General features: G+C 42.0%; 2 protein-coding genes and 1 non-coding gene across 9 annotated transcripts; 1 reads left to right on the top strand and 2 right to left on the bottom strand.

Moving 5' to 3' along the window:
- The first annotated feature begins 7,125 nt into the window (after positions 1 to 7,125).
- Positions 7,126 to 8,802, top strand: INSM1 (INSM transcriptional repressor 1). Its single transcript, XM_027620638.2, has one exon. The coding sequence runs from the start codon at positions 7,252 to 7,254 to the stop codon at positions 8,800 to 8,802; it is 1,551 nt and encodes a 516-aa protein (XP_027476439.2). The 5' UTR covers positions 7,126 to 7,251.
- Positions 8,803 to 25,326: 16,524 nt separating this feature from the next.
- RALGAPA2 (Ral GTPase activating protein catalytic subunit alpha 2) lies at positions 25,327 to 366,999 on the bottom strand. 7 transcript variants are annotated; one of them, XM_027624203.2, is made up of 40 exons: positions 366,754 to 366,999; positions 332,545 to 332,655; positions 327,372 to 327,421; positions 307,346 to 307,403; positions 289,205 to 289,248; positions 280,429 to 280,606; positions 279,551 to 279,666; positions 277,202 to 277,340; positions 275,232 to 275,431; positions 259,339 to 259,569; positions 249,752 to 249,919; positions 247,971 to 248,108; positions 244,881 to 245,029; positions 240,200 to 240,311; positions 226,425 to 226,662; positions 223,567 to 223,731; positions 213,646 to 213,780; positions 212,051 to 212,148; positions 206,934 to 207,024; positions 205,362 to 205,538; positions 192,279 to 192,472; positions 191,447 to 191,545; positions 191,057 to 191,212; positions 167,649 to 167,777; positions 162,065 to 162,193; positions 161,127 to 161,185; positions 155,677 to 155,785; positions 149,535 to 149,645; positions 147,455 to 147,523; positions 147,030 to 147,167; positions 144,652 to 144,835; positions 139,536 to 140,307; positions 138,635 to 138,706; positions 133,965 to 134,088; positions 132,063 to 132,218; positions 125,850 to 126,008; positions 108,048 to 108,175; positions 48,505 to 48,626; positions 31,861 to 31,900; positions 25,327 to 28,761 (listed from the first exon to the last, which is right to left on the bottom strand). In XM_027624203.2, the coding sequence occupies exons 1-39, from the start codon at positions 366,857 to 366,859 to the stop codon at positions 31,896 to 31,898; spliced, it is 5,619 nt and encodes a 1,872-aa protein (XP_027480004.1). In that variant the 5' UTR covers positions 366,860 to 366,999; the 3' UTR covers positions 25,327 to 28,761; positions 31,861 to 31,895. The 7 variants fall into 7 exon arrangements, with proteins under 7 accessions (XP_027480004.1, XP_027480005.1, XP_027480008.1 ...); XM_027624200.2 differs by lacking the exons at positions 25,327 to 28,761; positions 31,861 to 31,900; positions 48,505 to 48,626 and adding an exon at positions 73,648 to 75,803; XM_027624201.2 differs by lacking the exons at positions 25,327 to 28,761; positions 31,861 to 31,900; positions 48,505 to 48,626 and adding an exon at positions 73,648 to 75,803 and having other exon boundaries at positions 206,952 to 207,024.
- Positions 223,663 to 223,855, bottom strand: LOC113938849. Its single transcript, XR_003525043.1, has one exon. It is a non-coding gene; the product is annotated as a U2 spliceosomal RNA (small nuclear RNA).
- Positions 367,000 to 430,459: the final 63,460 nt, after the last annotated feature.

Here is a 430,459-nt window from a genome sequence, read left to right as displayed (position 1 = left end):
AAAACTCGAAGATCACACAGGCTCACATGCAGGTTATAGATGAGAAAATAGTAGTGGGAAATCAATGTAGTTCTTTCCTTTGACCCTTCACACTGTTGCTTTGCAGCATGAAGAGATGGGGGAGAGGAGAGCCGGGGAGAAGCCGGGGCCTCTGGTACATGTCACCTGTAATGTGGCTCAGAAACCCTCTTTCTTATAAATAAGCAAATTTAGTGCTCACTAGAAAACATATGGATGCAGGAACAACAATAGTTTTCGTTTATTTGGATCTCTTTTAATAGATAGAGTGACAATTCACAACTGAATTTTTGATCAGCATGGCTTAAAATTGTTTTCATGGATGCAATTCCAGTTTTTCAATTCCAGGTTTGTTTGTTTTTTGTTGTTGTTGTTGTTTTTGCATTTATGTTAACATTCAGCCAAAGTCGGCACAATGACAAGGGTCACCCAGCTATAAGGATGGAAAATCATAGTTGGTGTTACAGAATTATATGCCCCTTATCAAAAAGAAAATTGTTCCAGAACACTAGGTTTGGTTTTTCTGAGGCAGGCAAAAGCAAGCAATACAGTCCACTAATTCCTTCACATGTATGTTTTACACAAATGTGCATGGGTCATTTAGAGGGAGGCCCAGCTTAGGCCACATGCTACAAACTGTGTAACTTGGAGAACAATCCCTACTGGTTGGCTCTTCAAACTGCAAACCAACACACGTGGAACCATATTTCAGGGCTGGTGAATAAGGCAGCTTGAGGATCTATCCCCCAACCCCTTAGCCCCTTTCCCCTGAGAGGTCCTGGGTCAAATTCATCAGCAAAAGCAGCGAGTTTCTGTGTCAGGCCCTGGGACCCTTGGGTGGAGATTAACAGAACCACCTCAAAGGATCAACAGTTAGGATTTCTGCGATCAAGTATTACCATTAAAAGCCTTCTAGTCACATAAATGTGACCCCACATGACAATGCCGACCTTAAAACTGAATCATGCATTCATGTGATAGTAAGTTTTTCTTTGCTGCTTTTTAAAAGTAGGCTGGGATTTGAAAAATGTGCAGAATGGGTTTTAGTCTACAACATGTCTGATGGGGTCATTCTCATTGTCATCCCATATTCACTAAGTGAGTAATTTCCCGGGTCTGGACAGGAACTTCAGCATCTCTGTGTGGACTTCAGCATTTTACCACCCAGGGACAATTTTTCTAAGAGTAAGAGAAGAACCCAAGGGTCATTGATTTGGGCTTGACATTGGCTGTGTTAAGGGCTTCGAGAGAATATTTACTCCTCGCTGATGATAAAGCCTGGCCAAAGAAAGGGCTTCAGAGAGAACAATATTTGGACTTCTCTGTGCGTGCTCAGGCATAGATTCTGTAGAGACAGATGAATGCATGAAGTCCCTGCATATTTCAGCATTTGCTGTTGAGCTGGGGACATCTTGGGCTCGAAGGCTGATCTTGGAATTCTATAGTTTTGAACAAGGCACAGTGACAAGAAACCACCAAAGTTAATTTCCCCAAGTTTTGTTCCCGCCAATTCCATGCACCTGACTATATGCTTCACAGAGGCCTCTAATGCTGGTATGTGGGTGTGCGGTAAGAGTATACCCACCCCCTTTCCCAAAATGGCTCTTGTGTGACACCCAAATATCACAGGAAGGCCAAAGAAAAATAAAAGATGAGCTGACAGAGGAAAGGGAGCCCTGCATGGAGGAGAAACTGTAAAGCCAGCCAGTCAATATTTACCCTTAGAAGAAGTGTGTGTGTGTGTGTGTGTGTGTGTGTGTGTGAGAGAGAGAGAGAGAGAGAGAGAGAGAGGAGAGAGAGAGGGAGGGAGAGAGAGAGTGCACCCCACACCGGGTGAGGGAGCGCTAGCCAAGAAGCAGGGAGAGGGGCTTGAAAGTGGCCGCTTGTGAGGAGCTGTTGATTGTTTTCTGGTTGAGAGAAGAGGTGATGATAAGGCTGGGATGCGGCGAGCGCCGGCCGGGGCAGCGAGCCGGCAGCTGTATGCTAATGCTCACAGAAACCAAGCCTCCGCATTCCCCATTAAAGCCGGCGGCCAGGAGGCCACACATCACTGAACAAATAGGCTCTCTCTAGACAAATAAAATAACACACGTTGGCCTGCGGGGAGGGGGGAGAGCCAGAGGGGGAGAAGGGTGGGGGGAGAGGGAGGGAGGGGGGAGAGGGGAAGGGAAAAGAGATGGGGAGAGGAGAGCTGGGGAGGAGAGGGAGGACCGGCCGTCGGAGGGGAGAGGAGAGAGAGGGCGAGAGAGAAGTGGGGGAGCCGCAGGGAGAGAACCAGAGAGAAAAAAGGAGAGTCTAAGGGAGAGAGAGTTGAGGGTGGCGAGACAGAGAGCGGGACCTGGGGTGTTGGGGGCGAGAGTCAGGATGTGAGAGACAGGAGGGAGGCGTGGGGAAAGAGGCAAGGGGAGTAGGAGGAGGAAAGGAGGGACGGGAGTGGGACAGAGGAGGAGGGAGGCCAGAGCTAGGAGTCGCAGGGAGCGAGAGGCGGGTAGGAGAGGGATAGCGGGCGCGGGGAATGAACACTTACACCCAAACCCCAAACCAGCCACAGGAAAGGGGACGCTGAGGCCAAGGCGAAGTGCGCGCCCCTTCTGGCCCGCAGGGGCCTGGCCACCTCTTGGTTCCCCCTGGGGCAGGCGACGAGGAGGAGCATCGCAGTCCCGTGGCCTTTCCCGTCAGTTTTTGCCGGGGGTGGTGTCGCTGCCTTTTCTGAGACGGCGGCGCGCGGGCAGTGGGGCCGCCGCTTCACAGGTGCAAGCAGTTCCCTCGTGCGCCCCCACGTTCAATGCCATCCCGGTCCGCTCAGTGCCGTTCCAGCTCTAACTGGCATATTTCTCTGCTTACGGCTTTTCCACATTTTCTGGCTTGGCCAATACCACCCTTCCCGTCGCGGGGCCCGGGAGCCTCTGGCCCCCCTCCCCTCCCACAGGGTCCCACCCGAGGCAAAAACAAACAGCCCCGAGGGCACTTCACGGAGGGTGCGGTGGCCCCGACGGCACACTCGGGAGGATAAAAGAGGCGGCCAACCACCCCGTCGGCCCCCGGCCGAATAATGGGTGCGCAGCAGATTGCCGGGGGCACTCGAAACTCGAGGGGAGGGAAATACTTGAGCGCGGTCCCTCCCCGCGCCCTGCGGAAGGCGCAGCCTCGCGGATTCTCCCTTGTTCGCTCTCTTTCATGCACTCTTCTTTTGTGTGGAATTATTTAAACGAGAGATCCATGGCAGCTTTATGCTAATGTGCCGAACAAAGGCAACGGCCCGCGGGCGGGGGCCCGGAAGGTGCCTGGAGGCCGGACCGGGCCGGGCGGGGCGGCGGGCGGGCGGGCTGCGCGTGTCTCTCGCGTGCCCCTGGGACTGACACAACAACCCCTCATTCCTGCAAACACAAAGCCTCTCCCCGGCTCGGGCCCCGCGCTCGCCCCGCGCGCTGGGGCGCGGGCCCCTCCGGGACCTGACGGCGGGTTCGGCGGCGGTAACGCCTGGCTCAGGCCGGGTCGAGGCTGGTGAGCAGGGAGGGCCTGGGGTGGGGCTTCTGTGAGTCCCGGAGAGGGGTCCCCAGCAGAATGGGACTCGGGGTGTTGGCGGGGGAGCGCTGTCAACCCCCTCTCGCCCCTCCCAGTGTCTCTAAACGCGCAATGCGGTAGGATTGCGGACCCTCCAGTCTCCGCCTCTCGGGAGCTCAGTGGCCGCCTGGACAACTCGACACCCCACCAGGCAATTCCTAGGCCGAAATCCCCCGCTTTGGCGCCTATACCCAAGCTTCGCGCTTTCAAGAAACTCCCCGGGGCTAGACTCTTGAGCTGGGGCTCACAGTGAACCCCGGCGCGCTCCCCGACGGCTACCTGAGACACCAGTATCCAAAAAAAAAAAAAAAAAAAAAAATTTTTTTTTTTTTTTAAGCGCCTGCGGCGGTCAAAGGAAGAAGCCGCAGCGGGGTCTGCAAGGACCAGAAGCAATGAGACTGCCGAATGTTTCCAAAGCGCTGCCACAGGAAGGGGAGGAGTCGCCCGAGGCCTGGGAAGGACACTTCGGGGACCTGCCTTGGATCCCTATGCTCGCCGACTCCGGTGAAGCTCCTCTGGAGGGAGGCAAAGCATGCTCAGGGTTTCCCCGACCCAACTCCACGCGGAGCCCACTCGGAATCTCAGTGCGTAAAGGCCGGCCGCCGGGGCACAGCGTGATGGCGCTTTGCCCTTCCCAGAAGAAGACAAATGTTTCGACCCGAAGTCCCCATAGGAATGGGGGACTGCAGGCGCGCAGATTTTGAGAAATGAGATCACTCAGAAGACAACGGAAACTTACGAGCAGGTGCAAGGCTGTACCTACTTGGAGATTGCTGGTGTGTGCGTGCGCCCTCAAGTCTAATTCTTCCCCAGTCCTGAGACATGGAATTAGTTTCTAATACTAGCACCTTTCAAGGTTCTATTTATTTTGACCGTACTCGTCTGAAAACAGATTTCGCTTTCCCTGACAAGACTAAAAACCACAAACTAAGCCAAAGGTCCACTGAATCTCAGTATCTCAATAGTGTTCAATAGATTCTCTGGGCTTAATACAGAACCCGTTTGAATTCGCTGCATTCAGGAAGGATTTTGCTTTGTTTTTTTTGTTTTTTTTTTTTTGCCCCCCTTTTACAATTATGGGTGTTGTTATTTTTAAAGGATTCACAAGGTGACTAACTCGCTGTTATCTGTTGAATGAAAGCAGTGTTACACATGCAAGACCAAATACCCGGCAGTCAGTTGAGGACGGCGGGCCTCGCCCCCGCCCTATTATTCCACAATCCAGATGGGATTCGTGATTAGAAAATAAAATTGGCCAAAGCTGTCCCGGAATCCCTCTCCTACTTCTAATTTCATCAGCAGTATTAATCAGCGTTCAAAAGAGCAAAGGAAATAACATCAGTTACTTTTAGATTGAAACATATTTATGAATATTAGATAAACTCATTTTAGAATTTCTAACTTTTTTGAGGACTAGCATTCACCGCAGTTAGCATTTTTAAAACGAGGGTGGGAGCTTTCAAAATATATTCCATTATATGTATTCTTCTCTTTCTAGTCTGAGTTAAAAAAAAATCACAAACATAAAATCATCAAACATCTTTCCTTTTGATTAACCAACTTGATTAACCCTTTGATTAACTAAGCCTAACAATTGTCCCCATTACAACTTATCACTCATGTGCATTCTAAAAAAAAAAAAAAAAAGTCTGCTTAATTTCCCCGCCAGGGTATTTTCAGAGGGAAAATCCAAAAAACAATTAAATACCTTTAGTGGTATTAAGCATAAGCAAAACTCAGCATGATCTATATAGGAGCACAGAGCTTTCCAGAAAAAATGTCCGTTTCCTTCTCGCTCAATAAAGTGAGTGACATTTTCCTCACAACATAATGACATTTTCTGCAGCTTTGATTTGTTCCCTAGTGATGGGTGATCAGGCCCACTATGCACTCTTGGGGTTCTGCCCCGGTGCCCCGGAGATTCTGCCTTTTGTGTTTCCTTGGGGTTGGGCTGGTTAGAGGATGAAGGCAAAGGGCCCGATCTGGGTCCAAACGGGTCTGCCGGGGTGGTGGGTACAGGGTTGTGAGTGTGTGGATCTTCGCTGTTGTCTTTTCCTGGTGGCAAAGGGGGAGGCAGCTTGTCCTCTCCGAGGCCGCAGCCTGCCTCTGAGGACAGATTGCCCCCACCTCCCCCCGGCCGGCAGCACGCGTCTCTTTTGCGTCCAGATTGGCCGCGACCGGCGCTCAATAGCGGGAGGTTAATTTCCTTCACAAAGGTGAAGGGGGCACGGCTCCGGGGGGGCCCCCGCGCCCAGACAGGCGGCCCCTTTATTCCGCTGCGCCTTGATTGGAGCCCTTGATTTAGCATCTGATGTCAGCCGGCAGACAAAATGCCCGCTCCGAATGAAAATGCATGAGGCGGCGCAAGGAGAGCGGAAACCAACTTCAGCCAGGCGCACGCGGCCGACCGCGCGTTTCGGCCTTTGGCCAACTCCTTCCGAATGAGCCCAGCCCCGCGCCTCGCGGAGGCTGAGTGGCCTGGGCCGGGCTCCTCTAAGGATGCCAATCCTTGAGCCTCGGAGAACTTTAAAAAAAAAAGGAAGAAAGAAAAGAAAAAAGAAAGTTCAGAAATTCATGTTCCTTTTGGAACCCAGCCTAACTTGCCCCCCCCGCGCCCCGCCCCTGGGCTGCGTCTGCTAGCGATTAAAGAAGTGCGGTGCCAACTGTTTCTTAAAACTCGAGATAAAATCTTCCAGACGCACGCGGGCGCACGAAGGCCGCGAACGCAAACATCGCCCCCGGCTGCAGCCAGAAGGCCAGATCCTCTACCCAAGTTTGGAACCCCAGGGTCCCATTTTCGCTTGGGTCCTGGGTCCCGTGGCCCACCCGGCCGAGGCTCTCGGCCGCTCGGGCTTTGCCGCTATTTTCGATTTTTGATTATTTCCCAAACACCAGGCGGAGTCCCTGCGCCTCCCCCGACCCCTCTCCCGCCCCAGCAGCCGCACTCAGATCTCCCCGGCGCCTGCTGCTGCCCACCGCCGCCCCTACCCAATCAGCGCGCACAACTTCCCCCTCCGCTCCGGCTCGCGGATTGAACCCTCCTGACATATTTGGGACCATTCTTCTCCTTTGTTGCTATTTTGCTCGCGACCCGCGGGTAATCCCCGCGCGGGAGGGGGGCGTGCATTGTCGTGCTGATGGACGGGCCCATTTGGCGGCTCCGCGCCCCCCGGAGGAGAGACACAAAGCCCAGGCACGTGCGCCTCCCCATAGAGGAGCAGCAGACCGTGAAGGGAGGCGGGGCCGGGCGTGTGCCTGGGCCGGGCGGGGCGGCGGCGCCGGGCGGGGCGGCAGCGGGGCGCGCGCGGGGGCCCTGCGCCCTCAGGTACATCTGCCGCACCTACCGGGCGACCCCCGAGTCCCGGCCCCCTTTTTGCCGCCCCGTCGCCCTCCCACCCGACCAGGCGGAGGAGCTGCGGGCGCGCTGATTGGCTCCGGGGGAAGCGGGAGGCGAGAACAATGGCCCCCTCCCCCAGTTAAAAGGGAGCGGCTCCCGGGCCCGGGGACAGGGACGCGCGTGCAGGGCGCAGAGCCGGGCCGAGCCGCCGCCGGCGCCACGCGAGTCCCGCAGCCGCCGCGCCCGGGCCATGGGCCGGGGGCACTGAGGGCCGCCAGGGCCGAGCGCGGAGGTGGGACCGAGCCAGTGCCTTGCCCTCGCGCCGCGCCAACATGCCCCGCGGCTTCCTGGTGAAGCGCAGCAAGAAGTCCACGCCCGTGTCCTACCGGGTCCGCGGCGGCGAGGACGGCGACCGCGCGCTGCTGCTCTCGCCTGGCTGCGGGGGCGCCCGCGCCTCGCCCCCGGCGCCGAGCTCCGGGCCGGGACCGCTGCCGCCGCCCGCCGAGCGCGCCCATGCGGCGCTCGCTGCCGCGCTCGCCTGCGCGCCCGGACCGCCGCCACCCCCGCCGGGCCCGCGGGCCGCGCACTTCGGCAACCCCGAGGCCGCGCACCCGGCGCCGCTCTACAGCCCCACGCGGCCCGTGAGCCGCGAGCACGAGAAGCACAAGTACTTCGAGCGCAGCTTCAACCTCGGGTCGCCGGTCTCGGCCGAGTCCTTCCCCACGCCCGCCGCTCTGCTCGGAGGCGGCGGCGGCGGCGGCGGCGGCGGCGGCGCGAACGGCACCGGCGGCGGCGGCACCTGCGGCGGCGACCCAATGCTCTTCGCGCCCGCGGAGCTCAAGATGGGCACGGCGTTCTCCGCGGGCGCCGAGGCGGCCCGCGGCCCAGGGCCCGGCCCCCCGCTGCCCCCCGCCGCCTCCCTGCGGCCCCCGGGCAAGCGGCCCGCGCCCCCCGCCGCCGCCGCCGCCGCCGCCGAGCCGCCCGCCAAGGTAGCCAAGGCCCCGGGCGCCAAGAAGCCCAAAGCCATCCGCAAGCTGCACTTCGAGGACGAGGTGACCACGTCGCCTGTGCTGGGGCTCAAGATCAAGGAGGGCCCGGTGGAGGCGCCGCGGGGCCGGGCGGGGGGCGCGGCGCGGCCGCTGGGCGAGTTCATCTGCCAGCTCTGCAAGGAGGAGTACGCCGACCCGTTCGCGCTGGCGCAGCACAAGTGCTCGCGCATTGTGCGCGTGGAGTACCGCTGCCCCGAGTGCGCCAAGGTCTTCAGCTGCCCCGCCAACCTGGCCTCGCACCGCCGCTGGCACAAACCGCGGCCTGCGCCTGCCGCCGCCCGCGCGTCCGAGCCTGAAACCGCTGCCAGGGCTGAGGCGCGGGAGGCGACAGGCGGCGGCAGCGACCGCGACACGCCGAGCCCCGGCGGCGTGTCCGAGTCGGGCTCCGAGGACGGGCTCTACGAGTGCCACCACTGCGCCAAGAAGTTCCGCCGCCAGGCCTATCTGCGCAAGCACCTGCTGGCGCACCACCAGGCGCTGCAGGCCAAGGGCGCGCCGCCCGCGCCTCCGGCTGAGGACCTACTGGCCTTGTACCCTGGGCCCGACGAGAAGGCGCCCCAGGAGGCGGCCGGCGACGGCGAGGCGGCCGGCGTGCTGGGCCTGAGCGCGTCCGCCGAGTGCCACCTGTGCCCGGTGTGCGGGGAGACGTTCCCCAGCAAGGGCGCCCAGGAGCGCCACCTGCGCCTGCTGCACGCCGCCCAGGTGTTCCCCTGCAAGTACTGCCCAGCCACCTTCTACAGCTCGCCTGGTCTCACGCGGCACATCAACAAGTGCCACCCGTCCGAGAACAGACAGGTGATCCTCCTGCAGGTGCCCGTGCGTCCGGCCTGCTAGAGCGCGCCCTCCGCCCCGCCCCGAACTGTGCCTTCACTTGGAGACCCACGAGGAGAGCGCGCCCTGCGCGCCCTGAACCCGCGTCCGCGCCGGGGGCGCCCGCCCCCGGTGAAAGTGTTGTCTCCGCTTCTCTCGGTGTGGCGTGACGGTAACCCCGATCCTCTCGTTGTGACTCCTTTTGGACCCCCCCACCCCCTTTTGCGTTGTGTCCCCTTTCCCTCCTTGGCGCAACAGGAGCCAATCTCTTTCTGTACAAGAGAGAAAAGCTGTACGCGTTTGTCTCGTGGTTGGAAGCTTCCCCCTTGGAGCGGAGAGCTGTTTTTCTTGCTAGTATTCGCTGTGTTCATGGTCTAGAAATGCGGTTTGCTCTCGCCTACCAATCTCTGCTCTCCATGTATGTAGCGTACGGGTTGTTTTGGGTGAATCTTGAGGAATAAATGCCTTTATATTTCACAGGCTGTAAATTGAACTTCCCACACGATTAGCTTTATTATGGCTTGTGAACTGCTGGAGTCTGGCTTTACCTTTTTGTATGTGAACAAATCAAATTGCTTAAAAAAGAGTTTTCTTTAGTATAGCCACAAATGCCTTGAACTGTTGTCTGTTTGGGATTGTTTTTGGGGGGAGGGAAGGGAATTTTCAGAAAATGCTGTAGAAACTGCCTCAATACTTCACGTAAGACTCTTTGGTTTTATCATCTTCGTTGAGGTAGGACTATATGAGTTTTCTTTAAATGTATATGTTGATTTATGAGTAATTGTTATTTATTCTTTATTTATTTATATTAATTATGAAGATTATGATATTATTTGATTGCAGATCTTTTTTTTTTTTTGGTACACTTCCTCCCCCACCCCTTGCCACTCTTGACATTTCACTGTGCATTTTAGAAGAGAGCCTTTTTCTAAAGGAATCTGTTAAAAGTTTTAACTTTTATACCTGAATGAATTACAGACAACCTACCATTTTATTCTGCTTGGAGGGCCCCTGGAGCCCTCGTACAACCGACAGCTCTTACTTTTAAATGCAATCTCTTTTCTACATACATTATTTTCTTAATTGTTAGCTATTTATAGAAAGCTTCAATAGAACTGTTTCAACTGTATAACTATTTACTATTCAAATAAAAATATTTTCAAAGTCAAAGTAAGATGGATTTATTTCTGCATCATGCGGCTTCCATAAGGATTTAAAATGATTTCTTAAATGTCTGGTTTTTATTAAAGAAAAAAAAAATCCCACCACCCTCACTAGGATCATGGGTTTTCTAGCCGAGCCTGAACCTCTGGGGTCTGCCCTTCTGACCCTTCAAGGGTGTCACCTCAAAAAAAGTCAACAGGAGGGAGGAGAGGGCAAGTCAGGGACCCTCAGAAATGCACTGGAAGGTGGGGTTAGAATGAAAGCTGTGGAGACTTTTTCAGGGAAATCTACGTAAGTGCCCACAAGAATCTATCCTTTTGACCAAGGGATGTAGAGATACCATTTTAACTTAGCAGATCCTTCATGTCCCGACAATTTGGGACTCAGTGTAATAGTAATTCCTCACATAAATAAGGTGGGTAGTTTTGGGCTCTTAAGTACCAACTAGAAAAAAAGGAGAAATGATGTCATGGTCAGATTTCCAAAGTAAAGAAAACAAACCAGATCACATGTGGATACAACAGAAGTTAAACAACTGGGTTTGGGGTAAGGGCTCAAAAACAATTTTTCAATCAGGTGAGCAATCTGCTTTTGGGGGGAAAAAATGGAACACCATCTGTTTGGGGGTATTAAATTTAATAACAGGTCATTACAATGTTTTCCATTATGTGTCAGCTCTTTGAAGAACAATTCTGACGCTCACCAGTTAATATTTCAAGTTGTTTTCCTCTCTTTGAAACACTCCATTTCGGAGCTGTGCTCAACATCACAAGTGTGCATTTCCTTTTGTGGTGTGTTTTGCTACTTTTTTCCTGAGGCCCTCAGAAATCGAAGGCTTGTCCATCAAAACGATTTCAGAAATCTGCCCAGGAAAGGGTAGCCTGTTTGAAGGGTGTAGACAGGATGAGGGTGGGAAGGGCAGTCCATGAGAAACTTGGAAGGAAGAATTGGGAGAGATCATTTCTCAGATTCTGAGCCTAAAGTGTGGTGCGGGGAGAGGGTTTAATAAAAGGCTCAGCTGTCAGGAACACTGAATATTCCTCTCTTTGAGGGCCTGGCAACAGACTCAGAATGATAATGGAGAAGCCACCACAGGTGAGTTGGTTCAGGGACAGATTGCATGTTGCCCTTTATTGCTGCTGACTGACTGTGTATATTAGCAGTTGGGAGAAACACTGGAGGACAAAATCTCAGTGCCTGCACAATTTGAAAGCACAGGGACAAAACAGTATTTATAACATCCCGGGAACTTTGAATGAAACAAAATAAAACTCAAATTTGCAGGTTGTTGGCTGTCCTGTCTGAGCAACACTCACAGGAGAGTTTTTAAATGTCCTCTCTGAATCACACCGTACATTAAACGATCCCTCATACTGAGGGATGTTCAGTGTATGTTCTATGCCAATAGAAAGTTTCCTGGGAGGCCCAATGGTTGGCCGCACACGACAAGTGAGGCCTGTCTGCAGTAATGGTAGCTTGTCATCTGTGTTTGGCTCCACTGATTTTCTTGTCCATAATCATAAAGCATAAATTCTAACATCCACCTTCATGAGGGCAAAGAAAATTTGGTTGTTCACCAATGTGCTCTTTCATCCCCCTCGGGAATATATTTCTGTGGACCAAATGTGTCTTTTCTAAAATAGAAAGTAGAATTTCATTTGTGTGAGATGTTCAGTGAAATTGTATAGAAAATTGAACCCATTGAAGTTGACTAAATGGTGTCCAAGAAAGAGACAAGGTTTGTGTATTTCAAAGCTATGTACTAAGAGGGGTCAACAGAAAGGAAATCAGATTCTCTCTCTCTCTCTCTCTTTTTCATCCCTCCCTGGATAATAAGTTCACAAGCGTCCCTGATATAGAATACAAAGTGGAAATGTGCTCACCTTCTTTATAAATATGCAAAGGATGCCGAGGACATCCTATGTGTCTGAGGTTGCTCCATGCTTGGACAAGCTTCCCTGGAACCCACAAACAGCCATGCCCACTGCAGCAAGGGATTGGTGTGTGTGTGGGGGGGAGGTGGTGGTTAGGAAAAGGGACAAGACCAAAGAGGGAGGAGCTCAAAGAGGGGGCCAAATAAAGGAAAGGATTTTATTTTTGCCGGTGGTCTACACACGTTTTCTATTCCCACACAAAGCTGGTGTCATAAAAGCAAAAGGCTGCTCCGGGTTCCCTGGTTCTGAAGTGAGCCTGCAGCTTTGCCCCTTTCTCCAGAGTTGATAACGTCCTCTGGATTCACGTTTCCCTGGAAACCTGGAGAAGTCAGGGCTCCTCCAGGCCTCAGAGCAGGAACCCTGGATGAACCCGCCCACCTGGGCCACCTACTCAAAGGCCTCCACTGTGGAGACCTGGTGCTCCTTCTGTGTAGCACCTCTGACCAGGCGCTCCCCCTGCCTTCAGAGGGTCCCAGGGCCTGCTGCTGGGTTCAGTCAGGGAGTCCCCAGGTTGCACGGGGGCTCCAGGGTAACTTGGGAGCCCCAGAAGCCAGGCCAGAGGCTCCACAGCTGCCCATGATGACCCATCAGAGAGCAGAGTCGAAGCCTGGAGCCAGGCAGGACCACAGCTGGGCGCTGGCACACATGTGGTGCCCCGTAGGGACCAGGGCGCACAAGTTTGGGCACGGCAATGCTAGTCTACGGGTGGGTGCTGCCAGATGCTGTTGACCGTGAGGGCGCCCTGTCTCCCCTTGGCCTCCAGAGCTCTGCTGTAGGATCCTGGGTGGAACAGCCGCCTCCCCCCAGCAGCTACCCCCCTGTCTCCATCCCCTGGACTTTATTCCACAGCCATCCACAAAGTCTTCGAACAAAACAAAGCAGAAGCGTCTTTCCACAGTCCAAGTGAACAGGTAAGGTAACATCATAGTGTTCTTCACCCACCAAATGTCTTGTGAACAGAGAAAGGGTCTAAAATGTGGCTCAGGCAAGCGCCTTGACTCTGCTGGTCCCTCGGCTTTCTGCCGGCCTCTGGCTCCTCATCTGTAAACCAGAGAGACTGGGGCTCTGCGAGGTCCACTGAGACATTTCAGGAGGGTTCCCGAGGCTGTGAGATGGAAGGCAGCAAAGACCCAAAAGGGAGAGGGCGTCCTCGGTACAGGCAGGAGAAAACCTTTTTCCCGAGCGTGTTTGCTGGTGTTTAGGATTAGTTATGAACCCGCTGGTGTGTGGCAGGCAGGCTTTGAGCAAGACTTGCTATCCTCTTGAGGAAGGGACATTTTGGTCTCATGGAGAAAGTTTCTAACTGATCCCCTAGTGTGTGGGGTCAGTTAAAATGACATATATACACACAGTAATGTGTCACCCAGTTAGCTTATCACAGTGCCAGGTTAAGCTAGAGAGACCTGTACAGTTTGGTGGTTGAAGGTACAAGCTGTGAAGTTTGGAAAAGGTCAAGGGGGAAACTGAGTTGTAGAGAGACCCCCCCCCCACCACCACATGGTGGCCAAGCACACCAGTGTGGGAGAGTGAACTGAAAGAGCATGTGAGGGCCTCCATCCCCTCTGATTGCCGAAGTGGTACCAAAGCTCGGACCCTTAGGATTCTAACCCTAAATTATAGAAACATTTGATTAATGTTTTGGCAATATAACTTAAAGGTAATCCCCTGAAAACCCCACTCTGCTGAGAAAACCTCCAAATGCATCTTCACGTTATATATATCTTATATATCGAAAGAAACATATTGTTTCTTTGTTATCAATCTGCAGCATTAGGTGGTGGACACTCACAGGGAAAGTGTGACTCCTGGGCTGTGATACAGAGATCATCCCTAACAAGCACATACATCAGCATCACAAGAAAAGTTCAGAAGCGAGATCTGGTCATGCAGCTCACAATTGTCCCCACCCAGTGGCCCTAGGGGAAAGAACAATTGCCAAACACCCAGAGTAGGAAGAACGTTTTCTGAGGGATTGTTCAAGGTCCTGGGTCTTCCTCCTGCCTCCGTGGCACATTAGTCGGTCAAGTGAGACCAGGTATGTTAAGAAGGGGTGAGAGAGGGCAGCACCTACCCTCCCAGTGATTTCCATGAATAGGGAAATCCCCCCCCCCCCCCCACCGGGAGAACTAGGAAACTCCTGCTTCCTTCTGAGGTTGCTAAGGAAACATAAATAATTTTCAACCGATTCATCAACATCTTGTCTTGTGCAAAAAACCAGCTATAGGTTTGGGTGTCACCAAGGCAATTTCCCAGTCAGGATTTTCTACAGACAAATGAATCCTGTGTCTTTGGACATTCCTTATGAGGAACCGCAGGGGGGAAAGTACTACATGCCAGATTGGACCTGGAAAGCGACAGAGACCAATGAGAGGTGTCACCAGCAAGGGCATCTCAGATGGACCTTCGTGATGAAGAGAATTGATTTCTTACATCCGGTGAGAGAAACAACTTGGCTCATGAATTTACCATCCACAACCTTTTTTTTTTTTTTGGTTGTCCTTAAGGCCTGATACGCTTTTTGGAATCATAGAACATATTTGAGCATATGATTTGAAGTCAGTTAACATATTTTCACTAACCCAAACACACACCCCTTCATCTCTTAAGCCCCAACTGTCATCATTTGTGTTCCATATACTTTTATTGTGGGCTTGGGCTGTTGCATCCAGAAAGTGAGATGTTCAAGACGCCATGATCCCTCCAGCGGGATGTATGGCAGGCAGATGGGTTGCGGGGTAAACGTGTTCGTGTTTGTCTTATTTGAAGATTTCTATACTGTGTGGATCTCTTGGTGGCATTTCCACACAAAGCGTCCATACTGATGTGTTTGCCTTAGCTCATGGCATGAGCCCGCACTACTGGGACGAACTGTTCTTAAGACGTTTACTGTATTGCAACAAAGCCTATAGAATGTTTACTGCCGGTGAGAGCACATTCAGGGTCACGAGTATCGGAAGCTCGTGTTTTGAGCAGGTCAGATTCACACCATGCAGCGTCCCCACCATTTGTGGGAAGCTCGTCCACACGGTTTGCGTTCCTAGTTTACCGTGTTGCTTCCCTTCACCACAACCCAGGCATTCACCGTTCCTTCCACTTGGTTTGGACCAGTAGACTAAGCGTCACACAGCAGGAAACAATAATGGCAGAAACTTCAACCTGAATCCATTATTCTCCTTTTTCACTCATCAAAAAAGGCCCTTTTATTCGAATGCAACATCTGCTTCATCTCTGTTGTTCAGGACCAGGGCCCGCCCCTCCTCAAACGCCACAGCCAGGTGTCACACCTGACAGTGACAGGCAGGACAGACTGAGCCAAGAGGCTATTGTCTGCCGAATCTGATAGGAAGCAGAGGAGGTGTCAGTGCGTAGAGGGGTTTCGGAGAAGGCTTTTTTTACAGGAGGAAAAAAAAAAATTAGGCTACAATTTCCTGCCAGCATAAAGAACAGAAAAGGATGGGGAACTCGGGCTGAAACCCACGTGTCCAATATTGCCATTTCAAAGCTGGTCGCACCGGTGCATTGCAGTTCTTTTCTCCTGCTGTGGGTTCTACCGTCTTATGTAAAACGAGCCTCAATCATTCCACGGTGCGGCTACGAAGAGGGCAGAAGATAGGCAGAAGCTGACGGGAACAATGTCCATAAAAATGAACTGTCAGGGACACAAGGCAACAAACCAAATTGCAGTCTCTGGGTGTCCAGATCCAAACAGAATCATGTTAGGTCTCATCAAATACATTACACACTCTTCTTTCACTCAATAAAAGACCATTATTGCTTCTTTAGAGCAGTGTTATTATCCTTGCTATCTTCTTGAGGGTTTTCACATGAATATCTTGATAATTCACCAAACACCAGTTATAGTTTTAAATCCTTTTTAGAGCAACACTTACCTATTAAAGATTTCAGATTTGTATCAGGAAACTTTTTGCTTTACTAACCACAGAGAAAATCATGATTTCCCCCCTTCTATTTTCAAAATATGGTGATTCAGCTTAAAGAGAACTCAAAAAAAATAAACACATATTATATAGCTGTCTTGACTCATTCGTTGCAGCAACTGTGATCTTATACCTTCTAAGGTTGTACTGAGATTCCAGAATTATTGCCACTCTTGTGGTACTTCACCAGTTCTACCATTATAACAGTAGAGGCTAACCCAGGGGTCAGCTGGCCAAATCTGGCCATGAGCCTGTTTTGTAAATAAAGTTTTATTGGAACATGACCACACCCATTTGCTTACTATTGTCTATGGCTCTGTTCATACCTTAATGGCAGAGTTTCGTCATCTCAATAGAGACTCTATGGTATGCAAAACCTAAAATACTTACTAGAAAAGGTTTGCCCTCTCCTGGGCTAGACAACAGAATTGTGCAGTAATGTTTTATAGATCTCCGACATGCCTGCCCTTGATTAGATGGAAACGTGGTCGTTGTGAGAACTGGGCTTGGCTCAGTTGTGCCTTGACTACCACAAACCCAACCACTCAGCATACATAGTCTTAAAAATTGCAAAGTTGAGGTGTCACTGCCTATTTTTACAGGTGGCACTGCCTCAGGTACCACTTCTGTTTTTTTATTTTTATTTTTTCAAAGATTTTATTTTTAAGTAAACTCTACACCCACCGTGGGGCTCAACGAACTCACAACCCTGAGACCAAGAGTCCCACGCTCCAGCAACTGAGCCAGCCAGATGCCCATAGGCACCACTTTTAAAACCCCAAGTGTTTAAATGAGGAATTTAAGTGGGAAGCTGCCTCCAAGATAGTTTTCTTAATACTTTCATTCATGTTTGTCACGTCAACTGGAGTGGCTCTTGGGCAATACATAAAACTTCTCATCTGTTAACGTCATCCACAAAAACCTAAACAGAAGAGGAATGGTGTTTCCTGGTTCAAAGGTCTTTTCCTCACTGCAATACTGGCTGGTTTTGTCAAGTGAAGTGGCAACTGTTAGATTGAGTCTCAATAAATTACAGTTTTGATTAGTAAAAATAAAAAGTTTAATATCAACAATTTTGTATGGTTCAACCTAACATTTCAAGGATTTGGGGAGTCGTCGGTTTGACAATTTGAGTTTACTTTAATTCAGCATTGATCCGTTTTAAAATAATACTAATTGAAAAACAGCAAGCATCTTCATGACAATGGCTGACCTCACTTAATTTGGCAAATATTTGAGCATTTGGGGCATTTAGATCCATGTCCAACAGTGGGAAGTCAGCTCTGATGAGCAGTTCCCAACTTCTACCTGAAATGTTTTCTAAAGCAGTTTTCTGACCCAGCCTTACAGGTGTATCAACTATGGCAGCAACAGTGGAGAACATTTTTCGGAGTCTGGTGACTCAGAGTGCAGACCGTGAGCCTATAGCATTGTTGCCACTGGGAGCTGGTTAGAAGTGCAGAATTGCAGACTGCACCTCAGCCCTACCAAATCAGTATCTGCATTTCCATAAGATCCCCAGTGGATCTGTGTGCACACGGGTGTTTAATGTGTGTGGCAGAGAGTGTGAGGTCTTGGTGGTACATGGAGTGTTCCCAGTTGTTGGCCACTAGTGGTAAGTTTGGCCCGGGAAGTGCTGATGGCTTGAAGTCTTCACCAGAGACCAAGAACCTCAACTAATGGTGGATTTGTAACAGTAATACCAGCTAAAATTCTTTGAGCTCTTCTTACTCCCATGCTCTAAGGCCTTAATCTGAATTACTCATTGACTTCTCACAATTACTCTATGAGGTTGTATGGATTACCCCCACATAACAGATGGGGAAATGGAAGGCCCTAGGAGGTAACATGACCAGTAAGTGGAGACATTTAGTTGAGAGCAAGAAGGAAACTGGCTCACAGAGATAAACCTTGAAGAGGATGCAGGTGTCATGGCGGGAGAATTCAAATCATAGCAAAATACAAGAGTCATGACTCCCTCTTCTTGTCAAGGGGCTACCAAAGCATGGAGGGTGATCTGGTGGCATAAGAACACATACGGTTCTAATCCCTAAAGCACGGAAACACCTGATCTGTGTTTTGGCAATTTGACTCCAAAGGAATAGCCTAGAATTTCCACCTCAGTGAGAGGAGGCATGTAGGTCACCATTTTGAGCGACCTCTTTCTTGTACGTTGGAGAAATTTCTTATTTCTGTGTGACCCAACCTGTAAACACAACTCACCAGGACTCATGGGAAATGGGGTTAATTCTGCACTCCGTGATTATAACTAAGGCCCTCACACTGGCATGTCTGCAGTACCAAATTCATGGATTCCGAACCAGTTCGGCTTTGCTTTCACAGGCTGAAGATGCGAACCACGAGAGGGAGAGACGTTTGAATTCATGGCAAACAATGGAGTTTTAGGCAGCACCGCAGTGAACACATTGCTTGGGGCTAGCACACCCATGTGCCTTCTGTCCATTCTCTACCTTCCACTTTGGTTCCAAAAGCACTTGGTTGTGGAAATCACAGCTCTACACCTGCCAGCAAGTTAACAGGCCATCCCAGAGCCATGGCAACTGGCAAGAGTGAGAGAAGGAAAAATCCCTGAGCACACATTGTGAAGCACTCCCTGCTCGGCCTCAACCAAGGGCCGCCGATGCTGAGGAGAAGAGGGGCCAGTCCCAAACCCCCAACCTGAGCCTCAAAGTCGAGTCACTCTGAAGAAAAGTTTTCAATAAAAAATTTAATTTTGTGCCTCAGTAAAAAAATGTAATTCCCAAGTAATGGATTCTGATAAGACCAGCAGGCACTCCTTTTATCCTCCCGCCAGGGTGGGATTTCATAAGCTCACGAGCAATGGGCCCTTGTTTCTTCTCCAGCATGCCATGGCTGTCAGATGCCGGGGCTCAGAGCACAATGCCTGCTTTCACCCTCTTGTCTCCACCATTTAAGAGCTATGTGGCCTTGGGTGAGTTAATCTCATTGACTTTCTCACTGATAAAATGAGGAAAGGGTAGTACCCACCTGAACTGGACACTGATTATGCTTTCTGCAAACCCTGCACCTTTTGAACACTCTTCCTATGTTCGGATAATTTCCCATCCCATGAGTCTTGCCTCCCCAAAGCAGGCCCCAGAAATTACTTTCTCCAGCCTCCCTTGCAGCTAGGCTCCACTGGAAGAAAATGGAAATGATCAGTGTCCTCCAGTAAGGTCCCCCTCACAGTGTGGGGTAGAGGTGCTCAACCCTGAGTTGTTCCCACGAGACAAGGATGCAGACGAGAGACCGGAAGGCATGGAGAGCATCTGTGTGAGCTGCAATTGGACTTGTCTGGCAAGGTGATTTGGGCTCCTGGCTCTTTTTGCCCCAAAGCCTTCTGTGTGGCCCTTCTGGACCACCCGTGAGGTAGCCAAGAGCATTTAATAAGTTATTTATGTACTTCAGCTGGCTAAAGTGCATTTAGCTGTCTGCCACGAAGTACCACCCAAGGCAGTTGTGGAGACCGAGTTATTTAGGTCAAGTGCTCATGAGAACTCATTCTCGTTATTTTGAGTTCTTTGATGTCTATCAGATCCCTCCACAGGATGTGAGAGAATACTGATTCTGAATTTCCTATAATGTTAATGCCATGTGGTGCAGGTTTTAAAACATTTCTGCAAACTCTCTGACATGCCTTCCATTGAGCGGTGGCGTCTGTGTCCCTCCCTTGAAACCGAATGACTTTTGTGACCACTCTTTGAATAGAGTGCGGTGGAAGGGACACTGTGTGACTTCTGAGACCAGGTTAGTAAAGGCCATGCGGCTTCTGCCTGGGTCTTTCTTGGGGATCTCATCTCCATGCTGTGGGGAAGCCCAAGCTACACACAGAGGCCACATGTAGGTGTTCTGCTGACGGCCCCAGGTACGATCTCAGCTGACAGCCGGGACTGACTCCAGACACACGAGGAAGCAGGTGAGCCCCTGAGGTGATGCCTGCCCCCTCCAACCTCAGAACATCTGTGTGCGAACCCAGGGGAGTGCAGGGGAGAGTGTGTAGTTAACAGAAGGTGTTACATTAGTTTCAGGCGTACAATAGAGTGATGTAAAGTGATGTGGTCAGGGTCCAGAGGAAAAGAGTCTACACCCATCTTCACCATCACGCCACCGAAAGTACCATTAGAATGTGCCATTGTTAGCAGGTGCCTTCTGCATGTTGTCCTCACCTCATCTTCAGACAGCCATTAGGTCAGTGATCATGACCGTGTAGTGACAAATCACCCCCGAAATTGGTGGCTTAGAAGGCCGGTAATCATTTACCACATTAGGTTGTTTCTGTGGGTCAAGAATTCCAAAGCAGCCTGGCTGGGGGCTCTGACTTGGGCTCCCTCATGAAGGGATGGTTACAGTCAGCTAGAGCTGCAGTCCCATGCAGACTTGACCAGGGCTGGAGGCCCCACTTTCAGGATGGCTCCCTCCCATGGGCTGTCCGTGTCCACAGCACTGCCTGAGTGTCATCACTGCCTGGTGCCTGACTTTCTGCAGAGCCAGCAATCCAAGATGCCATGGTGGGAGCTGCATTAGCTTTATGACCTAATATCAGAAGACACACCCCATCACTTCTGCTGTATGCTCTATGGGGCCACATAGATCATCTGAATCAGTGTGGCAGGGACTGCACAATGGTGTGGATGCCAGGAGATCATGATCGCTGGTGGCATCTTTGAGGCTGGCCACCATGATCAGTCTTACTACCCTAATACACAGGTGGGAAAGCAAGAGTCAGAATGGTTAGCACTCAGGGGCTCCAGGCCACGCTGAGAGTGTGCAGCTGGGATCTGAAGCCACCACTCTGACTCTTGAGCCTATACTCCTCTCCATCAATGATGAAAGGTGAACTTATAGTGTATTTTGATGCATTTATATTAGTTTTTTCAGAAATGTCTCCAAAATCAGGGACTTCTTCTGAATGCTATCATGGAAACACGTGGGACATGTGGGTTAGGCAAGCTGAACAGGAGGCCTCACTGTCTCCCACCAAAAAATGCCTCATTTTAGTGTGGCTGAAATTCTACCTTTCACCTGGGTGCCACTCTTTAAAAATATTTTTTTCTTTTCTTAAGCTGATGGGTAATTCAATGAGTTCCCAAACATGAGAAGACATGGATCCTAGCTTCGTGTTTGTTTTTAAGATTTTATTTATTTATTTGAGAGACAGAAACAGACAGAGCATGAGCAGGGGGGAGGGGCCGAGGGAGAGGGAGAAGCAGGCTCCTTTCTGAGCAGGGAGCCTGACGCAGGGCTCGATCCCAGGACCCTGAGATTATGACCTGAGCCAAAGGCAGATGCTTAACCCACTGAGCCATCCAGGCGCCCCCTGCCTTTTGAAATGCAACTCCAAAACCAGCTTTATAGAATTCTAGAATCATCAAATAGCCTATGAGTGCTAAAATTACATAAACTCTCTGACTCAGTATTTTCACTTTTGGGAATTTATGTTACAGAGTTAAAAGCAATGGTATGCCAGGCTATAGGTGTGATGGTGTCTACTGTAAGCACATTTGTTGTAACAAACATTGGAAACCACCCAAAAGCCCACAGATGGGTTAAGAAAGGTACATCTCTTCTGAGGAACAATATGCAACTATTAAAAAAGGATAAATGAGGAGGACAGGTGCCCACGACATATTGCAAAGTTTAAAAAAGAAGTTGTAATGATGTGTATTATATGATGCTACTTCTGTACATAAGAAAGCCCTGTATCCCCGTGTGTGTTTGCATTAATCTGGAGAGAATCTGCTTATTGACTGGATGCGGTACGGGGTTAGAATGAGGACAGATCATTAGTTTTAGAAGGAAAAAAATATAGACTACATGGTGTAAAGTACAAATCCATACATTGGCTGTTTTATGAAAATCTCATGGGTGGTTAGTAAATACATCTTCCCTGATCTGACTTTTCTTACTGGCATTCTGCCTTCTTTCCTCAGGTTGAAACAGTTCCAAGGTACCTTTCCCTGGTGCCTTAAAATGAAGATGCCAAGATTTCCCTGAAGGCAGGCCATAGAAATAACTGTTTCTAGTGGACCCATAATCAGCCATCAACATAGAAAAAAAATGGGGTGACATTTTTTAAAGGGAGGAGAAGATGATGCCATTAATGGGCAGCCCTCGCTGGTTCAAACTGTTCATAGCAGATTTGTGGCAAATGCTCTGTAGGCTTGGCGGGAGGGAGATCTGTTATTGAGGCCCTCTGCCTGCACTTAGTCCAGCGGCCATTTCTTAGGGAATATTGATCCAAAGTACTCACCTCCGCCATCTCAGGAGCATAATGCAGTCCCTGAGTATTCATGGGAAAAAAAGCTTTTCTTCGCCAGGCTATTTTCTGAAGTCAAAAAGATCCTTTCAGGAGCTATAATAGTAAGCCCCTTCCCACTTCACACCCTCGGTGAGAGGCACACTCTAATTTTCAGACCCCCAGGACCCCACGTCAAGGTGGAAGCTGACAAGTGTGACCTCTTTATGTAGAATATTCTCTGTCAAGCTCAACATTTTGCTAGAGGGACAGGTGGTACATAGAAGTGGAAGATTAAAAATTATACCTGGACACATAGGGAAGGGAACTCTTGTCCCAGAGAGAATTTAGTCATTTAATCTTTATTTCCCCAAATAATGTTTTAAATAGAAATTTTGATTACAGACACAATGTCCTCTGATATATGAGGTGTGAGTATCTTGGGAATATCTTGGTGTGAATGTAAAAAAAAATCCAGTTGGTGTTTTTCTTGTCAGACATGGTACAAAAGGGAGGGTGCTAACTGGGACTCCCTGATTTCTCATTTGTTCTGTAAGAGGCAGAATCTTCCAGACAAATATTTCTAAACATGAGAGCCTGTTATAAATTCTCACCCCCTTCATCTTATCTAATTTCATTTAGGATGGCAGAGACTTGGGTATTCAAAGCACTTTTAATTTAAAATGATAACAATAAAAAGAAGCAATCTCCAATTCTAGAAAATTCTTTTATATTACCCAGAAAGAGCATCATTTCAGAGTTCCTGCTGTTTTGGTTGCTGTCATCTGCTAGTTTTGGAGGGCACATCTGAGAGCCTATTTGGGACAGAGAGGATGGTGCTCTTGTTTAAAATGCCCCTGATTCCTGGCGCTGTCAACTGGGCTTGTTAGGTTGTCTGGGGGTGAGGTTGTGGTTTAAGCTACAGTAGGAAACAGGCAAAGAGACTCTGGCCTCAGTTTTAGGAGCCAGTCTCTTTTTGTTCCACTCAAGGGTGGTCTTTGGGGCATGCAAGGACACTGATGTGTCTTCACCGTCTTAACTCTTGAAACATAAACCTTTTCTCAGGAAACAACAAACAGAATATTGTGGCCAAACTGTGGCAAGAGCTCCATCATGCTTAGGATCTGTGTGTGCAGAGTGCAGGGGGCCTTCTACAGTGTGGCATGTATCACCCTGTATGACCTGTTCTTGCTCCTGGTTCTTTGCCATAGTCTGTTTTTCAGATCTGAAGACACGAGCCATTTTTCTTTCCAGCAATGTATTATCCAAAGTTTTCCAGAGTAATAGAGGAAGGTCAATAACAGTATTATCTTCTTTGCCCTTTGGGAGAGTATCCCAGTAAAACAAATTCCCTGATGCTAGAAAACGCTGGTCCCTGTTGTGCCTGGTCCAAGTGAGAGAAAGGTCAGGGTGGCTTCTGACTTGGCCCCAGGGAAACCTTCACAGGGGCCAGAAGGAACATGGAAACTACTAACAGTCTGTGCACTGATGAACATCTGTGACTGCTGCTGGTCGGAGTTGCGGTCAAAAAACGGGGCCAGGAAACCTAGCTCCTTCTTGGAGCTCCACTTTCTAGCTGTGTGAGCCCCAGGTAGCCATCTTTGGGCCTCGATTTCAGCAGCTGCTGGAGGTGGTGGGAGTGTGGACAGTATAGCCGATAGTCCTGGGTAGACCAGATACATGGGGATGATGTTTGCAGTGTGTTCCATCTCCCTGACCTTAGCTTTATGATTTGAAAAATGAAATGCAATTAAAACCATTTCCATTTACAGAAGAGTAAATTGATAATAGTTCCTCTTGACATAAACTGTTTAATAAATCAAAGGGGCCTCAATTTAGTTTATACACATACACAAGACTGTAACGCTAGCTCAAATGCGTACAGATGTGAACAAATATAAACGTCTGAGTCTTATTGCTGAGAGATGCTCTGTACTGCAGCAAACGTAAAACACTCTGGTATTTTTCCAGTAACAAGAGTATTTTATTATGGCCAGGGTGTACCTTAAAGGTGTTCTTTCTTTAAAACCTGGCACCTGGCAAAAGCCAAGAAATTTCGAGAACACAACTTGTAGCAATGGTCCTTTTGGAACCAGTGGAAGTTGGATTCTTTTTGGAATTCTGCTGAAAGTCTTGCATGATTTGGCCTAAGATTTGATGAGCATTTTTTGAGAATGACTGGAAGTCTGATGACTAGGACACCCTCCCCCATCTTTTTGTTATAAATAAGACAATAAACTGCTTTGTGAGACTTCCATAACAATATCCTGTGAAATTCAAATAACTATTTCCAGATCTGAAGAGAATCCATAAATTATCCTGGAGGGAGCGGGGCCATCTACAAAGTGGAATCATTAGGATGGGCAGGACACTATACCGAGCAGTTAGTGCCTCAGGGATTCTTCGCTCTTGTTCCCTGCACCCCAGGGTACCTGTGCCGCATGAGGAGTGAGGGCTGCCCAGAGCATCACAATGGGGTCGGTTCCAGCAGCGACTCAATCCAAATCTGTCTGCAGGTCGGGATCCTCGAGGGGGCAGAGGGGGACTTTAAAAATTAGGTGCTGAGGTTCTATCCAGACATGGTGGGTCCGATGGAAGCACCTCTGAAGCTTCCTGAATGATTCTGAGGCACAACAAGGCTGGGAACCACTGCTTCTAGGAAACAAAGCTCTTTAGAGCATCAAGCTATGTTCTGTGAGGAACCAAGTGGTAAAAGTACTTGCTACCAGTCCAAAGCTTTAAAAACCACAACGGTTCAGGTTCTTCCTGGCTCCCGGAAAGGCACCTGGACTCTTTGTGAGTTCACCGAAATGTCTTGTAAGTAATAGGGACTCAACAGCTATTTGTGAAATGGACCAATGGATGATTTTTAGACAGCTCGACTGTCCAACATGTCGAAAGTTCCCCGGCATCCAGAGCATGGGACTAGCCCAGGACGCTGGTGGAGACCACCTGGCCAGGCCTTCGGAATGTGATGGTTGGAGCCCTGAGGCAGGGCCATCAACGGGGCCTCGACCACACCAGCAGGAGGCTGGCATTACATTTTATCTACCACTTACTCAAAAAGACAAACCCTCAAAGTCAGCCTCTTGACCATCAGAACCAGGGACTCCTGACTGACTTTACATAAATACATTTGTAAACTTCCCTGGACTGGTACTGGCTACCATTTTGGGATACATAATTAGGCTTTGGTTAAAAAAAAAAAAAAAAGAGGCTCTTGAGTAACTGAAAAAAAAAAGCAAGCCATCTTTTGTGAGATGCCAGGATAAACTTTATTTTCCTAGAAACTATAAAGAAAACAAAAGAAACATACGGCCCTTAAGTGCCGTGTTTCTACCTTATTAAATTCATCACAGCAAATCAGAATTAAAGAGAAAAAGAGGGTAAACTGGAGAGTCGAGCGGCGGTCATCAGCGGAGCTGTGTGCTTTTCCAGGTGTGGCACGCACGCGCCTGCAAAGGTGGACTCTACCCCGAGTAGGCATAAACCCAGATGTGGGGCATTAGGCAAATTAAATAAGAGAGAGCAAAACAAAAATCAAATGACATCCTATAACTTAATTTCCCATATTTATCAGTTTCTTTTTCTTATTTACATGAACTAAATGTTGTCGACCTGAAACCATAAGAAAACATTCTCTTCGTGTGTGTATCATACACAGGTACTGAGTGCAGCTAAAACAGTGGTTGTTTCATGTTGAATTTCTTTCCAGTAGCTACAGACGCGACACACAGTTACATGTGACGTCACAGTACGTTGTAAAGGATCCCTCAAGCCTCCAGATGATACAGATGAACCAGGAAGGGAAGCGCAGACGGCCACACGGGGAGGAAGGTCAGGAAGACGTGATTTGCATGGTCTGCGGATCTGCATGATCTCGTTTGTAAGGCTGAGGATCCCGTCGGTCAGTCCCTTTTGTGAAGGCCAGGCTTGACTCCCCTCCCTTCCTGTGGCTCGTAGCAAACTGCAGCCTTCATGGCATGAAGACACTGTGACAGTCACCCAAGCAAAATTTCCTCACTGCTGTCTACTTCAGATTTTACCATTTTTAAGAAGTCATCATTTTGTTGTTTTTTAAAGTACAAAAAACACCTTCTCAGTGAGACTATGGAACATCAGCTTTGCTTCGGACGGAAATCAGTGTGCAAAGATCAGTGTGCAGAGAAGTGGGGGGATGGGCCTGGCCCTGCCTGGGAGCTGGCGAATCTTACCCATTTTGGGCCAATTAGGGCCACTTTCGAGTACAGATGGCTGACCTACTAATGCGACGAGTCAGCACTGTGACTCAGGTGGGTCCCTGCCGGATGAGTGAACCTCCATAATTTTGCTGGGAAGGCATTTATTTCAAAAAGCACAATATTTGCTTTTCTAAGTGAAAAAAAAAAAAAGAATTTGATCATTTCAATTTTCCACCCCAAATAACAAAAGTGATTCAGGTCCATGTGATCGTAAGCAAACCTGGTTGCTAGATTCCCTGCTCCCTATTCCACCCCGATGCTGCCGCTGACAACAGTGGGCTCAGGAGCAGCTCCAGTCCCCAAACCGCTGGCTGGAGTCTGGGGTCATAGGGAAGTTAAAATCAGTGAGGGATGACAGGAAAGGTCTAGGTATATGCTGCCTACAACTGAGTTTCCCACTTGTAGGTTAGGAGGACTGGTTCGTGGAGCACAAGTCCAGGGGAGTTCAATGTGACTTCCAAGTCCTGACACTTCAGCTCAATCCAAGAATTCTGCCACAGGGGATTTCTAGAGCCTGGAAATGAAATGTCCTCCCCGAAGCTACTGGCTGTCAGAGTCTGTCTGGACTCTGGAGCCCAGGGACAGGTGACGCTCTCCCCTGCAGGAATGAGGTCTGGGCACTTTGTAAATATCCAGTGGAGCCGCTCAACACGAGTCTGCAGTCTGAGCGATAGTGGACAAACCGTGCCTACCAGAAAGTCCAAATTATTAAAAAGGTGGGGGTGGGCGGCTGGAGCAGGGGTGGGGAAGATAAGAATTGTGGCATTTGCCGACACAACAGAAAATGCTGTGACTTCCAGTCACCCGTTAATGCCATTAAGCCCCCAGTGAGCAAACCAACTGGGCCCATTTACAGAACAGCCCAAAGTGACTAAGGCTTACTTCTATTTCTCTCAGGTTCGGGTAACCCCCAAGTTGCTCTGTCTGTGAGCCTGGGCCTCATGCCCTACCTGCAGTCCTCTCTAAAGCCGAAAAACAAATTCTCTCTAGACTGAGAAGGTCTATCCTTCCCATAGGAATTTCTTGATCCTTTGTCACTTGTCCCAGAAGCAAGCCTGGCTCCTGGGTCTGCTTGTTTCTCCTGCAAGGGTCAGGTACTAGCCAAACCAATGCAACAGCGGATGGAAAGAACTGACTGGTCAGTGAAAACGGCCACTCTGATGGACTGAAGGGGTTCAGGAGACTCGCCAGGAAGGGGACCAAAGCCGCCGCTGGGGTGGGGGTGGGGAACACCCAAGTGGGCACAGAGCAGAGAGGCAGAGAGTCACGGGAGGCGGGGAAGCACCCCTGCAGGGGTCGATCTTTCTCGGGTCCTTAGCGGCTGTGTTCTATGTGCTGCCCACCCCACCCCTTCTGAGTCACGGGCTTACTCTGGAGACAGGCTGCAGGCCTAGGTGAGAGGCAGAGGGCCAGACAGGTCTTCCTAACTGATTTTTCTGTCGCTGACACCCTCAGACCCCCAGCAAGGATGCTGGCCAAGCACAGATGGAAGGTAGGGATTTTCATTTCTTCTTCTTCTTTTTTTTTAAACAGGCTCAACATGCCTTCCTTAGAGCCAAATGGGTAGAAAGCCCCCATTTGTGCCGGGGCCCTCCCCCAGCAGCAGGCAGGAGAGCACAACTGCAGGGCGAAGCTTCTGGAGGCAGATGGACATCAAGGGGGGCCTGTCTCAGTCTAGCACCTGCGCTGGTGTGCGCCTTGCGTGTTGACATGGCGCTGTGCTGAGCTGGGCCCTGGAAGCCTCCTGACCTACAGGAGCTTTCACAGGGACAGGACCCTGTTTCTAGAGTCATCTGAGGGCCTCCAGGATGGTCAGGAAAACCTCTCCCCTGTTAGTGGGCATCAGGCACCAGGAGGAAAACACTCAGCAACTCAGATAAAATTTCTCCTGGGCAAAAGACCCTAGGGAAAGCCAGTTTTCATGATGATGAAATTTTGGAGTAAACCATAAAATCTAACATAAGAACTAGGGAAATCAATGTAGAGAAAATTCCTCAGTTTAGCAGCTGTTTTGCCGGCCATTCTGTGAATCTTGCTTGGGTTTATAAACAACTCAGAGTACAGAAACCAGTTGCCCTCCACCCCTTCCCGAAAGCCCAGAATCTTCTCCTGCCATCCCTGCGGAGAGCAGCCCTGTCAATGCCCATGAGAGTGCGTCTGTCTCTGGGTGGTGGTGACCCTCCCCTCTTCTTCTTTGGAAGCTCACGTTTCGTGAGGTTCTAGGGCAAGACGACACGGCCCAGTGAGAAAGTCCAACCAGCGACATTTTGGTGGGGTTCACCTTGAACTTCGGAAGTCTGTTAATGGGGAGATGTGTTGAGGGCCAGCAGAGCAGTCATCACTGAAGTCTCTGTGTTTGAGGGTTCGGGGTGGGGGAAGGGGGAGTCTCATTCATCTCCTCCTTGTCAAGAGGTGCCATGAGGTAGGCACTCAGGTTGGCGGCCAGGGCCCTGCAAAGGAAGCAGAGAAAGGCCAAGTCAGGGCACCAGGGAAGGCCCCCGTGGGCACAGATCCAAGAAGGACTTGCGGCCCTCAGGAGACATGGCACCACCACATCCCCAGAAAGGCTTTGACGACCTCCCTTTGTCACCGGGGCAGAGATGTTTGCCGAATGAATCAACACGTGAATGTCTTTCCTCCGGGTCTTTGCTCTGGACTGTCCTGCAGCAGAAACAAGCTATGAATCTTTTTGAAATTCAGCTGGCCTCACCGTCCATTCCACAAGTAAAGAATGAAGAGAAAAGGCCTCTGATTGCAGCAAAGGGAAGAAAAGCCAGGAAAACTTGATGGACAGCTTTGGGGATCCCTGTCAGTGTTATTATTTACACTTATTTACATATAATATTTCACCGAATGAGTTACAACTGGATTATTCCCCAAAGGTCTGAGAGAGAGGTCAGGACTAAATTGCTTGCCCGAATGAGTCCAGATGAGCATAGCACCATTCAGTGCTGGAGGGAAAAGGAGTAAAATCAAAGCGTGCGTGTCTGCCCCTCTCCCCCTCCCCAGGGCCCTTGCGAGGGTGCTCAGAGGAATCCAGGAATGCCTGCTGCAATACCCAGCCCCTATTGCTGCTAGAGTCTGGTCTCCCCCGGGGGCCCTGCTGCGAGGGAGAGGCTTGTTTCATCACCCCTCTTCCCCCATAAGCTATTTTTAAGCCGGCTGTGTTATACCCCAAGCTTCCGGACCAGATCCGATCAAACCTCAGAAGCAGGCTTTCTATCCTCCTCCCAGAATGCTTCACGGAACTTCCAGGGGTTTGGCCTTTGAAATTTTTATTATTATTGGCATTTGAAATTAATTTATGTAAGTTGTCTTATTCACTGACAACATCTTTTCTCATTTTCTGATCTTACCTTATTGTTTCTAGGAAGAGCCTCTGAAATCAATACTCACAAACATGCTTGGACCTGAGGAGACAGCCTTCCCCAGTGCATTCCCAATTCCAGCACCTTAAGGTGCCCACCGCGGGGGCTCTACCGTCTCCTGCCTGCTGGTGCCCGTAGGCCGGGCAGAGAGAGGAAATGTCCCGGGGCTCTCTCCTGCAGTTCTCATCTTTAAAAACAGGCTGCTTTTGACAAAGGCAGCACAATCATACTGACCTCTGTGACAGAGACGGCATTGGCAAAAGGTCTCTCTCTGTCCCCTCGGAGCTGGACATGGGGGTGAATAAACCTGATTCAATCCTAGATAAGGTTCCATTTTGAAATACCTTCGCTTCAAACTAAGATTTCATATTCCTCACTAGGAACCACTCTACCCAGTATTGTAATCAGCCTGATTGGGAGAGAGGGAAGGAAAAAATAAAAAATAAAAAGCACGTGAATAAAAGAGAAAAAATGATGTTCAAAGATATGATATTAAGTGCAAGAGTAATTCTGGATTAGAAGGAAATATTAAATGCCCCCAGCCGGGGAGGGCAAGGAGGGGGAGGAGGGGTGCATGCTGCATTCCAGCAGCGGGACAGGATGGCAGGCGGACGGAGGGACGGCAGGCGGCCAGGTGGCCGACCTTGAGGAGCTGCAGGAAGCTCTGCAGCAAAGCGGCCCCTGTGCATCGAAAGACGTGGCCCCAACTGCTCGGGGCAAAGGGAAGGCTGCCCCTCCCCAGCCAGAGCCTGCACAGCCGTGCCCCCTGCATTCCTCCAGTCCCCCACTTCCCGCTGGCATAGCCCCAGCCTGTGGGGCTCCTGCCATGCCCGCTGCACCCCGTGATTGATGGGGAGGCAGCAGCTGGGGAATGAGCCGGTGGGCCACAAAGGAGAGAAATCCACTCGCAAGCTGCCCCGCAGCCGCTCCACTCATTCAGGCTTTTCCTCCTGCTGGAAGCTGGGGGTCTATTCAAAGGGCACTCGAGCCCCACTTGGCTGCTCTGTAGCGGGAGCGGGAAGGGACGCCTGGATACAGGGTCCTGGCCAATGAAGACTTCTGCAGGAGGCCCCCGCTCTGGAGAGGACTGTACAGCCCCGCTCCACTCCATCCACCACGAGCACCCGGGCTGGTGGGGCTTGTTGCCTCCGGGGGCTCAAGGGAGTGGGCCCAGTGTGGAACAGTTCTGGGACTGGGCCAGAGCCGTGGCCGAGGGAAGAGAGGGTAGCTGGGCCGCCGGGTCAGCTTGCTGTGGCAGTGGCTGCTCGTCTGCCCTGCAGGTGGAGGAGGTGACGTGGTGGATGAACCCGAAAGTCTAGATGCCAACATTCCACCCTATGCACAGTTCCTGAGACCGTGACGGGCATCTGTACCACGCCTTCCTCTGTGGTGACACGGTTAATAAATGACAGCTCGCTGGTGTCCTCCCACATTATGACTGTGAACATCATCACCATCTGGTCTTCCTTCCACCTGTGAGCCCATGAGTCGGTGCAGCCAGGGCCACCCCCAGCCCACACGGCCACAAGGCGGCTCGGGGACGGGTCTGGACTTCAGAGCCATGGCGGAAAGGGGAGGCCCATGGAGGTCACACCTGCTGCAGCCAGCCTGCCCTCTGGGTCCTAAACTGCAGCTCATCCCCGGGTTCTTCACCCTCTGTGCTCCCCCAGCTTTTGTCTGCTCTTCCTCCCCCAGCTGTTCCATTCAGCAGCCCCCCAGACAACCTGCTCTCGCTGCACGGAGGCCTTGGAGCAGGCGCCCATTAAGGCGAGCGGTCAAAGGCCGGCCCAGCACGTGCCACATCTTATCAGCCCATCTCAAGATCCTGCTCCTCCTGGCTTGGGCAACAAAAAAGGGGGCGGCCCCGGGTCCACTGGCTCCCCATGGCCCTGCACACAAAAGGGCGGGCGACAAAGACATTTTCCGGGATGGCAGGTGTTGGTGTCGGATTCCGCCCGGAGTGCACGGGCAGAAGAAAGGCGAGGCTGGGTTTCCCCGGGCAGCACAGACATGCAGGGGCAGGAGTGTGGGCAGGGCCCCTCGGGAGGGAAGGTTGGAGTCTGCAGGCACTTGAGGGGACATTTCAGCACGGTGTTAGCCCTGGATGGAGGTGGGTTAGTGAATTCACGGACCCCTCCCCAAGAGCAGGGTGGCTGGGCAAACCCCAAGCATCAGTCTTACCTTGCTCAAACATCGCAATGAGACCTTTACATATTTTAATCTGAAAGGAAAGAACATGAAATTAAATGAATACAAGCCCAGCACACCCACAGCCCAACCTGATAATGAACACAGTGCTAATAATACATTTATTCCTCCACTGCCTGGGTGTTGTCACAGCTTTAGAGATCATTACGAACTGAAAATTCACTTAAAATTCTACTTGGCAGGACAGAATTCTAGCTGCCATCACATTTACAGACGTGAAATGAGAGAGACAATAGTGTTTCTAGGATGTGTTGTGTAGAAGCTGCTGGGAGCTCTACAGGCACAGGGCGGCACCGACCACCAGACCCCTCTCCTGTTGCCCCATATTTGCTGACTGATTTGGTCTAAAATACATCAAAGATTAAGAATGTTCAAGATGAGCATTCAGAATTCAATGGGTGACCTGAAAAAATACTTGCCAGGCTCTAAGTGTGCAAGTTTGCGCGCTTCTTCATTTCATTTCACAGGTTTCTGAGGTGTACACACTGTGTTAATTTAGTACTAGTGTCACCTGTGGTGTGACAGTCCCCAGGGAGGAGGCACGCAGCCTGTGGTGTAGAGGGCGGCCAGGAGGGGGACCCTGCAGTGGTGAAATCAGACGGCAAGCTCACCCTCCCTCCTAGAGCAGGAGGATCTCCGCAGACACGCTGACCCCGAGAGGGGATCTGAGTTTTACGGACTTGGTGACAGGTTTTCTTGATTCCCCCCACCCCTCCCACAGACAGTCTATTTCCTAGGTGCGTTTCCCTTAGCAAGTCCTCAGCCTCATTCTGCACCAGGCGTCGTAGCTCCTCACCCCAATCCCCACAGCGCTCCTGAATTCAGTGTCACTAGACCACCATCAAATCTGGACAAAGGACATTCATCAGTGACACGGACTGTTGTCTGCACGGCCACAGTTGTAAACTTGGATTGTCTGCTGACCCTGCCTGCCAAGGTTGGCATAGTGAGCAGGGCCAGTTTCTGAGATGGTGGTTCAGAAGGCTGTCAGAAGGACCGCTGACATAGTCTCAAGTGGGGCTCTCCAGAAGAAATGTGCACTTCCATGATCTAGTGAAAATTCATTCCCCCGCAGAATTACTTGGGGTTAGGAATTTCAGGATAAATAACTGATCGTGGATGATCAGTCTTACTTGATTTCCAACCACTGTCACCTGCTCCTTCTCTATACGTGGATAGTGCTCCAGACCACAGGAAGTTCTTGCGACTGTGTTGATTGCTGGTAACAGACTAGGATGTTTTCCATGGATCCTGGATAATGCGATGATCTAGATTTCCTGTTTTCTTCCAATGCACTGTGCTATAGCACCCCATTTCTTCTCATGGAAAATGGCAGACATACAGCATCTCTCCGCGGGTCTGTCTTCCTTGAGTTGGGGAGGCCCAGTTTTTCAGGGCACCATGCTGCCTACCCTCTCCAGTGTGAGCAAAGGGTCTCTTCATGAAGGGGCTCCTTGGCCTCCCTCCCCTGCAGCCCCTTCAGCGCTGGTTATGCTGGGCGTACCAAGAAAGCAGATGGCGCAGCTAACAATGGAGGACTTGTTTGTAATTGCTGATGAGGACTGGTTTGCTCCTCTCCCCAGTGCAACCCCAGATGCAGCCTGGTGTGGTGTGCTGGACCAAACAGAATGCCTCAGTAACTGCCAGTCCATGGGTGAGTTAAGGAGATGCAAAGACAGAGACAGTTGGGGGCTGCCTTAATTATTCCATGGGGCTCAAATGTCACTTGCCCTTGACACACAGGCAGTGCTTACCAAAGGGCGGGGGCCCACACTTGGAACAGAGGAGTAGGCTGTCAGCTTCCTGATACATCCCTGGGGGTGAGCGTGAGGTACCAACTAGCCTGGGCAGTGTTGGAAGGCACCAGAAGAGAGCACACGGGGCTTGGAGATGAGGGACAGGAAGAGAACAGGAGGCGCATGATGCTTAGGGGGGTGGGGGAGAGACACAGAGCATAATTATTTCATCTTTTCATCAACTGGGCACCTGAGGTGCGCCAGGTTCTGTTCCAGGCTCTTGGTTATAGCCGTGAATAAAGCAGATGAAGCTCTTGCCCGTGGGCCCTTTGGTGGAGGAGTAGCGGCATGCATTCTACAGAGTGATATCACCCCTTGGGGGCAAAAATATCTTATTTTTTACACATCGAAAGCCCCAATGTAGGTATGGTAAATAAAGAGACACACAGGATTTCTGGAGTGTTTCGGGGGGAGGAGACAAATGAGGAAATTGGTCGGAGGTCTTGGGGACCTCCGTGGTGGGGTGATTGTGAAAAAGAGCTCGAGCCACACTGGGTGGGAAAGTTAATATGTGCATTACATTCAAAGTTTTTCTTACATGTGAGTGGTGCTGGGACTTGGGGATAGGCTCCGCTCACGTCTAAGAGCAGCGGAGTGGGGCCCCTCTGGAGAGAACCCTCCCCGTGTTGGGTGACACCAAGGGGCTAAACTGCAGCCACTCAGGGGCTCTGAGTGGAAAATCCAGAAGCCACTCTTAGAGAAAGATGTCCTACTTCGTGGGCCTTGTGCAGCTTCTGGGCTACTCCGGATATCAACGAGGATTTGCTAAAACACAGGAAACAATAGTCTTGATCGGAGATGTGCTGTGTTCCACACAGCTCTGCCTCGGGGAGGCTTTTCAAGAACTGGTCGGTCTTTCTGTGGCATGTGTTCTGTGGCATGTGTTCTGTGGCAGGCCTCACTGGGAGAGTGGAAGAGCAAGGATTTGAACGGAGCTTCTTATCTCCGAAGAAAGGCTGCCATCCCGGTGGCGGGGATGACACTGGGCAGGGTCAGACAGGAAAAGTGGTTACTTCTCCCTGGGTCCTTGTTGCTTAACAGTCAGTGTGGAAAATGATTAACTTGTCCAAGATAATTAGGGAAGGGAATGATTTTGTGAGCTGGCATGGCTGAGGGAGAGAAACAGTGGATGGTGGTTCCAGCTTTAGGCGCACGCTAAGCATCCTCCCAGCAGGAAGGCGGACAGAGCGGGAGATCAGAGAGCTGTCTGGGCTATTCAGACCCCTTGGAATGGCTCTGAGGAAGGGAACAGGTGCAGCCGTGGACGGGGTAAGCCTACATGCTCAACTCAACACTGGCAACTCAAGACCAGTGGGAATTAGCCAGCTTAATTAACATTTCCAAATGGCCTAAGGATGGCTTCCAGTATTTCCAACCCAGCAGCAGTGGCTGTGTCCTGGCCCTGGCCCTGGCTCTGGACTTCCTCTTTTTGGTCATTGGTCTTGCCCATCAACTTTGGTTCTGAATCAGAAAGCTGGGACAGCTGGACCAACAGGCGGGCAGGCAGGCAGAGAGTGCTCGGGTCTTGTGCGCCCGCACGTGCATACACATCTGTACGGGGGCTAAGCAAGCAGGTGGAATGCTCATGAAGTCTTCTGGCATTCTTTTCTTTCCCTTCTACAACTATAATGTACTTGTATGGCTCTATGGCGAAACTGAACTAAACTATACCTTTAAGATTAATATCTTGGTTTCAACTTTTCTTGTCAGGCCCTCATGGAGACAGGTTTCTAGACCGTCTTGCTATCTCACAGAGCATGAATACAAAGATCTTAGTTTACATCTTAGCCGTGACAGGGCTGTTCGCTGTACCAGACTGAATTCACAGCTCAAAAAATGGCAAAACAGTACAGACATGTTTATAGCAGCAATATTCCTAATAGCCAAAAAGTAGGAATACCCTAAATGTCCATCAACTGATGAAGGGACAACCAGAATGTGGCCTACCCTTACACTGGAATATTTATTTGGCAATATAAGCTACCACACAGATGAACCCGAGGACATGCTGAGTGAAAGAAGCCAGTCACCAAAGACCACATACTGTGTGATGCCATTTATACAAAATGTCCAGAATAGGCAGATCTGGAGAAACAGAAAGTAGACTAGTGGTTGCCTGGGGCTGGGGGCGGGCAGTTAGGGGGGAGCGGGGATTGACTGCTAGCAGGTTTATGTTTTTCGTTTGTTTTAGGATGAATTAAAAAGTTCTAAAATTAGACTGTGATGATGGTTGCACCATCTTGTGACTATACTAAAGACGTCAAATTATATACTTTAAACGGATGAACTATATGGTAGGTGAATTATATCTCAATAATGCGTTTTGGAGAAAATGTCAAAAAAGAACAGAAGGTGATCTGGGCAGCACCACTGTTACTTCGATTCCAAAAGGGACACAACAGAAGTGGCTACAAGTTTTGGAAAAATCAGATCCCCCCGTGGGCGCCCAGGGAGGCAGGGGGACAGGGGCTCCTAGCGGAGGCCAGCAACAGCTCTCCTTCTGTGTCACCCCACACACTCTCAACCGTCCTCAGAGCAAAGAAAATGGGGCTGCCCCTTGGACCACACACTACTCTTCCCTTCAAGGTTCTCTCAGGTTTATCCTAACTTGAGTTCATCCGTGCTATAAACACCCGGAAGTGGCCTGGGGTGGCGAGGTGGGATTACAGTGTAATTCTCTGCAGGACACACTAGGATTCTGTGCGCCGCTTGGGACGACTTTTTATGTTCTCTAATAATCAACTGCGCAGGAAAACGTAGCAGTGACGTCTGTGGTGACTTGAGGGAAGACAGCGAGTTCCAGGTATCTGTCTGAGGTGTCTGAGAAAACATCAGAGAAGCAATGGGACTGTCTGGTTGTTTCACAGATGAAAGCTGCCCTGTTGCCTTCAGACACGAAAGAAGCAGTTTCCTTCCACAGTTAAGATGTTTTCTATATGTGAATTCTTTCTGTGGTGCTTCATTTGCCTTCTAAGGTAGACAAGACTTTGGTTAACTTTCAGTTACATTTCTCAGTTATCTGTGCCAAAGTGGGTGTGCATTTGCCACTGGACACACTGTAGAGGTCAGAAGTCCTATAAAATAGTCCTTTTTGCCTTTAGGGAGGAGCACTTTGCCTTTGCCTCAAAAGAAGGGCTCCCCCCACCACAAGCAGGCACCAAGAAGCAGGGGGTCTCTCCAGGCGGGCGACGAGTCTCATCTGGCTAAGCACCTGAGCCCTGGTCTCAACATGACCAGCCGCCTGATAATGAAAAAACCAACCCTCCTCAGTTCCCAAACTGCCAAAGAGATGAATCTTGCTCTGTGGAGGGCAGACTGTGGGGAAAGTGTGCAGTAATGTGATTTCTACACATAGGTAAAGAGCCTTTACTACTCGTCGATTGTTCTAGAGACTATTTTTCTCAGAGCAAAACAATGCCAAGGGACCTTAACTCTAGTATCCTAGCTCTTGTGGATCATTGCGAGTCCTTTTATGTGTCTTCAAACAATGTTCTGTGAACCCGGGATGGTGATCAACCATGATTCTTCATGCCAGGCCATGGGAACGGTTCCTGACCACTGGATTCTGGTGTGAGTCCAGGGGTTGGGGGAGGGGGAGTCTTAAGCAGGTGAGGGATGTACAACTGCAGGCCAAAGTTCTGCCCCATCTCTTTTTCACCTTCTTCCTCTGACCACACAAACCTTCCCCAACAAGAGGTGGGTGTCACCATGCTCCCCTCACCTGTACAGTCCCAGTTAGGGGCTGCATTCTGTGGCACTGGGGGCCCTCTAGCAGCCCCATGGAGAATGTTCAGGGGGAACATCTCTTGGATCACAGCATGCATTCATTAGTCAACATGTATTCTGTGCCTGCTCTGTAGTAGGGGATGGGAATACATGGGGAACAAAATCTTATCTAACTGGTCTTCCTCCCGTCCCTCCCCTGGAATATCCTCCCCGCAGGAGTCAGAGTGATCTTCTTAATCAAGAATCATATCATGTGACCCCACTGCTTAACACCCTCCAGGAGCTGCCCAGCTCATGATCTTTCCCTAGGCCTGTGAGGCTGTTCTGACCTTCCTCCTCCTCCTCGCCCCCTTGCTTGCTCTACCCTAATCACGCTGGGCACCTCACTGTTCCTCAGATGTGTCAGAAAAGCACCAGCCTCAGGGCCTTTGCATTTGCTCTTCCCTCTGCCTGGAGTGCTTTCCCCCAAGATTTAAATGGCTCACTCCCTCACTTCCTTCAAGCCTCTCTTCAAATGTCACCTTCTCAGTGAGGACTTCCCTAACCCCCATTTTATTTACTTTTTTTCCAAAGATTTTATTAGAGAGAGAGTGTGTGTGTGAGCGCATGAGTGGGGGTAGGGGCAGAGGGAGAGGGAGAAGCAGACTCCTCACTGGGCAGGGAGCCCGATGCAGGGCTAGGTCCCAGGACCCTAAGATCATGACCTGAGCTGAAGGCAGACGCTTAACCCACTGACCCACCCAGCCGCTCTCCAGGCGCTCTCTGTCCCCCATTTTAAAGGGCACCCCACAGCTCCTGACAGGAGACCAGCGTCTTTCTCACCCATCTGAAAGACAAGCCTCAGGGAGGGTAGAACTGCTGTTTTGCCCATTTCTATACCTTCCCTATTAGTGTGTGGTAAATATTTATGGAATGAATGCCTGAAGGCCCCAGCCTTTGTGGGGCTTATGTGATGATGTTCCAACGAGTGAAGCCACAGTTCCCATCTACTTAGGCTGTACCAAAGGTACGTGTGTGTCCCCAGGACTTGAGTTGGACTGAGTTTTAATATCTAAATATGGCCTCTGGCAAGTCACCAGCTTTAGGTAATTGGAATAAAGAGCAGAGTCAGCATAGTGGCCAGAGGAGTCCCATTTCTGGCTTCTTCCTTTCTTCTCTGTGGTCATCCCTTCTCTCTGGGACTGTCGCCCTGACTGTCACCCTGACTGTTGCCCTGATGTCGCCAACATCCGCTGGTCAGGAGAGCCTGGACTCAGAATGCTGCATGCCCAGATGTTACAGAGGACTCCGCTGTTAACCAGAGTTGGGCTGTTTCTCTAGCTGCTTCTCTGAGCCCTGGGGACAGAGCTAGCGAGCAGGGTTTCCCTAACTACCACGAACGGGCTCTGGGACGTGAACCAGCTGCAGGGTCTGCCCGGACGTATCTCAGCAGCCGTGGCAGGAGAACCTGCACTCCGTGGTTTTGCCTGAGATCAGGGAGGGGGAACAGGACCCTGCAATGCAAGTCCTGGAAGGCCTGTAGCAGATTCCTCACCCTCAGGCAATCTCAAGGTCAGACGACCTTGCAGGAGAGAAGAGACAGGCTGGGTGACTGTGTAGGCCGAGGACGCTGCCACAGGTAACGGCTGAGCACTGGGGGGTCGGGGGTAGGGGGAGGAACGCCAGAGGGGTCTGGTGTGGGGACACAGGCAGGGGGATGTGTCCTCTATGCATCTGGGATTTTATTGTCTCATATTCCTAAAGTGGCCAAAAAATAGGGTTTTGCCTTTTCTTTCTTTCTTTACACTCTTTAGAGATGCTGTGAGGTTTCTTCTGTGCTGAGAAATGAATTTTGGCCATGTCAATGCTGTAAATCTGTTATTTTATTTTTAAACAAAGTTGACTGGCATGTTTCCTATTTTTTAGGGATTTTTTTCTCCCTGGCCTTTTGAGGGCCTTTGAAGGTTAATTGGAGAAAAGTAACTAGCTTTTCTCTTTATTATTCTATGCAGAGGTTTACTTCCTGGTCATCATTACATAGCCTTCCGGAAAAGGATAGTATAAAATATTCTTTCTTTTTTCCATCAGTAGACTTAAATGCTTAATAAGAGAGCTTCCATTTGGCCTCTGCTTTGGTTTAGTTGTTGCTAAATAGAAATTCAAGCAAAACCATGGAGTTTTCCAGGAGCCTACCCTACCGGCTTGTGTTTGCACCTGTTCCACCTGTTAGAACCAGGAGAACACGATGGTCACAGCCAGAGTTCACAAGGAACGTGAACATGGGGTGTTGGAAAGCTCCAGGTTCTTCTGAATCAAATCCTCAAGGTTATTTGAAATAAGCATTAATTAAGAGTCATTTCCAAAAATTGTCTCTGAGAAAAATTCTCGGTACCTGCCAGCCATCTCTTGGCAACTGCGAAAGTGTCACGGGAACTGTAATTAGCAGTTAGGCAGGGAGGAAGATGCCACTTGCATTTAAAACCATTAGGACTGAGAAATCAGAACTAAACTGAAGACGGCATTTCACAGAAAAAGCAGCATCTTCAAGTTCTTCCGAAGGAACAATTTAAATGTGATGTCAATACTTTAGAATGAATAATCTTGGGTCCCTTCCTTTTCTGGGAATCTGTGAACACCCCCAACCTCTGTACCAGCCCCAGGGGCAGGAGGGTCCCCACATGGCCTCTGAAAGGAGTCATTTCTTCCTCTGTGCTCTTCCCACATTGACTGTCCCTTATATTCTTCTTCTTGTCCACGGCCTTCCAGTTCTCAGACATCTCAATTCTTAGCCAATGTGCGAAAGTTGAAAATTGACTGGCAGGAGACTTAGCAGTGTATCTAATACATATTAGGTAAGTTTCCCGTCTCTTCCAGGCTCACAAGGCAGATGGCACAGCCTCATATCAGGGAAATCCCAACCCAACTGACCCAAACCATTGGCTCACTGTATCTTTCTTTCTTTCTTTGAACTGTATCTTTTTAATATGTGGTGATGGTTTGGAGGTAACTCATCTGGGCTTACTCATAAGTAGCCATGTTTTAGTGATTCATGAATATCTGCTCTTCCCTAACAAGACTGCAAGCTCCAGAAGGGTAGGGGAGACATTGAAAGTGAAGCTTTCGGAGCCTTCGTGTTCCCTTAAGGTGCCCAGCACAGTGCCAAGGTCGGGGGAGGGCAGGGCCAACTCAGAGATGGCCCCATGGGACAGGGAGTACCATCTTTTCCTATTGGAACAAATGTCTGTCTCCTCTCTTTCTTCCCCCTCCCTGAGTGGACACTGAGGGGAATAAAAGCATTTTAAGAGGGAAAAAGGGACGAAGAAGCATGAAGCAACATCTGGTGCTAAACAGGGCAATGAAGAATTCTCTTTAAAACCCACAATTCTGTTTGTGGAAGTATCCCGCATCACATTTCAGTTATTCAAACTGCATTATGCGGTCTGTGGAGTACCCAGGCCCTGGCTTCCCCTGCCTTTCTCACACCAGACTTTGGTCATATTCCTTATCTCCGGTCCACTTTCACTAGGAAACTGGGAAGGAAGGGGGCCTCTGAACACAATCACAGGAGTTCGTGCTGCCTCTGCCTCAGGCCCAATACACATCTGTGGCCTGGCTACAAGCAACAGCCTGGATCTTTCTATTCACATTTCTATTGTATTCCTATTGCATATGTTTTAAGAAAGAAGTTACATGTGTTATTCTCTAAAGAATTTACTGCCCATTATAGATAGAACACACACGTGTGTGCACGTGTACACACACACACACACACACACGATTTACATAGGCTAAGAAAAACCAAGATAGAAGTAATGACAAGTTAAATGGCACTAAAATGAGGACTTAAGCATTACAGAGATGACTTGACAGTGGTTCTCAGTCCTGCCTGCATAATAGAATGCCCTCAGGAGTTTTTTAAAAGAAAGTCCTCATGCCCAGGTCACACCCCAGACCAATATATGCACCTCTCTGGTGGAGGGTCATGCAGGGATTTGCAGGTGGTCCAGTGTGCAGCTGGAGCCAGCACCACTGGGCTTGGCTGATGGGATTATGGGTGGTTTAAAGAAATCCTATGGATGCCTTATCCCCTTTTCAAGAAGAATACATTTTTAGTTTTAAAAAATATGTCATTAGGGGGGCCTGGGTGGCTCAGTCGGTTGATCGTCCGACTCAGTCAGTTAAGCATCCAACTCTTGATTTTGGCTCAGGTCATGATCTCAAGGTTGTGAGACCGAGCCCCATGTTGGGCTCCACGCCCAGCAGGGAGTCTGCTTGAGATTCTCTTTCCCTCTCCCTCTGCCCCCTCCTCTAAAATAAATAGTTAAATCTTAAAAAAATATGTCATATGCAAAGGGGGTCAGAATTGAGCTGGTTATGTGGATAGGAAGATTTGGATTGGCTCTTCGAGGGACTAACTGGGATGGAAGAACTGAGTGTTCTCAGTTTGCAGGCCACGTGGCAACACTCATTTGGCTACAGCCAAGTGTTCCGAGGGTGTCGAGTGGAGGTGGCCCTGAGGTCTTGAATAGACAGTGAAATAAGAGAATGTGTATTTAAGGGAAACTGCTAGATGATCTAAATGGAGTTCTGAGCTTTCATCCAGGTCTTTAACATCAATAAAAAGTCAGCAGCCACGGCTCTGATGAAGGGGGTTGTCCCCACAGGGTGAGCGCTGGAATGGCATTTCCACAGCAGGGGTCCCTGGCCTGCTCTCCCCTTCTAGGAGACAGGCCAATGGGCAGACAGCAGTGTATTCCAGGATGAGAAAGGAAGAATCGGGAGGCACATGTTCTAAGAGGAAGGTCGAAGGAAGATGGGCTGGAAGAGGCAGAGGGTTGCATGGGATGGAGTGAGGAGAAACACGGGCATGACAGCCCCACAAACACCAGCTGAGGGGGCCCTATGTGCCAGGCACTGTGCTCATCTCTTTACACATATTAACTTGCTGAATCTTTATGAACACCCTTTAAGGAAAGTTCTTATTAGACCCATTTTACAGAATCAGACTGAGCCACAGAGTGACAGGTAACTTGGCTGAGGCCACATGCTGGAACACAGAAGACTCCAGCTAACTGGCTGCAGAACCCAGCCTTCTCAGGGGAATCCCACCTCCTTGCATGGAGCCTCCAAGGCAGCTGGGGAGGCTTGTGCCAGGTAGAAGTTTCTGGCCGGCGTTGAGCAAGGAGGACAGGAAGACAGTAGAATCTGAGAGACTGAGGTGGCTGTATGTGAGGACGAAAAGCAAAAGAAGGCAAGCCTGGGCTGCATTAATGAGGAAGGAAAATTTGCAAACCCTGGCAATGGCGTATAAAGGATTAAAGATTTGCTGATGGCTACTGGCATCTGCCTTTATTCCAGGGTTTGGAAGCAGTGTGTGGGTGCATGGGCTCTGGGCCCAGGTCCTGGCTGTGTTCCTAGCACCCCCAGAATATCAGAAGCCCCTCTAGGTCTTGGGATGGTCTGCCTGAACCTTTGGGGCCTGACGTAGCCAGGGCATGTGGAAGCCTCTGATGCATGCGTTCATTACATGAAGTCAGAGTATATTCTGGGCTTCCCTTCCCTCATCCGTTCCATGTGGTTGGTTAGCAATGGGAATGAGAGGACTTCTGGAAGGGTTTTGCAGCCACAACTACGACGCCGCCCCACAGACTGGCACAACGACATGGGTATGCTGGCCAGTGAAGTTATAAACAGTTACCCGAGTAACCAATAACCACAGCATCGTATACTAATAGTTCCGGTAATCTGAGTTTCTGCTGTTTACATTTCCAGGACTATCACTTTCCCAGACTTCATTCTTATCTTATGAAGACTTTTTGAAGAACAACAATGAGGAAGGCAAAGCTTTCCTGAACAGGCTATGTAGGAAAAACACTGATATAGTATTGCTTCTCTCCTCTCAGAGAGGCGACAGGGGTGTCGGACATTGAAAAACTCTTATAAGTGGCTGGCTAGGAACTCTGTGACCAATGTAACTGACAGCCAATGTCTGGTGGCAGCTTACCAAGTAGGGGATGGTGGTAACCATCTGAGTCTTGGATGATGTCACTCACACCTGACTCCACTTTGGGAAGAAAAGAGAGTGTGGCACAAGGGGTGAGGGCCCCACTGCCAACTTGCCCCTGGTCTTCAGTTGTCCCTTCATGGCCTGGTCTTCAGCCCACTCAAAATCCATGTCAAGGGGTGAGGCTTGATATCTCCTGAAGCTTCCTCGAACATTCTACGATGTTCTTTGCTGGTTTCAGCAAATTTATGAGGAGGGTGAATATATAAGTGCTATCAATTAAAACCTTATGAAGAACACTTTAACATGGAGGGAGGAATGGAGGAAGGAGAGCAGAGAGAGATGGAATGAATCTGTAACATGACCACCCTCAATGAATGGGGAAAATCTGTCATCTTTGGGGGGTTATAGTTAGAGGCCACCTCGTGCAGTGTCTGGGGATCAACCTGATTGCTATCTGCCAGCAAACTGGCCACGTTGGGATCAGCGTGCAGAAGGGCAAGCCTACAACATCCCGGCACACGTGAGCACTGTGCATGGTTCAGGGCTCCAGCAAATTAAAGTGGGGTGTAGCTTTACTCCTCTTGTAAAAGGCTGGTGGGTTATAAAAGGGCTTTGTGTAGCATCGAGCTGCCAGATTCACTTTGCGACCAGTACACCTGCAGTCTTATGAGGGTCACCAGAATGACCCAGTGATACCAGGCAGTCTTCTGATAGTTTCAATGAACTTAATTTGATTTTGTTGTAGGGGAAAATTACAGGAGTCTTTTTTATCAGGTAGGTAAGCATGATAATCCTTTCCAAGAGGACACCCGTGCACATCGTGAGCGTGATCGATGAAAGCTTACGGTTTTGTGCAAGAGTCTCGGTGGCAGAAGCATCCTAAGACCGACTCAGACTAATCTGGGTTAAGCTCCAAATATGACCTACATTAAAAGTGGCAGAATCTGGTGGAGCCTAGTGAGGAATTTCCTCCCACTTGTTCTAAATCCTGGAAACTTTACCATCTAGCCTATCATGAAGGAGAAGTATTTCTGACCATATCTTGGAGAAATCAAATGTGTTTATGTAGGGCTCACAAATAAACAAAGATTTGTGCTCCCTCTGCTGGTTCTCCACAGCAATATTAAAGTAGAAGGGAACCAAAAACAGTGTTGGCATGTTCAGCAAACAGTTGATTTGCGTATACTGAGAACAACTCGTTTAATTTGGTTTGGGACATTCTTTGGGGAAAAAAATCAATCTTTATGAGGGTCTGACCAAGGCACTTGGAAATTCTTAAAATTAGATATTAAATTAGACATACCTGTGGTCCTCCACTACCAAATTGCTAGCTGTGACTGTAGCAGTGATTTGGGGATTCATTTATCAGCAGACACAAGTGGATTCCTCCAAGGTTTTAAGGTCCAGACACAACCTTTAAAGTAGTTCGGGGTGGGGGGAATCTCGAGTTCAAGCTCAAATTTCTTTTTTTCTCCTCTTGTTTATAAGACCAGCTTCCGAAAAGTAAAGATTTATACTATTTATATCCTTTCCGATAATGTCAAACATTAGACTTGATTTTCCAAATCATTAGCATGCCGAAGAATGACCTCATGGTGAACAGATGCACTTGGCTGTGAGCTGCAGTGATTACATCAGCCCCGCCCAGCAGTCGAGGGCGCCCATTCCAGTTAACCCTTTGAAGGCCTCTCTGTCAGCCCCCCTTCCTTGGAAACATGCATGAAAACACAAGCTGAGTCCCTCACCCCAGCATGCGTGTGTGTTAAATGTATGTATATACATGCATAAACATATACATGTATGTAAACACACACACACACACACACGTGTGTGTGTGTGTTAATTGCAGCCAATATTTTCACTACTGGCTATCTTTTAGAAATTGCTGGCCAAAAGGGAAGGAATCAAAAGGAACACAAACTACAGGGCTAAGAAAAAGGCAACTCAAACACCTATTATACACTGGGTATTATTACCAGTACAGGTAGTGGACGGGATAGGTATGAGGTAGGTGGTATTTTAAAATAACATTTTCTGACTGGGAAAAAAAAATTTTTTTAAATCTCCTTTTAAAAAGCTGAGTACCCACATATAAGCCTAACAATCAAAGATGCTATATCCTCATCGGTGGCTGACAGTGAATCATGAGGAGAAGTTCATGTATGTGGCCGGTGTGCCCCTCTATGGCTTCCTTGGGTGGCAAGTAACAGCACTGGGGCGGGGGGAGGGGGGCGCCTGCGGAGAAGGCATTTTCCAACATCAGCATCTTTGGGCACGAGCCCCTTCCAATGAGCACATTTCTTACTTATGCATAGGACTCCGAGGCTGATATTATAGGTCCTCCCTCTAGAAATGGGGGCTGCTTGCTGCTACAAATACAGTGTGGAAGGAATACCAGGTTCAGGTTATTCTCCCTCTGCATTACCAACAAAGCCCCTTGCAGCGAGGATACAAAGAAAACCTGGGAGCCCCTAATTCCTTGGATTGTGCATATGCATGTGAGCAGGAGCCCAAGGCCCCGCTTTGATGGCACTGCTGGCCGAGATGGTCTGATTGGGTCCTAAGTGCACTGTGGGGGCTTAAGCCGCTCAGGGTCAATTTTTCCAGTTGGCTTGCTGCTTGGAAGAGCAGAGTCCACCTCTGTTTCTTAGTTTAAGCTAGCTGGCTCATCTGGGTTTGACTGTGCTTGTCCCAAGAAAATAGGACTAACACTGAAGAAATGAAAAAATGTTTTCCTTTGTAAAGGTGGTAACAGGCCGGGATAGGGATTCCTTAAAAGCAAAACTGGCAGAGAAAGGAGGGGAGGATGTGCTTCTGAAAATGTGCCCACTTATGGTCTGGAAATGCTCTGCCCTCACTGCATGGCTCCCCAATTTCAGTCCACATCAAGTTCCTTTCTAGTTCCTTCCTAATCTTTGTTGTGGGCATATATGCAAAGTGGTGATAGAGAACACGATGCTCAGACTTAAAATCGCATTCATGCACTGGCGCGATATGTGTACCAAAAATTTTATCACTTGACATTGAACGCCCTAAACCCTGAACATTGTGAAATGTCATCCGGATAAGAATTTGGAAAGAGGAAGACCAGCATTTGTCTTGATACCTCATCTTCGGTTTCACATTCCCTTTGCATCGGTTCCAGTGCCCCCTCATGAGCTATCAGACCCTTATCTGCTAAGTGACTTCGGCAGATGTGATGCTCCTGAAGAAGCCAGTTGGTCACTGCCTCCAAATAGCAGGTCTTGGAAAACCCAAATCACTTTTGGAGACTCACTTAAGATGTTACCAACACACTAGCTCATTTGAGTTGATTTAAGTAATTGTGAACTTGTGGGAAAGATCAAATTAATTTATACAGATGCTAAAGTATGCACAGGAAACAAAGTTCATCAATATTTGTTTCAGGAACATCTTAATCCGGAACCTTAAGAATGTGACAGCTAAGGAATGTCAATATCTAGTTATTATTTAATTTCTTCTAATTTTAAGAAACAAAAAGCTTTCTCATGAGTTAAAAAAAAAACAAACACAAAACCCTCGCACAGAAAAATTAAGCCCCAGTACCTCATGAGGATGAGAAAGAGGTGAATGAGATCTTTAAAAAAATTAGCTTTGCTACGGATCCTTCATGTTCTTTCATGTACACACTAGAAATGATTTTAGACCTCTAAGCCAGAGTGGTGTGAAATCTTCATTTCCCTTGAAACCGATTTTTTTTTTTTTTTTTGGTTTTAGATAGAATGTTGGCAGAGTGTATAAAAGAATTCAATTCACAGCTGTTCTACTTTTTTTTTTTAATGTAAGAAACATTAATCAAAGCTTTAAGTTATAAGCTTTCTCATGTTGTTTAGTATTCCAGTTCAACAAAGATCAATAGAGGCCATCCCCGTGTTTCTTGACGCCTCCCCAGGAAGCAGAGGCGTGATTATGTAAATCACACAGTTCCTGCACCCCGGCCAGCTTGCTTATCTCTCAGGCCTTCTGCCTGCAGCTCCTGGCTCCCTGAGCAAGTGCAAGCCTCCCCCTCTTATCTCCCAACAAAGCTCGGAGAGGCAAGGATCGAAGCCAGCGATGTTAAACAATGATGCATGGCTGATTGTATTTGTGAGTGATTCATTTCACTGAATTTAATTTTTTTCACTTTGTGTGTAAGATATTTGTTAACAAGTCAGAATCGGAGAAGTAAGGCGGTGTTCAGAGACAACTGACACAGGTTAGAAATCTATTAAGCATGCTAACAGTTGTGTCTACACCGGTGGAAGAAGAGGGAAGCCCTTCATTGAGAATTTCAACATGCATTGACTAAATATCCCATTTACTCTCTGAAAGGCAATTAATCTGTAATTACATGCAGAAATTCACAAGTAATTCTATTCTTTGGGAAAAAAAACCCACAGTAATCATATAATCAGTTTAAGTGGTAGTACCCATTTTTTTTTTCAAATTGGAAATATAAAAAGAGTAAAACCTAAAAACAAGGACATTCATGGAAATTTCTGAAATTTTCCATTGGCGTAATAAGTGAAAATGATTGAAAGCCAGTTACTAAACAGGTTCCACGCCAGGTGCTGCTCTGGTCGGCAGCTTGTCCATGTGACACAGACCACTCCAGAAAGAAAGCGTGCCCGCCGCTCTGCTGTAATGATGGACCAGGGGACACTGTCCTTCCATTTCTCCTGCATTAATCCCTGACCCGAGTATCTCAGCAGCATAATCCCCATTTAGCATTAGTAGCAACGGCTTCGACTGTGAGGAAGACTTTTTTGATAAGTAAGCACTGATTCGGGCATTGCTTTTAAGCAACATATTCCCAGCTCAGCAAGAAACCCACACTCCTGAATGAACCGGAGCACATTACTGAGAAAAAGTTCATTAACCTTGCTAGTTTCGGGGGTTAACAGGATAGCTGAAGAAAAGCACTGAGTGAACAGCTCGGATACAAAACAAATTAAAATGAATGTCATCATTCCTTTTGATATTCATTAGTTGATTCAGAGGGAGAATGCTCTTCTTAAATTTGCAAGCATTTATCTGTGAAAAACAGGTGTACATCTGCTGCTCGAGTGCGTCCTAAGCGCGGGAGGGCAGAATAATGCAGACACTCACCCGTTCCGCCGAGGGAGGGGCTGGGCGAGGGAGAAAATACTTGGGCGGCGAAATCCTCAAACGTCATGACTTCTCGGTGGTTCTGAATTATTGCTTCGAGGTACAGAGCTCGCTCTTCGTAGCTGTGGTCACCGGTCAAGGAAGCAAGTGCACGTGTGGAATGACATGCATAACAATGACACAGTTCACTGTGGTTTGAATACAGTTATGCAACTTTTACGTGTGTTGGTGGTGGGCGGGATGGTACCTTACAAGTCTGTTACCCATCCTCCCAGGGAATTAAATATGAGTTATAATTAATGGTAAGATTCTGATATTGAGACCTAAGTTTCTCTTAGACTTCGGTTACATCCAACACCAGTATTCCTGAAAAATATGTACATCAATGGTTACAGAATCACAGCAAACGATCCTTAAGCTTGATCCAAACAAACGAAAACAGAGGCACTGGTTGTGGTGGCATCTCTTTCCACTGTGGGACAGTGTCAGACCTTTCCTTCCCAGGTCAGCAGATAGAACGTTCTTCTCAGTCTCCTAGAGAATGAATTGACACTTGGAGCAGGAATTGGTGGTACATTAAAAAAAAAAAAAAAAAAAAAAAGTGAGACAATGCACGTCCCAGGGAAGAGGGAAGGCCAGGAAGATATGCTCTGAAGGGGCCCCAGTGCCTCCAGCCAGGATAGGCGAGAGCATGAGAAAATAGGAGCTAATAAGTGAGAGACTCTAGCAGAGAATGCACAATGCAATTTAAAAAAGAAAAGACTATTGCCTTTTAATTAAAACTGCAGTCTGGAACACACACATTCAAATGTGTAATCAAAAACCAGTCACCAATAAAACTTACAAGCGTAACACGCTGAAGCAACTTTCCAGCTGTCTTAATAGGACCCCTGCGTGTGGCAGCCTTTCACAGGGCAGAAAGCAAATCTTCCCCTTTTGTGTATGGCTTCTGTTTCCTCAGAAGGTGAATCATGCACTTCCAATAACAGGATAACATCAGAACAATTCGACAGCGGATGGAGGCACTGCACGTATGACTTTATGAATTAACACTTGGGGAAGTCGGTGTGACGTCCCATTTTCCCCTTCCTAGTTATCAATGCCAAAGTTAAAAGACGTGTTTTAGTCATTTTGACAATCATGCTAATTCTCCAGGAACACAGGGAACGCGATCACCATCAATCAGTTTATTATTTGCTGCTCTGGAAGAGCAAAAGTAATTTCTAGCATTTCTCACTGGATTTTAAAACTATCTTTCCAAAATGACCTCTTCACAAATAAAAGTTGGTAAAAACTATGCTTTTCCAATTAGCTGTTGGTAGTAAGCATGTGACTGAAGATCGGAAAATATTTTTCTCTTTTCTTTTGTCAAAGGATGCACACAGATTTCCCCATGCAGGCCCTTCCTCTTCCTCCTCCTTTAATTATAGTCAGAGAAGGAGTTTTTACACCATGAGACCAGAGGCATCCTGGGGCTGTGCTGGCCAACGCCGTAGCTGTGAGCCGCATGTGGTTATCTAAATCTAAATTTAAATTAATTAAGCCGAAAAAATAGCAATTCCGTTCCTGGGTCCCACTAGCTGTATTTCAAGCATGAGCTGGGGTTACTGTGCTGGATAGCATGGACGGAGAGCACGCCCTTTGTCGTAGAAAGAGCTACTAGGCAGCTGGCTTCCCAAACTTCTCTTTAGGCTTGCTCTAGGCAACTTTAAAAAAGCAAAATGCCTTTGAGGGTGTCAAAAGCAGCCCCGCTGATGGATTCACAGTGCATTATGTTACATAGACGGTCACCACAGCCGAAGGCCTGGGCGGTGGGGCCCTGAACTGGCTTCTCGAATGCAGGCTGAACTCCTGGTGACTCACCCCGATGAACAAACAGGCTGCCAAACTTCCACAGTGAGAGGCGTCCTCTCAGGCCCAATTCTAGAGGGACCCACTAATGCCATTCACGTCTCATTATGAACACGCTTATTCTGCACAGCACTTGGCTGTCGCGCGGCTCGGCCCTCCGTGCACAGCCCCAGCAAGCCGCTGGTCCAGGGAACAGCAGGACGTTAGGCCTGAGTGGCCGTCTGGCGAACAGGCACTCTGACACTAAGCTGGCACGTGCTGGCCCAGCAGGGGCCGAGCGAGGCGTGACAAATTACTCAAAGAGCTGAGCTAAACTTATGGCTGACAACCACCTGAGCCTTAGGACAGCCGTGGCCCGCTGTCAACGCACAATTCATAGCTCCCCCTTTCAGACCGCAGTCTGCTTGAGGGCCCGGGTTAGAGCCGGCGCGGCCCTCTAAAGACCTGTCATGCTCTGCCTAGAATGGTCCTGCTGTTTGCTGAAAGGCCCCATTGCGCCCAACACATCCACATACAGGGCTCGGGACAATGGTGAACAAAATAGAAGTGCGGATGCATTTTGCTAAATATGCTCTGGAAGCCACATATCTGGAAGAGTGGCTGCTATGTTAATCGAGCTCACAGGCAACCCTACAAAGAGATGCCATGTATAATACCACGTAAACGGACCTCAGACAGCAGCCCATCATCCTCATCCGGGAGGACACTAGCCAATTCGTAAGCTTGTCCTTGTCAAGCCTGAGAAATCTGGGCCCCTAAGAGCAAGTCCAGCACTAGAGTTACAGGGGGGTGATAATCAAGTTTTGAGATTCTCTGGCTCAATGAATATTTATGGTCTGACTCCTAAAACAAGGCACTATGGGAGACAGCACAAAAAGATGCTTCCAGAACCAGATACTAGAGGAGGAAGTGTTTACCTCATAGAAGATTCCCCATCTTGCATTCACGCCCCCAACTGTCACACGTAGCACACTCTCCCCCACCCCCAGGCTGGTCCTATGCTGTCACAGGAGCGTTAACAGCGCTAAACTGGGTGTTGTCATTTAGACAAACATCCATTAGGGACTGCAGGGAGACCAGGAGATCACCAAATGCATTTTACCTCGCGACCCACGCCAGGGCATGTAAACACCATGACAAAAAGAAAACAAACACCACCCCGATCCTGGCAGTGTTTAGAAACAGAGAAGGAGCTCAGGGTGCCAAAAATCATTTCTTTTAGTAGCTTTAAAACACGTAGCTCTGGGATTTAACGGAATGTATTAGAACTACTAGCTAGGGCAATTAGGAGCGGTATCACCTGACATTTTCTTACCTAACTTCTTTAGGGCTTCAGTGCTGATTGTTTTATATATTAAAAAAAGGCATTTATAAGTTAGACATTAAAATGCTTCTAAGGTTCTTCTCATGCATAAGACATGTTAAGACATGAACCAAATGCTGTAATAATGCCAGGCAGTGGATGGTCAGTGCCTCTGGCTGAAGGCAGGTGGCTGAAGGGGCACCTGGTCACAAATTCAATACCTGTTTTGATACTGGCCATTGCCCTGCTGTTCTCTTAAAAAGTCCATTAACAAATGTAAAACTTAAATTTTGTTCTGAATTACTATCTCATTCAAAACCACACACAGTAAAGTACTTTCTTAAAGAGAAAATTTTCCCTTTGATTACTCAATTCAGAGAGCATTCAAATTACTACTAGAAACCCTTCTTGGTTTCTAGATATTTTGAACTTCTTCAGTGACCTGCTGTGTTTATGTTTTCACATAAGAATTTTAGCATTTACCAACGTTTCTCTACTTGAATAAAGAGGCTATATATCTTTGCTACTTACATTTTATCAAAAACTTCCAAGAGAATTTTCTGAGACCCTCAAGACACATTCAGGGGGTTGCAAAAGCCCAAGAATCCAAATCCAACTCCCCAACTTTATTCTGATGAGTATTTGTTTTTATTTTTCGAAACGGTAGCAGCAGCATGAAAGGAAGTAGCTTGCCTTTTGGAGAAGACAGGCCTAGGTTTGAATTCCACTCCTCTCCCCCCCCCGCCAGGGCAAGCTGCTCCAAAGCCCCCAGCCCCGGGTGCCTTATGTGTAAAGCAGGGTCACTGAGATCTGCTCTTGGGGCTGCCCCGAGGATCAGATGGAATCATATAATGACCCAGGTTCTAGTGCACAAGAGAAGCACCATAGATGTGGACTGCCTGCTCCCCTTCCTCCCTTAATGTGGGTTTCTGGGTTCGTCTTCCAGAAAGAACATAGTGGATAAAGTAGGGGGAACCTCCGTGTCAGGCTTTAGGACAAGCAAGCCTCCTTTACGCTAGACCCCTGTGAACGGGGGGAGTACCATGGCCCTTACAGTACTGATCAGCAAGTGGAAGTGCAAAAGATTCAAGTGATTTTCCAGAGTCACAGTTACTTGCTGGTGCAATTGGGACCAGAACCCAGGTCTTCCAACCTTTACTGCTTCCGGCTAATTTATCTAGATTTCTAGGGTACATGGGATTAAGTTCAGGATTTTGTGCAAGGTTGGGAGCTAAACTAGTGGTGAGGATAAATCAACCGACTTAACTATACAGGGGTATGAAAATCAACTTGAGTCCATAGGTTTGAGCTGCATTGACACCCATAGACCATGCTGACTTTATAAATTCAGAAAAATAACAGTTACTTCATTTCAATTTCTTTCTACTTATTCGGGCTATGGTGTTTGTTGACTGCTGTTTAGGACTTTCAACTTCTTCTCTTGGAATAACTCCTTCTGTTTGTTTGTTTGTTTTTAAGGAAAAGGGAGAACTGTTTGCAAGAGTCTCTATTGCAGGCTGTATCTTTCTTCAACCCTTGAAACTCTTCTTGCCGGGGCCTTCTCTAAGTGTCCAAGGAGTGGGCTACCAGACCCAGCCCAACAAAGCAGCCCTGGAGGAGGCTGCCTCCTGAGGTCAGTATGTGTGTGTTCTGCAGCGGTTTCCGTACCTGTCCCTGGTTTTCTTTCTTAACTCATTGCAGCCCCTCATCGCTGACAGAAGCCTGCCCGGAGCTGGTGGCTCTTGTGACTCTGCACACTCTCCTTCCCACAGCAGCGGGAGAGAAGCCAAGTGTCGTCACCGCCTGGGAGGGAGGCTTTGGCCAACCCCGGGCCCCTCGGATAAATTGTGGCACTCATAAATTTTGCCACCATTGCTTGTTTGATCCCTTGAGGATGTGACGGGGGAGAAAAGAGAACCCCCTGCTATAGTTACTGCACAGGACCGTCTCATCCTAAGCATCCTTGTATTAGCTTCCCGTGGCTGCCGAAAGTGACCACTAGCTGTGGGGCCTTAAAACAACAGAAGTTTATTCGCTCACAGTTCTGGGAGGCCAGAAGTTCAAAATCAAGGTGTCAGCAGGGCCTCATTCCCTGCAGAGGCTCTAGTGACTGCATCACTCCTGTCCCTGCCTCTTTGGTTACACTGCCTCCTCCTTTTCTCCGTGTGTCTCTTATCAGGACACTTGTCATTGGATTTAGGGCCCACCTGGATAATCCAGAATGATCTTCTCATCTCAAGATCCTTAACTTACTTACAGTTGCAAAGACCCTTATTGAAATAAGTTAATGTTCACAGGTTCTGGGATTAGACATACCTTTCTGGGGGCCATCACATAGCCCTCCATACTCCTTGAGTATGAGTCGGGTCCATCCTTACATTACTTGCTACCTAGCTTATATGTGCTTTATACAATATTATTGAATGGATAAATGATTGCCTAGGATTTGTGCCCACTGTTCTGAGCTATGACAGTGCTAGATATATTCTAAGCAAAGGCAGTTTATTTATTTATTTTTAAAGATTTTATTTATTCATTTGAGGGAGAGTGAGTGAGAAAGAGAGAGAGAGAGAGAGCATGAGAGGGGGGGAGGGCCAGGGGGAGAAGAAGATACCCCACTGAGCAGGGAACCTGGTGCAGGGCTCTATCCCAGGATCCTGGGATCATGACCCGAGCTGAAGGCAGACACTTAACTGACTAAGCCACCCAGGGGCCCTGCAAAGGCAGTTTATAAGGAGAAATTAGAGAGTTGTCCATTTGAAGTACAATTCTGCATAGATTAAAAAAAAATAAGCTATACAGAACTTCTAGAAGAAATTATGGGGCAAACTCTTTATGACCTTGGGATATGGAATAATTTATTAAACAAGAAACAAAAACATGAACCATAAGGGGGAAAGACTGGTATACATCTGGACATATTCAAATTAAGAACTACTGTTTACCAGAATACCATAAAGAAGGTAAAGCTCTAAGGCACAAAGTGGGAGAAGTCATCTGCAACACCTAACTGACAAAGGGTAAGTGTCCAGCATATATAAAGAACTCCTACAAATCAATAAAAGAACCAAATAATCTATTAGAAAAGTGGGCAAAAGACATAAACATTTCTAGAACATAAACTATGAATGGATGTTAAGGTGTTTAACATCACTAATAATCAGGGATTATTAGTGCCACAATGAGATACCATTTTATATACACCAGCCTGGCCAAAAAAAAAAAAAAAAAAAAAAAATCTAATGTTGCCAAATGTCAGAGAGGATGTGGGGCAGAGAACTCTCAGAGCCTACTGGTAGGAGATAATTGGCCTAACTTCTCGGGAAGGCAATTTGACATTATCCAGAAAAGGGCAGCAACTCCACATGTAAGAATATCATATTCTGTAGACAACAGCAAAGTCAAAAGAGAGAGAGAAACGACTATTCTACTGATAGGTGTAGTCACACAATAGAATACTATACAGCAGTGAAAATAAACTATAGGTATGTGTATTAGAAAGGATGAGACTTAAAACAATGCTAATGAAAAAAGTAATTCACTGAAGATCATGTATGGCACAGTTCTAACTACATACATTTTAAAAAAAGAGGCAAAGTGAAACATACTGCTTTAGGAATACACACATATGCAGGGACACTATAACCTAGATTATCTCTGGGGTGGTAGAAGAGGTAGCACATGGGACGGTCACAAATATATTGGTCAGTACACACGGGGGGCCAGGATGGGGGCATGTTTTGTTGTTCTTTAGGACTTCTGTAAATGTTCGAGGTTTTCTAGTCTGTATAAAATATTTCAAAATGAAAATAAGCCTTCTGGTGAGAATGGAATAGAGTGCTAATTAAAGGGTTCTTTTCTCACCTATTCAAAGGACAGAATGAGCTTCTTTAAGCCAAAGGCAGATTTGAAAGGTATAAGTTTAGTTGTTAGAGATAACAATGATAGACAGGTCCGTCTGACTCAGACATAGAAAAAGCAGAAAAGAGGCAGTGCTATTTTTAAGGCCTTCGTTCCAGAAGCAGACCAAAATATGAGAGCTCAACATTTTCAGAAAGTTGTGGAAAACTTCGGATACAAATGCCATTCATGGGGAGGAGGGTATGGCTTCAGAAAAAATGTTTTCCTACAAAGATACTTTTGCTAGAATGATCACACACTAAGAATGACAAAATGGGCTGAACTAGAGAAAGGTCAACATACTATATGTATACATGGGCCTGTGTGCATGGTTTCTATACAGCATCCTACTCTGCTTAGTACACTTAATCTCAAGTGAATCTGCCAATTTCAGAAAGCAAGTCCATTTTCACTCAAGCATTCATCCATTCAAGAAATATGTGCTGAGGGCCCACCAGTGCTTGGCAATGAGCACGCAACTGGGAAACAGGACAAACTCTGCCCCTACCCTGATCAAGCCCCCATTCTAGCAGGGACAAATGCACAGAATAAGGGGAACTGTTCTTTCATCAGTGCCAGGCAGGAGAGCAGGGACCAAAAGGGTATGGAAGTCTCAGAAGGGGTGGCCAGGAAAGGGGCTAGCCAAGAAGGGCCGGGGGCAGGCAGTGGTAAGAGCATTTCAGGTGCGGAGAGGCATGAGCTGGAAGAAACCCTGGGGAGGTTCAGGAAGTGAAAGGAGACTGGAACCTCAGCGTAGCAAGAGAAGGGAGGGGGTGCAGTTGAAAGACTGGCTGGGGCTAGGTCATGGGAGGTCTGAATGGTCCAAGGCAAGGGAGCAATATGGCCTCACTTAGGTTTCCAGATCACCCTGAGAAGATCTGCTACCATTAAGGAGAGTCTAGAGTGCCCTTGAGTTTGAAGAGATCAACGCTGACTTGGTCTATGTGATCAATCCATGGGCTTGTACAAATGTCTCAATACTTTGTACTTGTTCTTCGCCTATTTTCAGGACATATATATTTTGAGCAAGTAGAAATGTTAAGAAGGCTACCTGCAGATTTGAAATGACCATAACCTCTGAGAATGGTCTTGACAGAGAAGGGGTCTGGCTGGGGGATGTGCCTGACTTGGAGGGAAGAGGAAATGGAGCAAGGCCGAGTTGGAAGCAGCCCTCCCAGGTGAAGCAGAGAACAAAGTGTTATAGACAAGATGGTGGGCACATTCCTCACACAAGGACAGATGCTGTGCTCACAGAAATCTGGTAAAAAGGAGATTATTTAGGACAGCTGTGGATTGAGGAATGCTACCCTGACTCGAAGGCTTCAAATATATCTATATACTTTACATCTAGTAAAAAGATGCATTAGCAGTTGCAGAGTGTCTGAGCTCAGAGAAGGGACAACTATGAATAACTTACAAAACAAGGAAATTAATGAGCCAATTTCCTCTGTTGATCCCACCACCAGTAGTTTTTGGAAGAGAGGATGCAGAGGATGATGATAACACATTTTCCATTTCTTGGGCAGTGTTCTGAACAGTGATCAAAGGATAAAGCTTTAAAGTGCTCACTGGTCTCGGATATGACACCAAAAGCACAAGCAACCAAAGGAAAAAATAGGAAAATTTATCAAGAAAGTGAAGGGACCCCTCCAAAAAAGTGAAGGGACAACCCACAAGTCATTCTGTGGGAAATATTTGCAAATCATTTATCTGATAAGGGTCTCATATCCAGATTATATAAAGAACTCATAAGTCAATAATAAAATGACAACCCAATGAAAAAATGGGCAAATGATTTGAATAGACATTTCTCCAATTCAGAATATAGACACATGACCAACGAACATATAAAAAGATGCTCAACATCATTAGCCAATTGGGAAGTGGAAATTAAAACCACACTGAGATACCACTTTAAACCCACTAAGATGGTTATAATCAAAAGGACAAGAATGAACAACAGAAAGTGTTCGTGAGGATGTGGAGAAACTGGAATTCTCATACCTTGCTGATGGAAATGTGAAATGGTGTGGGTGCTGAGGAAAATAGCTTGGCAGTTCCTCAAGAGAACTGGAAATGTCTGTTCACACAGAAACCTGTCCACAAATGTTCACAGCAGCGTTATTCATATTCATAACATAACATATTAATAACAAAGGTGAAAACAACGCAAAATGTCCATAAACTGACGGATAAACAAAATGTGGTCTATCCACACAATGGAGAGCCATAAAAAGGAATGAAATACTGAATGTACTACAACATGGATGACCCTTGCAAACACTGCTAAGTGGGAGGTGGCAGACGTGAAAGGCCACATATTGTATAACTCCCTTTATATAAATGTCCAGAATAAGAAAATCCACAGAGTCAGAAAAGAAATTAGTGATTGCCAGAGGCTGTGAGGAGAAGGGGAATGAGGAATGACTACCAGTGGATAAAGGGTTTCTTTTGGGGGTGATGAAAACATTGTGGAATTGGTGGGGGGGGGGCGGGCAGAAGTACATTCGCAGGAAAGGAAGACTGAGGAGGGGCTGGGGAGGGAGCCATGTCACAGAACTCTGGGAAGGGCACTTCTGGAAGGGGGAGCCTCCGCTCGGATGCACTTCTCTGTCCTTAACATCTTCCCTGGTATCTGCCACCCAGGGGAATACTCCATAGGTAGGCTGGGCTGGCATTCAATAATCCTAAATAAATGGACGAAATTCCATAATCATCAAGACAGGAACAGATGCCAGTTACAGCGTAAAGCCATACATCATTTTTTACAGAGATTCTGTTTGTCTTTCAATATAATGCAAATTTAAATTCTAGGACTGTTTAAGACCCCAAATAAATGAATCATTCAAAGTAAATGTCACAGCCTGGTAATGGATGAAGAGGATGACTTTACTGAACAACGTAACCAAATAAAATGGATGTTTGGGAAAAGGAAATTAAACACACAGAGGTATAAGATATTAGATTAGGTTTCAAACATTAATGATACACTCCTGGAAAGGGAAGCAGTCTACTTCTGCTAAGAAAGAAGAAAATACTCCTATAACCAGGTTTAAGAATAATTCTGAGGAAATGACAAGAGTAAGTGGAAATGGGACAGAGATGGGTTTGCTTCAGGCGATTAGATTACAGACTTTTGGAGGTCTGCTCCCACATTCCCGCATCCTTCCGGCACAGGGAATGGAAGGTCTCCCTCTCAGGATCTGAGATGCTCCAAGGGTGCAACGGATTGGATCTCTATTCACGTCAGCTCTGTTCAGGGGACTGACTTGTGAAGGAGCACTCCTGTTTGTCTCCTCCAGTGCTGTGAGTACGTCTCACCTTTGGTAAATCACCAAGAGAGAAAGGACCCCACAACACTGCCACTCCAAGTCTCCCTGCAGTAAAGACATGAGCGATGAGGAAATCAGTCCTTGGGCCTATTTAACCTCTGGAGAATGTGCTGTCAAGTGAGCAAGCAAGGATTGTACAGGTTGCTTGGCTGATGAAAACGACCAAGTGCTGAATCAATATGGACAGTAGAGAAGCCCACGGCTCTGCTGCGCTTAGGCCAAGAGTGTGGCTTCTGGGAGGAAGGCAGCCAATGTCACCTGCACTGTTTCTCTTCCACAGATTCCCATTCACCCTAAAGACACGGCATGCGAAGGGCTAAAAAAGGTACTTAGCTGGAGCCATTTGGTTACCTCTGACACTCTGTGGGCATTCCACATCCATGTAAAAGTCACAGCTAAATGTAAAACAATCAGAAATGCAGAACTGGCTTGGGAAGTCCGGAATGTCCTTTGTCATGAGGTATAGAAAGGGCAGACAATTGAAATAGCAGTAAACATGGATTTTTCAGCTCTAACTTCATCGTCACTGACCATAAGAGGAAAGTTATTATGAATACATTACAAGTATTATTTAGTGCAATGTAATTTTAACTGAATCATCCAATATTTATGCTTCAAGCACTCTCACTTTGGAGATGAAAGTGCATCCCATGTGACCTAACAGATTAGTTTATATCTAGGTTGATTCTAAAAATAAAACAGATTCATGATGATATATGATAGATAATAAGAGAACAAAGTCAACAAGGATAAAAAAATCTTCTGTGGCAGATATTCTGGTTATCCTTCTCTTGAAATATCCTCTACAGTGGCTCATCAACAACCCACTGGGCCCAGATGAAGTAGGAAAGGGCTCAGGCATGGGAGAATTAAATTTCCTGGCCCAAAGTATGTGCACCAAGCTCTATACGGACTTTCTTGACTTTTCATTTCTGCAAACACTTCGGGTGAAATACTCCTTTTTATGATGTTTGTAAGTTTGAGCTGTATTTGTTTTTTTTTTCTTTTGAACATTTAAAAACAAACAGAAATACATCTGAAAACAAAAGAATATTTCTATAAGTTCTATAAAAATAATTACGATGGTTTAACGGCATCTGAGTTTTCCAGGAAGATACCCATCTTAACACCAATTATCAGATGTCAAGGAGAAACTCCAAGAAAAGTTAGGGGGTTACCAAATGCAAGCGACCTAGAAACCGAAAATGAGCTCATATGAAGGGTGCCAAGTGGTCTCCTCTGGCCTATGGAGACTCTGCTTTACTGGGTAAAATAGGGCATCATCACAGCACACCTGAGTGATAACTGTCACTGCCGACCCGGCACTTGAAACTCAATACACCCACAGACTTATCAGTTAGAGCAAGAAAATGATCGAAACCTAACTGGAAAGTTGGGGAAATTCTAATGATACGAAGCTCCTCCACGATCAGAACTAGCAAAACTATGTTTGCAACTCAATATTAAAGCAACTGATTTCTGGCAATTGAAGACAGCGTGTGATGCAAATGGTTCCTTTCGGCAGAAGCTACACCAAGGGGACACAAGAGTAGAGCTATCCCACTGAGCGGTCCCAGGCAGGACATGCATAGATGCAGGGAACCGCAGAAGCGCCCTAACCCTAGGTATGGCCAGGCCCATCAACAGACATGGGCCCCGTGCAAACCCCAAGTGGTCAGATGAGCATAGAGAATGCTAGTTCCATGAAAGCGGAAGGGGTTTTGTGTAGCTGGACGGCCAAAAGCACCTTTTACTCCTCTTACATCTGTTCCAGCAACGGGGTCAGTGTTAGGTAAAAGCCATAAACGTATATGGAAGTTAAATAAAGTAGTGGGAAATTTTTGTTTTGCTTTCAAGGTTGGTCACAGAAATTCCCAGGGGCTGATGGAACGACTCTGATTTCATGTCTGTTAAAAATTGTTTGTCCGGATGCCGATCTAGCTGCTTTGCATGGACCAGGGGATGTCTTTGCATGGGTGTAGAAGAAAGTAGTGTAGACAGACCACCTGTTTCCACTGGGCCCCGGAGCCTGCAAGGTGGTTGCTGTGCATTCCTGTGCTACTCCTACTTCCTGGGGAGAAAGGGAAACTGCCCACAAGGAAATTGGCAGAGATCTCAGGGAAAAGTAAGGTGTGACATTCAGGCACGGTGGCTGCATGGCCTCAGACACAATCGGCAACATGCCGTGCACAGGATGCCCTTTTACAAAAGCACTCTTGGTCCTGACAGCCCTCTGGGTGAGGCGTTTGTCTGTGGCATATGAATCAAACTGCATCCTGAGTGTAAGTTAGCCCCAGGCCCAAGGCACCTCTGCTAAGGTGATGCCAACTAAAATGATCGTGTGCCTTCCGCAGGCCGAGCACTGTGCTGGGTGTTTTATAGGTTGAATCCCATCCCATTCTTGCAACCACCTGTATGGTTTTTTTATTACTCTTTTCATTAGGGAAGGAAGCCGAAGTGCAGACAGCAAAATATGCTCTGGGCCCCTCAGATGGTAAATGCCAGGGCCTGGACTCAAACCCCAGCAGCCTGACTTTGGAGCCCCCACTCTCAGCCATGGCCCTGCCTCTTGAGGTCAGAATTCTCCCTTGAAGAGAAAAGCCTGGGGTAGCCACAACTAACAGAAGGCCCAGCACCATCCCCTTCCTGGTATTTTTATGGAAGCCTGAAGGAAGAAATGGAAGCTTTTTTCCTGCCCCCTCCAATTCAGACACTATTCTCCAACAATGTCAGGAGAAATAAAACTTGGAAGATTTTTCCTCCTGCCAATTAAATAAATCTCAATGCTTAGGTCTCAAGTAAATATTTTCAGCTATAACATGTCAGTGAGAGAAACGCTTGTGGGTTAGGGCAGGGACAGGGTGACTTTTTCACTTAAACCCCGCTGGTGTTCGAATCCTCTGTCTGCGGGGTGGGACTTCCGCAGCACGGGCACCCCAGGTCAGGACATCCTCACACTTGGCGATGCAGATGCCTCCTTCTGTCTGTCGCTCATTCCTTAATTAAAACTACCTCCCACCCCTGGCAGGCTCACCCATATGCTGGTGTCCTCATCCCCCCAGGGCCTGGCACCTTGTATCTGATGGTGGACAGTGTGGGGTGACCACTGCATTCTTTGTGCTTCTGCTGATATTCCCATTCACCTGCTGTGGTATTTTCCATGTCTTTCACCTGACACTGGATAGTGTCATGCCAACGACCCCACAGGTTGTCAGTTACAGGAAAGCAATTTTCTCCATGAGCTACGGCTAAATCTGGCTCAGGGTAAACTGTGGGAGGGAAGATTTTGTGTGTGTGTTTTCTTGTGTACTTGGAGAATATATGTCATCAGGTGCAGAGTGAATATTCAATCCCAGTTGAGTGTGACATTTGGATAACAGATTCAACATCTATACTACAATTCAGTAGGTACCTCTGAGTATCTAGAAATTCTCCATTTTTCAGAGTAATGCAGAAGGAAATAAAGAAACAAGGCTGACCCAGTGGGAACAAAGATCAGAATCAGAAATTCTCTCATAGTAACACATGCTTTAAAAAAGAAAACATACAGATAAAAAATGATGGATGTCTACATCTTGATTTTATATGTCATATTCTGTGATTATTCTACTCCACACTTTAAACGAAAACTGCCTGCCTTTATATTTTATATTCAAAATTCCCTATCAGAAATCCTGTTCATTCTGACTAAAATATATTTGTCACATTACAAACAGAAACAGCCCTGAATGCTGTTAAGTATCAAATTCCCAACTCACACAATTCTCTGGGACTTTCCACATTCAGATCTCATAAAGTCACTCAATATCATCTTCATGACTAAAAATATAACTGCAGTATTACTTAAAATTATAATCAAATCATTCTCCTGCAAATTAAGACACTTACTCTTGGAAAAATAACTAAATTGAATTAGGTGTGTCTTTTCTTGATAGATCAAAAGCAGCTCCATTAAATCACCAGCTTTATATTATTAATGGCATGAGACATGGTCCAGATGAGGAAAATGTCCTTTGGAGCCACTTTGTATTTTATTTAAAGAGAGCTGGAGATGTTCTTCACAATTCAAATGTGAAGTAGAATTGAATCACATGTCCCCAGACCAGGAAGGCAGATATGATCCCCATGAAGTAGAATATCCATACCAGAAAGCCCAGGTTCCTCTTCCCTCAATTCCTTATTACTTTGAATTATTATGCCTGCCACTCACCCATCCATCCATCCATCCATCCATCCATCCATCCATCCATCCATCCGTCCGCTCTTCCAACCATCCATCCATTTACCCACCCTTCTAACATTCATTCCTTCCTTTCATCCGCCCACTCTTCCAAACATCCATCCATCCATCCATCTAGCTGATATTTACTTCATGCTCCCTATGATAAATCCATTGTTCTTCCTTCAGATGTAAAAAAAACCAAAAACAAAACTTCCTTGTTCCTCAGTTCTCTTCAAAGTCTTGGCTTCTATAATATATATAACACCCAACCATCACAGTATATAGTATTTTGTGGGGGATTCTAAAACACATTATGGCTCTGAGTTTACATTGTAATTAGCCTGAGTTCTAGTGGGGCAAACCTCACTTAGAATAAAAGACAATCCTTATGAAATAAACAAGAACAACTTGCCTGGTGTTGGCACACTGCTCTTAAAAACAGGGCTTATTAGAAATAGGACTCAGAGAAGTCTAGATGTGACTGTCACTTTAGAAATTCCCTTTTGTAGCCATGAACCCATGGGGTCTTCTTGGAAATCTCAAACCATAGATGATGAAGCAGTTACAGGGAGCAGAAATGATCCTTCTGAGACTACCCAGCTAGTACTGAGCAGGGCTTAAACTCAAGCCCAGGCTGATTTGTTTCAAATCCTGGCCCCTTCTACTCTCTTATACTGTCTCAGTTTAATTGGAATATTATTTTAGTTAAGAATTTGCACTAGTCATGCACAGTTAATTCACAGATACTGCTATTTGCTGACAGGGAAGGTGAAAATAGAGAAATTAGATCCTTCCCTCTCCCTCCAGAACCAAGAATAGTACACAATAAATTGGCAATTTTTATAGCTCAGCTGAAATAAATGGTGACTACCAAGCTGAATTATTATCTGTATTACTGGTGTAAGAGGCCAGAATTTAGAGTAATAAACTGTATTAATTTAATTCTTTCATTTATGCATCAGGGAGGGACTGGGAAATTTAAATGAGTCCATTTAAAGCAAAACTGATCTTACTCTGCTTATTTCTGGTCACTTCCTTAGGACAATCAGTATATAATTCTAAAGTTTTATTAATTAATTAGTTCAAATGGACATTTTCAATGAGAAAATAATGTAGCTTCATCAAATATGTACTTTGAAGTTGCAACATGCTTCAACACCGGAGAACAATGCAGCTTTTCACTGCAAGATCCATTTGGCTTTTGCTTCACAATCCAAACCCTGAGAGGCAATAAGAAGGGATTATTCTTCAACTGTTATCTTTCAAAGGTAATAAAGCTTCTGGCAAATCCTTATTTTTTAATTATGTGCTACTCGGTGTCATTAAAAATCACTGAAGAGGGTACACTCGTCTTTGCAATGACTCTGAGCAAAAGAGGGACTAGAGACACATGTGTTGTGGAAGATAGCATGGTCTAAGCCAACCCTATGTTCAGGACACATGGCCCTAGGCAAGTAGCTTGCCTCTCAGAACCCCAGTTCTTCATCTGGGAAAGGGGGTTCAGGGCTTACCTGTAGGGCCATGTTCCAGGGAGGGGGAATGATGCCATATGGGTGCGGAGTCCAGGGGCCAGGTCGAGTGCTGTTCATGACCACAGCAGCACCCGTTGGTGGAACTGAAGGGCAGTTGGAAAGGGATAACTGTGGGGTGGGGAGCCCTGGCATCACAGAGCAGAGGAGGGAAGGCAGGATGGCACTGGGGCTGAGGATTGGTCGGCAGCCTCCATGGTGGCCAGACATCTGGCCCAGAATCATGGGCCTTGATGAAGGCTAAGGCATCTCCTTGTCCCATGGCCTGAAACTGCTTCCTCCAACAATGGAGAAACATCTCAGGGGAAATGTTCTTCTCAACTAAAAACTGAAACAGGAAGACCAGGGACGAGGACAGTCATGGTTTTAAATCATGGAAACTCGAGGGCCGCCTACGGTAGATTCTGAATCTCATCAAGTACCTGGGTGATTCACTTGTGAACTGATGTTTCTGACTATTCCTTAGAAATGTCACTTTAGAAATTCCCTTGGTACTTTCTGTACTGCTCTTGCCTTCCAGGCTTCCCCATACCCACACGCTGATCATCAGATGGGGTCCCACCGCTTTCATGGGACATCACGTAAGCACACCCTGGGGATCCCCTGTCCCGGTATGTATTCGACTTGGCCTCTGAGGGTCAAGGAGAGTGCATGAATGAGATAATGTTAAAAAAAAAAAAAAAAGTCTACACTTCCTCAGTCAGGAGTAATTATTTTTTGAGTTCATGGAGACCATAAAAGACGTCTACCTCATGGTCCCTGTCTTCTCCCCAGCTTACCACTGGTGCAGCACGACTGACCTGCAGGACACGCTTCCCAGGGCTTCTAGGTAGTGCCTATAAATGCTCCAGGTATTGAGTGCAGGGACCAGGCCGGGCCCTTTGTAATGGTTGGGATGCTTTGTGGGGTGGGTCCTCCCTGCAGCATGGCTCTGAGACTTGGGTAGAGTCTGTATAGGCAGGGGAAGCATGATGGAGGAGGAGATGGTGAGGAGCAGCGGGGGCAGTTCCCAAGAAGACAGTCTATAGACGTACGGAAAACAGGGCTTCTTAGAAATAGGACTGAGAGAAGTCTAGATGTGACTGGCAGGAGGGGTGGTGGCCCCCAAAGAGGGAAGCTTGACTGATGAGGCGGGGAGGTGGGTCTGGCAGCCAGGCACAAAGGCTGAGGGAAAGGAGAGATGACATAGCATGGGGGTCTGGCACAGAAAGCCCCTGACACAGCCCTGGGGATGCCTCTGGGTGAGAAAAACAGTATGGCACAGGGTGAGAAACCAGACAGGGTAGAGGACATTCAAAGAGCAGACAGGTCTTGAGGGGTGCCTGGCTGGCTCAGTCGGTAGAGATTCTGACTCTTGATCTCAAGGTCATGAGTTCAAGCCCCATGCTGGGCGTGGTGCCTACTTAAAAAAATAAAATAAAATGTTTGGGGGGCCTGGGTGGCTCAGTCGGTTAAGCGTCTGACTCTTGATTTCGGCTCAGGTCATGATCTCAAGGTTGTGAGAGGCTCAGAGCTCAGTGGGGTGTCTATTTCTCTCTCTCTCTCTCTCTCTCTTTCCTTCTGCTCTTCCCTCTGCTTGAGCTCTCTCTCTTTCTAAAATAAATAAGTCTTAAAAAAAAAAAAACAAAAACAACCAAAGAGCAGACAGGTCTAATGAATGGTGCAGAGAAAACTTAATCATGCACCACATTTTATAATTTTTAAGTGTTTTATTGAATTCGCAAGAATTTTTGCAAACTGGCAATAGATTCCTCCAAAAATATTCTTGAGATGGGGGATGGAAACATGCAAAACAATTTTAAGCATCTTTGTTTCTGCGATTCTCAAAAGGAGTGTGTCACCAGGTCATAATGCCACCTACAGAGCACACGTGCCCTTCTGGGTGCAGCCGAAGTTCCTGGAATGTGCAGCTCCAGCGGAGGCTATCTTTAATGCAGAGAATCTACTAACGTTGCTTGTACAGATTTAGTGAGAGAGATAAATGGTTTAACTTGTGACCAGTAACAGATGATATGTAGGTCACTGAAATCATATATCTTTTGGAAAAAGCACTTGGTGAGAGGAATTCTAAGGGCCGGGAGAAAGGAGCCCTTGTGGCACAAGGGCCAGGATCACTGGTCACTGTCAGAAGCCACCATGAGAGCAAGCCATTTTCCCCCCTTGATGATCTGACCACTACAGAAGGAGATGCCTACATCATTTTCTACAGGGACGGTCCAAGAATGTGACTTTTTTTTTTTTAAGATTTTATTTATTTATTTGACAGAGAGAGACACAGCAAGAGAGGGAACACAAGCAGGGGGAGTGGGAGAGGGATAAGCAGGCTTCCCACCAAGCAGGGAGCCCGATGAGGGGCTCGATCCCAGGACCCTGGGATCATGACCTGAGCTGAAGGCAGACGCTTAATGACTGAGCCAGCCAGCCACTCCAGAATGTGACCATCTTATTGAATCTATCCGTGAGTGAGTGCCAGGGCCCTCCGTGGGTGATTATCATTAGCTGCCTGGTGTCACAAGCCAGGAGATACCATGGGACAAAAACTGGGGGGAGGTCAAAAGTTACCGAGCAGTGGTTCCCCACGAGTTTTGTGACAATGCTAATCTTATTATTAAAGGTAAGCAATCAGCCACCTAAAGGGCTTTTACCTTTGAATTTTTTGAAGGACACATTAAAGGCACCTACTTGAACTTTTTATCACTCAGTAATGCTATAAAATTCCCTTGGTTAGGAGAGAATTAAAAATAAAGGCCACTGCATATCATTAGAAAACAGTTATGTAGAGTTAATGATTTAAAGGAGATGAAACAGCAGATTAATTCACCATGGTGAAAATCGACTCTGCCACGTTACATGTACATGGTAAACCAAAGAATTCTTTATTTACTGAGAATGGTTTATTTTGAAAGAACAAACTCTGATCGCTCTCCAAATAGCCTTGTCCCTGGGTGTTTTGTTTTGTGTTTTGTTGTTGTGGTTGTTAGCTGGCCTCCTGCTTCTGCCAGGGAGGATCATTATCATTGTTAAATGCACGAATTCCACAAATTGCCCATCCTGGAGTTGCCATATGCAAAGCAGCTGCTCTCTGCCAGGGCTTCTCCGGCAGGCCATGGCCACGACCTCTGCTCCAGCTGCCTGGTGACCCACATCTGGCTTGCTGCTGTGCCCCCAGCATCTGCTAAGTGAATTCTGCTAGTGCTAAAGAGCCGGTATTTTAAGAAAACACCATGCACATTTAGTGACAATACATTTGGCCATTTTCACTTCATGCCAAGAAGAAAGACATTCCTATCCATCCATCCATCCGTCCATCCATCCATCCGCCCGTCCATCCGTCTACCCATCTACCTGTCCATTCACAAACATAATTATTACTCCTATTCTGTGCCAATCTTGTGCCAAGATTATTTGGAAAAATTCTCAGGAAATTCTATGGAGACGGTATTGGCTATTTTCATTTTAAAGCTGAAGAAAGCAAGGCTCTGAGAAGTTAAAGATTAGGCCAACATTGGCAACTTCAGGTTCAACCTAATAATGTGTCCTGAGCCAGAGGAAGGGGAGAGAAAGAGAGTGAGAGCGCACAAGCAAGGGAGAACGAGCCTGCATTCTTTCCAGAGAAAAATTTGAAACAGGTGGAAGGAACGAGGAGAGACACCTAAACCCAGCTGGAGGGTGCGGGGTTGGGGGGCTGGGAGAAGATGGGGCTGGGCATGGGAGACCACCTCCAGAGGCTGTTAGTCTGTGAAATCAGGAATAAGCCCTTTGATATAAGCAATAAGTACAAATTCAATTTTAACACGTCATACATTTCTGGACAAGCTGCACCACCTGCAGTTTGACCTATCTTACAGGGCCGAACTATTTCTGACATGAGGTCTGGCAACTGTAAATATTCATGGACAAACGCCCTCAGCCCATTTAAAGCAAGCTCTTACTAATTACTAATTAATGTATTCTCACGTAAATCTAGTTGGCATCATGCACTCAAAGGACTACAGAGACGAGGTCACCTGAGAAGTTACAGGGTCTGGATGTTTGCTTGAGAACAAAGACAGTGTTCTTAAAAAAAGAGGACTGGGACCTCTATGTCAAAGTCTAACAGGTAAGTGCCAAAACAGCGACAAAAGTCCCTCCTATCCCTGTACACAGGCCTCTCATTGAGGACTCACGAGAAGGGCCGGCAGGTCCTCTCACTGAGGGTTTGCATGGTCAGCAACAAGGCCCGGCTTTTAAATGAAAAAGTTCAAAGCCAGAGTAGATGGGCAAGAGTAAAAGCATATACACACAAGTGGAGATGCTTTCAGCCCCTCTGAGCTCTGCGGGGCTGTTTCAGCTGTACCTGAAGTTGCGGAGAGCGAGTCGCAGACATCCCCACACAAGACACAGAGGTGTTTTAGGCTCAATGCTCTGAAGTGAGGACGAGGCAGGGGAAGGCCATCTCCTTGATGGGGTGCACTCGTTTTGAAGCAGCGTGTCATCTTTTATCTTATACCATCTTATGAGGTGAGAGTACTATATTTACATTCCTCCTAGGGAGAGCCATTCCAAGTGAACTCACAAGAAATAATTCCACAAGTTATTCTTCTGCTGTTCTTATCCTGTGTCCAGAAATTAGATAAAACATCACAGAGAGATGGCTCTGAGGTGGCATCTGTTCTTCATCTACACTTCCAGAATTCCACCTGTCCCAACACTTGAGGTGCAAGGGGACCCACCCGATACCCGGGAGCACTGGACGCTGTGGCCCCATTTCTTTGCAAGAGGCTCCTGCAAAGCAGCCTGAGCGCTGATGCCAGGGTGCTGTGCATTGATGACAGATGCTCTTACTGCTGTTGGAGGCTGCATCTGGGGCGCTCAGCTCAGCCCTGGATGCAGGAGATAGCCCTGGGAGAGGGTGGAGGGAGAGATGAGATGTGCAAAAATACAAAACTGAGTTCCAAGACGGAGAGGCAGAGGTAAGCCTCCAAGTGTCAGGTGTTCAGCCATGCCTGAGCAGGCACCACTGGGAGGGATGACAAAGGGGGCTGGACAACAGCCCCCGCTTTCAATGGCTCCATCTTTCAGGGAGGAAAATATACACCAGTGCAGCTAATGCAGAACCAAAGGGAAGGGACGGTAATGCATAAACTTTTTTTTAATATAAAATGGTTTATTTTCAGCAATCTGATTATGAGGTGCTTTTTTTTTTTTCAACTGGAGAACCCTTTGTTCTTTTTTTAAATTTTTTATTGTTATGTTAATCACCATACATTACATCATTAGTTTTTGATGTAGTGTTCCATGATTCATTGTGCATAACACCCAGTGCTCCACGCATGCATAAACTTTTTAATCAAATGTAAGCTCACTAAATGATATCTGAGGGAGAGTAGGGAATTGGGGTCACCTGCTCTAGAGGCCGTTGAGGCAGAGGGCCAAGCATGCTCTCCTTTGCCAAGGCAGAGAGGGAGGCAGAACTCCGCGGGAGAAAAGATGTGTCATGGCACTGTTTTTAGCACAGAAGGAAATGGGCTGATGGTGGAGCTGTTGAGGGGCTGTCAGAGCCCCAGTGCGGTGAAATTCTGTGGCTCTGTTCTCTTGCTCAGGGGAACAAGGGACCCTGAAGCTAAGGACGAGTCTCCAGTCCTCTCAGTGGGCAGGGGCTGCATGGCATTCTCTTTCCTGGGACCGCTTTGGATTGAACTCACACAGACAAGAATCAAGCTGAAGTCTGTGGGCAGGATTAGTATAAGTTTTTGGAGATGTCTTGCTCTGAATTCTGTGTAAGTGAACAGCCCCAGAAATACTGTATTGTAGCTGCTGAAGTCTGAAAATGGGGTGATTTATGTATTAGGCTGAATCATACAAAATTGCTGGTTCTTGACCTACAAAAGTGGAAATTTCATGTGGTCACTGATCACTCTGGAAGGCCCACAGGCCGCATAAGTTCCTCGAGTCGGCCTGGGCCACAGCCCCGCTTGTGGGTACTTCTTCCCTCTCAGGCCACACGTCATGGGCTCGCCAGGGAGCTGGATGGCCTCCAGCATGCAGGGCTTTCCGAACCCTTGAAACCACCCCACAAAGTCACCTCAGGGCTACTAAAATCCCCAATGCCTCCATGTCCTACTGAACCGATTCCAGACCTTCATGGGTGGGTTTGCATGAATTTTCTGAAGAGATCTCAGTCTGTTTGTAAATACCACCCGACTATGCCAAACGACTTAATAAGATAGATCTTTCCTAGCCCCGAGGTGATATTTACCTATTCCCTCTTCCAACACTGTTCCTAACATGAAGGCAAAATGAACTGGTGGCTGACAGAGAAGGTATACTCAAGTGTTGCAACAATAAAGGAGTCATGGGGAAAAGCATCCCTGCCCAGGGCACAGAGGTACAGACAGAACAGCATGGCGGCCGAGGGCATGGCCGATCTCCCCAAGGAGGCAAACACGGGGACGGCCTGCAAAGACTACAACCCATTGACCCTGTTGACTCTGCCATTATAAAACTGGAGGTAGGAGAGTCATCCAAGTAGAAGGATTAAAGCCCTGGCCTTGTTAGGGTTGTCAGGTCAAGGGAAGGAGGTGAGTCTGTGCCCCAGACCCCTGGAAGGGTGGGAGCAGTTACCCACCCATGTCTTGACAGCCGTGCCAGACCCAGCCTGCAAGTCTGTGCAGGAGCGAGGAGCCAGGCAGCGCCCTGCCACAGGCTAGAGAGGTCCTGGGCAGCTTATGGGAGGCTCAGGGTTCTGAATGCTGCCTGCAGGACTTTGGCAAGGTCTCCACCCTCCCTGAAACCCCAGTTGCCTCCGTAAAGTGGGCATATTATAGAATCCAGTTGTTAATTTACGTGTAATATATAATTTGTACAGTGTAACGTTAGATAAATGCCAGTTATTGTTATTAAATAGATGCTTACCCTCTGCAAATGGGGAGATTAAGTCAGACTAGCGAGCACCAACAGCCCTGAATGTCCCAAAGACCTGGTGACTTAGGACACCCATGACTCCATTCCCTCTCACACGCCACATCCCATCTGGTAGCAAATCCCAATCTGTCTAGAACCTGGCCACTTGTCACCACTGCATGCCACCCCTGAGCCAAGTCATTGTCTCTTTGTCCCTGGATTATGGCTGTAGCCCCCTCTTTGCTCTGCTAGCCTCTCTGTACCCAGCAGCAGGGGTCATGATGGGATGGTGTCCCTCCAATGGCCCCATCTCACAGAAAAAGCTAAGTCCTTATGGCAGTTGGTGAGGCCCTACTGGGCCCTTGCCATCAATCACCTCTGACCTCTCTGTGTCTTCTGCCTGGAATGTTTTCCCCAGAACCCTCCTCACTTTCTTGGGAGGCACCCTGATCCAATCCCTTCCCTCTCCTCCACATTCCTCACACATTAATGTGCTCTGCATCTTCATGATTTGTTCTGCTTGCTATATGCCTCCCCCCACTAGAATGGAAGCTCCAGAAGGGCAGGCATTGTGGTCTGTCTTGGTCTGTAGGTTTTGTCCCAGGCCTGCAACCTACAGCCACAGTACCTTAGGTGGCTGGCTGGCTGAAGGAACATGGCAGTGACTGACTCTGGCTTTTTGCCCCAGTTCAGAGCATCCAAATGAGGCCAGGGTGAGGAGGAGTCTGCTTCCATTGTTCTTGTGAATCCTCAAAGGAGGGTGTTCTTAATCTAGGTCTATGGACAGATCCCAGGGGTCTCTTTCAGGTGATGATCAGAATTCAAGGAGACCTTGGATTTCTATGGTACAGACTGCATCCTTATTTTCACTTTCCTCTAACTGAAATTAAGCAATTCTTTGCATTATGAATATGGACAATGAACCACAGTGGTACTACCTGTGACTTTGTCACCAGTGGAAATTACAGACATTTTTATATCACATCATGGTGCTGCCAATGTCTCAGAATATTGGTTTTGTTCATCACTGCTTCAAAATTACAGTAGTTACAATGCCCACTGCTAGAGCTTAGTTTTTAATGCATGCATAACAATGGCCATATATTACTACATATGTGATTGATTTGGAAAAGTATTTCACTATACCTGATTTACTTTGTAATCCTATGTTTTTTTATTTTCTGCATTTATATACACTCTGAGAAGGACAGGAGGTCCACGGCACAAAGGGAGTGACCCTGCTGATGGGACAGCCTTTAGTTAAGTTCTAGGGTAAATGCTCAAGGTTGAGTCCTCAGAGGGAGTGAGAAGGGTGACAGCCCCTACCACTAACAGTATGGTTCAGTGCTGTCGCATCTGTCCAACCTCCCTATCTATGACTGACATCAGCTCATCTTACAGATGTGGAAACAGCCATGGAGAGGGGGTACTGCTGAGGTCCAAATGGGAGCAGGATTCAGATCTAGGTTTCTAGCTCTAGAATCCTGAGCCAGTGTCAAGAGGGGCTGCCCGTAAAACTCTGCAGTTTGAGCAAAACAAAATGGACTTCCAAGCTAGAGTGGAATACACACACACATACATATACATATGCTTTTTGTCTAACAACTAAATTCAATATATTTACTTTGTCCTTGCAGAATACTTATGTAAAATGGAGCCTGACAAATAAATCGTTTAGGAAAAAAGGGCATGACCTGGCTCATTTTCCACTGAAAAAGACCTGATGTGTGGGAAGGAGGAAGGAGAGTACACTTATGAAACAGACCCTGCTGCGCTGACAGCTTTTCACGTACCATTGTATTTGCCATCCCTTTTTCACAGATGTGAAAGCTGAGGCTAGGAGTAATGGCCTAACTTGGCTCAGGTCGCTCTCCCATTTTACAACTGAGTGGCTTGACTGCCATCTGATAATAAAGATACTGAGAAACACCTGACATTGTCCTTTTTTTTTTTTTAAGATTTTATTTATTTCTTTATTTGAGAGAGAGAGCGCGCACAGGCAGGGGGAAGAGAAGGCTCTCCACTGAGCAGGGAGCCCTACACACGATGTGGGGCTTGATCCCAGGACCCTGGGATCATGACCTGAGCCCAAGGCAGATGTTTAGCCGACTGCACCACCCAGGTGCCCCCTAACATTCATCCTTGTAAGCAATCCTAGTAAATCTTCACAGTTAGTTACCACCGGTCAGACCCAGTACCAGGCCGGAAACGTTTTTCTCATTTCAGTTTCCTAATGGTAGCTCCTGCCCTGGGGGCAGGGGTGGGATTCCCCACTAGAAAAGCTCCAGGCAACAGTCACAGCCCCTCTGAATCAACAGCCACATGCACAGCTTCAGAGCAATACAAAACAGGTAATTTAATTTCATAAAAGGATCTTTCTACAGTTTGTTTTTTTCCTCCCAGCCTATTGAAATGTACACACCACGAGGACAAAGTACAAGGTGCTGTTCGGCTGTAATTTTACTTCTGCACATATTTAATGTGCTGCTGGGGATGAAACATTTCATGGTTCCTGTGCTCAGTAAATGAAATAAATCAATGTGTTTAAGAGAGAGCGATTTTTTTCCCTTGCTGTTTGGGGGGAAGAGCTCTTTACTTTTCTATTAACATGAACTTAATGAACCATTTCACATTCAAAACCCCTTAGAAAGGTCGTAATGCCTATTTCCTAATTAAATTTTTTTAAAGTCAAATAATGCTAATTTTCTTTTATATTTCCACATGGGGAGCAGCGCTTTATAAAAAAAAAATTACTGGAACAAACAACAGCATTGAGTGAAGGACTATTTCAGTGAGTTAAAGATCGATGCTTGTAGGGCTTTATAAAGGAAGACAGAGAGAGCAAAGACATGGCCCAGTGTTTTATTAAATATAGCCAAAGAACCACAGAATTTGGGTTGCCATGGAATCCAGGCCTCAGTGAAGTTTATCGTTGGGTGTCAAGTTGGTGTTATGCTTCAAAAGGAGCAGCCATAAAGCCAACACGCTTTAAGCAACAGTGGTCATTCCGCATTTAGGTGCCTTTGCTCGGATTTCCTTTACATCCTGTATTAAAAACACCGAGGCTTCGTGTGATGCAGAAACAGGTACTTGAGGCTCACTGCTGCTTCGTTCTCAGGCCGGTCTGATTTTTTTCCCCTAATTGCAGCAGACAGCATCGGAGCTTTGTCAGCGTTACCTGCTCTGAATAGAAGCACTCTTGGGCCGCCTCGTCAAAGACCAGGGAAGAAAGCAGGCTCTCTGGCTGGCAGCGGTCTTGGATTCTCGCCCCCGGCCATACTGTGCAATCACGCTGTTTATTCCACTGTAACAATCAGACGGCGTGAGCGGAGCACCTGGTCCTCCCGGCCGGGCCTTCCTTGGCAGCTGACGGGCAACCTCGCTGCCAGGTGGTCACGCTTCAATTACATTAGCTAGCCATTCTAGGGTTAACGAGGACCCACTTTCTTCAGAATGCCTAGGGAAAATCAGTTCTTCATAAAGGACAGTATGCCTTTTGTTGATCACTGAACAATGTTGCTGAAAATCCATTAAATTAAATTCTCTTTATTGGACTGCATAATGCAGTCGCGATAGCCTCAGCGAGAAGTTTGCACGTTTATTTACCAAATTTCTGAATAATTTATACATGGATCCTGGCTCTTCTTTCATTTAGTGGTCAAATGCTTCTTCGGAATGGAACAGTGTGGTTTTGCCTTCATTTTAATAGGGGTTAATGCTCGCTTGCAAAAAAAAAAACAAAACAAAAAAAACAAAAGCAGACTGAATTGAAAACCGGCCAGAAGAGTCAGTCTCACTTTAACTCAGAATTCATATTCCAATTTTCTTTTGCAGGGGGACTTTCAAATATATTGGCATGAATTTATGTAATATGCTTTTTCTTCTTCATATGATCACCATTTTTATAGAGAGATGGAAACAAGAATGGGGGGTAGGACGGCTGCTGAGCTGCCGGTCCGGGGACAGTGGCCGAGGCTCAGGTGGAGGTGAGCCTTGGTGGAAGAGCACAGAGTGGCTGAGTTAGATGCGCGGCCGGGGCGCCCTCGCACCCACCACAGCTGCTCCCTGCAGGCCTCATGCGACAGGTGGGCAGGACAGCAGCAGACGGGAGCCCCCTTGCCCTCTTCTTCCTTTGCTCTTTCCCCCCCAGTAGCGACAGGGGGCCCCTGGAGGAGCCCTCCTTTCTTGTTCCGGCGGGTGCTTTAGGTTCCCGACGGTTAGACACCTCAGCCAGCAGCCTCGGACACACGGCCAAACAGTTTGAATGTGTTGGAAGAGCTCTGAGTGGAAGATGTGTAAGGAAAACAAACGTATAGAGATATCAACAGTAGTTTAGATAATATTTTCCTAGGAATTTAGCCTTAGCTGTTTGGGAGATAATTTAAAATAGGATTTTTTTTTTTTAATTCAGAGGAAGCATTAATAAAAACATCAACAACAAAAAAGTTAGATATTAGGTACATACTAGGTACCAAAAGAACATAAGCCAAACAAAGAAAAATTTTCTCTTGAATTTCACTTTCAATTATGGGAGGGGGGGAAAAAACTCTACCTTTTTTCAGAGATGAGGAAGAGCGTCCGAACAAATTTAGGGAGAAAGGTAAATTTTAGTTGATATGCAAATTACAAGTACTGTGTGAGAATATTTGTAGCAATTAGTGATGGCGCAGTCGGAGGTGGAAGGCAGGAGAGAACAAGCGCTCATGGGGAGAGCACTGGCCTAGTGTGAGGGCCTCTCCACTCACTGGCCGAGGTGCTTGGGCAAATCCCTGCACTTCTTTCTTTTCTTTTCTTTTCTTTTTTTTTAAGATTTTCTTTATTTATTTGAGAGAGAGAGAGAGAGAACGAGTTGGGGAGGAATAGGGGGAGAGGGAGAAGCAGGCTCCCGGCTCAGCAAGAAGCCTGGTGCGGGGCTCGATCCCAGGACTCCGGGATCATGACCTGAGCTGAAGGCAGACGCTTAACTGACTGAGCCACCCGGGTGCCCCACCTGCACTTCTTTCTGAGCCTCAGTTTCCTCTCATGTAGAATGGGACAACAAGCCCACTCCCTAGTTACAACTAAATGCACATAAAGCCGTGTTGCTGTGTTACACACACCCCAGGAGCTCATGTAAGGATGATTGGCTAGTAGACATTTTACAAGAACGTCATCAACTTCCAGTTCGCTGAGGCGCCTTCCCCTCGGCCCTCCATCAGCCTAGCCTGATTCAAGCTAGGAGCACGTACTCAGGCACTCTCAGCCCTGTAACGTAACCACTTCATTGATTTCCTTTGCAGTCAAACCTCCAAAGCAAAAGCAAATTAGAACCCAGTGCCAGAACAAAGCAAACATCAAAGAATAACTTTCTGTTATATTGCTGATGGAATATCAAGAGCACAGATTACAATCGGACATTCGGAAGTAAATGTTTTAGTTTTGCTTCCTGATCATTTTCGATAAACGCTTTGCCTTTGCCTTGGCATTTATCTTCCTGAGGCAGGCTGGTGTCTGGTCACAATGTACGGTTCTAGTAACATTATCTCTGAATTATAAGATCCACCTTGAACAAGGCTCCAGCACAAGGGTATTAGAATGTGCTGGTGACAAGCAGAAGCTCTTTTGCAGCTCAAAAACAATGGCTGAAGCTTCCGTATGAATAGGCAGAAAGCACATCAAAGGCAGGCTTTTATGGAGAAAAATTGTGTGATGTCCACTTTAATCTCTCTCAAAATCTATGCACAAACTGAACCCAATTTCATTTTTCACATAAATGCTAAGGCTTGATAACAAGGACATCTTTTTCTTTACAGTTAAAAGACGAGGAGACAAAGATACGCTAGCATAGCCTTTGAACTTTTTAAAGCTATATCAATGAGCCATGATACTTAACCACTGATACAAGGGCAGAGATTTTACAATAGCTGCATTTAAAGCATTCTGACTAAAACCATTCATTATTATAGATTAAAGAATAGCACTGATATCTACACTTTCTTTAAAGCTTCATAGTTTTTATACTTTTAACCCTTTGATCAATCTCACAAAGGTCTAAAAAGGTAAGATGGTAATATCACAAGGGTTTATAAAAAGACACTGGTATAGGGATGTCATTTGAAGGGGGTCACATTCATTTCTTGGATGAGGAAGGATGCAGAAGCAGCACGTTTTGGGGTAGAAATGGGGGGACTGTTCTCTGGTGAACAAAAGATGTCTTGGAATGGAGATAATCCAAGCAGTGGCTCTTCTGACACTGAGTTGTTTGTGGGGGGTGGTGGTGAGGGCTATGAAATGGTGTCTTCAGAATGCCTCCCGATCTCCACTTTCCTCTTCTTGTACCTCTGGGTTCCTCTTGAGCCTTGGGTGTCCCATAACAGGTGCCCCCATTGTGAAGTTGGTGCTGTTTGTCTTTCACAGTTTCCAGCCAGCATCCCAGAGTCCCTTACCTGCTCCCGCCTGCCCGGCTGCTCCTCCTCTCACGTGACATTCTTGCGGGTGGAATCCAGGCTCTGCGGTCACACTGCTGGTGCTCCAATCTCCCCATCCTCACTCATCCAGCTGTGTGCTCATGAGGAAGTCAGTCCACCTCTTTGAGCCTCAGACTCCTCGCAGGTTAAGGGTGAAAACAGTGATCCTACACAAATTGCTTAGTACGGTGCCCAGCACAAGCTAAGCCCTAGACAGATGTTTGCCATTACCTACCACTCTAGGCTCGGAGAGAAACCATGGAAGTTCCTGACCCCATCTCCCACAAAGCAGCAGCAAGCCTTTCCTCCTAGGCCGTGGGCATCCAGAATCCCTGCTAAGGGGGCTGCTAATGCTTCATGGCAACAGTGCTCATTCCTGGCTGCACGTGAGAATAATCCAGTGATTAATCCGCACTGATGAAGCCCGACTCCAAACCAAGTCACCAGAATCTGTGGAGAAGATCCTGGGCATCAGTCTGTACTGCACTTCCCCATGGGATGCTAGGGTTGAGAACCAGGGCTGAAGACAGTGCGACACAAACATTTCCCCTGGAGTCCTCCCCCTCTGCACAGGGCCACAGAATGGGAAGGGAGGACCTTCAGGGGTCTGGAAGCCAGGCTGGAGGGACCTGCAAGCAAGAAATGTGTTCGATTTCTTATCTTAATGCAAATTCCTGGTGTGTGTTTACGTTAATAAAAAATGTTGTAAATGATTAAACACCCAGTACTGCTGCTGATCTGCAAAGATGAGTTCTGCTTCTCATGGGACCCAACTGGCTTATCGCCTGGTTTCCCAATGTGAGAAGCTCTAATGTAATGTCTGGCTGTCCCAGGGGTGTTTGAGTTTCGAGAGGAGGTTCATGAAGACAGAGAAGCTTGTTATCCAAAGGGCTGAAGTCAGGATGGCGGAAAGGCAGATGACAGGACAAACACACTGTTCAGAGGTTGGTTCCGGGTAGGAGGGCCACTGCCTGACATTTGCTCTGCCACTAGAATCAGAAGTTCAGGGGAGCCTTTAACCTAATCCTGGCTTTAGTTCAGCTCGTGGCCTTGACTAGTCCACATCTCCCAGAAAAGGCTGCTCCTGAAAAAAGCTTGTTTTAAAAACCAAAAGCAAAAAAGACCAACCACCAACCTCTCTTGCCTAGCAGGGCTACGTGGTGGGGATGTGTGCGAAGAACCTCTCAACGGAGCCTCCCCTGCACAGCACCGAAACACTTCCGTCACCTTGACCTATCAAACAGGTGTTTAAGACTCACATTTCAGTGGGATTTTAATCATAAACAGATTTTATCAGTTTGTCCAATGCCTTTACCATTCTTAGAACCAGCCCGTAAGAAGTATACTCTTGAAAAGAAAAACTGGCAAAATCCAGCAATGGCTTTGAAAGACGCTACAAGAAGGTCTGAATTTGTAGGCATTTTCTGAAAAGTTGAAATGACACAGCTGAAACTAATGGATCCTACTAGCCCTGAACAATTTACATCTGTTTTGGAAAAAAAAAAGATTTTTAATGAGTGGATTTATGAGCAGAGTCTATTTTCTTCTTAGAGCCAAAAGTATTTCTCCTGCTGAAGGACCTTTCCCTCCCTTCAACAAGAGCCGTGGTCAGTAAAATTTTACATTCTTATTTAACTACATGTTCATAACAAATCAAACCCGTGAGCTCCTCTGACTTGCATGGATGTGTAGGTTTCTAGTTAGCAGGAGTACACAGGTAAAAATAGAGAGCTACAAAACAACAAAATTTGAGATTTTTGTTTCTTTACAATTTCTCCATTTTGAGGAGAAACAAGTGAGAACCATTTAGAGAAATAAAAAACAATTCTAAACTAATTTTACATTAAACACATATGGTGGCAGGTTATAAACCTTTTTCTGGAATTGATTTTTAAAGCCCTTATCACAAAACAGGGTTGGAGACACTGCATATAATAACAATAATAAAATAACACCCGTTGGGCACAATGCCCAGAGAAACCAGCTACGCAAATATAAGGCGAAAGGAAAAGGATGGTCTCAGAGAGAGACCAAAATGGTTCAAGAAACGGCAATGTCGACACTCGGGCCTTCCATGGAATGAGCGGCCTCCCAGATGCAGCCCTGGGCTCTGGCAGATGTCCTGTTTGGCAGTTAAACCCTTCTCACAGCCTGCACCCCCCGCCCGTCCAAAACCGCCATGCACGCAGATTTCTTTGCACAGTTAATGGAGTTCATATTCATATATAATACACATTTTGAGAATCCAAAAAATTAGGTTGAACTACATGAAAAGGCATTTTTGGTTAGGCACCAAATAGTCAAATATCAGCAATTTCATCTACTACAAGCCAACTTAAAGCAAGGAGTGGGGAGCTCATCCCACAATTGTCTCTCATTTTTCATCAACATAAAGCTTTTTTCAGGGGCGCCTGGGTGGCTCAGTTGGTTAAGTGTCTGCCTTCAGCTCAGGTCACGATCCCAGGGTCCTGGGATTGAGCCCCATGTCGGGCTCCCTGCTCAGTAGGGAACCTGCTTCTCCCTCTCCTACCTGCCACTCCCCCTGCTTGTGCTCTCTCTCTCTTTGTCAAACAGATAAATAAAATCTTAAAAAAAGAAAAAAAAAGCTGTTTTCAGAAAACCTCTAGAGGGGATGGGGTGGGACAGTTCCTGATCAGGCCACATCAACAGAGCCAGAGGATCCCTGCCCCTTATCAATGGTGTCTCCAAGGAGGGTGCCCGGTCCCCGACTACAGACAACATTCTGCTCAACAGAGGTTCAGGGAAGGAGAGTAAAGGGTGGTGCTCTTCTAAAGGTCCCAATCCCATGCGTCCACACATGAGTGAGCACCCTGTGGCAGCATTCTAGCTGCCTTTTGCACAACTATTCTTCTAACTCTTAATCTGTTTTGTTTCTATGCTTACCGTGCATGGGGTACTTAGTTTGGAATAACTGTAATATTGATTTTCAAATCTATTAACTTTATAATTGTTAAATGGGAACACAAATACAGTTTCTCTCCAATTCTGATGGGGTAGGTAAAAATAGTTTTTGAAGAAATGAATATTCAGACATATATATATTTTACCATTATAGGTAAATATATATAAAAATATATATTTTACCATTATAGGAATAAGAGTTAATATTATGATGAAGAAATATAAGCTGAATGTGGGACTCTATTCTGTCTTAGGGTAGAAAGAAATTCTATGACTTGAGAGCACCCGACTGGGTAGAGTGGAGTTTAACCTCCAATATTAAATAGTCTTTAAGAAAAGGCATGAACCATAGGTATTATTTTTTAAAATCAGCGTTAAACAGCTGATCTTAGTTTGTAATAGATTTTTTGAATGAACATGGCTAGTTTTACACCATGTGTCATAAAATATCAAATTTGTCAGGTCTTTGAATAGATAATAACAAACCACCTCTATGTCCAGACAGAATTTTACAACACACTAAAAATTAAACAAATAGTGGAAGTTTTAAAAATATTTTTCTTGAGTGTTACCATTTTCCCAGAAGAAACAAACTCAATTGCTATTCCATTATTTTTAATAAAATCTATGCTATAAAATTTCTTGGGCAATTCCATAAAGGAGATACTGGAAAATGGTAATGACATTTTATTTCTGACATTCAAGCATTTCTAGAATTTTAATTTCAGAAAGGAAAAGCTCAAACTAATAGGTATATTTTCACTGCATTGAAAGGAAGTGTAACTTTTTTAAATTTGAATTTTTTTCATCTCATTTTATTTAAATTCCTGTACAGTTAACATACAGTGTTACATTAGTTTCAAGTGTACAATATAGTGATTCAACAATTTGAATCTTGATTCTCACCTAAGAGAAAATTATAAAAACTGATTAATAATTCACTTGCTTAGGAAGGGATCTGACTTTGGGTTTGTGAATATATAATGAAGGAAAAAGTAAATTTGCTTTCAAGTTAAGACTTAACAGAAGTTTGTTGAGTCCATAATTAGCACCTACCCGGGCGGGCTTTCTAGAATCTCAACAAGGAAAACCTGGAATGCAAGTCCCATTCAACAACCTGAGAAGACCAAGCGCTTTTCACAGGCAAAGAACACATTACGAAGTTCATTAATTAAACAGTGCGGGTGGAGCAGATGGATGCTACCTACGCTCGAATGACGCTAAATTGGGACAGAGGTTTGCAGTCCTTAATGAGGCTCCATAAAATGAATGATTACATAGTGATCACAAGTAAACAAGCCTGCGAGTAGAGCTGGATTATCAGGGCAACAAGTCCTGCAACATGGTAACAAGAAGACCAACGTGAGTGGAAGTATCCAATACACAAAAACGCCTCTGAGGTCATTCAATCCCAGGACCCTTCCAGAGGCCGAGGAAAGTGGTATGGGGCTACAAAGGGTTAAGCATGAAATGACAGTGGGGCAAGAATATGAAAATGCCTGGCCATGGAAATGAATGGGACAGAAACCTTTTTGTCACATATTAAGTGCATTATTGAGAATGAGACTCTCAAGATTCCTTTTATCTTCGCAGAAAAACAGAGATGCAAAATGTCAGGTACTTGGGCTTTTTAAACTAAAAGGCTTAGCAGAAGCAGCTATCCAGAAAACGTGGGTATTAAGATGATTTTTTTAATGATTTTTTTTCTCTTATTACTAAATTTTTACTTTTTCAGCTATGTCAAATCCTTAAATTTTGGGGGGGCAGGGGCTCCTAATTAGCCTTTGTGCACATGGACTTGTATAAGAAATTATTCAAAGAATTTCTTTGAATTTTTTAATTCTCAAAAGAAATTTTTTAGACTCACAGGTAAAATAGAAACTTATTGTGATATTAAAAATTTGCTATGAATATTTGTTGTTCTCTGGAACTTAAAATTTTGAAATGAAGATTATACCTCTTTAGAATGATCTGTTATATTTTCCAGTTTAGGCATAATATAAGCTCATTAACAGTAATTGAGAACTTTGGAACAAGGGTATCCAGAGAACACAGGGTAGCTATGTATTATAGTGTAGCTCAGAGGTCGGCAGTAGTTAATAGGGACCCCCTGCTTCTGTCCTGTGGCCCCCATTGGGATGCCCCATGTCGTTATGCCTGATCTGTATTTCCTTGGCTTTGATTTTCTCAGTACACATCCTTTACCATAAATTTCTTCAAATCCATTTTTGAAAGAGGTAGAATATAAATAGATTCAACATATACAAATCAGTGTTTTGCTTGCAAGATCAGAAACATCACCATGATGGAACTGTGCTCTCAAATATTCATCAAGGCAAAAGCACAAGGAGTCACACCCATCAGGTCCTTGTTTTGCATTAGACTCTGTTGTGAGATAGGATATTGAGAATATTTATACTGAATGTTTTCAGTGTTGTTTAATTTGGAAGCCACGTGTATTAGGTACAAGTGACGGACATGTGGTGTCAAAATGGAATCCTTTCCATTGCAGTTTATAACACTTTTGCTTTCATCTTTATTTCATAAAATTGAGGTTTAAGGGCTAAGATCCTCTTGGTAAGAATAATGATAGGATAGGCTAAAATGTAATGGAATCGCTTCACTTTCTCAAAGCTGTGTAATTTTGATGGCTTCCTGTTCTCAGGTCAAAAGTGTGGACCCCTGAGAAACAGTGGGGTGGGGGGACTCAGAGTCAGGGTTGGCCGGGGCTCCCATCCTGGCCCTGCCCTGGCTGTGGGGCTGTGGCTAAGCCCCGTGCTTCCTGGAGCTTCATTCTCTCCATCTGTGATATTCTGCAGAGCTGTCACCAAGCGCGGCAATGGACCAATGGCCCTCCTCTTCTGTATGCCTTTGACCATCCTGTGCTTCTCTGCACGTTATCCACTGCTGTCCCAGACTGCCCTTTGGGTGCCAAGTGCCGCCTCCAATCCATCAGCTAATGAGAGAGCATTTTATGGGTCACGTGCAGACACTACTGACTGAGAGTTCAATCTCAGTGGTGTCCCCATTTCTATCCTTGTGAAATTATTTGGATATTCCCCTGCATTTCACCCACATTTCATAAAAATGAGTGGGAATAGGGTAAAATGAAAGTACTGACACTAGTAACGCACATAGCTCTCAACCTCATGGCAGCGGCAGAATTGGAAACCCTTTACCCGGTAAACTCAAGTCAAGTATTTTGAAAACTTCAGTATCTGTTTAATTTAATTTTAATTTAACCGTCATGGTGAATGTTAAAAGTGTCTAATGGATTTTTAGGCTCACTGGGTATACACTAGGTGACTTCTGGTGGCAAAGGGCAAGAGCATTTGAGAACACACTGGAAAAACAGCATCAAACACGAGGATCTGGGAAGTGAGGCAGATTTAGGAATCTTACATACTTTGTTTCATTATCTGAAAACAGAACGCCCTTCATAAGAGATTAGATGTATATTTGAATTCATATCTGTTGATAAGAAAGCAAAAATTCTGGATTTGAAAATGTAACCAAAATGAAATATCAATATTGAGAATATGAGTCTCCAGTCCCTTCCCCCAAGGAAATCTTTTGGGGGCACACAAAGTAATCTGCTAAAAAAAAAACTGTATTATCCTCCTAGGTTGAAGTTCCTTTAAAAATTTATGTATTCGCCAAAATCTGATTGCAAAAGCTCTCATGTGCCAGACTGACTACAAAACACTTAGTGATTAGGTCCATAATTAGAAACTGTCTAATCATTTTCTGTTGGCAATTCTTGACTCTGAAATGCTTAAATAAAATGTTCAATAAAGGATTATTTATAAAAGAACCAATATTTTGATCACGAATTCAAAGGGAGTCCTGATTGTACAAATGCAGATAACTGCCTTATTTTAGTACATAAAATCTCAGATTGAATTTAGACATCTATTAGTACAACTGATCCTAAATAATTTAGTAGGGACATTTTTTTAGAGGATTCCCCTGTATTTATTTCGCAGTTTGAAAAAATGTTCATTCGAATGTAAATTTATAATCTAGATTTGTTTGGGTACAATTTGATTATTTAAATGAGCCATGCATTCAGTATACTAGGAGAGTCTATGCAGTATCATATTCCACAAAAGAATCAACATTCTTTTATAGCTTTAAAATATTCTAATGTGAAGAGCTTTGAACTGCTCTGCAATTGAGTTGATATACTGTCAGGCAGTAGTTTCTATGGAACTTTTAAAAGAGAAAGCTAGCATTAAACTCTCCCATTGTGAGAAAGGGACAAAGTATAAGCTTAAAAATTCCCCTTCCCTGAAGGGGAAAAAAAAAAATGGTCCAGAAATTTAAAATAACTTCAACCCAAAGCAAAGCAAGACATTTCATATGCTTTCAATAAATGTAACACATTTTATATAACGATCCAGAAGCCACCTTTCTAGATACTTGCAACTGAAGACTTTTTAGCTGGAGGGGTTAAAAGTGTGGGTGTGGAAGTCAGCTTTTGTTTGAAAAATTAGCAATGCTATGAGTCATCATGCATTAGCAGCAGAGGAGTTTTGCATCTTGTACGAATCCAGACACCATATGCCATGCGAAGGCCTATTACTTTATTCGGTGCCACCGCTGACAGGCAGCCACGTGGGTATCCCCAGTGGAAGGGCTGTCTCCTCCCGGCGGCGAGGACAGGAACCCAGTGAGCTGAACACATCCGACATTGTACGGAGCAGCAGGAACAGCTGGTAAGCTAGCAAGCAGCAACGGCCGAGCAGAGCGCGGATGCTAATGAGCCTGGCGACAATGCTGGCCTTCAGAGGGACGATGGCAACGTCCGCGTGTCCCAACAGCCTCAAGAGTAGAATCTGCTCGTTCATGCCTTCAGTCTCATTAAAACACAATACTGGTATTTGTGGTTTATCAAAACCAGTTGTAAGTCACAACTTCTAAATCTACCCAACAGATCCAACATGCTTTAAAAAGTTGCGGTGAAATGTACGTACAATTTCCCCAGGCATCTTTACGTACTGCGGGGAGTTGGGGGCAGTGGGGTGACACGACTGGGTCTAGGTCCTGGCTCACCCCTAATATTGACTGTGTGGCCTCAGGCAGGTTAGTTAACCTTTCTGGGGCTCTGTACCCGCAACTATATTTTTCAAATATAATAAAATACATAATAGATTATTTTATATAAGACACTGTGTTTGCCTAACATCCTGAAATAGTACAATCACTGTGTCTCCCTCAGAGGGTTGCAGCAAGGATCAGATGACTGACTGTGTGGGAGGTTCACAGTGCCTGGGATGGAGCAAGTGCTGCTCAAGCTAAGCAAACCACTGGCTCTCCAGGTAAGCAGAGAGTTAAGCTCTGTTACTCGTCCTGGAACCGAGGCGGTGGGCAAGTTCCTTAACTTCCTAGCTTTGTTTCTCTCACTACGTAAGATGCAGCACATTTCCTTAGGAGTGAAGGGCCTGGTATGTGGGGGTGGGGCAGAGGACTGGCAGATACGGTAAGACCAGACAGTGGTGACGAGGGAAGTGGGGGTAGGGAGGCCTTTGGAAGCCAGGTGTGATACCTGTCCCCAGACCAGAGATCCTTGAAGGTTCCAGGTTTACTGAGGGTTCTGTTCTGCTGCAAGGAGCATTCAGAGACCTGTGCTCCTTTCATGTCTCTGAATGCTCCTTGCTTTGATCAAGTCCCTGTGACTCCTGCTAACTCTCCAAATGCCAGGTGGAAGGCCCCTGCTCAGGATGCCTTCTTCTGGGCTCTGGGCTAAGCTCTCCAACATGGCCATTACGAAACTGCGTGGACCTCTCTTTTCCTTATGTTTTCCATACTCAACAAAGGGCCCTTTGAGGATGGGGACTGTGCCCTCCCTCCATTTGTGTGCCCTCAGCAACGGCATGGTTCCTGGTGTACAGGAAATGGCCAAGATATTTGGTTGAATGAGTAAACTAATGGAAAAAATGGCTTTTAGATTTGCCAATTTCAGAACTGGTGTCTGGCAGTGTGAATGAGATGATCAGAATCTGTTGATCACTTTTTTTTCCCAAGATTTTCTTAAAAGCTCTGAGAAAAGACACTTTATTGAAAGAGCACTCCAGCAGTGAATGAACTTTCCATTTCTACTCCTGGGGTTGGGTGTGTGTAAATACAGTGGGAGAACTGTCTCCTTGAAGTCTTCCTGCAAGCTAAGCTCAACTTAGGGGAAGTCAACCCGAAGGTGATGTCGGTACTTTCTGAAAAACACAAAGTGTGCAGTTGCCTGCAGAGCGCAGAGCAGTGAGATCACTGCTCAAAGTGGTCTCTGCCTCAGAGTGTAAAAGGCTATAAAGATTGACATAAAGACTACATACCAGGAGAGATAAACTTGAATTTAAAGAAGTACAATGACAAACATCCTAAGGAACTTTGTGAAAATACAGCGTGGAATTCATGACGAATTCAAGCATGTTTTAATTTGGAAAACTGTGTTCATGGAGGAAATCTTAGTTCTCTGGCCGGCAGCTGCTGAGGCTCTCACATGGAGCAGGCATTAGACCCTCGGCTCTGCTGCCCCTGGCAGGGTGACCTTACACAGTGGTCAGTCCTGACCCTGATTTGAATTTGTTGTTTCCTGTATATTTGCTTTCTTTATAATCAGCTCTCAATTTTCTGTTGCATCCAAAATTCCACAGACAAAATCAGGATTACTCAACATGTTAAAAGACGACTGGAAAGCGAGGTGAAGAACTGGAAGGGGCTTTTTCTGACTCCCACCCTGCTTACAGATGATGCACAGGAGCAGTTTGAGAGCAGACCCTCCAGCAGAGGCCCCCCGCCCCATCCCCGTGGGCCTCAGTGGTCCTGGAAGAGCCAGGTACTCAGCCCCGAGTCTCTCAGAGGTCAAAGCCATCCAAAGGGGAGAGTGATACACAATGTTTAGTATCTTCTACTGATCTTTTGTGGGGAAGTAGTTGCTAGAATAAGAATGCTCTTTAGTCACTGGGATTTCAAAGATTTTTTTTTTTTTAATCTTTAATGTTTAAAAAATGTCCAGAATAGAAATACTTGCAGCACAAGGCTCAAGAGTAGACGAAACCGCCCAGGATGCAGTTATGATCAGGATCAGCACAGAACGGAGTTGGTAGAGTTTGGGAAGGGAGCAAAATATGTGCCTGAAATTTACACACACACACACACACAGATACGTGTCCCAAGTAGTCCATTTCCCTGAATCAAGTTTCAGAGGAATGGTGATCCATGCAAGAGATGAGAAGATGCACACACTGCAAATGGAATGTGCCCCTAGCAAGGGTGCTATGAATCTGAGCCATAAAGCTGCCGCCTCCATGGTCCCGTGTAATGTCACCTAAGCGCTCTGCCTTGCATGACTTGCAGCAGGCTGCCGCAGATTAGAGCTATTGATCGCTCCCTGCAGAAGGGTCTCGCTGTGAGAAAGGAAGGTAAGCGGCAGAGACAGACAGCTTCAGTATTGATTGGCTCCAGCGGGGGGCTGCACTTCCAAATGAGGGTCAGCACTCCTTCACACCACCTAGGAGAGTTACTGTGATGTGCATCCGGGCACACAGGGATAGGGGAACCAGGCCAAATGCCAGAGTCTCAAGGCCACCTCCTCTCATGTTAGCCAGTCACAATACCTCTCAGAGAAGCCAAAGATGCCATGTCAAATCTCAGGCTTTAAAAAAACATCATGGCAACAGAAGCCTAGGATGGGCACTGGTGCACTCTTCCAAGGCAGACGGACCACTGTCACAGAGAGCTGCCAGAGGCCATGTCAAAAAACTGTCAAAGCAATGTGTATGCAGCTTCCAGAATGTCCCTCTAATGTCTGAGAGGTTCATCAAAGCCAGAAGGACAGCTCTTGTTACAAAAGACAAAAACCTTTCCCCACTAAAAGTTGACCACTCCCCCCACTTATGGCTGAATATTAAAAAAAAAAAAAATGCGTCCAAGCAGACATTCTATGTAGAGAAATTTCAATGATAGAAGTGATTCTCAAAAGATGTTCGTGGAGACAAACTTCCACAGGCACAAAAACATAAACTCATCTCAAAAGTCAAGTAAAATTATGAGGTACATCACAGTTCATGATTCTCAAAGGCAATGTAAAATTAAATAAAGGATTAATGAGGGCACATTAAAATGAAAACAAGAAACCCAAAGAAATCGGGCGCCTGGGTGGCTCAGTTGGTTAAGCGACTGCCTTCGGCTCAGGTCATGATCCCGGAGTCCTGGCATCGAGTCCCACATCAGGCTCCCGGCTCAGCGGGGAGCCTGCTTCTCCCTCTGACCTTCTCCCCTCTCATGCTGTTTCTCTCTCTCTCTCTCTCTCTCAAATAAATAAATAAATAAAATCTTTAAAAAAAAAAGTTTAAAAAAAAAAAAGGAAACCCAAAGAAATCAAGCTAAGAACAAAATGCACCCTTTAAATGTGTGTGCCTGTGGACATGGAAGCACAGTGAACTCAACTTTACTGCTTTTGTGATTAAATTCTTTGGCCTAAGAAGTCATTATTTAAATCATTTCTCTCTTTTTGGTATCCATTATAAGTCATTTCCTCTCATGCAGGCATAAAGACATCTTATGGTGTAACTAAATAAATGGTGCTAGAGTCTATTTTCCCTTAATTAGAAATTCCTTAAAACGTTTGCATTTCAGATTTTAATTTAAGTAACCCCTACTGAGTTCTTATTATGTTGGATGCAGGAGACTGAAAGGCAAGTAAGACTGGTCTTTGCCTTCAAGGAGCTCGCCCTCCAGCTGAGAGAGCAGGTGCATCAGAATGAGCCCTGTCCTGTGTGGTCAGGACCATACCCACTGTGGAAGGCAGCAGAGAGGTCCATTGGCCTCCTCCCTTCCCTGCACAGATAGGCCGCTGCTGCCCTCAGCAGGTGGATTCTCCTCCCTTGAATCTAGACTGGTCTTGGGACCTGCCTTGGCCAACAGTTCTGGAACTTCCAAGGTTGAACTGTGAAACCTGGTGCCTTCCACCTGGGTCTTTTGGAGCCCAGAGCAGCCATGTATGAAGTACAACTGTGGTGGGGTTACTTTGCCCTGAAAAGACCCAAGGTAGCTAGGTGGGGAGGCTGCAGAAGAGTGAGAGATGCCTGGGAGCCTGCAGCTGCTCTCTAGCTATGCAAATGCAGGTGCCACACATATGGGAGACCCAAGTGAGAGTCACCCAGCTGAGCCCAGTCAACCCACAGCACCATGGGAGGTCCTCTCTCTACCATCTCTTCTCTAAAAACCTCTGCACATGGGGCACCTGGGTGGCTCAGTCGGTCTGAGCGTCCAACTCTTGGTTTTGGCCGGGTCATGATCTCCTGGGTCATGGGATGGATCCCTGGGTGGGCTCCTCACTCAGCAGGGAGTCTGCTTGGGAGTCTCTGCCTCTGCCCCTCCCCCCACTTGTGTGTGCTTGTGCGCTCTCTCTCTTAAATAAATAAATAAAACTCTGCACAAGTCTTTAGACTTTATCCTGCAGGTTTCCAAAGTGGGAAGTGACAAGACAATGCTCGGATATCTATTCATACGTATCTTTTATATCTAAAATTAAGAAGAAACTTCAGGTTTACTGAGATTTAACACCTGGCACCCTTCTTGTTCTTGCTCGGTCATCTATCAGACTGTCCTGGGTCAGGATCAGTCCCGAGGGTGAGAAAGGGGTCGGGGGGGGGCTCCCTCATTCACTCTTACCATCCTGTGATGTATCATGGTTTACAAGACCCTTCATACTGAAGCTCTGAATTTTATTATCTTATAAATGGGATCTTCTTTCAAATACATTGTACTGAAGCAGGTCATGACCATGAAAATCTTTCGCACCACACAAACATTTGCTCTTGATCTCACAGGAAAGTTCTTATTAAAGCTCTTCAACATAAAGATGAATTACTCATCTTTCTTTTTCATAGAAAGACAAATGTTCTAAATTTGGTGACCGCTTCTGTAATGACAAGGAGCTGAATTTATTCATTCATTTAACAAATACTTACTGAACAAATGTTTACTCTGGGGCAGGTGCTGAGGCTGCATCCAGGGTTGGTATTCACCTGGAAAACACCAGCATGGGCAGCATCCTGGCCAGGGTCTGCTGCTGCCCTTGTGGTGCTCACAGTTAAATATTTCAACTATCACCCTTGGAGCCATCAGGGAACAAAACAGACAAAAAAATCCCTGCCTTTACGCAGGGGGCACAACGTGAGTACAATTACTAAGTGACTTAGTGGATGATAAGGGCTGTGGAGAAAATAAGGGTGCAGGTGTGCTGCGGGAGGCGGTGGGCAGGTGTGTGCAAGTGTGGGGCTGCTATGTCCCAGGGAGGCTGGAGGCATTAGGGAGGAGATGAGGGAACAAGCCCAGTGGACATCTGGGGAACAGTGTTTTAGGCAGAGGGCACAGAACATTTGGGCCTCCCCTGCAGGACTCTGGCCCTGACTCTGAGTAAAGTGGGGGCCACTGGAGGCTATGGACAGGGCAGCGATGTGGCCTGGCCCACGTTTTAGTAGGCTGGCTCTGGTTGGTGGGCTGACTGTTCTCCTGGGCAGAGGCAGGGCAGAAGCAGGAGACAAAGACAGGAGGCTATGGTTGGTCAACAGTACGTCCTTAGCCATTATCCTAGGAAAAATGACCCTACCGTTCCCTCAAAGTGACATCCTGACATTGAAAGAGTCACTGCTTATAAAGGAAACATGTCATGGAGAGAAGATTTTGAAAAGAAATGCTGGAAAATGCTGCCTTCAGCCTGGGAGTTTACTGTCGAAGATGGTCTACGTTTCCAGAAAGCTCTCTGATCTGTACCACCAAAAGCCTCACAATTTTGTAAGCTGTTTCTAACTTTCCCAATGAAGATTTGACTACATTTTCAATCTCTTTGTTGAAAAATATAATCAACAACTAATATGACCTCAGGGAAGATGGAAATCTCCTATCAAATGCCAATAAGAACCTTCACAGAATCGGCGGCTAAGAATGAGGCATGAGCGTGAGTAGGCCAAGACAACGACTCTTTGCTCCCCAAGGCTTATGTATCTTTGCAAGGTTTTGTTTTCAGCTATAAAATGAAGTATTAAAATAAACTGAGTTTAGAGGCACTCCTTAGAATCACTGAATCACAGAACTATTATAAAATCAAGGTTATAAAAATAACATTTAATCCCATTGCTCTCACTGAAATACTATTTATATCTTAATAAAAGCCAAACAATTTAATACTATTAAATATAAAATACTTCAAATTATTATTCATTTCATCTTGAGCACATCCTTTCAAATTCTCACTGAGTAAAAGTTTTAAAAGTTTTTTCTTTTTTTGTCTTTTGATGGGGTATGTAGTAAGAAAAAGACTGGAGATGACTCAGAAGTAGGTTCAAGGTGAGTGTCCTCAGCCACTGAAGGGATGACCGTTCGGGTGGACCTCCGCCCTTTTCCTCCGGGAGGGACTGAGTAGTAGCTGCGTATGTTGACAATGAAAGGCTGCTCACCATGAGCCTCACATACTGAAAAACTGCCTCAGCACCTTGGAATGAGGCTACACGCATTTATGTAATCAATTCTAATTAGCTTATGGCATCCTTCCGTAAAACAAGCAAAATGAACAAAATTGTTGTGCAATTTCCAGCCTCGAGTTGTAGATGGCATACACACGAAGAGATACGCAAAAATATGTGAACAATTTGAAGACACAACCAGAAATAAGCTTTTCCCTCAGAGCTCCCATGACCTTCTGATTTTCTCTTTTGTGTTTCAGTGACTCCCCAAATGCCCACTGGGCACCAACTGCAGGTCTTTCCTAGAGCAAGGGTCACATTCCAGCCTCTGTCACAGTTACACAGCCGTACTGGCTGGCAAGCGTCTTAAGGGCAAGGCCACTCATCTCTGTGTCCCACAGCGCTTGCCACACCTACACCAGCAGTGTGGGCGGCGGGAGGCACACGGAGTTACCAGGTGCGTGGGGCAGTCTGGGACCTGACATGCTCTCCCGTGCTGGGGGCGTGGTGTGGCTGCTTCTGGATATAAAGAATGTGCAGGGTGCGGGCCCTCCTCTCCAAACTGACAGTGCATCTGTCAGTTTGCTCATGCAATGTGGATGCCCTTCTCCTGCCAGGTCTCACAAAACAAAGTTCCTGCTCTTGTGTCCTTTACATACTAGTGGGAGAAAGGGACATTAAGTAAACAGTAAGTGCTAAGGAGGACATGGGTGAGAATCCATGGACGGCTTGCTCTCAGAAACCTTTCTGATGAGCGACTGCTGAGCAGGGACCTAAGGGAAGGGAAGGGGTGAGCTGTGCAGATGCTGGGGGGAGGAGTGGTAATTCCTCCCACAGCCTGCAGTTCCTAAGGCCAGAATATGTTCGTGGATCCTTGTAAGGATTCTGGGTTTTTCTGTGGGTGAAGTAACTGGAGAGTTCTGAGTTCTGGCATGCTCTGATTTCTATTTCAGGAGGAAAGCTCTGGCTGCTGGAGAGTATTCAGGAGAGCAGGGAGAAGCAGGGAGACTGGGAGGAGGCTGCCACACTGGCCCAGGAAGGGGGTGCCCGGACCAGGGCAGAGTGATGGGGAGGTAAGAGGCAGCTGCATTTCTGTTATGTTGTGTGGATTATACACACACACACACACACACACACACACACACACACTCATTCCATAAATCCTAATATTATAATCTGTCTTTGAGGTATTACCGTCCTCATTTTAGAGATAAGGAAACTGCTAGAGGTAAAGATACTTGTTCAAAGCCAAAGAACCAGTTATTATTTAAAATAAAATTGAAACCACCCAAGGTCTGTCTGAAGCTGGCTACTATGCATCACCTGCTAATCTGAGCACTACAACTGCAAGACACACCTTATAATTCATTGGGCACTCGTAGGAAAATTGCTGCTGAGGACAGAAGAAAATGTCCTTGGATGCTTCTCAGTGAGAACGGAAGCTTCACCAGGAGGCTCCACTGCCACTGTGTCACTGGTAACTGATCTCCTGATCTCCTGATCTAGGAAGAGGGTTTAAGGTGCTTTCAAGCGGCTTCTCAAAAAAAAAGGAAGTTTGCTCTCCTTTATCATCAGTAGAAGTTTAGTTAAACGACTGGTCAATATGACAAACCACTGAGTAAATTGGGGCCCCCTAGTGCATGTCACTTGAGCAGCTCTGGGACGCCAAAAACACAGATGATCTGCTCCCTTATCTAATCTTTACGGCCTAACATGTGATAACTGGGGCTAATGAATCCAGAGAAAGGAGAAAAGGAGCAATGAAAAGATTAAGAAAATTTATCTCAGAGGAAGCCAATATATTAAAAGGCAAGGATGTCTCATCTTGATCTGATGTGAGCTAAAAACACTTGAGAGAAGCCTGAAATTCTACAGAGAGTGGAGCTTATGTGAAGTGTTTCTGCACAACTATACAGACATTTGCTTGACAAAATTATAGTGCATAAATACAGAAATACTCTTCATGCAGATAACTTAATGCTGGTTTCTGATGCAGATATCTGATGTGCATATATGCTGTTATATGCAGAGAATGTTTAGTATTTCTAAGACATTCTAAAGAGGCTTTCCTTTATTTAAAGGAGTCAAAAATCCTATGAAAATAACCCTTAAAGTTAAAACTAATTTACATTGCTTATCATATTCATATTAAAATTGGTTTCTAGGTAGTATAAATTTCATTTCAATTCGTTTAATTCTGAATATATGAAGAAAACACACATCCTATTTGTTTATCACAGTGAAACTGAACTCTCACCAGGAAAATATAACGTGAGGACAATTTTCATCTTCTTCTGGGAGAATGTTATGGTTCTGGGATGTTAAAGACAGAACATAATGATAAGTAGCAGCAGCTCCCCCATCAAGTCCACGCCTTCTTTAAATTCCACTGAGGATGGCAGTTTGGATGGAGACCCCAAAATCTATTCTGTCCATCTGTTTTATTATTCTTAGAACAACTGTCAAAAGTTGCTCAGGGATCAAGTTGCAAACATACTAATTTGCCTTTGAAAAGTAGGCCCTGGGGGAATTCTGGAACTCTGCTTATAAATTCAGAATCCCATCAGCTAGCAAGCCTGCCTACCCTTTGTGGAGGTATGAGACTTTGCACTTCCAGGCACACATCTGCCTCAAAGCCAGGATGCACTGATATACTTACATCCCACTTCATAGGCAAATGAAGGGAAAACCAAAGGGGCTTGGCATCTTAAGGGCTGGCTTGTCCCATGACAAGCAGACCCTGAGTTTTTAGAAGGCAGCCCCTTCATTGATCACTCATGGATTAAGACCAAAGCTTTGTACTGGAGAGTTTAAATGAGTGGGCAGGCAAGGGACACAAATTCTGTACTCTTGTATGTCCTAGGACCAAATTAGCAAGACAGAAGACTGAAGTGTTAGAAGAAATCAGCTGAAGATAAACATCATAAGCCTCTAAGTATTGTATTTGTTTCATTTTTGTGATTCTGATGAAAGTGACAAGATCATCTGGACATACATAATATCGATGTGGGTTTGTAAGCAATAACAGCAGTGCCCAAGGAGGTGTCTGTTCAAAATATTGTGGCATTTTGGAAACATGCTGCTCTGTTGGAAACTAAAGCAGCTGTGTACTTCTCAAGTTGGCTATGTTAAAGGCATGTGCAAAATACAACGTAAACATTAAAATGAATCTTCACTCCCTAGTGGCTTGCACACTGGACACCTGATCACAGGGGTGGGAGGGGAAGCGGAAGAGAAAAGGGGTGGGCATTAGCACTGATCCTTGGAGCTCCCATCCTTCCCTTACCCGGGCCCCAGTGGTCAAATGCTTTCAAAGCACAGGACCCAGTAACATATTTAAAGCACAACATTCAAAGTACCAATTTTAAAGTTTGGTAAAATTCCACAGTAGTAAACTAGAAAAAACACCCTTTCAAGGCTAACAATGATGGCATTTGGCTTGTACTCACCCACAGGTTACCAAAAAAGTATTCTGCTTTGATTAAAAAATTTACTTGAGTGTGTTGCAAATTACTCTAGCTCAGAAACCTGCAGGGAGCTTGCTGCATACACTAAGGCAGACGGGCACAGAAGGGATCACCATTTGGACTTGCCTGCTTTGTCCTTCTTTGGCTTTGCACAATCTCTTATTATAATAAGGCATGTATTATCCTTTTTGGAGATTTGAATAACAGAAAGTCTCACTTTCAAATATATTGCTTATAATCCCAGAGTCTACTAAATGTTCTGCGGATGCTGTTTATGGCATTATGCTCCTTTCAAAATGGGACTGATAATTAGTAAACTGAAATTTGATTAATGTTGGATTAAGAGGTTCTGATGTCTCGCTGCAATGTGTTACTTCAGTCTGTGGGCACTGGAAGAGACTGTCCTTAGGAAACTTGTTTCTTTCCCCTTTCCAGAATGGGAAGATTAATTTAAAACCCTGATTTTTTTTTTTAAAGAATTCAGTTTCATTCAACAGTTTGTAATGTAGTATTCAGTTTTTTCTCACTCTTTTTTGTTTTCTCACTTTGAAGCTGGAGCCAATGAATTAACTATTTGAGAGAGAACAAAATAAACTAAAAATAAAATTCTTCCTCCAAAAATGCCAAGGGTGAGCCCTTTCTGGTTATGGCAGAGTAACTTGGCATGAATAAATGGTTCAGTCAGTCTCAGCTCTCACTAGGTTCAAGTACAGAATTTTGAAAATATGATGAGCTTCTTTGAAAACAAAGGACCTGTTTGGTGTAAACATCGAAGCCTGTGAAAATGACCGCTAGATAATATTTGAGGGAAAATTTTTAAATTAATACTGCGATGTGCTCTTTAAAAAAGTTCAGGTTAGGGATACCTCTTTTCACAGTTTTGCCAGGATTATAAAAAGGGCTGTTAATTTTCAGAAGTTTTTCTGGGCCCCGTGGCCCAAAGACTCCATGTTTCTTTCTCGCCTGTGGTTTTAAATTCATAATCTTGTTTGCCTACTACTGAAGAGTGTGGGAGAATCAGGAATAATGGGCTCCCTTTGAAGCTGTGCCATCCCCAAAGTAGCCATCTGAATGCTAAAGAAATATTGTCATTTATGGAATGACCTTTCCCTCTTTGAATATTCAGACATGAACAAATGTTAAATGCCTAGAAATCGCAGCAGCACTATGAAAAAAGGTACGTAGGGTCAGCAAATACCCTCTCACATGCATTTGACATGATGACCATTTCCACTTTTCTAACAGCTTTCTAATAGCAAAATGTATTTGGGAACAACAGTGGAATTTGTGTCATCATGACCAAATGATTACGGTGCAAACCCGAGATTCTTCTGGGGCCCAGCAGGCTTCTGGTCCCTATGGAAACGCAACCTCAGATATTGTCCTCCACTCAGCTGGAGGACAGAGCGAGGGAGGCTTTTGTGCTTGGTGAGATTTCTTCCACAACCTTCCAGCACCAGACCTTAGTGCTTCCTCCCGACTCTTTTCTAATTGAGATGCAAATTAATCTCTCTGGCTGATTACACTTCCCTTAAAGCTACTGACAAATGCAGCTGTAATCGGAGTTTGCGGACTTTCCAACAAGTGACTTCAGCTGTCACTATTTGCATGTGCAGCCAGGGCCCAGCCTGCTCCAGGTCTCAGACATGCGGAGAGCTTCCCTTAGGCATTGCAGGCGTTTTATTTACGCGTATAAAATTTACATACAATTAAGAATGTAAAAAAAAAAAACCACAACCAAAACCCAACAACTACATCCCTAGGATTTGGAAATTGACTCTGACACCAACATTATTTAAGGCCTTTCCAGACGCTTCTTTCTTCCTGGGACTGGAGGAGCACGCCTCTCCTGGGAGCCCATGGCTTTCCTGTCAACATTGTTTCCTTCTCACTTCCTTCTTGTCTGTAAATTTTCTGACTTCAACACTCTTTGAATTCAATCTCTCTCTCAAAAACTAAATAAATTTATCACTCTAGGAAAACAGGATAATTGAATAGACTTTACTTTTCATGGCTCCGGAAGATTCCATTAATTTCAAGACCAATTAAAAAGTCACCATTCTAATTGTCAGGATTTCCACACGAATGTCCTTCAATAGCTTTTTGGGGTGGTGATGATTCGATTATTATTTTGAATGCAATGGAATAGAAAATATGCACAAAACACTATCATTCAATATAAGGAAAAATACACACGGAATCCAATTTTTCAGTAAAAATTCTAACACTTCTTTTCTCTTGAATACTATCATGTACGTATTTTTGCCAATATAGTTCACTCAAAAACTAGTTACTGAGTACCCGCTATGTGCCGGGTGTTCTTCTGAACGTTAGGGATCCGGGTATAAACTTAAACATACAGAAGTGGAATAAAAGGGATTTTGAGAATATATCTATATATACCTACATAGACACATACTCTCTTTCTAGAGCCATATTTCTTGGATAAATGAGGTTTTCAATTTTGAAAAAATTCAGTTTTGTAAAATAATGATTTGCTTTTGTCTCCAAGTCTGTTTACCAAAAAAAAAATTTTTTTTAAGCAAATCAATCCCCCCTCCCCAACACACTTATATTCATAATGGACTAGGAGGTATACGAGACAGGGATATCAACCAAATGGAGACAAGGCCCCTGTTGGGCAGCTCGTAGTACAATCAGGAGACAGAAGAGGATACAGGGAGGCCCCGTCTGGCAGAGACAGTGTCAGAGGGCTAGATGGCTGTGGGGGTGTGAGTGATCTGTGTCACAGGAGAGATGCAACGGGAGTGTCCAGGATCAGCAGAGCTCACCATACCCAAAGGTCCCACCTTGGGAAGGAGCATAGGCCTGTGAAGAACTGGCTCTGAGACACAGTGACCCCACAGCCATGGACCTGAGAGGGGCAGAGCAGAACGCCGCCTTGCTATTTCCCTAAGCACGCCACCACCAGCCCAGTTTCCACACAGATTGTGAGATTTATACTAACTTTTCTGGAAGGGATGGTCTTTTGTCTCATAGTGATAATTCACTTTACATCAAAGAAGGGCAAAATGGTTTCTTGGTCCCACTTCTTGAAGACTTTCCCCACACCATGTGCTTCTCGCAGGCCCCATCAGGCACCAAGGGTGGAGGGCAGCCCCAACCCCAGGGAGCCATGCCTTCACAAGAGGAGGGCCTGTCACATGTCACTGAGGGAAGACAGTCTCCAGCCTTTAACACCTGTGATGGCAAAAAGGAAGTATTTCCAGAGACCTAAGTCCACAGCTGGGTGGTTCCAGTTCTGACAATAGAGGTTTAAAACTCCAAGCTGGTGATATGATAAAAACCACGAGGGTGACACAGATTCCTCACCAAAGACCAGGCACCATGTTACCTGCTTGGCCCATTAACCTTCTCACCATCCCAAAGAGGGAGGCCAGCTGGGGTGGGGCGGGGGGGCGGTGCTGTGCCGGTGCTGCCTGGCACAAGGCCTCAGCACTGGGCAGCCTGTGGACTGGGCGAGCTGTGGTGATGCGGGAGCACACAGCCTGTAAGGAGGCTGATTGCTGCCAGCCACAACCAGGACCCAGTGGGGTCAGAATCTGATTCTTGAAGAAAAGTCAGAAATCTAAATTTCTGAAACAATGCAAAATCTCCCGATTTTTCAATGAGGCTGACAAACTCAATCTTTATCAGTAATACTGGAGGCCAACTGCAGTTGAAACAAAACCCATCTGGGAGCTGGATTCAGCCTGCAGGCAGCTGGTTTGTCGGCTCTGTTTTTGAACAGTGGCTTTGACTTTAAGCTAAAAGCTGCTTCCTGGTTGCCTCTGTTTACTGGTCCCAGTTCTGTAGCCTCATCTCCTTTTTAAGAAACCCCCAGGCTCCTAAAACAACTCCTTCTTGGTTTTAATGGCTTCCTAAGACCTCTAGGTGCAGTGGTCACTATGTGGACATGCTCCAGGTTGGTCAAGGTCTCTCCTCACAGTGTGGGCCCCAGTGGTGGAGCAGCACCACGCCATGGTCACAGTGCAATCTGAGGCAGCAGGAGCAGAGACACCATGCCTTTCTTTCTGTGACCCAGACCTCAGGCGTCTCAGGCTGTGGTCTGAGAGAACACTGGTAGGCCGCTGCATCACCTCTGGTCTCTCATCTGAAGTCTGTGCTTAACCAGAATGCTCAGACATTTCCCAGGGACTGCTGTCACGCTCCATCATCCCCATCCTGTACACACACAGCTGATCCTCTAACCCAGGCGCATGGCATTAGTCTACCCTGCTAATCTCACCTTGTTGGTTTGGGTCTAAAAGTCTCATCTGTTGACGTAATCCTATTTTCTGATTTTGCCTTGTGTCAATTGAGTTAACCCTCTTAGCTTCCTGACAAATGGTATTTTGATAAACGTGTTCTAGACCTTTGTGAGAGTCGCTGATAAAAAAAGTTGTTGCATGGCAGAGGGGTTGGGCAAAGCTGTGGTGCACATACAGTACCAGAGACACAGAGGCCCCAGGTGACTGGTGGCCCATGAATTAATGTATTGTATGTTTGGCCAGAGTAAAGTCACCCAACTCCCCTGGACCCATATTTCTCTCTCTTATTTGCCAGATGACTGTGATACTTTATCTTGTGTTTTACCAAAATTAATATTTTATATTTAAAAGCTTTCTCTAGGGGCACCTGGGTGGCTCAGTTGGTTAAGTGTCTGCCTTTGGCTCAGGTCATGATCCCAGAGTCCTGGGATCAAGCCCCCTGTCAGGCTCCCCGCTCAGTGGGGAGTCTGCTTCTCCCTCTCCTCCTGGCTTGTGCTCTCTCTCACTATCTCTGTCTCTCTCTCAAATAAATAAAAATCTTTTTAAAAAAAAAAAAAAGCTTTCTCTAATCTCTGAAAATAGTAATTTTATCAAACACAATGAGTGTGTTTGGGATATTTTGTTCTTTGTACACTCATTCTTTTTTGAAGGCTCACAAGCTATTTAATAATCTAGTCTAACAATTTTACAAGGGGTCTATGCAATATTTCAGAATTCATCCTTAAAATTCTATTTGAAAATAAGGAAAATATTTTCCTGTTTTCAGTTCTGGGTGCATCCTTTATTTTACCTGATTTCTAAAAAACAAAAACAAAAACAAAAATAGTTCTCATGGATCTAATAAGACCACTGTTGGAAATTTGTTCTACAACTAGATATATACTGGCCTTGAAGGCTGGACCTTACTTTCAGGGCCCAGTTCTTTTTCCTTTTTTTCCCCTTCTTATTGTGTTCTCAGTGATCTGAGTTTTCATTCACACACTTTTCAGACACTTTTCTGTCCCTTCCCATATGAAGAAGATGGAGGACAGGTGGGGTAAAGGTTAACATGGCAGCCTTCTGCCAGGGCGGTGTGGAGCTCCTCTCTCAGTCTTGATGCAGCCATGTTAAATACGCACTCATTTGAACCCACACAGGGCAGCTACACTGACTACTCTTCTAGGCCTCCCCTTCTCCTTCAGAGACAGTTTGAATTTTATAATAAAAAAATCTCCCACTTCTTATTCCCTTTTATAGTCTTGACCCACCCACGGGAATGTGCCATTCCTTGATCTGAACTCTGCTTTTTGAAACGTGCTTCCCAAGTGTCAAGGTACAGGTCTACTTGCTCTCCTCCTGTTCTTACATAAGCTCTAGTACAATGTCATTACCTTTTGCTACATTCGAAGTCACAAATCCCATCTTTCAAATTGCTAAGGAATACATCCAAAATAATAATTCCCCTCGTTTGCTTCCACCGTCTTCTGAGAAGAGGATATTGTTTGCCTGCCAAAAATTTATCAAACGCTTGTTCCCTTCAGTAGAATGTACGGTGGAGCTGATATTGGGTGGTGCAAATCCCTGTCACAATGACATTTTGCCTTTGGGCCTGTTTAGAAGTGTGGATTCGGAAAGCAGTATTCATGCCCTCCCACCTGGAGCATGAGTCCATTCTGGTGGCCGCTCTTAAATCTGGCTGCCTTGCATGCTCTTCCTGTTCTCAAGCACTTCCCTCCCACCCAGAGTGTCTTCCTTCTTTTCGGTGCGCTTTATCTGATATGTTTGCTTCTTTCCTTGAAGTTATTCCGTTCTAGGTCCTATCACACCCAATGCTCCGGGTGAAGACATGAGACTGCTAGAATCAGCTATGGATAAGACCCCTCAGGAGGGTGTGTCCTGCTTGGCTGCTCTGAAGGTAACCCTTCTTTCTCTGCTCCTCGATTTTCTGTGACACTATTCTCTCCTTTTCCTCTGCCTCCCTCTCTACCTCCACCTCCTCCTCTCAAGCCTCCTCCTCAAATGTGATGCCTCGTTAAGGTCTGTCCTTGACTGTGACGGTCTTCTCTTTACCCTCCACACCCCAGCAAATCTAGCAGGCCCCATGCTGAATTAGTTTACCTGTTTTACATAGGGATCCAATCTATTCTCTTGCCAGGCCCTCACCTTCTCTCAGAACTCCTCCCACTGCCCCTTAAATGCCCCCATCACCTCCATCCTCACTGTGTGTGCATGTGTATGCTTCCACTCTGCCGTGTGGAAGCTTCTGGGGTTCTCAAATGTGATGTGCATTTTTAGAGCTCGGTCCATGAGCAAACACTCTCCCATCACTTGGAATATTTTATTCATATTTCTACTCCCAGGGGCTACGACAGTGCCTAGCACAAGGCAGGGACACAGTCAATGTTGATAAATGCATACTGGTTCTGCATGGCAAAATATACTAGATGGTACTATCTGACTCCTTTTCATATACTTTTCTTTAGCGTATAGAAACAAATGGAGGAAATTAAAGATCTTCCCAGGAAAACAAAACGAAACAAAGATCCTAATGGAAAAGTTAGTAACAGAATTGTTACAGCTTTAGGGAGAGAAGCCACTTTTGAAGGTGTATAAACTGAGACCAAAACTTAGCAATATTAGGAAGTCATGAGTCTAAGAGAGAAGCTAGAGTATTATCAACTATATCCTTTAATTGAAAATGAAACTAAATTTCACTTAAGAAGGAGGTACAAAATTACTTTTTCTTAGGAAGCCAAGTTCTCTCCATCAAATGCTGATAGTTCCAGAGAGGAGAGACGGCAAATGCCACTGTGGCTATTGTTCTATTGAAGTGGACGTTGATTTTAAAAAGCCACCATCTGTTTGATTCAGGGTGAGCTCCTCCTAACGGATGCGCTGCACATCATGTGGCAACCTTTTCCCTGAAACAAGTTAGCTGAGGAGAACGAGAGAGCCCTGGCTCCGACGATCTGGGGAACTTCCACCAGCCGAGCATGGTTTGATTTTGGAATCTTTAGTTGGCTTGGGAACTGTAAACATAACATGTGGCAAGCTTCCCATTTACAACACTCTAGGCACGGGAAGAGGAGCCCTGACTGCCCACGAGGGACAGAAAAAGCAGATGGCGGGTGAGTTGGCCCTCATCACTCAGAAGAGCAGTGGCCACGGAACAAGCGCTCCACTTGACAGATTTGATTTAGCCTGCTGAGGAAGTTACCAGAAAACCCAGGAACGACAAAGGGGCTGGGCTGAACTGTTACTGAGGGTGCTTTCCAAACACATCCCTACTGTGTTCACTTTTTTTGGATCATGTACGACAATGGTATATTCTTCAGTCTTCTGTGAGGCTTCACCACACAGTTCCAACTGTTTGATCACTTAGCCAAGGGTACCCCAAACAAGAACTCCTTTGATATTGATTCTAAGCTGGATTTACTGCTCAAAAAGATCCCAGGGAGGCAAATCCATTCTAACAATGTGCCCACTCCTCTGTTTCATAAGAAATGTATTTTCTTGAACATTACCGGACAAACTTGATACATTTACTGTTCACATTTCTACTCCTAGTTAAATACTGAATTGCAACTGACACTATTTTAGGGCACTGAAGTGTCAGTCATTAGGTGGGGAGGGCACAAGAGATGCAAAGTAACTCCTTTGGCTCTTTTCTTCATTTGTCATCAGGCTCAATGTTTGGCTATCTATGGTCAATACAAAAAAACAAGTACTCCCTCTCTAAAGGATTGAAAGAAGGTCTGAACTAAACAACGTGTCCTTTGTTCGTACAACAGTCATTCTGATACCTGAGTGACATTTGGATGCCATGAACAGTTTGGCAACGTTCTACTTAACAACTGTAACCTTAATATTAAGAAAAAAAATAGGGACACAGGTTGCCCATATAAAATGGCTGGTGTTGACAAAGAAATTTCCCATTCTTTGTCAGCACTCATTACTATACCTAATATCTCGGGGCAACAGGTAGTAGCAATGCTTTCTCAGAAATGTGGTCTCTTATATGAATTGTGTCTTCTAGGGCCATGCATGCAAGCTGCTTCATTCCTTATTGGGTCTTCTTTCATATGCCAATAAAATGTTGCCAGGGGATATACTGTCAGGCTTTAGGAAGGGAATGAAATCTAATAAATACCCAGGAAGAGAATTTCCCAGCTCATACTGGGGGTAGGGGAAGGGTTTGGAATGGGTTCCATGGAGGGCTTCATGGGCATGTGACCTGAGCAGCTGCACAGTGCTTACAACGGGCTCTGCTTGGTTTGATACTCTGCTGTTGCTCTCTTGAAGTTCTTAATAATTTTATCTTTGATCCTGTGTTTTGCACTTGAAGTCTGATGAGACAATGGAACATGCATGTGGGCAGAGGAAATGCACATAACATGTGCTCTGCTGGTTCCTTGCATATAAGCCTTAGCAGTGCCCCAGGAGCAGGACTATGGTGGAGCCACAACTCCTGGAAGGTCAGAGATACTCAGAGAGAGCACACGGGGAAACATGTTAGCACAAGACTGAGTAGGCGGGCAAGTGGACTATCCTTAAGAGGCCATACTCTCCACCTGAACCAGAACTTGCTTTGAGCACAGAAAAAAAGCAGTGCTGTCCTAAGAAACAAGAATAACCAAGAAATCCTACATAACACAACAATCCTTAGTTGTGTTACTTCCCTGTGTTAGCCAACAATTTACTCTGAAAATGATGACAGAGAAGGAGAGGGAAAAACAGGGGGACTCAAAGTTCCTTTTCCTGTCAGTCCTTCCTTACTCATCAGTGAACTGAAGGAAGAGTGCTGGTACAATATGTGCGTATGAAGAATGAGCTAAAAATAGGTAAGTTAGTTTTGTGCAGTGTTTTCACTGTTAAGAACAGAATATATCCACATACGAGTTACAAAATATGAGCTGTGTCATCGTGGTGATTCCATATGAGTTAAATGCTTTATATTTGCCTATTAAACAATATAAAGACAATATAAAACTAATGCTAATAATCTAAATTTTTAATATTTCTTGATTTAAAGTGACATTAAATAGCAAATAAAAAACACCATGGCAAGTCAAGAGAAAAAGCACAAAAGAATGGAAAAAGTTTCATATTATAGCATGTTTGAAGACACTTTCCTTGCTTTTTGAATGAGGGGCCCACATTTTCATTCTCTTCTGGGACCCTTTGGTCCCAGCCCTGGTTTTAGATGTGTCCAAAGTATTACTGATCTTCTCAGCCCTTGGGGGGACTTACAGGGGCCTGGGGTGGTTGCCCCTGGCATCAGGCAGCCTTGATGCTGTGCTAATTTTAGAACTCTCAAGGTGGGCCATGAGGTGACAGGGTTGAGGAGGCTCAGGTGCCTCAGGCATCACCCAGAAAACCACCTCTGCTGGAAGCTTGGCCTTGTGTCTGTCTATACTCTGAGGGGCCTGACCATGCATTAAATGCTAAAAAGCCCAACTCTACCACCTGAGAACACTCGGACTCCTGTGCTTGCTATGGTGCCCTCTGCCTGGAATGCCAACCTTCCTCCTGGGGACAGCTTCCCTGTCATCCCTCCAACCTCAGCCTACATGCTTTCTCTGCAGATAGCCTTTTCCCTGGCCCTGTTTTACCCACACCCTCTATTTAGTTGCTTTATACAATGGTATTAGTTTGTGTGTCTTCTCTGTGAAGTACGGGGCAAAAACCCCGTTTGCCTTGCTCCCTGTATATCCCAAGCTCCTGGTGCTGGGCTTGGCAGTTCGCGAGTCCACACTGTTTGCTAAATGAGAATGCAAGGAGACACCTGTGATTAGGATGTGTAGGTTATTCAATGTTTTTCAAAATTCAGACCTAAGACTTATCTCAACTAAGCAGCAAATTCCAGACATCAGCTGCTACACAATTATTTGAAAAGTGTAAAAATTAGTAATTAGTAATGTTTTAAAGAACAAAAGTACCAAAAAACTCCCTTTTTTTTCTACTTTTCTAAACTTTTCTTATTATTTTTGGTTTCTGGCCTATATTAGCACTTTTGTAGGCAGAAATTAAATAATAGAGTAGTTCAATGATTGCAAAGTTTTCCCTATTGATTACATCTTTATAAAAATTATAGATAGTATTTTATTTCTTGTTTTAAGAAATTTATTTGGACAGCATAAATTGAATCTTCTCAAGGTATAAGATAAAAGAAAAATACTTAAAATTTTTATAATATTGACATGATAGGTTTCATTATTTTCCCTTTCTTAATTTCTATACCAAGTTGTCCTCTGAGATGTCAACCTGGCTATTTTATGAGTCATAAGAATACAGCATTTACTCACCCACATTAGCATCAGTAGCCCTGGCTGGCATCTACATTAGTGTAATGTGGTTTGTCGAAAAGTTTTCAAGTGACACTGAATCTTATCCTTTGAACTTGTAACAATATTGTTTTCCCTAAACCTGATTATTCTGATGCTATATTCATTCTTATTTGAGAAAGCAGTGTTGAACAAAATAACAAAGCATGTACTTTATAATGAGAAGTTTGATAAGTGGGGAAGGTGACGTGACAAAAATCACAATGGACTTATAGAAGGCAGAATTTTCTTGTTTGCATATGATTTTCCCTTGCCTTGGTCCAACATACTTGACTGATGAGTGTCCAGCTCATCCTAGTTGACATGCAAACTGACAAGCCAATCGCTGAATAGGTCTTTCTCATTTCTGCCAAGAACCTCTTTCAAGCATTTGTGAAATAAAAACCCGCATGCTGAAGGATGAATTGACACCAGCTCTAAGAGTAAGTCTAGAGTGCTGTGGATATCACTTCGAAGAATGCCATCTCCCAAACATGCGCTACCAGCCTGGACAAAGCGCGAGGGAGCACGCAGAAGGGAATAATGCTGCCCTGGCCCCCAGGGAGGGACCAGATGGGACCTAATAGCTCTTTTCTATGACTAATTTCTATGATAATTCCAAGTTGCCACATGGCATATGTATTTTTTTTTTTAATCTAAAGACAGAATATCAGTCAATGCAGTGACCAGGATTTTAATGAAAGGTATTTTTCATGAACTGTATCTATTCACACATGATATTTCTCACCCACCCTCACCCCCACCCTTCAGCAACACATTACTTACGGTTGGAGTGGGAGAAAGATAGAGAGAGGTCAAACACAACATGTTTATGCTCATTATCAGTACCAGTTAGAAACAAAGAGATTCTAAGTTTTACTAGGAGGTCAGATGCCTTTTGCAGCAATTCTACGAAGTCACCTTAATTTCTTTTTGTTATAATTAGACATTATGCCTAGACTTAAAGATTAAAGCATGCCAACTGATGTCTGAGAAAAAAATTACAAAAGTGAAATTTCTTCTGGTTTTAGAGAGAAGATCAAGGGTCGGTGAAGATTTGGGAAAAGTTACAAAAGGACATTTAGCCATTCTCACTGACAAGTTCCAATGCACCTTCACTGAGGGTGCCTTTCCTTGTCCCCCCAGGCAGATGCAATCGCCCCCTCCTCTGACTTCCTAGGAGGCCATTCAAATTTCCCCGAGGCATTTGCCCCATTCTTTGATTGATTAGAGTCATTGCATTTGCTGTTGGTTTTGGGTAGGCCCTCTGGGTGACCCAGCTATAGTTTCCTCAGCATCCCACCTTCTATGCACAACAGACTGCAACCCACAGGGATGGGCGGAGGGGAACCCGACCTCAGGCAAAACACCGAGAAGGGACAAGCCGCTCTTGACAGTCACAGCTTCTTAGCACAGACATAGGTGACTACATTACGAAAATAAACTCTTCTGGAGTTTGGTGAAGTGCAACATTATTATATTTAATTTAAATAACAGATGGTATGAAGATCACACGATGTTATTTTCAACATGCACTGAAAAATGTTCTCTTCCCTCTTCAACCCAGTCAGTACTCACCTCTCATGACAAACTGCCAGGAATCAGGATTCTGGGACGGCTAATAGGTTACACACTCAAAGCAAAAAGATACAAGCTCTGGTAGAGCGGGATGAGGCACTTCACGGCCCTACTGGCATTGATGCATGTGGCACATATAAGGCTTGGCAGTAGCTTTCCACTCACTATGGCTCCATCAAACAGAGGCCCAAAAAATGGAACCTGTTGATTCAAAACAGAAAAACACTTACTTTTCCAAAACCAGTAAAAGTCAAACCAAAGACATGAGAACAGCTGGTTGATGTCTCAGGCCTGTCATGACCACGCACGCAGACTGTCACCCACAGAAGTGATGCTAACCTTAGCAGGATATGGGTTGAGGGCTTTCAAATCAAGCAACACAGGTCTGCTCCACAATACTCCTCTACTGTGAACGCTTCAGCAAAACTTGTCATGACAAATTATCACCAGGTCATTCTTTTTTAACTTGTGTTGCCATTTACAGAAATAGCATTATTCTTTCTAGGTGCATACATTGTGTGGATTATGCACAATACATAGCCGTGTCTCACTGCATACCTCCTAGCCTTGCATCCTTGAAACCAGTTTGGAATTGGCAATGTTTCTGCATGGATCCTGATGTGTACTGACTCTTAAAGGAGATGATGACCATCACTGTTAACAGCTACAAGGTCCTACTTACAGTTCTCATTCTTGAACCTTCTTTCTTCTGCTTCTAAGATCATTGCATTATCCTCATTTCTTTCTACTTCCTTATTAGAGGCTTGGCTTTCCTTCACTGGACCCGCTTTTACTACTGGGGCAACCCACAAAGTTTTGGTGCCTGTCTTTTCTCACTCTCACTCTTTTTTTCCTCCATTAGAATTCATCTACTCCATTTATTAATATGGAGATTATCAGCTTCATGAGGTCAAGGACTGGGTCTGTCTTGTAACTCTTGTTATTTATTCACTCTCTCACTTGTTTATTCATTTATTCAAAAATATTTATTATGTGACAGACACTGTTCTATTCACTGGGGACACAGCAGTGAATAATGAAATTCCTTATTTCATCGAGCTTACAATTTGTTGGAGGTTTGAGAGAATACACAGTATAAATACATAAAATATATATGAGGCAGTAAAAGCACTAAGGTAAAAAATAAAGCAAGGAAGAGCAATAGTACTCTTTCTGAGGGGGGACATCCTCCAATTTTAGATCACATGGCCAGGGAGGGCTTCAAGGAAAAGACAACATTTCAGTAAAAGCTTGACAGGAGTGAGGGATGAACCTCATATTATGAGGACATCTGATGGAAGAGCATTCCAGGCCAAGGAACAGCAAATACCCAGCCCTGTAGTGGGAGTGGAATGGTTAAGAATCAGCAGACAAGCCACAGAGGCTGGAATGGAGTGAGCAAGAAAAAGCACAGAAGGCAATAACATAGGACAGGTCGTAAGAAGGGCCTTAAAGGATTCTGGATTTCGTCTCTGAGCAAGATAAAAGCCTGGAGGGTTTAGGGAAGTGGGAGATCTGATCTCACCTACATTTTAAAAGTATGTTCTGGCTGTTGTGTTGGGAAAATTGCAACAAGTAAGCATTATGGAAACCAGTTAGCGAATTGGTGAATGATCCAGGCAAGAGATGATGATGGCTTGATAAAGGCAGACAGGATTTGCTGAGGATTACTAATGAAGTGAGAGAGAAAAAGAGGCATCACGGATAATGCCATGGTTTATACCTGGCAATTGGAAGGTTGGAAAAGGAACCTTTTCCTGAAGTGGAGAAGACCAAACAGGAGGGTCACTAGTTCAATTTTAAACATGCTAAGTTTGAGATGCCTATTAGATATTGGTGTGATGTATGGGGATGGCAGCGGACAGATCAGGCTGGAAGTCAAGGGAGAAGCTCTGGTTGGAGATTCATAAGAGTTATTTATAGATGGTGTTTACTCTTATTCATAAGAGTTATTTATAGACTGGATGATCAGATGAGCAAGAAAAGAGGTTCAAGGACTAATCCTGTGGCCCTCCAATGCTTAGAGGTTGGCAACATGAGGAAGAATTAGTAAAGAATACTGAGGAGGAGTTGCTGGAAATGGTGGAGAGAAACCTCCAATGAAATGGTGGAGAGAAACCTCCACTGTACCTGGCACATGGCTGGAATGCAAATACTGGCTGAATGGGTGAAATTGTTATTTTAAATATTTTAAATTATTTAATAAATGCAGTTCTCCAGCATAGGCCGTTTAACTAATGTCAAAGACTATTTATTTGTGGAATACCTTTTCTGTGGTTGGCATTGGGAGAGGGGCTGGGTAAACAGAAGACTATCTCTGCCCAAAGGAGTAGACATGAGGAGCTGACATAAGGAATCTATGAACTAACATCCCTCAACAAAGATGTAAAAATCCCTTACAAATTTTTGGCAAATTAAATATAGCAATATATATATAAAAGACACTGTATCTTGATAGTGGTATTTTGCATAAAAATAAGGTTGGTTTAACAATCATAAATCCATTAATGCCATTTACTACAATAAAATAAAGAAGAAAAACCTGTATGACCTTCTTGATAGATACAGAAAAAGCATACATAAAATTCCACTCTCATTCATGATTTAAAAAAATTCCCAGCAAACTGGGAATAGAAGAGAACTTCCTCAATCTGATGAAATCTTAGAGGAAAAAAATTTTTAACATAATTAACGGTGAAATATTAAATGTTTTCCACCTAAGATCTGAAAAGGCAAGGATGTCTATGTCACCTTTTCTATTCAACATTTTTAAACTTTTCCTAGTCATTACAATAAAGAAAATAAAAGAAAGGAAGAAAAAAGAAAGGAACATAAAGATTAGAAAGAAGTAAAGTTATTTTTATTTACAGACAACATGATTATGTACATGAGAAATCCAAAGGAATTTAACTAGAACTAACCAGATTTTGTAAGGTCACAGGATACAATTACCCTCCAAATCAATTATACTTCTGAATGTTAGCCACCAACAATTGGAAAATGACCTTTACAAACACTGTTCATAATAGCATCAAAAACATCAAGTACCTAGTAATAAATTTGACAAAAGACACACACACACACACACACACACACACACACACACTACCAAACATTACTGAGGTAAATTAGAGACAACCTAAAAAATGGAAAGATGTACAATGTTCATGGATTGGAAGTTTCCATACTGTTAAGATAACAAGTCTGCTGAAATGGAGCAAGAGATTCAGCACAAACCAAATTAAAATTCTACCAAGTTGTTTTTACAGATATAGATAAGCTCATTCTAAATTTATATTAAAATGAAAAAACAAGTTAGCCAAGACAATAAGATTTATATTACCTAATTTCAAGGCATACCATAAAACTATAATAATATATCATGTGTTGGTACCAGGATACACAAATATATCAGCAGAACAGAATACAGGGTCCAAGAATAGATCCAGGTGATTTGCAATAAAGCAGCATATCAATTTTATAGGGAAAGGAAAGTCTGTTTCAAAAAAGGCACTGAAACAAGCAGATAGCCATTTTTAAAATTGAACCTTGGCCTCTACTTCATACCACACACAAAAATTTAGATGGCTTATAGATCAAAATAGTAAATCTAAGGGGCACCTGTGTGGCTCAGTTAAGAGTCTGCCTTTGGCTCAGGTCATGATCCCAGGGTCCTGGAATCAAGTCCCGCATTGGGCTCCCTGCTGCTTCTCCCTCTCCCTCTCCTTCTCTCTCTGCCTGCTGCTCCCCCTTCTTGTGTTCTCTGTCAAATAAATAAATAAAATCTTAAAAAAAAATAGTAAATCTAAAACCACAAGGTTTAGAAGAAAACATATGAGAAAATCTTCACAATTTGGGGTTAGGCAAGGGTTTGATATAAAAGGCACCAATCATAAAAGAAAAAAAATTAATTGACTTAATAAAAATATAAAATATTCTGTTCATAATGAAAGTGAAAAGGCAAGTCACATATATTCACCAAACTGGACATATCCTCAATGTCCATCAATAGGAGAATGAATGAAAAATTTGTGGTATATTCAACCAACAGAAAGTTCCACAGTAATGAACAAACCACAACTACATGTAACATCATGGGAATGACCCAAATATTATGCTGAATGAAAGAAACAAACACAAAGAAGTTCACACTATGTAGTTCCACTCACAGAAAGTTCAAAAGCAGGTAAAACTAATCAACAGTGACAGACGTCAGAACAGTGGCTACCTTTTCAGGGGATTAGTGATTGGGAGGGAGTGTAGGGAGATTTCTGGCATCTGGCAATATCCTATGTTTACATCTGGGAAGCATTAAATCATTTGCTTTGAAAACATCATCAAGCTGTACACTTAAATTTGTGCCCTTTTCCTGATTGTTATATTAAAAATATTTTAAAAAAATAAGAATATAAAAGATTTAAACAACACAACAAACTCATCCTGATGGATGCATACAAAATATTTCACCCAACGATTGTAGAAGACACATTCTTTTCAAGCACGCATAGAATATATATATATATTTTTTTTTAATTTAATTTTATTATGTTATGTTAGTCACCATACATCATTAGTTTTTGATGTAGTGTTCCATGATTCATTGTTTTCATATAACACCCAGTGCTCCATGCAGTACGTGCTCTCCTTAATACCCACCACCGTGCCAACCGATTCCCATAGAATATTTTTAAAAAATTGACCATATTTTAGGCCAAGGATATAGAGCCTATGGGGTCTGATTCCAAGCCTGGTGCCTTTTCTGTATGGCTTGTAAGTTGAGAATGATTTTTACTTTTTTAAATGGTTGGAAAAAAAATTTTGTGACATGTAATAATTATATGAAATTCAAAATCAGTCAAAAACTATAAAGTATTACTGGAACAGAGCCACAATCCTTCACTTACATATTGCTTATACCTGTTTTCACACAGAAAAGAGCTGAGTAGCTGTGACAGATACTGTGTGGGCCACAAAGCCTAAAAGATTTACTACCTGGTCCTTTACAGAAAAAGTTTGCTAAGCCCTATTCATAAAGCAAGTCTCTGGAAATTTCAAGGGGCTGAAATCATACAATCCTCATTCTGTGCCCAAAGAGCTATTAAGTTAAAAATTCACAATAAAAGGATAACTAGCACAAATCTCTAGGTTTAGAAATTAAGAAACATACTTCTAAATAACTCAGGGGTCAACAAAAATACTTATTTAAAAATATGTTAAGCTAAATAGTCATGAAAAGAGTAGATATTAGATGTTGAAGCAGTACTGAGAGGGAATATGTGGGATTAAATGCTCTTATTAGCAAGGAATAAAAGCCACAACTTAATGAGACAGATATCCATCTCAAGAGATATTTAAAATCCAAAAGAATAAACTCAAAAGAAACTAGAAGGGAAGAAATAGTAAAGACAAAAGTAGGCTTTAATGAAATAGAAACAAATACACAATAGAGACAACCAAGATCAAAAGTTTGTTCTTTGGAGAAAGGCTAATATAATTAATAATCAGAAACTTAACTCAGCATTTCATCCCTGCTGAGCATGTGTGTTCACAACAAACTAAAGTTTCTGGACAACTCATAACTTCCCTCCCCTAGCATGATGACCAGAGTCTGAGATTAGTAAGATTTCCTCACCAGTTGCAAGTTAGGAGGTGCACATGGAGCCCCTATCACTAAAGGAAACACATCTGAGAGAGGAAGCACAAACCCAGAAAATGCAGCCCAAATGGTTTTCTCCTTATCAGGCCCGGGTGCAGGCCAGGACACTGTCACACCCAGGCTCTCTTGGCCAGATAGCATGAAAGCAGAGAAAGTTGTTTTTTTTTTTAAAGATTTTATTTATTTGGCAGAGAGAGACGCAGCAAGAGAAGGAACACAAGCAGGGGGAGTGGGAGAGGGAGAAGCAAGCTTCCTGCTGAGCAGGGAGCCCAATGCGTGGCTCGATCCCAGGACCCTGGGATCATGACCTGAGCCGAAGGCAGACGCTTAAAAACTGAGCCACCCAGGCATCAGATATAATGTTCTGGAGCTGCAGAGAGTCCTCTGCTAGTGGAGAGAAGCCACAGAAGTCTTTGTGTTGGAGGTGGGCATGACTGTGGATATCAGCAGAGACCTGTGGGAAGAGAGGAGCACTCTGGGCAGACGGTATAAAACAATGAAACAGTGAGGTGGCACTGGTTCTCTTTGCTAAGGCAGTGTTCCCACAATGTATTCAGTGAGGTGCCAATCTAGCTGAGCATTAGTTGGTGTTATATGCATTACAGGTAAATAAAGAAAAAGACTGTGGCTGGAACAAGGCAAAGGGCTGCATCCAGATGCTGAGGGACTTGCTATATCATCACATTGGAAAGTCAGAGACGGGGCTACTAAAGGGAGTAAGGCAGGAGAGGAGGCTGGACTGCATCCTTGGGAGGACTGGAAAGCTCTGCAACAGGTATCTAGGGAAATGTGTGCAGCATCATTATCATTCAGAGGTAAATGAAAAGACTAAATAACAGCCATGGGGACTGAGGTGACCAGAGCTGGCTTTCCATGTAATAGCCTATCCTGGCCAAGACATTTCTCTGGAGAGGCTTGACTCTAGTTACTCCAAAGCCAGAATTGCCTTCACAAGGGATTCTCCATCAATAATTGATCCATACAAGACCTATGGAACCACAGGGCCCATGAGAGTGCTTAGAATTTAACACATTTTATTTTTATAAAATTTTCATAAAATTTTCAGCCTATGGACTCCTCAGTCTTTCTGGCAAATAATATAACTGCTATTGTTTTTTTTCCAGTGGGAAATTTATTGTACTTCAATGCAATTTTTTAACCGATTTATCTGTCACTTATTTTGACATCTCAAGCATAACCTTATGGGTCCAAATATACTCTTTCAGTTGGTAAGTTCACACTACAGGACTGTGAACTTCTGAGAGGGAAAAACCGTAGCTGGTCCTGGAATCCTCGATGGCAGGGATAGAAGGGCCCTTAAAGATCATCTGTTCTGACCTTCCTTATGCACAGATGTGGAAAGGAGAAGGCATGGCAGTATCCTCTGGGAATGCACAACTGCACAAGGTCACCAGCGGGGCAATGCTTTCTGAGGGACCAGCTGGAAAATGGCTCATTGGACTTGGGCTAGTTTCTTGAAAGGTAAGTGGAAACACACTTAAACTCTATTTTGCAGAGCCTGGGGTAGACACAGAAAAAGAATTTCCAAATAGGGAAAAAGTCCCCTTAGGGAACAATCATGGCATCTGTATGAATATCTTTTTAAAGTAGGCTGATGGATTAACTGGGCCTATAAGGGAATCTCCTTTGACGCCTTTGGAGTCTATAATTCTTAGTAACTGAAGTGAGAGTAATATACATAATTAATTGATCTATTTTGGAATTAATTAAGAGGCTATATTAAGACAGAATAACAAATGAATCATAGAACAAGGGATTAAAGAGCCTAGGAATATTGGATTTTTGCTGATGAGCCCAATGGCTGTGGTTACTGTTACTAAGCTCCCTCTGCTGGGCCAGGTTCCGAGCTCAGCGCTCACAGGCCAGTAGGTAATTCCCACAATTCCATGAGGCTGACACTTGATCTCTATTTTACAGAGAAAACTGTGGTTAGACTGCCTGCCTTTCTAAGCTTAACAAGGTCAGAGTCCTCACCTGGGGCCATGGAAGCTCTAAGCTCCCCTAGCCTTCCTCTTTGCCCGCCCCGCCCCTCCTCTGGCCACAGTAGGCATCTTTCCTCATTCTTAAGAAGCTCATGCCCTCTGTAAGGACTTTGCTCTTGTTGTTCTCTTTGCTTGGTATTCCTTGAGGAATGCCTCTCCTGCTCCATTCGGGGTCACCTCCCGGGGAGTGTAAACATCACTCCCTTGGGGAGCTTTCTCTACCCACCTATAATGTCCCTTTTCATCCCTGATCATTTTCCTTGCTCTGAAGTCAGCTTTCCTGGTATTGATACAATTAGTCCGGCTTTCTACTTATCTTTGTTAGTGTGGGACATCTTTCTCGATTCCTTTACTTTTAACCTGTACCTTTATAATTTAAAGTAGGTTTCTTGTAGACAACATACAGTTGGTTTTTTTGTTTGTTTTTAATCCACTGACAGTCTTTTTTCTTTTAATTGGTGTATTTAGACTGTTGACATGTAAAGTGATGATTGATATATGTTAGGTTACCATCCACCAGGCCTGTTAGTGTATTTCACTTGTTCCTCTTGTTGTTTCTTATTCTTTTTCTGCCTTCTTTCCCTCTCTCTCTCTCTCTTTTTTTTTTTTTTTTTTTTTTTTTTGAGGGAGTATGTACCTGAGCGGGAGAGGTGGGGAGAGAGGGAGAGAGAGAGAGAATCTTAAGCAGGCTCTGCACCCAGCACAGAGCCCAACGTGGGGCTCAATCTCACAACCCTGAGATCATGACCTGAGCCGAAACCAAGAGTCGGACACTTAACTGACCGAGCTACCCAGGCTCCCCGTGCTTTCTATGATTTTAACTGAGCATTTTATATAATTCCAGTTTTTCTCTTTTCTTAGCATATCCATGATAACTGTTCATCTTTTTTTTTTTTTTTTACTTTTTTTGGTGATTTTTCTTGAGTTTGACATATACATTTGTAACTAATCCAAGTCCTCTTTCAAATAGCACTATTCTGCTCCACAGGTAGTACAAGTACCTTGTAACAGAGTATTGCCAATTCTTTCCTTCCATCCTTATAACATTGCTGTCATTCATTACTTATCCAATCATTGAATACTTGGTTGCTATTATTATTGGGAACAAACTGTTATCTGCTAGATCAATTAGGAATAAGAAAAATAAAAGATTTTATTTACCTACATTTATTTCTTCTCTAAAGCTCTTCCTTTTAAGAGTAGATCTGTATTTCTGATCTATATCATTTTCCTTCTCTTTGATGAATTTAACATTTCTTGCAAGGCAGGGCTACTGGCCACAAACTTATAAAGTTTTGTTTGTCTGAGAAAATCTTTATTTTTTCTTTCACTTTTGAAGGATACAGAATACTATGTTGGTGGGTCTCTTTCTCTCAACACTTTATTTTCATCTACTTGCTTCTTGCTTTTATGATTTCTGAAGAGAAGTCTACTGCAATACTTACCCTTACTCCTCTATCATTATTTTTAAACTCTGGTTTCTTTCAAGATTTTCCCTTTGTTTTTGATTTTTGGTATGTCTTCTTAGTCTATTTGGGCTGCTATAACAACATGTCATACACTGGGTAGCTTATAACAATAGAAATTTATTTCTCACAGTTCTGGAGGCTGTAAAGTCCAAGATTAAGATGTCAGGAGACCTGGTGTCTGGTGAGAGCCTGCTTCTTGGTTCATAGATGGCTGTCTCTGTGTCCTCACATGGAGGAAGTGGTAAGGGAATGCTCTGGGGTCTCTTTTCTAACTAATTCCATTCCTAAGGGCTTTACCCTGATGACCTAATAACCTCCCAAAGGCCCTGTCTCCAAATTCCATCACACTGGGGGTTAGGTTTCAAAAAATGAATTCTGGGGGAAGGGGCACAAACATTCAGTTTCTAACACACAGCTTGAATATGATATATCTAGGTATAAATATTTTAGTATTTATCCTACTTGGTATTTTCTATGCTTCCTGGAATTGTGGTTTGGTATCTGTCATTAATTTGAAAAATTCTCATGTATATTAAAATTATATATTAAAATATATAATTATAATTTCAAATATTTTTTCTGGTCCTTTCTTTTCCTCTTGGTATTCCCATTAGGTGTATATTATACATTTTACCATTGTCTCACAGGTCTTAAATGTTTTGTTCAGGCATTTTTTTTTTAATGAAGATTTTATTTCTTTGAGAGAGAGAGAGAGAGGGAGATAGTGAGAGAGAGCACAAGTGGAAGGGTGGGGAAAGGGAGAAGCAGGCTCCCGGTGGAGCAGGGATCCTGATGTGGGGCTCAATCCCAGGACCCTGGGATCATGACCTGAGCAAAGGCAGACACTTAACTGACTGAGCCACCCAGGCGCCCCTGTTTAGTTTTTTTTGTCCTTTTTCCCTTTTGCATTTCAGTTTCAAGGTTTCTACTGACTTATCTTCAAGCTCACAGTTCCTTTCCTCAGTTGTCCAGTTGATTAATGAGCCCATCACAGACATTCTTCATTTGTTAGTGTTTTTTATTTTTAGCATTTACTTTTAATTCTTTCTTAGAGTTTGCATCTCTCTGCTACATTAGTTATCTCTTCTTGCATGCTGTCCACTTTTTCTATTATAACCCTTAACATATTAATCATAGTTATTTAAATTCCTGGTCTGATAATTTCAAAATCTCTGACAAATCTGAGTCTGATTCTGATGTTTGTTTTGTCTCTTCAAACTGTTTTTTTTTTTTTTTTACTTTTAGTATGCCTTGTAGTTTTTTGTTGAAAGCTGAACATCATATACCATGTAAAAGGAAGTGAAGTAAATAGGCCTTTATAGTGTGAGGCTTTATGTTTGTCTCTCTTGGAGTTAAGCTGTGCTTATTGTCTGCTGAAGCTGTCGATGATCATGTCAAAGGCTAAAATCTCCTTGGATGCCCGTGTTTTGGTCTCCCCTGTTGTCTCTCTTAAATAAGGTCTTAGTTCCTTCACTTGTTACTATACAAAAGTCCTTGTGATGTTGTGAAAAGGTGTGGGGGAGAAGTGTTCCACAGACCTATGATCAGATCTCAGTCTTTCAGTGAGCCTGGGTTTCTGGGCTATGACCTTCACAAGTGCTTCTCAGTTTTGTTTTTTTGTGTCCCCCCAACTTCCCCCTTAGGTGAGACAGCAAAGCTAGAGGGAACTTGAGTTGGGTGCTTCCTTTCCCCTAGGTGGGCTAGGTTCTGGTAAAACCCCAGTAGGTAAGGGCTCTGGTAAAACACTTCCTCTTGAGGACAGGCCTGGTTAAGAAGAACAGAATGCTCCAGGTATATTTCAAAATGGGTCCTTTCCCCTCCCTCTGCTGAAGCATGAGGTTTTTTTTCCCCCCTCCAATCCTCACTGTGAGGAAGTGGTAGGGCTCCTAGAGGGAAAACACAGAGAAGTGTGGGGGTCTCCCAAAGACCAGCCCCTCTTGACTCTAATTCTCAAATTTGTGTACACGGAGCCTCCAGCAATTGGTCAACTACCATTGACATTTTCCTACCCTGTTATTCATTCCCCAGGGGTTTCTCTTCTTGGGCTTCTGCTATGGCAAGTTATGATTCTGCCTGTCTCTCTGATTTGGGGGGCAGTGATTTTCCTTGTGACTTTAATTCTCTCATGGCTCAAAGAAGAGCTGTTGATTTTCAGTTTGTTCAGCTTTTTTCATATTGCTAAGAGGGGGGTGATGACTTCCAAGCTCCCTACATGCTGGACTGGAAACCATAATTCCCCCTACCGAATTAAAGCAGCTCCCTTCTTCCCCATCCTATCACTGTTTTATTTTCTTTATAACACCAAAGCTCCTATCTGTAAGTCTCTAGTTCAACCACTTACTTACTTATTTATTGGCTGTCTCCCTGACTAAAACTGGGATTCCGGGAGCACGAGACCACCAGCCTTTACCAGTATCTGGCAGGAAGGAGCCTCAACAGATACATTGCCTGAATGAGTGAGAAAAGGCCTCCAGCTCCCGAGGCTCTGACCACTAGACATTAACCAAATCTGTTGAGCCCCTGCACATTTCTAGAATGAGATCTGTTGGGACTGTCTTTTTGCTTCATGGAGATGCCCGAAAATCCACGATGAAAGACTGACAGTGTGGTCCTAGGCTCCTGAGCAGGCTTCTGGTGCTATACCTCTTCTTCTATTTGGTAGGTTTGAGAAAAGGCTCCACCATCAAAACGTAGAGATGTAAAAACTGCAAAGATTGACTAAACCTATTTTGAGATCAGCACCTAGAGCACAGAGGAAAAGTCACACTTGAGGAGACTCAGACAAGAGCAAAGAAGGATAAAACTGTTAGTTTTACTAATTATGAAAAATAATGAGTGTCTCCCCCTTATGACAGTACTCTTGGGGTGAGGGGGGAATGGGCATCTTAATTCTAAAGAAGAAAATCAAGGAGCTATTCAGTCTAAAATTACTCAAGAGTTGTCTAGTCCAGGTAACGGTTGTCATTATAACCAACAAATAAGAAAATAAGAAAGAATAGCCCTTTCCTCCCATTTTTTTGGCAACACCACACTTAAGACAATTTAAAATACATTCCTTAAAATAGTAAGTATACTTCTTCCTATGACTTACGCTAGAAGCAGTCCATAATCAGTGAGATGCAGCTGTGATGGAAGTATGCACGAAGAAAACCAGACAACAAAACCCCCACAACAACAAACAACAAACTAATGGATTTCAAGGATGGTACAGAAAATATACCTTTCAGGAGAAATTCTCAAATTCTGGGGGCACACAGAGGAGTTCTGTGTGCTTCTGACACCCTGACAGAACAACCAGGAGAACACACCTAGTCTCTTGGCCAGGAGGCCCTTCCTACTGAGGCAGCTCAGAGGTAGAGGATGAGAACAGTCTTGGTTTCTGACACAAAGCGGGCTCTACCGTTTGCCACTCAGTGTACATTTACACAGGCTGGTTCTGGCTGCCGAGGGATGGAGGATAAGGCAAAGGAGAGAAAGTTGTATATATCAAAGGCCAACTGAAAAAAAGGGAAAACAATGTAAATCAATAGAGAAAGAATTCTCAATAGCCAAATTGTTGTAAAGGATAAAACAGGACCTAGGAATTAATAATAGGCTATAGATTTTTTCCATCTGTATTGGGGCTTATCTTATAAATAAACGTTCTTTATTATTCTTTGGCAACTGCTTGTGGGTGACTCAGATAGTCTTTCAAAAACCAGACAAAAGAAATAATATAAACCCCTTGTATCCTGGGAATTCCTCTAATTAGGAGTGGCAATGAATTAAAGAAATTTGGTTTTGATACAACATCTGCAAATGACAGCTGCCTTTCACAAAGTTCTCAATGTCATTCCTTTACTAAAAAAACTCCAATAACAATAATAATAAATTCCCAAAAGAACATATCACGATAATAGATTTAATGACATATTTTTGGGGTGCCTGGCTGGCTCAGTCAGTAGAGTATGTGATGCTTGATCTTGGGGTTGTAAGTTCAAGCCCCACGTGAGGTGTAGAGATTACTTAAAAAAATAAAATCTTTAAAAAAATAATGTCTTTTAGTCAATTCTGGTTATTCAGCATTTTCAATAATCTTTTAGAATAAATGATTCTTCACATATTCAAAAGTTAACAATTTACTTTCCCTGAGAATTTCCCAGAATGTTTTAAAGGATATGCTTTAATCTCAAGGTTATTTGGTTGGGGTTGAGATAAATATTAAAGACAATTGCATAGATGAAATAAAAAGAAATTTCCATAACCATGTTGCAGTCAAACATACTCCATATATAACGAAGCCACATTAGTAAAAGATTTCCTTTCAAACAGAGATGCCAATACTGACTACTTTTCACCTTACATGTGCAAAAATGCTTTTGTGATTTCTGGTGCATCAGCCTTAACTGGCATTTCTGGTCACTGGCTCCAGGTGAAGGTTCTGGGCTAGCTGTCTTCCTGAAGAGGGATGAGAACACACACACACACAGGCATATGCTCACACACTGACACACTCACAGTAGTTGCTGAGCCTGCAAGGGAGACAGATACCACCTTGAAGGCAACCTGGTGAGTTGGGGCAGCTTAGGGAAAGGACGGGAATCTAGGAACAGGAGGATCAAACAGGGCCCATCATCTTAAAGGGGCACTTAGAATCCTTGAAAAGGACTGCAGAGAGAACTTGGTCCCCAACCTGAATGCTACAGCTGAGGAAATAAAAGTCCAAAGATAAGAGACCTGCCCAAGACCCCCACCCACTTGTGGCAGCACAGGAACTGGAACTCTGGGGTCCCGTCCTCTATCCTGGCATTCTTTCCTGCATGTACTTCTCAGAAATGGCTGAATCATCCATTTTTCTCCTCTGCCCATATCTACCAGGGCCAAGTAAGGAGAGTCTGGAGGACATTAACGTGTCTTTCACTTAGAAAACTGACATTCTCGTTGAGGTGATAAGGAGGACCCTCAGCTTCCCCGAAGCTTTCTCTTGTCCTAACTGTGCCCGGTCAAGGCTGCTCCAGCATGTCCACCCTCTGACCGGGCCATCACTAGCCAGTTGCTAATGTGCCTGGAGATAAACATGATAGGAACACTAAAACCTACCTTTACAAATTCATACAAGCAAATATTTTGAACACCAAAATTATTTTTAGTTACTGAAAAAAGAAAAGCAACACGGGTTCTCACTGTGATATGGAAGCTTTATGAACCCCTTTTTTGCAGAATAAATTGGGCATTTAAACAAACCCTTTCAAGCACTCGTGTTCTGCTCTATATGCAAGTCTTCCCTGACTACTGACTTAGTAATAAAAATAGAAATAAAAAACCCCCGGCAATCTGACAACAGCACATTTATTTTCGTGACCAAAGACTACCATGTCAATATTTGCAGAGATGAACTTACTTTGAAAATAATTTCACAATGAAATCATGTTACTGAACACACTGATATTTATTTATTTATTTTTTTAAAAAGTTCAATAAAAAGCTCAAGAAGTGAGCAGACCCTCTCAGACGTGAGGGTTTTCTATGCTCATACAGCACACCCACACTTCAACATACCATTTCGCAAGTGCTGTGTATTATTAAGAGGAGGCGGATTCTGCCAGGCACATAATTTGTATATTTAAGGGAGGAGTATGGAATGAAAAAGCGAAATATGTTAAATTTCAAAGGACTTGGAAGCAATGCTGCCTGTGAGCTTGTATTACAAATAGCCCTACATTATTACATACGCTATTAATGAGGCCGAGTGAATGAAAGTACATTTTGAATATGCATGACTCTATCCAATGAGCAGGACTTTTGTGTACTGATGAGGTTTTTTTTCTCCCCCTCCTAAAAAAGGATTAAAATCATTCTTAGAGAAGTATGGCTGCCCAGAGACCAGTAAAATAAATGTACTTAGACCAGAGTCATACTATATACAGATGAAATATACAGGTGCTAAAAGAATGCCTTTGACTCCACCTATAATTCATGAAACTTGTGCATAATCCTGTCCTCCTCCAAAGAAATATTCCTCAGTTTCAAGCAGCTGCGTCAATACAATTTCTAAGCAAAAAAAAAAAAAAAAAAAAAAAAAAAGGTTTTGGTGGAGATCCCTAAAAGTAGGCAAGGTTAAATAAACCTTTTGAGTACAAAGCCCTTACTTCCACAGTGAGGAGCACTAGTTAAAAGACTGGGGAATGGGTAAATTATTGCACCAAATGGCTGAGAATTAATCTCTGCTGACTAGCTGTAATCTAACGAGGCGTCTGTGTCCCAGGGAGCCCGCAGCATGTCCCTGGCGGTATGTGCAGTGTGTCGAGTCTGCGTGGCACCCTTTGTCCTCGCTCACAGGCGGCCTTTCCCCTCATTGTCCATAATATCCTCATGCATCTGGGACGCGTGGAATGCATTCATACTAACAGACTTACCATTGTTTTCTCTCAGAAGCTTTGTTGAGCAAAGACTGCATCACGGTTACTGATAATTATATTGCTTAATTAATCAAGACAAAAAAAATTTGCAAATCATTGCCTGGTTGCCAAGCAGGGAGATAAAAAATGACAACAATACAAGCTGAAGCAATATAACAAAAGTAACAGCTATCTGATCAGAAATTCTTATATAATGAAGCTATTAATGCTAAATCGGTTAATGTTAACATTGCTCCAGGTGTCTCTACTTAGATGCAAACAAAAAGGCTAACATTATGGATATAAAAGGCCAAATGTTGCCATGGATTCTGTAACCTGATAGAGAGGACAGCCTTTTCATTTGATTAGGGAATGCAATTTAAATACCAGGGACTGAAGCCAAACAAACAGACTTTCCCTCCACAAGCCTCTTGCATTCACCCTGGGGTCAGTGGTTGGTGAACAAAAGGTCAGCCACACTTGCCCTGGAAATGTCTGGATTAATTTTATTACATTGTAATGGTTTGTACTTTAAATGTGGGGATAACACTAAATTTCCAGTTGGCCATTATTCTCTTCTTCCCTTTAGGCTTTTTGAATTGAAATATTAAGACACCGATTTGCTCAAGTCATCTTGTCAAAATTTATGACCAAATTTATAAAACTTACATACATTTTCTAAAGAAATTTTGAAAAGTTATGTTAATATGTGCTTTCACGTGTTAAAAGTGTAATACCTATTAAAAAATCACTTTTTAAGAAAGTTAAAAGTGTCACTTTTAACACTGTGAACTGAATTGAAATACCTTTTATGTTATTTACTACAAAAAATAAAGGCGACATTTTTAGGATGGTAAGTGACATTTTAGAGGGCCATGTTGAAAATGAACTAATAAAACCAGTTAATCCATACTAAATAATAAAGAACCACATTTTGCAGATTTGGAAGCTATAGGACACTAAATCTGTTGGTTGTCTAATATAAACATTTTTAGTTTAATTCTTAAAATTAGTGTTCTTCCTGGACAAACACAAATGCCACTAGCACTCAGAGACATTTTCTTATACAAGAGTGAAAATTTTACACACACACAAAGACATGAATCAGAAATAACACAAATATTTAGTATGAAGAACTTGTGGCATCTTCACTCCCTGAATAGAAAAGAGGGTTCCCTTTATGTCAGGCTTCTCACCAGCCAGAGTGGGGCTTTTCTGAATTCAGGAGGTGACCCACACTGTGTCTAGTCTGAGAAATGATTCATTATTTATTCTATTTTCATGTAGTGACTGTAACTGAAAAATTACTAGCAATGGTAATAATAACAGCAACAACTAACACTTAAATGGCTTTTATTCTGAGCCAGCCAGTGTTTGAAGCACCTTTCACTTCTTAGTTCATTTAATCTGCATGATTTTAACACTTTTGATTATGCTATAAATCCCAGGAAATCTCAGTTACCTATTATTTTAAAGCTCAAAAGTAGAGAGTATTTAGAATGGTAACTTTTAGCTCCTTCAAGAGAACAATTTGGAATGAAAATGAAGATTACACTTAATACCAACCTAGAGCACAAAGTCATTTTCTTGAGGAGTGACTTAACTATGCTAAACGTTTAATTAAAAACTTAAAAGCAAACCCTTCTATTAATAATTCCAACACAAAAACAAGTCACTATACAAAGCACCACTAAAATACCACTAAAGGCATGGCAAGGATCGAAACCGCAGCCAATTTAGTACACGGCACATAACCATTGGATTGTTCCAGCCATTCCCATGATCAATACCAATTGACGTGGCTGCATTGATTCTGTGGCAAGGTGCTTCAGCTGCTAAAAATCATCACATAGGCGGGCTGTGCTACAGAGGCCTAGTCTTCTTCACGGCCATGCTCGCAATCCTTCAGGATTGACCCCCATTAGCAGCAGTCAGAGGCTCGATGAGCAGTGCCTGTTTGTCACGCAAGGTCGAATTCTATACCCACAGCCATCCACAAAATGCTAGATGTGACGGGGGTTCATTCAACTCTAATTATTATTAATGTGTTCCAAATTTAAAATTATCGTTTTTTAAAATTAAAAAAATTTTAAATTCAAAACATTTAAAATACCATTCATGTCTTCACACAATAATTTCCAAAGAGTCTAGACATAAAAATACAGAATTCTGTGCTCCTGAGGAAAGATACTCTGAAAAATCCCAATTCATACTGAATTTCCCTATAGCATGTGTAATTCAGATATATGTGAGACATTAGCCAGTTGGAAAAAAGTCCTCCTTAACATATTTATACCACTGTTTTTCAAAAACAGTGAATCATGTGGCAAATGCTATATCAGTCAGACTGATAACGTGGTGAAAACGTACCTCGGGTTTCTTCGTGATCGCGATAAAGAACATGTGATTCTTCACTGGGTAAATAATGATTGAAACGTCTCCGAAGGCGGTCGGGATAATGCCCCTGCGGTAGTCCCTGGAGTGTTCAGACCAGACGATGTGGACCTCGTCATTCCCCAAGTGACGGAGCTGCAATGGCCAATTGGCTCTTTATTAATCAGAGTGATAACAGCAGTTTATGAGGGGTCGTGGCTTACAAATTGAATTATAATACTCAGAGGCAAAAATATTTCACTACTCAAAAAAGGTATGACACCACTGTCTTCTATGAAGATTTAAAAAACACAAACACATGAAAACACTGCTTATTTTCTATGAAATAAGTGGCACTGAGATGATGCATATAAGCATGGCAGGTACATTATTGCTGGAAGGGGATGAGACCTTTTCAAGGATTTTTTTAAATTGAATTTTACTCCTGGTATTAAATCCTTATGCTTTATATTGCTGAGCATGTCTCCAAACAATTAATGACATGAGCCTTTTATTCCATATTACAATAGAGCTTCATAAGACTCTTAATTCAATGGTTAAGAAAAAATATGAATAAAAGAGACCAAATACTACTATAACACAATTGTTACCAAATGTATAAAAACTAGATTTGTGATAAAGCTTTAAGAAAAAGTTCATATAAAATTACCTTCATTTAAGAAATTAATAAGTATTACTTAAATTTAATAAAAACACTAGTAACTAGCATTCAGAGATTGCCTTATTATCCAGAAAGTATGTTCAGATGTATTGTTTTGCTTAATCTTTCCACTAACTCTCTGAGGCAGATGACATCATCTTTGTGCTATCTGACAGGGAGGAGATGGGGCTCAGGAAGACAAAGGCACCACCTGACCAAGGTGTGCAAACAGCAAGGAGCAGAGCGGGCCTGGAAACCTGGGCTGGGGCCTCTAACTTAGTGCCATTTCTACTGTTCACGGCCATTGAAGTCGACACCAAAAGCCATTTGTGCTGTCACAGCTCAAATAGTGTAGCCCACTGTTTTTGTCATTTTATAGACAAAGACGCCATAAAATCCAAAAACAAGCCAGAGATCCCTGGCATCTCTGAGGAGGGCTTAGCATGCCTCCAAGGAAGGGACTCTTTGAGACTTCCTGGGCCGAGCTCTTCAGCCACAAGAACACCCTTGATGAAGGTCCTGCATACCGACTGCACATCCCAGGCAGAGAAAGCCCCGCATGAAATTGTCTGATAAGCCTGAGGCTGTGACTAAAAGAAACTAGATTTTAAAGATTAAAGTGTTGGCCAAAATTGAAGTCCTACAACCATAAAGGCTGACTGGTGAAGGCGCTTTGACACCTACTGAAAGTCTGAGGTTTGGTTCTCTCACATGCTGCATAAGAAGAATGCTATCTACCACCAAAAAAAAGTATTTCTTGTTCCCTAGCTTACAGATGAACCCTAAAAATGACTAAATTCAGAGGCACTGTTAATAAAATAGCAATGTTACGTCAAAGGTAATGTAGTTTTGTATTAAAATACACACACAAAAAAGGATGCTCTGGAGTACCATGTATTTAAAACACGTTAGCATAAATAAAATTTTCTTTACAGACTATTTGACCACAAAAGAAAACTCTGAGGTGACCCCAAAATGGCCTCTTTTCCATTTACAAGGTTACAAAGGAAGTTGGCTTGTGGCAATGCTTTCCTATTCTTTACTCTTTCATGCTTCTGGGAATGACTGTGTAAGTCAATTTTTTAAAAAGACTTACACCAGTATCTTTGTACTACTGTGAGGTACAGGTGCGATTGCAGGTAACCCCTATGGTGAGGGGCGCACGATTCAACTGTGTCTGAGCTTGGGTGCTGTGATAAATGCAACTGTGGGTGTTGAGCACAAGTCATGATGATCCAGAACAATTTAATGGCGTCTACAACTTTCTAAGTGTAAAATTACCCAGTACATCTTTCTTCTTCTTCTTCCCCTCCCACATATAAAGGCTAAAAGGGTAGCAGGCAAAAGGTGTAGCCAAACCATTACCACCATAAATAGTTAAAAGAAAAAGAAAGACACCAAGTTCTCATAGCAACACTGAACGTCTCCCTCTATTCCTCTATTTCCACCTCTCTTTCTTTTCTCTTTCCTTTCTAATAAAACATGCTAAGCTCTCACAACACACTCCTGAAATTCAATCTTTTTGGAGAGAAAACATGGTAGTCAGCATTACCAGCAACAAACACAATAAAGGCAGGTTTTCAAGGGATCTGTACCTCTGAAACAAATAATACAATATATGTTTAAAAAAAAAAAGAAGAAGATAGCAGGAGGGGAAGAATGAAGGGGGGTAAATCGGAGGGGGAGACGAACCATGAGAGAATATGGACTCTGAGAAACAAACTGAGGGTTCTAGAGGGAAGAGGTGGGGGGATGGGTTAGTCTGGTGATGGGTATTAAAGAGGGCATGTTCTGCGTGGAGCACTGGGTGTTATGCGCAAACAATGAATCATGGAACACTACATCAAAAACTAATGATGTAATGTATGGTGATTAACATAACAATAAAAATTTAAAAAAAAGGGAAATAGAAATTGTATCAAATTGAGACTTGGTGGTGGGGGGGGGATTTAGCCGAGCAGAAGAGAATTGTGACAGTGGGACTGCCCTCACCCTGTCAAGAGAGGCAAACTGCCGGGTGGTCATGCTGTGCCCCTTGACATAATGCTGGCACAAAAGTCGCAATGGGAACAACACACCTACTACACACCTTCCAAATGTGGGGCTATCACCTAACGCCAGCACCCTAAAACCTGTGATGGCTCCTTTCAATCCAGAAGCATAAGTTGCTCAAGGCATTAACTCTGAGGTAATACAGTGATTACTGAAATTTTGCAGTTACTCTCCCTTTTCTCAATTAGGTTCCTCAATTATATAATCCACGTAAGTCTCTCCTAATTCTGTTTGGACTGTTCTCAGAACCATAGCAAGGGAGAATAGTATCACACAGACAGACACGTCCTCCCAGTGTGGCATTTCTATAATTAAGGAAAAGCTATTTCTGTGTGGTAATGATACAATATTCATCATCTCAAAGCTGCTTTCAATGTCATGTGCTCCAGATCTCTGGACAAGTCACAGTTTAATTGGCTAACTCACAAAACTAAGGGCTAAGGCCACAGGACCCACTGACTGGTAGATCTGGAGCAGAGAGCAAAAACATGCCCTCTTCCGCCTCAGACCAGAACATAAGCAGGTGAAACAAGTAAAACTAACCCAGCCAAAATGTCCACCATGTCAGAAGAGGAAGGAATACTCTGGAAGCTTCAACGTGTTGCTCAATTTAAAGGGGATTTCATTACAGAGATGTCATTTTGTGAGTTCTGGAGAATTCTGAGTAGAGGCCCCCCCATCTGAAATCCACCAGTGAGTTTGTTGCATACATGCAAGTCAAGCTGGTATGACTCATGTATGATCTGCGAAAGACCGATGAGTCTTGTCCTGGGATGGAGCTGTTATTCACACCAGCTACAGTTTCAATTGCACAACAGGCTCCAGAATGCACGGATGCTTAACAGGCTCAGAACAAATGCTTGCTTCTTCAGTCTTAAGAAATCAACCCCATGTCCTGCCACTTCTCGTCCTGACAGAGTTTCAAAGTCCCTCGCCTGAGCCATTCTGCCTGCTGCTGCCAGGCGGCACGCACTGGTGACACTGGTCATGGTACACACCTAATAGGCTGACCTCCTTTCCCGACTAATTGCATTACATCGCCAGCTGGCTCCAGAAGGAGTCGTCTGTTTGATTGAAGAATTCCTGCTCCTCAGTAGGCCCGGCTGCTACTTTTACTAAGTAACAGTCAGGCCTGACATCCCCATTGTTCAGCTGACAGTGTGCCCATCCTAAAATCTAAGTTTTATTTGTAAATTAACCAAGAAACTTCCTGCCAGAACAGTGCTGCCTGGAGACTGATAATGTGGGCCTTTCATCCCTTTTCACTTGTACTGTATCACTGCCAATTTGTTTTTTATGTGGCTGGCCAGCCTGAGGCTATAAAAGCCTTGTAAGACATAAGTGCAATTATAGTCCTGGAGTCAAATGAATTGGACAAATCCAATAGCACAGCTCTGTCCCCACTCTGCAAACCCCTACAGCAGTTAGATTAGCTGTGAAAAATCTAATCTAGCTAGAGCTAACAAATTTCTGCAGTGAAGGATCAAGAGTTCAATATGGGGTTGCAACCGGATTGCGGAATTGAAAAAGTGCCCCCATGACAGGGGCAGAAGAGAGCATGAATCACTTTAGAATTTTGCAGCTCATTTTTAAGCTGTTAGGGACAATTTAGTTAGAATAAGACAAGGAACTGTGGGCTGCTGTTACTGTGACTGATTTTTAGTCTGGCTGTGAGACATCCTGATAAAGAGAGTTTGTCACTAATGATGCTAAATCTCAGAGCTGCAAAAGGTATCAGCTGAATTTTGATTATTACAGTAGGGAATCTTTCAACCAGGCCAAGCCTTGCAACATTATTTATAGCAAGGCGTTTTATCAAGAAAACATGACGTCTTTTCACAAAAGAAAAAAAAAGAAAGAAAGAAAAAGGAAGAGGGAAAAAAAATAAAAGAATCCTACCTAGGAAATAATTTTTAAAGATATTTTAAAAATAAACATATTAACAAAATAGTTCTCAGTCATAAAAAAGTCATAGAATATGGCAACATATTTGCAGATTAGCAGCAATTTACAAGGTACTGCAAATAAAAAGAATGTGGAAGGCTTGCCTAAGGTCTTGGTAATCTGAAACAGAGCCAGGTCTTCCCTTCAATAAGAATGTCGCCACCGGGATGGCCATCAAAACCTAAGACGGGGAGGCAGCTCCTCTGTGGCTGAGAGAGGCAGCACACAGCCATCGTGCTCTCTGCACATCCCAGGCACTTAGTCACCGTGAAAGTTGTCTGTGATTGTGCCGTGACCCAAGTTCTAAGGTCTTACGAACACCACTGCCCACGATATAGGTGGTCTAGATGTCTGGGGCTACAGTGATGAAAAGGCAAAACTGCAGAGAAAAGAGAGGAGGTGGTAACAGTGGGGCCCACTGGCCAATATCAGTCACCTCTTAATGGGGTAGGAGAAATAAGATTCAATTAGACCAGTGGGCAATGACGAGGGCTGATATTAGAGATCTTACACCAGGCACCATGCTAAGCAGTTTCATGGGCATTATCCATTTACTTCACAACAACCCTGGGACATAGGCTGATTTTAATTTCGTTTAGTAGATGGGAAACTGAAGCATGGGCTAGTAACAGTTGAACCCAGGTCTGCCTGTCTCCAGACCCTGGCTATAACCACCACACTAGATCCTCCAATGGCAACCTTAGCTTTTGAATGAGCTGTTTTCCCACCCACTCAGGTCTGCAGTTTTTCTTGCATCCTTGTAGGAAGAGAGTGGGTGTGAGGTAGGGATTCCAGGCTTGCTCGGCCACCCACTAGCAGGCTAGCTGCAGTCGTTCCTTTCATCTGGAAACTCAGAGAAGTGGGTCAGATTTCCAGGCTTCCTTCCCAGACTAAGATTCCTCTTCTGTTAAGGTGCTCCTCACCTCTAATAGAGGGTCGCCTGAGGTGAACATCTTGCAGGTTAGAAAGTTCAGGGCCATGTTCCCCTGGGGAGTTCCTCAGAAGTGAAGGAGGTTCCCTTTGAATTCTAGAGAAAACTGCCTCCAGGGCCCAAGTTGGAAGAGAAACAAGGTCAGTGCCAAAGGTGGGACCCTAGGCAGGAGCACTTGCGCTTGTCATTTTCACAGATATTGCCCACTTGCCCCCAGCAAGCCTGGGAGGTGCCTGCTTTCTCAGCAATCCATCAGTACAGGGTCCTTGCATCTTATGACCTTTGCTAACCCTGAGAGGTCAACAATGTTATTTTCTGTCAGTTAACAGTCAGGTGAGGGAAGATCCAAAATTAACATTTAAGACCCTTCCTTTTCCTAAATCTTAATCTTAGGATCTAAGACTCAAATGACTGATTGCTTTTCATTTATTTCTTTGTCTAGTTTGTGCCAAGCTAGATATTTCAGATTAATTACAACTGTAGCTTGAGAAGATAAACACTGAAATTGCATCCAGAGGAAATCAGTCTTGGTGCATGTTATGCCAAGGCCTTTGATTTGGACTAGGAGAGCCTCACCTACAAACCACGGTGGCTAAGAATGGTCCTCAAAGAGGCTTCTTACCTTTTTGGTGAGTGAATCATCTGAGTCTGATGGCATCCGAGTAGAAACATGGAAAATCACTTCCACAGTCGAGGTAGCATAGTAAGGAGCAGTCTGCCCTGTGCTGCCATTGCGTTGAAGTCCGCCCATGAACCCACAGTGGGTTGAGAGATCCACCTGATGCAGGTAACAAAGAGGAAAGAGTGAGGGTCAACCCTAAATTGTCCTCATTCACCAAGCAAGAATGTCCTTTGTTTTAAAGAAATCTAATTATTTTCATTTTTATAGCTTTCTGATAACAAACAAATGTAATACTAAATTAGACAAAATCAAAACATGAAAGAAACACTCACAATGAAAGAGCTCCAAAATCCTATCAATCTAAGAAAGGCACCATCACAAATTTGGTGCATATTTCTCTAGCTTTTTTCCATCCTATACACACGAACATATGTATACATGTGTGTGTATGTATATTTATATGTATTTATGTACACACACACACACACACACACACACACACACACACACACAGTCTCCCTATTGATGGATTTATGGGATTTTCTGCTTCCTCAAACAGTGCTGGTGTGCTCAAATCACAAGGAACATTCAAAGGAATGTTTTGGTAGGATGTTGTATCAAAGGGTACCGATGTTTTAAAATTTAACAGCCACTGCTAACCTATCTTTCAAAGGGGTTGTTCTGATTTACACCACTACAAGTCTGGGAGTTATCATTCTTTTTTTTTTTTTAATCACTCTTTTTCAAGCTATGATGTAAATGCTCACTTCTTAGTCAATGCCTAGGACCCCCCCCCCCCACTTTTTTCTTAATTTAACTTTTCATGAATTGGTATTCTTTCAGTAAAGCACCTATTGTAACACAATTGAAAAAAAAGCAAAAGAAGAATCTCTTCTGTGCCAAATACAATCAATATGTACACTAATGTTCTAGTCTTTTCTTAAAATTCCAGTTAAGAATGTGTGGTTTAAAAAGTACATCAGTTAAAATGATTAAGTATATTCTACAGTAAATAAGAAGTCACTTTATTAGTAAGAAGGACAATTTATTGGAGTACAGTAACACTTTTAGACTAAAATCTACTTGCCATTTTATAAAGTACATGGTCTTGACCTTGATGTAGGCTTCTCCTGTCCCCATCTTCATATTATTTTCCTTGCTAACATTTATGCACCCAGAGAGTTTCTCACAGCACAGATAACCAAGAAACCAAAACAAAAGTAAGGAAAAGTAAGAAAACTATTTCAGATATGCTGATTTCCATTATGACTACTCTGAGTTCTTTTAGATTCTGGAAATATATTCTCCTTTAGATTTATGTTCCAAGAGACAGATGGGTGTGTGTGTGCGGGCACGCTTGTGTATAAATGTATAAGTCTGTCTGTCAGAGTATCATTTAGCAGAGAAAAAGCAAATTCTTTCAATATCAGTCATCCTGGGATCTCTCTTAGGGAAAGAGATTGGCTGCTAAACCTTCATGGCTACTCTATTCTATTTTCATGCCAATTTTTGACTTCATCCAGCTCTTTCTTCATATTTTTCACCCACCAAGTCACTGATTTCTTCTCCAATCTCCATACTGTAGCTGAAGCCAATGCTTCTCTGCCTATACTTATCTTCTCTTCCCACAAACTGTCTATGGCTGGGTGAGCCGATTTGACTATTCAGTTTGGATAAAAAGCAGATGAAATAACATTAAAGGAAAAGCTAAGGGAAATAAAAGTTCATGTATGAAGTACATGAAAAGCAACTAACAGAAGATGTCAAATTCAATACATTCATCAACTCCATAACACTACCTGTACTAGATTTGAATGTAAAACCTTGTATAATCGATGTCCAGTTTACACACATCCTTAAATAGTGCTGGTCAATAAACAGCTCCCAAATGAAATGAATTACCTCCCATCCAAGTCCGGCAACAAAGTCTTCATATGCTTGGCTTCCTCTTTCATTGGAGAGGATTGAACATTTGTCTTCTTGACCTTCAGCAATGTAAAACACTGCAATTTTGTGCGTTTCACGGCTATAAATTTTTAAATTTAAAGGAGTTAGAATTCTCACATTTAAAATTTTATTTCACTACAGCCACCAGCATGACTCCTAATATAGAGCTTATATTTATGGGGAATTTACTAGGGGTCAGTCACTGTTCTGAGAAGGTTTGACACACATTCTCATTCACTCTTTGCAAACACTACAAAGAGACAAGTAATTATCATCACTTCCCTTGTAGAGGTGGTTGAAAGGAAGCACAGAGAATTAAACAAAAAGCACATAGAGCAAGTGGGAGACCAGGAATTGAAGCAGGGCAGTCTGGTTCTTGAGATCACTCTCAGAACATGTGATATATTTAATAGCATGTTAGAACATACTGTGTGAAAAATTCTCTACATTTTTGGCACAAAAAAATGTATGTGAAAGCATTTCACATAGATATCAGTTGAGACTAGGTCTATGTGACTGCCTACATTTTACTTAACACACTTTGAGAGAAGGATATTGGATAGCTCCCTGACTGGAACTGTGCAATGTGCTAACACTTTATGAGAAACAGAAGCTTCCTCCAAGCAGAACACACTTAGGTACTTTATTTGTGAGGAGATGCACCCACTCTGTGTTCTGACTAATCTGAGGGAACCAGGTAGAGTGGACAGATGTCCAGAGGAACCTCTTAGGCCATAGAAACCCTTCACCCACTACCTCCACGATGGATTTCGGGTGCTTTGCTGTTAAATCAAGTAAACATGATCTGTACTTTGAGGACAGGAGTCCATTTTGCCTTTTGTACATCTACCCTGGTCCTTGGCATATAGTAGCTGCTCAGCTAAATCTCTGCTGACCAGAGACCCAATGCTATATTTAAATATATTAATAACCAACTTCTACAAATTATACCCTATAGTAAAGTGTCAAAATAACTAGACTTTTACCTGGCAATTTGGTGATAGTTTACACATGAAGACACTGTGCTAATTCAGGGCTTTCATCAAGAACCACTCATTCCATGGCCCCATCATCCAAGAGCTTTACTCCGGTCTCTATTTTCTAAAAGTTTGGATTATCACCTGCAGAGCAGTTCCACCTTCCTTATTATTTTTGCATTGCATTCTGAAAAATCTCATAGGGAAAACTATCAAGTGTTAAACAATATGGATATGTTTCTATTGTCTTAATTGTTCAACACCTTAGCACTGTAAGCTGATTAGACATCTATACTGGTGGAATTTGGGCTCTATATTTTAACATATTTGCAAATATTTCCTTCTGCAGGAGTTACGTTTCTACTTAATAAGCAGAATGAAATGAAACTCAACTAAAAAGTCATAAAAAGGAATCAAGGAGGAGAGTACTCTCCTTCTATTTATCTAGGCAGCTTATTCATTCCCCCCACAGTTTATGTAAAAGAAATGTACTTAAGAGAAAAATTAGAAAATATAGAAAGGAAAGAGAAGAATAAAAAATTCACTTATGTTCTTTGCTTCTATGTTGAAATCGCAACTGTTACCATTTTAGGATGCATTTTCACATACAAAAGTGAGAAGCTACTATACCCTGTTTTGCAACTGATAATTTTCACTTAAAATATTTGTGAACACTTTTTTTGTGTAAAAGATGCATAGCATAAAAGTCACCATTTAATGGTTGTGTAACATTCCATACATGAATACACTTTATCCCAAATCCTTGTCATTGGACCTTTAAGTTGCTTCCAGTTTTAAAGACACTGTAACATTATCTTTGATATGTCCTTCGAATACATTCATAGAAAAAGAATCTTGGTCATTGCCCACTTTTAAGGCTTTTGATGAGTGCTGTTCTGCTGCCCCTGGACAAGGTGGACATCCTGAATGCTCTGCCTGGTGTGGTACAAGTACACAGTTGGGGGCACCTCTCTTAACAGGAACTGTTGCTACGAGAAGAGGGAAGTTTTGTGGTGACAGACCCAGGGGACTGATGCTCTAGAGTAGAGACCTTGTGCTCTCAGACTGTCAGAAAGCTTGTCCTCATGCAGTATGGAGCCCTGAAACTGCCACACCATTTATTCCCTCAGTGACAAGCAGGACACTCCCGCAGTCTAGAATCTGACTAGCTTATTCTCAGAGCTGTAATAACTTGGGGGCTTGGATGATGACAGAGATCATGACCTATGACCCAAAGACTGTCTCTTTCAACAAAAGGAGAAAAAGTAGTCACTCAATTCCTTTCTGCAGCTCTCTCTGTATATTCAAAAGTCCTCAGCATGTGATCGTTCGCTATTCTATACATATATCAAGACCATCTCAGGTTTATCTGAAACATTTTTGTTGACTCTCCTCAAAGTCCAAGCTTTTTATCTTGTAGCTGCTCGCAGGTCCTTGAGTCCTCATTAACTCAACATGGGAGCATAAGAGCTAAGCCCCAGTGACTGCCTGACTGATGTAGGTGTGAGGAAAGGTGACCTTTAGCTGTAAACATTCATCAAATTTCACATCCTCCAAAATGTTAGCACCACAGAGAGCCTGCGAGGATCAGACACTGTGTCTGGTCTTATTAGAGCCAGGCTTTTGAAATGATAATTAGCAACAGCTCTTCATATCCATAAGCTGCACCACCAATGCATGAAGGAGCAGGTAATTCAGGAATGCACGCACATAAAATCAACAATTTCCTCTTCCTCATTAGAATGCATTTTTCTTTCTTATTAGGAATAGACTAGAATAGCTCAGTGTCCTTGTGCTGTCACATTAAAAAGCCAAACAAAGAAAAAAACATGATCTTAACTTTCACCTTACCATGTGGTGACAAGAGGTATTAATATTTAAAAGAGGAGCCCACTGTGATTTGCATGTGCGTTCATCACACTTTTTACATCTTCGCTATCTTCACGATATATAGATGATAGTTGCAAGACAGTCTCTACTTTTCCTAAGAACATGCTAAGCAGGAACCATGCCTTGACAGCAGGGAGATAAATTGGTATCAGAAATAAACAGAGCCACACTAACTAAAAGTTGAGGGACAAGGTATGTTCTTACCTACTAACTGACCAATACATGGGACTGTCTAGATTTCCCATATGTAGAGTCCCCAACTCCACTTTTTTTTTCCCAAAAAGAACCTTGAAAACACCCTGTACAATACCTTTTTTGGATATCAAGAAGACACTAAATCCAGGAGTTGGGGTTTTAAGTGAAGGTTAATCAAGGGACAGAGGATTTGCTGATCAGCTCTCCAAAGTCATGTTTTACTGCAACAGCACCCTAGAGAGCTCACTGAATTGTATCTCATGCAACTAAAGTGCATTAACACTCAACAAATTGGCCACAATTACAAGATACCAATGTATTCACTTAATACTAAGAAGCATGGAGTAATTCAGCATATGCTTGAAAAGCTGAGTTTTGGGGCACCTGGGTGGCTCAGACGGTTAAGCGTCTGCCTACAGCTCAGATCATGATCCCAGGGTCCTGAGACTGAGTCCTGCATCAGGCTCCCTGCTAGGCAGGGAGCCTGCTTCTCCCTCTGCCTCTGCCTCTCTCTCTCTCTGACTCTCATGAATAAATAAATAAAACATTAAAAAAAAAAAAAAGCTGAGTTTGGAGCCCAGGTGACTGCTTGTTTAATACTGGAGGGCAAGGGGGAAGAGAGAAGTGAACCCCTGAGTCCTTCACAAGAAACCCCTCGCAGAGTTTCCACAGAGAATTTGGTCCCTATTCCTCTAGAGAAAAAGAAGCATAACAACAATTGGGAAACTGAATATGATGAAGGGCAATGTGAGGAATAATGGCTTCAGGTTTTTCATCTGTAATGAGATACCTAATGATATTCCTCCAGGGAATAAAACAGGAACAAAAGCTATTTTTTAGAAAATGAGGTGTTTTTTTAAAAAAAAAAAACTAAGATTAAACAAGCAGTTTATTCAAGACTTTTAAGTACCTGTTATGTACCAAGCACAAAACTTACTGTTGCCTGAGATGTGTTTGGAAGCACACATTTCTCCAAATCAAAAACTGGTCCTGAGTTCATCTGGAGAATTGCTTCTAAGATTGTACAGATAAGGGGCGGACCTGAGATTTGACCAGCTCTGAGAAGAAGAATCACTACTAGGGAGTTACTAATTGGAAACGCACTGGTTTTAAGCTTGCCCACGTTGTAGCGCAGAGACTACAGCCAGTGCATTGGCACACAAGCACGGGTTAAGAAGTCAGACTCACTTGGTTTAAACAAAATGGTTACATGTGAGCACAGGTAGGCTGTTTGGGTCTGGTAAGCCTCTGTTCCTCATTGGAGAAAGAGGTGGCTACAGAGATTAAATGAGAATGAATGTCCACTGGCTGCCACATGAAAAGGTCCTCAACCAAAGACACAGATTAGATGGGAGCAATGACCTCTTCTTAGCATAGCAAGCATGTTAAGCTTATTCCTCAAGGGGAAAAACACCAAAGGTATGGCATGTGCAGATGTCACCAGATTCTAGTTACAGAATAACCTTTGGGTGTCTCTGTAGGTGTATTCATTCCCGCAGCTCTGTCATCCAAACACACACAATGAGAGATAGGAAGGAAGTGGTCTGATATACTTTCACATACCACTGACGGGAGTCCAGATTTTTTAGCTCTCTCAACAGTTTTGAATTTTTCTTCAACAGATGGAAATTTTTTCTATTAAAAAAAAGAGATGGAAGAAAAGTTGTGTAATCACAGACCAATTCTGCCATTTCCAATCAATCAATTAACAAACCTATCACTCATCCATCCACGTACCCATCCATAACCTTCCTCAGTCATAAAAGATTTGTGATCTGAGCCCACAGAATGAACTCCATTCTCCTTAAGACATTCAAAGGCATCAAAATTCCATGGCATCCCATCCCTACCCATTGACACAGGATGGCTCTGAGGTGAAAGAGTGCTTCACTGATGTGTGTGCGCCTGTGCCTCTTTTCACTATCAGCTCTGCTGTGAATCCCTTCTCCCTACCTCTGCCCTTAGAAACCCCACTCCACTGTCAGGGCCCAGCTCAAACCCACCCCTTCCACAGATCACTGTCCCACACTTCGTATTGGATTAACTGTTCCTCTCAGACTCCTGTGTCATGCTATCTTTCATCAGAGTCGTGCCAAGTCTACCTCCTTCACCAGACCTAAGGTGAGATGGTGGCTTATTGATCTTTGTAGTCCATTTGCATCTTTTGTGCCAACACAAGCAATGATGGACAGAGCAGTAATTAAAACACACACGCGCATGCGCGCATGCACAGAAAATGTCTGGTACCCTTGAAAATACACGAGATGCCTGAAATTCAATCTGTGCATCAGTACAGCACAATTAGTTTCACTTGTAGCTCTAATTTAGCAGTAGAAAATAAGCTGTAAATGCAGAAAGAAAAATCTCCATTTCTATTCTCTGCTTCTCAAATCCCAAACTGAGAACAAGAACACACACACAAACATAATGATAAAGTAGGTGAAGGTCTAGAGAGGACTGTTACCTTCTGTCCCAAGAATTCATCCCCAAGTCATCGAGCAACAACCTGCAGAAATAAAAGGGTCCTTGTGGCTCTACTGGTGAGGGCTGCTCCTGGCTGGTGACTTTCATGGCTGAGTCAGAGTTACACCTCTGGATGTAGTCGTCTTCTTGGGCATTCTGGCGCAAAATGACCTCGATGATTTCCTTCTCCTGGTCACGGTTCATTCCCCGCGGGGGTGGGGAGGGCTCATTTAGATTTAGCTGTGATGGTAAAAGGCATTCAGGACTTGTGTGGCCAATGTTTTCAAGTAATTTGTCGAGGACGTCATCTCCCTCCTCACTTTGAGAAAAATCTTTCTGAGCTCCCAAAGCTTGAGGTTGCCAGCCCGAAATCAGAAATGCAGGATTTCTGCCACTGGGTGCTAAGCAGCCTTCCAATGGTCCATACAAAACCTTCCCGTCCCAAGAGTACTTCCCTGAGATATCCCGCACAATGACTCTGACGTCTGACAGGGTGCCCCCCCGCAAGTCGCCTGCTGGCCCTTCAGAGGGTGTCTGAAGATAGGAGATGAGGGTGCTGTCATTCAGCACAAAGAGCTGCAGGTTTGGGCTCCGGAACACCTCGGAGGACAGCTCAGGGGCCTCGGCGTGCGCGTTGTCATGGTTCTCGCTGACCAGGCTGTGCAGCACGGCAGGGCCCCCACGCAGCGGGAAGTGTCCCAGGTGGTTCACCAGGTGGGCCATCACCATGCGGGCGGTCAGAGGGATCAGCTCCAAACTCCTCCTCTTCCGCTCTGTGAGCCGGGGTAAGGCAACATAGCAGACAGTGGGGAAGGAAGCTTAAAATCTGTACTCGGAATGTTGGATTTGGTTTAGTCTGGCCATTTTTTTCACCTATTTTCTTTTTCGACACTAATTCTATTTGAATTAAAAGTACAATTTAAATAGATTGCTAGAAATAAGTCAACCAGAGAAAGACAATTATCATATGATCTGATATGTGGAATTTAAGAAACAAGGCAAAGGATTATAGGGAAAGAGAGGAAAAAGTGAAACAAGAGAGGGAGACAAACCATAAGAGACTCTTAATCTCAGGAAACAAACTGAGGGTTGCTGGGGGGGTGGGGAGATGGGGTGGCTGGGTGATGGACATTGGGGAGGGTATGTGTTGTGGGGAGCACTGGGTGTAAGACTGATGAATCACAGACCTGTACCCCTGAAACAAATAATACATTATATGTTAAATAAATAAATAAATAATTAATAAATAAATAACTTGATTAAATAGATTGCTAAAAGAACCAACTTCCATGAAGATCTCATTCTGAAAGGGACACTTAAAAATCTGTAGATACAGCAGTAAATGAGAGAAGTTCCCGGTCCTGAAAGAGCTGATGGTTCAGGGAGTTCTGGGAGGCGGAACCTGCAGCTGGAGAGCATCTGGTGGGAAAGGTGGTGGGCTGTGGGTTCAGGCCACAGAGGTTACCCCACTTCCCTCACCGGCGTAAAGGCAGACACTGATGAGGAAATGTATCAAGCCTATGACGTCACAGATGGATTTGAAGCAATCTTAAGATCGTTGCAAAAATTTATGTTTTGTTGTTTGGGCATTTTAAATATTTAACAGAATCTGGTATATTAATTAACTCATGGAAATAGGTTTTAACTGAATTTGCAGTTGATGATGAAATGCCTAAGAGCAACTGACTTACAAAATTTTTAAGGCTTCAAATGTGTAGAAAGACTGACACTAGCAGGTGAAGGTGGGCTCTGTGACATGCTGGCAGGGTAAGGGAGAAGCAGAGAAACAATCTGTAAGCACGGAGGGAGACAACCACTTAAGCTTCAGAGTGGTCAGGGAAATTGTAATCTGCCAAATTTAGAAAAGAACTGTGTGTTAATCCAAGAACAAGTGAAAATGAATTTTTAATTTCAATAAAAAATATCACTAGATAAATAAGGTAAGACTTATACTTTGGGCTTACAGGTTTAGGAAATACTTGGTTTCTAAATTCACAACGGAAAACTCAAATATTAATTAAACACAAATAACTCTAAATTATGTTTTCTGATGCTAAACACCTTCCCTCTCAGACATTAAAAATTCAGTGAACTTATCTATGAAACATCAATTGTATGATGTATAAATCCTAGCAGGAAACAATCAACTCCTAGAGTATATAGGAACCTCGGTGATGACTAATGAACAAGATCGTCCTGACTTTTCATTGAATTTCTTCTTAATTTTTGCTATTCAGTGAACAAGAAATCGCTGTATTCAACAACGTAAAATAAAATCTCACATGAAAACTTGAGTTTTCATAAGCAAAGTTCATCTACATCCATCTCTGACATTCAACTGTCCTTCTTGACCCTTGTAGAAGAGTGTATGATTTCCATACAGCTGAGAAATTTAAACACCTCAACTAATTCCCCTGTAATCACAGTTATGAATGCCTTTGCTTTTGTGTCCATATTAACTTTTTCAAAAGTTACAGATGCTTTTTATTCATGCTTATCATTCCATATGAATATGCGCTCTGTCAGAAATGTTAATGCCCCAAACAACAAAGGCATGGCCAGCTGGGGGTTCAGGAGTCTATGGTGTAAGACAGCACGTGGTGATGACTCGATGGAGCAGGCTGTGGAACGAATGACAAAGGTCCAATTTGGTAAAGCCCAACACAGACAATTACAATTGGAAAAGCAACTTTCCTCTGCTTTAACTTACATAGGTTGTGCTTTCAATTTGAGATACATACAAATTTGTATTTTAAGGAATGTGTTTGAATTCTACAATGGGAGATGAACTAGAGTCACACTAATCAAGTCATAAACCGTGACACACCCAATAAAAACTCCAAATATCTTTGGTATTGAAAAGTGGGAAAAGGAATATTTGTGAAGTAAAAACTGTTTTTTTCCTGGCAGACTTCAGCTGCATCAACTGCCTGTGGTTCCCTGAAAAATAAAGAGAAAATCTAGACTCCATTCACAAGAAAACAATCTCATAACTTCCACAAACTATGAAAAAATATAATCCAAATATTTGTCTTATTTTACTACATTTAGAGATGAAATAGAAAAGCAGTGATTTTAGTTTGTCTTCTAACTTTCAGTTTTTAAAGCTCCCCTCTTCCTTTCTTTTTAAAGCAATTAGTTATTAATGATGAGAAATTTGCTTTTCCTTGAGCTGGACCAGCAGCCACCTCAGCTGTTGGTAACTGAATGTGTCTCTTGCTTGTAACTATTTCAAAGTAGTATTTACATCAAATAGTACGTAATACTGAATGAAAGAGTCACTTGAAAATAATAGATAAATATACAATATTGCTTCCCAGAAACATGTGAGAAAAAAGTTTGGTTACGAATGATGAATTATGACACTGAATGAGAAAAAAACCTCTCAAATACAAGCACATTTTGTTTAACCTAAAATACTTCAGCTATCATCTTTAATTTTCCTCTCATTCTTAAGAGGGTGTACCCACTTAGCAAGAGTGTCTGTGCATGCCAATATGTTTTTAAACTGCTTTGCTTTTTTTATTTAAAGTGTTAGTGAATTTTAAAACTCCTTTGCCTCTGAAGTACAAGCAATTATTTTTAGTACCACAGAACTATGTTAGGACAAGCTTGCATAAGGTCTGAGGTTTTCTATAAAACTTTCCTGGACTGGACGATTCCAGAGCCTTTGCCAATGACTGGTGCTCCCACTCCCATCCTCTTCATCGTCACCTCACCTGTCGTCTTCCTCTCGGCCTAACCCATACTCCAGACTCTGTAGTCTTGCAAGCATAGCCCTGGACTCCATGCCCTCAACTGGTTACTGTCCCTCCTTTGTCCACCAAAGGACCTACAAGAAGAATGTCTTGGGGGTCTGAACAGTCATCCCCAAATCACCTGCTCAGGCTTTTTGGCTACAGACTAACCTCCATGCCCAAAGTACTCAGCAAAACTCACCACCAAATGCTTAGCTGGGAAACAAAACAAAACAGCTCCCACTCTCCGTGATGTTTTTGAAGCACCTAGGACTGCTGACTTTTCTTGGCTCCTTATTCCCTTTCTTCCCTCGACTTCTCAGAACTGACTCTTTCTGGGTTCTTTTTCCAATTCCCTGACTTTGTTTTCCTGGTGATATTCCCTCATTCCTTTTTCTTTAACGTGTTTTTACTCCCAAGGTTCCACCCTTGGGCCTAGGTTTTAACTTGCCAAGTCTGTAACATTTTCATGGATGATCCAACACTCCACACCCACATTTTTTTTTTAACTTTTAACTTTGAGACAATAGAAGATTCACATGCACTTGTAAGAAATAATACAGAGAGATCCCAAATATCCTTCATCCCCCTGGTAATATCTTACATAGCATAGCTTTAGTACAGTATCACAATCAGGAAATTTTGATTGGTATCTTGATATGATATGGTACATTTGATATGATTCATCAATATTCAGAGTTTACTCGTTTCACATGTACTATGTATGTGTGTGTTTGGTTCTATGCAATTATTTCATATGTACAGGTGATATACCTACCTTTGGACTCACATTTCAAGGCCCAGAGATAGGCTCTTTGCCTTTTAGGAAGAAGGGAGGTTGAGGAAGACATACAGCAGTTCCTAATCCTGACGATACCCATATATTCTAAAATGGACCCTCTGCCATCAGCAGAGTGATCCTCAAACTGTGGCATGTAAATCCCCACCTCTCTACAATGCTCTCCTAGTCTGCAACCCTCCACGAGATCCTTTCAAAGTCTGCCCATCCTTCTAAGTCTGGCTTAGGTCCTTCCCCACGGGAAGCCCCCATGGTGCTACCGGTCCACAAATAAGTCCTCCTGCATTAATCCTGTCTCTCCAGTTACACGTAAAGTTCCTGTAGGATAGAAATGAGCCTTTTTCTGTGGGTCTCATAGGTCTGAAAAATACAGGCCCTCAATACAAAATTCAGCTAAGATAGGAAAAAGGAGAGGAAGTGAAGAAACGAGAAAAAAAGAAACAAGGAAGGCAGAATTTGCTATCACAGAAGAGTTTAGAAACCAAAAACTAGATTGTTAAAAATAATATAGCAAGCATGGGCAAAAGGCTACAATCTTTCCTTTTCCTGCCCATGAGAATTAATATTCTGAAGAATCTCACCCTCTTCAACTGTGAGCAGGTTGCCCAAATCTGCTGATGAATGATACTGGACTGGCTCCGAATTCTTCACATTTGCCAGTGGCAGGAAAGGATCGTAATCCGGGGAGGACAGGTCGGCCAGGGTCAGTGTGTAGTGACTCTGCTGGGTGTATGTGCTTGAGCCACAAACACAGCAGTGCAGAACCTGTGAAAAACAGAAGGGAATGTGTGCTGTGGATGCGACGAACCTCCTGTCCCGACAATCTGCCACCCCACAAGAGCACTTAGGGGGTAGGTAATACTTGAAGACATAGAATCCCTTCCATTCTAAAACATCTTCGTGCTATTTGCAAGTTTATTTTGTTCCTTTTACATCAATGCCAATAAATATATTCTCAGGACAAAAGGAAAGTGTAAGTTAAAAAGTGCTGATTTTGCCCTAAGTCCTGCTGTGGCCCACCAGAATGTTCACAGATCTTCTTTTTACGGTCCCAAACTCTACTACCCAAATGTCCATCAACAGTACAACAGATATAAATCATGGCATCCTCTCATTGTGTATTACCAAATAGCAACAAGTGAAAAATCTGCAACTATTCACAAGAGTATGAATGAATCCTTCAGAAATAATGCTGAGTGAAGGACGCCAAGCACAGAAGCACATATTGCATAATTCCAGCTATACAAAGTACAAAAAAAATCTACACTGTTAGACAGGCTAGCGGTTACCCCAGGTGTGTGCATGAAGATAGTGACTAGTAGGGAGGCATGATGGGGGCTTCTGGGATACCAAGGCTATTCAGTTTCTGCAGCTGGGATCTGGTTTCACAGGTGTGATCACTTTGTGAAAATTCATCAAGCTCTCACTTATACTGAAGCACTTGTCTGGATGCATATTATACTTAATAAAAAGTTTCCTTTAAAGATACAATAATGTTATTCAATAAATTTGTGAATCATGTTAACTAGGAGGTGACTCTTTTATTGGTAAAACAATTTTAAGAGAAATCTTTTAAGAAAAGAAATATCAGAAAAGAGATAAATTTAAATGACTGTGGCTACTGTACTTGGTCAAGTCAGGCCTCAAATAGGTTTTATAAGCCACAAAGATGACAGAAGTATCTAATGAATCCTAACAGTTATTAAAATTTTTGACCACTAAAGAAACCATTTAAAGATACAAAATACTTTTTAGTAGAATTTCAACCATGTTAAGTGTCTTTTTCCTTTGTATCAGATACATTTTAAAACAAGGCAACACAGTAATAAGTTAATGACTTGGAATTTTTTTTTTAAAGGTTATTAGTAGGGGCCCCTGGGTGGCTCAGTTGGTCAAGCGCCTGCCTTCGGCTCAGGTCATGATCTTAGGGTCCTGGGATCGAGCCCCGCGTCAGGCTCCCTACTCAGTGGGGAGCCTGCTTCTCCCTCTGCCTCTGCTGTTCCCCCTGCTTGTGTTCTCTTGCTCACTCTCTCTCTCAAATAAATGAAATCTTTAAAAAAAAATAAAGGTTATTAGTAAAGGTTTGTTACTAAAAAAATTAACAGAACTGTCTCTACTTAGTAGTAATTATTCAATGGATACACAAGTGCTAAATTCATAAATGAAGCTTTCACAGGAGGGACTGTGAAGCCAATATAGAAGGATAATACAGAGTCCAGAGCAAACACCATACCTACGTATCAGTAGGGGGTGAAATTCAAATATCTTGAGTATGATAAAAGTGATGAGACTAAATACTTTGATGTTATATATTTCCTTAATTTATTTCTTAAGATCTCGGGGTGCCTAGATGGCTCAGTCGGTTAAACATCGGCTCAGGTCATGAGCTCAGCGTCTTGGGATGGAACCCTGAGTCGGGCTCCCTGCTCAGTGGAGAGTCTGCTTCTTCCTCGCCTCCCTGCTTGCGCTCTATCTTGCTATCTCTATCTCTTTCTCTCAAATAAATAAATAAAATCTTAAAAAAATTTATTTCTTAAGATCTTTTAAACAAAGAGACCATTGAGACCTTTATATTTTTTCTTCCATTGATAAGCAGATTTTTGTCAAACTATGGCTATAAATATTCCTACAATATAAACAGTTCTTTTTAAAGTTAAGTAGAGATAGACCATGTTACATGAAAATTTGGGGGGGTGGTTTCTGGTCAAATTGCAGTTGTTGAAAGATGGAAGTCATGTGAAAATGCAGGCTTCTTTCACTTGGTAACCATTGCTTCTCTACAATAATATCTGTTCTGTTTTCACTACTTAAATTATTCATTTCTTTTAAAATGCTTCAGCCCCCGTATATGCTTTTCAAAAGAGCACAAATAAATAAGTAAATGTATAAAACATATTTTGGTAATTCTCTGATGCTTACGTCTATACTCTATGCCCCTGAGGCCCAAATGGAGACTCACCCTATAGATATAGTCCAGCAAAGGGCCTCTGGACGAGTGCTGCCCTTCCAGGGCCGCCGCAGACACCGGGCGGAGAAGGGTGCTCACCGGCAATGCCATACACCAGTCCAAGAGGCAGAGTAGCAAGGACACAATAAACTGGAAGAGGAGACATGCCCCGTAACATACACTGCAATCTTTCAAGCTTCACTACATGTAACAGCAAACAACAGAACTGTCCCTGTATAATAATATTCAGTGGACACACAAATGCAAAAGAAATAACTGAATAAATAAAAGTTCTCACAGGGGAGACTGTTAGGACCAATATATCGGAAGAATACTATAAAGGATATCCCTATATAGAACATTATTTATCATTTGGTCTTACATTAAAAAAACAAACAAACAAACTCTGGAAAAAACTTAGCTGATGTGCCACCTACCTTTTTATCTGTTTCCGCTGAGGAGTACTCTGCACTTGGTAAAAGAAAAGCAATTGTGGCCACAAGGATCTGCATAAAAGACAAATCCCCAATGAAACAGACCATAGCAATAGTTTGGGAAACCATATGTTAAGAGTCCCAAGATGGCCTTGCACTAAACCCAGCTTGGTGCCAACTCGCTAGAGAAAGGTGACAAAAAGCAGAGAGCCAGTTTAGAGCTCCCTGCAGTCCTGAAAATCAGGAGAAAGTGATAGAGCCATGCCCAGTCTCCACTCCACTCTACTGGTGATGAAACTGGGGGCCCCAGAGGAAGGAACATTTCTCTCTGTGGTCACACAATTCCCATCATCATCCTCTACACTTTACACAATGAAAGTAAAAAATATTTTCAAAAATAACTATGAAAATGCTCCCATTTGATTTTCTTACAAACCATTCAGGTCTCCATCTGTTGTCCTGGTGTAAAAGCACCCCTTGCATTCTCAAAGGTATTCCCCTTTTGATGATAAACTATAACTCATCTTTGAACAACCCAGGGATTAGGGGTGCTGACTCCCCTGACTTCCCTCAAATTTAAATACTAAGGACAGAAGGAACAGGAAGAATCATCCCAGTGTTGATATCCTGGAGGTCAGTCACATCTGAGGGTGCTTGCCTGTATAGAGGCAGGTGCCTTCACCTCTGTAGGTGCCTGCATATAAGGCACATCCATCCCTGCCAGTTTTGAAAGCTACACTTTTTGAAACATGCCCTGTTCTTTACACATCCAGTGGTAACTCTTCAAGGAAATTTGATTTATCTCTGTGTGATATTACAGGGAGAGAAGAAGTGATACTGATTTATTTTCTCTCAGCCCTAGACAGATTTCACCAGTGAGATCACTTAGTTCTCTAGGTGGCCTAGAGTGGAACAGAGCTCTGGACACAGGAATAGCAGATGCTGCTACTCCTACTACTGGCTGGAAGCCTCATCAATAACATAAACAGTTGATCAATACATATTTTATATGTTATATATATACTATGCTGTATTCTTACAATAAAGTAAGCTAGAGAAAAGAAAATGTTAAGAAAATCGCAAGGAAGAGAAAATACATTTACAGTCCTCTACTGTATTTATACAAAAAATCCACATACAAATGGACTTATGCAGTTCAAATCCATGTTGTTCAAGGGTCAACTGTACACAGTTGCCCTAAAACACAACTTTACAACTTGCAGCATCTGCTATTCCTGTGTCCAGAGCTCTGTTCCACTCTAGGCCACCTAGAGAACTAAGTGATCTCACTGGTGAAATCTGTCTAGGGCTGAGAGAAAATAAATCAGTATCACTTCTTCTCTCCCTGTAATATCACACAGAGATAAATCAAATTTCCTTGAAGAGTTACCACTGGATGTGTAAAGAACAGGGCATGTTTCAAAAAGTGTAGCTTTCAAAACTGGCAGGGATGGATGTGCCTTATATGCAGGCACCTACAGAGGTGAAGGCACCTGCCTCTATACAGGCAAGCACCCTCAGATGTGACTGACCTCCAGGATATCATCACTGGGATGATTCTTCCTGTTCCTTCTGTCCTTCTCTCCCACCAACTACCCTCACCATCCCCCTCCCCCCAAGCATATTACAGTAGTAATCACATTACAGCTGGGTAATCACGCTATGGCAGAAAGCGTGGTCCGGGGCTTTAGTCTGGGAGAGACTCCTGTTTCATACAACAGTCCCCCCAACTCCCCGCCCCTGCATAGAGGGCATCATAACCAGCTGCCTACTCCTTGTTGGCACCATCCAAATTACTCTCGATGAATGAAGCCCAATCTACAAAAGGTCTCTTTGTTGTGGTCGTGTCTGCCTTTCAAACTCTCCAAGTGTGAGACTCTGCCCCGAACACTGGTGGCTTCTTTACGTAGTGCCTGAAATCACAGCTGAGAAGGGCCAGTGCGATTTACTCTTAAAATGAATGACTCGTATGGCAATGTAACAGACAGTTCTCTAACAATTATTTGAGTATCTGTAATTCATTAAATATCGCATAGAGTAAGAGGGAAACGCTTATGTTTTAGCATTACAGGAAAAGACTTACTTCTGCAATTTTCCGAGGGAGAGAGGTTTCAAACATCTGAAGCTTTTCCCAGTAGGAAACCAGCAACTGAAGAACATCACAGGCCACCTGAGCCACGATTTTGTTAGAAAACTATAAAGGGAAACAAAACCCCAAACGAAAGGACTAAACTTAACACGTACATTTGTCCTGAGGAAGAAAAGAACAGGCATTTCTTTCCAGCGATATTTAGGGATACATTTTCTTGTTTGGCATTCAATTTTTGAAAAATGTGTCCTGGTACCAGATAGGTTGTATATGATCACCATCCTGTAACTGCCTCTTGTCCAGACTAGCTGTATTACTTTACGTAATGTTCTACAGAAACAAGTAGCTGTTGTTCAGTCATAGAAAAATTAAAACCATAATTTCAGACGCCTCATGCAGATCGCACAAATCATAGTTTTGACAATTACAGGAAATTAAAATGTAGTCCATTACTGAGTATTCCCTATGTGCTGGACATTTTACAAGAATTTTCCTCATTTTCACATTGATAAATCTTCATTAGCAGCTCTGCAAGGTAGACGTGATCTTCACTTTACACCTGGAGAAATGGGGACTGAACCTGCATGTGTAATGTACTAAGAAATGTGAAACTTTGGTGACTGCAAGAACCTAATTCATATGTTCTCGTGTACCCAATTACTTTGAGTATGTTTTTGGAGTCTGGTGTGTGTCCAAGGTCCTCTGGATGCTCCCATTTCTTGTGAGATGGCATATTAATGGGGAGGGATGGTGCCTACAAGGTCCACGGGCTGGGGTGGATGAAACAGGTGAAGGTACCCTGTACCTCTCTCCCTGGCCAGAACCTGGGACTACTCTGCTCTCCACACCTCATTATCTACAGAAGAAAGATTTGTCACTGATTTTGGGTCCTTGTCCAGGGAAACCTCTGGCTATGTAGTTTAGTTATTTCCATGCCAGGAGCTCCAAGTCCCATGAAGCAGATCCCAATTGACCTCAGCACCACATAGACACAGAAAAGTCAACATTTAGCATCTGTGTAAACTCACAGGACAAAGAAGTTAAGGCAAAAGGGATTCTTTTGAATTCTATAGGATAAACACTTCCTGACTGCCCCTTCCTGATAGGCACAAAGTACACCCAGGGCAAGAGCATCTGTGCTCAAGAAGCTCTTCAGAGCCTGGCCTCTAGGCCTCAGATGACCTGATGCTCATAGGCTTCTTTCAATCCCTCAAATACTAGCTTGCTTCTGCCCCAGGGCCTTTGCACTTGTTCCGTGCTTTGCCTGGGACACTCATTCCCCAGGTCTGCATGTTGCTGGCACTGCCACATCTTTCAGATCATGGCACTAAATGTCTCCTCCATGAGGCCACCATGCCCATTCAAAGGAGTGGCAGCCCACTTGCTCCAGCTCTTCAGCTTCATCCTGTTTCCATCTTATAGTTCCCTTATGGCATTAAGGGCTATCAAGCTGATCTTCTATGTTTGTCTGCCTATTCTTTGGTGTGTTTAATTTTTCCACATCTTGTTCACCATTATATTCTTAATGCCTTGCATAGCCCCCCGAGGAGAAGCACATGGTGAGTCTGAGGTGAAGATGGAACTGAGGGACTGAAGAACATGAGTGTGTTTCTGCTGCATCACAGTGGTCAAGTCATGGGGTGGAAACAGAAGGCTGGCATGGCTCTTACATCTAGAATCTGGAAGCACACAAGAGGACGACAAGAAATGAGAACTCTGGTAGACCAGACAACAAGCCTCTGGGCAGAGAGGGGTAAGGTGTGAGAGAGGGGGCAGACAGCAGAGAGGACGTGTTGTAGGGAGAAGGAGAGCTGAGCTTAGCCTGGAAGAATGCAGAGGGAGAGTGTCTCCGTGCAGCAGGGCCCTGTGGCAGGCCAGGCTGGGCTGGAGGGCTGCAAGTGGGGTGGTATTAGTCACACGTGAATGCTGTGGTGGTGGGGGGGGGACAAATCACTCACTCACTCACTCACTCACTCAGCACATACTCATGGAATGAAGACAATGTGCCAGCACTGATGGTGACACAGCTACACTTGTGGTAGGCATGGCAGAAGGGATAGGTTGTTGAATCACTGTGTTGTACACCTGAAACTAACATCACATTGTGTGTCAGCTATACTCAAATAATAATAAAAAAAGTAATCAACCCCACTCCCCCAAAAAACCATATGGGGAAAAGAATTCTGGGAAATGCTGTCCAGGCTCAGCTAAACTGACAAGTACTAAGGCCCCAGCTCCCCTGCTGCCCCGACACCACACTCTGCCCCATAGATCAACATCTTGCTCTTCAAATGTATACCAATTCATGGGCACCTCAGGACCTTGGTCCTTGGTGCTCCTTCTGCCTGGAGTGCCCCTTTCCCAGACACTGCCCAGCTCCTTCTCACTATTCATTTCTGCACTCACATGCCACCTTCTTCCCACTAGAGAGGATCTCTTGCTCCTGGATGCTCTCTAAAATGTGTAGTTGCTTGGCCAGTGTCAATGCCCCCCTCTCTCCTTAACTAATAGTAGATCTTTTTCCAGGTGCAAGTCCCCTCTCACTGGCTGCAATAAATGAGAAGATTTTATTCCCAGCCTCAGTCACTGGCACAGGGATGAGGGAGAAACCTCAGCTAATGCATCTCAGTAGCCCTTACTAGAATGCTGTAAAGGAAGTCCTGCTGAACCCAAACAAAGACAGGCAGGACGCTGACTCCTACTGGCAGACATCCTCCAACCCTGTGGGCATCCCACCCTAAGATGAAGCCACCTCTGTGGACTACAGAGCAGAAGAGTCAAACAATTAGGTCAGTGTTGACGCTGTTAATCTCCTGGATCAACCAACCTCAAACTCTTCCATACCCATGTATTTTCCAGCTATACGAACCAATATTCTCCCATGTTGTTTAAGCCAAAAAAGAAAAGCAAAGCATAGGGCACAAGATGAACAGGGCAGATACAGTCCCTACTTTGAAAGACTGACAATCTTAGGAACAGGCAGGGACCTGTTTGTGTAGGTCCCTGAATGCCATGCTTAGTATTCTAGTCTGTGGGTGGCTTGGTCAGGCCTTGTGCAGACAGATGCCTCTGGTGGCAGTCTGGAGGACAGATCTGTGGGGGCCAGACTAGGGCCATGGAGTTGGAGGGCACCACCTGGAGGCTCAGGTATTGGCAGAGGGAGACAGCCTTGGTGAGGGATGGCCCTAGGGCAGCAGGACTCTATGACTGAAGATGGTGGTGGGGTAAGGAGGAGGAGACAATTAATGATGGGGTAAGAAAAGGAGGAACAAGTGAGGCTGAGGGTAGGGGTTCAGGCTGGGCTGCCTGGGATGCAAGGTTGGCAGCTCACCTGAGCCAGAGCCAAAGGTGACACTCTAGTGCCCTTGGCCCACATCCTGGATGGGACACCTAAGTAATTACAGCTCAGGCTTAGAACACTCCCCTGCCACCCTTGCTGCCCACAACACTACCCCACCAGACACAACTAGCTGGGTGGAAATCTCCACAGGTGCTTATGAGTGCACTGCTCTCATTTACTGCTGAGGCTGCAGGCTGGTTTTCATTGATGCCCCCTGGGGAGCATTTCCAAGCCTTATCTGACCATGCCCTTCCCACATCAGAGGGAACACCCAAGTCAACCTTGTCAAGTGTTCCTGAAGGGCAGGGTCCCACAGCAGAGCGGTGCGCAGAGCCACGTGGAATCCATAAGGCGGGAAGCCCTTCCAGGGCTCATGCTCCCTGTGTTGCTGGGGCTGGGCCTCCTCCCAGCAGAGCCCCGAACCTCCCTGAGGCCCCTCTTCTTAGAGTTGTTCCCTGTGGCAACGCTCTCCCTGCTAGGCCCTCAGTTCTTTGAGATTTATGTGCCACCTCCTTCAGTAAAAGTACCAACTGGCACAGGAACACAGACATCAGAGGGAGTCAGGCAGGGAGCTGTCCCAGGAATTACACCCATGAGTTTTCCTCTGCTATTCCTAATGGTTAAAGGGAGGCTGATTTGGCCGATCTTGGCCCTCTGATTTCTTTGCAATTCAAGCTGGAATGAGTTCCTTGGCCTTCTTCAGTTGCCTTCTCTCTTATTTCTAAAATGGGGGGGAGCCAGAGCACCTACACGTGTGGGGGGGCTTCCATGGGACAGTCCCTGCACTGTGTTGGGATGCCCCTGACAGAGGCTGGGCTCCATGCATTCTTCTTCTGGTGCCTTATGTTTTTCCTCATCATTATAGAAAAAGTAAAGAAATTTTTGAAAATGTGGAAACTACAATGACAAAATGTAAGCCCTTATATCCTTCTACTTTTGTTATCAATTTCCATCCCTCTTCTGTACTACATAGAACCACACAGGGTACAAGGATAGCTATATAGCTATTTCTACACATCTCCTTCATTCTCAGACACCACGGAATTATTAACAGCTTTTCCAGGAAAGGGGTAGAGGTGGGGAAGCCACGCTACACTCAACATTTGAAAAACAGATCTTAGAATTGAGAAAATAGGATATTAAAAAAATTAGACTCTGCATAGATATACAATTGCTATCCAACTTTTTTTTCAGTATAGTTACATGTGAATATTTCACCATGGCTTTTGCAGTTGTGCAAAAGCCCAGACAAGGGGTCAGGGTGTCCTGGGTTTGACCCTAGCCAACTCTTTACTTACCAATCAGCTCATTTTCCACATTTGTGAAGCGGAGGTGGCAGTAACCCTTCACCTCATAGGGTGGTTCTAAGGATTAAAGGCAACCACAAAGGTCACCGCCCTGCTCAGGCCAGAGGGAGCACTCCTAATTGATCCTGGTTGGATCAATTTTCCATTCCTCACCACAGGGATCAGCAGGAAGTGTTTCTCCAGCTCTCATGATAGAACCGGCATGCCCAGGTGTGGAGGAGGAGAGAACAGCAGGATAGGGTGACAGAGGCGGGTGGTCAGAGGGCTTATCAAGCTTGGCCAGGAAGGGGAGTGGGTGAGGAGGCTGCCATGAAATCAGGCTGAAAAGCAGGCAGGGGCTAGACCAGAGGGCTGGATGCCAAGCCATGGGCAGGGGATGCCCCCGGCTGGTTATCCTGTGGGCTGAAGCACAAAGGGTGACACAGGGGCTGTCAATGGCCTGGTGATGACTGTTCCAGTGTCAGCGACAGTGGCGGTTACTACTGTAGCAGCACATGACAGGCAGTAAAGAAGGGCAGGCCTGAGCCTGGATGCTGGTATCAAACAGTTCAGGGTCTGAACTTTGGCTTGGCCAGGCTCTAGAGCCTGGAATGAGCTCCTTAGCTCTCCTGCACCCCAGTTCCTCCCTGTAAAATGGGACAACTGTCTCACAGCTGAGAACTTCCACAAACTCCCAGCACAGTGGCTGGCAGGGACTGGGCACTCACTGGTTCTGGGGGTATAATGACAGCAATGCTAATTATTACCACCATTTGTAAGCAGGAGCCAGAAAAGGACCTGGCAGGATTTGAGCTCTGGTTTAGAAAGTGGCCTAAGAGTATGTACAAAGGTTTTGTTTGCTCTTGGTACCATCACTTATACCCGCATGGCTATGGGCTCATGCCCTGATTCCTCTGTGCCTTGCTTTCCTCTGGTGTGACATAGGGATGGTACTATCTACCTTGCAGAGCTGCTGTTGTGAAGGTTATAGAGACTCTACCATGAATCCAGCCCAGCATGACTGCCCAGTGAATGGCAGCTCTTCTTTTCATTAACAAAGCAAAGGAAGAAAGCCATCCTAAAAGTGCCAAGACCCAGTCAGACAGTGAGCACTTAGGACCGCTAACTGGGAGCTTTCAGGTCTCTCCCAGTCCCACTGAAGAGGCCAGGGCATGAAATCCCAGCTGCCTGTCACTATTACCAGCAGATGACAGTTGTGCTGCTTGCCACAGGGAGTGCCCAGCTACCAGAGGAACCCTGCTCAGCCGCAGGGCTTGGTCCAGGAGCACTCAGGCTATGGATGGCCAGGCTGCAGCCACCAGTGGGGAAGCAGCTGATGGTGGCCTCTCTTGGGAGCCTCACAGAATGTTCAACATGGCTCACAGAAAAACAATTTTTGATTCAAAATCTCTCACGTATGGGAAAATAGCGATGGGCTAATTCAAACTAGAACTGGTTGACTATCTGGGATCCAGCTTACTGTCAAATACACATCACGGATCGGTAATACCTTCAAAGTGACACCTATCACATTGACGGCCTCTTTCAGCTGAGGATGGCTTGTACACTGTGCCAGCTCTTCGCATATCCAGACCCCAAGGGAGCAAATGGCAATGCATCTTTTGAAAAAGAAGGAAAAGGAAGGAAACTCTCAAAAAATTTAATATAATTTCTTGGTATTTTCAAGTGACAAAGTATTTTAAATCTTTTTTACAAAGTGGCCAAAATTACAGATATGTTAAGAGTGTCTTCCTGAGGAAAAAGATAAAGTACCCTCAATAGTTCAGTTTTCAGGACAAAGAGAAATACTGATATTGGTTAGCAATTAAATATTTAATGAAATAAATGGTCTATATCCTGTTCATAGTCACAGAGCACATATCAGCTATTTTTGCTGACACTTTAAATTACGTTGTATTGCTTCAAGAGAGTTTTGAGGAAGAATCAAAAACATGAATCTTAGAAAATGGTTGGACATCGAGTTTGTAATTGTTTTTCTTACAATAAGATATACAACACCTACTACAAACAGAAGACAAACCCCACATTTCATTGTAAAAAATATTGGAATACAACTTTCAGAATCAGCTGCACTGTTACTGCTTTTAAACAATGTTAGGACAAAGCCTTCTTCAAGTTGCACAGTCCTTTAAAAATTACCTTTTTCAATTATAAATCAACTTTAAGTGATGATTATCTTTGAAATTGACATATTCTAATCTTTTGCAATGATCAAAAAGTCATATTCCTGTTAATCTTTTCTGAATGCGCACATATAAAATTAAAATACTTGCTCCCAAACCTGCTCACTTTCAGAACAAAAGGAGTTTTCAAGCCACTATTCGGAACCAGACACTAGTTGTGTATGTATATGTTGTTCTTTGTAAGAAGAGGTCACATTGCCAGTGCCAATTAAACTGAATGTACTGCTCAGCTCTCCACAGTGCAAGTTCTTTGTATTCAGTATAATCTAGCTATTAAAATAAATATATTTTGAGGTTTTAAAACCACCATGTTTCACTGGATTTTCACCTCTTTAAATTAGGATGGATAAAGGGCTTCAGAACACGTTTATTAAAAGCTCTTTGGAGACTATGTCACCTTCTACCAAAACGCACTCAGGATAAGCATGCAGCCCAGTTTATAAGGTGTGCCTGGTCTTCCTGGATTCTCCAACGCCAGCATTATACAGGAGTTCCACACAGTTCAAACCCTCAGCTTTCCTTACTGTATAGAACTGTCTCCTCTTGCCTGATTTCTATACTGATTCTCAGTCCAGAAACTGCACTCTCTGTCATGTATTCTATTTGCCTCTTTATCTTCCCCCAGCTTAACTCAGACTCTGATTGTTCAACCCACTAAAATCTATCTAACTTGGAATTATACCCCAAATCATATTTTTACCACTTTAAGAGCCTCTCTTCCTTTGCAGGCTTGCATGTCTCTCTCTCTCTCTCTCTCTCTCTCTGTGTGTGTGTGTGTGTATTAATACATACACGTTTTTGTTTTTTTTTTTACAACCCATTAACCTATCTGTTAAATGTAATTCATTAAGAGCAAAGATCTCTCATTTCTAAGGAACACCTGCATTACTCTGTAACTATTAGCCTTGCACAACAGAGAACATTTGTGACCCATAAAATGGTTTCATAATGTGAACTACTCTCACCTGCCTTGAGTTTTAAAGCCACACTAGCTTATAGTAGCTCTTCAATGCTATTTTCTCTCTTTGAGATTTATGATTTAGCATTCCCATTTAGCATCTCCCTATTCTGGTACTCTCAGGTATTCCTTTTGGCTTTGAGTTTCTGTCAGTTAAGTTCCCTGTATCCCAAATGTGTCCTTTGTAATCCCAAATGGGTTCTCTCTCTCAAGACTTTTTTTTTAAGCTAATGGCAGGACCACCTTCACTCTCCTTTGTATGGCAACCCACTCTCTGGAGACTGTTTGCTACTCTGCCATCTCACACCACTCCAGTTTATGAACAGAAACTTACTATTTTTTCTTAACTTTTCTACATTATCACTCATAATTTTAACTATCTTCTCTCATAATTATCCTCCATTTATTTGAAATCTTGGTCATATTTCTGCTTATCTGCACTTGCATGACCTCAATTTCATTGTCTAACTCCATGTTTTATACACAGCCGATAAAGACAGAGCATACCATACACATTTCTATTCCATTTTTCAACTCCACAGAAATTTGGCTTTCTACAGTAAAGAAAAAGAGGAGGGGAAGGTATTGCCAAGACATGTTAAGGGTTTGAATGTGACAGGTAAGTGAAAAGGAGAAATCAAGGATTTTTCCCAAGTTTCTGGATTAAAAATCTGGGTAGATGATGGTGGTGCCCTTTACTGAGATGGAGTCTGAGGTATGGTCAGGAGATAAGGGTTCAGCTATGGTTGTGTTAATTTTGTATGTGTTAAGATATCCAAGCTGAGATATCAAGTAGAAAGCTTAATACATAAGCCTGAATATTTAGGGGGTTCACAGAAGAGGCCAGGCAAATAAATTCAGTATCATCAGTATCAGAAATTCAGTGGTATTTAAAGTCTGGTTAGCATGAATAAGAGCACCTAGGACAGTCAGAGAGAGAGAAGAGGACCAGCCCTAAACCTCGAGTGACTCTAACACTCAGAGGTTATGTGGGGGAACAGGAGCAGCTGCGGTGACAAAGGAATAAAATCAGAAGATTATATTCGAAGGAACTGGCATTGTTCAGGAAAAGGGTAAAGGCAGACTAATTTCAGAATTAGTAAGACAAGTATGCACATTAAAATTTCTAAGGCAAATTCTAAAAAATCTGAGAGTCTATGACTTCTGCAAAAATAGAGGTAATAAATGGAATGTGGAAAAAATCATCTGAATCAAAGGAAGGAAGGAAGAAAAGGAGAGGGGAAAAATGAAGGCAAGAATAGGGACAAAATGAGAGAATATTGATAAGGACAAATAACAAAATATAAAGGCAAATGAAAGAAATACATCCAAATATGTCAGTAACTACAGTAAATGTAAGTGAACTAAAGATTCAGTTAAAAGATCAAGGTCAGACAGGATAAATATATAAAATCAAGAATGTACAATTTTTGCAAAGACATTTAAAGAGAAGTATATAGAAAGGTTAAATTTAAAAGGATGGAAAATATTTACAAATATCTGAATCAATATGAGACAAGTGGTTTTTAAGAGAAAAAAATAATCATCCTTAGAGGTAAATAGGGTCACTACATAAATTAAGAGATATGATTCTCTACAGAGATTTGATAATTCTATAGTTCTATATAGCTAATAATATAGCTTCCAAATATATAAACAAAGATTGACAGATATACAAGGAAAAATAGATAAATGCACCATAATAGTGGGAGATTTTAACCTATTTTTCTCAGTAAATGATTAAGATGGTAAATAAATTAGAAAGGATGTAAAATATTTGAAACACATGATTAAAAAAATTAATCAAACGTACACATCTAGAGCAGTACACCCAACTACTGAAGAAATGGTATATACATGCTTTTCAAGCCTACCCAGGGCATTTGCAAAAACTGACTATCTACTGGGCCATAGAGCAAATCTCAACAATTTCAAAGACTGTTACTTGACGGACAACATATTGGATCTGTGATGCCTTTAAGATATCAGTAGCAAAAAGATAAATAAAATATATTATTTAATATAAATTAAATATATTTCTAAATAAATCATGACCCAGTGAAGGAATCATAATGGAAACAGGAAAAAATCTGTAGTGGAAAAATATTACATATCAAAATGTACAGAACTCAGATGACGTAGCATCTAGAAATAAATATATGAACTTAAACGTTGACATTTGTAAAGGAGAAAAGCTGAATTAGTATGCTGAGTTAGTATACTGTTATATTAATATATCAGAATAAATATGCTGATAAAAAGAAAAGGAATGACAGAATATGAAGAAAGAAAGAAAAAGGAGCAGAAAGTAGAAAATAAAAACAAATTAGAATAAAGAGGCTGAACAAAGACAAAAGTATGTTCTTTGAAAAGACTAACAAAAGTTGACAAGTCTTTGGCAAGACTAGTGACAAAAATCAGAGAATATATAATAGGGCCAGGGATTAAGAAGTGCATATAACTCTTAGAGTGAAAGAGACACAAGATAGCCAGTGTATTTCAAAACTTAGATGGAATGGACAAATTTCTACACAAGTTTAGTTTATCTAAGCTGTAAACAAAACAAAAAAAAGAAAAGAAAACCTTAATATTCCTAAAATCATGGAAGAAAATAAGTCAATGGTTAACCTTCTCATAAATAAATGACTAGACCTAGATAGTTTTACCATTGAGGTCCAAATACTAAATAACACAGGAGCATGAACTCTAATTTTATAAAAATTCTTGCTGACTACAGAGAATGAAACAATACTTCAGTCATTCTGTGATAGTATCTAACCCTGGAATCAAGCCTGATAAGAACAGGATGGGGAAAGAAAATTACAGGCCATAAATATAAATGCAACTTTCCTGAACAAAATGTTACTCAAATCAGACATGGTACTGTATAAACCAAGGTGAGTTTATCCCAAAATTCAAGGTTACTCTAATATGAACAAATTGATAACGAATTTATAGCTTCTGGTAATGGGAAACTAGAAAAGGTAGACTAAGCCATTCACTGAAGACCACTGAAGAAGTTAGTCAAAATACCAATCCCCCCTCCAAAAAAAACAAAAAACAAAAAACAAAAAAACCCCAAAAAAACCCAAAGAACCCCCACAACCCAGAAACCCTTAAAAATCATCAAAGAGCTAACAAGGCAGTGATGGCTGGTAGGCTGCTAGAGAGAGAACAGGGCAGGAGCTGATTCCTTGGAGGCAGCCAGGAGGCTGAGCTGGGCTTATTAGTTTGGAGGCAGAGGATGAGAAACTGTTGTTCCCCTCCACCACTGCTCCCAGCTTTGGGCTTTACCTTGCAAGGACAGGTTGCAACTTTTCATTATACAGGTGGCTCAGAAAACCTCTATATTGGTAATAGACCGCTAGCAACCTCAGATGCCTAGCAGAAGCAACCAAAATATTTCCAGACATTGCTGTCTCCTAGGGTACAAAATCACTTCTGGCTGAGAATTACTAACCTATACATACACCATTTTTATAAGTTTTTGGTTTATCCTTCCATTTTCTTCTTCATTAAAAAAATAACAGGGAATACACGTATATATTCGTAATCTTGTTTATTGCCCTACAAAATGTAGCATGCCATAATCTTCTGTACCTTACTGTTTTCACTTAATAGTAATAGTAGCACACATTAAAAAAATTAAGTGAAGCATTTTCTTGACACAATTCTTACTATACGTTTTAGTATGTGTACGAGTAACGTGGAAGAGTGTTTTTTTTTTAACATTAACTGTTTACACATAAATTTGTATCTTAAAATCCTAAAATAGTTTACCTTTTAGTCAACATTTACCTTGCACATTCATTTGGTTCCTCTGTGGCATTCTTCAGTAAAATATTTATGAGGTAATGCTAAAAACACAAAATTAAGTAAAATAAAAACTTTGTTTAGTAGTTGGTTTCCCACATGGTCTGACTGTGTTCCAGGCAGTCAGGAGCTACTGAAGGACCAGGGAGCTCTGGAGAGGCTCCCAACAGAGAGAACCTGGGGGGAAGGGAACACAGGGCTTGGGGGAGCAGCCTGGTGGTGGTCTCAGCCAGGGACTCCCTGGGCAAGTAAGCCAGCCTAGAGAAGAGGGTTTCTGGGCATGCAGTAAAAACCTAGCAAAGCCATTGAGACTTCAGATAGGAAAAGCTGTTTTCTTTTACTTCAATTACATTATATATTGTATGTTAAATTATATATTATAATTATGTACCATAATTAGATAGATAGATTGATTCTGAGATTAGAAAAGCATTTTTTGTTTGCCCCAAAGTCAGTTAAGGGGAGAACAAATGCTTACTTTTATTCTCTAAGGAGTTAATAACTTGACATCTCAAATTATTAGTAGTATTAAATCAGGCTAACAATGGGACTGAATATTTGGCTAACTTCAATTATTTCTTACAAACTCATTTGATGCACTAATGTGACACAATTAAACCTAAAATTATTACAAAGGATGATTCATTACATAATTACAATCCATAGGCATGATAAACAGATCTAATAAAAAACACCCGAGGAGCCTATCAGTTATAACTGCCATATGCTCTGAATCTAATATGTTTAATCCCCCTAAAAGAGCTTTCTGGAAAAAACAACAACAACAATAACTACTGAAAGATTTAAACAATAAAGCAGAACTTTCAGGGATAAGTAGATCAATGTATGATAATGGAAGAGAGGACCACATAGCTAGAATTATAAAATGCTAAACTTGAGATTCAATCAAATGCATGCGGTACCTTGACATCTTCAGTTCCTGTGATGACTTTCTTGACTTCTGGCACAGACTGCAGTAAAGGGATGTCCCGGTAGGTATTTGGAAAGCAGACAAGAGAACCGAGAATGGTGAGAGCTTCTGAATGAGGCGTCTGCACATAAAAAAGTGAAAACACCTATTTTTCTTCTTCTAAGCCAGAAACTTTACATAAGCAACATGCTTTACTTTTTCATGATTTTGAGAGGGAATCTTCACAATTATTTTATCCTAGATAAGAAGTATCAAACTATGCCAGGTTATTTCCCTCCACGTGAATGAATATTTAAGCAAGAGAGGTTTGCGTAAATGAAAAAGCAAATTTCCAAGGAATGGAAATTATCACTATACTTGTATAAAAAGCATTGTGAAAACTGGTCTTCAGATGCATTCAGAGGTCAGAAGAGCAAATGACTCAATCGTGACTTTTACCTTTTATTTTTTATTTTTTTTAGTCTTAATGTTCTTAACAAAGAAGGGTGAGTGATATCAACTCAATATTATTTTTGCTCGAAGACAGTTAAAAAAATTCATAAGGAAGAGGGGTTGGGGTTGAATTTCAAAAGGCAGAGAAAGACAGCAGACACCATCTACCAAATTTCCTGTCTCATCAAGAACACTTTGCAAAATAACATGTAGTGTCTGATATCTAGTGGGATACAAAATCACTTATTTGTCCATTATTGGAATTAGGTATCTATTAAAGGAGACACTTCACTAGATTTCAATCTAGCCAACACTTACTAGCAGCTATGATTAGCCAAGAATGGGGCGGGCAACAGGATTACAAAGGTATGCCATTCGCCCACCTACCCACCTGTCCATCTACCCTTCTGTCTCTCTACTATTATCTAATAATTATAATAATAGCAGCTAACACTTACAGTGCTAGGCACTGTTCTAAATGCTGTACAAGCATTTCCTCATGGAATACCCTCAACAATCTAATTAAGTAGATACTATTACCATTTCCACATTACAAGTGAGGAAACTGAGGCTCAGAGAAATTAAGTGGCTTGTCAAGTGACACACTCTGATTTGCACCGAGGCCATCTAACTCCAGGGTCCACAGTGGGCCTATTTTGTTAAGCACTTGGGCGTACGAAATGAAAGCGAGTCTCCCTCCCCCAGAGAGATGGCGGTGTGGCATGCGGGGTGTGGGAGAAGAGGCAAATAGCACTGACACAGCTATGAGAACCAGATAGCAGGGATATCATGGGAGCCCAGAACATTCATGTTTTATCTCACCTTGTTCTCATCAGCACACAGGTCCAAAGGACAATATAAAACACACAGAATACTCTCTGGAACCCAAAATGTGGCAATGATTTGTTCTGCTCAGGACAGTTAGGGACACGAAGACACACTGTTGCTAGAAGTCACATAGTGCTGCAGGGAGCCAACCAGGCCGGCAGAGTGAGGGAGCGAGGTGAGGGGCAAGAGGCCAGTGCAGGCAGTGGGAATGGAAAAGGCAGAAGACCCGGGGCACCTGTGGGCCTGTAAAAGGCCCAGGTGCACAGAGCCCAGAGGCCATGTGGGTGTGCTGCAGGGATTGGAGGAGCTCCAGGGGGCAGAGTCTGAGAAAAGCACTGGGGTTCCCAGGTAGCGACCCCCAAGCCACGTGGCACAGTGCCCGTCTCATTGCACCCGAGGAGTGGTGCCATCAGAACGGAGCAGGAGTGTGGGGTGGACGCTCTCAGGGAGAGCAGAGCATCAGGTGCTCACTGAAGCCCAGGTCAGGTGAGAGTGACAGCAGCTCCGACTGTAACCATGGCCATGGCATCAGGCATGAAGTCGCTATATCCTTAATGGTTTATTTCATTTTTTTTAAATACAAAGACTTGAAACCACTGGGGCAAAATGAAAATGTTAAGACTTGCCAAAGTTGGTCAGTGAATACAGTTGTTATGTGACCTCTACCATACAAAGCCCTGTGGTCACCACCCAGGCCTTTCCTCACCTGACCCCTGGCCAGTGTAGGACGCAGGCTCCCTTGGGCCTGGGAACACTTTCACCATTTGGCCCTAAGGCGATCTGACAGTCTCATGGAATGGAATGCCTCATTTCCTTAGGATCCAAACTCTGTGACGCTGAGTGTGGTCCTGTGCCCTCTTCTCTCTCAGATCTATACTCACTCCCAAAGGATATCCAACCCATGATTTCAATGCCTCCTACATGTTGGATTCCCCAACATTTCTCTCTATACCAGACTGCCTCCCCTGAAGTCTCCCCTGAAGTCCAGGTTTGTATGTCGTGCCCCCTCGGGGGCCAAGAGGCATCTCACACTGACGGGCTCCACCTGACCAGAGCCCTGTCCTTCTACCCCATCTCCATCAGTCTGTCCCCTCATCTGCTGCCTTTCTTTTCCTTTATTTTTATGTTAAGAAGATCTTTAAATAAAAAGGGAGAGTGTTACGCCTAACTACCCAACATCTAGATTCAAGATTTTACCACTCTTGCATCATCTGTATCTGTTTCATTTTTTTCATTTCAATATTTAAAATTCACTAAGAAGTTTCCACTTTCAATATTTTAAAGTGAATTCAAGACATTGTCATTCCACCTCTGTGGTCCCCAACATCCCCGTTCAGGGTTTTTTCTTTGCATACATCACTTTCTGATGTGTTATATAGTCATTCTGTGTTTGTAACCCCAATGAAGACAGGGTTAGATGGTTTTCACTACTTCTCTACCCCAGTAGGTGCTCAAAAAGTATCTCAAGATAAGGGGTGGCTGCTGATGAACACCGATGCCCTTTCAGGTCTCTGCTTCAGCATCACTTCTCCCATGAAGACTTTTCTAATGTAGGTCTTCTTCCCCTCCACCTCTCACAAAGCAGAACGAACTATTCCTCTGTTGCCTTCCCTCTGGGGTCTGGATGTGATTCTACTGTGGCTGCTAGAAACTTATGCACAGATATTAACACTGAGTTTACCCAGCTGATTCCTTGAGGGTAGGGGCCCTGTCATACTCATCCAGGCCAGGTCCCAGCATGTAGTGGATCCACAGTAAATGTTTCTCAAACAGCCTTGCTTTGTCAGTCCTCTCTAATCGCTGCCCTTTATCTACCAGACAATCTTGGTTTAGACTTCATTGATTCCTTTCCCTGAGTGGCCCTTAATTACTGTGTCATGTGAGCCTGGCTTGAACTGTGGACTTTAATTTTTAAAGATGATTTTATTTATTTACGAGGGGGGAGGGGCACAGGCGGAGGGGCAGGGCCAAGCGGACTCCCGGCTGAGTGCGGAGCCCGATGTGGGGCTCAATCCCATGACCCTGAGATCATGACCTGAGCCAAAACCAAGACACTTAACCAACTGAGCTACCCAGGCGCCCCTGAGCTGTGGACTTTTAGATTGCATGCTAGACTATGTAATAATCAGATACAAAACATTAGAGCTTAAATAAAATAAGGAGTTGTTACACAGCTTTATTCAATGAATATGGTAAATCTAAATAATTTTTTGGCCTAAGCACTGAGCCTGGGGTGAGTCCCAATTTCCACACAGAAGAATGAGGCCTGTGTGCCTAAGCATATTCTCTAGGGTAGAGAATCAGTACAGTACAAGGCAACACTAGGATGGAACCCAGGTCTGACCCCACAGAGCTCCAGGGTCTAGCATGAGAAGGGGATTATAAGTAACACGCTATCTTATGTGCACACTATATCTGTTCCATTGGTGATGGACATCTGGATTAGTTGTAGTTTTCAGCTACTACAAAGGACGTTTATTGAGCACAAGCTCCTGCCTATCTCTTGGGGACCCGTGCATGTACATGTCTTTCCCCAGTTGCCTCAGCGGGGCAGATCTGCATAGCAGAGGTACTTCAAACTTGTAATTGACTCTTGTTAACCAAAAATTCTGAGTGAGTAGGTGTGCCCCATCCAAACACCTCTCACCTGTTCCCCTACAACTTTAAACCTCAAGTTTAAACTGAGAGAAATTCAAAGTAATTCAGATATAACTCTCACTTCCGCATGACCACATGTTCTCTTTCTTGAAAAAAAAAAACTGGGGAAGCTACTTTAACAGCTTATCTAGCCAAGAGATAAATTTTCACCGAGAATGACCACCATGCATGATATTATCTCTAGAAAGGGTGCCAGCATTTTTACAGGAAATTCTAATAGCAAGTAAGGAAATCGTCAATAAAGAAGTATGATTTTCCTTCCTGTGCCCTGTGAGTTTCCTCAATGTTGATCTAAATGCTTAAAAATAAATTTGAAGGTTCTTTTTTTTTATTAGATTTTATTTATTTCTTTGATAGAGAGAGACACAGCAAGAGAGGGAACATAAGCAGGGGGAGTAGGAGAGGGAGAAGCAGGCCTCCCGCCGAGCAGGGAGCCCAATGCGGGGCTCGATCCCAGGACCCTGGGATCATGACCTGGGCCGAAGGCAGACGCTGAACGACTGAGCCACCCAGGCGCCCCAGATTTGAAGGTTCTTTGAGAATGATTATCCTAAAATCTTTTTCAGATATAAAGAATCATAAAAATTTGTCATATTCCTCACAAAAAAAGTTGAACAAACCCAACATTTTTCTTCCTTTTTTTCTTCTACCTTTCTTTTCTTCTTTCATCCTTCCCTTTTGCTCCTCTTTTCCCTTCTCTTTGCTTTTTACTTTATCCTTATAAGAAGTTAGCACATGAAAATACCAGTGTGAAATACCAGCTACATAAAGTATTAAAAAACAACTTAATTTAAAATCCAGGGTTGGAGTTTGATTTACCCTGCACAGGAGAAATAAGTAGAGTGAAAAAGTAACAATATACCAAATAAAATTTACATAGCTAGATGCTCATATTGATTTCAATACAAGTCCCTGGCAAACAATAAAGCTAATTTCATTCACACCATCTGCAGAGGAAAACAATGAGTCTGAACAGGTAACAGTTGTATAGAGCACAAAAGTGAGAGGCCCTTTAAATTGAAATGTAGAAGAGTGTTCTCTCAAAAGGCATTATTAACACATTGCCCCAATAGTGGAGGTAAATGTGGAGACTGCAAATAATTTCTTTTTGCAGCCCTGAATGTTCACACTTAATCTACTTGATTCTAGTTTTTTAGTACAAGAATTTTGTCAGTTTTATTGCACATTAATAATATATATTCATTATCTGCTTAAAATTTAAGTGTTCTAACATTTCTAACTTTTTTAAAAAATATTTTCTATTAGACTTATTATAAGCAAGATAACAATTTAAGAAATTACTGATAATGTACACTTAAAATTCTCTCTTTACTACAGACATCTCCTCTGTGCCACCATTTACTGGAAAATGCTAATAGACTCTAAGAGATAAGTCCTGCTTCTGACTGTGTAAATGTGCTGAAATATTAGTGAGGATATGATTTTTCACACTCTGGCCTTTTGATGAAACGCCTTCCCAATACCAGTGTGTCATCTTATCCTACAATTTCACACATCAGCTGCCAGGGCATCTACCCGAGAGCCCAGTTTCACATTGCACTAATGAGTCAACACCTGTTAAGAGTGGAGAAATCTGAACCTTGTTAGCAATTGTGAAGCCTCCTGGGAGTTTGGATGCTGAGCATTGTCATACTCACCGCCGGCGTGTCTGTACTGAGGACCCTGGCAGCAGCCGTGATGAAGTCCCCCACCAGCATTGAGAAGCCAGGCAAACCCAGGGAGAAGAAGCGGGGTGGACAGTGCCTTATAATGGTGTTTAAGATATCCTAAAAGGGAAGATAAGAAAACACAACTGTAATTTTCAACAAAATTCCAAAGTTGTCAGCTCATTGGTACATATGGCCACTGTGTGATAAACTGAGAGAACACAGGTCACAGAAATTTTTCAGTAAAAGGGGTACTGGAAGATGAGCTGGCCCAGGGCCTATTGTACCCATTTTACAGGTAAGAGAATGGATACTCAGTTGTAAGATGACAAAACCTAAGTCATGGCATTGGGACTAGCCACTCCTTCTGTCTTCCACCTTAAGGTGAGCTCTTCGGACAAGCTACAGGAGTGTCGAGGTAGATATACAAATAAAACCTGCAAACATCTATCACTTCCAGAATTCTTCCATTTTCAGAAGTTAAAGCACACTATTACATTAAAAAGTCTTCAAGTAGGCAAAGACCTGGAAATTTTCACTCTTTGGATAACTCTCTGTGTTAAACAATGGGAATGAATGGAGTGTGGTCAGAGTCTAAGCTCAGGGAGTTGGCGTGGCTCTGGGTACAAGTGTGATCGTGAGGTCAAAGTGCAAATACAGCAGTTGCCTTTTACATGGGGTGCAGCACGAAGACCACCTACTGCCCAGACACCTGGTGTTGCTGTGTCTGGAACAGCCTGTCCTTGGTGGGGGGCAGGCCAGCCCCTGGCCGCCAGCTCTGCTGTGAGGCAGCCACCATGTCCCAGCCTGGGGCAAAGCAGGGCTCCACTACTGGACAGCGTTCGTGCCACCCACGGCCAGGACACATCTCCGTAGCCATCTGTGCAAGTGTGTGTGTGCATGGGGGATTAGTCAGAGCACCACAAACTTCTTCTATGCAGTTCTAGGCCATGCACATTAGTCAAACATACTGAAGTACTAGACTTCATGTGTCTTGTAGTTATTCAACCTATAGTTAGTCCCAAAATACAAGAAGCAAAATACAAAAAAAAAGTCTGGTTTCTTTTCTCAGATTTCAGTGCGGCTATTTAAGAAGCCCTTTAAAATAATCCGGGATTTAATTTCATTAAGTTAGAGCAAAGTAGTAGCAACCTGCTAAATTCTAACATAAGTCCTTTGTGACAAAAATAACCTCATTTCACAACCTGTAATCTTGAAAGAGAATTTTTATGTGTTCACAATACATTTTTTTTCCCAAGACTTATTTTTTTCCTTACACAGTGGATTCATTTAGTTTCTACAAATTGTGCTGTTTATATCCTTAAAATGACTGTACAATGCTTACTCTTTTAGAGTTCAGATATGGTCAATAGTTTCGCAAGTACTAATTTAAAGTTTTAGCATTTCAGCAGAATTTGTCCTATACCAAAAATAAATAGGTAAGTAGACAGACAGATAAAGGAAGGAAGGAAAGAAAAACCTGACCCACACTTCTCCCAAGTTAATGTTTAACCCCGCTTTAATCACATCCTTTGATACACTTTAGGGTCCATATCAGCCAAAGTAAACATTCTAAGGGGCTCAGCAGATGGATGCTGCAGTTTAGAAAGTGTGTAGTAAACTCAAGCTCCAAGAGTGGAACAAAAGATCCACCTTTTTCATAATTAAGCCTCTGATTAATGCCCTGGGCTCCTCACCACACACCTGTAATTACTCACAGAGGTACGCATTGTGCTGGGCCTTGTCTCAGAATATCAGGCATCAAGCTACCCAGCAGCAGATGGGAGCACATTTCTGTTGACATATCCCGCAGTGAAAGGATTCGTGCAAACCTGGCCAGCAAGGTAGCAGAATGCCATGCATCTGAAGATTAATAATGCAAACAACCATGTTGTTAACTTTGTTATGTGTGTGCTAATTCCATCTGTTGAGATGAGGAACTAAGCTTTGAACCCTGTCGATTTTTTTAAAAAATCTTTGGCGTATTACTTAAATAAGCCATTTTCACCACCGGAATTTAGAGTTTTAACTTTCAAAAAATGCTTTTCTGGGACAAGTTTGTGGGAATTATGAACTGAATCTTTTAATAAGCTAGGGCCAGAATCTGTACATGAAATCCATTTTGCCTCACAAGATTCACATGTGTAAAGGTAATGCCCTGTAAATGGGGCATTCACAAAAAATTACAAAGTTGCCATTGATGCTAAAGACAGCAGAAATGCATGGAGCGGAGATAAACTCACCCGGCTCCCCACCCCCTGGATGCGGGCCAGTCACTTCAACGGAACCGGTTTCTATGGGCAAGAAGATTGAGAAGAGAGGGCAAAATAACAGATGGCTAGCCTACCCTACCCTGCCACCCACGTAAGACAGAGCCCTGAGGAAAAGCGGGGCTGGGCTAGCTGTCTCCAGTTAAAGGCAGCACTGGGGTAGGGGTAATGTGGAAGTCAAAGGGGGAACTATACGGCCAGTCAGCCAAATTATGGCCATATGCCTGCTTATTGCTTATCCACGTTGGAATGGAACAACCCAAATGTTCTCTCTTTGTGATAACATGTGAAAATTAGGAATAACTGTGTGGTGTTCAAAAGAGAGCCACTGCATATTCCCAACAGAGGGATATCCACCAAGGGTTCCACTCATTGCTAGTAGAATCTTCCTTTCCCCTTCCCCTCCAGATGTAAGATCACAACTACTGCTGGAATCTCCAGAAAATAAAAATCTGGAGACTCTGAAACTTGCTACACGGTCTCCAGGGTTTCACCTATAGACGGAACAGGACGGTGCTTCCCAAATGTTAATTATTCAGGTAGGACCTCATGCCTTTTGCCATATCCATGTCCAAAGTGAGCATTATTTGTCTGTTTTTGAAAGCAAGTCATTTTTTTAACTTAAGTAAGATTATTCTGGAAAACTAGTATCCTATGTCACAAATAGAAAATAACCCTTCTGTCAAAACACTAACAGTAAACCAAGGCTACAGCATTTTTGTTAAATAGCACTGCCTGACAGAGGCGCCCCTTGTTTTTATTTGTTTGTTTATTTGTCAGAGAGAGAAGGAGCACAAGCAGGCAGAGCTGCAGGCAGAGGGAGAAGCAGGCTCCCTGCCAAGCAGGGAACCCGATGTGGGACTCGATCCCAGCACCTTGGGATCATGACCTGAGCCGAAGGCAGACGCCCAATCGACTGAGCCACCGAGGCGTCCCAAGTCTCTCCTTGTTATGAAGGGTGGCTTGATCCTGAGGGTGGTGTGAGAGTTCTGTGCCCACTCCAGCTGGCCTACCTGAGAGAGTCTCAGGGACCGGTGGAGGTGAGGAGGGGCCATTGTTCTTACTGGGTGACTAGATGCTGTTTAGTGAAACCTCCATGGTGACCACCGACGGGAAATGCCCCTGCACTCAAACCTTGGTGTGATGAAAAGAGCTCTGGGGCTGGGGCCTCGAGGCTTAGATTCAAGGCCTAGTGTATGTGACTGTGGGCAGATCTTACCATGCCTAGGGCTTCATGTTTCTCTTCCATTAAAGATGGATACAGAGTCATATCTAATGGTATAGTATGTGAACACATGCCTTTCTAAACTGAAAAGGGCCATACAAAAATAAACAGAGTAACAAATAAATTTTTTTTTTCAAAAAGGGAAGGACTCTGAAAGACTTTACTTTCTAGAATTTACTTTGTAGATTTACTTTGTAGAATTCAGTGGACTATTATTTTGCTGATATTCAAAAAGAGCAAAAGATTTCAAAGGTGGCACAAATAAGCCTCTCAGATTACATTATCCCAGATATTAAAAAACTCTAGAAATTAATGCTCTCAGATAACATTCTTAGCAAAGCATTCTAGCAATTAGCTATAATGTATATAATTTCCAAGGCAAATAATAAAATAAAAACAGGAAAATGGTATGTTTAGACTTTCTAGCTTTCATTCTTCTCAGTTCTAGAATGTACCTGAAACAAGTGAATCTGGTAGCAAAAATAGTTTCTTTTTCCATAATCTAAAGAGACTAAAATATAATAAGCCCAATGAAAAATGGACAGGAATCAGTTTATTCTTGAAAATTGACCAGTATGAGGCGCAGACAAAACTCTTTCACACGGTTTTGTTCAAAGGAAATAAAATTCATTCTGCAAAATGCTGCCATATAGTAAACAGACAACCAAAGTAGTATTTTTCTGTTTTTGGTTAAAAGTCCGCATGCATGCTACACATTGAGTGTGAAAGTGGATTGTACGATGATAATTGTGAATTTGCAGCTTATCAAAAGATTCTGGCTTATGAGAAAGTAACTGGTGAGAACATCTGTCTCTTATCACTGATCTCACAAAAAATCAGGTAATTCAAATAGAGGCGTGTTGTTTCCTCTCCTCCAAAGCACGGTTCTATAAACACAAACCGCATTCAGCCTGGTAAATGAATCGCTTTAATTGAATGCTATGTACACAGTAACTGGAAAAACCATAAGTGATAAGAAAAACATATGGTGATGGCAACAGAAATTGGTTTATTCATTTTGCATAGTGTTGTTTCTTTAGTTCTCTTATAATTGACCTTTAGAACGATGTGTAAAATAATTTTGTTTATTATGGCTCCAAACCTTCCAACAATTACACAAAATGAAAATTTAAAAGGAAGGATTCATTCTGGAAGCATTTCCATTGTTTACATAATTGCACAGCTATAATTTAGTGCTCGTGTTGTTATGGAAAATAAAAAAAGGGCCATTACAGGCCATTTCAATTCAAAATATTGCACAGTGGTGTCAGAAATGGGGGAAAATGTTCACCTTAAAGCAGTTTAAAATGGATTAACCCTGTAAACAAAAACATTTCAATATAGTATTCTATGAAACACAAATGTTCAAGAAGTAGCCATCGTTCAAAGGGAATTAGAAATGTTGCAACTGTACTTTCACACCAATTACATATATATTATTCACTTAATATTTGCTCACGGCCCAGCAGATGATGGTTGTAACACAATAGCCGACCATCTGTCTCCCTGCCTTTCCTTAGCGGACTCGCGCCTGCTCCTCAGGAGCAAACAGATCCGGTTATTCCACCTAAAGTCACTCAGACCTTCCAGGAGGCCAAACAGAATTGTTAAGAAATAAAATTTATGTGTACAAAATCACTGAACTCCTTCTCTAATTTTTTACTTTAAGAAAAATAAAATGCTACATAATGAATAACTTCATTATTTTTCAGAGAAGATACCTGCCTTTTATCTAGAAAATTCTAGAGGGAGGTCTTTTGTTTGGTAAAAGAGAGAATGTTCAGATCTGGTTATCTCATTAATCTGGTTAATGAAAAGGTTCAACCCATTCCACGCCCAAGTAGAATTACTAATTACCAAAATATCTGAATGCAAAAGGATACTTTTAACACTAACCCTGCATATAATTTAAACTTTAACAATTAAAAAGGTAGCTACAATCCTGCAGTACCTTGAGGACATATTTGTAAGTATCAATTAACTCCTTCTTAGGGAAGTTCAGAAATGCTGAGTGACAAAAAAAAAAAAAAAAATTTAGTTACCAGAAGAACAGATCCCTCAAAGTCCCAAAGCCTTGGCCTCTTGTTTCTGCTAGTAGGTCTTTGCTCCTCCACTCCGTGCAAGACACCCTTTATACACCACAAGCTGCTACCTGGCCTCTTCATACTCTAACTTGGTTCAGACAGGACTTTTTGTTGATAAAAATAAAGCCTTTAGGATTACGGCCTTTTAAAAAGAGCACAGCAGATCATGTCATGAGCACTGTGCTTCTGGAAGAGTCACTGAAAAAAAAAACAACAACACAGAAGAAAGCTAAAAATTCCTTTCAAGATCTGAGTCAAGGAATATGTGGTATACACTACACATTACCTGTTAAAAGGGCCATGAATGGTTATGATCTCTTTGGAGAAAAAGCAGAGATTTTTGTAAATGGGGGACAAATGTGACCTCTCTGGGTGTAACTATGTTACCAAGGCCAGAAGAAATATGACAGGACAGAGTAATTGGGTTCTGTAGCTGGAGAAACAAAGTCACCTAGTACTTCTCACCATGAAATATGCTATGGAGAAGACACTGAGTTTCCCTGACAGCAGCGTGCAAAGGAAAAAGGGAGTGAGAACCCTGAAATGAACTTTTGATGGCCACAGGAGCTGCTTTGACCATTTGCATGAAATCAGGATTTCAGGAGTGACAGAACATCAGGCAGATGGCAGAGACAGTCACTGCAACCCTCAGCTCTTAGGAGAGCCTTCACTGTTTTTTATGATTGCTTGCAATTAATCCTGCATCTGTGAGGAAGAACTCTGCTAGCCTTCAAACTGATGAAGACTGACTGCTTCAGGAAAAATGGGGGATTGGCTGACTGACTGATTTTAAGAAACACTATATGAATTTTATTTTATACTGAAGTTGATATGTTGCCAGATTGTCTTAATTACTTCTTTTTCTTTCTGTTATCTGTAAGAGCGTTATTGAGAGTGCTGAATACTCACCACCATATCACCAGGGAGAGCTTTATTGAGATATAATTTACATGTGATAAAATATACCCTTTAAAGTGTACAACTCAGGAATGCCTGGCTGGCTCAGTTGGTTAAGCATCTGTCTTCAGCTCAGGTCATGATCCCGGGGTCCTGGGATCAAGCCCCGAGTCAGGCTTCCTACTCCATGGGCAGTCTGCTTCTCCCCCTACTCGTGCCCCTCTTCAAATAAATAAAATTTTAATGCGTACAACTCAGTCATTTTCAGTATATTCATAAAATTGTGCGCTATCACCACTATCTAATTCGAGAACATCTTCATCACTCCAAGACGAAAACCCTCTACCCATGAGCAGTTATTCTCCATTCCTGCCCACCAGGCAACCACTCATCTACTTTTCTGTCTCTATGGATATGCCTGCCCTGGGTATTTCAGAATATGGACTCATATACTACGTGGTGGGTTTTTTACCGGGCTTCTCTCATTTGGCAGGTTTTCAAGGTTTATCCATATTACTGCATGTAGCAATATTTTATTCCTTTTCGCGGCCCAATAATATTCCACTGTGTTGATACACCACATTTTGTTTATCCTTTCATCAGCTGATGGACATTTGGGTTGTTTCTACCTTTTGGTGATTGTGAATAGTGCTACTATGCAAATCTGTGTACGAGTTTTCGTTTGAATACCTACTTTATTGTCAATACTTTTGGGCATATACCTAGCAATGGAATTGCTGGTTCATATGGTAATTCTATATTTTAACTTTTGAGGAAGTGACAAACTGTTTTCTATAGCAGCGTCACCATTTTACATTCTTACCAATAACATATGAGGGTTCCAATTTCTCCACTTCTCATCATTTATTTTTCATGTTTTTTAAAAATTATAGCTATTCTAGTGAATATGAAGTGGTATCTCACCATGGCTTCGATTTTTATTTCCCTGGTGACTAATGGTGTTGAACATCTTTTCACAAGATGTTCACATTAACATCATTCACTTGTTGAAGAGGCTATTCTTCTCCCACTTAACTGTCTTGACCCCCTTGTCGGAAATTAGTTGACCAGAGATATATGGGTTTATTTCTGGACTCTCAATTCTATTCCATTGATCTATATATCTAACCTTTTACCAGCACCAATACCGTTGTGATTGCTGTAGCTTTGTAGTGAGTTTTGAATAGGGAACTGTGAGTCCTCCAGCTTTGCTCTTTTTCAAGACTATATTAGCTATTTGAGGTTTATTGCAATTGCCTACAAATTTTAGGATCAGCTTTTCCATTTCTGCAAAAAAGGCCTTTGGAATTTTGATAAGGATCCTACTGAATTTGCAGATCAACTTGGGGAATATTGTCATCTTAACAATATTAAGTATTCCAATCCAGGGATATGGGACATTTTCCCACTTATTTTGGTCTTCTTTAATTTCTTATAGCAACGTTTTATAGTTTTCAGTGTATCTCTTTCATTTCCTAGGTTATATTTGTTACTAAATATTCTGTTCATTTTGATAAATGAAACTGTCTTCTTAATTTCATTTTCATATTGTCTATTGTGGTGTATAGAAACACAGTTAATTTTGTATATAGATCCTGTATCCTGCAACTTTGCTGAATTAATGTTTTCATTCTAATAGGAGTTTTTTGTGAGTGTGGGAATTCCTTAGGGTTTTTATATACAAGATCACGTTGTCTGTGATTATAGATAGCTTTCCAGTCTGGATGCCTTTTATCTCATTTTCTTACCTAACTGCCCTGGCTGTAATTTCCAGTACACCACTGAATAAAAGCTATGAGAATGAACATCCTTCTTCATCTTAGAGAGAATGTGGAAGTTTAAAATGGAAAGGCCATTGTTCCTGGGGTGGGAAGAAAGCCAGAGCCTGTGACGTGGCATTCAACCTTTTCTCAAAATATTTTTGGAGATTAGCAAATTAGTGCAAGGATGCTCAGGGTACTTGGAGACCAGATGCACTGAGAAAGAACTCACCCCTCCATCATATGAATTGAGTCATTCTCTCAGCCCTAAGTCCTTAGCAACATGAATGAAATATAAAGCCCCTTTTACTCTGACCAACAACACCCTGTTTGCAGCCCACAAATCAGGAGGAGCTGCTTCCATGTGGGCTTCCTATAAAGGGCATTTCACAGCTCACTGGGGAGACTAACAGAGAGATGGCAAACCCATCAGGAAATTCCGGCACATTTATGATTCCATAAGATGAAAAAAACTGTTTGGAGGGTTGTAGAGAGATGTGACTTACCAGCTGCACCAATCATGCCTTGAAGACATCACGGCCTATGTAATGACTGTCTTAGTCGTGACCCTGATGAGCCTCAAATCTACAACATTACAGTTTGTACAACAGGCTGGTTTAATGAGGTTGATGCAGATGCTCAGAGCAGTTATTAACTCCTGACAATGGGACTTCAGCAAGTGAGGGCTTCAATGAGTCCCTGCTGGTGAGTAATGAGAGTGAAAGTGTTGAGGCTGCAGCAGACTCCCATGAGCACAAAGTCCTCTCAGAGTGCTGGACATGGATGCGGCACTCTGAAATGGGACCAAACCTGGTGGCAAAAGCCAAGGGACAAGTAGACACAGAAAGGCATTTGTAATAAGGGCCAGGGAGCAGGGTGGATGAGGTGGGATAGTAGGATGTTCAAATCTGCTTTTTCTGAGGCAGCCAGTTAAAGTCTCTCCACTTCCACCCCACTCCTCCACAGCCTTCACAACATTCTGGAGCAGAAGCAAAGGCAAAGAGTCACTGCCACCACAGATTACAGGACAGTTAGAAATGTACTTATGGAGCAGAATCATGCAAGTAACATCATTAAGGTAGGAATTACCGCAATGGGAGAAACATTCACTCATATAATTAATATAGGTACTACAGCAACAGGCAGCCACATTGCTCCCAGGTATATTGTTCATCCTGTTCAGGAATGAATCAGCTAGAAATATATTCTTAGAATATTAAAAAGAAATTCTTGGATGAAACCATAGGCTTAATATAGTCAGGTGCTGCCTAACACCATGGCTGACAGGTGCAGTGAGGTTCAGTCAACGTTGCCTATGACGCCAAGCAGAATACTCATTCACTCTCATGCTGGAATCCAGGTTAGGATCTGACTGCACACTTGTATTACCTTAGAATGAAGTACAGAAATTTAGTAGGGGAAACATCTCTCTACTGAATTTGGGTAACAAGGATATTTAATGTGTTCCTTTGGAACCTTGCAAACCTAGAGAGGAAAGATCTAAGAGATCATCGTTCAATTTTTTCATTTATGCAGAAATTGTCCCAAGGTCTGGACACAAACTCAAGCATGCTCCTCTTCCTTTGGAAGATAAAGTGTTAACACAGGATCAATGAAGCACCATTTGACGTTGGTGAGTAACGGGCCTCATATGTAGAGCCAGAGCATCATTCTGAGGGCATTACTTAGCTCTGAAACACAAATTATTCTTTCATCCCATTCACTCTGCCTCATAATCACTTATAAATGCAAATAATACTTTTTTAGAGCTATACTTTCAGGTGAAGTCAATAAATGCTCTGGCTTAAAAATGTGCTTCCAAAATATATACATATCCCTCTCATAGAAATATTATCAAATGAGGGAACTAGGTCATAAAATGCTATCTTCAAAATAGAAATGAGCCTCCCACCAGAATATTCTTAGGAAACTGTTGGACAAAAATTGAGCATGCATGCGTGCACGGGTGTGCATGTGTGTGTGCGTGTGCGCACACATTCATGCACGTGCGTGAGAGGCATAGGCACTGTGTGTGTAGGGGTGGTAGTTAGAGAATTCTATGGAAAAACACCAAGATATCTCCCAGGATTCTGGCAAGAAATGAGGATTCCTACTTTTCTCTCAAATGAATACTAGAAAACCCACATCATTTGTGGCTTCTGTGTTCATTTAATACTGCCAAAAGATTTAGACATTCTGTTGTCAAAGATGAGTGTCCAGTGCATTTAAAAGTGTTTCCTTCTCCCTGCTGAAATTGGGAAGCCTCGTTCTCAGGTGTGGATGAAGGTCAGCCTGCTAGGTGGCATGGGGGTCTCTGGGCTCTTTGTTAGCCCATGACTAAGAACAGGTTAAAGAGGAAAGGCTCTTCCTATTGGAGCCTCCCATGTCCTCTGGTGTGTTCTCACACAGGAAAAGAAATACGCTTTGGAATATGATTATACATTCTTTTTATTCTAGGATAACATAAGATGCATGCTCTCTAGTTTGTTTCCTTGTATGTAAAATTACTCCACCGGTGCATGGGAGCAAAATCAAAGCTTTCCATATTTCGTGTTCTGTCAAAAAAAATAAATAAAAAAGGAAGAGAAAGAGGAGCAATGTGCTGGTCATTCAGTTCTGAGACTCTACAAACCCATCCCACCAACATGAGGTGGAGGTCTGGATGCGATATGTAGAGCAGTACCAACAGGGAACACTTTTAGTTTCATCTTGGGCAAGAGACTTACAAAGTCTTCTTTTTTATAATGTAATATGTGTTTGGACAATGAGCTCCCAAGAACGGCTTAAATCTGAGAGAAAATTCCCAAAGGGAGCTAGCTCTCTCAACCTACTTCTCAACCACTAAGAAAGCAGCAGTTTTGGCAAAGCCTGCCTGTTCCAATGATGGAGCGCCCAGTGGATGCAAATCCCACCACAGGAGGAAGGAAAGAGGTAAAGGTAAGGAATGAGACCATCTAGAATAATTAAATGACATTTAATGGGTCGACAAATGGCTTGCTGCTTCAAATTCTAGGAATAGATGTTTAACATTTTGGTTTCTGTTCTTTTTTTAATTTTTTTTAAGATTTTATTTATTTATTTGAGAGAGAGAGAATGAGAGATAGAGAGCACAAGAGGGAAGAGGGTCAGAGGGAGAAGCAGACTCCCTGCTGAGCAGGGAGCCCAATGTGGGACTCGATCCCAGGACTCCAGGATCATGACCTGAGCTGAAGGCAGTCGCTTAACCAACTGAGCCACCCAGGCACCCAACATTTTGGTTTCTGACTTACATATAATAAAATTCATTTGTGGGGCTTAAAAAGTACTTTCTTTAAACAAAGTTGCTTTCAGCAGATGTTGGAGAGGAGGAAGAAGGAAGAGGAGGGATTTGGATATAAGACTCCTAAAAGATAGCACTACTTTGATCTCCTGAGCATCAATTTCATCATCTGTAAAATGGAAATGAAAATGCAACCTACCCCACAGTGCTCTTAAAAAAGGGTGACAGAGACTGATTGGAAAGCATTTTGTAAATTCTAAAGCCTCATACATCATTGCTTGTATTAAATTATGACAGCATTTCTAATTATGATCTTATTAAAATATTAATTTTTCTAGGGCCAACTGAAAAAGAAGACTTGAAATAGATTTGATTTCAAATCCACTCATTAGGGCACCTGGGTGGCTCAGTCAGTTATTCTTTTTAGCTCAGTTCATGATCTCAAGGTTGTGAGATCGAGCTCTATGTCAGGCTCCATGCTGGATGTGGAGTCTGCTTAAGATTCTCTTTCTACCTCTCCTTCTGCCCCTCCCCTGCTCATGCTCTCTTTCTAAAGAAAAAAAAAATAAGTGCTTTTGTTAAAAAAAAAACCCACTCATTTAAAAGGAGTCCAAAATGAAAGCCACATCATTCTGATAGTCTCCTACAAAAACATTTCACAATAAGTTGACAAAGTTCTTGAACGCTAACTCAGTTGCAGGTACCATGTCAGCCCAGGCTGTGAGGGGAATGAAGCAGAATAAAGGTGGTCCCTGCATTCCAGCAATGACCCCTCCGTGGTAGGGGACAGCTCTACATAGTTGGGAGTGAGGGCAGGCCAAGAGCACCAGGGCTCCTGGAGGGGCACAGCCCAGCACTCTATGAGGACCCAGGGGAGTGAAGCAGACAGGTGACACAAAGGCCCTGAGTCTTGACAAAAAGACCATGCTGCACACATTCAATGCAAGACTCCAGTACAGGGTAAAAAAAAAAAAAAAGGTAGATGTTTTATTTTGTCTTACTTTTAAAAGATTCTCTTCTTCTAAAATTTATTTAGCCCACAAATACCTACCAAAGAATATTTTTTCCATGGAAGAACAAAAGAAAAACCGTTGTTTATTGTTTCTTCAGAAAACAATGTTCTCTCTAAAATGTGTTCCCGTAAATAGCATTAATAGCTGAACAGTCTGCAATTACCACACTCCCACTTATTGTTATGTATTAAAAAGGAATCAACAGACAAAAAGAGATTATTCCCCACAAGGAGAGCACTTTCTCACAGAAACAAAACTTGCAATTTAGAATGCTTTTCTTGATGTTATTTCCTTGTATCCAAACCTATCCTTTATGGATTATAAACCACAGTCTTGACTTAAAATCTCTTATATTCAAAAATCAGTCTTTTCCACACAGGAGTTAAGGCATCTCCCTCCCCAAGTACAATTCAGTATTTGCAATGCTTCTAGAAGCCACCTCTCGGTCTCTCAGTTCTTCTCTGCCTGAAGAAAAATGTAAATTTTCTTAAAATCTTTGTAGAATTCTAAATGGGAAAAGAAGCTCTTGCAGGTCAACAAGCGATTTTCCAAACAGGGGAATCCCTTCTGCAGCGACCCTACTAGCACCTACTGAAGGCCTAACTGTCCTCATTTTTCCAGGGCCCCAAAGAGAGCTGTTATAACCCCATTTCATAGAACAAGCAGCTCAGGCCAGAGGAGGCTATGAGGTCACTGACTCAAGCATACAGCGACTTCAGTGCAAGGCCAGGGCTCAAGCTCCGGAGTGGATGGCCCTTTTGCCCAGGCTGCCAGGGGGTGGCCAGACCAGCTGGCCATAGATGGACCTGACAGAGTTTGAGAGGCTTACAAACCCCCAATCAATCACGGGCCACGTCTGAACAGGACACCTGGCTAGAAAGTGCCTCTGGTGGTGAGCTGGAGTCTACCATCAGTCCCCACTCAGGAGGTAAGACAGCCTGATCTCTCTCTCTCTCCTCACAGGCAGGGCTCCAGACATTTGAAGGAAGCAATGATCTGTGCCCATGTGCCAGCTCCTCACCATGCAAGCTGTTCTCTCACCATCCTTCCTCGTCTCAGTCGCTCGGCAGCGTGCACTCAGTGTACAGGGGGGAGCACAGCCCCCCTGAGCCCCTCCCTGCCTCCACCAACACTTGCAGTGCCTCAGGCTCTGGCGCTGCAGGCCACACCACTCATTCAGATTCGGCTTCAGGACAAAATGCCCCTCAGTATTTGTCATGTTAACTCAGAATTCATGTAATCATTCAGTGCTTGAGTTCTTAAATTGTTTTTCTTTTTTAAAAATAAATTGGACCATTTGTAATTGAGTCTCTGCTTTTTGAAGAAGAGTCCCCTACTGGCAATTTTCATAATGCTCAACCTCAAACATTTGCCTCTCTTTAATCTCCCTGGTTAAATTTTTGTAGGGTTTAATTTCCTTGGTTAAGTTGAGAGAGCTAGCCTGTCATGCTTGTTTTGATTGCTGGGCTCTGTCATTTAATTTACATCGCCTGGCTCTTCTAGCCTGGTGTCACCTGCACAGGTACTACTATTTGAGGGCAGGGTCCCTCAATCATAGCACTATTGACAGTGGACCGTAAATTTTTTGTTGTCCTGTATGTTGTAGGATGTGTGATGACATCCCTGGCCTCTACCCACTACACCCCTCCTGTGACAACCAAATATCTCCAGACATTGCCCAGTGTCCCTAGAGGGGAGGGGGTGGCAAAGCCCCCTGCCATCCCAGGAATCACTATTCTAGGGTAATGAATGATGGCTGGATCACCACTATAGAAAGTAGAAAGTTCATGTCAGCTCTGAAACTGATCACTGGAGCTAAAGTCTCAACCAGAATGGTTTGGCTCAGCTGCTTTGGTCATCTGTTCTTCCCCATGATGCCACATGGATTTGAGGGGGCCTTTCTCTTTTTTTCCTCCGATTTTTGATCAATCAACATATTTATTGAGTGTGTATTCTGCCTGGGAAAAGATAAGATGCACTCCAGTGAGTCTACTAAGGAAGATTCTGGTGACGTGGGCCTTGTTAGAGGACACCGTAGGGTTTCCTTCCAAAGAGAGACCTTGGGGAACAAAAGAACATTTTTTTCTAATGAAAGATGTAGGTCAACTTATATACTTTACCATATGGTAACAGTTTAGTAAGGACAAAATCAATTTTCCACATATATTGAGTTATTATATTGCATTTTTAGGCTTTATTTCATGTAGCATATGTTTATTAAACATGTATGGCTAAATTCGTATTTAAATTCATAATTCATACTCTTCACTGATAGCATTTATTTGAAAGAAAGTCTTTATACCTTTAACTCCAAAAAGGGAAATCAAACAAAACTCAAGTTTCTGGCCTCAGGTAAACCTCTCCCTCTCCAGGTCAGCCTCCCCTGCTATCATCTTACACTTTCTAAAGCTGTGAAACAAGTTCACTGTACACGTGTTAAACCTCCTAACTGAAGTCTCTACCATCTGTTACCTTCTACATATTTCTACTTTCCTTATTTAGGTGTATGAGGGGTAAGTGGGCTTGGTCTTTAGCTTAATGAAAATAATTATTGGTTTCAGAGCTGTATAAGAAAAGAAAAAAAAAAACTCTCCAGGTTATGATTTTGGTGTAGTCATCTGTCTCAAGTCTCTATGGTCACTGATAGCTAAGCAAAGTTATAATAAAATTTTCTTTGGTAAAACTTGACTAATCTATGGTTTGTACATTCTCATGAAACATTATGGGAAACACTCAGAAACCACCGGATGTTACCTGGGTGACAGAACACGAACCATATGTGTTGGGGAAGAACAGATGACCAACCAACACAATAGATTCTACATTTCATCACTGAATTTGTACAGTAAGCACACAGTAAGAATTATTATTAGTTTATCAATATATGTTAGGACAGGGTTCACATATACCACCCATCCTTGTAAGCGTTATTCTTCCATCAAACCTAAGTCAAACTTGAAAGTTTTATTTATTGCTGTAGTAGACCTTTACATTCAACAAAATCCCACTATTTAAAAAAAAAGTAAATTCACACTCAAAATAATATTTTTAGAAAAATAAAGGAGTTTTTTTAAGTGTCAAAGTACTTTCAAAAACAAATAGTAACAAAACTGGCTAATAAAAATTAAGATAATAGAGACCTTTAGAAATTCTAGTTATTTTAATAACTGTAAATAAATTTACAGTTTGGACATCAACTGTTCAAATTCGAACAGGGTTAGACATTATGTTCTCTTAAGTGGAGAGGAAATGTGCCTGGAAACCTTTCTAACACATTTCTACTTCCTAACAGGTAAGAATTCTTTAGGGACATCTCTCAGTGTATCCTCCATACACCTGCTTTGCCTGCCCCTGTGCTACTGTGCCCATGATGAAGAGAGGTCCCAGCCTACCTTGCCCCCCACCTTTCCTCAATTCATCGTCTTGCCTTCCTGAATCAACGTTTGCTTTGAGAGATAATGGGAATAGTGCCAGCAGGCTCTATCTTCTCAGGCACTTCCCACCCAGCACTATACCCAACCTGTCCAAAATACTTCTCACACACACAAACACACAAAGTACACAAAACATATATATGTACAGAAATATACATATACATATATGTGCACATATAAATAAATGAATTTATGCATACAAACTGTGTTTTAGTCCTTGTTAGGCCCTCATTACCTTGCCCTTGGGCTGTTAAAATTCCCTCTCTGTGCTTGTTGTGCCCTCATTCCTTCCTGATTATAATCTACCCCATATAACTATGGTTTAAGCTTCTTAAAATGCTTTTTGGCAATGTTGAGTGTTGAGCTCCAAAACATTCAATGGCTCCCCATTAGTCATGAGATGAAAACAATGCTGAATCCAGGCTCCCTACAGTGCTGCCTAGATTCATGTCTGCACATTATTTCCAGGCACATATTTAGAACTAATACAAACCACTCCAGTCACTGTTCCTTGAACATGGCCTGAGAAGGTCTGTATCTCTGACATGCGAAATTCCATCCTGCTTCCTGTACTATTTAAATCCTATCCATCCTTGAAAGTTCTGCTCAAATCGATTCCACCTCCTCTGTGAGCTGTTTTCAGACCAACTCAGCTAGAAGGGTATTCAACCCAGTTCAATTCCTATAAGGTGTGTACCAGTTATTTGGCTCTTCACACAAGGTGATGGGTACCACAGATACTCATGTGTATCATAATGCTGTCTACACCCTCAGAACCTGACAAGGTCGTTACAGTGGTGAGGAAAAATATTCAACATGAAAAGATTATTGAACCTTTTGCTATATTTAGGAAAGAACAATGTGACCCTAATAATAAATGCCTAAAAATAGATCAGAGGATCCAAGAAGGTGCAATGAGAGAGGGCCATCGTGGTCCTCTGGTCCAACTTACTCATTGGGTCTCTTGTGCTCAGGCAAGGGCCCCATGGCCAGTGGGTGACAATGCTGAGTCTCACTCCCAGGTCTCTCATCTCCCAATATGTGGTTTGCCAACCATAAAAGTCAAATGTTGAAAATATTTTAAAACCATCTTATATCCTGATGTCTTGGAAGATACATTTCCCCATTCTTAAAAACCTCAGGAATAAGGCCTGGGATTAGTCCTGTTTTTACTCACTGTAAAACCCTATAGTTTTAAAAAACTATTTTCAAATGAAGCTTTCATGTTAGCCTTCTAGAGTTCCTCCACCGATACACATCAAGGCTATTACTTAATCCTCTAAACATCAGTTAGACCTTTAAATTTATAAATATGCATTTTATCCTGGTAGCACTGAATCAAAATCCCATGAATTTAAACCTTGGTAACAATCACTTGCTGTACAGAATAAGCACTTTAGAGATATATTAGAATTATTTCCTTGGATATGAGATAAAACAAGGTCCCTAATTTGCCATCTTAATTCTGCACTTTTCCTGAAACTGAATACTCATTTATGTTTAGCCTTAAATATATTTATAAATTTATGTGTATTTAACACACAGTTCTAGTTATAAGTCTAAACTTTCAGCAAAGAACAATTCTTTGTCTAAGAAAAGGTGATGCAATTATTACATATCACTGCATGATACAGACTGTCTGGGGTTATTTAAAAGAGTCAGGTATGGCCAAGTTACAAGTATCACCCCTGCACCTTGCTTTCATAGCTCACTGCTGAGTCTTATGCTCACTGAGGAACCCCTTGGGATCTTTTTACAAACGAATGTTTATTATTATATTATTCCATCATATACCTCATGAGAGGAGGTTGTAACTTCCGTTAGGAAAATCATGAGCTATTCTGACTTCGAAGAACATTACTCTATATATGATGTTTAAAATTATGTTTTCTTTAATGTTGGTGTGGTAAAGAGTTCACTAAAATATGAAGTTAAATGAAAGCAAAAGGTTCCTAAAACAAGTTAAATATTCTTGGCTACAAAACGAATGGCTAAAATTAAGGGGGAAAAAAAGAAATGCTACAAGTGCATTTAGTGACTGAAATATGAGCCATGTTGATCATGTATCACCAGCGCTCAGCGTGGTACCTCGCATAGTAGCCACTGTCTGAGCCAGGTTCTTACTTGCAGGCAACAGAATCCACCCTGCTGCGATGAGGAGAAAAGGGATTTATATCAGGGCATTAGATGGCTTATAGAGTTTCTACAAGTGTCGGGGAACCAAGCATGAACCCTCCACAGCCTGGAACAAGGTGGCAAGTAGGAACGTCCAGCTATATACCAGCGTGATTCCAGCAGAGATGCTCCTGCCTGCCCTGGTCACCATGATGCAGGTTCCGGAGCAGAACCTCCCCATGACCCAGCTGCCGCCTGCCACTCCCTACGCGTGCTTCCCAGCGCCACCACCTAGGTGCCTCTGCTGGATGGGACCTGGGTGCATGTCGACCCAGCTGCAAGGAGCTGGGACACATATAGTTCAGCTTTTTAGCTTCCATCACAGAGAAGGCACAGTGGGCAGGGTGAGGAACGGGTAGAAAGTGAGCCAGGGGCAAGAGACACACAAAAAATGTTTCTGAATCACAAGAGAGTTAAATAAACATTTTAGTTAAGTCTGACCCATAGCATGGGGAGTGGGTATTTCTCCACATGTTCTGAAATTCCACACAATGCCTAATTCTTTTAGTCAAACCTTACGTTCAAAAGTAAGAAAATATATGGGGAAACAAAAACATTAACATCCTAACATATTAGAAAAAAAAATACACTCAGTTACTAGAACTGCTGTTCTTTTCCTCATACTCTTCAGTATTATTACAAGGGCTCACCCAACTGAAGGCTGTTGTGTCCAGGCTCTGAGTTGAGTGCGTTACATATTTTACCTCCTCAAAGTCTTCAAACAACCCTTGGAGGTAAGCAACAATTTCCTGCATTTTACGTATAAGGGGAGCAAGGCATAGTAAGGTCAAATGACTTGGCTAATAAGAGGAACAGCCAAGACTAGAGCCCAGACAGGCTGTCTTGAAGCCCATGCTCTTTAACTATTACACTATATCACACCATATTACACTTAGTCGTGACTTTATACTGTTATGATTCAAATTTGTCACTTGACGGTTACCTCCAGGCTGAATAATACATATTTCTCCACCTGAGAGAGGCCTCATGCTTTTTTGGTGTGTTAAAAAATTACAGATGAAAATGACAAAGACCTACATTTCCCAAAGTTTCTAGATGCAAATTTGCAACAATAATTTTACATTAATGTAAGCTTTGCCCTTAAAAGAGACTTTAACTTTGATGTGTAACAAACTGCACTAAGACGTTAAATCTGTAAGTCATTGTTAAAAAATAGTTTACTTATTTTAAGCAAAGAGAATGTTCCAGTCTTTGATATATGTTCTTAGAAACATGAAAATAAAATTCCTTTCCTCAACTGTCCTTTTCCATTTCACACATATTGATCTTTCCATATGTTTTAAATAACGATGAAATTAATAGGAACTGTTTTTAATAAACCCAAATCATGGTGCTTTTCAAGTCCAAATATTTGGGGGAAGACTGAGGTGAAAAAGCTGCTTAAGCATTAGGAAAAACTAAGAACAACCAAGAACAGCTTTAGAAGGGCAGTTGAAACATGGTGAGGAGCTGGGAAGGCAGCTGTGGAAAGCTATCTGGGGCTGGAGGTGGGAGGGTGCTCCAGTCAGGAGAGGGGTCTGAGGAGGGGAGCCAAGGCCTGAGCCCAGGTCAAACAAGACGGAAGGAGAAACAGGACCAAGGACTGACCGACTGCTTGACCGGCCTGTTAGCTGTGGATCAAGGGGGAAGACATGCCCTGTTGGAATAAGCCAAGCCTTGCCTCTGAATTCTAAAAACATTTTTTAATGTGTGGCATTGGGCAAAAGTTCTTGATATTTTTTGAACCTTTGTTATTTAAACAATGGGTCATGATATTAATCTAACTGAAGAATTGGTGGGATAACGTCATGCAGGTCCCAGTATAGAATCTGGCACTGTGGGTGCTGGGGAACTGAAGTCCCTCTGCTCCAGTCCCACCAGCCCACCAGACACAAAGCAGCTGGGCAGAGGGAAACCAACTGGAAAACCCTTCATAGGTAGGCTGGGTAGTCAGTCCCACAAGTCACCCCAAATTTTATTCATAATGTAGAGTTATTTTGAAAGTCCTTATGATCCTACATATTTTTGAAACCAGTAACAGGATCAATTTTTAAAAGAAATTCAGAGTGGAGGAAAAGTTTACAGCTATTTCAAAACATTTTCTCAATCATAAACCATAAACTCAAACTCCACAAGTACTTGGGAAAATACGAGTTGATAAGGTCATTGTTTTAGCTATTAAATTATTAAGTTATTAGAATAGCTAAACCTGGTCCAAACAAAAACAGCTGGCTTGGAACGCACTACATTTTGGCTGTTCAGTCTATGTACCATTATTATTTTTTTAAATACAGAAAGGACTACAATTATTTATATAATGAATTGGCTACCATATTAAATGAAACCATGGTTTCATCTGATTGTATCATAGAACACGGTCTGTGAGACATCTATTTTACAAATAGGTTTAAAAATAATATATCTTCAATTACTATAAGCACCCTTACACCTAGAAAAAAGATTTACCATCTTAGAGCTTATCTCCAATTTAACACTTTATTAGTCACTACTGACATAGTTTTGATACCCTCATATTTAGGAAAGCATTTGTAAAATGACTGTGCCACACCATCACGCTCACAGGGCCCTGGGCCTTGCAGCAGTTTTAAAGGCCAGCCGTGGCCAGTGAGCCGTACAGTGAGAGTTGTGCAGACAAGTGTGCCACCTAGAGGTGAAAGAAGGAAATTCACCTTGGATTTTATTTGTAAGACAAAACTAATAAATGTTAGACCATCTTAAGTTATTTGCTATTACTTATCTAAGAAGTAAGGAAAATTTTTTATAAGGTTCTCTCTGCAAGAACAAAGGCTTTCAGTAGCAGGCTAGTGACTCTTTGAGAGCTTTCACAAGGAGGAAACAAACCTTGAGATGGTACTAGTCACAGGTGCACAGTTCACCAATTAAAAAACTAAATTTAACTGTATTCTCTACAGTGAGTGCTTCTTGTCTTTTTATAATTAATATAATATCTGTTTTTCAGAAGAACACATAAGTTCTGGAACAACCACCATGATCCATTTAGGCATGTGGACCAAAAGTTAAACTAATTATCAGAGACATTTCTTACTTAAATGAGAAAAGTTTCTTTCATTAGAAGGTTTTCTGTGTAATTTTCTTCTGGAAAGAATAAGGTTTATTTAGAGTAATTCTGTTTGGCAGACAGTCAGGGCTTCTAAAACATATACCAATAATTGTTAAAGTTACAGCAAAACAGCCAATTCTATTAAGCACACATAAAAATTCAAGTGTCTAATGGCTAGACAATAAGCTGATTATAAAACAGATTTATGGCATCCCTGTTTTGTCTTAGGATGCTGGATATTGGGATCACTGCTAGCAATGGGCCAACACTTAAGATTTACGTATTTTACAATGAACTACAAAAGTTCAAGCTTAACCAAAAACATGGCATATATTAAAATAATTTTAAAATGAAAATGACTTTAAGTCATTATGTTTTGGGTTCTCAGACTCTTATCTCACCTCATGTTATTTCTTTTCCACCCCAACAGCCTTTAAAATAGAAGATGATTCTAAATTCACATCCATTTATGTGACTTTCTAGAAAACTCATTCTAGGAATACTAAGTGTTTGCTGCTGACTTCTAACTTGTTTTCATTAAATGAGAAAATTCTACAGTTGATTATTATTTCCAAGTAAATTTTTTTCCCTGCAAAATCTAAGCAAAATACCTCTTTAAAGTACTGTGTTGTTAACTAAACCTTTGTCTTTTCTGTCACTGAGGGATTTCGTTATGATCTGTGAGAGTTCATTCTCTTCCTTATTTATATCCCTCAATCTTCCACACACCCTAAGTCGCATCATTCTGTGAAAGATGCTTCCACCTGCAATGATGGCTACAAATATCTGAGCACAGAGTACAAACATTTCTGCTTTCACATCTCTATTTCTGCATTTATTTAGGAAATAAATGAGACTGTGGGTCCAAGTCCAGCCTGTTATATAGAGATGTCCTCTACACACTGCTGGAATTGGAGCAAGTATGACAAAGACAGCTCAGTAGGACAGTATGGTTATTACTTCAGATAAAAGCTCCATGATGAAAACTCATTGTGTATCAGGGGGTGTATTGCAAGAGTTTTAAATAGAGCTGAAGGGTCGAGAAGCTTCAAGAAGCATGTTCTAAAGCAACAGAGAAAAACTGGCTAATCTGGAGAATGACCTCTTACATGTATCCTACGAGTACCAAAAAGGTCTGTGTGTCTCTATTATACATTCAAAGAATAAAAAAAATGTAGAAAGGATGACTACTTGGTAGTTCGTGAATGATTCAAGGTCACTGATAAGTAGCTACAATTTCAAGGGTAAATTCTGAAACATTCTCCATACCTCTAATTGGTCAAGAAGCCTAGTAATAACATGGAATGCTTTAAAAGTTCTTGAATCTTTCCTATTCCTTCTTCCCATTCCCAGTGCTATCATCTTAATTCTCATCATTTTTAAATTCTATGTTCATTTAACCACTTCCTAATTAATCTGTCTTCAGGCCCAACCTCCCACTCTATCTTACCACTGTCACATTTTCAAATCCGTCTTCCAAACTGAGTCCAGAATAATCTCTGTGAAGTACAAACCAATCCTATCACTTGCCTGTTTGACATTCATACAGCAAATCAGGACTCAGAGTTCCTGTTCCCACTGGCAGGGCTCTTCCCAAGGGAGATAGGCCAGGGACTGGCCACATCCTACTCTGCACACCCAGGATCTATAAGAATGGGATGTTTCTAGTGGCTCCTTTGACCTTTCTGTTTCCTTTTTAACCACCCTTTGGAAGAAATTAAGATAACTCCTCATCTAGAAATGTCAGGACACCTAATTTATGAGTGAGGTCTTATACAAAAACATCCTACTAAAACAATAGTTTTCAAACACTTTTAAATGACCAGAATAATTTTCTGCAAATAATATCTACTGCAGAACCCCACCAAAAGTGGCTGAAAGAGCATTTTTGAATTTGACAACATAGGCTGAGGCCAGCTCATCTAGCACTATGTAAGCCACAGAATAAAGTTCAAATTTGGTTGGTGCAATGCAAGGTCAGTGGAGAAAAGAAACAGGGATGTGATGAAATCTGATTTACATTTTTGAAAGACCAATGTGGTTGCTGTGTGTAGAAGAGTTGAAACTACTGAGAATTTTAATGTGTTTGATGTATTTTCATGAACCCTAATTTAACCTACAAAAAGTCATATGTACTTTCCACCTTGTGGGCTTGTGTTTCCGCCTTGTGGACTACCGTGATAACAGAGTCACAGAATACCTGATCCTCGCTGGTTAATCCCAGGTGCATCACAAGGTAAAAATGCACCAGGAAGTCTGAGTTTGGCAGAACGTCCTGGCGTCTGGTCATCATGGCACAGATGAGTCTGTAGGCTTGTAGTTTGCCTTCCTTATATTCATTTGGCAACGTTGTCGCCTGCCAAGGAGATGAGGTTTAAAGATTTAATCAACTCCAGATGCAGAGCATTTCGACATTTCATTTACTTCTCAGTATTCCATAAGAGTTGTTTATGGAGATGAGGGATACAGTGGCTTTAGTAAGATTCAGCTTGTCTTCAAAACGTGCAGTCTTGGGCAATTACATTTTTTAAACTCAATTTCAGAAAGGAAGAGGAAATTGCAATAAAGGAATAAACACATATCCACTTGCCTTAAATAGCCATGATGCAAACATTCTGAGTGGTGGGATCAGGACTGGTGGAGACGGAGAAGACTGGTTATCCAGGCTTATTGCCAGATTATCCCGTATCTAAGTCAGAGAGAGGAGATTTTTAGGAAAGGCCATGCTTGGCTTATCCCAACAATATTTCAATATTGTGTTCCATAGTCAAATAGCTGCTTCTCGTTAAATTTCTGTACGTTGAGTGACAACCTACAACATTTACAATTTTTTCTTTTACTGTGAGATCTACTGTCATTTTGAATTGTGTGTCTCGCTTACTGGACATGGTTTTAGATTTAATACAAAACTAGGGCATTGTTTTCCCTTGAGTGTTAATGCCTGGGGAGGCCCTGATTTCTACATGGTAAGGAATGGCTTAACAAGTTATACTGTATAAATATAAATCGTTTTTGAAAAACAAAAATAGAAAACAAAAAACTTAATAACCTAGGGAAATCATACATTATAAACAAAAACCTGAATGGAAACTATGTATTCTAAGATTCTACCTTTGTAAAAATGTATTTACCCACAGAAATAAAACTACATACTGGTTATCTCTGTGGGATGATGATGTTAATTTTCTTCTATTTTTCTATATTTTTCAAATTTTGTACAATAAAACCAGCATCACTTTTAACTCTTCTGCATTTATAAAATGACCAAATTGTAAGTTATTATTTATTCTTTGACAATCAAACATACTTTGTCTACACACCTAATCTGTGTTGGAGAATACATTAATTGCAACACAGTTTCTATGTTACATGATAAATCAATTTACCCCTTTTAGAATAAAAGGTAATGTAGCAAGACATACCTTTGCTAGTTTGTACCAGAGTTCATAGAGATAGCCAAACACTTTGGCGTGAATCTTGGGTGACTGGATATTATTCACATCCCCGAGGATTCCCAAGATTCTTCGCCATAACACAGCAGCAGAGTCTGGGTGCCAACCAGTGAGGTTCCCTCCAGCAATTATACTACAGTCATCGGCAAGGCACTCACTGCTATCTATGGAGAAAAACACGTCTGTAAACACAATCTTGATTTCATCAGTACAATCTTTTCTCTTTAATGCAAATTACCGATGCTTGACAATTTATGTATTCAGAGTAAAATAATGAAGATGAAAAGTGTGCAATGGCTGACGATCTGAAAGGATAGAAAAGCTGAATCAATGAAGAAAGGTCAAATGACTTTGATTCCTCGAACTAACAGGGCAACAACCTAGAGATGGTAAAACAGTGTCTGGAGATCCTGGGAAGGGTTTCATAAAACAGGGGAGGGAGGGAAAGGAGGAGAACCTTGGGCAGGATAGGTAGGGAACAGGGCCATGAAAAATAGGTGGCCAGGGAAGACCTCATTGCTGGGGTGACATTTGTGGAGGCTGTTATTAACTCAGGTTTACTGGGGTATAATTTGCTTACAATAAATTTTATCCTTTTTACACTCAAGGAGTTTTCAGAAGTGTATAAATTACGTAACTGTTACCACAAACCGCCATGAAAATTGGTACAAGGAATAACCTCATCACTCCAAAAGTGCTCCTTTATAGTGAGTCCCCTCCCTCCCTCTTCTTCGCCCCTTGCAACCACTGCTGTTTTCTGTCCCTATAGTTTTGGTTTTCCAGAATGTCATATAAATGGAATCCTACAGTATATATTCTTTTAGTCTGGGTGCTGTCACACAGCTTAATGCATCTGAGATCCATCCATGTGGTTGTTTCTTCTTATTGCAGATGAATATTCCATTTTATGGATGTATCCCACTTTATCCATTCACCTGTTGAAGGACATTTGGATAGTTTCCTGTTTTTAATGATTATAAATAAGGTTACCATAAACATTTGTTTACAGGTTTTTGTGTGAATGTATGTTTATAGTCCTCTTTTTAAAGACCAGAATCACAAAATGACAGACAGTATTTCTTTGATATTTCTTCCTTTCAGTGGGCCATATCTTCCAGGGGTGCCTGAGAACGGGGCATGCCCTTACATATCTCAAAGTGTTTGTTCCCTGACTTGTAGTCCACAGTTTGGTTGGGTAGAGAATTCTATGATGGAAATGCTTTGCTCCAATTTTTTTATAGTTTCCTTTGTGATTTTAGCAGCATTCTGATGCTTGAAATTATTTCATGAAAAATTATTAACTATGCAAAATTTTAGTATCCTCTTTCTGTACCTAGTGTTCAGAAGCCTCATGAAGTACCCTGGTATCTATTTCCAGCCACTGTATTTGCCAATTCACTGGTGCTTTCAACTATAATACTCATATGTTGTACCTACTTCCATTGACTTGATTTTATTTCTGCTGTTATTATTTTTATTATCCATTATCCATTATTTTTAATATCCAAAAGCTCTTTCTTGTCTTCTGTTCCTTTTTATACCCTTGATCCTTGTTTCATGGATGCAATATATTCTTATTTCTCTAAAGATATTAATAGCTTTTAAAAATTTTATTTCTTCCCAGACTTCTCCTTTTTTTTGCTTTTTCATTCTAAATTTTAAAACATTTTATATTAATTTCAGGGGTACAATTCCATAATTCTATACATTACTCAGTGCTCATCAAGATTAAGTGCATTCTTAATCCCTTTGGTGGGGGAATGGGTGAAGGACTCCCCCATTTTTTTCAAACTCCTTTTAAGATATGCTCCACCCTACTTCATCCCATATTCTTATATTTGTCTCAAATTTTTCGTATTAGACATCCTCTTCAAATGGCTGGGGATCCTTGGCTCTCTGTTCATATTTAAGAATGGTCCACAAAGAGCTGAAAGGAAGTGTAGTGCACAGGTATGATCTTTGTTGAGTTTCACCATGTTCTCAGAGAACCTCAGACATACATATCTTTAGGGTTTTAGGTTCTTTTTTTAGAACTCAAATTCTAGGAAAAAGATTCTCCACTGCTCAGAGTATGCAAAATCTTATTTAGTTCCTTTGTTTTCAAGATAGCACCTCTACACTCAGCTCAGTATTGGTGACTCCAGGCCAGAAACCTAATTTATTTGCTCTTCCTTCTGGGATTAAGTTCTAACAATCTTTTTTTTTTTTTTTTTTCCAAATTGAGGTTTTTTTTATGTTATGTTAATCATCATTAGTTTTTGATGTAGTGTTCCATGATTCATTGTTTGCATATAACACCCAGTGCTCCACGCAGAATGTGCCCTCTTTAACACCCATCACCAGGCTAACCCATCCCCCCACCCTCTCTTAAACAGACTTACAGTCTTCCTGGTTTTACCTCCTGCTTCTATAGCTACCTCTTACGGGCAATTTTCTAAGCCTTTTAGAGAACCTGCAGTAACTATAGTCAGGTTGCTTCTTGGCTTTCCCTTGTACTGACACAAGATTCGGTGTTCTCAGGTCTGCCGATGCCTTGGTCACGTCTGGTCACTACTGTCTTTTTTCCTGCCATCCTTGTCCTTGTGGATTTATGTCTAACTTAATATTAGACAAATGTCTAATTTAACATCCCCTATTGCTAACACCTTATGTAAGTATGGTACATCTACTATGATTAATGAACCAATGTTGAAACATTGTTATGTAAAGTCCATACTTCATTTAGATCTCTTTAGTTTTTAACCTATTATCTTTTTTTTTCCTGTTCCAGGAGTCCATCCAGGATACATTATATTTAATTTCATGTTTCCTTCACCTCCTCTTGGCTGTGTCCTTGTTTTTGATGACCTTAATTGTTTTGAGGAGAACTGATCAGGTATTTCATAGAATGTTGTTCAATTGGGATTTGTCCTCTGTCTTTCTCATGATAGGTTTTTTTTTCATATTATTCTTCTTTGCTTTCGCATTTCTGAAGTGAACTTCTCTTAGCTCTGATGTATGTATGATGTTTTCCCAATATTCTTGGACTTCATTTGCTAATACTTTAGTTTATTTGTTGATATGTTTTTTAAATTTAATTTATTATGTTAGTCACCACACATCATTAGTTTTTGATGTAGTGATCATGATTCATTGTTTACATATAACACCCAGTGCTCCATGCAGTATGTGCCCTCCTTAATACCCATCACTGGGCTAACCCATCCCCCCACCCCCCACCCCTCTAACACCCTGTTTGTTTCTCAGAGTCCATAGTCTCTCATGGTTCATCTCTCCCTCCGATTCCCCCCTTCACTTTCCCTTCCTTCTCCTAATGTCCTCCATGTTATTCCTTATGTTCCACAAATAAGTGAAACCATATGATAATTGACTTTCTCTGCTTGACTTATTCACTTAGCATAATCTCCTCCAGTCCCATCCATGTTGATATAAAGTTGGGTATTCATCCTTTCTGATGGCTGAGTCATATTCCATTGTATATATGGACCACATCTTCTTGATCCATTCATCTGTTAAAGGGCATCTCGGCTCTTTCCACAGTTTGGCTATTGCAGACACTGCTGCTATGAACATTGGGGTGCATATGGCCCTTCTTTTCACTACATCTGTGTCTTTGGGGTAAATACCCAGTAGTGGAATTGCTGGATCATAGGGTAGCTCTATTTTTAATTTTTTGAGGTACCTCCACACTGTTTTCCAAAGTGGCTGTACCAACTTACATTCCCACCAACAGTGTAAGAGGGTTCCCCTTTCTCCACATCCTCACCAACATTTGTTGTTTCTTGCCCTGTCAATTTTTGCCATTCTAACTGGTGTAAGGTGGTATCTCAATGTGGTTTTGATTTGAATTTCCCTGATGGCTAAGGATGATGAACATCTTTTTCATATGTCTGTTAGCCATTTGTGTGTCTTCTTTGGAGAAGTGTCTGTTCTTCTGCCCATTTTTTGACTTGATTATTTGTTTTTTGGGTGTTGAGTTTGAGAAGTTCTTTATAGATCTTGTATACCAGCCCTTTATCTGTAGTGTCATTTGCATATATCTTCTCCCATTCTGTGGGTTGCCTCTTTGTTTTGTTGACTGTTTCCTTTGCAGTGCGGAAGCCTTTTATCTTGATCAAGTCCCAAAAGTTCATTTTTGCTTTTGCTTCACTAGTCTTTGGAGATGTATCTTGAAAGAAGTTGCTGTGGCTGATGTCAAAGAGGTTACTGCCTATGTTCTCCTCTAGGATTTTGACGGATTCCTGTCTCACATTGAGGTCTTTAATCTATTTTATCTTTGTGTATGGTGTTAGAGAATGGTCGAGTTTCATTCTTCTGCATGTGGCTGTTCAATTTTCCCAGCACCATTTATTGAAGAGACTGTTTTTTTTCCATTGCATATTTGTTCCTGCTTTGTTGAAGATTATTTGACCATAGAGTTGAGGGTCCATATCTGGGCTGTCTATTCTGTTCCATTGGTCTATATGTCTGTTTTTGTGCCAGTACCATGCTGTCTTGGTGATCACTGCTTTGTAATATAGCTTGAAATCAGGCAACATGATGCCTCCAGCTTTGTTTTTCTTTTTCAACATTTCCTTGGCGATTCGGGGTCTTTTCTGATTTCATACAAATTTTAGGATTGTTTGTTCCAGTACTTTGAAAAATGTCATTGGAATTTTGATCGGGATGGCATTGAAGGTATAGATTGCTCTGGGTAGCATAGACATTTTAACAATGTTTATTCTTCCAATCCATGAGCATGGAATGTTTTTCCATCTTTTTGTGTCTTCTTCAATTTCTTTCATGAGTGTTCTGTAGTTCCTAGAGTATAGATCCTTCACCTCTTTTGTTAGGTTTATTCTGAGGTATCTTATGGTTTTTGGTGCTATTGTAAATGGAATTGTTTCTCTAATTTCTCTTTCTACAGTTGCATTGTTAGCGTATAAGAAAGCAACTGATTTCTGTGCACTGATTTTGTATCCTGCCACATTACTGAATTGCTGTATGAGTTCTAGTAATTTGGGGGTGGAGTCTTTTGGGTTTTCCACATAAAGTATCATGTCATCTGCGAAAAGAGAGAGTTTGACTTCTTCTTTGCCAATTTGAATACCTTTTATTTCTTTTTGTTGTCTGATTGCTGTTGCTAGGACTTCTAGTACTATGTTGAACAATAGTGGCAAGAGTGGGCATCCTTGATGTGTGAGATGGACTCTTTTTCCTTTTTCAATACTGACCTTGTCTGATTTTATTGTCAAGGTATCATAAGGTAAATAACAGAATTTAGGGAGCTTTCTTTCTAATCTCTGGAACAGGAGAAGATAGGTTCTCTTCTATTTGAAGCTTCAGTAAAACAGGGAATTGTCCTTTATTTTTATAAATCTATTCAAATTAACCTACTATATTGTTTTTTAAAACTTACATTGTTTATAGCTCTGTTCCCTTTTCACCCTCATTAATTTTTCCTTGATTAATTGTGCCTATTTGTCTATTTTATTCTTTTAAAGGGTGGTTTTTGATTGTCTTTGCTTTCTAATGTATATGTGCATGCTCTTAGCTTTATTAGTTCCTTTTTTATTAACTTCTATATGTTATTATGCTGCCATTCTTTTCCTAATTTTTTGAATAGGACACACAGATCAATAATTTTCTCTTCTCATATACACACCTAAGGCCATTTTTTTCCCCTCCATATAAGTCTTCAGCTACAATCTAGGGATTTTGATATGTAGCCTCCACTGTAGTTCAGTTTGAAATATTTTCTAATTCACAGTTTAATTTCTTTTTGGACTTAATTTATTTGAAGTGCAGTTTTTAGTTTCTTAATGCATTTTTCTTTTATCTTTTTGTTCTTAATTTATTTCATCATATTCAGAGGATGTGGTATAGTTTCAAAGCATGGACGTGTTGAGACTTAATGAACTAATTGGTCAATTTCTGTAAATGTTCCATGTGCTTTTAAAAATCACATGTATTTTTAATTTATTTCAAAGTTTTTTATATATATCCATTCAATCAGTATTAATTATATCATGTACTTCTTCTCTATTCCAATGTTTTTTCTGCTTAACTCATCAATTAATGAGAACTCATTAAAATTTCCTACTACGATTATGGTTTTATCAGTAGTTCCTTGTAATTCTGTCCAATTTTGCTTCATATATCTGGAGGCTATGAAGTTCATATAAATTCAGAATTACTGCTCTAATAAGTCATTTCTGCTTTAAAGTTTATGTGACTGACATACATATAGTTAGCAGTCTGTCTTTCTTCCTAGCTACCCATGTATTTATTTACTTACTTAGGATCTTCCTGTACATCATGTTAGGGTTACCTCTTGTAAACATCATATGGCTGGGTTTTATTTCTTCAGTCTAACCCAAGAGCTTCCGATTTTAACTGCAAGTTTACATGGTTTGTATTTATTATAGTTGCTGACTTATTTGATTTCATTTCTAACATCTTACTTTCAGCTTCCTATTTAAGTCACCTTGTTTTGCTTCTCTCTCTCTTTTTAAGTTTGTTTGTTTATTTAAACAATCTCTACCCAATATGGGGCTCGAACTCACAACCCCAAGATCAAGAGTCAGCATGTTCTTCCAACTGAGCCAGCTAGGCACCCTGCTTTGCTTCTCCTTTGAACCTTTGGAGGGAGTTTAAAGAGTTGTGTCTCACCTTCATCACTAATCCCCTTTCTCTACTGTCTTGCAATATACATTCTGAATGTAATCATTCCCAAAGTTCTGTTCCTCACCCCACACAAGTGGAGACAGACTGATTTCTAGGCAATTATCAACACCCATTTGAGTGTCATTTAAGTATATAAGTTGGTCAAAGAAATAGAAGCACAATTTATGGATGTGAGGAACTCAAGGAGCCAACAAGCAGCAAGGAGTTAACCTGACAAGGAGCCAGGGCAGATCCAAGAACAGTTCTGTATCCTTCAACACTGTACCCACAACAGTTGCTGATAGCTTATTATATTAGTTATGGAAAGATTCCAAGACACTGAACAAAGGATTTAATAAGGATGGCACATAGTGTCATGGAAAGGCCTTCCAGAACACAGAAGCACTGTTCCTTCTTAGAGGAAAACACATCTTTATTTCCCACAGTGGTATCATATAATCAGTTGAGGAGACACAATACAATGTGCAGATATAATCCAACTGGAATTCCTATATACTGTGCCTGAAAGACAGGAGGTAGAGACAGCAAAAGCCTAATTATGGGCCTTCTAGGTTCCTGACTTCTATAAAGCCTCAGAAAAGAGACCCCCTCCTAATGTTTAATCAGTAAAATAAGTGCATCTGTCAGTCTGAGAAGTTATGCTGAAGCCTTAATGAATGCTTATAAATCAACATAAGCCCCCAAGTGAACAAATAGCATAATATGGCATTTATTTTTCTCATAAACAATGTCATCATGTCTTTAATCTCGAGGGGTAAAAAAAAAAAAAAAAAAAGGTAAGGGGATTAGATGATTTACAGCTTTGTTTCATCCCTTAGTACCACCCAAAATGCAGCCATCCAAAGAGAGATCAGTCCCCAGCACTCCAATCACACTGAACTCTGGCTGAGTAACACTCCAAGTAAATGTAGGCCAGGTACCTCATCACCTGAATGTCCCTGCTACCTGCCAACTAATACTGTCTCAGTTATGAAAGAATCCCATGTAGAAAGTCTGTTTTAATACTGCTTTGCTCTCAGAAAAATTTATACCTCAATGATAAAATCCTAGGAAACATCCTTCACTACATTATCGAAATGTGTTGAGTCCTTTAGAAGTATTTGAAGTGACTGCATGCTCAATATTACTGTGAAATTTTTTAAAATGAATTGAAATGTTTTTGCCCAAAATTATTCCACTCATGGCATAAGTAACAGAACAGATGCTGACATTTTACATGTAGATGGTTCCTCAGTGAAGCAGCACTTAATTAAAAATGGGGATGAGAGATTTCAGAAAATTTCATGTTCACCCTAAAAATACCAAGTATTTATTTTCTTTTTTATGAACAAGCTAGCATGCTAGTCTAGTATTGTTCTGTTTCATTATTACTAAATGCTAAAGAGCCATTTAAAAATTTTATTAATGTGGAAATTCTCACAAACAAAATCATATCATCTTTCTCCAAACACACATGATTTTAGCAGAGAAATCTAAAGTATAGAACTTTGCAAATATGCAAAGGATTTTAGCTATGAAATATCCTGGTAATTGGTAAAACAGGCCCATGGAGATTTCACATGGCTGCAGTTTTATATAGTCTTGGTAGAATGTTGAAGAAACATAGCTGGCACTTTGCAGATGAATTTCCCTTTCAATTTGAAAACTAAACAAAAGGCACAAACCCAAAGGCTCGACTGAAACACCTTCATTCTGGGACCAGAAAAATCAGGCCTGGATTTTGATGATCAAAAGTGGTGAAGTAGCTGGTTGGTGTTCTGTTGACCACCATTACAGCCTGACTCTCCTCTTCTTCCTCATCTGCTTTCCAGACATTGTTCATTTAAAAGATTTTAGAAGGTGAGCAACCAGTCCCCTGGTAGTCTATCACTGTTATTTTTCTTTATAATATTTCATGACTTCAAAGTAGATCAAAGCCTAATGAAAATGCCAAAAGTGTGCACAATGGCAGAGAATGCTCACAAACCTTGTACCTGCAAAAACAGTTTTGGTGGCAGGTAACAGTGAATGCAATTCACATGCACAGCTATAATTAAAAGCATAAGTGGTAAAAAGATTTTTATAACATTTGGAGGCAGGACTGTGATAAATACATTAAATGAAAGAGATTTTGAAACTGAATCTTACATACTTTTTATTCTTAAAAAAGGTTAAAATTTAATTTCTGTTTTTAACTAAATAACACAGTAGCCTGCAACTTAAAGCTTATTCAGTTATTGATTCAAGTATTTATTGAATGTTCTCTCCTGCTATGCACCATTCTAGGAGTCAAGAATCTGCTGTGACCACAACTGACAACCCCTCACTCCTAAAGCTTATATTCCAGTGGGGTAATACCAAAGAGCCTCCTTCAAATAAACTGAATATGTTTGATACAATATCTTACTGAGTCTTATCTTAAAATGTATCACTGACCTGACAGGAACCTGGAAAGGAAAGAGCACCAAAGCTGGCTTGTACCCTTTGGAGTTCTGTAAACCTTTGGAATTCTTAAAGTTTTTCTGATAATGAAAAAATCTTAAGTATGCTAAAGTTGAATTAATGATTGATATTTTTCTCATTGATATTGATAATGATTGATGGCTTTTTTTTTTATCTTAAGAAAATCTTCCCTAACTCAAGGTCTTAGACATGTTTTTAGAAAATGTTTTCTTCTAAAAGTTTTAAAATCTTTTCACATTTCAGTATTCTATCCATCTGTGAGCATGGTGTGAGGTAGGGATTCTATTTCGTTTTTCTCCGTATGGCTAAATACTTGTCCACAGGTATTTGTTGAACAATATATTCTTTTCTTGTCAGATCTGGAATGCCAAGTCTTTCATATATCACAATTCCATGCCTGTGTGGATTCAATATGTATTTTATATTCCATTCCATTAGTCTTAGTTGTCTATCCCTGTGATTAAAGCTTTCTTTAAAAAACTCTATAACACTTATCTACTGCTTGTGGCTATCAGGATAAATGTCTTCTGTCTTCTTGGTAAGCTCTTAAGTCAGACATGGCTATTACTTATTCATCTTTTTATTTCTTATAGTATAAATATCAGTATTTCTAGGTTGTAAATTATTTGCTAAATAAGAGATGAGGTCAATAGCAATACTGCTTCCTAGCTATAAAGTCATAAATATTTCCCTCCAAAATCATTACCTCAACAGAACAAAATTTATGTATGTATAAGCTATATTTTATTATTTTCTGTATTCTTGATGCTCTGCCATCTAGGGTTTTCCTGACCAGGAAGAGACTGCCCCTCCCAGGGTTAGTTAACTCCTGGAGATAGCAAACAGTTCATGCGTCTTTCATACGTAAATCCACCAATCCAACACTCACACTTCCCAACTACCTCCTTTATCTAGCTCCTACACATCAAAGCCTAAGCACCCCAGGATCAGGAACCAGACAACCAGTCAATGTTCCCAAATCAGTTGAATTTATTCAAACTAGCCAATCCTAAATGTGCTTCGCCAGCCTTGCCTTGAAAAGACAATAAAGGCTGTTGTCCATGTTTCCTTCTCTCTCCCCTCTCCTGATCAATCCTGATGCTTCCCCATGTGTCTCCCCGACCTTGCCCCAGCATGGCATACCATGGCCCTGTTTCTACGGACCTATGAGTATAAACTTGTTCCTTCACAACAATCATTTCCATGTCTTCATGTCTTGCCATACTTGATTAAAATAAATCCCCATTTTGAAATGAAGAAAAATAAATTTAGCTGTTATTTTCAGGAAACATGTAATAATGTAAACAAGAAAACAAATATAAAACTATTAGCTTTGCCAGTGATGAAGGAATTCAAGATTTTAGAAGCAGTTTATTATCCTAAATATTTGATAACTGGTAGGATTATTTAATAAGAAAGAAGGATACACTCAAATTGTTTGATCATTCTCTTTGCATGTCCTAAAGATCAGGCTAACATGAGTTTTATTTTGTACATTTATGAAGAAATTGTTCTCTTAAGAACAGAAAGTTAAATTCAGAACTGTGATAATCCTTAAACCTTATCATATTACAGTTTGTCCTTTTCACAGATGACAAGATGAACTATTGAACTGAGTGTACTGAGTCTCTATATTAGTATTTCAAAGAAGAACAAAGTATTTGGAGGAGTTAATCACAACACAGAGTACATCATATAAAATTACCTCACACAAGTTTATTAAATTGACCTGTCCCATGCATACTCTGAAATGGGATCAAAACTAATCTTTCCAAAGGACATACAAAAGAAGTAGGTACCCAATTTTCTTTCTTTTCAATAAAAATAATTAAAACTAGTTCTTGTTTAAGTAAATTCAACTTACTGAAAATTCACTACTGCCTTTGACAGTACTATGATGATAATTTCCCTTGGATAATCTGTATACTGGACCCAAAGAAGCCATTTATTTCATAAATATATAAATAATTCTCAAATAGTTTAAGGGGGTTGCAGTTGTAATTTGAACAACAATGCAGTAGAAAGGAGTAGACATAGCGCTGCACTGGAGTCAAAACACTTTGGAAGCCAGTTCCAACTCTGGCAATTACTTTCTAGACAGACAATATGATTTCTCTGTGTCCCAGTTTCTCCATTTCTAAAGCAACATTTATAAGACTTGGCCTGCTTACCATCCAGAATCAGAGAGGATGCCTCAAAATTCTTTGTAAACTGTTAAATCCCTTACAAATTTACAGTATTATTATTTAAAATTATTACATATATCTATATATCATTATATGTAAAACATTTTAACTCGTTTTTAAAAGAATCAAAAATTCGAGAAGCACGAATTGCTATCCAGTAATTTATAAAACTAAGCACACAATTTTGCCAATCATTTTCTCATTGACTCTGCAAAGCTTCTACCATTGGCAGCTTTGAATGCATAAACCAAAGATTTTCACTGTCTTTTAAGGACAGCACTGAAATATTATAAGGCAATGCATTATTCACTTATGGCTAAATGGTTTGTTTTTCTTCGTTCATGAATCTATTCTATTATTAAAATACCACACATTAAATACACATTAAGATCATACTTCTTGATCTTATCTATCTCATAGATAAACGATTTTATTCAACATCATTTTTCTATGTAAATTTTATGAAGTTTTGATGTTAGTCCATCAGCAATTTCCAAGAACATTAGAGACTACTTAGTTAAATTTTATAAAATAATTATAATGAAAACAAAAGTTTCCTTGGTTAAAAAAAAACTAAGGCAAAATTTTAGCCTTTATTTATAATTTTAAAATGATTTTTAGCATTTTAATAACACTTTTTACTCAACTTGTGCTTTTTAGTTTGTTGTTGTTTTCCTAAAAGATATCTGCACATAAGTATGAATATGGTGGGCCAGGAAGGACTTGTGTGTGTATGTGTGTGTGTGTGCGTGTGTGCACACGCGCGCATGTGTATAGCTAAAACTGCAGAGTGCTTCCACATGCACTGTTCTGTGCACCTGGCTTATGTGTTTACATATTTATTCCTCCAACAACCTTATAATAGGGACTATTACTATCTACATTTTACAAAATTGACAGAGAGATTAACTTGCTCAAGGCCACCCAACAATTAGTTGGCAAAGCCTGGATGCAGATCTAGAAAGTTTGCCTCTGTAGTCCATTCATGAATCTTATAAAATATAATACTCAGGGGAGAAGAGTAGCAAAAAACACAGAATATGATATCATTTTTTAGAAGTCTAAAATCTAAATGACATGATACATGGTTTCAGGATGCAGATATATGTGGTTACACTACAAAGAAATCAAGGGAATTATTATTGAATAAATTGGGGCACCTAGGGCAACTGGATGAGGAAAGAAGGGAAGGGACTTGAGAAGGACCTACAGAGAACTTCACTGGTGTGGGAGCCATTCTATTTCTTAGGTTGGGTAGCAGGCTCACACATGATCATTTTATTACTATGGCCCATAACTTCCATATAGGTCACAACTTACCTTGTATGTGTCAAACGTTTTATTGTAAAAATTAAAGAAAATATTAATCAATAAGCTATTCAGACTCTTTGACTCATTCTGGATTTGTGATACATGTGAGTTGGATAAATCACTCTTCTCTGTTTCCAGAGTCAAGCAAATTTGGTCAGGGATGGCAAAGGCTTGGCATGAGTAGCATCACTCGCTCCCATGGTGGACAGTGGTCATCAGCATGGCCTGCTTCCTCCTGTGTCTGACCACTGTTTTAGGATCTTTTCCACACTGGACTTGGAGAATTCATGACTGATTATGTACATGTGGTGGGGGCTGCCACACCAATTTGGCTGGAAGTAGCACCCCATCATCATTGTGCTAAAGGATTCCTAGAATTCTTGCAACTGGGAAACTCTGGGATTCCCAACTGGTCACACTGGTGCCTCTTTTTCAAAGATGCAGTTACCTGTTAAGTTCGAAGCATCGGTGGGACTCAGTTGTAACCAATGGCGGGCATCGGAGTCAGTCACAGCATCTGTGGGAGTGTTCAGTTCTGGGTCTTCCTCACAGGTTAGCCATGGGCTCATGGACAGCTCTGCCTCATTGTTATAGCCCAGAGCTCTGTCACTGCTCATACCTTCACCTGGCACAATGGAAGAACCGAAGTCTGAGATAACAAATAGCTGCAAATCAGAATGTTCCCAATCACCAACACGTGAGTAACTCAACAGCTGATACAGCAGGAATCGTTCAGGGGCTGGGGGCTCAAAAGCTGATGTTGTGGCGATCTTGGTCAACAAAACAAAGCTCCTAGGTGCAGGGCATTAATGGTCATTATGAGCTCCCCTACATATCACCAAGTGACAATCTTTTCAAGGGAGTCTTCAATATCCCATATCCCCAAAAGATTACATCAAGTCGTTCAGCTTTCTACTGCAACCTACTCAACTACGAAAGGGCACAGGTGGAAGAAGAAGATGGGAATTCCTTTCACCACAAATGCAAGTTTATTCTGCCAGCTACAAGAGCCTAAGGATGCTTTTTACCTTGAGTTCGATGTTTAGACCTAAACCCAGTGTGAATCACCCAGGCTCATTGGGGGATGAGATGTCCAACTGCAAAAGATTTTCTCTAAAAGAAATTCTCCCCTTTAAACACTAAAAAGTTCTAATTTGTCATAATACAATGATGCTTTCAAAGGCTATTAAGCCTTATAGAGTTATTTAGTCTGACACAAAACAGACCTAGACAGTCTGGTCCTCCAAGTCTTCTGTCTACTTCCTAACAGTTTTATGTGTCTACCCTTCCTGTCTGCTCTTTGCATTCACTGTTGACAGTCCCTCAGCCTTGCTGCTTCTAATCTGCTGTCCTCTCTTCACGTGCCAAGAGCTGCAAGTTGTCCCAGCCACCAGATAAACTGAAAGTTGCCCCAGTAACCAACGTGTCAGGTCCCTACCTTCATCTGCCACAGAACTCCAAGCCAACAGGGTCTGAAGCCTAAGAGGAGCTCCTCTGCCTCTACCAGAAGCACCCTAGATCTGCAGGAGTTGTTTACTACGCTTCTGAGAAGGGGGCAGCCAAGCAGCTGACTTTAGGGAAGCAGATTATTAGGGCCAGTCCACATACAGTATATGATATGTCTAAGGATTTGAATCAAATTTCATTTTTTAAATACTTATACCATTGACTTCAATGCACTTCTGAAGCATTTTGCTCCTAGCCTGTGGGAACTTTCTGGGGAAGATCACTTTTCCTTCTGGGTCTGTTTGCTCACCCAGCCATTGGCCTTGCTTGTGCCTCTCACCTGGAGAAAGGCCCAGGGTGGAATGACAGGCCTCTATGGCACACATAATGGACTGGATCTGTTTTACTGTACGTGTACCATCCATCAATCCTGGGATTCCAGAAATAAAAATGTCCCAATTCACAACCATGTCTCTTCAAAGGATAAGGTATCATACAAATCAGAAAGTAGAAGAAAACAAAATAGATCGACTCTGAAGTTGGATGAACAGAGACTGCATTTCCTGGAACTTACTCTTCTGTGTTTCCTTACATTTTCCTTGTGTCTGCTGCAAATCATCTTTTAAATCCAATTCAGCAGGGCTGCTGCTTCTTCGAACTAAGATCTTCAGACAAAAAGAAATAATGCATTTGTGACAGGAAAGTTCTAATTTTTATAAGACTGTTAAGTTTCTAGTTCACATTTCTAAAGAAAAACAAACAATAATAGCAACAAAAAAATTGAATGATGTTTTCCATTTGAAGGATATGTGTTCACAAATTACTATAATTGAATTACAAATTACTCAAGATCTGAAATTTTTGGCTTCTCCTTTGTCAAGTGACATCCAATTAAACTGATCTACTGAGAAGGGACGCCAGCTTCTATGGAAATAATTTACTTTAAAGTTTTATTTGTACCTCTGCTTGAGCACACATACATAGTGAAACCAATTCTGCAGAAGGCTTGAGCTGCCCAGGAATGGTGAGGGTGCTGGCAGGGAAGGTGTAAACTCCACCCAGACATCTAAAGGTCGCTCAGTGCCTCCTTGTTAAATGTGCAACAGACTTTTCTGAGCACCACTCCACACTAAACCTTGTGCTAAATAGAGAGGACTAAAACATTTGGAGGCAATCTGTATTCTCTAAAATTTATAACTTGCTTGGAGAGACGAAACATACACATTACACAAAATGATTACAGGGTACATAAGCAAAATATGCAAGTAAACTCTCTCTAAAAGGTATGCAGAATAAAGTGTTACCTTAATTGGCTCACAGTTACAGGAGAGCTGTTCAAGAAGGCAACAGACATGAAGTGGTAGAGAGAAGGCAGGTGGGGATTCAAGGCAGGAAGCACTGAGTAGTAATCAGCAAGTTCTATGTGCAGGAAAAGAAGCTGATTATATAGCAGGCCATGCAAGGCAGTCAGGTGAAGAAGGAAAATGTTAAGAAGAAAATGCAGACCACCTTCTAAAAGAGGTAGCTGTCAACTGGCCTTCAACATCAGGCTTACAAATTTCAACCCAATATTGACAAAACGAGCAACTCTATGTTCCAGACAATAGTTTACTGTGATTAAAAATATAACTAGAAAGATAAGTCTAATAGTTATTTGTGGGATAGATTAATATTAAGAAGAAAATTGCTATGGAACTGTTATAGTGATTAAGGAATGAGAGGATAAGGCTTTTGACAGTGGAAAAGGAGAAGAAAAGACAAATAAGAAAATGCTGTAGAATGACAGACAAGAGCTTATATGAAAGCTGTATATGAAAGCGGAGGAAAATTAAATCACAAAAGGATATGAATCTAGGGGACCATGAGAACAATGGTAATGAAGGAAGGAAGGATGGGAAGAAGGAAAGAAGGAAGCATAAGAACAAAGGAACTTGAGAAGATTTCTGATATTTTAATTTTCGTCTTTGGGCTAAATATCCAAAACAATATAATGTAAGTGGGCACCATCACTCCAGGACTAATGAGATAGAGGAGAAAGTCAGGAATGAAGATGTAATATTTAAGGTCCTCCATGGAAAAGTGCATAAAAAACCTGGGATCCAATGAGCAAACTAAAGGGAAGACTACTAAACAAGCAAACAAATGAAAAGGAGGGGCTGAGATGTATAATTAAAAGACAGAATAATTATGAAGCTAAAACACAGAAGTAGGTCATGGATTAAATATTCAGAAGACTAACACCACATGAAAAAATATTACCCAGCCTTAAAGAAGGATGATATATACCTAATGTGATAATGGAAATATACCCAGGATCTTTTCTTAACTAAAAAGCAGAATGCGGGCACTTCTGCTTCTGACTACATGAGAGATGGAATTTCCTCCAGCTACAGAACTAGATTTTACATCAAAATTTTAAGCTCCCAGGAAGTAGAATAAACCTCCCTGTGATCCACAATCTCCGACCTCCCCACCCCCCAAAGTGAGCAGAAACCAAAGCAGTGAAACAGGGCTGCCATAAGGGTAAATCTAATATTACCACTGCCAGTGGCAAAAGGACCAAGAGTCCAGGATTAAAGAAGCACTCCTTGGTTCCTGGAAGAAACAAATGCACACGTTCTGGTGAAACTCCATCACTTCAGACATTCAGGTTTTCTGTAGATTAAGACCCATCAGCTAGGAACTCAAAATCAAAGATCACCCAACACCCAAGGAAATAAATCATCATGTACAAGAGTCTCAGAAACAGTAAATATCAGACTTAGACCCCATCCCCACCCCTAAGGATTTCAGATAATCAGAAAAAGAATTTAGAATTGTAATTTGTGGCTATTTTAAAGGAATAAAAGATGGGAATCACAAAAGTGAACAAGAAATTATTAGAAATTACAAGAAATGCTTGAAAAGAATTAACCAGAAGCAAAAGTCATAATTGTTGAACTAAAAAACTCAGTGGAAGTATTAAATAGCCAACTCCATATTCAGTAAAGACAGAACTATCGAAGTGAATGAAAGACAGATCTGATGAATTACCCAGAATATAGAAGATGGCCAAGAAGAGTGGAAAATAAGAAAGGAGACAAGAACATGGAAGATAAAAATGAGGAAGTCTAGATGTATTTCTACTAAAAATTCTAGAAAAAAAAGAGCTGAAGAACAAAAAAGAGGCAATATTTGAAGAAATTATTATCAAGAATTTTCCAAAAACAATGGAAGAGCAAGCATTCACAGATGCATGGCATATAGGATATACAAAAAGGACAAATGTATAAACCAAAAGAAAATGCACTTAAATATAATGCAGGAAGACCGAAGGACAAGGACAAAGAACAACAACTAGACAGAATGGACAGAAGAACTCTCAATAGCAACAATGAAAGACAAAAGATAGTAGAAAATTAGCTTTCAATAGAAAGTGGGAGGAAGGGAGAAAGAAACAGGGGAACTAGAGTAATTAAGATATTATACTACTGTCTGGAGAGACAAAGTAACCAATGAGTCAAGATAAGTATATATGAGAGAAAGGTGTCATTTCAGATCAATGAAGGAAAAATGAATTCAATAAATGGGACCCAGGACAAGTGGTGATCCATGTGGGGAAAAATAAAATAAAATTAGATCCTACCTCACTCCATAAACACGAATCAATTACAGATGGATGAAAGACCTAATGTGTAGAGCAAAACTGAAACACTTATATTCTTATGCTTGTAGAGTTGGCATTTTAAGAATTTCATAAAACCTAACCATAAAAATGATTAACAAAAATACCAAAATTAAGAACTTCTGTTCATCAACAGACACCCTTGAGAGAGTGAAAATATAAGCCACGTGCTGGAAAAAGATATTTGCCAGATATATAACCAAAATAGATCAGTCTTCAGACTGTATAAAGAATTAGTACAAATAAAAGAGAAAAAGACAAAAAAAAAATCAATAGGAGAATGGCAAAGACATCACATGAAACACACATGGTCAATCAACATGTGGAAAGATTTTAAACTTTATTAGTCTGAGAAATGCAAAATAAAATGAGATCCCATTTTCACCCATCTGACTCATCAAAATTTTTAAATCTGACAATAGCAAGTATTGATGTGGATGAATGGGGACTCTTAACACATTGCTGACAGAAATATAAGTGGTGTAATCACTTTGAAAAACACACATTCTCTCGTAAAGAACATTCTTCTACTTTAGGTCTCATTAATTCCACTCCTAGTCACCATAAAGAAAATCTTAAACATGTAGATCTTGAAACATATACAAGAATGTACATAGCTGCATTTTTCATTAAAGAAAAAGTTGCAACAACCTAAATGTCCATCAACAAGAGTATGGAAAAATAAACTATGGCTTATTCACAGTGGATTGTCATACAGCAGAGAAAAGAGGCTACATGCCACAATGTTGATAAATCTTAAAAATACATAACTGAGTAAACAAAGCAATAATATCCTTTAATAAAGTTTAAAAATAAGGAAAATTAAAGGATATAGTGTTTGGAAATACATACATATAGAGCAAAACTACAGAGCAAAGCAAGGACATGATAAACACAAAGCCAACATATTGCTGTTCTCTAAGGGGACAAGGAAAGAACCTATAGGTCAAAGCAACAGCACCGGAAAAATTCTAGTTCTGAAACTGGGCAGTGGGTGTGTAGGTGTTTATTTGATTGTTGAAATATACATACACATATATACAGAATATACATACATAAACTGGTATATGCCCTTTCAAAAAATAAAGACAGAAAAACTTAACACTGGTTATCTTCTAGGCAGGGAGGACTAGGGAGCGGCCTTCTCTGTTTATTTTGCACCTTTCTGTGATGTTTGAGTTTTCCATTAATATATACTACGTTACCTGCACACATGAGATATGGGTTACTTTTTAATGTTCTTCTTTATACTTTATATTTGGTCTAAAAAAAACCCAATAAATGCTATTTTACATTTTCTAAAAAAGAAATCATAACTGATCTTTGCAAAAACTTACTTATCTAGCAACTCACGTCAGGTGGAGCATACTACCTAAAGCAGTTATCAGGAACAGGGAATCTGAATATGTTTGACAGGCAAGGATACCTGTTTAAAAATATTGAGTGCTACGTACAGACCAGAAGGTAAATTCCATTTTCATGCTAATTTTTTTCTATTTTTGTAATGTGACTATAATTTTTTTAAATTTTTTTATTGTTATGTTAATCACCATACATCATTAGTTTTTGATGTAGTGTTCCATGATTCATTGTGCATAACACCCAGTGCTCCACGCAGAACGTGCCCTCTTTAATACCCATCACCAGGCTAACCCATCCCCCCAACCCCCTCCCCTCTAGAAACCTCAGTTTGTTTTTCAGAGTCCATCGTCTCTCATGGTTCGTCTCCCCCTCCGACTTACTCCCCTTCATTCTTCCCCTCCTGCTATCTTCTTCTTCTTTTTTTTTTCTTAACCTATATTGCATTATTTGTTTCAGAAGTACTGATCTGTGAATGTGACTATAATTTACACAGAAAGCAAGCAAGCCTTTAAGAGATCTCAATAACCAATCACCAACCGCCAATAACCCATCTAAAGGGAGAAACGTTTTAAAAGAAAGTATCGCTGCTACTAATAAATTTACATTGCCAATAATGTATATGCTTATTTTTAATAACAAACTGATACAGTTCAAAAATATCTTACTGTTATTCCTTCATGTTCTTTCTTCACATGTCCTTTATTTTCTTGAACAGGCTTGGACTCTGAAGAACTCAAAGTCTGTACATTTTCTACCTTTTGACCTAGAGATTTGGGGGAAAAATTTACAAAATAAAATTTCAGATGATAAAATTAGAAAAGGATTTTTATATATAAGTAATTAATCAAATTCAGATATTCTAAGATATGTAAAAACAGGAGTTATGGATCTGGCAAACTGGTAGCCTATGGGTCAAGTCTACTCTATAGAATTTTTGACCCACAGAGAGCTTTTAAGAGAGTGGATTGAATGCTATTCACTGTAGCCAACAGGTCCACTTAGCACATTAAGTTGGCACAAGGGAGGGCAACAAGAGCTCTCCTGGGGGCCTTCAGAAAGGGATCTCAGAGGAAAGCTACTTGAGTTGAACTGACAGGTGAACTGGTGAACTGACAGGAAAATAGAGTGGTACGGTGGCTCAGTATTACTCAAGAATAAAGATTGGGGAGAAAGCAAAAATAACCAGTATCAGTAATAAAAAAGGGAATATCACCACACAGCCTATAAAATTTCAAATGATCATAAGAGGCCAATAAATTTGAAAAAAAAATACATCAATGGAACAAACTCCTAGAAAAACACATCTTAATCTGAATCAAAATAGGAAAAGGGAAATCTTAATAGTCTTAAAATGATTTATAAATTTGAATGGTATTTTAAAATCTTCCTAGAAGAAAACTCCAGGCAACTGGTGGATTCTATCAAATATTTCAGGGGGGAAAACAATCACAACAGTCTTACACAAAACCTTTTGGAGAACAGAAAATCTTTCAGATAATACATCTCTCAAGTTATTTCTTAATTGTATTTTCTTATCTCAAGAAGATTTCTAAGAGGGAACACTTGCCTACTCTTTTGATGAGGCTATGAGATAACTTGTTGATAAAGAAGCTGGTTTATTTCTTACTTAACTGATGAAACTAGAACTAAATGATAAGCACGCTCACTGGCACCAGACACAACTAAAGCATGCGCTTTCCCTGAAAAACACGTCTTTCGCTGTTTACAGGTCTAGCCATCTGCCTCTGCTTTCCACGCCCTGTTGTTGCTGAAAGGTGTCGGAGACACCGTGTAGATGGATGTTATCACAAATTATTGTCTTCAACCTCAGCAGAGGCCACAAGTTGCTAATAAACTTTCTCACAAGTTTGGCCAGTTGTCCATGCTCACTGTCAACTTTTATGGCTCTCCTCACACAGCCCTTTCCCACATGCCCCTCCCCTGCCTCCCCTAACTTTGCTGCTCTCCCTGACCCTGTGGTGTAGCATTCTCTGCTTCCCACCTATTGCAGCCCCTCCCTCCAGACTTCTCTCCAGTCCTCAAACAGGCTGCTCTTAAAAGAGGTACACCTAACTATATATAATTTACATAAATGTAGTAAAATAAACTGAAAATATTTCATTGCCAGAAGTCACATCCTTGCAATCAACTTAGAAAGAAGGTTCCCTTTAGGGTGAGAATAAATGCAGAATGCAATCTGGTGTGCAGCTCCTTCCCACCAGGATCTGCAGTCGTGTTAGGAAGTGCAGCTACTCCATACCCTGTGGAGAATCTGAGCACGGCGGCTCCATGACGTCAGGCGTGCTGCTACTCCGCATGATGTGTGGCTGCTCCGCCACCAGGCAGCCAGATTCGGCGGCAGGTGCATTTTCTGACTGCTGACATTCTTCCACTTCTGGGGGCATGAACACAAAACATGCAGAGATGTATTTCAAGATTTTTAAAAATAATTTCACCACTTGAACCAACCGATTCTAAAACTGTAGTTTTAGATACTCCCCCCCACAAAAATTATACAGTAAGATAATCTGCATTTACATCATAAAGTTTTCTACACTTGTTAACAGTAATATTCCACTCCAAGAATACATTTTAAGTTCTGCAAAGCATTTTGTTTTTCAAAGTGAAGAAAAAAAAGAGAAAAAGCTGCAGAAATGGTTGAGAACTATAAAAGTCACTTGGAATTCTAGGGACAGGCATGCCAAGGAATGAGAGAATGAGGTGATACACAGAATAGGTAATTTACATTTGAGGAGAGTAGCAAGTCACACACACACTCCTCTCTAGGAAATGGGAATTTCAACTCTATTATTCCTTTTAACAGATAAATGCACAACTTTCCAAAATAAAATACTGTAATTATTTAATAGCTTATACCACCAAATGCTAAGCTGAATTAATCACTAAAGTACAAAAATGATCCACTGGTATTTTTAGAGAATCAATACATAAATGCCATAAAGTAGAAAACCACGGATGAGTACTGACCACTGGACAGTATCAGCTAGCATTATTACGAACTATATTCTCCTAGAGGATGAGTTCTCTATTCTCTATGTGGCTCCAGAGAGGTCTCTCTAAAATTAAGATCTGCCTGCAATACTTCTCTCCTGCTGTGGTCCTCCATCACGGTACAGTCAAGCCCATGCTCCTCACAGTGAATACAGTGCTACCCCTGATCTCACCCCACAGATGTGACCCCCCCGCAGGAGCTCTCACTCACTTTAGTCTCCAGCAATCCTAGCCCACCTGCACCAGCTGCTCTCTCCCTCCGGCTGCTCACTCCTCCATGCTAACCTCACACCTGCTCCTGCCTGCCTCCCTGCCTCCTGTGGGGATGCCCCTCCTATAGGACTTGCCATGTGGTCCTTCATAGGGACCCCATCAATGCAGCCCTCAGCAGACTCCACACTCATGCAGAGAGTCATGAAACTTTATGTCGATATAGCTAGAACATATTTTCCAAAAATTTTAATTAGCTGAAGTTTCACTCCTTCTAAAAAGAGACAGATCAAAATTCAGCTTGTATTATCTTACCTGGCAGTGTTACCCACTTCCTCACCTGAAATGAGGCTTACTGCCCATGTGCCGCCCTCAGTCTAACCCTTTGCTCCCAAGATGAGCCAAAGCGCTGGCTCTCCCTAATCAAGAAGCTGTACGTGGAAGATTTTAAATGTAATACACCAGACTTCAACAAAAGGTTGCTGCTTTATTTTTACTATCCAAATAAAAATTCCACTTTAAAGTACACGTACACAAGTTAAGAGACTTCAAAACTATGAAATTTGTGTAATGCTTCACTTATAATTCAGAGTACCGGGCCACGGTCTAAATTTAGACACTCATGGGAAGCTGAACTCAGGGCATGAGCAAAGGAAGGCCAAGGTAGCAAGAACACACAGACCCATTAAAGCACGTCTTTTCCAGGCTGTCTTTGCCCTTCTCTTCCCTTGAATAGCCAAGAACTGTTCATTTTCCCGCAGGGAGACACAAGACATGTGTACATATCTGTGATCTCCCCACATGTCCCCCAGCACAGACTAGGCCCTTTTCACAGGTCTGCTTCTAGGCTCTTTGGCTTTAGACAACAGAGGCCAGAAGATACCATGGGACCAGCCCCTTCAGGCTGTCTTTATTCATTGTTTATTCTAATTATGCAAGACACTGAAACCTTCTGGGTAGTGTTTGTATTTGTTAATGAACTTACTTGTGTTTTCTAGTATCAGTAGAGGGAGCCCAAGAGCTTCCTAATTCTCTAAAAAATAACTGGCAAGTGCCAATTTTTATGGACAGTGGGAAGAGAGGGTTTTATTCACTTAAAATGATGCCAAAAACTGGTAGATGTTGGTTTCTGGGCTAGGAGCAGAAACAAATAAGAGCAAGGCCAACACTGGCAGCATCTTTTTAAAGATAAAGAACATCGCCATCTGGTGGGATACAGGACAGCCACAGCACTATGGCTTCCAAATTTGAGTGTCCCCACCGGTCCTCAACACAACAGACGGGTGAAGAGCCTGCCATCACCAGCTGGTGTGCCTTCCCAACAGACTGGCCTAATGCAGCTTTAAGGCTTTGTTTTTGTAAAACTGTTGGTAGGGACTTCTCAGATGGAGCTAGTCCAAGCCCGCAGAAATCACCAGAAGTGGTAAGGATTGGGCGCATCCGTGATGAGGGTGGGAAGGAAGAGGAGAATCACAATGGCAAACGGACTGTTAGGGCTGCAGTTAGGTGCTCTGAGCGACTCCTACAGGCGACTAGTAAGTGATACTGTGTGGAAAAATAAATTCTTATCTCACAATTAAAGCTCAATTTCCTGATTTGCAAATGTACATTTCTTGGCTTTTTCTCACACTTTCTGCTAAGTATATACTCAATATATGTCCTGCATAATGAACAAATGAATACCAAAAACATTTTCTTGGTAGTTTGTTCTCTTTTTTTAAACAGTTCTTGAGCTCCCTCTGCTGGCTTTTTATTTGTTAAGAAAGCTCCTTGTTAAAGCTGCTCCCATTCCACAGTGTCGGCTGGAGCAGCTGCTTTTTCATAACAAATTATGGCCATTTTAACACTGATATACAAATATCAAGATACAGGATTATCTGATAATCAAAACAGAAATGAACAATCTAAGTTATATAAAAATTACAGTATACATTCTGGTAAATCTAATGAATTCCATTTTGAGTATCACACAATTTGTCTGAATCACTAGCTCAGGCTCACCAAATCATTCACTTTCTCTCAAGCATTGCTAACCCAATAACCCAAATTTTAAAAGTACTGACCTTCTAGCTTCTTGAGAGTGTAAGTTACACACAACACTACTACTAAATCATTGCTTTCTAACACCAGGAAAATGACCAAATTAGAATTACTTTTTTTTTTTTCCCACTGAGAGAAAAATCTACATGATTAAATTAAGTGCACCAAGTCTTTAGAAACTTCTATTTATTCCAGACGTCTGACTACTTTTCAAAGCAATTTCACTCACTCTTTAATCTAAGCCTTCCTTAATTAATCTTACTAAATGAAGTGAGACTCATTCTTCAATTACTAAAATTCTGGGTTCCACTTACCCCTCATACAGGGTTGCAAAGGCAAAATTAATAATTTCCTTTTAAAGCATGGTACGTGATACTGACTTGACCCTATAAAAAGCATAAGAGATGTAAGTCAACTCAACATCTTGAGGTTTCTTACGAGGTCCAACTGTAAGCCGGCCCAACCCCAGACAATAAGCACTTCCTCATACTCAGGTACTACCTGCAAGCCTGAGAACCAGAGGCAGAAGCAGCTAAACGAGGCTTTCACTTAGGTACCACTGAGTCTTTTTTAGAAAGAGGGAAGATCATTGATCCTCTAATTACAAGTATAACAATGGCCCTAAAACAAAAATAAAATCTATCGTCTGCATGGCCTATAAACACTGATTGATAAATGTGCCAACATAAAAGCAGTTAAAATTGCAAAACAGCTGGAAAGAACTGTTCCTACAAAGGAGAAAGAGGAAAATCGCCAAAACTGCCAGTTCTACCTCGCACATGTTTATGTAGCTATTCATATAAATGGAATACAGGTGGTTATTGCTTTCCCAAAAGTCTAATGCCACCAAAGAGAGTCCTAAAGGGACTAGAATAAATATAATAATGGCTGAAGGTAAGTAATTCTCTATTGTTTATATTATTTAAAGCAATTTTGGCATGTTGTATAGTCATACAGACTAGAAACAAAACAAGATATGTTAACAAATGAAAACAAAATTAGCAATCATTTTTATAGTAAAGAACTTGTGGCCAGAAAGTCAACATTAATAGTATCTGCATACTATGGATAAGTGGATATAAATCTACCTATATCTATACTTAACCACAGGTGAGCAAGATATGCCAACACACTAGGATTTAAATTGGAACACAAATTTAATACTCTAGTGTGCCAACCAGTGGAAATGTACCCTCTAAGACAGGATTGATATGCACTGCTCTTGGCCTAGTCTCTTGATAGGACAATCCCAAAGGAAAATGGCATCACCTTAACAGTAAAGAACAAATGGCATCAGACTAAGGCGGAGCTCGTTACCGCAGTTGTCAGATGAAGCACAGGAAACAGTAGAATGTTCTCAATGTCACTATACTGCTCCGTCCCTTTACCCTTTGTTCTATAAAACCAGAAATAAGGACGGCAAGGGCAGGAAAATACTGACTCAGCATGTCCTGCTTCGTTTCACTCCAAATCAAGGTCTCCCGTAGTCAGCACTTGGGTCAGATAATTCTTCATGAAGGGGCTGTCCTGTGCAGCCGATGAGGCTGTTTAGCAGCATCCCACCAGACGCCAGCGGCGCTGCCTCAGCTGTGACATGTCTCTAGACACTGCCAAATGTTCCCTGGGGGGGGAAGTCATGCCCAGTTGAGAACCACTGTTCTAAACTGTATTTAACCTCTGTTGGAACTATGTACCTATATATGGGAATCAAGAATCTGAGTAAACTAAAATGTAACAGCAAATGAGAAAAAAGTTTCCAAAATGAGATTACGAACAGAAACAGGTTTCTTGTGAAAAAAATATTCTGGACAAACTAGTAGAAACCTTTATGAAATGGAACAATATGGGGAAAAAATGGACTGTGAAAAACAAAAACTTTCCACCATGAAAAGAACTCCTTTTGGGTGCATATCAGCTGTGTATCAGCCAAATAGAAAGCAAACCACGGTAAAAAAAAAAAAAAAAGCAAACTACGTTAAGTGCTTTATTAATCATTTCTAGGCAGTAGCACTCTTTTGAAAACCAAACTATCAAGTAGCTCATGAGTAATTTAACTGACTGGTGACCATCTTACCATTCTTATTGTGTTTCACCTTTGGTATTTCCTAGAGAAAAGTATTTTTTAAGAAATGTACTCCTTAGTCTCAATAAAATGAACTTCTTCCCTCATAGTCTGCTAATTAAATAATATAGTATCCTACATATTCATCAGGGAAATTAAGATTTGATTCTGCTTTGCTACACCACAGCATGGCATGATTTAGTGCTACAGAAAGTCACAAGCAGGCTATCTCTGATACTAAATAAATACTAATCAATAATACCATCTTTCTGAAAAGAAAAAGAACATGAAAACATGTCCCTCTTTACCATGAAGATTCAGTTCATTACAGAATCATTGAAAAGTAACTGGACATGGGCTTAATTATTCACTGTAGAGCAAAGGAGATCTGTTGTTGAGGGGTCTATGCCAAAAATCACCACTTTTGGTGCTATTAATGTCTTAATAATCCAGAAAAACACTGTGTGCAAACCATATGTGGCTAAACTCAATTTTAATTGGCTGGAGCACAAGAACAATGTTCCCTTGTTTTGAAAATTGTACTTTTTAGCATCTTTTTTTACCCAGATCTTAATAATCAGTGTGAATCTCCATAAACATTATTACTTTGTACATGATTATGATTTATTAATTCCAAAGAGTTCCTGCCTACATGAATCTTCCCGTTTATCCACTTTGGGGAGGCACAGCAAGCATTCAGACACTAACATGCTCAAAACTTTTGTTCTGCAAGCATTGTACAGAAGGCACACTGAGGCAGTCATCACTGTTAAAAACTATGGTCCACAAAATCCTGTATCCTCTTAACTGGGAAAGAAAAGACCAGTGGTGTTAAAGAAGTTTTTCTTGACTGTTTAATTGTTACTAAACATCTAACTACATAAAAACAATGATTAATATTCATTGAAAATAAGCGCAAAGTGCAACGGCCAGGTACGCATGCGTGGTGGGGGGCTGGAGGGGTTTAACAAAGGAAGCAAGGCCCAGCAGCAAGCGGGGGAAGCCCGGGGACACTGACGGACACAAGAGACAGCATTACAGTACCTGACAGCCTGTGAGAGCAAGAGGAGTGAGAGAGACCAGGTAAGAGAGCGCTCACGGTGTGAAGGAGGAGCGGGACGCTTTTAGTGGCAGGCAAAGCCTCAGAAAGGTGGACACAGTTGCTGATAGACTGGCTTCGCTTGGCTTCCAGGAGAGATAAAGTAACATTTATGTCAGAAGCACATCAGGATCTTTCACTTTTTTTTATGGCTATTTTTCTGGTCTTCCTTTCAATATTTAAAGGAGGTCATTTTATACTTTAAAAGAAGTCAGTACAAAGCAGAGTATTTAACCATAGTCTCTAAATACAGCCAACCTTCAGTCATTCTCATGACATGGGAGAATAGACAATTCACAAATAATCTTATTTTAGAATGCTTTACAGGTTTAGCTTTCCTTTTTTCCTGCTATCAGACCCACATTTGGGTTGTTTATTTGAGCGGACATTATAATCACTTTTCCCTTCCTAGAGGACACACATATGAAAAGACCACGGGGAGGGAGGGAAAAATCTAGCCTAAGATTAAAATTGCTCTACAAATAATAAATAATTCAAAAGTTGGTTTACTGAGAGCTGACTGTATTCAAAAGCAAATCATTTAGTAAATTAAATGTCCTAAAACCTCAGAAACACATAAAAGTCAAGTTGAACACCAAATGATTTGGTATTTGGAAAAAAAGGCAAAAATCTCCATGAAACCCATCCTTCCATAACACATTTTGTGCATATTAAAATCCATAATTTCTTAGTATGAACTTTATGATGCTCTTAAGTTTTCTTTTTTTTAATAATATTTTATTTATTTACTTGAGAGAGAGAGAATGAGAGAGAGAGGGAGAGCATAAGATGGGGGAGGGTCAAAGGGAGAAGCAGACTCCCTGCTCGATCGGGGGACTCAGGATCATGACCTGAGCCAAAGGCAGTCGCTTAACCTACTGAGCCACCCAGGTGCCCTGCTCTTAAGTTTTCAAAAGACTGCTAGTGAAATGACCATTTGAGCAAATGGATAAACACAGGAAGAGAATACACCTCATATATATGAAACTACCATCAGTAAGATCACTTTTATCCTTAAAACTAGGTTAAAGGTTTATTTGCTGTTCTATTACTTTTATGTGATTTTATTTCACATTAATGAAATAGAAATACAAATGAGAATGATACATTTGCAAAGAGTGAAACAAATTTTTCACTTCCTTGTGTCTCCCTGGGCCCCAACCTCTGGCTGTCAAATTCCTAGTTCTAACTCCCACATCTAAAGTAATTACAGTACACTTCACAAATGGGTAAGATAATATTTAAGGGAAAATGACTTCCATGCAAATGTCAAACTGACTTACTTCAAATTTCCTAAAAGATGTGTTCATCTCTCAATGTCCTTTTATAAATGAAATGAGTGTGCATTTTCCCAAAACTGATCACTAGTTATTTTAGAAATAAAACTTAGAATAATTTTTTTGTGTGGAAATTGACTTGCTTTAATCACTCATTTTAGACATCTAAAATTTTAGCATCATTCACACTCAGGAACAAAGTTTTCCTTTATAATTCTTTAAGACTCTCCTCTTAGTTCCTTTTAAATTACAAAGTAGTTGATTCTCTGTTAAATTGTCATTTCCCTACTCTGCAATTGATTATTTTATTATTTCCATCTTACCACCATCACTGACATTTTCTCAATCTAAGTAGTCTGTAAGGCAAATTATAATATAATAATCTTAAATTATTCTTGTATTGAGATTAGGAAAAAAAAAGTCACTTTCAAATGAGTCTTCCATAATAAGCACTAAGTAAAAGTGGCAAAAACTAACTTCCTGAGCTGCAGTTCTCTCATTAAAAGGTGGCCTCCACACAAATCAAAATCTACCATGAAATTATTCTAGGCCTTTTTTAAAAGATGGAAAGGAGAATTATTACACAATGTAAAAAGCACAGAACTGAGTAAAACCAGTTTATTTATATAGTGACTATTAGTCTATATAAATTAATTTTATAAAACAGCATGATACAATAAAATCTTCAGAGACTGTTGTTTTCACAGGCAACTAAAAACGATAAATGTGTAAAATAAAATAGGAAATACATGGGGTGCTGGTGGAGCATGTGACTCTTGATCTCAGGGTTGTGGGTTCGAGCCCCACCTTGGGTGTGGAGATTACTAAGAAATAAAATCTTAAAAAAAAAAAAAGGAAATACATATGTGTGTACAAAATACATAAAGGTAATAGACCCATCCAACTCAATAGGTCTTATCCCATTATCTTTTTTTTTTTTATCCCATTATCTTTTAAAGGTTATGGTTCCAGGCATTTTTAACTTAATTAATCCTAAAAAGGCCAGGATTATGACTTTAAAGTTACATAGTCTAAACACCTTTAACGTGATTTTGTAGAAGTTCTTATTGCTGCAATACCATGGCTTTGACACCTGAGAACACTGATGAACAGAAGCTCACTGGCATAAATGCACCGAGGATTATCGAGAACAATACTGGTGCCACTATTGTATTTGCTGGTCTGAAACATCTGCTGAAAAACTAAAATACAGTCTCTTCTATGGCTGTGTTTTGGCCAAGTAGGGGAATAAGGAGCATGCAATATACAATACTTTGCTGCTCATTAAAATGTGAAAGTAGAGTTTTACACAGTGTTTTGAATGATCACTTTTATTATCATTACAATTCTAGGGCCCTGAGGGAGTCTGGGCAGCTGAGGCATGATGCCACTTTGTCACAAACTTCTGCTCTGATCCAAAGATGGAAGAAAGGAATTTTTAGGAGTTGGAACAAGAATGGAAATCATTGAGTAAGCCTTCCCCAAAGTTGCCTGTTATTAGGAACTGCGTCTCTCCTCAGGGGAGAGATGAAGGAAAGCAGGAGAAACAGAACAAGAGGTGAATGCAAATAAGGTGATAATTATCAACAAATGCTATGGCAAAGAGCATTAGACAATTAGGGTTAAGGTATAATATAATTTCATAAAGACTCCAACAGGATTCTAAGCCCTCTGTACGAAGCCTTTACTAAGCACTGTAAGATACGCTGAGTGTAAATGACTCTGGTTTATGACCAGAGGATATTGTGACTTTCTGCAGTCAACATGCTGAATATCGATTATGACAGCATGGTATTACTGATGTGAAAAACTACAGGAAACTCAGATAAATTTGTTTTAAATGTAGTTACAGCCTCAAAGTCACTGGGGATAAGGGGCTTTATTTGTTCTTATTAAATACTGGATATAAGCTTACTTTTTAAATATTTATCTTTTGGTTTTAAAGTGAAATGTAGCAAACCAGTCCAAAAAACAGGGTTCTTGGTCAAGTTCTTGTTTGTTCTAACAGGCTAGAAAAACAACAGCTCCAGGTATGTAAAGCTCCCATTTCCTAAAAGAAGCAAAACACTTAAATATCCCCCTCCAGTCCTGCAAACTAAGTGCATTATTCTCTTTTTCTTTGTTGGAACAGTGCCACACTAAGATTTATGCTGCTCAACAACAATAGTAGTGCAACTGTGTGATTACTGAGAATCTGTTTTCTTCAGGGTTCAAACAAAATATTTATTTTCTCTCTTTTGCAAAGATATTTCACTCAATATTAACATCTCAAGGTCTTTTTCACAATGAAAGATTCAGAAATAAGTATCAGAAACAGATTTGAAGAGTAACCAGAACAGACAACTAAAAGATATGGCCTTTAATAAAAGGCCATGTATTTGAGTTCTGAGTGGAATTTTAAAACTTTTAAAACATTTTATTCCTATAAATCCATTTCAGATGGCAATTAGACCTTAGAGAAATATTTAAATAAACGTTTACCTGTTGCTTTCTGGCGAACGATATTTCTTGCTTTCTCAACTCCTGGTGCCCCAGATGTGGTGGCACTCCTAGATCGCATTGGCTCGGTCACATCTGGGTGGCTCCGCCAGCTGAGAGAAAAGGATCTCCCCACAGTGGTTCCTTTCTGAGAATCTAGAACACAGCCTGATAAAGGATAAGGAAAGAAAAATAATATAAAGGCTGAATTCATTATCATTCATTCCACAGTTTGTGTTGCTCAGCAAATTTCATACTACACTTGATCTTAGCCAAAAGGCCAAGAAGCGATCAGCAAATTTCATAAATACAACTGTATATAATCAGCAACTTCTCTTGCTGCAAAATTAGGTACCACTTCTCTACTTTCCTCTCAGTGAGCTCTGGTTAAATATTTCAAACGAGTGGTCAAGGATTCAAAAGAAATACAGGAGAAAAGAGAATTAGACAGAGATTTCTGCACAGGTAATGTGCTGGTGGCTGCCCCTTGTGGATCATTTTCACACCCAAGTTCCTGAGAGTGTACTTTGTTTCCACAAATCCAGTGCTTAGAAGGCAAGTATTTCCATAATGAATATTTAAATTCATTTTTAGAATAAAGCAATATAATAGATAAATCAGAAATATTTGCCATAGTCATTAATTGAATAATTAAATTCATTCTTTATCATTCTATAGTGTTTTTCAAATTGTTTACCTTCCTATAAATAAATACAGCCACTCCCAGACTGCAGCAAAGATATTAGAAGAGTCAGTCACATTAATTACATGTCTGTATGGTTAAATAATCACCATAGTTGGTTCACACCTCCCCACATCCACATCCTCTGTCCACAGTGATCCTGGGCTTCATCACATGACTTACTTTGGTAGCAAAACCGAGCAAGCAGAGATATGAAATGCACTTGAAAATCTGGGCTTGCCCTGTTGCTGCTCCTGGAACCCTAAGTCCTCACAAAAAAAAACCTGTGCTGGCCTGCTGGGTGATGAAAGGTTTATGGCCAAGTCCCCCTACCACTGCCCCAGCTGAAAGCTGGCCAACTCTAGAGCTGTCTAGCTGATTATTTGACAGCCTAGTTGACTGCAAACACAGGAGTGAATCCAGCAGAAGAACTGCCCAACTGTGTCCAAACCAAATTGCCAACTCATAAAATCATGATCTAAACAACTGGCTGTTACTTTAATCCACTATGTTTTGGGGTGATCTGTCACACAGGAAAAGCTGATACAGTCTATAATAAGGCTATTGTTGAGGCTGTAGTCTACCCACAGCAAGCAATGTATACCTTATGAATCTTTGGAGGAGAAACTATGCCCAGATTTTCGGACCAGGAAAAGCTATGTATCGCCTAAGCTGCAGATTTTCCCCTTTTGTAATCTGTGATCCTCTGCTGTAACCCTGTGAAGATCAGAGTCAAACCTAAGCTTGCCCACCCCAGCAAGCATAGGAGGCTCTCCAGCATGCATTCTGGCATTTTAAAAACTCCTGCAACTCCACCCCCTTTAATTTTGCCCCAGTGTCCTTATGCATTTTTATCTATTTTATTATATTTTTATTTTTTTAAATTTTTTTAAAGATTTTATTTATTTATTCATGAGAGACAGAGAGAGAGAGAGAGATGCAGAGGGAGAAGCAGGCCCCCAAGGAGCAGGGAGCCTGATGCGGGACTTGATCCCAGGACCCTGGGATCATGACCTGAGCCGAAGGCAGACGCTTAACCATCTGAGCCACCCAAGCGCCCTGTTTTTTAATTTTTTCTAAAAGATTTTACTTATTTACTTGAGAGAGAGAGAACACAAGTGGGGGTAGGGTAAGAAGGAGAAGCAGATTCCCCGCCGAGCAGGGAGCCCTATGCAGGACTCAATCCCAGGACTCCAGGATCATGACCCGAGCCGAAGGCAGTCACTTAACCAACTGAGCCACCCAGGCACCCCTATCTATTGTATTATAGGTACTTCTATGAACTGCCTAAAAATCTTTACATAATAAATTGGAGTACAAGTGAATTAATCCAAGGACTGTATCACAGCCTTAAAACAGTAAGGAAGACAAATTGTTGTCCCCAATAGAAACCACCCCTAATGTTTTCCACCTTGATCTGACTCTAGGTCTCAAAACAATTTTTACCCAGAAACACAAAAAAGGTCAAAATGACTCCTATCTGAAACATTCAGAATTTTTCCACCTATCTTAAGCAGGCAGTGGAATACGTCTTTCTAGTGTGGTGCCTGGAGCTAGACTTGCCTAGCTTTGATTTCTGGCTTTCCCACTTCTTAGCTATGTACCTTGAATGAGTCTGTCAGCACAGACTCTGTACTTCAGTTTCTCTATGATACTGGGATGATAACTTAGACGTTAGAGGGTCAAGAGAGAGAATACATACAAGCATGAGCCATTATTATTATTGTTGCTACTACTGCTACTCCCCTTCATCTTCCTTCTTCATTCACAGCTCTTTCATAAATTCATCATCCTCATTAAGAGGACAGAGTGCTATGAAACACAGTCCAACACCACCATTAAAAAGACACTGCCTAGGGGCGCCTGGGTGGCTCAGTCGTTAAGTGTCTGCCTTCAGCTCAGGTCACGATCCCAGGGTCCTGGGATCAAGCCCCACATCGGGATCCCTGCTCAGCAGGAAGCCTGCTTCTCCCTCTCCCACTCCCCTGCTTGTGGTCCTGCTCTTGCTATCTCTCTCTCTGTCAAATAAATAAATCAAATCTTAAAAAAAAAAAAAGACACCACCTATATGGCTGGTTCCATTTTTTATGAAATTCCACGCATTAATTGCCTAAATGTATAGACACACACTCCTCCTCAATCTCAGATATCTGGTGTTACTCTGTAAGAGTGGAGGGACCTTTGCCTCGCTGCTTCTTTTCCTTTTGTTCACTTAATTTGTCCAGAGGTAGGTTTGTCATCTCAACTCCGTAAACCGTTCTCGCGAGCACTGCTGTCAAGGAGTCCATGATGTTGGCCCACTCGTTTATGAGTTCTTCCCATTCCGTGAGGGAGGACAGCACGCCAAGGAAGTCATCCCAGAGCTCTCGGGAAATGTACACACAGAGGTTTGCTCGGATCCACGCCACCATGAGTGTCTAGAACCAACCAACCAACAAGAGAATTGAATCACCCTCATTTGGAATAAGAATGATTTTTAACAAAATATTTTAAATTACTATGAATAAAATGAACTTTAAAATAAAAAGCACTTGATCTTGTTTTTCTTTTAGTTTCTCAAAATTCATTTGATCAACTGTAACCAGGATCTGAGCTACAGAGAAATCAGTTATCACCATGAACAAAGCTACTGATTCAAAATCCCTCTAGTGTCTGTGGCTAGTGCTGGCTGTAACTGGGGAGAAGACAAAGCTCTCAGTACAACTGTTCTACTTCTTGAGATAGCTCTCTCTCTCTCACTCTCTACAGTGGCTGCTTCTAGCCACCTCTCCAGTCCCACCAACTCCTCCCTGTTTTTAGTAGATGAACTCACTGCAGACTTCAGAGAAAACAGAACTCATTAAGCAAGAATACCCTCAACCTTTACCCACAAGGCACAAGTGTTTGCCCAGCTTCTCCTCCATCTGCAGGCTGTAAGTGAAGAGGGGGTTCCCACTCTTCTATGCTTGTTACCATCTCTGCTCTGAACCTCCTTCTTGGTCTTTCTGTTTCCAGCAACCCTGACTCTCCTTCTTCAGTCTGTCCTACTTTGCCAGCAACTCCCCATCAGTATTTAAACATGTTCCCAATCTACCTCATCTTAAAAACAAAAAACAAACAAAAAAGTTCCCTTGAGACCAGATTCCCCCCTCTAGCTAGAACTTTTAAAGCCAAATTTCTTGAAAGAATGTTCCACATTCACTGCATGTGCACCTCCTCATTTCCCAGTCAACTGACTGCTCTGGCTTTCTCCCCTCTTGTGCCGGGGTTCTGGTCTCCATTCTCACGGCTCCAGTTAACACCTGTATACTGATGACTTCTGAATCTCCATGTTCAGCCCAGACCTCTCTGGTTTCCTGAACTTTTCTATCTGCATACTAGAGAGCTCTACTTGCATGTTCTGCAGGTACCTGTTAATATAGCGTAAGAGTAAAAAGAATTCAATGCTTCCACTGAGATTCTTCCAGTTCCTCAACTTGGTGTCTCCTGCTCCTGGCCTTGGCATGTAGTCTTCCTTCCTCTCTTCCCTTCTTTTTTGCCTCTTTAACTCCCATTCCTCAGGGCACAATGTGGACATTACTTCCTCCAAGGTGTCCCTGACTGCCACTCCACCCAGCCTCCAGTAAGTACCTCCACACCCACAGTTGTCTGCATTTCCCTATCAGAGCACTTTCCTTAAGAGTCTACTTCTCTGTGTCCCTCCTCTAACCTTATGGTCCAAAGCACTATGAATGGTCACATGGGCAAACCTACCAGACAACTATGCGCATATTTTGCGTATTCCCTTACCTTGAAATGGCCTAGTTCCTTACCTCTGCCAAAATGGTCCACATCCTTTAAAATTCAAATCAAAATATATCTGCCTTGAAAGACATGCCAAGTCCTTCTCAGGTGAGCCCCAAAGGCTTTCCTAATCTTACTAGAGGGAATAGTTATATCCAAAGTCTGTGTAACTTCCCTGATCTGTTGTCAGAGTTTAATGTGCTCCTTAAGGTGCCAACCTACAAATATTTCTGCCCATCCCAGATGCAAATAGACTCCCACAGTCGATGGAAGTTGTCCTATGCATGTGATAGGGGCAAACTGGCTTTTTAATTACAAGAGAAATTTTTCTTTAACATACACATAGGAAAACTTTGAGAAATAAAAAACAGTCTATAATCAGGCAGGTCTGTTCCAACCACTTGAAAAATCATATTTAAAATGACCCTTACACAATGTACCTGTTCTCTATGTTTCAATTCACATTTACCACACTTTTTAAAAGGATAAAAATGTGAAAGTTGAGCTAAAATCATTAAATATGTTGAAAACAAGGTTTTAAATATTCATAATGAAAATGACTCTAAGATGGATGAATGTAAAGGAACAATGCAAAAGAAAAAGCTAAAATAATTTTATCATTTATTCTTACTAAGACCTTATTAAATATATTCATTATGACTAAAATGCCATCTTCTGTTTATTCCATTTTACACTCCTGTTTTCAAAATGAGTTTGAGGGTATTACCACAAAGTGCATATACACAATAAAATTAATAAAGAGTAGATCAAAGAGAAACAGCAGAGTAAGAGGAGAAAGGACAGACTGGTAATGCTACCAGCACTCAGCCTCACATCTGGTTTACAGCACTAGCTTCAGGTTAAAAGGAGAGTTTTCGTGCGGTAGAAGATGCCCTGTGCTGGGAATCTTGCATTGGCTTCACTTTATTGACTAATTATAAAACAAGGACAGAACACAGACTTCTTGCAGCTTATTAAATTCATAAATTCCTTCCTCAAGAAGGAGCAAGATGGCGGAGGAATAGGAGACCTAAATTTCGTCTGGTCGCAGGAATTCAGCTAGATAGGGATCAAACCATTCTGAACAATTACGAACTCAACAAGGCAGCAGAAAACAAAATTGGAACTTTTAGAAGTCGGCTCTGCTGAGGGACATCACTCCAGTGGCTAAGCAGGGGGTGGAACCCTAGTGGGACAGTGTGGTCTCAGGACCCTCGGGGTCACAGAAAGACTGGGGGTGCCTGAGTGCAGCAGAGCTCCCAGGTATCACAGCGGGGAAGCCAGCTGCAAAAAGTGAGCGGAGTAGTGGGCTCTCAGCGTGGGGTTGCCATAAACCCTGACCTGCAGCACAGTCGGGCCACTGGTCTTCCAGCAGGGACCCAACAAGCGGCAGATCCGAGGAGACTCCCCTTCCTCCCCTGGGAGGAGTGGCGTGGGAGTGCACTGCAGGGATCTGCTCAGTTTGGAGACTCCACACGGGGTCGTGAGCCAGAAACAGAAACGCTCACGTCACAGGCCGGCTGAGCACGGAGTGCGGCCAGAGACCAGAGAGACGGGAGTGATTGACTGCTTTTCTCTGGGGGGCCCCTAAGTTCTCAGTCCCTCGGGGCGGAGATTGGGAGGCCACCATTTTCACTCTCCTCCTCCAAAGCTCTACGGAAAGCTTGCAGGGAACAAAAGCTCCCATGAGCAAACCCGAGATTACTTAGCCCACCCCGGCAAGGGTGGGGCAATTCCGCTTCCAGCAGACATTTGGGAACCAAGGCAACAGGCCCCTCCCCCAGAAGATCAGCAAGAACAGCCAGCCAAGTTTACCGATGAATGAGAACGGCAGAACGCCAGCTCTAGAGGAATACTGCACAAAGATTCATGGCCTTTTCCCCATGATTCTCTACTCTTTCAAAGTTAATTTTTTTTAATTTTTCTTTTTCCCTTTTTCAACCAACATCTTAAAAACGCTTTTTTAAAAAATCTTTTATTTTTCATTTTTAGAGTCATATTCTATCAATTCATAGTAGTTAACCTTATTTTTGGCATATATATATATATATAAGTTGTTCTCTCTTTAAAATTTTGGGATAGAGTTTCTTCTAACAGACCAAAATATACCCTAAATCTCTAGTATATGGCTTTGTTCTTGTCTCCTGCCTGATCACATTCGCTCCCTTTTTTTTTTAAATCCTCTTCTTTCTTTTTTCAACCAACTTCTTATCTTATCAATTGCTTTTATAAAGTCTTCTATAATTTTCATCTTTACAGTCATATTCCATCCCTTAATCATATTAACATTTATTTTTGTACATATATAAGTTCTTCTTTCTTTAACATTTTGGGAGGCGCTTTCTTCTAACAGACCAAAATACGCCCCAAATCTAGTGTGTGGCACTGATCTATGCACCAGCCTGATCATATCCGATCATATTCTGTTTTGTTTTGTTTGTTTTTATCTTTTTTTTTCTTTTTTCTTTATTTTCCTTTCTTTTCCCCCAGTTTCAGGTCTCTTCTGATTTGTTTAGTGTATATTTGCTGGGGATGTTGTTGCCCTGTTAGTATTTTGTTCTCTCATTCATCTATTCTCCTCTGGACAAAATGACAAGACAGAAAAAATGACTTCAAAAAAAAGAACAAGAGGCAGTACTGACTGCCAGGGACCTAATCAATAAGGACATTAGTAAGATGTCGGAACTAGAGCTCAGAATGATGATTTTAAAGATATTAGCTGGGCTTGAAAAAAGCATGGAAGATATTAGAGAAACCCTCTCTGGAGAAATAAAAGAACTAAAATCTAACCAAGTCAAAATCAAAAAGGCTATTAATGAGGTGTGATAAAAAATGGAGGCTCTAACTGCTAGGATAAATGAGGCAGAAGAGAGAATTAGTGATATAGAAGACCAAATGATGGAAAATAAAGAAGCTGAGAAAGGAGAGATAAACAACTACAGGATCACGAAGGCAGAATTCGAGAGATAAGTGATACCATAAGGCGAAACAATATTAGAATAACTGGGATCCCAGAAGAAGAAGAAAGAGAGGGAGGGGTAGAAGGTATATTGGAGCAAATGATAGCAGAGAACTTCCCTAATTTGGGAAAGTAAACAGGCATCAAAATGCAGGAGGCACAGAGAACCCCCTCAAAATCAAAAAAATAGGTCAATATCCTGACATCTAATAGTAAAACTTACGAGCCTCAGAGACAAAAAAAATTCTGAAAGCAGCTCGGGACAAGAGGTCTGTAACCTACAATGGTAGAAACATTAGATTGGCAACAGACCTATCCACAGAGACCTGGCAGGCCAGAAAGGACTGGCATGATATATTCAGAGCACTAAATGAGAAAAATATGCAGCCAAGAATACTATATCCAGCTAGGCTGTCATTGAAAATAGAAGGAGACATAAAAAGTTTCCGGGACAAACAAAAACTAAAGGAATTTGCAAACACAAAACCAGCCCTACAAGAGATATTGAAAGGGGTCCTCTAAGCAAAGAGAGGGCCTAAAAGTAACATAGGCCAGAAAGGAACACAGACAATATACAGTAACAGTCCCACCTTACAGGCAATAAAATGGCACTAAATTCATATCTTTCAATAGTTACCCTGAATGTAAATGGGCTAAATGCCCCAATCAAAAGACACAGGCTATCAGATTGGATAAAAAGACAAGACCCATCAATATGCTGTCTGCAAGAGACTCGTTTCAGACCCAAAGACACCCCCAGATTGAAAGTGAGGGGGAGGAAAACCATTTACCATGCTAATGGACACCAAAAGAAAGCTGGGGTGGCAATTCTTCTATCAGACAAATTAGATTTTAAACCAAAGACTGTAATAAGAGATGAGGAAGGACACTCTATCCTACTTAAAGGGTCTATCCAACAAGAAGATCTAACAATTGTAAATATCTATGCCCCTAACATGGGAGCACCCAATATTATAAGGCAATTAATAACAAAAGCAAAGAAACACATTGACAACAATACAATAATAGTGGGGGACTTTAACACCCCCCTGACTGAAATGGACAGATCATCTAAGCAAAAGATCAACAAGGAAATAAAGACTTTAAATGACACACTGGACCAAATGGACTTCACAGATATATTCAGAACATTCCATCCCAAAGAAACAGAATACACATTCTTCTCGAGTGCCCATGGGAACATTCTCCAGAATAGATCACATCCTAGGTCACAAATCAGGTTTCAACCGGTACCAAAAGACTGGGATCATTCCCTGCATGTTTTCAGACCACAATGCTTTGAAACTAGAACTCAATCACAAGAGGAAAGTCGGAAAGAACTCAAATACATGGAGGCTAAAGAGCATCCTACTAAAGAATGAACGGGTCAACCAGGAAATTAAAGAAGAATTAAAAAAATTCATGGAAACCAATGAAAATGAAAACACAACTGTTCAAAATCTTTGGGATACAGCAAAGGCAGTCCTAAGAGGAAAGTATATAGCAATACAAGCCTTTCTCAAGAAACAAGAAAGGTCTTAAATACACAGCCTAACCCTACACCTAAAGGAGCTGGAGAAAGAACAGCAAATAAAGCCTAAACCCAGCAGGAGAAGAGAAATCATAAAGATCAGAGCAGAAATCCATGAAATAGAAACCAAAAGAACAGTAGAACAGATCAACGAAAGTAGGAGCTGGTTCTTTGAAAGAATGAACAAGATTGATAAACCCCTAGCCAGACTTATCAAAATGAAAAGAGAAATGACCCAAATAAATAAAATCATGAATGAAAGAGGAGAGATCACAACCAACACCAAAGAAATACAAACAATTATAAGAACATATTATGAGCAACTCTATGCCAGCAAATTAGATAATCTGGAAGAAATGGAGGCATTCCTAGAGATGTAGCAACTACCAAAACTGAACCAGGAAGAAAGAGAAAACCTGAACAGATCTAAAACCACTAAGGAAATTGAAGTAGTCATCAAAAATCCCCCAACAAACAAAAGCCCAGGGCCAGATGGCTTCCCAGGGGAATTCTACCAAACATTTCAAGAAGAATTAATACCTATTCTTCTGAAAATGTTCCAAAAAATAGAAACGGAAGGAAAACTTCCAAACACGTTTTATGAGGCCACCATTACCTTGATCCCAAAACCAGACAAAGATACCATCAAAAAGGAGAATTACAGACCAATATCCTTGATGAACATGGATGCAAAAATTCTCACCAAAATACTAGACACTAGAATCCAACAGTACATTAAAAGGATTATTCACCATGACCAAGTGGGATTTATCCCTGGGCTGCAAGGTTGGTTCAACACCTGCAAATCAATCAATGCGATACAATACATTAATAAAAGAAAGAACAAGAACCATATGAACCTCTCAATAGATACAGAAGAAGCATTTGACAAAGTACAGCATCCTTTCTTGATCAAAACTCTTCAGAGTATAGGGACAGAGGGTACATACCTCAATATTTTAAAAGCCATCTATGAAAAATCCACAACGAATATCATTCTCAATGGGCAAAAACTGAGAGCTTTCTCCCTAAGGTCAGGAAATGGCAGGGATGTCCACTATCACCACTGCTATTCAACATAGTATTAGAAGTCCTAGCCGCAGCAATCAGACAACAAAAAGAAATCAAAGGCATCCAAATCGGCAAAGAAGAAGTCAAACTCTCACTCTTTGCAGATGATATGATACTTTATGTGGAAAACCCAAAAGACTCCACCCCAAAACTGCTAGAACTCATCCAGGAATTCAGTAAAGTGGCAGGATATAAAATCAATGCACAGAAATCAGTGGCATTCCTATACACCAACAAGACAGAAGAAAGAGAAATTAAGGAGTCGATCCCATTACAATTGCACCCCAAACCATAAGACACCTAGGAATAAATCTAACCAAAGATGCAAAGAATCTGTCCTCAGAAAACTATAAAATACTCATGAAAGAAATTGAGGAAGACACAAAGAAATGGAAAAACTTTTCATGCTCATGGATTGGAAGAACAAATATTGTGAAGATATCAATGCTACCTAGAGCAATCTACACATTTAATGCAATTCCTATCAAAATACCATCAACTTTTCGCAAATAAATGGAACATTTTTTGTACGGATTCAGACAAACAAATTTGTACGGAATCAGAAAAGACCCTGAATAGCCAGAGGAATGTTGAAAAAGAAAAGCAAAGCTAGTGGCATCACAATTCCTGACTTCAAGCTCTATTACAAAGCTATCATCATCAAGACAGTATGGTACTGGCACAAAAACAGATGCATAGATCAATGGAACAGAATAGAGAGCCCAGAAATGGACCCCAACTTTATGGTCAACTAATCGTCAACAAAGCAGGAAAGAATGTCCGATGGAAAAAAGTCTCTTCAATAAATGGCATTGGGAAAATTGGACAGCCACATGCAGAAGAATGAAACTGGACCATTTCCTTACACCACACACAAAAATAGACTCCAAATGGTTGAAAGACCTAATGTGAGACAGGAGTCCCATCAAAATCCTAAAGGAGAACACAGGCAGCAACCTCTTCAACAACAGCCGCAGCATCTTCTTCCTAGAAGCATCGCCAAAGGCAAGGGAAGCAAGGGCAAAAAGGAACTATTGGGACTTCATCAAGATAAAAAGCTTTTGCACAGCAAAAGAAACAGTCAACAAAATCAAAAGACAACTGACAGAATGGGAGGAGATATTTGCAAATGACATATCAGATAAAGGGCTAGTATCCAAAATCTATGAAGAACTTCTTAAACTCAACACTCAAAGAAAAAATGATCCAATCAAGAAATGGGCAGAAGACATGAACAGACATTTTTCCAAAGAAGACATCCAAATGGCCAACAGACACATGAAAAAGTGCTCAACATCGCTCAGCATCAGGGAAATCCAAATCAAAACCTCAATGAGATACCACCTCACACCAGTCAGAATGGCTAAAATTAACAAGTCAGGAAATGACAGATGCTGGCAGGGATGCGGAGAAAGGGGAACCCTCCTACACTGTTGGTGGGAATGCAAGCTGGTGCAGCCACTCTGGAAAACAGTATGGAGGTTCCTCAAACAGTTGAAAATAGAGCTACCATATGATCCAGCAATTGCACTACTGGGTATTTACCCCAAAGATACAAATGTAGGGATCTGAAGGGGTACGTGCACCCCAATGTTTATAGCAGCAATGTCCACAATAGCCAAACTGTGGAAAGAGCCAAGATGTCCATCGACAGATGAATGGATAAAGAAGATGTATATATATACAGTGGATTATGCAGCCATCAAAAGGAATGAAATCTTGCCATTTGCAACGATGTGGATGGAACTGGAGGGTATTATGCTGAGCGAAATAAGTCAATCAGAGAAAGACATGTATCATATGACCTCACTGATATGAGGAATTCTTAATCTCAGGAAACAAACTGAGTGTTGCTGGAGTGGTGGGGGGTGGGAGGGATGGGGTGGCTGGGTGATAGACATTGGGGAGGGTATGTGCTATGGTGAGTGCTGTGAATTGTGCAAGACTGTTGAATCACAGATCTGTACCTCTGAAACAAATAATACATTATATGTTAAAAAAAAAAAAAGAAGAAGATAGCAGGAAGAGAAGAATGAAGGGGGGAATTAGAGGGGGAGATGGACCATGAGAGACTATGGACACTGAGAAACAAACAGGGTTCTGGGGGGGGTGGGGGGATGGGTTAGCCTGGTGATGGGTATTAAAGAGGGCATGTACTGCATGGAGCACTGGGTGTTATACGCAAACAATGAATCATGGAATACTACATCAAAAACTAATGATGTAATGTACGGTAATTAACATAATAATAAAAAATAAATAAAAAAAATAAAAAGCAACAGAGAAGAGAACTGGCCACAGATAGGAGTCCACGTGGAAACGTCTTTGGGATGAGCCTTGGTCTACTTTAAATAAAAGCCTAAGATACAAACCATCAAAAATAAATATAAATAAATAAATTCATTCATTCATTCATCTTAGCAAATCTCAAAAACATGTGCCAGACCTGGCAAATCATCATCATCATAAATCACAGCTAACAATACCTGAACCCAGAGCAAAACTGTGCAGCCTCCTGTGCGGGGGAGGGGTGGCACATCTGCGCAAGAAGGCAGGCTGCTCTCTAAGCAAGTTACCCTTGTCTAGGAAGAGGGAAACAGGGAGTCCTGGACTCGGGGTTCTGTCACTAATGTGGTTTGTGAGCTGGGCTATTCACTTGGCTTTTCTGGAGTCACTTCTGGTCAAAAGTAAAAAGTGAATAAGAACATCTCCAAAGTTCCTCCAGCACAGAAATTCAAATACATCTTGGCAAACAAGCTGTATAAAAAAAAATACATCCATTCATAAACCACTCCTTTTCTTATACCCGTTTCCTAACCAACCACTTGCTGCATTCCTCTACTCACCACACTTAGGGGACTATAATTTAAGTACTGTAATTAGAAAGACCATAGTCCAGGTTTCCTGATTTACTTTCAGAGCTTCAAGCATAAGGTCCTATTTAACACTGATAACAGATTAAAATATCACTTATGGCAAACACCATTATCTGGTAAATATCTAAATAAAACCCAACTATCATTTAAAGAAAATTTGCCAACCCAAGTTATCTACTGAGAGAAGAAACTAAACACTAGAGGAAAAATTCAAAAAAGATAAAAGGACAATGGCAACTCAAAATTTCCTGTTCCCTTTAATAGTTTCCTTATTCAAATTTTTAAAAATCAAGGCTGGCAATTTTAGACAGTCTACATGAACAAACAAATGATGGCATGTTTAATTTTAATATGGAATTAAGATGATGCCCACTTGGTTGCCTGGCAGAGCTGTCCAGACCTTTCACATTTTTCTTTCCCCCTTGGATCCCATAAAAGAGCTTGGGAGGTCAAGAGATGATCATAAATCCCAGATGAACCCACTCTGATTCTTATGACAACGCTGCAAAGTCAGAAGGAATCCTTTCCTGATTGTGACAGATTAGGGAAGAGACTCAGGAAGGTGAAGTGATTTGCTCAAGGCCACACAGCCAGGAAGTACCAGAGCTGAGATCAGAACCCAGAATCTGTCTACCTCCAAAAAGTTTATCCTCTCTCCACTATTTTATGTTGCTTCTTAATTTAAGCATTCTTCTTGATCCATCTAACCATTTCCAAAATAATAACGATGACATCAAAATCATTAATAATCACGGACTTAAAACAAATTTTCAAGATCTGACAAGATTCTCCATTAAAAGGGGAACTTTTCTCCCCAACCAAAACTAATCAAACAAACCAAAAAATACAACTTCAGAATAGAAACTTGCTTAATTCAGTGACAAGTTCTTGCTCCAATTCCAATACATCCCCATAAAAGCAGGGCCAGACAACTAATGAGGAATGAGGCCCAAGCACCCACTAGCCTGAGCCTGGCTTCAGTCCACTTCACTTGGCAGCCGCAGGCCCATATGGGCAGGGAGACTGAGAAGGTGCCGACAGTGAAACTCTCCAGGAGAGTCAGAGCCAAGCGAGCAGAGTGTCTGTGCTTTGGGTGGGAAGCAAAGCAAGTGTTCAGTACCACCCTTGAGGCAAGGTAGGACACACACAAAATGATGTGTAGACCACTTCATGTACCTAATAGCTAGCTAGGCAAGGCAATCAGAGTAAGAGTGATTATACTATTCAGGAGGCAAGTGAGTACATGCCTCTCATATATTTTTCATCAAGCCAAGATCATTTGATCATATTAAATTATTAAAAATTAATATGAATAATTGGGTTCTCTTGTGTTACAAAGGGAATATATAACCTTATTTAAAGAACTAGTTTCTCCTTGTGTCACCCTCCATTTCCTACCTGTATTCTAGATATGTTCTTAATATATATCCTCTAAAACCACTTTCAAGTCAGCTGAGGTGGGAAGTTGGCAATTGCCTGCAACCATCACTTCTAGCTCATGATCCACCATACTATCTTCTACCAAATTACTCAAAGCAGGCCCATCTATTGTACTGTCTCTATTTGTATAGAATGTTACGCTTTTACAGAGTTCTTTCACACTGTTCTCTTTCAGAAATGCTCCATAAATTCTGTGCATCCCATAAATACTAGTGCTTTCTAGAGCAATGTTGCAATAGGCTACCACCCTCAGGACCCTTTAAAACTTCTACTTCCTATGCAGTTAGTCATCTGCTTCCTCTCCTCTTCCCCTCAGGGTGATGTCAGACTACTCAGGTTCTTGACCCTTCCCACCATGTGGGATGTAAGAGATACAGCCATCTCTTTGGCTCTCTGCTCCCACCTAGGGCCAGCCCAGTCCCGCTCACCTTATCCAAGACTTTACTTCTTTAGTTCTCCTCTCTCTACCCCAGGCTGTCCTCACTGGACCCCTCTCACTGCAAGCAAAAAGACTTTAAAACCATCCATGTTAAACTCTGGCTTCCATGCATGCTACCCATTCAACTAGCTCCTCTTTTCCTCCCCCCTTCCACCTCTGCAAAGCCTTAACTATACTTGCTATCTCTACTGCCCAACTCTCACTTTCTCCTCCATCCACTCCAAGTGGGCCTCATTCCCCGAGAATATTCTCAACCAGTGACATCTTGTCAAAAAAAAAAAGTCAACTGGCCATTCTCCTCTTCCCCAATCCTTGTCTCCAGGTGTCCAGACACATGCTCCTCTAGTTTCCCTCCCAGCTCCCTGGCCACCCTTTCTCAGCATCTTTGGATGGTTCCTCTCCTCCACCAACCATGGAGATGGCCCTCTCCTCTGTAGGACACAAAGTCTCTCCAGGGTGATCTCATCCAGTCCTGTGGCTTCAACACATAGCCCAACATACTAATGAGTCTTACATTTTTATTTCTAGCCTGAACCGCTCCCTCACCTTATCCCCATTCCCATGCTTCCATTTACCTTTTACTTCCTCAAATCTACCTGGCCCTCCACTAAGAATATCAGCTCCTGTTGTCTTCCTAATTTCTACCAACCTCAAGCAAGTCAAAAGAGGAAGTAAATGGCAGACAGGTGGGAAGTCCTAAAAGAAGCCAAGCACTAACTATAAAGAATAGATTACAACCTCGGCATCAGAGAAATCCAAATCAAAACCTCAATGAGATACCACCTCACACCAGTCAGAATGGCTAAAATTAACAAGTCAGGAAACGACAGATGTGGGCAGGGATGTGGAGAAAGGGGAACCCTCCTACACTGTTGGTGGGAATGCAAGCTGGTGCATCCAACTCTGCAAAACAGTATGGAGGTTCCTCAAAAAGTTGAAAATAGAGCTACCATATGACCCAGCAATTGCACTACCCCAAAGATACAAATGTAGTGATCCAAAGGGGTACGTGCACCCCAATGTTTATAGCAGCAATGTCCACAATAGCCAAACCATGGAAAGAGCCAAGATGTCCATCCACAGATGAATGGATAAAGAAGATGTGGTATATATATACAATGGAATATTACACAGCCATCAAAAAAACCCCGAAATCTTGCCCTTTGCAACGACATGGATGGAACTAGAGGGTATTATGCTAAGCGAAATAAGTCGATCAGAGAAAGACATGTATCATATGATCTCACTGATATGAGGAATTCTTAATCTCAGGAAACAAACTGAGGGTTGCTGGAGTGGTGGGGGTGGGAGGGATGGGGTGGCTGGGTGACAGACATTGGGGAGGGTATGTACTATGGTGAGCGCTGTGAATTGTGGAAGACTGATGAATCACAGACCTGTACCTCTGAAACAAATAATACATTTTATGTTAAAAAAAAAAAGAATATATTAGGAAGGGAAAAATGAAGGGGGGAAATTGGAGGGGGAGATGAACCATGAGAGACTATGGACTCTGAGAAACAAACTGAGGGTTCTAGAGGGGAGGAGGGTGGAGGGATGGGTTAGCCTCGTGATGGGTATTAAAGATGGCACGTATTGAATGGAGCACTGGGTGTTATATGCAAACAATGAATCACAGAACACTACATCAGAAACTAATGATATAATGTATAGTGATTAACATAACATAATAAAATAAAATAAAAAAAGAATAGATTACAAACTTTAAGAAAAAGCTAAAAAAGAAAATTAACAATGAAATTTCTAGAAATTTAGAGTTTAATTTTACTCTTAAAATTCTCAATGATTAAAACTATTTTGCTGTAAAATCTGATTCATTTCTTGCATTTGCAGTGTTTTAATAAAAAAGACTTACCCTAAACAGTAACCCTGCCAAGCTCTGGGCAAACAAGTCTTTTATTTGTTTATCCTTTGGCTTCTGCATGACAGCTTCTGTTATCCTTAGTAGTATTTGCAACATCTGTTCCCTGGGCCACCCAAAATAAAAACTCATATTATTAATCACATTTCCAAAGCACTTTAATTTATAGGTACAAGAAATTCTCTTAAGAATCCAGCAACAATGATAATCATGTATTACTCAAAAGTATTGATAATCTGAATGCCAATTACACAATGAATACCATATTTTATCAAAATAAGCCATCTTACATTACAAAAGTTCTAAAAATATGTGACCTACACACACATCAATAGGCAGGATAAAACAGGTATCGTCCTAGCCTAATTTTATCCCCTTCTGACAGGGAGGCAAGACTGACCAATCCCTTAAAAGTGCCCAGTGAATAGTGAATAGTTGTGCCCATTTGAACTTAATGCAGCATCCTTTAGTTTTCCCATCCATTATTTCACTTAACCTGTGAGGTCTCCCCATCTATCTTTGTGGCAGGAAATAAAACAGACATTCTGGTCCTCATTCTGGGGAGATACACAGTCAGTATCATACTATGACTGAAATCCAGAGGAACTTGCAGGAAGGGGGGTTTGGAAAGGTCACCTTTGGTCACTTTGAGGCATGGAGTTTTGTGCCTGGAAGGTGCTGGGTCTTCCAAGAGGGCACTGAAGACACAAAATAACCACTAATTATGTAAATAGCAGTAAGTTCTTCAGAACAGCCAAAGGGCATTTTTCTTTTCACAGCTAAGTTACATTCTTCATATCAGTGTTTGCTTACTTTTCCTTTTCTAGAATTCCATGCAAACCAAGAACATGTATCTTTTGTATATAAGGGAGGTCTGTTTGTTCTGAGGGGAACCACACCTTTTAACTTCTCCCTCGAGGTTTATCCACTAACTGTTCATTCATCTTTATAACTTTCTCCTTGGCCTACATGCTCATTAATGATAAGATCGGGAACTGGACAAAGTCATCCAGTCCAGGTCAGATGATGAGATCTCCAAATCACAGTTCCTTTATAATCTTCTTGTACTTCCACATATTGAGACAGTCTTTTCTCTCTAACAATGATATGGACTCTCATTAAGCTTCTCATGGTACAATGACCTCTACAAATAGGGTTTCCTGCCCTATTTGTAGCTGACCCCATTTGATTTTCATCCCAGGGTTATCTGTTGGCAACATCTGGAACTTTGTTTTAGTTGTTTGCTTGTGCCGTACACTGTCTATGGGTTCTGGAAGCATGGAGTGAGAAGAGCTCTCAAGTCATGGGAGATGTGGGTGCATGCATCTAGAGCAGAGAGCTTAGAGGAGGATGAGGGAAGAAATGTCCCCAGAGCAGGGGACAGCATGTCTCTCACCATATTCAGGGTACCCAGGCCCCTGTCACAGACCCCAGCATCACCACTGCCTGCTCACATTTATGTGATGCTTAAGACAACAAAAAATAATCCTTTCCACATGAATGGTTACATACCCATCTTATGAACATGATGAGAACAAAAAGCATAATAATTTTCACATAAAACCTCAAACAAATAACATATTATATGTTAAAAAAAAAAAGAAGATAGCAGGAAGGGAAAAATGAAGGGGGGCAATCGGAGGGGGAGACGAACCATGAAAGACTATGGACTCTGAAAAACAAACTGAGGGTTCTAGAGAGGAGGAGGTTGGGGGGATGGGTTAGCCTGGTGATGGGTATTAAAGAGGGCACGTTCTGCATGGAGCACTGGGTGTTATGCACAAACAATGAATCATGGAACACTAAATCGAAAACTAATGGTGTAATGTATGGTGATTAACATAACATAATAAAAAAAAGGAAAAAAAAAACAAACCTCAGTCATGGGAACTGCTATCAAAAATGCAAACCTGGGAGCGCCTGGGTGGCTCAGTGGGTTGAGCATCTGCCTCTTGGTTTTGGCTCAGGTCATGATCTCGGGGTCATGGGGTGGAGCCCTGCATCCGGCTCTGCACTCAGCAGGGAGTCTGCTTGAGATTCTCTCTCTCTCCTTCTGCCCCTCCCCCCACTCACACATTCTCTCTCTTTCTCAAATAAATAAATAAACTTAAAAAAAAGTGCAAACCTGACCAAAGCAATGACTGACAAAGACACAGGGATAGTTTAATTTCTGAACCTATGAAAACTTGGCAAGCCATGAAATTCCCACACAGTCTTCTGGAAGAAAATGAGGGTGAAAAGATCATCTGCAGTTTGGAAAAATCTTTCCTAACAAGCTGTTGACTCCAGCTTGTTTCTTTGCATTTTGTGAAATACTGACTTTCGGTCCCTCCTCCTCACAAAAGAACTGCTCCAGAGTGTAAAACTTCCGTGGGAACATGGGAAATTATGCGTGTGTGCTGTCCCTGCACTGAGGAACAGGTTTCCTGCACTCTTTACTACTGACGTTGTCCCCATCTTCTCACACAGGCGGTACTGTTAACCACTCACACAACACTGCTGTTATTTCAGGACTGCTTCTTAGCACTTCTCTGGCTACAGCCCTAGTGTAAGCTGCCATCAGTTATGGCCCCTGACTTTGTCTACTCCCCCCTCTCCCCTGCACTGTCTCTCCTCCAGAAGCAGTCAGAGAAATCTTTGGAAACATAAACTGGATCGTGTCACACTCTTGCACACACACACAGGAGTAGCCAATGTCCCTCCTGTGGCCGGCAAGGCCCACTCAACCTGGCTCTTGTTGGTCCCTGTCATATCCCCTCCCACCCTCCCTCTCCTTCTGTCTGCTCCACTACACTGGCCTAGAACACACCACACTTGGTACCTGCGTTCCTCCCATGGGAAGCTCTATGCTCAGACCTCCCGCTGGCCTCTCCCTACTGTCCTCAGGGTGCTGCTTACAAAGGTCTTCCTGGACACCTGTAGAAGAACATTCCCTCACTCTCCACTCTGTCCCCTTTCCCAGCACAGCCACTGAAACTGCTACATTCATTCTGTCTCTCAGTCTATGAGGATGGAAACCTCACAAGGGCAGAACTCTGTCTAGTTCACCTTATATCCTCACAGCAAGAGCTTAGTAGTTATATACTGGATGAAAGAAGGGAGAAAGGGAATTCAGGGATTGTCCAACACTAAAATGCACAGGAAATTCTGCTAGGGAAACAGGCCACACCCCTTTCTATGTGCTACTGACTATTTTTGGGTATTTTCATCTATTTCCATAAGTTGCTTTTTCTTAATACTTTAACCTGGAAATTTCTTAATTATTAAAGAATAGAAAAGATTTGCTTAATTTTATCTCAGAATTTTCACCAAAAAAGATTATCAAAACGATCAAAATACTACTGATACAAAGGTAAACTGAATTCATAGTTTTCAAAGAAAAAACTCATCAAAAATACTATTGCTATACTATCGAGGAGCAGATGTTTCTGCTGTGAGCATACCAGCATTTCTCATTACTTCCAGTGTTACTGACACAGCATTTAACTTTGTTTAAATCATATTGTTCATCACAGTAATATTTCCAGTCTGGGAAAGATGATCCTGGAATTTATGCCTTAAAATAATTTTGATTCCTATGGTTTCTGTACCAGTGAACTTGCTACCTGACCGGATTCCTTTAGGCCCACCCTCCCTTCACCAGATAAAGAAAAAGGCTGGACTCCACAGACCCAGGGGCCCCTGCCAGCTCAGTCCTGCCTCATTTCTATGCTTTCCACCAGTTGCACACAGAGCTTTCCAAAGCCCCCTTAGTGCTGATGCAAGGACATCCAGAAAAAGCATCCAGAACACAGGCTTGGTAACGGGGCCCCACCAAGGATTTCCATGAGGGAAGTGGTTTGCAGCGTCCTGCGCACTGAGCGCAGAGGCCAAAGCTCACTGACAGCAAGGCTGACCCAGCCAGCCCACTCCAAGGCAGCGCTGGGTGGGAAGAACATGCACAGGACAGGCTAGAGAGGCATTTACAACCAGAATTGAGGGACATGAAGAAAGAGGATTACAAAGGGGCTCTGAGGCCTCTGTTGCTGACGAACGTCTGAAAACACCTCCTAAGCTGGAGTGATGCATTCATTACAGGACAAGGGCATGGGAAAAACCTACAGCACTGTTTACTTTCAGGGATATTATAAACAGAGAGACACCAAACAAAAACAAAGGATAAAAACGAAAACATTTTGCATAAGCACATTTTCATGACGCCACTATATGTTTGACGGTACTATTTATTCAGTCATTCTGACAATTTGTCATTTAAGATAATTGTTTTTTCAAAGTGAATTTAAGGCTTCAAATTTGAAGCAATAAAAATCAGTTAACAGCATTTCAGAGCAATTAACAACCTCTCCTGGGCTTATGAAGAATGATATAAAACACCAGTTATGCTGCTTTTCCACAAAGCAGTCTGATGACAATTTAAAATGGAAAAATCTACTATTAAGTAATACGACTACTTTTAATTCAGTAACGTTTTTAAAGCCAATAATAAAAATAAACTACCAAAGAGCTGGATACTTACCTTCTTCATAATTCACAGAAACTGTTACAAAAGATTGATTACCATCTTATTGTTAACTTTGTAAAGCCATTAGTAAGTGGAGACTTTAACCTTTGAATTATTATGTTGAAAAACAGAAACATCTGTTTTACAATATTAATTAATTTGAAATAAACTTACCATGTCTTTTTATTCATTGTAAGTTCCATTATCATGCGCCTAAAAATAATCAAAACAGCTTTACAGGCATCAACTTGTTCTTTCAAGAGCATGGGAACTTCAGGACATGGTTCCAGCAAAAAGACGTTTGCTGCATTTGTCAAAAATACCTTGAAATCAACAAATTTTACATAGAAATTATAATTAAACATAAAGATCTGAACAAATTTTTCTTAAAGATAATGATACTAATTTCCCTCTACCAAGGAATCACCTTTGAGTTGTCTCAATAAGGTAAGTGGCACCAACACATACTCAGGATTTTTTTTTAAATGCTTCTCTTAGAATCACCTGAGACACCTGAAAGACCTTCTCTAAAAAATTATTAATACATACTAAAGTGCAACTTTAGAAAATTTATGAATCAGAAAAGCTTTTTAAGACTTCTTTTTGACATTCCCTCAAAGGAAAAGGGGAAAACGGTAAGATAGGATCACTGCTTCTGGGTGAGAAATTTTGGGGCCGGGGAGGGGGAGAGGAAGAGGTGCAGTTGTCAGACAGTGGCTGGGAAAAACTATCTGATTATTGTTGAATCACAGCCAGCGCCACCCAACACAGGTGCATTTCTCTAGGAGCTGTAAGGAGTCAGGAAACAGACAAGGCCACATGGTCAACAGTACATAGCTTCCAGGTGCTTCCAGGTATACTTTTAATATGAGAACTACATTATGCAACAGAATATAAAACCTAAGTGAATTCTTGGGATAAAAACAGATTAAAAAAAACTTAGATGATCAGCTGACCACGCTACACTCTACCTCAGTCCTTTACAAGTTCACTATTCTTTACTGTCAGGGGTGTTCAGAAAAAAATTGTGAGAAGCACAGATGTAGGCTATTATGTAGGAAGTGACTGCCTAGGGGCACTACAGTAAAGTAACACTGTGTTACTACTGACACAGAGGACACCAGTGACCCCTCAATTTAGGAGACTCTGAGTTGTCAGTCTGGTGATGAAGGTGGATGTGTACCATCTACTTAGATCCTATGCCTTCTTAAGTCTCCCTTGTGTTCAACAGTACAAATTCAAAGGATCTGGGAATAAACAGAGCTTTGCTGCCTCACCTGTGATTGAAATCCATTAACACAACATCTTAAAACAGATGCACAAACTGAAGAAATTAAAATAAGCTCAAAAGTCAAGTGGGTGAACTAAAATATTGACAGCCTCTAAGGTTATCTTGTGTAAGATTAAAAAGGTGTCATGGCCCAATTTTCTAGAAAGAATTACTAAATAAGCACTATAATAGCAATTGTGAAGATGATAACAGCAATTGTGAAGAATTTACTAACCTTCAAGTGGGAAAAAGGAAAACGAAGAACTTTTTCACTAATCAACTATAGCAGTTTTAGTGTAATTTTAGTGGCCATTTTTTTTTCCCCACTACCCTGACGCGATCAAGATCTGAGCTGAGAAATCAAGAGTCAGAGGCTTAACCAACTGAGCCACCCGAGTGCCGCTAGTGACCATGTTTTTGGAAGACATATGGCATAGATGATCCACTGTTAAGACAGATCTTTAGCTCAATGTATTTGGTTTCTTGATTTGAATTTGAAACTTTTCATATTCCCAAGTAAAAGTGAGAAGTCTTCATATATACTCCTTTTATTTTCTTTTTTAAAAAAGATCAAAATGCCAACTCCATGAATATTTCTTACTACCATGTCAGTATCGGTTAAGGTAAAAATAAATAAAGAAAATTAATATGTCCAAATTGTACCTGTCAACAGCAACTGCAGAAGAGTACTAGCTTTTTCAACCTGTACTTGGCCACTTTTTCCTAATGAACCAAGGAAAGGACCAAAGATACTGGATACAAAGAGAACAAAAACAGCTATTATAATCCAAACTAAACATGTTTGAACACTGTTTTGCTATAATCAAGTGGAAAATTTTTTTTCTTGGTTTGGCCAAGTAGATGTAATTTATCCTTTCAGAAAACAAATTAACACTCTCCTGAACTTAGGGAGATACTGGCAGTGAAATGGCTGAGGATGGCATAAGGCAATCCACCTGGAGGACAAGGACTACCAAGAGACATAGGCAGGGACTCCGGCATGCACTTCTCTGGTGAAGGCACAGATTTTACTAACAACTGGCACCGGAGTTCTTTGAAGCTACTCTAGTAAAATCATCTTGATTTTGTTTAAAGTTAATTTCAAATTATTTGCTGATTTTTCATTGAAAAATGAAAAAACTCAATAGTTACAAAGTATTAAACTGCTAATGAATCTGAAAGCAAAAAGGATACCATGACAAGGAATCCTATCAAGAGATGGATGACACAAGCAGTGTCATTAAAAACTGGGCAACAGGCAAACCATGACCATGCTACCTCAGACCTCATGCCTGGCCTCTGTGTGGGAGGCCTACTGCCCATGGCTAGAGAGGTGGATACAGGGTGGAGGGTGGGGCGCCAGAGAGCAGGGGAAAGAGAGGCATTCTGTGTTTTCACTTATAGTCCTAACAACCTTCCACCTAGATGGGAGCCAAGAGGTAATCAATCTCCCAATCCCCATTTTTGAGATAAAAACCTGAGGTCTGGGAAGATTAAGTGATCAGCCAAAGTTGTTCTTTCCACTGTTCCCAAATGGCATCGGTTCTATTTTATTTCTTGATACAGATAAATATTTAAAAATTAGAGCATTTATCATCATTCTTCATAAACAGGGAATTTTTAAGAAGAATATTCCTTGTAAGATTATATAATCATCATGCTTGTCTTGCAAATTAGAGTCCAGGTGACTGACTAACTCCCCATATGTGTTCAGAAGATACTTTTTAAGATTTGGATCTCAGTCATTTCACATTCACTGCGTAATCATCCCTCTCAAAAACCTGCAAACAGCTCATAGGGTCTCCTTCGACTAGAAAAAAATCTTTACAAATTGAAGGTGAGCAGTCAGGAAGAAAACTCAGAATGAGAACTTAAGAGCTATTTACTGACAGGTAGATAAAAATATTACCATACTTTAATGAGACTATCACAATAAACAAAATGTTCAAATTGACTCCAACTGGAGGTCTTTATGTCTCCGGCTGGCCGCGTACCTGCAGCATAGCCTGGGCCCCGGCTTTCACGTTCTTATTTTCCTCTTCTGTCACACATCCTCTGCTCACTGCGCTCGTGAAGGAGTATGTTCGTCCCCAACTGGAAGATCGCTTATGACGAGAACCTTCAGATGAGGTCTTCAGAAGATAAAAATCAGTTAACAGAGGGGGAAGACTACATGTTTGCATATTTAATTCCTTACACTCACCAAAACTTATGAGAATATGGGTTTTAGGAGGACAAGTGTTTCTTCCATTTTGTTCACCACCTCCAGCACCTAAAATAGTGCCTAGCGTTTAGTATGTGAAGAAATAAACAAAGGTCCAATGACTGAATGAGTCTGTAACACAGACCTTTAAAATGTGTGATAAATTCCATTTACTTATCTATTCATTTTGACCTCATGACCATTTAAAATGATTTCACCAATATTAAAAAAATCAAAATTATGGAATTAATACAGATATTAAAAGTGATATGCCTTTGATCACAGTTTTAAATGTTTGTTGTTAATTGCAACAAATATCCACTTTTATTTTTTAAATTTTATTGTTATTTTAGTCACCATACATCATTAGTTTTCTTTTTTAAATTTTATTTTGTTATGTTAATCACCATACATTACATCATTAGTTTTTGATGTAGTGATCCATGATTCATTGTTTGCATATAATACCCAGTGTTCCATTCAATACGTGCCCTCTTTAATACCCATCACCAGGCTAACCTATTCCCCCACCCCCTACCCTCTAGAACCCTCAGTTTGTTTCTCAGAGTCCATAGTCTCTCATGGTTCATCTCCCCCTCTGATTCTCCCCCTTCATTTTTCCCTTCCTACTACCTTTTTTTTTAACATACAATGTATTATTTGTTTCAGAGGTACAGATCTGTGATTCAACAGTCTTCCACAATTCACAGCGCTCACCATAGCACATACCCTCCCCAAATGTCTATCACCCAGCCACCCCCTCCCTCCCACCCTCACCACTCCAGCAACCCTCAGTTTGTTTCCTGAGATTAAGAATTCTTCATATCAGTGAGATCATATGATGTATGTCTTTCTCTGATTGACTTATTTCGCTCAGCATAATACCCTCCAGTTCCATCCACATCATTGCAAATGGCAAGATTTCATTCCTTTTGATGGCTGCATAATATTCCATTGTATATATATACACCACATCTTCTTTATCCATTCATCTGTCGATGGACATCTTGGCTCTTTTAGATTTATCCAGCCTCTAAGCTTTACCTAACCAGGACTAAAAGTTCCATTCCAACAGCTCTCACTCTGAGGACAGTGCCCAGTCCTGCAGTGAGGCTTCTTGATGGAGGAGATAGCACTCATTATTAGGTTAGACCTTTCAACTGCTCTGGAACAGGCCACTGCACAAGACAAGACTGCCAAACATTCTAAATTTAGTTTTTCAAATGCTATTCATTTAAACATGTCAATACCAATAAGGCAGTGACATTTCTAGTCTCATACAGAGACGTGTAAAATGTGGTTTATAAAACAATTCTCATGCAACAGTGAATAACGAAGCTGCCATGAACACACAGACCAAGCCTGAGGGTTAGGAGGGGACCAATGACCCTGAATAGAGCCCAGAAGCAGCCTCACTGTAGCAGATCCTCATGGAACTCAGCAATTTGAGAGCATCAGCTATGATAAAAGAGCCCTGCCGGTCTATGTCCCACTGACCGGCACCTTTGCCTGACCGGGTATACTTTGCTAAAATATGTGTACTCCCAACTGAAACAAGTGATAACATATTACCTCTTTGCTGTCAGTCTCTGAAAATCCTAATTTTTCAGCATCTTCTTGGGCAGCTTCTTTTTTATCTGGTTCTTCCATGAACAAAGGTTTGTCCTGGAGGATCCACTTTCTGTACACTTGAACTACCTTCCTTGTTATAGCTATGTCACAGGAAGGCAACAAAAATGCCTAAAATAAGAAGAGAAGACTCCCTTTAACTCCACACCTGCTCAGATCACTGTAACAGACACATAACAGACATTTCCAATCACCATCACCAATTTCAGACTTTCCTCTGAAACATACAGGGCCACATATTTTTGTGCACACCAAACTTGCTGAGGAAAAAAGGCATTTTTCAATTGGGCCAGAAACTGTCATGTAATTTAAAAATAACTTCTGCATTCTGAATAATTTTTTCACAAAAATAGCCAACATGCACACCTACACAGATACTTTAATTGGCTATACAGACAATAATAGTTATACAACTGGGAACATTTCCCAATGAATTAGAAATTGATTATAAGACAACAGACATACTACCGCAGCCAGCTGCAGCCAACTGCCACACCTCTGCCTAACCCATGTTCAGGGATGTTGTGTAGGTGACAGAGGGAGTATTTACACCACAGAAGTTGGCAAATGCTAATAATTGGAGCCTTTCTTTCTTTCTTTTTTTTGTGTCTTTCTCTTCCTTCCTTCTTTATTTCCTCCCTCTCTTACACCTTCCCTTCCCTTTCTGAGAGCCAATATTCACCAGCATACCAGTGAGTAAAGATTGTACTCAGGTGTTCTGTACTCACTGGTATGCTGGTGAATGTTGGCTCTCAGAAAATACATTAAAGAGAGCCCCAGGCCAGTTGTAGCATTGTGCACATTTATGCAAACTTTTTAATTTTTTTTGAGATTTTTCAAATTTATTTTAGAGAGAGAGCAAGCATGTGCACAACAGGGAAAGGGGCAGAAGGTGAGGGAGAGGGCAAGCAGACTCCAGCACTGAGCGCAGAGCCCGATGCAGGGCTCAATCCCATGATGCTGAGATCACTACCTGAGCCAAAACCAAGAGTCAGACTTTAGCCGATTGAGCTACACAGGCACCCCATGAACTTAACAGTAAAGAATCTCTTTACACATATGCATGTAAGAATTCTGATTTAATGTAAGATTCCAAAAATATAAGCCAAAATGTAAAGGAGAAATGTATTTGCCTTTTGAGTATCAGATCTAAGGAATATTTCTGTCTGAGGGGTAAACACAAAGGAGAGGAACTCAATACTACAGGAAATGCTTTCATTCCATAGACGAGGAATTAAACTGAGGCTCAGAACACCTGAGATATTTTCCCAAGGTTACAAAGTAAGTTAGCAATGATTCTAGGTCTTGAGATCTCAAGATTCAGAGATTTAATACTGTCCATAATGTTCATGCCACAGGATCCAATTACAGGCAGATTTCAGTGTAACAAGGGTTCATGCAATATATAAATTTCCATTGATGTCACATCAAATTCCAGAACAGAGGAGTCTGTGTTATAACAAGACTGTAACATATCAATGTAACAAATATTCTGATTTGTATCTCAAGAAAGATCAACAAAGACAGTGTATGACAAAGTACAATGGTGTGCCACTCTAATTTTGTTCCAAATTTTATTACAAATATTTTCACACATACAAAAAAGTAGAAATACTTTAAAGTGAATATCTATATACTGCCGCCTGGATTCTACCATTAGCATTTGCCAGATTTGTTTACCACATATCCGTCAATCCACCCCTATTTATCCTTCTTTCAATCCATCTTATTTTTGATGCATTTCAAAGAAATCTGCAGACATCAGTACATTTCACCCCTAAATATTTCAACATGCATATCACTGATTAGAGTTCAAAATTTTTTATGGTACTTTACATAAAATTTATAAATAATGAAATGCACAAATCTTAAGTGGACCATGTAATGAGGTTTGAAAAATGTAGACAATGAGGTAAATCGAGGTGTATCATGTTATCCTACCCCCAGGAAGCAAATAGAAATTTTCTCTGTAGGAAAGTAAAATCATAGTTAAAACCCAAATTATTTGTACAAACTGGTTAATATGATATGTAGCATATTAATTAAAAATCAGAAATATGAGAAAAGAAGTCAATATTAACAAAACCACAATAAAAACTAGGCAATACTTTAAACACATAGGAAATCAGGATAAAGAAAAGTTTCAAAAAGAAATGTAAATGGAATTAAAAAATGAAATAACCAAAATTAAAAACTCAGTGTGTGTGGGTTGACAACAGAATGGACATTGCTGAAAACTGGATGAAAAATCCGAAGGAAACACCCAGAATGAAGCACGGCAAGATGAAAGGATGGCTAACTCAGAAGGGAAGGCAAGAGAGAGAACACAATGAAAAGCTGATCTTATGCATGGCTGCAGATGCACAAGAAAAGAAGATAAGCAAAAAGGGGCAGAAATGATACTTGAGGAGAGAATGGCTGAGAATTTTGCCAAAATTGGTAAAAGATGTCAATCCACAGATTCAAGAATCACAAACACAAGCAGGGTAAATACAGAGTACATTGCAGTAAAACTGCTGAAAACCAAGAACAATCAGAAAATCTTATAAGCTTCCAGAGGAAAAAAGAGACATTTCCTCCAAAGGAGCAACCACAGGACCTCACATGACTTCTCAAAGAAACAATGGAACAAATATTCAATGTGCAAAGAGAAAACAGCTGCACGTGTAGAATTCACTATCCAGAAAAATTGCACTTCAAAAACAAAAGCAAAATAGAGAAATTTTCAGATACAGAAATGAGAAAAACTTTTACCAGGACATCTAACCTAAGGGAAATACTAAAAGTTATTCTTTAGGCAGAAGGAAAATAATCCTGGATCAGAGATTCAGGAAGAGAGAAAAATGCAATAAAAGAGTAATTATTTGGATAAATCTAAATGAATAAAATGTAAATATGAATATATATGAATAAAAAGAATAAAACTGGGTAAAATAATAATTACAAAAGAGATAATATATGTGTATATATATAAATAATATATATATTCATAATATGGAAGTCAAATACAGGTGGTCCTCAACTTACAGTGGTCCAACTTAGAAGTTTTCAACTTTATGATAGTGCAAAAGTAATGCATATTCAGTAGAAACTGTACTTTGAATTTTGATCTTTTCCTGGGCTAGGGATAGGTAGTATGACACTCTCTGTGGTGCTGGGTGGTAGCAGGGGCTACAGCTCCCAATCAGCCCTGGATCACAAGGACAAACAACTGATACAATTATAACCATTTTGTACCCATATAACCATTCTGTTTTTCACTTCCAGCATGGAATAATCTCAAATAATAAATAACATGAGATATTTAACACTTTATTATAAGCTAGGCTTTGTGTTAGATGATTTTGCCCAACTTGTAGGCTAAAGTAAGTGTTCTGAGCATGTTCAGGGTAGCGGAGATTAAGCTATGACGTTTGGTAGGTTAGGTGTATTAAATGCACATTTGACTTCTGATATTTTCAACTTATGATGGGTTTATCAGGACGTAACTGCATTGTGACTCGAGGCAAATCTGTACATAGCAGGGGCATATGAACTGAGAAGGAATAAATGGAACTGGAGTGCAGACTTACAGTGTAAAATTGAAATTCATGCTAGATTTTAAGTTAGGGATGTTAACAATTAAAATATTACAAATGAGTGTAAAAATACTAAGCTAGAGGAGAAAAATGGGATGCTAAAAACAACCAGCCTGAGAGAATTCAATACAATTAGAAAGCAGAAAGTAAGATAGTAAATTTAAACACAATTACAGTAGTTGTTATATCAACTGAAAAGGGAATAATGCTCTAATCAAAAGATAGAAATTATAAGGTTCGATTTTAAAAACTATTAAAAAAGACTATATGCCATTTGTAAGAGGACATCCAAAACATATGAATATGGAGAGTTTGTTGAAAGTAAAGAGTTAGAAAGAGATATACCATGCAAACACTAGCCAAAAGAAAACTGGTAGAGCTATATTAAGAATAGGCAAGACTGACTTTGAGGCCAAAAAAAAAAAAAAGGCATTACTAGAGATAAAGAGGAAAAATTCTTACTAACGAAAGATTCAATTCAAAGGACATACAACATTTGTGAATCTATACTAAAATAATTTTGCCTCAAATATATACATACACATGTGTATGTATATATACACATACACTATATATAGCAAATACTGATAGACTTTGAAAAAACATAGACCAATCCACAGTCATAGCAGGACATTCTCAGTAACTTGCAGAACAGCAGATAAAAAATAATAAGGATAGAGGAGAGTGGAACTCATGTTTCCTACCTTCTCACCATATTCCCCACGTCTCAACCTCCCATATTTTTCATCTTTGTCTCTCTGAGGGACACTCAGGATAGTTTCTTCAGATCTGTCCATCTGTTTATTTTGTTCTCAGCTGTACCTAACCTGCTCTTAAACTCACCCACTAAGGTTTTCCTTTACTATTTCAATATTACATTTTTTTTCATTTCTAGAAGTTCTATTTTCTTATTATTCAAATCTGCTTAGTCATTTGTTACAATTTCTTGTGTCCTGGAAACATTTCCAAGCTTGTCTTTTATTACTTTAAACATGTTGAAGGTATTCATACTGAAAATTTTAGAAAAGTTTTGACTTACAAATTACTAATTGGAAGAAAGGGTGATCTGAAATTATTATACCCAGCTAAACTGCTGTTCATGTGGAAAGGCAAAAGGAAAACATTCCTCATCACAAAAGAACTCAGGGAGTAGAGCCTCAAGACACCTTCTTGAAAACACCCACTTGACGACAAAACGAGGCCATCTAAGAAGTCAATCAAAGCAAGCATGTTAGGACTGAGGACACCAGGAGGAAAGAGTCTATCTAAATTCAGAAGCAAGACTAAACAATTCTGCACATGAGGATTCCAAAACTGACTGCAAACAATGGTAAATTTAGGCTATCAATTTATAATATAATGAAATAAGTGGATGGGGAGAGGAGGCTGAAGAAAATACAAGGCTGATAATTTCTTCAGATTTCTTAAGAAATCAATAAGTGCTATCTAAAATTACACCATGGGGATAAAAAGTGATTCCACCACCTTAATGTGATTATAATCTTCTCATTATAGATAAATCTTTTAGTAATTAATATTTCTTGTGGTAAAGAAATGTTTATTTGAATTTCTAACAATTTTGTTTCTCTTTATTTTCTTTTCTTCTGTTAAATTCAAATAAAATAAAATTCAGAGCTCTTCATTAAAAATACATGAAAGAATCATTAAGAATTAAAGATTCCATTGTCATAAAGTTATCTGTCAGTCTCTCACCCCCAACCCGGCACGTCCACATACCCTCCCCTTGCCTCTGCCTTCACCTCTGTCAACCTCTGTCTGGTTTTACCTACACCCGTCCAAGGCTGTCTGTCTGTCTGTCTGTCTGTCCATCTTTAACTGCCTGCTACATTCTCTGTCTGCACCTATGCACCCTTGCATCTACACCACCCCGCTCACTTCCACCCCTGCCAGCTGGCCTGTCTACCTCCACCTGTCTGATCTTCTACACCTGCCTGCCAGTTTGTTTATGTCTATCAGCTCATCTGTAAGCCTTCCTGTCTGTCTGCCAGGCTGCTCTCTGTCTGTTTATATCCTGCCTTACCCATCTCCTCTCTGCCAGGCTCTTAACTGCTTTTCTAGGTAGCCAGGCCAGCAGCCAAATATACACATATAGAAATACCTGGAATGATACTCTTCTAATATCAACAGTTGTTGCTTAAAGGCAGTATTTTGAGTGATTTGCTTGAGACTGTGTTTTATCTAATGAACATTTGCTTTTTTAAAAATAAAATATTCTTTAAAACAAAACCAACAACAAACAGAACAATGTAATCAACAAATAACCTTTAGATGAGTGCTTTGAACTTTTCAGACCTATAACCTAAGTAAGACATTTCACAGAAGCATATATGCATTTATATATAGTATATACATAAATAAATGTTGTTTTAGAAGTTTCACAAAGAAATACTAATCCTTAGAACATGCAGTACACTCTGAAATGTTTTGGTCTATTTTATTCTATTCCATTATTTAAAAAACTACTTTTTTTTAAAGATTTAATTTATTCATTTGAGAGAGAGAGAGAGAGACAAAGCACAAGCAGGGGGAGAGGGAGAGGGAGAAGCAGACTCCTCGCTGAGCTGGGAGCCCAACGTGGGGCTCGATCCCAGAACCTGGAGATCATGATCTGAGCCAAACGAAGGCAGACACTTAACCAGCTGCGCCACCCAAGCACCCCAAAATACTGGCTTTTGATAAGTTGATTTCATGACCTAAAAAATGGTCACAACAAGTAGTCTGAAAAACACTGGTAAGAAGACAAGTTTCCAGCAGAGCGATCCCAAGACCAGAACTGGCCCACCTGAAGCTCCTACCACTCACTGCTAGCCTGCCTGCTGTAGGCAGCAGTAAACTGAGGCTGCCCTGAGTTTGAACCTCGTCTCCCTCAGTTACCATCTATTTCTACTGCCTGCAACCCACTAAACCATCCAGTCCAAGAAGACTTGCACAGTTAGCCCTGCCACGAGCCTCTCTGCCCCCGGGGCCCCTCGTCAGCATTTATTTCCATGTCACACACGTGGACAGCTGATCTTCTGCCATCATGCACAGTTCTCCGGTGCACACACACACATCTTACCTCCCCACTGGGAACATGGGCTTCCTGAATGTACATTTTGAACTTTAATGCCTTTAGGCCTAAATATTAAATAGTCTCTGAACACTTTAAAATTGAAAAAGAAATCACTAGGAAAGAAATCACATTTTGCCATCCAGAAAATAAAAATTCATCATTGACCACAAGAGGGCAATAGAACACAATGTTAAAACCATGCCCCTACAAGTATCTCTACTTAGTATTTTAACTAGCACACACTCATATTTTAAATTTCACATATACGCTTTCAAATTAGATTTGATGAAGAATAATGATAAAATGTAAATGAAATGCTTTTGGCTTCACGGCACAAAGATGTCTCAGAAGTTCGGTCATAAGTAGTTTGCAGTTACCTCCACGGCCCAAGCTACTTGAGAACTGAATTTAGAGCACACTCTTGCCAGTAATGGATACAGACAGAACTGTCTGTATGATAAATTAACAATTTACACAACAGAGGTAAAACCACATCAGTTTAGCATGTATCTCATGTGCAAAATTTATAAGCTTTGTCATTGATATCTAGTCTTAGAGTAAGCACTGGTATCCAAGAGCTTAAAACATTGCTACAGATCAGGGTCTGCAAACTATGGCCTGTCATACAAATCCAGCCTGCCAAGTGACTTTCATAAAGTTCTTTGTGAACACAGCCATGTTTCTTTGTTATGTGCTGCCCATGGCTCCTTTCTCACTGTGAAAGCAGAGCTGAGGAGCTGCAACTGAGCCCACATGATCAACAAAGTCTGAAGTATTATTGTCTGGTCCTTTACTCTATATGACCCCTATCCTCAATTATATGCCCTCTAGGACCTTGATGATTTCAACTCAAATTAAATGGTTACCAAGTACCTTCCATGTGTACAACAGGAACCCAACAGGGCAACACTAATGAAGAGAACAGGGTAGATTTTTAAATCAGGGATTATTATGATAAAAGAATGTTTGGGCAGCATGATACATACAGTATAGGGTAGAAAGGGATGACACAGCAGGTGTGGGATCCAGGGAGCATGCTGTTAACCACGGTTGAAGGAAAGGGAGGGGGCGGGAGTGAGCAAGCCCCCTGCATGACTTGCCCAGTGATGGCTTACAGGAGGAGCAAGAGACAAGCAGCACAGGAGGGCTAAAATTAATATGCACATAAGAACATGAGTCCCATTAAAGAAGTGGTCAGGTCATGAGGAGAAGTTCATGTTGTGGAAGAAAATAAGCTAAGCTTTGGCCTCATTATCATTAAGACACCACTAGAATGTCAGACAAGATCACCAGTGGGCATTTCAAAAGGCAAGTGTGCAAAGAAGCAAGGTCCAGACAAAAGGCTTGACTGGGAGTCTCATGCCACAGAGCTGCTGGCTCTGCACAAGCAGTTGAAGGCCCTAGGGAGGCAAGTGTGGAGTTACAGAAGAAGAGGCTCAAGCCCAGAACCTTGGTCGACTCTTGGAATCCGGGGTCAAATAAAAAGAGGCCAAGAAATGAGACAGAGAAGACACAGTTAGGGAGTAAGAAGAACCAAGGCAATGCTGATCCAAAACCAGAAAAATATTTTATAAGGGGAATTTTCATTGAAGGTTAAACTAATATTTTAAGTCAAACATTTTTATTCATTAAAATACAAAATAAGGTAAAACCTCCAGATTGCTATGGATTACACTGGGACTTTCATTCTTGGCTGATTTCTCCTTAATGACAGTCTCCGAAGTGAAAGGATTAATCACTATCTAGAAGTCTTGCCCCTCCACAAAAAGCTCTTCATGATGCACATACACTGTTCATGTGTGTGCACAGGACTCCTCCCCCTCTCCCCACCAGTCATGGTCTCTGCCATTCATGGGCCTGCACAGGTGCCCAGACTCAAAAGCTTCTCCCCATCACATTAACACGCCCACGGAAGAGCCAGGCTCTGTCTCCCAGGGCACCGGTACCAAGAGGCAGGTGGCCAGTGGCTCCACCCCACACCACAGAGCTGCTGTCTTTCCCTGCACCTCGGGTTCTGCTTCCTCTGTCCGAGTTTCCCCACAGCAGCATTGGGGCCTGACGTTCTGTGCCATGGGGTAGTGGAATGGAGGCCCTGTCCTGTGCCCATAGGAGAATCACTGGCTACTACCCACTAGATGCCAGTGGCACTGCCGTTTTCCCAGCTGTGACAACCAAAAATGTCTCCAGACAATGCCCAAGGTCCCCTGGGGGGCAGAGCCAGCCCCGGTTGTAGCTCAGGGCTGCTAATCGTTCCTGGCCTCTGATCTATCTCTGCTGTCTTCTTCCTCACTTGCACCCTCTTTCTTGTTTGCACCCCCTCCCTTTTCACCCACCACAGTGTCAACCATCCGGCTGCTGTATCAGTGTCAGCCCTTGCTTTCCCCTTACTCCCCTCCCTTCCCAGCTTTTTCCTCTTATGTCATAAATACTATCACACGTGCATTCCATGTGTGTGTGCAGGGAAAGTACAACTGTCTGCAGAGCCTCCACAGAGCTCCCTCGGGCCCTCAGGACAACACCAGCCTGGGGCTCCTCTTTGCCATGTTCATTTGTTGATGAGTATTCAGCAAGGGCTTTCTTCCCACCTACCTCTGGGTTTCAAGTTTATTATGGACACATGAGGGTATTTTGGAGATGATTTGCTCATATATAGAATTTCCCCTCCATGTGTAGGAATTTTACAAAAAAATCTTAAACATAATCACAACACTCCACATGACAAATTAAAAGCAGGATTAGAGGGATCATTATTCAGTCCTGCAATGTAGCCCAACTCATCAATAGTATTTCTTGCAGTACTATGAGCAAAAGAACATGAACAAAACTCTCTTCAATTTCATGTACAACACACACACACACACACACACACACACACTAACCTGACGAAAGACTTCATTCACAAAGTTGACATAACCTCGTGTTGACAAGAGAATCCGCTGCACCATTTCATACACAGTGCGGTGCTCTTCTTCAATGCTACAAAGGCTGGAGTTGCTGAGTCTTCGGTCGGACAAGGTGCTGCTGTTGGAATGGTTTTTGTCCTGCTCTGCAGGTCCGCCACCATCCAGCTCCGCCGGCACCCTCTCTTGCCCCACACTACCACCAACAGTCTGGAAGAAAGCCATTACCACTTCTGAGTGAGCCTCTTTGACACTCAAGAACACCTAGTGAAACTGAAGACTTGCTTTATTGTAAAGAACTCTGGTTACCATCAACTTGAAGGCAAGCTAGACACTAGCACTGCTCGAAGCACAAGGGGCCCCAGACCTGTACTCACCAATTTCCTCCCCTTGGAGGTTATTTTAACAGGAAATAATCTCCTCAACTCAGTTATTTTAACAGGAAAACACTAAATTATTGCAGGGAGGGAAGCTGTGAAATTTTCTCAACCTAAAAACTTTAACTTATATTTGCAAAATCATAGTACAAATTGTGTCAATGAATTTATACTATGATCACCTTTGGTTTCTAAATTCAGCAGTTACTCTATGGTCACAGAGATTTGAAAGTTCAGTGGATTTTTTGCAGACACAATGTTGGAAAGCAGCATTTGATTCATGAGACTAAGTGACACCTGATGGAGGAGTGTCAAGATCTTTAGAGGGTATTTTATGATAAGAATCTTGATCTGAGTTTTATATTCAGAATCTCACATCAAACTTAACTGAAATACTTACAAAACGTTAAATATTTAGAAAGCTTTAACAGCACAAAAAAATAAAATAACTCATGCAATGACTCACAAGTTCATTGTGGATTTCTACTCTTATCTCCCCATAGAATTAAAGGTTTCCTCCAAATTTAATACATGTATAATTTTGCTTCATTTTTGTAAATTCCACTATTATTTTTTTAAGTGTCAAAAATGTATAACCCAAATACCACTAAAATTCTACCCACTGTGAATATTTTTTACAACAAATTATAAGATATGAGTAGTACAAAATAGTAATTTCAGTAACTACCAAGGACAGTTTGAAAGCAGATATCCAAATAGCAATCTCTAGGAAAAATTAATGGAAGATTTTATAATAATTTTTCTCTTCATGCCTTAGCTACTAAGTCTGTGTGGCTTATCAAAGGTACTGTCATACTGTGAGATGAGCTGTCCTATAGAAATTATTTCATCCTTTTGATGCATCAACTATCTTCATAGAAAAATAAAATTTTACTCATTTTTACTGACATATATATTTATCTGTAAAGAATGGAGGTTGGATTAAGTCTAATGTCTCTCTTACGGCTCAATAACCTGTGACTCTTTGATCAATAACCTGTGACTCTTTGATCAATAACTCCCATTCTCCCCCACAGGCCAAAGAAAGAGGGAAAAAAAAACCATGCACATATATAGCAAATTAAAAATGATCACAAATTCTATGATTCCCCCTTCCCTTTGATCCACATGGGCTCTGTGACTGTGTTAACCAGTGGAATAGAGTGGAAGAGACCTGTGCCAGTTTCAGGCCCAGGTCCAAGAGGTTGACAGTTACCATTTCCCATCTCTTGGAACATTTGGTACTGGAGCTCTGAGCAGCCAGGGAAGAAGTCCAATGACCCTGTTAGAGAGACTGCATGGAAGGGGAGGCCTAGCTGAGCCCCGCCTTCCAACTGCACCCATCAAAGTAACAGCCACGTGAATAAAGTCATCCTGAACCCTCTAGACCAACCAGCCGCCAGCTAAAGACCACCACCCACTGACCTCAGTTAATGCCGTATGAAGCACAAGAATTGTCCAACCAGATCCTGCCCAAATTTCTGACCCAAAAAGTATATGTAACACGACAAAAGGGTTTTTAAGCCACCACGTTTTGAAGTCATTAGATAACTAATTGGGTAACACAGCAATTAGGTAGCTAAAATAATGTAAACAAAGAAATATGTTTAAAGGCACCAAATAATTTTTAAAAAGTGCTCTGAACATACAGAAAAACAGAAACATAAATACATGCAACATAATACATGCAACAAACTGGTAAGTTGCCAAAGAGGAGGCAGTGGGTGAAGAAGCAAAATGGGTAAAGGGCAATGGGAGACACAGGCTTCCAGTTATGAAATTAATAAGTCGTGGGATGAAAGGCACAGCACAGGGAATATGGTTGATGGTACTGTATGGTGAGCACAGCATAACATACAGACTTGTCAAATCCTATGTTGTACACCTGAAACTAATATAACATTGTGTGTCAACTATACTTCAATTAAAAAAATCAAAATAAGTTTAAAAAGGTTAAAAGTGAACTCTGTTATCCAAATAGGACATAAGAGATGGATCTCCCATCTGCCATAAACTGAAAACGACTTCTCTTGATAGAACAATGCTTTCCTTAGTCTTAGTCCCTACTCCCTCCGCAGAAGGCTACTTTCTGAAAACATCTATATGTTTTGACAGACGTTTATAACTACAGTGAGTGATAAGAGTGAACACAAACTGATAATCCAAGTTTCCTCATTTCTTGTCTCTTTTATGAAGATTAACAGTAAAAGCATACATAAGAATTAACCAAAGAGAGAGGTCCATTTTCCACCCACTACAATCAAGTTGGAATTCTCAACCATTATTTAGTATTAGTTGATTCTGGTGGCAGATGCAAATATGGTTTTCACTTCTTTGGCACATGATGAAGCCTTAGTCAGTGAAACAGACTTATCAGCTTGGCCCAGGCCTGCACTGCAAGGGTTCAGGAAATTGCATGATACAAGCTGCCACTTAACCCTTCCCATCAACCCTCCCCAACATCTGGTTTCTTCTCAGACCTGTTCACTGTCAGGGTCAAGCTAAAAGGGGACACCCACAAAGCAGGTGTGAAACGAGAGGATGCAACCACCGTGCCGGTGGTGATGCCTGATGCCACTAAATGCCCCTGTCATGATTCTCCTATACAGTTGGGGGCAGCCTGTACTGCCTTGGTAGAGGCTCTGGGACACAGAAATTACGAGAGTGGGAGTCAACAAAAAAATTAATATACAAATTCCTATAGGGTTGTCAATTTGTGGGATTCACTTTAACTGTTCATCCCACGAAATAAAATTTCAGGAAACCCACAGCCCATGACTCATTATTGAAGGGTGTATTCAGACATAATAAAAAGTGTAACTAAGGGTTATCATACAAATAAATACAAATATCATACAAAAAACCGGTATCATCTCAAATTTTTTTCATTCCCAAATGGACTTTTATGGGTTTTAATGTCAATTAGTATGCTTATAGAACTGGTAAAAACGGTCACTGATGAAATCTTAAAATCACCACTCTGCTTTCTCTAATGTATGAAGTACTTTTATCTCATACAAAAATGAATTACTAAGGACTAAACAATACTTCACTGAACACATTTTCAGCTGAAATGATGCACCAAGAATGTACAGCTTTGTTCAGGTTTATGCTGTTGTTGTCAACATAGTATATGGATGTAAGAGCAACTGTCTTTTCATTCTCCCATGAATATTTGTTAAACCGTATTCTACAAGTGGTAAGAAAACTTAGTCTAGAAGATGCACTAAGTCCTCTCCTCCCTGGTGAAAAATAGTGTTAATGGTATTACTTTTAGATCCAGAAGCAAATTCACTTTGGAAAAAAACACACCAAAAAACCCCTCAAACATGACCTTTAATACAGTGATAAGAGCAAAAGTGTAAACTCCATTTGGAAACAGCACTTAAAATATTGTTTTGAAGGGCTTTTAAAAGAGCAGTATATTTTTTTTATTTTTTTATTTTTATGTTAATCACCATACATTACACATCATTAGTTTTTGATGTAGTGTTCCATGATCCGTTGTTTGTGCATAACACCCAATGCTCCACACAGAACGTGCTCTCTTTAATACCCATCACCAGGCTAACCCATCCCCCACTCCCCTCCCCTCTAGAACCCTCAGATTGTTTTTCAGAGTCCATCGTCTCTCATGGTTCGTCTCCCCCTCAGATTTACTCCCCTTCATTCTTCCCCTCCTGCTATCTTCTTCTTTTTTTTCTTAACATATATTGCATTATTTGTTTCAGAGGTAAGGATCTGTGATTCAACAGTCTTGCACAATTCACAGCACTCACCATAGCACATACCCGCCCCAATATCTATCACCCAGCCACCCCATCCCTCCCACCCCCCCCACCACTCCAGCAACCCTCAGTTTGTTTCCTGAGATTAAGAATTCCTCCTATCAGTGAGGTCATATGATACATGTCTTTCTCTGATTGACTTATTTCACTCAGTATAACACCCTCCAGTTCCATCCATGTCGTTGCAAATGGCAAGATCTCATTCCTTTTGATGGCTGCATAATATTCCATTGTGTATATATACCACATCTTCTTTATCCATTCATCTGTCGATGGACATCTTGGCTCTTTCCACAGTTTGGCTATTGTGGACATTGCTGCTATAAACATTGGGGTGCACGTACCCCTTCAGATCCCTACATTTGTATCTTTGGGGTAAATACCCAGTAGTGCAAATGCTGGGTCATATGGTAGCTCTATTTTCAACTTTTTGAGGAACCTCCATACTGTTTTCCAGAGGGGTTGCACCAGCTTGCATTCCCACCAACAGTGTAGGAGCGTTCCCCTTTCTCCACATCCCTGCCAACATCCGTCTTTTCCTGACTTGTTAATTTTAGCCATTCTGACTGGTGTGAGGTGGTGTCTCATTGAGGTTTTGATTTGGATTTCCCTGATGCCGAGTGATGTTGAGCACTTTTTCATGTGTCTGTTGGCCATTTGGATGTCTTCTTTGGAAAAATGTCTGTTCATGTCTTCTTCCCATTTCCTGATTGGATTATTTGTTCTTCGGGTGTTGAGTTTGATAAGTTCTTTATAGATTTTGGATACTAGCCCTTTATCTGATATGTCATTTGCAAATATTTTCTCCCATTCTGTCGGTTGTCTTTTGGTTTTGTGGACTGTTTCTTTTGCTCTGCAAAATCCCAATAGTTCATTTTTGCCCTGGCTTCCCTTGCCCTTGGCGATGTTTCTAGGAAGAAGTTGCTGCGGCTGAGGTCGAAGAGGTTGCTGCCTGTGTTCTCCTTTAGGATTTTGATGGACTCCTGTCTCACATCTAGGTCTTTCAACCATTTGGATTCTATTTTTGTGTGTGGTGTAAGGAAATGGTCCAGTTTCATTCTTCTGCATGTGGCTGTCCAATTTTCCCAACACCATTTGTTGAAGAGACTGTCTTTTTTCCATTGGACATTCCTTCCTGCTTTGTCAAAGATGAGTTGACCGTAGAGTTGAGGGTCCATTTCTGGGCTCTCTATTCTGTTCCACTGATCTATGTGTCTGTTTTTGTGCCAGTACCATACTGTCTTGATGATGACAGCTTTGTAATAGAGCTGGAAGTCCGGAATTGTGATGCCGCCAGATTTGCTTTTCTTTTTCAACATTCCTCTGGCTATTCAGGGTCTCTTCTGGTTCCCCACAAATTTTAGGATTATTTGTCTTTGAAAAAATTGGATGGTATTTTGATGGGGATTGCATTGAATGTGTAGATTGTAAAGAACAGTTTATTCTTTGAAAAGAGATTTGGATCAACTGATTAAGTAATTCACTTTACATAGGCAAAATTATATTAAATTTGAAATTCCAAACAAAAACTTTCAGGAGACAAATGAAATTTATGTGCTTTTATTCTTACAACTCTGTCTCCAAAATCTAATATTCAGTTGTTTAAATTGCTGCTTTTTCTCACACACAATGCAGATGAAGAGAGGAACACAGTAGACACATGTGAGATGAAGTGGGAAACAGAGCTGGGAGGCACAGAAGGGAGTATAGGAGGTAACTGATCAGCTGAATAAAGATCCTCCAAAGATGCCCATGCCCTAATCCCCAGAACCTTTGAGTATCTTACCTTACCTGGCAAATGGGATTTAGCAGGTGTGATTAAATTAAGGTGTGAGAGGGAGAGATTATCCTGGATTATCTGGGTGGTCCCAATGTAATCATGAGGATCCACAGGAGATAGGAGGATCAGACACAGAAGGCAATGTGAAGATGGAAACAGAGGGAGAAAAGGTGATGTAATGAAGGGCTGCAAGCCAGGGAATGCAGGCAGCCTCTAGAAACTGGACAAGGCAAGAAAATGGATTCTCCTCTAGTGCCTCCAGAAGGAACACAGACCTGCCAACACCCTGATTTTACACACTGAGACTGATTTTGAACTTCTGACTTCCAAAATTGCAAGATATTAAATTTGTGTTGTTCCAAGCTTTGTAATTTGCTGTAGTAGCACTAGAAAACTAATATAATAACTCACTGTGAGGCGTATTAAGAGTCTATACAATGGCAGCAACCATTTCTAGGTACAGCCATCTGTAGGGTGTGGTAACACTGGGGCCTGGATAGTTGTCTGCCCAGCATCCATTCCCCCTCCCTAATGGAACCACAGTGCTCCGTGTGCCTCCTCCCCTGCAGCACAAGTGACTCACAGGAAGCTGGTCCCATCCATAGCACCAGGGAAGGGTTCTGTCATGGAAGCCAGTCATGCCCCTCCTGGGCCATTCACATAGCCAGCTTTAAGCCAGTTAGTGCCTTATTATTGTTCTAGGAGAGACAAGTAACGTAGGTTGTCCCACTCAGACAAAAGGGAAGGGATTTACAGAAAATATCTGGGTCATCTCTGAACATGAACAAGGAAGGCAGTGACCCCGCTGCTGGCAGCCATCTTACAATCAGCAGGGTGTGGAAGAAAAAACCTGCCAGAGGGAAAGGGCAGAGGAGGGAAAACTGTAGGGAATCATGGAGAGAGTGTGAATAAAAACCACATTCTCTGCCAGCCCTGCCATGAGCTTCTTCTTTATGAGATTAAAATATTTCTTTTTTATCTTTAAGAGTGTTTGAGTTATGAAGTCTTTTTCTGTTAGGATGATACAACCATCCAAACTGATTCAGGAGGTCAGACCTTTATGAACACTAAGAAAGCCAGATAATAAAAGTAGATGACTCACAAGTGTGAATGACCAACTAAGGAAAAAAAACTAGAACCTTGAATCAGTGGTTGATCTACTATTCTTGCTACTTTTGATCATCCAAATGTATTTTTCAAGAATGAGAAACTTGCTTTCAATAAATACAGTGATGGTTTTCTGAAATTTTGAAACCAGATAGGAAAAAGTCATAGCCTTTAAATAGACTGTTTTGAACTGACTTAATAACCACACAAGATACAATGTAAAATTTATCAGAGTGTGACTGAGTTTCTTATATATGATTTCATACAAATTCTGATTTTTTCTCCTTTTGTCCTCCTGCCTTGCAAGGTAGGTCTGGACCTGACCTCAGATCATATTTATTCTTTTCTGATTTCCATCTCTTTGAATTTTTCCTCAGTGTTGTGGGATATTCCTTTGGAATATCAATTTTGTTCTCAGCAGTGATCATTACTGTGTTTTACAGTTTACCTATTAGATTTTTAAATTAATGAATTTAAGGTTTTTTAAAGCTTTTTTATTTTTCTAAAGATTTTTAAAATTTGACAGAGAGCGAGAGCAAGACAGCAAGCACAAGCAGGGGGAGCAGCAGAGGGAGAGGGAGAAGCACACTCCCCACTGAGCAGAGAGCCCGCATCGGGACTCCATCCCAGGACCCCGGGATCATGACCTGAGCCGAAGGCAGACACTTAACTGACTGAGCCATCCAGGCACCCCAAAGCTTTCTTTTAAAATCTTCAGTAAGAGGAAGGGAGCAAGATGGCGGAGGAGTAAGAGACCTGGATTTCGTCTGGTCTCAGGAATTCAGCTGAATAGGGATCAAACCATTCTGAACACCTACGAACTCAACAGGAGATCAAAGAAGAGAGTAGCAACAACTCTCTCAACAGAAAAGCGACCACTTACTGGAAGGTAGGACGTGCGGAGAAGTGAATTCGAGGTGATATTCGGGAGGATAGACAGCAGGGGAGGGGGCCTCTGTCGGCCGCTTCTGGCAAGTGATAGAGCCGCGGAGCACAAAATCGGAACTTTTAGAAGTCGGCTCCGCTGAGGGACATTGCTAGAGTGGCTAAGCGGGCGGTGGAACCCTCACGGGACACTATGGTCTCAGGACCCTTGGGGTCACAGAGAAACCGGGGATGCCTGAGTGCAGCAGATCTCCCAGGTATTGGAGCGGGGAAGCCGGCTGCAGAGACGGAGCTGAGGCACAGGCTCTCAGCTCGGGGTTGCCATAAACTGTGATCCGCGGCCCAGTCGGGCCACTGCTCCTCCAGCAGGGACCCAACAAGCGGCAGAGCTGGGGAGACTCCCCTTCCTCCCCGGGGAGGAGTGGCACGGGAGCGCACCGCAGGGATCTGCTGGGTTTGGAGACACCACACGGGGTCAGGTGCCAGAGATAGAAACGGTCGGTCACAGGCTGGGTGAGCGCGGAGTGCGGCCGGAGACCAGGGAGATGGGAGTGACTGCTCTTCTCTGGGGGCGCACTGAGGAGCAGGGCCCCGAGTTCTCAGCTCCTCCAGGAGGAGATTGGGAGGCCACCATTTTCACCCTGGTCCTCCAAAGCTATACCCAGAGCTTGCAGGGAACAAAAGCTCCTGAGAGCAAACCCAAGCAGATTGCTTAGCCCGGACGACAAGGGTGGGGCAATTCCACCTCCGGCAAAGACATTTGGAAACCGCACCAACAGGCCCCTCCCCCAGAAGATCAGCACGAACAGCCAGCAAGCCAAGACCAAGTTTACCGATCAAGGAGAACGGGAGAACTCCAGCGCTAAGGGAATACTGCACATAGAATTCATGTTTTTTTTACCATGATTCATTAGTTTTTCAAACTTAATTTTTTAACTGTTTTTTAATTTTTCTTTTTCCCTTTTTCAACCAACATCTAATCAATCCCTTTTTTAAAAAAACATTTTTTATTTTTCATTTTTAGAGTCATATTTTATCCCTTCATAGTAGTTACTCTTATTTTTGGCATATATATCTCTACATATATATATATATATATATATATATATATATATATATATATATATATATAAGTTGTTCCCTCTTTAAAATTTTAAGATACAGTTTCTTCTAACAGATCAAAATATACCCTAAATCACTAGTGTATGGCTTTGTTCTAGTCTCCTGCCTGATCACATTCTCTCCCTTTTTTTTTCTAAAATCTTCTTCTTTCTTTTTTCAAACAACTTCTTATCAATTCCTATTACAAAATCTTTTATACTTTTCATCTTTACAGTCATCTTCCATCCCTTCATTGTATCAACCCTTATTTTATACATATATAAGTCTTTCTTCCTTTAAAATTTTAGGAGGCATTTTTTCTAGCAGACCAAAATACACCCAAAATCTACTGTGTGCCACTGATCTATGCACTAGCCTGATCATATTTGATCATATTTTGTTTTTCTTGTATTGTTCTTTTTGTTTTTATCTTTTTCTTTTTGTTTTATTTTCTTTCTCTTTCTTTCCCTTTCTTTTCCCCTGGTTTCAGGTCTTTTCTGGTTCGTACAGAGTATAATTTCTGGGGATGTTGTTAACCTGTTAGCATTTTGTTCTCTCATTCATCTGTTCTCCTCTGGACAAAATGACAAGACGAAAACAATCACCTCAGCAAAAAGAACAAGAGGTAGTACCGTCAGCCAGGGACCTACTCAATACGGACATTAGTAAGATGTTGGACCTAGAGTTCAGAATCATGACTTTAAAGATACTAGCTGGCCTTTAAAAAAGCGTGGAAGTTATTAGAGAAACCCTTTCTGAAGAAATAAAAGAACTAAAATCTAACCAAGTCGAAATCAAAAAGGCTATTACTGAGGTGCAATAAAAATGGGGACACTAACTGCTAGGATAAATGAGGCAGAAGAGAGAATCAGCGATATAGAAGACCAAATGATGGAAAATAAAGAGGGTGAGAAAAAGAGAGAGAAACAACTACAGGATCACGAGAGCAGAATTCGAGAGATAAGCATTACGATAAGAGGAAACAACATTAGAATAATTGGGATCCCAGAAGAAGAAGAAAGAGAGAGAGGGGCAGAAGGTATACTGGAGCAAATAATAGCAGAGAACTTCCCTAACGTGAGGAAGGAAACAGCCATCAAAATCCAGGAGGCACAGAGAACCCCTCTCAAAATCAATAAAAATAGGTCAACACCCTGACATCTAATAGTAAAACTTACGAGTCTCAGACACAAAGAGAAAATCCTGACAGCAGCTCGGGAGAAGAGATATGTAACCTACAATGGTAGAAATATTAGATTGGCAACAGACCTATCCACAGAGACCTGGCAGGCCAGAAAGGACTGGCAGGATATCTTCAGAGCACTAAACGAGAAAAATATGCAGCCAAGAATACTATATCCAGCTAGGCTGTCATTGAAAATAGAAGGAGAGATAGAAAGCTTCCAGGACAAACAAAAACTAAAGGAATTGGCAAACACGAAACCAGCCCTCCAAGAAATATTGAAAGGGGTCCTCTAAGCAAAGAGAGAGCCTAAAAGCGGCATAGATCAGAAAGGAACACAGACAATACACAGTAACAGTCACCTACAGGCAAAACAATGGCACTAAATTCCTATCTTTCAATAGTTACCCTGACTGTAAATGGGCTAAATGCCCCAATCAAAAGACACAGGCTATCAGATTGGATAAAAAGACAAGACCCATCGATATGCTGTCTGCAAGAGACTCATTTCAGACCCAAAGACACCCCCACGTTGAAAGTGAGGGGGTGGAAAACCATTTACCATGCTAATGGACACCAAAAGAAAGCTGGGGTGGCAATCCTTCTATCAGACAAATTAGATTTTAAAACAAAGACTGTAATAAGAGATGAGGAAGGACTCTCTATCCTACTTAAAGGGTCTATCCAACAAGAAGATCTAACAGTTGTAAATATCTATGCCCCTAACATGGGAGCACCCAATTTTATAAGGCAATTAACAACAAAAGCAAAGAAACACATTGACAACAATACAATAATAGTGGGGGACTTTAACACCCCTCTCACTGAAATGGACAGATCATCTAAGCAAAAGATCAACAAGGAAATAAAGACTTTAAATGACACACTGGACCAAATGGACTTCCCAGACATATTCAGAACATTCCATCCCAAACAACAGAATACACATTCTTCTCTAGTGCCCATGGAACATTCTCCAGAATTGATCACATCCTGGGTCACAAATCAGGTCTCAACCATTACCAGGAGATTGGGATTATTCCCTGCATATTTTCAGACCACAATGCTTTGAAACTAGAACTCAATCACAAGAGGAACGTCAGAAAGAACTCAAATACATGGAGGCTAAAGAGCATCCTACTAAAGAATGAATGGGTCAACCAGGAAATTAAAGAAGAATTAAAAAATTCATGGAAACCAATGAAAATGAAAACACAACTGTTCAAAATCTTTGGGATACAGCAAAGGCAGTCCTAAGAGGAAAGTATATAGCAATACAAGCCTTTCTCAAGAAACAAGCAAGGTCTCAAATACACAACCTAACCCTACACCTAAAGGAGCTGGAGAAAAAACAGCAAATAAAGCCTAAACCCAGCAGGAGAAGAGAAATCATAAAGATCAGAGCAGAAATCCATGAAATAGAAACCAAAAGAACAGTAGAACAGATCAACGAAACTAGGAGCTGGTTCTTTGAAAGAATTAACAAGATTAATAAACCCCTGGTCAGACTTATCAAAAAGAAAAGAGAAAGGACCCAAATCAACCTGAACAGACCTGTAACCAAAAAGGAAACTGAAGCAGTCATCAAAAATCTCCCGACAAACAAAAGCCCAGGGCCAGATGGCTTCCCAGGGGAATTCTACCAAACATTTCAAGAAGAATTAATACCTATTCTCCTGAAACTGTTCCAAAAAATAAAAATGGAAGGAAAACTTCCAAACTCATTTTATGAGCCCACCATTACAGCCCACCATCAGCCCACCTGATCCCAAAACCAAAGACCCCATCAAAAAGGAGAATTACAGACCAATATCCTTGATGAACATGGATGCAAAAATTCCCACCAAAATACTAGCCAATAGGATCCAACAGTACATTAAAAGGATTATTCACCATGACCAAGTGGGATTTATCCCTGGGCTGCAAGGTTGGTTCAACATCCGCAAATCAATCAACGTGATACAATACATTAACAAAAGAAAGAACAAGAATCATATGATCCTCTCAATAGATGCAGAAAAAGCATTTGACAAAGTACAGCATCCTTTCTTGATCAAAACTCTTCAGAGTGTAGGGATAGAGGGTACATACCTCAATATCATAAAAGCCATCGATGAAAAACTTACAGTGAATATCATTCTCAATGGGGAAAAGCTGAGAGCTTTTCCCCTAAGGTCAGGAACGTGGCGGGGATGTCCACTATCACCACTGCCATTCAACATAGTATTAGAAGTCCTAGCCACAGCAATCAGACAACAAAAAGAAATCAAAGGCATCCAAATCGGCAAAGAGGAAGTCAAACTCCCACTCTTTGCAGATGATATGATACTTTATGTGGAAAACCCAAAAGACTCCACCCCAAAACTGCTAGAACTCATACAGGAATTCAGTAAAGTAGCAGGATATAAAATCAATGCACAGAAATCAGTGGCATTCTTATACACCGACAACAAGACAGAAGAGAGACAAATCAAGGAGTCGATCCCATTTACAATGGCACCCAAAACCATAAGATACCTAGGAATACATCTAACCAAAGAGGCAAAGGATCTGTCCTCAGAAAACTAGAAAATACTCATGAAAGAAATTGAAGAAGACACAAAGAAATGGAAAAACGTTCCATGCTCATGGATTGGAAGAACAAACATTGTGAAGATGTCAATGCTATCTAGAGCAATCTACACATTCAATGCAATCCCCATCAAAATACCATCCACTTTTTTCAAAGAAATGGAACAAATCATCCTAAAATTTGTATGGAACCAGAAGAGACCCCGAATAGCCAGAGGAATATTGAAAAAGAAAAGCAAAGCTGGCGGCATCACAATTCCGGACTTCCAGCTCTATTACAAAGCTGTCATCATCAAGACAGTATGGTACTGGCACAAAAACAGACACATAGATCAATGGAACAGAACAGAGAGCCCAGAAATGGACCCTCAACTCTATGGTCAACTCATCTTTGACAAAGCAGGAAAGAATGTCCAATGGAGAAAAGACAGTCTCTTCAACAAATGGTGTTGGGAAAATTGGACAGCCACATGCAGAAGGATGAAACTGGACCATTTCCTTACACCACACACAAAAATAGACTCCAAATGGTTGAAAGACCTAAACGTGAGACAGGAGTCCATCCAAATCCTAAAGGAGAACACAGGTAGCAACCTCTTCGACCTTGGCCGCAGCAACTTCTTCCTAGAAACATCGCCAAAGGCAAGGGAAGCAAGGGCAAAAATGAACTATTTGGGATTTCATCAAGATAAAAAGCTTTTGCACAGCAAAAGAAACAGTCCACAAAACCAAAAGACAACCAACAGAATGGGAGAAAATATTTGCAAATGACATACCAGATAAAGGGCTAGTATCCAAAATCTATAAAGAACTTATCAAACTCAACACCCAAAGAACAAATAATCCAATCAAGAAATGGGCAGAAAACATGAACAGACATTTTTCCAAAGAAGACATCCAAATAGCCAACAGACACATGAAAAAGTGCTCAACATCGCTCGGCATCAGGGAAATCCAAATCAAAACCTCAATGAGATACCACCTCACACCAGTCCGAATGGCTAAAATTAACAAGTCAGGAAAAGACAGATGTTGGCGGGGATGCGGAGAAAGGGGAACGCTCCTACACTGTTAGTGGGAATGCAAGCTGGTGCAACCCCTCTGGAAAACAGTATGGAGGTTCCTCAAACTGTTGAAAATAGAGCTACCATACAATCCAGCAATTGCACTACTGGGTATTTACCCCAAAGATACAAATGTAGGGATCCGAAGGGGTATGTGCACCCCAATGTTTATAGCAGCAATGTCCACAATAGCCAAACTGTGGAAAGAGCCAAGATGTCCATCAACAGATGAATGGATAAAGGAGATGTGGTATATATACACAATGGAATATTATGCAGCCATCAAAAGGAATGAGATCTTGCCATTTGCAACGACGTGGATGGAACTGGAGGGTATAATGCTGAGTGAAATAAGTCAATCAGAGAAAGACATGTATCATATGACCTCACTGATAGGAGGAATTCTTAATCTCAGGAAACAAACTGAGGGTTGCTGGAGTGGTGGGGGGGTGGGAGGGATGGGGTGGCTGGGTGATAGACATTGGGGAGGGTATGTGCTATGGTGAGTGCTGTGAATTGTGCAAGACTGTTGAATCACAGATCTGTACTTCTGAAACAAATAATGCAACATATGTTAAGAAAAAAGAAAAAGAAGAAGATAGCAGGAGGGGTAGAATGAAGGGGAGTAAGTCGGAGGGGGAGACGAACCATGAGAGACAATGGACTCTGAAAAACAAACTGAGGGTTCTAGAGGGGAGGAGGGTGGGGCGATGGGTTAGCCTGGTGATGGGTATTGAAGAAGGCACATTCTGCGTGGAGCACTGGGTGTTATGCAGAAACAATGAATCATGGAACACTACATCAAAAACTAATGATGTAATCTATGGTGATTAACATAACAAGAAAAAAATAAAAAATAAAATAAAATCTTCAGTAAGTCTTTTGTTGCTCTTACTGTAATTGTATCCCCCTCAGACTTCTTTGAAAATGTTTCTCCAGTTCTTTAGTCAGTTCTTATCAATGAGGACACGTGCTCTGGACCTGTTTGGTACTCTTCCATCAAAATGCTAATTGTCACTCAGGTGTGTGCACTCTTCCAGCTCAGGCCTAGTCAGGCTTCTGGGAACTCCAGGGCATCAGCAAATCTGCTCTAAGTGAACCACACTTGTGCATAAAACCATGTCCCTGCCATGAAGCAGCTGCTTTCGAACCTCTGCAAGTGGTCCTGCTCTACCCAGCGCAAAGTCCCTAAGCAACTCAGCCTGCTGGGAAAGCCCTATTTGTCTGTGACTAAGGACCGCAAGAGAGGGAAGATACACCACAGGCCCCACACAGAAAGAGGTCTTTGGGGTGCCTGGGTGGCTCAGTCGGTTAAGTATCTGCCTTCGGCTCAGGTCATGATCTCAGGGTCCTGGGCTCAAGCCCCACATTGGGCTCTTTGCTCTGCGGGGAGCCCGCTTCTCCCTCTCCTCCCCGCTTGTACTCTCTATCTCTCCTTCTCTCTCAAATAAATAAATAAAATCTTTAAAAAAAAAAAAAAGAAAGAAAGAAGTCTTCACTGAAGGCCTTGAAGAGAGACAGACTTTTCTTCCAGGGATTCCATCATGGCACCCCGAAATCCTGAGATGCTCTTCTACTCCTTCCCCTGAGATTCCAGAAGGGCAGTTGGCAGTCTCACGGGTCCTTCCCATGGCCCACCTACATGATTCCTGAGGGCCTTCCTGGTGCTGGGGATTGGTGAAGGCAACACAGGCCCTGGTATTATGCTCTGAGGTCACTGTTACTTGAGCAAAGGAAGGAAAATGAGAGGGAGCCAGGAGTCTGCACACAATAGCCATCTTCTCAGAATGTCTCCCTGGCCCCCAAGATCACCTGGTCATGCAATGTCAACAGAGCACTGCAAGTGCTACCTCAGAGCTCCCTCTGACACCTCAGCTATACAGAGCGAGCCCACCAATAAAACCAATCCTGATAATCAACATCCTTGAAGAACCAAAATCCTAATAATCAATTACTTTGGTATGTGTTAGTGTATTCTTACCTGTGTAAAAGATAAGAAGAAGATGAATGACATACCTGTATGATTTTGGGCAGTACATCAACTCCATTTTTAGTGTTTTGGGTTGTAGTTAGATACTTTTTTTCCAAAAAGAAAGTTACGATCCATTTAATAAAAACAACGCGAGCTGCCATGTATGGAATTTTTGTACTGTAAATGTTTTCATTGTCTCGAGCTGTAGTAATGTACACCGGCTTTGGTCTCAAATGGGGGATGTCTGGAAGAAAACAGAATACATGATTCGGTTAGTGAGTGTAATCCCCACAAATGGTTCAGTTTCTAACTAAGCAGATATATATTTGGTGGTATGAATAGCAACTAAAATTAAAGAACCAGAAATTATTAAAGATGACATCTTTTGGTAGACTCGTTTCTGATTCTGCCTTGCAACCTGACCAAGATGGGACAGTGGCTACTGTTATTGTTTGCTTGTTACAGCTAGGGCATATGGCTATGGAAGTACTAAGCTAATAACTCTTTAACAAATTTAAGAAATGATATGAGATTATAATAGTAAAAATATTTTCACATACATTATAACTAATTTAATCTTATTTTATGATTGAAACAAATCTAAAAGCATATATAGACATTTTTCATCATTTTAGGCATTTTAGTATTTTTTAAATCATTTTAGATATTTTAACATCCAATACTATACTAATCAAATCCATGGGACTTTAGTTTTATATCCTTTTCCTTTTAGATGAATCCAAAGAATAGAATCAGTATAAACTACTTTATGTCTGAAAGAATTCATCTTTGAGGTATCGTACACCACTATTTCCAAAGAATTAATAAGAAGTCCCCTTCTCATTCTTTAAATTTCATAATCCATACAAAAAATTACATGGTATTGGATTCGAGCTACTACTTGCTGTATGTCCAACTCTCTTACTAACTTTTATGCACCTGGAGGTACCTGCATGAGGCAGACAAGTTCTCAACAAATAAATTTAAGTTCAGCATATTAAAGTATACTATGTTTTCCACAGTGTATATAGACTATTTATAAAATCAGAAACAAGTTCTGAAAACAATACCCACATATATATAGCTAACAAACATTTATCGCAGTACCTCTAAAGGTTAGTACTTCTACATCTTTCAAAACGCATCAAGCTTCTGCTGTTTTCCCTTGATCCAAGTGTGCACACGTGTGTGTATATGTAAACAAACACCCAAAGGCAACTGAGTTAGTAGTCCACATTCCCCAGATGGATTAATGTCTGTTGTAACCTTTTCCCCTCCAAAATTGTTCCTGATTATTCATTTTAACTAATTTTGCCTGCTTCAAAATAATAGGGAGAAGAAAATTTGCCTCCCCTCCCCAGCACCAATCTAAGGGATACTTCTGTCCTGTGAGCCTTCATTTTTCAAAGAAGAAAAACTTTACCAGCGAAATTAGAAATTCCCTTATGGTTTCCTTCCTTTCTGGTTTCCCAGCTGCCCAAACATTGGCTCCTCCATAACAAGCTGTAAGTAGCACCTGCTGGATGGAAGATCCAGGATAAAAGAAAGGGCCTACTGTGCGCAGCTGTGTGGCCTGGGCTGGCCTGCCTCGCCACTCGGCAAGGTCTGGGGTCACCATACCCCACCATCCATAAGAGAAGACTTAAGGAAATGCAAACTTGAACATCCTGGTGTGATATAATGAACACTGCCTTCAATAAACAGTTTCAATAAAATAAAGCCATTAAAAGATTTTAAATATAATTACACCAAAAAGAATCATGACACATGTTGAATTATTTCTAAGTACAGGAGCCCCAGTCCCCTTTGTTGCTATGAGCTGAGGTACAAATACGTAGTTTGTACAAATAGGTAAAATCATTTATCAGGAAACTTTAAACCTCTTACAATAAAGTTACCATTAAATATAAGAATAAAATGACTATTTTACTTAAAAATAAACAAAGGTCACTTTGAAAAAGAATGGACAGCGTCCCTGTGGACATCCTCTAGACATGGCCCAATCAGTACTTACCAAGTACAGGTTTGTAGATGTTTGTTAACTTAGTAAATGATGGAAATAAATGAGGAAGATAATACTTTCGAAACAATGTAAAAAGAAATTTAAAACCAGTATCTTGATTCTCCTTATTCTTCCACTCCAAGCTTGCAGCCTTTGGATAATATGTGGGAAAGAACATATGTACATTTACATTTCAACTTAATGTCTACTAAACTAAAGTGCTTTTATTATATTAAAAGTCCAATCCTAAATTTAAAAAATCATGACAAATCGTGACAAATAATGTTGACAATCATGTAATGAAATTCTATCTTAAAACTCAAACGATGACAAGAATGAATACTTCAAAAGTTAACTATGTTAAAGATATTTTTACTTAGTATTAAAAAAAATCACCCAATGATAGATATTAGATGTTTTTAAACTTGCTCTACTCATCATGCCTGTATTTTTTTCCACCTGTTCTCAATAATGACTTAACATTCTTTCTGCCCTTAAAACATTTAGTCAAACGTAACCTGGTACTTTTTCTTTAAAACTCAAAAAGGGCCATTGCCCAATAGGACAGAGTAGTCAGAAAGGGAGACAAGGACTGAATCTTGAGGGACAGCAGAGAGAAACAGTCCCCTAAAGAAAACTGGCCAAGAAGAAAAGGAGGAGGAAAGAAGGAAGAAAACATTAGGGGAGGAGAGAATATCATGAAGAAGGGGCAGTCATTGTCAGATCACCTGAAAGATTAAGTAAGGCAAACACTAAAGTGTCCTTCCTCTGGACTTGACCTCTAAACCTCCTTCAGGGTCTTAGCCTCTGTCTTAGCAGTGACAGGGCAGAGGCAGGTAGTAGTGAGTGTCAGGAGAGAAAGTGGACTGAGCAGAGATTATAAAGTCAACAAACTTGGTTGTGGAGGACAGAGAGATTGGACAGAGTTCCCTGGAAGAATTCAGAGACAGGAGAAGTGTTGGCTTAGAGAAAAGAATTCAGTAGCTTTTTTTTGAACCATTATCAGAAATGTAGACTAGAGGAAAGGGATCACCTACTGAAATCACGAACTAATGATACTAACTCTGTATTCAGTTGATAAACAGAGAAAGGAACATGTGACATCAAGTAGGTCTGTGGTGGTGGCACAAAGAGATAACGCCATATGCTTTCACCTGAATCTTCCTGCCTGCTCTGCCTATTCCTGATCTGCCAGTTCAGCCTCCGGGCCTGCCTCCTCCTCCATCCTGCCTTGCTAGCATAGGATCAGGGGTCAGGAAGAAGCGAAGAGGCAAAAATAGATTAATATACTATGAGGTAATAGAAAATACATATGGGTCTCTGCCCCCACTTCCTGGCACAGAGCCCCTAAAACCCTTGTAATTTCCTAAGTGATAAGAGCACAGGGAGCATCTTTTGTTCTAATAACACAACTCTGGGGCAGGGGAGCTCCCAGATGGCTCCTGAGTGAGGGCTACTGACCAGAACGACCATGCCATGATTAGAACTTAGAATTTTCAGCACCCCCACCCCAACCTCTCCATTCCTCCAGAGAGGGGAGAGGGGCTGGAAGGAGAGCATGTCTATGTGAGGAAGACTTCATAAAAATCCCAGTAGCAGAGGTTTCAGGGAACTTCCAGGTGAGTGAACATATCCATGTACTGGGAGGGTGACAAACCCCAACTCCACAGGAACAGACATTCCTGGGCTTGGGACCCTCCCAGACTATACCCTTTGTGTCTCTGCATCTGGCTTTTCATCTGTATCTTTTATCATATCCTTTAATAAACTGGTAAATGAAAACAAATGTTTCCCAGAGTTCTGTAAGCCACTCTAGCAAAGCAGCTGAACCTGAGGAGGAGCTGTGGGAACCTCTGATTTGTAGTTAAGTTGTAGAGAAGCTGTGGGTAACCTGGGGCCCTCCTACTTGTGACTGGCACCTGAATGTGATGGAACAGTCTCATGGGACTGAGCCCTTAACCTGTGGGATCTGATGCCATCTCAAGGCAGATAGCATCAAAGCTGAGTTAAACTACAGGACACCCAGCTGGTGTTGCAGAGTTGCCTGGTGAGGGAAAAACCCACACATCCGGTAACCACAAGTGTTAGAAGTGAAGTGTTCTGTGTGAATGTAGTAATAATAAGACAGTAGATGGAGAACTGAATTTTTTCCTTTACATACACACTCACACAAAATAGTATGTATGCCAGGTCTTTGCTGATATGAACTGGCACATATTCTATTTCTAGTGAAGTATCACGAAGAATCACCTCAAAGAAAAAGCAAAAATACAAAATATGAGCCGGAAGAAAAGAAGCAATGTTTTCTCTTTCCCATCGAGAGTAAGACCATTACTGAATTATCCATGATTTCGCTCTTACCTGAATAACCATATATTTCAACAGTATTTGAAGAAAAAAGCATGTTTGGTCCTCAGCGATCTTTTCCCCTGATACGGCTGGTAGGAGTGGAGTGATTTCTTCTGGATATATCTTTGCTGCAGAGTGGAAAAAAAGGAGAGCTCTTTCATCAAAGTTACCCTCTATTGAAATACATCTGCCTATCCACTGGAACCTGCTCATACTACACTCCAGGCCACTGTGCATGAAGGGCTTGGAAATATGGTACAAATGCTCATGAAGCCACCCTTCCCTCTAAACCATTCTTCTCTCTTTCAAATTCTGCCTTGGCCAGCCTAAGATCAAGTACCTGTCATTGGGCAATAAAGTGATATGCATTAATAAATCAATGGCCCTAACTGGCAAGTTTCTTGAAAACTCACTGGATACAAATGGCTGCCATTAATACTCCCAGGAGGACACTATTGTCCTCCCATGAATGCTGCACGAAAATACACAGCTGGGTGAGCAGATGAATGTCCACTCATGAAACAATCATGTGAGGAAAATAAACAGTAGTTTTGGATGGCAGATTTAAATCTCATTAACAGCCACAAAAACACTCCAGACACACCATGTGTCTCTACTTCCTGCTACTGCCAACATCTGTCCCCTCCCTTCCATTCCTGTTTCCACCACTTCAGTAAATTTCTCCTGTCATCATTTCATATAAAATAGGCTCCGATTCTTTCAATTCTAATGTCTGTAAGACTTTACTGTGAATATGAGCAGGGAATAATTCTTCCTCCGACCCCATCTATGAAATAAAGATTTCTATTCAGGATAATGACAAACCAAGGAATTCCTCAATGTAACTTGAAGAGTCATTTCAACCTGTAAGGTCTGCTAATGTTCCTCACCATCAGCCACACTAGGGCTAGGATTGATGAGTGTCTCCAGCGTACAGGGCCCTCTGGATGACATGATCGCTGGGAAACCAGGCACGAGGCAAGCAAAAATCAGAACCTGCTCTTCTGCACAGTTTGTCTGAAGTGCTTGAAGCCACAGAAGAAATAGCCTGATTCCTTCACATCTTATCTAAAAACAAAATTAAAGGTGACAAAATTAAACACATGTTTATGCAGAGATGCACTGCAATGCAGAATCAGTTCTGAGAAAGAAAAACTAGAAGTTAAAGGTACTGTTAAATTCCTGCACCAAGTTCTTAGTGACAAGGAAGCAGGCATGCTACAAGAAGCACAGGGTTAAGAGCTTGGGGTCTGGAGCCACAGTGCCTGGGTTCGAATGCAGGCTCTGCCGCTTGCTGGCTTAGCTGTGGCCAGTGGAGAACCACTGAACTTCTCTATGCATTAGTCTCCCCCTCTGTATAATAGGGATGATAACAGAATTTACCACAAAGTACTGGTACAGGGTTAAGTGAGTTACAACAGTGCCCGTATAATCAACAGTCAGTCATCCACAAAAACAATGCAAAGATAATCTTCCTCCAAATTTACACTGTGCTTTGAATAGGGTTTTTGTCATGCCACTACAATATGCACATGTATAATGTAATGTTCCCAAAAAATCTTAGAGCTAAATAAGACCTTGAGGACCTGGCTCAATGGGACAGGGCAGCTCTCCAGGTTCCCTGCCTCATGTCCCTACTCTGCTTTCTCCAACAGCTTTCCTGCGCTCTGAATGACCAGCATGACTTGGTGGAGTACATCGATACAGGCAGATATGCCCTTTTGTCCTCCTCTACATTTACTTTTAGCTCCATCCCATTCCTAGAATTTAGGTAAGTACTTCTGTTTCTATATTTCTAAATGGCTGAAAAGATAACACCAATGTAAGAAATTAAATAAGGAAATAAATGAAAAACATGTCAGATGAAGCTGAAAGATGCAGTGAGCTCCAAATATAGGCAACTTAGGGACTGCCTGATCTTCTCTCAACTACACCAAGGTGGTGCAGATTCCTTAAGAGCAAGTGTTTAAGCCAAACATGAGGCTCTGCAGGAAAGCTGAAGGGAGAAGGGAGAGGGGATGGGAAAGGGGAAGGCAAAGGGGAGGGAAAGGGGAAGGGAAAGGGGAACAGAAGGCAAAGGGGAAGGGAAGGCAAGGGAAGGGAAGGCAAAGGGGAAGGGAAGGGAAGGCAAAGGGGAAGGGAAGGGGAGGGGAGGGAAGGGAAGGCAAGGCAAGGCAAAGGGGAAGGGAAGGGAAGGGAAGGCAAAGGGGAAGGGAAGGGGAGGGGAGGGGAGGGAAGGGAAGGCAAGGCAAGGCAAAGGGGAAGGGAAGGGAAGGGAAGGGAAGGCAAGGGAGGGCAAGATAAGGGAAGGGAAGGGAAAGGAAGGGAAGGCAAGGGAAGGCAAAGGGGAAGGGAAGGGAAGGGAAGGGAAGGCAAGGGAGGGCAAGATAAGGGAAGGGAAGGGAAAGGAAGGGAAGGCAAGGGAAGGCAAGGGAAGGCAACGGAAGGCAAGAGAGGGAGAAAAGCTAGCTGGGCTGACTCCCCATAGAAGTCAAATACACCGAGACAGACACCCTGTCTGGAGACAGTTCTAGGCCATCAAGAGTGGATTCCAGGACACACTCTCAGACATGCCTGGGGACACAACACTGCTGTGCACAAACCTTCATGACCACTCACACCCGTCCTCCTCTCCCTAAGCAGGCAAAATAAGTGGTGATACTGCTAAATACAAGAGACCAAAAATGACATGGCTCTATGTATATCCAACCAAATTATATTAAATTTAACAGGAGGAAAGTTTCTACAAAATTCTATCATGTCTCCAAGTTTTTATGTTAACTGTATTTAAGTTAACAAAATATAAATAAGGCCAATAATAAACATGAGGTCACAACCTGATAAATTTTAACTATAAGACTATTAATTAAAATAGGAGGGATAAGTAAGAAGTAGTGGTAAGGGGAGAGGAAAAGATGGCAGAGGAGTAGGGGACCCTATTCTAACTGGTCCCCAGGATTGAGCTGAAGATCTACCAGACCACTCTAAACACCCACGAAATCAGCCTGAGATGTAAGAAGATCTGGATCTCTACAATCAGAATATTGCGGGTGGTTGGTTTCGAGGTACAAAGTGGGGAGCCATGATTCCTCGGACAGAAATCAGAGGATAAACAGCAGCGGAAGGGAACCTGGCTGTTGGGATCCTACACTGCCGGTGAGCGATAGTCTCCCATGCTAGGGACCGAGCACAGACTCGCAGACCCGTAGCGGTGGGGAAAGGACCTTAGATGGAAACCAGAGCAGCAGGGCAGCATGTGCGAACTGGGGGGCGGCTGGTGGTTTCAAAACCACAAAGGGCAGAGACGTGCCCCGACCTGGAGGCAGGACTGGGAGCACTGCGGAGGGGTGCACAACCCAGGACACTGCAGTTTATAGCAGCACAGACAGAAACGGAGATAGTGTGGCCTGAGAGCTCATGAAGAACAGACTGTGATCTCTCTGCTCTGAGGCAGAGGGTTGGAAATGGTCTCTTCTGCTCTGACTCTCAGAAGAGACACAGAAAGCCACCAGGGAAAGCCACCAGAGAACAAAAGCCCCAAAAAACTGGTTCCCACTGAGCCCATTCCCCGCCACAGGGGGGCAGGGCAACTCTGCCCAAACAAGGTTGCGTAAGTAACAGCGTGGCAGGCCCCTCCCCCAGAAGACAGGCTGGGAGAACAAGAGGCCAGCAATCCTCAGGTCCCTAGAAAACAGGTGCATCTTGCTTGGGTTGTGGTCAATAATTTATACTATATATATTCCCTCAACCACCCCTCAACAGAATGACTAGGAGGAGGAACCCCCAAAATAGGAAAGACTCAGAGATTATGACTTATGCCTCAGATTTACAAATGGATGCAGATATAACCAAGATGTCGGAGATGGAATTCAGGCTACCAATTGCGAAGACAATAGCTAGAATGCAGAAATCAATTAATGGCAACATAGAGCCTCTAAGGGCAGAAATGAAAGCTGAATTGGCAGAACTTAAAAATGCTATCCATGAGATCCAATCCAATCTAGATAATCTAACAGCTAGGGTAAGTGAGGCAGAAGAATGAATTAGTGACCTGGAAGACCATTTAATAGATAAAAAGGGAAAAGAGGAGGCCAGGGAAAAACAACTGAACATGAAAATAGAATCAGAGAAATAAGTGACACCATGAAGCATTCCAATGTCAGAATTATTGGAATCCCAGAGAGGGGGTGGAGAGAGAGAGAGGACTAGAAGATATATTTGAGCAAATCGTAGCTGAGAACTTCCCTAATCTGGGGAATGAAACAAACATTCGTGTCCTAGAGGCAGAGAGGACCCCTCCCAAGATCAAGGAAAACAGGCCAACACCCCGGCATGAGATAGTAAAACTCACAAATCCTAGAACCAAGGAAACCATCTTAAGGGCAGTTAGGGGGAAGAGCTTCCTTACATACAGAGGGAGGAACATCAGAATAACGTCAGACCTATCCACAGAGACCTGGCAAACCAGAAAGGCCTGGCAAGACATATTCAGGGTACTAAACGAGAAGAACATGCAGCCAAGAATAGTTTATCTGGCAAGGCTGTCATTTAGAATGGATGGAGAGAAGCAGAACTTACAAGACCGGCAGAAACTGAAAGAATATGTGACCAGTAAGCCGGCCCTGCAAGAAATATTAAGGGGGGGTTCTATAAAAGGAGAAAGACCCCAAGAGTGATATACAACAGAAATTTACAGGGACAATCTATAAAAACAAGGTCTTCACAGACAACATGATGACAAGAAATTCATATCTTTCAATAATCACTCTCAACGTGAATGGCCTAAATGCTCCCATAAAATGGTACAGGGTTGCAGATTGGATCAAAAGACAGGACTCATCCATATGCTGTCTACAAGAGACTCATTTTGAACCTAAAGATACATCGACTGAAAGTGAAGGGATGGAGATCCATCTTCCATTCCAGCGGACCTCAAAAGAAAGATGGGTAGCAATTCTTATATCAGACAAATTAGATTTTAAACTAAAGACTGTAGTTAGAGAACAGAAGGACACTATATCATTCTTAAAGGGTCTATCCAACAAGAAGATCTAACGATTGTAAATATCTACGGTCCCAACATGGGAGCAGCCATCTACATAAACCAACTGTTAACCAAAATAAAGAGTCATATTAATAACAATACATTAATTGTAGGAGACCTCAATACTTCACTCTCAGGAACAGACAGATCATCTAAGCAGAAAATCAACAAAGAAACAAGAGCTTTGAATGATACACTGGACCAGATGGACCTCATAGATATATACAGAACATTCCACCCTAAAACAACAGAAAACTCATTCTTCTCGAGCGCACATGGAACTTTCTCCAGAACAGACCACATACTGGGTCACAAATCAGGTCTCAACCGATACCAAAAGACTGAGATTATTCCCTGCATATTCCCAGACAATAATGCTTTAAAACTGGAACTCAATCACAAGAAAAAATTTGGAAGAAATTCAAACACTTAGAAGCTAAAGACCACTCTGCTCAAGAATGTTTGAGTCAACCAGGAAATCAAAAAAGAACTTAAACAATTCACGGAAACCAATAAGAACGAAAATACATCGGTCCAAAACCTATGGGATACTGCAAAGGCGGTCCTAAGGGGGAAATATATAGCCATCCAAACCTCACTCAAAAAAACAGAAAAATCCCGAATTCACCAACTAACTCTACACCTTAAAGAACTAGAGAAAAAGCAACAAACGATGCCTAAGCCATGCATTAGAAGAAAAATAATTAAGATTAGAGCAGAGATCAACGAATTAGAAACCAGAAACACAGTAGATCAGATCAACGAAACTAGAAGCTGGTTTTTTGAAAGAATTAATAAGATCGATAAACCACAGGCCAGACTTATCCAAGAGAAAAGAGAAAGGACCCAAATTAATAAAATTATGAATGAAAGGGGATAGATCACGACTAACACCAAGGAAATGGAAACAATTATTAGAAATTATTATCAACAACTATATGCCAATAAACTGAGCAATCTGGATGAAATGGAGGCCTTCCTGGAAACCTATAAGCTGCCAAGACTGAAACAGGAAGAAATTGACAACCTGAATAGGCCAATAACCAGTAACGAGATGGAAGCAGCGATCAAAAACCTCCCAAAAAACAAGAGTCCAGGGCCTGATAGATTCCCCGGGGAATTCTACCAAACAACCAAAGAAGAAATAATACCTATTCTCCTGAAGCTATTTCAAAAAACAGAAACAGAAGGAAAGCTTTCAGACTCGTTCTATAAGGCCAGCATTACCTTAATCCCCAAACCAGGCAAAGACCCCATCAAAAAGGAGAATTTCAGACCGATATCCCTGATGAATATGGATTCCAAAATCCTCAACAAAATCCTAGCTAATAGGATCCAACAATACATTAAAAGGATCATCCACCACGACCAAGTGGGATTTATCCCCGGGATGCAAGGGTGGTTCAACATTCACAAATCAATCAATGTGATAGAACACATTAACAAGAGGAGAGAGAAGAACCATATGGTCCTCTCAGTTGATGCAGAAAAAGCATCTGACAAAATATAGCATACTTTCCTGATTAAAGCTCTTCAGAGTATAGGGATAGAGGGAACATTCCTCAAGTCCATAAAATCCATCTATGAAAAACCCACAGCGAGTATCATATTCAATGGGGAAAAGCTGAGAGCCTTTCCCTTAAGATCAGGAACACATCAAGGATGCCCACTCTCACCACTATTGTTCAACATAGTACTATAAGTCCTAGCAACAGCAATCAGACAACAAAAAGAAATAAAAGGTATTCAAATTGGCAAAGAAGACGTCAAACTCTCTCTTTTCGCAGATGACATGATACTTTATGTGGAAAACCCGAAAGACTCCACCTCCAAATTACTAGAACTCATACAGCAATTCAGTAATGTGGCAGGATACAAAAGCAATGCACAGAAATCAGTTGCTTTCTTATACACTAACAATGCAACTGTAGAAAGAGAAATCAGAGAAACGATTCCATTTACAATAGCACCAAAAACCGTAAGATACCTCGGAATAAACCTAACCAAAGAGGTAAAGGATTTATACTCTAGGAACTACAGAACACTCATGAAAGAAATTGAAGAAGACACAAAAAGATGGAAAAACATTCCATGCTCATGGATTGGAAGAATAAACACTGTTAAAATGTCTGTGCTACCCAGAGCAATCTAGACCTTCAATGCCATTCTGATCAAAATTCCAATGACATTTTTCAAAGTGCTGGAACAAACAATCCTAAAATTTGTATGGAATCAGAAAAGACCCTGAATCACCAAGAATGTTGAAAAAGAAAAAAAACAAAGCTGGGGGCATCACGTTGCCCAATTTCAAGTTATATTACAAAGCAGTGATCACCAAGATAGCATGGTACTGGCACAAAAACAGACATATAGACCAATGGAACAGAATAGAGAGCCCAGATATGGACCCTCAACTCTATGGTCAAATAATCTTTGACAAAGCAGGAAAAAATATGCAATGGAAAAAAAGACAGTCTCTTCAATTAATGGTGCTTGGAAAATTGCACAGCTATATACAGAAGAATGAAACTCGACCATTCTCTAACACCATACACAAAGATAAACTCAAAATGGATGAAAGACCTCAATGTGAGACAGGAATCCATCAAAATCCTAGAGAAGAACATAGGCAGTAACCTCTTTGACATTGGCCACAGCAACTTCTTTCAAGATACATCTCCAAAAGCTAGTGAAACAAAAGCAAAAATGAACTTTTGGGACTTGATCCAGATAAAAACCTTCTGCACAGCAAAGGAAACAGTCAACAAAACAAAGAGGCAACCCACAGAATGGGAGAAAATATTTGCAAATGACACTACAGATAAAGGGCTGGTATACAAGATCTATAAAGAACTTCTCAAACTCAACACCCAAAAAACAAGTAAGTCAAAAAATGGGCAGAAGACATGAAAAGACACTTCTCTAAAGAAGACATACAAATGGCTAACAGACACATGAAAAAATGTTCATCATCATTAGCCATCAGGAAAATTCAAATCAAAAGCACATTGAAATACCACCTCACACCAGTTAGAATGGCAAAAATGGACAGGGCAAGAAACAACAAATGTTGGAGAGGTTGTGGAGAAAGGGGAACCCTCTTACAGTGTTGGTGGGAATGCAAATTGGTACAGCCACTTTGGAAAACAGTGTGGAGGTTCCTCAAAAATTTAAAAATAGAGCTACCCTATGACCCAGCAATTGCACTCCTGGGTATTTACCCCAAAGACACAGATGTAGTGAAAAGAAGGGCCATAACACACCCCAATGTTCATAGCAGCAATGTCCACAATAGCCAAACTGTGGAAAGAGCTGAGATGCTCTTCAACAGGTGAATGGATAAAGAAGATGTGGTCCATATATACAATGGAATATTACTCAGCCATCAGAAAGGATGAATACTCAACTTTTACATCAACATGGATGGGACTGGAGGAGATTATGCTAAGTGAATAAGTCAAGCAGAGAAAGTCAATTATATGGTTTCACTTATTTGTGGAACATAAGGAATAGCATGGAGGACATTAGGAGAAGGAAGGGAAAAATGAAGGGGGGAAATCGGAGGGAGAGATGAACCATGAGAGACTATGGACTCTGAGAAACAAACAGGGTTGGGGGGGTGTTAGCCCGGTGATGGGTATTAAGGAGGGCATGTACTGCATGGAGCACTGGGTGTTATATGAAAACAATGAATCATGGATGACCACATCAAAAACTAATGATGTACTGTATGGTGACTAATATAAGATAATAAAATAAAATAAAAAATAAATAAAATGAATAAAATAAAATAGGAGGGATAAAATATGGAATCTACGGTGAAGCTAGGAATAGCTCATCTCCCTTTTTCAACATGTAAGAGATAGTTAACAACAAATTTAAGTGGCTGTAAGTGTTTAAACTGGTACAAAACAAAAAATATATGAACTTATCAAAGGTACACACATAACCTGATTAGCTACAAGTGAATAACCTCCCATAAGATACATATTCGAGGCTGGCTTCTTTTGCCATTTATGTTTTAGGGTCATTTTATCTAGTATCAAATGGTATATATCATTATAAAAGGTATGTTCGTTTCAAAATAAGCCAAAGTTAACCTAAAGTACAAGATCAATCTGCTGCAAACAAATAGGTAAATATTTAAAAGTAAGGCTCTGCTGCTCTTTCCCCCACAATAGTTCTCAAAACCAGCAAAAATAATTCAGAGACAACTATAATTTTAACAAGATTACTGGGGTGAACAGAATCCAGCACATTAACTCTGAAGCTTGGAGAGGAATTAGCTTCCTCCCTTTCCTGATGATAAAAGTGGAGCATTTAGCGCCTTGCCAATGGTTCCCTGACTGTACACAGCAGAATCAAAATTAGAATTCCAAATTCCAAACTCTGAATCCCAAGCCCTGTTCTCTGAATAATATTTAAAATGTATATCACAGTAAATTATGATGTAAGAACAAAAACTCTAGCAATATTTGCCATATAATTTTCAATTTAAAATAAAGTTGAGTGGTTTTTAAACATCTTTTTCCCCCCAAAATGGCCTAATTTTGTCACTTTGTGGTACTAATAAATTTAAGAATGATACAAAATGCCATTGCACATTCATCTAAAATAAATACCTTAATAGAATTTCCAGTGTGTAGAAGCTTCTTTAAAGTTGAGCCTGAAAGTTTAAAACACTGAGTTAGAAATAGAGTATGTAAATTTATACCATACACAGAAAAAAAACTCAAAATGGATTAAGATATATTTTAAAAGATCAGTTTTAGAAAGAAAATATGTACTTATAACAAAAAATATAATTTTTAAAAAATAAAACTTACCTTCAGAAACAAAGCAATGTCATAGGAGACAGAGATATATCTTTAAGATGAAAGTACTTTAAGTATGAACCTTTTCAAAACTCTTAAAAGAGTCAAAATGATTGATATTAAAGTAAGATATATGCCCACAGTGGATTATGGGTAAATATCTCATCATGCATAAAATAAATGATTTTTTCTAATTTCTAAAGTTAAAAATAAAACTGCTCACAGAACATTTTACAAGAACATTTTGCAAATATTCAAAACAGCATGTTTCTTTCCTTGTAGCAACAATCACATTTATGGGTTCAGTCCTCTAGCAGAATCTTTGGTCACTGTCAAGGAGGAATCAAAGTTTACTCAGAACTACACCAGTCAACTGCAAAAACTTTGATGCTGCAGCCCTCTTCAATTAGAAAGCCTCTCTTATGAGGATGGAAACATGTTACCCATCATTCTATAAATGTGGTCATGTCTTAGTATGGAGATGGCTTGGCAGCCCCACCTAAATATCAGATGTAGGCTCCAAATGGGATCTTAACCTTAAAGAAGGAAGTAATCTTTAAAAATGAAAATATACTGGAAGTTAGGCAAGAGAACCTTTCCTTCCATATTTTTCTGGGAAGAAAACTATTTAGATCTCCTGATGAAGTTTTATGCAGTAATTAAAACTTGGACATCAAAACATATTTTCCCCACCACTGTATTTCAAAGAGATGTTCCACCAAGAAATAGAGCTAGTCTCAACAAATTTCTATAGGTCATCTTCATGTGGATAGATACATGCATGTTAGTTAAATGCATACAATTTTGTAATTGCTGTGCCATTTATAATACTGGGGCTTAGTGGAAACTCACCATTGTTATGACTACGTTACAGCACTAAATCACCAATGGTTTGTGAAAGAGTAAGGGAAGTTAAAGTGCCCTCCTCCCTCTACTTCTCCTGTTACCAAACCATCTCCAGTAATTTTTGGTCTAGAGCCACCACTTACTGGACTAAGCTCTCTCACAGCTACGATTCAAGTGCCTGTGCTCATGGGACTGTTTTATCCCATACCTCTCCTTAACCTGGGGCCTTGTCCCTTGCCTCCATGTTCATCCATTCTTGGACAAAGTCTGGTGTGCCTCAGTTTAATACTGGCTCCAGTATGCCCATGAGGACCTCACGTGGTTGGCAGGGTCAACAGACACTCCACTCCTTAAGAGATTTGAGATAAAGTCTGCACACAGCTCTCCTCCTGGACATCTGGCAAATCCATCATCTTGAAACACATTCTTGGAAACACTTTCTCCTGGTCATTGTGTATGACCACTGGGGCTTCTCAGCCCTTTCTCTTCTTAGAATAGGTCCACAGTTTTACTTTTAACATTTAGTCTACCGACAGTTGCCTATATACACTCATTTCTACACAGAGAGAAGAAAAATATTTATAGAAAGGACAGCCTTTACAAAGAGACATACAGAATGTCTGATCCATATCTGCCAACAGTCTGACTTTTTTTTTTAAATTAACCTGATAATTTGTTAGAGCAGCAATAGAAAACGAATACATACATATTTGATCTATCCCATCTTGTATTTAGAAACTCCTGTATGTGTAAAGTAGTACAGCTTGGCAGTTACAAGCCAGAGTCAGAAGTCAGACTGCTAAGGTTCAAATCTAGGTTCTGCACTTACTGTATAACCTGAGTCAGTTACTTAATCTCACCATGCCCGAGTCTTCTCATCTGTAAAATGGGATATTAACAGTGCCTACCGTAGCAGATTGTTAATGAAGTTTAAATGAGTTCATATATACAAATGCTTAGAACAGTGTCTGGTTTATGAAAAGTACATTTTCCCCACAAGATAAGGCATCAGCTATTCTCTAAGACACTCTTTTAATTTTTCTTTCTTTTTTTTTTTTTTTTAAGGAGGCTCCATGCCCAGCATGGAGCCCAACTCAGGGCTCAAACTCACAACCCTGAGATCAAGACCTGAGCTGAGATCAAGAGTTGGATGCTTAACTGACTGAGCTACCCAGGGGACCACTGAGGCATTCTTTTTTAAATAAGAACAATGTTAGAAAGAATATTTGTGCACTAGGGGCACAAAGCATAGTGTTTCAACATGAAAATCAGTGATAAATACCTCAGAGCTTTGCCTGGCCACTTTAGGTATTTGTTAAGGTCCTAAGTTCACAAAGATATTGCTACTCTACCATTATGAAATCCTTTTCATTTTAATTTCAAAAAGTTTCTCTCTATATATCACACCTGTTTGGACTGTTATTTTTATTTCTTTATTTTTTTAGTATTATGTTATATTAATCACCATACATCACATCATTAGTTTTTGATATAGTGTTCCATCATTCATTGTTTGTGTATAACACCCAGTGCTCCATGCAGAATGTGCCCTCTTTAATACCCATCACCAGGCTAACCCATCCTGTTTGGACTTTTAAATACCCCACCCACACTATGATTATACCCACCCCTATCTTTTTCAGGTGCTTCTTCAACCCTACTGGTTGCCACTATATTGATTCATGTGAGGAGAAAACGAATAAATGAGTAAATAAAATCTAGCTGGACTAGATTCTATAAATTAGATTCAATGGTTGGACTGATTCTAGGAACTTCTAACTTCTATTGGCTAACTTTTATTGTATTTTATAAATATTCTTGAATATGAGTCTTATTGCTTCTAAGAAGGGCTGGGTCTAGGACAAGAAGAGTGAGGGGTCTGCACAAGATTTAAGGACCAAAAACTCAGTAATCAAAAAAAATAATATTTTAATACAATAGCTTCTAAAAATCAAAATTAATGCAAAAAAATCCATGATGAACATTATTAAAGTTTTAAATAAGTACCAGTGTTCAGCTGAGCCATACTGGAGCCTAAGGTAAAAGGAAAAATGTGTACCACTATAGACATGTTTTTATGTATTTTTAATGGTTAATTTTTTTCCAGAACATTTAATCATTGAAAAAATATTGAAAAAAACAAAATCTCGATATTGAACAATTGAAAAATATTAAAACTCATCATTAGCTTAAATATTTTGTTTATAACACAAAATGCATTATAATCTTACTTTCCTGGCTTTAATGGAACAAATCCAACAATATTTTCAAAATCTTCTTTGCTTATCTCATTTTCAATTTGTGAGAACTGCAATGCTTGACAATTTCTCTTGACAAAGTAACAATCTTGTAGATAATCTTTTTATGGCCACTAGTTCACAAAGATAGTTCTAATCTAACTTTAACATTATAAAAGGGATTCTTACTTGGTTTTAGTATTTTTTTTAAAAAACTCTCTGTATCATGCCTCAAACCAATTAATAAGCAAAGGCAGTATAGCACACCAGGAAAGGTACAAGAACACGGAGAAACACACCTTGGGGTGCTGGTGTTGCAAGGTGTGCTGAAAGGTGCCAGTCGAGCAGGAACACAGAACTTTCTGGCACTACAGTATCTACAATAAGCACTCAGAAGCAGCACTCCACTGGAGGGATTTGAAATTAATCTCAAAAGGAAGCACTGGGTGTTATACGAAAACAATGAATTGTGGATCACCACATCAAAAACTAATGATGTATTGTATGGTGACTAACATAACATAATAAAATAAAATTAAAAAAAAAGGAATCATGGACCTAAATGTGAAACATATGAACCATAGAATTTCTAGAAGTACACATAGAAGATCTTTGTGATCTTGGGTTAGACAAAGAGTCCTTAGACAGGACACCAAAAACACAATCCATAATAGAAAACTTTATAAACTGGACCTTATAAAAATTAAAAACTTTTACTCTTTGAATGACACAATTAAGGGAATGAAAAGACAAGTCAGAGATGGCAGAAAATATTTCTAAGTCACGGATTTCATAAAGCACTTAAATCTGAAATATATAAAGAACATTCAAAATTCAATACTAAAGACAAACAACTCAATTAAAAAATGGTCAATCAGGTGGAGCAAGATGGCGGAGGAGTAGGAGACCTGGGTTTCGTCTGGTCTCAGGAATTCAGCTGAATAGGGATCAAACCATTCTGAACACCTACGAACTCAACAGGAGATCGAAGAGAAGAATAGCAACAACTCTCTGAACAGAAAAGCGACCACTTACTGGAAGGTAGGACGTGCGGAGAAGTGAATCCGAGGTGATATTGGGGAGCATAGATGGCGGGGGAGGGGGCCTCCGTCGGCCGCTTCTGGCAAGTGCTAGAGCCGCGGAGCGCAAAATCGGAACTTTTAAGAAGTCGGCTCCGCTGAGGGACGTCGCTCCAGTGGCTAAGTGGGGGGAGGAACCCTCGCGGGACAGTGTGGTCTCAGGACGCTCGGGGTCACAGAAAAACCGGGGGTGCCTGAGTGTGGCAGAGCTCTCAGGTATCAGAGTGGGGTAGCCGGCTACAGAGACAGAGCCAAGGCACGGGCTCTCAGCTCGGGGTTGCCATAAAACGTGATCCGCGGCCCAGTCGGGCCACTGCTGCTCCAGCAGGGACCCAACAGACGGCAGAGCCGGGGAGACTCCCCTTCCTCCCCGGGGAAGAGAAGCATGGGAGCGCACCGCAGGGATCTGCTGGATTTGGAGACTCCACACGGGGTCGGGTGCCAGAGATAGAAACGCTGGGTCACAGGCCGGGTGAGCACGGAGTGCGTACAGAGACCAGAGACACTGGAGTCACTGCTTTTCTCTGGGGGGCGCACTGAAGAGTGGGGCCCCGAGTTCTCAGCTCCTCCGGGCGGAGATTGGGAGGCCACCATTTTCACTCTGGTCCTCCAAAGCTGTACCGAGAGCTTCCAGGGAACAAAAGCACCTGAGAGCAAACCCAAGCAGATTGCTTAGCCCGGACCGACAAGGGCAGGGCAATTCTGCCTCCGGCAAAGACATTTGGGAACCACGGCAACAGGTCCCTCCCCCAGAAGATCAGCATGAACGGCCAGCAAGCCAAGACCAAGTTTACCGATCAAGAAGAACGGGAGAACTCCAGCGGTAGGGGAATACTGCACATAGAATTCATGGCTTCTTTATCATGATTCATTAGTTTTTCAAAGTTAATTTTTTTAACTTTTTTTTTTGAATTTTTCTTTTTCCGTTTTCCAACCAACACCTTATCAATCCCTTTTTTAAAAAAAATTACTTTTCATTTTTAGAGTCATATTTTATCGCTTCATAGTAGTTACCCTTATTTTGGCATAAATATAAGTTGTTCTCTCTTTAAAATTTTGAGATACAGTTCTTCTAATAGATCAAAATATACCCTAAATCACTAGTGTATGGCTTTGTTCTAGTCTCCTGCCTGATCACATTCTCTCCTTTTTTTTTCTTCTTTTTTTAATCTTCTTTCTTTTTTCAAACAACTTATATTATAAATTCCTCTTATAAAATCTTTTATACTTTTCATCTTTACAGTCATCTTCCACCCCTTCATTATAACAACCCTTATTTTGTACATATATGTCTTTCTCCCTTTAAAATTTTAGGAAGCACTTTCTTTTAACAGACCAAAATACGCCCAAAATCTACTGTGTGGCACTGATCTATACACTAGTCTGATCATATTTGATCATATTCTGGTTTTTTTTTGTTCTGTTTTTGTTTGTTTTTAATCTTTTTTTCTTTTCTCTTTCTTTTTTCTTTCTTTCCTTTTCTTTTCTCCTGGTTTCAGGTCTTTTCTGATTTGTATAGAGTATATTTACTGGGGACGTTGTAAACCTGCTAGCATTGTGTTCTCTCATTCATCTACTCTCCTATAGACAAAATAACAAGATGAAAAAAATCACCTCAGCAAAAAGAACAAGAGGTAGTACCGTCTGCCAGGGACCTACTCAATACGGACATTAGTACGATGTCGGACCTAGAGTTCAGAATCATGCGTTTAAAGATACTAGCTGGGCTTAAAAAAGCGTGGAAGTTATTAGAGACACCCTTTCTGGAGAAATAAAAGAACTAAAATCTAACCAGGTCGAAATCAAAAAGGCTATTAATGAGGTGCAATCAAAAATGGGGGCACTATTTGCAACGACGTGGATGGAACTGGAGGGTGTTATGCTGAGTGAAATAAGTCAATCAGAGAAAGACATGTATCACATGACCTCACTGATATGAGGAATTCTTAATCTCAGGAAACAAACTGAGTGTTACTGGAGTGGTTGGGGGTGGGAGGGTTGGGGTGGCTGGGTGATAGACATTGGGGAGGGTATGTGCTACGGTGAGCGCTGTGAATTTTGCAAGACTGTTGAATCACAGATCTGTACTTCTGAAACAAATAACGCACCATATTTTAAGAAAAAAGAAAAAGAAGAAGATAACAGGAGAGGAAGAAAAGGGGAGTATGTCAGAGGGGGAGACGAACCATGAGAGATGATGGACTCTGAAAAACAAACTGAGGGTTCTAGAGGGGAGGGGGGTAGGGGGATGGGTTAGCCTGGTGATGGGTATTGAGGAGGGCACGTTCTGCATGGAGCACTAGGTGTTATGAACAAGCAATGAATCATGGAACACTGCACCAAAAACTAATGATGTAATATATGGTGATTAACATAAAAATAAAAAATTAAAAAAAAATGGGGGCACTAACTGCTAGGATAAATGAGGCAGAAGAAAGAATCAGGGATATAGAAGACCAAATAATGGAAAATAAAGAGGCTGAGGAAAAGAGAGATAAAGAACTACAGGATCACGAGGGCAGAATTTGAGAGATAAGCGATACGATAAGAAGAAACAACATTAGAATAATTGGGATCCCAGAAGAAGAAGAAAGAGAGAGAGGGGCAGAAGGTATACTGGAGCAAATAATAGCAGAGAACTTCCCTAATGTGAGGAAGGAAACAGGCATCAAAATCCAGGAGGCACAGAGAACCCCTCTCAAAATCAATAAAAATAGGTCAACACCCTGACATCTAATAGTAAAACTTACGAGTCTCAGACACAAAGAGAAAATCCTGACAGCAGCTCGGGAGAAGAGATATGTAATCTACAATAGTAGAAAAATTAGATTGGCAACAGACCTATCCACAGAGACCTGGCAGGCCAGAAAGGATTGGCATGATATCTTCAGAGCACCAAATGGGAAAAATATGCAGCCAAGAATACTATATCCAGCTAGGCTGTCATTGAAAATAGAAGGAGAGATAAAAAGCCTCCAGGACAAACAAAAACTAAAGGAATTTGCAAACACGAAACCAGCCCTCCAACAAATACTGAAAGGGGTCCTCTAAGCAAAGAGAGAGCCTAAAAGCGGCATAGATCAGAAAGGAACACAGACAATACACAGTAACAGTCACCTACAGGCAAAACAATGGCACTAAATTCCTATCTTTCAATAGTTACCCTGAATGTAAATGGGCTAAATGTCCCAATCAAAAGACACAGCCTATCAGATTGGATTAAAAAACAAGACCCATCGATATGCTGTCTGCAGGAGACTCATTTCAGACCCAGACACCCCACGTTGAAAGTGAGGGGGTGGAAAACCATTTACCATGCTAATGGACACCAAAAGAAAGCTGGGGTGGCAATCCTTCTATCAGACAAATTAGATTTTAAAACAAAGACTGTAATAAGAGATGAGGAAGGACACTCTATCCTACTTAAAGGGTCTATCCAACAAGAAGATCTAACAATTGTAAATATCTATGCCCCTAACATGGGAGCACCCAATTTTATAAGGCAATTAATAACAAAAGCAAAGAAACACATTGACAACAATACAATAATAGTGGGGGACTTTAACACTCCTCTCACTGAAATGGACAGATCATCTAAGCAAAAGATCAACAAGGAAATAAAGACTTTAAATGACACACTGGACCAGATGGACTTCCCAGATATATTCAGAACATTCCATCCCAAAGCAACAGAATACACATTCTTCTCTAGTGCCCATGGAACAGTCTCCAGAATTGAACACATCCTAGGTCACAAATCAGGTCTCAACCGGTACCAAAAGATTGGGATTATTCCCTGCATATTTTCAGACCACAATGCTTTGAAACTAGAACTCAATCACAAGAGGAACGTCGGAAAGAACTCAAATACGTGGAGGCTAAAGAGCATCCTACTGAAGAATGAACGGGTCAACCAGGAAATTAAAGAAGAATTAAAAAAATTCATGGAAACCAATGAAAATGAAAACACAACTGTTCAAAATCTTTGGGATACAGCAAAGGCAGTCCTAAGAGGAAAGTATATAGCAATACAAGCCTTTCTCAAGAAACAAGCAAGGTCTCAAATACACAACCTAACCCTACACCTAAAGGAGCTGGAGAAAAAACAGCAAATAAAGCCTAAACCCAGCAGGAGAAGAGAAATCATAAAGATCAGAGCAGAAATCCATGAAATAGAAACCAAAAGAACAGTAGAACAGATCAACGAAACTAGGAGCTGGTTCTTTGAAAGAATGAACAAGATTAATAAACCCCTGGCCAGACTTATCAAAAAGAAAAGAGAAAGGACCCAAATCAACAAAATCATGAATGAAAGAGGAGAGATCACAACCAAACCAAGGAAATACAAACAATTATAAGAACATATTATGAGCAACTCTATGCCAGCAAATTAGATAATCTGGAAGAAATGGGTGCATTCCTAGAGATGTATCAACTACCAAATTGAACCAGGAAGAAATAGAAAACCTGAACAGACCTGTAACCACAAAGGAAACTGAAGCAGTCATCAAAAATGTCCCAACAAACAAAAGCCCAGGGCCAGATGGCTTCCCCGGGGAATTCTACCAAACATTTCAAGAAGAATTAATACCTATTCTCCTGAAACTGTTCCAAAAAATAAAAATGGAAGGAAAACTTCCAAACTCATTTTATGAGCCCACCATTACAGCCCACCATCAGCCCACCTGATCCCAAAACCAGACAAAGACCCCATCAAAAAGGAGAATTACAGACCAATATCCTTGATGAACATGGATGCCAATAGGATCCAACAGTACATTAAAAGGATTATTCACCATGACCAAGTGGGATTTATCCCTGGGCTGCAAGGCTGGTTCAACATCCACAAATCAATCAACGTGATACAATATATTAACAAAAGAAAGAACAAGAATCATATGATCCTCTCAATAGATGCAGAAAAAGCATTTGACAAAGTACAGCATCCTTTCTTGATCAAAACTCTTCAGAGTGTAGGGATGGAGGGTACATACCTCAATATCATAAAAGCCATCTATGAAAAACTTACAGTGAATATCATTCTCAATGGGGAAAAGCTGAGAGCTTTTCCCCTAAGGTCAGGAACGTGGCGGGGATGTCCACTATCACCACTGCCATTCAACATAGTATTAGAAGTCCTAGCCACAGCAATCAGACAACAAAAAGAAATCAAAGGCATCCAAATCAGCAAAGAGGAAGTCAAACTCCCACTCTTTGCAGATGATATGATACTTTATGTGGAAAACCCAAAAGACTCCACCCCAAAACTGCTAGAACTCATACAGGAATTCAGTAAAGTAGCAGGATATAAAATCAATGCACAGAAATCAGTGGCATTCCTATACACTGACAACTAGACTGAAGAGAGACAAATCAAGGAGTCTATCCCATTTACAATTGCACCCAAAACCATTAGATACCTAGGAATACATCTAACCAAAGAGGCAAAGGATCTGTACTCAGAAAACTATAAAATACTCATGAAAGAAATTGAAGAAGACACAAAGAACTGGAAAAACGTTCCATGCTCATGGATTGGAAGAACAAACATTGTGAAGATGTCAATGCTACCTAGAGCAATCTACACATTCAATGCAATCCCCATCAAAATACCATCCACTTTTTTCAAAGAAATGGAACAAATCATCCTAAAATTTGTATGGAACCAGAAAAGACCCCGAATAGCCAGAGGAATGTTGAAAAAGAAAAGCAAAGCTGGCGGCATCACAATTCCAGACTTCCAGCTCTATTACAAAGCTGTCATCATCAAGACAGTATGGTACTGGCACAAAAACAGACACATAGATCAATGGAACAGAACAGAGAGCCCAGAAATGGACCCTCAACTCTATGGTCAACTCATCTTTGACAAAGAAGGAAAGAATGTCCAATGGAGAAGACAGTCTCTTCAACAAATGGTGTTGGGAAAATTGGACAGCCACATGCAGAAGGATGAAACTGGACCATTTCCTTACACCACACACAAAAATAGACTCCAAATGGTTGAAAGACCTAAACGTGAGACAGGAGTCCATCAAAATCCTAAAGGAGAACACAGGTAGCAACCTCTTCGACCTTGGCCGCAGCAACTTCTTCCTAGAAACATCGCCAAAGGCAAGGGAAGCAAGGGCAAAAATGAACTATTTGGGATTTCATCAAGATAAAAAGCTTTTGCACAGCAAAAGAAACAGTCCACAAAACCAAAAGACAACCGACAGAATGGGAGAAAATATTTGCAAATGACAGATCAGATAAAGGGCTAGTATCCAAAATGTATAAGGAACTTATCAAACTCAACACCCAAAGAATAAATAATCCAATCAAGAAATGGGCAGAAAACATGAACAGACATTTTTCCAAAGAAGACATGCAAATGGCCAACAGATACATGAAAAAGTGCTCAACATCGCTTGGCATCAGGGAAATCCAAATCAAAACCTCAATGAGATACCACCTCACACCAGTCAGAATGGCTAAAATTAACAAGTCAGGAAACGACAGATGTTGGCGGGGATGCGGAGAAAGGGGAACGCTCCTACACTGTTGGTGGGAATGCAAGCTGGTGCAACCCCTCTGGAAAACAGTATGGAGGTTCCTCAAACTGTTGGAAATAGAGCTACCATACAATCCAGCAATTGCACTACTGGGTATTTACCCCAAAGATACAAATGTAGGGATCCGAAGGGGTATGTGCACCCCAATGTTTATAGCAGCAATGTCCACAATAGACAAACTGTGGAAAGAGCCAAGATGTCCATCAACAGATGAATGGATAAAGAAGATGAGGTATATATACACGATGGAATATTATGCAGCCATCAAAAGGAATGAGATCTTGCCATTTGCAACGACGTGGATGGAACTGGAGGGTATAATGCTGAGTGAAATAAGTCAATCAGAGAAAGACTTGTATCATATGACCTCACTGATAGGAGGAATTCTTAATCTGAGAAAACAAACTGAGTGTTGCTGGAGTGGTGGGGGGTGGGAGGGATGGGGTGGCTGGGTGATAGACATTGGGGAGGGTATGTGCTATGGTGAGTGCTGTGAATTGTACAAGATTGTTGAATCACAGATCTGGATTTCTGAAACAAATAATGCAATATATGTTAAGAAAAAAAAAGAAGAAGATAGCAGGAGGGGAAGAATGAAGGGGAGTAAGTCAGAGGGGGAGACGAACCATGAGAGACGATGGACTCTGAAAAACAAACTGAGGGTTCTATAGGGGAGGGGTGTGGGGGGATGGGTTAGCCTGGTGGTGGGTATTAAAGAGGGCACATTCTGCGTGGAGCACTGGGTGTTATGCACAAACAATGAATCATGGAACACTACATCAAAAACTAATGATGTAATGTATGGTGATTAACATAACAATAAAAAATTTAAAAAAAGGTCAATCGATTCAAACATACAGACTGCCAAAGATATACAGATGGCAAATCGCACATGAAAGATGCTCCAGATCACTAGTCATTAGAGAAATGCAAATTAAAACCACAATAAGATACCACTACCACTAAAATAAAAAGACTGATCATATTAAATGTCAATGAGAATGTAAAGTAACTACAACTGTCATACTGCTGGTGAGAATGTCAACCATTATGGGAAGCACTCTGGCAGTCAAACATATAACTTTATACGATTCAGCCATTCCATTCTCAAGAGACAGGAAAGCACATGTGGACTTAGAGACTTGTACACAAATGTTTACAGTAGCTTTGTTTATATCCAAATACTAGAAGCAGCCCAAATGCCCATCAACAAGTGAGTGGATAAACAAACCATGGTATATCTATACAATGGAATACTATACTACTGAGAAATGAACCATTAATATATGCACCAACACAGAATATCAAAATAATTATATTGAGTGAAAGAAGCCAAACAAAGAAGAGTATATACTGCATGATTCTATTTCTATAAGATTCTAGAAAATCAAATTAATCTATAATGACAAAAAGCAGATCAGTGGTGACCTGGAGGACTGGGCAGGAGGGTGGGAAAAGAGCATGAGAAAACCATTGGGAATGATGGCTATGTTCATTATCTCGATTGTTATAATGATTTCACAGGTATACACCTATGTCAAAACTTCTCAAAATTAACATTATCTATACATATTGTTTATTGTATGTCAATTATACTCCCCCAAAAGAGCTGTTTTTTTGAAAAGGAAAAAACAGAGCAGGTGGTCTAGAAGTGACTAAGTGAAAGATCAGGAGGACAGAGGTTGTGCTCAGATACAGGTCTGTATGATGACAAGAGTGCAGAAGAAAACCAGGAAACCATGGAGGGTGAGGGGTCAAGGAGCTGATGGGTAACTTGATAAGAAGGGAAAGGACTCGGAGACAGCTAAGCCATTAAAAAAAAGGCAAGTAGGCAGATCAGAAGATATGGCAGCAACAAGGACAGACAAGGCCTAGTCAAGGGAGAGGTTTCCACAGAGGGGGTGGTGGATGAGGTCTGGAATGGACCTTGGAGAAGAAAGACCATGATCTCACTCCCACAGGCCTGAGGGAGACAAAGAAGCCTGATTTGAGAAAAGCCAGGTTTCAGAGAGCCGAGGAGGTGAAACCAAGAGGGTGAGGCTCTAGGGCTGTCGCTTAACCCAGTGAGAGGATTTCCAGAGGGTCGAGTACAAACTGGGAAGGAGGGCAAGAAATGCAGGCAACGATGACAAAAGCACCCCAGAGAGGACCCTGGGAAGACACCAAGTGGGTCCAAGGGGCATCAGGCTCAGCCATCACCTGGTGACATGAAGGCAGTTCAGCCTGGCTGCAATGCATCTCTGAGGGAGCCCTAGTGTAAAGTGCACAGGAGACCCTGTTCCCTCAGGAAGAGGGGGCTGTGGTGTGTCCTGACTACGAGGAACCCAGGGAGGGCTGTCGGGCTCAGGGTCCCAAGCAGTAGTTAGAGCCCAGTGAGCTGTAGAAACTTTGAGAAATAAGGCTGCTCAGAGGTTGTGTTCACAGCCCAAGCACTGTCAGGCCACTGGGTAGCCCAAGGCATAAAGCAAAGGATACTCTTAAAAAGTCATAAACAAATCTGCAGTTTAATTATGCATTGGTTTTTATATTCTGTATAAGAAGAACCTGGTTGAGCAAAGATTAATAATGACTCCTATAAAAAACACATATGAACCACATCTTCTTTATCCACTGGTCTGTTGAAGGGCCATTGAACTGTTCTTTCCACAGTTTGGCTATTGCGGACATTGCTGCTATGAACATTGGGGTGCATATGGCCCTTCTTTTCACTACATCTGTGTCTTTGGGGTAAATACCCAGGAGTGCAATTGCCGGGTCAGAGGGTAGCTCTATTTTTAAATTTTTGAGAAACCTCCACACTGTTTTCCAAAGTGGCTGTACCAACTTGCATTCCCACCAACAGTATAAGAGGGTTCCCCTTTCTCCACAACCTCTCCAACATTCATTGTTTCTTGCCCTGTCAATTTTTGCCATTCTAACTGGTGTAAGGTGGTATCTCAATGTGGTTTTGATTTGGATTTTCCTGATGGCTAATGATGATGAACATTTTTTCATATGTCTGTTAGCCATTTGTATGTCTTCTTTGAAGAAGTGTCTGTTCATGTCTGTTCATGTCTTCTGCCTAATTTTTGACTTGATTATTTGGTTTTTGGCTTTTGGAATATTACTCAGCCATCAAAAGGATGAATACCTAATTTTACATCAACATGGATGGGACTGGAGGAGATTATGCTAAGTGAATAAGTCCAGCAGAGAAAGTCAATTATCATATGGTTTCACTTATTTGTGGAACATAAGGAACAGCATGGAGGGCACTAGGAGAAGGAAGGGAAAAATGAAGTGGGGGAATCGGAGGGAGAGATGAACCATGAGAGATGATGGACTCTGAAAAACAAACTTAGGGGGGAATGGGTTAGCCTGGTGATGGGTATTAAGGAGGGCACATATTGCATGGAGCACTGGGTGTTATACAAAAACAATGAATCATGGAACATTACATCAAAAACTAATGATGTATTGTATGGTGACAAACATAACATAATTAAATTAAATTAAATTAAAAAAAAACATATAAGGTACTGTGTGAATTTTCCCTTTGAGCCCAATCCTTTAAACCCAAGGGCTATTTATTTTGAAGATTTTTGATATAAAACATCTCTAGTACAAAATAAATCCTTCCACCCACAGCAAACATTTATTGCAAACAGGCATAGCACTGTACACTGAATGGGACAAGAAATCTGCTTCCTTGAAGCTCATGAGCAGTAAACCTTCCAAAGCAAACACATATAACTTGAATTCTATACTGATGATGCATGGGCACATGAAAGGGGGCCACAGCCTGCCCCTGCACCAAATACCCTTGGTTTACTGATGTGCCATTTTTATCATCTCCTCACATCCTGTCAGCTCTCATTATTACAGAGGTAAGGCTTCAAGTGCCCACCCTTGTCCACCATGATGTATTGGCCTAAAATTGGCTTTAGGAAAATCTTCTCATTCGTAATTAGTCACGGAATTTACAAACCGTTGAGTAGCAGGTTGGCAGACATCACAGTTGGTGAGTGTTCTGTCAGCCACTTCCCTAATCTTCTTACTCTCTAAACCTCACTTGAAGCAGTATCTCCAGATGCCTGGAATAATGAACACTGTTCATTTCACATTACAACACTTAGAGTCCAAACAGGCTTCCTCATTCAATGGCTTATATAAATCCTTAAGCATAGAAAAACTTACAGACTATTTTCTCCCTCTAAAAACAGTTTAGAGAGAAACAGAACCTCTCTCTTTGCTACTGACAAAACAAGATGGCAGGATAAGAAACTCACTTCAAACATTGTGGCAGCTGATGTTTCAAATTGACTTCTTTCTCTGTATAAAACCTAGCTATCCAGTAGGTCTGAGAACTTTTAAGACTTGCAGAATATAGGAATTGCTCTTATTTTAGGTTTCTATACTTAGGGACATTATTTGTAGTGTGGGGCAGGAAGTATACCGAATCAGTGGTATGTAAACCCAGCTTCAAGGTTCTAAACCAGTATTCCAGAGTATCTTGGCCACTATTGGCCACAGTAACATTTAATTAAGAAGTTTATACAGTAGTGTTCTTCATATTAGGTAAGAAATATTAGATATCTAGAATATAAAAGATCTAAAATAAGGAATATTAGATACCTAGAATGTCTGGAACTGACTAGTGAAAAGCTTCCTGCCCTAGCCTCAACAGGTTTCACAGAAGTCAAGAAGATGCTGACGCTATGGAAATATTTAAGGCACATTCCTTTCCCTTTAAAATCTGGTGTTTCCTTATAGTTTCTTAGTTTTTATAACTAATTTGGTCAAGACCTTGAGTGACATATGGTGGCCGTTTTAACAAATCCAAATAAACTGGGAAGAATGGAAGAGAGTGAGGTCAAGAAAATGTGTAGAATGGCTAATCCACAATCCCCTACTGGAAATTTCAAAATCTAAGAATCTATGAAAATTAAAGCTTTTTGTGTGGAATTTACAGTGGACAGGACCTGACCTGAATCTGAACTCATGTGGTGGCAACACCCGACTAACCTGAGGCTACTTCATATCTTAGGCTGCAGAAATAAGAATTCTCTTGGTTACAAGGTACTGTCCAGTCCCCTGGGGTGTTACATATAGATATCAACATTGTGTTAATGTTTGCTGAACATCAATACACCACATTGCCATTCTAAAATCTGAAAAATTTTGATTCCAAAGTACATTTAGCCTGAAGATCATCATAAAAGGTATGTGGACCTGCCTAATCACCAACTTCTACCCAGTTTGATAAATCATGCAAAAATACATTTATCTGAAAAGAGCCTGTTTAATTCAAGTATTAAGCATATAAGCATCAAAATAAGGATGATTTTATATGCAAATGCTCATACTTCAACATTCTGAAACATGACTCATACTGGCCGTGTTTTACAGCCAGTTTATTCTATACACGAGATAAACTAGCTTATTCTACACACTAAACTAGATAAACAGCACCTGCTCTTATGCTGGCTCAGGGGACTAGTACTCTGCAATCCCAATCCAAGAGTCACTATTCTTGGTCAGACACTATTAAACTGGGTAAAAAGCTACTTGTACCTGCAATCTTAACCAGTCCATGTGGTAATAGTAGCCAGAATTAAGGTAATACCATACACCACCTCCGAGATGCATAAAGTTTCACAACACAAATAGTAAATGAATTTCTACACCCAGTTCTAGTAAGTTTATTCAGGATGAGGGGGGCCTATTAATCTTCAGACATTTTAAAGTACTCTCTGTAGAAAATGAGTATCCTTTTCATACATATGACAAAACAGAATGGATGGATTATACCTAGCACAAATAAAAAATTCTGCATGCAGTTATTTCTCATTTTCATCCATTCCTGCTACACCATGGAGCGTTACAAATCCCTACAATTCCTCTTCAGATTATACTTACCATTTGATTTTTAAATTTTTACTTTAAATACACAATGTTGAAGTATCAATGAACAGAAATGCTATCAATAACACTATAATTTAAAGGAAAATCTTCTTTGTGTATTTGAAAGATTTAAAGACCAAGGCTTCTACCTTCAAGTAATGATTTAATCATTCAGTTCGGGAGATGTATTTATTATATATATTTCACTAAACAGTTCAGTTTATATAAGTATCAGTTATATTTTTTCACATAAATAGTACTAAATTAAATTTGGGATTCTGAATTTTGAAATATCCACCGAAAGTGCCATGTTCTTTCAGGTCCCATGTCTTTCACAGATTGATCTCTCATCTAGGAAACCCTTTCCACACTTGTATTTCAAGGCTCAGGTAGTGATTACCTCTCTTGAAGCCTTCCTCAAGTCCTCTGAATAGAATTGTTCGACTTTCTTTGCTACCATTACACTTTTCGTAGCAACAATTATACTGTAATTATTTTTTTTTCTCACCTATCCCTCACCCTGGCAATCAGCTTATATAATACAAGCATGGTGAGATATTCTTCATTTCTACCCCAGAACTTTTGTTTCTCCCTCAATAGATATTTGAATGAATGATCAGAGAGTAAAGACGCCATTATGAGGTTATGTTCTCCTCAAATATGATCATCTGTCAAGGAGGAAAAAAGGGGGAACTGTCAGTCTTCAAAGGCAGAAAGACCAAACCAGACACTCTTTAAAAAGAAAGTAGGATTCACAGTCAATAGCACAAATTACACCAGTTGTGCCATGAATATTAAATTGAGAGGAAACACTGCTCGATGTCAAGAGCTGCACAGAAAGCACAGCAGTGGTAACTTGGCTATATTTCAAGTTCCCTCCTGCTGCCACACCCTAAAGCATTCAAACAGAGTATCTCTGCATCAATGATAAAGTCTTGAAGAACAAGATATTTTTCTAAGAAAAAAATGAAAAGTTACTTAAAAATACTCTGGATCAAATGTTTCTCAATTTTGTGCACAGGAATCCCCTGGAGCTCTTGTTAGAAATGCAGACTGTGATTTGGTAGGTCTGGCTGGGGCCTGACATTTTACATTTTCTAACAAGCTCTCAGGTGAGGCTGATGCTGCTGGTCAATGAACCATCTTTTTTAAGGAGCACTTATGACGTAGGGATAGATATTCTATTTTCCTCCAAAGTGCAGGTTGGACTTGTCTTACTTTTAACCAGAATACCCTTGTTACCATTCCTTGCTATAACCTAATCTTGATGGTGCTAATTATATAAAATATTACTGAAAATTCAACTGGAAAAAATCTGTATCACTTTAGAAATCTTTAAATTGTTCTTACCTATACTCTGGTAATGCCATCGAAAGAAAATTCGTTCAGGTAGAAATTGCAGTATTTTCTATAAAACAAATTTAAAAATTGTTAAGATATAAAGAGAAAATAAACTACACATTTCATGATAGTACTGTGTGTGTGTGTGTGTGTGTGTGTGTGTGTGTGTGTGTGTGTGTGTATCAGAAAAGAAAATCTATTTCCAATAACGTAAATAGTGCACCTGATCCTGTAGCCCATGGGACAGTGTCTTTTACTTGCCCCAAGCAACCTTCCTCCCCTGAGAAGAGGGAAAAAAACCCTAAAATGATCATTTTATCTTAATTAAATCATAGTCATTGCTTAAGTTTATATTAAAAGAATAATTTCTCAAATGCCAGATTCCCCAGGTTTCTGCTTTTTCATCTTCCACTTCCCCTTTCCATTATCATCATTATTAGTCTCTGGACAAGGACCAGAGTCAGGAAGAAAGATGAACAACAAGGAGGATAAGACCATGAACATACGGTGGAATAACAAAATGAAATTGCTGCCAAGAATTTCTTGAAATTAATAGCTAAAAATAAGTTTAGGATTGCAGTTCAGAATTCCGCCTTCTTCACCCCCACACATTGGAAGATACAATAAGGAATGAATGTATGATATACAAGAGTATTTGGCTAATAAAAGCAGCTTTAAAAAAAAAAAACCCAAATGACCTTTTTCCTTTTTTACCACTTTAAAATAAGTTTTGGCAAGTATACTCTTGGGTCATAAGATTCTTTGTATTTTATCTGCAACCACCTTTTTAAGAAATGTAGAAATCCAAAAACTTATCAAAATATATTTTTTGATATTGATAACACATCACTATTTTACCATGAAAAATCCTCATTCTAGGTTAATCTAGGCTAATATTCTAACATTTTGAAAGATGAAGGTAAAAAATGTATATCCAGATCCCCTGGTATATTTCCAGGCAGCTAATCAACTGCCTCCTCCATTTGAGCCAGCCTGAGGTTTTGTTTTCATTTTCTTGTCTTAACTTTCCCCAGGGTCAGTGACATATACCTGTATTATTTCATTTGTTCTCATTTGACAACAATGAACATGTAAGAACATCTACTGAGAAAAGGCACGACAGGTAAATTTCCATCAGACACAGGTGACTTTATTTTTTTTAAAGATTTATTTATTTATTTATTTTTAATTTTATTTTATTATGTTAGTCACCATACAGTACATTATTAGTTTTGATGTAGTGATCCATGATTCATTGTTTGTGCATAACATCCAGTACTCCAAGCAGTACGTGCCTTCTTTAATACCCATCACCAGGCTAACCCATCCCCCCACCTCCCTCCCCTCTAGAACCCTCAGTTTGTTTCTCAGAGTCCATAGTCTCTCATGGTTCATCTCCCCTTCCGATTTCCCCCGCTTCATTTTTCCCTTCCTTCTCCTAATGTCAGACGCAGGTGACTTTAAATGACACCGATTCCTTGCTCTGCCCAGATGCTTTTCCACCCACAGCCTTGTGCCGATGGCGCCACCTCACCATCCCTCTCACTGCAAGCACCACCTCCCCACAGAGGCCCTTCTGCACCTTCTTTCTTTCTGGGTGCCACCTCACCACTGCTCTGATGCTTTCTCTACCACCTGTTCTGTCATCTTCCTAGCCCTCACCCCTAGCTGAAGTGATCTTCACGTTCACTCATTTGAAGGCAGTATTCCCTCCCCCAGAGTGTAAGCCCCACAAGAACAAGAACACCTCTGTCTTTTCTCTGAAGCATCCCCAGAACCAAGAGCACGGCTGGCACACAGCATGTGCTCAAATAAATACTCAGTAGAAGAATTATGCATGCTTTTTACTTGTAGAACTGTTTTGAGTATTACAAGTGGAGCGCACTGTGCAGTCACTGAACAGGTTCCAGCTGGAGTGGAATTTAAGATGGCTGAGAAGAGAGGCAGAGATATCAATGAAGAGGCAATGGTAGCACATCAGAGGAACGAAGTGGCCTGGACAAAGGTCAGCAAGATAAAGAGAAGCATATAATGGTGGTATCTAGGAGGTAAAACTGTCAAGACGGTGGTCAGAGTAGTTGTGGTGAATGGAGGACTCAAGAATGACTCCCCAGTGGCTCAGCAGATGGCAATACTTCTATCTAAGATATCAAATCCAGAAGGAATCCCAGAACTGAAGCATGTCAAGTTTGGTTCTGGACATCCTGGAATTGGAGGTGTCAACAGACTTCTTCGAGGAGATGTTCTAGGCAATTATATATAGGGGCCTGGAGGGCAGAAGCAGGATTTAGATGGTAACAGAACACAAGTAGCAGCTGAAGATAATGTGTGTATAAGATCCCTCTGAGACGGCTTAAAAGGAGATGAAATGAAACCCTAGAGATACTGGTATGTTGAAATTCTCCGAAGACAACAAGGATGAAGAAGGAAGGGGCACCTGGGTGGCTCAGTCCGTTAAGCATCTGCCTTCGGTTCAGGTCATGATCCCAGGGTCCTGGGATCGAGCCAACATCGGGCTCCCTGCTCAGCAGGGAGTCTGCTTCTCCCTCTCCCTCTGCTCTTACCCTTGCTTGTGCTCTCTCTCTTTAAGTAAATAAAATCTTTTAAAAATAGGATGAAGAAAGAAGAGCAGAAGCTGGAGACAAGTATGCACAGGTCAAAGAAAAAATTTTCAATGTGCCAGGTGTTTGCACATTTATTTGTCTTGGAGATTAAAAATACTTATGACTATTTATATGTACACTTAGAAAAAGTTAAAATATGCTGGAAAATATAAGAAAACTGATGCAAATGAAAATATAAGAAAAGTGATTTCAGTACTGAATCAAGTGAATGCAACATTTTTTTTTAAAGATTTTATTTATTTATTTAACAGAGAGAGAGAGAGAGAGAGCGAGAGCTGGAACACAAGCAGAGGGAGTTGGAGAGGGAGAAGCAGGCTTCCCGCCAAGCAGGGAGCCCGATGCGGGGCTTGATCCCAGGACCCTGGGATCATGACCTGAGCCGAAGGCAGACACTTAATGACTGAGCCACCCAGGTGCCCAAATGAACTCAACATTATCTGTTGCCTGAAGAACCCATAACTTTTGTCAGCCAGACATCAAACACCAGGCAGGATTGATCAATCTATAAACTGTGCAGAGGCAAGTAAATGGCTCTTTGAGGGAAAAAATCAAGTAGGTTTTCACCTTGCAATATACACCAACATGTGTATTAGATGAATAATATACAGAAGGAAGTAAGGGTAAAAACCAGGTTATGTTTTAAGTTTCATTACAGTAAAAGGGAATCAGAAGAAGAAAAATTAAGTCTGTTCTCTCTGGAATATTTTAATAAGAACCCATGCAAGCACTGTCCTACCAACAGAACGTACACCTCAGCATGCCCATGAGCTGCAGATGAGGACACAGACAGGAGTATAGGACCCAGAGAGCTGTCTATAGATTATGGGAAATCATCACAAGCAAAGAGAAAATCAACAACTCTGGACCTGAGAAGAAGGACCAGGGTCTCAGCAGTCAGGCTGCCACGGACAAATAAGCAACTCTAGAGCCCAGAAAAATCATGGTCTGGAGATGGGCGAGGAAGTTTCCAGACTAAAGAGAGAAAGATGGCCTCCATTCACATCTAAGTCTTATGGTTCTAACTCATACTTCCCTTCACTGAAAAATTTATTACAGAGGCTAGTTCGGTATGTTTGATAACAGATGAATAATGGTCATTGCAGGCTGAGTTCTCTGAGGATGGACACTGTGGAGTTAGGAGTGCCCTGGTTTACTGGAAAGGAATTCTGTGGAAGGGAAATGAGGAAGTAGGAGTGGGCAGGGAGCCTCAGACCACCATAGAGAGCTGAAAGTCTCTGTCAGCTTAGCAGAAGCTCCAGAGCAAAGACGGCGCATTAGAAGGGTCTGGCGTGCCTGAAAATGGCTAGGTTCTCATACCACCACCTTGCTCAGTCACCGGCTGGGGATGAGAAGAGGAGACACACCTCTCTGTCACAATAATCTTCCAATGATTAATTAGAATATTTTCATCATATTAAGAGGCTGAAGTACTAAGAGCAGCGTACCCTACTCCAGGGACAGCATCTCTGCTGGCATCATTTCTTGTCAATGGGCTGCTGTCTCACGTTGACTAAAGCCTAGGCCTGTTGAGTCTTTCTGGTCCTTTTTCTGCCTCCTTCCTTGCAGTTCAGTCTTCCTGAGTGAATGGCACGGCAGTGACTCAGTATCCTACTTTCTCATGCATTCTCCACCAAGGGCACTGGGCGCCCCAGCTGGGCATTCCAGGATCATCTTTTGATCCCATCCTGCCATTTGATTTTAAAACATCGTGTAGAAGATGCTGAGAGAATTACTCCACAGATTCAGGATAGATCTTATATTGGACTAGATGAATGCTTGGCATGCCCACTGTTCTCCAGAGCTTTACTTTAGTAAGGAAACCAATTTGGCACTGAATCATGCTTCTCAGCTTTCCAAAATACTTATGTCTCCTTGATTTGGGTTTATTTTCTTAATGTGCAATAGAGAAAAATGTCTTTTTAATATAAAGAAAACTAAACACAGCAAGATGACGTGTATCTAGACACGTAGATACTGTCTGTCGCCACTACTAGTCTCCAACTTGTTTAGAGATCGGGCCTATGATCATTACCACTTCTGGATAAAAGTTTTCAGATCTATAAAATGGATGCACTTTAAAGACACTCAAAAATAAACTCAATAAGGTTTGGATATGAAACACCATGCCCAAAGTCTGAGTTACTAAAAACATTCCCAAATGGACAGAATCTTACACAACAATTCAAAGGTTGAAACGTCACCCACACTGATGCTTCTTTTTGTACCCAAATATTGCAAGGACCACTTTTTTTATGCGTTAAAGTCTCTGAAGTCAATAAAAATAAAGCCCCACACGACCATCTGTGTCTAAATGCTAAGCCTGTCCCTCAGAAAGTCCCAGATGAAGCCTATCTTTGCTGAGGCAAATATATTATGGCATCTACTGCAGCTGATATTCTAAGCTACACTACTATGAATGCCACATAAGCTATTGACATCTTGTTTGTAGTTTCACTGGAGAGTAAAATAAAAAAAAAATTTCAAGAAAGCCACACAGTGTGAATAAATATTACTTTTCTGAAAAACACATGGTTCTGTTTAATGCTCAGTGCTCAGCTGCATCTATATGGTAATCCATTATAGCACACTTGAAATCAAAATTAGGTATTACTACTGATCAGCACATCAGGGAATCTGTCATTCTTTTAACTGATTATCCATAGTTCTTTTTTCTTCAGAACCTACTGCATGACCAGGAATAATGCGAAATGTAAGCTCGAGTTTATACAAGATGCTATAGTGTACTTTAAAACTGCTGATCTTTGTTTAATTTGTGTGGGAAACATTTTTTTCCCAAATTATTACCAGATGATTGCAACATATCCAAGTAGATTCACACTTAATTTCAATTCCACTTAAAAGGTAGGACGATGAAGAATGAGGACAAGATTACATCCTAACTCATGTCAGGTAATCTACCAAAATAATGGCCAACTAAACTTGTTACGTCCAGAAATAGGGAGCACGGGGTGCAACTCTCCCTGAAACTAGCCACATGACGCAGGGTGCAAGGTAAAGGAAATGCTGACTATGGAAAAAATAGGGAGTTTGGTTTAAAAGAATATTAAGTCTTAGTTACTTGACTTTTTAGTAATAAAAGGTCAGAAAACTTCTGACAACACAGCAGTTGGGTTTAAAGAAAACACCGTGAGTACCCAGGCCACAAGGACAGTCTGGTTTTTCTCTGCAACATTAAGCTCCAGAAGACTGTGTAGTCAATGGCTCACTGTAGGCCAAGCCAAGTAGAATGGGCACCAGAATACCACCCATATGGAGAACAGAAGTCCCAAACTACCAGGTGCTTATGTAAGAATCCAGTACATGATAAAGATAGCTACAGTAAACTATAGCTATTTTAAAAAGCAAACAAAATTCAGAATTTTGATGAAAAAAAAGATTATGATTCAGAAAATATATAGCCAGATTTATATGTTTGAAGCTAAAAGAAAGATATTCTAGAGCTGGAAGTATACCAGCCACATATCTCCCTTCCTCAACATACTAAGCAAATTCACATTCCAGCAAACACAAAGATTAATTAAACAATTCAAAAACAAAGGTGCAGGGGTATAAACACTGTGACAGTGAGCTATATTTATATAATAGGAGTTAATATGGTTATGAAAACTAGAGTAAATCCTCAAAATTATTAACCTAAGAGAAATAACATTCTAAAAATATTATAATAAAACAATCTGGAAACAAAATACTTAAAATAACTGAGAAGTGAGAAGTACAAAAAATATATGGGATTAAAGTAAAAGCATGGGGCCATCATCAAGTACTGCTTTACTCTTGCTATGCCTAATTAGAAGAAAAAAGTTTTGAAAAGTATTTTGCTAATTTAAAGACAATTATTAATAGCACAAATGATCATAGGGCAATGAGGGAAAAGTGAATGGGAAGAAATCAGAGAAGGAGATAAACCATGAGAGACTCTTAACTCTGGGAAACAAACTGTGGGTGGTGGAAAGGGAGGGCCTGAGGGGATGGGGTAACTGAATGATGGGCATTACAGAGGGCACGTGATGTGATGAACACTGGGTGTTATAAACAACTAATGAATCACTGAACACTACATAAAAAACTAATGATGTGCTATATGTTGGCTAATTGAATTTAAATTAAAAATAAATAAATAAATTTGCATTCTAAAAAATACTAATAAAGATAATTATTGGAAGGATAGAAAATAGAAAGTATATTTTCCAAATCACAAAGTATATTCCATAAAGTGAAAGTAACCCCTCCCTCAAAAAACAGAAGTAGAAGAAAAACCAAAAATGTTGATTATCACACACAAAAAATCATAAATACAAACAGGTTAAATTCCTCTACCAAAGACCAAGTCAGTCAGAACTGGCTTTCAAAGGCAGAAAGATTTAATAATAAAGTACAGAAAATGACATTTCAGGCATGCATGGGCACAAACACACAGCAAAGTAGTATTAATATCAAGTGAAAAGGCTTTAAGGGGGACAAAGGGAATCATTTCAAATAGATTAAAAATGTAATTCCACAATTTAGTGATAATATGAACCTTTAGGCAACCAAGAACATAGCATGAAAATAAAACAAAAAAGTACATGAAAATAAAAGAAATGCAGTAACTGAGGGGAAATAACATTTATCATAGGAGATTTTAATACACTTTATCTTTGACAGATAAAAGAGGCCATAGAGTACAATACAACACCTTTGAATATAGTTAAGAGTGGTTTAATATATATGTAGAGAGACAAAATTTCACTTCACAGATTCTAACATTAACGAAAATTTACCAAAAGTTATTTTTCTAAGCCATGTGAATAAACCCTCAAAGTAGGAGCTGCAGAAGTCACAAGTAAACTCAATGCACTGCACGTCCACCTTTGAGAGTTTAAACTAAAAAAATTTGCAAGTTCTTGAGAGATTTTGTTCTTGTGAGCAACCATCAAGTTAAAAAAAAAACACCCATAATTACAGACTAAAGATTATCAACAATGTGAATGCTATAGAACAAAAATCGGTCAAAGCTGAAAAAGAGGCAAATCTGTAGAGTTTAATTTTCTGTAATACCAGAATGAAATAAACAAAAATAAGCTTAAACTCAAAAAGTTTATAGAAGGTGATTTAAGGAAGAAATCAATATAAAAGAAAAGAAAAACAAATTTCATAACAACAAAAGCATCTCTAAGTGCTGCAAATCACTAAGCTATAGATGGGGATTTGAACTGGTAGTAGTGTAAGTAATTAAAACAAATTTCCTTTAAATCAACTGTTTATTTGACTCATTAATAAGTATTCTTAAGTGTCCCTTTTATGCCAGGTACCATGTGAGGGATTGGAGATAAAAGTGACATAGGACACTGTTCCTGCTCTAAAAATGATAGCCCTAAGGGGGAAAGGCAAGAACATCAGAGATGTCAGTACATGCACAAGGAAGTGAGTAGAGACAAGGCACACTTCCAAAGGGAGATCACCTTTGAACTGAATCCTGAAGAATACACAGGAGTAAGCCAAGCAGTGGAGTACATTTTAGGCAGACTAAGAAGTAGCAGGAAAAAAACAAAAACCAAAAACCCTGCTGCTTTGTTGTCAGTAAGAGCAAAAGTAAGGTGGGTGACAAGGGATGGAGCGCAGGCAAAGGCCAGATCAGGAAGGGCTTTGAACATCTTGGCAGGGAGTTCAGTCTTCATCTTAAAGGCCAAGGGAATCAGAATTACATTATACAAAGAGCAATTCAGGTGGGTGAGGGAGACAGAAGGGGCAGAAGATCACAGACCAAAAGACTAGTTATCAGGATACTCCAGTAGGAGGGAAGACTGAAGCTCTGAACAAAGGCTAAGACAGTGGGGAAAAAGAGGGTTATTTAAGAGCACCAGCATGAGATGTACAGAACCATGGAGTGGAGAAAAGTACTATCAATATCGATCAAAATAGACAGATACAAATAGGAAACCATTTTCATTATATTAAAAATGCAATATTCGAAAACATGGAAGTGTAGGCACCAAGGTTATTTTTTTTAAGATTTTATTTATTTATTTGAGAGAGAGAATGAGAGACAGACAGCATGAGAGGGAAGAGGGTCAGAGGGAGAAGCAGACCCCCCGCTGAGCAGGGAGCCCAATGTGGGACTCGATCCCAGGACTCCAGGATCATGACCTGAGCCAAAGGCAGTCGCTTAACCAACTGAGCCACCCAGGCGCCCCTGTAAGAGGTTATTTTTTCACTTTGCTTGAGATCATGCAAAGGTCTAATATCTTTTTAACGAAAATCAAATTTCACTAGACTTTATTTTTAATGAGCAACTATCCAGAGACCTTCACAAATCCTCGAATTAGTAGCATATAATTCTACCCTCAATATATGGTTTTGCTCTGAATAAAGCACTCACTAAAACAAATTCAAGAAGAGTCTTCTTTTCACACAAGGATCTTACATGGGAAATCTCAATCATAAGCAAACATGCCATACTTTCCTTCATTTCATACAAGCTTCTATTTTCTGGCTAAAAACTGTATTTTTCAGGTCTTTTCAATTTTGGCGCCAGCACAACCAGTTAGCAGTCTTTTCTGTGCCATTTTGTAACAAAATAAAACAAAAATATCACTTCCAGAGAGTTTCCAGGTAAGTAATAAGTAGAGAATTAACAATCCTCAGTGAGATGCCACCTTGTGGTTCCCACCATCCCAGAAACTTAAGAGGATTTAAATGCTTGCCTCAACACAATTAGAAAGTGTCGCAGAGGGGTGCCTGGGTGGCTCAGTCAGTTAAGCATCTGCCTTCAGTTCAGGTCATGATGCCAGGGTCCTGGGATCAAGCACCACATGGGGCTCCCTGCTTGGCTGAGAGCCTGCTTCTCCCTCTGCCTCTCCCCCTCCTTTTGTCTATCCATCTGCCTCATGCACTTTCTCTCTCTCAAATAAGTAAGTAAAATCTTAAAAAAAAAAAAAAGAAAGAAAGAAAAAGAAAAGGAGAAGAAAGTGTCACAGACCTGCAATTGGCCCAAGACTGGCCACTCCGCCAAGTTCACTCAGCGAATGCCCAGGTCTGCAAGAACAGCTGGTGCACTGCATGCAGACTTCAAGCCAGACTCTCATTCCAACCTGGCCAGTGTCACAAGCACATCAAACACTAGGTGTCACTCTGTAACAGACACCACACTACACATTCAAACAAAACAAGCCATCGAAAATTTACAGCATATGTTTGTACAACTCTCTCCTGAATTTATAAAAAAGAAACCAACTCATCCAAATCATGTTAACACACTAATTTAAATCAATTTAAAGGGAGAGAAAAAAACTCTTTACATATCTTCTGCTCTTCTACCAACAAATACAACATGCTATTGTGAATTTTCCACATATTTAGCCCTGATGCCATTTCTACCATCTGCCCCTTAAAGGGTTCTTGGAAGTATCTGCTAGTGCTGCCTTTCAGTGGACCTGTTCTGAGGGTGTCAGTTACCAACGAGTCAAGCAGCACACTATGTGAGAGGGGCTGGCATGCCAGGAAGCTCAGGGCATCTGGGCTGCAACAGATAATCACCAGAATGTAATTTCAGACTTCCACAAACATGTCTCCGGTTTCCCTTTCCCCAAGGTGAATTGAGTAATTCAGTATATCCTGTTGGGTCAATCCCAAGTTTCTCACCTGTAAGTTTCAAGGCATAAAGAAAACTGTAGACTTAAATATTAAATTTTCAAGTTAAAACATCCATTGAAAATGGCTCCTTTCAACTCAGACATTTGTAGTTTAATTCAAATTATTAACATGCTGTAATAAAATAATCAAATTTTAACCACAAACAATGCATTCAAAGAATCCCCAGAAAGGACTGGGGATTATATTTTGTTTCCATCTTCCCATTTGCAGAGATCATAAACATTTCATGATTCAAAGTGGACAGCAGTATAACCACAGGCTATAGAAATGAAAGGCCTGGGGCCTATGTTTTATTATTCTCCCAGTATCCATTATAGGGCACAGAATGGAGGAGTGATTTCTGAGCTAACTCACCACCGCAAGGAACATGTGAGACAAATGAGAAAGCGCACGACTAGCCATCCGGGCCTCTACTGTGATCCCTGCACAGGGGCCTCAAGGATTATCATGAAGCAGATCACACTATACCATAACAATACTGCTATCATCTGGAGTTGTTCCCAATCAAGGGCTCAACATTAATAAAAACAAGTATGACTAATGCTATGAAGCCAGAACAATTACATACATACCTCTCTTATCATTTAAAATACATATAACGCAATAAAATATGTCATAAAAAAGTGACCTAACATTCTGGTCAGGACAACCAGTGGCACTGATTTTGCTCACCAATTGGAATTCAGGACAGTTTTGGGGATTGGAGATGGGTGTCTCTACTGGCTCAGTTCTTTTTAAAATGTTCTCCATGGAATGTGAACTAACACTAGGTTTGTTTTGTTGTTTGTTTTTTTTTCCCCAATTGCAATCAGTCATTTAGAATTATTGCAGTGACCCAGGAGCTGCATTTAAAGTTGGCATCATTCTTTTAAAAGAAAAAAAAATCCATGGAAGTATCAAAATATTTGAAATCCTCAATAAGGACTTAAATTCCAAGGATTTAAGAAGAATCTGTTTTTCTTGTTCATTTTATTTGTTCTTGTCCCTCCTCCACTCAATAACAGTAAAGTGGTCCTTGTGGAAAAAAGAATAAAAAGCAGTAACAACATGAGAGGTTTGTGGAAGGAAGTCCTTCACTCAGCATGAGAAGGAAGGAGTAGCGTGGAAGTATGTTTGCACACTGGACCGTCTGAAATAAGTCATAACAAATAAAGCAAAGGAAAGCAGGGGCTGTGGAAACCAGTTAATTGCAAAACTACAATTCTGCTGTCTTGCTGTGTGGTATTTGCTCGTAAGAAAAGGTGTCAGCCGTTATATAAAGAAAGCAAAAGGATTGTGACTTAATCCTGCTGGATACCTGCCCTGAATGTGCTGGTCTGTCTATGATTCAGTCTAAGCTTTTCCACTGAACCCCTGCAGGAGCTTCGGATTCATTTTCATTGGCAAAGAGTTATAAAAGATATGCAGTTCCACCAAAGGAAGAAGAAAGAAGGTGGGGGAAGGAAAATGAGGTGGGGGGAGGTTGAGGGGGAGAAATGGAAACAAACATCTCAGAATTATTTGTAATCCTATTATATTCATAATCCTAGTTTTTCTTCAGGAAATGTTTTTGTTATTAATATCTGAGGTAGGATGATGCTATTAAGTGTGAAAATTATAATTTCCATCTATATTGGAAAAAATATCAAAACTCAAATTACTGACAGCAAATACAAAGCAACTGTACAGAGAGTGAAAACCAGCCATTCATTTTACCTTCTTTTGCACAACTCTGGGCACTGCACTGGATCCAGTTATGTTACTATTATCAGAAAAGCTAGTAAAAATCTTTTCCCCCTATTTTGAGGAAAAGAATTAGAGGCTAAACCCACTATCTATATAAGCTCATTTGGAGCAATAAAGAACAAGAGAACCAGTGTTGAATTCCATTAAAGTAAGACAGCTTCCACTACAGCCCTGGATTCACTGCCAGTCCATTATGACTCCCAAACTAACTACACCCAGCAAGACTCTGTATGCATGAGTCCTGCCTCCAATCCAGCATTACCTCCACACCACACAGAGGGAAGGGAGATGGTAGGTAGGAGGCCTACAGTAAATTTCAAACAACCAACTTCATCTTCAATAGTAAAGGAGAAACAAACACTAGTGACCATAGTCTATCCCCCTTCCTCTGTGTGCCCCTGAAGAAGCCCCCAGATCATCGGCACTCTTTGGGTGGCTCACCTGCTACGGTTTGCCCCTAGCACCCATGCCTCTCCGACCTGAATCTCCCCCACCGAAACAAGGCAGGAGGAGAAACAGAATACATCTTCCTGAAATGACACTTTTTTTTTTTTAAGATTTTATTTATTTATTTGACAGAGAAAGACACAGTGAGAGAGGGAACACAAGCAGGGGGAGTGGGAGAGGAAGAAGCAGGCTCTCCGCTGAGCAGGGAGCCCGATGCGGGGCTCGATCCCAGGACCCTGGGATCATGACCTGAGCCGAAGGCAGACGCTTAACGACTGAGCCACCCAGGCGCCCCCTGAAATGACACTCAAGTGTTTTCTTTATCTTGGGGTGAGGCGAGTGAGTACAGAGAAGATGGGAGCTGTGCTGGAGATGAAGTACTACTTAATTTGACCCTTATTTAAAGTATTATTTTCATCCTAAAACAAGCATGAAAAGAATAGAATGAATTTGTGTGTGGCTTTTCAATTTTATGTTTGCGTAGGCCACTTTGGAACCATGCTTCCCCCCAGCCAAGGGCACTTTGGTAACAAAGCCTGAGAAGCCCAGGGAAACCATGTCAGTAAAACCCTAAACCTTAAGTCCCCTGCCCTACGAGGACACAAATGCTGAGGATTTAACCAACTGTTTAGCAAAGAGAAATAAGGTAACAAGGCTCTGCTGATAGACTATCAAGCTTCTCTGTCCAATGAGTAGCTACTAGGCACATGAGGCTATTTAATTTTAAAATTTAAATCAAAGGAAATTATTTAAAATTAAAACTTCAGTCACAAGAGCCACATTTCAAGCACTGAACAGCCCACGTGGCTAGTGGTTACCTAATTGGATAGATAGCACCAACACAGAACATTCCCATCATTCCAGAGAGTTCTATTGAACAGAGCTGCCCTAGAGAAAAAGCAACTGAGATGTTTAAATCTGCAAAGGCTAGTCAGAGTCAAGTTGATTTAGTACTTAAAACTAAACAGAAGGATGAAATTAAATTTCATTCTAAAAGACTTGCCTGTGAACTTCCTGATTTGTAGTATTATGGGTTGGCAGAGCTTCAAGAGACCTCAGGGCTATCCAGTCCCACTCCTTCACCTTACAGACATGGAAGCCAAGGTAAAGAAAGGGCGAGTACCCACCTCAAGGCCACACAGCTCAGCAGGACCAATGCCTGATCTAAAGCTACCTTCTTCCTATTTCTTTTATCCAGAGAGTTTTAGGTGAGGAAGGAAAATGTTAACATAAAAAAAACAAATAACCCCATGGGAGATAAGATGAGAATTTAAGAGGCTTTAATCTCACAATAAATATAAACAGGTGCAATTCACAGCGGGGGCGGGGGGGGGGGGTGCTACAAAGAATTATACGTAATGGTTGCTGGCCTCAGGAACTTTACAGTCTCATTAGGAAGCTAAGGCACAGCCGCCTTCAGGGAAAACTATGAACATCCAGCTATAATGAAATGGTAACACGGGAGTGTATTATACAAGTTCACAGAAAAAAATGGGCACCTCTAGCTGGAGTTGCCAGAAGAAATCAATGGGTCTGAACAGAGCTGGAAAGTATGGGCCAGAGGATGAGGAGAGCAAAGGGCAGTTCCCGAAAAAAGAATTGCATAAACCAAGAGGCAGGAGTAAAACTATGCAAAAAGAGGTAAAGGGGCAGTAAGCAAAGCAGTGTGTGTATGAGAGAGCACTTCCACAGAACAACACCCCCAACAACATGTGGAAGAAAAACATGCAGGGACCCTGCAGGGGCTCATGTTAGCCCAGCTCAGGCCGCACTATAAGAAGCTATAAAGAACCTGTGCAGGTCTCTAGGAAGGAAAAAACAGGGCTTATTTAATCTGGCGGGGTAATTTGGATAAATCTAAAACTAAGGAATCTAGAAGTCAAATGTCCTGTATATCTGTGATGTCTAACTCTATGATCTTTGAAAAATAGATGAATGAGTAGCATTCGGAGGTCAGAACATGTGTAAGCCTTGAAATTAAACCTCTTCTGTTAATGTATATTTTAATTGGGGTGAGGGGGTGGGGGAAAGGAAATGCCTTGCTATCAAATTCTAGAATTTCCTTAAGCATAAATGAATAACTCCAAATGACTGCATTTCTGTACCAAAGGGAAATGGCATAGGACATGGCAGACAGCTTGAAACAACATCTCTGTATTAACTATATGCTCTCATTTTCTGTATTCTTGATGCTCTAACATCTGGGACCTTGCTGACCTCAGAGAGACTGCCCCTTCCAGGGTTAGCCAAGTCATACACACAGTACCTGCTAACATGCCTTTGATGGGCAAACCAACCAAACCAAAATCCATTCCCACAACCACCTTCTTTTATGGGCTCTCAAGACTTGGGTCACTATCCTCCTGCTCAAATCACCTGGGGACTAGGTACTAGACCATTAGGGGCCCCCTCTACAGCCCAGAGCCTGCCAAAATTATTCAAACTATCCAATCCTAAACCTGCTTAGCTTGCTTGCCTTGCCTTGCCCATTCCTTCCCTCACAAGCCACAATGAAGACTCCCACCCTCGGTTCCCCTCTCTCTGCTTGCTCTCTGTGTGCTCTCTGGTTCTCTCTTCATAGCCCTGCTGGCAGGCCATGCTTCCTGTTTCTATCATACTCCTGTGAGTACAATAAATATTTCTTCCTTTATGGCAACCATTGTCATGTCTGTGTGCCTGTCTTACCACATCTGATTAAAACAAATCCCATGTGCCATTAAAACAACCTCTTAACTACCTAATATAGAAGGTTCTCAAAGTTATTTGACCTTGAGGCCCATTCACCAGGTGCCTTACATTTCCACACCAGCCCTCCTTTTCCCCTATGTAGGTAGCTACCTCAAGGGCTGCCACCAAAGTATCCCTTCTACAAAGGGCCATTCAGAATTTTCTGTGACTCAGGTCATTACTGGAGCTCTGGCCTAAGTCCATTGTTACCCATGGATGCTTCCGTTAGTATGAAATGTAATGTATGCTCAATGAGGGCAGGGGGTTCTGTCTGACTTGCCCACCACCATATCTCCAGCACCTGGAAATGTGCCTGAAACACGTAGCTGGCATCCAATAAATGTGTGTAATAAATGAATGAACTATACAAGAGTAGATACATATTGGTAGACATGGCCCGTGGAATACAGCTTTAAAAGCAGAAGAGTATTGAGACTCCTACATGGTAGGTGGCATGGCACTGAGTTAAGAAAATGGGTTCTACAATGAGACCAGAGGTTAAGTCTCTATCTACCATTTGATAGATGTGCAATCTTGGACAAGTCACCTAAAACAACAAAGACCCCAGTCTTCCATTGATAAAAACTGGGAAGGCAGAATCCACTTCAGAAGGAAAGGATGACACAGGATGGCCATGTACAACACTTACACTGTGGTCAAGATGGCCATGTAAATTCATCTTACGGGGTCCCACACCATCATCCCCCACTGCCACTTGAAACACATGGCAATGACAGATTAAATATATTTTTAAAAGAAGAGGAAAATTAACAAGCGAACCTCAGTTAAAAAAAAAAAATGTGACAAACATCCCCATGAAGCAGCAACCAAAGTGATGCACAGAGTTGCAGCCACAGGCAAAGGTGTCTGGAGGTCAACCTCAATGAGTACAAGTGCTCCTGCTGGAGATAAAGTCAGACAGAAAGGCCTGCTTGCTGCCTGAAACCGCAACTTCAACTGGGCTGGCAGCCTTGATTGCACACCACTTGCTTCATCAGAGCACTGTAAGGTCTCCAGTCGCTCATTACATCTAAACACTACTGCCTCCTTTTGCAAAGGATCCCTTCCAGATCTCCCCTGACTTACAGAGACAGGCAGCAGGTCTCCCTACACACTCTCCTTCCGAGCCTTCCTCACTCTCTCATCTCTCTGCTTTCTTCCAATCCACTTTTTATTTATAGGCTACCTTTACATGATATCCCTTCTGTGATTTAACATGTCTTAATAATTTTACCTCTTATAAAGGAAGCCTTCCCCAATTATTTACACCTTGATAAGTATTTACCTCTGAATCCTCATAAACCACCTCTTTATATGGCAGTAACTTGTAGAAAATAGCAATGAAGTTACTTAATTTTCAAAATGAACCATACAAATTACAACCTACCTTCTAAAGCCAGAGACAGAAAGAGAACATAAGCATAAACAAAAGTAATGCTGGTTCATTATTCATTCATATTTACTATGCAAAATGAAAGTTTTATGAAGCTTTGAATAATATATATTTGTTCTATTATATAGGCAACTAATCCTCTGTAGATGGTAATGTATCTGTAATAACACCCTCCCTAATCTAGAATTTCTGGACATGAGGAGAGGGTATTAAAATCTCCTCTGTGGGAGGTATAGGTCTCTGTCTCTGACAGGCTTTCCTGCTACAGGACAAGACTTGAAATTAGTGACACCAAAGATAATTCTCAAAACATTTCTGGGCTTTACAGGACATTGGGAAACTAGCAAAGGACTTAAAAAATGGTAGGAAAGGAAGTAAGAAGAAGGAAGTGGCCAAAACCTGATCTGTAAGCAACAAGCTCAAGAGAAACAATTCAGGGTGCCAGAGAACTAATGCCAATTTCACTGCAGGATCTCTAGATCTAGATGTCTGTGCCCTCCAGACCCCAGTTCTCACCACATGGTACATCTGAGGAACTGAACCTGAGATTCCCTTAATAAACCAGAACCTTCAAATGGAGCCAAAGTGGTTCCAACCAAGAACACTCCCAGCCACCTGGCAAAGAAAGACAAACCCTCCAGAAAAACACAGGAATTGAAACAGATTAAATCTATGTTCAATTAACTCTGGTCTCAAAATCCCACCACAAATCATGCTAGAAAAGAAGCCATTGTGAGAGACAGCAGATTTAGGCAAACCGAAGACTTTACTTAGATACTGGAATGATCAGATACAGAATATGAAATATTACATGTTAAATGTTTAAGAACACAAAAGAGGTCTAAAAAGGAAATACAGGAAATGCATAGATACCAAGCAAGACAAGAAATCTTCAACTAGACATTTTGTGGTGAAGCTACAGAACACCAAAGACTAAGAAAAAGATTTTAAAAGAAGCCAGAGAGAAAAGGCATTTAAAGGAACAATTAGAGAGGGAACGGAGTTTAAAGCTGCTGCAGTGGTAAGGAGAAGCTAGTAAAATGGTACCCGTAAAGGGTGACACAAGTATTTTACTGCGACTACTGCTAATACAGTGTCTAATACACATAACAACTGAAGACAAGGAAGATTAATCCAGAGCAGAGAAAATTTAAAGAATTATGACCCTTAAAAGAAGAGTTACGCCAAAAAATTTTAAAACTCTGGTGTGATCAAAAATTCTTAGAATTCCTCAAATTCTTAGAAAAATATATAATTTACCAAATCTGAATCAAGAAAAAAAGAAAACCTGAATAATCCTAAAATCATCCTAAAATGATTAAAGAAATTGAATGAGTGATAAAAAATAAAGGACCAGTTTCAGAAGGTTTTTATAGGAAAAACTAAAAAAATTCTAGGAACACATCATTCTAATCTTATGCAACTGTTTTATAAAATAGAAAAAGAAATACTTGACACCAGGTTCTACAACCTTTATATCAGGATCATTCAGAAACAATGTGAGGAAGGGAAATTTAGGCCAATCTCAGTTGTGAAGAGAGATCCAAAAATGCAAAGTATTAGCCTCCAAAATTCAGAACTACAATTCACATTTATATTCATGAAGAATCATCACATGATTATCTCAGTTAATAAAGAAAAAAAATATATTTGGAAACTTCAAAACCTATCTATGACTTTTTATAAATCTTACCAAACTAGAAATTGAAGCAAACTTAATCTGATAAAGTGTATCTACTGAAAATTTACAGAAAACTTCATTAATAAAACATCAGGAGGCCAGGGAAGCCCTGAATGATGAAACATTAACAGAACTCTTTAAATCAGAAGCAGGATGACCATCTTTGTTGTGTCTATTTATCCATGTCCTGGAGGGCTGGGCCAGCACTCTAGGACAAGAAAACAGACTAACTGGCAAGCTTGTCATTATTAACAATCTGACTGTCCACCAAGAAAACAAAAAAAAAATCTGTAGACAAAATTTGGAATTAAATAAATCATACATACGTATTCACTTAATCCAGCAGTGGGGATGGAATGAATGAACTTGAGCTAAACTCACAAACAGATAAATCTCAGAAATACCGTTGAATGTAAATAGCAAGCCACAGATAATTATGTACCATGTGAGACCATTTTTATTATACTCAAAACCAAACAAAATTGCGTTGTTTAGGGATAGGAATACTTGTGTTAAAAACCATTTTTAAAAAAGAAGGGTAACAGCATAATGCAGAGGAGTGACTGCCTTCAGAGGAGAAAAAGAACAGGATCAAGGAGAAGCACCCAGGTAGCTTCTAGTTCTTAAAATGAGGGAGGGGAGTGGGTATCAAGAGAATGGACTTTAGCACTATGCTTCAAAACTTGCATACATATTATAGGTTCTTTAGTAAATGTATCAACTGCTACATAAATAAGATAATTTAAATTAATGGGATAGTTGAAGCAAATAATGGTTAGTAGATACATAAGAGACAGGCTTAATTAAAGCTCCTGTTAAAGACAGCTCCTCTGTACGAATTTCATTCACAGGAGGGTTACCACAGGAAACACAATAACCACCATAAAATATACAGTGAATCAATGTCTCTTACTCTGGGGAAGGAGTACAGCCCTCAAAGGAGAGAAAGAGGAACCACAGTCGCTGAGTGCCAGCCATGAGCCAGGTACTGGGCAGGGGGTCTTCAGATCTGTTTTACTCCAAAAACCCAAAAAGTCCATGGAGAGCCTTCTCCCCTGGCCTCTCCCTCCAGCCAGCTCCATAACAAATATACATTAGGTCTTCCCTTTACAGTCATAAAGTTGATCTCACACCAACCTAAGCACATGTCTCTTCAAACCATGAATAATTTCTCGATAACCAACAATTAACTTTCAGAACCCACAATTTAGTTCTAGTGTAGCTCTGAAGGTATCAGTAATCTGGCCACTTGTCTAATACACGCGGACAAGACTTTAAGTTTAATAGATCAAGAACCACACCCAAATATATTGATCCAACTTTGAAAAGAATATGTGATCACACACGGACACACAGACACATACAAAGATTACAATGTCACTAGTAGTCAGGAAAATACATACTGAAAACAGTGGGTTTTCAACATGTCAGTTTGCATATATATAAAAAAAAAATCATCTCCAGTGTTGGTTAGGGAAATTTACACACAACTTCCATATAAGTGTCCATATAAGTTTATATGACCTTTTTGAAAACAATTTGGCAATATCAGTATTTTAAATGTGGATACATTTCCATCTAATAACTTCACATCTAGGTAACCATACAGGAAAAATTCTCCCACATGTTTGCAAAAAAAAATTAAAAATCCCAAGAATATTCTTTGCAGGATTGTTTGTAAAAGTAGAGGGAAGGAAATACATGTCCATCATTTTTTATGTCTTCAAATAAAATTAAAGAGCCAACAAGAATCTTAAAAGCTAAACAAATTTAACAAACACTTACTTCAAAAAGAAAGAGGATGGAGTCCAGCTCCTCCCTTTGTGACTTATTCCCTGGAATATACCAAAAAAACATTAGTTATCATGACAATGCATAAATTTTAGGATATTAAAAATTACGTTATCTTGAAAACATTTAAGCTTCAACATACACTCATTTATTCAAAAACTACCAGGAGGTAGCATGGAATCCGTGTCAGGAATGTAGATAGATACCCAAACCACACTGCCTGAGTCCACCTCTAGCAGAGCCACTCCTCACTAGTTGTTTAAACACAGCTTCCACATTTTCCAAGTCACCGTCAACCCATAGACGGCAATGTATCATTTCTCAATTCGTTACTTATGAGCTCAAATTATGAAGGAATGCACAGCAGAAGCAAAGAAAGCGTTCTACCTTTTTTGATGTGAAGAGGCACAGAGCAGTCATAACCATGAAAAGCCATGCATGTCTTCAGGCCATGTGCACTTGTCCTTTTGACAGTGACAATAATAGAAACTACAAAACCTATAGCAGCCGGTTACATTTATCGTCCAGTCTCTGTGCCAAGGGCCCTGTGCTAAGTGCTTGCCATTCAGCATCTACCTTAGGAAGCAGCAAACCTTTTCTGTAAAGGGCCAGACAGTGTATATTTTAGGCTTTACAGGCCCCTCCTGTAATCATTTTAACTCTGCCATGATGGCGCAAAAGCAGCCATGGGTAACACATAAATGCATGGGTATGACTGTGTCCAACAATTTATTTGCATAAACAAGCAGTCAGCTGCAAGTTGTGGACCCCTGATATAACGGAATCCCCACAGCTCTATGAAGTAAGACAAGATGGCATATGTTCATTGAACAAATACTAAAGAATGTCTGTGTCAGAGATTCTTCCAGGCCGTGAGGATACAGGAGTGATACAAAACACAACAATCCTTGCCCTGAGGAAGATATATTCTGGCTGGAGGAGGTATTCAATAAATGAGAAAACCAAGAGGGAAGGCTAATGGGGAATGCCAAAATGGGTGGTATTCAATTCTGACCAGGGAAGTCAGGGAACACCTGGCTGATAAGATGACATCCGAGCAAAGATCTGAAAAAGGTAAGGAAGGAAGACACATAGACACTTGGGGGTAAGGAAATAAGCCATATGGACATTTGGGAGAAATTTGTTCCGGGCAGAGGTATTGGACAAAGTCCTTATGGCTGAGCAAGCCTGGCATGGTCAGGAAACAGCGAGAAGGCCCTTGTGTCTGCAGCGAAGGGGGAGAACTGCCCCAGGTGAGGTTAGAAAGCAGGTAGGGTAAAGGCAGGCAGGTAAGGTGGTCTGAGGCCATTGTAATGACTCCCAGAATTGGGACGCTATTTGAGGGTATGGAGTGCTGAGTCATGATGTGATATATTTTCAAAGCATCACTCCAGCTGCTCTTCTGAAGAGACTGGCAGGGGAGGGGGGGGGAGGGGGAATCACAAGTGTGGAAAGGGGTAGACCATTTCTGAGACTAACTGCAATAATCCAGGTGAGGATAATGGGAGCACCAGCATTACCGGCACAGGCAGTGAGAAGAGGCCAATGATTCTGGATGTATTTTGAAGGCAGAGTCAATAAACTTGGGTTTTGGCCTAAATAATGGAAGGCTGAAGTTACCACAAGATGATTTCATTACTCATAGCAAACATTTTCCTTCATTCTGTTGTTTTGGTACACTTTCTTCCTGGTACTCTAATCAAAACACAGACTGTATTAAAAGCAAGAAACTTTAAAATCTCAACCCTATTTTTATTGGTTCTTCATTATGATTCTTTGTAGTAGACTGTAAGAATGCAGAATTTTTCCTCTTCTATCAAGAGATGTCTATTTCTCTATTTGCATCGGAGAGGCATGTAACTTGCTCTGGCCAATGTTACATTAACAAATGTGAGGGAAGCACAAGCTTGAAAAGCCTTATGCACTCTCTGAGCTTGGAACCCTAAGGCCAGCATGTAAAGGAGCTCAAGATAACCTGCAAGAATGGAGTGCCCTGGTCAACAGCTTGCCAACTACAAGACACATAAATGAGGCCATCAACCACCAGCTGATGGGAGAGGCATGCACCAGCCTAAACCAGAAGAACTGCCCAATAAACCCAGAAAATTGTAAGCTAAATGACTGGTTGTTTTATTAAGGCACTTAGTTTTGGGATGGCTTAAAATGCAATTTGTTATGCAGCAGAAACTAACTGATACACTCTTGAACAAGTACATTTTCTTCTAAAAGGACAGAGAGAGCAAAAGAGGGTTAGAAGGAGGGACAGAGGAGCCTTTAAAAATGGGGTGTTTTTGTTGCAGGGCTTTTTAAGACAAGGGATTCTAATATCTTTCTTTGCTATTCTGATTACCCATAATATCACACTTTTTTCCTCCACACACCTGTGAAAAAAAGTTAAGTGGGACAAAACTAGGGAACAGGATAAAAACCAGATTGTTTCATATTTGAATTATCTACCAATTTGGGAAAAAAATTAAGCTCAAGATGTATGTCAATTTTTAACTCACAGGGGAAAAACTGAGCAATTAATTGAAAAACAAAAAACAAAACCCCTTGTTGGCATCCTTGGGCACATGGCCGTATTTGACTTGATGACCATCCAGAACCTGGAGCATTCTGTACGACTCTGAGCCATCTGGTCTGTGTCCAAGACCACCACCAGTGCCTTGCACCACGTTCTTTCCCCTCCATGCCTGATGTCTGCCTCAGGTTCTGCAGAAGCAGTCAGGGCATCCATACACTCTTCTCTGCATCCTCTTCTGTATACCTGACTCCGTCTCAACTCATGTCCCCCATCACCTTGCACCATCAGTCATCTCCCTTTAGCCAGCCTGTAAACAGGTAAATGCAGCCTGTAAAACCCTCCCCCGACCAAGGTACACCTTAGGCTATGATCCTCTGTCTTCACCGTCAAACTTTCTAAAAGGATATTCTTGTGTGTAGCCTCCACGGTCTCACCCCTAGTCACTCCATCTCTCTGTCTGGCTTAGGATCCCAGTACTCACCTAGACTTTTGTCTGGCTTAGGATCCCAGTACTCACCTAGACTTTTCTTTCAGTACTCAGTGACAACCTCCTCAATGCACTATCACTTCCTAATCCAGCTGCTCCACAACTTTTTGCATCATCAAACGTTGCTGACATTTCATTTCTTGAAATTCTTTCTTCTCTGGGCTTCTATGACAAAATGCTTTCCTGCCATCGAAGCCCCTTCTCAGCTCCATACACTACTCCTTTATCTTTCCTCTTTATCTGCCCAATAAAAGGACTTACCCCAAATCCTACTGTCACTCTCTCTACAAAGAACACGTCCCTTGGCAACAGCATGATTGCACCTCTCTTCTCCCAAGCTCCCGTCCCTACATTTTTACTGCCCAGCCAGAACCTACACCTGGGTGTCCCATGGGCATCTCAACTTAGACTGCCCAAAGCTGCACTCATCCTCCTACCTCCTGAACCTGGCTTCCCTCCAGAGTTCCCACTACTGTTGTGGCAGTTTATGAACCAGACTCAACATTCTGAAAGCATATATGCACCCCTATGCCTACTGCAGCATTACTTACAATAGCCAAGATATGGAAGCAGCCCATGTCCATCAACAGAAGATGAAGTGGTACATACATATAATGGTATATTACTCAGCCATAAAAAAGAATGAGATCTCGATATTTAAGACAGCATGGATGTACCTAGAGAGTATTATGCTAAGTGAAGTAAATCAGACAGAGAAAGACAAATACCGTATGATTTCACTCATATGTGGAGTCTAAAAAAAACAAAACAAGTGAATAAGCAAGCAAACAAAAAGCAGAATCAAGCCTATAAATACAGAGAACAAACTGATGGTTGTAAGAAGGAAGGGGGCAGAGGGATATATAAAATGAGTGATGGGGAGTGGCCTCCAGTTATGGAATGAAAAGGTCATGGGGACGAAAGGCACAGCATACTGAATACAATCAGTGGTACTATAATAATGCTGTACGGTGACAGATGGCAGCTACATTTGTGGTGAGCATAACGTATCGACTTGTCAAATCACTACGTTGTACATCTGAAACTAATGTGATATGGTGTGTCGACTATACTCAAGTAAAAAAAATACTTTTTTAATAAATAAAACTGAGGTAGAAATAAGTGTGCTAACATGTAAGGATTTCCAAAATGGACTACATGAAAACAAATAAGAAGGTGATGATGGCAGCTAATACTTACTGAGCACATACTATGTGCCATACTCTGTCCTGAAATCCGAGGATACATGTTAACCTGTTTGATGCTGACAGGAGGAAACTGAGTCAGAGAGATGTGCAGTAACTTGCCCAAGGAGAAACAGCTGGAAGGATAGGGCCAGGATCCAAACCCAGTGTGGCTCCCCAGGCTACACTATCCTGTCACCTAAATACAGAGCAGACTGTGCAGTGTGACATTATTGGCTTGATTTTTCAAAGAATATTTTATATAAGTATATAAGGGTATAACCATAAACAGATATAAACATAATACATTAATAACACATATAGAAAGAAATGCATGAAACTTTTAATAGTGGTTGCATGCAGAGCAGGACTGGGGGTCTGGCCAAAAACATACGGTTCAATTTTCATTTCAAACCCTTTATTTTTTTTAAAGATTTTATTTATTTATTTGACAGAGAGAGAGAGAGCACAAGCAGGTGGAGTGGCAGGCAGAGGTTAGGGAGAAGCAAGCTCCCCACTGAGCAGAGAGCCTGACATGGGGCTCAATCCCAGGATCCCGGGATCATGACCCGAGTCAAAGGCAGACACTTAACCGACTAGGCCATCCAGATGCCCCATTTCAAACCCTTTAGTGGAGTCTGAATTTTTTTATAGTGTGCACATATTACTTTTATGTCTTTCTTTTTAAGTATATTATTCCTGTGGAACTCATGACTTCTGCGGGTTTCTCCTTCCATTTTCCCTGTAGCCATTTGTTGTTCAATTAACAGCTGTATGAGAGAAGGTTCCAGGGAAACAAAGATGCTAACCATTGCGATCTCCCAGCTTTGCTAAGAGTCTGGCAAGAAAGGAAGCTTAAAAGCATATAACTTGTGACTCGTGACAGACAACCTCTAAAACTTTCTGAACGTAAAAAAAAAAAACAAAAAAAACAACTTCGTATATAAAAAATCTTTTTGTAGAAATGCTTACCTTTTAACTTCAAACTATTTTCCAGTGTTATAAAATTTTCATAGAAGATGAAATATATCTGAGAATAGTTGGTCTCAAAAAACTGCTTAAGATCACTTGCATCCACATTATCTGAAAAGAAAAAGTTACCATTATGACAATAATCTTACCAACTGTCAGATCAAATATCAGAATTCACAAACAACCTTTTCAGAAATGAAGGAAAGTAAAAACTAGTTTTATCCCCCTATGAGACAAAACAGAACAATGACAATAGTATCCCCACCCATTTGTTCTCCACAAAGAGATCTTAGTTGGCCTAGGGCCCCTCCCGCACAGGCAGACCCCTGCAGGAGACAGATTCAAGGGTATCAGAACCATGGGGGCACAGCTCTCAAACACCAGCTAGAAGGCCAGAGGTTAGTACAAGTCTGGGGAGGAACAAGATGCCTTCCTGTTGGGGGTGGGGAATAGAAGTTCAATGAGGAGAGGGATGGGGTTTGTACATCTGAAAAACAATTTTGCTCCTGGAGTCCTACATGGCCCAGTCTCTCCTCCTTCCCAGCTGACCTGACACCAGCTCAAGAGTACTAGCAGGCACTCCCCAGCACACCCACCCACTTCCACCTTGGCCACTGATCAAAGCCTTCCCTCCCGCTCCCAGGTGAGCTGTTCCACTCCTGTTTGGACACAGGGAAGCCCGCCATGTGTTCCTAGAGTTGCCCTGAGCAGTGTTTCTCCCTGTTGCACCAGGTCTGCTCAACCAGGGGCTGCAGGTTGTGCAGGGAGCTTAGCCCAGCGGTAACTGCTGGGGTCCAGCAGCAACAGAGCCACTTCATCCAGGGGCCCGAGTATCCCTCACAACTCTGGTCAGAGTACTTATCCACTGTCAACATACCTTTGTACATTTTCCTTGGCTGTACATTTTCCTTGGCAAACAGATTGGTTGTGCCATTTAAACAGGGTCCTGACCAAGGTGTTAGCTCTTGGGAAGAATACACTAGTCATCTCGGGAAAATTAAGAACAGCTTCTTTGAATTTTGCAAGGATTACTCAAGAAACAAATGTGCTGCTATTCAATCTATGATAAAGTGGATTCAACTGAATTTTGGGGTCCTAATACTGTGACTATATATGAACACATCCATTACTATATTTAAGTTCTATAAACTTAACACTAATGCTGGTGAATCTAAGGTGTTGTTTTCCTCTGAGAACCACAAAGGGGTTTTCATACCAAAAAAAAACCTGACCTGGTTCTTTGAAATAATGCGTGTAATGTGTGTAAAGTTGTATCAGCTGCCAATTTCACATTCTATTTTCTGCCCCAAAATAATAGCACAGAGCAATGGAAGTTCCTAGTAACTAACAAATTTACCTGTGTGAAAGCAGGTAGCAATGAAAATAGTCTTACATTCTTATGAGCTACATAATCTTGCCAAGGAATCCTTGAGTACCTTCCACAGAATGTGCACTTCCAAGAAAGGATTCTGTTCATTTTTACCCCAATATGAACTGCTGGCCCACCCACTGCTAACTGTTCCCTCTGAAGCATACTTCACCTGCCAGCTCCTATTGGCATTCACTGATAGCTGAAACATCCCCAGCCTGCCCAGAGACTAGGTCAGTGCCTCTGCTATTGCCCCACCAGCTAGTTCTCTCTGGGTCATAAAACATATCTCACTTTACTTAATACCTGGTGGAATCCCTCCCATTGGAATTCTTGACTTAATTCTGAAGGAATGATAGGTCTTCTCTGTTGGAGATACTACCAACCCTACAGAACCCTCAGTCCATCCCATACGTCATTACGTCCTCTGCACCTAGCACAGTATTTATCTAGTTCAATATTTTCTTGAAGAGTTGAAAAAAAAGAAATGGCCTGTAACATATATGTATGTTAACACATATAACATAAAACGATAGGATAAAGGCCACAACGTGTAAACCATTAATTAGATCATATGCCTATAGGAAAGAAATGGTCTCACCCACTTTCAGATCCTGGGTACTATCAAGAAAGAGATTTCACCCCTCTGCTGAGGACTCCAGATTTCACCCTGCAAGCTCTACTCTCAAAGCCTGCTGCCAGCTGGATTTCTCCACCTGAGGGACTACAAGGCTCCTCAAATCAAACATGTACAAAGGAAAGTATTGTTCTCCCCTCAAATTCTATTCTTCCCTCAGGGCCCGCCACCCACCCAGCTGCTTGTCATCCCAGGTTCTTCTCAATCCTTCACAGCCCATCTCCGGGGTGTCAGTTCTATCTCCAACATGCTCCAGCACTGGGTACTTCAAGCCCTCCTCGGCCCTGCCTGGCATATGTCACCATGAATCCTCACCCAGACTGCAACAAGCCCTCTGCCTGGGCTCCTGCTTCCACTCCTCCCCTCCACAGGCCATCCTCCACCATGCAGTCAGCAGAAAGACGGAGCATTGTAAATTAAACCAGGTCATTCCTTCACTCAAAACCTCCCAGTGGCCTCCAGTAGTACTTATAATCCAAACTCCTGACCACGGCCTACAAGGCCCTGTGTAGTTTCCTCCATTCAATGCCAACCTCATTTCACAGCACTCTGTCCTTCACACCCTACATTCCAGCCATCGTGGCTTCTTTCTATTCCCTGAATTTCTCAAACACGTTCTCCATTTGGGGCATCTCTCGTATGCTGTCCCTACCCCCAGATCCCCATATAGCTCATTCCTTCTCATCCTTCAGAACTGGGATCACACATTACCTCTTCAAAGAAACCTAAAAGTGCCCCTGTATGTCACTCTTCACATGCCATCCACTCGCCCTACCTTCTTCCTTCACAGGCTCTGCAATGGCTGGATGCCTGACTGCTCACCAGTGAACAGGCCTTGGATATATAATGCCATAAGCAAGCAAGCAGTTTCCCTGGCATTGAGGATGTGGGTGCACTGACACAGCAATATGACACAGCGAGGTTACTAGGTGATCGATGACTCCCTCATCTTCCCTGGGTCCCCCTGGGTCTATCAGAGATACTCAAATAGAGCAACCTGAACAAAGAGGGTTCTAGTCAAGGTTGAGGAGCACTCATACGGACTGAGGTGCTCTCATGAAACCAAAAGTCCAGAAAATAGCCACTTTCCTCCTCAGCCATTCTGTATCTTTCTTGTGGATGAGGTATGAATGGGACAGAACTTCAAGTACCCACCATCAAGACCGTTAGATACCTTTCAGGTAACCTGATACACAGGGAAACTAAGAGCATGACATCTGTAACACATTCAGTTTTATTTATAAATGTGAGGACTGCTCACTGGTCTAGGAGTCCTCTTCACATGATTCCCTCCTATAGCACTTAAGATTCATTGATTTCCTTCTTCACTGACTGACACTCCACTAGAATGGAAGCTGTATAAGGTCAGGAATCTCATCTGATTTGTTCACGGCTCTCTTCCTAGCTCCAGGAACAGAGTTTGGTACCCAAAAGGTACTCAAGGCATATTTGTTAAATGAATAAACAAAAAATAAATATTAAATATTTTATATATCTCTAATTCAATAACTGGAAGAACTGATTTGTCTGATTGTTTAAAAGCAAGACTCATCAGATGAATATTTAAAAGTAAGCCTAGACCTTGAAGGAGACCACAGATACTGGAATTTAGTTTCCTGCAAAAGGGAACACAAGAAAATTAGAACGGGCTGATTTTTAACAAGGCTAACTTCAAAAAGCATAGAGATGAGGAGGAGGGCTTTGTTCAGGAAAAAAACAATGAACAACAAACAAACAAAACAACTATGATCAGAAACATCCTTTAGGCAGATATTCTTTATCAATTCACTTGAACATTACTGAGCCAGTACCCACGCCAACTTGCCTTGAGCCAAGTGCTAAGAAATTCAAAGAGAGTAAGACACAGGGCCTTCGAGGGTACAGAAGTAAGCAAGTAATGCAAAAGGCACCATGACCAAAGCTTACGCAGGGTATCAAAGCAGGGAGTAGACAAAGCCACTTGGGGAGGTTGGGAATATTAATTAATGTTATACATTTATGCTTTAAAAGACACTTTCAGGAATTTCTTTTATTTGACCCTCACCCATAACCCTGTGAGGTAGATGGGGCAGGTGTGATGAAAATAAAGAAACTACAGGTTCTAGATCTTACATGACCTGCCCAAGGTAACACAGTCAGTCAGAAATGTGGGCAGAAATCCTATCTGGTCCCCAACTCAAATCTGAACCACACAAAGGCCTCAGAGAGAAGGGGGAATACATCAAAACCAGAAATCAGGTCAGGAATATATAAAAATAATCATCACCTTGGAGATGTAAAGGAGAGCCAGATGAAAAAGAGCAGGAAGATAAGTGGACAGGTGAGAAATGAGGGGAGTGAGTGGCACTGAAAATGGGAACTGCCAATTTCCCCATGAAGGAGCTCACAGCATTCCCCTCCCATAGCACTCGTGGTGAGCAGTGAGGAAGACAGAGGGGGGACAAGTGGTGAACAACAGCGCCCCGGCCCACAAACTGCCTTTGAGGTGTTGATTTTCAGTATTTGGCACAGACACAAGTACACTGCCTTACTATCATCACAAAGCCCAGAGAAAGAAGTACATTCAAACCAACCACAGAGAAACAACCAGCAGACAGCTTTATAGGGATCATTCCTGCATTTTTAAAAAAATCTTTAATTTCTCATTCTCCTTTACCACCAACCAAGAGCCAATAAACTGTTTCTATTTTAATCTATAAACCACACCAAAAGCTACCATCTCTCCCACTCCTTTGTCCAGCTAAAACCTCTTGTTATTTCTCCCTATCTAGCTGAAAAGCAATAGCAAAGGCTGAGGGCAAAAACCTCCAAAGCAGGGGGGCCTGAGTGGCTCAGTCGTTAAGCATCTGTCTTCGGCTTAGGTCATGCATGATCCCAAGGACCTGGGATAAAGCCCTGCCATCGGGCTCTCTGCTCAGCAGGAAGCCTGCTTCTCCCTCTCACACTCCCCCTGCTTGTGTTCCTTCTCTTGCTGTGTGTCTCTGTCAAATAAATAAATAAAATCTTAAAAAAAAAAACAAATTTAGGTGAGAAAAAATAATCTTAAAAAAAAAAAAACCTCCGAAGCAAACTTTACTAGAAGCAGCTTCTAGTAAAGTCTAGAAGCTACAAGGCCTTGGACAAGTTTTTAAGCACTCTCCTCAATTTCAATCTCAGAAATGGGGCCAACAATGGTTCCTACATCATAGGACTGCCATGGGGATAAAATGAGCATGTCAGAGTGCAGTCGGCATTATATAAATGTTAGTCGTTTTGTAATTACCTAGCTCCTGACAAAGGCCGTCTCACTAGGTGGGAATAACCAGCTTCACCTATCTGTGAAGCTGTAAAACTCAATGACTCATGAAACTCATACACTTAATGAGACTGGCCTTATTAAATGGAATTTGATCCCAATACAGCAATAAGCACTACCAACAAACAAATCTATGAAAGCAATGAATGGGATTATCCCTCCATTTCCTTCCACATAAAATCTTTTTCAACACCATTTCTACCCTTTTTAATTGAGAGGATCATAATAGAGTCTCACGAAAACCTGCTTCAGCAGCCCCCAGGAAGCACCAAAGGAAGGGGAAAGATCCTTATCCCACTCAGGAGCCCCACTGCAAACCCTCAAAAGGAACAAGGAGCTCAGTTCAGTTCTTCCCTAGTAGGGAATGACCCTCCCAGTCCTTCCTACCGCTCCATCCCTCCCACTACCCCCTCTCCCCAGAGAACTAAGAACCTTCCTACACATCAATGTGTAGATGAAGACGGTATCATTTACTATTTTACTCAAATTCCTTAGACAATGGTACCGAAAGCACAATGCGCAAGATTACAGTCTGTTATACCGAAAAAGGGGAAATAAACATTCAAGGTGAACCTGACAACCTAAATAAACATAATTTAGAAACAGAGAGGACAAGGAAAATAAACTAGTCAGACATAAGACAGAAAACACTGACAAGGATAAATGTCATTAGTAGTGCACTCTTACCTAAAAAAACTAATATGACTCTGGTGATTTCACCTTTTAACAACTGCCTTGGTCCTTGTCCTCTTTCCCTCTTGTGGTAGTTTGTAAAAATGCCACAAATTATTCTTTACCTGAAGCCACACCTTTGGATGATGCACACCCACAAATGATTTGGGGAAACCAGTCATTAGAAATATGACCCAGTGGTGGCTGGAGAACCTCAGGTAGTCTCTGGTCTAAAGGATATGAGGAAACTCATGGAGCAAAGCTGGACCCAACCCACAGTGGAGCCAAGCCCAAGCAACCTGCAGCCAGAGGCAGAACCACCCCAACCACGGAGATTGGTAAGGAAGAAAAACAGACACTTGTTGCCACAAGGCCTATGTAAGCCATGAGGTTTGGGAGGGGCTGTTATTCAACATTACTGTGGAAATGTTGATGGGGAAGAAGAAACTCATCACCAAGCAGCTTCACTGGCCATGAAGGCCAGCAAGCCCATGAAGAGATGACCCCAAGGATAACATTATAAGGAAAAGCAGAAAAAAATGGATCTGAGTAACAGAGGCTGCCCATTGATACAAACTTTCTGTCAACAGTAATCCATGCTAACCAGGATGCAGGCAAGACTCTTTTTCCTGACACTGGCCAGTAGATTTTAGAACCTCCTGTGTGTGCAGTATATTGTGTCAAGGGCAGATGAACGACCCGGAGCTTTGTACCTGGTAAGGAAGTAAAATCCACACAATGAAGCCCTTTCGAGACTCAGAAAGTAATCAGGTCATAAGACAGCAGGTATGCTGATTGTGCTTCAATGGTAAATCAACACTTTCATCATCATTATTATTAAAGAGAAATACACATCTGAAAAATGCATCTATTTACAGACCTAAAAATGTCCCTGGTACTGATTATATGCAAATGCAAAATCCTGATGTGGATGAAATACTAACTTACCTAGCAGATGAAAGGCTCAGCCCCCAGTACATCAGGGCTTTGAAAGGAGATGTGGTTAAGGACGTGGTGTGAGAAGTCTGGTGGAAAAGGGTGAATCATGAGTTGGCCCTACTCATCCCCCAAAGTCAGCTTGCAGATAAGGACACCTGGTGTGACACCACACCCACCCAAAACCCCACCATGCAAAGTTATTTCTAGAAGCTCTGCAAAGCTTTAAGAACTCAAAGATCAAAGTCCATTCTGCAAGCACATTTTTTCTGATGCCATGGAGACTTCAAATTTCAGAAAAACTCTCTCAAAGTGCCATGTTTTCAATCCACATCCACTTTTAGGTATAAATATCATTGGATGTATTTGACATGGAATTACTCCTGGAGTCATCCAGAAGTTAAGCAATAATGTACTGAAGATAACCCTTACTCCACCCCACCCCAACATGAGGAGATCCTTTCCTTGCTCCTGCATGACACCCAGCCCCTATTCCTCACCTCCCTACCACAAGATGCCTGACACCAGACTCAATAACTAGACAACCGTTAGACTAGGCACACACCAGGGATGTCCCCCCTGGCCTTCCCCCTGGTTTCCATCCATGTCCCTAGAAATCCAAGCTTCCCACATGACCCACATCTCTGACTGTCACCTCCATACGGCTCTGGGCATCACCTAATCTCACCCCAGCTTCCTAACCACAACCCTTCCACCCCCTATATCCAATAAAGCTTACCAAATCCCCTCTCCTGCACCACATCCATTCTGGTTCCCCTGAGGGGATTGCTTCGCCGTGGACTATCAGGTAAGCCTTTCATTATCCTACACCATATGCCAGCGGGCCTAAGACCAGATCGACATCCTCCTTGCTCCCCACTGCAATATCCAGACCATGGCACACCAACACCTCTCTGCTATTCGAACAACCAGTCTACATGCCAACGAGCCCACCCACCCAAGCTGCACACAGTCTTTCACTCACCCCGGCACGCTCTCAGAAGATTTCAGGGCCTGGCTCACTCTTTCTCTTGTAACCGGCACTGATTTCAGCATTTACAAAGGTCGTGCCTGACTTCCTCACCCCAACGAGGCTGTCCTCCACCCCCTCTCCCACAATGCATGTCCACAGCACAACCTAGACCCAGGCACTGCTTGTTACCTCCCCACATCTGGGGTCCCAGTTTTGTTCCTCTCTCCTGTCGCCTGCCATTTCCCCTTGTCCCTGCTCATCCCTTCTAGAAAGCTAATTCCAGCAACTCTTCAACCCTACCAGGTCCTTGAAACCAAAGACCCCACCATCTATCTGGTCACTGTCTATGCTCCTTAACTCTTCACTTCTTTTTTCTTCAATTTGGTTTCCATATTCACTCAAGAGCACCCCAGTCTCAGTTTTGACCTTGAATCAATTGAATGTATTTATGTGTGCACAGGCCAGATGCTAGACCTAAAAAAGGATTTTTTTAATTGTTTTAAATTCTGAATACATATATAAAAGAATAAGTTTCATAAATATGTAACTTGTGATATATGATAAAAAAAATAAACACTTTAAACCCACCCACCTAAGCAAGCATCCAAGCCAATCAGGCTTTTGCCCCAACATTCAAGCGAGCCCCATCCACACTGTTAATCCAATTTTCAGTCCTCTCCAGGGCTAAGAGCAGATACACAGGTGCCTCTACACCCAAGCACCACCAGCCTGGCCCAAGAGAAGGAAAAGGCCCCTAGAACCCCGGCATAATGATTCTGGAAGCATACTGGGGCCTAAACTATATATTCCTATTTGCAAAAAGTGAACCAAACTCATCTTTTAGTTTTGCTGATAGTTTTGTTTCCTGCATATATTATAGGAATATTGTATATACCAGTTATAGTGCAAAATTTTAAATTCTTCCCTAAAAATATACATGTATCCAAAATTTTACCATGATTGATGATTTACTTCCATAGATATTCTCCACAGCATTTAAACTAAAAAGTAAGAGTGGCCTAGAGAGACACTGTTGGTTTCCCTCCAGCCCTCCACCCCACCCACTCCCACAGACAGACCTTTCCTCTTCCTAACAGAGCCCCTATCTGTTCAGGGCTCATCCTCCCTCACAAAGTCATGTCCTTCAGGGAGGCTGGCCTATCCCTGGCCCTAGGAGGTAGGACCTGATGCTGCTGAGCCAATTACGGTGCCAACACACCCCTTGCCAGTGATGTTTAGGCTCAACTATGACCCAACACTGTTCAGTAATAAATGGGAAGAATTCTGACAGAGATGTTTGGAAAAGATTCATTGTTTTTAAAGAAAGATAAAGAAGCATTTCCTCTTTTCCTGCCTCTGGACGTTGTTCTGTCTGGGTGCAATGCTTGTTAAGGGCTGCAGGCATCTGGCCACCTTGAGGACAAGCCTGCCACACTGAGGATACTAAGGATGGCAAGGCAGGGAAGCAGAGAGAGTTTGGACTGTCAACATCACAGAACCGCTGAATGAATTAGCTGGCTTGGGGCCCACCCTGCCTTGGGGCTGCTTTTATAGGAGAAAAAAAAAAATTCCTTATCATTTGCATTTGGGTTTTCTGTTACCTGCATGCAAAAACATCCTTGTAAATACCAAAATAAAATCTGAGAGTTGAACAGGAAACAATTATCAGTATGATTGAAGAGGTTGTAAAAGATATCCATCCTACTAAGATGGATTATTTTCATTTCTTTATACTTACAAGGTAAACTAGATGTAGAAAGTAAAATTCTTGCAAGTCAGGAAGATATTAACACTTTGTTATCCAGGACTGACAGTCCACACGTAAACGTAATTCTATATAAAGATGTACCCCAAGTGTTTGAATTTCTTCCAAAATTTTTCTTGTGATTGAGTTCCAGTTTTAAAGCATTATGGTCTGAGAATATGCAGGGAATAATCTCAATCTTTTGATACCGGTTGAGACCTGATTTGTGACCCAGTATGTGGTCTATTCTGGAGAAAGTTCCATGTGCGCTCAAGAAGAATGAGTATTCTGCTGTTTTAGGGAGGAATGTTCTGTATATATCTAAGACCTCAATGTGAAACGGGAATCCATCAAAATCCTAGAGGAGAACATAGGCAGTAACCTCTTTGACATCGGCCATAGCAACTTCTTTCAAGATAATCTCCAAAGGCTAGTGAAACAAAAGCAAAAATGAATTTTTGGGACTTCATCAAGATAAAAAGCTTCTGCACAACAAAGGAAACAGTCAACAAAACAGAGGCAACCCACAGAATGGGAGAAGATATTTGCAAATGACACTACAGATAAAGGGCTGGTATCCAGGATCTATATAGAACTTCTCAAACTCAACACCCAAAAAACAAATAAGTCAAAAAATGGGCAGAAGACATGAACAGACACTTCTCCAAAGAAGACATACAAATGGCTAACAGACAGATGAAAAAAAATGTTCATCATCATTAGCCATCAGGGAAATTCAAATCAAACATTGAGATACCACCTTACACCAGTTAGAATGGCAGAAATTAACAAGGCAAGAAACAATGAATGTTGGAGAGGTTGTGGAGAAAGGCAAATCCTCTTAAACTGTTGGTGGGAATGCAAGTTGGTACAGCCACTTTGGAAAACAGTCTGGAGGTTCCTCAAATAATTAAAAATAGAGCTACCCTCTGACCCGGCAATTGCACTCCTGGGTATTTACCCCAAAGACACAGATGTAGTGAAGAGAAGGGCCATATGCACCCCAATGTTCATAGCAGCAATGTCTGCAATAGCCAAACTGTGGAAAGAGCCGAGATGCCTTTCAAAAGATGAATGGATAAAGAAGATGTGGTCCATATATACAATGGAATATTTCTCAGGAAACAAACTGAGGGTTGCTGGAGTGGGGGTGGGGTGGAAGGGATGGGGTGGCTGGGTGATAGACATTGGGGAGGGTATGTGCCATGGTGAGCGCTGTGAATTGTGCAAGACTGTTGAATCACAGATCTGTACCTCTGAAACAAATAATACATTATATGTTAAAAAAAAAGAAGAAGAAGAAGATAGCAGGAGGGGAAGAATGAAGGGGGAGAATTGGAGGGGGAGATGAACCATGAGAGACGATGGAGTCTGAAAAACAAACTGAGGGTTCTAGAGGGGAGGGGGTGGGGGGATGGGTTAGCCTGGTGATGGGTATTAAAGAGGGCACATTCTGCGTGGAGCACTGGGTGTTATGAACAAACAATGACTCATGGAACACTACATCAAAAACTAACGATGTAATGTATGGTGATGAACATAACATAATAAAAAAAATGGAATATTTCTCAGCCATCAGAAAGGATGAATACCCAACTTTTACATCAACATGGATGGTACTGAAGGAGATTATGCTAAGTGAAATAAGTCAAACTGAGAAAGTCAATTATATGGTTTCACTTATCTGTGGAACATAAGGAATAGCATGGAGGACATTGGGAGAAGGAAGGGAAAAATGAAGGGGGGAAATCGGAGGGAGAGACGAACCATGAGAGACTATGGACTCTGAGAAACAAACAGGGTTTTAGAGGGGAGGGGGGAGGGGGATGGGTTAGCCCGGTGATGGGTGTTAAGGAGGGCACGTACTGCATGGAGCACTGTATGAAAAAAAAAATCGTGAATCATGGATCACTGCATTGAAAACTGGTGATGTATTGTATGGTGACTAACATAACATAAAAAAAAAAGATGTACCCCAAACCTAGCGCTAAAGTTTTAAAAAAGTAGAGCTATTTTATTTAAACATTTTGACATACGTTTCTCAAATACAGGATCCTAAGACTTTCTTTTTAACCAATATGAAGTACCAATATAACAAAACATAAATATACACCAATGAAATACAATGTTTAAATCAAATGTGCTTCATATACATTTTAATATATCTATTCCTTTGGTAGAATCAAGTTTCATCACACTTTTTAAGTCAACGCAAAACTGCTTCTACTTGTCTTGATCTGAATTGGGGCTAGCCTATACGACAGTCAAAACCACTCACAAGGGAGTCACTGATAGAAATAAAACAGATAAAGCAGGAGCTAGCTGGTAACCTCTACCTGGGCCCATCTCCAACAACTAAGGAAGCAGAAAAGTGGTGATGAAGACAGAGACAGCCATCTTACTTACACCAAATAATTATTAATAATTATAGCAATGGCTTACAAAAGAGCTTTGAATATATTAACTTAATTAAACCTCTTGTAGCCATAGGAAGCAGGTACTGTCCTTATGGCCAGTGGAAGGTCAGAGAGGTTAGGTCACTGCTGGACTCGAACCCAGGCAGTCAGGCTCCCACACTCCTCCTCTAAATCCAATATTAATAGGAAGTGACAGAGGAGGTACCGGGAAGCATAACTGGAAACATGATTTTTTTTCCAAGATTTTATTGATTCATTTGAGAGAGAGAAAGAGAGAGCAGGGATGAGCAGGGGAGGGACAGAAGGAGAAGGAGAAGAGAAGCAGACTCCCTGCTGAGCGGGGAGCCTGACATGGGGCCTGATCCCAGGACCCCGAGATCATGACCTGAGCTGAAGTCAGAGGCTTAACGAACTGAGCCACCCAGGTGCCCCGGAAACACGACTTTTTTTTTTTTTTCTTTAAGCACACAGATCTGGTAAAAGTCACAGAACTAAAGAGTTACTAAATCTAAAAGTGGACCCAGAAGTTGGGTTTATTTAGGACACCAAAGTCAGCCTGCAAATGGAATGACCTTCGTCCTGGACAGGTTAAAAAGGTGGTCTTTCTATGAAGTTACCTCAGCAAAAGTTGAAATGGCCTTCCCCAAGGGCCTCTCTTTACCTCTGGAAATCCATCACAGTGTCCCCCAACCTGTCAGCAGCTACAAATATGGTCCACTGTATCCCTTACACAAGAAACCAAAGGCCTCTGGTCATCAGGCAGCCACTCTTCTCACTCCCAGGCCTCAATATGCTGGCAGCATGGGAAGGCCAGAAACCCACAACCTGAGGAATGGCTGGCAGATAACTTGTTATACGAGTCCAGGGGAACATGAGACGGCCATTTAAGTATTATGTAAGTCTTCACTTACTGATGTGGAAAAATGTCCAAGGAGTGTTAAGTCAAAAATCTAGGGTTAGACCACGCATAATGACTATTCATGTAAAACTGTGTTTATGTGTGTTGTACACCCACGACAGACACAGAGAGAGAGAAGAGAATGCACATAAGCAAGAGCAAGCATAGAAAACATGCTTACCCAAATTCACACAATGGTCGTTAGGGAATTGCAGAATTTGAAGAGCTCTCTCATACTTAAATTATTTTTTGCTTATGTGTATCATTCAAATGTTTATAATGAGTACATTAAATTTCATAACCAAAAAGACTATGCACAACAACATGGATGGACCTTGAAGGCCTTATGCTAAGTGAAATAAGTCAGACAGAGAAAGACAAATATGTACTCAATGATCTCACCCGATCTCACCCGTACATGGAATCAAGAAAGCAAGCAAGCAAGCAAGCAAGCCAAACTCATTGAAAAAGAAATCAGACTTGCTGTTACCAGAAAGAGGAGGTAGGGTTGGAGGGGGAACTAAAGGAAGGAAATATATATGTACAGACACATACACATACACACACACACACACACACACACACACACACACACACACACATAAACCTATTTTCCATTTTGGAAAAAAAAAAGCTGCCACAGTGTTTTGGAAAGAGATCTTTTTCAGGTATTTTACAAAGCCTGACTATTCACCATAAAAAAGAAAAGAACTCAGCAAACTTGACACCAGACTAATATTCTCCAAACTTGTCCTACTCTCCAACTTTGAAGTATACTCAAGACCCACACAATATGTTAAATAGTATTTTCATCAAGACCAAAATGCCCCCAAAACAGCAAATAACTTAAATTTCTTCTGCTCAACACTGTATTTAAACTTATTCTATAATAACACACATGTTGTAGATAATGCCCTGTAATGACCTAGTTATAATAGGGGATTTTGCTGTCTTTAGGGAAAGCTGTGTTTCTCTAATTGTCATTTACCAAAAAGTGTAGAAAAAGAATAGAACCAGGCAGAAAGAAATTATGTCTGCCCAGCCACTCGATAACTTGCATTGAGTTAGGGACAAGCACATGTGTGACACCCCTGAATGGAAAAGGTGATGACATTTCCAATCATGATTAAGGTTCATTTAAAAGACCTGGTGGCCTTAGCACACATTCAGTCACGTTTCTTCATTCTGTGTAAACTTGGCACCAAAGAGCAACTGCCAGAACAGAATCTCCATCGGTGCACGCTCAGCTAGCAACACTGGTTCATAAAAATCATGTCTTTTCAAGCTACACTGAGCCAGAAATCAAGACTCCCTCAGGTCTTTCCATTAAGAAACACAATATAAAAGTACAAATGGGGCCCTAATTTAGTAGGTTCCTGAAATGGAGCCAACCACTGGCTTCTCTTTGCAATCATTTATATAGGGATAAATTAATATTACCCTGACCGATCAACATTTTCCTGTGCTTATACTTTTTAGCAGCTGGCAGATCTATCTCCATTTTTTGTCAACAGCAGGGGTACTTTCTTTTTTGGGGCAGGGGGAGAGAGAGAGCAAGAGAGTGCCAGGGGGAGGAGGGGAGCAGAGGGAGAGAGAGAATATTATGCAGGCTCCATGCTCAGCAGGAGCCTGATGCGGGGCTCAGTCTCATGACCCTGAGATCATGACCTAAGCCAAAATCAAGAGTCAGACACTTAACAGACTGAGCCACCCAGGCATGCCAGGGGTACTCTCTACTATGTCTGCTTCTTGCCTCTTACTGAAATTTGGGGTAACATTATACATTATACATTTACTTGTTATTTATTTATTGTCCATCTGCCCTAATAGAATGAAAATCTCATGAAACTGGAGCTTCATTTGGCACACACCAAGCCCTCAGTATCTATTTGTAGAATGACTTAAAAAAATGTATACTGTCTAATATAGATAGAACTCAAAGAGTAGCAAATCCATTTATTAAAAGGGAAACCCTTACTTCCCTCAAATTAGATAAATCCTCAAATATAACTCCCAGAGTCTTAAGTAGAACTTATAAAATGTCATGTAAGGTTTTCTCAATGACCTAGAATTATCAACACAAAAGTCAATGCCCTTGTGATATACATGGGTATGAGCAGAGATACGAGCAGTACTGTTTTATGTGGGAATGTATCAGAATACCTTTCCAGAACTACTTTCTCAGAAATATATGAGCCAGAATGAGATTCAGTCTCGAGGAACAGGGCAAATGATATCCAAGCTGGCCAATGAGAGTACCCCATCTCCTACAGGAATGGGCCCATGACCCAAGTAAAGCCAATCAGTGTGGTCTCAGGACCCGGGGCCCTAGAGGGGCTACACTCTTCTCAAGGGTCACTAGCTTTCAGGGACCATCTCTCCCGCACCTGGCAGAGTCAGCCTGAAAATGAAGCAGAGGCACAGAAAAGAAACAAACACAGAACCAAGAGTGGAAACGAGTATTTTTCACCAAGAGGGAGGTCAAAAAAGAGAGTAAACATGAGAAGGGGTGAGTGTCCTGGACTCCACTTACATTCCCGTCAGCAGTCAAACATACTTGAAGCCAAATGTTCCCCTAGAGTAGTTGTGTGCATCATTAAATTCCCCCCTTTTTAAGTTAGAGTTTCCGCCACTTGCAACCAAGTGTCCTGACTTATATAAATATGCTCAACATATGCAGTAGGTCCTTGAACAATGCAGGGACTGGGGGTGTCTACTCCTGCATGTAACTTTTGACTCCCCCAAAACTTAACTCACAACAGCCTACTATTGACCAGAAGCCTCACCAATAACAAACAATTAACACATATTTTGTATATATCTAATATGCACATGATATGCTGTATTCTTACAATAAAGGAAGCTAGAGAAAAGAAAATGTTATTAAGAAAATCATAAGGAAGATAAAATACATTTACAGTCCTGTACTGTTATTATACAAAAAACAATCCTCATATAAGTGGACCCATGCAGTTCAAACCCATTGTTCAAGGGTCAACTATCACTCCAGTGGAGCAGAATGATTTTAAAAAGAAAAAAAAAAAATTCCCCAGCTGGTTGAACACACACGCACAGGTGGTTGCCAGGCCCTGGAGGGAAGAGGGAATAAGAGACTGCTTATGGGTACAGGGTTTTCTGTTGGAGTGATGAAAATGTTCCGGAACTAGATAGAGGTGTGATGATTGCACAGCACTGTAAATGTTCTAAATGCCACTCAATTGTTCACTTTAAAATGATTAATTTTACATTATGTGAAATTTACCTCAATAAACAAAATTTTAAACATGAAAACAATGCTGCAATGTGTTTCTTAATTACCTTTAAGTATACCTATCATCATTTCCCAGAAAAGGAAATTAAGTCAAATGATATGTACATTTCTAAGACCATTAGCACATACCAACAAATTACTTTCCAGAGAGATCATACCAAATTAGAATCCTATCAAAGGTGTATTGGAAAGCAAACACAGATAACCAGGAGGAATCATTAGGGAAAAAACACACACAACCGCAACTTTGCTAAAATATTAGGTAAATACATTTTTATTTGTAAGTTTATATATCCTAGGTAACTGAAGTGACATTTAAAACATTGGTTCTTGTCATTTCTTCATTTGTGACGTATATATTTTAAACATCTGTTCTAATTTTTCCTGTTAATATGTAAGAGCTCTCTATGTACTAAGGATATAACTATATCCTCTCCTATAAATTTCAAATATTTTTCCAGGTCATTATTTATTTTTTACTACAGTTAAAATGATATGTCTGTTTGTGTACATATTTATTTTAGGAGCAGGAAGAGAGAGGAATGGAACCATTCTCTCCAAATAAATAGCTGCAATATGATACACACACACACACACAGAGACGAGGTGATATTTACTTCTACCCCGAAGTTCAGCATAAGCTCTACTACGTCAAGCCTAACTAACTCAAACACATCCTTATCTTATCAGATATAAAATCCATGGAAAATAGAGGTCTACACTGTACCAGAAATATGACCGGACAGAAATAAAACACGTTAATCCCTTTAAAAAGTTGTAAAGAAGCAACATATGTCTTCTGTTCCCCTCTCTTCCATGCTGTCTTAAAAATACTATCAAAGATCTCATTGAAAGAATTTTTACTAGTTAGAACCAGTCCTTTTGGGGGGATAGTGACTCAGTTTTGGTTTCTGTAGATTTAAAATTTTACAATAGTGTCTCTGCGATTTTGTTTCTATGAAAGAAGCCTCCCCCAAGCCTATCTTACCAACAGCCCTCTGGTCTGGCTGTCCCTCTCCCCCAACCTCTTCTCCCTTTTGTCCATACAAATAGTCCTTTCTTACAGCTGCTCCCTTGGGATCAGAGGGGTGGGTCTGACAACAGGTGCAAGTACACAAGGGAGAAGGTTAGCGGGCTCTTTCAGGAGACCTTAGTTCTGGGTCTCAAATCATTACTTTAATGATGGGAACATCTGGCTTGTGGAAACAATCTTTGGGGCAGGAAGGCTTTTAGAAATTTTTCAAAACATCAGGTGGCTGCTACTCCCACACAGACTTACATCCGTTTATTTGGAAATCACATTTTGGGGTTTGTTTGCTGGGGTTTTTTTTTATTATGTTATGTTAATCACCATCTATTACATCATTAGTTTTTGATGTAGTGTTCCATGATTCATTGTTTGCGTATAACACCCAGTGCTCCATGCAGAACGTGCCCTCTTTAATACCCATCATCAGGATAACCCATCCCCCCACCCCCCTCCCCTCTAGAACCCTCATTAATAGTTATTTATGCTAGACTTGGATTGCAAGCTCGGCATCCCCAACACTGTGTATAGCACCTGGCACATATTCTGTCTGGATAAAAAATAACTGCTAAATGAACAAGGGGACTCTGCAGCCAGGTGCCCATGTTCAAATCCTGACTCTGTCACTTACCAGCTGTGTAACCTTGGACAAGATTCTTAATGCTTTTGTGTCTCATCTGTAAAATGAGGATAATAATATTACCTATCCCATTTGGGAGGACTACATGAGTTAATTTATGTAAAAGCATTTCTGGCAGTGTTTGGCACATGGAAAGTGCTGATTAAATGCTAATTATTATGATTACAAATAAGGAAGTATGTTACCAAAAGGAATCAAGATGAACAAGAAGTTCTTCATATTCTCAATGTATTTATCAACTAGTAGGGGAGATCCAGCAGATACAAAGCAAAAGGCCATAAATGCCAAATGCAAAGTTCAAAATACTATGGGAATTCTGAGGAAATATCATTTCAGGGCGGAAGGATAAAGAAAGTTTATGTGGAAGATGTAGTGTGCTCACGCTGTCTCCTGGAACGGTTTTAGATGGTAGGACAGGCAACACCTTCTGGGGAAAGGGATGGTGTGTCAGTCTGGGCTCCCTGAGAAGTAGACACCAAGACAGTATTACATGTAGGAGATTTATTGGGAGAACGGCCTGTGAAGGGGAAAGGGGAGAGACCTGAGAAGGCAGGGAGAGGCTTCAACTACAGTGCAGGTCTGACCCCCTGCAAAGGAGAGGGGGAAGGAAGGAGGGCTGGGAAGGAAGAGCCTCAGACTCCAACTCAGTCCTGAGAAGGTCGTGACCAACCCATGGGGAGTCCTCAAGCCAAAGTCACCCTTCAGAGGCATCTGGATTTTGCATGAGTGAACCACATTAGTATTCCTGCTTGCTCAGTAACTGCAAGGAGCCCAAGAGAAGCTTAGCTTTGGCTAAGAAGTGGTGGTGAATCCAGAGGGCAGCAACCGGAGCCATCCGTCAGTCATGATCCCCCAGCAGAGACCTGAGTGGCACATTCTCATGGCTCTCACAATCGGGCACAAACAATGTCACTAGTACCTATGTGTCCCTGAAACTATGGCTGAAGTTCAGTGAATATGTGCCATCACTTAAAATCAAACACAAGATAATATCAAAGGGCTCCTTATCTTTTAAAGCTAAACCACAGTTGCAATAGCGAAATTACGTATTTACTGTTAAAAATTACAACTACTTTTAAAATACTTTTCAGATGTGGTTTCAGTTTCTAAAACAATATAAAAGACAAAAAAATGGTTATGAAATATCTCTTTTGTAAAAATCACTGTTAAAAATTTGAAATGGGCATTCAGAACTAAGTCAGAAACAAAGCTTGACTAAGAATCTAAAAGGTAAGTCCTTTTTGAACTGGTAGCTTAAGGCAGTATATTGACCCAATGAGAATAGGAGAAAATATTTTGCAAAAGTGCAAGGTGCCACACAAATATGTACAATCACGTTACATTTTACGTGAGGTTAAGTCGCATTCAAGGCAAAAATGGAGAAGATCAAAATTACCCCTAACCATTAGAGCCACATCCAGTAGGACAGATGGTCCCACAGTTGAGAGGCATGAAGGAAAGAAGACCAATGAGAACACAGCACTTCCCTGGGCCCCCTGCTGCCACTCTGGGACACATGGTCACCAAGTGGAAGGCCAGACAATATGTGCACTACCTGAACTGTCCTCATTTTATATATATACATTTCCTGGCTTCTGGCCAAGTACTGAATGCATAAGTTAAATGCATTTATGAGATTGCTCCCCAAAAGAACAAGTCTTACAGATTATAGTATTTCCTTTATTTTAAGGGGATGCATGGCACAGGAGAGGGAACAAGACATCCTCAGTCCCTATCACTACACCCGCAAGAAAACTGGCTCAGCAGTTGACTCTACCTCTTACCTTCGCAGAGAAAACAGAAGCCATAGTGTGAGAGCTCCCCCCACATCTAGGACCCCATTCTTACTTCCTCCGTGTGGCCTTAGAGGAAGTGGTGTCCCTCTTGTCAAGCCTGATCTCCTGCCCCACGCTCCTGATCCCACTGAAGACCCACCTTTCTCCATTTGTATTCCGTTTCTCTGCACTGTTTCTTCAATTTTGCTCTTTTATTAGCTCCTTCTTTTACATATATATAAACTCAAATTTTCTCAGCTCTTAAAAAATATAAAAAGCACATCCACACATACAGACCCACCCACCCAACCTTGATCTGGGACTCCCCCCCCCCTTTCTGGCATATTAATCTGTATTCTTTCCATTTCCAGACCCAGAAATATGACTCAAGCTAGCTAAAGCAAAAACAGGGTGTTACTGGCACCTGCAACCGAGAAGCTCAGGAGTGGAGATGGCACAGACATGGCGAACCTCTCGGCTCACACAGGGTCCAGTACATTTGTCTCACCCTCCACCTCTCCCCTGCTTCCCTCTGATTATGAATTCAATTTGAGGTAGGTTCCCTCCACACTGGGGAAAGATGAACGCTGGCAGCCCATGCTACACCTTCAGGGTTTGCAATCCAGAAGGATGGGAGCTCTCACTCTCCTGGCACTCCTGTTTCAAATCTCAGGGACTCTGAGACTCTTGGGCCATTCACCAAGGGGACACATCACATTTGGCTCCTATTCTCTCCTTATGTCTTCCTGGTTCCCAACATCTACCCCCCCAACAGGATAAAAGCCACTGTACACTTAACTCCATGGTGGCCACGCCATTACCGTCACACAAGTTCCTCTCTGCAGTCCCCTCATCCCCGACTTGTCCACCAGGGAAACCCCATATTCGTCATTCCAAACCCACCTCAGAGTGCATCTCCCTCAGGAAGCACTGGCAACCTCTCCAAGAGGCCTCTCTGCCATGCCTCCTCTGCACCAACTCACCCGCTCCATCGAGGCACTAACACCTTCACAGGAAATGTAGTTATGTGTCTACCACTCCTATTAAACCATAGGTTCTGGGCTTCTGCCTTATTAATATCTGAATACACAGCCCTCCTGAGCAGACAGACAGACAGACATAGACACACACACGTACTCACTCATACACTCTTGAAAAAATGTCTGTGGAACTCAATTTTTTTTAAAATCTGAAGACAGCATAGTTGTCTACCACATTTATATATTATTAATTTTACAGTACAATAACATATTCCTCCTTTTTTTTTTAAGATTTTATTTATTTGACAGAGAGAGACACAGTGAGAGAGGGAACACAATCAGGGGGAGTGGGAGAGGGAGAAGCAGGCTTCCCGCTGAGCAGGGAGCCGGATGCGGGGCTCGATCCCAGGACCCCGGGATCATGACCTGAGCCAAAGGCAGACGCTTAATGACTGAGCCACCCAGGCGCCCCAACATATTCCTCCTTTAAAACATAATTTAAAAAAAATTTAAATTGAATCAATTTGCTATTTTGAAAGTCAATTTTAAAAAAACAATTCCCTACAATTTTATCTATGTAAAGATCAGTACTCTAAACAACTAGCAAAAGTATTTATGCCCAATTGCAAGTAAAGCACTTACAAACAAAATAAAAATACAAATTATAAAAATTTACGTCAAAATATTCTGGAACTATCAATTAGCTCTCTTCCCAGAATAAAAGGAGGAAGTCAGTTGTCTCAAACAAAACATCTGAGCTCGATCGGACTTTTATCCTAGGTTCACCCTTCTCTCATCAGAAGTCCAGACATCCCTGAGCCTTAGAGTCAGGGATTGGTGTATTTGTGATACACGTATCTGTGTCCAAAGTTCATCTTACGTGCCAGAGGTTACAGATATAAAACGTTAGTAACTGATGAAAAATTAGCAAAAGGAGCATTATGGCAAAATGACCTTGCTTCAAACAAGGTTGAATGAGAGAGACAAAACTAAGACTACCTGAGGAGCCTGAAATTACACCTCGGCTCTGCTCTGGTTGTAGAACGTCCTTTGACACTAACGTCCATGCAAATATTTTACCACCTGCTAGGTCCGCCAAGTGTACAGAGAGGTCAATGAACAGAAAAACACAAAAGGAGTCTTTTTGTCTTCTGCCATGCTGAAATCAAATATAGCCTCAAGTCTCCCTAAGAATCTAGTAAAAACAGACCAGGCAGAGAGCAGCACAAGTCAAAGCAACATTTTTGGGAGACATGCAAAAACCATCGGGCTTTTGTTTATATGTTAACATTTACTATGGTGGGGTAAATATATTTTCTGATATATAAATATACTTTTGAGTCAGATAACTAGCAGAGGCATAACATGGGCTTATAATCAGGAATCTCAGCTCTGCCACTTATTGACTAGGTGCTGACAGACGAGTAGTTAAGCTCACTGAGCCTCAGTTTCTTCATCTACAGGTTGAAGATAGGAACACTACCTGCATCAGAGGTTTGTGGGAAGATCTGATGGAACCATGATGACAATAAACAACCATACCATAGCTTTGTATCCTCTTATTAAGTTCCAGACCCCATGTCCAACAACCTCCTAGACATTTCCGCTTGGATCTTGCCCTTTTCTCAAACTCAACACCCCTAACACCAAATTCATCTTCCCCTATCATCAGCCAGGATCTCCTCCTAACTCCTCCGGCCCTATCCCTGACACTCCCATTCTCCAAAATGCCTACTGCCAATTTTAAAATTATACAAATGCGAGGCGGAGCAAGATGGCAGAGGAGTAGGAGACCTAGATTTCGTCTGGTCTCAGGAATTCAGCTGAAAAGGGATCAAACCATTCTGAACACCTATGAACTCAACAGGAGATCGAAGAGGAGAGTAGCAACAACTCTCTGAACAGAGAAGCGACCACTTACTGGAAGGTAGGATGTGCGGAGAAGTGAATCCCAGGCGATATTCGGGAGGCTAGACGGCGGGGGAGGGGCCTCCACCGGCGGCTTCTGGCAAGTGATAGAGCCGCCGAGCACAAAATCGGACCTCTTAGAACTTGGCTCGGCTGAGGGACGTCGTTGCAGTGGCTAAGCGGGGGGTGGAATCCTCCCGGGACAGTGTGGTCTCAGGACCCTTGGGGTCACAGAAAGACCGGGGGTGCCTGAGTGCGGCAGAGCTCCCAGGTACCGGAGCGGGGAAGCCAGCTGCAGAGACGGAGCTGAGGCGCGGGCTCTCAGCTCGGGGTTGCCATAAACTGTGATCCGCGGCCCAGTCGGGCCACTGCTCCTCCAGCAGGGACCCAACAAGGGCAGAGCCGGGGAGACTCCCCTTCCTCCCCCAGGAGGAGCGGCGCGGGAGCGCACCGCAGGGATCTGCTGGGTTTGGAGACTCCACACGGGGTCGGGTGCCAGAGATAGAAACACTCGGTCACAGGCCGGGTGAGCACGGAGTGCGGCCAGAGACCAGGGAGACGGGACTGACTGCTTTTCTCTGGGGGCACACTGAGGAGCGGGGCCGCGAGTTCTCGGCTCCTCTGGGTGGAGATTGGGAGGCCACCATTTTTGCCCTGGTCCTCCAAAGCTGTACGGAGAGCTTGCAGGGAACAAAACCTCCTGAGAGCAAACCCAAGCAGCTTCCTTAGCCCGGACCGACAAGGGCGGGGCAATTCAGCCTCCGGCAAAGACATTTGGAAACCACAGCAACAGGCCCCTCCCCCAGAAGATCAGCACGAACAGCCAGCAAGCCAAGACCAAGTTTACCGATCAAGGAGAACGGGAGAACTCCAGTGCTAGGGGAATACTGCACATAGAATTCATGGCTTTTTTTTACCATGATTCATTAGTTCATCAAAGTTAATTTTTGTTAACGGTTTTTTTTTTATTTTTCTTTTTCCCTTTTTCAACCAACATCTTATCAATCCCTTTTTTAAAAAAATTTTTTTTATTTTTCATTTTTAGAGTCATATTTTATCCCTTCATAGTAGTTACCCTTATTTTTGGCATATATATATAAGTTGTTCTCTCTTTAAAATTTTGAGATACAGTTTCTTCTAGCAGATCAAAATATACCCTAAATCACTACTGTATGGCTTTGTTCTAGTCTCCTGCCTGATCACATTCTCTCCCTTTTTCCTTTTTTTTTTCTTAAATCTTCTTTCTTTTTTCAAACAACTTCTTATCTTATCAAGTCCTCTTATAAAATCTTTTATAATTTTCATCTTTACAGTCATCTTCCATCCCTTCATTGTATCAACCCTTATTTTGTACATATATGTCTTTCTTCCTTTAAAATTTTAGGAGGTACTTTTTCTAACAGACCAAAATACGCCCAAAATCTAGTGTGTGGCACTGATCTATGCACTAGCCTGATCATATTTGATCATATTCTGCTTTTTTTGTATTGTTCTGTTTTTGTTTTTATCTTTTTTTTTTTTTTCTTTTTTCTTTCTTTCCCTTTCTTTTCCCCTGGTTTCAGGTCTTTTCTGATTTGTATACAGTATATTTGCTGGGGACGTTGTAAACCTGTTAGCATTTTGTTCTCTCAGTCATCTATTCTCCTCTGGACAAAATGACAAGACGAAAAAAATCACCTCAGCAAAACGAACAAGAGGTAGTACCGTCAGCCAGGGACCTACTCAATACGGACATTAGTACGATGTCGGACCTAGAGTTCAGAATCATGACTTTAAAGATACTAGCTGGGCTTGAAAAAAGCGTGGAAGTTATTAGAGAAACCCCTTCTGGAGAAATAAAAGAACTAAAATCTAACCAAGTCGAAATCAAAAAGGCTATTGATGAGGTGCAATAAAAAATGGGGGCACTAAATGCTAGGATAAATGAGGCAGAAGAATCAGTGATATAGAAGACCAAATGATGGAAAATAAAGAGGCTGAGAAAAAGAGGGAGAAACAACTACAGGATCACGAGGGCAGAATTCGAGAGATAAGTGATACGATGAGACGAAACAACATTAGAATAATTGGGATCCCAGAAGAAGAGAGAGAGAGGGGGGCAGAAGGTATATTGGAGAAAATAATAGCAGAGAACTTCCCTAATGTGAGGAAGGAAACAGGCATCATTATCCAGGAGGCACAGAGAACCCCTCTCAAAATCAATAATAATAGGGCAATACCCCGACATCTAATAGTAAAACTTACGAGTCTCAGAGACAGAGAGAAAATCCTGAAAGCAGCTCGGGAGAAGAGATATGTAACCTACAATAGTAGAAACATTAGACTGGCAACAGACCTATCCACAGAGTCCTGGCAGGCGAGAAAGGACTGGCAAGATATCTTCAGAGCACTAAACGAGAAAAATATGCAGCCAAGAATACTATATCCAGCTAGGCTGTCATTGAAAATAGAAGGAGAGATAAAAAGCTTCCAGAACAAACAAAAACTAAAGGAATTTGCAAACACGAAACCAGCCCTCCAAGAAATATTGAAAGGGGTCCTCAGAGCAAAAAGAGAGCCTAAAAGCAGCAAAGATCAGAAAGGAACACAGACAACATACAGTTAACAGTCACCTTACAGGCAATACAATGGCACTAAATTCATACATTTCAATAGTTACCCTGAATGTAAATGGGCTAAATGACCCAATCAAAAGACACAGGCTATCAGATTGGATTAAAAAACAAGACCCATCAATATGCTGTCTGCAAGAGACTCATTTTAGACCCAAAGATACCCCCACGTTGAAAGTGAGGGGGTGGAAAACCATTTACCATGCTAATGGACACCAAAAGAAAGCTGGGGTGGCAATCCTTATATCAGACAAACTAGATTTTAAAACAAAGACTCTAATAAGAGATGAGGAAGGACTCTCTATCCTACTTAAAGGGTCTATCCAACAAGAAGATCTAACAATTGTAAATATCTATGCCCCTAACATGGGAGCACCCAATTTTATAAGGCAATTAATAACAAAAGCAAAGAAACACGTTGACAACAATAATAGTGGGGGACTTTAACACCCCTCTCACTGAAATGGACAGATCATCTAAGCAAAAGATCAACAAGGAAATAAAGACTTTAAATGACACACTGGACCAGATGGACTTTACAGACATATTCAGAACATTCCATCCCAAAGCAACGGAATACACATTCTTCTCGAGTGCCCATGGAACAGTCTCCAGAATTGATCACATCCTAGGTCACAAATCAGGTCTCAACCGGTACCAAAAGATTGGGATCATTCCCTGCATGTTTTCAGACCACAATGCTTTGAAACTAGAACTCAATCACAAGAGGAAAGTCGGAAAGAACTCAAATACATGGAGGCTAAAGAGCATCCTACTAAAGAATGAATGGGTCAACCAGGAAATTAAAGAAGAATTAAAAAAATTCATGGAAACCAATGAAAATGAAAACACAGCTGTTCAAAATCTTTGGGATACAGCAAAGGCAGTCCTAAGAGGAAAGTATATAGCAATACCAGCCTTTCTCAAGAAACAAGAAAGGTCTCAAATACACAACCTAACCCTACACCTAAAGGAGCTGGAGAAAGAACAGCAAATAAAGCCTAAACACAGCAGGAGAAGAGAAATAATAAAGATCAGAGCAGAAATCAATGAACTAGAAACCAAAAGAACAGTAGAACAGATCAACGAAACTAGGAGCCGGTTCTTTGAAAGAATTCACAAGATTAATAAACCCCTGGCCAGACTGATCAAAAAGAAAAGAGAAAGGACCCAAATCAACAAAATCATGAATGAAAGAGGAGAGATCACAACCAACACCAAAGAAATAAAAACAATTATAAGAACATATTAGGAGCAACTCTATGCCAGCAAATTAGATAACCTGGAAGAAATGGGTGCATCCCTAGAGATGTATCAACTACCAAAATTGAACCAGGAAGAAATAGAAAACCTGAACAGACCTATAACCACTAAGGAAATTGAAGCAGTCATCAAAAATCTCCCAACAAACAAAAGCCCAGGGCCAGATGGCTTCCCAGGGGAATTCTCTCAGACATTTAAAGAAGAATTAATACCTATTCTCCTGAAACTGTTCCAAAAAATAGAAATGGACGGAAAACTTCCAAACTCATTTTATGAGGCCAGCATTACCTTGATCCCGAAACCAGACAAAGACCCCATCAAAAAGGAGAATTACAGACCAATATCCTTGATGAACATGGATGCAAAAATTCTCACCAAAATACTAGCCAATAGGATCCAACAGTACATTAAAAGGATTATTCACCACGACCAAGTGGGATTTATCCCTGGGCTGCAAGGCTGGTTCAACATCCGCAAATCAATCAATGTGATACAATACATTACCAAAAGAAAGAACGAGAATCATATGATCCTCTCAATAGATGCAGAAAAAGCATTTGACAAAGTACAGCATCCTTTCTTGATCTAAACTCTTCAGAGTATAGGGATAGAGGGTACATACCTCAATATCATAAAAGCCATCTATGAAAAACCTACAGCGAATATCATTCTCAATGGGGAAAGGCTGAGAGCTTTTCCCCTAAGGTCAGGAACGCGGCAGGGATGTCCACTCTCACCACTGCTATTCAACATAGTATTAGAAGTCCTAGCCGCAGCAATCAGAAAACAAAAAGAAATCAAAGGCATCCAAATCGGCAAAGAGGAAGTCAAACTGTCACTCTTTGCAGATGATATGATACTGTATGTGGAAAACCCAAAAGACTCCACCCCAAAACTGCTAGAACTCATACAGGAATTCAGTAAAGTAGCAGGCTATAAAATCAATGCACAGAAATCAGTGGCATTCCTATACACCAACAACAAGACAGAAGAGAGACAAATCAAGGAGTCGATCCCATTTACAATTGCACCCAAAACCATTAGATACCTAGGAATAAATTTAACCAAAGAGGCAAAGGATCTGTCCTCAGAAAACTAGAAAATACTCATGAAAGAAATTGAAGAAGACACAAAGAAATGGAAAAACGTTCCATGCTCATGGATTGGGAGAATCAACATTGTGAAGATGTCAATGCTACCTAGAGCAATCTACACATTCAATGCAATCCCCATCAAAATACCATCCACTTTTTTCAAAGAAATGGAACAAATCATCCTAAAATTTGTATGGAACCAGAAGAGACCCAGAATAGCCAGAGGAATACTGAAAAAGAAAAGCAAAGCTGGTGGCATCACAATTCCGGACTTCCAGCTCTATTACAAAGCTGTCATCATCAAGACAGTATGGTACTGGCACAAAAACAGACACATAGATCAATGGAACAGAATAGAGAGCCCAGAAACGGACCCTCAACTCTATGGTCAACTTATCTTTGATAAAGCAGGAAAGAATGTCCAGTGGAAAAAAGACAGTCTCTTCAACAAATGGTGTTGGGAAAATTGGACAGCCACATGCAGAAGGATGAAACTGGACCATTTCCTTACACCACACACAAAAATAGACTCCAAATGGTTGAAAGACCTAAACGTGAGACAGGAGTCCATCAAAATCCTAAAGGAGAACACAGGTAGCAACCTCTTCGACCTCAGCCGCAGCAACTTCTTCCTAGAAACATCGCCAAAGGCACGGGAAGCCAGGGCAAAAATGAACTACTGGGATTTCATCAAGATAAAAAGCTTTTGCACAGCAAAAGAAACAGTCCACAAAACCAAAAGACAACCGACAGAATGGGAGAAAATATTTGCAAATGACAGATCAGATAAAGGGCTAGTATCCAAAATCTATAAAGAACTTATCAAACTCAACACCCAAAGAATAAATAATCCAATCAAGAAATGGGCAGAAGACATGAACAGACATTTTTCCAAAGAAGACATCCAAATGGCCAACAGGCACATGAAAAAGTGCTCAACATCGCTCGGCATCAGGGAAATCCAAATCAAAACCTCAATGAGATACCACCTCACACCCGTCAGAATGGCTAAAATTAACAAGTCAGGGAACGACAGATGTTGGCGGGGATGTGGATAAAGGAGAACCCTCCTACACTGTTGGTGGGAATGCAAGCTGGTGCAACCATTCTGGAAAACAGTATGGAGGTTCTTCAAACAGGTGAAATTAGAGCTACCATTCGATCCAGCATTTGCACTACTGGGTATTTACCACAAAAATACAAATGTAGGGACCCGAAGGGGTACGTGCACCCCAATGTTTATAGCAGCAATGTCCACAATAGCCAAACTGTGGAAAGAGCCAAGATGTCCATCGACAGATGAATGGATAAAGAATAGGTGGTATATATACACAATGGAATATTATGCAGCCATCAAAAGGAATGAGATCTTGCCATTTGCAACGACATGGATAGAACTGGAGGGTCTTATGCTTAGTGAAATAAGTCAATCCGAGAAAGACATGTATCATATGACCTCACTGATATGAGGAATTCTTAATCTCAGGAAACAAACTGAGGGTTGCTGGAGTGGTTGGGGGTGGGAGGGATGGGGTGGCTGGGTGATAGACATTGGGGAGGGTATGTGCTATGGTGAGCGCTGTGAATTGTGCAAGACTGTTGAATCACAGATCTGTACTTCTGAAACAAATAACGCAACATATTTTAAGAAAAAAGAAAAAGAAGATAACAGGAGAGGAAGAATGAAGGGGAGTAAGTCAGAGGGGGAGACGAATCATGAGAGATGATGGACTCTGAAAAACAAACTGAGGGTTCTAGAGGGGAGGGGGGTAGGGGGATGGGTTAGCCTCGTGATGGGTATTAAAGAGGGCACATTCTGCATGGAGCACTGGGTGTTACGAACAAACAATGAATCATGGAACACTACATCAAAAACTAATGATGTAATATATGGTGATTAACATAACAATAAAAAAATTAAAAAGGAAAAAGTAAAAAAAAAATTACACAAATGTGTTTATTGCTAGTCAGACTATAGTGGAAATGGTAGTCTCGATCCTTGCGGCTAGCAGGCTCACTGGGAGCAACACTTGCACAGCAAATCGAGTCATAAACGTCTTTTTTTTGCACAGCAATTTGACTTCATTGGAATCTGTCCTAAGGAAATAACACAAAATATAGAAAAAGCTGCTTCCCAAGATGTTTAGAACAGTATTATATATATTAGAGAAAAAAAGAAAGAGAAGAGAGAGAAAGGAAGGAAACAATTTACTCATCCAGAAAATAGTAAGCTAACTTATGGTATACAGTTTCAAAAATGTCTGTAGTTAATAAAAATGAGAGGGAAAAAAAATGAGAGGAAAATGCCAATAATAAAATAAGTTTAAATGGCAACATTTAAAACTGTAAGTCAACTTGTCCCTACCTAAAGTAAAAGATACTTAAAAGGAAATATACCAAAATGTTCCATTTTACTCTGTCAATATATAGAGAGCATTTGTGAAAGACTGTTCTCTCCTCTCTGGTTCCAGATATTTGGTCCAAGCCCGGATGTCACTTGATCTGCTTTGACTATGGCCTCTTATCCCAGATCTCTTCTCCTTCAGACTGATCACTCCTCGCCTGGCTTCTACAAACCTGTTTCATTACTTCACTTAACAATCACTAGTTCTTGCTGCATTGGTCCTTTGAAATCCCACCCCTCCTCTCCATTCACAAAGCATCTTATTTCAGACCCTTGCCATTTGTCTCTTCCTTCGCTGCCAGCAGTGTCATCCCTCCCATCACCTTCCAATCCATTTTCCTGGCCCTGCTGACAGGCAAGCAGCTCTCAAATCTTATCATTTGACCTACTAAGAGTTCTTCAAGCAGGCCCTCTCACCTGCAAGGTAAGATATGAGTTTCCAACTCAGACAAACAAGACTTTTTCTGATCTGGCCCCCAAACTGCCTCAAGCTTCTGCCAGTCAGGCCACCACTCCTCTCCCCTCACCAAGATCCTCCAGTCCAACTCACTGTCCTGTCTCTACCCCTGGCCTACATAGCACTCCAGTCACGCATCTGACACTGTGAACACCCTCAGGGCAAGAATTCTAGCACTCCATCTCATGACCAACATCACCCTGTGACTCCCTCACTGGACAGGAGGAAGGAGCAGGCTGGCGTTCCTCACCTTTCTACATCATTGCCATGTGTTCCACTACTGGCTCCCATCTCCCCTTGCCTGGAACTGCCTTCCCGCTGCCCTTCCCAAATTCTAACCTTGCTCTGCCCAGTATGCAGGCACTAGCCACATATAGCTACTGAGCTCTTAAAATGCAGCTAGTTCGAAATGAGACATGCTATAAGTGTACAATACACACTGGATTTCAAAGATTTGGTATGAAAAACAGAATGTAAAAAATATTAATATTTTATATTGATTACCTGTTGATATAATACAGATTAGATCTGCAGGATTAAATAAAATGTATTATTAACATTAATTTCACCTGTTTCTTTTTACTTTTTAAAATGTGGCTACTAGAAAATTTTAAGTTATACATGTGGCTCAGTAGTCTAGCCATCCTTCAGGGACCAGCATGAGTAAAACCTCCTTCAAGATGCCCTTCTGTTTGTGCCACTCTTAATGATCTTTTTTGACCCCTTGAAATCCTATAATGAAGTCCAACATATAAGCCATTATCTAACTACATACCATACTGTATGCTTACTATTACATCAATTCTTCTTGCTCTATCAATACTATTTCTATATGGGGATTTGTAGTAGGTACTCAAATTCTAATTAAACATGGAGTCTTTGCTGGAGCAAGATAGCAACACACAGAATTTTTTTGGTTTCTGTTTTGTTTTGTTTACTTATTTACTCTCCCATTGATGATTTCAACAATACAGCGAGAACTGGAAGTCAGGGGACCTAATAGCTCTTTGTTCTACCTGCAATTAACACAATACACGTAAACCATTTAGTCCATGGCTTGGCCCCTTGTAAGGTCTGTCTGGGCCTCAGTCTCCCACCTTGTAAAATAAAGTTAATAATATCAGGCCAATCTACAATATGTAGCCAGATTAAAGTAGCTAAGCAAGTTCTAACTGGAGCCATTACCACGAATGAGAAATACTCCACTTTCCACAGTTCATTGTGTGTCTCTCAGCCAGTTGTCTTAAACACAGACTAATTTTTATAAAGAGAGAACAAATTCACAGCAATTATCAAAATACAAAGGGTGGTGTGGGAAAGTACCTATCAAAATACTTGTCCTATCCTATTAATAATGGGAGGCAAGTAATGGGAGAGGAAACTGTTACATGCCTGCTGCAAGCTGAAGTAGTTTATACATTATACTCCCAATAACCTTTACAAGATAGACATTACCATATCCATTTGACAGAGTAAAGAAACTGAGGTTCAAAGACAGTCTAAGTAACCAGCCAAAATGATGCAGCCATAGGCTGCAAATCCAGATCAATGGTATCATCTTTGTATGCAAAAAAGAACATCTTTATTATCGCTTGAAGACAAAATATGTGACAAGCAAGAGTATTACATAAAAATACAACAATAATGTCCATTCATTTCCTTCAAGTAGTTTTCTTGATCTTGGCTAATTCCTGTCTTTCAGATCAAGAGGCCATTTTTTCTAAGTAGACTTTTTCTTTTTTTTTTTTCCTAAGTAGACTTTTTCTTAAAGTAGCAAATAGGGTATATGATGTGCTAGGAACTAGTACATTAATGTACGGTGTTTCTTTAAAGTCTTTAAACCACAGTTGTTAGCGAAAGTTTACGTTAGACATTATGACTAGAATTCTTCAGACACATTCACAAAAATGTACTCCTTATGGATAAAGATTGCAGCAATAAAGTACCCTGAGTCATTCCACAAACAAATGCATTCACAAAAAACAACCTAATATCAAAGACCTATGTTACAAAACTGAGGTCATAATGAGCTCAATGAAATGAAAAAAGAAAGTTCCTCAAAATAAGATACTGCACCTTAAAGTGAAACCACAATTACCCAGCCTTGAAAATGAACTACTTTCTCAGAATGGTAACAATGTACTGTGCACCTCTAAGAAGCCAAACTTATCTAGGTTTAATTGATTCTGCCTTTACAAAATGTAGCCAACTTAATCCTGCAGACTTGGACAGAACCAAAGTTCAAATTCTCTACCACAGAAAAAGTCCCAGAGTATCAAATGCTTTAAAATACTGTTCAACTTTCCTTTATCAAAAATGTCCCCACGGTAGGTGTTAATCAGGAAGAACTCCACAATGCAACCTGTGTGTGCATGAGATTTTACTACAGGGAGGAGACAGTTCAGTTTACCAGGAACACCACATTTCACTTTCAAAAGTCTTGAAAACTAATCCTTCTTAAAAGTAAGTAATTAATTTACATTTCATTCCAAACTGAACAAGATAGTGTAAATCTCAAGGAATCCGAGACTGTGAATAACTTCATTTGGCGAAACTGGGTGGGTGGGTGGGTGGGTGGGTGGGTGGGTGGGTGGGTGTGTGTGTGTGTGTGTGTGTGTGTGTGTGTGTGTGTGTGTGTGTGTGTGTGTGTGTGTGTGTGTGTGTGTGTTTCCTCAGAGGTACTTCACAGGGTATAGAAATAATTAACAACTTTTAATCTCATAAACAAGATCTTTACTTAAAATTCTCACATATAAAATGAATTCTTTTATGTCATATTTCCTCAAGTGACAGACACATTAAGACTATGTGTCCTAAATCAGGTGTTTTTTCCTCATTTTAAGAATAAAAAAGACATCTAGAAGAAACAAGGCGTCCTTTACTCAGCCCCCCAAAACACTGCAGACAGCACAGGTGTTTGGTCCTAAACAAAAGTTAGTCTATTTTCTTCCCTACTTATAGGGAAGAAAATAGAAAACAAAACAAAGCCTAGCAAAGCAGCTAGAGATCACATGCAGCAGGTGACAGGAAGCCTTGTGGACACTTCACAGCCACAAGGATGAGCTTCATCGCAGGTCAACTGCAGGCCCCCCCTGGGCTCCACAGAACCTCCACCACCCAGCAGTCCATAAAAACGAAAGAAGGCAAATAACTATCACTGTCATCCTGGCAATAAAGAAGCAGCAGCCTCCTTGAACCCAGGAAAGCCACCTCTCCCTCCAAGAGACAGGAGGAGCCCCCTTCGCACCAAGGACACAAAGAAACCCAAGCAGCCAGACCCAAAATAAAAATAAAAATAAAAAGAGGAGCATGGGAAGAGAGATGACAGCTAAATTAAATTTATCCTAGGAGCGCTCCGAGACTCAGTCTATTTGAAGACTCCGACTCAAAAGTAAAAATAAAATGTAAGGGAAGGGGGCCCACAAGAGATGACATTTCCATTAAGTCTGTGCTGGAAACACTTGGAGACTTAGTCTACTTAGGGTGTCAGAGTTAAAAATTAAAATTAAAAAACGAGAGGGGAGGTGACAGTTCAATGTGTATGTGTGTGCGAGGAGCACCTGGAGTGCAGAATTTGCTGGGGAGGAGAGTCACGGCTCCGCCGGCCTCGATGTGACCGGGCGCGAATCCGGAGTAAGTTTACAATCTGGGCGAAAGGGCAGAGCCCGAGGGCCAGAGTGCCCGCTGTCGGGGAACAATGCTGGGCCCCGGAAAGGAGGGTCTCACGCCACCTCCACCCCCCCGCCAAGCCATGCCGTAGGCATCCCAGCCCCGACCCTCGTCCGGCCCACGTCGAGGCAGGTGCCCACGAGCCCGGTGCCCCAAAGCGCGCCTCACCCAGCAGCGCCCGCAGGTGCTTCAGGCGCGTCAGCACGTCCTTCTTGGGGTCCAGCACCTTCTGGGTGGACTTCTTCACATCTCCATGGCTCCTTCGGGAGAACATCCCGCCGCGGTAAACCCGGGCCCCGCCGGCGGGGCAGGAGGCGCCTGCGCCGCGCGAATTACCGCATAGAGTCCGGGTCGGCGCGTGTCGCGCGGGCCACTCGCCGCCCCCCGCCGGGCCGCCGCCGCTGCCGCCGCCGCTTCAGCTGTGGTTCCAGGAAGGAGGGGCGAGCCGGGTACGGCGAAGGGCGGGGCAGGAAGGCGGTGTCGATGCGGAATCAACCGCCCCGCCCCGCGGGAGGTGCCGGCCGGCCCTTCGGGCGCGGCGCACGCGCATGCGATTTGGACCCACTTCGCGGGGGCGCGCCCGGAGCGCCGAGTCGGCACAGCGAATCACGAAGAAGCTTGGAGCTTGCACGCGCTGTACTACAAGTCCCGGAATGCACTGCGACAGAGCCCTCCAATCAGGTTGGCGTGTCTTAGGCACGATGGGAATCAACGGGCTGGGTCTGAGAACGTTCTTCCTCCTCACCCGGCTGAATGCCCCAAGGCCGCTAGGGAAATGTAGTTCTCCAGGAGCGAGGCGCTGTGACTTACTTTTCCTGGGTCCCCAAGCCGCTGGACAGCATCGGCCCGCCCCCTCCCCGGAGAGGCCCAGGGTTCCCAAAGCTTCACTCCTTGGTCGGTACTACCAACCCAGTTTCCTCTAGTGCAACGTGAACCACAAGAACATCTCAGTAAGAAAAATTTCAAGGCTTTTAAAATGCAAACTATTTTTCGTGTTGACTTCTAGATTCACACCAGGGAGGGAGTCGAAGTCCCTTTGACTAAACTAAAATCAGAGCTCCAATTTCACACTAAAATGAATGGCTTTGGCAGCAGAAGGGTGAGGAGTCCAGCCATTCCCCTTGGTTCCTGAGATCCAACTTCACTTGGGGTATGAGGTTCCCTTGCCATAGCGCTCCTCAGGATCTTGTCTCTTGCCTTGTAGGAAGTGCACGTTCTCTGTGTTGTGCAAGGCCGCATAGCAATCCAGTAGCAGAACCAGAAATAGAACCTGAGGGACCTGACTCTCAGGCTGGGATGCATTTTAAGGCTAGGTGCCTGTAACTTGGAGTAAAACTTTGAGATGGAAAATGGCCTGGAGATTCCTTACAAGAGACCTGTAGGATTTTTTACTGGCATCTGGATCCTTTGATGCTCCAAATTTTGACAACATTAAGCTGGCTGTTTAAAATAATGTGCTTTCCATCCAATTGGGACAACACAACTTTTTCTCATTCAGGGGAACTTGTAACTTGGGGGAAAAGCCAGAGATTTACATAGCTTTATATTCTTATAACAAGCATAATGTTTGGCCTCTAGAAGCACTCACTAAACGTTTGTTAAATAAAATGGAATAAAAGCTAAAGTAGTCCTATTTATCTCATCCAAGCCTGCAAAAACATATCTTCTAGTTGTTAGAGTCTATTTTTAGAGTTGTCAAAATAGCATTGATAGAACTAGGACATATTCATGCAAAGGAATATTATTCAGCTCTAAAAAGGAATGGACTACTAATAAACCCAATAACGTGGATGAATCTCAGATCCAGATATGAAAGCCCCACACTCAAGATGATGCCAGCCTGGGTCTTTTGAGATGACATCTCAAAAAGGGCCACAAACCCTCCAAGACTGTTGCAAGAGAGAAATAGCCTTTTCTTTTAAGGCATTTTGAGTGCCTTTTTCACAGTACTTAGCCTGTACCTGGTTACACATAGTATGTCACAGTATTCACTGCCCCATCCCTTTAGAAGAAGATACCTTTGGTTGAAAAAAATAGGATGCACTTGTCTTAGGGAATTCAAATTGTCTATCACACAGCAACCTGTCATTGTCATCAAACAATTATTGAGGACGTGCTGTGTGCATTGAATCTAAACCTTGGAGGTAAAAAGATGTATTAGATGCGGTCTCCTGTCCTCGAAGGCTTCCAATCAAGTTGAGGGGCAGAACAACTAAATAATACATACATACAGTAAATATGTGACACTGTCAAAATTTGGTAGTGTTAGAAACAGGCATTCGTGTATTAAATTCATCTCATCCATTATACCCAGCTTTTACTTACTGATGAAAATGTAGAACTCTGGGACTTCTCTAAAAAAACAAGAAACATAAATTATTACTTTGATGCTTTTTCACCCACGTGTAATATTCCACATGAAACAAAAATAGATAAAAATACTTGCCATTTTTTGTTGCTCTCAAAAATCATTCCTACTGGACTGTGAACTCCTTGAGGACATTACTGTCTTTGTAATAAATAATTTTCCCCCTGGAGGTTCAGAGTGCTAAGCATTTTGAAGACACTTACATGCAATTGGATAAATGTCCCACTTTCACCAATAAATAAAGATAATGAAATCAAGAGCTAAAAACTCATGATGCAAATTAAAACTACCCTGAATTACCATTTGGATTAGTAAAACAAAACAAGCGCGCCTGGGTGGCTCAGTTGGTTGGGCGACTGCCTTCGGCTCAGGTCATGATCCTGGAGTCCCAGGATCGAGTCCCGCATCGGGCTACCTGCTCAGCGAGGAACCTGCTTCTCCCTCTGGCCCTCCCCCCCTCATGTGCTCTCTCTGTCTCTGTCTCTCTCTCTCTCATTCTCACTCTCTCAAAATAAATAAATAAATCTTTAAAAAAAAAAAAAACCCACAAAGTTTGACAACACACTCTGGTAGCAAAGCTGTAGAAAACCATAGCTGATAGAAGTATAAAATAGTACAACTCCGATGGAAGAGAATTTGGAAAAATTACATATTTTTGCCCTTTGACACAGAAATCCTACTTCTCAGAATCAACTCTGAAGACATGCCCCCTCAAGTATTAAACCACATGCGGAAGGCTATTCCTTCTACCAGTATTTATAATAGCCAATATATTGGGTTGAATAGATATATTCATATCCTAATCCAAAGAACATGTGATTGTGACGATTTTTTAGAAAAAGGATCTTTGCAGATGTAAAATTAAGTTAAGGATCTCAAGGTAAATCATCTTAGGTTATCCGGGTGGTCCCTAAATCTAATGAGTGTCTTTATAAGAGACAGAAGAGAAGACACACAGAGAAGGCCATGTATAAATGGAGGCAGAGATTGGAGTCATGTAGCCATAAGCCAAGTGATCCCTGGAGCCACAAGAAGCTAGAAGAAACAAGGAAGGATTCTTTCTGGGCGTTTTCCAGAGGGAGCCTGGCCCTACCAACACGTAGATTTTAGACTTCTGAACTTAAGAACTATGAGAAAATAAATTTCTGTTATTTTAAGTCACCTAGTTTGTGGTAATTTGTTGCAGCAGCCCTAGAAAATGAATACCACCAGATGCTGGAGACAACCCAGTGACACCGTCCAGCAAGATCAAAATGACTGATATTGATTATAACACTTTGAATAAATAAAAATTCAGGAATCCATAATGATATTCAAAAGAATGCTTTTCAATGTCCTAGGTGAGTGTTTCTACTTGAAAGTAGAAAACATAGCTTGCACCTTTGATGATTTTGGGCAAACTTTTTTTTTAAAGAGTTTATTTATTTAGAGAGAGAGAGAGCAGGGGAGGGGAGGGGGAGAGGGGGAGGGCATAGGGGAGAGGGAGAGGGACAGAGGGAGAAGGAGAAGCAGACTTTCTGCTGAGTGGGGAAACCCCTTGCAGTCTCCATGCAGGGCTCCATCCAAGGACCCTGGGATCAGGACCTGAGCTGAAGGCAGACGCTTAACCAACTGAGCCACCCAAGCACCTCTGGGTGGACTTTTTTTTAAAAGAAAAGAATGTAAGAGCCCTCAGGTGGTTAAGACCATTTCTTGGTAACCAATGGGGAACCTGAGCTGAACTGGGTATGTGTTTCAAGATTCTAACCAGGGAAGAGTGCAGGGCTTTAGAGCTTTATAATTTCCTCCATACACCACTTACCAGAAAAGCATCATATTTTCCTGATGATAACAAACTGAATTCAGGTGTTCAGGAAGACAGAGCCCAAGTAACCATGACAGGGAGGGAAATGAGAGACCAAGAAGTCCCGAAGAATAAAGAGAAATATTATTAATTCCTGATGCTGTCTGTAGTAGAATTTTATTTTTTTAAAGATTTAATTTTTTATTTATCAGAGAGAGAGAGAGCACAAGCAGGGAAAGTGGCAGGCAGAGGGAGAGGGAGAAGCAGGCTCCCCGCTGAGCAAGGAGCCAAATGCGGGACTCCATCCCAGGACCCTGGGATCATGACCTGAGCCAAAGGCAGATGCTTAACCAACTGAGCCATCCAGGCGTCCCTATAGTAGAATTTTAGAATTTTTTTTGTTTTTGTATACTATTTACATAAATTCAAACCAACACATGTTTATTGAACAACTGATACAGCTAAAATTGTGATGACCATAGCTTTGTACTTCCCATTCTTTTCTATTTTACTGAAAATTGGTCTTTCAAGGGCCATGTGAAAACTGCAGCTCCTACCATCATTGACGTTAAATACTTATCAAACAGTTCTACAATTCATCATTGTTGGGGTTATGCCCAGCACAGTGCCAGGGTCAGCATTCAATCAATATTTGTTGAATAAATAAATTCATTCATTCATTTCTTCATTAATATCTCAGTCAGCATTATTAGGGAATGTTGTTTAATACAATGTTTTCAATTTAATTAATGTGTTATAACACATCCAAATTTTAAAATTTTACCCTTCTTTCCTCAAAAATCTTTCTAAAATATAGACAGACTTCTCTGTCTTCTTAAACAGCTTATTCATCGTTTGTGAAACCATGATTTATCCCCCCACACACTGTGATCCCCTTTATCTCCTTCTAAATTGGTGTTGCTACTAGACACAAAGGAGAAATGCCTGGTAGAGATTCCTCATCTAATTTTGACCACATCTTGCCCCCAAATTCAGTCACTGCTCTCAGATTTGTTTGCCTTTTTAACTTCCATATTGGAATCTTTCTATACGTTTAGACCTGCCAGCTCTTAGTTTCCAGATAACCTAAATGTTAATGTATTTTACTTTCTAATTTTCACTCATCAGAGTTTTTTCAGTTTGGAAGGATTTGGGGTTTTTTCAGATTGACTAAAATATCTTCTGCCTGCACATTAATCCTAGTTGTCATGAATATTATATTAATTTTAGTATATGGAAAAATTCAACTTTTAGCTGCAGATTTTCCTACCAGATAAGCTCATTGTGCCTATCCTCAGGAGTAAGATCTTTTCCTACGTCAGACATACTGTGGCTCTTCATTTGGATGCTATTGCCACAGAGAGCCAGCCCCTGTGAGCCCCTGTGACACAGTCTATTTTTATTGGAACTTTGCATTCTTATTTTCTTAAAAAAAAAGCTACGATCTAATAAATTCAATTTTTTTCTTACATCAGCTCTTACCCTGAAATGTTGAATTCATTCAATGTGTATGTTTTGCCCCTGTGAATCTGCACCTATCGAAAATCCCTAAGAAAGAAAGAATGGCCCTCCATAAGAATGAAATGCCAAACTCAACACTTAGGAAACAAGAAACCCAATGTCCTCATTTTCCAGATGATATATTACTGTAGACACAGAAAATATATTTTTTCTCCTCCAAAAATATTTCCTAATAGTTTCTTTTCTTTTCAAATAACTGTCAAATGAGAAGATTTAATACTTAACTTTAAACTTGACTATAAATCATTTTATATGAGAATTTCACTTCAGGACAGACCTGAAAAAGTTTTTTGAAAATGTACTAGCCATTTTGATATGTCTGATGGATGCTTGATAACAAAGCAATGCCTTAAGGGAAAAGAACCTAATCGTTTTTCTAAATTTAGTCAAGCAGATGTTTTCACAGCTGTGCATTTCAACCACAATGTCATCTGCTTTGGATATATTTTCATTTTTTTTTATCATCAGAACAGTATTAACATTTCAGTGGTGAATTGGGGAAACACGTCAACATTAGAAAAATATAAGCCGATAAGTAAAGGATCATAAGAACTTTTATAAATTAAAAAAAGACCCATATCTTTGAATGATAATCTTGGAAAAATCAAGAATCATGGAAATTATCTAAATAGTAAATACAACTTGAATAGAAGGATGATGTACGAAGGCTAGAGAGATGAAATTTCAGAGGTGAGAAGCCTGTGAAAATGTGCTCATTAGCTCACCTCTTCCCCCAATATACAAAATGCCACCATTAGGTTTAATATTAGATAAGATTTACTCCCTAATTTAGAGCCAGGTGCTAGATTTTCTAAAAATGAATGTAGATTATAGAATGTCAACAAAAACTATTCATTTAAAATGGAGAAACCCATCACACAGTTTTACTTATTAATTCCTGTAATTTTCTAGAAAAATGAATCTCAAAATAATTCTTAGAGAACAATAATTCTTATTAACCATGAAACAAGAATACAAATTCTTTTGCTGATATACATGGAGATTTATGTCCTAAATGGACACTGCCTTTACCTGGTATTTCAGACAGCATTCTCAGTTTTAAGCAACAGAAATTGACTGGCTATTTAGGTAAAGATGATTCGTCCCAAGAATGCCAGACTCCCAAGATCAATGGAAGGTTGGAGATCCAGGCTTGGAAAATAACTAGAAAATTAGATACCAAGGCAGCATTGGCAGGGCTGGACAAGTTATAGAGCAGAGCACATGGGTCAGCATACCAAGAATTCCATGACAACGAAAGACCTTCCACCATCCTACACATCTTCAAGTTCAAAGTCTCAAGAATATCCAGTTGACTAAGCCTTATATGGAAGCCTAGCTCATGTGTCCACTCACCTTGCTGCCCTGGGTCAGAAAATCTGAGGTGTTAATCCTCTTTGTAAATAGGACCACCTCCTACCACCGCCTACCGAGACTTTATAGGATAGGATAGGACATACCCCCCAAAAAATGGGGTATATTATTGGAGGAAGGGAAGTTGGATGCTGAGTAGCTAAAATAACAACAACAATAAATGAATAAATAGTAATAAATAGTAAACAATAACAAAGCGAATCATCATTTATGATTTGCTTGACATAAATTAAAATGTGCCCTAGAATATGAAAATGATCCACCCATTGGGCTGGTTTATAATTAAGATCTTGTACTTTAGTAAGATAATTGGAAGGCATAGTTTACTGCTTTCAGTAAATCTTTAAGGAAGACTTACATTTGATAGTTGTTTTTCCAAATTTTAACTCGGAAACCCCCGATGTCACTTAGACATAGGATATGTGAGAATTGTGCGATTATTAAAATCATCATAATGAATAATTGGAAAGAATTGAATCATATTGTTGTTTCTGTTTAACCAAAATTGAAGAATTCAAATGCCACAGGGAAAATTACTAAGTACCTCCCTTTATATTATCCTTCTTTTTATGTTTTTATTTTCCTTCCTTTCTCTGAATTGAAGTACCCCTCCATGAGCCACACTGTTATCATGTTTTAAAGTCCTTCTTGGTAATCTTTTTGACCCAGTAAGTAGATTTAACTGAGTCCCTACTTTGTGCTAGTTTATGCACAGCAACGAAGTTACAAAGAGAATGAGGACAGAGTCTCAATCCCCAGAGAAGTCATAGTCTAGCTGAGAAGTCAGATATAGCCCTGACCTCAGAGAGCTCACAGTCTAATGGGGGAGATGGACACCTAACAAGATAATAATAATTAACAAGAGTGATGCATGCAGGAAATTATGGGAGATACCAGGAAGGACTGGGCTGTAGAAATGAGGGGAGGATCAGAGAAGGCTTCCTGGAGGAGGCAACACTTGAACTGGGGAAAGGAGCTGAGCACACCACACGCAGGGCAAGGAAGAAAATGCAATGGGCTGTGTGAAGATCACCTGAAGCAGTCTGGTTTTGTGTGGTTGCCACCCAGGTTTGTGCTTGTGGTTGTCCTTAGCATACTGTAGGGGTTGCCGAAATATATGTATGTTCTTGTAGCCTTATAAAAACAGAGGGCTAAATGATAGTAAGAGGTGATGATGCCAAAGCTGTAAGAGACAAGTGAACTTCTTTTGACTCTGTAGAAGCAGGATGGGATGACAGCAAAAGCAAAGGCTCTGAATCCCAGTCCTTCCCCCTTACTAGCTGTGTAATCTTAAATGGGTGACTCAATTCTCCAAGCCTCAGTTTTCCTCATCTATAAAATGGAGAGAAACTCACATTGGGCTATTTATTCTAAGGAGTAAATGAGTATAAAAAGAATTGAACATGATGCTTGGTACAAAAATGTTGTTCAATGACTATCATTTTGTTTTTCTCTTCCCCTTTACTTCCAGAAAATAGAAACAAGGCAATTTCTGCTTGCTAAGATTGTGCACACTTGATTTCTAAATATGTTGAATAGTAGGGGTTTACACAGCTGAGTTTCTCATGGTTTTATGTAATTGAATCTGAACACCATCAGAATAGGTCAAAGCATTATCCCAGAACCCTTTATTTCACACATTTGTTGCGTGTACTTCTTGGTAAGGAGGGGCATATTCACTGACGTCACCAACATACCAGGTGAGATACTGCTCCTTTCTGGATTGTCAGTGATACCGGGTTAGGAATGCTGGCTACGGGAAAGGACATAATGTGTGACTCAGCAGTTTGTTTTGGGGCATATTTTACTTCCTCTCGTTCCTATAAGACCAAACCCATGAATAGTTTATGGGTCCTTTCAAAAGTTAAAGTCATAATTCAGATTATTATAAATCAGATTATAATAAATCAAATTAATAATTTCACTATAACAGTCATAAAACAACAAAGTAACACCCCGCAGTGTGAAAGGTTTGGTTTAAATAATCTATCCGAAAGATGCCAGTTGACGTTTTTCTCCATCATTTAAATGTTCATTTTTAAAATCCAAAATATTAAGCCCCTTTTTTTGAGCCTTTTCTCAGTCTGAGGCTTTTCTCACTCGTTCATTTATTCAAAAACCATTAACTGAGTTTCCTTCTGCTGGGCATTTATTCTAGTCACTGAATAGATAGAGAAAAGAAAAAAAAAAACAACAAGATCAAATCCCTGTTCCGGAGATGCTCACTATCTGATTGGGTAAACTATCCAAAGATGACACCTTACAAAACAAATATGAAGCTGTTTTTATTTTTAACTTCAGAAAGTATTAAGAGAAGACCCTCATTTACTTTGCCTTTGTAAAATTCTGCCCCACTCCACCTCAGCCCTGGTTGTGTGATATTGCCTACTGCAGGTGGTTAGGCTAAATAATTTCACCTAATTGTCAAGGGTTATCAGCAAGGAAATCCTGGAGTCATAGAACGTTTCAGGAGTAAAATGTGACTGACAGATGTATTCCCTTATTATAAAAAGGAAAACTAAGAACTAAAGTTGGTTAGTAATTGGTCATCATCAGAACTGGGGATGGAAACACTTACCTGGATCTGACATTCTGGTGCTGGTGGCATTAGGGTGGCCGGACAATGCCATCTCATCCCAGTACCATTTTGCAAAGCAATTTTATGACCATTCAATCCTCACCACAGCCCATAAAGCTGGAGTTCTTATCCCCATTTCATCTAGACTAAGAGAAGTTGTGTGGCTGGCCCAAGGTCATCCAGCTCACAAGAAGCAGGTCAAAAGGACAAATCAGAAGGACTTAGATCAGCAGAGCACAGGAAGTAAATAAATGACTTGATTGGCCTTCTGGCAGCTGGAAATCAAGATAGACCAGTTCAAAAAGAGTAGGAAAGACTCATGAAGGAGAATGGAAAGACTTGCCTGGGAACTGAAAACTACCAAGACTTTAGACTCTGCCTTTAGAACCAGAGGCTACTTTAAAGTTTATCCAGACAAACTTCAGAGTCAGGTCCCTTCTCCAAATCTTTAAAGTTAATTAATAGTCAAGCTAGGTAAGAAGTTCGGGTGTCTTGACTACTAGGCCAATGCTCACCTTAACCACATTATTTGCTGGCTAGAAAGGTCAGTGGAAGCTCAATTTTTAGTAAAAGCTGGTAGGAGATTGGGCTAATCTTTTACAATGGTTGTTCTCAATGAAACACACTCCCAGTGTTCATATACCCCTGTATTTTTCCTTTCCCCTTGAATCTGAGCGGATTCTGTGATCTTCCTTAACCAGTCGAACATAGAGGAAGTGACAGGGTACCAGTTTCCATTCTAAGCCTTAAAAAGGGCTGGCAGCTTTCATTTTTGCACACTGGAAGAAGCCAATCACTATGTAAGAAGTTTGCCTCTTCGGAGACTGCCACCCTGTGAGATGTCTAATTTAGCCATGTGGAGAGACCACATAGAAAGAAACTGAGTCTCCTGGCTAACAGCCTCAACTGAGCTTTGAGCCAACAGTTAACACCAACTTCCCAGCCGTGAGAGCAGGACCATATTGCAAGGGCACCCTTCAGCCCCAGTCAAACCTATCAGTCATGTAGAGCAGAGATGAACTGTCTCAGCCAAGCCTTATTCAAATTACAGGATTGTGAACAGATAAACAGAAAGGTTGTTGGAGTGAGCCACTAAGTTTGGAGATGATCTGTTACATACCAGTAAGTAGCTAAAACAGAGAAGGTGTATGCTGGTGGCCCCAAGGATGTGGAACTAACAAATTTTGAAGACTTACCTCCTCAGTTGGACAAAGCCACATACTGCCTCCACTGGCTTATCTCTAACATCCTTCTGGTTCTAAAATTCTTTGAGCTTATGGCTCTCTGTGGTTCATCCCTATGGCTCTAAAGAAGCCTGGTATCCTCATGATAAAGAGACTTTGCCCCCCTCCCACCCCTGAAGGTAACTGGCCTGACAGGGATTGCTTTTCTTACCAAGGCTTAAAAATGTAGGTGACAAGAAGGGAGGGCGAACGGTCTTCCAGAGGTAGAGGCAGACAGAAGAAGAAGCTCCAAGAGTTTGGGTGCTGGCAACAAGGAAATAAAACTCAGAGTTTATCTCCATAAAGGAAATTGGGGAGTATTTACAGATTAATTAACCGGATATCCATAGAAAAACCACCAAGCAAGCTTGAGATAGGCAGGTCAACAGAAACTGACTTGAGGAATTAACTTTTGATTCATTCAGTATTCATACAGGAAGCACTTTAAAATGTACTGGACTTGTAACTAGTTCCTTGCAGCTGGTGAGCAGGCAGGAACATAGATGGAGTCTCCAGAAGGGTCAGGAAGAGGGCATATCAATTATCTATTATCTGTTATCAATTATCTATACCACTAATGTGTTGTGTAGCAACCAATCACAGAACTTTAGTGGCGTACACCAATAAACATCTATTCAGCTCACGGGTCTGTGGGGTTCATACGATCTGGGTCACGCTTGGCTGCTCTTGACTGAGATCACGTATCTTGGAGTTCACAGCTGTTGGCTGATCTACGGTGGCCTTTGCAGGGACAACTGAGGTAACTCTGCTCTGGTCCATATTTTTCTCATCCTTCTGGGACCAGTGGACTAGCCTGGGCATGTCCTCCGTCTATATAACACGGGGCAGAAGAGAGCAAACCCAATTGCACAAGCAGTTTTAAGCCTGCCTGACATGTTTGCTACTAACCTATTGGCCAGAGCAACTCACAAGGCTGAGCCACGAGTCAGAGTCAGAGGGCAAAAGGAAGATATAGAGAAAGGCTAAGAATTATGACCATGAATCCATCTACCATGGAAGTTATTTTGTAAAAATCAACCTTGACAATGGAAAAGGGAGCTTTTTGAAGGACCTCTCAGGACCTTCTGTCTGATTAGGCAGCATTATTCGCCCCTGGGGAGTTGAAGCTGAGGAAACCTGCCTCTTCAACAAGGAGTGACTATCCTCAGTCCTTTTGCAACATTGTTGGAAGCACACTATGAAGGCGCATGCACAAGTTGTGTCTTTTCCCAATGTCTGCTTTATTCAATCATAAAGCAAAGTTAACATAATGATAAAGCAGGTTCAAGATTCCAAACTCAGTGACATTTCATCACTTATGTTAACTTGGTGTCTTACATGTTACACAAAGCAAAGCATAAAGACAACAAACAAGACAGAAGAGGAAGTAGGAAATTAAGGCACCAAACTCGAAGTCAGTCTGCGAGCGTGCAGTCGAGATAAGGCTTCGGTCTGGTCCGGGTCAGCTCTTGGCACGTGCTGCTTATTATGTTCAGGCAGTGGAAGATCTCTGTTATGTTCAGGGATCAATCAGGCAGAGCGTTTGGCAGCAGCTGCCTTTGTGATGTGGTCAGATGTGAAATGGTCAGTGTCTAGATCGTCAGTTTGCTGCAAAAATCCTCCCTCTTTAATGGGATTTAATGAGTCTTGGGCCTTTGCAGATGTCCTCTGGTTCTGTTGGTTATCAGTTCTGGGTATTGCCAGCTGTTGCTGGTTTTGGCGATATCTGGTCTTGGCTGCAGTTCCCTTGGTTGCTGGCATCACTACCAGACAGAAGTTACTGCTTGACAGGAGTGACTCCATCTTGCTCTGTACAAACTTCAAAGGAATTAATATTTCTGCCTGGTTATTCACATGACTACCCTTTGGTGACCACCCTTCAATCTCTCCTGCCTTTTTGAGAGCACATAGAGATCACTGGACTTTGGAGTCTGGGGAAGGAGGCCGTCCCGAGGGTTGGGGAATAAATGTGCTGATACTAGTGGGTTTTCCAAGTCTCTGTTACAAGACCCAGGTGTGTTCTTAGGAAGGAATTCCTGAGATGAGAACAGTGCAGTAAACTTAGTTATATTACACTTTCCCTACTACAAAATAAAAGGGACTTGGATGGTTGATTAAAAGGCAAATTAGATACTAAGAGATTGCCAGTGTTTATCTAGGACTTCCAAGGTGGGGATGGGGGGACAGTGCACCTGTCATAAATCTAAAGGTTACCAAAGGGAAAACTGCTGGAAGGTGCAACGTATCATTCAAAAACTGCCAATTCCCAATGCTCTGAGGATTGTGCCTGACTTTCTAAAGTTTTATGAATTAGGTTGTTTGATATGGGCTAGCTACCCAGAGCCTGAATACCACAAGCAGACATAGTAACACTGAGTTTCTGGACCTGAATAGCCAAACTCCAGAGACCAAACTCATTGTGACCCCACAGATAATCTCAAATTTTAGCAGTCCTCCCCAGTTAACATTTCTTTAGCTACAAGAGCTACATCAGATAAGTTCCTCATGATTGAGTCCCCACCTTCTAGAAGGCTTGACTCCTGGAAGTATGTTCAATATCCTGATGCAAAGGAATTTTTCCAATAAAAGTGTGGCATTCAATGCAATGTTTATACGGAGTATATGATTCTTGCTTTGGAAAGTGAAATCTTAGGAAACAGTAGCTTGTATTTAACTGGCTCTGATAAACCACAGGATAAATTGGGACTTGGTTGGAAAATACTGGCAGATATAAAACTTCCCCTAGTAATCTTCACTCAAGAGCCGAGCAGATGTTCCAGACATTCCACCCAACTACTCCTTCACTTACCTCTACACCTGAAGGCCACTTACTGTGAAACACTGTGATTCTCTCCCTGAAAGCCTTTTTTTCATTACAGGAGCATACTTGGTCTATGCCATGGACATGCCAGAGAGTTGATGCTCTCAGAAGCACTCCCAACCAGTGACAGACAGATAGTTGATGGATCATGATCCCAGTTCCCTCACCTTTGGAGTAGAATAACTCTGAAGAACGTACTGGTTCCCTACTTGATAATGAACACTTCTGGGCTACCCACCCTACCCTGTCTCACTTCCCCACTCCCCTGCCAATGTCCCCTGGGATACCCACCCCCCTACCAAATCAACTACTTGCTCTCAAATCTGTGTTTCAACACAAGATAGCACATAGCCTCACAAGAGAACACAGTCAAACATTATCTTAGCAGAATAATACCTAGGGTTTTCACAGTTGATCTTTGCCAATGTTGAGTTCAGCAAAGCAGGAACTGATATGACAAGCTAAATGAAAGTGAATTAAGTTTATGAGATTCAAGCAAGACAAACCCTAGGGCTCCTAGGTGGGTGACAGGTAGATAGACAGACAGTTGGAGGCAAGGATGGCTCCAGCCTTCTATGGGACCTTTCAGGTGAGGCCTTAGCCTGGGGGCCAGAGGCAGGCAAAATGCAAACCTGAGGAAAGACAGTTTCTACACTCTACACTTTACCAGGTAACTCCAGGAAACTACATAAAGTCATACATAAAAGACAACATCATTCTCTAGGGCTCCTCCTACAACATGCTTTTCTTGCTTAATATTATGTTTCTGAAATTTTTTTTCAGTATTGATATATGCACTCTTATATTAACTGCTTCACTGTAATAAATACAGCACAGTTTATTGATCCATTCTCCTGTAGGTGAATGTTCAGAGTGTTCTAACATTTCATGATTGAGCCCACTCTGTGGCAAACATTCCTGTCTGTGCCTAGCCCCAGTGTGTGTGCCCCAATCCTGCATACACAGGATTTCTAGGACATGTATGTGTGAGTGAGCTCGCTGAGTGGGAAACACCAAATCCACAACAGTGGCCACCTCTGGTGGTGGGCATAGTGACAGTGAGGTCCTTAGAAGGAACACAACTGTTCAATGGGCATTTGTCTCATCGTTGTTGTATATGTCTTTGTGCGTCCAAAATACATTGTTCATAATTTTAAAATATATGAATCTACTCTGGCTTTGAATCAGCCAAGAAACCATCCTTTCCTGTCTTTACTTTGTTGCCTTTACATGTTAAAATTTTCTCTCAAAGACACTGTAGTTACTGATGGCTCCAAGAAGCATGCAGTAAAGAATCAGTCCCATACAAAGTTTGCAGAATGAAATTATTTAATCTGTGGCTGACAAAGGTTCTCTCTGACTTTAAGTTTTTTCTTTGTCTCCCAACTTTTTAAAAGGTCCATTTCCAGATTATAGACTTAAGTAAACAGTCCTCGCTTGTTGGGGAATTCCAGGATATGCTTTATGCACTGGGCACTGAAACCAAGCGGCTTTGTGAGAAAAGTGATCTAGGTCATTTCAGGCTTTCATCCTTTGTGATTTCAAGTCAATAAAAATAGTTGGCCAGGAAGGTGACTCAGGATTTGGCTTGCTCTGTCTTACTTGATTAGAATAATAGCAGGTTGATTTGGCTTATTTCATTCCTTTTCACTTCTTTATTCTTGCTTAGAATTAGATAAAGTGGCTATTATTCCTTTCCCACCTCCAATGAGTTGACTCCGAGCAAAAAAATTATTTTTGCCAAATTGATGTGATCACACACAAGTTTTCCGAATTAAATAGCCCTGGTTTTTCCTCACTTCCTCACCAAAAATTCCATCCATGAAGGTATATTTCAAAAATAGAAAGTGAGCACAATGACCATGTGAGTTTCCATTAGGAGGAATTGGGGCTATGATTCAGCTGTTTGGAGGACACTGATTACCTAATCAAGGCAATGCCTGCTGCTATTTAGAGGCGATACCCTGAAGAATGAAATCTTTCCTTTTCTGAGTGTCCCCTTAGTTCAGAGACCTCAAAGTATTTTTAAAATATGAATGAGATTTGAAGGCACTTCTATACTAGCAGATATCAGGCCATCAATAGTTTATCTTACTCACCCAAAATAAATAATACTTTAAAAATATGAATAGCTAAAATTCATAAGGCACATAATATGTGTGAAGCACTATTGCTAAGAGTGTGTCTTTTTTTTTTCACATTATCTCATTTAATCCACACAGTATTGTTAGGAGGTAGAGATTACTAGTATCTCTATTGTACAGATGAGGGGGTTAAGTAACTTGCCTAAAGCTTCACAGCTATTAAGAATTAGAGCTGGTATTTGAACCCAAGCGGTCTGGCTCTTCACTTCACCTTCCTGATTCCTTTGCCATCCTGAGGCTCAGAGTGGGCAGGTAACTTGCAAATGGTCACACAGCTATGGAATGGTAGAGCCAAGGTTTTAATTAAAATCATCCTGTGAAGCCAGAGATGTTAATTATTGCATTTTGGGGGGAAATAAAAGTCCTCATTCAAGGCCCTTCTGTAGATTTTTGGCAATGCATACAAAATTCGCATTTCTCCTAGTTACCAAGCTACCTCTGAAGTGTTAGCTAACAGTTTCAAATGATTTATGGAGCATGGATTTTATATATTTAAAGGCATTGCCTCTGACGCAGAAGACCATCTAAAGATCAAGTAAGTTAGAAAAAGGAGGTAAAATATTCCTTACGCTCCCAAAAAAAGAGAAAAGACAAAATTATCAGCTGTCCTTGTATGGCTTGGAATTAGAAATGATCCAGACTTTTCTACTTTGGAGCAAAGAGACAAGAAAAGCTAAGTGAGAAGCCACTGGAACAGCTGCTGTAATAAGATGCTTTAAGAGCCTAGGTTCAAATGGTACTTTTTTTCTAGCAAAAACACCAGTCTCTTAACAGGACTGAGTGTGATTCATAGCGGAGAAGACATCCTGGGTGAAATCCCAGCATGGGGCAACAAATAGGAAATGGGCCAGTGGGGAGGTGCCAAGGCCACAAGCTTTAGGGGGGACTCACCCTCTTTTGGGGCCATGCAAGCGCCAAACTGCACAGGACCAAAATTGCATAATTTTTCCAAGTCAGATTCTTGAGTGCAGGTAAAGGGCAGTTTCCCTGAAGTACTCAACCTGAGGTCACCAGGAGTAGACAGAGGTGGAGAGAGAGCCGAGCCAGGGTCTGGAGAGTGCTCTGTGGGGGTGTTAACACAAGGGCAGTCCCAGCATCTCAGCTTCATTCCAAATGGGCCTGTGAAGAAGAGGCCAGGTGAGGGAGGGTAGAGACAGGGAGGGGCCCACCAGGTAGGCTGCATCTCCGAGGATGCTTCCTTCTTCTTAGGAGGAGCTTCTAGGCAGTAAATGCCATAAATGGTTGCAGAGTCCTGCATGTCTGGTGTGCCCTAATCTCTCGGAAGTTTTTCCCTGCACTCTCTTCCTTATCTGCTCCACTTAGTCCATACTGGTTTTCTTTCTCTAGAATGTTCCCACCTCATGGTTTTACACTTGCTGTCATCTTGGTGGGAAGCCAGTCCCCGCTCTGCCCACAGCTGCCTTCTGGTTGTCCCACCTCCTCCTTAGCATCACTACCTCGGGGGGCCTTCCCAGCTCCCCCAGACTAAAAGAGTGCCTGGCCCTCCTGCACACTGGGAATGGTCTTGTTCAAGTGCAAGTACATGCAGACAGCTCTCCATAACAAAAGCACCCCCAGGTAACATGAGCTACGCAGAGGCCAGGGTGTCATTTTGTTTACTGCTGTCAAGAGTGGCTGGCCTATAATGGACACTAATAGATGTGTGTTGGCTGAATTCCATCTGCCTATTTCAGGCAGACAAGACTGTCCTCTTTACGGTTTGTCATGTTCCTCTGTGGTATATCTATCATGTCCACCCTCTCTGATGAGCATCTATTTGAGAAACCAGATCTTGACATGTAGGTTTTCCTGTCTGTGATGTTATGGGAGTCGCACTGGGCCCTTGAGTTTTGTGTACCGTGAATATGAAAAAACATCTGATCTCTGAAATAATGCAAATTGCAACAGTAAAAAGAATGGATAAATTGCCCATCGATACCATGGAGGACTACTCAGCAATAAAGAGGAACAAACTTCTGGTTCGCGCAAGGACACGGGTGAACCTCAGAAACATTATGTTGAGTGAGAGCAGCCAGACACAAAAAAATACATATTCTATGATTCCATTTATATAAAGTTCTAGAACAGGGAAAACTGATTTCTACTTACAGAAATCACAACTTGGTTCTGCATCTAGGGTGTGGAGATTGGCTAGAAAATTGTGAGATCTCTCCCAGGTGAAATGGTAAGATTCTGTATTGTTTTGGGCAGTTGTTACATGGGGTTATACGTGTGTCACAAATCCTTGAACTGGATATTTAAGAATTACACATTTTGTTTTATGTAAAACAAAAAGCTATTTCATCTTATTTATTTATTGGTGATTTAGGCGGTATTTTACATTTTATTATGATTTTTTATTATGTTTTAAATTCAATTAACCCAACTTATAGTACACCATTAATTTCAGGTATAATGTTCAATAAGTTATTTTAAAAATCCTGCTTTCAACAATCCCAAGGTAAAACAATGAGATAAAACTGTTATTGAATTGTTAGGAAGACTGAAACCTGCCAGGAGTATATTTGGAGTACAACAGCGTAACAGCATCGGAGAAGCCTTTTTCCAATATAACTCTGAAGAAGCCAAATCAAGCTAGCAGAAGAAAGAAAAGGGAATTCTTTATTTCATGCCACCAGGAGGTCCAAGCATGGAGTTGGCTTCAGGAATCAAGGCTGACATATGTTCAGGCTTCCCTGGCACTCAGCTGCATTCTGCTTTCTCTCTCTGCTATTTTTTGTTTTGTTTTGTTTTGTTTTGTTCTGTTCTGTTTTGTTTTGCAGGCCCTTCTCTTAGCAGGGTGGACACAGCAGTTCAGAGGCTCAAGCAAAAGCCTCAGACTGAGTCTCACTGGGCCCCCACCATTCACTGTGGCTGGTGGATAGAGGAAAACCAAGCCATGTGTGAGAGAGTGAGGGACAAGAGGTCCCTCTCTCAAAATCCATGAACTATCATGAGGACTACAAGGAATGTCCGTGGAAGAAGCAAAAACATCCCACAAAAGCCACCACGGTATTAGAACAAAATGATGGATGAAGACCCAGCTCCTCATGAACGGCTTAAATGCCACCATTCCACTCTACTATGTACCAGGAAAATTAATTTACTGGTTATCAATTAACTACTTTCAATTCGGTGAGCTGGGGAATCTTTTTGTGTGAGGAATGTTTTAAATGTTATGTTCTTGCTAGACGCCTAAAACCTGCCACAGATTAGTGGCAAACATGAGATCATTGTGCCTGACGCTTCCTCTTTCACACAAATAGATCATCACTTCCTTCAAGTGGGCAAACATTCTTGTATTAGACAATCGCCTGAAAAAAGGGGCTTCCTCCAGTCCCCAACCTTCCAGAATTATCACTGAGCCAGGACCCGTGGAAAGCGTACGTGCTTGAGTTTTCACACACCCACAGAAAACTCCCAGACTAGAGCATCGGGTGGTCTCTACCTACCCCAAGGAGCAAACAAGCCCTAACACACTCCCATGATAGTTTTTAAGGAATATTTAAGCTTTCTTTTTTTTTTAAAGATTTTATTTATTTATTCATAAGAGACAGAGAGAGAGACAGGCAGAGGGAGAAGCAGGCTCCCCGCTGAGCAGGGAGCCCGATGCGGGACTCGATCCCAGGACTCTGGGATCATGACCTGAGCCAAAGGCAGACACCTATTGACTGAGCCACCCAGGCGCCCGGAACATTTAAACTTTCAGAAAGGCTTTTTGATCATTCATTTTCCAAAATATGAATCTACAGTTCTGAGGAAGCAAAGAGCATGTGCGGGTTCTTCCATTTCCAGTTTTGGACAAAGTACAACATTAGTTACCAGTTTAAAAAAGAAAAATTCTAGTGTTCTTTACCTAACATACTTAGCGAAATGGTTGTTAACTAATTTACTTATAAAATAAAAGTAGGTCATTTCTATCAGAATAAGTTCTGGAGCTGGTAAGAAATCAAATGTAAACATTGAAGTCATTTTTACAAACAAGGAATACATGTGGGCAAGTTTCATAAAAGCCCAGGAAATAAGTTTAAAGTCTGATGACGGGCAAGAGAAATATCTGTGATGAATCTGATAGACCAAATGTTTCTATTTCTAGTGTATACGGACCTCATACTATTGACAAGAAAATCACCAAAATTCCAATAGAAAAGTGGACTAAAGATAGAAACAAAATAATTCACAGAAGAAACACGAAAGGAATTATCAATCTCACTACCAAGCAAAGAACTACAAATTGAACAAAATTGGGATGCCATTTTTCTCTTCGTAAGTCAACAAAGTGGCTTTTAAATGAACAGTTAAACGAGCACATTGAAACATCACTGGTCAGAGAATAAATTCAGACAGCCTTTAATAAGCAAGTTGAACTTAAGTAAGTCTATGCTCTTTAGCCTTAGAATTTCCCATGTAGGAACCAACCTAAAGAAATAACAGGAAAATTTAAATATGCACAGATACCCATCATGGCACCTTTTATGTGCAGATATCACAGCTCTTTAATAATATTAAAAACTGTAATTAGCTTAAATGTTCAATGAGAAAAATAAAGAGATTATAGTATGTTCATTCAATGGAATATCATGTATGCAGCCACTAAAATTATTTTATGAATATATCACAAGGGAAAATGTTAATATTTTGGGGGGTAATGTTAATATTATAATGCTAGATAAAAAGAATTAGGAGATTGTATATATACAATATAATACAAATTTTATAATGCTATATAAATACATGCATGCATCTGTTATTCTATATAACACAAGAAAAAAAAAGAAAACACAAGACCCCAAAATGTTAACCCGGATTTTATGCAATGATTTGTATTTTTAGGGCTTTGCCTTTCCAGATTATAACAGGAGCATGCAATCCTTTTGACAACCAGAAAAAAGTCACTTAAAAATAAAACAAACGAGAACTTGAATGGTATCCTCTTAAAGAAACAAAAGAATTATAATCTCTACCTGGATTATTCAGCCCCTTTGTTAAAATATTTTCATTTTTGAGCCCATACAGCCTCATAAAGCAAACTAAACACTTCTGACCAAGTTAATAGAGAAATTAAGTGGACTCTAAGAGATTTATATTAATGGCTGCTGACAGGAGTTGTCATGACCAACTGCCTAAAGGGTAATTAGAGTCCCTTCCTCCATGGCAATTGCTTCTGTAGTTTAGCTGGGCTGGTTATGCTTGGCTTCCTGGGTTCTCTCTAGGGGGTAGTTGAGGAATTCACCATCATGAAGGCTGTCCAGGGTGGCTCATTAGGTCTCCCCCAACTAGGTCTGGTGACATAAGCCTCTGTTTGGCATTTGAGCTATACATATCTGTGACAGCTTATCTAGGCTGGACCAGAATCATAGGGAGCATGTCATCTCCGGTTTCTCAAATGTAGGGAGTGGTGGTGGTTAGGCAAAACCAAGTGGCATTTCCAAAGGGCTTTGAAGCATAAACCTGACAGAAAATGGAAAATCAGAAGTGGCCCGTTCCATCAGAGACAGAGAGAAAAACCTAAGGCATGTGTTTATGTGCAATTGGCAGGAGATCCCCTTTTCCCATTGTCATAGTTAGGCAGACTCTGAGACTAGGATTTGGATGCAAGAAGTTGATTTAGAAGGTCATTCCAGAAAGCCCAGTGAATGAATGTGACCATGATTAGGGAAGGGAGGGCACCCAGTATAAGGTGTGCCAGTGAGCAGGTTATCACTGTGGACAACAGGAGCTCAATCCTACTGGAGACCTGAGTAGGAAAAGTGTGGAGAACAGGTCACTGTTGTCCTCCTGAGGGGCAACGAAGCTGGGCTATATAGCTACCATTCCCCTCCCTCAGTGTATGAAGTGTGTGCTTTGGGCATTAACTCCAAATCTCTGGCAGCAAACTGTCCTGTGCTAGTTAATCACCCTCTTGGCCAGAAAAGGTCGTTGGGCACAAAGATGCAGAAAGCTATAGAAGGAAATTTCTACGGGTAACTCTGATGAGATAAGTAGCATCTGCTACATCAGGCCACACCTCAGCCACCTCACAGTATTCCACTGGAATTTGTCCCCCTAGGTTTTTCCCTCAAGAGCTATACCATATATTCTGAACTCCTTGAGATGGGCCTGCTTTGCTTCCAAATGGTGATAGATTCTTATCAGTCTCTTTCTTTGACTTCTAGAGTCTTTTCAACAGCTCCTTTTCCCCTGGTCTGGTCTGGCCCTGGGCCTCAGGTCTGCCCCAAAGGTCAGCTGAGCATGATTCCTTGGCTTTATTGATCCATCCATCTACCCACCCATCCATCTGTTTTGATTGGGAAAAGATGGGAGAGGTACAGGAAAGAAAAAAATAAGACATGGCTATAGCTCTGAAAGAGAGAGAGAAGCAGAGAGGGAGAGTCTTCAAGATATTATCATGTAAATAGTTGTGAAATCGGCTTCCATACAGCAAATTGGAATGAAGAGATGGATCCTGTAAAGAAGGGGCAAAACCACCTTTTTCTTTCGGAATGGATAATTCTCTTGTAGGAAGGTAACTTGAGGCTATGCAAATAATTTGTTGTTACACTTTTGCCACCAGTTTTTTTTCTGTTGATGTTTCTTATCTGGAACAATTATTACTGTGGTGTTTGCCAAATGGTGATTTTCTAATTCCATCCTGCCTTCTACATTTATGAACTGGAATTTCGCTATAATGAAAACCTTTCCCTTCTTGTTTATTTATTTATTTAATTGTTTTTATTTATATCAGGATGGATGCCTGGATACTTATTGTATTCTATGATTATGCATAGAATGATCTATTATTTTCATTCTTTGGTCACTCAAAATGTCCCAGAGCTGAGGACCAGGGTTTTCATGTCTATTTGCCACAAAACACTATGTGACATCTTCCCTGGTTTCCTGTGGTTTCCGGAGAGATACAAGTCCCCACAGGTTGAAGTAAAAAGGCACTAGGATTGTTGAGACAGTGTGAACTGCATAGTCATATCCTTTCAAACTCAAAAGCAAGATTTGGCAGGAGTAAGTCCCAAGTTAAAGGACAGGACTTCTTCTTTATTTGCATATTTACCTCTGTGCTTCTTTTGCCTTTGACAGCAGAGTTCTGACCCAATCGGGATATTGGTTTAGCAGAAATAATAAACAGCTGTTGAGTCCTACTCTATGCCCGAGGCTTGGGGGCCTTCAAAGATGATTGTGGCATGGGACCGGCACGGGGGCAGTCTCACTCACCAAAGTCAGCTCTCCAGCACTGTGACATGGACTCTGAGGGAGATTTTTATGTGTGGTATCCTCCCAGGAAGACAACAAATGAAACTCAACTCAAGTCTGTGGTTTGATATTTTCAGAGTATTCTATAGTGAGTGGCAACATGTCAAAATTACTTTCTTGAACAGAAAGTTGGCCTGACAATAAACTGAGGGCTCCAAACTGCTTGTCACAGAGAAAACAATAGATTTGGGCAATATCCAGAGCTCAGATCACTGGGTTCTGAGGAAGGAAGGTGCAAGGTCATGGACAAGGTCATGGACAAGGCCGGGCAGAGAGCCCAAGCCTTAGGCCATGGGCTCCTGAGACAGACAGCCTGGTTCTGATTCTTCAACTTTGCCACTTTCTAGCCTGGGCCCATTACTGAAACACCCTAAACCTCAGTTGCCCCATTTTTTTCCAGGCATTTTACATAGGGATGAAAACAAGAATAAGTATGCTGCGTGGGTTTTTCTCCATTTGCTTCCCCAGATCCACTCTCCACTCCTCTCTGCCTTGCTCTGTGCCCAGGACACCAGTCTCTCCAGACAGCATCACCCCAGTGGCCTGGCCTGCTAGTTGGATGTGGCCAATGGGAGTCATCTGTAGGAGATTGGAAGGTGGTAGAAGAGAGGGGTCAGGGATATTTATGTCTTTCCCCCTTCTCCCACCCTTCCACCCATGCTCCCTTCAGCCTCCTCCTAAAGCCTTCCCACTACTGCTATTTCCCCAGTGTTTCCCATCCCATGTTAGTTCCCTGGACCTGCTCTCACCCCTGTATGTATCCTTTCATTAAACTCTCTTCGTTTGAACTGTTTGAGCGCCACCTGCTACCAGCCAGATTCAGACGGACAAATGCAGCACAGAGTTGCTGGCAAGAGTCAATGAATGTCCCTTCAAAGCATGTGGCATGCTATGCGGGACATCAGAAGTGTGCCTCAAAAACGCTGTAGTACTAATAGCATAGCCTCTCCTGTTACTCTTGGAAGCCACATTTGGCTGGTGACAAATGCATAATTGCTTTAGAAGGGAGCAAAGGCGGGTGACATTCTGGAGCACACTAGCATAAATGGGGCCAAAACAGGATCTCAAAAACCGAGAGTTGCAGGATTAGAGTCGATAATGGAGGGAGTTCTATCCTGGCACTCTGGGCACCATGTCAAAAGCAAATACAGTTGCCACGGACCCAAGAGCCTTAATGGTGATATTACATAACCTGATGTATGAAGAAAAGCCCAACTGAGTGATTAAAACCTCACCTTTTAACAAATATCCTAGAGTAATTTTGTCTGTATCCTTACCCAGAAGCAATGAAAAAAAAAAAATTCAGCAGAAACCCAAGTAGTGGCTTCTGCTCCCTAAAATAACAAACATTTTGGTAATACCTTGCTGGATCAACTTGTTTTCCAGAACCAGTTTTGGGAGGTGGTCTTGCAGCTGTGGTGATAGTGGGTGCACAGAAATAAGGGGTACAACACAACCACCCATTGGGACAGCTCAGTGAGTGACAGAGTGCAGAAAACAAATTCTTATTCAGTAGCCTTGCTGCCATGTGTTTGCAAGACTTGGTATGCAGTGTGCATGCAATTGCAGTATGATTGCCATGTAAGATAAAATTGATACGATTGGAACTAAACCACAGGTACAGCCTATGCAGTCTGAAGGATAATTTGAATTCACTAATTTAAAAATGTCATATGGAAACAGACAAGTCAGTATCCATTAACCTTGTCTGGGATGTCAAGGGGAAAAATGCACTCAGTGGAATGCTTCTAAAGACCTCCTTGTTTGTCAGTGTATTCCTGGAGCTGAAACAAGAGTCAGTGCTCAGAGGTAAGAGAAGAAGTTCTGTAAAGGAAGATTCAGCATCTCAGAGGCTTCAAAGAAAGGTCACCTTGCCTGTTTGCCAACAAGAGGGGAAAGTGGGTCTGTGCACAAAGGTTCTACTGAAATAAGTCATTTAAATAAAGGTGAAAAATTTCAACATACCCACCTTGCTTACCTTGTGTCAAACAGGAAACCAAACCCATGGCAGGTAACAAACACCCAGTTTTCTGAGCCAGTACATAATTTTGGAATATCATTTTATTTTTAATATTATTTTATTTTTAAATAACACCACGGATAAAGCGACCTGATTTTAGAACTTTGGAGGGCAATTTGTCAACGATGTGTCTTAATTTTTTATTTGTAAAGCCAAAGGTTTTAGAGGTCGCTCCATAGGAGAGAAAGATGTGTCAGAGAGAGACAGAGAGACAGAGACAGAGAGAATGACAGAGAAATATAGATAGAAAGCAGTTTAGTGAGTAGATCGGATAGTAACTGGGGCTTCCTGGCTCAGTCACTTAGCAGTTGTAGGTTTAAAATTTGAGGCAAACTACTTCTCTTAGCCCAAGTGTCCTCAGCTGTCACACGGGATAGTGATACTAAAGGATTGCCCTGGGTGCAGGGAGGGCCTGGCACCTAGAAGGGGCTCAGGGCACAATATCTACTGCTGGTGTTCTTGTGGCGGCCATGATTTTGCCCCACAATCCCTCTCCCCTTCAGTGTTAGCTGCAGATGGGCCTGTGGCCCTTGCATGTCGAGCTTATCCTTATGAAAAGTGACTATTCTGCCAGTAAAAGAAATGGCCTAGAGCCCTCTTCTCAGGGACATAGGAACCAGTACTCACCGCATGTTTATTCAAGTGAGAGGGTTCAAACTACTTCCTCTAATGGTCTCAGAGAAGGGCTAAAGCTTTGTCAGCTGAGCATTTGTGATCTGGCTGGCTGGGAATGAATAATTAAACTCCTGCCAACACAAAGTGCCCTGTAAATTCCTTAGAGCAGCCTCCTGTTTTCTCCATAATGCATGTCTCCCCACCCCCCAAAATCATCGTATCTGTGTTGTTATTTAGCCAGAAGCTCACCTCATAAGGCTTAAATGCTGCCCTTTTCCTCTTGGGCAGTTTCTCAAAAACAGTTGTGTGTCAGCTTGCAGGGAAGCCCGTGCCCACCCGCACCAACCCCCAGATCTGGCTGAGAGGGGCTGGACTGGATCCCGTGAGCTGAGTGAGGCCAGCTCCCATCCTAGCAGATTCAGAAAGAGTCACTCCAGCAGAATACAAAACAGAGGGGGCAACCAGTGCCTTTTTGCATGTCGATATCCTGGTGGAAGGAAAAGTTGGTCTAATTGTAACATCCTGTTCTTGGAGGGCCAATATTCAAGGGTGGAAAGGTTCTTTAAAACAAACAAAGAGCACTCTCGAAAGTTTGCTGGGATTGAAACGAGACCAATTCACATCCAAACCTGATCAGAAGATACTGTGAACTATGTTTCCTGTCTCTACCCATCAATGGTGGCCTAAGATATTTCTCCAAGATCCTTGAACCCTAATGGAACTGGCTCCCAACGTGAACACCTGTGGCTCAGTCCCACAGGCTGCCCCAGTGGAACCATATGTTTTAATGCACACCATTAAAGGAAGCCTCCTCCCACTGTGATCAAGAGGAAGCAAATAATTTTTAATTCTGTCAATCTGATCATTTCATTGTCTTATGAGGCAATTCTCAGTCTTTCAGATTTCTCCCTCTTCTGCTTCTTCCCCAGAATCCTTTGCAAAATGGCTTTTTTTTTTTTTTTTTTTTTGGATGTTTGGGGAAAAGATTTAGGGTCCTTGGGAATGCTATTCTCTTGCTCCTTCCTGGGCCAAAGGCCCTTTGAGTCCCTGGTTCTTACCTTGCTGGTCTTTGGGGCTCTGGTCTGTGGCCAGAGGACTCAGGGTCAGCCTCCTGCCCACAGGGAATGTCAGCCAAATTCCTTTGGCTGGTCGGCATCACCTCAGCTCTTGAAGGTCTGATTTCAGACCTTGAAACCATGCCAACTATGCCAAATCCTCCAGCAGCCTGGTGCCTGATACCCACTCTGATCTCTGCAGAGGCATCACCTCTTCCCACTTAGCAGACCCCCAGGTAGTTATTCGTTCAGAGCTCTCAATGCATGGGGCCTACGAGGAACCTGGAAGAACTGCCTCTCAGGGCCCCACTAACCACAGTGACTCAACTGAGCCCCTGACACAAGTACATGAGTGCAAATAGTTTATTTGGGAGGTGACAGTTGGAAACACTGGCAGGGAGTGAGGAACGAAACAGGGAAAGGAGAAACCATTAAAGCTTGCATTATCACACAAATTGCCACTGTGGGCAACTGGGGCTTAATCCCCTAGGGGAGCACTGAGCAACAGTGTAGAACATGCCTCAGAGTTATGGGCATGTTAATAATTCATAAAGATAATTGTGAAGATTACATGGAATGTGCATGCAAAGCAATTAGCACAGAACCCAGCACATAATAAGGGCTCAGTAGATGTGAGCACATTCTGCTTCCCTACAAGTTCTCCTGTTTGCCAGTTCTTTTCATGGCATCTTTAGCTCTTAGGTTTTTTCCTGATGCCTTTGATCACTTCTGTTTCTCACCCATTTTTATTTTTACTCTCTGAACCCAGGGCAGGTATTTCCTAAGGTCCAGCTTGAGCTTTCCACTCTTTTCCTATTCAGTGAATCCAACCATATGCAAAGTTAATGGGAAAAAACACTCAAGTTCCTTCAACACTAAAACATAGATGCCTCTGGAGTCACAGAGTTCCCTCTGCTACTACCCCCAGCATGAAGCAGTCTGTGTTATTAAATAAAACTTTGTCATTTCAAATGTTTTAGAAAGTGTAGTAGAAGCAGATGCTTGAATACTGATAAGTTTGATAATATGAAGTGTTGTAAGGTACTGTGGGGAAGTGAATATTCTCATACTATTTTGCTGGAAGTCCCAATGTATATGGCCACTTTAGAAGACATCTTGACAGAAATTATTAAAAGTGAAAATGCATAGACTTTTTACCACCAAGCAATTCAACTTTTGCATATTTATCATAGAGAAACTCATTCAAAAGCACACAATGATATTCATTGGTTTTTGCTATATTAGCAAAAAATTGAAAACAACCTAAATGTCCATCAGTATGGGACCAGATAAATGAAAAATCATATACTTATATGATAGAATAACTATGTAGCATTTAAAAAGGAATAAACTATAGAACTCTACATATCAACCTGGATAGGTCTATAATAAAATGAAAGAAAAAGCAGCCAGCAACCACTGATATGTTTTCTGTCCTTATCATCTTGCCTTTTCCAAAATGTTTTATGGATGAAGTTATACAGTCTGTAGTCTTTTGAGTCTGGCATCTTTCACTTAGCTTAATGCATTTAAGATTTATCCATATTGTTACAGATATCAGTAGTTCCTTTTTATTGTTCAAATATTTTGCCTGGTTTTTTATTGGGCTGTTATGTATGTAACACTGTTTTAAGAAATAAAAAACAATTTTGGGAAGATAGAAACCAAACTCCCAATTATAAGCTCTGGAAGAACAGAGGGAGCCAGGATTAGAGAAGGGGATGGTTAAAGATTAAGCTTTATCTGTAATGCCATCATTTAAAAAAATAGTGGATTTCTATTTTAACATGCATAATTGAAAATTCAACTTACAAAGACAGTAGATAAAGTTGATAATTGCACTGATTATTAAGGGATCTCTATTCTTAGATAATATACACTGGAGTCTTTAGGAGTAAAAAGCTATGATGTATACAACTTCCCCTCAGAAGGTTTGGGAGAGGGAGAGAGAGAAATAGAGAGAAAGAGAGAGAAATTAATTGAGAGAGAGCAGTTAAAGAGGAAAGGGAAGAGCCTTGTCATGATCAAAAGCTTGAAGCTCATGGAACTTCCTTAGAGGCAGGCTGCTAATTGAGAGAACAAGGCTGAGGAGGGCAGATACCCAAATTCCATGAAGCAGGAAAAGAGACCAACTGGGAGCAGCATCTATGTTCCAAATCAAAAGGAGAAGAGAGAGGAAGACTGGAAGGTGTTGCTCCTCCTGAGACATCGTGGGATGAAGTGGACTCCATGTGAAGAAGGAAGGGAGCAGGAAGATGAATCATCCTGAACTACCACATCAGGGCTTAGGTCAAAGCTTATGAAAGAGTGTGTGCATAAGGGGTTGTGAGGTTTTCAGCCTGTCCTTCCACCTGTGAGAGTTGGCTGGGTCCATGGCTTCAAATTCATTTGAACCTGAGTGATATGAATCTTACTTGGAAGATACCTTAGTGATGTAACCATATTCCCTCAGACCTTGTGACCAGAACAGTTCATGCTGGATGATGGAGGTCAGGTGTGCAATAAGGGAGCCCACTGAAGAACGAAGAGGAATAAGGGCAAGAACTAGAATTTCATGAATCCCCATACCACCCATGTACCATTGGCCTTCCTACCCTGCCATTTTACCCTTGAGTCATGATGGTGAAGAGCAAACCCAAGGCGATCCAGGAATATTGGTGGGTACCACGTCTACACTGATACAGGATAGCAACTGTAAATAAGGGACTTACTCTTCAATGTTGTTTTACCTAACTTATCACCCCATCTCTTGGCCCTTCTAGATATTCCTACCAGAGTGCCAAGTGTTAACTTATACTCAGTCTATGTGATGTTCAGCTTCCCTTCCAAGCTAACCATTCTTCACCATGTCCCTGTTTCTGTCAGTGGCTCCAAAGATTTCAAAACCCACTTCTACTCTACACTTTCTCCTCTTCTTCTCAGTTGAAACTTTTCATTAAACACCATCTCTTTTGCCTTTGAAATTTCCTCTGAGACATCTCTTCTTTGTGTCAGCATCCACCAGCCCAGATGAGGAAGTGACTTCTGATTAACTGACCTTGTCTTCACTCTGGTCTCTCCGTGTGCATTGCTTCTGCCCATTGCTATTAATGGTCCCAACTCCTCCCCTTCCTCCCCCAGAGCCCTCAGCAGCCTCTTCCTCTCCATCTCATTAGTCCACTTATTAGTCATCTTTTGCTTAACTTCCAAGAAATCACTGCCTTTTAGATTTTTTCCTTCAAATTATCTTGTATCCATCCTTTTCCCAACATTTCCATGGTTAGCCCCATGGAAACCCTAGCGCTCATCATCCATGAACCCAGGAACCATTGGCCTCCTTGATTTTAGTTCCTCATTTTAGACTACATTCTACTTTTGTACTTATCTTGTTTAAACATCATTTCACCAGGCCACACCTCTGCTCAAGAATGCACAGTGGCTTACCACTTCTTATCACAACAAATCTCAATTTCTTTGTCTGGCTGTCATCATCGGGCCCTACACCCCAATTTTCCTACCCACCCCCACTTTTTCCTCTTCCAAGCCAAGATTTCTCCACCCTCTCTGTTCTGTCAGCATCCTATGCCTGGTCCTAATTGTACAGCTTCACTCAGATTCTTCATTCTCTGTTCCATCAGAACCTATTTAACTTATTAAGATCTATGGATTCTTTCATGGCTGTCCATCCACTCCCATCCCATTCTCTATCAATGTTAGAACCAGAGTGTTGGGAGCAATAGATCAGACTCTGTATGGGCAGGGTGGGACTGAGAGTCCATGAAACCTCACAGAGGCAATTGGGCTTCAGGACCCTAAGTATAGGCCTGAGAGAGAACCCATTACACTAAGGATAATTCTGTGAGACTGGGGTGCAGGAGAGAGTCAAGTCTGGGAAGTAAGTCTATGCCGGAAGACTTTTAGTCTCTGGAAAAATGTAGGCATCCTAAGTTTAGAATGCCTTCAGAAGTCACGTTCAGTTTGCACCAGGGAAGAACAGGTAAGAAAAAGATAAAGAAAGGAGACTGGTAACAGAACTGGTAGCATTAGCTCTGGCAGGCTCACCAACATAAAGATACTGCATTCCCCACACGTCTCGTGCATTAGCTTGAGTTCTGGTGTAGATCGTGTCCAGCAGTGGCCACCATAAATTTTTTCCCTCACCTTTATGCACACGTCACTCTGCCATTGAAAGGTGGCCTTTATATCTCCTCCCCATGCATCCGGGCTGTCCTTTTAGCTGCTTTGGCCAATCTACTGTGAAGGACAGTGATATTCTCGGACTTCTGAGCCTGAGCCTTAAGAAGCCTGCTGGCTTCCACTTTCTTATTCATGAAACACAGTCACCATGTGGTAAGGAGCCCAAGCCACATGAAGGAACACTGAGACACTGAGTCTATGGCCCTAGCGCAGCTCCCAGCCAAGAGCCAGCATCAAGCACCAACCGTGTGAGTTTTCCATTGTGGACATCCAGTTCAGTCAAGCCCCGCATAGTGGGTTACAGGCCTGGCTACCATTATGTGAAGCAGAAAAAACACCCCACTGAGCTAAGTCAACCCACAGACTGGAAAGATAATGAAATGATGCTGTTAATAAGGTAACTAAGTTCTGGAGTATTTTTCCTGTGATATATAACTAAAACAGACTGTACAAATTTTTTGGATTCTAATGAGAACTTTCCTTAGCCATCATTCATGACAACTAATATTCTAAGAGTCCAGAAGGCAAGGTGCCTGGAATGTCCTCATGGGGTGCCAACTTCACAATGACTTGGGTTCGTATTGATAATTCCCTTTTCTTCTAGGTATAGCACAGATGACCTCATCTATCAGTTGGTTATATTCCATTTATATTCCATTTTTATTTTTTAAATTATATTTAATATTTCTCTTTTCATCAACAAATCTCAGATACTCCAAAAACAAGCTCATATTTGTATCTTTTTTCTCCTACTGCCTATTGCAAAATAAACATGCAACACATATTACTGAGTTGAAAGTTCATTTCCAAATATTCCTTCATGCATATTGGATTGTCTTTTAAACCTAGCTCAACTCAAACCTGGAGACAACATTCATCTGAATTCAGCTTTATGTGCAATAGGTTAACCACTTGAAGCTTCCCTGGAAAATAAAACACAAAACTGCAAATACATACTTAAAATATTAAAATTTTGCTAAGATAAATTTGGAAGAAAATCAGATAATTTTTATTCAGAGGTTTATAAGAGTGAAAATAGATAATTACCAGTGACATATGAGTCAAAACCTGGCCCAGAAAGGAATCCTGGCTTATTTATAATGCCAGCATACTTATTAATAAAAGCTTCAAACATTGTATTTTTAGCACTGTATTTGTTTCCTTTGCTCATGTGCCTCATGGTGGTGGGGGTGGGGTCACGTTTGAAAAGGGGCCATATGTAACACAAATGAGGTCATCAAGATTCTACAGATTTGTCTGAGGCCATTTAAATCCCCTGAAACACAGCCTTTTCTGGAATCAAAATATAATTAGAAGGTTATTATATTGCCAATATAAGAGCGTTAGAATTTTTGGTCATGGAGCCATCATACAGTGACTGGTCAGGATAAGGATTGAGACACAAAGAGCAATTCTCAACTTAATCTAAACACATTCAACTGTTCATGAGATAAGGGATAAGCAGGTTCTGCTACAATAAAAATCAGCATACCTTTTTTTTTTTAATTTTAGAGAGAGAGAGAGAGTGAGCACGAGCACAGGTGGGAGGAGGGGCAGAGGGAGAGAGAGAATCTCCAGCAGACGCCCCACTGGGTCCCCAGCAGACTCCCCAACACAGAGCTCCATCCCAGGACCCTGAGATCATGACCTGAGCCAAAATCAAGTTGGCCACTTAATTGACTGAGCCACCCAGGTGCCCCCAGATCATCATACTTTTGAATTTATCAAGTATAATTAAGGGTAGCTGAACCTGTTTGGTCAAAGAACTAGCCCAAATATTTGTCAATTCTTCGAGCCAAAACCTAATGCTTTGTTAGAGATCTTCTCTTCTCACTGTAAGGATTAAGGATTTGCTCCTGATGGCCCTAAATGGTTGGAAAATTAAGGCTAGGATCTATGGTTCCTCAGCACTTAAAGATATCTCAGATCAAAGAAAAATGGAGATTGATGTAATAGTAAGGCCCTAGTGTAACCTGGAAAAAGCAACTAGAGTACACAGAGACCCACATTCCTGGGTTTCTGCAGCTGGAGAATTCCACTGATGGAATTAGAGTCACATAGAGCATAGGAGACATTGGACAAAGTAGGAGGTGGTTTGTGAAGGTCACGAGTATGCTCTGGGTCAAGATGGCCTACAGCGGGCTTCCAGAGACCAATGTTGTGGCCTTGGGAGGGTAGGCAAACCACCTACTCCAGAGTCTGCTTTCACATTTATACAAGTAGAAAATGATGATGTTTGTCCTGCTTACCTTAGCGGATATTATAAAACTCAACTGGGATAATGTATGGTAAACCATGTTGGAAACAAAGTGTGAAGAACTATAAAAATACAATATTTCAGGTACGAGTCCAACAAGGTGAGGCATAAACAAGAAGAGAAACATTGAGCCAGCATGCAAATCAAATACTTGGATAAATAAATAAATGTGTGATTGATATGATAAGCCTATAGTAATGTAAGGCATTAAAATTCACGGATGATTTCAGAGGAAACTTGATATGTGAACTATGTCTTCTGAAAAACTGTAAAGGCTTCGTTGAGGAATTGGAATTTGGAGACCTATGGGAAGCAAAGAAGGCAGGATGAATGGAATCAAATTAGCTGCAACGTGGGAGACTTTCCAATTGCTGCATACAAAGATAAGGACGAAATGGTGGGAAGAATTAAAGGACACGCTGAGGAACAAAAGGCAACAAAATGTGCCAGTTGTGAGCAACCAGACCAGATACTTTTTTTTTTTAAGATTTTACTTATTTATTTGAGAGAGAGAGCCCAAGAGGGGGTAGGGTCAGAGGGAGAAGCAGACTCCCTGCTGAGCAGGGAGCCCGATGTGGGACTCGATCCCAGGACTCCGGGATCATGACCTGAGCTAAAGGCAGTCGCTTAACCAACTGAGCCACCCAGGCGCCACCAGATACTTTTTATACTTTGTCTCATTTAAGCCTCACAAACCACCCTGTGCGGTAGGCATTACCTTCTCCAGTTGATGGAGGACAAAGCTGAGGCTCAGAGAGCCTTATCTGGCTCAAGGCCATTCAGGAGTATATGGAAATGAGATAAAAACTCAGGTCTTTCTGAGGCTAAAACTTAATGTTCTTTCTCCTATGCCTTGGGTCTATATTTATAAAGTACAGGGAGGTCCCAAAAGTCCCAGTGGAGGTGGGGGGAGGAGTGGTGGGGTGAAATGGGAGAAATACAGTCCAAGCAATAGGTAGAGAAAATTCTTCCTTCTCTACAACCTCATTTTGGTTTTGAATGACCTAATTTTCTTCAGATTACTTTAATAAGCTCATGTCCTAAGTCATAGAATTTATCTCTTTCCCTCTCTCTCCCTCCCCCCAAAGAGAAGATAATTACCTCAGGCCAAGCTGCCCTTTCTAAACACATAAGAAATAACCTCTCAGCCATCCCCTTGTTCCCCACCCAAACCACCTCCTCTGGAGATAAACACATTACCAATGCCAGAACTGCCACACAACCAGAATTACAGGACAATCAACAATAGGAAATGATATTGCAAATACAATTAAGAGCATAATACACACAAGAGCCTTGTCAAACTCCTCTTACAAAACTTCCTCTTACAAACATCCTCTCATAACTGTGATGTGATGCCATCAGCCAAAGTGTCTCATCAGGGCTTGAAATAGAGAGCCCCCTGGTTCTCATTATAATTAATTGGCTGTGATAGAAACTTGAAACAATTGGGCTCATGATGTAATTCCAACACAGGCTTCCTTTGATGAAATCTTCCATGGGCTGCAGGAAATACCTCCGTGGGGAAGGATACACGTACCAGTCACACAAGATAGACTGAAACTACCGGTGTTAGTTTCTACACCCGTGTGCCAACTCTGTTTGCTGCACCCTGTTCTAAAGAGAACTCAATTAAGAACTGGTTTCCAAACAAAATAACCATGAATCTTTAAAAAAGCACACAGCATAATTCACTTAGGACTTAAAACCAAGGTTTCAGGACATGAGGGATGTCTCCCTGAGGTTTCTCCAGATCTGGTGTTTGGAGCCCTTGGTGACTATCAATGCTGTTTCCATATAGACCCTCAAGTCCCTGACCTTCTCCCTTACTCCGTTTCTCTTGACAACACCATAACTCCAGTTAAGTCCAATGTCCCATCTGCTTTGTGCTTGCACACAGGCCCCTGATTGTGGCTGGACAATGGCATAACCACGCCAACGGGTCTACCTTTAAATTCATGATTATGAACCTCCAGTGGACTGCTCATGCTGTTCAGAAAGCCAACCTCTTGCCTCAGGCCACTTACTCTCCCACTAAGAAAATGGGAGCAAACAAGCAAGAGGCTACCCCTCTTCCCACCACTGTGTGTACCTGCTTACCTGCATCTGTGCCCATAGACTCTGCCTTCCCTTCCGTAGCTATGAATAAACTGTCCATGCTTGAGCTAAAGCCACTCCTTCCACCTATGTCACAGAGTCACAGACCCCAGGCCCTCTTATCTCTAGCAGAAGTGGCTCCAGCAATTCTCTCCTTTCTCTTCTATGTCATCCATTTGCCCCTCTTTACTGGATCATTCCCATCAACACACACACTATTGCATCTCCCACATCAACCAGAGCCTCTCCTGACCCTGCTTTCCTTTCCAGCTAGAGCCTCATTTCTCAAATTTACTTGTGCCAGAACTCCTTGAAAGAGTTATCATGACTGGCTCACATTACAATTCAATTCCCGTTCTTTCTTTAATCCACTTCATTTCAGCTCTGCCCATGCCCCTTTTCAGTGTTTCCAGTGCCTTTTATGTTATTTTTCAGTGGTCTATTCCAGGCCATCATCTTATTTTACCTAAAGCAGCTTTTGACACAAGTGAGAACTTGCTTCTCTTTGAAACTCTGCATTCTCTTCATGTTCCCATTACTAGAACAGTGTAACAAATGATCTCAAATTTTAATCGCTTACAACAATGAACACATTTATTTTGCTCATAAATCTGCAAACTGGACAGGGCTTGGAGGGGACAACTCATTTCTACCACATTCCATGTCACCTGGGGAGACTCAAGGACCAGGGGCTGGAAGCCTCTGAGGTTCATTTACTCACAGGCCTGGTGCCTGGGCTAAGAAGACTCACATACACCGAGATGCTGGAATGCTTGGACTCCTCTGATATCCGTCTCCATCTCTGTCTTTGTCTCTGTCTGTGTTGTCCCCAGTATGGCACCATCTGCATCAGAGTAGCCAGATGTCTTAAATCCTCAGGCCTCATGAGCTACATCTCCAAAGAGCAAGAGGGCCAGGCAAAAGCTGTATTGCCTTTCCTTTTACCATCTAACCTTGGAAATTCTAGTTTCACTTTGGCCATAGTCGTAGATCCCACCTGTCGATGGCACTGTGTTAAGATCACATTGTAAAGGAAAGAGTGCTGAGGCCATCTTTAGAGAAGAAGAGGACCTACCAGACTTGGCTTCCAGGGTACAACATCCTTCTGGGATTTTCTCCTTTCTCAGTAGTGGCTGCTTCTTACCCTGCTTTACTGGTTTCTCTTCACCTTCTCCACTCCTTGAACCTGGAGTCCTCAAAGCTTTGTCCTTGGACTTTTCTTTTATTTACTTTTCTTTTTTGGTGATATCAGAGAGTCTCATGGATTTGCTTATCACCTATATTCTAATGACTCAAATGTATATGTCTAGACTGGACCTCTTCCATGAACTGCCTACCCCATTTCTCTGCTCGATGTCTAATAGGCATCTCAAACTCATACCTTTCCCCGTGGAGTTGATGGCAACTCCATCCTGTTGGTTGATTGTGTTCAAACCTGATCTTCTGTCATACCCTCCACCAATTCATGAGCAAACTGTTGGCTTTGCCTTCCAAAACACATCCAGGATCTGACCACTTTTCTCATCTTATTTCTTTTGGCCTGGTCCAAGTCACCTATGCTAGGCTACCTCTTACAATCTCTAACTTTCTTTGACTTCATGCTAAAACTCTCTGTTTTTTGCTACTGTGCTTTCTGCCATAATTTCAACAGTCAAGTTGAGAACAGCTTGGAAAACATGACTGCGTGGTATATACATTCAGGTGGCTTGTAGTAAGGTGAACAACAGCATCTCTTATCTTCTGTCTTGAGGTTGGCTTGGCAAGAGGCTAGACCAGGGTGCCCCACCCTAGTCAAAGACTGTATATCATATGAGCAAAACTGGGACATTCCATTGCAGGGATTTTAACCCAATTCTGAGCATGAACCCATTTGAAAATCTGGTAGAAGCCACAGACACCCTTCCCCATAAAGGTATGTATGACATAGGAAGAGAACCTGAGGAGATCCATGGTTGAGTTCTAACATCCATTCCTGAATTGTTATGTCCAAAGCCCTTGGCTATGGTTCCATAAGGACCGTGAAGCAGGGGCCACTTTTGGGTCAATCATTTTCATTCTTTGACATCACCATTACCCTATCTTCATGGCTAGGGTTGGGGTGTTACGGAACCTGGACTGGATCGCTTGATGGAAGAACCAAGTGACACCCGGAGATCTTGAAGGATAGGAGGTTTATTTAACGCTGGTGGGCTCAGAGGAGAGTGGTCTCCAAAGGTCTGAGCCTTGAGCACAAAGGGGGCAATTTATACACTTCTACTTCCTCATACTTGGCATTTTTGGCACGTGCATGAAGCAGGCAGGGAGAAGGACCCGGATTGGTGCATGCAGGAAGCAGAGCAGGGAGAAGAACCTGGAAGAGTCCCGGGGCAAAGACTGGGACTCTCTCACTGCCTCAGTTGGCCATCTTAGGACATCTTAGATTTTCCCCATTATTCCCCCCTTTGATGCCCCTTTAAACACCTAGTTTAAAGGGCATTATTTTCATCTTCTATGGGGCGATAGTGAGTAAGGAGTACTGGAGTCTGATTTTAGCAATTTGAGTAGTGATAAACCTAGTAAGACATTAAGAATACAAAGACCAAATGCCACTATGAGGAGAAGCAATAGGAAGGACCGACGAGGGGGGTGAAGCAAGGGAACCATTGCGAGAGGGTATCCCACCAAGTTGTCCACTGGAGTGTTTCCCACCAATGATGCACTTGTTCCTGTAATTGGGTCAGAGTTTCTTGGACCAACCCCAACTCGTTAGCACATAGAAACAACATTCTTCTTGTAAGAAGAGGCAGAGCCCCCTGTGTGGCTGTGAGCAAGTTGAGCCCGTGCCTGTTTTGGAGGACCATTGAGGCCAGTGAATGGAGTTGGCACTGCAGGGCCAGGGCCAACTGAGTGAGGGCAGAAAAATCCACCCTGAGTTATTGAGTTAACCCCTGGTACTGAACCTGAGACATCCCGATGCCAGTGGTGCCAAGGGCAGCACCTGATGCGGCCAGCAAGCTCACGATAAGAGGGATGGCCGTGGGAGAGCGTCGAGGGTGGCTAGGAGGTCTCCATATGAGTGGGGCATCACTCCGAGGGAGGACTGAAAGATCGGGTAAGAGACTAACAAGCATGCATGATTGATTGTGTGGGGTGATGCAGATGTATACACCTTGATCACAAGCCAGAAAAGTGTTGTTAGGCGCACAAACCCGACTGTGGCCCGTGATGGGAGAGGAAGAGTTTCCATACAGCAGAACCGAAGCCAGAAAGGGATAATCTGAGGTCCTTGGCGTCGGGGTGGGATGTGACACGGTAGATTGGTTGAGGATGACACCTAGGTATTGGACGGGACCGGGCTTCATACAGATCCAGCAGTCAGAACCTAGGGGTGGATTTGAGTGGTTAAGTGCTTGGTGGGAGGTGTTAATCATACCTAACAGTTGCGCTATAGGTGCTTGGTGTGTGTGGATGGCAGACCCAGGGATGTGCCAGAACGAGTTATTTTCTGTCTGAATCTGGGGATTGACTGTAAGGCCTGGAGTGAACATGGACTTAATCATAAATTTGGCCATGGGGTCGTTCCCCATAGGGTGATATTGGCCCAACAGGTGAATGATTCCTGTAACCCATGATGTGGCATTGGGTTCTAAGACTGAGAGGGTGAGTGGTATACAGTGATTGTTAGAGCAAGAGGATGGGGTGGCATTGTGTGACAAGGAAATCCAGATGTCACTTCGCTGTTTGAGGTGCTACCACCTAGTGGACCATCATTCCATTCCCGGTTAAGTTGCCACCCATGACTCTCATCCCCAGGCTTGCTAGCAGAACTGAGGGCAGGTGTTTGGCTGTTGAGGCGTAGGGCCCCCACAGATGTAGATATCTACCAGCTGGTAACCTGAGTGAGGGCCATGGTAGGAACACCATCTATGAGGTTCCCAGGAGGTATTAAGAAGCTGGCGTCTATCAAAATGGAGGTTAACCTTTGGTGTGTGCCCATCCCAGGTGGAAGAAGTCAGTGGGGTCGCTGGTGTAGGATTGAGGGGGGATAAGCAGGAAAGTCCATTTGCCAGTAATGGTGATATGAGTTGTCCCCCTTGCCTGACCAGGCAAGCTAGAGGCAGTGAGGAGGAACAGCACACCAGGTAGCAGAAGACCAGGACTGACTGGGGCCAGGAAAACCATGGTGAAATGCACTAAGGAGTAGACAGAAAGGGGGCCAGTAAAAGTGGGTTCTACGACCTTAGTTAGAGGGAGCCATCATGGCTAACCTGACAGCAGATGAAACCCGTGGACAAGTAAGTGCAGTAATACAACCTAGGGTCACCCAATAAGCAATGACAATAGTAAGCCTCTGGGGGAAAGTCCAGTAAGGAGGGGCAACAGTGTAGAGTTCGACTCCCAAGATGAGGGAAATCACGCCGATAAGAGCCAGGGAACACGGTGAGCAGGTGTCCATCAGTTGGTGGGGTCTTGTCGAAGGTGAAGCCAGAGCGGGTTCGTGAAGTCTGGCTGGACTCTCCTCGTCCGAATGATGAGCTTTCTTCACTCTCTAGTGGTGGACCCGTGGGGTGATACCTGAGACCTTGAGGGCAGTAGGGGTGGTTAGAACAACAGTGTGGGGCCCTGCCCACTGCAGTTTGAGGGGGACTTTCTTCCAATCTCTGACTCAAATGGGTCCCCTGTCTGGAAGGAGTGTACCTGAGACCCTAAGGAGATTGGGGCCATCTCAATGGTGTACTTTTGTAATTTATTTAGGGTAGCCCTCAGGGCCTGAAGCTGCTCCTTTATCCCTTTATCTCCAACCTGATGCAAGTTTCTTGGAAGGCTTCCCAAGCACGGGGGAGGCCGTCCATATATTAATTTAAATGGGGAGAAACCAATGTCCTGGGCATGCAGTGAGCATGCAGGAGAGCTAGGGGTAGCAGATCCGGCCATGGGAGTTTAGTCTCCTGACAAAACTTTGCTAAGGTTCCCTTGAGGGTGCAATTCATTTGCTCTACTTTCCCTGAACCTTGGGGCCGGTAAGTTGTATAGAGTCTCCAGGTGTTCCTGAGAGATTTGGTCAAGACTTATACAACGTCTGTCACAAATGCGGGTCCATTGTCACTATGGATTGTTAATGGCAGGCTGAACCGGGGCATGATCTCCCGCAAGAGGAGTTTAGCTACTTCCCAGCTTTGCTCCGTCCTAGTCGGGAAAGCTTCAACCCACCCAGAGTATGTGCATACTATTACTAGGAGATATCTGAACCCCCTGCTCGGCTGCACATCTGTGAAGTCTACCTCTAGGTCTTTGAAGGGGGTTGCTCCCATCCTCTGGACACCTGGTGGGGGCCCTGGTGCAGATTAAGGATTATTTTTAGCACATGTTATGCACCATTCACTCATTTCTCGGTATAGTGCTGGCAGCTGACTGATGTAGTAGTGCTTCTTGAGAAGGGCCTCTAATGCAGTTTTTCCCAGATGAGTGAGTTGGTGGTATTCCTTGACTAGATGCCCTCCAGTTGCTGTTGGAACAAAGATGCACCCATCTGGCATCATCCACCATCCCTTTTTAGTCAGGGTGGCTCCCTCAGCCATGGTCCATTCCTTTTCCTTTTTAGTGTAACTGGGTGGAGGGACTTCTTCTGGGGGTGTTAGGGCCATGGTGAGGGAAGGGGCTCTGTCCATGTCCTCACTGGCTGCGGTCTTGGCTGCCTTATCTGCCAGACCATTCCCCCACGCTATGGGGTCATCTCCTTTCTGGTGTCCCTTACAGTGCAGGATTGCTACTTCCTTTGCAAGCCAGATGGCTTCAAGGAGTCTCAGTATCTTCTCTTTGTTCTTGATAGCTTTTCCTGCTGCAGTTAGGAGGCCCCTTTCCTTGTAGATGGCTCCATATATATGTACAGTAGCGAAGGTGTACCCAGAGTCAGTATAGACGTTGACTCTTTTGCCTTCACTGAGGGCTCGGGCTTGGACTAAGGCATATAATTCAGCCCGTTGAACTGACCATCCAGCTGGTAATGCCTTAGCTTCTAGGACTTCAGTGGTTGTGGTTACTGCATAACCCACTTTCCAGGTACCCTCTTTTAGGTAACTGCTGCCATCACTGAACAGCACGAGCTCTGGATTCTTTATGGCTTGATCCCACAGATCTGGACGGCTCACGTAGACTTCATCAGTCACCTCAGAGCAGTCATGATCTGGTTCCCCCTCTTCCGTGGGGAGAAAGGTTGTTGGATTTAATGTCCTTACTGTTTCAAGGGTGACCTACTGGTTTTCACAGAGGAGCCCTTGGTATTGTGCTAGCTGAGAGTTGGAAAGGAAGCGGTATCCCTGTACATTCATGAGGGACACAACTGCATGAGGGACCTTGATGTTAAGTTCTTGCCCCAGGGTGAGATTGTCTGCCTTCTTGATGAGTAGGACTGTGGCTGCCAGTGCCCTGAGGCACGGTGGCCAATCCGCTGCCACGGGGCCCAGCTTCTTTGACAGGTAAGCAACTGGCCGTTGCCAGGGTCCAACAGTCTGGGTGAGTACCCCGAGTGCTATTTTTTCCTTTTCGTGCACAAAGAGATTGAAGGGTTTCTCTACATCTGGTAGGCCCAGGGCTGGAGCCTGCCCCAGGGTAGCCTTTATCTCTGTGAAAGTGGCTTTTGCTTCCTCAGTCCAGGCAGGGGGTTCTCAGTCTGGCCCTCCTAAGAGATCATAAAGCGGTCTTGCTATTGCCGAGAACCCAGATATCCAGATGTGGCAGAATCCTGCAGCCCCCAGGAATTCTGGTAGGCCCCTTTTTGTCTGGGGCTATGGCAGGGAGATGATGACCCTTTTCCTCTCCAGCCCTCATTCTCTTTTCCTTAGGTGAGGAGGAACCCAAGGTATTGAACCTGTTGTTGGCAGAGTTGTGCCTTCTTCCATGAGGCTCAGTATCCTGAGTCTGACAGGAGCTGTAGGAGGGCCTTTACGCCTTTTGTGCAGTCTTCTTGTGTGTCATTGGTGAGGAGGAGGTCATCCACATACTGGAGGAGGGTGCACCATGTGGCCTCTCTTGGGAAGCTGGCGAGGTCTGCGGCCAGCGCTTCCCCAAAGAGGGTTGGTGAGTTTTTAAACCCCTGCAGGAGGTGCGTCCAAGTCAGTTGCATCTGGTGCCCTGTGTCAGGTTCAGACCATTCAAAGTCAAATAGTGGCTGGCTCTGGGGCACTAAGCAGAGGCAGAAGAAGGCATCCTTCAAATCTAGGCAAGTAAACCATCTGGCTGACCCTGGGATTTGGCCAAGGAGGGTGTATGGATTTGGGACCACTGGGTGCAGAGAGATGGTCACCTTGTTGATGGCCCGCATGTGTTGAACTGGTCGGTATCCCCCTCCTGGCTTCTTGACTGGAAGGAGTGGGGTATTCCAGGCTGACTGGCACTTGACTAGAATACCTGTTTCTTTGAGTTTGGTCAGATGTTCTTGGATCCTGATCTAATTGAAGGGGATATTGCCTTTGCCTCTGAGGTTGGGCTCCTGGGATCAGTTCAACAATGATAGGGGCCCGATTCTGGGCTAGTCCAGGTGGGTTGTTTTCAGCCCATACTGAAGGGAAGGCGAGTCTGATCTCCAGCAGACTGCTCGGTTGGGCCTGGGCACAGAATAGCCTCCATTCTTCTTCCCTTGATGTGGTAATTGCTAGTATTAGAGACCCTGTCTCCTCTTGCCTTGGGTTCAATCAGAGGCTAGTGTGTCCTGTGGGCTCAAAGGTTATCTGAGCCCTAAGCTTGGAGAGTATGTCTCAGCCCAGGAGAGGGATGGGGCAATCAGGCAGATGAAGGAATTCATGTTGGACCTTGTGGCCCCTGAGTTTGCACTGGTGAGCCTGGCAAAAGGGCTGTTGTATTGCCTGCGTCCCAGGGGCCCCAAGGATGGTCACAGTCCTTTTGCTGACAACAGAGTGCTCAGCCCCAGTATCAACCATAAAAGTCACTGGTTGGCCCCCCACCTTCATTTTGACTGTGGGCTCATGGGTGCCAAGAAGGAAAGAGCCCGGTCCCCCTCAGTCTGAGTCCATTCCTGCAAGGCCTATGAGGTCCTCCTCTAGGGGTTCTTCCTTGTAGCAGCTGGGATTTTGAGCCTTTTCCTGGTTGGGACATTCGTTTTCCAATGCCCTTTCTCTTTACAGTAGGCACATTGATCCCTCGCCAAGGGGGTTCTGGTCTTCCCCCCTTTCGGTGGTTGGGATCTCCCCATCTTTGTGTTATCCTTTTCTTTCAGGGCAGCGGCAAGGAGGCTGGCTTTCTTTTTCATCTTTTTGTCAGTTTCCCATTTGGCTACGACCTCCCTGTTCATGTAGACCTTATTGGCAGTCTCTATCAGCTGGGTGATGTTCATCCTGGCAAAACCCTCTAGTTTCTGAAGTTTTTTTCTGATGTCTGGGGCAGCCTGAGCCACAAAGGAGGTGTTTACCATCTTCTGTTGGCTTTCCTGTGCCTCACGGTCAAATGGAGTGTATATCCTGTAGGCTTCACAGAGGCTTTCGTAGTAGTCCCTGGGGGACTGCCCTGGTTATTGAGTGACCGAGGATACCTTAGTCATATTCATGGGTTTCTTAGCTCCTGCCCAGGTTCCCCAGAGGAGGGCCTCCTCGTACCGGTGGATGTGGGCCTGTCCCTCGGTTCTGGTGAGGGACATGCTGGGCGCTCTTCGGGTGTGGTTGTAATAGCCCAGGCAGCAGGGTTGATGACTCCCAGGGGTGCGTGCTCTTCCAGGTACTGCCATGCATCTTTCATTATTCTCCTCCTTTCCTCTGTGTTAAACAGGGTGTGGAGTAACTGTTGGCAGTCTTCCCAGGTTGGCCAATGAGTCTGGAAGAGGGATTCTATGAGGTCTACCATAGCCTGTGGTTTCTCAGAGTAGGATGGGGTTTTGCTTCCACTTGAGGAGGTCGGTGGTGGAAAAGGGCTGATAATACATCATGGAATGGCCGGGTTGGACCGTCCTGTCTTCATCGTGCCTCTCGGGTTCCCGTGTCTCTCGTACCGGCATTTGGAGGGCACTTGCGCCTGGCCTGGGGTATAGCCTGGCTGCTGGTCTTGGAGAAAGTGCATCTTTTGGGCCTGGGGCACCGGCGGATCCTCTGGGCCTGGGGGCACCAGTGAAACTGATGGTGGCAGAGTGTCTGGAGCTGAAGGGCCAGGTGTAGGCAGTCTTGGGGGTATGTATGGTGGGGGCAGGGTCGGTTCGTCCTCGGGATCTCTGGCTAGTATTGTGGAGACTGGGGCTTTTGCTGATTTTCTTTAGGTCACTTGGATGAGGTGATTAAGACCCTGGCCTGTCCCTGCCTATTGCAAGAGAATCGCACCTGGGGGGGGAAGGGTCTGAACAATTCCTAGCCAGGAGTCAATGTACGGAAACTGGTCAGGGTCTCCTGGTTCTCCTGTTATGACTCACCATACTCGATGGATCACTGGGACATCCAATGTCCCTTCTGAAGGCCACCTGACATCAAAAATGGGCCATTCCAATTCACATAGAGTTCTCAACTTGCCGGGGTTCATCCTGACTCCATAGTCTCCTGAAAACCCCTTCTTAAAATTTTTGATCATGGTCTCTAGAACCATAGGTTTACCCTGCCCTGACTCCCTGGTGATGTCCCCGTGTGCAGTGGCACAGAGACAGACAAAGGGGGGGGTGCCTCCTGAGACGAGGAGACCGATCAGATGCCCATCTGGCTGTGTCCCGAAGGAGCTTAGGTGAGGCTTAGCGGTAGCGGTCTCCGCATTGTGACTTACGATCGGAAACTATTCTGATGCCTCCATAGACCGTATGCCGTTCAACACGGAATCACAGATGGGCCCACTCAGACTCCATAGGCTTCTGGGGACCTTAATGGTGCCCGCCCGTGGAGTCACAGGATCAGTCTGCTTGAGTAAGCCAGGTCAGACTGCACATTCATTCACACATTCACACTCCAGAAGTTATTACATTCCCTCCCTGGGAATCCCTACCTGTGAGACCTCTTGTCTGGTCCTGGGGCCCCAGGCCTTACCAGAATCTGACGTTGGGACCAGGTCCTCACCTACCAAGTCTCCTTGAGTCTGGCAGGAACAGCGGAGCGGGGCCGGCCCGAGGCGACCGGGGCAGGAGAGTGGTGAAAATTAGGCGGGCATGCCTTCTCCCTTAGGATCCCTCCTTCCATCACCGCCCCACCATCACCCCCAAACCGGTGGCAACAAGGGGCCAGTGCAGTTGGGTTTCCCCGTCAGGGAACCAAATGTTACAGAACCTGGACTGGATCACCAGACGGAAGAACCAAGTGGCACCCAGATATCTTGGAGGATAGGAGGTTTATTTAACACCAGCGGGCTCAGAGGAGAGTGGCCTCCAAATGTCTGAGCCCCGAGCACAAACAAAGGGGGCAACTTATACACTTCTACTTCCACATACTTGGCACTTCTGGTGCATATGCGAAGCAGTGCAGGGAGAAGAGCCCGGACTGGTGCGCACGGGAAGCAGAGCAGGGAGAAGAACCCGGAAGAGCCCCGGGGCAAGGACTGGGACTCTCTCACTGTCTCAGTTGGCCATCTTAGGACACATATTTTCCCCATCAGGGGAACAGGGGATAAGAACTGCCCCTAAATTAGCAAGAACTCACTCTTCAGAAAATTAGATTGTAACTGTGATTAGTAAACTAGCTCATTAGTTCTGTTTCAGTTTTTGAGTTGTGAGAAAAAAGCATCATATTGCAGAGAATGGCCATTTTTGTGTCCTATTTTTAGGTATGCTACATCTGTTGTAATCTCAGGGACTTAGCAATTACTTGATTGGTCGATTATTTTTAAATATATGACATGGTTCATCTCCCCCTCCAAACCATGAGAGACGATGGACTCTGAAAAACAAACTGAGGGCTCTAGAGGGGTGGGGGGGTGGGAGGATGGGTTAGCCTGGTGATGGGTATTAAGGAGGGCACGTTCTGCGTGGAGCACTGGGTGTTATACGCAAACAATGAATCATAGAACACTACATCAAAAGCTAATGATGTAATGTATGGTGATTAACATAACAATAAAAAATTAAAAAAATAAGTACATGACAAAAGTAGAAGTTGAATTGTTCACACGAACACTTATCCAATTATTCCTCTCTATTATCCCAGGGAGATTCAAAAAGTAACTATAAAAGAATTCCCTTTGATGTTAAAAATTACTATTATTATTATTTTTTAAGATTTTATTTATTTATTTGACAGAGAGAGAGAGGGAACACAGCAGGGGGAGTGGGAGAGGGAGAAGCAGGCTTCCTGCGGAGCAGGGAGCCTGATGCAGGGCTTGATCCTGGGACTCGATCCATGACCCGAGATTGTTGAATAAGGTCTCCTGAGCTCAATAAAACTGAAGCAAGTAGCCAATCGTCTATGTTAAGTGATACTATGAATTCAAGATCACTCCTTATGAGTGAATGTTTGACTGTGCTTCTCTAAATGAGTTGAAGTATTTTTCACTCTACATTTGCAGTTATGCACATGGAGTGAAAAATGGGCAAGATATCTAGTTTATTTCTTTATTATATATATTTTAAATGCAAGAGTAGTGATGATTCACCTGATATTTTAACTAGCTATGCTGCTTTGTAATAACAATGTTTTATAATAGCACTGGACTTGCAAGATCTTGATTGGAAGGATTTATATTTATGCCTCCAACCCACCAGAGATAAATTAGGTAAGCAGCTTACAGTTCCAACACTTTTGCACTAACAGCCATTTTGAAGTTATATATAGTCTACCACACTATGGTATACCTTTGGTGCTAACACTAAGTTGACAGCCCAAAGGTGCTGAGTGTATAGAAGGGAGTGTGGGGAAGTTAGAACTGAATTCTTGCAAGAGTAAAAAGAGACTGGGGGAAAATATAGTGATGGTAAGCAGACTTCATCTCCTGAGCACCTTCAAATCTCGATACTGATACAGAATTTATGAAACCCAAGTTGTGGGTGACAGGTTAGGATTTGGGGTCATGTCTTCGTTCAGATTCCCCAGAAGCAAACCCTAAGATGATGATTTATGTGAAAGCAATTGATTAAGGAAGTACCTCCAGGGGAGACACTAAGGAAGTGGAGGAAGCAGTACGGGGAGCAGAAAGAGAGAGGACGCAGGGTCTGGGAAGTTCCTGCCGAAGTGGCTTCAGCCCGATCCTCCAGGAACTCAGGAGGATAAGTTATACCTCAGAATTTGTTTCAACCTGAGACAGTCTGAGACCCATCAGTTGCTGGAGGGGAGTAACTTTCCAGCTCTCCAGGCTGTCTGCACATTTGGGCAAAATGGTTGCCCAGTAGCTAGAGAACATGCCCCAAATAAGAGCTGTAGATCAGGATGTTGGAAAGAAAAGAACTCCAAAGTTTGAAGAGGAGGTTAGAGAGGGGGGCATGTAAACACAATGGAAAGCATGCAAAGAAAGTTGGGCAGGGTGCCAACATTGTCTGCTCTAGGTCACTTCAGCCTCTTAATTTTGTGGCTTAGGAAGAAGGGACAATCTGTGTGGTGGAATTCATCCAAAAACAACCACAAGCAAGAATTTTTATGATCTGTATAGAAACAATAAGCCACTCAGCTCTAGACTCTATGACATGATTTATATCAGTTCCTCTCGTTTTCTTGTATGTCTGAGCTTTATCTAGTGCCAGCTCTCTAGGGTAGAAGTTAAAAAAAAAAAACTGGAAATAGGAATTGTGCATGCAATTGAAAATAAACATAAAACTGCCCAGCATTTTCTATCCATAGGATTTATTAACAAGCTGTTCTTAGTTCAGGGGCTTGATATGTCTTTTCTTTCAAATGTAAAGGAAATTGTAACAATTATAGCTTCAAGATTAATTTCATAATTTGTCAAAATTCTTTTCCATCTAATGACCAGCAGAACACAACAACAAATAGATTCATTTTTAGCAGCGCAGCTGATGTTTTGCAGAAAACCATGTGAAAATCTTTGAAAATGTATTAAAAGAAAAATATTAATGAACCTGTTCCTCACCAGATAGTATCCGAGTAAATATTCACAAGCAAGTATTACAGGATATTTGTAACTAGATAAGGACATTTTGGACGATAAGGTAATTAAAATATGTAATATAGAACATCCTATACGACCCAAATCATCAAAATCAAATAATTTTGGCAGTGAGATTACTATCCATATGGCTGAGACAAAAATCATGCTTATTAAAGACTATCCTTCATTATTGTTCATCCTGAGAGATTCATATAAAACAAATTGATTTATTAATTATCTAAATCAACCGTTTTCTAAATATAGCTCAAATTATTTGTGATTTTCTTTGTTTTCATGATCCCTTAAAAGAGTCAAGAATAATTCTAAATTCTAAATTATAGACAGATTATTTGCAGAATAGTAGTCATAAGCTACCATTGTGTGCCATGTGGTTTTTACTCAGTTCTTTAATTTTTGTTACTTTATTTATTACAGCAAAGGACAAAAATAGCAAGTGGCTATTGCTAAATCTTACATATGTCTATACCCATAAAAGCACTAGAATATAGAATATTTCAAGCCCTCAGTAGACTATCTCATGCCATCCTCTATAACCCCCTGAAGCAGCCACTATTCTGACTTTTATCAGCATAAATCAGCTTTGTCTGTTTTTGAACTTCATACATGTGGAATCCTACCATATACAGCCTTTTGTGTTCGATTTCTTTTGCTCAATATTATGCCTGTGAGATCCATCCATGTTGTTGTATTTCTTGCTTCTTTAACTATAGAATTTCCTCTTAAGGAACAAAGAACCTTAATAATCAAGGTCTAATGTTTTGTATTAGACAAAATGGGAGAGCTGAAACCGGGCTAAAAATTCCATGCCTTGATTGACTTGCCCTAAAAATCACGCCATCTCTAGCTATTGGAGGAAATGTAATGTTTTGCAATACCATAAAAATTTTGAATAATTCTACTTGCAATTTCAGTACTGTTTCTATTTATTGATTATTAAATCAGATTGCATTTCCACTTCTAAACTAGAAGACAGATGAGAAGCTACATGGCTAAATAAAAACTTCAGTGCATAAATTCACTGACTTGTCTGAGGCAGTAAATGCCAACTTAACTTCAGCCTCATTTAGCAAAAACTTGCATGAGTTGATATACAAACATCTCTTTTTCATACACCAATAACTCAAGTGCAGTTGATAAAAGGATAAGGTATCCACCTTAGATGGTCCCAAAGGTATTTGCCTGTTGTGAAGCAGAGAAAGACCTATATGTAATCTTCCTGAGGCTCTTTATAAATGAAAGTGACCTCAGGATCTACAATGAGGAGCTGCATGCCCAGATAGGAGAGACCAGAGCTGTGAGCAAGGTCACCCAAAGTTGGCCATCATTCTGTGAAGGAGTTGGCTGGTGCAGTTGGCCCTCTGGGTTTCCCTTTGGCCCTCTATCTCTTAGGCAACCCTTCCTGGCATTGAATTTCTCTAGATGGCATGACTTTTAATGCAAACACTCAAATAGGTGCAGAAATCAAGCCTATCACTGAAGCTCAAAGAACAATCTCCATAAATACAGTGTAAAAATAAATCATTAATCAATGAATACACTCTGATCACACAGAATAAGTAATGAGGAGAGAAGTAACAAGTAGGTAGTAAGTGGTAGAACCTACTTAATTCGAGTTAGCTTAAATAAAACATATATACATACACGAGGGGTTCTTTAGGGGAGATATCTAGAAATGAAATTGCTGGATTGTAGGGTATGCGTGTTTTAGGTTTTAACAGCTCCTGTTACATTTTGCAGTGATGTTTTTGACACTTCTGTTCCACCTTCCTTCATATTTCGTTAGTATATAAGGCTGGACCTCTGCCTTACCTTATCTTTGTTGTCTTCAGTACCACCCTATGCTTGATGCCACATTAATCTTCCCTGACGGGCCTGCCTTGCATCTAGACAGCTATCTGCAGGAAAAGGATGGAATTTCTGAAAGTCAGAGTAGCTTTGTCATTTATTTCTCGCTGGGGCACTTGTTAAGGAAGCAGAAAAACATTTATAGGTGGCAATACAAGATTTACGTAGGGGAGGTTTTTAATTGCCACCTTATTCTACCTAGAAACCTTAGGCCATGGTTTGCAAACCCAAATGCCTTTGGGGGGCCCTATAGCACAACAGGAAGTGGTGAGGACCTATGAGGACCTGGCTAGCCCGTCCTGCTGGAGAAGGTAGGTGCTGCAAAAGCACAATCTTGAAACTAAAAGGAAATCTATCGACCACTTAGGCGGAGCTCCCCTTTACAAATGAGGATAATGAGGCTCAGAAAGGTTATTTCTCTTCTCAAAAACACAGAGCTAGTGAGTGCCAGAGCCCAGGGCTTCTGGGATTGTGTCTTCCCCCCCACCCCACTGCTGTACCTGCCTGCCCTGCTTAATCTGTTTCGCCCACCTGAATCCCCCACAGGTCCACTCCACTCTCCTTACTTTCCTTCTCTGGGCTCTGAGTTGCCTCATCAGTGCTCCCTTGTTCTCGAGACTCTGGCTGGATTTGCCAAGGGCAGGCACCAGCAGGGGAGTGAAGGGCAGGGGAAGAGAGAGCTTAAGGTATCTCTTCCCCATTTCTTCTCCCTCTTGGCAGTGTTTTATGGCAGTGGCTGTATCCTTCCACAGCTACAGCTCCTGCCAGAATGTCCCCTCCCTGGAGCCGTTCTCAAGGGGCTCTTGGGACCGTGCCCCATTCCTTTGCCTCTTTAGGTCTGGAGTGATAATGGTTCCTCACTCCTGTGGATCCTTGGGTGCCTCTTGGTTCCCCGTTAATCCTGCCTGCACCACTGTAGAAGTCCCTTCATTAATCCATCTAAGTTAGATTGTTTCCCATCGGCCATTGGATATACACCTGTGTGTGTATACCTGGATAAAAAATTAATTGAAGGCAAAAGCTTAGTTTTGCATTTTTATTTCTTAATGGAAAATCTTTCTTCTACTTTATTTTATATTGCACAAGCAAACACTCCTTGGAAATATTAAAAGTCTGCCCCCCCCAAGGTATAGCTGAATGGTCAATGAACATATAAGACATGCTCAATTTAATTAAGTCATTAGGGAAATACAAATTATAGCCACATCAGAATGGCTAAAATGAAAACTATAGGTAATGCCAAGTGGTGAGGATGTAGAACAACTGGAACTCTTAAGAACTGCTGGTGTGGGCGCCTGGGTGGCTCAGTTGGTTAAGCGACTGCCTTCGGCTCAGGTCATGATCCTGGAGTCCCGGGATCGGGTCCCGCATCAGGCTCCCTGCTCGGCAGGGAGTCTGCTTCTCCCTCTGACCCTCTCCCCTCTCATGCTGTCTCTCTATCTCATTCTCTCTCTCAAATAAATAAATAAAATCTTTAAAAAAAAAAAAGAACTGCTGGTGAACGTATAAATTGACACATCACCACCTTGGAAAGCAGTTTGGCAGTATTGAGTAAGGCTGAACATGGACATGCGCTACGACCCAGCAATTCCACATTAGGCATATTCATTAGAAATGAGCATATATGTGCATCAAAAGTCATGTATGTACCAGAATGTTCATTAGTTGCAGAACTATTTGCAAGAGCCAAACACAACCACCAAGTTGCCACCCTAGTAGAATGAATTGTGGTCTATTCACATCATGGAAACGCAGGTCTCTACAGCAATAAAAATGAATGATCTGCAAGTCCATGCCACCAGGGAATTATCACAAATATGATGTTGAGTGAAAGAAGCCATACTCAAAAAGTATAGAAATAGAAAAATTAATCTAAGCTGTGAGAAGTCAGGATATGGTACCATTGCTGGACAGTAGTATCTGAGACGGAGCTTGAGGGGGCTTTTGGGGACTGGAAATGTTCTGATTCTTGATCTGGGTGTTGGTTGTAAGGGTATGCTCAGTTTGAGAAATTGAGCAAACTATTTACTCTTGACATGTACTTTTTTTTTTACACGTCAATAAAAGTTTTTGTCTTTCAATAAAACCTTCTTTTCCCCTTCACATCTATACTCTGGCAACTCCCTGAATCGACAGGACACACGTGTTCTTACTGGTGACGCTGTTTAGATCTTGTAGAAATGTCACCTTAAGTGGTTTTGAGCAAAATACGGTGTCAATAACTGATAGTTTCAACATAATTATGTGTTTTGATGTGCTCCAGGACACAGTACCCCAAAATACGGCTCCTCGGCATATTGGATATTTTGAGAAAATGACAGAAGCAGGAAGGTCACTCTGGCTTCCTCTTTCAGCCCTTCTTCCCAGAAACAGGCCATAAAACACTTTTGTGAGAGGTGCCCTCCCTATGCCTGCAGGAAAGGAAACTCCTTATCTCTGAAGATAAAGGGACACTGAAAGAATCCTAATAAGGCAGGACTTGCTAAGTTTCCCACAGTTTACAACAATTTCCTCACACTCCTGAACCTATCATATTCCTCCGTGACCATCTACTCTCCATCAAACCTAGTGTAAAGCTACATAGATCTTGCTGTTTTTTTGGGTCTTCACTTCCTTTAAAGCCTCCTATGTCACATAAAACTTATATTAAATAAACGTGTGTGCTTTTCTCCTGCTAATCTTCGTCAATTTATTTTTTAAGTCTATTTATTTATTTTTTTTAATCATCTCTACACCCAATGTGGGGCTTGAACTCCTGACCCTGAGATCAAGAGTCACATGCTCTTCTGACTGAGCCAGCCGGGCACCCCCAGTCTTCATCAGTTTACTTTCTGGACCCAGCCAGGAAGCTGAAAAGGGTTGATATATACATACTCTATGACCCAGCAAATTCCCTACACCAGTAAATTACTCAAAAATAGAGACACCAAATTGTTTCTCTCACAAACATCTGGCTGTTTCGAATCTCGTAGTAAGTGTTGTTGCAAGTAAGTGGCAATACTGGAACCAGTATGCTGTTGGGAATGAATCCAGTTGCAACGTTTGCACTATTTATAAATTCTGGATTCCGCTGCCAGAATAAATGGAATTTATTGGCTCCATTTGCTCACTGGTTGTGCCTATACAACTCCTGCTGTGTTCATTGTATACAAAATGGTGAATATGTGGGCTCAGATAACTTTTGTTAGGAGAAGTGTTAAGAGTTTGGTCTAAATATCCAGAATATCCCTGCTGCAGAACTGGGCTACCGCTTGGACAGGGGGAAGTCTGTGAGAAGTTGTGTTGGGGCTCAGAACGAGGGGTGGGGAAGGAAGTCAGGTTGCAGTTACAGCAGTATAATGGCTGTGTTCCCAATGGCAGGGACGCCGGGGTACAGGGGTAGCCCCCGAGACACATAATTTTGTCAAAGACAACTCTTAGAAATGTTTAATCCGAATCACAGTCATCTACATGCCTGCCGTGTCCAACCTTGGAACCACGGAGGGAAGAAAGGAAGGACAAGCCAACTTGGCTCAAAACAGAGCAGGAACTATGTAGCTTCTGTAGGAAAGCCAAACAATGATTGCAACCACATGCGTATGCCAGCTTATGCTGGAATCTATTTTTTACAACTAAGGATGGAAGCAGAACCACACAACAGCTACATCAAAGGGTGAGGTCACAGCTGTGGTTTGGGGATGCAACAGTTCATTAGGAGAACACTTCCAATGACCACTTTAATTAAAGCATTCATTAGTGATGGAGCCTCATTATATTTCCCCCAAAATCTTGGTGTAGCTTTCCCACATTCTTATTTGCAAGAGGACAAAGGCTAAGTGAGAAAAGCAAGGCAGGAAGAGAAGGACAAGAAAAAATATATTGGAGCGTGTAAGTAATTGCGTTTTTACCTACGAAAAATTAACAAAAAAAAATTGCCTGTTAAATATTCTCAATAATTTAAGTGTTTGGAGAAATATAGTAGCATGAGCACAAGTGACTAATGATTCTTATAATTTTTAGTCAGGAATCAAGGGAGGGATGGAGGGAAACAGGGAGGGAGGAAAGAGAAATAGCCATAAAAATCCACAATCGTTTTATGGGAGCATCTTACTAGATATTTATTTGGAAAATAAAGATTTCATAAATCCAATTCTTCTTTACATGAGAGTTTGGCAAGTTGGTTAGTAGATCAAAAATCTTTTGGTAGTGTGACTTCAACAACTATCATGGTTGTACCCCTGGCAGTCTTTTGGACAGCAGGTTTTACAAAATTCTTATAGGAGGAAAAATTAAGATCCCGAGCGAGAGTATAAATTACTTCATCAAAATATATACATTGAATTATTTGGAAGTAAACGGCAGCCTTTGCATATGATACTTAAGACTTAAGTATCTTAAACTTTTGATTTTGCATGTTAACTCAGACTTCTTTATAAATCATATATTTTTACCCACTTTATAGTTAATAAAAACTTTAACTCCCTCCCTTGACATGTGTTAGCAGGGACTGTTCATTCATTACATTTACAGAGAAGCGTCTGATGTTGTTAGAAGGGTATTAGAATCACATGGTAAGAAAAGGTGACCTTTGAAATTCCTGTTTGACTAAATTTCTGAAGATAAAGAAGGAAGGAGGAAAGACAATATTGTATATCTTTGTCAGTTTAATTTGCTGACGACTGGTGATTACTGCCAGGAAATTGTTATATTGTTTTCTGGAACCTTGAAAGGGATAGAGTTACTCAAAGTTTGCCTCCCCCGTGGGGCAAGGGAGCCTTTGCAAATAAGACCTGAGCCTCAGCTTCTAGACGCAGAAGAGGAGAGAGCCGACCCATGGGGCTGTCCACAGTCTGACATTCAAACTCTCTAAAACTCTCAGTTCTTGGAATCTAGACTTGCTTTGGTAGCAAAGAAGAAATCCGAAAGCTAGGAGTTCAAAGCAATTCTGAAAAAAAAAAAGTACACTCATAGAGACCACAGCCCTATGCTATTTTGTAATATGATCCCTGTTACATTTTTAGCATTCTTATGTTCTTCCTGTCTTTTTTTTTCCTGGTCTATTTTCTTAAAATGCATCTTGGTGAAACAACAGATACTGGCAAGGGTGTGGAGAAAGGGGAGCCCTCTTACATGGGAATGCAAACTAGTGCAGCCACTCTGGAAAGGAGTATGAGGTTCCTCAAAAAGTTAAGAATAGAGCTACCCTACGACCCAGCAATTGCACTATTAGGTATTTATCCAAAGGATACAAACACAGTGATTCGAAGGGCCACACGCATCCCAAAGTTTATAGCAGCTGTGTCCACAATAGCCAAACTGTGGAAAGAACCAAGATGTCCATCGACAGATGAATGGATAAAGAAGATGTGGTATGTATGTGTGTGTGTGTGTGTGTGTATATATATATATATATATATATATAATGGAATATTGCTCAGCCATCAGAAAGGATGAAATCTTGCCATTTGCAACAATGTGAATGGAACTAAAGGGTACTATGCTAAGTGAAATAAGTCAGAGAAAGACAAATACCATATGATTTTACTCATATGTGGAATTTAAGAAACAAAACAGATGAACATAGGGGAAAGGAAGGAAAAACAAAATAAGACGAAAACAGAGAGAGAGAGACAAACTATAAGAGACTCTTAACTATAGGAAACTAACTGAGGGATGCTGGAGGGGAGGTGGGTAGTGGGATGGGGTAATAGGGGGATGAACATTAAGGATGGCACTTGATGTAATGAACGCTGGGTGTTATATGCAACTGATGAATCACTTAATTCTACCTCTGAAACTAATAATACACTATATGTTAATTAAACTGAATTTGAATTAAAAAATTTTTAAATGCATCTTGGTAATTGTGATGTGTATTCAAGTTTGTATTTTATTTTCTTTTTCCCCAAAGCATTTCTTATATTGCTACAAAGTCATCATAGCCATTATTTTAAGTAGCTGTGTAAAATTCCATTTGAGTGGATCACCAAAATTTAGTGCACAGGTGCTTCATTCAAGGATTATTTTTTCTTTCTGCCCCAGTCTGCACCAGAGAACTTCACTGCAATTGGTCACAGGGAGCCAAACTCACAGAAATGAAGTCCAAAGGAAAGTTCCCATTGGAAGCAGCTGGATCTATTCTTCCTGCAAGGACTGGTGTGTGCTGGATGAGGGTGGGGATAATGAGTATCCATAGCTTTATATCCCACTCCTGAAAAGCTTTGGTGGCAAGGAAAAAAACCCGGTGAGTGTCCAACCCAGAGCAACTCATCAAAAGCTAATGTCCCCCTTCATGCTAATTAAAGAGATTTTATACATATTGACCTTAAAAAACAAAAGAGTCAGCTATTTTACAGGAAAATGAATTTATTCTGGAATGGCAGAGAATTGCAATTTGGGAGAAGAAAAATATGGTGAACCAGAAGCAAATCTGGAGAACAAAAAAGAGGGTTTGCTTTTGTAGGGGAAGAGAGGAAGCTGGGAAGGGCTGTTACAGATTCTCCTTGGCTAAGTGTGGAAGTCTAGGCTGTTGCTGGGCAGGGAGAAATTCTTCCTTCCTGCTGCTGGAGTCTATCAAGTAAGCTTCTTCCAGCTGGGGTAAATGCAAGCTGTGTTTAAGGTGAGGGGTAGTATTAGAGCTCCCCCTTCAGGGATTCCAGACTCCATTTTTATTGAGGTTTCCTTTACTTTCACATGTGCAAACCAGACTATAATTAATTTGTTTGTTTTATAGACTTTATTTTTTAGGGCAGCTATAAATTCACAGCAAAATTGAGCAAAAGGTACAGAGATTTCCCATTTATGCCCACACATGTGTAACCTCCCTCATTATCAACATCTCCCACCAAAGTGCTACATTTGTGAAAATTGGTGAATCTGCATTGACACATCAGTAATACCCAGAGTCCATACTTTACAATAGGGTTCATTCTTGGTGTTGTGTATTCTATGGCTTTGGACAAATGTACAATGGCATATACTTTCCATTATAGTGTCCTCTGTACTTCACCTATTCATCTCTTCCTTCTCTCTAACCCCTGGCAGCCACGGATTTTTTACTGTCTCCATAGTTTTGCCTTTTCCAGAATGCCGTATAGTTCCAATCATACAGCATGTAAACCTTTTCAGTTTGGCTTCTTTCACTTAGTAATATACATTTAAATTTCCTCCGTGTCTTTTCATTGGCTTGATAGCTCATTTTTTTCAGGGCCGAATAATAATCCATTGTCTAGAACTACCACCATTTATCTACTCAGCTACTGAAGGACATCTTGGTTGCTTCCAAGTTTTAACAATTATAAACAAAGCTTCTAAACATTAATATGCAAGTTTTTACGTGGGCATAAGTTTTCAGCTCCTTTGGGTAAATAGCAAGGAGTGTGATTGCTGGATCATACGGTAAGAGTATGTTTGGTTTTGTGAGAAACCACCAAATTGTCTTCCAAAGTGGCTATGCCCTTTTGCACTTCCACCAGCCATGAATGAGAGTTCCCACTTCCTTACATCCTCGCCAGCACTTGGTGTTGTCAGTGTCCTGGATTTTGGCCTTTCTAACCCGTGTGTAGTGGTATCTCATTGTTGTTTCAATTTGCGTTCCCTGACAACATATCTTGTGGAGCATCTTTTTATATCTTATTTGCCACCTGTAAATATCCTCTTTGGTGAGGTGTCTGTTCAGGTCTTGGCTTATTATAAATCAGATTCAGACTCCCTGTTTGAGTTAGTGTCTCACTCTCTGGGACCATGTATGTGGACTAGAACCAGCAAATGCAAAGAAGCATTTGTGGGATATGTTCCTGGTGTAAATGAGGCTTCGACTCTGAACTGCACCTCTGGCCAACCGTCAGAAGTTCCTTCCATTATTACTACCCCTAAAATGAGCACACTCAGAATGGTGATTACATTACTCCTGCCTCTGCCCCATTGCCCCCCTCCCTTCCCCGCCCAGCCTCTTCTCATCTCAGCTGCCCATGTACGTGTTGGAAAGGAAGGAATTCATATCACACCACTCCTCTGTCAAAACCCTGCAGCGGCTCATCCCTGGCCACCCCACCCTCTAGCTGCAGCTCTAACAGGTCAGGCACACTCCCACCTCAGGACTTTCATACATGCTTTCCCTCTGCCTGGACCCAGCTCAGGTGTGACTGGCTTCATCCACACTATTTAAGGTTGCAGCTCCCAACCTGACTACATCTCACGTTTTGCCCAATTTTGTCCTTTTCCATTGCACTTATCATCATCTGACACCCTGTGTATCTTGTTTATTTATTCATTGTCTGTTTTGCACAAGTACATGATACTTTCACCAAAGCAGGAGTCTTTGTTGTTGTGCCTCACTGCTATATCCCTAGCATAGAGAATAGAGCTCAGCTATTACAAGATTCTCTCAACATGTTAAATGAATATTTGAGGGGCGCCTGGCTGGCTTAGTGGGTAGAACATGGGACTCTTGATCGCAGGGTCATGAGTTCAAGCCCCATGTTGGCTGAGGAGCATACTTTAAAAAAAAAAAAAAGAATGAGTATTTGCAACAAGTGATTTAGTCATCATTTTGATACTGCCATTGGGTCATAACATGTTTAGAAATACATTAAACTTGCCCTTGAAATCCACACCGTTGAGCCGTCTTTTAAGTGAGACCATATAGGATGCCCTAATTATTTCAGTAACAGAACTTCCTTGGAAACCACAGTAAGTCACAGCCTATTCTATAAGAAATGTAATTTTTAAAGTTTCCCATTTTTTGCTTTTATTTGCTTAGGACAGCCATGTCTGCCTGCAATGAGTCATCTCAAGCAGTGAGGAAAGGCATTCATATGAAATACATGTAGCTACTTTTTCTTTTGTCTAGGGTAATTGAAGCTGAGGCCGATTTACCAGAAGTTAGGAGGTAGCTCCGTGGCTGTGTCCCAGAAGTGTCCACCCCCAGCTCTGCTCTCCTAATGGGAGGGTAGCTTCACATCAGAGGATTCAGGTAACCTAGGTCTGGGACATCATAGCAAAGTGTTGGAATCAATTCAAGTCAAGCAAAAACAGTATCATTGCCTTCCTTTGAAATGCCAGTAATAGAGGTTTGTAAGAGGAGGAGGTTAAAAAGAAAACTGAGCAGACAGCTGTGGTCTACACTGGAGGCCCTGCCCGCCATCCTCTTGGCCTCCCGACTTCATGCCCATGGGCTTCCTTTCCAGGTGTCACTCACTGCATTTCCACTGAGTATTTCCTCGCCACAGACTGGAAGCACCAAAGGAATTACGATGCCCCCCCCCCACCCCAGGAAAAGCCATCAAACAATGGTTACCGTAAATAGGTGTATAAATAGGCCACCTCCTTTGCCTTTAGGTGGGATAACTCTGACGTGGGTCTTCCACACAAGGCCTAAGCTCCAGCTGCCCACCGTGGAAGCTGGCTTGGTAACATCTTTGATCAACACCCCTCCCATCCTGGATCACTCCCCTGCTCCCTCACCTTTACTTCTTTGCACTCTGATGCTTATCCTGGGATTGGCTTCTGAGGGAATCCATACTGAGACAATGTCCATTTCAAAAGGATATCAACCTGTGCCAAGGTACACTTTCATGTAAAACCTTTTTTCTTCTTGCTTTCAATCCCCTTCTTTCCTTCTCTCCCTCTTCCTTTTTTTCTCCTGATTTCTAAGCCCCACATTCTTCTCTTCCCCTCTCTCTCTCCCTCTTTTTTTCATGCTGTCAAATGACAGCTCACCTACCTGATTGCAAACCCTGTGTTGCTGCTAAAACAAAGTTGTTATTGATACATGCCATTGAGAAGCTGTATCCTTCTTAGAGGGATTGGGACATTATTAACATATTCAGTCAAGGTAAAATATGATCTCCTTGCCTGCGGGAGCCTCATCTTACTGACAGCAGGCCAGGACAGCCTCCGGAAACTTGGCACAGCTGCCTTTCAGACTAACAGACTGGCTTGGAAAAGCAGAACATATGACAGCTCAGTAAGAAAGTCGATAAACCAAGGGCAAGCCTGCTCCCACGTAGCACATTACTCTCCGCTGAACGTGGCTGAGCTCAGGCAATCCTCGCCCTGGGGCTCCTATTCGCTTTGTCTTATGGTGTCCAAGAAGCTAGGAGTGCCAACCCGGAAAGTTTTGTGGAAGTTACAACACAAAGGGAGGTTATGGGCCAACTACTACTTGATCTCTGTATAATCAAACAAGAACTAAGTAATTTCAGCCTAGAGCAAAATATTACTCACCCCCATTACGTGCTGCTTGGGTTCACTGCCCTGCAGTATCTGTGCTTTTAAAGCCACTCTTTGGTGATTCATATTTTCAGAGACTCGGATTTGGGAAGGATGGAAATATATGGAAAGGAATTATTGGGAGTGATAGAACTTGTCAGAAGTGCAGATTTGATCTTTATGTTGATTTCATACACTGTTATCTTTCTAAAGACGTGGATGGTCACTAGAGAACACACTGCTGGTGTCTCCCCTCCAGATACCCCATATCCCCCTTAGCACCCCCATCTCTGGGCATGCCAACCCAAAAGCTTCCAGCTAGAAGCCCCCGAGGACCTTCTGGGGCCTCTGGAGCCCCTGAGTCCTTGGAAGTAGCCCTCCACCATGGCTTTCCACCCATGGTGGAAACTGATAAATAAGGACTCCAGCAACCTTGCCCACTGACTAAGGTAACTCTGAGGTGTGCCGCATGAGGCTCCCAAAGTCCCCAGCAGGAGCAAGCTGTGCATGCCCTTCACTAACCTGCTGGATAACATGGCCTTCACTGCCCTGTGATTGCTCCTCCCAATAAAGCCTGGGCACACAAGCACTGTCTCACGTCTGCTTTCCAGAGAGCCCAAGCTAGGACATCCTGCTCTCTTTTCCCCCTTCGGATGCAAGTAACTATGGGGCACACTCCAGGGCCCTTATGCCTTTTACAGAGGCAATTTCAGACACACTACCCCAAAGAGTAATTGTAACTGCAGTGCAAAACTCTAGAGACATTGCAGGACAGATGTAGTCTTTTATCGTTTATATCACTGTAGGAAGCTATTGACTCTGCTCCTGGGACTAATATAGTCATGTTGTTCGTATGTGCAGTTGAGCTGAAAACAGCAGAAGAAGATTTGGATGTGAAATAACGAAATAGTCCAGATTTGTTTAGAGCACACTCGTGCATGCATGCACATACACACACGTTTACTACCCCTAACAAAGAAACTAGTTTGTATTGGTTTTCCAGGGCTGCCCTAACAAAATACTGCAAACTAGGGGGCTTAGAACAACAGAAATTTATTCTCTCGCAGTTTTGGAGGCTAGAAGTCCAAAATCAGGGTGTTGCCAGGACCATGCTTCTGAAATCTGTAAGGAAGAATCCTTTCTTGTCTCTTCCTAGTATCTGGTGGTTTTCTGGCAACCTTTGGTGCTCCTTGGCTTATAGAAAGCATCACTCCATTCCTCTGTCTTCACATGGCATTCTCCCTGTGCCTCTTCACACCACCTACCTTCTGTGCATGTCTGTCCACATATCTAACTTTCTCCTTTTTATAAGGATGTTGGTCAGATTGGATTAGGAGCCACCCTTATGACCTCATCTTAACTTTTTCATAGGAAGTTTAGGATGCACTTGTCCCTTTCTGCAAAAAAAAAAAAAAAAAAGCCAACTGGGATATTTATAGGGAAAGCAGTAAATTTGTAGAACAGTTTTGAAGAGTATTGCCATCTTAACAATATTTCGGCTTCCAATTCACAAGCATGGGATACCTTTCCATTTATTTATGTCTTCTTTAATTTCTTCCAACTATGTTTTATGGTTTTCAGTGTACAATGAGCTTGTTTATTAGTCCTAGAGAGTGTGTATGTGTGTGTGTATGTTGTGTGTTCCTTAGGATTTTCTGTAGTCAAGATCATGTCACCTATACATAGAAATAAATTTACTCTTTTCCTTCCTGATGTGAAATACCATTTATTCCCTTTTTCTTGTTTAATTGAGTTGGCTAGAATCTCCAATGAAATGTTGAATAAAAGTGGCAAGAGAAAATATCTTTGTCTTTTTTCTGACCTTAGGGGGAAAGATTTCATCAGTAAATATGAGGCTACATGTTGGTTTTTATTAAGTTGAAGAAGTTCTCAGAATGTATTTTTAATTTGTTTATAAAATATGCTTTATATAAAATTCATATAACATTTTGTGTCTAGAAACTTTCTACATATGGGAAATCAGATCCTCGAATTCTTTGGGGAACTCTAGGATTACAATGAACCTATGGCCAAACAGCCTCCATTTCAAGGAAAGGGAGTATTTTCCAAGGTTGCCTGGTAGATTTGGAGGAAAAGAGACTGGAGACTCTGACTCCCTGAGAAATTCTTCCCAGCTTCAGAATTCAATAGGCAAGTCCATGTTCGAGTGGCAAGTTCTGAAAAGAGTGTCAGTGGTTCTTTTTTTCCAGAAGAACCCACGATTATAAAGGGGCTTCATATAAGAGTTTATCATGAAAGCACTTTGTGCTAAGTATGGAATAATGTTTCTTTAGGAGCCATAAGGAATAAGAATTTTGCCTAACACTGGGATAGATTTACATAAGACTTTGGAATCAAATGAGAAATAGGGTACCCATATCTTAGATCTCAGGAAATCCCAGCCAAGAGCAAGCGTGTGCTGAGAGTTGGGGTTCACTCATTTTGCCATCACAGAGAATGCCAGTTGCAACAAGCCATCATTGCATAGCCATATAAAAGAATTAAAGATGTCAAGAAGATATTACTTAGGGACAGCATATGTGTAAGTGTGGTATTCATACTACTCGTGGTAGGCAAAATAATTCTATATGTCAAACTACAAGAGTAAAACTGACCAAGAACAGCTGCTCAATGCTCAGTCATTACTTACCCCATATTGACACTTGGCCATTGGTAGATTTCAAATACTTTTGCCTTTGAATTGGCTGAATTTTTGTTGCTATTTCAATTCTTTTCAGGGTGTCTCCATACTGCGCCCAGGAGTAGGAGAAAACCTTGAGTTTTAGTTTTGGAGGATATATCCTCAGCAGAATTTGGGACATATATTCATGCAAAGACATGTACTAAAATGTTCACAACAGCACTATTCATATTAACCCCAGACTTGGAACAGTCCAAATACAGAACCTGAGTAGAGGAATAAGTACAGTCATAGAATGAAGTATCGTACAATGGGAGTAAACATTTATAAGTAAAATTACAGATAAATCTTGCAAACAGAATTTTTTTTAAGATTTTATTTATTTATTTGACAGAGAGAGAGACAATGAGAGAGGGAACACAAGCAGGGGGAGTGGGAGAGGGAGAAGCAGGCCTCCCGCTGAGCAGGGCGCCCCATACGGGGCTCGATCCCAGGACCCTGGGACCATGACCTGAGCCGAAGACAGATGCTTAACGACTGAGCCATCCAGGAGCCCCGCAAACAGAAATTTGAATGACATAAGCCAGATGCAAAGGAATTCGTTTTATAAGATTTCAGTTATATGAGTGTCAAGGAAAAGTAAAATTATTATTATTATTTTTAAAGATTTTATTTATTCATTTGAGAGAGAGAGAGAGAGAGCACAAGCAAAGGGGGAGAGGCAGAGAGAGGAAGAGGCTCCCCACTAAGCAGGATCCAGATGTGGGGCTCGATCCCAGGACACTGAGATCATGACCTGACCCGAAGGCAGACACTTCACCTACAGAACCACCCAGGTGCTCCAGAAGTAAAATTATTTAATGCTGTTAAAAGTCTGGGTGGTGGTTATCTCGGGTGTGGTGTGCGGAGACA

This window comes from Zalophus californianus, chromosome 8, assembly GCF_009762305.2.
Source record: "Zalophus californianus isolate mZalCal1 chromosome 8, mZalCal1.pri.v2, whole genome shotgun sequence".
Lineage (NCBI taxonomy): Eukaryota > Metazoa > Chordata > Mammalia > Carnivora > Otariidae > Zalophus > Zalophus californianus.
Note: the sequence above shows the minus strand (reverse complement) of the source record. Positions and strands in the feature narration are given on the sequence as shown.

Excerpts from the sequence above, each read along its gene's own strand:
- RALGAPA2 (XM_027624200.2), bottom strand. The coding sequence starts at position 366,859 with ATGTTCTCCCGAAGGAGCCATGGAGATGTGAAGAAGTCCACCCAGAAG. Across the intron at positions 249,920-259,338 it reads TGAATGAAGTCTTTCGTCAG|GCATTTTTGTTGCCTTCCTG; the intron begins GTTAGTGTGTGT and ends TTCTTATTTTAG. Across the intron at positions 147,524-149,534 it reads TCCCTCGGAAAATTGCAGAA|ATCCTTGTGGCCACAATTGC; the intron begins GTAAGTCTTTTC and ends TCTTTTATGCAG.
- INSM1 (XM_027620638.2), top strand. The coding sequence starts at position 7,252 with ATGCCCCGCGGCTTCCTGGTGAAGCGCAGCAAGAAGTCCACGCCCGTG.